At 35.9% G+C, this 576,716-nt stretch overlaps 1 protein-coding gene across 1 annotated transcript; it reads right to left on the bottom strand.

Annotated features, from left to right (window-relative positions):
• Positions 1–13,349: 13,349 nt before the first annotated feature.
• KCND2 (potassium voltage-gated channel subfamily D member 2) lies at positions 13,350–485,708 on the bottom strand. The gene is made up of 6 exons (XM_057732282.1): positions 483,602–485,708; positions 26,436–26,598; positions 19,982–20,077; positions 19,042–19,134; positions 15,952–16,199; positions 13,350–14,344 (listed from the first exon to the last, which is right to left on the bottom strand). Exons 1-6 carry the CDS (start codon positions 484,714–484,716, stop codon positions 14,167–14,169), a joined length of 1,893 nt encoding a protein of 630 aa, XP_057588265.1. The 5' UTR covers positions 484,717–485,708; the 3' UTR covers positions 13,350–14,166.
• Positions 485,709–576,716: the final 91,008 nt, after the last annotated feature.

The raw sequence follows: 576,716 nt of genomic DNA on the forward strand, positions 1-576,716 counted from the left end.
ATCTCGATGTGTTAGTGCGTGTCTGGGAATGTGTCTGAGTGTGTGTCTGAGTGTGTGTATATGTGTGCATGTGCGCCTTTGTGTGCATGTGTGGCGTGTCTGGTGTATACAGGGCCATCTTGATTGATAGGCAGATTAGGCAGAACAGACGGCTCCCTTGAGAAAACTCGGGGACCACAGATATCTTCTCTCTCAATATTAATATTTCTCTAGAGATACATTAAGTTTAAGTGGTTTCTTTTCAATTGCACATATCCTGGGAGTTGCAGCCATCATCTGTGTCGTCATGTGAGTTACGATAATTAGATTGCATTCCTCCCAGCACTTGCTGACAACAGCCAGAGGTAAGACCTAGTTCAGGGGTCTCAGAAAAGGAGACCCAGGCACCCTTGGGTGGTGGATGGGTGGCTTGCTGACTCAGGTGACATGTCTGGAATTATTTCCGTGGATCACCGAGACTCCTTCTCATCTGTAAAATGGGGCAACACTGGGGAATGAAAGGGAGCACAGAGAAGGAATACAGAGAAAAAAACAATGAAAAAGTCAGTTGTTCCCAAATTTTGCTGAGTGCCATCCATGCCTAGTGTGGTTTAGTGCTTCAGAGATTTCTAAGTGCTCTTTAATGTAAGTCATTCCTCCTTTTATTCAGAAATGTGGAAAGGCAAGCTTGTTCCCATGAGACACAGCAATTCCTCAGGGAGCACAAGCAGAGGACAGCAAGGGAGCATTTTCCATCACTGTTCCATGTCTGTCACACATGGGCGCCCAGGGAACCTTTCAGAGAGGTGCCCATTGTTGCCCCCGAGGAAGTTGCCCTCCTCGAATCCGGGCTTCATCCTTCCCCTGCACTCTGACTCCATGCTTCCCTTTCTTCCCACTTTACATTTCTCCTCTCTTTCCTGCAACTTCAACCTCCATTTTTCTATCTACTAGATATTTCTTACCAAGATTGGAACTGGTCATATTATATCCCATTAAGTCGAGTGAATTAAAAGAATATCTATTTTACCCCATATTCCACTTAGAAATCTCTTCGTCTCGAGATGTGCTTTGGAGCCAAGCAGCGCCAGGAGGTTTTCTCCAGTTTAAGTCTCGAATGCAGTCTAGGTTTTGCTCTCACCACGTCACATCACGTACTTTTCTTCAGTTCAGTGATGCCCATTCTGGTGTTAGATGGCCCAGACACTTTCCCCTCTTACCTTACTAGCCATCTCAGCAGCGCTCAGTGAGCTGAGCCTGCTCTACTTCTTGAAATCCTGCTACACTCACCGGGCTTCCTCTTGCCTCTCAGGCTGCTTTTTCTCAGACTACTTTGTAGTTCCTTCCTCTTGGATCATTCCAGGGATCCTTCTCTTATTCTACTCTTCGTTCCATCCCCTTGAATTAAATACCTCCTCTGTGATGCTGATTCCCCAGAGGATTCATAACTCTGCAATAAATCCTCTTTTGTGCCGTGTACTCCTATATCTGACTGCTTACTTAAAGACCAAAGACAGAGACCCCTGGGGTTGTAGTATTCAGGCTTCAGAGTCCAAGTCGGAAAGCTGCAGTCCAATCCAATCTCGCAACTTATTTGTTGTGTCACTCTGTGTAAGATTGCAACAATTCTCTGCTTCTGCTTTTTTAATCTGTAAATTAGGGAAACTAATAGTATGTGCTTTCTAGTGCTTTTCTGATGATACATAAATGAATACATTTAAAATAAATACACTTAAAAACTATGCCCGGCATATAGTAAGCATTTAATAAATATTTCCCGTGTCTCCCTGCTGCTGTTACTTGCCCCCTCTCCTTACGTGATTCATGACATGTTCAAAGCAACACTCCTGATTACCTCAGCAAGTGACACTTTCTTGCACTCAGCGAGTTAAATCAGAAATTGACAGCCTTTTTAGAATTTTCTCATACTGATACCAATCATCACCAAGTCTCCTTGACTTTAACGTATTCCTTAAGTCAGCTGGTTCTCTCTCAGACACCACTCTAAACCAGCCACACCTTGTGGCTCACTTCAGTTACTGAAATGGGTTCCTAATTGGTCCGCCTGCTTCCTTTCCTCCCTTTTTCTCCAACTGATTCCTCAGCACACAGCAAGTAGCCGTGATCTTTAAAAAGCACACATTGGATCCTGTCACTCCTCCGCTCAAAATTCTCCATGATTTCCCATTGGACTGAGGACAAAGTCCAAAATCCTTAAGTGGAAGTGCGTATAAATTCAGACATGTCTTCCACCATGTCTGACTTTCCAACCTGTGTTCACTCCCTGAGTCGCTCACGGTGGCTCCTCCACACAACCTTCCTAACACATTTTTAAATGTTTCAAGAGCTCTTCTACCTTGTGGATTTCAATTTTGCTTCTAGGGATGGCCTGGAATGTTCTCCTCACCTTTTTTGGATGATTTCCACTTCTCTCTTTTGAGCCCCAGTAGATGTCATTTCCTTGAGAGAACTTTTCTGAACCTTGAATCTTAGCAATTTGCGATTATATATTATCTATGTATTTATTTGCATAATGATAATCTTTTCAACTAGACGCAAACAGTGATGATGGAAATCATATTTGTCTTGGCTGTTGTTTTATTTCAAGTGTCTAGCAGAGCAGCACTTAATCACTATTCGTTAAATTAATGAAGTGAATGAATGAACGGTGGCTGATACAAGTCCTTAGTTGTTTCAGTGATGAAAACACAGTAATACAGATATAAGCAAGCCACTAGATGTTCCTAGACGTATTGCCTTTAAGTGATGAAATCCAGGATTGTATGTTATATGCAGATTTGATACTATTTAATTTTACTGTTAACAAAAGGAGAGACTCCGTTAGAGGGGGAATTGCATGGGCTATGTAGCAGACCTGGGTTTAATTCCACCTTGATCATTTACTCATGCTGTGGCCCAGGGCAAGTTAGTTTCCTTGCTTGGAAAATGATTTTCCTAACTCCAGCTCCAAAGCTACTACAGAGACTTGAAAGGAAGTGAATGGTTCATATTGGTTGCTTCATGAATAAGTAACTGTCATTTTCACAGAAAGACCTTTATTTTGGCACTTAACTATGATAGGGAAAGAAATAGGAACCAAGAGTGATAAACCATTGATTTCTTTAAAATATCCAGAAAAATTTGGTCCCCAGATCATATAAAGGCCTGAAATAACAGGTAGTAGAAGGGAAAAATATAAAACCCATGAATTTTACTGAAATCAAATAGATTGGTTCTTTACATTTCCAAGGCAAATGTACGTGTGCTTCCCAGGCCGGGAATGTTCTATGTGTGTCTGGCTCTTCCTTCTGCAGGTCTCACATGCTTTTTCCTAGAGGCCTTTTCTTCAACACCATGTTAAGTATCCCACATGTCCTCCCCACCCCACCATTTCATTGTTGATATGAATGATTTATACTTTTTTCCCTTGAATGTGTGTCACTATGAACTTAGGCGGTTTATATTTCTACCTGTGTTGGTCCAAGTCAACAAGTAGACGATAAATACTGAAAGGTAGCATAACATGCCACCCCAAAATATGACTGAGTGTTTAGGACCTGCCACCCCAAAACATGCTGCTGCGGCGTATTGATATTTTGGCTCCGTAGGCACTTGAAACGCAGCAGGGAGACATGTTCTCAACGCCCCTTATCAGCGTCAACATAGAGCCTCCAAAAGCAACTCAATTGTCATCAATTCCTCACCCTGGGCATTTTATCCACCAGCGGGGACTGATTCTTGTCACAGGAGAGGAGACTACACATCAACACCATACCCAGACACACTTTGTCACAAATGATCATACCTTCCATCTATTCTTCTAAGGACCCATTTATCTTTCCTAAAAATTGTTTACTCACCCCTAAGAGGCCTATATTCCACTCCCCTATCCCTATTAAGATGGCATTTAATCCTGAATTCTAGGCCACCTTGGAGGGAGGCCTGCTCAGCTTCTCTGAGTATCTCCCATGTATACATGAGGTATACATGTTAATAAACTTTATTTTTCTTTGCTTGTTTTTCTCTTGTTAATCTGTGTTTTGTATCAAGGGATTTCAGCCAAAAACTAAGAAGGGTAGAGGAAAAATTATTTTTCCTCCCGTGCAATACCAACAAGAACAGGATCTTGTCATTGTTTTATCCCAGTTCCTAATACATTGTCTGGAATGTACAATGTGCTCACAAAGAAAATGAATGAATAGAATGGCTACCTCTACAGCCTGAGAGTCATTACGCCTCCTGTACAACTGTTTGTCACAGTTGAAGTATAATGCAAGAATCATTCCTTAAAAAAAATGTACTTTCTTGTTAGAATAATCCCTTGAAATTTACATAATTTGAAGCTATAGGCACTATACTATGCATTAAGGGAGCTTAAAACAATTTTCTTGAGTTGCATCTTCACTATTTAACATTCAGGATGTATTTAACATTCCCTTTGAGTGAGGGGACTTTGCTTCCTTCCTCTGGGTATGTCTCCAGTTCTTCACACAGTATCATATACAATAACTAACATGGACCGGAGAATGTGGGCATGTGTATACATCCATGAACCTTTTAAATTATAAAGCCCAGAGAAAGTAGTTTAGCCCCTTGAAAAGTGGGGAGAATAGGGCAGATGCTCATAGATACATTCTGAAAACAAGAATTTGAAGTTCTTAGTGTCATTTTTAACTTCATGATAATACAATAGAAGGATAGTTTGCTTTTCACAACCTCAATATCAGACATAATTATCTTAAACTTTAAAACAAATTTAGCTGAGAAATGAGTTAAAAAAATTTAAAAAGCTACCTGTTACTTTACTTTAAAGTAACCTAAAAAGGGACAGATTCTCAATACATTGGCAAGTTAATATGCAATGAATTTCTCTTTTTCATGTGTACGCTAAAAATCACTGCTAACTTATTTCTTCCCTGTTTTAGCTAACCTTCAGTTTCAGGCATTCTATGCATTGAAGCTTTAGAAAAAAGACAATGTTGTTTGGCAATCCTAAGAATGTTTCCTTTGATAGTTCTTTTCAGGAAGATTCATTTAAAAAGCCTAGACATTACTACATTATAATTTCTACAATCAGCAAAGGAAAGAACACCTGAAGATAGATTACTGGCAAGAAAAATTTCCCTTCCACATTTCATTCAAATACATCAGGTAGTAAAATAAATGGAACTCCACATTCAGCCTGTGTGTGTGTGTGTGTGTGTTCACTCTCTCCTTCCCACATTTTCTCTCCTGAGTTTTTTCTGAGACAGAAAAGATTTCATAAGAAAACTGCTACATAAATTGTATAGTCATCTATGATTAAAAATAGAAATGTATAAAGAAATTTCCTATGAATTTAAATTTTAATAGTAATATTTTATATTACTTTACATGTTTCTATTATGAGAAATGCACTAGATGCTTAAGTTAACTTACTTGTTTGACTTTCCCTTATGTTGTGAAAAACTGTTGAGGCTGTGCTCTAAAATGTATTTTGGTCGTTGAATATATTTTTCTCTGTTATAAGAAGAAATGGAGAAGGGAAGTACAGCTAATAAAAAATGAATGATAGTCACTCTAAAGTTCATTTGTATTTAAATTTTGACTATAGTCAGGGATTATTTTAGAAACATATTTAATCAGAATCAGAGATACTCAGACACCATAAACGGAAGCATTTATAACCTCACTTTTTGACTTATGTCCTTAACATTATTCTCCTAAATTGAGTTTATTATAAACATTTTAGCATTCATTCTAAATTTCGGCTGAGATACTTATTATAACTGGAGGCTATAGGTGATGGGGGAAATGTCTTGAGTTAATTTTGGAGAATCCTACAAAATTGAGAATCTATATCTAATAGTAAGTAATTGCAGCGTAATTGAACTAAATTCTCAGAATCTTTGCCAATGACCTGAATTTGGGCAAGATAGTGAAAGAAACTGATATGAATTCTTCTAGTCTTTCAAACTCTGTACCTTTCAAACCATACACAGTTTCAGGTTTCTCCAGTCACTCATGGCCCCATTTCTTTCTTAGTCTCTCATTAGTGGGCTCGTGCATGAATAAATGCATTTTGTTTTAGACATGGTGGAAATGTCTGATACATATATGTCTACTTTTCAAAATATAGCTTGATTTTTATATTAGAGTTTACCTGCTATGTATTCCTACTTTGGAAAAAACAGGAGAATTTTTATCCTTCTGTGAGACAATTAGCAGAAATTTTACTATTTCATTGAAGTAAATTTTTATAATTTATAATCATGTTCAGTAGGATTTGAAAATGATAGACCATATATAATATTAATATCTCTATACTTTTTTAAAAATAATATTTGCACCTTAATTTTTCATGTAAAAGAAGTTTTGGGCACAACATTAATACTTCCAATGAGTAATGCATTTACCTTTGGAGAAATAGGAAAGGAAAGATTGAAGCGGAAGGTGAAGAGATATTATTAATAGGCCAGTGTTATTTTGGAACATAAAACACGCAAACGATGAAATCCAAAGAAGTTTTATGACAAGCAGTTATATCCCAAGTACCATTTTAGAAGGTACATTAAATTTTCTACAGTTCAATATAAATCAAATGTCGGTGTTTACACCTTTATGGAAGCTTTCTATTTTATTAGGAGAAAATAAAAACTATCAACTAACTACAGAAAAATTTTGGAACTCTTTGTGAGGATGGAAAAATCCAAGAATATTTTAAATTGTATTATATTAACTTGGAATACTGATTTATGCCATCACTTTGCCTATCTGATTTTTTCTGTGCCTTATTTTGCATGTGGCATTAAATTCCAATAGGCATTTCATTATCATCCTCCAGAATTTTTGCCTTCAGGAATTTCAGGAAGATAAGAAAGATAATGAAGGGTGGGAATTGTGGTTTTGACCTTAATTCCAAAATGTTGCTGTTCTGTTATTATAAGCCTCTAGGATGTGGACTATGGGCCAATTAGATGCTGCGCATGTAACTACAGGCCTGATCAACAACCTTGAGAATTTTGGCAGGCCTTGCTCAAGAAGGAGAGCGAGTGAGATGATGTATGCTCAAACACATAATTCTCCCTTTTCCTGGAAAATTAACTCAATGTGTTTGCTGTGCTGATACGGAGCTGTTAGAAAATCTTTGTCAACTAGGACAGCACTATATTTCCCAACTAGGTTCCATTTTTATTTTAATTCACCAATAGTCAATCAGGAATAGTTATTAATAGCACATTTTTCAAGATAAAAAAATTTAGATCAAATAAAATGGAAAGAAAAACTGATGGTCTTTGATAATGTCATTGCAGCCATTAGAGCAGGGATATGATTAGGTGTCCTCCTCCCCTCCATTTAAAAAAATTTCTGTTTAAGAAAAGAAATAGCGTCAATTTCTACAAAATGGAACTCTATGATTTAATTTAAAATTTTATATTATTTGCATTAGGAAAATCCAGTTTTCAGTGTTAAAGTTTTCTCAAGCAGAGTGTGGCCAATACAATTATTGGATTAATACATGTAATTAATAGATTGATACATGTAAAGTGAATAGCACAGTGACTGACATACATTTAGGAGTAAATAAAAATTATCAGTCAATTATTGTTATCTTTTCATGTTTTTTTAATACATCTTTATTGGCGTATAATTGCTTTACAATGTTGTGTTAGTTTCTTCTGTACAACAAAGTGAACCAGCTATATGTATATATATACATCTATCCCCATATCCCCTCTCTCTTGAGCCTCCCTCCCTCCCTCCCCATCCCACCCCTCTAGGTCCTCACAAAGCACCAAGCTGATCTCCCTGTGCTATGCAGCAGCTTCCCACTAGCTAGCTATTTCACATTTGGTAGTGTCTATATGTCAATGCTACTCTCTCACTACATCCAGCCTCCCCTTCCCCCACTGTGTCCTCAAGTACATTCTCTACATCTGTGTCTTTATTCCTGCCCTGTCACTAGGTTCATCAGTACCATTTTTCTAGATTCCATATATATATGTGTTAGCATACAGTATTTTTCTTTTCCTGACTTACTTCACTCTGTATGACAGACTCTAGGTCCATCCACCTCACTACAAATAACTCAATTTTGTTCCTTTTTATGGCTGAGTAATATTCCATTGTATATATATATACATCTTCTTTATCCATTCATTTGTAGATAGATGTTTAGGTTGCTTCCATGTCCTGGCTATTGTAAATAATGCTGCAATGAACATTGTGATACATGTATCTGTTTGAATTATGGTTTTTTTAGGGTATATGCCCAGGAGTGGGATTGCTGGGTCATATGGTAGTTCTATTTTTAGTTTTTTAAAGAATCTCCATACTGTTTTCCATAGTGGCTACATAAATTTACATTCCCACCAACAGTGCAGGAGGGTTCCCTTTTCTCCACACCCTCTCCAGCTTTTACTGGTTCTAGATTTTTAGATATGGCCATTCTGACAAGTGTGAGGTGATACCTCATTGTGGTTCTGATTTGCATTTCTCTAATAATTAGTGATGTTGAGCATGTTTTCATGTGCCTCTTGGCCATCTGTATATCTTCTTTGGAGAAATGTCTATTTAGGTCTTCTGCCCATTTTGGGGGTGGGTTGTTTGGTTTTTTTGATATTGAGCTGCATGAGCTGCTTGTATATTTTGGAGATTAATCCTTTGTCAGTTATTTCATTTGCAAATATTTTCTCCCATCCTGAGGATTGTCTGTCTTGTTTATGGTTTCCTTTGCTGTGCAAAAGCTTTTAAGTTTCATTAGGTCCCCCCCTTTGTTTTTCATGGTTGTTCTAATCATCATTATTGAGTGCTCATTTTGAATCTATAGAAGAAAGAAACTGCATATTGAATGCCTTAGAATTTTTCCTATGTGGTTTGTACATTGATTTCTTACCAGGTCAGCTGGGAATAAAAATAAAGCACATTAAGTCCAGATTAAGTCACATGTAATATTGCAATGTATGTGACGGTTTTACTTTTGAAATTTTTATATCCAGTGCCTCTAATTAGGAAATCTAACAGTTTCATCTACCCAAGGTCAAGGTCCATGCTTTGGCTCTTTCAACTCTTCCATTTCTCAGTACCAGTTCCTTATTCTGCTCTTTTGGGGTTTCATTCTCTGTTATATAGGGAGCTTGGGAAATCTCTGTGCAATTTGTCAATGCTTAAACATTAGAAACTGATAATAGGTTAAGAGAAATACCTTTTGGTGTTGTAATATGTGGCTCTAACAAAGGAATTAATTTGATCAACCAAAAAATGTTGGATTGTCAATTAGACTCAAAATCCAAGGATGCTGCTCTATCACCGTGTAGCCCTCGTCAATGCCCAATCACCGTCCTATGCCCCCGCTCCATCTTCTATATTTCCTCTAAGTCTCTCTCCACATCTTTGGTACTCACCCTTCAATACCCTTCTTCAGCCAGCCCCATTCTTTGGAACTAACATAAACCACTTGGGCCCACATTTTTGGTGAGTGCCACTAATTATAAACTTCCCTTTCTTTCTAGACTTACTGCTCTGTTCTGCCATTCTTGCACACGTCTCAGTGGGATTAGTCAGATGAACTAATTTGTATCGTAGTGATAGGATTCACAGCAGTATTGTGTGGTACTCTGCCTGTAAAACTATTTTAGTAGCTTTCTTCACATCTGCTGAAACCATGGTAGGAAAAGCAGAGTGGATACTTGAAAAAGGCTGTATGTTTACAATGCTCAAATCATAAACATGAAGTTTTGTCTTCTTTTCTGTTTGCTTTGTCTTGTTTTGCTTTCCATGTTTAAGGAATACTCATGTGCTCTTTTTCTGCTCCCCCTCCCCCCCACAGAAAGAGGACCATGGCCTATACAAAGAGGATTTTCATGATGAGATGGGAAGATTTTAGAAAGTACTTCAAGGAACACCATCTGATGTAAACTGTGTTGAAGAGATACCTCCAGGAGATTAAGTTGAAAAATGACTGTCAATATGGCAGAAAGGAGACTACTTGTACAGCAGGATTCTGAATAGCAAAGTGAAGCAGAGAGCACTTCAAGCTGTTTTTCCCTATATAAGTCCTTGAGGAGGATTTGGTCTGGGTTCCTAACCGCTATTTCTTTAGCACCTATCACAATGTCTAGTCCATCCTATGCATTCAGTAACATAGGTAACAGTAGTTAACTAGTGGATTTCCATAGAAAAACCAGAAAAGAAAATAATTAGGGAAAGAGGGAGAATAATCTAGTAAAATAATGATTAATGCTTGAAGAGAAAGGAGGGAAAATATAAAGCAGGTAATGAAGAACATAGGATTAGAAGGCACAATATGGCTCTAATATTATTTCTGCTCTAAGCTTTTTGCAATATATATCTATAGATATATATTGATATATATCCATCTTATAATCATCTTAAGCAAATGTAGTGTCCAAAAGTCAAAATTCCTTATAAGTACAAAATCTGACTTTTTGGAGACTGTTTTACCACCCTAAACACAGCCAGCTCAGGTGGATAATTTAAACTCTTACTTTTTAAAAAAATTACAGTGTGCCTACATGATTGTGTTGACCGTTCTGATGAAGTTTACCCAGTGCAAACCAATAACCATTCTTGTACTTGAGAGTTAATCAAGTAAACACTTTAATAATACCCTAGGGAAGAGGAGTTGCCTTTCCTGCAAAACTCAGAGGAGTCATCTATCAAGAACCCTTTTTATTCTTTTGAGCAATGTTGCTGGCAGACATTGCTATAACTCCCTGGAGGCTACCTCCAGGCCAACTCTAACTAAGTCGAAGGAATAGGGAGGTATGTTGGACCTTTTAAACGCAAGATTGGCATCTCAATAAATCAAGCACTGTAAAAGAAAATAATAAGAAAAAAAAATGGATACTAACCACTAACAGCATCACTAGTTATCATTAGTTAAAAGTACTCTCTGTGCTAAAAGATTTACTCTTTGTGCTTCTAATAATCTCTTAACATTATTTTGTTTTTGGTCCCCTATTAAATAGAAACCATCAGCATGCGTATATTTTTTGAAAAATAATAAAAAATCTGTGTGTATGTGTATAAATGTGAATAAATAAATAAATACACACACACACACACACAGCTACACAAATAAATCACCTGTTTTCATAGATAGAAAAGAGTCTTTGGCTAAGAATCTAACTGAGTTCTGACCAAAGTTATTACCCCAGAGCTTCTCTTCGCTTAACTCAAGCAGCAGCGATTAAAAAGTGTGTAAGGTTCAGGCAGCAGCCTTACTTCTCTCTGGTCCACACTGTGCAAGAGGCAAGAGGCATTTTGGATCAGGCTAATAACTGTGGGTCACATACTGAAGAAAGCATTCTACTTGAAAATATCATATATAAAAAATAACTGATTTTAACCCTACTATCTTTTTTTTAATAACCAGCAAAACCTTGCAATACACTTATATTATCATAGTTAGTAGCTATGGAGGTGTAGTTGCCAAGATAGTTCCAAAAATGACTATTTAAAGCAACAGCACTCTTTTGCTAAATAATTAACTTTTCTATTGACATCTCTAAATTCCCATTTTTGATAGAAAATTATCGTGTACACCATTTAGAGTAGATTTTTGTCGCTCACAATCAATGGGTTCTTTGAATTTGTCCATGTTACAGGGTTCTCCAAAATATGTATGAAGAGTGTAGCACACCCTAGATTTTGGAAAGGAAGGAAGTCTAAAAACAATAGGGCAACAGTCAACCATGCTGTCCTGTTCAAGCATGCACATGTTTTATTTAAGTATTCTCCAAAGGTCTATTTTTTTCCAGCATAATGCAGGTATTATGCTATCCTTTGAAATAAGATATATGAATTTCAAACAAAATTGTCAAAAACAATGACCTTGGTTACTCCATATGGTACACAGAAATAATTACATTTCACTTACAATACAGATGCACTTAACACAGTCATCAATAGTCATTCACCACCAACACATTATATTTTTAAATCACCTAAAACACCAAAAAGTTTTTTTTTCCAAAAGTCTAAAGAAATTAATAGTTTTGGATAAATGAGAAGTTGTAAAGGAGGCAGAATTGTCAACAGAAATAATCTAACTGCATTTTTAAATGTAATATTAAGAACATGAAAATAGAACTTTTCATTGGGAATCAAAAGACCTAAGTATTCCTGATTGTGTTTTCTTTAGCCTACTTTTTAAAAAGTTTTTCAACAAATGCCATCAAAGAAGTTTCACTATATATTTGCTCTAGAAGCATAAAGTGACATGAGGCAGGTGTTAATATAATTGTTAATATTCACGCTTCAGGAAGATTAGTAACTTTTAAAAAGACATACTAGGAATAAAGCCAGTTCTTCCTGAGAGATAGCAGAGTTTATCTGACTTTCACTCAGCAAGTGTTTTTAAATCTACTGTGTGCACAGCATTGTTCTAGAAGCTATTCTAGAAAGGGGAAGCAAGAATTTCTGGCTTTACTTGCAAATGGTTGGATTAATTCCTTTTTATGATAAATTATGATAAGCATTTTAAAATCTCTATAGTAGAGGGATAATTATTAACTCTTTCCATGTACTGAAGCTAAACTTTATTCGCTACAGTGGTGGCTTAGAATGAACAAATCATTGGACATAAAACTGTTTCACACTGTCACGTGCAGACATATCTGCCGATATATTTTAAAGGTGAAAAGATATCAAGACTTTTCACTTAAATGTACATAGAGATCAATTTTGCATCATCAAACTCCTGTTCTCCAGATTTAGAGGAGAAAATTGCTCCTTGTAATATATGGGAACCTTTCTGAGACAAATCGGTGCTGCCTTCCCCAATGGTGTAGGAAGCGTGCTTTCATCAAATATTGCTACATAAAGCACTCCCCCAGTTTACCTCTGTATTTCAATTCACATTAGTTATTCTCAAAATGTATTCAAGATCTAAAGCAAAATAAATAATACATCAAGTGAGATTCTGGGATCACTGATCCTGTGATATTAGTCCCAGCCAATTCTTTTCATGAAACATACAATGATATATCCAGCATCTGGGCTTTTATGTAACAGCAAAAAGGTTAGAGATAATTCTTAGATATCAACTCCTTTTGTTTTCTAATTTTTGACAAGGGGATTGATGGTGATGAAAATCCACTTATAAGATAATTAGTTGGGGAATACAAAAGTAGGAAAGTCATTTGAACTATAAAACGTTAGTCTAGTTGATGATGATAAACCCAATGTAAAGGTGCTATAGAAATACAGGAACAAATAACGCACTATCACAGGAACATAGTGGACCAAAGAATATTACACAGCAACATTTATGGCACAAGGGTTTTGGATTAAAAAGTTATCTAAAACCTGGCCACACCAGAAGTTTCTCTATGGAATGCGGCTCTTACTGTATCTATAAAGATCTGGAAACACAACAACAAAAAAATCCTGATTCCTGATACAACAGGTGTACAATGAATTATTGCAGTTGTAACAGTATCTAGGTGCAAGGTAAAACAATAATTAATACTGAACTATCTGAACACTTTAGATTTACTAGTGAGCATCCCCATGAGAAATACTGCAGTTCTAAAAGGAGTTTATTTGCACAGCCCACCATGAAACATGAACAATCAGCTTGTTGTAAGTGCACAGAAATTCCCTCTTTCTACAATTATAGTTTATCATGCCTATTCTGAAGACAACATAAGGAAACTGAGATCACGGCTCCAAAGAATTCTAGCATGCATTATGATGGTTTCCTTCAGTCAATACAAATGTGTTGTATGAGTTTTTCTTTTTTTCTTTTTTTAGTGTGTAATAATTATCATAGCCAATGTTCATGGTTTTAACAGGAAAAATTTTTATCAAAATGTTTTCCATATTTTTTTGTTTGTTTTGCATTCAACTGGAACATTATGTTCAAAGATTTATTTTATTTATTTTATTAAAAAAGAGTTCTGATCATAAGAAGCATCAATAGGCGGCATTTCGTTGTGCTCATTCACAAAGTCAAAGGGCCACAGACTATTTCTCTGTATAACAGGTCAAACTCCGTCTAGAAATGCCATTTGGTGGTTTGAAGTCCATCCTCAGGTTTGGAAGCTTGGTTTTTTGTTTCACTACCAACCTCCTTGCTTTGTCATTTTCATCTGCAAAATGTTTATTGTTTCTTCTTTCTTCCATGTTGGGATTCTTTCCACAGCCAGGGCTCAAGTTCTCTTGGACCTGATTGCAACTGTCTTACAGAGCAGACACTCTGACAATATTGCCTCCTGAGTACTCCGGAGATTCTGGCCTGTCATCTCCTTCGGGGGTGGTTACTGGAGGTGTTGGGATGCTTATTATTGCTGTAGTCACATAAGGTTGTTCACAGTTTAGTTTAACACACTCTTCCATTTTGGCATTTAAACTGGATCGGCTGATGAGGAAAAAATAGATTTAAGAAAGTAAGTTGTTTACTTAAAATTTTTTTCCCTACAACTGAGGAATACATGTTTTCATGTTTATAAGTAACATTTTAAATGGCTAAGAATGATCACCACAATTTTTAAAAAATGAAACACCAAACCATACAATAAATTAATGTGAACCCTAGTCAGGGCATTAAGATCAAATAAATGTCTAAAAGCCATGCAAAAAAAAGGATCAGGTGAGTTTTGGAAATCCTAGGTTGAGCAAAGTGAAATAGTTTCTTTAAGACAGGACCTCTGAGAGGTTTGAGATACCATCACTTACATACCCTGTGGATATACCTCAATACTTTTGACCACAGAATCATTTTACTATCTTGTCTCCTTGGGATAAATGATGCCCTTAAAGCTCTCAATTTAGCGACAGCCAAATGTTAAGAACTCAAGTTAGTCATTACTAATACTTAAAGATTTTCCCAAGTGGTATTCTTACATGAGTTATTTACTCTGTTTGGGGAGGGGGAAAGGGGGAAGGAGTAAGGAGGGTAGACATAGGAGCTTTAAATTATTGTTTTTTTCATAGAAAACATAATTAAAATGTTTATGACCTAAGAATTTTTTAAAACACTTCTCCACTCTCTATTTTGTTTTACAATAAATGTAAAAACAACATACAGGTAGAATATCTTAGAGATGGAAATCTTTCATTGCTCCAACATTTAATGTTCTGATCCCAGAGACATCCAACTTACGTAAAACAACAGAGCCTGAGTTCAGACTCTCACCCAGGTTTCCACACAGGTTGTTGGATGCCAACAAAGAACAGCACTGAAATTAATGGATTGTTAATCTGAAAAGATAAGCTTTTCAATTTGAAAAACAAAGGAAAAGTATTGATACTTGGGCAGAAAAACTGATCTTTTTAATGATCTATCTAGTTGAAATGTACTACTTATTATTACCCATGTAAGATTTTGGTCAAAACAAGTAGCACATAAAGAGAAGCAAAGGGAAAATACCAATAGAAAAACTTCACTTAAATTGTCCATAAACTCAGCAAAGGTAAACAATTTCAGCATTTTGCTTATCTTTTTTTGGTATTGGATTGTGTTGAGGCCCAAAATACCTCTATGACCAAAACTGTATACGGATTCAAAAAAAATCCTGTGGGCATAGGTTTATTTTTCACTGTGACATTGATATATTTTTGGGTGCTGTTGAATACCTTTCAATCATATCAATGTCAGTCTAACTTGTCTCTTGAGCTTGTGTTGACTATCATTTCAGGCCATTTGTATTTACTTAGGGGACTCCTAAGTATAGAGGTATCTGCTCAAGAAAAAGTTGTGAGGTTGAAGATGTAGAAGTACATTTGTGTGTGCTTGACCTTTTTACCTTCTTTCTATTCCTTCAGTACTGATTCAACTACTACCTTTGACTCAATGAATATTACAGTAGATCAATTTTCCTACTTGTTTCAGATCAAATTTTGTCTCATTCTAAACCCGAGGAGCTAAGATTTAGATGCCACAGAGGTAGCAACATGACAGGGGGTAGAGATGTGCTCTGAGAAGCAGCACAGGTGTGTGGACGCACACAGATTAATCTCAGGTACCTGTTAGATAGTGGGGTTCTCTCCACACATCTAATCTGAATCGTGCTGAGTTCTTGCACACTGCCTCGGTGGCTTCCTGATATGTTGGCGTTTGGAATGCGGAAAGTTTTTTTGTGTCGTCTTGAACAGCAAGTGCTGGTGACACCTTGTTGTGAAGAGAGAGAGGGGCTGTGACTTGAAGGGCGATTAACTGTGGCAACTTCCATGCAGCTTTCTTCAAAGACTTGCTCATCCACAAACTCGTGATTCTGTTCCATAGTGATAAGAAATGTGAAGAGAGCACAGAAACACATTTTAACTTCAAAAAAATTGTTTATTATTTTTACTGAAGTATTGTTGACTTACATCATCACATTTTTACCTTTAAAAAAGTTTTGAATAGTTTTCTTTTTAGAACTCAAATACACTCACATACATTTAGACTATCTAATGTAGGACTTCTTGTTGGCATTTGTGTGAAAATAATATATCTCTCTAGTTAGACCCTGAGATTGATATACACAGGCTGATTTAGTATCCGTTTATAGACTAACTTTATCTTGAAATATCAATTATTAATTTAAACATAAAATCTGGAAGTTATAAACTAAATATTAAAAACCCTCAAAAATGATTATAAATAATACCCATGGGGAATGTGTATATTCACAAGCACTTTATTTTTTAAACAAATTGACAGGCTGAAGTTATGAAAAAGAGACTATTTTAATAGAATGTTCCAAGTTAGATTGTCTGTTATATAACAGCAAATATTTTCACACGGGATTGAAAATATTTTTTAATTAGAAAATGAGATAACTAAGATATTTTCCCTTCCTTTAGATGCTCCTCTAAAATTCCTAGTGTATATAAAAATATGACATTAAATAAGTAAAACATATTTATCAAATTGATTCACTTTATATTTGACCCAGAAGGGGTTAGCACTGAACTTCTGAGGTCTCCATTCTTATCGTTGTGGTACATCACTGGCTGGACCCATGGTCTCTGCCTATGTTTTTCTAACCCAGAAGCCAACAGTGATGGACATCATTTCATATACCACATCTTAGAGAAACACAGTGTAAAATTTGGTTTTAAAATATTTAATAAAGAATTGCTTCCTAAATTGCCTATGCAAGACTTTTACCTCAGAAACATAAGAGAAAACATTTTTGGTCTGAACTATTAAGAATGTCTTTGATTACTTTTTTTTTTCCTTTGTGTCAGTGGGAATAGTCTTAAAAGGGAAGGCTTTGCCCATGCCAAATTTCACTTAACCATCTCTCACCCTCAAATATTAGTAAAACAATTGAAGGAATTTACTGGCTAATAGGAAATAGGTTGTTTTAGTTACTCATTTTGCCATTTCTTTGCTGAGACAAGCATTTTGAAGTAAATGAAATTTAACCTTCTGTTTAAAGTCCAGAGGATAATATGATCAGTTAAGACAGAACTTCATGTTAAACATTAAATTTTATAGAAAAAAGTATAGCTCACAAAGGAGTCACAATCTGTTTTCTTCTCTTACAATGTACATTTCACACTATAATACAAGTTATAAGGAGTGACATTCTAATCTATCTCATCAGTGATTGGAAGGGAAGAAGTCATTCTGTGGCTGGTTACTGCATATTTTTCTAGGTAGCTCAATTTTAACTATATTAATTAGTGTTAAATATTTTTTGATTTAAAAAGCCCTAAAATGTAAAATAATCAAAAAATGAAATTAAAAAGAAGTAAAAATATGGCGATAAATACATTTGATTATTGTTAACATTTAACTTTCAAAGAGTTAACCTAATAGGGTATAGATCTTTATTTAAGACACTAATATAATCAATAACCACTCTGTTTAAAGCCCTCAAATCACTTTCCATTTATTATGAGATAAAGATCAAAATTCTTTATGTGCCTCCAAAACCTAAGGTTATCTGGCTGCTGCCTTCCTCTGCTCCTCTGCTTGTGCCATGGTACCCTCTTTCCTTCTGACCACCCTCAAGTTCTTTTACTTCCTCTTAGGCCAAGTTCCAGTCTTCCTCGGCTGCTTACACCAAACTTTAGCCCTTTCGTTTCTTTGCCTAACTAACTCATAATCGTCCCGTGGGTCTTAAGCTCCCCCAGGAAGCCTTGCCTGATTCTGCACCCTCTGGCTCCACCCTCTTTGCCCCCAAGTCCACGGGGGCCCCATTTTTGCTTCCCCTGCTCACTGTCCTTCTCCAGTAACATCCGTGTTTTGTCCAAAACCTGGAGGCTCAAGGCGGGCAGAGACTACACCTGACTTCACGGTGTATCTTGGGTCTGGCTCACTGTCTGGCACAAAATAAGCAAGTAATACATATGGGTTAAAAGACTATATAAGTAAATGAATAAATGGATGGACAGTATGTCAGAACTGAGAATATAAACGTGTCTCTGGTGAGTTACCAAGCAGACTTGATTCAAATATGGTGAAAGTTTTATTCTGCTCTGTAGTCATAGACTGTGATCCCTTTTGACAAGCTAGCTAGGAAACAGATGCCTTTGTTAAAGAGGAGGTCCAAATGCGAGCTTGCAAGTGGAGAAATGCAGACTGAATCCTCAGCCCCAAGGGGTATGCCAGTGATTAAAAGCATCATTTTTCTTATGAGAACAGAAAGTTTTTATTATCTACCTGTTCATTATACCTGTGAATGAAAGAAATACTTGTATTCAGTTGATCTCTATTTTGTTATTGCTATTCCCTTTATCCAGATGTCAGGAACCTTAAACTTCATTATTTTTTTTTTCTGTTTAATCAGCATTTTAAGAATTAGAAGAAGATATTTTATAGGACTTGCAGTCAGCTATTGGAAGACAACTTTCCATCTGCATTAAACTGATATTTTAGCCTAGAGTTAAGATCACCACTAAGGATAAAAACATTTTAAATAAATCTCTAAAATACTTTCTAGGTTGAAATATCAATACAGTCTTTCAAAGTAATTTCAATTATTGTGGACACTTTTGGTTTTTAGTGTATTTTGCAGTAATGCAGACGGTGGAATCACACTTGGAAGCATTAAATACTCACAAAACCCAGTGGGATTACTGTCTGAGCTGCAGGGGCAGGCAGTCCTGCCTTTTCCTTACCGTGGTTTTTTCCAGGCAGTGAAGCAGGTGGTGGTGTTGGGTTTCAAAGCTGGAGCCGGATTTGCTAACAAAGGCCTGCTCATCCTCAGAGGACTGTTAACAGGGAGAAGACAGAAGGGCTTTCTATTTTATTTGCAAACAATGAGAACCTCGGCCGTATTTCCATAGAGAGATCTGGCCTGTTTCCTGAGATTAAATGGCAGCGTTTTATTTTTTGTAACTAAAAAGGATCAAATGTAGAGTTGCTTTTGAGTTTGAGAATCAGCATTTACATTCTTGACAAATTAGCGGTCTGGCCTTTTAGACTTGCCTCCCTGAACTGAAAATTTCTCATTGACTCATTCATCTCCCAGATACCTTTGAAAGCCTGGGATAGTAATATTTAATCAAGTACTTAGATAATCCTGAAACCACCATCATGCTTACCTACATAAAAGCTATTATGTAAGTAAAGATGATTGGAATCCTAAATATTAAAGGAAAGTTTTGAGGTAAAAGTAAAGTTTCTCAAATTGTATTTTATACCGTGAATTGTGTCCTCTCTCCAGTCAGAAGTAAAACAAGACTCCATGTCAACTCCCCGCCCCCCACCATCACCACCCAAATGAACTTTAAAGAGCATGCGTAATTTTGAAATTAAAAAAACCTAGGTATTTGAGTCACTGAGAATCTTTGACCTTTCCCGTATTTACATGAGATAGTGCGGAAATATTGCCCGACCATGAATTGGAATCATGATTCACTGGCAATATTTCATAGCCCAGCTTCTAGCCTTCAGCCAATAAGATGGTACAGGGTGAGGTTACTAAAAGATGACACTTTTGTTGTTTCATAGCCATTTTCGTAATTACCCACAATGAAATTATATGGGTTAAATAGAATTAAATCAATACTGTAGCAATAAATTGAACATTAAAAGAAGTGAAAAGCTTGACTGTACCTGCAGTTGGTTACTTAGTAAGCCGTTCCGTTTGCTCTGCATATAAGCATTTGCACTTCCGGTTTTGGCTGCCCGGATCCTGGCCAGTCTGGCTTTCTGTAAGAGATAAAAAGCAATGTCTTATTAAGATCTATGACTGATTTTCTTAAAATACTGAGTGCACTCTTATGTAATCCTACTGTCAGCATACATATTTTTAAAAGCATGCCAGCTTCTCACATGTAACTATTGAAAAGTAAACTTTCACCATTTAGGTCCTTTACTTTAGTTAACATTTATCAGTGAGATCAATGAACTACTTTGGAGTTGGGTTATACGTTTAAGAACTGTAATTAAGTCTTTACAGTAAGATCAAGTTATTTCAGTGTTGCTTCTGTCAGTCGTATCAAGAGAAAAATAGCAGTATAACTTGTATTTTCACTTATCCCAATCTCAATCAGACCCAGCAAACCAGCTGCCAATTTCATTTCATTTAAACTAATGTTCTTTTTAAATTGAGTAATTAAGTTCCAGGAGCCTACTGCCTTTCTTTTCTTTCTTTCTTCCTCTCTCCCCCCCACCCCCCATTTATTACCTGCCTCCCTCCTTCTCTCCTTCCTTCTTTCCTCTCTTCCTTCCTCCCTTCATTCCTTCAGTCCTTCCTTAAAACAAAAACTATTCAGTTGTATCTGAATCCTCAAATATCAAATTTTGTTTTTGCAATTATTTTGTGAAATTGGCCAATGTAGACCCTGTGCTGAAAAACATGGGCTCTCTAAAAAAAGATCCCTAAATGTATCCACTTTGTCTACTGGTTGGACTTCCGATACTTCATTCTACTTTAGGACTGCTCTTGTATATCTGCCCCACTCTGTCATGGTATGAGTCTGGTTTTCGCTTCCTGGAAAGCACTATTTTGGTGACCATTCTGTTCATGTGACACATATCTAACAAGTATATGTAAGGAAGTAACTGGAATGGCTTGGGTAAGAACTTACTTGTAATGACAACTTACTTGTAATGATTCCTTCTTTTCCCTTTCTAAACAACTCAGAGGAAGGCTCTCTCAGTCTCTAGCCCTGGAATCTTATTTTTAATAAAACAATTTTAATTATCTAGATTTTTAAAATGAAAGCTGAATATATACATATGACAAAAAATCTGACACTACAAAAGCACATGAAAAACAAGTAAGTCTCTCTAGACTTATCTACTCCTGTCCTTCAGAATCAACCACTGGCAATATTTCTAGAGAATCTCGCCAGAAATATTCTAGGCACATAAAAGCAAATACACATTCATATGTATATACACACAAATTTTCACCCAGTTGGGAGAGTATGCATACTCTTCTGTACTCAGTTGTTTTCATTTAGTACAAGTGGGACTCCTCCCATAGCTACATTTATAAAACCACCTCATTTATTTGGGGTTGTGAAATAGACCACTGTAGGAATGAAACATCATTTAGTTAGCAAGCCAACCACAATTAATTTTTTTTTTTTTAAAGTATTTTGAGGGTCAGGATTACAATTTTTTTTTTAAATTTATTTGTTTATTTATTTTACTGGCTGTGTTGGGTCTTTTTTGCTGTGCTCAGGCTTTCTTTTTAGTTGCGGTGAGTGGGGACTACTCTTCGTTGTGGTGCGCGGGCTTCTCGTTGCCGTGGCTTCTCTTGTTGTGGAGCACGGGCTCTAGGTGCGTGGGTTTCAGTAGTTGCTGAACATGGGCTCAACAGTTGTGGCTCACAGGCTCTAAAGCTCAGGCTCAGTAGTTGTGGCGCACGGGCTTAGTTGCTCCGCGGCATGTGGGACCTCCCTGTAGCAGGGATCGAACCCGTGTCCCCTGCATTGGCAGGCAGATTCTTAACCACTGCGCCACCTAGGAAGTCCCCACAATTAATTTTTAAGGCATTTTTTTTTTTTTTTGCTACTACAAGCAATATTGCCTGCTGGGAATATCATGATGAGCTGACCTGCAAGACAAATTTCTAGAAGCAGAATTATTCCTGGATCAAAGGGGGTGTGTGTGTGTGTGTGTGTGTGTGTGTGTGTGTGTGTGTGTGTTTCATTTGATACGTTTTACCAAACTTCCCTCCACAGTTGTACCAAGGTGCCCTTTTACCCACACCCACAGCATTTGAGAGTAGCACTGAGAGGTTGGAAGCTCTCAAAATAGCATTAAGATATCATCTGGCTTCAACTCCACCCCTTCTCTCTTCCTCTGTGAATTTCTTCTTCCTGTGTGCTGATTCTAGGTTAAATAAAACTCTGTACAAAGATCATATTTATAAATGATGGGAAAAATAGACAAATTTCACTCTTTGTTGGCATGATAATGTTTAGATGACTCAAAATACTGAGACAACACTAGAGAATGAAGTTGGAAGGTAGAAAATGTTTAACTTCAAAAGCTGTGCGGTGCAGCCAGGATTTCAGGACAGACTCAATAAAACAATGGGAAGTGACAAGCACATTTGGAAATAACTTAGAATTGATGTAATAATTCAGAAATAAGTAACATAAATATACATTTGGTTTCCAGAAAGGGGTTATTGTTGAAACTTCAGTCCTAAAGTCTCACTGGTCTCCTTGAACATTCAATGCCTTTTTTGGTTCCCTTCCTCCCTCGACCTTCCCCTCTCCCCGCCTCCCTTTCTCTTTCTTTCTTTCCTTCTTTCCTTCTTTCTGTCTTTCTCTCTTTCTTTCTTTCTTTCTTTCTTTCTTCTTTTTTTGCAACCACTATATGTAATTATATTGCCTATATCTTAGTTACTAGTCTCACATATGTCATTCTCCAAGAATTTAGCCTCAGTGTTAGGAAATATTACTTTCTTTCATAAATGAGACATGTACGTTACCCAAAAACACTGTCCAACAAAGGAAAATGATATATTTTCCATAATGGAAAACCTACATATTATGGCAACCACTACCACAGAAGTAGTTCTAAGTTTAGGGAAAAAGAAACAGTTGTTTCAGAGACAATAGCCATTTTGCTAAATCATGTACTATTCTAGGAAAAGAACCTCCCATCGCAGTTTTATTCATGATTTTTCTTTCATTTTACTACAATACTATATGAGTTAATTGGTTTACTTGGTCTTGTACAGCACTATGCCAAATGTCTGTTGAATGCTAACCTTCAACCAGAATACCAGAAACAGTATATTAATAAATGAAAATAAGAATAAGGCATTAAAATGTAAGACATGGTACCTGTTCTCAAGATACATTAAACTTTGGCTAAGAAGATAATATTCATAAAATGGTAAAAGTCAAAATAAAGTCAAACAGAATTGTCAAATAGGGACTAGAGATAGCAAGTGACATATTTGGGAGGAAGAGAGAAATGACTATGAGTTGGTCTGTCAAGGGAAGGTTTCACTGAGGATGCAGGACTTGGGACAGTAAGATTCAGAAGTCGGAAGAGAGTAAGAAAAGAGACTAAATGTCTCTTCATATTCTGCATTATATTCCGGGGTGTGTGTGTGTGTGTGTGTGTAAGTAGAAGAGGATTTTCCTTAAGATACTGAACATTTGTTATTATAATTGAAAAGAGCAAGTGCAGATATGCAAGACTGTCTCATTTTTTACTTAAATCCTCCACAAAGCGGTTAAAACTTTACTATGAGTACAGCATTATTTGTGTCTCTGTTTTTATCGTGTATAAGTTTTTGCTTGAGTCTGGTGTTGGCAATGGGACTAAACATCAAAAATTCTGGTCTACAAAGCATTTTGTAATATTATTTATTATCCAGCTTGATTGATACTTTTACTGATTAGACATCTTGCTTGACTGAATTTAACTGGTTATTTTTGCATAACTGTGATATTTGTCAAATCACCCAGTTTCAGATACATCTAAAGTCTCTTAGCTTAATGAATATTTACTATTTTTTAAAAAATTTCTTAGGAAGGAAAATAAAAAGTATCCCTTGGTAACATTTAGTTTCATATCCATCTTTCTTTCTTAGATGACTATGTTCTGTTTATTGGTCACAGACTATTTACTGCACATATCACATTAGGTTGTTATATCTGGCTTTATTAAGCCAATTATTCTAGTAGTCACAACATGTAAAATTCATTGCATTATGGCAGAAACTTAGAATACAGGAGATACTTTAAAGATATTAAGAAATTCATAAAACATGCTTTTCAATTTAGTGTACTTTTAAAATATCCTATTTATTTTTGCATTCTAAATTTATTTAGAAAAAAAGGCTTCTCAAAACATTCTAAGATATTCTTTATTGATTTGCTTGTTGTAGATGACAAAGGTTGGAGAAACTTACAGATATTTTGAAGATTGGTTTGAAAGTCAGTTTTGTACTTCCTACAGTTTTCATGCAGGTAGCTCTTTTTCTTTTTTTGGTGTTGAGAAAATGAATGATAGCCAGCTCACATTAAAGAAGAAATTTCTAGAATGAAGATGGGTGGATGCTGTAGAGCTAAGCTTTTTGTAGGATTTCTGTTATTTTAAAAAATAAAGTTGTGTGCCTAGGAGAGAGATTGTTGGGTGTGGGCAGAACCACAGCTATGTTACATGACAAGCCCTAATGGAGGCTAGCTGTGGCCAAAATTCCTCCCTCTCTGCTTGTGAAAGTGTTCCCTGCATGAGACTGCAACGGCCTGGAGGGTGCCTTTTTCTGCCCCTCCTTGTTTATTGGATGATCGGTTTTATTATATTCACTTTAACTGGACTATTTATTACTATTCTCTACAATAATTAGTTAAAGGCTGGATACTTGTTCCCAAATGGGGGAATTCTGTAAAGCAAGAGACTACAAGGCTGAAAGAATGATTCTTTGCTAAAGGAAGCAGATCTCTGACAAGGGAGGCAAACAAGCTTTCCGCACAATATGCTGTGTGACCATACTGATGAGTTACTTTATAAGATTTTATACTTTATACTATATGAAGTATTACTATAAAGTGTACTATTTACTTCACTAAAGAGATCAACATTGTTCAAAAGCAGGTTTAAAATCCTGTTCTAGAATTACCTACAAAGCCAGTTATGAACTGTACCAGAATCTCTCATGATATTTTACAGTTATACCACATCACCCAGATTGTACATCCACTTTAGTCATGGTTATGAATGGTTTTTGGATATTTAAAAAATGAATCTATTCTTAAAGAACTTGATACAGTAACCATGAAGAATTCTGGAAATCTAGCACCACAGCCTTAAGGAAACTATAAAAGAGATTTCCATAATTATTTCTAAGCAACAAGGCCCTCACTCTCAAGGTGATTCTTTTGACAAAGAATGGGGAGGGGACTGTGCTAATGTAGTCAGTTTTTCTGAGAGGCATCTATCATAATGCTTAAACGTATGGACCTGGAAGACACACCCCTTGGCTTGAGAGCGAGTTCTCCAATTTGTTAGGTATGCAACCTTAGAATTTCTCAAATTCTGGGTGGTTCAGAATTCTCATCAATGAAATAGGAATAATGATTGTAACTAACTTCTAGACTTGTTGAGAAGTCTAGAAGTTAGTTACCATTAAATGGTAAAAATGGTAATATAGGAATAAAAAAATAGACAATAACAATAATATATGAATTGTTTTAAAAACATGAAACCAATACCTGGCACATAGTAAGCCATGAGTAAATGTTGAATATTGTTCATGTTATGATATGCTTATATAGATTTATATACATTTACATATAATCTTAATCTTATTGTGATGTAGGTTTCATTTTCTCCCTTTCACAGATGGGTATGCAACCTGTTTATTCTGAGAGGGATTAGTTCATTGATGTGAAGTTCAGAGAAACAGTAAACTGCTGGGCCAAAAATAAAACTCAGCTACTAATGATCAGATTTCTCCTATTTCCTGTGTCAACTATGTTGGATATCTGAGACATTTTGGTGCCCTTTAATAGCCCCCGTCTACTGGAACCCGCTTGATCCCTGATGGACAGAGACTAAATGAATCAGATCAAGAAATCTAATTCTAATAAAATTTGCCAAGAATCTATCTTTGCTTCTACTACTGTCATTGGTGCTGTTCACCAAATATTTCTTTCTTTTATGTCTCTGGTTGCATAGGAAGATTGTCTTTCCTTGCTTGTTTTGAAGTTACACATGGCTTTGTGACTTGCTTTGGTTAATGCAGTAGGGATGGAAATGACTTGGCCCAACTTCCAGGAGGAGGTTTTAGGAGTCAGGGTGTGATTCATCATGTCCTTTTACCCGTGCCTGAATGACTGCAGATGTACATTGTCAAGATGGAGTTTCTATCACCAGACCAATCTATAGCATGATTAAGAAACACTCCTTGTTGTTTTAAGTCACTAAGATATTAAGGTTCTTTTTTTACTGTGGTGTAATTTAGCTTGTGCTGACTGTAGCAACCATCGACCAGATCCAGAACGCCGAATAGCCAGTAGGGGGTTTTAAAGCTCACTATACACAATGGGAGACGCTAAATCATGGTTGCACAGAACTGAATACACACCTTTTGTGCTCTCCGTTTGTCTGCTCGTTGATTTTGGTGGTAGATCCGACTGAAGTTGGATACAATCACTGGGACAGGTAGAGCAATGACCAAGACCCCGCTCAGCGAACAGATGGAACCAAAAATCTTCCCTGCTATGGTTTTTGGTACCATGTCACCATACCTTGGGTTAGAGAAAAAAATATATTGTTTTAAGTCATTGAAAGTTATTTCTATCTGCTACAAATAGTTTTTAGCTTTAAGTCAAATGATTTTTTTTGGACCAATGTATCTCTACTTCATGGCTAAAATATACATGGCTTAAGACTTCAATAATCCAGACATTATGAATATCTGAACATAAAAATTACCTTTCAACTTTGCAGAAACTGACTCTAACATTTACAAATTGCTTTGACTGGAAAATATTTTAAGCCAGATGATGTAATGAGAGCTGTTTAATTTGTCCTTTTTATCACATGGCATTATTCTTTACATTTACTTACAGTCAACATTTCCATGCTGAATTTTATGGTCTAGATAACACTCTTTTCCACTTAATTTTTTTCAATGTTGGACTGGTTATGAAATTTAAATAGGAAAAGTGGTACATCACATTCCTGTCATCAGATACATCTTAAAAAAATGAACTTTCCAAGGTCCCATTAACCTTCACTTGTGAAATCCAATAGCAATTTTCTCCATGATTATCTTACTCAATCTCTTATTTGTATTGGTTTTCTCTCTCCTTAAAATACTTTCTGTTGCTTTCAATGTTAGTAAATTTCCTTAGTGGCCTTCTTCCTCATTGGTTGCTTCTTCTCCATCTTCTTTTCTGGCTTCTTTTACCTTATCGGATTTCTAAATCTTGTAGTAATTTAAGTCTCAGGCTCTTATCTTCTCTATATAAACCCTCTTCCTATGTGATTTTATACAATCTCATAGCTTAGAACCATCTATCTATGTGCTGCCAATACACTAATTTACATTGACACCCCTGATGTCTATCTCAAAGATCAGACTCATCTCTTCAGTGGTTTCTGCTCTGATTATTCCTACCACTAGATGTTTAAGAGCCAATTAAAACTTAAATTAGCCAAAAAGGAACTCTTATTTCCCTAGCTTCTCTAGCCCCTTCAAATCTCTTCCTCTCATAGTAAAACACCAACTTGCTCGTATCAACCCTGAAAGAGCCACCCCATCCTCAGTCCACGCATCTCACTTCTCAGCTAGCCTTGTTGCCTCTGGCCAAACCAGATTATATTCCTCAACCTCCATTTTACAATAATCCAAGCCATTATCATGGCTTACCAGAGCCATGGATATTGCTTCTTACTTGAACTCTCTTTTCTACATTTACCACCTTACAATTCATACCAACGTAGCAGCCAGAGTTATGATTTTAAAATGGAGACTGGGCTGTTGCTGCTTTGCTTAAACCTTCTAATAAACTTGAAACTAAAATAAATCCAAACTCCTCATTTTTGTCTCCAACAGCCTACATCCTTTAGCTTTTGGCTGTATTTCATACCATCTTCCACCAAGCTCCCTGTCCTCCAGCCACACTTGCCATCACATGTGCAGCCCTCAGGTCACCATTATTCAGGTTGAGACTTAAATGTCTCCATTCCAGAAGCTACCTCCTGGCCACCTTCTCCATAGTGGTATTATTATTTTCCCCCAGTCTTTCCCTATGACATCTTCCCATTTGATTACTTTCACTGTACTTATTAACACATGAAACTTTCTAATTTGTTAATGTGTTTATTCTTTGGCTTCCCACATGCCCTGCTGACATGACAAGATAACCTTGATAAAGCTGGAGCTGCTCTATTTTGTATCTCACTAGCACAAAGCCGGTTCTTAATAACTAAAGACTAGTTAAATGAATATATTTTCTCTACCTTATTGATGTAGAGTTCTTCTAAGAGTTCATTCCTGGCAACGAGGAGGTCTTTTTTTATTGAAATATAAGTGACATATAGCATTATATTAGTTCCAGGTGTACAACTTATCAATTTGATGTATGCATTTTTTAATTTAGATATGTGACATGTAACATTCTATTAGTTTTAAGAAGGAGATCTTCTGTTCACAGTATTGCAGAAATTACCCAGATGCACCTCTGGAGTTCCAGTTACTCCCTGCTTGCTTCTGGGCTCTGGCGTGCTCAGCAGACTGAGAGTTTAGTCCTTAGAAACAGGGCTCAGATGAATTCAGATGTTAGAATCCAGACTCAGGGAGTTTGAGAGTACTTGGGGATACACTCTATCTTGAAGGGTGATCTAGGAAGTGGTCATTCTAATTAATACTGTTTTTTGTGGGAACATATGAATATGTCAATATGGAGATGGAAGCTGCCGAAGAACTGGCCCAGGAAAGGCTGCCGAGAGTGACAGCAGGCTGTACTGACTAGCGCTGCATTCGGTGACCCCGTTCCAGGCTCTGGTCCTCTGCTTTGAAGGCCCAGTGACTTATTCTTGTTAGTGTTTGATCAGCAGTTGAGCTAATTCGCTGTAACTAAAATTCCCACACAGTTTTGGCATCAGAATGATAGAATTAATTTATGGTAAAAAAAAAAAAAAAAAAGCAACCCAAGAATTGGAATGCTGCATGTGTATGAAACAGGGTCTCTTTCCATAGTCCATCAGGGAAGCTAAATCATAATCTGAAGATTATGTTAGTGAGGAAATAGTCAAAATTAAAGGAATTTACAAGGTGAGCATAAAAGGCTTGAGGTCTTTCTTCCCATAGGGATAAGCCAGTGGAAGATCAACTTTTTATTCAATGCTGTGTGCACGGGAACCAATTACCATATTTGCCACAGTTCACATTGAGTGTCTGGCCATAGTTTAAAAATATCTTCTTTCCTTTTGCACTGACTACGCACGGACTCTGAAGTGAAGTCTATAACACACACACCTCTCATATGTATATGCATACGTAAAAGCAGCTTTTCCAAAAAGAGATTTGATTTTAATGCTTAACAAAAAGGAAAGTAAATAAAACCCAACTATTAGTTATAGCCAGAGAAGATACGTGTTAAGTCCGTGTAATTAAAGTAAACCTTTTAAAATATAAATAAAATAGCTAAATGAGTCCATCATGTAGTTTTTCCATGTAGTTTTTCCTACCTCTCTCTATGATATTTAAAAAACTTACTATTTATTAACTACTTTTTGTATTTTAGGCTTACTACATCATCCTGTGGACAAGGTCAGCATATTTGTGATTATTAGAAAAAAGTAAGGGCTAAACTGAACCCGAAGCTCACTAAGATTTTAGGAAGAGAGGAGACTGGTAAACAGATGGCAGGCGGTGGTGGTGATAGGGAGCGGGGATAACGGTGCCTTCAGAAAGGCCATACCTAAAAGAAGACAGGAAATAGATTCTCAGGGACTCAGTCAAAGGGATTCTGGGCCAGTTGATAAAACAAGTTTCCCTGGGAAAGCAATTTTTGATGAGGTGCCTGGGATTCAATTAGAAAAATAATCCCTGCAAATCCTTTTTGAATATAAAACAGATTATAATTTGAATAAATAATGCAGAAACTGAATTTGTTAGAGGGGAAAAATGGGTAAAATGAAATATCTTGTTCATGTTGCAACAAAAGGGAAGAAAGTAAGGATATGAACCAGCTTGCTGAAAGGCAGCAAATTCCCATCTAGAAAGCTCCATAAGGGGAGAGAGATAACAGATACGAAAGGGGTGGTTTCATGTTATAAAGTTATGCTAATCTGCATCAAGTACAGTTATATCTACTATTTACCTTTTTTCTTTTAGTTCTTTATTGGAATATAACTGCTTTACACTGCTGTGCCAGTTTTTGCTGTACAACAAAGTGAACCAGCTATATTTATACATATATCCCCATATCCCCTCCCTCCCGCAACTCCTTCCCACCTTCCCTATCCCAGCCCTCTAAGTCATCAATTACCTTTGTCATATTTGCTTTGTAATCCAAATTTCATTCACTATCAAGAAAGTGTAAGTGGACATTTGAGATCACTGGCCAGTACGCAACGATTATGATGGGAAGAGTTAGGGAGAGTAAGGTGCTCATTGGTGAGAACATCTTCGCTCATCTTTCTGCTCTTGGGCGGAAAGACAGATCTTTCCCATACGATAGAAAATTAGGATGGTCCCCAAGGACGAGGGAGATGGTGAGAGGATAAGGGAGCAGGACAGGCAGAAGACAAAGATAGTCCAGATTGCCTTGTAAGGACAGTCCAAGGCTTGGCTGATTCCAAAGGAGCACCTGCTGTCTCCTTCCATACATACCTTGGTACTGAATCTACTACCCTGTATGCTCTTCTCCCTGCTCCCCTCTCCTTTTTAAGATTAAAGTGCTGTTGATATTTGTAATATTTGAAGCACATTTCATTCGTTTGACTCTGTTGGAGAATCATGGAAAATGCACAGTGTGATTTGTATCTGATCTTACACGGTCCATTTGGTCTCTCTTCTCACTTGGGAATGACCTTGAGAATTGAAACAGGTAATTTTTATCTGTAAACTTGTTATTGGGCACAGAATCTGCTAAGGATGGGAAATAGCTTTCTAGCAAAACCAGCTGCTTTCCTTTGTTCAACAAAGGATCTTTTAACTAGTATTCAAACTCCAACTCGTAGTAAGGAGCAAAACAACATTACAGACCTCAGGAATCATACCTCTGAAATTCAGTGGAAGAAAGGCTTAGCATAGAAAGTTTCATAATGAGAAGTGACACTTATCGCAGCTAAATGATCATTTTAAAGCTTATATATTGCCTACAAAACTGCAATCTTTTAATGATTATTCTTATCCTAGGTGACTTGTTTACCTGTTGGTATTTTATTTTTTATTTATCATATAAAAACACACCTCAATTTTCCCGACTCCTTATTCTTAAATTTATGCTAAGCCCAGCAGTATTATATATTCCATTCTTTCTTGTTTTTGTCAGAATTTAATATTATGTCTCAAGTCTTCAAAAATCCATTTTCCAAAAAGAGTTACACTAGAACATTACATCGATGTGGTTTTGTTTCCACAGAGACATTTTTTCTATATTTAAGTAAAATTGATTCAAAGACTATAAGGGGTCTCTAAAGTCAACTAGGATAAATCTTGAATTCTTAAAAGACAGAAGAAAACAGTAGAGAGGATAGCCAATATAAAAGAAAAACTAACAATGAGTTTTACATAATGAAAAATGAGCAGACTTGAAATTTATTAATGGAAGGGAAGATTTCCCCATACTTCTACTTTCCTCTGCTCCTTCTAACTTTCCCTCCTTTCTCCTGTATTCACCACATAGAGCCACACCAGTTTCTTTCTGCTCCTTTTTCACCCTGAGCATCTGCCAAATCTTATGTTTGTTGCCTCCTTTCCTCCTTACATCAGTTAAGAGGTACAATATGGAGGTGTCATTCACATAAAAATGTTAATTCTAAATGTGTACTTACTGCCCAAAATACTTGGTGAAAATTACATATTTTGCCATATGTTAAAGATCATATTGCGTGCAGTACCAATTTCTCAAGAATAGTTTAAATTGTTGGTTCTTGAAGATTTTAATCTCAAACATTATCCAAAAGTTTCATGCAAAGTACTTGAATGCTGGCATGCACTCAGTGCCAAAAAAGTGGTGAATCTGGTTAATTCAGATAATCAAATAGAATAAATATATCATCTATCTACCTATCCATCTATCTACCCTTTATCTGTTCATCTTCCTGCTTTATCAATACCGATATAGATTGGAAAGTGTGCATAATTTTTAAGCATAATACTGTGTAAACCAAATTTTACTAATATCTACTCAAATTTTCCATTTTTGGCATTTCTCCAGAAATCATATGGTGAAAAACATTTAGATCTCAAATGGAGAACAATCTCCTTGAATTTTTTTACACAGTGTGACCACAATACTGCTAGCTTCCTAGTCCTATTCATATAGTTTCTATTTTTTCTTTTCGTTTTATTTGAAGAGTATAAATGTAGGCTCATTGGATAAAGGAGAAATGTTATATAAGGCAAACCTCCCCAGCAAAGGCATGACTTTCCATCTGTGAAACTATTTCCCATGGATACCAAGAAAGAAAACAAAACCCAGGAATTTTACGAATAATTATAAAGGTAGAAAAGACCTTCGTATAACAGGAAGGAAATGCTCTCCCTTTTTCTTTTTCACAATGAAAAAGCCTTAAATTGCTAGGTATCAGGGACAGAGTGAATGGATTCTGTGCAGCTGCACTGAAGTCCAGGACATCCTGTACGTTGTGCAGAGCAGGTGCTAGTTCAGTAAATACTGTACTCAGCTACTACGTTAGTGTAAAAAGATCCCAACAACTTCGTAAGGGACATAAACCAGGATTTGGGGGTAGAAGTATTTGAAAATTAGGTATCTGCTGTGATTATGATACGTTTGAATGCCCCCTCACCCCCCAATAAGCAATTCATAAGTTGAATCCTAAAGCCCCTTGTAATGATGGTAGGAGGTAGGGGGGCTCTGGAAGATGAGTAGGTCATGAGGGTGGAGCTCTTATGAATGAATGGGCATCATGTTTTTGTAAAAAGAGACCCCACAAAGCTCCCTGGCCCCTCTGACATGTGATGACACAGAGAGATGGGCAGCCTGTGAACCAGGAAATGGACCTCACTAGCCGCCACACAGAATCTGCTAGCGCCATAACCTTGGACTTCTCAGCCTCCAGAATTCTGAGAAATACATTTTTGTTGCTTATAAACTACCTCATCTGTGATATTTTGTTATAACAGCCTACATGGATTAAGACATCTAATTAAATAATTAGATAAAAGTAAGTGATATATATAACAACATCCTGGTGAAAGCAGTTAGCTGATTGTGTGTGTGTGTGTATTCTAATTACTGATTTTGTGTTTGAATTTTTCTCCTAGACCTGACTGCTAGTCAAAGAAGTCTGAGAAATAATTTCTTTTGACCTGGAAGCTGAATCACGTCTCAACTAATAAGTCTACCCCTTAGGGTCTCAGTAGCTATGTTATTCATGAATTTTTCTGCCATCAACTTAGTATTCTAAAAGGATCACAGTTTGATGGATAATTTTTATAGCTGCAATGTTTGCAAATAGCAAACAGCTTTTTAAAAAAGTGTTGCTATATAACACCTGCTTCTGGTACAGAACTTGTTTGCCAGAGGGGCTCTGGTATTACTTTGACAATAGACGGATTTCTCTTTGACATGTTAAAATCAATGTTTGTCTAAAAAGCTGCCTTGATTTTGTTTCCACCTCTCTTCCTGTAGGATCAATCACTATATTATCCTAGCTGTATTGAAAATTTGACCATTTTTTTGGATTATCTAACATATATAGTTATTGAAAGTATTCTGTGTCCTCTCCTGTGTTTTTAAATCTAAGCCAAATTTTGAGCTAGTTTTTTAAAGTATATCTTTCTGTTTTACTTTTTCCACTGTTCATAGTATTAATAATCTGAGTATCTACTAAATAACAGGGGCAGCTAGAAGAACGCTTTACGTCCATAATTAGAGGTTCCTAGCCAGGAGCCCATGTATTCCTAAGGAATTTATGAATAAAATTCAGGTGGGTCAGGGAATTCTATGATAGTCTCTGTCTTCATAGGCATTTTCCTAAAAGTTTTCAGAGCTTTTATTAAATTATCAAAAGTTTAATGGTCCAAGCAATGTTTAAAATTTATAGTTTGAATATTTAAGGGCATATTACTTGTCAGTATAAACAGTTTGAACACACTGCACAAAGGAGATGCTGTAAAAATCTCAGCATTATTTTACAACTGCAGAAATACCAAATACCCACTAGGGGGCATAAAAACCTAAATGAAAGTTTGGAAACAAACCAGGATCTTTTCTGGTTTTCACAAGCTGAGGAAGAGAGAGAAGTATTTCCAGTAAGTTGCCTGAATCGATTCCTTATCTTTGCCTACAGACATTCAATATTTAGGATATATTTTGGGCATCTTACTCCTCTGGAAATAGTTGAATAGGACAAAACCTCACCAATTTCACAGATTATCTATTTTTAAGGTGTTGCCATAAAGAAGGAACAGAATTCTAACAGCATTTTCTATTTCTTGGAGGAAGATAAGTAAATTTCTGTAATGTGAAATATTACTAAGGCATTATTTTCAATAAGAAACCCTTTAACCAAGACCTTTAGTGTAAAAATTAGGGGAAATTAAAAGTTTGGGTTTGTGTATAGAAAAGGGGAAAACTGAGAAAAGGACAGATTCTTTTGGCACATTTACTCTCATTTATACACTAAGCTCTCACTTATTCGCTAAGATTTCAGTAGGGCTTACTAACTGTTCCTCCAGCTTGTGCCTTTTCAAACACAAATTCTTTTCTGTCTTCTATTTTTTCTCTTGTTTTTAGCCTATTAAATGATCAAATGAGACTTTAAAGGCTACAAATAAAACATATGATTATGACCCAATATCCTAATAAAACATTTTTTACCCAAATGAATATCATCAGTAAAAGCTTTTATGTCTTCTTTAAAGAACGTTTTGCTAGTTTCAAAGTATTCTCGTCAGAGCCCACATTCCCACACTTACTTTATTCTTCATTTTTTAACAAGTTATGAAAATATATGTACAATTGATTATTGTGAGGCATGCATATAAAAAAACAACCCTGGGGCTGGCTTTCCCAGCTGTGGGACCCCCGGAAATACTTTCCCCTGCTTTTGGATCCTAATCTTTGTTGCCTGGAGCTATCCTTTTACCCTCACATCTCTTAGAGTCTGATTATGTCACTCTCCTGCATGAAAGCCTTCGTTGTCTCTCCATCACCTGCAGAAAAAAGCTCCAGCTTCTTAGCATCAGACACACAGCTCTTCGTGACTTGGCCAGCCCATCCTCCACTGCTCATTCCCACAAACCTCATGTTCCAATTGGAGCAAAAAACTTTCTATTAGTGAAATGCACTACATCCTTCCATTCCTCTATGCCTTTGTATATACTTTTCTTTCTACATTACTCCCCTTTGCATAAATCCTTTGGGTAAACTAATTTACAATGATAAAGTTCAGGCATCAGTTCTTTTTTCTTTTTTTTTTTAAAGGCATCAGTTCTTATTTGAAGAACATCTTGACAGTTTTCTCTCTGTCCAATAAGAGTAAAGCCTCCTTCTTCAGTGCCTCCCATGCTGCTTGCAATTAATAGAGCACAATTCGTTTTTTATAGGTCTTTTTTCTCCCACTAAACTAGGAGGTCCAGGAGGTCAAGGATCAAGTCATCATAAACCCAAGTCTAGCAAAGACCTTGTCCAAGTGCTGAGCAAATATTTGAAACTCGATAAATGTCTGTTGCTTAAATAAATCCTCCAGGGAGAGGTCTGATGGTAAGCAATAAATATGGGAGGGAGTGAAGGAGAGTACACATCTCCTGCTCTTTTTCTCTTAATCAGATTTCCTTTTCTTCTCCAAGCCCAGCACCATCTCCTCTCTTCAATTTGTCTAAATTCCTCTTCGGATACTTAGATGATATGCCCAGAATAACCTAGTTCTGCACTGTCAATTAACCTTACTTTTTATACCCAGAGAAATTATTTTTAACCTACATGATCTTAAATGAATAGAGAAGCCAAGAGACTTGACACTTTTCAGCTCCAACCGGCTTTCCATTGTCACATGCTTAACGAACATGTATCCGGCCAGAATTTCAAAATATCCCTTCAAATTTGACAGATTTTGCAATCCTCAAGTGCCCAACAATTTGAACAAATATGACTCATGCTTCTCTGAATCTCACATATCCTCCTGGGAAATGGCTGAGTCTTTCTGCATCTCTAGTCTTCTCGCGGATGCTGCTAATCTTGGATAGTGAGCATTAGCAATTCTCTGAAAATGTCATTGGTACCCATTTTTCTTAATGAGGTCCTTTCTGGTTATGCCCTGGGAGTATATTAGAGGAGATATGCTTGTGTTTCACCAGACGAAAGCTAGTCCATCAAGCAAGTCAAGTTCCCAATGAATACCTGGTCATTTTGGCTTTGGGCCGATGGACCAGTTTCCATATTTTTGTGTGTCCTGGTGTTGCATCCCAAGGGTTTCATCTTCAACACTGTCAGAGCTGCTCTCACACTGGGAAATTTCTTTAGTAACCTGCTGCTGTTGCTTCCATCTCTTCCTGTCCTTTGAAAGGTAACTCTGTTGGAGGAAGCTCCCTACTGTCCCTGGTTCCAAGTCACTGCTGCTGCACTGCAGGCTGCCACACAAGGAGCCAAATCCCAATGCCATTTTGACAGTTCTGCTTGTAAGTCTGTTTTCTTGTCATCAGCCACTGATCTCATTTGCTAACACCACCAAAATTATTCATTGTTTACAATTCATTCAGACTCCTAAGTGCCTTTACCACGGGAAGAAGGAGGAGTTGGTCCCCAGGATTTTGCCTGCAGGACCAATCTTAGAGGAGCATTCAGTTGGGCAAAGTAAAAGCATGAAGTGGAGATGTTGATCATGAAAGTTTTTATTTTTTCTTTTCACCTGAGTTTACCCAGTCTAAAACCTGTTAGTTGTTATTGGCCTCATGGCACCTTTAAGATGTCTTCAAGTACTTACCTATTTTATTTTGACCTGTACTTTAAAAATTACTTATGGATTATCCAGTAATGACCTAACACATCTCCTGTTTCTAATTCTGCCCAGGAAGGCTTGATAATTTTGCCACCTATTACCTACTTCTTAAATTTTACAAAAAAGAATGCACACAATTCTAATTATACTGGAGATAAGACTTGTTTGCCTTGCAGGGAATTAGGCTCTGCTTTGGCAGTAGCAGTATCTGAAGGAAAAGGTGGTGCTGCAAACACGAGTTGTGTCACTTCTGCAGATCTAGAGGCTGGGAAGTCCAAGGTCAAGACGCTGACGTTTAGTGTCTGGTGAGGACCCACCTCCTAATTCATGGATGGCTGTCCTGTTGTCATGTCCTCACATGGCGGCAGGAGGGAAGGAGCTCTTTGGGGGCACAAATCCCATCCATGAGGGCTCCCCTCTCATGACTTAATCACGTCCCAAAGGCCCCACCTCCAAATACCATCCACATTGAGTGTTAGGATTTAACATATGAATGGGGGGAACATTCTGTCTATAGTATGATCTAGTGGCAATCCCATGAATGGCCTGGCACCCCTCACTCAACTGGCCATCCTGGGCCAGGGCTGGTCTCCTCCTGTCTTGGAGATTTGGAGCTCACTAACACAGAGCAGTTTCTCACGAGTCATACAGCTAGGTCAGATGCCTGCCTTATAACTTCTCTATCTATGCAACACTCTTCCTGGTTACTGACCAGGAAAGTCACTTCTTTCCTGTTAAAAATTCCAAAATTCTATAAGCAAAAATAATGTAATATGATTATGCCCCAAGTAAATAGTCACAGCTGTTTAAATATAAAAGGAAGTGAGATTGGAAAAGCTGTGATTTAACCTCCCAGAGACAGCCAGGCATTTCCACTAAAATTCTGGTCTTCAATTTAACCTAGAAACTTTCTATATCCTTAAACAAACTTTGTTTCTGATGAGAATCCAAGGGACTATATTTACATTAAAGAAGCTTTTGGAGAACAATTCTGTTCTGTTCAACGTGAGACAAAGTTATTTCCTCAAATTGAATGAAGATACTGTATCCATTTTGTGTTTAGATTCTTTCACCGCTTCTTAGGAGATTAAAAGCACTGACTGAGTGATCACTTTTTCTATTAACTATGTAAGTTAAGGCATATCCTGAATAAACATAAATGAAGAGGGTCTTAAATAAATATGTTTCTACCTCTATAGTCCTATCTAGTCAGATTTCTATATGAAAATTCTCCTGTTTGCATTCTGATAGGCTCTAGTTTCAAAAAATTAAAATGAAACAAAAAGGTGCACCAGTTAAAACATAAACCAACTAAAAAGAAACTTCTATAAAACATTATTTTCTTAAAGTTTTGTTTTAAGGAAAAAGAGGAAACAAATTATGTAAAAATAAGTTGAAACTAGAAATTAAAATTTAAAAAAATGACAGTATATATCTCACATTCCAAACATATTAATACTTTCTTACACTTCTTTGTATGTTCCTACTTAATTTTTCTGGAAATGAGATTAGATTAGAGGCACAATACCTTACTTTTAAAATAGTATTGTTTGTATTCAGTGTCTAAGCAGGAAAACAGAAACTACCTCAAATATTTACAGCAGAATAGACTTAATGAAGGGAATTCTTTTTTTTTTTTCTTTTTTTTTTTCTTTTGGGGATAAGGGGTGGGGGGAGGAGAGTGGATTTGCGGAAACAGAACTGGAGGCTAACCCAGGGGGAGGCAGCAGCTGGAAAGCATTCCACCATGAGCCATGAGGTTGCAGAGGCAAAGGAGGAGAAAGCTTGCTGAGCTCAAGGATAGAGTCCTTGATGGAAGCTGGGTCCTTACCAAGCCTTTGAGAAGGAAGTAGAGCCACCTAAGAGGGTTAGCTGCTGCCTTAGAAGATGCAAAGAAGGAAACCTGGCTCCTCCCCCCTCCCCTTCCAATCTCCCACTGGCCTACCTGGCAGAAAAGCAGATCACAAGGCAGCCTGGGAAATGCAGCCCTCTAGGGTCTAGCTAGTAAAAGGAATGGTCCAACTGGAACCCAGGGCTTTTTCCCCCCAAAGCAGGTCTCTGCCCTCCTCACCATAGCTCACTGCTAAGGTCCGTTCTGATTCTAAGATGTTATGACCCAGACACAGAGCTGTTATTTGGTTGACTGACTCTAGTGCTCCCCTAAAAGCAGCAAGTTACATTTTACCAGAATTAGAATCCTGGTAGTGAGACTGAGAGGACCTCTCCGGGTAGAAGTGCCATGTCTTATGCCATCCTATTTTGGGGAACATCACAAGTACATCAGGCTTCCTACCTTAAAGACTAAGGGACAGTTGGACCTTCTTCTAGGGCAGGCTTGAGGCATTTCAGTTTCTGTCAAAGATGTGTGTTTCCATCCATTGTCAGTTGAGAATAAGCTAAAGAACCAAAATATCTGTTTTGACAGAGTGAGGGGAAAAAAAGCCAAACATAAAGCACTCTTATAAAGATGTCCAATTAGATCAGATGATTGTAAAATGTTCTACTTGTATGAAATTGGGCACAGTTTGTAATGAAAGCTGGTCCCTTGGGGCTTCCAAGCTTAGTGGTGAGTAAGTGCTGACAAGAGGCTCTTAATTATAATAAATCATTTCAGAGTTGTATCCTTCAACAGATCATTGAGAATGCCATTAGTAATAAATTAAAGCATATTTTAAGGGCAGGTGAATAGATGTAAAACCAAATTGCCTTCCAAAATGAATAGAGTTCCACAATTAGTTTAGTTGCTTGTGAGCCTGTTTGTTGCAGAAGTATCTGTTTTGGTTGTTGTTATTTTTGTTGTTGTTTTTTATTATAGTAATGAAAGTCTATAGCTACACATGTCAGAGCTTGGCTGTTAGTTATAAATTTAAGTACAGAAAAAATATTCTTATGTTTAAAAGAGAATATAAGATTGTGGGTGAGGGTTTTGGCGATAAAATGATAATAAACGATGTCTGCTTTAAATTAAGAACAAGAAAAAACATAGTGGTTCCATTATAGGTGTCATTAACATGGACAGCTGGAATACTCTTTTAAAATTTGTTTGACAACTTGATGTTTCTACTACTAATGAGATTTTATGATAACTGTTTATTTATAGTTGTAGAATAAAGCCTTTACAACACAGGGCCGTAACCTCTAAAAGCAGTCACTATGTGATCAATGGTGCTTGATTTTTCACTGAGAAAATGAGGCTGAAACTTGAAACAGCAGAAGTAACATTTCTTGAAATATTCCCTGAAACATTTGCTGGTGCTTTTATACATACAAATAAAATTGTCTGCTTGGATAAAAGCACTTAAAGTAGTGAACTTCCACATATAAAAAAGAAAAACATAAGTTAGTGATAAAAGCTGAAAGCAAATATTCCTCTTAAATACATTTTCTTCCTTTCTTTTCTCTCTCCCTTTCTTACTCAAAATTTTATCTAGTTCCTATAATGAGTGAGGTATTTGATACTGATAATAAATCCGATACTTGCTTCTTTTTTCTCCCCCAAAGATCTCACAGTTAAGGAAGGATGTTAGAGCAATCAAATAATTGAACTCTCATTATCTCAGGTTTCTAAATACTTATGTATTTTTCCTCTTACCTCCAAGGTGCCTAAGGTTATTGTTTGCACTGAGCTCTACCTGATCTAACTTCTACTGGAAACATAGTTAATTACCATATTTATACCTCTACTATTCACACTAAAGAGGAATGCCCCAGTGGTTTACTCTCTTCAACCCTAAGTGAATCTCCTTCCTCGTTCTCAACTGTTTCTGAACTATTTTTTAAAAGAGACATAAATAATGTCATTAGGTTGCCTATGTTGTTCCTAACATGATCATTTTGAGCACTCTTTCTATAAAGGGCAAGATGGTGATATTTCAGGCTTTGCAGGACATGTGGCTTCTGTCACAACTACTCAGCTTTGTTGTCGTAGTACAAAAACAGGCCTAGGTAATCCATTAATGAATGAGGGTAACTATAAGCCAATAAAAATTTGTGTCCATAAATAAATAACGACTTTATTTATGGGCCTTGAAATTTGAATTTCATATAATTCTGTGTCAAGAAATAGTCTTCTTCTTTTGATTTTTTCCCTAACCATTTAAATACGTAAATACTCTTCTAAAGTCACAAGTGGTACAAAACCAGGAGATGGGCTGTATTGGCCTTGTGGGTTGGATTTTATCAACCTATGATTTAGAGGGGCCATCCTTTGTGTAATCAACTCACTATGGAAAGGTTAAGTGTTGTTTTCCTGTACATGGGTTTGAAACCATTCAACTAAACGTTTCCTCAATACTGTTTGTTAGACATATTTCTTCAAACATTTTGTAATTTTTGACTTTAAAAAATGTACCTTCTGGAGAAAAAAAAGAGTACAGGAACCTCTGTATCCCAGCTCATCTGCCTCTTTCCCATCACAGCCCCAGCCCCCTCCACCACTACCGGATGCCTGGTGCCAATGAATGTATAGCAGATGAAAGGGGAAATGGGTTGACTGTCTGCTTGCTGTCTACTCTTTATTTATATATTTATTTTTGGCTGCACTGTGTGGTTTGTGGGATCTTAGTTCCCCAACCAGGGATTGAACCCAGGTCCATGGCAATGAAAGCCCAAGTCTTAACCACTGGACTGCCAGGGAATTCTTGCTGTCTACTCTTTACATAATATTGCTACAGGGGGTGGAAGGAGGATGTACTGTGTTCCAAACACTCTGCCAAGTCTGGGAAGTCAGAGATAAAAGCAGCAGTCCTTGTGCTTAGTAACTTCTAGTAGGGAGAGAGACTGCACAGGAAATAACAAGTGACTACCACCGTAAAAGAAGTAATTGTGGAATCCCTTGGGAATTGAGTGTACTTGGGAAATACTTCCACAAGTATTTGGAAAGGAGGCAGATTGGAACTGAATCTAGAAGAATAAAAAGGAATGAGCCAAACAATAAAGAGAAAGGCTATGTCGTTAAGAGGCTTCCAGGCAATTCCTAGCAGCAGGGATGGTTTTCTGAGCAGGTGGAGTAAATCCCTGCCTATGATGATGCTGAGATATCTTCCTGATAACTTCCTGTCTCTCATATTCTTTGAATTACTTAAATTCCACAATGAGCAACTTATGCTGCCTAAGAATTCTTCTCTTTGCTAAAATACAGCTATTCTTGAGAGCGGTAACACATTAAACCTTTGAACTCATTTGTATCTCTTTGGGATTAAGTTTATATATCAAATTATTTCTTGAAGGAGGATTTTAATGGGGAAAGAAAGGTTGAGAGAAGGAAATCGGGCCCAGTAATGAAGCCTGCAGCATTGAAGTCCAAACTTGGACTGTTTGAAAGTTTTACCCAGGGCTGGTTGTGCCTAGAAAAAGCTTTTCTCGTGAACTGACTTTTAAAAGGGCATTTGTTTGTCTAGCAGGAGTGAACGGAGCCAGCCATTCTGCCTTAGAGACCCTGTATTGATCTTTGCAGACAAACCACTAAATAGGACTTGACTGCTACACAATGGAGGATTAATTCTCCCTTCCGCATAAGCCTACAGTGGGCATGTCAATATGCATTTATGAAAACTTGCTCTGTGCAAAGAAGAGAGCGGAGAACCCAATAAACAAATTAATGTAGGGAAGTCAAAAAGGGAATGTGGCCAACATGTTTCATTTTCTTAAATGAAACTTGATTAAATGAAATCAGAAAAAAACAAATTTCAATATAACTTCCTAAATCTCTTCATGGTTTTTAATTTACTGTTTATACACAGTTTGATACTAATTATTTTATCTTTTAGAAGGAATAAGATGTGAAAAAAATTTTTTATCACCTTAGTGAGGCTTTCTTGTTGAAACATCCCAAGAGATTACAGAAGATATGAAATAAGAGGTAATTATGCACTCTTGCTAGCTTAAAAATAGAATTTTGAGTGGACTTTTGCTGAGGCTTACTAAGTGAGTGGGGAAATAGGGAAGTTCTCTTAGCTAATTATTTATCTAAGTGAAGTCAAACAAATTTCACATTTAAAATAAAATGAAGTAATTGTCATTTTTTTAACCAAACTGATTAGGTAAGGTATGTTTAACTCTCTAATTATTAATTAATGACAAATGTCAAACAAGTGTATAGGTGGTTTTCAGGAAAAATAGCAAATAGAGAACACATGGAAAGCTACATGTTGGCTTTAATGTCAAGTCAGAGACTATTTTGGTGCCTGTGAAGAGTTATCACTGCATACCTACTGAAACAAGGTACCATTAACTAAAGAGGATGTGGGGCCAAGGGATTCTGTATTAATGTTAACCTTCATAATTTTTCTCATGATACATGTGATGTGCTGTTTTAACCTTCTCCCAGCTTTTCTACTCAGAAACAAATTGCAATTCCAGGGTCCTAACATAGTAAGTAGGTGACTTTGAGGATGGTTTTAATCAGTTTGTTTTAGCTGTTTTCATGCCTTTGTGTACAGAACATCCACTCTTCACATGGTGTTGTTGTCTTCTATGAGCCGGAGCATCTCACTCTCATGGAGTAATGGATTCAGATAAGAAGAGCAGCCAGCAGTGAAGGGTTATTATTAACTGAAAGCAAAGAGGTAAGTGTAGCAATATTTTCTTTCATTAATTGGGTATGTAAAGTACAAGTAATTTCAGAGGGGCAGAACCAACCTTGAAAATTTTCTTACTTTACCTGGTTACACAACTACTAATTTTCTCTTTCTTTCCCTTTCTTTCTTCTTTCTTTCTTTCCCTTTCTTTCTTTCTTTCTTTCTTTCTTTCTTTCTTTCTTTCTTTCTTTCTTTCTTTCTTTTTCTTTCTTTCTTCTTTCTCTCTCTCTTTCTTCTTCTTTCCTTCCTTCCTTCTCTCTGTCTCTTTCTTTCTTTTCCAAAACTAACCGTAACAACTCTAAAAAAAACCTACATAAAACAAAACGAAACAAAAAAAGCAAAAAGCAAAACAGAACTAACTTTGGGACAACAGACATAAGCTTACTTTGAACACTCTGCCAAACCCTGCCATGTGTAAGCAGAGAGACATGAGTCTTCCATAGTAACCACCTCTCCCAACCAAGATCCTCTTTAATCAGTCAAGTTTGCTCAGTAATGGCAGAGCTCTACCTCTAATGCCCCAGAAGGTGAATGCCAAGGAAAGCCAGAGAAATGAGAGGTCTATTTGGTATATTTGGCCTGCACTGTCTTCAGGCTCTAAGTTCTTGATTCACAATCCCAATTGATTCCTACTATCCCAATAAGTCTTTCGTTATCTCAAGAGCTATTGGATATCTCCAAAAAGTTCTTCTGTGATTTAATTCATAGTTAATTCACTTGAAAATTTTATATATGGCTATCTGCTCTCTAATTAAAAATGGGTGCATGCTATAAATTCAAAACAAGAAGAGAAAGATGTCTTAATTCCCGAAGGTTAGGAATGGCTACCATGATGAGATTTTCCATTTTTATCTTCTATTTCATTATAGAACATACCCTTCCTCCCCAGGGGAAGGTAAATACCATAAATACTAAATGTGAGCAAAGTGGATAATACAGAAAGAACAGACAAAATGTGTCTGAATATTGCTAAATTCTTATGATTTCAAATTAATATACAATTCTGGAAAAAAAGAGTTCAAAGGTGAGAAATAACAACTGGTAAGCTACATCAGTGTGATTAGCTGTTTCCACGCATAGCTATTTGCAGGCACAATGTTGGCTCATCCTGGACTGTAATACAAACAAACCTGTGAATTATAACTGAACACCTTTCATATGTTAATTGCATTGTGTTTATAACAACACATACTTACATAATCAGATAAAAACAGCAATTTATTTTCTTTGTCAGAACTTCCTTATCATCTAAAGGAAGCTTTATCTGATTAACTTTCGATGGTAAATTAAAATTCTTGATGATTGAACTTAGTACCATTCTCAATGCAGGCATGTAGGAAGGAAATAACTGTTTTTAGGAAGAAAACAAAAGCAAGCTTGTTTAGGAAATGTGAATGACTCTATAGGACTCAGAATTACATATCAAATGTTTGATTTTCTTCTATTCATTATCTATTAGCATTAGAGATTAAATAATAATCAATGTGCTCAAGAAAGCACTGTAATGGGTCTACCACTCTCCAGATGTGAGCAAAAACCTTTTTCATTCTCTAGCTTTCCTGGAATAAACTATGGCACAGAGGAAAACACTTGCTATCAAGTCAGTGTTGCTACTGAGCTTTTTCATATTTGCTATGCCTGAATTTGCTTCTGGTATTCCAGAAAAACTAAACCAAACCAAAATAAGAATTGTGTATCACCACAATGCAGATTTTCTAAAGTCCTCATCCTCAAATTTTAGCTGTGCAATTCACATAACTAATAACATTACAGCAAAACCTCTTGATGACAATGAGGTCTGTGAGCCCCAGTTGGCACTTTAGTTTGTTTCAGGAAAAATTAGATGCAATTAAATTTCAGATTAGCAAGAGATGAGAGGATCATTTGAATGAGGGTTTATTGTGGAGACACTTGTCAGGAATTGTCCATCTCTGATGGCACATTTACCAAGATTTGTAACCTGCACAGGTTTTGCTAATAAAAAGGGTCTACCATTACTGATTATCAAACACTAGTTATTAAGCCCCTTATTACTATTTCCCAGTTGATGGCATTTTATCTGAATCAACAAGGTTGTGAGATATTTCATTTTAATTAATTAATTAATTAATTTTATTGGTTGTGTTGGGTCTTCATTGCTGCACATGGGTTTTCTCTAGTTGCGGTGAGTGGGGGCTCCTCTTTGTTGTGGTGCGTGGGCTCCTCATTGCAGTGGCCTCTCTTGTTGCAGAGCAGGGTCTCTAGGCACGTGGGCTTCACTAGTTGTGGCACGAGGGCTCAACAGTTGTGGCTCACGGGCTCTAGAGCGCAGGCTCAATAGTTGTGGCTCATGGGCTTAGTTGCTCTGTGGCATGTGGGATCTTCCTGGAGCAGGGATCGAACCCCTGTCTCCTGCATTGGCAGGCGGATTCTCAACCATTGCGCCACCTGGGAAGTCCTAGATATTTCATTTTACTCTTGACAAGACAGGGAGTCAGAACTCCTGCAGTCAAGTTCAGCCCTGTCTGCTACCAGAGTTGTGGTTGTGAGTGAATAATCTGACCTCTCTGAGACCGTTCGCTCAGCTGCAGTATGTGGGGGTGAACATATTCACTCTTTCTATTTCCCAATTTGTGATGGGGGTTATTACTCTAAACCATCTCATCCAGGTGGACTCTGCCGTTGGAGATGAGTTGGTGCATTTCATAAATCATATTTATACGAAGTTCATAACCCCATCATTGGGCAGGTAGTATTATTACTTTTCTTTTACAGATAAAGGAAAGAAGGCTTAAAGTGGCTAAGTATCTGCAGGGACAATCACAGGAGAAGCGAAGGGCTAGGTGGGCCTGACCTTGCATACTTCAAGGGGCTCACGTGTAGTCTTTTTTCCTTTTTACAAATGATGCCTTGCATGCAAATGCCACGCACACTCATCAGTGGTGGAGCTGGAATCTGCACCCAGCATTCTGAACCTTGCAGGTGGAATAAATGTCTCTCAAGAAGAAAACAGGGGTAGATCCTGAATCCGTTCAGGAAATTTAGGTTCAGCCATCACTTTAGGGACCTGCAGTTTTTGAACTTTCAATTTAAGAGGACTATTTCTTTTAATTTCCTTCTATTTTAAAATCAAATAAAATTTATTTTCTTAGGTGAAAATGTTTTACACTTTTCATTATGGACTTCTGTTTGTTCTCCTTATCTAATATTCTTTTGTTCATTTATATTCTTCCTAGACTGTAAAGCTAAGTTAAGAAAATACATTTCAGAAATCCAAAATTCAAAGGAAAACTGAAAAACTGAAGCTTTAAAAAATTAAACAGGCTCCATGGATACAAGTACAAATTAGATCCACCGTACCAAAGAGAGAGCGCTTTCTATCTCAGTCCTTTTAAGGTTCATGTTCACAAAAAGTAGAGCAAGAAGGCTCGGTTCTGCCTGATCACATCAACTTTTAATCATTTAAATTGGGAGGAAGCACCTGAGACATCAGCTATCAACTCTAGAGAATAAATAGTCTTCTTAATTTTCCTTAAGCTTATTTAGAGTCTTTGTTACACAATCAGCTCTTTTACTGTCCACTTTAGCTCGTGTATTTTCATTTTTTTCATTTCTTGTGTTGCCTGATTATAGCCTGAAATTCAATAAACTTAATTATGCTCCTAACTTTAAATACAGACCTTGGTGAACCTTCATATTAAAATGAACCAAAATAAAAAATGAACTCACACTGAAAAATCTGTCATGAATTGCTTTTACCCAGAAACCAAAGCCTCAAGGAATAGAACCAGAATATTCTGTGAACTAAATCTGAACAGAATTTGTATAAAACATAAAACTAGTTAATCTTTTACTTATTCCTAAAGAAATACAAAGAAGTCATATCAAATCCCCAATTGACAAGAAAGGTTATTTCCTTCTATGATTTAATTTAGGAAACCCTATTGGGTCTCTTTTGCTGGCATGACCCTCTCCACAGCCTATCTGGTTCTAGTTGCTGTCATAAGAAAAACATAATTTCTTTCAATATAGGCCTTTGGTATTGCTTAAATTAAGTTTGGAAAACAACAGTTTTATAGTTAACAGACATTGAACTGTTTTAGGCCTCCTGGTAAAGTAAATGCAAGTTATTCAAACACAATATTAAGTTCATTGATGTACACATATTGACCTTCAGTTGTATTGAATAAATAATAAATGTTATACAGCATGTGGAATATAAACTTAGAGATCTAAATGTACATAGGCACTGTATTGATGAAATCAGTATTTTTGATTCTTCAATCAAATGTTAAAATCAGTATCTTTGATAAGAGGACACGACATTGCTCAGACAACTGATAACTACTTTATCGTTTTTATGCAAGCATTTGTATGCTACATACAATATACAAAATGTATGTAAATGTTATATATAATCTACATTTTATACTTTTGTATCATATATATGAACCAGGAAAAAGTTTAGTACAAAATTTTCTAATTGTAGTGTAGTTTAAGGAAATACACTGTGTATTTATATCCTCAGATAAGTAGCAGCAGAAAAGCAGAAAATATGTGAGGAACAGTGTCGACAGACTAAAAATGTACATAAGAACATAGCTACTGACTAATGTAAATTAAAAAATCAGACCCGGGGGAAAAGTGTACAGTAGCTCCAGCTTGGTAAAAGCATACAGATATCATCATTACTGTATCTCTTGCTTTAGTGAGCACAGTGAGAGTGGGTCAGGTAAGAACGCATGTTCTGCCAGCCCTGAGTGCAAATCCTACTGCTGTCACGTAGCCTGTGTGTGAACTACTTAACCTCGAGGAGACTAAGTTTTCTCATCTGTCAAACAGAGCTGAAAACCTCAGTTTGTTAATTTTCTTGATACACTCTAAGTACCAATCTTAGAATGGCTCCTTAAGCCAAGACAGCCCCAAGTTATGATGGTCAAGTTAGAAAGCTTGCATTTGGTATGGTTACTAGAGCATTTGCCCTCAGAACTGGGGTTCATGTCAGGAGAAACTGAGGAAAAATGCAAAATCAACCCCGGCTCAAATAACTGAGATGATAGTTGACCCTGTTTATGACTGTCTCTCTTTTCAAAGGGGCTGAAGTGTACAATGTCCTCCTGGCTAAAATATTTGCAATCGCATTCTTGTATACTTTAACTTTTATTCAATTTTAATAATGAGACAGAGGAGAAAATATTGCTGCACTAAATTACCTGCTCCCTGCTCAGATCTGAATATTTAATAGCTCAGTCAATGGCAAAGCAATTATAAATGTCTGCAAATAAAAATAATTCCTTATTCCTGGTGTGCAAACATATGTATGTGCCTTCCTTATCAGTTACAATAAAGGTCTGAAAAGAGACCTGGGAACTATTTGTCGTTCTTCCTTGTCCTCACAGTGTATTGAAATCAAGGATCTTTATCTTATTACAATGTGATTCATTACTGTGAATTTGGAGTGTGATTAAAGCACCATCAGGTACAATGCAGCAACACACAGTAGATACAGACAGTGCACAGGGTTGGCTTCATGGATGTGTGACCTTGCATTTGCACAAGGCCACGTGCTCACAAAGGGCCCCCGCTGGGTTGAATGTTCTGCTGCTGCCATCTTAAAATTCTTAATAATTCTATCTTTGATGTTGTGTTTTGTACATGCAATCCTGTGGGACAATGGAGCATGCACAAGAGCAGGGGAGATGCGCACAGCATGGGCGGCAGCTGTTCCTTGCTGCTCTATTTGCATATAACACGACCCATGAGCAAGGGATCCTAGTGGATCCACACTCCGTGGGAGTTCAGAAAGACTCAAAGCAAGTACAAGATGAGTGCTACATCCCCGCCTGAGGAAGGGGTGGGGGTGCTCACAGCCCTGAAAATTCACGCTTTCCTCTTGAACAAGAATGTGGTTTGAACACAGCGAGAAGAAATGGCATTTTAAGAAACACGAACAAGCAAAGAACCTCCACCACATCCCTTTTTACTCGTGTGTTTTTCCTCCATTCGCCGACCACGTATGCTGAAAATGATGACCTAGAAGGAAAGGGGAAAGACAGGGCAACCTGTAGGGACCCAAAACTTTCCCCGTCAGCCTTTCCCCACGCGTCAGCAGGCTGCAGGTTGACAACGTTGGGATAACGGGAGCATAATCATGAAGGTACATAAAAACAACTGAGCCAGTTTTGTGCAGCGTTTCCATTGTTCTTATAAAACCAAAATACACGTGTATTTGAGGTATGAAATACGAATTGTGGAATTTAGGTGTTTCTGTGTACAAGAGGAATATTCATATTTGCATTTAACACTGATATTGCCCAATGTAAAGATGAACTATAATAAAACACTTATGGTAATAACTTAAAGTTGTAAGTTTCCTTTATTTATAATCCCACTAAGTAGCAAATAAAAATTATGACAAGTGAAGGGAGACTGTGGAAGAAGAGACAAAGCTTTACATTTTAACATGTTTCATGGACTTTTTTTCCCTGCTTTTTGAACAGAGGCTCGCATTTTTATTCTGCGCTCAGTTCTGCGAATTACGTAGCCTGGCTGGCACGAACAGAGTAACACAGTGGTTAATTCCAAAGGCTTTGAAGCCACCCAGAGCTTGATTTAAATCATGTTCTGCCACTTAGTCATGGCCTCACTTTTCTAAGCTTCAGTTTTCTCATCACTTATTTAATCAACCTATATTTATTGAGCTTACTGGGTACACTATATGGCACACAAGTGACTCTCTTTACCTCCGTGGAACTTACATGGTAAAGAGGAAGACAGAAATTCAACCAATAAACAAAAAATAAGTGCATAATTACACATTATGATAAGGGCTATAAAGAAAGACAAGGATATTTTGAAAAAGAAAATTGGGGAGGGTGTTGAGACCTAATTTATTTTAGGTAGTGAAATATTTAAGTTGAGACATAGGAGATGAGTAGGAGATAACTGGGAAAAGAGTTGGGTAAGGGAAGAAATGAAAATACTTATAAGGCGTCTATGAAGAAGATTGTCTGATACACATGAAAAACAATAGTACACAATGAACACAAAATAGCTTTATTATTATTAAAAGGCTTATACTAGTCAGTCTAGAAGGTGATTTTTAGCCTTATTCTCACTATCCATTCAATTAGGTAATGTGTGTATAAATATTGCTCTAGAAAGTTCATTATCAACACAGTCACTCATTTAATGATATTTAGCTGACCTTTAAGTATGGAATAGATTCCATTCTGTTAGTTCTCTCTCCTTGGCAAAGCTCCTTCTTATACACGCATATCTACTTCTAATGAATTTACTTGGGAGGGCTGTAGTTCATGGTCTGCATCTATATGTTGTCTGACTCAGTTTTCTTTCATTGCATTGCGATAGCATGCTTCCCTTTCGGCATAAGAGCATTTCAGTTAATGAAAGCTAGTGAAGGTCTTTCCTTCTTGTCTTCAGTTTTCTTTTACTTGTCATTGATTTTAGCAACTGTTATGAAAATGAGAAAAAAAGGTGTCTTTCTTCGCTTTGAGTTGTCACTTTTGTCTCTCCCTTTCCGCCAATCACGGAATTAGCATCTCCTGTATGCCTCTTTTATCTGAAAACAGGCTTTGTGTCATCTTCCCTCATAGAATCCCAGATCTGAGGTCAAGTTAGCTACTTTCCTGTCAAAGTAGAAACATCTGGGAAAGGCTGGCAAATGTGCAACTGTCCCCAGGCAAAACACTGTGATAGGCGAAGGTGGTCTTTGCTGTCACTTTGCCCCCTCATCTCTAGCTCTCTTACAGACTTCTTTCCTTGATCACCCAGAGCCCTCAAGCGGATGGAGCAGTATCCTGCTGCAGCCCGCCTTGTCCCTCAGTAGCAACCTGAGTGCCCGTCAACACCTTGTTCACCCCAACCAGAGGCAGATAACAAAGCATGAACTTCAGGGCTCTGAGAAGGGTCCTACCAATGTGTTCACAGTGTCATGTCTTTATGTGTTTAATTTTCCAGAGTTAAGTTATTGTACCCACTATAGACTAGTGCTGCTGTCTCTTTCTACTCGTACTTTACCGTCTTCATATTTTCCCTTTGGTCAGAAAGTGTTGGAGCATTTTGGGATCTGGCTAAAGGCTTACGTTGAGCACACATGTAGTTTGAGTTTAGTGGGCTACATTTATGTGATTCATAGCCACTTCCATGAAGAGTTACTATTGTCATAGCTGTTCTGGTGTAAGGAGTTAATTCCAGGAACACCCCTACCACCCTCTGTGCCAGTCTCCCTGTACCTGACCCAAAGGTGCAGGGCTAGAATCTGTATCAATATAGAAATGTGTTCTACATCATCTTGCAACAGAAATACATGGGTTTCTTCTAGATTATCCAGAAGCTACTCTGAGGAAAATTCTTCCAATCATCAGGTGTGTAAACTGATAAGCGGAAGATTAAGTTCTCATTAATGCCAAGTTAATAGACAAATTCTCTCCTGTCATGGATGGATAGAATTGATAAAGCAAGGTATGCTGCATCATACACTTTAAATGGGAATTTTAAATAGAATTGTACTGAGTTATATCTCTAGAAAGACAGGATTCTTGCCTTTTTAGGAAACAAGCCTGTAATAGTACTACAAAATATAAATGTATGTTTTATGCATCCTAACTATCAGTGAAATAAAACCAAATTTTGAGCAACTTGACCATGCTATAGTAAAGACTGAATTCTGTTTATATTCTCTCTGTAGAAAATACTACAAATACTATTATTATGCAAAGAAGTGAGCAATAAGTATGCGACCTAAAATTGTAAGGGAAAAGTATTATAGATGTGTATTAAACAACTAATTCATAGAAATATTTTCTGGATTTTGTGACATTCATCTTACTATTCAACTTTCTTAAAATGTATAATTTGCTGTACTTTCATCATTTTAAATAAATATTTTTCTATGAAATTTTGCATTCATTTTACATGTTTGTCTTAAAGGGTCCTCAGAACTATATAAGCTTCAGGTCCCCTAAAAACTTTATTCATCCTCACTTCAATGCTATACATCTTCATAAAACTAATATACACTTCAATGCTATATATCATCATAAAACTAATATTATGGTAACAAGCATTTTATGTTACCCTTAGTACTAATTTTATGGTGGGGTACTAGCCCCTGCTATATACATGTTCTAAAGGGTCTTCTTATAATCTAACTTTATAAAATGTACAGTGAACTGCACGACTCCCCCCCCCCCCCCCCCCCCGCCACCTCTGGTTGTACACTCTGTTCCACAGCCGGAAGTGAAATAGAAGTTAGTCAATCAGGAACCCTTTAATGGAGATAAGAGAGACAGAAGGGGGTTCCAGGGAGCTGTGGGGACTATGGCTAGAATGGGTAAAGAGAGAAGAGAGAAATTGAGCAGAAGGATATACATCATGTGAGCAGAGAGAAAGGGGAGAGAGCAAGACCTTTATTCCTTTTCAATTCCTCATTCCAGCATACTCTGTCCTGAGATCTATGGATCTTTCCGTAACATTATAACACCCTGCTTCACATTTCTCATATATTGGGATTTGAGTGGCTCTCTGTTTCTGGCAGAGAAAAAAGTCCAGAAAAATCATCCTTCTCAATGAGTTTGCTTTTTACTGAGGGACTCTGGAAAATAATAGCTATAATTAATTGAATGCCACCAAATTATTGAATACCGACATCATCTCCAATCTTCACAACATCCCCAGCAGATAGCTATCATCGAAATTTTAAAAGTGAGAAAATGGCCTCAGAGCAGATGAGTAACTTGCTAAAGATCATGCAACTGGAAAGCAAAGCTGGATTGGAACTCAGCTTTGTCTGATTCCAAACTGTGTTCTATCTGTTATAGTATACTACCTACCAGTGTCTAAAGCCAAAGGAATTAATTTCTGCTGATGAAATTATGCATGATTTTGAACACATGACTGTTGGATATCAGAAGCCATAGAGATCATCTAATTCAGTCCCTCATTTTTACATTAAGATCATTGACGTCTTACAAGCGATGCAGCTCAAAGTTCCTGAATAAATGTTGAAGCAGAACCAAGAACTTGGGTCTCCTAGTTTCTTTCCATTAAATTTTACCTATTCTGATAATGTACAAGAATCTCAGACATAGTTCAAAACTGTTTCTCCTTGAATAAAAACTATTTACCTTTGGTACATTCACATCTAATATCTCACAGTTTTACTCCAAAAGAATAGATTAATAGGCAATATTAAAGAAATTTAAATATGAATTCCTTTAAAAAGTGGCTTAAACTTTATTCCACATGTCCATTCATTTTAAAGGATTTACTCTCTATGTCATTTAGATTATTTAAAACTAGAAAGATGACAGTAATACTTGCTATCAAAAGCACCTGATGTGTTTTACATGTATTATTTCTAATCCATGCATAATGTAGGATGATATATATAGGAACAATGAAACTTAGATAAATTAAGTAATTTACATATGGCCACCCAAATGACAAGGGGCAAAATACGATTTAACCCAGATCTTGGTTGACTACAAATAGCAAATATTTTATCAATTTTGTTGAAGTTGATATACATAAGATTCAAAATGTGGGCATTTAGACATGGCTTATGTTGTGCCCTTATTTTGTGCTTCTTTTCTTACTCTCTGTGAAATGATTACGGCTTGCTATTGAAATCAACGATCTGGTCAATAGCTTTTAAATATTCCTTGAACAGAAACCTCGGTACATAAATACTCAAGACTGTGAATTTTCTCATTGAGCAGGAATAGCCTTTGAAGAAAAGATACACTATAAGAAAAGCAACGCACCTGACTGGGACTTTAAGATTTAAGAATCATTTCTGTGTTTCAAACTGAAGTTCAAGGATTTATAAGATTTACTTAAGCCCCTGGGGGAAAAAACATCTTGGGAATTCTACCATCCTGAAAAATGCATCATCCAAAAATAAACCAGAGTTTATTATGAAATTCTGCTATTTTAGAAGTGCCTTTTTGTAAAAATTGCTACTTGGATATGTTTTGGTTGATTACTGATATTGATTTTTGTTCTTCTTGAATAAATAGATAGAGGTTATGAAAGGTAATACTCTTTACCTAGACTTATTCATTCAGGATTCTATTAGATGGAATGTAGACAGGACTGGATAGTATTTGGCCAATAGCCATTATTATGTGAGATGAAATGAATATAAATTTAGCACAGTGCCTGGCATACAGTAAAAGCTCAATAAGTGTTAGCTATTGATATTTTTATTACTGGCTATAGAAAGATGCCAGGGAAACCATCAGCAATGTGGATGACTCTCTAAAATGAACACAGCATTTTGTCAAATGTTTCATGAGACATCCAAGTGTGCTAGGCTAGTGGCGAAATAAAGCTGCTTTGTGTAGCTACAAGAGATTTCTGGGTTTGCTTTGCTCCTGGCTTTTTGCCATCCATGTCAGAGCCCTTGTTGATTACCGTGGAAGCTTGATCTGACCTGCTGTTGTGACATTGCTGACACCACAGTGTGGCCAGTGCCACATGCAACGTATCAGCACTTTTCTGGCTGCAAGTCCCACATACCTCTAACAAATACCCAATTTCTCATTCTGGGGATGCACTTTCTTTTTTCCCTCTTGAACTTAGGGCCCCAATTTAGGTTCTAGTGCTGTGTTATACTGGTCCTTCTGAATGTCACAGTCGATGAACGGGCTCATGTCATTTGCCACTTGCAGTTATCTGAAAGAAAAACATGGCAGCCAAACACCCTGTCAACATAACCACATTGCTCCCAATAATTTTAACTGTAAAGCGTGAAAAAAAAAATCAGTTCAATATCCAGGTAATTATTCTCTACTAGGGTTCACAACCTTTGAAGGCAGTTTGCCAAGGTCCTGAGTATCACCATCTGGAGGGTGACGGCTAAATGCTGACTCCTGTCATGAAGCAGTAAGAACGGAAGAACACTGACCTTGGATAATTCCTGAAGGAAGTTACTGATGAGGGATAGAGGCAGCTATCATTTTGGTGCTATTTAATAAGCAGTTGGTGGCAGTGTTGGTTGTCTCCAGCTCATGGTCCGGGAAAAGTGGCATGTGTGAAAATTTGACTCATGTTCAGACACTTTTTCTCTTTGACAGCAGCCATTCCAAAATTTCTCAATAATGCCAACTTAGCCCCCCAGTCACTGGACCAATTAGGACATCTAGATTCCACATTCTGCTTTTGAGGCCAAGTTTTCCCACTCTTCTCATAGATATATGAGAATTGTGTAAACAGAGATAAGACAAAGAATGATCACAAAGTGAACTAATATAACTTTCCAGGCAACTGACTTAGGAAGATGAGCTCTCCTTTAGAACATGATGAAAGCGATCCTGATTTCCACCCTAAATTCACCTAGTGTGTACTTCACTTCTTGTCTCATTCCCTGCTGGGCGGGAGGGAGATTTGGAAGCTTTTAATTTTCATTGTGAGTGGGATCGCGTGGCAGAAATTGCTACAAAGTCAATATAGTTAGTATATATTTTCCTTAGTAACAGAACCAGAACCGAAATTTTTAAAAATTGAAGTATAGTTGATTTACAATGCTGTGTTAGTTTCTGGTGTACAGCAAGGTGATTCAGTTCTACATATATACATACATACATACATATATACATACATCTATATATATATTCTTTTTCATATTCTTTTCCATTATGTTTTATTACAAGATACTGAATATAGTTCCCTGTGCTATACAGTAGGACCTTGTTGTGTATCTATTTTATATATAGTAGTTTGTATCTGCTAATCCCAAACTCCTCATTTATTTCCCCCCCGCTTCCCCCACCTTTCCCCTTTGGTAACCATAAGTTTGTTTTCTGTATCTCTGAGTCTATTTCTGTTTTGTAAATAAGTTCATTTGTATCATATTTTAGATTCCACATATAAGTGATATCATGTGACACTTCTCTTTGACTTACTTCACTTAGTATGATAATCTCTAGGTCTATCCACTTTGCTGCAAATGGCATTATTCCATTCTTTTTATGGCTGAGTAGTATTCCATTGTACATATAAACTACCTCTTCTTTATCCATTCATCTGTCAATGGACTTCCATTGGCTATAGTAAATAGTGCTGCTATGAACATTGGGGTGCATGTATCTTTTTAAAAATTTATTTTTTTTCTTTATTTGTTGGCTGTGTTGGGTCTTTGTTGCTGCACACAGGCTTTCTCTAGTTGTGGCGAGCAGGGGTTACTCTTCGTTGTGGTGTGTGGGCTCCTCATTGCAGTGGCTTCTCTTGTTGCGGAGCAGGGACTCTAGGCGCGTGGGCTTCAGTAGTTGCAGCACACAGGTGCAATAGTTGTGACTCAAGGGCTCTAAAGCACAGGCTCAATAGTTGTGGCACATGGGCTTAGTTGCTCCACGGCATGTGGGATCTTCCTGCAGCAGGGATCAAACCTGTGTCCCCTGCATTGGCAGCGGATTCTTAACCACTGTGCCATTGGTTGCCTGTATTTTTTTGAATTAGCGTTTTCTCCAAACATATACCCAGGAGTGGGACTGCTGGATCACATGGCAACTCTATTTTTAGTTTTTTAAGGAACCTCCATACTGTTTTCCATAGTTGCTGCACCAATTTACATTCCCACCAACAATGTAGGAGGGTAGAACCCTAATTTTTTTGCTATGCATTACAGCCTTCAATTAGGTATTAATTAAGCTAGGTATTACCACATGACTAAGTGCTTGACAGTAAAATAAATGTAGATGTGCTGGAAAGTACTTTGGGAGAATTTTCCTTAAAAAGAAAAGGGAATATCTATGTTTTTCCCCTTTCTACCTTCTACTGCCTGGAACATAAAGGTAATACATAGAATTTGAGCAGTCCTCTTTGGCCGTGAAGACAAGGTCATATCCTTAGGATGAGGGAGCAATGATCTAGAAGGAGACTGTGTCTCTCTAGACTTTGCGGAGTCTCTGTATCAGTATTCTGCATCCTACCTTTATTATTCCTTCACGTAAGGGTCAAGGGTACTTCTATCTTGTTTAAGTTACATGGTCAAAATGAATCTTGATATAGATCATAGTGGACATTACAGAAGTTTTTTTTAACAATACATTTATTAGCTATTGTCTTCCCCTTTATGACTCTGCAGAACCCTATGTACTTTTGCATTTACTAAATATTTAATGAGCAAATAAATCTAAGCCATCTTAGGATAGTTCTGTGGTACATCTGCAGAACTGAAAACATTGATTTCAAAATTTGTTTGCTTCATTAAGTACCTTGCCAACCTGATTAAAATTGTGTCAACTTTTGAAAAATTAATTTTTGTATATTTTAAGCGCTCAAAAGTTTGCATGTTGACAAGGGTCATAATGTATTAATTATGATTTATGTGATGGTTGCAAGAGCATATCTAAACAGAATATTGACTTCAAACAAACAAAAAACTATGAGATAGCTTATTTATCATGTCATAATTTCATATGCTGGTCATAAATAAAACTGTGGCTTTGTAAATTGAACAGGCTGTCACTCCAGGATCAGGCACCCCACTGCTTCCACAGGTACAGTGCTACTTAGTGGGAAGAAGTTAATATGGATACAGATAACTAATGTGAAGCCTCTACCTTTCTACTGGCTCATAATTTGCAGTAAATACACGTGATCAAAATAAAAAAAAATCACTTCTCACCACCAATGTCCATCTACGTTAGTGTCCTTTCCTTTAGAGATAAACTTCATGAAAGATTAGTGTAAACTCACTCTCTATCCTCACTTTGATGAGACTTTTCTAATGTAATTTTTCTTGACCAGCCTTTAGCATTTGCCACTCTTTTTAACATCATCACTGAAGCTCTCTTAACTCTCAGCTTCTGTGGGAGTTCTTGTCCTGAATCTCCCAATTTAGTAGCCACCCCTTATTCTCATTCGCTGTCTTTTCTCCCACCACGCTTGAAACATTGTTTTTCTTAGGATTCTATCTTGAGTTTCTTTCTCTCTCACTTCACATGCCACCTATTTTCTGATGACTCATAATTGTACATTCTATTTCCTGAAATTTAGAGTTGTATTTCTGTAATCGTTAAAAAAATCTACAAATCTAAGACTCAACTCACCCACCTAAATGTCAAGCTGTTGCCTCCACCCTCTCTTCCAACAGTGTTTTCTCTTTTGCGTGATGATATCCTCATTTTTCCTTGCCTATCCCTCTTTGCTTTGGAAAACTCATTCATCCTTTAAGATTAATTTCAAGTTTCTTTCCTGCCTGGAAATGTTCCTGACCTTAATGGGGGATTTTCCCTCTCCTGTGCTCCTGTTCCTTGCCCCCATAACATCAAGGTCTTACTTCTGTTTAATATTTTCACCTTGTGTTATAATTATTAAATTACTTACAAATCATTCTCACTTCAGTTAGCTCCTTTTGAGCTGGGCTTTGGGTTGTTTATCTCTGTCTTTGGGATCTGCTACAGTGATTCACACAAATGAACTCAAGGAGTCCTTTTGAATAAATGAGCAAATGTTTCCTTAACCTTTGCAAATAGAGCCATAGTTTGGATACATTATTCACTGACTTCATCCATTTTTTATTTGCTAGATTTTAGTCATCTCCTATCTCAACTAGTCTTTTTTTCATAAGTAAATTCCTATTAATTTTAGAGACTTTTTTACATTAAAGAAATACCTAAGTGTATAGGAAAGAACTACAGAAGAATCATAGTAGTATTTTCTTGTTTCCCTATCTTTTGAACCCCAAATATAACTCTTTTCTTGGTGGTAAGGGAGAAATACATGTCAGATTCAAATATCAAATTCCTTTCATAGGGTAATTGTGATTAGAAACCTAGCCTACTCATTGGAAATCATTATGCAAAAGGTAAAAAAAAAAAAAAAAAGAAAGAAAAAGGAAAAGAAACCTAGCTTATTCATTGGGTCTGACATTAGGATTTATTCTAAAGTTTAGACGATTAATCTACAGCCTTGTACCAGCAGATACTCACTAAATACCTGTTGGATGATTTTATGCATGAATAACATCATCCATTATTTCAAGTTGAGATACTACGTGGACTAGCTCATAACTCATGGTAGTCACGAATAGCTGACATTTACTGAGGGTATAATATGTGCCAGGCACTGTTTCTCATGTATATCTGTTTTATGTGGATTAGCTCGTTGAATCCTCATGACAACCTCATAAGGCAGATGATGGGATGATGACAACGGTGATGATTATCATTTAATTGGGAAACTGAGTCACAAAGAGGTTTCAGAAACTGTCTGGAACATCACCACGAGCTGGCAGTAGACCTGAAACTTAAGTCCAGCAGTCTGGCTGCAGCCTGCATGCTCTTAGGTAACCTGCAGTCGCTGCTCTGCAATAAACAAAGGGGCTCTGAATACATTTTTGAAGCAGACTGATATAAACAAATATACTTCCCTAAAATATGAGGGCCATGGGTAATCTAAGTAGTTATTCCTTGACATTTTTTCAAGGTATAAATATAGTAATATTTGACAACCACCATTGGGTGAACTATAAACAAAAGCTCTTTATTATTTTCTAAAATGTCCAGTAATTTTATCTGAGAGCAGTTGATACATGATGTTACAGATATTACTATATTTTACTGTTTAGTGGCAGGCTACTTCATCTTCAACTATATCTCACAGCTTTGTTGACTGTTGTTCTTACCATTTATTCTGTCATTAGCCTCTCAGCTTCTACTTTTCATTCTCTTGCCTCTCAGCTTCTACTTTTCATTCTCCAGGAGGGGTAAATCTATTGCTTCCTTACTCTTTTGCATTTTACATGCTCTCATGTTTTTATGAAACCTCTCTAAAGGATAAACTGTATATCACCACATGCATGACTTACATATTAGCATATATAGGAAAAATTTATACTCTGCAAAAGCTGTTAAAACCTATTTAGCATATCAGACTAGGCACTCTTTATTACGAGGTATCTTGGTGCTCTTTTTAAATATCCTGGAGCTCTTTGTAGCTTCTAAAACAAATAATTATAATAAAAATTCCTCTCACACAAAGATAAATCTAAAGGGGGATTATTTTATTCATCTAGATGGAAAAATTATTAACTTTTTAGAGCTTGGCATTCTAAAAATCAACACTGGAAAGATGCTTAGTTAAGTAATGCAAAAATTATCAGGTGCAGTATAAAAAGTTTTCCTCTGATTACTTTACCTCATGGTAATCTCATCTGAAAGGAGAAAACACATAAACTATATCTGTAATTAGAATGCAAACTCACTCATTTATCAGCAGTTAGGGAAGATTGATCCCCTCAATACCATCTCTCCCTATGTGAAAATGATAACACTTTCCCTGATTCTGCAGTTCAAGGCTCTACAAAATAGAATATCCTCAAGATTTAAAAAAGGGAAAATGTTATTATTTGCAAATGTATATAAATGTATTTTTCAAATATTTAAGTAATTATATTGATATGGATAATCTAAAGGCATTTTACTTACTCATCAAGCAAGACAATTTAAGGTTTAGGTTCAGTTCACACACTTTTGTAACATGACCAACTTTAATATGGAAAAATGAGCGAGGAGGTCCCCATACATTTATATTAAAGTATTACATGTCGGGTGGGGTCTTTGCAGGCCACTCCTAATTAGCAATGAGAATGGTTAAATTAAATTTGGCCTTGGCTCTCTTAACAAAATGGTAATGTATCCTTCAGCTCAGCCAAAATTTTTTTCTGTTGAGGAAAAAAAATATATATATCGTGAAATGATTTCCCTTTACTCATTCAGTACTAACCAAGAATGTCTGCAACCCACATGGAAAACAGAATCACACTGGGTTGTCTGGGAAAAATAAAACCAGGTATTTCTAAAAGTAAATTACAGTTTGAGTTAGATAGCTTTACGCAATAGAAATGGTGCTTGGGATAATGACATTTCTGGCTGCTTGCCTTGTTTGATGCTCCCAGAAGTGGTTTCCATTGAGACTATTAAGTAAAAGGATTGATATGATATGGAACTCCAGTCAGTGGTGCCCCTTGTATGAGGATTAGTTGACTCTTTGATTTACTTTGGCATTTCATTTTACACCTCTTTTTGAAATCAACTCATGGCCTTGTGGTCAATCAAATTCCATCTATACACTACTCAGTGAACTTCTGCTTTGAAATACTTTATATGTATACTGATTAGCCTTATATGATCTTAAACATTACTAAAAATAAATAAAGGGCTTTAAATGCAGAGAGGAGAAAGCAGAGGGCTCTGTGGATAAGCAGAAGAAAATGAAATTTCCATTTGCACTGTTGCTGTCATTGCCATCATCATCATCATCATCATAAATGCATTTATTAGGTTCACACATGCCCTTGCCACTTTCTGCTTTTTCTTCGTTATAATTTCACTTGAAGGCATACACATTTGGGGATTATTAAAAGCATGCTGATTCAGATAGTTTCATCAATAAGTGCTATGGCGGAAACTGGATATTTACATGCAAAAGAATTAAATGAGACCCCTATCTTACACCACTCACAAAAATTAAACACAGTGACTTAAGAACTCCCATGTAAGACCTGAAACCATAAGACACCTAGAAGAACACACAGGGAAAAATCGCCTTGACGTGGGTCTTGATAGTGACTTTTCAGATACGATGCCTAAAGTACAAGCAATAAAATAAAAAATGAAGGACCCTCCATCAAATTAAAATGCTTCTGCACAGCAAAAGAAACAATCAACAAAATGAAATGGTAACCTATGGAATGGGAGAAAATATTTGCAAACCATACCTCTGATAAGGGGTTCATATCCGAACTATATAAGGAACTCATATAACTCAATACCAAACAACAACAGAGATTTTACAGAGATTTGCTTACTTGGAACCGCAAGTCATGTGACTTCTGTGCTTGCCCAGTGCTGAGGTTTAACTTCACAGTCACAAGGCAAGGTCAAACATCTCAGAGTACTCTAGGCATCATGAGGGATGGTAATATCAACAAGAAACAGAATTGCAGTGGTCCTTCTAACTCTTTTCAGTCTTAGTCTTTTTCATAATTGGAGGCTGTAGGACATTATTACAGAAAAACTATCGTTCTACTGGAACAGAGGGCAGCTGAATTTGGGCTTGACATTATCTCTGGCCTGGCTCATAAAACAAGAATAAAACAAGAGATAGTCATCTTCCAACTTGAGTGTATATCTGGCCATTTCCAATAGAAGAAAGGATTTCAAAGTCATACTTGGTTATTTATAGATTGTGTCTGACTTAATTAATCCCAGGCACTAGACTGTACAGTTCTTATGAACACAAAATACTTTGTAAAGACCACCTGTGAGGACCCTACCTAGGTCTAGGTGTCCAACACGAAAAGCTCTTCTCTAAAATATCCAGCTGGAATGGGCCTGCCCCCACCAAAATGTAGATAGGACAGAGAGACCAAGTTTTAAAGTTTGTGAAAATGTAGACAATAATTGCATCAAGCTGGAGGCACTGACACAAATGGGCTTGGGAAACAGGTATTAATATGGGTTGCCAAGAGTTGGTTCTGAGTCTAATTCCTAGAAAATAGACAGAGAAGATCATTCATGTCCATTTTCAAATGTTTTGATGCTTCATCTCCTTTCTGGCCTTTCTCTGTCATATTGCTACCCCTATTGTCCGAGGAGAGTAGAAAGGAAAGAGACAGAGAGATGCATTGGAGATTTAGACAGGACACTGTTGTAGCTGCCACTTGCCAGTTGTGTGACCTTAACCAATCTGAGTCTCAGTTTTTTATTCTGTAAAATAGGAATAATAATACTTACTTCTTGGTAAGGATTAATTTTTGAGGTGGCATATATATAAAATAGCTAACACGGAGCTAGACATGCAATAATCACACATTGGAAGCTATTTTACTTCCCTACTTCTGTCCTTTCTCTCCTCTTCTCCCCTTTTATCTCTCCTTCTCCCTCTCCCTCCTTTCTTTGCCTCCTTCCTCTCATTCTTTTTTCATTATCCACTGAAAAAATATTTTTAAACCACTTCCCATTTGTTGAGTATTACGTGTATCACTGAGGATAAGTTGTTGCCTCGAGGTGGGAAAATGATCCCTGCCCTCATCAGCTTACTGTCTAATAAATGAGACAAACATTAATCAAAGTAGGACATAGTGAGTGTAAAGAATTATGACTATTAAGTATAAAGCAGAAGCAGATGGTGTTATGAGAGTGAATAATAGGGCTGCTAGTATCTTTTCCTTTTCCCCTTTCTGTAAGTATAAACAGAAAAACAGTCTATGCTAGAATAGAACCCAAAAAGCTGACAGAAAAAGTAAATGCTTATATGTTGGTGAATAGATCTTGAAAATGCATGAATGCTGGTATTTCTGTATTTTGAAGCTCTGGACTCAGGAAGTTGAATAAGAAACATATTTCTATTTCTATTTTATGTTTGTATCTTGTGCTTCTTTGGCTCATTTTTCTGGGATAGTAGTTGTTTTAGTAGACTTTCATAGGTTTACTCTTCCTTTGATTAAATGAAGAGAAATTCCTTTGTTCCCTTGGGGGGAAATGTACTTTGGAGTTCAAAACAGTTAGTTGCCCAGAAACTCTACGTTCAATCACATTATAACCACTCAATAAAAAATAAAGCTGCTTCTCTCATAGGAGTTTCATCGTAATGAATAGAGTGGAGGCAGCTTCACAGTATGGAAGGCCCTGTAGGGGCTGAATTCTCTCCCAGGCCCTGTGGCTTGGACAGAATAGAGAACTCAAAGTCCCCATCTACATAAAAACTCCTGCCACAAAGTGACAAAAGTCAGCAGTCCCAAGCAGCAAGGCACTCTCTTATTGGATAATAATTCTCTTCTAGTTAATCCTAGAAGGGATGAGTTCCTTGCAGGAGGTCTTGGACTCTTGGATAAAATTAACTTTTTATTAAAGGACTGTGCCTGGGAAATCTCTTTTCCTCACTCGTCCTGTCTGTCAAGGCTGGGGAATTTGGGTCTTGTCAGTCACATAAACATAATCTAGTGTAGCATTTACTCCCATTATAATAAGTGACTATTTTATGGACAAAACTGGGAGATAAAAAGAAAAGAGAGCGTCCAGAGATCTTTAATAGAAAATATGGAGTTAAGTGATTCACAAAGCATCATAGTCAAGGACCATAGTTTCAGAAGTCACCCCTGGAGTAGATTATTGAGCTGTGGTGATCTTTGTTGCACTAGGAGTTGGCTTTCGTGTAATATACCACACACACACACACACACACACACACACACACTCTCTAACAGAATCAGTATCTCTTCTCCAACTACCCATCATCAAACAAAAGAAAAATCTCTCTTGACTCCACTTTCCTCTCTAGCTGCCTCCTCGTTTCTCTCCTTCCCTTCACAGCAACATTCCTTGAAAAGTACTGCCATCCCAGTGCATCTCCTTTCATTATTAGACTTTCTTCCCCACCACTTCACCAAAATTGCTCCTTTGAATGTCCTCTAAGTTGCTAAATCTGAAGATCAATTCACAGTGTTGGTCTGACTTGGTCCATTCACAGCATTTGACACAGGTGAACACATGCTCCTCCTTGATACTTTCTTCAGTCAGCTTTAGGACCCCGCGTTCTGCTGGTTTTCCTCCTAGCTGACCTCTGCTTCTCAGCCTGTACGTTGCATGGACTCCTCTGCACTGGAGTCACCCAGCTCTCAGCACCAGCAGCACCTCTCTTTTATTCTCATACTCACTCCCTTGGTGATGATGTCATGACCAGCTTCCTAACATCTATACTCAGATGACACCCAGACTAGATCTTGTCCTTATCTTCCAAACTCGTATATCCAACTGCCCATGTGGCATGTCCACTTGAAGTCCAGTAAGCAACTCAACATTAACATGTCCCAGACTCCACTCCTAATACTCCCCTGTGGTTCTGTTGCCCCCTGCCTTTCCCAGTTTAAAGGTAGCATCATTCCTCTAGCTGCTCAGGCCAAAAACCTTGGAGCCATGCTGGACCTCTTTCTCTTACACTCACTGTGCAATCGGCTAGCAAACCACGTCAGCTCAACATCTGAAATATACTTACTGTCCATTCTCTTCTCTCCGTGTTCTCTGCCAACACTCTGGCTCAAGCCACCATCTTCTCTCTCCTGGATTATTGTGACAGCGTCCATATCAGTCTGTGCCTTGTCCCTCATAGTCAAGTTTAGTCCAGTAGCCAGAGATGCTGACAAAGCAGATGTTAGAAATGTCTGATAGCTTTTACTGCTTTGCTTAAAACCCTGCATTGTCTTCTAACCTCACTGTGGATAAAACCAAAGTCATCAGGATGGTCTACGTGGCACATGTTATCCGACACCCAGTTAACTCCCTGCCCTCCCTGTGCTAGTGCTACTCCCTGGCCTCCGTGCCATTCTTCACCAACCCCAGACATACTCCTGCCTCTGTGCTTTTGCACGTGCCTGGAATCTCTTTTCCTAGATATCCAAGGCCTTTAGGTCTTCACATAAATGTCATCAAGACCTCCTGGGAGTTATTCGTGAATTTCTTTCCTTCTTAAGAAATGTTATACGAAAAGGGAATACAACCATCTTTGTGTGTGTGTGTGTGTTTTCATTTAAAAAAGAATAAAGCTAATTTAAAAGTCATTCTCAAGAAGGTGTTTTTCTGCATGCCTCACACTTGCATAATATATTAGCTGTCCATGGACAAGTACCAGGGAACATACTTGTCTACTGAATGTCTGTCACTGAAAATAAATGATATTTTCATTTTTGATAAAAAAATTTTTGTTGAAAAAAGAAATATTTTCCAATGTCAGAATTACATAGAAAAATTTGTACTCTGATTTACAAGGTGCCAAGAAGATCAGGAAGTATCTAGAGGTATTGTTGATTTGAATAGAACTTCTACACATCCCTTGGCTGATGCTAAGAGGGTTTAAAATGTGGACACTAGTATATACCCTTCAAGCTCTTCCACTCCCCTACCACTGGTACAGAGGACCAGGAATCCTGCTGCTTAGCTGAAGAATGCTCTGGGGAATTACTTAATGAAGACAATTCCCAAGATAAAAAAATGCTGTTTAGTCTCCTACCCTCACTTATTTATTTGTCTCCAGGGAGAAAAAAAAAGGGACTGCAAAATGAAGTTGACTTACACAAATTCCATGCTACAAAGAAGCACCTCATTGCAGTCTTCAAGTACATGGTCCAAGTAGTTTTAGAGAGAAGGATAGTGATGATTTACGACAAAGTTTTCATATAAATCATAATTAGTAAATCAGAATATTGATCCAAAAATAAAATAAGGGGCAACCTGCATCATAACTTTTATGACTTGGAATTTACTATATATTTCAAATAAATATTAGGTCGGAATTATACAGATGGTGATTTTAGACTCACACTCTTTTCAAACCAACACACAGCAAATTACAAAATTAGATTATTGAGCTGGAAATATTTTAGTTCAAAGACAAAATTAAGTACCTATTTCGAAGTATGTATCTAAGGTGCAAACATTTAAAAAAAGAACTGAATTTTTTGCAGTATTATTCACTATGATTCAAAATTGGTGACAAACAAAAAGAAAACAATACCAATGTTTCACGGTATTCTGCATGGTGCTTGTTGAATTTCTTATTTTGTGTCTTGTTTTGCATTTTTCTTGTCCAGAAAGGGAAAATACAATGTGACTATCTGAGTGAGGCCCATCAGTGTGTATTTTTCAACTCATGGTCCTATTTCTCATGAAGTAAGAGTAATATAATGACACGGTGTGGATGATAGTCATGATAAGGTTCTCTCTAGCATCTGGAAAAACAGGAAAGCAGAGGGGGTACCATTTGGAAGAAAAGATTGGCTATGAGGAGTCTGCTTTTGGATACATCACTGAGTTATCCCATAGGCAAACCTCCCTCCCTTTTTTTTCATCTTCAGGCACTGACTATTGGCATACAGAGGGTAAGATTTCTCTCCCTCATGCTCTGTCTTATAAAAGATCTTTTTTTGAGAGTGTTAACATCAGGAAATACAGGCAAAAGTATTTTCAGAGTGGTGCAGGTAGTTCTATTTTTAAAATCATAACCAGGCTTGAGTATTACTCTTTAAAATTTTTTTCTTCAAAGATTATGTTATGTAATGAAGATGGTGTCTCAAAATGAAACAGAGACTGAGAATGACAGACATAGTTTTCAGAAGTTCAAAGATGGGGACAATGTATTCTCACTGCTCTATGTAGGATCTCCAGGGCCTGGGAAGATCTCCATCTATTGAACAAGGTTTGGTAAATTACAGCCCATGGGCGAATTCGGTCTACCTCATGTTCTTGTACAGCCTGCAAGCTAAGAACAGTTCTTAAAACTCTCAATGGCTGAAAACAATAAAAAAAAAATTTCATGACACAAGGAAATGGTATGAAATTCAAATTTCAGGGCCTATAAAGTTCTATTGGAGCTCACACATGTTCATTTGTTTGTCTATTCTCTGTGATTGCTTTCATGCTACCACAGCAGAGTTTAGTTTCCAAAGGTCTGCAGAGCTGGAAATATTTACTCTCTCGTGCTTTACAGAAAAAGTTCAGGAATTCTTTACCCAAATTGCAGTAGGGATTCAGCCTCATAGTCTAAACTAAATGCTGAATGCTTTCCATACCTGCACTATTGATTTGTCTACCCTTATTTTATTATTAAAAGTAAAATTAAAGAACTTCAATAACAAAAGAGATACTTTTGAAATAAGTAAGCTGTTCAAAAAAGGCGAAGTATTTTAAAAGGTAAATTTCAATCCCTATTTCACTAACTGTCAGAATTATGTATCTTTTGTCCTTAATCTTATGAGAACATCCTTGATTAGACTATTGCTTGTTATAATTTACCATTTAATCTTATTCGGAATCCAGCTATTCCTATGTGGGGCTCCAGAAGTGCAAAATGCTTGATGTAAAGATCTTCTAGGCTATATCCCTCAGGGACTATTATCTTGACCTTTGCTAGAGGGAAAGTTTTTAACAGCTTTCTGCTGAATGTACAGGAGTGTGTGGGGGGAGAAGGGGCATAGTTAATCTTTTCCATCTCTTCAATATGCTCTCTGAGATCCAGGAATTCTTGCTTCTTCTCCCTATAAAGGGCTCAGAGGAAAGGCAAAAACAGATTCTAATAGGACAACATCTGACTACCAGGGGAGTGGGGAAGAAAGGTTCTCTTTCTATTCGAATGGCATTACATTTTATTTTTTTCTTAGTAGGAGAGATCTTAAAAAAGTAGCTTGTCAGAATGCTCCTTAGAAACTGCTTTTTGAAAGAGCTTTCTTCCTTATGTAGAACAAAACATATTTTATCAGGATTCAAATAAAGCTGTGGAGTAGAAATTTAACTGCTTTTGTGACAGCAGATATGGAATTGACACTGCAATGCTGAATGAGACCAGATTCTGTAGTGACAATAGCTCGTAGAGCAGGACTTGGCTACACTTGAATTTGGATATTTCTGTGTTCAGCTGTGTGATCACACATTTATCTCAGAGCTCCAAATTCTGCCAACTGACACTGTAGCATCTGATATCATCATATCCACTTCCCAGTGCTCCACGCATATTGTCAGATAATTGTCCCCAGACACGTCATTTGATGTGAAGGAAGTGTCTGTGAGAACTTGAATAGATGCCTGCATCAGTGTCTGTATTGGACAATGACAGGTCTCACGACGCTGAAGAACCCTCAGAGCGTCCATGTTCTTAGTGCTGAGTTAACTGCCCAAATTTTAACAACCTGATTGGTAAGGGTGATGTTCCCTACAGTGGAGTGAGAGAGTCTCACCTTTCTCCTAGTCTTGGTTTAGACACACACAGGGACTCTACCTTTCTCGGTGCTCTTCTATGTTGCTGCCTCTGGGCCTTACTATAAACTGTTTCTGAGACTTAAGATCTACCAGAAGATCTATTAAAGTAACTACCCAGAGTCTACCCAGAGTATGTACCTTCCTGTGTGGCTGAAAGTTGGCTTGAATTGCAAAACTTCTAATTTCTTAATGGAATAGGATGAAAACTGCTAACCAATCTGCTATAGATCTCATTAAATAAGAAGGAAATTCACATATCCTATTGTGACATTCTATGAGTATTTCTTGTAATTTTTTTTCTCTTAATCTACAACTCCCTAAAAATCACTTCTACTTACACGTGGTTACATAAACCATGAGGCCTGAGGCACTGAAATGCAGTGTGCTAACTTGAACTTCATGAAACATATTTTAGCAAAGGTGATGAACTTGCTATATTTGAAGGCCCCAGGCGTAAGGTGACTCCACGCTAGCATGCACACAGAGTTCAATACTTTGTACAAAATTAGGCCTTGTCTTGACCAAGGCTTTCTGGTTAATCAGCAATATCCCTTTTGCTTTTAGGTGATGATAAAGTACTCCACTTTCTTATTACAACTATTTTACTAAATAAAGGCTCTGTTTGGAGATGGCCCCTGTTATCCCAATGATCCACGTAAGAAGCCATAGAAACATAAAAAAAGTACAAGTTTATTTTATATGAGCTGCAATGGAGTCATCTATGTTTACTTCACCATTTCGAACCATTACTCCATCTGCATTTAATGTTTCAACTCTCAAGTCTGCTGAATCTCTGGAGTGTTATTTCCACTTCTAATTTCTTCTTCTTCTTTAAAAATCAGAGATTTAACTTTTTGATCATTCAGAGGTCTCACCCCCTATTTTACTAAACCTTCTGTACCAGAATTTGCTTTTGTCATAACTATGCTCATCTGATCTAGTCATTGATTACACTGCTATTCTCAAATTTTCAGTCTCCTTAGTCATCTTTTTTCTCTGAGCATAGAGTGCGCTGATTGTGCTATACATGTTCAAACTGTACACATATTAAATGCCAGTGATAACATAATCCAAATAGTTTAATTATTCCTTTTGCTAAGTATCTTAGCAAACAGAACTTTCCACATTTGAGTGCCCCTTGCACTGACTATAAAAATGCTACCAGTATCTTTCCAATTAGTTCTCTTGATGTTATCCCTTCTCACTGAGGATAAAGCACTTCCGAGTTCTATGGACATCTCTCAACACCATACCCTACAGAGTTTCTTGGACACATATCATTATTAGTGTGTCCTCTTGCTGACTTGTTTAAGAAATGCCAACTAGTATGTCGATTGTAGACTAAAGTTCCTCCTCCATCTCCATTTGCAGCATCATCATCAGAGAAAGCAAATCAACAACTGCAGGACTTTTTCATTTATTCACCAAACATGCGCTGAAGGACAGACACTATGTTTGATGTTTGATATAAAACTTGGCTCAGATTGCTAGGGGGAGGAAGTAATTTCCTCAGACGGTGTCTCTACTTTCAGGATTGACTAAAAGGCAGAATTTAATTATATTTTTTCAGGTGAAAAATTGCACTCATATTCAATTTCTGTGGCATACATTGGTGTTTTCTTTTTCTGAAGCCATACCTCTTTCTTCTTCCTTAAACAAGTCCAATTTTGCTCAGGTATGGGATAACGTTTTTCTCTGAAAAAGTGGCATCCAACCAGTGTTTCCTGAGGTAAACCAATAGGTTGTCTAAGTCAGTCATGGCAAACCCATTTGTCTCTGCCAATAACTTGTTTTGAGATGGACAAGTGAAACAGTTTTAGCCAACAGAATAGATGGGGAGTCTGCTGGAAGTCCCAACACACGGGAAGACTGCCCCTTCTATTCATTTGGAAGTTGTTCTATGAAGACATGGTACTTACAGCTGCTTCAGTTATCTTAAAACCCTAAGTAGGGAAATCACCAACACACCAAATGAAAACAGAGCAGAAAAGTGGAACAAACATTATTAAGCTACTAAATCACACATGGAATGGCCTAACCCCAGAGTTCTTGTTAAGAGAGAGACAATAAATGACTATTCCTTAAAGTACTTTTTTAGCTGGGCATTGTGTTCCTTATAGCGAAAAAGTCTTAACTGATACAGTTACAATCCTGTTCCCCATTCACATAATAGTGTCACTGCTTCATTTCTGAAGCCTTCTCTCAGCTTTAGCTGTATAATGTTGTTACAAAAGAGAGTGCTGTGTCTTTCAATAATCATTAAAATGGCTAACCAGTAGGACCAGTTTTTAATACCATTAGTGGAGAGCTGGGATCATTTTTGGTTGATACCATGGAGTCTTTTGTGCTTTCTCTGTATATTGATGTTTTATAGAAGGAAGAGCACATCATGGGAATATTAACCCATTTTACATGTTATTTCAAATCACTGTCCTAGATTTTCTTTTACTCTGTATTCTATTAATTAGGAAAAGTGACCATTATTGAAAATGCATCTGAAAGATTGCTAATTTTTAATTTTCAAGTGTCCTAATAATATAATTTACTGTGTGCAGCAACAGATGTATTACATTATGGGACACATATTTGTTAATATTATCTTTTATTCCTCCACATATCTCTGAGGGAAATAACTGATGTAATGAAAATCAGCTACACTTGGAGAAAACATACAGAAAGCTTGTGAAGTGATGTTTATGTTCCTTAACTTGGACAAAGGAAAATAAGGGAAGGTTACTATTGCATTGATGAACTGAATTGCTTCAAGTTATGATAACTTATGTCCTAGCAGAGTTTGAGATTATATTTTTGAAAATGAGACAATAAACTGCAAATAAAGCTAATTTATATTTACTACATTATGTAGGATTTTATCATTTAAAAAAACCAGTGTATTTTCCATTGTACAATTATCTACTTAAAGTTTAACTCTGCCCTTTTGGGTGTTTCATTTAATTATCTCTAAGTTAGTATTAGCTGCTTAGTTAGCTTAATTGGTTATTATGAGATAAATAAAACTCTTTCATATGGACATTCAGTAAAGGGTACTTCCACATATGGTATTAAAAATAATCCCCAATCTCTGATATAAAACCAGCATCTACATACTCTACCTGTTTTTTCTTAGCGATACTGCTGACAAATAGATGTCTTGATATTTAACAATAAAAATGTAAATAGTGATAACCAAAAGATAGAGAGAAATTATGTAGCCCCGAACTCATGTATGTGCACAGAATGGTTTGATAAAAGTTGAGTAGAAAAAAGTTTAGTAACTTTCTAGTAAAATCATAATGCTTATGCCTTCATTTTATAGAGGTGGATACAGAAATTATTTGTTACTGATGCATTTTAGATATTTCTAACAGAAATGTCACCAGATGTCGGCACAGGTGAAGAGTTGTGCTTGCAGAGTGAATGTGTTTAGTTAGAACATGATCAGCCTGCTTCTTTCCCTTATCTTCCCCACTCCTCTATCAAAACCTTCCTTACTTATAGAAAAGAATCTGGAAGCATTACAACTGGGATTTTATAATCCAAGTATGTCACCTCTATACCCTCCACACCTCTATCCAAAGATGAGAAAATTGAAACACAGAAATCTAAGCTCCTCAGTTATTTAGTAGCAACAGAGGTCCTAGAACTCCTAATTTCAGTCCAGTGCTCTGAAATGATAGTCCTGGGCAGTGAACTCATTAGGGGCCATGTGTGCCATCCAGATGCCACTTTGAAATGTCTTCTTTGGAGAATTGCTTATTTATATAGCCTGAGATGCATTAGCCATGAATATGTTGCTTAAAATGTGGAATCCTTGAATGTGAACCATGCGGTTTCACCTTAAAGCACTAACCAGCATCATATACCATTACCAATAGTCCAACAGCTATGCTTACATGTGGTACCATGTTGGCATATCGTTCAGGGCCTCAAGACCATAGGGGACTTGCTCTTTCTGATCTGATGTTTCAGAGTTTATTAATGATATCTGGATGAGTTGTCAGGGCCTTAAATCCATTTTATCTAAAATTAAACTTATTATTCCCTATAACCTTATCTCTTCATTTCTTTATTCAGCAAATATTTACTGAATGCTTCTTTGTGTCAGGCAATGCTCTAAGATGAAGGGATTTTCACAGCAGTGGATAAAACAAATTCCCTTCTCCCAAGGAGCTTACATAGTATTGGATTAGACTGAAAATAAATTAATATTTAATACAGTGAAAGGCAGCAATAAGAACTTTGCAAAGTGAGTAGTTAGAGAGATGGCGGGCTAGGGAAAGATATGGACTGGCGGCCAGAGAAGTCCTCTGTAATATGACATTTGGTCAACGATCCCATGTATGTGGCACTTATTAGCATGTGTTATTTTGCCTGGTAATTTGTTTTAGTCATTGGTTGAGTATTTGCTATGTGCCTTCTGTTACAAGGCATGGTGTCATACCTGGATGAAACAGTCACAAGTCGTTGCCCTCATGGGCCTCACACTCTAGGACCAGAGATATAACATGTATACACAGTGATAACTAAAATGAGGCAGACAGTGGTAAATCTGGGAGAGAAATATTGGTAATATGCCGAGGAGTTCAGAAGATGGAAAGAAAATGAAAAAAATGCTCATTTCTACTAATCTTGTCTTCCCAAACACAAATTAAGGAGGCAGGGATGATACATTTTTTTTCTTTGTATTTCAACTTCCTCACAGTGCCTTCCCGGTTCGGGCCTTGTTCACACTATGGAAGTTTGTTGGAGACTATGACTAGTCTCTGAATGTTGGTTCTTCTATCAGTGACTGCTGATAGAAGTCCTTTAAATAGTCCTGTAGGAGACAACTATTCACATGTAAATGAATCACATCTAAATGAAATGCAGCTTTCCTTTTAATTCTCTTATAAACGTCTACCTACCCCAATTTAAGCCATCTCCGACTTCTTCCTCTATCTTAATCTGTCAGTAGCCACATTATGAAGAGATGACTCTGGGCCTTGGCATCAATCTATGTAGGTATTAGGGGTACAAGAGCGATGTATGTTTAAGTGAGCAAATGAATAAATGACAGAACCCCTTCTGGGTACTGAATTTGGCATTATTTAAATCACTTATGAAATGGACTTTTTTCATGATTAAAGAGACCAGGGAAATGAAGAAAACTTTAAGTTTAAAAAGAAAAACTTTTAAAAGGAGCGTACAGTTTGGACTCCATGGTTATTCTTAGTGGAGCAATAGAACTTCAACTGTAGTGCTTGGTTAGGCAGCAATTTCTTTAAACAGGTGAAAAAAAAGGAACTAAATTAATTATGTGCATAAAATATGCTGTCTATGCATTTAAATACACACGGGGTTGTCTTTTTTTGTGATCCCTTTCAAACTCCAAGTATCTTGTTTTAAAAAGAATTCTTTCAGTTCCTCTTTCAGGCAAAAGATTAAACCATTTTAATTTTCTGAGGGAAGAAGCCCCCAAAGCCACATAGAAGTTTTTAATCCTGCCCTAATATAAGCTGAATTCTCCAACATGCCTGCCTCTAAGGTAAACAAAATCCATTAAAAAGTAGTTATTAAGCCCTGTGAACAGAAAACAATATTAGAAGCCTAAAAATGATAGCTTTGGGGCAATGAAACTCATTGGAAGTAAAAGAAGCAGGTACAGAAAAGGGAGAGGGCTCCTTTGGTATAAAAAAAAGATTATGATGAAAAAATGTAACTAATTAGCATTTTCATTGTTTCTTTCAAAAAAAATCTCAAGAAACCTTACGGGAAAAGTAGGGTGATAAAATGAAGCCTCAGGGTAGGCTAACAGATGGAATAATACATACAGGATGGAAATATATACAGGTATGGAAACTTTACTGTTTATGTAAGCTGTGTAACTGCCTAGTCATGCTGTATGTATATATTCTCTACCAGATTTAGTACTTTTCAAGGGTTTAAGATTTAAAAGCAACAAAATTCTTTTAGAAAGTACTGTTACCTTATAAGTGTAACAGTTCTAAAATCAAGTCCCAAAACATTTTATGTTTTGAACTAACACACACACACAAACACACGTGCACACACACACACCTGGACTATTATATTCAAAATATGCCCTTATTCAGAGGGAATATACATATATATATACACACATGAATATGAAAGATTTTAATATATGTGTATATATATGCATATACAGGTATACATATGTATGTATTTTATACCTATGTCTATGTCCATATGTCTATGTCTATATCTGTACATATAGTGATATCAATATTGATATCTATATAGTATAAGAGTTCTAGGGAACTAAAAACTGTAAAACTAAGTCCTACGCAATCAAATGCAACAGGGAATTGGAAATGCACAATACTTATTTAGCTGCTGGTATAAATGTAAGTGATGTTTTTGCTAAGGTCAGATTCCCCTAACCTTCTTAGAGTGAATATTCAAGAATCACAATGAAGTTTAAATGTAACCCATGCTAGCACAGTACATGTGTTCTGTTCAGATAAGGCATATTTTCAATAAGTGGAGTGAAGGATCAGCCTTGGTCTCAATTCATTAAAGCCATCTATTGCACCGACAATTCAACAAAATGGTTCACAAATTAATGATTATGTTTCCAATAAAATATATAGATGGAATGCTGATTAAACTATACAGACTACTGATTAGTTTCATGAACCCTAAAATAATGCTTGCTATACATATTCTTACTGACCTAGAAATAAGCTTGAATCTCCTTTTAAAACATAAGCCTACATCAGTCAGCTTAGGAATTAAAGAACACATTCATATTGCAATCTTTCCTACAGAAGCTAGTCTTCATAATATCTCAGCATTTTTAAAATGAAAATGAAAGTACTAAAATCACATATAACAACTGGAGATGATGTCCCAAAGACTGACAGACCTCATCTAATTTATGCTCTTGATGTCTCTGGAAGTTGGGGTTCCTATAGTCTATCTACTAGATTTCCATATTTCTGAAATTTAAATTAACATTTAGATCAGCACTGGATCTTTCATATATACTTGAGTTCTCACCACCAATTATAGATGGTCACGGAAACTCAACTCAATAGTAGATCCATCTCTGTCCTTAACTCTTTCACAAAACTAGCTGGATAGGGAGTCTCTGGGACTCACAACCGGTCTGTTTCATCATCCTTTCCTGGCTCTTTTCAGTTCTCAGTTTATTGGCTTATTCTTCCTTGGAACTGATTTCTTCCAAGGTGACTGGCTACTCATAGACCCTCTGATATCAGTTATGTAAATATTGCCTATTTCCATTTACTCACAGAGGTCATCCTGGTAGCACTGTCTCTGTTGCCACTTAACATCAAACTGTAAAAAAAAATTTTTTACCAGACCCAGTAGCTGTGATTTCCGCCTTTATTCAGTTCCAAAAACTGTTATACGGTCACCCTCTGCACTTAAATCCTGGCAGCCTGATCACTCTCAGGGCCTCTGAGATAAGAATAGCAGTTTTCAATCCACTCTCATCATGCATTGCTTAATTTTTCCATAGTGATTACCCTCTGGATTAACAGAATGCTTATTTAATCAGGACCCAACTTAATTAGTTAAGACTATGATTTCAGGGTTCTGTCCTTCAACAACAGAGCAAATTTGATTACTACTGTTAAATCCTTTAAAAGAAGGTACCATTTTTAGTTCTTATGTAGCTTTTGGTCACCCAGATTCTTCTTTCCTAACTTCTATCCTGCATTATCAAACAGTTGGATTTGTAAGCATTTTAGTCATTGTATTTTGAAATAGCCAGAGACACAAGGGAAGGAAATGTTGGACGAAAACTAGAAAATAAGCCTGGTTACCATGGCAAATATATGCACAGTATTTCCCAAGAGAAACGTAAATAATTGATAAGGAATTTTGCTTACTTCTTAACTCATCTCTATATCTTGAAATATATTTATCTTCAAATGAATCTGATTATAATATTCGAAGCATTATTAAAGAAAGATGAGTTTGTGGCCAATGTAGAATTCCTATAATCTAAAATGAATGAATCTAGTGTTAAGCCAAGATAGAAAATGCTACAGGTAACTCTACAACCGAGAAAGACTCACAATCCACACGATGTGTTAAATTTAATGATGCAGTGCTGAGTACAGTGAGACTAAGAGATGCCCAAACTGCAATTAAACAAAGTGAAATATATCTAAACTATGCTTTCAGTTAATGATAAAATTCCATTTAATCATAAAAAAGAAAGGGAAGCTTTTAAAGACAAGACTTCACACACACACACACACACACACACACAATCAAAGAAAATCGTTTCAACATTGGCAACAAGAAAAAGCAACTGGCCGAAACAATTCAATACAACAACCATTTATTGAGCATCTCTAAATGCTAGGTTGTTTTGGCTGCTGAGAATAGAAAAATAAGTAAGTGGATACTACTCTCAGATAACTTACAAACTCGTCAAGGGGACGGCAGCTATATAGCTTATTATAACACTGTAATAAATGAGATCATTGAGAAATAAGCAGTGTTATGAGAGCACAGTGACCTTTGAGGTCGTTCTTATTCCTAACGTCTACAGTCCCAGCTACATGCAGATAGGTCTGAAATGGAAATAGGTCTGTGGCATATGGGAAGTCTCGCTATAATTCATTCTTATACATGTTGCAGAGTCTCAGACATATGCTGCACATAAGCATGCATTCACCATAGTCAGGATTCACCAGGTTAAAAACCCTTGGAGTTAGCAAGCTAAAGTAGTCTGAACAGAGTTAAAAATGCGTATTGATTCTAAATAACTAGGTAGATGAAAAAGTTGTGATTTGATGAAAGATTTGTAAGAGAAGAAGAAAAGAAAATCATATTTCCAAAAAGAGCTGCAAGTTGGGAAAGTTTTCTTTTTTTTTAACTTCTAATCAAGACTGGGATAAGTCAACTTAGTAAATAGTCCTAGAAACTCTGTAAAAATCAAGAAATTGCTTTTTATTTTTTTTATTTTTTTTTTTTTTAGGCGCATGGGCTTAGTTGCTCCACGGCATATGGAATCTTCCCAGGGCAGGGCTCGAACCCGTGTCCCCTGCATTGGCAGGCAGATTCCTCACCACTGCGCCACCTAGGAAGTCCAGGAAATTGCTTTTTAAAGTGACGTCTATTGAAGACATATTTCTTTTGAAATTAACTGTATTATAAAGACACATTTTACTATTTTACTTTTTTGACAAAAGAAGAGCCCTCCTCCCACATACATACCCCTGGTAGAATATAAGTAAACTGAAGTAATATTAAATTTGAAGGCCTTGGGCCTTGTGGGCACATGTAGTTGGCCATGAAGCTAGAAGTTTATGGAATTGTAGAACTAGGAAGATACACCAATAAATTACCTTTAGGATGTGGCTGTATTTTTTAATAGGAGAAGGGAAAATTTAATAACTAGAGGGATTAGGTTTTTATCTTAAAATATTTGTCTAAAAAATTCTCAGACACATAGAATATAACCAGGTCTACTAATGGCTTTCCCTCAGGAAATTCTAGCTAAAATTTAACATGCCTAAACCTTCACTCATATATTCATTCCTTAATTTATTATTATATCAATTTATATTGAATGAACTCAGATGAGACCCTAGGATACAAATTCAAGACTTTTCAGAACTTTAAATTGAGTGCCTTAGATTTGCAGGTAGAGTCTATTATGGGACTAATAGAAATAAAATACTTCTGGCTGTCATTAGAGGGACACCTATATTAGGCTGGCTTGTGGCAGGTCATTTAAGTAAGGCGTTTTACACATGTTATCGGTGTTGCCTTTGAAGGAAAAATCAGAGTTAGGCAGGTAAAAAAGGGAAGGCTGTATAAAGGCAGGAGGAGTGAGTAAGAAACATTCAAAAATTCACACAATTCCGAATACCTGGAATATAGATTGGGAAATGCAGATGATGCTGAATGTTGTCCCTAGGTCATGGAGGGCATTTAATCCCATAAAGAGGACTTAGACTTTATTTTATAGGCTATGAGGAACCATTGAAGGATTTATAGCAAAGGAATGACATAAAAAGATTTGCATTTTGGTAAGCTCACTGTGGCTGCACAGCAAAGAATTGATTAGAGCAGGACAAGACAAGACAGGAGACCAGTAAGGAGGCTGATGATGCATGCAAGTGTGAAATAATGATGTGGAGGAGGAGGACTTTGAGATCTGTAGACTTAACACAAATAGGAGTGGTGGCGGAAGAAACTCAGTGTCAGTGACGACTCTCCAATTTCTGGTTGGGCAACTGGTTAGATGTAGAGGCTCACCACCAGTATAGGAATTAATGAAGAGAAGCAGATTTCGTGGGAAATAAAGTGAATTTAATTCTGAGCATGTTAGTTTTGAGGAAGTCATAAAATATCCAGTTTGAGAGGACTGGAATGATAGATATTGTTACGGATCTGGAGCTGAAGAAAGGATCTTGTATTTGTTTAATTACACCAGACTGGTTACTATGGAAAAAGCATGAGGCATGGGAATTTTGGTAAAGGATAAGACCTGAAAGGATTCTCCCAGCTTCTTATGAATGCCGCTGACTTCACAATTCATGGTAGCCACCAGCGAGAAGACTTTGCCTCTGGCAGCTGCTATTTCTATATCCTACAACTAGAAAGGCTCAGAGTTTGGGAAATCATTAAAGTTTTGCTTGTCCTTTTCAAGTTAGAGATAGGAACTCGAGACAGCCTTCTAGTGGATTTTCTCTTTGTACCTCCTTACTTGTGGAAAGGCCTAGTAACTGAGATATGTAGTCAAATAGCTTCTGTTTTCCTATAGCCAGAGCACCAAGTTAGCAAGTGATGAAAACAGTAGTTCACCATATCCATTATTTTCTCTTCTAGTTCTATAAACTTATCTGCATTCCACTGGTGATAATGTTCTAGCAGGTAAGAGAAACTCATAGAGCTACTTCAGAAGCCAAGTAAATGTAAGCTCTATATTCCTGTTTGTATGATAATTTGAGTGACCTTGGGGAAGGACATGGCTGGAACTCAAAAAAGATTTTTTTGTAGCCTACATAGAATTGTCCTCTTGGAAAATCTGTTACTATCACCTCAGTTTTACACATGGGAGATAATGAGGTTAGATGATAATTATTTTTTTCCTCTAGGAAATAAAGCTGAGTAACTCTGTTGATTAAATCCTCTTTAGTTGTTTCTGCTAAGATCCATTTTTAATGTCTTAATATTTTACAGTTATTATGGTTTCCTGAAAAGGAAAGAGTTTTACCCATCTATTGACACACCAAACTAGAAAGAATGGACGGCTAAAGTTTTTTCAGAAGAGCTCTTTAGAAACAGGATCATCTATAAAATACTTTTAAAAGGAACTGATCAAATTCTGCAACTGGTCCTAGATAATAAAGAAAAATGCCCATGTAGTGAAAGATAAAAATGAAATGAATTGGTAGCTCTATCATCATAAATATCAACGAGCTCTGTAACTTTAATGTTGCTGAAATTGGCACTAGGGCATTATTGATTTTCTGTATCATCTAATGGTTTCCTGCAAATATCTTTTACAAAAGTGCATTATACGTCTTCTTAATAATCTTTTCTCGAGTCATATACTATCAAATCCTGCAGAGTACTATTCATTCGGCAGTAAGTAAAAGTCATCGAACATATTTCTATTAAAATTTTATTAGACTTGAACTAATACAATGTAATTTTACTATTCAACCAGCCACCTGATTACTTTATGTTAAGAAACATTTTAAAAATCAGAAACACTTTCTAAAAGGACTATTAGAATTCTTTAGAATTTTATTTTTTGGCATTTTTAGTGCAGAGACAATTATTTTAAAGGCCTATTGAAACAATGACTTTCCTTTCTCAGGAAATCCCTCCTCTTTTTTTCCCCCAGTTCCTTTCACTTAGGCAAAAAAAGATCATGACCTATGTGAAAAGTGTGTTCATTTCTGTTCAAGTCCCAGCTGCTTCACATCTTGACATAGAAGAATTATTGCACCACACTGTGTTAGAGAGAAGATGGAAGATAATTACTGAACTTTAGGTTACTATCGATGTGTGAAATTTTTCAAGGAAGCAAATCCATCCATTTTGATAATATAGGCACGCTAGTTAAATGTGCAACTTTTGTCCCATGAAAAATTTATTCTTAACACATTTTTCCCTAGTAAACCATTATTTAAGAGTGCTTCAGTGATTTTATTTTGGGGGATACGAGACACATACTTAAAAGTGTATATTCCTCCTCTGGGTCACTTGGGTATAGTAAAAAAAAAACCACAGCTTTTTAGTTACTGACATATTTAAGGGCACTACTTAGGGCTGTCAGTGCACAATGTTTCCATTGGCATTACATGTCATCTTTGGTATCCTATGTCATCATCTCACACCTGAGAAGAGGATTTGGGTTTTTTGTCAGGGAAAGAAGCTGAGGTTAAAGTGGAGTAACGTGTCTGGCCCAGCTGTTTCTTTGTTCCCTTTTTTATTTCTTTCTCCTTTTTCTGAAGTTCAATAAAGAGACAAGTTCGGGCACGTTAATGTCTGCTGCATAGAGACAGAAACTGGAAAACCACGAAAAGGTTAGAGATATTTGGCTGAAGGATTCTAATATTTTACATAAAATGGGAATTATGAGGTACTTCTCATGCTCCCCAATTTTTTCTTAAGACCACTCTTAGAAACTGAGTATGGGGCTGGAGGCCCATTAATCTTACCCAGTGTGGTGTTTCTTAGATTCTTTTTACATACATGCATTCATCTGACCCAGGATGTTACTTCTTAGAGAGAGAGAGAGATATCTATAAATAGGCACATATTTCATTTTTTTCCTCATTACTGTAAATTAATTAATTGGAACTGTGACTAAGATAGATAACTTGTACCCATCAATGGCTGCATGGATTCAAGGACCACTTTAAAGCTATACGCAAAAGACTTTATGTGTACGTGCATCTGCCCTTTTCTGGAGAGATCCATAGCTTTTAGTAGAACCTGGATGTCCCTCAAAGTTAGGAATCTTTGTTAATGGACTGTGTTCCTCTAATTAGCCATCATATAGGTTTTCCTTATCAGATTAAAAATGAGAAATCAAAGCCTATGCTCTTTGCTATAGGGGAAAAAGAGGCTAAGCTACAAATTAGCCTGCCACTTTATGCCTAAGTAGTAGAGAGTTGACTGGAATTCAGCTTGTGATATATTTTCTCTTTATGAAGTCTTCTGCAGGACTTCCTTAGTCTTCTTTCCCTATTTCTTTCCATTTCTTCCTCTCCTCCTACTCTTTACCCAGTTTTTCTTTGTCTCTCCCTCTGTGTACCTAAAACGAACAAATTGGAGACCTACTGAGTAAATTTGACCCTAAAATTTCTTCACTGTTAATTTACTAAGGATCGGTGCTTTTTTGCCCCCTTGAGTTACCCAGAGAACTACATAAAGATGGTAAATAAAGAGAGACATGTGTAAGCCTTATCCTTTGATGATGCTTGTTCTTAGATAAAGTGGAGGGACCTAGTGGTTGAGTTAGACTAACTGCTGACTTAACCTAGCAACATCGGTTTGGGTCCAGATGGTAGGCACTGGAGATGCCCCTGCAAGGGGTTACACATACCTCACATTGGACAACAAACAGGAAAATGGGGACAGTCTCACTTGCACATATGCTCATTTACCCTTGAGTACATAAGGAAGTAAAACTCCACTCTGAAGCTCCCAAGGGTGATCTAAGGTATCATTTACATTTTGAGGCCCTGTTTTATCAGAATTGCACTGTTCTAGTAAGTACTAGCTTGTACTTTCCTCAAGTAAATTAACTGCATCTTTTATCTTAATATTTTTAGACATTAGTTGGGTACCTGGCACACAGTAGGTATTCCAGATTGACCAACTACAGCTCTCCATCTTAAAAGTGAATTGGTAGGAATTCACTTTTTATCCTTGCTGATGGTGGTCTTTTTAATTATTTCTGCCTTTTAATGCCACAGATCACAATGTTCTTTAATGTTCCCTTCCCACCCCCACCCCCATGGCATATTTAGATGCATGATTAACAATTTATCAGATTGATTCACCATTAAAAATATTTTGTGATGCAATGCTAGACTGGCATTATGCAGCCACTTGTGAATAACTGTCAAACCTGCTTGATCTTTTAAAATAAAATCCTTTCAAATTTCTCATAGACTTGTACCCCGTGATAGTTTTCTTAATAATTCTGTCCTCTCCTCCAGTATTATTTTCTGGTTGATTTGAAATTTTATTTGTCTAATCAAGAACTTAATATTTAGCATATTTGGTTATTTGCAAAAATATGGACCATATTTGAAATACTATCTGTAATTACTAATAGAGCAATTGCAGCTTTATACTTGATTGGGTATGCATGCTTCTGGATGACTTTCCCATTTGTTATTTGAATAATTGTGCTTGTAAAATAAGATGCAACTACAGAAAGATCTAATCTGGTTTGATCACTGCAGAACTATTTGAAGAAAAAGAGATGGGCTGTGTGAGTCAATTATCATAAAGAGAATGGAGAGTAAATGACTCCAGTCATTTCTTTTAGATTAGTAAAAGCAGCCCAGAAAAACCTCCCAATTCCCCTTCTTCCTCCTTAACTAATTTTATGTTGGCTTTATTGCTAGCAAGTCCACAGGCAAATACAACACCTTTCCTCCACACCCTGAAGGAATAAAAGCTGTTGTTGATATTTGGATGAAAATAAGGGTCTTGAATCTATTTTTGTGCTATATAGACATGCAACGCAGTAAACTGGTTAATGAGGAATTAACTCAATTTAAGATAATGAAAAGTGCATTGACATATCAAGTAAAGTTGCACATATAAAACAAATTGAGCATGGTATTGCCTAGGAGAGAGGTAGATGCGTCACATTCAACCTAAATATCTGATGTTTTTTTTAATGTAGAACTACAAAAAAGACAAACAATTATCCATTCATCAACCAACCAACTTATAAACACAATCAGATTATTTCAGTAATTACTCAATAGATTATTTTATTATGGTGATACACAAACTTATTTCCTTTCACTCCATCATCCTGTTAAATAGCCACCTGTTTTGCTCTATAACCTGAGTGGCAAAAAAGAATTAAGTTTATGAACTGGAGTGCTACTGCCATCCACATAAAATTCAACTTTTCTGGAAACATCAGCTTTTGGGGTCCCTGTGCTTTAAATTCTGGCTAATTAAAACACAACTTCAAGAATCTTGTCAAATAAAAAGCAGTAATGCAGAACAAATGATAATTAAATATGGTATTCAGTATCTCTGAAGATAGATATCCTTATTTTTTTCAGGGTATGAGGCATTTAAAATGCTAAATTGGTAAACATTCTGTTATTATTTGGTTTGAAAATTATTGCAGAGTTTACCTATCTCCAACTTTCTCTCCTACAGAGTTCTCTGGCTTAGAATAATCGCTAATGTGAGAGCCAAGGCATCTGGAAAGTCATAGATGAAATGGAATCAAAGCTTTAGGGCTAGAACCAGGGGTTCATGAGTTCTATTTTCTCACCAGCATAACTGGTCTTGGCACATGGTGATTGTACTTCTACTTGAAAACCTACAGTGACAACTTATAAATGCTGATGCTAAATACGTATTTCTTGTGGCTTATAGCTCCTTCTCTTCTTTCCTCCCTCCCCCCCTCTCTTCCTCCCTTCAGTAAATTATTATAGAAATCCTACCATGAGTACAGCAGTGTATTAAATTCAAAATACAAAGATACAAATTTGGACCAGTCTGGTAAAGACTTAAGACATTCATATGATGACTTCAGACAAAGCTATGATGGCTGGTTTATAAACAATTTTGATCAGGGCAGGAGAATAAATAGACTGGTATGTTTAAAAAGTAAAAGCAGTTGTTTTTAAAGCAAAACCAGTTATGATGATAAGAAGGCTGAAGAACCAACAAACCAACCAACAAAAAACCTAAGACACTAATGCAAAAATTCAAATTGTCTAAAATTATGTATCCAGGATTCAAAATGTGTGTGTGTGTACATGCATGCATGTGTGCAAGTGTACATGTATATGCTTGCATGCAGGTGCCATTATTGGAAAGGTGTTTAGTATCAAAAGGAAGGCCACTACAATAGGTCATCAACGGTCACAGAGGCATTAACTCACTTTTGTTCTCCTATGCATATACTCTAGAACTATAGTTGCATCACTGAGCACAGATGCTGTGAAGTGCTCTGGAAATTTAAACTGTGGTAGATGACAGTGAGGAAACTAATTGCTGACTTTTGAAAGACAGAGAAGAGGCTGTACCTGAAGGCTAAGAGATATTGCAGAGTGTGTTTTCACGACAACCTCTTTCATAGCTTCATGAGCTTGGAATTTTTTCCATGATACAGTATTAAGTGAGAAACACACATCACATTACAGAGAATTAAGCATGTACTTGTAATCATATATATTTATGTAGACACATTTTTACAAGCATAGAGAAAAGTGAGAAAATATAAATATAGGTAGGTTAGTATTGATGTGTGTAATTCAGAAAGATAAGACTGGAGAATAGCGGACATAAATGACTATATTTTTTCTTTACACATTATATTTTTGTTGTTATATCTAGCTGTTTTGCTCTTATACTTTATAAATTTAGCAAATTTAACAAATAAAAATTTTAAAAAAGCTTTGCTGTTCTTAAAGTTTTTATTTATCATAGATTAGCAAAATAAAATTGGAGGACTGTCATGAGGTTGTCATCTTTTTAATTGTTCCATTTCATAAAATAAAATAAAAAACCTAAAGATAAAGCAAGTAGGGAAGGCATAAAATCACTATGAAAAATCAAAAAAATGTTATTTTGCTCTTTTTATTGCTTATTAGTGAAATTTCATCATAAAGTGACCTCATTTGTAACCTCTCCTTTTTGTTGATGTGGTTAATTGATGTGAAGTGAAAGTGGATTCCAGTAGTAAAAAAAAAAGCAATAAGTGATTATTTCTCTAAGATAAGTACTTAGAAAGTGCTCCAAGAAATTAAAGAGGAAGAAATTAAAGTACTTCCAACCTAACATGTTCCAGCACATGTTACAAATGTATCCTTCCAAGTCACATTATATATCAGATAGTGGTCTAGAAGGACCTGCTTTTTCACAGGCTGGGGTCAGGCCTAGATGGTCTGAAGAGCGTCAAAGGACTCCTGATAATCAGTAAAATAGTTTTAGTTGTATACCTGGTGGGTCACCCTTATAAACAAGTTAGGGCATCTGTTAAAACTTCTTTCTAGCCTAAAAGCATTCAGATGAATCAGTCAGTGTGTTTGCAGTCATTTAATAAGTTAAAAGTCTTTGGAGTCCATTGAAGAAAATCAATAGCTATCAGAAATCAGGATCAGGTCCAGATCTTTATTGTACCCTTAGCTTCTGGTTTTATATTTTTTTACAGTTCTTGTGTTTCAGTGGCTAATTTGGTACATAGGTAAATTTTATTTACGTGGTTGAGTTGTTTGGAATAAGAAAGGTTAAGAGAATTTGAAGGATAACTTAATCTTCATTTATAAAGAAGAAAATGGAGAATAGATATTTCTACTGGATATGTAAACTCAGTCTGCCTTCCCTCACATGTTATAAACAGCATACATTTTATTTTACTTATTTTTGGATAAAGTATGGCTATTATAGGAACAAGAAGTAGAAAAAGCCATTGTCCAGAACTGTGTTGTAAGGAAAGAAATACAATCAGGTCATTGAAACTTTGTTTATTTGGGACATATGCTGGGATATAGATATGGCTAGGTTATACAGAATCTTCTGATAATTGAAATAGTAATTGTTATACTAAAACTTTTACCTGACTAAAAGCAACACTATTATAAATGCTTGGAGGTATTTTAGAAGATTATAATGCTTATTCAACTTACTTCTACAAACAACGTGTGGAGTATCTAGCAATTTTTTCTATGGCAAGCGCTGTGTAGTCATGAACATTCTATAGGAACTGCTCAAGCAATGGGTAAAAGCTTATTAAAGTCCAACCACAGAGTAGGTCGTCATTAAGAAATGCTTCAGTGTATTATTTCATTTACTCAGGTATCATCAGTGTAATGACCTAAAGCGCCATTCACCAAAGTCTAGCGTAACACCATCTCCTGGCCCACGTTACTCTCCTTTCTTCTTTTACCTGTGTCCCTCACTCTAAGCTTCAGGAGCCTGTGGCCATGAGCATCATGACGAACAGCACTATAGCATATTTTATGTTCAAAAAAATAATAAACTGCTTCTTCACAGCCAATTTTTAAACATAGAGGTTTCCGTCTCTGCTTCTCGGAGCAATGCAGACCAGCCATTCTGAGGATTAGGAGTGTCAATCCCCTCTGCTCTCCAGTCTCCCAAAGTTATCATATAGGTTCCGGTCTTTCGAGCCTACTTGCCTTCATAGACTGTTACTGAAGTTAAAAAAAGCATCATCTGAATATCATTTGAGAAAGTTTCCCATGAAAAGTAGGATTGAAAGAAAGTGATACTTAATACTCCTTTTCTTAGCTTCTCATGTTCCAGAAAAAGGCCTATTGGATGGTTCATTTTTAAATAGTGGGTGGAAAAAAGCTATATGATAGGAATGCATTTTCTGCAAATACATCATTCAGTCAAATCCGAGAGTATTGTATTCTTGATTGAAACTACAGAGCTGTTACAACATATTTTCGGCTATGCTAATACCACTGATACTTTTGTATGCAAAACAAGCCTCAGTCCATATTATAATGATCTGTGTTTGCATATCTGCATATAATGGTTTTTCTAGGCCATGCTGGCAGCCCTATGCTAATCAATAACAATGGCACAGTTTGAGCTTCTATAGTAAATTAAGGCTAAACAAACAACATAAAAGTTATTTCTATTGAAATCCAACCCACTGGAAAGAAATAGGAGGTCATGATACATAAGGAAAAGAAATGATCCGTTCTTAATTGAAGATTCCTTTTCATATCTACTTTTGTTTTATTTAGAGAAAAGACATTCTTCTTGGTTAAGAAGCTTTCTTCACATGATCAGTCACTGTTTCTCCTTTGAAAATTAAAAAGAATATACGCATTTTAATCAGAAGACTTTATGTACAATGCTCTTTGCTTTTAACTGGAAGAAAGACTTCAGGACCAAGGAGAGTCAAAATCTGCTTTCGTCTTGGACATCAGTTACCAACTTAAAAAACATAGTAGAGTTTGAATAAGGTATGCCTTACCCATATGTTGTAGAAGAGGAAATGTCTATAACAAGAAGTTTTATACCTTGTAACATACTATATCAACCATGACCATTCATAATATCTCACCCACAAGGAACCTACAGAATCTTTAGGGGGTGATAATCTTTCCTTCTGATCTCTGAAGCAACTAGAAAATCCCAAAGTAATTTTTTTTTTGCTATATTTGCCTTGTGGTAATTAGTTTTCTGTTTAACTATAAATGACTCATTGGATGGATGAACAAGGACAGTTGCAAATTTACTTACTATTTTCTCCTCATGGCGTGCAATCAACGCTACATCTTAATCAAAGAAAAGTTTCACAATTGTAATTTAAATGTAGGAGGCAACCATGCATTTGCCAGTCATTTTCCACCCTTGTATATACAGAATTTAAATGTCACATAATTCTACACACAAATCCTGCTTTGCAGGTGGTGCCTTTTATTGCCAAGCTTATTGGACTAAGGTCTCTGATCAGGGAGTCCATGTGGTTTGTGTCATCTTACAGCTGTAGTTATAACTCAGAGCTGAGTTAGTGAAGAGTTTGAAAGAGAGAGCTGTCTCCTGTCAGCTTGATTGTAGGATATGTGGAGGCTCAGATCTCCCCATCCTAGAGGTATAGACAAACCTTCTAAACTTTTGCACAGATGAAGATATGGCAGGGCCAGAGGGAAACTGGGAAATCTCTCAAGTTTGAATAATCTTTTTTTGCTTCCTTTGCTTCATTGGTGGCATATTTGCTTCTTCTCCCTTTCCACCATTTACCTTTAGGTACCTAGCGCTTTCCTACTTTATAAAGCTCTAATCTTAGCAAAAATTACTGCTATTGACTGAATGTTTATGTTGTCCCCTCCAAAAAAAAAATCTTATGTTGAAACAACCTCCAATGTGATGGTTTTTGTAAGTGGGGCTTTGGCGGTGTGTGTGATTAAGTCATGTGGGCAGAACCCTTATATAAGAGATCCCAGAGAGCTCCCTTGCCCCTTCTGCCATGTGAGGACACAAGGAAAAGATGGTTATCTATGACCAGGAAGAAGCTCTCACCAGACACTGCATTCACTAGCACCTTGATCTGGGACTTCTCAGCCTCCAAAACCATAAGAGGTGCATTTCTGTTATTTATAGGCCACCCAGCTTTTTGTATTTTTATTACAGCAGCCCAAACGGACTAAGTCATTACTCATTCTGTTAGTCATATATCGAGAATTATTTCATACAAAGTCAGGAAGTTTCCAATCCCTGTATATATTCACCTCTCTTACTGGTGTTTAAGTTTCAAGGAAGGATTCAGTTTTGTTCATCTTTGTATTTTTTCAGTACTCAACACATTCCTGCTGCTGTAAAGCCATCCCGCAATGCCTATCACGTACTGCAATGGACAACTGTTGAACGAATGTGTGTGTAAGGAGCACACCTTCAGGGAAAGCATTTTAATGACTTGTTACATAGCATTTTAATGTGAGGCAATAAGAAGATTATAATAATGATTAAGAGAGTGAATCCTGGAGGAAAGGAAACACCTTGGCATGCTGGGGCTAGGACTCTGTCAAAACCCTGGCTGTTCAAAGGTAAAGAAGACTGGGATTGACATATACACACTACTATATATATAATAGATAACTAATAAGGACCTACTGTACAGCACAGGGAACTCTACTCAATACTTTGTAATGACTTATATGGGAGAAGAATCTAAAAAAGAGTAGATACATGTACATGTATAACTGATTCACTTTGCTGTACAGCAGAAACTAACACAACATTGTACATCAAGTATACGCCAATGAAAATTAAAAAACAAAACAAAACTGGGACGTTTTCACGTTTTCTTTTAAGGTTTGACTGTCGAAGTATATGATGGTGCTGCTGACGTAGATAATGACTTAATTTTCATATAACATCAGGGAAAACAGCCATGGTTGAAAATAAACTCAAGAAAACTGATCCAATAAAGAGAGAATAACACAAAAAACAACTGATTTGGTTACTTTAACTAATGTTAATTTCAATCACATATGTGATGAACTGCTTGTCATTTATGCCTAACCCCCATGTCACCCAGTAGACATTATGTGTCATAAATATTTGCCAGAATAACTTTGATTAAGACAATGAAATCACTCAACTGATTTCATGTTTTGGGGATCACTCTGCATGGCGGTCGGCATCTAAACCATGAAAGAATACAAACACACGAGCTGTTTTAGATATTGGGGATATAGCAGGAACAAAACAGACTCAATCTCTTGCTTGTTTGGGGCTTACAACTATCACTACTGACAGCTCTTTCTCTTGAAAAAAAATTTCCTCTTTCTAAAATATTATATAAGCTTGATTAGGGGTATTGATCAAATTCTGGTGGAAAATGGATTTGGTATTAGGTTAACCAGTGTCCAGGCCAGTTAGCTTCTCTCGGTTCCATAACAAGCTTAAGAATGAATATTAGCTAGATCCTTCAGAATGTGTTTTACTGGTCAAGAGTAAAACCAGGATACATAAGCGTACATAAATCTATCAAATATTGAAAAGCAAAGCAAAGCACGTGCCTAAAGAATATAAATTAAGAGTAAAATCTTCCTATCTACCAAGAGCCAGCAATAGGCTCAAATGAGGGCCAGTACCATAATATCAGAGAAAATTTGAAATGCTGTATATTAGTGCCTGTTTTTATATCTGTTATCGGCATAATCTGTTTCTAATAACATATGTTCAAATTTTGTTTTTACTGTTTTTGATGGTACCCTATTCAATTTTGCAAGATGGCCTTTGTATGTTGGAGATGAACAATCTTCCCAGAATCAGCAGTAAGAATGCATGGAACTGAAATCCATTTCTATGTATATCTGGTCCAGTGTAAACATCTCCTCTTGCCACATGGCTATAGCTGTTTATTCCTCTGACATGACAAACTTCCAGAAAACAGAATGCTTTCCCACTCTGAGCAAGAACAGTTAAAGAGGTATTTCCCTCCGCCTTTTTGGCAAAAAGTTTTCTTGGGATGTGAGTTTGCTGCATTTGCATGTGTGGCCCAGAGGTCTCGTACAGTCTCAGCTGGATAGGTCCCTTGGAAAGGGAAATAGCTAACATATCACATTTTATGATGAGGCTGCCAGATTGTTGCTCCCCCATATACACCTCCTAGTTGTTCTGCACGAGGGACTCCCTAGGGTGAGTGGGAGAGATAAATGAGGTGCTGAGGGGAATGATAATTTTGAACAAGGTGAAAGGATAAAGGAAAAGTGAAAAACATTCCTGCTTAGCCACAGGATAAGTCATATTAATTAGCCAACGTATGACAAAACTCCGCAGTGGAAATGAAATTTATGAAAAGAGAACCGTAAAATGAATACACCTCATAGATAAATATCACTTGAATGCTACACTTCACAGCTTTCCCACATTGTATCAAATTACTTCATTATTCATTACCTTATTAAAATACATTATAGATACACTCGGATATGAACTCCAAACACTTAATCTCAGCATGCTCTGTGTATTTAAAAATATAAGGAAAGCTCCATTTCTACCATTTCAGATTTAGACATTTGCTTTACAGGGACAAATGATGAAAGGAAATAGTTTTCTACGGTTCATTTGGTTAAATACCTATGAGTCAAGTCTAGCCCACAGGAACGTAAAGAGGCAGTGATATGCATAATCTAAAAAGCATGAACACCCTTTGGTCTCTAGAATATAACCTTAAGTATTTTCCGCATGCTCACCTTCTGAATTTTGTTTGATTTAGGCTAGTAATAAAATTTGTATTTATACCGTGGGACAAAAATTGGTCATGAAATGTCTCCCAAATATTGGTCGAATTTTGGACCAAGAGGAGGAACTGAGAAATAGAATATTGCCTGCCATATCAGTAAACAAAGAATATCACAGTGACCAGTGATTGCAGCCACCTACTACGGTGAGCTGGTGAGCCCTAAGAAACTAAGGATGTGAAAACACGGGACACTGGCCCCAGATAGCTGAGATGCCTATCAAAGGAATGATTTCAGTGGGCCCAGACTCTTACATCTCCCCATACATAGAAAAACACTATATTCCTATACCTAGTTTTCTTTTATTAACAGTAATCTATTATTCCTACTACCTGCCCTTTGTTACAAAACTCCTGTGCATCTTAGCTCCCCCCTCACCTCTTCGGAGCAATTTTCTCAGGGCTACTTGAGATGCTCTTTTCCAGGCTTGAAGTCCTCAGTATGTCCACTGAATAAAACATAACTCTCAACTTAAAAAAAATGTATTTATAAACATATACCCCAACTGATGACCAGGAAAGCCAGATCAGCCATGAAAAAAAGATACATGCTAGTATAGAACACCATTTAGTATTAAATTCATGCAATAGATAATCTGTAAATGGATAAAGAAGAGTTAATGGTATATAAAAAGTGTCCCCCACCTTTGAACCCTCTCACACTGTTGGTGAAAATGTAAATTGATACAGCCACTATGGAGAACAGTATGGTGGTTCCTTATAAAAACTAAAAATAGAACTACCATATGACCCAGCAATCCCACTACTGGGCATGTATCTGGAAAAAACCATAATTCAAAAAGATACATGCACCCCAATGTTCACTGCAGCACTATTTACAATAGCCAGGACATGGAAGCAACCTAAATGTCCATCAACAGATGAATGGATAAAGAAGATGTGGTATATATATACAATGGAATGTTATTCAGCCATAAAAAGGAATGAAATTGTGCAATTTGCAGAGATATGGATAGACCTAGAGTCTGTCATACAGAGTGAAGTAAGTCAGAAAGAGAAAAGCAAATACATAATATTGCTTATATATGGCATCTAGAAAATGATACAGATGACCTTATTTGCAAAGCAGAAATAGAGACACAGACATAGAGAACAGATGTATGGATACCTGGGGCAGGGGGCAGGGAGTGGGAGGTGGGTTGAATTGGGAGATTGGGATTGACATATATACACTACTGTGTATAAAATAGATAACTAATGAGAACCTGCTATATAGCACAGAGAACTCTACTCAATGCTCTGTGGTGACTTAAATGGAAAGGAAATCCAAAAAAGAGGTGACGTGTATATATAGAGAGGGTTCACTTTGCTGTACAGCAGAAACTAACACAACATTGTAAAGCAATGTTAATTAAAAAAAAAGTTTCCCCCCTCCTTTGTTAAAATACTTCTGCAAAATTATGAACTAAATATAATTTTAAACAGCTAAAAATCAAGCAAAGTTTGTGGTTTGAGTGTGTGCAATCAAGGCATAGCCTTTCTTCTTTAATCTTGCTCTATATAATTAGATTGAATAGATTAGCTATATAGACATAGATATAGAGATAGATAATTGCAATTATAATTGTAGGCAAATATTAATGCCTGTGTTTTAGACTTTTTCTAACTACAATATAGATAATTATTCACAACAAAGAGGCAAATTTTTCCTTTCCTTTTTCATTCTTCCAATCTTCCATTAGTTTTTTTTTTTTTAATATTGTGGTAAAAAAATAACATAAGCTTTACCATCTTAATCATTTTTAAGTGCATGGTTCAGTAATGTTGTTTTAACCAATGTCTGTGAGAAAGCTAATAGGTCATGAACAATTAGAATCTAGTATTAAACTGACTTCATGTACTTTTTCTAGAAAAACTTGAGTACCAAAGTTTATTGGAAAGCTCAGTGCTCCTTTAAGAAATGTGTTTTTTCTATTAATGTATTCCCCTTTAAATATTGTACATTAATAATTTTATCAACAGACTAGAGTTATATTTCTTTAAGATGTGCCTATATCAGCATTGTTACTCTTGTGCGATGAAAGGAGTAATCACTACAGTATAATAAATTTTTTTTTTCCAAAGAGTAATTAGGAATGCAACCCTGAATAAGTAATGGTGTGTAAATTACTGCTGGTCCCAAGGATCCAGTAGCTTACACATTCTTCTTTTCAAAAGTTTTTTTCCTTTGATTATTATGCCTCATTTATGCTATTAAATATAGGATTCATTCCTTTTTTATAGCTGATGCTGCTTGTTTTGGAGTAAAGTAATTGAAGTTTATTGACTTCCTGGGGGAAAAAGTAATTTAAAGAATTTAAAAAATATTCTCCCTCTAGAAAAAATTCAAACTTTCTTCTACATAAATATAAAAATGGATTAACATGTATAACTCTTGTGAATTTATGGAAAAACTTCCCACCATGATAATTTTTATAAATATGGTTGGGGAGACATTCTGTGTTTTAGGTATTTCTTTTGTTCACTCATTTGAATAGGTAATACATACACATAATATCATGTTCAAAGAGAACAAAAGTGTATATAATGATAAGTGAGCATTTCAATTTTCTCTCCTTCCCCTGTAGCCATTGGGACTATTTTTTGTGTATCCTTTTAGGGAAAGTTATTAATATGTAAGAATATACAAATGTAATATGTGTTTATCCATATCGATATTCAAAGCTATGTCTATATTTATATCAGTATAGCTATATCTTTCTGCACTAATGATTTTATACTACACACACAATTGTGCATTTTGCCATTTTGCTTGACATATAAGTACATACTGTGCCATATGATTCTTTTAACCATCGCATAGTTACTACATTCTATGTAGCTGTTTGAATGTACATTCAAGCAATGTCTAAAATCTATCTAATAATTCAATAACCCAGTCCACTACTATGCTGAACATTTGTGTGGTTTCAAATTTTTTGCTATTATAATCACTATAGTAAGTATCCTTATATATATGTTACTTCACAAATGGCCAATATATCTTCACAATACATTTGTAGAATTAGTATTGCTGAATCAAATATTCTGTGAATTATAAATTATGATTGATAATTCCAAGTCGCTCTCCATATAAATTGTACCATTGAACATGTCAACCCCCAATGGACATAAGTGTCTATTACTCCTCACATTCATAGAGTATTTTACGTTCAAACTACCATATGTCCAGTCAATACCTGTTTAACTACATAGGAATATGATATTTTGCATTCTGTTATAAAACATTTTACCGAATAACCTGCATTCTTGGAGTCATTCTAGGATTTGAAAAAGAATCAAGTACAACTTGCTATTAAAGCTGGCTGTGAACCATGTGAGATCCATGTGAGAGATTCCAGTTACCCCTGCTTTGTCTGTAATAAAACAATACAACTTAATGGGAAAGGGCATTAAAATAATTGCTAATAATAAACATTTTTGAGCACTAACTATATACGAAGTACTACACAGAGAACTCAGAATTGAAAATGGTCTGAGTACATTTAAGGCACAGTTTAAAGTTGGATAGACAGAATATACACAAGAACATGCCTTTTTTCAAGCCTATTGCTTGTTAACTTTCCCCAAGCAAAACTGATGATTCTCTCTTCTCATAGATAATTCCCATAGTGCTCTATTTATATTGTGCCCCTTCTCACTGTGTGCACTTCTCACTGTGTTTCTCTACTGACCTCTCAGCAACCTTGCTGGACTGTGAGATCTTCAGGTCAGGAACTCAAGGTTGTGTATCCTCAATACTTAGTGTAACACCTGCTACACAGTAAGTGTGTTAACCATTGTTTGTTTTATGAATAAATGGATGCTGAACAACATCTCTTTTTATCCTCACAATATATCAGAGACGTAAATAATATGATTGTTTTAGATGAAGTTATTGGCATCTATAAGAGATAGCTCATTCTAGGTCGCATGGGTAGTTAGTTGTAAAGGCAGAATTCGTGTCTTAAGACATTCGGACACCAAATTCAAGCTTTGGATGAAAGACAAGATACTGACTGCTAGGGAACAAACAAACTAATGACGGCATCTCTCAGATCCAATTGAGATCCAAGTCCTGCACAATCACTGATATTTGGTCTCAAATCTTTCCCTTATTGAGCGTTGACTATTCCACTGTCCCCGGGGATTCTTCTCCATGAAGAATGATTTGTAGAGAAGGTTTCTCCAATCATCTTTGCTCTTGCTGTCGCCAAAAATATATCCTCTGTACACTAAAAGTCTTCCTGCTAAACACTAGGACAAAGAAGATGGGGTAAAAATTATAACAAGATGAGGAGATTACAAAGGTTCTGGAAAACATAAAAATTGTTTTTCTTTTGTGGTATATCTTAGTCTCTTCCTCTCTCCAAACTCAAGCTATACCTAGTTTCGTCTCTAGCAGAAAGAAGTGAAATTAGGGTTGTGATGGACAATGAAGGGGTGAGCCTTCCAAACACCAACCTTAAGAGGTACCTCATAGAGATAGTGCATCTCCATTTACCCCAAATGTGATTCAATTAATACGATTTCCAGAAATATCCTCTTAGTTCTCAAGGTCCATTCTCTTGGGCTATATGAGGAAATCTGGGCTTTTGATTAGTTATCTCTACTACCACAGTCTCTAAATTTTCAGTTAACAATGGGTTTTTCCAATGTTTTTTGGTTTTATTTTTGTAATCACTGAGAAATATAGACAGCTAAAGTCAAGAGGCACGAGGACATCTACAGCAGAAGCACATTGTCTTTCCACCCTTCAAGTTCATTCTTGTTCCTGCTCTGATCCATTTCTTATTAGACTGCATTATGTGTGAGAGAAGGGTTTTTGGATAATTTGGGAGGTAGAGAGGCAATGTATCTTACATTAAAATTAACAGATTTCCAACAGCTTTGATAAACTGGATTAAAACATATTATTCACTAGAAACAAGCAAGAGGCATTAGAAGACTGACAAAATCCGAAATGTGTAATTCATGGGGATCACATGTTTTCCTTTCAGGAAGACTCAAAAAAATATACTAATTGTAAGGCAGAATAAAAAGTGCCTTGAATAATTGATTGTCTTAAAATGATTTATGACCTCAAATTTAAAATTTAGAGAAAGGAGACAGAATACCAATGAGAAGCAGAATGATGTAGATTTATCACTCATTAATTCAGCAAGAACTTTTTGAATACCTGCAATATGCCCAGCAAATTGGTGGAGATGCAGCAGTAAACAAATCATACAAAATTTCCTGCCTTCGTGGGGTTTATCTTCTCCTGGATGGAAGAGGCTCTAAGCTAGGAATTAGGTGAAATGGATTCTAATCATAACTTCAAAACAGACTCACTATATTAATTTAGGCAAATCACTTCACCTATGTCTAACCTCATTTCAAACCGAGATTCTTCCTACTTACTTATAGTGTTGTTATAAAAATGGTGACTGTGAAAGCATTATACAAAGCCAATCAAGCTATACCAATGTAAAAGGGTGATATTTATTTTCTATTATTTATTATAGGTCTGTAGGTCACAGCTCTATGAGACTTCTGAATCAACGGTTAATTCTGAATTCTTACTCACATTGTTAAACCATGTTAACACAAGTAGATCAAAATGTCTAGTTGAGGGATCATCAAAATAACCTAAAAAAAAACTCCAATATGAATTATACTGGCATTCCCCTTTGCACCCATAAGAGTATGACATGGCTAGGTGAACTAGACCAGAATATCACAGTTAGAAGAAATTTTGAATAATTTCTATAGACAAAGGGAGTTTTAAAAATATTTATGACTCCCCCAAATTCTGATGGTTTTCATTACTCTTTTAAAAGTTCACACTCAGTACATGAAAGCTCTGTCAAATGGAATTCTGATGATCCATTTTTCTATATTTGATTTTTACGAATTCATAAATATGAGACTTAATTCAATCTAAGTCCAATGTTGATTAATTTCCTTTATTTCTCAATGAAATATCTTTGCCCTTTGGAGAAAAGATAGCTCTCTCTCTCTCTCTCTGCCACCCCCCATCCTCCCTTACCCTCTCTGTTTCTCTCCAACTATTTACTAAAAGTAAACATTCTTGGAATATCCTATTGTTTATCCAGGGAACATTATTGACTTACTCATCTTAGAAGATTTTTTTTCTTCTCTGTAATGAATTCCAATTTTTGACTATCTCCATATTACAAAAAAATGCCTTAGGATTAAAAAAAAATCTTATCAGTGCTAATGTGTGAGTAATGATGCATTTCTTAGATAATAACATAGTTCTGCATTAAAAAATCACAAGACTATGTATCCTGATTACAACTGAGAAAAGAAGCCTAATTTTGAGTTCTACTCAATTATTTTGCCACTAATTAGTTACATGTCCTTGGGAGAATCCCTTAACAATTGTGGGCTTGCTTTCCTTAACATTTAAATGAGGGGTTAGGATTAGTCTATCTTTAAGATTTTTTCTTCCAGTGTCAATGAGTCTATGAAATTTCTTGTTTTTATAAGAGATGCATTTCAAATTGCTAAGCAAAAGCCTCATTTATTTGATTGTTAGTTTTTACTTACACTAATATCATCTAATAAGAATTAGCTTTTAAGAAATTAAAATACAATTTACAACGACTTTGTAGCATTACTAAGAGATGTAAGTTAAGTTATAAGAAACACAGTAGCCATAGATAGAAAATGCTATTCCAGTTGGAATACACAGGTAAGTTATGTCTTAGGATTGCTATGGTGAACTGTATACACAGCACATATGAAAGTCTAATTTTGGGGGGTTTTTCAGGCCTTCTAATCACCATGGATTTCTGTTATTTTTAAAAGCTTGAGGAAGATATCAAATTTGAAATTTAAAATCAACCCAAAGTCATAAATATGTACTAGAGGCATAGATTTAACACAGTGGCCTAGTTCCTTTCCTCTCACCTTGAGGTGTCCTTTGCATTTTTGCACTGAATTCCTCTCTGCTTGTGTCTGCTCACCTGTCTTGCTGTGCCTATCTGCTCCTTTCCAGATCCCTCTTCTTTCTCCCTCCATCTTGCAGTGACTGTGCCCTTGCTTTTTTTCTTCTTGTCTGTCTCCTCACTCTTCTTCTCTATTCTCATGTCCTTCTAGTAAAATATATTCTTTAATATTTTTCTCTTTCTTCCTTCTACTTGCTACTCTGCATTTAGTTTTATTTCCATTTCCTGGTACCTCCTTCGTGTGTGTGTGTGTGTGTGTGTGTGTGTTTTGATCTGCACTATACAAACTCATTCATCCCAACCTGTGATCATTATTACCTTTACTTATTCATTATTTTAATTGTAAATATTTGTTGAGCCTCTACTATAGACCATCAGGTTTTCTGTCTCTCTCCATTGAGACAAAATGTTAGATAAAAAGACAGGTAATTTAGAAGAGAAAAAAGAGATATTTTAATCTACCCCTTGTTAGAAGTAAGAAATCATTCATCCACTTATTCATTCAATAACTAATAATTAATTAGTTTATAAGCCATTGCTAATATGACTGTACTTAGACACGACTACGTAAGCAAGGCAAGATTCCTGTATGCATCTCTCTACATATACACAAAAGAACCATATTCATATTCATGAGCATACCTAAGTCTATATATAGCATATATTATGTGAATAAAATCTATATATTCTGGTCAATGTTTCCACTAAATTTATTAAAAGTTGTGAGTAGATAACCATGTTAAGTGAACATAAAAGTATAAATACCAGATGGTATACATACATACACACACATATAGACAGAATTGAACATTAAAACTAATGGAAACTTACAACAAATTTAATTTGACAAATATTTGATGAGGTACGAGGGTGAGTCAGAAATTATCTGCACTCCAGTTACATTAAAACTTCTGCAAATTCTACAGTCAGAGTACAGATAATTTTTGACTCACCCTTGTGTATTCATAGTATTGTACTGAACAACATTTAGGCTTGAATGGTAAGCCATTCATGTAAAAGAAAATAATTAGCCTTTTCCTTCCATAGCCAAAAGATTTCCAAAAAATCTTTCAACAAACTCTTGCCTTCCCAACTTGACTAGAAACAAAAAGAGCTTTATTTTCAATATGATAATAAGCTGATTTAATTAGATTGCTTTCCTAAGAAATCATTAATGTGTCTGTAAAGGGAGTGGGAAGGGTGAGAGGGACCTTCGTGTGTAGGACACACAGAAGACAAACAGTTTTACCAGGAGTAAATAAAAATGATGGCATGTGGTCCAGGGGTTGTTGTGGAATAGTAGTATAGGCAGGGATGGTCTATTATGACACAGCTCCTCTTTTCCTAAAAGCCATGAGAGTTGTGATTAAGTATTGAACACTGACGGTACTATCCTCACACCTGTAGCCAGCCACAGACAACTACGTTTGTGGCAGCCAAGGTAGTCAGGAAGCCTTCGGTGGATACAGTGAAGGCAAACTCTGTGCCCTGAAGGTTGATATGATGTTTAACTGAAGGCAAAGTAAGATCACAGGCCTTTGAATTCAGATATATTCAATCAATGAGAAGCATCACTTGTATAAGGGTAGGGCTTAAAACGGAAAAACAAATCATAGGGGAAGTCAAGTTCAAGATCTGGTAGGATAGAGATTATTACCTCACAATGCCACAGATAAAAGAAATACTCTCAACTTAATATTTTCAGTGAACACTTTATCATTTAGGCTGTTTCTTAAAACTCTGTGTATCTGAGAAATGAATCTGAAAGTTTAATAAAAAAAAACAAACAAAAAAAAAACGGTTCTTTGAGTTGTCTTTCCATAACCTCAAGCACAGTTGAGTAAATAAATCAAAGAGGGAAAGTTCAAAAACCAAAGTGAGGCTTATATCTTGGTTAGCAGAAAATGCACTTTTCTTACTGTTGTCTATAGGAATACGGTTTGCACTAATTCAGTCTTGAATCTTTTTGCTGAGATGAAAACAGAATGATTTAATTCTTTTCCCCACTGGTAAGATATCTGTATATTCCCTTGCATCTTGCTTTAAATAGCTTCCTGATTTAGAAAGTGAGCTCAAGTTTCTTCCTTCCTTTTTTCTCCCCATAAAATGGAAGCTGTGCAGCTATTCATAGAGTCCTGGAGTGGGAAAGTTCTATCACTGCATGTTGGTATGGGCAGAAATCAGAAAAACAGGTTGATGAAAGATCTGACTTCGTATGAAACAAATTAAAGATGAGAGTTGAGGGCTTCCTAGGTGGCGCAGTGGTTAAGAATCCACCTGCCAATGCAGGGGACACGGGTTCGAGCCCTGCTCCAGGCATGTGGAAGATCCCACATGCCGTGGAGCAACTAAGCCCTTGTGCCACAACTATTGAGTCCATGTGCTGCAACTACTGAAGCTCACGTGCCTAGAGCCTGTGCTCCACAACAAGACAAGCCACGGCAATGAGGAGCCCGCGCACCACAACGAAAAGTAGCCCCCACTCACCACAACTAAAAGAAAGCCTGCGCACAGCAAAAAAGACCCAACACAGCCAATAAAATAAATAAATAAATAAATAAATAAATAAACAAATTAAAAAAAAAAGATGAGAGTTGACAGAAAAGAAATCACAGTAAGCAAAATTGAGAGTCAAATATCTATTTTTAAATAAATAACAATCAACAAAATCACTAAAAGAGAAATAATTTTTTAAAAAGATGTTTTTGGCCATGATTGCATCTAACAGGGAAACAAGTCTGAGCTATTGGGAAAAGGGAAAAGAGGGAGCGATCATTCTGGAAGGATAGGAACTAGGCAGGAGTCAGGAAACAGAGTTCAAGGATGCCAATGCCATAGGATGGTTGTTGTCAAGTTTTTCCAAGTTTCTTTTGTGTGATTTTCAAGTTTCTTTTCATTGCTCATTTGGAAAAAGAGTCTCTTACTGGGCTCTGTTAAATGTGTCACAAATGGTTGTAGGAAGAAAATCTTGGGTCAGATTGTTATAGGGTAATGTCTGGATCGCAAAATAGTTTCAGTACATCTCAGTTTAATTTCCTAGTGCCACAGAAGGGATTTCATGGTCCAGATCTGCACAGAAGATAACAAAGCTACACCCGGGTGGTGGACACTTACATAATGGTATGTATTTTCTCACCTCACTAAATGTGAGGGCTTCCAATTCTTCCTAAAAGAGAAGAATGGACCTTACTAAGTGTCCCTTGAGTTTATGGCTTTATACAAATGAATGTAAAATATCCAGCCATTGGACAACACAAAGCCCTATATTAAGCACGACATTTATCATGTGGTCAGCTGATAAGCAGACTTTTATAGCGATGGGGCCCAGGACTACATTTCTGTGCAATCTCTTCATTTAGTTGTGAGGACTGGAACTACTCCTGAACTTATATCTGTTTTACTAAGCCAATTTCCTGAGTCATTTAACAACATATAACAAATGCCCTCCTGAATGCAGATATTGCAGTAGGCACAAAGAGAGAAGATTAAAGGCAGATATAGGACATATACAAAGTTTACAGAGAGGTAGAACAACTTTACAGGGAAAAAGCAAACTAGCAACACACAAACTAGAATAACTGTGAAGCCATTCAACAAATATTCACTGTCCATCATGGTCTAAATGCTGTTAACTGTCAAAACAAATGTGGCCAAAGTAGATTCTGATCCTAGCCTATGCACTTAGGACTAAATCTCAGTCAATAAACACAACCACTGTGAGGGTTAACACGAATTATCAGCAAAAGTTATTTCCAGTCTAGGATGTACTAGGACAGGCGGTAAGCATGAGACACACAAATAATTTCTGTACTTCTTACTCTTAAGTAAAACTGCTCTTAATTAACTCCAGAGATAGGACCTGGCTTCTGACAGTAATGAGCATTTACCAGTAAACAGAACCTACAGCCATCATGAAATTATAAAGTGAATTTTTGTGATGCGCACATCCCTATCTTTGTGGGAAAGACAAACATTTTCTGCCTACAAGGAACATTTAATCTAGTTGAGACAAAACTGGATGCTGTCATCTTGACCAGAAATAAAATCTTGGCTAATGATTTCTTTGCTTTGATATATTTTATGCTAACATTATTTAGTATTATAGAAATTAAATATGGCCATTTCCTGGCACTTTGTTCTTTTTTAGGGGTTTGGAAATTGATTTTTAAATCATTTATCCAGGCAGTTTCCTTGGTAAAGCTAACAGGTCTATCATTTACAGCATCTACCTTTCTAGAATCATCAAATTTTCTTTGGTAATAGAGCCTGGCTGGAATGTCTGGGCCTCAGAAATGGAACTATGTTCTAGTATGTGACTAATATCTTTTCCAGTAGAGCTGAAAACAGGAAGGTCCCTGAAATGGATGGTTTTCCCATATATAATAGTTATCTAGTACTCACCATATTATCTTTCACTATATATAATACTCTGAAATTCCTGTCCTAGCCTTTAAATATTACTCTGCACTCTCAAACATGGTAGGTTGTGTCCCTACGGAGATTTCATTCAGTTTCTTAAGAACTGGGGTATAACAAGTTAGTTAACATTTAAACATATCTTACTTTATAAACATACATACTCTCACCAAGTTCATTTTGAGATGGTTTTTAGTGAAATAACAAGAGGAGATAAGCCTAGATTACTTATGTTTTCCCTAATAATATGCCCTGAAAATAGCTAATAAAATAACATAAAAACTAATAATATTAGACTAATATATCATAAAATAATTTTATTTTAAATATTCCTTGAATTTATAACATTAAAAATTAATGTGCCATTTAAACATTCTCTATTTTTAAGAGTAAGCAGTAATTATTTTTCTGTTTCACTCACCACTAAAGTATTTTTAAGTTTTTCCATTAAGTATTCTTGTACATTATTTTGTAGTGTGATGTGTGTATATAATATAGAATAGCAAGTATATTTAACATCAGTTTTTGAAAAAAAGTTATTGTGATCCTTATTTGTCAGACTTCCAAGCATCTTTGACCTTTAAAAGGACTTTGGTTTCTAATGTGTTGAAATGATTTCCCCAAACTCTGAAATAGTGTAAGCCACCTATTTCCCTAAAACCATTTGTAGATATTTATTTATATATTCATATATTTAAAAATTTTATTGGGGTATAATTGACTTACAATGTCTTGTTAGTTTCAGGTGTACAGCAGAGTGAATCTGTTATACAAATACATATATCCACTCTTTTTTAGATTCTTTGCCCATATAGGCCATTATAGAGTATTGAGTAGAGTTCCCTGTGCTATACAGTAGGTCCTCTTCGTAGACATTTAAATAAAACATTCTACAGTTAAAGATATAAATGTCTATCACTTTGATCAAATCATACACACCTGTGGAAACAGAGCTTGCTTTTACAATTGAGTATTATATATTTCTAAGTTAATAGTTTTAAGAAATATATGGAACTTTCAACACAACTTTACAACTAAGAATATTTCTTATTCTATGTAAACATTCAGAAATCACAGCCTATCTTACAAAGCCTACTTTTACTTTTTATTCCTATTATGTTAATATCACTCATAAGATTAAAACTGCATTTCCCATGGCTAATATTCTTAGTTCTTTACTTAGGTACAAAAAATATTTACATGTGAAATACAGAAAGGCTTTAGATGAGGGTGCCTTATTCAGTAGTTCCAGTATACAGTAAATCCCCTACATACAAATGAGTTCCATTCCTAGAGCGAGTTCATTAGTCCAATTTGTTCATAGTCCAACAAAGTTAGCCTAGGTACCCAACTAACACAATCAGCTATATAGTGCTGTACTGTAATAGGTGTACAATACTTTTCATACAAATAATACATAACAAACATAACACATAAAGAAAACATTTTTAATCTTACTGTACAGTACCTTGAAAAGCACAGTAGTCCAGTACTGGCATACAGGGGCTGGCATCGAGTGAGCAGGCAAGAAGAGTTACTACTGACTGGAGGAGGGCGAGGAGTGGGAGATGGTAGAGCTGAAGGATCGTCGGCGATAGGAGACAGAGGGCAAGCTGCGTTTTCACTCATGCCTGACACTGACGGCGCAGATTCTGGTTCCTTGTGGAATTCAATTCTATCTACCCTCTTGAAAAAACAACCTAGTGATGTCTGGGTAGTACCATACCAGCTATACCACTGCTGCTTTTACGCTTGCTTCCAGACATCCTGGGCTTGAAATAAAGATATTGTGCTACTGCACTCTATACAGTACTGTACAGTAGAGTATACAAAAGCACAACCACTCGTAGAGGCATGCACGTGACAATGTATGCCAGACACATCAACTAACTTATGTGATTGGACATCTGAACGCATGTTCGCCTCCTTGAAAGTTTGCAGCTTGGAGGTTTGGATGCAGGGGACTTATTGTATACTGCTCTTAATTTGTCATTCTTTTAATTAGCAAACTTTTTTTTTCACACTTGTGTGCAAAGCTTGAGACAGTTGCGTCTGGAAGGATTTTTATGACAGATATTATGGAATAATGTGTTCTGAAAGCTGGGGCGTGTCATGCTATGGAAGTTCATTTTCATAGAGTTGAAAATTTTATTATAGAAATTCTGATATGTATTATGGAAAAACACACAATTTTGGTATCACAAAACATGCTTAAAGTCTTACTATTTTATTTTCTAGATGTGTAATCTTGGCAAGCCACTTAACCTCTTTGAGCACCAGTTTTTTAATCTACAATGACTGCTTCATAGAGAGATAGTTAGATTTAAATAGATAATGTATGTGAAAATGCTCTGTAAGTTCTGAGGTAGTTTATAAATGTCAATTATTATAATAAAATACAGTTCCTGACTTAAAGAGGTGGAATTTCTAACAGAAAAGAAAAAAGCCTGTCAAAATGCATTGAAAAATTTTTATTTCACCTTAAAGTATTTAACCAAAGTCACATAGTATTTTTATATAATAAAAATGCACATTAAAAGGCATTTAAAAATATAAGCATTTGACACACAAATACTATATATAAATTGTATATGTTATATATTATATGTATACCAAAATTTTTATGCAATAGAAATGGTATTTTTTATCATACGAATGGAAAGATCTGGTTGCAGATTTCTCTTTGAGGGCAAGATCAATACCTTTGATCCTGGCATGTTTTTGTGATACAGATAGGAAAAGGATAAAAAAAAAAAACAAACACCTAGCAATACTCAGCTGTCATACAGATATAGGAAAAATGAAGCCCCTTAGAAAGATGTTCTCAAGAGCAAACATCCAGAAATGCTTTAATTACATTCGGATTCAATAATATTATTGCTATATGAACTTAAACTAGGCATCAAAATCCCAGCACCAATAAGGACAGGGAAGTTCTACGAGCTCTTACCTTGTTAGTGAATGACAATGGCTGATTTTTCAGGCTACATGTTAGTAGATGAACACCTTTTTTTCCCCCTACTATCTCTTATCATTATGCTTCATAAAACAGAACACTGGTTATTCTTTTCAGGAAATTTTTAAGATAAGTATCAAATGAAAAAAAAAGAGAAAAATGCTCAGAAAAGTTTTAATAAGATTTTCACTTTACAAGGAATATCCAATTCAGTGATGTAATAATGACATTAATAATGCCATTTCATTTCATGCCATTACATGGATATTAAGCAATGACACTTTGAAGTTTTATCTATCAGCCCACTGTATCTGGGGGATGCCCACTCACCAGTCCTATTAAAGTCAGTGGGACTCAGGTACCCAGTGGAAAAGAGAGGCAGATACTTGGAGAAAATGTCCATTATCAACGTGATTTACACAAGGGCACCGATGAGTCTGGTCTCTAAAAGCATGCCAGTGGGGGAAAAGCTTGGCTGGAAATCTTGCCTGCTTCTCTCCAGGGAAGCTGGAGGGCACAGGGCCTTTCGAAATAGCCATTCCAGAAAGACTATCTCATTTTATTTTCCCCACGTGTTCTCCTTGGGTTCAACATTAAGGCTTAGCTGGGGGCTGCCAAATGACAGCCCCTGATTGAGCTGATGCCAAATCTATACAGAGTCTAGGTAATTGGATCTGCTAGGTTAACTAAGCAGTTGGCCTAAACGAAGCCCTGAGGACTTCAATCAGATTCCATTTTAATTCTCTGGATAATTAGATATCCTACATTGGTGGAAGAAGAAGCATTTCTCAGCTCTCTCTTTCCCTTGCCTTCACTCTATAATTCTCCTGTGAGAAATGTAGCCCATGTAGCAAAAAATTCAAATCATATCACCAACCTGGTCCTCAGCTAGGTGTCTCCAATGACTGAGCAATTTCTTTCATAGCAAGAAGCCAAATGAAGGATTTACACCATGAATTATTAGTAATAACCAAATTCACAACACAACGAACATAAAACTTTTCCTTGTGAGACAGGTTTTTATGAATTTGCATTAAAACTTTAGCCTTTTCTCTATGGAAATATACATTTATATAAATAAAAATCATTTAAGTACATGGAACTATATACTGTTGATAAATAAGATTTACAATGCCTCATGTTTATGATGTATTTTTATGCAACACAACCATTTAATGAAAGGGTTCAAGGATCCTATTGACATTTACTTTTCTCCTTACCATACATTTATTAAGCCCGAATGTAACATTCACATTAACATCAAACACACGTAAAATATGAAATTGCTGGAGAGGAATGATGACATATTTTAGTACTTTGATGGCAGTGCCAACATTTCATTAGGATATTTATATGTGTCATCTAAAAAGGACAATAAATTTCAGTGAAGGCTCAATATATTACAAGACTTTTCATCAACACACTCCACAGAGTAGGCTAAAACCACAGAGGGAAAGAAGAAATACTGCTGAATAATCAATCTTTGAGACCATTCAATGTTATTAAAAAAGCTACATTTAAAATAACCATAAGTCTGAAAAATGAATGTGACGGAAGTGGTATGACGCATATGCATGGGTATGAGAATTGTACGGAACATTTACCTCTCTTTCTATTTTTTAGAATTAAGATTATTAGGTAAACAAAAATATATTAAAAAATACAACAGGATATTAGTAATGCAAAGCCATGGATACAAACCCCAACCCTGAAGGTAGAAAAATCTCTTTGTGTGAAGCATTTGTTAATTTCCAGGGACCACACTTGCTAACTGGCACAGAATAACCCCCCACATGTCTCAAACACATAACAAAACAGGCAGACAAACTATTCAGTTTTAAGGGTGGGTGAGTTGGATTAGATACATTCTTGTATGTGCTACCGAAGGTTGGAGAGACATTTGCTTTGCTTATGTTTCCCCTATCCTGAGTTTGAACTGATTGTATGTCTAATATTTCAGCATTAGAGACAAATATTGACATGAATCCCTATAAAACCACTAAGCCATGCTGCTGCAAACAATCAACACAAAGAGAAGAAGGGGTGAAGCAGTGTTCCCCTCCCCCCACCCTGGGGTTGGAGTTGCACCGCTCCTTGCGAGAGCTGATAGTGGCATACTTTAAAAAGAGAAGGGACAAAGGCCCATAATTGTGCCTCTTCTTCCTTTGGAAGGAATCATTTTATTCACTGTAAAAGACTAGCGTTACTGATTTTAAAGCTTTGTTCTCTGATATTTAGAAATGTATCATATTGAAAGGGAAAGTTTCCTAAGATCCCACCACAAAAGCAGACCTCCTAATTCTGTGCTGTTCCAGAGTTATTCTTTTCCACTTGTATTTGCTCTGTGAATAAAGTCAGAAAAATTGATAGAATTTTCTCTGTCGTCTACTGCCAAGAAGGAGATCGCTTCCCCAAATCAATGCCATCAAAGCTGCTGTAGTATCTCTTTCTCTAGGCCTTATTTAGTAATACCAAGGTGTGTGTGCATGCTAGCATTTGAAGTTCTTTCAAATAGAAATGAGGCACCAGAGGAAAACTGTTCTATAAAATTCATTCTGGGAAAATGAGCTTAAAAACATTCTCAGCAGAATATCTCTACAGAGGAATCTGGCAAAGTGACAACCTATTTATTTTTGTTTTGCACTTTGATAAATCAATCTCTCTCTGTGCACGCACACACACACACGCACACACACGCACACACAGGAACACCACAAGCCCCCCTCTCAATAGGAGTCATGACTGTAAATAATCTATACATTTCTGGCACTTTTAATGGTCTCTTTCATTTCTATACAAGTCTAAAGCATGTATGAAGCACCTGCTGGGTGCAAGTACTCTTTTGATTTCCAGAGAGAACTTTCCATTTTGAAGTAGAGGGAGGTATGTAAGCCTCCTCAGTGTGAAAGCGCTGTTTACAAATGAGACCTATTATTCTCAAAATCTTAGGGAGGAAATGATTTGTCATCACACTGAGAACTATGCATATATCATCTCTATCCCTTTCCTAAGGGGTAATATCATACTCTGTCCAAAGGACGCTTTTAGGATTTACATGAAATTCAACACTTGAGAGAATAAATTTGAAAGCCTGTAAAGTAAATATTGTATATTAGTTATATAGAGAACCCAAATCTCTCCCCAAATGTCAGGGAAAATTCTCCTTTTTGCAAATTAGTTTTCTACTGCATCCATTATGGAACTGGCATATACCTAGAGGTACACTTAGGAGTTATTTTAAACCTATCATCCTGACTATGTCTGTCCCATAGTCGGCTTGTGGTTCACTGTGTCCTGCAGATCCCAAATCTTAGGAAGCTCAGAGAGAGAGAGACACAGTCACGGAGAGTTCACACTGGGAGATGTTTTACAGCTCTCCATTACTGTGTTTTGGACTGAAATAGTAAAATGAGAAAGATAAAAACAGCCTGAGAGCTTGTAGGCAAGATCCTCTTTACCAGAACACGTAGAAGAAATTCTGAGCGAAGACCCTCATCCTAAAAGTACCTGTCAAAATTTTGCTCTGACCTTAACTTCACTGCAGCCACTTTATTTCTCCTCTGCCACTTAAGCCAATATGATCTCATATCTCAAATTTACTGTTTCCTGTGTCAGTTGTGTTTGTACTTTTGAAGAATGGTCATCTTCCAGTGTCTGCTTCTTTATACTTTATTTTGGCTTTGAGGGAGGCAGGCATTCCACTGGGTCTTCATTTTCAAACTCTCAAAGCCACACAGGAGCTAACCTCTTCCAACTAGGTCCCAGAACTCTGTGATGGCTATCATACTCTCCAGACTATTGATAGGGATAAAGACACTTCAAGCACTTTAATTATCTTAAGAAATGTACAGAACATATTTCCCAACTCTGACTTAGTAAAAAATCACCATAGATGGACTTTTTCACCTGAACAGTGATTATAGCAAGTTAATCTACTTATCCACATACAAAATAGGCATTGAAATGGCTAGATAAATTGTGGCTTTAGGTTAATGCTTATATCAGAAATGGATAGAAACAAAATCCTTTCTGTGTTTACATTGTATTATTGATGCCCAATGAAGGAATCACACTAGAGTTGTTTCTAACTCCTTAAGTGGATGATTGCCTAGAAACAGTTGAGAAATGCAAAGATTTTTAAGGAAAAAATTTGAATAAGAGTAGCACTTTTCAAAGCGAGAGACATAGTTGAGGGTGATTAAGAGGTAAAAACTTTCAGTTACAAAATAAATGAGTCACAGATATAAAATGTACAGCGTGGGGAATATAGTCAATAATTATATAATATCTTTGTATGGTGTCAGATGACAACTAGATTTATCATTGTGAACATTTTGAAATGTATAGAAATATTAAATCACTATGTTGTGTACCAGGAACTGCCATAGTATCATAAGTCAATTATACTTCAAAAACAAACAAATAAACTCACAGAAAAAGAGATCAGACATGTGGTTACTGAAGGCCAGGGTTGGAGGAAGGGGAATTCCATGAAGGCAGTTTGAAAAGTACAAACTTTCAGTTATAAGATAAATAAGTACCAGGGATGTAATATATGGCGTGATAAAGATCTGAACATTGCTGCAGATTATATATGAAAGTTGTTAAGAGAGTAAGACCTAAGAGTTCTCATCACAAGGGAAAGTAATTTATTTCTTTAACACTGTATGCATATGAGATGATGGACGTTCACTAAACCTCCTGTGGTCATCATTTCATGATGTACATAAGTCAAATCATTGTGCTGTACATCTTAAACTTGTACAGTGCTGTATGTCAATTACATCTCAATAAAACTGGAAGAAAAACAGTATCCATTTCAAATCCTTTATCTATTTTGAGTCTGTTTACAAACCCCTGAACTTTGGCAGGACAGGTAGTATTATCACCTATGTATTTTGGACTCAATGAGGTCTTGGATTTATCCAACAAGTAAGAAGCAGAGGAGGAACTTGATTTTCAGACTTAATGCCTGGACTCTTTTTACTATCCTCATCAAATTCTTATTTAATTCGACTCTTCTTTGAAGTCTATGGGAAGAGAAAAGAAGCTAGATGGCAAGTTACAGAGACAATTCAAGAGCTGAGGCTCATCAAAATTTAGCAAACATTTTTTGGCACTTGTTACACATTTTGAAATGTGACTTAACTATGAGGCAAATCTAGTTACTTACTTGGTCTAGACTGCATGTTCTTCAAGGGCAGACACCACTTCTCACTCATCTTTGGTTCAGAGAGTAAAGTGTTGGCATAGAATGGTTCACAAGGAATGCCTGTTGAATGAAATTACACGGCAGACCTTGATTCTAGATGAATTGTCTTTTTTTTTCCTCCAGTTAGTTTACATAATGGAGCCATAAAAATAGAATTTATAAGTGCCAGTTTTCCTGCTTATAGTTCTGCAAGTCCTTAACAGTAGAATATTTGGTTGTCCATTTTCCAGAGGGTGTATAGGTATTGTGTAACAGAATTGAAGTGTTGTGCTATTACTCGGTGGATTAGAGAGGAGTAAGCTGCCAATTTAGATATCTTGCAAAATGCTTGTTCCTGAATACTTTTTAACCTAAATGATGTTCTTAGTAGTTTATGTCACAGATCTTCAGAGAGCTCTTTAATACATTCTTTCATGTCATCAAGACATTTTGCTGCAACTCATCTAGTTGCATTATTATCCAGGCAAAGCTTCAACTATGTGGGAACTCAATCTCTTCATAGTGAGAAAAGTGCAGCTTCATTTGATAAGAAGCAGGATATTGGCAAACACAGCAAAAAATCTAGTTAATCACAACTTTTAACCACTATCTAGTTGACATGTGCCTGCTGTGCTAATTGCTTCATTACTTAATTATGCAAAAAATAATAGCATCCGCAGCAATCATAGCCCATGAAGCATTATTAAAATACAAAGAAACATGCTCTAGACTCTTTAGTTCAAGCATAAATATTTCATAATGAAGAAGAGTGCTTATTATATAATAGTAATGAAGATTTTGCAGCTAGCTTGAGTTCTTCCTTTCACTAAACCTCCATAATGTTATTATGTGTCTTGAGCTCTGCTGTCTGTGGTTATAATCTTGTCTTGACTCCCACCCCACAAAGTAAGATTTTTTTTAGGGCATTGTTATATATCCCTTATCTAACAGATAACTTCTGATCACTGTGTATTTGTCAAACAAAAGAGTAAATAAATAAGCAAGTGAATAAATCAGCGAATAAATAAATCCATCAACCAAGAGAAGAGCCGTGGAATTAGAAGTGAGGCCCAGAAACCACTTTACTCAGACAAAAGATAGTAGCTTCTGGGATAGAAAGACTACAGCTGTATTTTCAAGCTTAACAATAAGTGCCTTTAGTCCAGGAACTGATTTTTAAATAAACATATCCATCCCTGGGCAAGCAAATGAATATTGTCATTTGAAGTCTTTCTGTTCTATTGCTTTAAATAATTTTGAAACTCTTTAAAAATTGTTCTTGGAGAGTTTAAGACTCACCCAAGAAATTCAGTTTCATTATTTTTCTACTTTTTTTCTTTGAACTCAAAAAAAATATTTTGTCCTTTCAATTATAGCTCACCTTTCATAGCTCTTAAATTTGGATGGTTTAAAAATTCAAAGGTATACTTGAAGCTCAAATATTTGTAATTGTTGAAGACATTATGAAGAAAGTTTTTATCATCCTGAGTATAATTTTTTCAAAAAGAGTATCAAGCATCATAAAAAATGGAGGCATCTCTGGAATAGACATAGGTGCTCCAGGGTGTCTGTTCTTAAGGAGGTAACAAGCACTCATTTGATTATAGGATCTCTGTTGTATTTTCAATCTTTCACATTTTAGCAAACAAGCTCACCCCTTCTCTTACATCTATCAATATTTGTGTAGTTCTTGTAATGTTCTCAGCATTTTTCAGGCTCTCAGGAGAAAGAGAATAAGGTCCTATCCCTGTCCTCAAACCTTATAATGAGACACTAATATCCTGACAAGTCAAGGTAGCACCCACAGCCAATACTTAGTCTTTCCAATGGATCTCAAGATGAAATATGTTGATTCCTATCTTAGCCAACTGAATGTTTAGTATTGTTATTTTAGACATTCATTTCTCTGTTATGTTACACAGTAAGTTTTGAATATCGATATATTTATGAAAGACCTGATCTAGACTCTAGGGCTACAGATGTGAACAAGATAGGCAAGTTTATAAAACAAGGAATTTAAATGTCATGACTGCTTTCAGCAGGGAAGTAAAAGGTACTAGATTCTCATTAGCAGGAGGATCTAACCCAGTTTGAGGGATTGGGAAAGTCCTTGCTAAGGAAATGATGTCAACAAATAGATTTTGAGAATCAACAGGAATCATCCGAATAAAGAAGAGGTAAGACTATTTCAGGAAAAGGGAACAGCATGACGTGGCTGAGATGTGAGGAAGAGGCGCTATGAGATAATTCTGCTGCAGTTTCAAAATCGCTGACATCCAGACCTGGAGGTGGGGGAGTAGCCTGGGGTGACGAGGGACTGGCGGGCAACGAGGGTCATTGGGATCTCAATAGGGACCAGACTTTACCCTGTGGCCAGTAAGAAGCCATTACAGGGCTTTTTTAGATAGGGTGGTGACATGGTCACTATTGTAATTTTAAAATTTCACTCTGGCTGTGAAGTGAATAGAAAGGAGGTGAGCAAAAAACATGAGGGGTCTCTTAGGAATAACCACAAGTGTCAGATGAGAAATGATGGTGGCAGTAAACTGCGCCAGATGGCTTAGGGAGTTAACTGGGGTTCATTTAACGTATAGGTGAGGAACAGGGTGTGGCAAATGAATTGAGTGCAATCACAAGTAAAACACCCAGGGTTCTGGACTCAGCATCCCATGTATGTGCTACCAATTCCTGTGCCAGGAAACATGGTGAAGGGAGCAGTTCAGTGTTGGTCTTATTAAGTATGAAATGTGTCAGAGAGATCTGAGTAGAGATGTCAAGGAAGCAGTCTCTGGAATTGACAAGTAATACTATCCAATCAATCCTGGGATCAAATTTGAGTGTTTACTGAATGTTTTCTCACTTAAACCTATAAACAAAATCTTGATGTAAAAAGGTATTATAATAAGTATTACTATTCAATTAATATTAATATTTGTTGTTTGTGGAATTCCCCCATTTTATAAATAAAGCAACTGAGGCTCAAAGAGTTGAAAAGTGTTTCTTACCCAAGGTTGGATTACAAGCCTAGAAAACTTTTAGCATCAAATTTTATAGTCTATTAGATCAATATTACATTGTCTAAAATGAAAAGATTCTACAAATGTCAAGGATCATGGTGATATTAGATACAATTTAGAAAGGTGACCTTATCTTTATAACCATATGTTTTTATGCATTTATGATCATTTGTTTTCCTTATACTCAGACAGCTTTATAATGCTTGCCCAATGCTCGGAGTTGAAATCCTTGTTATCTTACCCAATATAAAACTTGACATTCTCAAGACAACATAAGGTTGACATAAGTTCAGGCTTATTGATTTTCTTGACCATAATGCGAAAGTTGCCATTTTGTCAGAAGAGATTACTAAGCTTTCTCATTTATACACCATATGATGAATTCAGAGTAGCAAAGTGGTTGAGAATATGGGCTACAGAAATGCATTCTCTGAGTTCCAGTCTTAAGCCCATAGTCTTCAAGTAATTTTGATAAAGCACTTAAACATTCTTAACTTCAGTTTCCTCATCTGTAAAAGGAGAAATAACAACACTCGTGAGTTTGGGGGGCAGAATTAAATAAGATAATCACGATAAACCTGTGCTTACTTAACTTTGCCTCCCATTACTACCTCGAGAGGCCAGCATTCTCACAGGAAACAGCATGTCTTTTTTCTTCCAAATGTTTATTGCACTTTCTTGACCACCTATTAAATGCCAGCATTAGAGTTGGTTTCTCTCTCTATAAACACATTGTAGATTCAGGCCGTGCCTCAATATGGTTGATTTTCTCTGCATTGATAAATAGCTTTTCCTAATGGACTAGTCTCTTTGGACCTACCTGCCAACTTTGCTGAGAAACAGAAATTTTATACCCAATAGTATTGTTCTCCTTTCCGCAGCTCTAGTGAAAGAACACCCAGTTATAAGAACAAACTGCCAATTAATATAAAATGAAAAACAGACATCCTTAGCCCTACCCCCCTCAAGTTCTCTTTTCTCTGATAAGGAAAAAAAGACATTTCTCTGAATACTCGAAATGGTAATAAATCAAGGTTTTACTTGTGTGATTTAAGTTGGATAATCAAGCCTGTAAGTGTGCTTTACCAATGGAATTATTTTTCTTGTAGATTGACTAATACCTTAAGAATCACTGCAGGTTTTAAAGTCACTCCTTATACCAAGGTTGGAGACTCATCCTAATTCAGTGAAAGAAAGTGAGTGCTGGTCAGTCATGGGAGAATCTTGGTGTCTCCTTGCAAACAGACTGTAGATAGCCAATCAGATAAATGCCGGCCTGTCTAATGAGGAGTCCTTCTAAGTTCAAAGGCTGCAGAGCAGAATATTAACCCTGGATCCTCACTGTGTGATCTGTGGCATGCTACCTAAATTTCCATGCCCATTTCCTCATCTGTGAGATGGCAAATAACACTTAGCGATGTTGTAATGATTTAGTGGGTTAATTTACATAGCACGTATATTATACAGAGGACAATAAAAAAATCATGATTATTATTTAGTAAAATCAAATGAATAAAACAGACGTGGTGTGGGAAATTTTGATCAAGTATAATTTTTTTTCTCATTTAGTAATGGAAAGGAAAGACTTGTATTCAGAATGTTCCTCTCACTCTTCAAAAAATTCCAGACAGACTGTTTCTTGTTCTGTATGTGATGTACTTCACCTCTCTAAAGAAAGTAGTAACTATAAGTTACAGGTTGTTTTCTCTGGCCTTAAAATTTCATTTATTTTAACTACTTACAATTTCTTAGATGCAAGGTGTATACAAATGCAAGACAGAATTATTTATTTTCTGGAAATATGTCCTTGTTTCCCACTGTTCAGCATGTGTGCATATATATATTGCTGAAATTACATCCTAATGATAGCAAATTGCAGAATTATGAGATATTCTGTACCATTTTTTTTAGAAATAGAAAATTGAGAGACTTTAATAGCATATGCTGCATCATGAATACAATTTACTGGAACTGCTCTTCTCTAATCATATAGAAAACATGTTATGTCCCGGAGAGGTTATAAAAATATATGGGAATCTATTTGTCCTCCAAGAAAACTGAGGTCTTAGTTAGAGTAATGACAAGAACCTGCAATTGAGTTGGGAGCCCTGACATCATGAATTGAGACAGTGTCCTAATGATTTGATTTTGTGAATCCAAAACATACTGAATACATGAATAAAATGAGGATAACACTGACCACATAGGATATCTATCATTTTAATCTTTCTCTGTCATTCCTTTATAAGGACTTCTCAAAAGAAAATTTATACATTTGTATAATGAAAAGTTTATAATCCCCATTTCTAGGTTAAATTGAAAATAAGGAACTTTTGGTACTTGATGCTTTTATTAGCTGATAAAATGAATTATGCATACATAAAGTTACTTTTCCATATTTTCCATTTATAGCTATAAGAGGCAATCTCTCCATAGGGATATGTAGTCCAAACAATAGTCATTCTTTTCCAATATCATCCAGAATTCCAACTCCATAAAGTAGTTAATATGCTGTTTTAGAAAGCACTGCATCAAGTAGACTATGCAATTTTATTTCCCTGCCAGAGGAAAACTCTAATGTTGATTTCCCTGTGTATTTTCCTAAAAAGTGAAAAAGACTCACATAAAAGCTTGCATTTTTAATATGGTTTTTCACATTTACATTATTTTAAGCCTTTGCAAAGTAATGAGTTTCAATAACTTTCGACACTAGTTTTGATTTTAAAAATCACTGGGCCTCAAATGGAAATGTTAAGACTATCTAAATGCTGGGCTACTTTTTAGTACATCCATGGTTTTAGTTCTAGACAAATGTATCAGCATCTCAGAAAAAAAGAGTTGGATAGATAATGATTCGATTGATAGAGATTGTAAGAATATATTATTTAAACTTGCAAAAGTGATATTTTATGATACCCTATATTTGATTCAATGTCATCTGAATAAAAAAAGGATCAAAATATTACCATGAAAAAATTTTCAGACATTTCTCGAGGTAATAGACACTCATTTCCTTTTCTATCAACAGCTTTGGAAGCAGTTGTTAGAAATACATCTAATCTCTTTTAAACTGCAGATCCTTAAGGCTGATGTGATCACTAAACCAAAGATTTTCTAATTTACAGATTTAGCTAACAGATGTAGTTAGCACTATTCTCACAGCATTAGCAAGCACATATAACTGATCTCAATTTCTTCCTTAAAATATTGTTGTAGTCTGCCTCTGGCAAGAATAATTTTCATATTAACACAACAACAAATGAACATGAAAAATTTTAACTTAAATATTTAAAAACTCATGTCATTTATCCTAGGAAACCATATTGTGAAAAGTACATATGACTCAATAGCCTTTAAGAGAGATACTACAATTATTCTTCTAGTAGTTTGGGATTTCCCTAATGATATAAGCGATAAGGAGTAATTTTACTAGCATTATATGGATATTTTTATTTACTGGGCTTTCCTAATAATTCCTTTATGAAAATATTTAAAACAGTTCTTATGAAATAAAAAACATCTGAACTTTTGGTATGATAGTTTCTCTACCATTCATGTCCGAAGAAATGGACTTGGTTGCATCATAGCTGGATATTTCTATAACTAGAGCAATGGAAATTGACACCTAAAATTTTGGATAGTTTGGAAAAAAGAAAACTTTTTGCACATTAAACAAATGCAACAGCAACTTTGGCTCTTCACATCACTGTCTGTTATCACCAAGATTCTGTATCATGTTTCTTTTTTTTAAGACACTACATTTCCTTGATCATTTCCAAAATGTTAATGAATTTGTATTGGCCAAAGAGTAACTGTCTCAGTGTATTGGGGTCAATAATGCGTGGGTCTTCCATGTCATTATGAAAGTGACTCACTAATTGCCTATCTACACATGCTTCAACGCTGAACATGGCAAAACAACTGGTTTACTGTCTTTTGAGACCATCCCCCTCAGTGAGAGAAATACCAAGACCATATGCTCATTGTCTTTATCCTCTTTAAGTGTTAGTACTGGCACTTCTTTCCTTTGGTGGACTCACTCCTGTGTTAATTATTGTATGTATACTGATGACTCCCACGTTTATAACTTCAGCCCCAACTTCTCCTATGAATGCCAGACCCCTACATCCAGCAGCCTAATTAACATTTCCATTTAGATGCTCAATTGACATCTCAAGCTTCATATGTTCAACACCAGACTTAATTTTCCCCCATCTGTTCCAAGCCAGCTCCATTCCAGTTGTTCCAACTAAAAGCTTTAGAAACATCCCTTACTCCTTCTCTCACACACACATACCACAGTCCATCCAACAGCCTCCAAATATATCTAGAATCTTGTCTAGTCCAACCATCTCAGCTACCCACCCAGTGGAAGCCATACAGCTCTCACCTGTACTATTGTAAGAGTCTTCCAACTAACTTGCGGCTTCCATCTTGCACCCTTACACACGGTTCAAAATTCAACAGGCAGAGCAATTCATTTAAAATATGTATGATTACATAATTTCCACCTTATGCAAAGTATTGATAAAATCAAAAGTTGTATGCAAGATTTACAAGGTCTACATCACTTGCTTTGCGTTATCTCCTCCAATGCTAATTCACCCTGTTCTCTTTGCTTCCTCTAGACCAACCTGAGCTTTCTTTCTCGTACGCATATAGGCTGAGCAGCTTCTTGCCTCAGGGCCCTTGAACTTATTTCTTCTGCTTTGAAAATTCTTCTCACAGATATGCGTAATGCCTTTCTTTTAGTTTATTTAAATTATTCCTGAAATGACACCTTATCAGACACTCTTCCATGAACTCCGGTATCACTCACTCTCTTACTCTGCCCATTTTTCTTAACAGCTTCCTCATAGTCATCACATATATATAATCTTCATCCTGTAACTAGAATATAAGTCCCTGAGTTCTGAGACTTTGGTTTTTCACTGTAGTTTCATCAGCACATAACAATGCGTGGCACAAAGAACGAACACAATAAAAATGTATTGAATTAATTCAGAGAAGCTGCATGAAGTGATGGTGTGGAGACTGGTAAATACGGATTTAATTATAGAAGCTTCCTGGGGTGCTATCCATTTATGTAGTGGCCGGAACTGGGCACTTGGGCTTATGGAATATGCTCCTTATATAGCCTCTAGAATTCCTAGGCACATAAGGGGAAAAAAATTTTTCCCCTATAGGGACATGGTTACTTCTGATTTCATTAATGTATTCTTATTTATGACAGATAGATGACAAGGGAAATGGCATTCTTAGTCCCTTCAATTATAGGTATGCAGGTACACTTTACTTCAAAATCTGACTTACTCAACTGGAAAAACAGTCGTTAAAAAATTGACATTACCTTAGAGGAGATTTCCTGTGAGGACAGTCACAGTTGGTTGCAGCACCATAGCTAATGGTGCTTCGGTGTCTGGTAATGTACATATTCCATTGAGCCTGTGGAATGTCTGCACTGATTTGCCCTCTTTGTGTTTGATGCAGTGACTCTAAGAGTACCTGGGCTCCACCTTCAAGCTGACCCCATTGTTCAGAAAATAGCACAGATTTTTGGTTTGCACATGTGTTCAGTTTTATACCTTTAGCTTCCTCACATTGTTTTCAGCTCATGAGAGGAGGTGATCAAAACCCCTGTCAATTATTTGGGGTCTTTACTTCTTTGTACTGCATCTGTGTCTTATAATGTGGTTTTTCTTCTTTCCATATATTTGCACATTTGCTACCATCAGTGCTTCTTAGATTACACATGCCGTTAAATCTACTCAAGGCCAACGATTCCTGGAACCAGTGGGTAAATTTTTTTAATATCAAACTTTCAGGACTAACAAATATTTTCTAAAATTTCTCAAATTACTAATTATTATAGATTAAATAAAGTTTTAACTTTGGATTCCTTAAGACCTCCCAGCAAAGGTGATGGAAACAGCAATTATTAGGTGTCTGCAAATAAATAGATGGTTTCTGCACCTATTTATAATAAAATAATTGATGGTTTTAATATTGTATGTAATCTATGATAAATGTACGTGCACAGTGGGTACACAATTTTATATGCATGAAAATCTTTGATTAAACTATTTGGGACATTGCCATAAATGTCCCACCTTAAACTATAGTTTAGACCAAAGTATAGTATAGTATACTATATACTTTAATTCAATAGAAGAGGTCAGCTCTCTGAGAAGCTTATTAATGTGACTGCTAGAAGGACACCATCAAGTGAATAAAATTAAAGAACAATCCCTTTAGAGCTGAAATAAACTGCAGTGGGTAAAATTTAATAGGAACTTTGCTTTTCACACAGGCATTTGTTTGAAAAGTTGACATAAATCAACATTATGAGTCTACTGTGGCCTTTTAAATCAAATATCTCTATGTTTAAATAAATAATTCTCCTGTATCCATTTTTTAAAATAATCATATTGAAAGTAGGATGTTATTTTATGTTCATTTGCTTTTCTCTTCAACTAGTTGAAAAGACCCAGAAAGGCTGGCCCTGTCTTCTCTGTGTCCTGTGACAAGTACAATGCTGGACACATTGCAGATATTTAATAAGGGTTTGTGGAAACAGTGGATTCAATTTCCAGTTCTGTTTAGGTACTAAGTGCTTACTCGAAGTTACATTGGAATATAATAGCTTTGTGGCCTGTGATGAAAAATCGTACTGTGCACAGATGGGAGTCGATGTTGACCAGCACTAGATAAAATATTTGACAAACTCAAAAAGACAGAGACTTTGCTAGTGCATATTGCAGCACCGGACGGGAACTTGGGATCAGGAGTAAACAAGCATGAGGTGTTCTGTAGGAGAATCTTACAGAGACATATTTCTTTCGCATACTGCACTTTTCAAAGCATATTTACTGCGAGCTTCATTTGAACTTCCAAACAACATTATGGATTGCATAGGGCAAAGAGGAAGAATAAAGACGCAGAGGTACAGAACAGACTTGAGGACATGGAATGTGGAGAAGGAGAAGCTGGAACAAAGTGAAAGAGTAGCATTGACATTTATATACTATCAAATGTAAAATAGATAGTTAGTGGGAAGCAACTGCCTAACACAAGGAGATCAACCCGATGATTGTTGATGACTTAAAGGGGTGGGATAGGGAGGGTGGGAGGGGATATGGGGATATATGTATAAATACAGCTGATTCGCTTTGCTGTACAGTGGAACCTGGCACAACAGTGTAAAGCTACTATACTCCAATAAAGATAAAAAAAAAATAGGAAGAAAACCTTACAAATAGAAAGGCAATGATTTGCCCAAGGTCACACAATGAATCAGCTTTCAAATCTTAAAGACAAGTGCATCTTAATGTGCAGTGGAGGTTACTGTAACATTCATTTTTAAATAAATTCCAGTATTCCAGAAGAGACTGGTGCCATTAGTTATGGACTGATTTAGAGATATGCCCGTTTTTGATGCTATTGTTGGAAGCAAATAGTGTTGATTAACGATGACACTTATACTACAATGACCCATCCATGTACTCTCTGCAAAACTCATTAACCTCAGGATCACCTTGGTAGTACTACCTAGCTATGATTACTCTTTTAACCTACATTTCATTAGAAATATACACACTAATATACAGAATGATAATTGGCATTTACTTTTATGAATCATTGTTACATCTCCAAAGAATTAGATGATACTTGAAAAAAGAGACCCTGCCCCTTCTTGTATGGATTCTCCACTATAATGCTTAATGGCAAAGTGGGCTTTCAATAAATTTCTTATTATATATTTAGCATATAAACTTACTCTTCTTAGAGTTTGGTTTTTCTATGTGGATACAAAAATGGGTCAGGAAAATTTACAAACTATTTATTTATCAAGCAATAAAACAGAAAATGCAAGAAAAGTAAATGATTAAATATTAATGTAGACCATGCATTCTTAATAGTGATATTAAGTTTAAAATAAAAACTGTAGGAAGTATAAACACTGTTACAACAATTGAAAATAGGTTCTCATTTTAGATTAAAAATATCACAAAATTTAAAGTGTACCTTTTTCCTTTCATATGTCCTTACCCACATATTTAAAATTACATTCAATCAAAGAAATTTTATAAAGGTAGCTTAAAACTTCTTATTCAATTTTAAGTTAGGACAAAATATTGAGGATTTATCATAATCAGTGATAACATGTAAAAGTTAAATCAGCAATGAATCCAAAATTTTCAAGTTTCTCATTTGTTCTTGGTTTTATCTAACATACTCATGATTCCCTCAACTTTCTCATAAAAAAGTTATTACTGTGATTTTCTCAGTCAGATTTCACAGTTCGAAAAGCTTAGATATGCTTCCGAATATGCCTTATTCCAATAACCTTTGAATTTCTTCATGATTCCTATTGAGTTTTCCACAGGTAATATAAATTTTTCTCCCTCATATATAGCATGGATTAATGGACCCTGACCTTGGGACTTTTCAATTGGAATTAAATGAATGATTCTACCTCAGATTAGAAAAGGGAGGAGGCAAGAAATAAATTGAAATATCAACACAGTATCTTGAACATGGCAACATAAATATGAAACCTAAAATAAAGTTCTAAAATATATTCTTATTTTACATTTAAGTTAAAATTATGTGATAGTAGATAGTATTTTTGCAAAACTTAGAGAAAAATCCAGAGATATGAGAACTGAGTTGGAGACTGCATGCAATGTCTTTAATGAGATCATTACATTTTTCTGTTAATGGCAGCAGCCCTGCTTTGCTATTTTACTATGTTTTTTAGATTTTTTTCCCTGTCAATTACTTACTCTGCTTCATTGGTTCTAAGTGATGCAATACACTAAATCACTTGATCTTAGACATCACTTCTGAGGGCTACTTTTCAGTTAATTTTATGACCGCTAGATACTATAGTTAGATATTAAGACCATACAATATGGGCCAAGTTTCATTCTATTTCCTCCCCCGGGAAATGAATCACATAATAGGCAAAACTGAAATTAGCTGCTCTTAGATATACATTAGTGAGTCATTTTCTCAGCTGTGAACTTTATAAATTGATCAAAACTTGGGTTGATTCTTTTACAATATAATAAAGCTGCTTTCCCAAACATGACTACTCCTATCATTAAATATATTATTAGACAATGCTATGTTCTCTTTTTACATTTTAATTTTTTATGGAAGATATCTGATTGGCTTCCTCCCCCATAGTTATTAATAATTCTATGTATTCGCTGTTTAACAGCAATATTATTAAATATGAGAGAATAATAACAATATGTGCCAATATGAGTCTCCCAACAGAATGCAATAAATTATTTTTGCTGTTTTTCTTTTTTGGTGGTAAAGTTGCTGAAGATTTCAAAAGTCTGGAGATGCTCAAATTCAGGAAAGCTGCCCCGTAATTAATGTGTTCTATTTAGCAGAAGGATCCGTGAAACAAAGTTATCTTGAGACCGAAATATACTGATACTTCTGTCTAATTTTGTTCAGGCTTAGTTAAAATGCGATTTAACATAGCAAAGGGAATGATATGTAAGGACGTCTTTTACTTGATGTCAGATTTAAATCCTGGAAGCTTAATTGAATTTACAGTTAGAAGCTAAAGTTAAGAGCTTGTTGAACCTCCCATCTTCTATTTTCTCTTGAACCATTTACACACCACCACCAAGAATAACTTTCCCAAAAACATAATGATCACTTCACAGGCGGCTCAAAAACTCTACTTTTGTTCATTGCTTATTAGGCAAACATTTGCATCAACTGACACATTCCAACTTATTTTCAACCTAAATCTTATGCTTTGGGCGCACTGGCTATACTAATCCCTGAACACTCCTTGTATTTTGCCCCCTCTGCAATTTGGCTCACCTTCTATCAGCTTAGAATTGCTTGCCCTCCACTCTAATCATTCATATTTTTGTAATTCTTCAGGACCTGGGTAAATACTCATAAGCTTTCTGCAGTTCCTTCCTCTGAACATCTTAAAAATGATTGTTTCTATAATTAGACAATTTAAACCATGTGTTTCATGGTACCTTTTTAATTCAAGAAATATTATTGAATGTCTTCCATATGCAAGGCAGTGGTGTAAGTGCCGCAGGGCTTCAGTACTCACAGTATGGTCAGAGGAACCAGAAGCATTGTTGAAAATGCGGAATCTCAGAATCCCACCGAGACCTACTGAGCCACGGTCGAGTCTTCATGGTAACAAGATCCCTCAGTGATTAAAGCTGGAGGAGTATCATGGTGCAGGATGCAAACATGAGCAAATCATACCTGCCCTCATACAGATCACTGACTCATCGTGGAGCATTAAATAATCAGAGCAGAGTGAAAGTCAGGAGAAAAGTATAGATAGTTTCCAGGATCAGGAGATGTTGAAGGAAGAGAGAATCACAACCAAATACAATTATAACTATTTATGCCATGAAGTACCACTAATAATAATAAACACTTATTTGCTAATTCCAGTGCACTGGAAGGTGCCTTGTTTCCAGTCCTCACAATGATCATGCTATGTAGTTATTAGTATTCTCATTTCACAAGTGAAAAAAGGGGGGAGCAGTTTAAAAGATTATATACTAGTCAGCTATTGTCCAGGTCAGGATTTAAATCCATGTCTATTTTCTCTGTTCTTTCTTTCTGACATTCCCCTGCCTAAACTTGTCATTTATATCATTACTCATACATTATTTTTCCACTGAATATGTGTTATTTTTCTTACACTTGGTTTCAAAGACTTTTCAAGTCTTCACCTTTATGCTTCTTTGATTATGCTATACGACTGATGGAAGGCACGAAATAAATATTGGTATCTGAAAATTAACAATTCTCCAAAGGAGAATTTTTTCAATTTTGACAATATAGGGCAGATATTGGTTTGGTTTAGTCACAAATGTCTCAATATAAAGGAAGGGGTCTAAAGTGTGTGTGTGTGTGTGTGTGTGTGTGTAAATGGAAGTTATTTGAAGGTCTGAGAAAATAAAATAATAACATTAGCCTGAGTATTCCATGATTCTGCTGTCTCCTGAGTACAGCGGGAAAGTAGGATGTGTTTTATTACTGTATTTATTTGTTTACTTATTAACAGAAAAGATGAGACTGTATATTTAACAATTTTACACTAATTATTTTATTATTAATTAATTAAATTATGTAATAACCCTTGGTAAATAATCTTTGGGTAAAAACTCCCATTCAATCATCCCATAGAAAACCTGTCATATCTATTCTGAAGTAGCATCAGGCTCCCTTTCTTAAAAAAGAATTCTGTAAATGCAAATATATTAGCTTTCATGATCTCTAAACTTTAAAGTTGATGTCTTAACAATTAAACCATTGTTCTAGAGAGGCTTAACATATGTTGAGTTCTCTTAAAACAAACTCAGACACATCAGTTCTAGGTTGTTTAAAATCCAATTTAATGTGGCAATAAGCCATTTACTTAAGTAGATGATTATTTATTTTGGAATAAGTGGCATTTTTCTTTTTCTTATAATCTAGTATATCACATAGAGTATATTGTAAGAGTTTCTTTTATGACCTGGTCAGGTCATAAAGAATTAATTAAATAAATAAGCATTTGAGAAAGAAGGTTAGTTTCATTCTCCAAAATAGACATCCCTTCATTTTTTATATATAGTTGAATGCTGTTCTTCACAGAAGTATCAGAGAGGGCAGAACTCTTTCAGAAAAGATGAACAAAAGGAGGAAATAACTCCATTCATAGCACTCCTAGACTTTCTGCCTTCATTAGTCAATGGCAGTTGTAAATGGAGATACTGAAATTTACCCCTTTAATCTTGTTTTCTTCTTTCATAAACCTATGCAACGTTTTCTCTTTTGTTCTTTTTATTCAGTCTCAGAATGTGTGTTTCTATTACCAACTGCCTACATGTTTTGAATTACTTGTACTTGGTGACAACAAATTTTACCAACTTTATTTTTATTTTTTTTAGGAAAAATACACTAACACTTAATATCACCATTACCTTATGAAAGAAATTATGTTTTGTAATAAAAAGCAGGTCTTAAAATTGAAAAAATACTTTAATGAAAAGCTCACTTCACTGTCCATATTGTTTAATTTTGTTCCCATGATAACTAAAATATTTATCACAGACTTTAGAAGGTATTAACCTGTGTTTGGGAGTCTCTGGGTTAAGCAATACGGGCAGGTGCACTGTCCCCAGAATCACTGCAAAAATTGGCACTCATCCTTCCATGTGTTTAACAGACGCACAAGTGAAAGGTTAGAGGGTGACTTGGCAGAATGAGAGAGAGGCTCAAGGTTGACAAGATACCATAGGGGTATGTTAAAGAGCTCTTTTTAAAAATTTTATCCAAGGTTTGCCCAGGATCTAGACCTTTGCAAAGAAGGTTTTCACTTGCCCAATATCATTCAACTTATTTGGATTAAGACCTTATGACTTAGCATATCAATTTTCCCTCTTCCTATCAGTGGAGATACGTAGCCTAATTCTTAAACCACAAGTTTTTACAAATTCCTGGACAAAAAAAATTGAGATAAATTCACTTAGTTTTCCCAAGAAATTTAAAGTCTTTTGTAATAGAATGTTTTTGGGGAAAATACCTTGTAGGAATCTTTTCCTTCTGTATTAAGATCACAAACGATTTTACATGTTTAGTTTTTCTAGACTTAGTTTTGTTCCTTCATTTATTCAATGTACATGAACAAAATATAGTAACTGAACTCTGACTACTAGGAACTGTGCTGGAGATAAAGCAGTGAGCAAGATAAACATGGTCCCTGCCCTTAACGTTTACTCTGAGCCCCAGATTATAGTCTTTCATGGATAAAACCTTATAGATTGTAAACGAACGAAAATGACCAAATCCCTCTTAAGAGTAAGAGAGGTTTTTTTGCAGTTAGAATTCTGCCAGTTTTTCATAGGAGAGGATGAATGATAGTATTTAAATGAAAAACTCAAGATACCAATTTTTAAATGTTACTTATTATTTTCTTTTCATAATTAATAGAACTATTTCTGTACTTATTCTCAAGAATCTCATCATTTGAGGTAATATAAACTTTTTCCATGTAATTAGACAGAAATGTTCATTTTTAAGACATTAGAAGGATATTCATATTGCCTAAATGTTAGCTTTATGAATAAACCTGCACCTTGAGTATATTTAATTGCAAAACAAATCTTTCTCAGCCTCCTCCTTCCCACACTCTGTCTTGAATAGGGCAGATATGAATCTTGCTTTTGTATTTCTGTTTCATAAATTCATAATTTGATGTTCAGTTTTCAAAAGATTACAACAAGCCAAGAATCGTCATGACAATAAGAAAAATAAAATTAAGGCTTCCTGACTGTTGGGTTAATGCTTTTTAAGGAACCATGTCATGTGACTATATTCTGGTTGTTTAGTTTCCGTTGCCATTGTTACAAATTCTATTTCATGCCTGTAAATTATATTTTCTAAGTTTGCATGCACAAAATAATATTTATTACACCACTGGTTGCTTTTCTGATTTCTTAATTTCATGCACGAACAGGTAGCTGCTTTGTTTCAACTATTCACATAGTAGATATGAAGTCACCCATCTTGAACATTTATGTTTTGGAGCTTAGTGAAGATGTTTACCCTCAAGACACATCTGTATCCTTAGTCTGTAAGCCAGGTGATGTTAGAGTAAAAAGTTTAGTCATGTTTTCATTTCCTAATATGATACTGTTTCATTCTTCAGTCATATGACACATATCTAAGAGAAGAGAAAGTATAAATAAATAATGACTTTCAACTTCTGGGATTTCTTTAGCAAATCTTCCTAAATTCTCTAATGTGAGAACAGAGAATATCAGAAAAAAATAGTTTGTGTTTTTTAGCTGATGGCTCCAGCCCGAAATACAGCAAAATGTTGCTGACTGAAGTTCATTTAGACCAAATTAAACTGTAACTGAAAAGGCCTATCCTAGTTCACTGTAAATCAATCACTAATACGATAATTAGAAATAACACATACGAGGAGGAAGACAATAAAGCTTGCATTTTTTTGTAAATACTTTTATGTCTTTCCTCATGAAACAATTGCAGTCAAAACATACTAAATGTTAATTATGTTAATAATTGATAAACTTCTACACCAAATAATACATGTTTATAATTAGGAACCATAAAGTTAATGTAGCTATAATTCACTTTAGACTCAGTGAGAAACTATCCATTTTTTATGAGATAATTTTTTAGGAAGAAGACAGATTAATGATCATTGAGACAGAGAGTTCTGATGATGTCATCTAAACTACAAACTTTCTAGGCTTTTGTGAACACAATATTATCTATTTAATTCTAACATTTAAATAGAAAATATTTAAAATGCAGAAATGGAATTATGTTTTACAGAAGAGTCACTTGACTCATATTTGACTCATAGTTTGATTCTGGTTCCAAGATGGGAAAGTGTATAAATCGGCTTAAAGCAATTTCATTAAAAAAATCTAGAACATACATTCCTTACAGTTTCATTATAAGGTATCAAGCTATAGCACAATTTCATTATAAGGTATCAAGCTGTGGCATACAATTGGCGATTTGGATGTTATCCAGAAGAATACAGTTGCTAGAAGCATCTTGCTATACCTGTTTCATGTATAACTTGCTCCCAAGTCAGAGCCTAAGCACAGTATGACAGTGAAACTCTGAAATATAAGTTATCCACATGGCACACCTGGAATTTACATCATACATCTTATCTCCTGGAATTTACATCATACATCTTATCTTTCGAACACAATATTTATGTTGCTCGTGGGGTTAACATGCAATGATTAATGTGATCACTAGGGTTAGGTAATTCATTTTTGAATGATTAACCCTATGGCCGGTTTCATGTGCATGTTGTGCTCAGATGTTTGAGAGGAAAGAGACAAGGTGGAACTAAAACCAGAAAGGGCTGAGAATCAAAGACACTGGGTGGAGCTAAGAACAAGAAGCATTTAGAAGATGATTAGGCATTAGGGTCTGAAGGACGCTCAAGTGTGACCTACCCTCAGAAATGCAAGTTACAATATAACCTAACACACACACACACACCCCCTAAAACAAAGTTTCATGAAACTTTTACCGTTGTTTCCCCTACTTAAATAAGATGCAAGAAATATATCCTATTTTATATTTTATCCCATTCTCTTTCATTAAAAGATATTACTGGTCCTTACAAAATAAGCAGATTTCACTTCACTAATGAGTTGTGATGTGGAGCTGAAAAAAAGTGACTAATTTTAATGAATGGTTCTTAATATAAACTACATCGACAGGTTTGAAGAGGTGTTAAAGACACAAAACTATTTGAGGAGATGGTCCATATCCATCAGATTCTGAAATGGATTCATGACATCCCCTCAAGATAAAAGCTAAAATGCATAGAACTATTTATAGTTGGAATAGTACAGAGTACACACGTTTTATACTAACAACTCTGTATGCGTTATGTCATTTAATCCTTACAACAGCCTTCACAGATTGGTACAAATTGTATCCAAAAACTTTATTTGCAGAAATTAGTGCTCAATGGGAGAAAATAATTTTTCCTTAGATTACTTAGTTATTAAGGCAAATAGGATTTTAATACAGGCATTTTGACTCCAGGCCATAATTTTTTCAAGCCTGTGAAATTCAGTAAACTTAACTTCCTCCCCCCTCTTCCTTCCTTCCCACAAAAAGATTTATTCATAACCTGCTCTGTGCCATACATTGAGAACATAAATGTAGCAAAGACTGCCCTGACACCCTACACAGCTCAGTGAAGGATAAATAGAAGTCAAGGGTGAGGGACATTTCAAAATCACAATCAGAGTCAGAAGAGCAGAAACAGACACAAATTGACCTTGAAACTAAGACAACTTCTTCTTTAGACACTAAGTCTTTTTGTAAATTTCATCAGCTAGCAGGAAACAATGCTAGATTTGGCAGGTTCGAAATCTGTAACCTAGGAATCTGCCACACTTGGCACACCTCGAATTCTTGGTAGTAGACTGGTACTCTACACCCTGGAGGGTCCTTGATTGGGACTAAGGTGCATTCCCTTGACTGTTCACATGTTAACTCTAGGGTACTGTTTGCAGAATTGAGATTAAGTGCTGGTTGTTGCAACCTATTGAGAAATCTGCACAGTCACTGGTAGTGTCTTGGCTGTGGGAAAAGGGCTCAGGTGGTATAGAGCTGCAATTCTTTAACATAAAATTACTTTAGCAAAGGTCAAATTCTCCAGGTCTGGGTGTAACTCATGAAATTCACAATGTGCCTGTCAACTTCTCTGACAATAGGTATAATAAAGATTCAGAATTACAGCAAAACAGAGAACCCTTTACAAAGAGTCATTCTAGGCTAAATTGCTTTTTACAATGGCTAACAGAACTCAACTCATTAGCTAAGGGCTTACGTACCTTTTTCCATTTCACATAAATTTAAATAGAAACATCTTTGCAATATGTGATGGCTAATGCTGCTTGTAATAATTAGGAATATGTGGAATGAAGCTGAAGCATCTCACACAGTAATTGATTCTAGTTAGTGTTATCTGTTTAAATGTTTGGTATGATTTTAAAGTATTAATGTTTTAAGAAAATGTCAAATGATTATGTAGAAACCAAGAGTCTATATGGGAAGCTACAACTACTTTCAATTATTCTGTAATTCTTTTGTAATTGTCTTTTCAGCCAGTTATGAGCCACATGGGAAAATATGTCTATTTGATTTATAGGCCCTTTATAACCTTTGTCTAATTTTGATCCTCAATTTACACACTATACTTTGCTTATTGAAACTTTGGTTGTTTCTGAAAATTAATTAATCTTTAGAGAAGAAAACTTATCATCATTTAAAAATATTCTCTCTAAAAGCTCTGAAGGCAATTTCAAAGGAAGTTTCCAGAAATAATGTCAATAAAGCTAGCATCTCTAGAGAAGCTATGTAGCTTCTTAAAGGGGTTGCTTTCAAGGGAAAGAACTTGTTTGGATATGTAAGTTCTGATAATGTTGATAAAGTTTCTTCTGTGACAACATTACACTGTAAAACATTTAAAAATATGCAAAGAAGAGAAAAAACCCTTCATTTCCATTGGGGTATATTCCTAATGCTGCTGTATTGTTCATTTTAGCACAGTTGATATGACTTTAAAAACAGTGTCTAAACCTCCTCAGGGGTCTTCAGGTGAATGTTTCTGTCTTACAAACAGAGGGTCAGAGAGAACTGTTTGGGTGTAGGGTTTGACAAGGCTCTACAAACTCCAAAATTGGGATGATATCTCCCAGTGCCTTGGCCACCACATGAGTGATGATACTTTTCTCATTCTGAGAATGTCTCCAGACATCTCAAGCTTAATATGGCCAAAATATAATCTTCAACCTCTCCTTCCCATTCTTTTTCTTCTCAATAAATACACCCAGTTGCTGAAGCCAGATATCTGGGATTACTCCCTGTTCCTAAACACACAACTCTGAATCAACAGCAATTTATCCACAAATTACAATCTCAAATCTAACAGCTTCTTTTCATGTCTATTTTTATGAGCCTACTTCAGATCATTGCAACCACCTAAGCTCTTTCTCCTTTCGCACCTCCTTTCCACAAACCAGTATTAACACAGCAGCAAAGGGATCCTCTTACCAGGTAAATCTTAAATCTAAGCACGAGGTTCTTCTGCAATTATCCTTTCAACTGCAGTTTATTTCACTTAGAATGAAATCTCAAGTCTTTGCCATGTCCTAGATGGCTCTCAATGATTACTCCCCTCCCCTCCTTGTTTTTCTCTCCAGAATCATTTGAGCTCCAATTGCACTGATCCTCTATAAGTATTTGGAACAAGCAAAGCTTTTTCTCATTCCTCTGAACGTCCTCTTATTGGTTGTGTTGAGATTCCCACTTATCACGTTAGCTCACTTACCAACTTCTTGGAAAGCCTATTCTTTATCATCATATTTAAAGTATATTCTCCTAGGTTACCTTATATTGTGTGTATTTGTTTCTTTTTCCTCAGCATTAATTAAATTTTCTTTTTGTTTATTTCTGGATACTAGAAAGTAAACTCCACAAGGACAACGGTCATATTAGGCTATTTTATCATCATAGAATGAAAACACAGAATCTGCCATATGTAGATACTGAAACATTTGTCGAATGAGTATCACCAATTCGTGTCTATATTACTGCAAAGGGTAAATGCCCTCCTGTTCTGTGCTGTGGCTATCTCCCCACCCTCTTCCCGTCACCAGGTTTATCTTCATAAAACTGACTAGAGTATATTATCATTTTATTTTCTCCAAACTCTTTACGGTTCCCCTAACTTTTAGAATAAAGTCAGAGGTTCTCAGATGAGAATGACACTCAAGACCTCCAAAGTTACCCAGGATTATTTCTGTTCTATCACACTTCTTCCACAATAATGCATCTCTCACGTTCCAGTCATGCTGATCTATTGAACTAACTTGTTATCCAGTATAATAGCAGCCCAGATATTTCTCAGCATTAGCCCTGAAAATATGTTTACTTCAACTCACTGAAAAACTCAACCTATGTGATTGATGTAGAACAAAATTCTAAGATGTAAGAACTCCCTGAACTTTGCAAGGCAATGTAATTCCAGTCATTTTAACATGTCATCCTTGAACATCAAGTAGCTTCAAGGCAAAGGATTCAGTCTTGAGAGAAGGAAATGGCTCCTTTAGAAAAGGAGCCCATGTAGCCTGATGCAATTTCAGATCATGCCATGAAACTATAGTACTAGGAAACCCAAGCCCTGGAGAAGCAATTATTTGCTACATTTTACTCTCTCCTATTTTCTAGTACAATAGCAGGGCAGTTAAAAAGGTGATTTATATAGAACTAAATTCTGGCAACCACAGGCAGGGTTTACAGGAGAAATGCTAAAGGAACAACGATAAACAACATGGAGACGATCTGGGCTATTGGGAAGAAGAAGCAGCACTTTAGCATCCTGTCACTCTCAGTCGGGGTTGTCTCTTATCAGATAAGGACACACCCAAGAAAGCTACAGGTGTCAGCCCCCAGAAAGACAATGCGCATATTGCCTTCAAAGGGAGAGTATTTCTCCTTTAAGACAATAATACATTGGACTTCTTCATTACTCTTCTTCCCCTGGGCTAGGCTAGCAAACAATTTCTACATAAGAATATCTTATAGTTAGACCATTGGCCTTCAGCAATGAAGCCACTCTCAGTGGGGTTTACAAACTATCTGCCAACCCAAATTCTGTTTATAAAATGATCTTGGAGCCAGAATTCAGTGAAGGACTATCAATGGCAGGGACACTTTCTGTCACTGATGGTTTGGCTAAGTCGTCCTTCCATTTGTGGATTTCTGAAGCAAGAGCAAAGAATAATAAACATGTCCATAAAGCATCATGGAGTAGTTGGGAGAACATGAATTAGAGTCAGGGTTATAAATCCTCACATGGTTATTGTAGCTATCTAGTTGTGTGAATTTGATGTTACAAAGATCATTCACGTTTTCAGGACCTCCGTTTCTTCATCTGTCCATGAAGGCTTGTTTAGATGATCTTACATGTCTCTTCTTACTCTGAATTCTATGAGTCTATGCTAAGTGCAGTTCCGATGTTAGTGTATAATGTTCGAAAAGGAAAGGTCAAGGTATAACACAGTAAGCTTAGTACTTACTAAACTTTTCCCCTACATTTTATCCTAGGCAGAAAATGGTAAATAAATCCCTCTGGAAGTTTCTTTGAAGTCTCTTGTTTTATTTTAAAAATTATGCAAAAGTTGTATTTTTTCCATAAGGTATTCTTGTGCATTTTAGTACAAAGTGCTGAATATAATTACTGAACATTAGGAAAAGAATCAATACAAAAAACTTTTTTACCATACTTATCCAATGATGTTGACTATCTCCTGGCACACATCAGGTTAGTAAATGAAGTTTTAATCCAATGTTCATCATATTTTAATTGAGTTTAACTGGGAAACATATAAATATAAGTGGGAAAGAATATGTGTGTATTGGGAGAGGGTGTTGGAAGGTAAAATCTGGAAGATTTTTGGCAAAGGAATTGAATGAAGCAGCAGACTCTACAAATGAAAATAAAACTAGATGTAGATTTTTAGTTCTATAGAATTTATTATAGATGAAAGGGCCCTGAAGTTCAAATCAAACAAACCTCAAAATGAGTCTCCACTGGAACACTTTATGCCAACTGTTTAGGGTGCTGAGCTTTGAGTATAGTCTTTAAAAAAAATTTTCCAACAAAGGTTAAAATGTTTTATTAGAGATTTGTTTATCTAATAAGTATTTTGTATACAAATAATTTTTAGACTCCAACAACAATAGAAGTATACATTTCATAATTTAAATGTATTGGGATATGACACACAGAATTCAACTTTAGTTAGTATATTTGTAGGGAAGTAGGAGCTGCCTCTTAGGAATTTTAACAATCAAGAAAATACGAGAGGACTATAATTTTACTCCTGAAAATGACAAAAGGTCTCATAAGGAAAATGTAGTACCTGCCTCCTCAGCCAGAACTTTTCCCCCTACAACAGGGATGAATTATATTACAGTATAATGCAAGGAGCAATTCAAGGAATTGGGATTTGTTCATTCTGGACAAAAAAAAGAAACGAATGATGAATCATAACTGTCTTTGTGTAAATGGCTGCAAGTTTTCTTTCTTGAGGTTTTCATTTTCCAGTTATCTGCAGGCAGGCAGTAGAGCAACTGAGCTTCTGAGGTACTGTGACGTGCCTTTTTTCTGAATCACTGTGTAATAGCTGGTAGGTGTCCCCCCAAACCCAGACCGTGGCCCCCAAAAAGGAACTGAAAATTAAGGTCAACATCCAGTTTTCTACTATACAAGGTACTGAATTTCCTCTCAATTTCTATGGCTATCTTTGTGCTTTCCCTATCAATAGACTCATATGCAGACTATTCTGTAAAGAGCAGTTTGTTTGAAATTTCATTTATTTTACAACTTGAATTTATAAAACGATTTATGGAACAAGGTCTGGGAATAACATGCAACCCTTTTCCAATTTATCAGTGGAAATTCAATTATTTTAACATCCTTCTTCAAATGCCTAAAGAAGTAACTGAATGAGACACGTGATTATAGTGTTCATGAGTTTATCAAGTTTCTTCTAGATTAAAAAATTAGAAAGGCTAGTAACCAAAACTCATTACATATACCATAAGAAGGGCCTCATTCTTTTAGGAACTAACCTCCATGATTGAAACATGTTTCTTAGGACTTCCACTTAGCCAGTGGGTCTTAAAGCCCTGGGACCTTAATGTGTGCATGCAGTAATTAGTCTGAGTATTCAATGCAACATTCTAAAAGGGGTAAAACTTAATTATTTGAAGAATATTGTGAAAAAGTTTGCAAAACAAGTATGCATGTCACATGAAATGCAGTAAAACAGACATGGCTGTTTTATCTTTCTACATATTCCTTCATAATTTATTTAGTACCTTAGCAGCACACCTTACGTGTTATTTCCTTCACTGCTGAATGACTCAATTACTTTACTTAATGGGAGACATTACTGTACACAAAATGAGTGTCGTGAGGAGACAGGGCTACAGAACTAAAGTGTACCATTAGCTCTTTATTTCATGGACTGTAAGTTTAAGTGTTTGGGCAGAGGGGTTCCGAAAGATGAATTAGTGTGTTTTGTTCTGATAGAGTTCCTTTTTCAAATTCAGCCTGAGTTGTTTATCAACACTTTATATACGAATTCAGGGACAAATTAGCAACGGAGCAAGAGCTCTCTATCTGCTCGTTAGTAGTCAGCAATTCACAAAAGCCACATCTTGGGTAGGGAGAGCTATCGGCTAAATGTTCTATAGGGTGGATTGGGAAAGCCGTAAGAACCAAGTCGCTGCATTTGTTTTGGATCAGGAGCATTTCATTGTTTGGAGAACCCCAATTGGTTGTGCATAGTCTTTTTGGCAAGAGAAAATTCAACAGAGCTGTTATTGCAGAGCCCCGCCTGTGTCGTCTAAACACCACGGGCCAAAGATATCTTCCTAAGAAACATTCTTTTCTCTTCTAACCTCCGCTAGTGGTTTACTCAAGGAAGCACAGGCAAGAGCCCTGTGATGATTCCAAGGTTTTGTCACCTTTGAGGATGTTTTAAATATCATTAAAAGGAAGTCTTAAAAGGTCATCTTATCAGGTGATGCATCCTGGAACAAAGTCCGTTTTTCACTTCATTGTGGAGAACAGATAATTAAACCTTTTTATATTCTCTCTCTCTCAGGCTTTAATCTCTGCATCTTTATTCATCTGTTCCTTTCTAATCTGAACAATTCAATCAGGGTTTTCTGGACACAGACCAGAGTTTTAAGAACAATTCTCTCCACTGCCCTCTCACCCCAACTCTAACCAAATAAATATCCCAAAGCCACTCACATCCTTTCATCAAAAATTCATTTCAGTGCTAACTGACACCCCCTGAAGATATCGGGCACCAAGTCATAAATCTTCCATGGCTGGGCCACAGAAGTCTATGAGCTGCTGCAAATGACCTTGAAAGTTCAGCTACCTCAGTTTTCTTTAAGATTCTGCTTCTTAATATGAAGTTTGGAATTTATAACAACACTCTTTGCAGCTTCACATCTTAGAAAAGCACAAAAGGTACAATGACAAATTATGTATATAATCATGAAACACTCTCTGAAAACTGTCTGGAATTTACTAAGTAACAAAGCACAGAGGAACCTGGATACTCATCATCAGGACAGCCTTGTCTCCCACCAACTTCGATTTAACGGCATGGTTCCCTACTTCCAGAGGGCTGCTGTCTGTCGGCTGCAGGACATGGTACTTAGTAAGCAACTATCCTCCCTTAAAGATAGAAGTAATACTTAGATCATGTGTGATTTGGGGGGATGGTAAGATGGACATTTTCAGAACTGATATGAGAAATGGCTTTTGATAGATGGGAGCTTGGAGTTCTAAGAACAGCAGCTGAGTGGGTGAAGAGAATAAAAGGGCAGGCTGGTTCATAATCCTGAAAATACACGTGTATCTACATTAAAAAGCCATAAAAACAAGGTGAGCAGATGAACAGCATGCTATTATCCTCCCCTTTAGTACGAAGATATGCGTTTTTTAAAAAAGAGAGAATGCAGCTTCCTTAAAAAGGATATAACCGTGGAATGACTATACAAAGCTTGGAAAATAATTAGTTTCCTCATGAATAGCGATTGTATAGTAGTATAGCTCTCTTGGGTTTAGTTCAGGGCATTTAATTGATTTGTTTCCTCCAGAGCCTTGCCTCTCAAGTACGGTCTGCAGACCAGCAGAATCAGCATCTCTGGAAACCTTGTAGGAAATTCAGAATCTCGGGTCCCACTCCACAATGGAATCAGACTGTATTTTATCAGTGTCCTCAGCAATTCACGTGCATATTAGAGTGGAACAATTCTGTATTAGTCTTGCATTTTGGAATGGAGGTGGTTAAACTCAGCTGCCCTCCATGAAACATTTGGTCCTAGCACTGTAAGCTTTTCAGTTATTGAGGAAGGATCTGGCTTCTTAGCCTTAAAATGCTTTAAAGATGGTTCCATAACCCTCAGGGAGACCAAGAAGTACAGCTTATTCAGCTAAGAGGTGCAATCGAGACCTGCCTCATACTTTCATTATCCTTTCTGTGACTTCAAGTTAAGGGTAAGAGAGTCAGACACCTTCTGCTGTTTAGTCACACATGCCATTGAGTACTTGGGTTTTGTATAAAGTAAACATGATAACATTCTTCAGGAATGGCATTACTACAAAATCCTCAATGTCTTCAAGCTTCAAAAGTTCACAAAACTCAAACACAAAGTTGTTGTTCTTGTTTTTTTTTTTGTTTTGCTTTGTTTTGTTGTTGTTGTTGTTTTTGCACAGCAATTATAGAAAAATAGTGGGTAATGTCAAGATATCCATACCATATGTATTAGCGTTCCCCAGTGTTGGTTCAACCACATCAGTGGACCTGTTTCTGGCAAAGTCTCAGTAAATCTGACTGCCAAGAAATATTTAGTAAGTTCCCAAAGCTACTCCAAATTGTGTGATCAGTTGTGTCAGGACTGACAGAGTGCTGTGCAACCCTCTCCTCTTCATCAATGAAAGTGAGAAGTGTTGTCTAACTGTTTCTGTCAATCCAATATGCTCTAAGACATCACAGGGGAAATGGAAGCTTTATTATAGAATCTGTTTCCTCAGCTTAATATGCTATGAACATTATCAAAGTCCTTAAGACAGAGATTCAGTAGCCGTTGTATTATTGCATCCTTAACTGTGTAAGAAATACATTCAGTATATTATGAACTGCTTTGCACAACCAGCATGGTGGTTTGACATGATTAACCTGCTGAAAACCAAGGCCATATCTGAGCCTAAGCCCACAAAGAGTCAGATTTCCTTTGCGTAACAGACAACTAGGCTGTGTACATGTGACTCCTTAGAGGGCACACCATCTAATTGGCCATTTACTTGTTTTTGTTGTTGTTGTTTTGTTTTTATGAAGGCAATTTAATCATGAAAGCCATCCAGGCCTTTGGAAGTCTGGCAGATTGATGTTATCAGCCACTAGCTCAAACTATGAAGGGATTTTTCAACTTGCGCATTTGGAGGAGTTGCTGGCCATATTTGTTGTTAACTGGTAAAGATTACTAGTCTTCCTGATGATGTGGCTGAGTGAACAAAGTACTAGAAACCATATAACTCTGAAGGGCTGGGAGTAAAGAATAGAAAATTGTGGGAAGCCCAATCAGCAGAAATGAAATGACAGAAGAAAAGAAAGAAAATGGACTTTGAAGACTATACTGGAGCTCAGCTTTGGACTTCTGCAAACAAAAGATGAGAGGCAAATGAATCTATTGTGCTGGGATCAGAGGTACGATAAATTAGGCTGGAAAACTGGAAGTACCATAACCAAGGACTCTGTGCATAGAAAATGTGGTAACATGATTAAAAACCTTTCTATATCCTTGTATATGGAAGAAATGCCTGGATAATTTCATCTCTGTGTGGTATCCTGTTGCCTGGGACTTTCAGTTGTGCTTATGCAATGTAATGAAAGATTATTGGTTCTAAGAACCTCTAAAAAGCAAATAAATCTAAAACAAGCAAGTTACACAATAATCAGGAAGCTAGTGCCTCCGTCCCCTCTTTATCCTTCATTCTATGCTATTTTACATTTTATTGACAATTTTGAACCCTTCTATTCTGCTTTACTCTTGATGCTGAACTATATTTGATCACAATGTATCTTTCAATTAAATTTCTCAAATATTATATACGTATGAACAATAAGTTTTCTGGAGTGTAGATCTAATCAGGTAATCTTCAACAGCTCTATGCCTCCTACAGAAAATAATCCACATTCCTTAGACTGGTATTAAATGCACTCCTTAGTCTATGCTTAATATTTCTTTAACCTTACTTGTCACTACCTTCTTTCAGACACTCTAAGCAACAAACAGACCTACTTCCCTTTTCCTGGCTGGGCCTAGTGTTTTCTTAATGTCCATGCCATTGTCTCTACTGCTTCCTTTGTCTGAAATCCTCTTCCTTCATCTTGCCCATTTCACCCCACTCATGCTTTGTCCAAAACAAACAGCACAGCCTCTGTGGAACCTTGCTTACTTAGTCTCTAAGGTGAGAGCAATATTCCTTATTCCTTCACCCTTATTTTGAAGTCCCATTATCAGTATCCCTTTTTAAAAATTTATCATGTTTGACATATCTTAGTTACACACGTCTTATTTATCACATTAAGAACAATCTTGTGTGCACTAAAAAGTCTATCACAGTGCCTGAAGCATAGAATTCATGAACAAATAATGAAAGAATGCATATAATGAATGAACATTTACCTGGGATAAAGGGACAAACAGAGATAAGTAATAACATGGTTTATGAAAGAGTGGATGGAACCAGAAAAGAAAAATTGAGAGTCTGTAGATTTCTTACCCTATAGATATTTTACACTGAATATTCAGGAATATTCAATTTTATTCTTAAGGTTGCATTAATGTCTCAATAAAACTGGAAGAAAAAGTTTTTCTGAAAAAGACTGCATTCATGGAGTGATAGCAGTGGGAATGGCAAGGTAGAACCTCTGGAAACCTCACCTTCATAAAAGCAATGACAACACTGGCAAAAATGATCACAATACAATCTTACATAAGTCTGGAAAGTAACCAAAGGCTTGCAACAATCTGGAGAGTATTTATTCAAAGGAAAAAAATGGCTGAAAAGTGAGCTCTACATGTTTTTATCTCACCTATTCCCATTCTATTCTCCCCAGCTTCAGAGGAATCTTTAAAACTAACAGCCCTGTAATCACAGTGAAAGCTAGCAGCCTGATAGGAATGCAGGGTTAGTTTAACATTTAAAATTTAACCACTGTAATACAGAATATCAATAAATAAGGGAGCAGAACACATGATCATCTCAATAGATGAGGAAAAATATTTGGAAAAATCTAACACTCTTTCATGATAAAAATATCCTTCAAACTAGGAATAGAAGGGAATTTGCTCAACCTAATAAAGGGACTCTATGAAAAACCTATAGCTAACATCATCCTTAATGGTGAAATACTGAATGCTTTCCCATAAGATCAGGAAAAAAATATTTTACTGCAATTTCTAGTAGGGCAATAAGATAAGAAAAAGAAATAAAAGGCATCTAGATTGGAAAGGAAGAAGTAAATCTATCTCTATTTGCAGATGACATGATCCTGTATATAGAAAATGCTAAGGAATACACACACACACACACACACACACACACAGCCAGTAAACGAGTTCCGATGATTGAAGGAAACAGGTTGAATATGTGAAAATCAATTGTATTTCTACACACTTGCAATAAACAATCCAAAAATTAAATTAGAAAAACAATTCTATCTACAATAGCTTCAAAAAGAATAAAATATTTAGGAATAGATCTAACAAAAGAAGCATAAAATGTGTACACTGAAAACTCCAAAACATCATAGAAAGAAATTAAACACCTAAGTGAATGGAAAGACATCCTGTGTTTGCATGGCTAAAATGGCAAAATTCTCCAAATTAATCTATAGATTCAACACAATCTCTATCAGAATCCCAGTTGGCCGCTATGCAGAAATTGACAAGCTGTCCTAAAATTCATATAGAAGTTCAAGAGACTTAAGATAGTCAAAACAATCTTGAAAATGAAGAACAAGTTGTAAGACTCACACTTTCTGATTTTAAAGCTTACTACAAATATACAATAATCAAGACAGTGAGGTACTGACATAAAGATAGATAGACATATATCAATGCAACAGAATTAAGAGCCCAGAAATAAACTCTCACTTTTATTTCCATTTGATCTTCCACAAGAATGCCACGGCAATTCAACAGGGAAATAACAATCTCTTCAATGAGTAGTGAGACAGCTGGATATCCATGTGCAGACAAAGACTGAACCTGGACCCCTATGCACAGTATATACAAAAATTAACTCAATGTGGATCAAATATATAAACAAGAGTTAAAACAGTACAACTCACAGAAGAAAATACAGGTGTAAATTGTCATGATCTTAGAACAGGCAAAGGTTTCTTAGATACAACACCAAAAGCATAGACAACAAAAGAAAAAATAAATTGGATTCATCAAAGTTAAAAATTTTGTGCTTCAAAGGACTCTATCAAGAAAATGAAAAGATAGTCCATGGAATGGGAGAAAATATTTGCAAATCATATATCTGATAGGGAACGTGTATCTATAATATGTAAATAATGCTCACAATGCAATAATGTAAAGACAAAAAACTCAGTTAAAAATGGGCAAAGGATCTGAATAATCATTTCTCCAAAGAAGATATACAAATGGCCAATAAGCACAGGAAAAGATGCTCAACATCATCAACCATAAGGAAAATGGAAATCAATACCACTTCATACCTAGTATGATGGCTCTAAAAAAAGATAAATAATAAGTTCTGAGGAGGATTTGTGGAATTGCAACCTTTATACTTGCTAGTAGAAATGTAAAATATTGCAGTCAGTTTGAAGAACAATTTGGCAGTCCCTCAAAATTTTGACAATGAGTTACTATATGACACATCAATTCCACTCTTAATTATATACCCAGGAGAACAGAAAAGATATGTCCACGCAAAATCTTGTATATGAATGTTAATACCAGAATTAATCATAAAAGCCAAAAAGTGGAAACAAGCCAAATGTCTATCTACTGATGAATGGATTAACGAAATGTGGTATACCCATATAATGGAATATTATTCAGCCATAAAACTGAGTGATGTACTAATACAGCTACAACATGGATAAACCTTGACAACATTACACTAGGTGAAAGATGCTAGATACAAAAGGCCACATATGGTATGACTCCATTTGCACGAGATGTCCAGAACAGGCAAATCCATAGAAACAAAATAGAGTAGCAGTTGCCAGGGCCTTGAGGGACAGGAGAGTGGGAAGTGACAGCTAATGGGTATAGAGTTTCTTTCGGGGATGATAAAGGGGTTCTGGAATTAGATAATTGTTGTGCAACTGTTTCAGCCATTGACAAGTGTCATACGCGGGTTAAAATTGCACTGCTGAAAACCACTGAGGTAGACCTATACGTATTGCTGTGGAGAGATCTCAAGGAAATATTATTAAATGATTATAATAATAAAAATGTAGAATAAAAATTGCATTGATGTCATTTCAAAAATTGCTTGCAATTCAGGAGAAGAGCAAATTTCAAATGGATAGAGTAGGAATAATCTGCAAAATAATTTCCTATATGAATAATAGGAAGTAATGGTATACCTACATCAAAGGTATGCTAGAATGATTAAGAGGTCACATTTATGAATTTTTTTTAATAACTGTTAGATGAAAGATGCACCATAAAAAGATATTTTTTCTTTTTACATTCTGTACTTAACACAGTACTAAAAAGTATTCTGTCTGTTTTCCACAATGATTAAAGCATAATTATGTAAATAAAAATAAATCAAACTTTTGCATATTCCAGACAAGAGAACGCAAAGAGCACCTGTTTCTACCTTAATTGCCAGAGAGAACATTGAACCTTAATTGTAACTTCTGAAAGAGGAGATACCACCTTAGTTTAAAAATACCAAGGTAAAAAGACGAAAGAGGTACAGCATCCTTATCAAGGCTCACTTAATAAGAATAACGTGGGGGCGTCAAGGAAGGGAGGGAATATGGGGATATGTGTATAAAAACAGTTGATTGAACCTGGTGTACCCCCCCAAAAAAATAAAAATAAAAATTAAAAAAAAAAAAAAGAATAACAGTAATCAGAATAATAGTACATAATACAGAATAACAATCATTTACATTTTAGAATTCAATAAATGTGTCAGGCCTTGCGCTGCCCATTTTAGATTGCATTTAATTACATGATCCTATTAGGTATGGCTCAAGGGATCACTCCCATTTTATAGCTATGGAAACTGAGGTTGAATAAGATTCAGGACAAACAAGCAAGAAGTGATAAGACTGGGTCCTGAATTCAGGCCTATTTACTTATAAAGCCCATATATTACAGCAACTTCCCACTAAATTTTAAAAACGTGTCTTAAATCTTAAGAATTGGTGTACGACAAAGAGTGTGACTTATATTGCACAGAGCTGAGTTTTCAACTCCATCTTTGCCACTAGAGATAAAATTCACTATGATGATCATTTTGCAAATACATTTTCACACGACGGGGACCACGGACACTTTCAACATATCCTGGAGAAGGCCAGGATATGATGTCTGGCTCTACTCAAAAAGTCAGTGCAGGAAGTGAAAGCCAGAGATGCTTAACAGGTGTGGGGTCAAGATGGAACCTGTGCCTGTTTCACTGCTGACCACTTGCTCTTCTATGGCATCGTCCCACTTATCACAACCCTACCGAACAGGTAATACACGTCAAGTACAGGACTGGACACTAGCCCCAAACCCAAACTGTATACTCAGAGTGTGGTATAGAACTCAGGACCACACTCACCCTAAGAAGAGCAGACAGCCTGATTCCTCGAAATAGTTTGGTCTGGGGCTTTGACACATGAGCAGTCCACTTGGGATATCTGAGAAGTTGTTCTTAGAAGGAGCACCCACCACAGACTCCTTCTGGGTTGGGGAGCTGTAAAAGGTGCTTCTACAGTTGCTATTATGTTTGAACTTATAGGAACCCATTAAATAGTAATCCAGATTCTATTATGCTTTAATTTTATAAATGAAGAGATGGTGATTCAAAACATTTGAGCAAAATCAGGTAGGTCACATGTTCATGACTGGGAAAACGTAGGTAGCATTCTCTTTGTTAAAACAGGCTCATGTGTAGACTACATAATTTTTTTCCAGGATATGTGTTGCTCTATTAAAATGTTTCTTTGTAGGTTAATAATAATTGAATCCCTCATACAATTTGTGTTGAGTTCATTCTCATCTCTCTCTCAGGAGTACAGGGAACATTTCAATTTCTAAGAGTAATATTTACTCTTGCAAACTGTTTCTGAATCTGAGTCTTTATTTCTATCTGCTCTACTTTATTTCAAGAATTCCTCTAAAATGTTTCCATAGAAACAACTGGAAAAGAAAATGATGAGCTTTGTAACATTCTCAGTGGATGTCTTCCTGAATTTTGGACATTCATTCCTCAAAAGATTCGATGGTTATTTTTTGAGGCAGGATAAATTTCTAGACAGGATTCTCTTCACATATCTACTAATGTTTTAGGTTAGAAACTCATACTCTATAATTTTAATGAAATATTCCAAAGCCTGGAAAATATTCAAGTTCCATTACTGTAGCTTAAGAGGGGTGCCCTCATCTGTGTTACCTGCATCAATTCTTCTCTTTGCTCAGCTGAGGTTGAGTCATGGGGTCCAGGCACATTGGATAGACGATTGCAGGAAGCACATGCAGCTGAACTGGGATGACCAAGAAGAAAACAAACAAGCAAAAATGTACACAAAAGCTCGGCGATGTGCTTATAGAAAAAAAGAGGTAACAGACAGATGAATCCCAACACCAGGAGTTCTGACACATTTAGAGGATCATTAAGGTCCAATACTTTCCCATGATAATACGCTTAACACCCATGAATTCTCTAAAATGAGGAAATCTGATAAATGTAAAGGATGTTGAAATTTTCCCCTATTGCTGTTTACATGACTTTATTATTTATATCTGTACCACAAAAGGCTTGAAGTGGAGGCCATAATTCTGTCAGTAGGAATGGAGCTGTGCAGCTTTTGTTCAGTGCATAGGGAACAGCAATAACTAACACTGTCTGCTGCCGAGTGTCCTAAATTATATGCTCTTATCTTCACTGGACAGTTTTATATTGGAAATTTTTCCTTATCTACCTCTTCAAGGTGATCGAATTGCAAAAATCACCGAATGGATTTCTATATTGGCCTCACACGTGAGCAGGTGGACCTATAAATTAGCTAAGTGAGAAGGGGTTATGTGTTCCAAGGGATACTATAGTTCACTGTTGGTGAGAAGTTTTAATGCTTTTAGTCGTGATCTATTACAGGGGCTTTTTTTTTTTTTTAATTTTTTTTTGGGGGTACACCAAGTTCAATCATCTGTTTTTATACACATATCCCCATATTCCTTCCCTTCCTTGACTCCCCCCCCTCGAGTCCCCCCCACCCTCCCCGCCCCAGTCCTCTAAGGCATCTTCCATCCTCGAGTTGGACTCCTTTTGTTATACAACAACTTCCCATTGACTATCTATTTTACAGTCGGTAGTATATATATATTACAGGGGCTTTTTTAGAGAAGAGGCAGAAAGGATTGATCAGGGTGGTTTTGCAGTACTGAAAGACTGTTGTAACGTACAACTCTTGAATCATATGTTGCCAGCTTAATATGTCCTATAATATTCAACTTAATATATAGTTACATTTCTTTAGCTGTCATTTGCATTTCCTGCAGAGAAGTGGATCCTAAGCAAGCAGGCTAAATCTCCATTTCCTGTCCACAGGTTAGCTCTTGTTAACAGCCAGTTTCTGCAACCACTGTCCTTACAGGTAGTGTCAGCTGAGTCTTGGAAACCACTTTACTAGCACTAAAGGACCTTTGCTTATGCCGTTCTACTGTTCGACTTTCTTTCTTTCTCCCACCCATGGGATTCAGTTCAAATATCATCTCCTCTAAACAGATTTCTCTAGGAAGAGTTGGTCGTTGGATCCTCCATATTTTTTTAGAGTTCTACTGCTGCAGCATCAGGCATGTAAGTGTATGCTATGCGGCACGCATTGTTTTAACACAACAGCCACAAATATGAGTAAATATAACACAGTTCCCACTCTGAAGGTATTTACAATATTGTAACTATTATTTATGCATCTGATTCACTCAGTAGAATAGCACATAAATTCAATCCGAGAAGGTAGACTGTATGTTTCATTTATCTTTGCATTCATAGCATCTAGCACAAGACTTTGCATAGGAAAAAAAATCTACTTAAGTACTTATTGATTGACTATATATTACTAAAAACATGTATCCTATTTATCCGATAAAAGGTGGCCCAGTAAAAATATACAAATATAAAAACTTAAAAATAAATTGGATAGAGATTAGGGAATTATTCATAATGGAATATTTACATTTTTTTCAATAAAAATGATACAATTCATTGATTTATCCAGTTGTTCAATTAATGAACATTCAGTGAAATAATGCATAAACCACATTAAGATATCTCCCATTTCTGCATATTATGCTAAATTTTGAAAATCACATATGAAGTTATTTAGAATTAGGAACAAAGGAAATTTACAATCAATTTCCCCAACTCTCTAATAAGTGATGGCAAATGATATCTTAATTCAAGTAATGATGCTCATCTGGTAATTAGACACATAACTGTTAGTCCCCTCTATTTTAAAAAATCAATTTACAATTTACTTTCACAGTCTGCTGGTTTTCTTTTGAATGAACACTTAGTAGATTATCTGAAATTAAAAGCTAATGAAGTTTAAGATCCATTTGGAAATGTTGGCTTTCTTAAATATCTATATTCTGTCCATAGACAGTTTCAGTAGAACTCATTCCAATGAGATACATTTGAATATTTTACACATCCAATAATACTCTGAGTCAATAGAATTACATTTAATTTTAGTTATTCTAAATTTTTAACTTGAAAGAGTAGAGCTGAATTATTAAAAATTAATATTTGGATGATTTCTTTAGGATTTACTGAGACTAAAAAGGCTTTTCAGTATCTGTCTGCTCAGTGTACACAGAAGGGTGAAGTGTCACTGGATATCTGAAGTCTGATTTAACCCATAAATATGCACTATGTAAACTTCTGGAAAGAGTTTCCATCTTCTGACATGAAGCTTTCATCCTGTGATTATCCAATATGGACTCTTACAAAGTTCTTTAAGTAAAGAAATACAGTATTGATAAACTAAAGAAGAAAAATGACAACCATATGCTAATCTCAACAGATGCAGGGAAAAAAAAAGTTGACACAATATACATTATTCCAAATAAAAATTCTTCGAATGTACGAACAGACAATAGTTTTCGCAACCTAGGAAAAGGGCATCTACTGAAAACCTAGATGCAACACCATACTTAATTGGGAAAAACTATATGTTTTTCCCCTATAATCAAAAACAGGGTAAAATGGTCTGCTGCTATCACTCCAATTCATCATTTTGCAGAAAGCCAGTGAATGAAGCAAGAAAAAAAAAGGCACATAAATCAGAAACAAAGAAATAAACTTTCTATTCACAGAGTTTTGATTATCCATATAGATCATGTCAACAAATCTTCATAAAACCTACTAGAACTAATATGTGAGTTTAGCAAGGTGGCCAGATGTAAAGTCAACATCCAAAAATTAATTTTATTTCTACATATTAGCAACTGGAAACTGAAATAGAGCACCATTTAAAACAGCACCAAAAAACATGAAATACATAAGTGCAAATTTAGCAAAGTGTGTAAGATTTGTATGCTAACTATGGAACATTCATGAAAGAAATCAAAGACCTAAATAAGTGGAGAAATACACTGAGGAAGATTCAATATTGTTAAAACGTCAGTTCTCCCCAGAACTTGTCTAGAGATTCAGTATAATCCTGGAAAACATTTCTGCAGAATATTTTTGTGGAAATGAATGAGTGTATTCCAAAATTTATGTGCATATGCAAAGAATCCAGAATAGCCAAAATAATTTTGAAGAAGAAAAGCAATTTTAAAAGACTCATTGTTTGATTTCAAGACCTAATACGAAGCTACAGTAATCAAGACAGTGTGATATTGGCAAAAGAATAGGCAAATACATCAATGGAACCAAATAGTGAGTTTAGAAATAGACTTGCACATACACAGGCAATTTATTTTCTATGAAGGTGTAAAGGCAATTTAATGGAAAAATGATAATCTTCTGAACAAATGGTGCCAGAACAAGTGAACACCAGATTTAAAAAAAAATCATCTTTGATTCATACTTCACAATATATAAAAAATGAACTCAAATGGATCAGAGACCTAAATGTAAAACATAAAACAACAAAATTTCTAAAGCAAAAACGTAGAAAAAAATCTTCTCAACCTTGGGTAAATGAAAGATTTCATTAATATGACACTAAAAGCATGATCATTAATGGGATTAAAAACTTACATAAATTGGTGTTCATAAAAATTAAAAACTCTTGCTCTTTAAAAGACATTTAAGAAAATGAAAAGGCAAGCAAGAGCTTTGGAGAAAGTATTTGCAGGAAAGTAACACTATAGAAGAATTTTATCCAGAATATACAGAGAACTCTGAATTCTTAATAATCATAAAACACACAACCTAATTGTAAAAAAAAGAGCAAAAGTTCTGAACAACTATTTGACTAAAGTGAAGTAAAATTAAGATGAAGGAAACCTCTCCTTCTCCCCACCCCTGCGAAGGAAACCTGATAATACCAGGTACTGACAAGTGAGTGAATCAACTGGAACACTCATCCATGGTTTGTCAGCATGCAAAATACGGAACCCCTTTGGAAGTTTGTCAGTTTCTTAAGCATACCACTACCAAATGACCCGGCCATCCCATGCAAAAAAAATTACATAAACCATGTTTCTTCCCTGTATGAAATGATAATTTCACAATAAGAATATGGAGCTACCACATAAATGCATTAAACTTATTGAGCACTAAGATAATTACTCAACAGTAAAAGGAACTACCTTTTAGGGTTAGAGTTAATAAATATTCCCATCTATGTTCCTGAGTTTTTACACAAAATTCAATCATATCAAACTTTAAGTCATAAAGGAAAGATCAATTTCCGCTCCCCCCCTCCCCGCCACCACACACACACACACACTATGGAACAACTTAATTTAGATAGTTACAAAGAAAAAATAAATATACATAAATAAAGCCTTTTACTGCAGAACCGGAAGTGCCAATGGTTTGGGGCTGAAGCACTCTCTCTGGAGGAAAATGTACATATTGTTCACAGGAGGCCAAATACTTTTGGGGAGGCAGTTTTTAGTATCTGCAAACACATCTCCCACACCAAGCCCAGATGGTCCTCTTGACTGAAAGAAGAGTTCCCTAGGGACAGAGGCTGATGTTTCCCTACCTAAATCACAGCTTCTGGCAACTTAGTACAGGCTGTCATGAAACTAGACTGACCAGCACGACTCTCATGAAATTTTAAAGTATTTATAGTTCCTAAAATAACCTTTTTCAGCATGAAAATTTAAAATAAAAAAGAATGGTTAACTGTGGGGATACTCGCCCAGGATTTTTAGGATGGAAATTATTTAGCTTGTCTCACTTTCCCAAAAAATGGTTCCCAGGTCCTTGTCAGTTATTGTGTAATGAGACTTGCAGAGCCAGTTAAGGTCCAGGAAGTTCTGCAGCCCCCAAGGATGTAAGACCCAGATGAGGAATACACTTTATTTGGTGATACAGAATTCCATTAAAGGAAGCTAAACAACATGTGTCTCCTTCTGTACATGTGAGATAGCATCTTTAACAGCAGACTTTCCTGTTCAGTCTGTCTTTGGGATCATTTTTATTCCTGAGTCTTACGGCATCTATGAAATTTTTTGTTGAAACTAAACATGTCAAAAGTTAAACCCAGAGAAAGACAAACACTGTATGATATCACTTATATGTGGAATCTAAAAATGCAACAAACTAGTGAATAAAATGAAAAAGAAGCAGACTAACAGATATAGAGAACAAACTAGTGGTTACCAGTGAGGAGAAGGAAGGGAGGAGGGGCAATATAGGGGTAGGGGATTAAGAAAAAGGTTATTATGGGATTATATGAAATCATGTGTGTGAAACTTTTGCAAATTGTAAAGTACAAAGGAATTGAGTCATTTATTTTAAAAAAAGTTTAAAAAAAAGTTAAACCCATTTCTCCTCCCTACAAATCTCTCCTGATCCTTTATTTTCTATTTTTGTTAAGGATATACCATTCCTCTCTTCATCTGGGCTAAAGCCCTTCCTCTTTACTCCTCCCTGTCTCTTATCAATACCTCTCATTGCCTCCTCCACATCCAATTAGGCATCAAGTGCTCTCATTTCTCTTTCTCAAGTGTCTCTTGTCTAATTCCTTTCTAATTCCACTGCTGCCAGTCTAGTTCAGGTCCTCATCATCTTTCACATGGATTATTGCAGTAACCTAACTGATCTCCCTCATTCCAGTCTCTCCTTTATTTTCTCTCTAACCTGGGAAGAAATATCGTAGTTAAGTGCAAGAGTGCCAGAAATAGACTACCTGAATTTGAACTTCAGTCTTGGATAAATTACTTCGTCTCTAAGTCTCAGTTTTTTGAGTTTTCTATGAGGTTGACATATAGTCATTGGTACAGTGCCTGGCATACAGAATTTCTAAACACATGTTAACTACGATTATTTACTTTCCTCTCAGGGCTTAACAAAATGTAGTGTGATCACATGAGCATTGTTTTATCTTTCCATGAAGACCATGGAATTCTTTAGAGTAGACACAGGATCTAATATGGCGTTGACACATAGGATTGGTGGGACTTGGTGGAGATGCAGATCCTTTCTGTGCCTTTTTTTTTTTTAAGCTCTTTATTGCAGTATAATTGCTTTACACTGTTGTGCCAGTTTCTGCTGTACAACAAAGTGAATCAGCTGTATTTATACATATATCCCCATATGCCCTCCCTCCCGTGGCTCCTTCCCACCCTCCCTATCCCATCCCTCTGTGCCTTTCTTTACCTGAAAAACTGCCATGACAATGTCTGCAAGACAGCACTTTGTAATTTTTACTAACATAAAATGGTAGTTTCTCCTTTAATATATAACTTCCTGCTACAAATATGCATATTGATTCTTCATATTTTTAGAACCAGTGTATCTTTGCTTTATTACTTTCCAAGCATATATTGGCTGGTATCATACTTTTCATACATGAATAAAACTTGGCAATAGTTTGGCTAATATTTAATTCATTGAAAAGCCCCAAAGTTAACATAATTATAAAAGAGTTCTTCAGGGAAAATTAGATACACCCTGCCTAATATTGTTGAGAAATACAGTGAATCTAAGTAAATAAAAGAAAGACAAAGTTGCACTTATCAAAGACTATCTGGAAAAATTCACTTAATATCATTATAATGAAGTGGGTGAGAATCTTTACCTTCTGGTCTCATAAAGATTAGCAAAAAGGCAAACGTAAGGTCAACATTAACAAGAGTCATTCATTCATTCACTCAGAGATTTCTCCCTCTGTCCCTTAGTTTCTCTACCACCTCTCTCCCTCCCCGCTTTCATCTTTCCTTCCTTCCTGCCTTCCTTCTTTCCTTCCTTCCTCCCCTTACCCCTCCCTCCCTCCCTCCTTCCTTCCCTCCAGATCACAGTATTTGAGTGCCTTCTATCTGCTGGGTCTTACAGGTACAAAGCTCTATCTTTTGAGGAACTCACAGTGTAGTTTTAAGGGAAACTCACTTGATCATTTTAAAGTTTCATTGTTTTTATTCTATGGTGTCTCAAAGAGGGGATTAAAAAATATCATTGAGATTGTTTTGATGTGACAATCTCTAAGTCCCCATGTATTCTTTGAGATATTAGCATTGACAGAACAATTTCTTTAAGTTGCATTTTTAAAGTACTGATTTCTATTATGGATTTAGTGGGAACTAAAGTGAGATTATTCTATTTGATATGCAGGAGTCTTAGGCTACATCTCTCCTTAGAGGTACACTGTGGAACTCTGATACACCAACCTCCAGTTTGTTTTTGAATGTTTGAGGGCTTCTTTAACTCTCCCTGTATGTTTGGGGCTTTGAAGTAGCTGTTCCAGCATAGGAAGAAAAGGGTAGTGGTGTAAACTGTGATTTCTAAAAGCCAATCTGTGTACTGGGTTGTACTATCTTCCTAGGAATTAATTAGACAACTATTTTTTGCACCCTTATCAAATGCCTTTATTGTGGGGAACTTGTTCCAAATGCAGATGTCATGAGATCTACTTCTAGAGTTTCATGTTAGGTTGGTTGGAGGTGAGATCCCCAAATTTATTTTTAAAAGCATTTATAAGATGATCCTGAAGTTCAATGAGATTTGGAGTCCCTTGAGAGAATACCCTTATGTATTAGAGTTCCAAAACCTCTGCTCTTTGAATTATCTGATTATGAGAAGTGGAAGATCCCCATGAGTCACAGAGAAGAGTGACAACTGGCCATTTGGTGGAGGCTGGTACCGGTGCAAGCAGCTGTCCAGAGGCAGCAGGGGATAGTAGCCAGGGGAGCATTTAAGTAGAGGGACTGCTCTTGTGATATGTGAGAAAACCTCCCTTCTCCCTCCTCGTGGAATAGTTGGGTGGAGGGAAAGAATGCAGGCGAAAGTCTTGATTTCCCTCTAATGAAGTGGGGAAGGGGCCAGAGAACCAATATTTGGTTTTTGTGGTGTAACTTTTGTACTTTGGGTTCAGGTAATGGTCTGGTTACATCTTTTGTTTATTTATGTCTGGATATATGCATATATATATATATATATACACACACACACATACACACACATACATATGTAAGTAAAATACATGTGTATATATACACACATATATATGTATTACAGCATCCTTCCATTTTGTGATTCAATAAATCTATTTGCTATAGAACAGGGCCTATGGTGGGAAAGTCTCTTGCTGCCAAAATTGCTTGGATGAATTTCTCTTACCTGGCTATTGGCGAGGATATTTGTGGCTATCATAGTTAACCACTTGACCTGGTCTTAATAACAGTGGGAAGTGACAGGGAGTTTATATTTGAAAGGCTTCTGTGACATTCTCTCCAACACGTAAAAGGACAATGTGTATAGACCTCATTTGGTAGAGAAATTTACTTAGCTCCTTGCTTGCGCATTTTGAAGTTAATTCTGTTTGGAGAATCAATCAGGAGGCTGTTCTACTCCAAATCAACAATTCTTTAGGAACAATGAGGAGATAAATTAGTATGTGATTGGATCTGCTGTCACATACCGCATCTTATTTGGGTTCCAATGCCTGCTCTGGGAAGGAATATTTGATAGGTAGGAGCTTTTCTTTCATTTCATCTTACGGCTTAGCTAAACTAAGCTAGGTTTGCACAAAATCTTTTTGAAAGAATTTTATATTTGTTCCCATATAGTCTGTTTTTGCTGGTATTTGAGATGGCCGTTTCCTATGAACACTTTAGCAAAAAATGTTTGCTTGCTCAATGCATATTGACAACAGGTATCTCACTAGTCCCTCAGAAAATATTAGTATCAAGAGCATTTATAAAGATCATGTTGCAATCCTGCTAGACATTTCCATCTCCTTTTAAAATTCATAAATGTCTTCATAAAATACATTCATAAGAAATGAATATTATGAAGAAATTTGGAGTGGCACTAGAAGCACTTTAACGACTATGCATCTTAATTTTCTTCAGATCAAAATGAAATTACTTTCATTAGCCCTAGACACACTAATATCTTCTAGTCTTTACAATTTATATAATTGTTTCCAACTATAGTAAAGCTGCAATAAAGAGATTGTGAAGAAAGGCTGTGGCATGCATACTGAAGATGTTAATTTGTGATTTCCAAGAAACTTTGTCCACTTTCTCTAAAATTGTGTACATAATTAAAACTACAATAAAGCCTTCCACTCCATTTGCTTCTTTATGGAGGAAGGCGACCGTGGCTCTGCTGTTTCAGGGCTGTGTTTGGCCGGAGTTGTGTGTATAGCTGGACTGTGTACCTGGCGACTGAACACACCTGACAGCACAACCATGGTAGCAGCTGCCTCGTTAAAGCCCCTCCGCTGCCTCCACTGCCCTTAACTAAAATCGGGTGACTAGCATACTCTGAACAGCAATTTTGAAATTAAAACTCTTTTCCATTAGATTTTAATCAGTGCCTAGAATCTCATTAATTATTGTTTATAAAATCTTGTCAGCCACCAGTTGCTAGTATATGAAACCATTTACCCTTAGTGTATATACTGCAGCTTAATGAAATGGGTTTTCATTTTGCAATGCCTATTAACTCCAAGGACAAAGCAAAGGAATTACATGTTAATAACAATGGCTAAGATTTATCGAACGTCACCACAAAGGAAAAGACAGAAGGTTTTCCAGGCATTATCTCATTTATTCCTCTCAACAAGCTGTGAGAAGACTGAGGGGCAGGCAGGCTCAGATGCTTGCCCAAGATCAGATCACTAATAGATGGTGAAGGCAGACTAAACAGAAGACTGACTAAGTCTATACTGCTTGAGAGCTCTTTAACCACAGGTTCAAAGGATAAAGTTGAGCATGGTTATGATTCTTGATTAAGCAAGAAAGTGGGATAAATCTACTTCAAATTACTGTTTGTGTCAATACTTTGTATTTCTATAGTAGTTTTCACAACACATTCTGCTGTATTATTTTATCTATCCTAACACACTTTCATGAGGTGTATAGATATAGTGGTATTGTCTTTTACTCCTGGAAAGGATAAACTTCTACCTGAAGCTGCAGAGCCTGGACTAGAATCAGTTTTCCAGCTCCATGAGTGGGGCCCTACTCACTGAACCATATTGTCTCCCTCTATATGCCCAGCCATTTTGTTGCTACTTTGATACTCAGTGGGCAATAATTCAGAATAACGTAAGTTACAAAAAGTACACTTTAATATCGCTACATGTTTTGAACCCAAAGTCTCCAAATATCTCATAAGCATTCAACAAATTTGTAAAGAAATGTTTGATTTGTAATCATAACTCTATGCGTAGAAAGCTGAAGTACAGCTTTACTGAAAGGCACTGAATATGGTTGGTGGTATATACTGGGGAAATAGCTACTCATTTTCGACTTTTTCAAAGAAAGTGCATGGGAAAGCCAGATGAAGCAGTATCATGTTAGGAAAATAATCAATCCATAATTAATTTAACATGGAAAACCTGTGTACAAATTGCAGTGGAGATTTCCTAACAGTCCAAGAAAAAAATATTTACTTTTCTTAAAAGATAAGCACAGACAGCTTTTCAGTACCTTTCCTGACACTGAGACATAAAATTTCTCTTATCAAGTCCTCATAACAAGATTATTGTGAAGGTTATTATAAAGGTCATCCTAAACAACGATCTACATAATAAATTTCCATTGAAAATAGATGACAATGACATAACACCAAAGTTTAATTCAGTAAAAAATTCAATGAAAGACCAAACCACTACCGTCCACATATATAATTTTATGGGGGACTGAACTGACCCAAGGGTAAAATTAGAATATTCAGAAAATCTCAGAAAAACATGGATTTTGGAGCCACCTAGCCTTTTGAGAATTAGATGAAAGTTACGATTGGAACATCTCCCTCCAAAAATAACAGACACAAAATTACAGTTGCAATACATTTAATGAAAAAACTTCTATGTAAAACAAAAGATCTAGAGGCATCCTATATTCCCCATGTTCAGAATCCCTCCAATAAGTGAATGGATAGTTTTAATGTCCCATTAATATTTGCCACAATCAGTCTTTTGATAAGGATTAACAGCAAGGATTTGAAGGTTGAAATCTCTGTTAAGAATCTGTATTTTTACAGATTTTTACAGATGCAAGGCAGAAACAATCCACTGTAAAAAGGAAGAAGTTAAGAGCCATTATGAAAATTAAGGAACACAACCAGCAGGTAAACTTCAGATGCCTCTGACTAGAAGTACATAAAAAGACAATAATAATAACAGTAATAATAAAACCATATATTGAGCACTTAGATGTTCCCACTCAAGTTTCTGCTCAACTCTACAAAGTTAGTACCATCATTATCCCCATTCTACACAGGAATAAACTGAGGCACAGGGATATCAAGTAATTTGCCCAAGTTTTGACTCCAGACAAGACACCTAAATTAATAGAGTTCACTTGTAAAGTTTTCAGTTCTCCACTGGGAAAAAAAAATGGTGGTGTTTATTTTCATAGAGAATAAATTATTTTAAAATAAGTTGAACTCATAAAAGGCAAACTTTTTCTATTATATAGGATGTTAAAATAAAAAAGTAACAATCATAAATGTTATTTTACCATCTGCTGCCCTGTCCTAGCATTTGAAGATTTTAGGCTCAGTAAGAGAGAAAGCACTTCAATAGTCACTGTCTGTCCTCTTGCAAATGCTTTCACTTATAGTAAATGGTTGTCAAATGTTCTTGGTCCTATGGCTTAAAAAATCCAGTCTCACCTCCCAAAATAGTCTACTAAATTCTTCAGTAAGTTTATCTATAGTATATTATATATTAAATGTATATTTTGGTAAGAGTGGCAACAAGTTTTAAAGTCAGAATTTCTATTTATTCTTGTGTTATGCATACTCATCATTCACTTCTGATATTTATTTCACACTATGAATTTATCATATCCTGGTCCACAGTCAAACGTACCCTTAAAATCTATTACCCATTATTTATGTTAACTTAAGTTCCCATCTTAGAAGGAAAGAAAATTCTTGAGCTATTGCGTAACTGAATTCAGCTTCATGCAAATAAACATTGCCTAGGCATGTGAGCTAACTCCTAATTTTAGGGTTAAATATTTGTCAGCTTTGGCCTGTGTCCTCCTGGCTTACGCGAAGGCGTTTTTGATGAATGTGTTGTCTTGCTTTATGAAAATACCCATTTTGTTTTGCTTTATGACATTTTAACTTGGGTTTTTCAAACTTAGTGCAAGAGATAATACTCTGAAACTCCACAACACTGCTGTGTGAAGCATTATTGAAAAAAATGCTGCCAGATAGATGGATAATTAAGTCCCAAAGCTAAAGAAATTAGATAAGGATAATTTAAAAACATACATTAGACGATGGTATAAAATTAATTCAGTCCTCTTCCTGTTTCTATTTTGCTATGCCGTCCTCCATGCCCTTTTACAGTTTTCATCTTAATTGGTGAGTGAATGTAGTTTTCTTCACAAGCTTGTGTTTCCAAAGCCCACAGATGTCAAGAGGAGGGGGGCAGTGACTGCAGCTGTGAAACAGAATCAAGTTTCATTCTCCCCGCTAAATAGTGGGGTGAGTAGTGTTGCACTTGGCCTTCTATAGGTAGCTTCCTGTTAGATTCAGTTTTAAGGTGATGGGCCCAAACTAAATGGTCTCCGAGGTTCTGATCCTAGATTCTAGTCTGAGGGACCCATTAAGGAAAAACAAGCTCATTACTATTTCCTCGAGAGGCCTGGGTACAAATCCTGAGATATCCTAGAACTAAATCAGCGCCTGAAGGTCTTTGCTCCTGACGGCAGAACTCAGTTTCCTGCTTACAAGGCTTCATTTGGACAACTTCGCTTTTGACATATTTGATAAAGTTAAGGAATCCTCTGTGTGTGTGTGTGTGTGTGTGTGTATTTATTATACACACATATACCTACATATGAATATATAAATTTTATATATATTTATATATTATATATACATCATTTTTACATGGCTACCTCTTTCTATTATTTCCAGCTATAATAAAAATCAATGATTACTATATATGCCCTTCAAAGGGACACACTATCATTTACATTATTTTCATTCTGGAATTGAAGATTACAAAATGCAAGTTACACTGAGATAGGGACTTCTAAATTACCTTCCATACACCTTTTAGAATATAATGAAATAATAGGAAAAGCACTTAAAATCAGAAATGCCACTAATTCCTCACTTTGGTAAAAACTCTTATTAAAGTTCATGTGAGTTTTTATTACATTAAGAACCATAGAATCACGTCCTACAAATTATAACTGTGTAGACATTCAGCTAAGCAGAGGGGCGCATGTGTTAAAATAAAAAAAGATAGTTTTGTTATTTACTGGGCGAAGAGGGTATCCTTTCTCTGACCGCTATTTTACTATTCAGTAATAAACATGAACACAAACATATTTTTAAAGTACAGGTAAAATACCCTTGGCTTCTAAACACAGGTCTCAGACTTAGGGGATCTTTGAGTCTACTGCAAAATCTATAGGAGCTGTCTGTAGATTAGCACTTGTGAATACTAGTAAATTATTTTCTATACTATGTGAAACACACAAAAATAAAAGTTATAAGAAGAAATGCAACAGCACACAGTAGGAACTGTAATATGCCCTTCACGCATTATTATAAAGGTAGTGTAATATTTCATGAGACTGGGACATTGTGAAGATAGGAGATTTTATAAACCTGAAGGTGGCTGTTCTTCATCATTATATGGAGAGAACAGAGGGACTGATATTACAAAAGAAACGTTGAAGAGAAAGGTTATCTCATCTGTGATTCACTTGATTTTTTTTTCTTTCCCCAAAGATAGATATATCTGTTAGGAGCTCTACTCACCTGGAAAAAAAAAATCCTGTAAGTCATTATGATATGCATTCCCTTGTCACTTATGACCACATGAATAAACCATTCTTACTGATTGTAAAACAGATCAAGAGGAATAGTATATAGCTGCCCTGAGGCTAAAATTTTGAAAAATTATGACACCTTTCAAAAAAAATAGTATTCTTCGTGTCTACTTGGCTAGGTTAGAAATGGAATTTGGGAAAGATTTCTATTTCCCACTCTCCCTTTTGAATTTGTGACTCAACACATGTCTCCACTAGATTTGGTGCATTTTAAAGAAACAATTGTGGCCTGCATTAGAGGTCTTGGAAGCTTTAAGAAAAACATATCACACTCATCACTAGCATTTTAGAAAATGTTTGACTAAAATTGCAAATCAAAATACCAAAATTCTGCTTGCCTTTACAGAAAATGTTTACGGGATTCGGGCATCAAGTGTGCTTGATTGATAGAGCTAAAATAGTGGATGTATTAAAACTATGTATATCCAGAGATCGTCCCCTTCTATCCTTAAGAAGAAAAAAAAAAAAACTAACCAAAAAGCCATGTTTGGATTTCAAGTAGAAATTTGAAGTTAATTTAATAATGTGGTATAATATTGGTATTCCAAAATCAAAGAAGTCATCTATATTTATTTGGGGGGCTTTTTAGGAGTTGTGCTTGATTCTTTGATGAAAACAAAGTGTTATTTCATCATGATAAAGATCCTGAAGAGACCTGAAAAGTAAGGGTAGTCTTAGCCTAAATGAAACCATTCAAGCAGGGCTATGAATGTGCCTTTGGCAGAGATTTATAACATCTACTTAAAATGCTACCCTGGTAGGAAATGAGAAGAAGAAGAAGAAGAAGAAGAAAAAAAAAATCCTCCGAAAGTCAGGAAACCATTGAGAAAGCAGTGAAAATCTTAACAATAAAATACTTCAAATCACTAATAATATATCTTCAGCTCTTTGACAGTTAGTCTACAAAATGCACAATTGTACAGACTTATATAATGGAGAAAAGGGAGAATCAATTGCTTAAAAGTGACAGAACATTCTTTATTTGTACCTGAAAATTTCTGATACAGGTTCAATTTATAATAATTTTGATAACAACACCATATCTTATAAGTTTAATTGTGAATAAAGATTTTGGTGAACATTAAGTGCAACCAAAGATTGCTTTTTTCCTTTGACAAGAGCCAAGACAAAACAATACAATAATGATGAGCATTTCAGTATTTAAATAGAGAAAAGGAGAATGGAAAAGCCTTCAGCAAAAATAAAATAAAAAAATAGGAGCCAGCATCACCGGTTTAACTTTGGAATATGTAGGTGTGATTTTTATAAGAAGGTATAACGTCATTATTTTGTGATTACCTGGCTTTTATGTGTATGTACACATTTGTGTGTGTTTATAATCTCTGTATGTTTTATATTGTATGCTATCTATGATATTTAGAATCTGATCATACAATACTTATATTGGGGAAAAATCTCAGATAGACATTAAGTAGAGTAGCCTGTGGTATTTTTCTTGAGAAAGGATTACACAAACGAGCTCAGAATTTATAAATTGAGCTGGACTGAGCCACATGACTGTTGAAGGATCAATCTTTAAAAGCTGCCAATTCAACTCAGTGAAACCTGGGGGTTTTCTCATTAATGTGGACTCAATGAATAGATAGTGATGGCTCAGAGACTTCAGGGAAGATCATCTAATTTACTAGAGATGAGCATTGAAGGGATTAAGATTCATTACCATTGCTATTAAATACCACTTTTGATAGAGGTCCCTGGTTCCAACAGCTAAGCATTGATCTCTATCACTGACCACGTTTTGTCTTTAGTCCCCTGGCCCAGCTTCTTGATTCCCTGCCCTGCTCCCTGGAGTTCATTCTTTACTTGCTTATATGAATGGCACCTGCCTTCTACTTGTTTCCTACTGTACTTTCTTTCCTTCTTGCCTGGTGTGTGATCTCTTACCTTTTTAAATATATATTGCCACTAACTCTCTTCCAGTCTACCTGAATTTCAGACCCTGGCTTCCTCTACAAAGTCCTGGCACAATATGTTTCTCTGCATTCTTTCCTCTATGTATTCTGTTGGCTCAAGTTGTGCCTATGTAGTGAGCACATTCACAGACCTCTCCTCTCCCATATATTTTAAGAATTTCAAATTGGATCACCTTAAACCTTTGTCAACTATGGTAACATTCCTTACCTTCTCCCTTTCTCTGCCTGTGTTCTTCCCTCCATGTTTCTTTGTGAGTCATCTAAGGGCTAGACATGTCTTCACTGAGGTGAATTATATAACTCTAATATTTCCCAGCACTTCACGTGCACACAACTTAAGCATTAGTAATGTCACTCTTCTACTTGGTCATTCCCAAGAAGAAGAGGCACACTCTGTATGTATTAGAATTCTAAGGTACATACACAGTTTGAAAAAGCCCTGTCCAAACCAAATGCTCTCCTATGCTGCCGTCCTGAAAAGGGTATGCTCGGCCAGGTGAAAAAAAGGCAGCTCTAACTCACCCAAATATATCGAAAAAATCCTGGCTACATGTGGCTCCCTTCTTTTTCTGCCACTGAATTTTTTTTTTTCTTTTCAATGCTGATCATAAGAACTAATGTGGTATTTTTTAACAAGCCCACATTTTCAGCTTTTATTTTGTTTTAGTGACTATTTCATCTTTCACTGAAGTGTGCCTGTGAATGTGCAGGATGTCTTGCACGGAGATGGGGAAGAAAGTGGGTTCATGCCTGGAGAATAACCAGTAAGGATGGTTGAGAGTCCCATTATGTATCTGTGAGAGTTTGGGGGGAACTGGGGTGAGTCTTTCCGGCAGGAGGATGTTCTGCAGGAAGCTAATTCCTAAACAGGGTCCCTTTATATTGCTCCCACTGTACTCGTTACAAATACTAACATGTTCAATTTTTTCAGTGATAGTTTAGAATGACATTGAACATAAAATCCATCTTAGCTGAGTGAAGACATTTCTTCTTACAGTTAAGAGAGTCAGTTTGGAAAATTACAACATGAGTCACCTAAGAAATAAGAGCAGGGAGGTCAGCAAGGAAAGTTTAAAATGTGCTCTAAGAGCCACCTGAACGTGAAACTAAAAAGGATCAGTAAAAGCCATGACCGAACACAATCAATAAGTGCCCAAGGTCTAGGGACAGTTTTGGGAAATGGATCTGCATGGGAGGTTATGCTGTGGATACACAAGGGCAGCACATGTGCTATGAGGTAATTCAGAATGTAATGTATGTCCCCGAAGAGGATAGAAAGCTTATTAATATGAGTAAAGCATGCACTCCATATGTCTCTGTCAATTGTGCATTCCAGATATTTACCTCAGTTTCACGAGAATTTATCAAGGGAATAGAAATTGATGTGATTAACACCCTATGAAATTCCTCTGGCTCTGTTAGCCACTTCCTTTTCTCATTGACACAACACTGTTGACTCTGATGACCTCCCTGATGTCCTGTGGTTGACACCTTCCCAACTGAATTCTTTAGACATTAGTCTGGATGGTTGGTTAAATTCTTGTGTGATTTTTTTTTCCTTCAAAACTTAATGTCTTCCTATACTTCCTTGTCTTAATTTCTTTACTTGAGTTTCTTTCACAGTATGCACGCACGCACACACACACACACTCACACACACATTGGATGAATTTTGTTCCCCCAAAATTCATATGTTGAAGTCCTAATCCCCAGTATCTCAGAATGTGACTATCTGGAGATAGGATCCTTAAAGAGGCAACTAAGTTAAAATGAAATCATTTCAGTGCTCCCTAATCCAACATGACCGTTGTCCTTAAAAGAAGAGGCAATTTGGGCATGTAAGGTACAGAGGGAAGACCATGGGAAAGCACAAAGAAGACGGCCATCTACAAGCCAAGGAGAGAGGCTTCAGAAGACATCAACACTGCTGACACCTTGGTCTTGGACTTCTAGCCTCCAGAATTGTGAGAATATAAACTGGTATTTAAGCCACTCAGTCTGTGGTACTTTATTATGGCAGTACTAGCAAAATAATACAAAATATAACACACATTTACACATATACATATATTTATGTGTGTGTGTGTATAAACATAACTGTGTGTATGTACATATTTGCTCCAATTTGACAGTTCTTAGTTCAGTTTCAAAAATTGAGTAACATTATACCAATAATATAAAACACATTAAAAATCATATTTTAAAAAATAAATTAGGGAAATAAAAATAGTCATCAAGGAGAAGGCACCCCAATGTTCACTGAAGCACTACTTACAACAGCCAAGACATGGAAGCAACCTAAATGTCCATTGACAGATGAATGGATAAAGAAGATGTGGTACATATATGCAATAGAATATTATTCAGCCATAAAAAAGAATGAAATAATGCCATTTGCAGCAACGTGGGTGGACCTAGAGATTACCATACTAAGTAATGTAAGGCAGACAGAGAAGGACAAATATCATATGATATTGCTTATACATGGAATCTAAAAAGAAAAGGCACAAATGAATTATTTACAAAACAGAAAGAGACCCACGGACATAGAAAACAAACTTATGGTTACCAAAGGGGAAAGGGGGAAAGGGATAAATTAGGAGACTGAGATTAACATATACACACTACTATATATAAAATATACAACAAGGTCCTACTGTATAGCACAGAGAACCGTACTCAATATTTTATAATAAGCTGTAAGGGAAAAGAATCTGAAAAAGCAGAGATATATATACATATATATGTATAACTGAATCATTGTGTGGTACACCTGAAACTAACACTACATTGTAAATCAACTATATTTCAATAAATAAAGAAGAAAAAAGAAGAAGAATTAGAGACAATGCAAATGAATGTGTAGTGGTCCTGCGGTGTGGAGCATATTGATTGGAGTAGAGATCTGAAGTATGGGAAGAAAGGGTACAGGATATTTCCCATTCACGCTCCTAACAGTGACTTCTTTTCAATTACCATCATGGTTACGAGTACCTATTCAATATTAACCATGAGTAAAACGCTCTGCTACTTCGATAAGTTATACTGCAAATATAACCTATACAAATAATATGCTTTCTACCCTCCAGCAGCTTACAGTGACACTGGGAAAGAAGATGCACACACAAAACACACAGTCACAAACAGAGAGAGAGAGAGAGAGCAATGAAAACCAGATAGGATGAGAGACGAGAGACTAGAATTAAAACCTAAGAAAACTGTTTGAAGCCATTTTGAAAGTTCTGTGGGTTATATAAGAGCCGAAAGTGAGCCTGGAAACAAAGGTAAGAAAATGAATGGTATAAAAATAAAACTCCTGCTGGGCTAGGATTGGGACCAAGGACGTGACCAAAATTGACCAAGAAGATGAAGAGATGTTTTCAGGGAAATTTATTTATTTATTTATATTTTTATTATGCTTTAAAGATTTGCTGGGACATTGACTTAACCCTTGGAAGTTTAGGAGTGGATAAGATCTCTGAGGATGAAGAAATAAAGAAAAAAATGAGGGCAAGGATAAATACCTTAAGGGAAAAGCACATTTTTTAGAATGGTTGGATAGAGAAATACTAGCAAAAGAGGTGGAGGAGGAGTAGTCAGAGAGCTTAGAAGAGACTCAGGACCTCGCCGATGCCCTGTGACAGAATCTAACCTGTGGGGGAAGCAGGGAGTAGCCAATAATAGAAAAGGCAGTAGAAAGGTGAAGGGAAACAGACTAATTTAATGAGCAGATGATCACTTGCGACCTTAAAACAATATCAGTACAGGAGGAGGACAGAAGCTTCACTGCAGAGTATTAGAATGAAGAGGGTAAATATGACGGCAGAACAAAACCCTTCATTGAAAAGTTCGGATTTGCTAGAAATAATTTTTAAAAATTGAAGAGGAGCTAGTAGGAGAAGGGTCACGTGATTTTTTTCATGATGAGGAAGTGTTTGGCTCTTTGAGGGGCAGTGAGGAGCGTGTGACTAACTTTGCTGCAGTATTGAGGCTGGGAGAGGGCACAGACCAGGTTCTGTAAAATCCAAGAGGAAAGGTAGGGAGCAATTATGCTGCTTTTTCTACATGAAGAGTGATATGTATTATCCGTAAATATTAAGGGGATCGAGGGCTTTCTTTTCTTTTTCTTTTAGGTTTTGATAAATGGTTAATATCTGCCAATTTTGGATTCCAGGCAAATATCTTGCTGCTTGTTCCCCATGCCTACTCTCTATCTGAGCGGAACACTAAAGCTACAAGCCACATCCTTCTTCTATGAGGAATAAAAGTAGGTGGAGGATTGCTTCTCTCCACACAGAAAGGAACTGAATCGTTGCTATTTCTGCTCCTTATTGTTATATTTTATTCCTCTTTTATAATCTAATTATATCCCCATCAGGATGTATATTTCTCTCTTTATCAAGAGATAGGATGATTGAAGTTAGGACTGCAAAAGAACTTTCTGTCCTAGGCTCTTCAGTTCAATCCATACACTTTACATAGTTCCGATTGGGTGCAAAACTCTGTGGTAAGGGCCGCCTATGATATAAACTTTATCAGACTCAGAAGATATTTTCAATAGGGCTTCTAGAAACAAACTGTAAACTTGCTTTTAGAAAGAGGAATTTAAACTGACTAAAAGCTACAATCTGTTCACACTCGCACATAGCAAATTTGTTCAGAACAGTATGAATAAGCTTAGAAAACTCTGCCTTGTGAGTACTCTTCGTTATTTACAGCTTCTAATAAGGCATTACATTAGGAATCATTTATCTTGAGTTCTCAGAAGCTTTAGTTTCAAATTCCAGTTTAGCAGACTTACAATATATAATTTACTGTATATTATCTCAAATAATTTTGGAAACAGGTATCATATATAAATTTATTGCAGTTGACATATAGTATAGAAATTATTAGGCCGGTCTTCTACTGAATTTAGGATTCCTTGCTCAGCTATCCTTACATGAAGGTCATTTGGCCTTTCTTTGAGTGCTTTTAGAGATGGGCAGCTCACTACCTTTTCAGGTTGATCACTGTGTCAGAATAAAAACAAGCCCACACATTAAAGTTATGGAAGTTATTTTCAGATTCTGGCTGCAAATTACAAAGCAGACAGCAAATTACAAAAATATCTATCTTACAAAGACTTTAAAGTAGTTTGTCAAACATAAAAAAATGGCTTCTTATAATGTAAAAGAAAACCATGTCTTTCTTATTAATAGAATACAAGTTCTAAGAAAGGGTGAATTGCGAATGTGTTCAAGAATCAAAAGAAAACATTAGACATTTGGAACAGAGGCAGGTGTTTGTAAACAATGAGAGACTGTCTGAATAATTATCACTTAGAAGATGCAGTGTCCTAATTCTGATTAGTAGGTCCTGCTGGTTCTCAAGTTTCAGGTCTGCTTTCTGTTTGTCTGGGGAGCAGAAGGAGGATGGAGCCAAGCAGGGAGGAGGGGAGAGAATTGAGAAGAGGAGGAGGAACAGTTCACCTGTTTTCTGTACCACCTCGTCTTCTCTTATTCTTTTTCTCTAGGTTCTTCACTGCCCTATTGAGAATGATTATGGTCTACTGAATATGTAAACCCTGATGGAAATATTAGGACCGATTAATATCCGTGAGAAATGGGATGGAGACAGTGGGATTTTCATGTGATACGTTATCTATGGGTATGGATATAATCAAGGCAACACTGGGAGCGTCTAAGACTCAATTCTCAACCACATGCTTCTCAGTATCAAAGATGGAGCCAGGATGTCCAGCCTTGGGCCACTAAGGGCATCCCCAGATTTGCTGGTATGTCCCACGGCTAGGTCCCCTCCACCATTTTCTCAATGCTTAACTTTTCTTCTGCTCTAGCATGCTTAGCACAGAGGGAAATTGCCCAATTTTATAATATACTCTTTCTACAGTTTATTTCTGGTTTATTACGGATAAAATAAATGCTCTTTATTTAACGTGAAGCAAAATTAGAAATATATGGGCTCTGTACATCTTTGGAAAAACATCTCTATTAAAGTGCTCATTTTGGAGTGGATCTCTAGGGATAGTTTTCATTTTATAAGAAGAAATGTAGATTTCATAAACTTTATTTCTTGAATGGCATATCTTATTACTCACCTTGCTGAGGATAGAAAATAATTACAAAGCAATTATTGGCTAAGTGTAGGCTCATGGAGCAACCATAAGTGATAAGATTTAATGTGCTAGATTAGCATTTTTTATGGCAATATAAACGGAATTGAAATTTTAGGTTGATGTTTCATTGCTTCACAAGAGGATTTTTTTGAAGGAATAAAACCTTATTTGAAAGGCTTTTTTCTTAAAAATACTAAGTTTTTTTTTAAGAGTCCAAGAAGGCATAGTTAACTAAGTGTTGCTCAGTATAGGCTGAAATGGAAGGCAAGTAGGACTTCATTCTTATCCTTGCAGCCAGGAGAAAGTCACTTCGTAGAACTGTAGGAATGATGTATGTTCCAGGAAAGACACATTGCACAATTGGCACATTCGTAGTAAGTTACGGACAAAAATTAAAAAGGAAAAATCAAAATGACCTTGAGGCCATTCTATTATTGTTCTTTTCTCTCTTCCCAGATTTAATATCTAGTTTTTCTTAAAATATGAAAGAGATCATTTAAAATCTCCCAATATTAAAATTTTAAAAACCATCACTACATTTTTATATTTTCTTCATAAGGATATTGGTATCAATATACTTAAAAAAAAAACAAAACAGTAAGACATCACACAACTGTGCATATCAGTCTTTCTCAGGCTGTCATCATCTGTGGATTCTTCTCACTTTCTACGACTGGCCTAAGGATGGAGTAGTTTATTTCCTGGGAGAATGAAGAAAACAGGTTTAGAGATAAATTCTCCACTCACTTATACAATTGAACAAAAAAGATACTTCATTTTTGTGACAGTGTGGTGTCTGGGGCTCTTTCACAAGCTGCTAGAGGAAATTTACATTTGCAGACAAATTTTTTTGACATCCAGTTTGTCAATATGAATAAAGAACTCCCCAAATATTCATATTCTTTGAACCTGCGATCCTATAGAATTGAGCCCAATGAAATAATAAGAGGTAATCAAAGGCACAAAGGTTTTCCTCATAACATTATTTATGAACACAAAAAAACTGGAAGGAACCCAAATGTTTAACGGTAGCGTAAGAGCTAATACATTTATAAGATGTAACACTGTGCAGTGATTAAAATATTGTACTTGAAAACTGTATGATATTTGAAAATATTTTTGTCCTAACTTCCTCTGTTTGCCACAATAAGCATGATATGTTCCAACCAGGCATGATATAAAATTGTGAGAGAGTTAGGATGTAAACTTTGTGTACATCATGATGCTATTTGAGTAGTAGAGCAATGTATATGTGCATATACAAAGGAAAAGAAGTTCACTAAGACATGAAAAAATGAAGTGTACGATCTAAGAACTGCTAAGAATTTTACACATGACTGTGTCAAACTCATTTATTTTAGAAAAGGGAAAGCTGAAGTAAGAGATGGGAAAAGACTCTTCCAAGGCATGTGGGTTAGGAGTGCGCTGGTCCATGATGTGACGTCAGAGTCATCAACTTGCTTCTGGTCCAAACACAGCTTGAGACTCAGGGCCGAATCACAGCATATTCTCCTGATTGTAGGTTCCCCAAACTCTGAGCACCATATGGCCAGGTGTACAGATTTCAAATCGTCAGAATCATTTTATAAGGAAACTCTTGATAAGGAGTTATTTATTTATTTAATATATCTCTTCGCAAGAGTGAAGGATGGGATCCATCTTACAGTAAGGATCAGCTCTATTTATAAGTAAGGAAATTTTGGATACTTCAAAGAAAAACAACTCCAGAAAACCACCATACATTGTCCCCCGCCCCACCAAAGATCAAACTTTACTATTTGTTTTGTTCAAGTTGCAAAAGTTGATTTGAACAGAAAGAGTGAGAATGAAAGAGAGAGAATGAAAGAAACAGTCTAGAGCAGTGGTTTGGAACCCTGGCACCACATTAAAATTACCTAGAAGCTGCAAAAATCCAAACACACAGGCTGTAGCCCAGCTGGATAAAAACAATCTCTGAGAGCAGGACTCAGGCTTTGGTATTTGGTATTTTTTAATGCTCCCCAGCGAAGTTTGAGAGCCATCAGTCTAGAAGTTTTTGATAATTTATTTTAGTTCTTTGATACTTTGTCCTTTGCTGCAATAACCTTTTACTCAATGCCTAGGTTCTCTCTCTTTTAAATGTTTGGGTCATGGATCAGATATTGGAACCAAAGGCCTTATTGAGCACATTAAGTGCCATTTTTGCTTTCATTTGTTTCTTCTCAAGTATTATCATTACTCTTTTTAATCACATTTCATTTTTACTTTTACATATGAAATGTGGAACTTGGCTGTTGTCAAGTATTTCTGCTCACTTGCGTAGTCACAAGACACATGGCTGTGATTGAGTTCAAGCTACCTTGATCAACATATGCCTAAAATCAACTCCTTTGGGAGGCAATTAAAAGGAAATCCTTCAGAGTTTAAAACTGGATACATTTAACTGCATTATAAGCAACTGTCCACAGTATTATTTTTGTTCATATTCTAGATTAAATTCTGTGATGGAAAAAAATAATTATTATTCTCTATTCAGTGAAAGAATGAGAAAAAGTCGAGGATTTAAACCTTAATATTTCCTAGAATTTACTTAAGTTAGTTTTATTTTTTCCTCATTCTAAGAGGATCTTTAACTTGGCCTCTCATCACATGCCTAATACTAGCACAGGGACAAAATTGCAGAGATTAAAGCATTAAAGCAACATACAAATATTTTTAATGCCCAAATTTAAGTTATTTAAAATGAGAACAGTATCTAGAAAATTGAAGATAGAATTTCTCACAGGATTCTAAAATTTCTTTTCTTGATTTAATTTCAGAATAACTTCTCAACTCTAATTTATTGAAGTGGACTTCTACAGACCTGCTATCTTGCTCAATGCTTGGTATCTCACTTGACTACATATTAAGGTTTGGGCTTGTGACTGTATCAGAAATGCAGAAGGGTCTTTCTTTTTCTGACAGAAATATTTATTTACCCTTGTAGACTTGCATTTACATTAATCCTAAGTTGATAGCACCCAAAAGCTTTTTTTAATGAATGAAACCTCTCTCCATACGCCACCTGAAGATGTATTTTCCAAACCCTTTCCCTTCATTTGTTATGAAAAATGTCCTTAGGGGCCCTGGACTACTAGGAGAAGCAGTTCACGTTAGGTGAGTAAGGACAGCAATTGTCAAATAAATTTAAGGGGTTAAAAAACGCAATTGGCAGAACAACTGTTTCAGGAAAAGTCCTCACTTCAATTTGGAGTGCCCTGGGAATTTCAGATGAGCTAAGCTTGGAAATTGGTTTCTTCTGGCATTTCTGGTAGACTTTCAACATTTCAGTCAAACCTTGAAAATGATACTTCAGGCTAGATTCCAATGAGCATTTTATAATTGCATCTGAAGATTGACTGATTATGTATAATACAAAACAAAAGAAATGGAAAAAGTGAAGCATTACAACATGAATGACATAGCTATTTTTCTTGTATGTGTAAACTTACTTGTTATGAGAGATTAAAGTAATCAAGTTTTGCTGCTTTATCAGAATTTTTAAAGAAAGAATTTAAATCATCACAATTTGTCATACTGAGTAAGGCAATGTATTGTCTGACGTATACATAAGCATTTGTACAAGTAATAAACCACATATAAACCATATAAAGACTTTCTTAAACATGGCACTTCACTTCTATGACAGTCCAGAAAAAAACTAAAAACAGAGCTACTATATGACCCAGCAATCCCGCTCCTGGGCATGTATCTGGAGAAAACCGTAATTCAAAAAGACACATGTATCCCAATGTTTATTGTATCACTCTTTACAATAGCCAGGACATGGAAGCAACCAAAATGTTCATCAATAGAGGAATGGATAAAGAAGATGTGGTACATATATACGATGGAATATTACTTAGCCATAAAAAAGAATGAAATAATGCTATTTGCAGCAACATGGATCGACATAGAGATCGCCATACTGAGTGAAGTATGACAGAGAAAGACAAATATATGATATCACTTATATGTGGAATCTAAAAAAATGGCACAAAGGAACCTATTTATAAAACAGAAATAGAGTCACAGGCGTAACCACAAATTTATGGTTACCAAGAGGGAAATGGGTGGAAGGATAAATTGGGAAATTGGGATTGACATATACACACTACTATTTATAAAATCAATAACTAATAAGGACCTACTGTATAGCACAGGGAACTACTCAATACTCTGTAATGATCTATATGGGAATAGAATCTAAAAAAGAATAGATCTATGTATATGTATAACTGATTCACTTTGCTGTGTAGCAGAAACTAACACAACAACATTGTAAATTAACTATACTCCAAGAAAAATTGATTTAAAAAAAGATGGTCCTAGACTTGCAAAGTTTTGACTTCTGATTTTCCAACTCTGTGATAGTACAAAAGCAATAAGAATTCAGTAGAAACCAAACTTTGATTTTTGAATTTTGATCTTTTCCCAGGCTAGTGATATGTAGTAAGTTCCTCTCTCACGTGTTCTCATGAGGTCACAAGGGTAAGTAATCTGAGGAGGATTTATATGTAGAAACTATACACCTCTACATTGTCTTTGCAAATAGTGATAATGTAGAATGAAGTGTGTTTGAAATCCATTGTCCAGTCCAATACCACAACCTATGCATCTAGACATTTACTACTCTCATATTAATGTGAAAATATTTTTGAACAGATGGTCTTTGTACATTAAGCAATCAATGAACTGTATTTTAATTTACTTGAAAAAAAAGCAGACATTGTGCTGATAGGACAAATCAAGCAACAGCTCCACACTGTCCTCAGCTTCTGCCTAAACCTATATGGTAAGAATCAGGGAAATCATTCTTTTCATTTACCCAAGTGACACACAGATGACGGTAAAGCAGATAAACATCACCAATAAGGAAGTGGTCACAAAGATAATGCTAGGAAAATCCAGGTTAGGAAGCTAAGCATTTCTGTTCACTCTTGTTCCCCTGTCAGTCACTATTAGGATGGTTTTACCACTCTAATCAGGTTTCTGAGAGTAGGGATTAAGAGTGAAATGATATCAGAGAAAAGAAAGAGGAAAAATATTCTTGGTGAAAAACATAACCAGCAAATCCAATATGACTGTGTTTAGAGTACAAATGTCTGCCTTTGAGGAAGACTAGGCTAGTGGATCATACTGTTGGCAAATCCTGGCTTATTTTTAATGGTATAATTGGTTTATTTAGCCAGATGTTTAGGTGCTGCATATTGTGGAAGATGGTTCATTGAGAAAGAGTTATGTAGCTTCTAATGAGAAGACAGATGTTGAACACGCAAAGGAACCCTAAGGAGTAGTTTCTTGCCATGATACTTTATGTAAAATAAAAACCTAAACCTGAATTGTTTCCTGTTCATTTTTCTAGGATAGAGTGAGAGAGGCATGGCAAGCTAGTCTGTCCTCAATCCAGGAACTCAATCAAAGAACAGCCGGGTTGCCTTAACTTGTTCCTATTTTTCTTTCTCTCCCTCCTTTCTTCCCTCCCTCCCTCCCTTCCACAAACCCATCCTGAATCACCTCTCTGTGTCTTGCAAGAGCTGTGCCCAAGTTGAATCAAGATTCCATATTATTTATCCGATTATAGTTTTAACTCATTTATTAAACCTAATAATGTTGTCTTTCTGAATCCTTTTCTCTCTTTTATTCATATTTCAGCTTTTCTCAGTTCAAAGCTGTAAAACTAGGTAGATTTATTAGTCACGAATAAAGGGTAAATATAGTAAATGCTGAGCTGGTCAAAGATGCTTGGGGACACACAGTCCATATATTAACCGTATCATAAATATCTGCATGTGAGTGGCAATGGAGAGGAACTTATAAGCTCTGCTTTGGTGAAGCTATGTGGTGGGATGAGGAGTGTGTGGTGGAGGAATGGGAGTGGGTTTGGTCACGGGAACTCTGAGGAAGCAGAGAAAGGAGGAATGGGGTAAAAGTCCTTCGAATCAGCAAAGTTACAGCAGTACTTGTATCACAGTGGCACTTTCATTTTTCAAACCTTTTTAACATTGCTAACACAAGACATATTTAAGAAATACCAACTGCTTATACCACTTTGGATATTCGCCAGGAAAGGAAAAGTTACACTTGGTGCTAAGAACAGGACTGGTGTTGTTATACTTGTGAAAGAAATGCTGCTTGGTGATCGGAATTTTAAGAAATCTGAAGATGAAGGTAACAATGTGAGGAAACTATAATGGATATAAAACTATAAGGAATACAGGAATGGTCAAATCCTTAACTGAGAAACATGTTTAGTGAGAAAGGTAATATGTTCTTTATATATAGATATAGAAGAGGATAGTATGAGATTTAGTAATAAATTGTTTTGAGAGAGCACAAGAGAAAATGCAAAGATCACGCAAAGATTACTTGAAACAGAGAAAAATTGAAGAAAAGGGGGAAACTTAAATATCACTAGAATTCAATCGCCAAGTTCCAAACATCTAATTTCCTTATATTATGCAGATATTCTAAAATTATGCTCTAACAAATACAAATTATTTACACAAAGGTTGAGGTAGGAGGAACATCAATTAAAACAAGTATTTACACAAAGAGGGAGACCAGCACTTCTCTAAACACCCTTAATTTATTACCTAACAGAGACAGTGCTGGGAGTGTTTCAGTGATCTTTTTTTCCAACCATCATTAGCATTTGTCAAATAAAAATCAATCCCCCATCTGAAAGGTCCCTTGTCTCCATTACAGCTCAATCAACCTGTCAGTCTTGTGGCCCAGTGCAGGCTGCTCTCCAATTACACATCAACCTCCACTGTCCTCTATCTCAGAATCCCAATTTATAAACAAGAGTTTATAAAATCACCTTAAAGAGATATTATACTCTGTTTTACTGGAAAGATCATTTAAGCTGAAAAACTTTTTTTCTATTCTCCAAACTAGATTTTCTTTAAGTAACACCTGCTAGGTATATAACTGGCAAACATAGGAAAATTTTCCCTTACGGCAGTAGTTTATATTTACTGATGCACAGTCAGTTTGGTTTTTAAAATATTGACTGTGTTTCTTTTTGGTGATGCAGGAGCATTCTGTGTGGGGAGAGGGCTGGAGAGGGGCGGAGAGTTGGCAAAAGGTGGTAAACAAGCAGAAGACTAAAGGCTTCATTACTCCAGTCTGAGTTCTTAATTTTGATTTGTACTAATAACAACATCCCCCAAAGTGAAATAAATGATTTGAGTTATTAAGTTTTATTTATAAATAAGGGGATGCAATCAGGAAATACTTAGATAAATAATTTTCAGAGGCAACAATTAACAATTAGAAATCGTATTGTTAGGAATACAGCACTGGAGGGTATTTTGCTTCTCATCATTAATCCAGGAATTAGATTAATCAAGGAATCAAGTCTGGAATGAGGGCATCCACTTAAAGAGTCTTAAGTAATACTATAGGTAAGGAAGATGCTAGCTGGAGCGTACAATGTGGTCACCTCAGAAATATCTTTATGTGAAAGAGCTGAGCATAGTTGAATAAATTGAGAAATAAAGGTACTTATTAATGCAAACTTTCTTCTGGATCAACTCAGAACTATGTCCCAAAATTAACTTTTTTATTTTTTACTCTATTACTATTCACTTAACCTTTCTATCTGCTGGTGGTGCTAGTGAAAAATAGAGTGACCAGAAGTGAAAGATTCATTCACTCTTTCAGCCAGTTATTGAGTATCTAGGAAGTGCCAGGGGAAACAAAAATTAAAACAAAACAAACAAAAAACAACAAAACAGACATACCCTGCCTTTATGGAGTAGATGAATAATCAATTCCAAAATACCAAACAATTCATAAAAACCCTCATCATCTTTACCATAGCAAACACTTATACAGCACGTACTAAATGAACTCATTTTATCCTCATAACAACTCGAGAAGGGATAGGTCCTCTCACTAGCTCCATTTTATTGGTAAGGGGATTAAAGACGCAGCGAGGTTTGGTAACTTGCTGAAGATAAAAAATCAAACAATGTTGCAGACCAGACAGCCTGGCCCAGAAATCATGTGCTAATCCACCTCTCAACACTAATTCTAGGTGTAAAATCCCGACTGTTAATTGTACTTTAAAGCCATATTTCCGTGACTGAGACATTCGTCACATTTCTTAAGTAACTCATTTGGAAGTCTTGGGGTTTGGTTTTAATAAAACCTTTGCCCTAAAGTAAGACACAAACGTGTTTTGAAAGGAACTGCAGTCTCTTAATTTCTCATTCCTTTATAGTCATTTGAATTATTTCAAATTCAATAAGACTTTTGTTCTTGATTAGTCTTTATCCTAATAATGGGAATGCACATTCTGCTAAGGATAAATAGGAATCTGGTCAATCTCTTTAGAAACTCAGTAGTTCTAGAGTCAAATGATTTTTAATTCATCACAAAATACATATGGAGTTTTAAGCCTGAGATTTTTAGTTTCATACAGAGCAGTCTTCATGTAACCCCACTGAATTTTCTACCGTATTAATCTTCAGGGTTAGAAAAGGGTTGGTTTGCTGCCTGCCTTAAAGTCATTAAACTTAGTTCCTCCACGTATGTTGAAAAGGCTCATGTAAATGTTCCTGGATATTTTTGCAATGCTTTAAATTGGAAACTGATTTGTATCAACCACTTTTCATGTAGGTTTGCCTATTACCAAGAACATACATAGGGAAGTGCTAAATTAATCCTTTATGCATACATTGGTTACATTCAGAAGCACTATATGCACCACTGATGCAACCTATGTGTAACTGGAAAGTTGAAAGAAACGCGTGCTAACCTGGTTTGATCCTACAGATTGTGCTCTTATCCATAAACATCTAATTTTATTCCCTAAGCACTGGCATGATGGCACACATGATGTCGGTGTGCAAGATTTAAAATCTGCAACCAGCTTTTCAGGCAGCAATATAAATCTTAATGAAAATGTTATACTGCATAATTATTGTGTCAGGAAGCAATTATAAGCAATGCTTTATACTGGGAGGAGAAAAGCATTTACTCATTTCAGATATTTGTGTCTCTCTGAAAATACTTGCATATAAAGACAAGTGATTGCAGAAGTTTATGGGATGCCCTCACCTTGGTAGCTGAAATTCTGAAAGTGCCCTACCATATTCCTGTCTGAAATAGGAAATTGTAGCTCCAGCTTTGTAGGTATACCTGAAGGAAAACTTACTTCTGAGTTCAAAATTGTGACAAATTTATTTTCTTCTCAGGTTCATGGCTATTTTTCAGATGACAGATACATGGATTTCAAGACAATGAATATACCTGAGGCAGTCATTTGTATCAAGCAGAGGAAATGACATAAAAATATAAACTGGATACCATTTCTATTGAAATTTTGGATCACTGAGGAATTACATTAAGGATATACAATTATGTATGGCTGTTCACAGATCAGGTAGCAGAGTGTGGTTATATCTATTACAGAGCTTTTATAAAGAAGAACCTTCATATTCTATGCAAAAGCATAGCAATCATTGTGACTGCTGAAGAGATAATAAAAGGGTTGGTTCCAACGGTCTTTGAACACATATAAGCACAACATGAGCAAGAACACAGGGATTATTTTACAGGAGTTTTTGTTCCTTCAGAGACTAGTCTGATAATAGATGCACTGATGAAAAGTAATTTCCTATTTCTAAAAATGCAAAAGAGGCTTATATACAAACAAAATGTTTAGTGTTTTTCAATGCGCTCATTAGTAAAGCATAATCATAAACTTCATAAATAAGCCAATATCTTAGGCCACTGATAGAGGTTTGGGTATGAATGTAAGTGTATTTAAATTTATTTGTATAAAGTTCTCTGTGAAAATCATGTGTGAAAAAGATGAATAACTTAAACATTAAGAAGCAATGTCTTAATAACAAAAAAGGAAAAATATATGGAAATGAGATTTGGAAACCATAATTTTGTGTTCATATATAAAAAGCACAAATTTGTATGTGTTTTATATGTGTGCATGTGTGTGTATGTATATATTCTGTATATATTCTGTTCTGTTGTGTTGATTTGTTAAACTTCCCTGAGCCTCAGTGAGTCATAAAATAGTAATGGAAATTCTTGCTAAAAGAGGTGACAAATATTTTAAAAGATATTAATATCTAGGCTACATTACATCAAGTAATTTAGAACAATGAGGAAAACAATGTCTCTTTTCCCAATTAATTCTTTCCCTTTCACCTAATTCATATGCTATTCTGCTATTTCAGAGTAGACAAATACAAATGCCAAAGTGGTACCCTCAACATACACGTCAGTAAGAGAAAAAAATGACATCTTTTCCTTTTTTTTTTAGTATTAGAAGTTCCCAGGTGCCCTTTCTATCCATGACAATCATTGGCTAGTCCTTGTGGACAGGTGTTATGGTCTGGGACCCCTCAATATTAAGTTCTTTAGGTCTCCTTTGATGAATAGGATAGCTTGTATACTCAGGAATTAGAGAATAATTCTGTAATCCTCGTGTTAGATCATTGGAAAATTGACTAATCATTCTCAACTTGACAGAACTTCTGAAAGTTAAAAATATTTTTCAACAATGCAGACTTTGATTTCCTAAGCAGAGCAGAAGCAGAGTCTTGCAAATTCCTTCTCAGGTATTCTGCAAGGATATACAGACATATTTTTATTATTCAAAGAAGGAACACTGTATGAAGAGAATCCCAAGCCTCTTTTTTTTCCTGACTTAACAGACATGCACTTCATTTTAAAAATCACGGAATCTCAATAACCCTCATTCTTGCCTAGAAAATGATCTATGGCTTCACACCTATGCAGAAAGATTCTTACAAACAGAATTCCCCAAACCGACTGTGTTAGAACTTACTGGATCCTAAATAGGCTTTTCACAGAAAAGCTGTCAACACAACCATATTATGAAATGATAATTTTATTCATTGCATGGATATTCAATATGGCCTTGCCATCATTCCCTTTACCCGGAGATGCAACCAGAGGGGCTGTTACAGTCCTAGAATGTCTGTTTTTACTAAGTCTTATTCCCGCTCTCTTCTGTGATGGGTAGACTATAAGTAAAACATAAAATATATAATGCTTTTGAAAATATCCCATATTTCCTCCTTAAATTCTGATTAGCAACCATTGTCAGATGTAAAAACTTTTTCTTGTAAATTAAAATGAGAATGTAACAGCCTTCAACCTGAAAAGTGTTTTAAAGAGTATTTAGTACAATCTCCTTGCCCCAGATATGGACCTTGAGGTCTACAGCCACGACGTGCCTCGTCCAAGGTCACAGAAGTAGTGACAAGGCAGATCTCCTCGTGTCCAGTTTGGGTCTTTCCACTCTATTTTCTAATACAATGCCGGTAACAGGATAATGGTCACATGAAGATGATTTTATCTTTATCTAGTCTATGGGTATCTATTCATCATACATAGCATCCTACTTAAAATGTAAGAGAATTGTATTATTCATATTATTGGAATTTAAACTGAGCATGAGTAAATGCAAGTTTTGAAAATGAGAACCTCACCCCCACTGCAAGCATCTACAAATGTCACTCTACGTGAACAGGCATGTTCGGTAATACATTAAGTATGATTAAAAATAAGAATGAAGTTGGGCACATTTTGTAGAGAGGATTTTAAAGGATGAACTGATTAAAACCTGTATCAGAATCATTTGAGGTTCTCATTAAAATGCAAATTCCTCAGCCCTGAACTAGAGTACTGAATCAGAATTTCTAGCAGTGGGAACATTAATTATATATTTTATTATAAATCTTAGGTAATAATTAGACACAGAAAAATTGAGAACCAGATGTTTAAGGCCTTATACAACTACATAAGGATTATTAGAGACAATCTTGACATTTCTCATGCTTTATAAAAAATACATTTGTCCCCTTGATTTTTACATGTTTCCCTAGAATGCATGTAAAACCTCCTGCGTTAAAACTTCCAAACCACAAGTAACTCTATGGAGAAAACCCTGAAGAGTTAAATTAATTCTGATGTGTTTGAGCTCAAATCTAATTCTATTACACTCTATTAAGAACTGTATGGCAGAAGTATATGTATTTATATCCTTGTTAAGTAACATCTTTATTAATCAAATAGCTCTAATCTATTGATGCAAACTCTTAGTAACCAGTCATTAATCCATGGGCTACTATTGCGGTTTTCTCCAGGGAATCCTTCGACTGATGGGCTGTCAAAATGTGGATGGGAGAGCCCAGATCTGCAATATGGAGAAGAACATCGTGTGCTGTCTCAAGCTGATCATAAAAGCAGCCGTATCTATGGCATCAATTTCACAAGGAATCATTAACAAGAACAAAAATTACAACAACACACCACATGTTAGCTATTTGCCTTATTATTATTAATGAGTTCTAGCTTAATTATCCAGTCTGATTTTTTCGGTGAGCCTGTGCTTTTATGCGTGGGCAAACAGAGCCTTGCAGAGAGAAAGTTACTTGTCCACATACTTTTCGTATAATATATGTAGAGATGAGGGTTTTTTAAAAATTCATGTATTCACTTTTTTCCTGTTAGTATACATCTAAAAGTAAAGAAGACACACTGTTTATCCTTAAGTAGCTACAAGTAGAAACATAAACAGGCAATTTTAATGTGGTTTTACAAATGTTCCAAGGGGCTAAGTAGGGGCTGCATGGGGAGCATATGAGAGATACTTACCTCAGCTTTGGGACATTGTGGGGGGATTCCTGAAGGGGAACACACTTATGTGGACACATTAAAGAGTCGTAGTTAGCCAGGGAAAGAAGTGGGAAAGGTGCAGTTAGGGTATTCCAGGCTGAGGGAAGTTTCTGCAAAGGCTTGGAGTTAGGAGTATGTCTGGACTATTTGAAAGAGTGCAGGTGGTTAAGTTTGGCCTGAATGTAGAGGTGAAAGAAAACATGAATCAGATCATTAAGGATTTTGCACATGATGCTGAGGAATTTGGACTTCAATATTTTGGTGATGGCAAGACACTGAAGAAATTACATTTACGTTTTAGAATGATCCCTACCCGTGTGGAGAATGGATTGGGAAGAAGCAGAATTGAAGGAAGTGTGGCCAGTTTGAAGGCTTAAAAAATGATAATTCAAGTCTAGGTAGGGACTCTGGAGCAACAGATGATAGACTGCTGTAGCAACAGATGATAGACTGCTGTAGCCTATAGACAGGGAATAGAATTGAAAGGATTTCGTGATTGATGTGGGTGATGGGGAAATAAAGAGTAGAGAAGGGTATCACATGCTGGGCAATTAAGTGAACACTGTTGTAAGCTGAGGTAGGAAATTCAGGAGGAAAGGCTTTTATGGTAAGAGAAAAGCCCTACTTCGGTATTTTTCTTCTAAATTATTCTTAAATTTACTAAGTGCATGTCTTCCTAATAGTGGAAAGGGAAGAGACATGTAATTATATTTCTAAGAATGATCTAGCTGTAACATGTCATAGCATTTTTCAACCAGCTCTTCATTGAGTTCATGGAGCTAGACAGGCAATCCTTTTGTTTCTTTCTTTATCCCAGCACTTGTATCCTCACAGAATTTTCAACTTTTAACAGACAGCATTTTCTCAGAGAGGAAAATTCTTTGATTACTAGGGAAAATAATTATATTGAGCTAAGGTTCTATTTTAGAGAAACACTTGTAATATGAGAACCTCTAACTGTGGTAAACAATAAATGGCTTGATTGGGGTCTAAGGTAAACCAAGAATATACATATTTCATATTGCTTGACATTTGAAATGTGTTCATATTGCAGACAGGTTGGAGTTTTTCCCTGAATATTAGTATAGGTCCAAATACTTCTTCACAAAGATACTTCATCTCACTGACTCTACCACTGGCATATAGTACCTTTCATTATCTTTTTTTATATAAATTTATTTATTTATTTTATATATTTATTGGCTGTATTGGGTCTTTGTTGCTGCACATGGGCTTTCTCTAGTTGCTGCGAGCAGGGGCTACTCTTCATTGTGGTGCGCAGGCTCCTCATTGTAGTGGCTTCTCTTGTTGTGGAGCATGGGCCCTAGGCGTGTAGGCTTCAATAGTTGTGGCACATGGGCTCAATAGTTGTGGCTCACAAGGCTCTAGAGCACAGGCTCAACAGTTGTGTCGCACAGGCTTAGTTGCTCCGTGGCATGTGGGATCTTCCCAGAGCAGGGCTCGAACCCGTGTCTCCTGCACTGTTAGGCGGATTCTTAACCACTGCACCACCTAGGAAGTCCCACCTTTCATTATCTTGTAGTAATTTGACATATTTACTTTTGTTCACCAAATCTTTTCTGATTGTGTCCACATTTGCTCAGTTACAGATCTTTAGAGTCTAGTGCAGTCCCTGTTATGTACATTTGCTAAAATATATCTGTTTTATTTTATGGCATTAATCTTAGAGTTTGCAATTCATTTTTATGACGTCTCAAATGATGCCAAATAATTGTCCTTTAAGAGACTGTTTTATTTTGAATGTAATTAAAAGCCTGTTTTTCATAAGAGAACAACTTATGGTTTTTTATATAAAAATCAAAATGTTATTATCCAGGGAAAAAATTCTTTTTTGCTTCCCTCAACCCCAACTATTTCTCCACCTCACAATAAATTTTTTTCAACAAGAAGTCCATCTCATCATTAACTCCTGACCACTGCAAATTCATGGTTCAACATACCACACAATGGCTTTTTACTCTTTTGCTCAATACCTCCTTATTATCACTTTCAGTGGATATATTTTCATCCTTCAATTCTGTGACTTGCCTTTGAAGCCGACACTGTAGAACATGTTCTAATCTTTGAATTTTTAATACAATATTCTCATGTTTTATTCTTTTTCTTTCTGACTTTTCCATCTCAATCAATTTTGCTGGTTTATTTTCCACTCTATTTCCTTAAATGTGGATGTCTGTACTTCAGAGAACCTCACTTATCACTCAGCATACCCTGTCTGAGTGATATGGCCATACCCATATTATCACCTGCTACCTTTGCACTGAAAACTCCCAGAGAGATAAATGCAGCCCTGATCACTATGTAAAAATGCTTGACTCTATAACAGTTCCCTGAGTCTGTCCAAATAAAAAAATATGACCATCTTTCTCCCTTCTTCATTAACCTATTTGTCCTTGTTCACAACTAACTTACTTTAGAAATACTTCCATCTGCTTAGGTACTCGAGCCATCAAAACCATCCTATAAAAGCTTAGTGATTAAGAATGTGAATTCTACAGCTAACTGCCTGGGTTCATATCCCAGTTCTGTGACTTTGGGAAAGTTCTGTATTTCTGAGTCTTGGTTTCCTCATCTGTAAAATAAAGATGAGAATACTTATACCTTAGATGGTGGTTTGAGGATTAATTTTCATAAATCCTTGGAACAGTGCCTGATACAGTATATGTAAGTTATTATTAACCTTCACCTTTCTTGTGTGCCTTGGATCCTATCAATCTTCCAATTTTATTAACCATGTTTCCTACTCACGTCTCCTTTTTCCATCTTCACGTCTACTGCTGTCCTTAGGAACAAGGACAATAGTGGCTTTTATCTCTTTATTTGTAGGGTCTCGGTCACTGTTAAGAAATATAAATGCATAAATGTTGGAAGATCTGGCTCTAAAACGGGGTCTCCAAAACTCTTTTTTTGGCAATCACTGGAATGTTCGTATATTCCCTTAAGGTAATCATTTTGAAAGATTGATCATTTATACACAAACATATTGGTGTACTTGTTAATCAGCCTTAGTCTTTGTAAAGCTGCTGTGATGTGACAGTTCCAATGGCTGGCTTACAGGCTAATCAACATTTAATGTGATAACTGACCATGTTGCTCCTTACTATTTTTGTAGCATTGGGCAGATCATATACAGCCTCTCTGATTCATTTTCTTCTCCACAAAAATTAGTAAGCTGGACAAGAATTATCCCAATGATCTTTTAACACTTGTGACTTCAGTAGATTTGAGCAATTATTTAACATTTCAAATATAAGACACTGAGAGAAACACATCATGCAGAAAATATCAGGCGGCGCATATTAAACTAACGATCTTGATTTCTTAGGCTGTTGCTTAGTTCAATGAGACAGGCTGGTAGACAGAATTTTCTAAAAGCTTTCTAAATTCAATTCTGCAAGATCTCCCCTGTCTTAGTATTCATTTGCATCTATTTCAAACACCAAAACTTTCTCTCCCAAAAATGCAAAAGATTTTAGCTTAAGTCGGTTACCATATTAAAGTTTTGACCTTGAGCCCAGGAGGTGTTCTATAGAAACTGAATGCCTATCATTGAAGATGATATTGGCTTTTAAAAATGACTGGTCCCAATATTTTATTGTTACTTTTCCCATTGGTTATTTGATTGGAGGTTTTTTAAAAGGCAAATATTTTAAATCAAATTTGATTCATCATTCCACTTCAAGTAGCAAGTCTTTTAAATGTAGCCTTTTAAAACTACTGAATATCTAAAATTTCTTCTGCTGATTAATCTATGGCAAGCTTTTGTGTAACAAAAATGGACTGCAAAAATGATTTCTGGGACCTGGGAAAAAGATTTTCCTATGGAAATCAGGACTGTTTATATCAATGTTGAATTATTTATGAGCCAGCCATATTAATGCTAAATTTTAACTGAGAATGACCCAACAATTTTGGCCCACATGCACTGTTTGCTTAAAATTATTATTTTATGAAAGACAGTCACGTTGTGATTTCAGTAAAGGAATAGGAAAGTCATTCCAGCTCTATCATGGTCCACAGAAAGTTGTTTTGAATGCAAAATTAAATCGTTTATTTTATGTTAGTGTTGTCCTTTATCTGAGACCTTTCTACTCCCAAAGGACTGTGGATCTTTCACAATACCTTCTTAGGTGATCAGAATTACTATGCATTAAGGTGATGGACGTCATTAGAAAATTAATTCGTGAACTCAAATTTAGATGTGGAAGATTACCATAATGAGTTTCAAAGATCACAGTAACTAAAGCCAAATGCTAGTGTACAGCAACTCACTGCATCGCAGACTGGACTCCACTGCGTGCTTTGAAGCACAGTTATCCCGCAGTAATAACTGTCCAACTGTGGGACAGTATGTTTGAAACTAAGAAGAATCTCACTTTCAAATATACGGTCCCACTTTCTCATGAGTATACTTTTTGTTCCTATCAGACTATTTGCCTAAATTTTTTCATTTAGAAAATATGGTCATAACTAGATATAAAACAATAAAGTTGTAGCCCCAAGGCTAAGTCTTTTTTTAAGGGTGGTGGCTGATATTTAACCCTGAGTCCCCGGTCTTCTTCTTTCTACCTGTATGACCTTGGGGAGATTTTCTAATCTGCCTAAGCCTTTCGTTGCTCACCTGTAGAATGGGAAGAGTATTCTTCAGGAGTAGTGCTGACCACTTGAAATTAACAGATCAAAAATGAGATGGTGTGTGCGCGATGTGTGGAATATAGAAAGTACTCTGCTAACTCTAACGATTGTCAGCGGTACTAGCAGTAGTAGTCGTGGTGGTGGTGCTAGCATGGCTATCATCAGAAAATGGAATGCAGAAAGGTGTTTTTTTTTTTACATTTTTTTACATAATTTTCTTTATGATAGCATGATGACCATCACTTCATCAAGGAATAAAGTTAAATACTGAAGGCTAATTGTATTCTCATAAAAGGTGACACAACTTCTAAGGGATGTAGTAACATTTTCAATGTTTTTAATCAGTATTTAGGTCTACATGTTAGTAATGCAAACAAAAAACAAATTTACTCTGTGACTCCTGGCTATGTTACTTATCAATCATTTATCTGTTCAGATAATTTATAAACCAAACGGTCTTGGCATGATGTTTTGGACTACGTCCCTCCTTTGTGTTATTGTGTCTTTGATATAAGGATTTCCTACGTATTTGCTTTTGCTTCTCACCAGGTGAGCTGAGTCTACATAGACAAAGGGGGTAGAGATTTTGAGGGAACAGACGATTACAAAAAAACTAGAAATTTAAAGCCCAGATTATCCTGCAAATAAAAGACAAATTCATCAGCTCATCACTTGAAAAATTCAGGGAACAGTTGACTCAATCTGTTTCACCGTAGGACACAGACCATTATTTTCAATGAGAGAATCACTCAAGTGAAGATATTATAAGAAACAGAGTGGCTAATTAGTTGCTCACATATATCCTACAGATCCTATTTAGTTCTTCCTAGAATTCCAAGTGACGTACAGATAGATAAAATTAACTTAATTCTGAGCTGAAAATAAGATGTTCATGTTCCCCTCCATTCTGGGGCTGAACGGTTAGTATGAGGATGTGCCTGTGTGTAGGAGGAAAAAGTTTTCAGAGCTGTGAATGTCACCAAGCATGCTATAATTTAAGGGTGTGACAGTTGTCCTTCTCTGACTGTCTTATCCTGCTACCTATGATTGCAACGCCTCTCCTTTTGTGATTCATCAGGGCCATTTATATTCTCTCCCTTGCACAATTTTCTAGTTATTTTTATTATTTAATCCTGGAATAAAAGCTTACCTTATAATAATCAGATCATACTTTTTTGGAGGCATACCCTTTTGTCGAGTTCCAAACTATATGAAAACATAATGAAACATGCCATGAAAATCCATATGATAATTTTCCAAAGGCCTCTGAATATTTTGTAGAGCTAAGGAAAATATTAATAGTAAAAGCATCAGGGGGAAACATTAATATAAATTTAAGAGGCCTATCTTGTTAAATTTCTCAGCCAGGTAACAGGAAGTTAGCCAATTAGGACAATTGCAGATATTCAAATCTTATATTTCTTCAGGAGTTTGGTACTTATAATCCACAGCACAAGACTTATTCTTTTCTAATTGCTCATTATTTCTTAGTTGCCTCTACAACCACCACATAAACTAGGATTAGGCTGGGTGTTGACAAGAAATTTAACGCAAAATATTTTTACTGAGAACTTGAGTGTTAATGTTCTGTTAGTTGGAATTCAGGAATAACAGAAAACAACTTTCTGAACCTCTCAAGGAGCTTAGGCTATGGGTAGAGAGACATGCAAATCCATTAAAAATTTGGATGTGCTCTAGGAAGAAAGTTGTAAGCATGTTATTAGTATATTAAGTAGAATAAAAACAAGAAAAATGTAGGCATTGAGATTTAGGAGTATTCCTTGGAGATGACTTTGTATTGGAAGAGGGAAATGAAGGGACATTTCAAGCAAGACCAACAGAATAATTAAAGGCATGGAAGACAATCTGAGCTATTACTTATGCAAATTGTTTTATACCATCATTTTATATATGGTTTTAAAGATATCTATTGGGTTGGCCAAAAAGTTCATTCAGTTTTAAGTAAAAATAAAAGACACATTTTTCATTTTCATCAAGAACTTTATTGAACAACATATTGATGAACCAGATGAGCTTTCTGGCCATCCCAATATATACAATTTTAAAAAACATGACACAAAATATTCTGGAAAGTATTTCACATTGGTAGGAACATGCAACATGTTGCTGTACATAGGAACAATGAAACACTAGCAGCCAGCCTGCAAGGTTTGGAAATAAAACCCTGGGTTGTAAACTTCAAGATTTGGGAACTTTTATAGAAGAAAAGTTCGCTGATTTAACAATATGCACAGTAACGCCGGTAAAATGTTAGTGAACAACAGTGCAGAATCTCCAACTGGGACAGAGATAACAGAGAGACAGATCTCTACCGAAGGAAACTTGGTTTTACGCAATGTTAATACGTCACAAATTCCTTCGAGTGATTTACCTTTCGTGTCTATCACACAGGTAAACCTGTTTTATTAATATTGTAAGTCTAGGTCGTTTGCCAGCACATATTTTTTTCAGGTAATACTGTTTCTCTGTGCATGTGTGCAATAAATCCTCTCTCTCTTTTTTTTTTATAAATTTATTTATTTATTTATTGGCTGCGTTGGGTCTTCGTTGCTGCACACGGGCTTTCTCCAGTTGCTGCGAGAGGGGGCTACTCTTCATTGTGGTGCGCAGGCTTCTCATTTCAGTGGCCTCTCCTGTTGTGGAGTACGGGTCCTAGGCGCATGGGCTTCAATAGTTACGGCACATGGGCTCAATAGTTGTGGCTCATGGGCTCAAGAGCACAGGCTCAATAGCTGTGGCACATGAGCTTAGCCGCTCTGCAGCATGTGGAATCTCCCCAGAGCAGGGCTCGAACCCGTGTCCCCTGCATTGGCAGACAGATTCTCAACCACTGCGCAACCTAGGAAGCCTAATAAATCCTCTCTCTTTTCCAAAGAGAGGATTCTGTGCTTTAGTAGCAAGTCTTCACTCTGCATCTCAATAAAGTAAAATGTCATAGTGAATAAAGCACTGTGGCCGCATATCTGATAAGATCCTAAAAGAACCTGCCAGAAAAAGACTTTGAAATAGTGATAAAACAGAAGCAAATTCCTGGCTACGGATCCAGCTGTTCTAAGGAGAGAGCCTTCAAGGTGGCAACGGTGTCCACATAGTCACCCCTCTGCTCTCCCTAGCACACGTCTCCGTGCTCTTCGAGGCAGCCTCCTCACCAGTTTCTGTTCCTGTCTCCTTTCTAAGGATACGTACAGAGTCATGGGTCACCTTCACCTGGCTGAAATCGGAGGCTCTCTGTGTGTGCGCTCTGACGCAGTGAAGCCAGCATTTGATATAAAGATTATTCACTGTAAAGAGACTCTGTGGCTCACCAGGAAAATCTGTTCTAATTTTAATGTTCATGATGCCCTTCACTTTTCAGGCATGGAGGGACAGGAGGATAACAAATAGTGTTGAAAGATTTTTTTGGGGGGGGTCACTATTTTTTACTTTGTATCGATCTGTTTGAAGTCATCTACTAGATGATGGTATAAAGGAGTTTGTGTAAGTAATCAGCACTCTCTTGTACCTCACATGTCCATTCAAGTTTGCCTTTAATTCAAGAATTGCTCAAGTGCCACTCATTTCCAATGCTGTTCTTTTCAGCTTTAAACTCCCCCTTGTTTAAACAATGAAAAATTACAATTCCTTAATCCTAACAATATAGTATGTTTACTGCATTTTAAGCTATTTTCTTTGTCCATAAGGAAAAACATCTATTTTGTTTACGGGTATACTCATTTAACAACTATGTACTGTGCTAAAAGCAGCAAATTTTCTGGCAGATATGCTCATATTCAGGACTATCGTGAGCAACTCGATTGGAAACTTAATCTGACTTAAATGTTCCCTGAAACAAGTGTCATTATCTTCACATTTGATTTACATTGTATACCTATTTAACTATTCCCTTAAATTACATTTCTTTGGAAGCACACAAAGCCTCCTTTACACTCAGATTTTAATCTCTACAGTTATAAGAAGCTACATCTTGAGCAAACAGTGGATTTTGTAGAAAGCTCACGGTCTTGAATGTGTAAGATGTTAACCTGACAGATTTGATTTTCATGGAGTAGAAGACTTTGCCAATCATTGTTACTTTCTACTAAGGAAACAGAAAGTAGGAGAAAAATAATGAACATGTCCAAGTTTTCTTCTCCAAAATGCAAATGATTGGTCAACATTATTATCACCATCCCCCAAACCATGATCCTCCCTTAGTTTAGTGTGTAAAAACCAGTATAGGAGTAGGGGATGGCATCAGGAGCCACTAGGGGTCAGCAGACACCAGGCATGTGCAGCATCCCTGAGGCTGTGAGGGAATCAGGAGATAAAGGACCTGCAGATCTCTGGGTGGGTGTACAGCAACGTGGTTCCCTGGCACACATTTCCATTTAAATTCAGACTATAGTGAAAGAAAAGCACATACATCCACATGTGGGACCAACCAGGACTTCGTAGATTCTTGGTGTTTCACTCTTACGTCCACGGCTGCCTTTGAGTATGTAAATGGAGGAAGGGGATTAGGAGAAATCAAGAAAGTCAGGCAGCTGCAAAGGAGCGAGGGTGGACCCTGTCATGTAAGAAGCCACAGCGGGCTAGATTTCATTCTGTGTCTAACGCCAAAGATCCGTGAGAACTTCCTTCTTCTTTCTGTAATGCATGGGTTCTCAACGTGTCCGGAAGCATCAGCATCTCCTAGGAATGTTACAAATGTCAATTCTCGGCATCACCCCAGAACAACTAAACCAAAACCTCGAGAGGTAGATGCCAACAATCTGTGTTTTATAAACCCTCCATGTGAGTCCTATGCCGGTTAATGTCTGAGAACCATGGCTCTGGTGGTGGAGAGGAGGTGAAACTGGCCAGGAGTAGTGTAACTGGGCAGGACCCTATGCAGCCCTCCCGGGACAGACCCCGTCGTGGTCTCTGCCTGCCTCTTGTTTGTAGAAAAGCTGTCGTCTCCCAGGCCTCTGCTGAGTCACAAAAACCTGGTTCAAGAATTAATGATTGATGTGAACATGTAGGGACAAAAGTAGCAATTGAGCCAGGAGAACTGGTAACAATTTAAACAGTAAATCAGCCATATTGCAGTCACAGAATCTTTAGTTTCTCTCTGAAGTACACTGATTAACAGTCTCTAATGTCCATTCCTGAGTTGTTTTACAGATGTTAAAACCCCCACCAAATGGAAGGAGTTAACTACATGACCACCGTGAGCGCATGGCCTCAAGACACACTGGAGCCTGAGAATTGATAACATTATCCCCTGTAACACTGCCCTGTTACCTCACCATCAACCAGTCAGACAGCCATACATAAGCTGATCACACACTCTGCGACTCCCCTTCCTCACCTTGCCCTTAAAAACTCTTCCCTAAAACCCATTAGATTTTTTTGAGCATTAGCTGCCCCATATTCCTTGTCTGGTACCTACAGTAAATGTTATACTTTTCTTTACTACAGTAAATAGGCTTTACTGTGCACTGGTGAGTAGACCCAAGTATGGTTCAATAACAGTAAGCAGGAAGGACATATTGTATTCACTTTAAAAGAGCTAACTGAGTTAATTCCCTCAACTAGTATGTGAGTTACTGCCTCTCGGGTCCTAAGCTACTCTTTACTCTTTGGTGTGTACTTGTGGCCAAAACTGATTTTTTGATCCTTTCCAGCTCAGCAGGAAAGTAGGCTAACTCTTTTGGGAGTAATAACAAAACACTAGTAATTCCCACGCAAAGCACATTAAATGTAAAGGCCCGTGAGGGTGTGAGCTGCTTATCAAGGTCAATAAGTCACTGGATGAGATGACCCAGAAGACCTCCAGGTTTTGCCTAAGCAATCTGCATAATAAACTTTTATTAAGGGAGAGAAGGAAAATTTGCAAAGTCCAGGCTGCCCAGCCCCCATTCACACTATTCTCTGAGCCATACAATGTGGGTGTAAAAAGCTGCTAGAATCTCCTTTTCTCCTGTACTTAATTCCAGCCCATCTCTTTAAAAATCTCCCTCAGCCAATAAATACTATGAGAATCATCCTCCTTTGCTGAGTGATCTAATCTCTGTGCTCACAGGATGGTCTAAAATCATCCCCAACAGATGCAGGCCGTTTCTCTATTTAGAGATGGATTGAGATGATAATTTATCAACCTCATCAGCAGCTGTAGCAGCTGAAACAGCATATTGAGTACCCAGTGTACAGAGTATATTGTAGTAGGTGCAGGAGCCACACAGTCAAGAGACCTATGACCTAGTTGTAAAAGCAAAGCCAAGTTTTAAAAAAATTACACACAAAAGGGTAAGGTGTCCAGAGGTGTGGCTAATGGCAGGAACAGGTAGTATGAGTTGTAAAAAATGTGGATTTAAAAAATCTTCTCTCACAATTAGTCCTTTATAACCAATTAAAAAACACCGCCCACTCTTTTAATCCAATAGAAAGTAACTTTTCTGAATTCTTTTGGTGCGGTAAAACTGAAATTTCAGTACACTTGGATCTCACTATAATTCACATATATGGGATTATAAGGAAACATTCCATTTTAGGATTTGCATATACTTATATAAGACTTTTATTTCCCTTGAGGGTAAAGAGTGATTGCAGTCTATTTTCTTAGAGTCTATTTCTCATCGGGTTTCTTGTATCCTGTGTCAAACTGAGCTGTTATGATCCCTGAAGAAGGTCAAAGAGAAATGCACTGTAACCAGCACTAACATTCTGTCCCCTGGTTATCTGATGTCTTCCTGGAAGTGCTATAACTCCAGAGGCTACTTGAGGGCAAGGATTTTGTTTCATTCATCTTCATTTCTTCACTACCTGAGCACAGCAAGTGCTGAGCACATAATAACCATCCAATGAATATTAGATGAATGAATGACTGGATACACAGATTACAGGCTGTGGTGATCAGACATTGCTATCCTTCATAGCATAGACACAGTTTGATAGGAGGAAAAGCAAGAGCGCTTTATAAAATCTAGACCTCTCTTGGTTTAACTAATGAGAAATCATGTGGTTTCTATAATAGTATTCTGTGGCAATTTTTTTAAAGTATGAAAGCTAACTTACAATGAAACAAATGTGATGGTGTGTCTTCCCGTGCACTGAGAAAATCTGATGAGTTCTATCCCATAAAAAACCCTGACTCACAGGTACAAAGTTATAAACAGATAGAAATGCAATTTCAAATTTTCTCCACACACCTTGCATGATTCAATTTTATATCTCCAATGCCTAGTACAGGGCCTGGCAAAACTGATCAATGAATGAGTAACTATATATGAACAAATAAAGGAAATTTAGGAGATAGGTAGCCATATTTTGAGCTTTTCACTAGCAGGGGTTCTTAGGGATCTGCTTTTGATAGCTAGGAATGGTTTATAATTGCATAGAATTTATTTTAGAAGAAAATTTTTATATGCCTAGTGATAGTGGAAATTGTTCTTTCTTAAACTGTTCAAATATTTCCAAGTAACTATTCTGTCGCCTTCCTTTCCTAGAGTCTCTCTCTTGAACATAGCATACAGGGGAACTTTATTAGAGTCCTGCCAGTTTATTAAAAATTCTAAATGAATAGAAAAAAAACTTACAAGCTTTTATTGTACTTGAATATTGACTGGCATTTTTCAATCTTCGGTTCTCTACAATAAGTAATTGCAAATTCTCTTTATTCTTTACTCTTTTTTCCTTGTAGGCTTCCAACACAACACAATTCTTTCTTTAGAGCTGGTCTGCTGCTGATCATAACACCCCAATTTAATCTTTTAAAATGAGGTATTTCCATTTGAGAAGTGTTATTTCAAGGTTGTTTTCCCAACTCCATTCCTGTGTTTATTTGACTGGGAAAGTCCATAGGAAAGTGACTTATTACTTTGCCTCCTTCCTCAGAATTTGCTTTCTCTCAAACTGATAGGAAGATTCCACAAACATAAAGGCTAATTGTTCTTACTCTAGAGACAGAGAGTTATGAAGGCATGTTTTATTCTGCAACTGCTCCCTGGAGACCTTGAAGAGCATGTGTGAATACAAACAGCACAAGCTTACTGTGGTTGACTACAAAGTGCTTGGTTGCAAAACCATTTCCTGTTTCTTAACATAAAATGGAACCAAGAACAGTCAAATACCGTTTGGCAAATCTGCAGACACATCAGCCCACAGTGAGATCTGACCAACTGAATATTATTCATTCTGTTTCTTTAGTTTGGCCACATCTTATGGGTCTCCCTGCTTCAAGCAAAATATGAAATGAAGTGATTGGACAATTCTAACCCTTTTATTCTGATCACTAGGCTAAGAGATAATTATCTCTGGCCAATTTCTGAAATGTCACTGATCTTGTGTTATCTCATTTTGCTCCATTTGGAAAATGGGAATAATAATACTATTCACTGCATACCTACCGAAACCAGCTGGTAATACACTTTGCATTTTAGGGTATTTAAACTTTAAAAAAGAAAAGAAAATTAACTCCAATTTTAATATCATTCCCCCAAAAGGCAAGAGACCAGGCAGGACCGGTGAGAGATGGTTATAGAGGGTGAGAAGATGGGTGTTTTGCAATCCTAAGAATCCCTCTGCAGAGGCAGCTTCTAACTCCAGCTCTGTGTGAGATTTCACTCAGGGGAGATTGCTAAATTATCCATGCCTCCAGCTACTCTTCCAACTCTCCTTTATTATCTTTATGCCCTTTATTATAATCGCGTTCAATATGGCTCTATCTTATTTGCCAACACTATAGAAAAAAACAAAACCTGACAGGACAACAAAGGATGTCACACTTAGGATAGCTGAGGTGAAGAAAAGAGTTCAGTGGAAGAAAGCATCTCCCTAAAAAGCACCCTGAGAAGGTAATATTTTCACTTCCTCATGGAGCACTTGTTCAGGCAACTCCCATTAATGATAATGGGAGCTAATCGGTGAGAGAATAAACACCTTATAACCCATTACATTTAAAACTCAGCATGAACCAAAAAACAGCTATTTTACTCAGTTAGCAGGATGAATGCTTTTGGAGTAAAGGGAAAACCTGCTGTTGAGTTCACAATTCCTCCAGGTATAAAGGAAAGAAATTATTTTAAATGTTCCTTGTATCTGTAACCCACTACAGTGTTCTAGCTATAATTTGTAGCAACATGTCAGTTAAGTAATAACAGATACACTATAGCGGTATTAATCAACAAAGCAAACACCAAGCGTGCAAAGACGCAGCCTCGGTGGCAGGACTGTGCTGGGATGCTTAGAGAAAATGACTCATCTCATCTCTCTGCTTTCTCTTTGCCCTCTTCCCATTTAACTTTTCCTACATGTTCCCCCGTGTCCTCAATAAATGGTGGCTCATCTACAGAACAGAAAGAGATGATTTACTAAATCAGATCATCAGGATAGAGGTCCTCTTAAAAATGGCATGCTTTTTGTTTCTAACATGGCTCAATTATGATATAGTGTGAATGTGCCTTCCCTTTAGAATCTCCATGTCTAAAGCTGATGTGCCGCTTCTGCTTTCACTTCAAAAGGGTCAGCCCTTGTTTCTGTGGCTTTTGGCATCTTAATGGATGTAGGGTCAGTTTTCCCTGAGATACCCAACCTGTTAAAATGCAATTCCTGCAGCTGAGTGCTTCTTTTGAATCCAAAGTCTAGTAAAAAAAGAGACGACATCTGAATGCCACAACCAAACAGAAACGATGATTGAAACAAAATGCTGCCATATTGCCAATAAGCTAGACATCCATTTGTGGTCAGTCCTCCAAGGTGTGTCTCTCACGTTGCTTTCTGTCCAGTTCTGACCACCTCCCCTGCCAGCCTTTCTGGTCCAGCCCTTTACACAGTCTTCATCAGCAACATGTAGCCATGGAACTTGCCACTGGTAACAACCCCCTCTTCCTTTCTCACTAAAATATAGCTTCTATATCAGTTCTCCTTCAGCAGGCTCTAGTAAAATGACTGGCTCTGACAGCATACTTCCCAAGGGAAAGCCACAAGAGCCCCATTCCTTCATTTCTTTTTAATTCATTCATTCAACAAATATTTAATGTGGAATTTAAAGGAAGGTACTGATGTGGAACCTTCCTTTCCCACTAAGAGCTTTATGGAGGCAAGACCTCCCTTGTTTGATCTTCAAGAAATCAGTTTCTTTGGGGAATACGTGCTGGGTAGGAGGAGAAAGGCAGGCTGGAAGGAAAGCCATTTTGGAGGAGACTGGGCTTTCAGATTTTCCTAACTCACCCCACATAGAAACTGACAACATCAATTTAAACTAAGGAAGACTCCTGCTCACCTCCCTAGCAGTAGTACTTTTTAAAATAATTAATTAATTAATTATTTTAAATTGGCTGTGTTGAGTCTTCATTGCTGCGTGTGGGCTTTCTGTAGCTGCAGAGAGTGGGGGCTACTCTTCATTGTGGTGTGTGGGCTTCTTATTGTGGTGGCTTCTCTTGTTGTGGAGCATGGGCTCTAGGCACATGGGTTTCAGTAGTTGAAGCACACAGGCTCGATAGTTGTGGCTCACGGGCTCTAGAGCGCAAGCTTAGTAGTTGCGGCACACAGACTTAGTTGCTCCGTGACATGTGGGATCTTCCCAGACCAGGGCTCATACCTGTGTCCCCTGCATTGGCAGGTGGGTTCTTAACCACTGCGCCATCAGGGAAGCCCAGCAGTACTTTTAATTAGTTTATCTAGTCAAAAATAAGTTTCTACCTCCTCCTCCCACTCCTTCCCCCCCAACCTAACACAGTGATTTGGGACAGTTTCGTTCTGACACGAAATTTCACACCATGGAAAAGTCACAAGTAAAGTGGATGTCCACAAAAGTGAGGCCCTGGTAATTTTGAATAAGTCTCCAGACTCCTCTGGTTCCTGAGCTGGGTGGTGACCCAGGTAGACACATGCTCTGTTGGAAATCCTACCAGCCATTTCTCTCAGCCAATGCTCTGCAGCACCAAGTTGCTGGCTAGAGAGACATCTTTTCTTTATAGAACTAAGGAAGCTGGGAAACATTTTTAAGGTCGTAAAGTTGGAACAGCTGCTTCCATATAGAAATGTGGAAAGGGAGTCCCCAGGAGTTTAGGTCACACTTGTTTGCAACAGAGTCTGAGGCCAGAGCTCTGTCTGAAATAATGCTGCCTCCCTCCATCCTTGAAAAGGCTGTATCTAAAAATCTGTAGGACACATAAAGGTGAACAAAGCTGACTGCCTCACATTCTTAATATATTACTCAAATCTCAATTCGGTATTCACGTTGCATCAATCATGGGATGACATTCTATACCACTGATACAAAGAACATTCAGGAAGCACCTGTTTGTCTTTTTTTGCACTGAAAATTAAACATAGAAGAACAGCATAATTCTTAGTTGCCTAGAGTTATTTTAAGTAAAGTACTTTTTTAAGATGAGTGAATAATTTATCCACATCCTCAGGTTGACTTTGAAATCCATATCACCCCTGGATGTACTGGACCCTTTAATAGCAACAACAGAAAGAAATAGCAGAGGCAACTGAGAGTTCTAATAGCTTCCATGGGACTGCAACGAGCATTTCCCTGAGTCTCTGCTTGTCATTTTGCCAGAGCAATAGAGAAAGGGAAGATTCTTTTGCAGTAAAAACTGAAAAGAAAATGGAGGCTTGGGGACAACATGACCCACAAAAACCCACTTTCCAGAAAGTGAACTCAGAGGCAGAACTTCTTCAGATACCATTAGAGTAGAATGGACAATGATTTCAGTCACTGAGCTCTTATCGAAGTTCATGGTGAAAGTCCAAGGGATTTTGGCCAACTCCAAAGCTGGCTAAAATGGATTCATTCACAATTTGCCTATCTTTGACCTTTCAAGACTCATTTTAATTTAACAGAATGAAGACTTAAATATAAATAACTACTGAGCACTCAGATGGATTTCTTGTAACTTCAGGCATATTATGTATTTTATTTTCAAATATTTGTCTTGACTCTAGTACCAGTGCTTACAGTTCATAATTACTGAAGAACATCGCTTATGAGATGATTGTTATCATTTCTGATTTTGATAACAGATCTAGATTTCATGGGAAGAGCGGCATAGAAGATAAAAATGGGAAAATATATTATTTTGACTGAGAATCCACAACATGAGAGCATAAACAATGTTTAAAGACATAAGATTTACATTTAAGGTTATACTGTAGATAGCATGGAATACATATTATACTAGACACTAATGTAAAGTGGATAATTTCTCTTATTGTGCTAATGTAACTTGTCTGTATTGTGTACTGCATTCCTATCCATGTAGACAATCACCTTTTGAGTACTCAATGAATTATTTATTGCCCAAGAGTTTATCAACCCAACTGTCCAACTCACAATTTGGAATACTGTCAAGGTGAACTTGTGGAAGGAGATGTTTTCCAGGTGTCACAAGGGTTTAAAAGAAAAGCACCTGAACTTACAGTCAGAAGGACCTGATGGCTTCTACTTTTGCATCTATGCCTTAGTAGTCATGTGATTTGGGAAAAATAACAAATATTTTGAGTCTCAGATTTCCAATTTCAAATACAGAAATAGGTAAACTTTCCTTCTCTTAATTCATGGGGTTAATAAGAAGACCATGTGAAATAATGGGTGTGGATCACTTTGAAAAGTGCATATAAAATGTTATCTCTCTCACACATTGCTAAGTAGATCCATCTCCGAAATTCAAGGCAAGAGGGGTATTACTGTTGATGTCCCCATTTTACTCACCTCCTCCTTCCCAACCCATTCACACTGTTGTGTTAACAGGGTCAGAACTGTGCTCAGTAAACAAGTATTGAGACCCACTAATAAATCTGATTTTCAAAATAGAGATCATTACTTTCCTGAACTGTTGGATCCTACTGGGAGGCAGAGACAGAGGCCAGATAATTGCCATTTGATATTTATCTTGTCAAAATGTGGGGAAGAAAATTAAACAACTATATATGTTGTGAATGTTATTGTATATTTTAGTTTTTGTATGTTTTATTTAAATTTCTTGAGCAATCTCTCCTTGTAGATTATGATTTTTCCCCTTCTCTAAGCATATTTTTTGGTATATGGTCAGCTCAGAGAGCCAAGAAGCTAATAACCCTGGATTTTAAAACAATGACTCTTGAGCTCTGATGGCTTGCTAGAAATCGAAGGAAGATTTATTTCAAGTTTGCTTGTTTTTTCTTGGTAAGAGCAGTTGCTGAATGAGAGGTTAGAACATGTTCTTCATTTATTTTCAGAATGATTTTTTTCTGTAACTCTGAGTATTTTTTTAAACTGCTTCAACGGTAATAACTTCTATCTTGTTTTCAAAGTCATGCTTGCTAAACCCTACATTTCGTTTGTTAGTGTATCAATCCTATGCTAGCTGACCTGTTATCTGCAAACTAGAGGTGCAAGGAGATGCTACACAGAGTACACCTGAAATTTAAATCAGATCAATAAGAAAAAATAAAAACAGAAGAAAATATTTGTTTATAAAAATAATTTACACAGGAATTTTTCTGATTCTTTCTCTTTAACTTTGACTTAGTAAATAGTTTATCTTAAAGAGTAAAGCTTTACAAAATCAGGAAAGAAATTTGCTTGTAATTTACATAATGAAAATCTTTCTCCAGATATTTAATCCCCATTTTGTATTTCTTTAACACCTGTAAGACATAATTGAATACTCCAATGTTCAAATAATTCTGCATCAGTCAAGGCTCTCCAATCTTTTCTCTGAGATCTGGCTTAACTTCGTGAGGGCAGACTAGGAAGATGGATATCTGCCTTGTTGTTCAATTCTACTATCTCGTTCTCCATGCCTGACTACTGCAGGGGTAGGCACCTAGAAATGCAGAGATTGATGGGTGGGAAATAGAAGTAATTTCTGCACATGATGACAGCATGAATCAAGTTACTTTTGCAAGACACTTTTCCTTTCAAAGACATGTCTGGGATTAGGATCTAAATATTTAGTTTACACCCATGGCCATGTTTGATTGGATAGGAGGGAGGGAATTTTATAGAAATATGAAAAGATCTCTAAAGTAGTTTTTAGAACCATGAAGGAACTACTAGTATTGAATATTCTCAGAGGCTTTCTATAAGCAGGAGTTATCTCTATTTTTTGATATTCAGACTTGTTCTTATTTCCAAGGTAACTTAGGGAATTCTCAGCAGACTTATACATACGAGCTCTTATCATCTCTTATCACTTGAGTTCCCAAGAAAGTCAGGTAATTTTGAACTCCAACTTTTTCAGTCATTGAGGAATTAAGAAATGAGCAAAAGTCATTGAGAATGAGTTTGAGGGAACACATGTAATTACTATCAAGGACAGAGTGCAGGAGAGCAAAATTTGTCCTGGGAATTTGATCCTGATATTGTTAAATTGATGTTGCAGATGGAGCCATGAGTCATAGATTTTTTTCTTTAAGGATCAATCAATTACAAACTCAAGGTCAAGAGGCCACTGCTAATTTTAGGTTGATGGTCATCCTTTATGAAAATATCTCCAGTATCTTGTGGTTGCATAGGGATTATTAATTTATAAATGGTTACTAATTTAAAAATAGTTCCTTAGATAAAATTTAACTTAGAATAAACAAACAAAATACCTTAATGACGATATTGCTTTTTGTAATTTCATTGTTGGGAAAAATACTGAGGAATACATCTAAATTAAATGAGATCCTTGCTCAAAATTGTGTGTAAGATAAGGTTGTGTTTATTACGTGATGGAATCCAAGCATGAACCATTCCTTAGAATTTCTGCTAATCTTCGCAGCTGTAGTTTTTTTTGCTTTCCTGTTTCCTACTTCTCCTAACCTATTATAATTTGCCTCAACATAGAATAGTATCCCTTTAAGAAATTTATTTTTCACAATATGCTCCTATCTCAATCAAAACTTATTTTTTGGAGGTAGCCAGTCCAGAGAGGAATAAACATTTCCATATGAATGCTAATATTTTTAACCTATGGAAATCCACAGTTCAAATTGGTCATGGAAGTAGACAGCAATCACTAATATTTGATTTCTCAGCAGTCATGTGATCGTCCCTACCTTGTCTACTGACTGTCAGGTTTTCAGATTAGTTGGTTAGAATGGTGGTCTATCCCAACTACACATGCCACCAAAAAGCTCATATGAAGTGACACCTTTTTAGGAGATAATAATTGTCTAAAATGCAGGTTCATATCAGAAACGAATGAGAGTCAGTTGCATTCAATGATGTCTATCATTCAGAAGGCAGACTGGCTGAGAAAAAATTCCCAGGCTTCTTTTCAAATTAGACACTTAAATGGGCTATACAACCTTGGATTAAAAAGAAAGATAAAATAAAGCAGCCAACAGATTTTTGAGAATCAACAGGAGTTTCATATAAAGGATACATCTTATATACCAGACAACTATCTTTGGTTTTTAAAGCTCATACATTTGAACATAATTTCTGCCACAATAAATAGCATTAAGCAGTGGAAAAAAACCATACATTTTAAAAATCTAACCACTTTATTTACATTGTTGTTAAAATACTTAGCAGTATCTTGACTACTTAAGCAGCTGAACAAGTCACTTTACTTATCAGAATCTCATTTTTCTCATCTGAGAAATGGAAATGTGACAAAGAATTCTAGAATATAAGGGTTTACATGTCCTCCTTCTTCCCCTATTTCCTAAAGCAGAAACTTGTTAGCTTTTGTTGAATTGGAAAAGGATATGTAACAAGAGGACAACCGGAGAAGACAAAGAAAGGCTTGCTCTACTAGAAAAGAATGAGGAAATCCTGGAGGACATGAAACTGGACTGAGGAGGAGACAGGAGAGGCAGCCAGAGAGGGGAGTGGCTAGAGCAGAGCAAGGCCAGAGGGATTGAGGTTGGAAGAACAAAGAAAGAGATTGGAAGTTTTGGAGATAACATAGCTTAGATTTTCAAAGAAGAATTTCTATAATGTATGCAATGAAGACCACCTATACTCTGCAAGGAAACTTCAGTGACTACCTATGATATTTTTCAGTACCTTTAAAGACCAGTTTGAGTGCAGCGTGTGTGTGTGTGTGTGTGTGTGTGTGTCCCATGTTTTATCTTTTTCTGGATGCAAATTTATCAAAATTGACTGGTCATGAGCAAGTAGGGTCAAATGGCCAAGTTTACAGGGATGATCCTTGTCTTGCTGGACTGCTATAATAGCTAGAATTATTTATTACATTGCCTGACACATAGCAAGTGAGCAATAAATAGAAGCCATTTGCTGCATCTTAATGCAAAGAGTTGTTACAACAGACATTTCAACACTAAGTCATGCTTCCCAAGCCATGTGCTCAGGCTTTCAAATTGTATCAGATGCTACCAATAGATTACTGGAAAAGGTAAAGATCTCTCTAATGTTATTTAGAACAAAAGTATTGCACTGGCTCCCAGAAGGGTCAGACACTGACAAGACACATTTCATTAAACAATCTGGAAACACGCTAAAGTGAGCTGAAAAGAACACGGAGCGTTGGTTAGGGCATTTTACTTAGAACAATGTTAGCTTTGGGTCTTAATCACTTAATGCTGTTGCTGTGCTAGAAGTCAGAATACTTATTGGGGTCATTTTATTATTTTTCTCATAGTTATGGAGAATCAATACATTAGAAATCCTGTGCTATTTAGAGAGGAATAAAATGAGTCAATTTCTTTTAAAACAGCTTCGCTCTCATAATACAACATGATAATTTAGCCAAGTGAATAGAGTCGTGTTGTGACTGTTTCTCCCAAAGCCAGCTATAAAACTGATTTTAAAACACTTAAAAGGTGTTGACACTTGAAAATGAAGTAAAATTACCCAATATAAGTGCTTACTGTAATGAATTGGAATCTAATCCAATAGATTGATACTATTGTTTGATGGCCAACACTGATACTGTCTTTGATTTATTTATTGCCTTTCAAATTGGAGCTCCGAGTTCTGAGAATCTGAAATTTTGGGTTCTATTTCTAACTCCATCAATTTATCAAGTTGTAGTAAGCAAGTAATGGACTCGTGTTCCTGATATTTAAACTATTTAATAAAAAGGGTCACAGAGACATCTTATTAAACCAATAAATGATTGTAAAATGGTACGTGTTTAAGGTAAACATTTGGAATATTATAATGATCTATTCCTTCATCAATAAAGAAAAATGCTAAACAGAAGACCCAATATGACATTGGTTATAAAATACTTTCAAATGAATTGCCCTGGATGCCTGTGAATTTATTATCAAATATACACACGTACATACAATTTTGATGATTAATGGCATAATATGGCCCATTTCTCTTTGCTCTTGACCAGAAGAATTATCGCACCATGTTTATGCAAACCACTGAGGCCAAGATCCCGCTCCTGTTCTCAGCTCATCTGGTGCTTCCAGGCTTGAGGCCAGAGGCAGCTGGAAAGTGAGCTATGGCCTGTCCTGGTGGCTACCAAATGAAGGGCCTTACGTGCTTAGAACATTCAAACCTCATGCATGAGCTCAGAAAATCCTCCTCCAGACTGGGGATTCTGGAATTTGAACGTGTAAGCTCTCTTGATTTTTCTATATTTCATGAGGTGCTGTGGCAGCTGGATTTTGTGTGAGTAGATGATGTATTCCACATCCTTATCTAAATGGGAAATACTCCCACCTCCTCCATCATCTGAATAAATGCACTCAATCAGGATCTCTCTTTTTTATAAAGCTTTTCCAGTGGTGGTTCTAATGATCAGCCAGGTTTGGGAACAATAGATCTGTTCTATAGCGGAGGTACCCAAGGGAGCTAGGGTGATCCCCTTCCCCCACATTTAAGTTGAGATAAGGACAGAAATTGAGAGTACAGGTTTAGAAATTTAACAGCAATTTGATGATTACTTTTATAACTTTAGAATCTAATAATAGGTAGCATTTTATAGGTCTTTATTTTTCTATTAATCTTTTAACTACATTTGAAAAAAGTATTGGGGAAAAGTGAAATAGAGCATCGGCTGGGGTAAAGAGAGGATAAATGAGCAACATGTTCTAATTCTACCATCTTGAATTATTTTTAATGAAAAGAACAAAATAATTTCAAATGATTTTGAAACTATCAAGTGAGTAAGTTAACTATCTTGCTCTTACGAAATAGGTTTTTGCTATATAGGTAGATATTAACCAATTCAGTCATTGACAAATGAAAGCTGTTATCATGTCTACTTTTAGTGAAGCAGAGTCAATCCCATTCAAGGAAATCAGTCAAGAAAGTCAACATGTTATTACGATGAATTTGATTATTATTTTGATTGACTTCTCTACTACAGTGGTTAAAAGTTGCCTGTGTAGATACAACATCCTCCTAGGAGGCAGCTTTACTGGGTACAACTTCTCTTGTAGTTGGCCTGCTAACAAAGTGTGTAAAATTTGAGCATTATTCCATATATGAATATTTATCTAAGCCTTTGGCATCATCCAAATGTCTGAGGCTCTAATTAAGAAAAATTGTAATGTCACTCCCAAATTTTGACATGTTTTAAAAACACAGTCAAAACTAATATATCAACAAGGTATGACAAAAAGTTGCTATATGTGGGTCTTCTCAAACCAGCTGGAGAATATTTAAGTAGCTATATTAGGGCATGAAGCTTAAAGCCTATATGAAAATACATCATTAGTGTGTAGATCTATCAATGCCTACATACTCATATTAAAATAGCACAATTTATAAAAATAGCCTTAAAGAGATTTTGACAATTTTGTATCATAAGGTAAGCTTAAATAGCATTTTACTTGTTATATGACACCTACTGCTGAAACATTTCACAAGTATATCATTTCACTTGATGCCTTAGCTATTTTGTTTTCTAACTCCCATTCTGTCAGCTTCAGTATGGTGCAGGTTTGCTCTTCTTGCCCGAGACATTTTCTTATTTTCATCTCTGGATGTGCCACACATCTTCGAGTTGTGCTATTAAAACTTCAGGGTTAATGGGGATGCCTAACTGTGCTATTGGCCAGCTCAGGTCAAGGCTTAATAGTTATAGCTTGTTTCTAGGTCCCCATCAGTGGGTTCCATTTTGGGTGATGCCTGAGTGATATCCTCAGGAATTACATGGGGGATGCCAGTTAGTGCCTCTGAGAGCCTCATTTTCCAATCTTCCTTCTGTGGTTCTGCTGCCCTGTGCTCACTGTTCCTTAGCAGAATTTTCTATCAAATGCATCACAGACATTGATACCCTTGTAAGGAATCAGCAAACTGATTATAAACCCCAAAGCTCTCTTCAGAGGTGACTCCAGTTTCATGAGGTTAGAGGCTTTTGGCAACCAAATCCAGATAGTTGCCATAGATGTCCCTGAACTCCCAAGGCAAATGTGCAAATTAACTGCTTATGAGAAAGAATGAAATTAAGGATATGAGTATATGCATTCTGTAATATCTAGCTATCAACTGATAATCTATTTATTTGACTTTTTATAATAATCTCCCCCTTGGTCCTTGCCTATAAGATATGTATGGATTCACCTACCCATAATATATATAATTAGCATATATTACTTATAATTATTACATATTATGTATAATTAATATATTATATATAATTATTGTCTGTTTCACAAAATAACTTCAATGGATGACTAGCTTAACTAGTGGCCACATTGTCTGAGGATCTTTAGCACAAAAATGAATAAGAGACAAAAAATAGTAGACTGTGTTTTCTTTTCAATTATCTTTCAGCTGTGCCACAGACATACACATAGACACGCACACACACACACAAAAGCCAAGTAATTCAGCACCATGGACCACGCTGAAGACCTTTGGAGGATCATGGACTATCTCCAGCTGCATCCTTCATCCTGCCATGGGTGGCACATTCATTTACATCCCAGTATCACCCACAAATGATACAGTACCATTTTAGATTGGTTGCTCCATTCGTCAGAAATATGAATATCAACATATTCTGTCAGAAACTGTGATGACTACAAATTTAAATAACTACTAAAATCCAAAACACTGGGAAAATAATTGTTGTGAATATTAGTTTTTGAGAGGTAGGTTAGAACAGTAGGAGTCTGATGTCTAGTACATGCTTTTCAATGAACTATGTACCCTTAGGTAAATGATTTACCCGTCTCTGCCTCAGTTTCTTCCTTTAAAGAATGATGGTTTTGTAGCAAGTGAACTCTATGTTATCTTCTAGCTCCAAAATGAACTCTACTAGAAATAAATGACACATCCTCATCTAAATGTTGCACAAAACATCTATTAAGTAAAGGTTTTTAAGATAGACTACCAATAACTACTTTTTCAAAGAAACCAGAAACTGTAATGGAACAGCAGAGAGGAAAATACTATTAAGCCGTTTATGACTCAGAGTATACAAATCAGCAGAATAAGCCTGCGTTCTTGAACTACATATGCCAGATGAGACAAGCACACAGCATGTGTATATATTGTTATTTGTGAAAGGGAATAATGATGGAAGTAAGTCATGCTTTAGCTACAGCAGAATGGAGACATCCGAGGATATAGAACAGCTCATAATTCTCCAGAAGATTCCTATAATAGTAAGGTTTTACTAGGATTCATCCACTTTCCCACTTATTTATTGAGGCATGTATTTCAACTGTATTTGCAGCAGTTACAATTCTTTAAAACCAAAGACTATATAAAACACAATCTTGCTGGAGTGATAGAATGACTTTCTAGAAAACATTCTTCTTTAACCAGCACCCTGTTCATTTAAAGAATATTACATACCAAAAATCCAAAATTACTTCTTTTATCATTCTACTTGTGGTATGTTCCTGTAAACATTAAATGTTATTTTACAGCGGACAGTACAGAGACATTTTAAAATTTAAATAACCTTTTTATTTCAGAATAGATTTAGATTTATAGAAAAGTTGCAAAGTAGACAGAGTCCCCATTTACCCCTCCCCCAATTTCGACTATTGCTAACACTTACATTACTATAGTACATTGATACAATTAAGAAACACACACTGGTTAATTGTTATTAACTAAAACCCACACTTTGCTCAGATTTAATTGGATTTTTCCCTGTCTATTCTCTGTTCCAGGATCTCATCTAGGATACCACCTTACATTGAGTCCTTAGGCTCCTCCAGGCAGGGGCTGTTTCTCAGATTTTCCTTGTTTAGATGACCTTGACAGTTTTAAGGAATATTAATTGGTATTTTGTAGAGTGTCTCTTAGTTTGGGTTTGTCTGTTGTTTTTCTTGTGGTTAGACTGAAGTTAGGGTTTTGGCAAGGAGGACCAGCGAAGTAAAATGCCATTCTTCTCACATCCTATAATGGTACATGCTATCAATAGGACTTGTATGATGATGTGAACCTTAGTCACATGGCTGAGGTAGTGCTTCATATTTCTCTGCTGTAAAGCTATTCCCCGATCCTTCCATACTCTACTATTACAAAGCAAGTCTCCAAACGCAGCCTGTACTCAAGGGGAGGGAATTACACTTCATCTCCTTGAGTAGGGTGTATCTTCATAAATTATTTGGACAACTTCTGTATAGGAGATTCATACAAGAGACATTTAATATCCATTTTCTAGACTACCATGGAATGTTGTTAAACCAAAGATTTTTTTTTTTCAATATCTTTGAGCTATGAATGACATAGTGCATCAGGGAGATGGAGAATTTTTCTTGGCCTTACCATTCCATTTTTATGACTGGGATTTTTCAATTCTTTTTTAAATTAGTAACTTCCAAAAGGAGACCATTAATTATTCTGCATCAGTTATTATTTAACTAGAGTTATATTATGCAATTGATAGTCAAGCTATTAACTCCCCATACTTACAGGGCTAAAGGACTGCAAAGAGAGATCTGTGGAAACATTTATGTGTCAAAATGAAAGGCACCCTGGACAGATCTGGACAAGAAGAAGTAAGAATGGGATGTTGTAGATCCAGTTATTCAATTAATATGACCTATCTTAGTTTTTCATAAAACCAACATATTTCACATTTATCTGAGGTTACACAAATACATGTCTTGGTTTAGTAGAAATTATTTCCAAACATTAGTAATGGATTTATGTTAGCTCACACATGTCATCCTTTAGGACAATACCAAAATTTGTTAAGGACCATTGTAGGTAGAGTTTTGACCTTGATGCTGGGTATTTATTTTGTTTATTTAGTAATATCTAATACTTAGGGAACATAATTACTGAAATTTAAAAACCATGCCAGAAATCCTTTGTCAAATGTCAGATGAACAGTAGAGAAAATGCTCTGAGAATCTATGGAAAGAATATCTCCAAAGGTTATGATGGTCTCGAAGGGCTCATGGAGGAACTAAAATGTGAGCTGGACCTTAAAGGCATTACAAGTTTAGCTAAAGGTGAAAACCTGCCACAGTGCCTGAAGATCAAAAGGTAGATCTCTTTGGTTGGAGCAGTTTTCACATAACAGATGAGAAAAATTACTATAGAGTTGGTGAGTGAAGTAGACTTTGGAAGTCCTTGAATTCAAGTGGAAATACTTTCTAAATGGGTGGAGACAAAGCTTTTAAAAATAAGCCACAATTTATTTAAACAATGTATTGATGTTAACATTTTGCTGATACAAAAATAATGAATATTTACTAACAAAAATACAAGATATAGAGAAGTAACAGAGAGTAATATCACTTGTCAACTTTTTATCTAAAAGCTACTGTAAACATGTACTTTACATCTTCCCAGGGGAATGTGTGTGTGTGTGTGTGTGTGTATGTATGTTGTGTTTATACATGCATTTATTCTTAATATATTATTATAATATAATTACGTAATAGCTTATCCTATATCTTCATTTTATATTGCCTGTGAGCATTTTCCTCTCTCATGACTATTCAGAATTATTTTAGTGTTATTTTGCCTTAGATATGACTAATGTAAAAAGCGTGCATATACACACACGTGTATTTAAATGGGCATTTTGTTCCATTTCTTTATTTTCATAACTGATATAGTATATCTTAACTTTTACTCATATTTTTCCTATTATTTTGCTTCTTTTCTGCATCATCCTCCCACTAAATTTCACTAATCTTGCGTATCTTTTGCTTCTGTAGTAATTTGAAAGGAATACATGATCTTTTTATTTCAGCTAGTAGGCACTTTCATTTTTTTTGTTGCTGTCTCACGACTAGCTATGTGACATGGTTTTTTATTGAAAGAACACAGTATTTTAGAACCAGAATATTATAACAATTTTAATGTTATATCATCAATTCTACTAGGATATTAAAAATAACTATTCAGCTTAGGTTTAAGTGATTTAAAGGTTTATTGCCTGTTCTTTATAACTTGCTTAGATTTGAGCCTATTTGTTTGATTTATTACTCTGTAGCCATCTCACGTGTTCATAGGTATTGATATTTGATATTTTTATAGAATGTGGACATAGCTTTTATTTTTTAATTTAAAAGAAATAATGATGCATTGAACTCATAGAGAAAATTTCAGAAATATAATTGATATTGGTACAACCACTGCATAGATTTAGCAAGAATCACTATTTTCCTTGCTTTCCCTCTGGTTTTTAAAAATAAACTTAAAAAAATATGACAATCCCCACATTACATACATCAAGAGTTCTATCTGATATGCCCATCGGACAGTCAAGCAGAACTCTGAGGCGAATTTGAAGCTTGAGGCCTGAGAGTTTGTGCAATATTTAAAGCCATAAGACTGGATAAGATCACCTGGAGAGTAAATACGGATTAAAGAGAGATGAGGCCCAAGGTCAGATAGCTGCAGAACTCCAGCATTTCTTAGAAAGGGAAAGCAGAACCAAGAAATGAGATTAAAAGAGTAGCTAGTCAAATAGGATAAAAACCAGAAAAGTGTTGTGTGGCATGGAAACTGAATATAGAAAGTCTTTTGTAAAGGAGGTAGTAAATTAACTGTGTCAAAAGCAACATCAAATAAAATGAAGCCTGAGAATTGACCACTGAAATAATTAAGCAGGGTTGATGTTACTGGTGACCCAGGAAAGAGAACTTTCAGGAGCAAAGTGGGCTTAAAAGCCCAGCTGTAAAAATATCAAGAGAGAAAGTAATAGAAACAAAACGTTTGAGTTTTTCTGTAAAGGGTGACAGCTGGATAGGGACATTTGATCAAAGGAGTTTTTTCCTTAATGTGGGAATATTTCAGAATGTTTGTATGCTGATGAGATCAATTAATTGGTGCAGGAGAAAAATGAAATTATAAGAGCGAGGACTTTGCGTGCATAAGAAGGGGTGGGATACAGTTCAAATAGCTGGATTACAATAGTGTCAGGAACAGTTCATCCATTGAAACAGGAGTAAACAGAAGTATGTGGGTAAAGTCAAGAAAGGTTGGCAGATTTGCGGTGGAAGAACTAGAGCGTTATCATCTGATTGCTCTTCTTTAAAGGATATGAAAATCAAGGTAATCAACTGAAAGAGTTAGGACGGGGAGGAGACACTTGAGCTTTGAGGAGAGAAGAGAAGATATCAAACAGTCATTTCAGAGTGTGGGGGCATGGATTGACTATAGAAATGCAGGAGGATTTCTGGGCAGTGCTGAGTCATAAATCTGTAGCCATAAATTTAACGTCAGTCAGTAGAACTGCTGGTTTTCTTCAACCGTGTGCACTGTTCAGTGTAGGCTGGCAGTAGGAGGAGAGATGGATTTTTAACTAAAGCTCAGGTTTGACAGGTGAGCTTGATACGGGAAAAAAAAAACAGGCAAAGAACATGAGGGTGTAGGCAAGGGAGTGATAATTATAACGGTGAGTCATGTAATCCAAGCTATGTCTAAGGTCAGTGAGTAAGGTTACATGGGGGTGAGGAAAAGTAAAACATTAATAGTGTCAATGAATTGCAGGTTCCTATGGGACTGAATAATGGCTAAGATTGGGCTCACAGAAGAAATGAGGTGGAGAGGTGATAAGCCGTGGTCAGACAGTGAAATATCTGAAATTGAGATTTTCGAGATGTTGCCTATAATGATTGGGATTGACCAGGTCTAGGGAGACCCTGGAAATGGGTTCATAAGGTGGGATGGAAGAGCAGTTCATTAGAAGACATGACCAAGGATCTGAGTGTTAGATGGAAGACCTGGGATCACCAAGAATGATGAAAGAGTAGAGTAGTTGATTTCAACCAGTGATGGCTCTGGGAGTGAAGACAATGTTACTTAGCACGATGAAGAAGGAAAGTGGATGTTATCAGCAGAAACCACATGCTTTGATTCGTTTGTTGCAGAAGAGACAGGAATGGGTTGTTCATAGAAGCTGAGGTTATCGAGGATGTATGACATGGTAGACTTAGTCCTGATTGCTTTTTAGGGGACCATGGATGGCCTCCCTTTTGAGGCCAGTTTCTGGCATTTTATAATGGTGAATGGGGTAGTGCTTGTCATGCTGGCAGCACAAGAAGTGCGCTCCTCCAGTACTGCCATGAGCGGTGTTCAGTCCAAGGCGTTAGGCGGCTCCTTTAAACTAAGTTCAACAATGGAAAGCCCTGCCCAAGAAAATGACTGCCTTTATTAAAACTGACTATGAAATCATCCTGATGGTAGGGTGTCTTCTCATATTTGGGGGTCAGCAGTGTATTTACTTAGGAAAGGCACTTTTGCTGCTAGCTTGATTTGCTCTCTGGGATTTTACTGACACAGTTGAAATTTAGCCAAGGTAATAGAGCATTTCAAATTCAACTGGAAGGAAAGCAGCTGGAGGGCTGCCATGAAAAGCTTTCTAGAAGAGAAGAACAGGATGAAGGTGAAATAGCCTGGCGTCTTTTACATTCCAATAATTCAGATATTCAGTTTCACTGCTGAATAAGCCACTAGGAGAACATTTTTCTCACTTAAGCCCAAACATAGACACCGTCTAATCTCGAATTTTCATACAATTGGCGCTTGTGGAAACCTAAGAGGGGCAGGTAAGAAAGGAGACAGGAAGCATGGCCCAGACTTAGTTTTGAAATGGGTGCGTGTGTCCCAGGTAAGCATTCATTGCACACATTTGCTGGACGCCACCTTCACTGAAGACCCTTGTTTGTGAAAATTACCAACAGCCAAGGAGGAAAACTATTAAGCAGAGAACTTGTCCAGGGGCTTCCCTGGTGATGCAGAGGTTAAGAATCCGCCTGCCAATGTAGGGAACACGAGTTCGATCCCTGTTCCAGGAAGATCTCACATGCCACAGAGCAACTAAGCCCGTGCATCACAACTACTGAGTCTGTGTGCCACAACTACGGAAGCCCGTGTGCATAGAGCCCGTGCTCCATAACAAGAGAAGCCACCGAAATGAGAAGCCCGTGCACTACTCTGAAGAGTAGCCCCCACTTGCCACAACTAGAGAAAGTCCGCATGTAGCAATGAAGACCCAACACAGCCAATAAACAAAAATAAATAAATAAATTTATATTAAAAAAAAGAATTTGTCCAAATATTGTTTTTTAGGAGACATCAAATCATAATATTTACCTTTCCTGCACTGAATTCTGTATTAGTTGCTAGCAGGAAAAAATCATAGGAGCAATTAGTTACACAGGTTTATAAAGATGTTTGTCAGTTTTAAGGTCCTCCAAATCTTATAGCTTTATTCTCTCACGTGCCACGTAGGTCAGTGTTAAGGAAGAGTGAAGGTGAGAACCGTGGTCAAACTGGAACACGGTCACTATGTATTACTACCAAGAGCTGACAACAGTGGAGTGGAAAAAATTTGTAATAAGGTTGCATAGAAAAAGTGCTATCATTTCAGGGAAATTTGCATCACTTTTCTGTTTCATTTATTTGTTGTGTGTTATCTCAATAAGGTGAGCCAATTTCTGTTCCCTGGTCTGGAAGGTGCTGGCTAGTCTGAGTATATTAAAATGGAGGGAGTCCAAAAAAAAAAAAAGATATTGACTCCTATCACAATTTCACTTGTTTTTTAATGACGTATAATACCTTACATGATTATGAATTAGTGTTTTGTCCAAACTGTATATTTAGATTGATTCAAGGACCCCACACTAGGATAGCTCATTGCTAAGTGACTTTCTAAAATGTCATCCATTTGTTTTTTTATACTGAATCACTTTCAGAACCTCTTCTACATATGTAACAAGTTCTCCTTTCCAAGCTAACCTCTAAATCATTCTCCACAGCTAGGAAAAACCAAAAATTTAATTTTGTATTGCAATTGAGAGTCTAAACTCTATGACTGCTGTCGTTTATAAAGGAGCTTTCCTGATCCAATTTAAAGAACCGTGTTTGTATAAACTACTGTGAAAATCATTCTTCCTTCCCTGAGGGTCTGAGAGTATTGGAACAATGTTTGTCTTTGTAGCAGAAAAGTAATAAAATCACAGAGAAAAGTAAGTATATCTGAATTGTTGTAATATGTTATTGTGTAGCACAATAATAAAAGCCACAGCTACATTTAAAAATGTATTTATTTTATCACTTTCCACAATTAGGTCACAGCAACTCTCTGTGATCAAAACAGATGGATAAATATCCCTGTTCTACAAACCTGTCTACTCCTTAGCATCTATTACTTACCCTATTTCACAGATATGCCATACATTCATCCATGTATTCATTTAATAAATATGTCCTATATTTCCTGTGAGTGTGGCTGTTAATATAAAGATATATTAGTTATTGCTCTTTTCTTTAAGTAACCAAGGGTCCCTCTGGAAGAAAGACACATACAGATAACTATAATAAGACAATGCAGTGTGCAATTAATGCTGCTGTAGAAGTTTAAAGCAAAGAACTATAGGAACATAAAAAAAGAAGTCAACTTGACCAGGGGGAAGACTGAAAAACATTTTAGGGGCAGGTGGCTTCCTGAACTGGGCCCTGAAAGATGCATGGAGATTTAAAAAAAAATTTATAATGTGAATTGATTATAAAGGTAATAACAAGCTACTGGTTTAAGATGGCTGGTTGACTGTTTTTTTCTCAAAATCTCTGAAGTGGTAGAAGAAATATAAGAATACATCTACAAAAGGACTGTTATGGTTTCTCCCTTTGGGGTTAATTTCTTCCTAATTTCTGGTAGGTTGGGTAGGATGTACCTTCAACAGAGAAGACTGTGAAGTGTTTCTGGAGGGTAACACTCAGCTGGGAACACACTGACTACAAAGTCCATCAGAGTTAAGAAACCAGCAACTCAACACTGAAGAAAGGCATGGCTTCCAACATTACTGAGTTACCTTGAAGAAACCTCAATAACCAAAGTCCACAGCCTTGAGGAAGGAGGCGGAGGCAGTTGGCAGAGGAAAAGGGAAAGGACCATGGGCTTTTTTACTGAATTATTAATTAATACGTGCTGGAATAATGAACTAGGCTCACATCAAGGCAACCTCATTACATACAAAAAAAAAAAGTCTGATTATTAAAAAATATCAACCAAAAAAATACATAAATATACTAGGGGATTATAGAGAAATTATGTATAATCTTGGGATCAAAAAACAACCAAATCACTCACCCAAAACAGTGGTTAAATATATTATATACATTCTAGGCAATAAAATGGAGCTGTTATAAGAATGTGGTATATATATTATTAAATGAAAAAGCATCAGAAAGATACTTATAATGTTACCCCTGTTATGGAGGATATCTATGTGGTGGCAGAGACTATATATACATATATATATATGACATATTTCTAGAAGAATACATACTAGACTGTAAACAGCAATCACCTGAGAGGCTAGTAGTAGAACTGAAAATGGATGCAAAGCAAGCAGGAAGCAGTGAAGAAGACACGCACATATTTGCATTTTTGCTCCGTTTAAAATATGCTTGAATCTATTTATTTATATTGTAATGGCAGTTAAAAATACATAGGTGTTTTAGAAAAGTTAAAAAAACCCATAAATGCATAAAGAGGCAACAGAACATCACCACTCTCACAATGATGAAAGAGGAGCTGGATCTGAACATGTAAAAATGGATGAAAACCATATCTGGTCAAGGACACCTTGAGCTTTGAGGGAAAACAAAAATCTCATGAGTTCCACCTTTCTTGCATGTTTTTCCTGCCAATGTGAAATTCACATATCACTTGCTGTGACGCTTTCAGTCCCAGTTCCATACGTAGGGCTGATGCATACCTAGCAACCAGGTTAGAAATGTAGTGTCTCTGAAGTCAGGAGTCTTCAGTTTTTGGCAGTTTTCAGGATGCCCTTGAGCTGAGTCCAACTAACGTGCAAGAAGAAGTTATAAAAATATGACCCTTGAAATGTTTTATTGATTTCCAGGAATGAGGCCCCTAATGACCACTATACTTTGCCTGCAACATGTTTTATAGATGTTTTTATTAAAGTTGATTTAATTTCCCCCAGTTCACGTGTTCTTGCTAATTGAATCATTTCCCTCAGTTCCCAGAAGACCATAAACTAGAGGATTTATTGCATACTGCAGAACAGTATATATCAGGGTAAATATATCGATGTGACTCCGCCAGCACGTTGTGCAGGGCTGATAAAGCGCCATCATAATTACTCAATGAATCGGACGTACTTCATTCTACTAGCACGAGCTCTCCTGGTTACGAAAGTTAAAATGGTCTGTTGTTGTCATTATTGAATTAAAGTCAAATATTTTATGTGCTCGTAGGTATAGGAAAGAGACATCACCTTCTGAAAACTGATTCTGGAGGGTTATTTGGGGGTTCAGATTATTGTCCTTCTGACAATGAATAAAATGTCAATAGAAATTGAAAGACTGAAAAAAACTCAGATCCCTATTTTGAAAAAAAGAAGCATGTCCAGCATGAATGTCATGGCATTTAAAAAACAAGAAGTAGGACAATTACAAGTTTAGATAAACATTTTTCCACAGATAAATAATGGTCAAAACTTGATATTTAAGGGTTTAATTAAATCCCCCCAACCCCCCCACCCACACACACAATAAGTTTCATTTTGAAGTCATTTATTTTATTGGTTTATTGGACATGATATTTTCAAAAACTGAAAAAAATCAACATATGACACTGCTTTTTGTCAAGTTTCTCAAACTAATTACGTCTGTTTTCTCTGGGGATGCATGCGGATACGGAGCACTGTATTTGGAGTGTATCCTTTGTTGGGTACAATCAGAACAAAAGAAGATAATAAGAAACTTCCTTAAAAATTTTATTGTAAGGTAACATTTATATCCTTGCATTTTTACTTTCGAGTATAATCTTCCTTTTGTATATGAAAAGACAACTTCAGGAGAGTTTAATGGAATAATTTTCCCCAAAAGCCACATAAATTTCATAGTTGGGATTCATTTCAAATCTTTTTATTTAAGATCCATTTCTTCTTCTATACTCTACTGTGTTTCTAAAATGTGCAATCAATATTAATTAGTTGAATTCTGAAATGAATCAGAATCAGCAAGTAATGTCGGGTGAATTATACGTAAAAATTCATAAAAGACAAGGGATAGATCACACTCATATGTCAGCATGGTAAGAAGCAGGATCTAGTGAGAATGTGTTTGTTGGGTCAAGTAAAAGGCAAGTGACTTCTGTTCTCCTGTGGGAAAGGCTTTAGAGACCTTGGGAAATCCCAGGATTATTAGGGGAGATTATCATTTGTTAAGGGAGAAGAAAGGGTGGAGAAGAGGAAGCAAACATGCTTGTCTAGACTATGAGTATTACAGTAACACAGTAAACACAATTATGTTATAATTAGGTTATTAACATGGGAAAATTGAAAACATTTCTAAAGGAGAAGTCAGATAGGATCGTGTGCACAGAAATGAATGTAAGTCTGAATTTGGCTTTGCTGAGGTGGTATGGGTTAATGGGGCATTTATTATGGGTTTTCTTTTTTCACCCATTAATTTAGAAAATGATTACTGAATGGATAAATGGCATCACACAAGGCACATAGTGTTTACTTGCATTAGTGAATAAAGATTGTATAATGTTAATGTTGGAAAATTATATGAAGGGTGTAGAGAGATTTATGAGTCAATTCAAATGCTGCAAAAGCATGAATTCTTCAAGTGTGTGTGTGTGTGTGTGTGTGTGTGTGTGTGTGTGTGTGTGTGTGTGTGGCCCCCTGGGGAAAAGACTGGGATTTCCTACTAGATACTTAATTGTGCCCTCAGAATTGTAGGCAGGAATTTTGAATTTCTTTCACTTACACCAGCTTCTATTACGCTGATTTAAGACTTAAACAGTTATAGCATTCCGAATACAAGTTAGTGCACCGAAATAAAATAAAAACATTCCCAGAAAGTAAGGTAAGAACTCAGAAACTAATTAAAGTTCTGGAGACTCAAAGGGGGTGAGTCTCATGCCTTCATACATTTTATGACTCAGGCTCAGAATCTAAAAATCTCAATTTCCATTCTGGAGCTCTAAACTTTAAAACTTATTCCCCAAATCATAGTTTATAGATATAACCTTAAAGTTTTTTTTTCAACTGATAGCTTGAATTTGTATAGAATAGCAAATAAACATTTAGGGAAAGATTTAGGAGGTATCACAGATTCTGGGAATTTATCCTATCTAAAACTAATAGTAATACTAATAGTAACAAACAAAAGATAAATGCCCTTTAGTCTAAAGCATAGTTCAAGATAAATTATATTTATACCTCATTAATTTAGAGTGACTGAAGAAGGAAGTTGGGAATAAATGAAGATTGTTAAGTATTTTTAAAAAATACAAGTTCTAAGTCACACTAGAGTGTGAGGTCCTCAAAGGCAGGTATAGTATATAACAGCTTTGCTATCTTAATGTTGAATATACTCCCAAGAAAGTAAACCTTATTAATTATCTCTGAGGGATAATTAGGATACCAATTGCTTGACAAATTGTTGTCAAGCAATTTGTTGACAATGAAGCATCTCATATTTTGTTTCATAAAATACATATCAGGATATTGACTGTTCCTAGTATTATTACAATAATTAAGAACTATACTAAAATTGTCAAAATAAATGAATAAACTACATCCTGAGATGAAACATCCATGACTTTTATTACATTGGATTGGCCAAAAAGTTCATTCAGTTTTCTCCATATGATGTTACGGAAAAACCTGAACAAACTTTCTGAACAACCCAATATTTGTGCACATACTTATTAGTAAATTGCAAAAATTCAGCAATTGTCTCCCTGACATTAGTGTGAATTAACAAAACCCTACTGGAATAGCGGTTAGGATGGTAATTATGGAAAATGAAGTTACATTTCTAAACAAATGGAGGTTATGTTCCTATTTAGTATAGCCTAAAGACTAAGTGTCAAACTAAAAGCATTTTAGGATATATTTTAAAAGCTAGCATGGAACTGAAGCAAAAACTTTTAAAAGCAATGTAATTGTTGCATCTCTTACTTCACTACCAGGCCCTACTCCTATTTCTCAGCTCCCACTGCCTTATTATTCTTAGTCTGTTTTGTTAGTTCCCTCTGACTTTGGCCTTTTAGGACATTAGCTGACTCTCTAATTTTTGTAATTTCAAACAATATTGATTTTCAAACATTTTCTGATGAAACTTCTATACTTTTCATATTTCACTCCTCTTGATGCAACAACTTTTTTTGGCTTACCAAGAACAGCAGTATTTCTAATCCTCACTGAGATGTTTCAAAATGTTGAATTAACATACTCTGGCTTATGATTATTTTTTTATGTAAAAATCATGTCAGCTTAAAATATATATATATATATATCTTAAATCACTTGTCCATGTAAAGATACACAAACATACATACACAGACTACCACCTAATCAGACAAAATCACTAGTATTTTATATATTTATTTACTCAACAAAATAAGACTAATTTGTTCTGAAATGTCTGGAAATCTGTTTCTCTATTCAAAGCACACAAAAAATGTTGTCTCCCTGGATTTCTGCACAATACTCTTTAATGGCAGAAACCAAGCACAGTTATAACTGAGCAGTGATGTCAAAGAACATAGCTTCCAGGAACTGCAGTTACTACCTAATATCGATAGTGGGAACAGCACAATCATAGTATGGTTTACCACACCTGAAATGTTATGGGCTCAATTTAAAGGACATACGGTGACCTTCTACAAGTATTTCACCGCTTATCTTTTAACAATTCTTTAAACATTATGGGTGAGTCAGGGTGTAAAGGTCATGCATTGGTCACTTTAAAGACAAAATTCAAAGCCAGATTTGATGCCACGTGATTTTATTTTCTAGTTTTATATTCAAACCAGAATGTAGTATTTGGGTCCAGTTTGGATTATAATTAATTGTTTTAAAAATAAACCTTTCTCTAAACACCATAATTAAGGATGTACTTACAAATAAGTCAAAAACTCTTTGGGGGGGTATTAAAAAAAAGGGGGGGAAGATGATCAGAATGTGCACATGGTCCTACAGGGCTGATGCTCTTTCTGAGAGCTGAAACAACAAGGATTATGGAGAGCTACCATTTCAGCTGAGTCTTCTGCAGAGGTTTAGACATGAGAGAAAACATCGCACCTGTGGGGCACTGCAAACAATTTAGCATGATTATCGTTCAGACTGGGTATGAGAGTGTGATGGAGAATCAGTCTAGAAATCGAGGCAATGTCCAAATCATGAAGAACCCGTGTAAGTACAGTGGCCATACATCCCAATTTTCTCAGGACAATAGCAGTTTATACTTATTATCACTAAAGTAATGACTAGCAATTCCTCCTTTCACTCCAAAAAGATGAGACAAATGTTATGTCCACTCTACTTATAAGCTACAGTACAGGTCTGGTGGTTATCCTATATGCAGTAGGAAGCAAAATTCTGTTTGCTCTAAAGAATTAATAAATCATAGCCTTGAACTTTCAAAACTTTATAGGCTAGCAGAAGAGATCAGATATGTACACATACCTGTAAAATGAGATGGGAAGTAGTAGTTCCAGGCTAGCCATTTTCTCCCTCTACATGAATCAGGGAAGACTCTATGTGAGATCTGGCATTTGAGGAGGTCTTGAATGAAAGTTAGGGGTTTGGACCTATATTTTCTTTGTATCTAGCAGTCCAGACAGCTCAAACTTATATATAGGAATAATTAACTAATCTGGTTAACTATTATAAGAATTATATATAACTATTATAAGAATTTAAAAACCAGTATTATATTAGGAAGCACACAATAAATTGGTGTCTTTAGAGATGTAAGTGCTGAAAGTGAAGATTCAAGGAGATTTTAAAGCTACAGTTTACACCACAGAATTCTGATTAGACAGGAAGATTGCTGAAATCCATACATACTCAAATCACTCCTGTGTCAAGTCTTAGAAGAGTGCAGCTGTGCAGGCAGGAGAAATAAATTAGCATCAATGATTAGGTTATGATCCTATCAACCTAGCTGATGAAGAGGGGAGAAACATATGTAGTAAACCTTCTGAACTGTGTATCTGTTGCAAGATTTACAAGTGTTCTTGGCAGTCAGGATTGTTCTCCACCCTTTGAATTGTCCCTGACAATAAATTATTTTTTCATGGTCTGGTCTAATATAGCAATTCATGAAAATATTCCAGGTCTAGCTGATGGTTTGTAGCACCGGGACTCTAAGCCTTGCCAGTTTAGGGTAGGGTCTATTTGGCTTCCCTCAGCTTTGCAATGTGGCTTTGTGTTTTAAATCCATTTATACACACAGCCTGCATTTAAAAGGCATTTCCTGGTACTCTATAGATTCCGATGGATTGGAGTCTCTTTTATCCTCCTCATCTGTATGGTTCCTCTACACAGGCTCTGGGTTTTTTTTTTTTTTTTTTTTTTCTTTTTGTAGCTCTGGTTGCTTCAATTTAGGCACAATGTAGTGAAAAATAGTATGAATTCAGAATAAAAATTAAAAAGACAGGTATGTCTAAGTAATGAAGGCAAGAAGCATTACTGAAAATAGAATACACAGAAACCTTGTATTATTTAGTATTTCCATAAAATGAGCACTTTACAGAGATTTGCTTTATTATTCACGAAACCAGCACTAAATTTACCAGATTTTAGAGACACAGAACATGAGACTTACTGCAATGTGATTTTTCTGACATTATAAGGTAGCTCTATCAAATTGGGGTTTAGAACATAAAGAACCTGACTTTTATTTACCTCCTCTGATCCAGCAGGGATGATTCTTAGTACTGTTATTCTAACTTATGCTGAACAACCACTTTTCCTAGGATTTGCAGTAGTGTTTGAAAGTGAACCACTTACATGGCAATCATAACAAAGCACATTAGAGCAATTCATCTCTGAAAGTAAGAGAGGATCCGAAGAAGTCTTGTTTACCCCTCTGCTTCTTTCCAAAGACCACTTTACATATATTATCCCACTGATCTTTCCATTTCTCTATCCCGGAGTGAGCAACTAAGGTAATTCCCTTAGCTAAAGCCTGATGAGATTAAGCGATTCACTCATGGTCATGCCATAAGTCCTGGGCTGGGAAGTCAGTCTTTGTGCATTCTGTTCTAATTCTGTACCCTGTGTCCAACTGGGTAGATTAACTTGGATTTTTGTATAGTGTTTACACAAGACCTTTTCTGCAAAGTCCAAATGAAAGCGAACATAGAGAACTACAGCAGAAAATAATTTCACTTCCTAACAACAGGCTGGGGACAAGAGGGCAAATGGAGCTATAGAAGAGAGTGGTTAGGTTAGGAAGAGTGACAGGTGGAGGCCCAGAATGAAGCTGAAAAAAATCAAAGTGGAAGCTGAGACTTGAAAGGGTGAATTGTAACTTTGTGTGTGAAATGCAATTTCATATCATTATGGTTTTCCCTTTTCATAGAATAATATAGGTGGATGGCATCCTAAGAGATCATTGGGTGCAATATTTGCCTTCAGGCAACTAATTAGCTGATGATACAGGACAGAGGGGTGTCAAGATGCATCTAAGAAAATAGGCCTTTCTTCCAATTTACCTAGTAGATTATTCTGCTGTTCCACTACCCCATTACAAGTACACTTTAGGTATCCCTGGGTGTGTATGTGTGCATATAGATACAAACTACACACCTTCACATGCACACACACACACAGAGACAGACAGATAGATATTGTATTTATAAATCACTTTTAATGTTCTATCAGCTTTCACATGCTTTTCATATGAATCTTGGAACAGTCCTATGAGGTATCTCAGGCATATACCATCATGCTCAGTTTAGACACTGGGAAATCAATGTCTCAAAACATTAATTGAATATATTAAAAAATTCAATTTTATCTATTCCTTTGCTACATGTGACTCAATATGTAAATACTTTCACTATTTAATCAACTACAATGCATTAAAAATTTTGAAAGTCCAAGGAGGATAAAAATATTCTACAAATTTAAGATTATCTAATCATGCTTAGAAAATAAATCTGATACAGGTAAAAGAGGCATGCTCAATTGATTTAGTAATCATTCCTTCATTCTGTAATTCATAATTATGAATACAAGTAAAATTAAAAGAAAATTTGAAATATAACCCTAGAAATGATTTCTTGAAATTGGCCACCTTATATGGCAATCTAAGGGTACAGTTGTTCAGTTTCATGCTTTCCAGAAATTGATAATTTTATATTTTAGGGTGAGATATTTAAATTTGAATATATTTATTTTCCTTTCGCTGCATTTATAGTATTCATATGTTAGGGTACTAAGATTATAGATTTTGCTTTCATGTGCAAATATAAATTTCCCAGAGCTTAACTGGTAGAAAACTATTGTCATTTAATGACCTTCTTCCCATAACTGTCGTCTTTAGACTACATCTCCCAGTCTGTCTACCTTGCATCCAAGCTTGACCCTGTGACTAGATTCTACCAATGGAATATGTACAGATTATTCAAGAAGTAGGCATGCCTTCTCCCTTCTCTCTTCTCTTCAGCTACCTAAATGCAGAAGAGGATGGCAGAATTAAAAGATGATGGAACCTGGGTTCCTGACTAACTCCATGGAGGAAAGCCACCCACCTTGACCATGTGAGGGACAAATAAACTTCTATAATGTTTATCCATTAAAAATTGAACATCATTTGTAATAGCATCTACAGTTACCTTAACTAGTATATATATTCAAACTCTCTCTCTCTCTCGTCCTTCTATTTAAAAAAAAAACCACTCTGAATTCTGCATTTTCATCTTTCCTTCATTTACTAGGATCTTACCGCCAATAAAAAATTAAATGCACAGTTGGTTCAGCTGATCATGTCTCATATAATAAAACAACTTTAGCTTCATGTCTGTCACATAATCTAGTTACTGTCACACTATCACACTTCTTCAATCAGAAATTATATCTTCACTATTCCTTTTCAGAAGTTTCTTTGAGCACATATGCTGTTGTTGGCTGTTTACTACACTTTCTTTTATTTCACTGATTCATGCTTATTTCCTCTAACCTTCTCAAGGTCAAGAACGCTCTTCATCTCTATCCCATTTAAGAAATGTTTGTTAAATGAGTATTTCTATTTTCATACATACAGATGCAGAGTTTTTTTTCTCACATTATGCAGAAGCCAATGAATATTGGCGTATTAAATTAAAAGGTACATTATAAATGACTGTATGTGGTTTGGAAAAGGCCAGTTGACCACATCCAATGAGAAATTATAAAGTACCAGTGTTCAGTAAATTTTTCACGGTTCAGGGTTAGAGCTAAATGCAGTGAATCCCAAAACTTAATTTTGTCATCACGTTGAAAGAGCCCCACTTCTTAGGGCCATAGTCACATCTATAAAATTTTATATAAAATCAGAATACTAACTTAGTAATTTACATAAGCAAAACTGACAACTGAGCGAGCATATACATGTTTTATTGCCGTCACATTTCTTCCTGTAAACCTAATCACTTCAAAAGCCAACTTGGAATCAAAAGGTTTATTGGAAAAAGAACATGAAGACTTAACAACTTGTTGATTCAAATGTTTAATGGATTAGACTACGCTAGACTGATGCATTAATGCTAACAATAATTTATGCAATAATGCTAACCTTGCCAATGAAACTATAACACTTGAAGTCCAATGGCACCTTCATTTGCCATATTGTATTAGCAATTTGATTTTTACTTAAAGGTGCTTTTGATTTTATATGAGAGCTAATTTATAGTATCGCTTCCATCACTCACTCACCCATTCATTCATACATTCAAAAATGTTTATTGAGCACCTATTACGCGTCACTGTTCTAAGTACCAGGTAACAAAGACAGACCTAATCCTCCTAGTGTTTCCATCATGTTGACAGAGACAGGTAATCAAATAATCACAAAAATGAAAGTATAATTACAAATTGATTTAAATAAACACCACAAAGGAACAAGCATTAGATAAGTGCATACACAACACAAATAGGTCTTGAACTACAATGAAGATTTTGGAGCTGATATCTGAAGGGTAACTGGGTATTGATATCACAGACAGATTGGGAAGTGATGCAGAGGGAAGAGCCCGAGCAAAGGCCTACCACCTTTGGGACACTGTCTGAAGGACAATGCAGCTGAAGAGCCGACAGTGAGAATGTAAGAGCCTTGAAAAACAGCTGGAAAGTCTGGTGGGGGCAGGCTATGCTCAGCCTTGTTAGCCAAGTTAAGAATTTTATCCTTTAACCTCAGAGCTAAGCAGAGCTACTAGAAAGTTTACGCAAGGTGATGTGAACAGATCTCCTACTGAAATCCATCATTCTGACTGCACTGGGATGTGAGAAATGATCAAAGGAAGATGAGGTGATTGGTGCTGTAGCCTGGACCAGGACTGGTAAAGATGAGCTGGAGAAAATGGCTGTCTTATTGATTCCTATGAGCAAAACATCAAGGATCAGTTTTTCTCCCTCATTTTCAAGATTTTTTTTTTGATACTTACTGTAAGCATAATGCAACACCTACTGCTGTCCAAGCTCAGACTCTATCAAGCTATGGAATTACATGAGAAAAAAGACTTCAATCAGACTCATAGGATTTGAGAAATTGTTATGATGTCTATTTTTAATGCATTTAAATAAAATCATACAAATTATATAACCATAAATTGAAAATACAAAAGATCAATTACCATAATTCCATTATTTAAAAAACTATTAATATTTGTAGGTATTCTCTTTTCAAAGATTAATTATAATCTTAATAACATGGGTTTTTGTATAGTTTCACCTAAAATCATAATCTTATGAATTTCTATATACTCATAACTATCTTTTATATAAGTGCATCATTTTTTATTGAGTTTGTATCCCAGAATTTGGATAACCATTTCCCTATCACCTAGTTCACTTTAATATCTGTTACCATAAATGAAACTGCAGTGAATACCCTTATGCACAACTATTTCATATTTAGTAGTATGACATTAAAATAGATTCTTAGATTTGGGATTGCGGAAATGACAATATTTGTTAATATATCCCCTGCTAACTCATCTTATGCATAAATGGCAGACAGAACCATTTAAACAAGGACTTTCCATCCATGTTGTAATTATTTTTAATCTTAAATGGCTATTATTACTTATTTATTACAAAGAACTCGTTAATATATTCATTATGAAAGTGTACTTGCAAAATTAATAAGAACAACTATTACTTCTGAAAAAATATTTTCACCAGGAAAATATTATGATCTTAAATAATTATGATAATTTGTAATTTATATTCAAGGCTTACCTGATAAAATCATTATATGTCTTAACATTAACTTTGATTGCATAAATATTACATTAACTTCAATCACATAAGAATCTTAGAAACTATTTTAAATAAATATGAAGGTAATGAATCAGGCTTGAGTGTAAAAACTCCAAATATATAAGAATAAATTTTATTATTTAAAAAAATTTTATTTTGTCTGATAGCTCTGTTACAGAAATAACATTTTCATAAGAAAGAGAACAGGGAAAAGTATATACTAGTTTTCTGTTACTGCCTTAACAAATTACCATGAAGTTAGTGGCTTAAAACAATATAAATTTATTATCTCAGTTCTCTTAGGTCGGAAGTCCAGGTAGGGTCAGCTGGTTTCTCTGCTCCTAATCTCACAAAACTGAAATCAAGGTGTTAGTTGGCCTAAAACTTTTTTTTTTAGGAACTTTTATTGAGATACAACAAACTACATATATTTAGAGTGTAAAATTTGGTATTTTTTTTCTTATTAGCAATGTATATATGGCAATCTCAATCTCCCAATTCATTTCCCCCCAACCCTCCCTGCTTTCCCCACTTGCTGTCCAAATATTTGTTCTCTACATCTGGGTCTCTATTTCTGCCTTGCAAACCAGTAGATTTGTACCATTTTTCTACAGTCTGCATATATGTGTTAATATATGATATTTGTTTTTCTCTTTCTGACGCACTTCACTCTGTATGACAGTCTCTAGGTCCATCCATGTCTCTACAAATGTCCCAGTTTCATTGCTTTTTACAGCTAAGTAATATTCCATTGTATATATGTACCACATCTTTTTTATCCATTCATCTGTTGATGGACATTTAGGTTGCTTCCATGTCCTGGCTATTGGAGATAGTGCTGCAATGAACACTGGAGTGAATGTGTCTTTTTGAATTATAGTGTTCTCTGGGTATACGCCCAGCAGTGGGATTGCTGGGTCATATGGGAACTCTATTTTTAGATTTCCAAGGAACCTCCATACTGTTCTCCATAGCGGCTGTATCAATTTACATTCCCACCAGCAGTGCAAGAGCAATCCCTTTTCTCCACACCCTCTCCAGCATTTACTGTTTGTATGTTTTCTGATGATGCCCATTCTGACTGGTGTGAGGTGATACCTCATTGTAGTTTTGATTTGCATTTCTGGCCTAGACTCTTACATGGAATTATGAGGTATAATTCTGGAGAAGAATCTATTTCCAAGCTCATCCAGGTTATGGGCAGAATTCAGTTCCTTGTTGTAGGGCCGTGGTCCCTCTTTCCTTGATGGCTGTCAGCCAAAATCTACTCTCAGCTCCTTAAGGCCACCTGTGCTCCTTGTCACATTGGCCCTTCCCTTTTCAGACTAGCAACAGCCTGTCCAGTCCATCTCAAGCTTACAATCTCTCAGACTTCCTCTTCCGCGGCATTCCTTTTTCTTCCAGCCAGAGAAAGTACTCTGCTTCTAAAAGCTCATGTGATTAGGTTGGGCCTCCCTGGGTAATTCATGATAATATCTTTAATTTTAATGACATCTACAAAGTCTCTTTTGCTACCTTAAGTATCATATCTACAAGGTCCAAAAATCAGAGCATGGACATCTTTGGAAGCCATGATCTACCCTATGGAAAAGCACTATCATACAGAAACAAATTGTTTCAGTTCTTCAATTCTTACTTATTTACCTCAGATTCCACATTTCTTACCTACATAAGAAATGTAATAAAATTTAGATTCACTATAACCACATTTTCCACTTCATATCCACATGGTTGTAGAGTGAATGAATGTATACATGTAACTTCATTCCTGACCTTCATTCAAGCAGATGATTTAGTGTATTGATGAATTTTGGGTAAAGTCTACTGAATTGAAATGAAGTTAAGAACTGTGATAATTTTCCAGATGATACAAGGAGAAAAATTGTAAGAATTTATTGGTTTAACATCTCATTCTTTGAATGAAGCCTAAGTTATGGGCTTCATTTTTTCCTTTTGGTTACTTTACCATTTACCTCAATGTCACAACTGAATTTTTTTGAAATGTTTTTAACCATGAAATTTATTGTGACAACACTATGTAGCCAGTCAATTTTATTTTCCTAGGAAAGAATCCTTGCATGGAAAGGGTAGTATGGATTTGTCTTAGAAAAATGTTACAGCAGAATAATTAATTCTAGTCATGAGATAACACACACAAAAGGTCTAGTATAATACCACAACATAAGGAAAATTTCTTGTCCGTTTTTTAATCCCCAGACCTGATGCTCTTCTTTTGAAGAGACAGGGCCGCAGATTTCTATTTAACGAGCTCTTTCTTTAAGCATAGATGATTGTATAGTCTTGAGCCATGCAGACAGAGCCCAGAGAACATGCAACTAATAAAAGGCTGAAAGCAGTATGCCTGAGGAGAAGTGTGTAGGAGGGGAAGGGAACAAAACGCAGGCTTGAATCTTCTAAGAAGACCTATAGTTCACATGAGTGTAAAAATTTTTTAAAAAGAGCTATTTGACCTGCACATTAAGGTCTCAGGTAAGGAGAGTTACATAATATTGAAAACCGATTATGAAATACAAGAGGATTTATATTTAAATGCACTCCTGAAATGAATATTTTATAAGTTGTTCCTATATAAATATATAATGAAGATAGATAAAAAATGGTTAAATTTGACAATAGCAGTATATTCATAATAGCCACCCTTTATTGAAGTTATGTGCTAAATGCTTGGGCTCCTAAATTCTTTGAATCTGCATAACAAATGTAAGAAATTTTGTACATTGAGAGTTTCAAGTAAATTAATTTGCCTAAGGTCACATAGTTAGTAAGTGAAGGAGACTGTATTTTAACCCATATCCTGTGCTTTTTTACTGTTATCGGCACTGCTACTTTTAGAAACCAGATACTAAATGGTGATTTTGCTGATACTTCACAGCTTACTGATATTAATTATAACTTGAACTTCATCTATGGATAGTATTTGTGAACAACAGTTACAGAAACAGTTACAGGAGATGTGATTCTGACTCAACAACTATACTGAGAATAACATTTTCCTTATTTTCTTCAAAAAGGATATTGAGTATATCATTAACAGGGTCTAACTCTCATCAGATTTAACTATGATTTTATCTCCTGCAATACAGATCAATTCACAAAAAAATCATTATCTGTAAAACTGTGTGCAAATCCAATTTCGATAAATGGAATTGCTTTTTTAATATGCAGTGAGGTTACATTAATAAAAGTAATCGTGCAGTCAATAATTTGTAAAATGAATAATCAATTCCTGGCTTACCATTGTTTTGTACATTAGAACCTGACATACTATACATAAAATTATTTCATTGGAACAAACGGTTTCCTTTGGAGCGAATAAAATTTTGACAAGTCACAATATAATGCTGATTTCATACCTCTCAGAATAACCTCAGAACCTCTAGAGTTTTATGCAGAGTTTTATGCAACACTTCTTTAGTTGATGAGGAAAGACCTCATTGTAAAACCTTTCCATCCATTACAAAGCCTTCCTGAAGCTCTGAAGTGCAACATATAACAGCCCACATGTTTGAGTCTACATATGCATATTTTGTGTAAGTGGATATGTATTTGTGGGTCAACAGCAGAGTTCCCATTTTCTGTCAAGTTAAATACAGACACTTTATATTAATAGAGTTCAGCCGATTCACCCTCGTGAACTCAATTTACAGTACTGGGAGAGTTAGGCAGTATATACACAGACTTCTGCCAGCAAATCATTTCTGGATGTGAGTAGCATAAAGAACCTTGACCTCTGTTTCTTCCCCAACTTTTTATGCCCTATCCTACACAGCCTCCTCCTTCAGTTGACTCAGCTTTGGAACACCATCAGGGTCCCTTTTCTTGGATTCTGTTCTGTCTTAGTCAAGACAGGAGAACAGGGTAAGGCTGGACGGAGAAACAATACATCTCTTGAGAAACTGAAGCAATATTTGCATAATTATATAGACTGCTAAAAGATTAATTTTGAAAAGAACACTCTCTTGTCTGCTTTTGTTTGGATACATATTATCATAAGCATACTCAATAAAATCCTAGAAAAATTATTTGAAGTGTCAAGGAAAAGAAAAACTAATTTTCTATGATCTTCTTTAATGAAGAAACATTCAGTACTTACAACTAAAAAGGAAAAGGCTTTGATTTGGGAGAATTCACATATTCACTTATTCAACAATATTAATTGAAATTTGGACGATCAAAATGTGAATCATATCCAGATCCTATTCTCAAGGAGCTTAGAGATAAGATAATAGGAGATGAAAGGAGATAAGATAATACAGAACTCTTCATTAGAAGGAAGAAAATGCTAAGTATTTGAAAGAGATATAATGAGAATGCTAAGGTGCTGATTATTATGTTACTATCTCTCAGGGTCAAATCTGCCCTTGTACTCTATTTTGTGATGCTAAAGTTAGCTTCTCCTTTGCCAGCTGGCTCCCTGTTAGTTTTCTCCAATCAAAAGTGTAGATGGTAGAAGGAAGGAGAAGAGAGATGCCACTTTACTGTTTTGCTTCCGGCTCCTGTCAACATCACCTCAGCATTTGACTCAGAGCGTCACTTTGTTCCATGTTCCATTTCCCTCTCAATCTGTGAAGCCAGCTGCGATGCCTCATTCTTAGAATTCCAAGTCCTCACTCTGTGGGGGGACCTCCTCTGAGTTCCTGAGGCACCAGCAGTGGCAGAACATGTCCCCTCCTGAAGGTGTGGGTCCCAGTCCCATGGGGAGGTCCCCAAAATTTAAGGTTCTCATAATCCCAACCTCTCCGGCTAGGTTCTCCCAGCTCTAAGGGTGACATCTTCTTCCTACAATTACTGTCTCTTCATAAACTCAGGGTTCTACTCTCCTTTTGCCCTCCTATACCTGTTGAAACAAATTCTTAATTAAATTCTCTCTGGTAAAATAACTGGTATGGATTGTTTTCCTGACTGTAACCCAAATGATGAGAGAAAGGAATAAACACTTCCAGGTGCAGGGATGAGGGGAGGCGCCACAAAACACATGTATCTCCACTGTGCCATGAATGAAAACTTTGACGTGAGTTGAGATTGATGGTCAGGAAAATGCAAGAGGAAGTGGCAGAGGCAGGAAAGCAGGTGCCTCTAAGGGGAAGATGAGTAGGTCATTTTGGCTGGGGGGAGGGTAAGCAAACAGGAAGTGTGAAAACAACTCAGAACTACCTGTCTCTTTTGCTGTGCAAAAACCACAAGATACTGGTTGGAGGCCTTTTGATCTTATAAAACAATATAAAAAGAGAGCAACAGTTTTTAAGAAATGGAACAAAATACAAATACATTATAAGTAGAAGTGAACTTCCTGACTTCAATAACTCATGTGGAAGTACACATTCACTATGTAATTTGTTGCCATAAAAGTAAACTGTAAATAAGTTAAAATTGTTTTTTACATGATTGGGCACTGGAATGTCCTATTTAAACACAGTTAACAAATATTTATATTAGATAGGACTATAAATTACAGTTGACTTAAGTAATGCTTGATTTAATTCATAAGAATGAGATGTCAGTCCCCTGGGCACAGTGTGACATGTATTAGCGGGGTGCGTATAACTTGGACATTTGCAATTTATATATTGTCTTTGAGAAAACTGAAACATGACTTCTGCTTCACAACTGATTTCATGTTCATTTGACAGTTTTTTCATATTTTTGACATTTACAAAGCATTCTTTGCCTTCTGGGTTTTTGGTGTGGACAGGTAAGAATATGAGCAGGTCATTGGTCATGAACAAAACCATCAATCAAACCAGGTTTTGACTGTGAAAATCAGATCTAACTTACATTGTTTACATTTGCAATATCTTTTTAAAGAAAGTAAACCCCCATAAGAATGAGTATGCTATAGATAAAAAACATAAATCCTTTTATCAGTTGTTTAGTCCTTCCAGCATATACTCCATTGACCTCGAAGGAAGCAACATGTGAGCATCCAAGGGCAGAGTTTGGCCAGTATTACTAATGAATGCACATTTAAATGCTCATTGGTGAGTTTAAATTGTTAGTAACAATACATTAAATGTTCATCTCGGTGCTTTGCTAGAGTAATGGTATGGTTTAAATCAAACTGTCTTCAAAACAATTCCTGAAGTAGACAGTAGTTTTAATTAGCAGGATCTTTGGATGGGTATTTGCAATCACTTTATTGGTTTCTTAAAACAAAAATGTCCACATTAAATGTGATTTTTATCTTAAGGATGCATTTTTCTATACTTAACATGTGTAAACAGATCAACAAAGAGCTGGCAATTAGGGAAAAAAAATCACACCCAAGTGTTATTGCTAATTAAACTAGAACTAGATTTCTCTATACCTTTATACTCATCTACCTACCTTGTATTCAACCAAAGCAACTGGTTAATTCTATTAACTTAATGAAACTAGAGGGTCACTTCAGTGAAATATATTAGTCCAATAACTTGTTTTTAAAAAGAGTACCTAAGTCTATAAAAATGTTAAATAATTTAACCTCACATGGATACAACCTAAATCTGAATCATAAGTGGCAAAGAGTGTTTAAAAGTTAAATGAATTAAGATAATAAAAATGAACGTGTGTGTGTGTGTGTGTAGAAAAATAGTGATGTGATGTTGCTATTGATTGCCTGTATTGGTTGGCTTCAAAGTCTCCTACAGTTAAAACCTTCCAAAGGTGCATTTCTCAACACATGCTTCCTAATGTATGTGCACAATCATTAGAATTTTGTGAGCTGCTCAAGTTAACAGATTAAGATATAAAAACTGGGTTTCACTAGAAAATTGCTCCATTCACTCACTTTAAAGAAACTCTAAAGACATCTCAAAACTGTAATTCTTAGTTGATTTAGACCGTCTCTCTCCTTCCTGCCTTTGTAAAAAAGGAGAAAGAAAACCCTCACTAATTTGTTACAACTGATCCTAACATGCATGTACCATCTACAAATAACCTAATCAAGATTCAGAACGGATTACCTAAATGAACCCGTCTACATATTGCTCCTTATAATGAGCCCCCACAAGACTAATGACTTATTAGTGCCATGGGCAATGAATGATTAATTGGCTGATTCTAAAGCCAATTGTTAAGAGTATAATTGCTACCTTTTCCTAATTTCTGAAGGTTAGAAGAAGTTAATGTGATGCAAATGTAGCCCAATAGATTCAATACATTTTTCTTCTGTTTATTAACAAGTTAAAAAAATTTTAAAACTAACCATAATAAATACTAAAATGTTTAATATTTATATCTAATTAATCTTTAATATCTAATAGTTATAACAAAATAAGCAACTACATACATCACAAATCTTTCTTACTGTTCTATCAGTCTTTATATTTTCCATCAATATCATTACCAATTTTCAATGTAGATAAAAATTTTGCACTTGCATTGTTTTTGAAATGCATTAATTATTCTTTATCCTTCTGAAGATTGGTGAATTCTCTGCTTTGAAAAGTGAACCGTACTATGGGATTGTTGATCTTCCTAAACGCAATCCACTCTCAATTATTCAGTGTCAATGAAGGGAGGCATTGGTATGAATAAATAATAGTAGTTGGTAATTCACACATCTGGGTTAGGGCGAAGGCAATTTATCTCAGGTTGTCCCAATCATCTGAATGAAAAGGACACCTAACTGAAGAAATTGAGTTGGTGCCAGGTTTGGGAAGTAGTGGGGAGGTGGGGCTGTTATAAACACAAGTGGGCTGACCTGGGATCCCCTTCTGTTAGGGGCACAAATGCTCTCAGTGATGAAAGAGCTGTATATTAGCCTGCCATTTCCATACAACTCTGATTTAATATCTTCTAGGTATTACCTGCTCACTGAAATCTGCGAGATAGGTGTTATTATCCCCACATAACAGTTGAGGACACAATCTCAAAAAGGTCAAAAACCTTGCTAATAAAAATGACACTATCAGAACTTAAAGCCATATGTCTCCATGGTGCAAAAATTGAGACAGTAATAATTTATTGTATTCAAATAATGTAGAAATCATTCTTGGGATGTATAAGTCACCAAGGAAGAAAAGAAAATATTCACAAGTGTATCCCCCTACATACTACATAAGGTATATAACACTTTTTAGATTCATTTATTCACTCAACAGATATCTGTTGAATACCCATGATGGACCAAGTATACCCAATAAACAAAACGAATCTCTACCCTCAAGAAGATGACATACTTAGAGGAAAGGACAAATAAAAATCAAATAAAATATTAAGTGTATAATGATGTTGGATGGTGATAAGTCTCTTGGGGAAAACCAAAGCATGGTAACAAGGATTTGCATGTGTAGGGTGAGGGAGGATATGGTAAAGTCTCCTTGATAAAGGGGATTTTTGAGAAGAGATGTGGAAAAAGTGAGAGTGAGCCATAGAGCTCTCTCAGTGAAAAAAATGCTGCAGAGAGAGGATCTATAATTCCCTGCGTTAGAGTGTTCCTGACATGTTAAGAAACAGCTAGGAGATGAGAGTGGTAGGTAAGGAGTGTGCAAGGCAATCAGTAGTTAGAAAAAGCTTTGAGAAGTGTGTGTGTGTGTGTGTGTGTGTGCGCACACACATGTGGGGGGATAATAAATTATGTGAGGTGAGGTCTTACAGACCAATTTAGGGTTTGGGTGTTTTTTGTTTTTTTGTTTTTTTTCTGAAAATGGGAAGCCTTTGTAAAGTGTGGGTAGAGGAGAGATTCAGGTTTGCAAGGACTTCCTGGCTGCTGTGTGGATAGCTGATATAGGGGGCAGAGGGTAAAGGAGGGAGAAGTGGTTAGGATGGCTAAATCTGTAACTTGTGAATGGGATGCCCAACATCTTAAAATGTTCTAAAAATTAATATATTTAAAGCTACAGTTGTTAACTAATTTTGAATGTGGGAAAGAATTTAGTGCTCATTAAGTAGACAATTTTCAAAATTCATGGAGAGGGTTGTTAAAAGATATGATATCAAATAGTCCCCTCCCCCAACCAATATTTGGGAAATTGGCATCTAGTTAAATTGCATATAATTATCAAATGAATAAACTGAGATAAAGTGCTTTAAGGACTTCTAAGGTTGGGCTTGGATTTATGTCCTTAAATTCCCCAAACAATGCTTCCTTTGATAGCTTATGATGGATTGAAAACCTGGTTCAAATACTAAATAGTTCATGATCTTGGACAAGTGAATTGAAATTTTCTGGCCTCAGTTTCCTCTTTCTCTAAAAAGAATAGTGCCAACCTCAAAGAGTTGGTTAAACATGAACTTTAATACATATACAGTGCTTATACCATTGCCTAGTTGTCTCTGACAGCTAGAATATGCCGTATTTCACATGATAACATTAACCTATTTTGCCTTTGTTTGAGGCCAGGAAAGACTCAGGCCTCTTAGTCTAAACGTTGGTGCTAGTGGTGTGTGTACTAATGAACTTTTTGTCACATAGGAAAGAATAAAAGTTAAACTTCAAACACTGAAGCACAAGAAAAGATAGAGGAGAAAAAGACTGGCTGCCTGTAGGGTTTTATGACTAGATAGTGATAAATGATGTAAAAGATGTAAGAGAGTATTTTCACAACAGCCACCTCACAGCTCCTGCTCTTGGGCAAGTGTTTGGCTAGCAGAAAGGTTATCCTGGATGGTACCAACATATTGAGTCCTAGGTAGGTATTGTATACCTATTGCAAGAAATGTGGGAATTATTTCCTGAATAAGAGGCAAAATCCATTTTAAGTACATGAACGTAAGTTGGCAAATAATTTTACAACTGGAAATTGTTTTCACATTGTATTGACATAACATCAAAAAATTGCAGCCACTTATTAATGTGTTGGGTGCATATTCTATGCACAAATATAATAAACAACATTCATAAAATTAAGATGCCATTTGACCTTCAACAAGCCATATGACCTTCAACAAGCCATATGACCTCTCTAGTGTGTTGCCAAAGAAGTAAAACGTTCGATCTTTGTGAAACTTATAAACTGAAGTGAAAATTCCAGCCCTAAATAAGAGATTCTTTTTGAATGCCTATCTCTAGACAGCATAATCGTTTATATTTAATGATCAAGTCACTTTATCAATTATCATTTAGGAAGAATGGTTAAGTAGCCTTTTTTAAAATTTTTATTGGAGTATAGCTGCTCTACAATGTTGTGTTAGTTTCTGCTGTACAGCAAAGTGAATCAACAACACATACACATATATCCCCTTGGTTTTGGATTTCCTTCTCATTTAGGTCACCACAGAGCATTGAGTAGAGTTCCCTGTGTTATACAATAGGTTCTCATTAGTTATCTATTTTATCCACAGTATCAATACTGTATATATGTTAATCCCAATATTTTAATGTATTTGTTAAATGCACTTTTTATTTTAGAACTGTTTTACATTTATAGAAAAATTGCAAGTATAAAGAGTTCTATTCTTAGCATCTTACATTAGTGTGGCACATTTATTATAATAAATAAAGCTATATTGATAACACATCTTACATTAGTGTGGCACATTTATTATAAGTAAAGCTATATTGATAACACATTAAATTTATTCAAATTTCCTTAGGTTTTACCCAATGTCCCCTTTCTTTTCCAGGATCCCATTTAGGATAACCCATTATATTTAAGTAGTCCTTTTTCCTTGGACTCATCTTGGCTGTGACAGTGACCACAATATTTTTACATTATAAACATAATTACAAGTAAAATAAAAATTTTAATTGATGCATCCTTATGCTGATTTGAAAATTTCTTGGCAGAAACATCTCTTTCATGCTTTGCCAGTTTATGTCACATGCATATTCACAAATTTGTTTTGTTTCTAACATTTTATCAATGTCTAGTATTTTAACAGTATCCAATATTTTATCTAATCTTTAATTAGTGCCAATCTCTAGAAACAGTAGGATGGGGCAAAGCACAGCTTGTTTGCTATTTTCTTTAAAAGGGATTAGACTACTGAAGGCAAAAATAAATCATAGAAGGTAACTTGCAACCTTAACGTGTGTATTTCGAAGAGAATAAAAGTAGAGTCATCTAGTTTGCCTTGGTGATAACATTGGTGGATGCCACAAAGTTGGCAGAAAACATACACAATCTCTGTGGCACAACAAGCTTTCTATCGTTTGGATGAATGATTTTACAGACTGTTGGGAACAATTTTTAAAGTAATTTACAGAATCTAGGGGACAGTTAAAATCGGCATTTTTGGAACTTGAAGCATTTGTGTTTTTTCACATTGATTTTGACTTTGGCTTCCTTTTATTTATCTATTCTATTTTTTTCACAAATCACATTTCTTTAATTACTATAGTAAGAACGTTAAGCAGCATTTGTTCCTTGTAGAATTCAGAGAAGCTACATGGGCACGCTCCATATTTGTCACCCTCCCAATTTCTCTGACATCAAAGTATCTACAGACTAGATGCTCTCTCAGAGTGAGCTAAGCCAGATATTCTATTTCTAGGCCTCAAGGCTGACTAGTTAAAAATGTAAAGCTTCAGATGGTCAGTTTCATCCTATCCACAGTCAAATTTAGAGAAAAATGCACACCCATAACCCAGAGTTGAAAGTATCACAACATTTCTCAAGTGAATAGTTAAAGGTTTAGGCATTGCTTTTCTTCCTCACTTTTTCTTCCTTTGCTTTACAAATTTGTGGTGATCAACACCTTAGGAACTTGTTAGATGTTGCTTTAAAAGGGGGTTGACATGGGGTGAGGAAAGATACTAGGTTCTAGCATCCACTGCGCCACTGCGTGACCTTAGACAAGTCACCCACACATTCTAGGCCTTAGATTCCTCATCTGTGAATTATGGGATTAGAATATATTCTCTCAAAGATCCCTTGAACCTCTACAACTGATTTTTGTGAATCCCTTCAAGCTTCTGTATTTAATTCTGTATTTAAGAGGCTCCTCTACAAATTTGTCCCAGTAAAGAAATGTTATTTTCTTCACAATCCTACAAAAGCTCTCTGCTCCTATTGTATTGGTCTCACCTTCCCCAGCTTCCCCCAGTACACACCAGCCTCCACGTCTTTGTCTTCCATTCTAACCCCCTTCACGCTCTGAATGTCCTCTTTATTTCTGTTGTTTCTCTAGTTAAATTTGATGCATGTCTTCCTGTAACACTGCTTAGAATAAACAAGCTTTCTGAGCTCTGAACCTCCCAGAGGTTGTATGCAGTACTCCTATGTGTCACTTAAAAATGGGCTTGGTTAATAGTATTGAAGCTCTTGGGCACCTCTCTTCCCTTTTTTTCTGACTTAATTTTTTTAATTTATCTTTTATTGAGGTATAATTGACATGTAACATATTCATTTCAGGTGTACTGCATAATGATTCACTATTTGTATACACTGCAAAATGATCACCACAATAAGTCTAATTAACATCTATCTCTTTGGCTTCCTTTTAGACCATTAGTGAAAGACCACTAGTAAAAGATTGCTAGAGCAATCATTTTGGAAGATATAATTTTTTAAACACCACTTTTTTTCTTTCTACCTTATTGTCAATAAGTAGTGTGTGGCAGCCAGAGGGCAGAGTGAACGGGAGAATTACATCTACTGCTACCTTCCTTGAAACCATCTTTCTAGCAACTTTCTTTGAGTATGAAATCTTCAAACTATCAGTTCATTTTGAGTGTTATAAAAAATAATGGAGTTCTTGTTTAGAGTTTCAGACAATGTTAAATACTCATTTCTGATTGGAAATCTCAGATCCCCAGAGAACAAAAATATATTACAATTGATTTTTTAAACCAGATTTCTAATAGAATGTAAAACTGAGGATATCAGCAAAGGATATAATATTCATAATAGAAAAAGTGATCTTTTTAATTATAAGAAACAATTTTGATGTGTTTTGATTTGAAACTATTAAATTTTTTTAAAAAGAGGAAAAAATCAACCAATTCTTTCTCTTGATGATTTTTATTTTTTTAATAAAAGACTAATTAAAACCTTATAAATGTGCCTTGGTTTACAGTATGGCTAATAAGGAAACAAAACTCTGAATTTCATTAAAATAATCAAAGTACCAATACAGACTCTTAATACCTCTTAGCAATTCTAAAGAGAACAAGTTTATTAAATTAAGAGCAATGTAGTTTCAAAATAAAATTTCAGATATTGACATATACCCCCAAGAAGCTTCTGTTTATGAAATGCTATTATGAAAATCAACTTCAACATATTATATAATAATAATGCCATGTTATGTCAAAAATGCTTTTTTTATATGTTAAGTAGAAGTTTGGAATGCAAGTAAAAAAATCTAAAAACAAAAAACAAAAAACAGGGCCTTATGTAGGATAAGAATATATTTCTTTCTCACCCAAAAGTCCACAATTAAGAGTATAGGGCTAAAAGGAGCCTCATGATAAAAGGGATGCAGACACATTCTATCTTGACATTTCATAACACGTAGGCTCCCCTTCTCAAGTCACCTCATATTTCAAGACGCCTGTTGAAGTATTAGTCATCAGATACGCATTCTAACCAACAGAGAGGAGGAAGGGGATTGGACATATGGGAAATTTCTTATGAACTGACATTTAAGACTTCTGCTTACAACCCATTAGCCAGAACTTCATCTCTTGGTCCCACCTAACTGCAGGAAGGCTGCAAGATGTGGTCTTTATTCCATGTGGTCATATACCCAGCTAAAAAATCATGGCAGTATTAGTAAGGAAGAAGGAAAGGACAGATATGGAGGTAACCAGAAGTCTCTGCCACGTATGTGGCTACAGAAAAATCAACAGATGTCCCCATTCAACACAAGTTTAATAAATAAGTAGAAATCTTATTCATAAAAGGATCTGTTATAGATCCAATATCTAAATCTTGCTCTCCTTTCCAAGTTTCTGCTCTGGAAGAACAAAACTAAGAAAAAGTATTTTCTTAAAATGTTTAATGTATTTTATTAAAAGATGAAGAACGAGGCCCATGATCATGTATGGTTTTACTAAATAATGTCAAATAACCAGTTTGAAAAAATGTTTAACTGAACCAATTAAGTCAACTGGTTAATTTATTACTATAAAACAATGTGTATGTAATACATAACATATATATATAAATGCATAGATTCAGCCTCTGATATTTATCAGACATTCCATCCTTAGTTCCTTTTTGTTTGTGGGATTCCTCAGAAAATGAATAAATATAATCATGAGTATTATGATTCCCACAACAGTTAAAGACATGCAAATAATGTAAACAGTAATTAAATAAGAAAACTAAAAAGGACTTAACTGATAATTCTATTACGGAAAATTTATTTACAGATAGTCTAGCTACAACTAAGAAATCTCTCATTCTGCAAATTATTGTCTTTGGGTATTCTTATCTGTTATCCTAAGTCTAGAGTCATTGTTAAATTTCTTTATTAAAACCATTTTACGGTTTTAAATATTTTCCAGATTACTGAATTAATCAGTACATTTCAGTTTCAATGTGTTTCATAGGCTAAAATAGAAATAAATTGTTTGTACTTTTGAATAGCCTTATGAAATATGGTCGCAAAAAACCTTTTCTATTATCTTTTGCTGAGTTTCTGTACTCTATATATCTTTGCTGGATGCTCTTTCAAGTTCTTTTTGGCAAGAGATAGAGTACAAATGCACAAACCCATGAAAGTATCTAATCTGTATGCAATCTATGGCCATACAACAAAGACGAGCTAATTGGTCCATAAGTGGAATCTATGATCTTGGCATCATTTAGTATGCTGCTCTAATCCAATTAACCAGCCACTGCCCTTACCTGTATGCTGCTCAAGGGCAGGAATCATATTTATTTTTGTGTACAAAGCATCTAGCACATTTTTTGGTACATGAATTGAGTACAATACTTATTGAATAAAACTGTAATCCCAGACTCTTCACTTTAAAAAAATATATGCTTTCTTTATGTATTTCTTCTTACTTCCAAATTTTGTGGAGAAAAAAACAATTAAAAAAAACAACTTTGAAAGAGAAGGCAAGATTACCATTTTTCCTTTTCAGGGATTCAAATCAGCAATAAGTTTAAATTATTGGGAGCAAATACACTATAGAAATGACCTTTAAGATTCTTTTATTAAATTCAAAGAATAAAAACATTAAAAGGAAATAATGTATTTATTTCTCTTGATGAGAAAATAGATTTTAAAGCCAAATGTGTTTTTTCTATACAAGGTCAAACAAGGAATTAGACGTTAAAAGAACAAGTAGCACCTAGACACAGAATGGTGGGTAAAATTAGACATGAGTAAGCAAGTTGGTCCTTATGACCCTACTCCATCAGTTATTTTTTCTCATTTATCTATTATATCGACTCTGAGTCCACAATTCTTACCGCTATACTAGTTATTCAAATAGCATGCAAATAGCTCCCTGGGTTTAGGCTGGCTTGGAAGGGAAATTGTCAAAGCTGGAGAATGTGTAAGCTGACATAGGTCCAGGGACAAGAGACTTTAGCGAAACATAGATTTTTGATTGACATGATAAAATTCCACTTTAGAAACAAACAAAAATATTTTTCTATTTTATTACAAACTTGCAGTTTCTCTATCATTTCCCAAGTTTTACTGTAAAAGAATAATGTTTTGGCATAACACTAAAATAAAAACAATTGATTGAGATTTTCAGAGGTGTATTTGCAGCTCAACGCTTCCCTTCAGCAAACCCAAGTTCTATTTCTGTGTCTTGTTTTGTTTCTTTTGCTCTCTGCCCTGGGATTTGCTTTTGAAGATTCCTACGATAGATGTCAAGAGGAAGAAGGAGTGGGAAGACATGTTTCTTTATTTCAAAAGAGTGTCTAGTGTTTTTATCTTCAGCCAGCTCATGCTAGTCTCTGCCTGACATATTTTTATATGTGTCAAAAATAAAATAATAAAAATTAAATAACATTTAATGATATTATTCAATGGTAGCTAGCAGAGCAGTTGTTTTATACTTCATGAGAATAAATTTATGACATTAAATACTGCCTAAGCATTTTTACTACTTTTTAAATTGGGTAAAATGTTATCTTTAACACATTTTAAGCAGAATTTGGGCACTTTATTTTAAAAAGCTAAAGTGCTCTATATTTTATAACAGGACAATATTTCTTAGTGTCTTATCCAATATCCAGATGCTAACAATATTTACCCACCTACTCACCTGCTAAAAAAGAGTATATCAATATTCATGAGTGATCCAAAATTCTACCAGCAGAAGCAGTGATCATCAAAGTCTTATCACAAGTACAAGAAGTACATCTGTGTATTGTAATGATATTTAGAAATTAGGCCTTTGGCTGAACTCAAACCTTCGTAATACTTTGCCGAGCTTTCCATAATTTATAGAACCACCCCCTAATCCTTAATTCAAACATGTATACCAATATTTTTCTAATTTTAATGACAATTGTACCACATGGTCTTTAGTATGGCAGCCTGCCTAGAAACTGTTTCAGTAAATTACACACCAAGATGATCTACTCTTTGGATTGTCTCCAGAACAAAGACTATGATGTATAATTAAAACCAACTAACAATTAACTGCCATCAAATATAACACAAGGGACAAGCGCTGTAAATTTAGTTATTTACAATAAGAAGCAACATAAAAGATTTCTTCAATGAATGATAAAAATAGATCCATATTCTTGAGGTTATGTTTTAAGGTTTATGTAAAATAATAATGAAGCAAGAGAAAGCTAACACGTTCCATATTTCATTGTGTTGAAATAATTTTGTTAGCATAATAAGGAACTGTCTAAGAACTCAAAAATCATTCTATTTATTGCATGTTTTGAACTAAAGAATTATTTTAAGAGATATAGTAATATTACTTTGGCATCATTACTAGTTATGTAAGTGTGAGGGTGTTGAAGGAGCCAAAATTATGTTTTTCTACACTATAATATATTTGTGCATACCAAAAAGAGTTACTTAATTACTGTGCTGTAGCTTTTATATTTAACACCCACATAAGAATCAGATCTTGAAGATCTGAACGAGCAAGTTTCTTTCATTATTTACTCTTATATAATCTATGGGAAAGACACAGGGAAGCAGCTATCTAATTATGACTGTTTTAGAAAGACAGAAGTAAGGAGCAAAAGATTTTTCAAGGCTTTTTATATATGAATGCAGAGGCGGATTTGCTGCAAAGCTAATGAAGCTTCAGGGCCCCTCTCCTGCAAGGGTCCTTTCCAAGGTGCCAAACTTTATTTTACATCCCTTATTTTGTATTTTATTTATATCGCTTACCGTGGTTTCCTCCCCACCCCAAACTGTATAAGGCTGTAGGCTTCATACAAAAAGGACCCACCTGTGTGTAAATATGAACATCTGGATGTCTTTTTAGTTTTCAATAGCTGGGAGCCTCAGGATCGAGAAGGGAGTAAATGTAGAGGAAACTGAAGAATTATGAACCGAACTGTGGACAAGTTTTCAACATCCTCAGAAGCAAATAATGAAGAGGAGCACAGGACAGCATGCAGAAAGGTGAAGAAAAGTGGGGGAGGAAAGGTGGAGGAAAGGAAGAGAGTATGAGGGAGGGATGTAGAAGAAAGAGCAGAAAGCTTAAAAAACTTACTTGGAAAATCATTTGAGTCTTTAGGACTGAAAAGAAGGACACATGAGTCTCACGTGTGTTCTTGGCCACAGCTTTCAACCCTCTCGCTTTAGAAATGAATTTGGAATCTCAAGTTGTAAAATATCAACTCTGCAATATTTGTATGCATTATTATTACTTTTATCTTAGATATGCCATTTAAGTTTTATTCCATAAAATATGAATTGGAGAAAAATCTCATGATATTCATTCAACATGGAAACCTCTTTTTCCTGTTTGAATTTCATCCACTTAAGGATGCTTGCAAAGGAACTGCTAAGTGGCTGTAGTGCAGGAGATTGCACTTGCAAGATGTTAAAATGGATTTCAGCCCTAAGGCAATAGGTAGCAGATAAATAAGAGGATGTACACTGCAAAAAAAATTCATAATAGAGAAAGAAAAATTAAAAAACCAGTTTCACCTTACCTACTTCAAGCACATAACATGGTTAGAAGAGGTAATACGAAATGGGAGGTTTACAGAGCAGATTTCTTGCAGAAAGATGGTGCATGTCAGGAGAGACAGCATTTAATGGGACCACCTGGAAAACCTCTGTTTCCCTGTAGACGGGTGATACAAAGAACCAGAGTCCAACTTCCAGCCAGGAGACCTAACAGCAAAGAAGGTCGCTAACTACATTGGTGCTGAACTAAAAGAGAACAGCCGCTATGTTGGAATTAGCCTGAATTCCTACGGTTTGTTCAAGAAAAGGAACGTAGAGTCCTGTTTCGATAGGACCACCTCAGCCAACCAAAGCCGAAAGTGGATTGGTGAATTCCTAGTTGCTGCTGAAGCAGGAAGCAGAAAGCTAGAATAGAGAAACTTTCACCCAGACTGAGGGAACTTTAGATGACAGGCCCCAGGTTAAGTGGCCCATGAGAGAGTCTAAACATCTGCTAGGCTCAGGGAAGGCCAAGCCATGTTACCAGGCAGTTCTACCTCTCCTCTCTGCTTGCCTCTCTCCATTCTTCTGCAGCTGTGATGAGGTCAGAAAATTTAGTTCACAAGAGGGTGGGAAAAGGAGTGAAAGCTTGGGGGGAAGGGCAGGAGATAAGAAAGGCGACATCTTACATTCTCTAAGCCAACCACTTTCAAGCCTCAGCTTCGGGAGATGAAAAAATTTACATATTTACAGTTAAATCAGTGTTTTGATTATCATATGGAACTGAAAGTTATATGGGACTGAGTTTGCTGTTAAACAAGGTAGCACTTATGGGCTCCTTACATTTCAACCACTGGCTAGAGATCTCCCGCGACTGAGTAAATTTTAAAAGGACAGTAGGTACAAAAATAAAGATGTTTTTTGATTATATCGCATTCATCCAGCTCATTCAAAGCACTGCTTACAAATGTTTTATAATTTTTACAATTTGTTTTTCTGTGAATATCCTTTGTTTAGTTAATTGAATGAAACATTTTTAAAGTGTACGTCCTGAAAAACTTAAACTCTGTCAAGACGTTTTTCTTCTAGTCACCAGAAGTGAATATTTCATGGAAAATTTAATTTTAAAAGTGAAGATTTTTAAAAATCTGAAACACCCAGGGAAATACAGAAAGCCACAGAAGGAAATACATGATCTCATGTATAAGCGTTGGAATTCCGTAAACAAAGCAAGAATTGTCAGCATAGGCTGCATTTCTTATGTTTGCGTGTCTGTGTCTGTCGGCAATTCCCAGCCTGGAAATGTATCAGAGAGCGTGTTGAGTTTAAAAGCTAAATAATTCAAGTAGCTCTTGATTTTAAATAAATTCTTCACCTCTACAAACAATTCCGTTGTTTTTTTCAAAATCATAATCTTTTTTTTACAAAGATGATGCTCTGTGAGGGCAGAGGGCATTTACTTACATGCCACTTGTTTCTACTGCACTGGCAAACGTTCAGTTTTTAGACTGGGCATGGAAGAAATATGATAATTAAGTGCATTGCTCAAGAACCTGAATCACAGCTCATTTCTTTTCTGTATGAAGCTATTCTCTCCTATAATGTACAAAACCTTAAGGGACCTGTCATATAAATATTTCTAAAGATCAGTCAATACCTGCAGCATTGCCATCCATCATTGCCGAACAAGTTCTGTTTTACACAGTAATCACATAAATCGACTTACAAGAGATTATAATTCTTTAAGATACACCTCTTGGTCCTTGGCAAGGTCATTACTGTGCTGTGAGTCTGTTCCCCAAGATGACATATGTCAAAGAACAAAGATTAGTGCAACTAAGAAACAAAAAACACGGACTAACAGATTTTGGAGTAACTAATCTTACTTGAAAAACATACTGAAAACATGGCTTTAGGTTTTAAGATAAAATTTGATGAGTTCTTACAAAGCCTAGTGAATTTAGCATTGCATTCTAGCCAGAGTCAAATGCAAATTTAACCATTATTTGTAGTACAAGAGATTGAAAAGTGAACCAAAAGTCACATTACTTATTCACATGGTCTGGCATAAGAGGAGGAATGTTCTCAGTAATAATACTTCAACCCATATTCATCATAACTCATAGATGCATGCTTTTAAAAAAGTAAAGTTTACAAAATCAGGCAAAATTTTAAGTTATGTAATGATGAAATTCTGTTTTCCTTTGGAAAGTTGCATATAACCTAGAGTTTTGGTTTTATTTTGCTACTGTTGTTGTTTGTTAGATTCTTTGGTTTATTCAGTTTGGGTTTTTTTTAAATTGAATTACCCTATGATATTTAAAGGTTTTTTAACCTCATATAGAAAAAACGGTTTTTGGAAGCATTTCAAAGAAGTACAAGCACCTGGGAACTTCTAACACTGAGAATTATGCTGGTCCTCACAAAATCTGCAAGAATGTTCCCAGAGTGAGGGCTTAGCCTCAAGTAAGATATCCCTGAAAACATACTGTATTTTATTACTTGATAGGAGAAGATAATAAGCACTGATAGTATAGCTACGGAAAAGCAAAGTGTTTAAATACAAGAACACTGACTTACCTTTAAGATGACTGGTGAAGATGATGGGTTAAATAGAGGCTGCACCTAGCAGCGCCCTTCCTTGCTAGCATTTGGTGAACCACAGAATAGTCAGTCATTTCTCATCTCTGGGCTTTGTTAGTTCAAATAAAAGCTTCTTAACTCCCACCAAAACTGCCAGAAATGCTGGTTAGAGACCTTCTCTCATATCTTGGAATAGTACCTAATTTAGTAAAACAATTAAAAGGAAAGGGAGTGAATCAACTCTTTGGAACTAAAAAAGCCCATGTACAAAACATAATGTAATGAAAATGCCAATATAATCCAGTATTTACTTAAGCGTTGCTATATTTTACATCCACAACTACTGTATTTTTTGAGCATTCACTACGTGCTGGGTACCTGTGCTACATGGGGGCATGTGGTGGTACCAGAATTAATCAGATGGGGATTTGGTGCTCAAAAAATGAGTCATCTAATAGAAGAGATAAGGTGAAGTCAGGATTCTATTCCATAAAAGCATATGCTGTATGATAAATCAGACAAGTACATGTAGAAGGCAAAAGAGATAGACACGGCTTTTAGGTGGAGACAGCATAAAATGTTTTCACGATAGCATGTAAACTGGGTCTTAAAAGTAGGATTTGCTCTAACAGGAGGTTGTGTGATGGGGAGGGGGCATGAGCAGAGGGGACTGGAGCAAACGGAAGGATGTTCTAGATAAAGAGAACAATATGATTAAAAGTGCCACACTACTTTTAACAATTTCTGTGACGAAAATTATTACTTAAAAATTATGTTCTTGAAAAATAAGGCTGAAATTTTTAAAATGTACTTTGTAAAGATCCCAAATACAGCATATAAAATCAGAAATGTCTTTTTGCTGCTGATGATAAAAATAAGGAAATATGGTTTCTCTTTTATTTTGGAACTTTAAATATAAAATAACATTAATAGGATAATATGGATCATTTATTATTTGTTTTTAATTTAATTATAACGTACTTATGATAAAATACATGAATATATTTTCAACATTCATTAATTTCCGTAAGTCTGTCTGAAAAGACTGTAAAATTTCCCTTATCAGAGAATCCATTTAAATACATCTCAGTATATAATGAGGATTTCTCCTCTTTGCTTCAGCTGAATATTTAGCAGTATAGAAACTTGACAGGATAGGCAATTAGAATATAATTTATGATACATGGCTCATGTGGATGAAGTGCTTCCTGCCCATAATTCTGAATGCAAGTCTAATCACAGATTTCTTGTGCTAGTCCCAGAGAAAAATTTTCCTGTGAAGCGAATAGTACAATATATCAGTACTTTTACTCATATCTTCAAGTGACCATGCTGGAAAACAGTATCTAGTGCAATCCATTCGGCCTCTTTAAAAGCAATTTAAAAACACAAAAACTTTCCATCCTGATCAGCCTAGACCTCATGGACAAAACTTATTTCCTGTAGGTAGACACCAACATGCTCAGGTTTCCAGGGTGCCTTTTAATATATTGTTCTCGTTGGTTTATTGAATGCTCTTTTAATAGCCCCGGGGAGCTACTGTGCCTTATAAGGTGCCTACCTCAATGAAAGTGGTACCTGATACTTAAAAAATGTTGGTAAATGGATGTCTCTTAGAAGTGATTATTAAATATGAGCCTTCATGGCAAATTTCAAAAATTATGAGGACCTTGTTGCTTCCTCTACTTTGGTTTCATTCATTTCTCTAAAAACCTTCCTTTTAACGGGTACTGTTTTGTGGCAGAGGTTGCTAGGTGCTGTCTGATATCCGTACTGCTCTTCTCCCACCAAAGCCAACCCGCTGAGTTTTACCTGAGTGCATATCTGAAGTAAAACTACTTTCCCAGCTTCTTTTGTGTTAAGTTTGACTATGTAATAAATTCAGGTCAATAAAATGCAGTTGAAAATGTCCTGTGCTTCTAGGCTTCTGGAACCATTCCTTAAAACATGGTCGTGTACAACCTTTGCCACTTTTCCCATTGTCCATGGACAGTGAGTGTGATGGATGGAGCTACACTTGCCATCTTGGAACATAAGGATGGTTACACCTGGGATGGCTGGAAGGTGCCTGGGTCCCTGGGGACTTTGTGGAGCAGGGCCACACTTGCTTCCTGACACAAGAGACATATAAATTTCAATCTTTTAAAACCTATTAATATAATCCTAACGTAAATAAACATGTGAACCTATTCTCAGGGAATACAACTTGGTAACTTGTCTTTTAAACATTCTGAGGATTCACCTCTTTCAGAAAGTTTTCGAAGACTGAGCAGTATCTGACCCTCATGAATAATTTCATTTTCCAACTGTGGCCACACTGACCCTCCAAAGGGACCATAAGGGCAAGATGATCTCTTAAAATATACATCACATGAAAGGAACCATGGGAGCTTGCTGGCAATTTATAATAATGCAATTAAAGAGATCTTGATAGAATTGGATGCTCTTATGTACTTATTATTTTTATCTCTAAATGTTAGCAGTATTCTTTATTTTCACTTCACATTTCAGTCTAGTTAACAAAGAGAATAATTAATCAGTATTTTTACATGCTACACATAACACTTAGCAGAGAAAGGATATTATTATACTCTCAGATATATGACAGTTCTTGTAAATTATCTTTATCTTAAAAAGAACTTGGACAAATTCAAATGCCATCATCATCATCATTAAGCCAGATTAACAGCTTTTCATGAAGTTAGGTAATGAATTTTCTTTGGCTTAACAAGTGACTGTACTAGGTAGTACAGGGTGTGTGTACAAATTACCTGCAATTCCAACTGTTAGGGAGGTTAGCATCTTATAGGGAAGGTAAGACAAAAATAATTAAAACACAAATCAGAATATGAAACCTGCTGCAAAGTACAGAAGAGGTTTGGAGAAAAGAAAGGTCAGAGCCATTGGGCAGGGATTAGGAAAACTTTAAGAAACAGGTGGCAGAAACACACCATGCAGCTGTGAGACAGTGGCCTTCTCATCTGACACCCGCTGTGGCCTCAACTCAGACCAAGAGTGACACTACTACCAAGTAAGTCTGAGATTAGCGATCCAAGTCCTCCAACATCTATCTACCAAGGAAACTTCTCAGGGAGAGTGAATGGGGCTTACAGAACAGCTTTTGCCCAAGGTGATCTCTAAGTCAGAGAAGATCCATTTTCCTCTTCTTATTAAACTACTGCTTCTAACAGACATTGGTCTTGCCTTCTTGATTCCCACAACCTTTGAAAATGACCCCTCTTACTTGTAATTAGTTCTGATGCTACCTGTCTATATTGACCTTTTCTTTATTTGATTTTGCCCATCTCTTGTGTTAATCCCCTTCCTGCATTTCTCTGGCTATGTCACATGCCTGCTGCATAGGGTAGAATATTTTACTTTCTCAAAGCCTAAGAAGCTCTTATCCTTCTTGTTGCCTTAAAGACAGAGTTACTGATTTGAGACTGCTTTTGCCTCAGCTCAGATAGACACCACATCTAAGGAGGGTGGAGCAGGACATGGATAGAGTATTTTGGACTGTTGTCTTCACTTTTCTTTCTAGTAATCCACCCATCAATATTTTTTTCCAGATCTTTATTGGAGTGTAATTGCATCACAATGTTGTGTTAGTTTCTGTTGTACAACAAAGTGAACAGCTATATGTATACATATATCCCCACATCCCCTCCCTCTTGAGTGTCCCTCCCATCATCCCTATCCCACACCTCTAGGTCGTCACAAAGCATCAAGCTGATCTCCCTGTGCTATGCAGCAGCTTTCCACTAGCCATATATTTTACATTTGGTAGTGTATATATGTCAATGCTACTCTCTCATTTCATCCCAGCTTCCCCTTTCCCTCGCGTCCTCAAGTCCATTCTCTTAAGTCTACGTCTTTATTCTTGCCCTGCCACTAGGTTCATCAGTACCGTTTTTTAAGATTTGGTATATATGCATTAGCATAAGGTATTTGTTTTTCTCTTTCTGACTTACTTCACTCTGTATGACAGACTCTAGGTCCATCCACCTCATTACAAATAACTCAATTTTGTTCCTTTTTATGGCTCAGTAATATTTCATTGTATATATGTGCCACATCTTCTCTATCCATTCATCTGTCAATGGACATTTAGGTTGCTTCCATGTCCTGGTTATTGTAAATAGTGCTTCAATGAACATTGTGGTACATATATCTTTTTGAACTATGGTTTTCTCAGGGTATATGCCCAGTAGTGGGATTGCTGGAACTCAGCCAGAGGTGAAGTAGCTTTGTGAGCAACTTTGAGTCTATGAAATTTAGGAAAAAGAGAATCTCAACCAAAAATCTACCCATGACAAATCTAAAATTGTAACTATGTGCATTTTCTTTTCCTTCCTGGGGATAGGGAAAAGTTAATGGCATTAAAATGCATTAGGTTGATCAGCCATTATGCTAATGAACAATCAGCATAGTTCTGGGTCAGTAACATTATAGCCCCAACTTTCCTGATTGAAAGGGACACAGTGACCTGGGAAAACCGGCTTGACAGGCTTGTTTCTTGTCTCACAATGATAAAGTAGGTCTCATAGAATTGCTGGATCATATTGAACTGGTTAAGAACAGTTGTCATTCTGTCCTGCTTTAAAATATCCAAGAGTGGGTTGCTAATATTTTTGTTTTCAAAATGGAATGTTTGATCTCATTAGTTTTCAAAACAACACTGTGCTTAAAAACAACCCACATTTTTCTACTGCTTGTAGAACAGGTTTGAATGTTAGCTTTTATAAAGTGTAAACATGAAAGGTTTCCAGGTTAGTATACCAGGGAGAAAGAAAATAAAACTAACACATTTTAAAGATCTGATTATACTTCCAAAGCATCTACTTATTTCAGCAGCTTTATTATTACTAATGCACATGATTTCAGGGGAGTAGAGAGAAGCCGAATTTAAATAACTACTTGTGGCAACACAGCACCAATTATACACTCCAGGGCTATTTATGTCCTCTGGTGATCAACTAGCAGTGGGAAGTCAAATTGACAACACACTGGTACAATCACAATTATGGGTCAAACTTCAACAAGTCTGTTTAAATGGTTCCATTAGGTCCTACTTGAAATACTGATTTACGTATATTTTGACTATTTTCAAACATGTTATCCACTTTAACATGCAGTGATATAATCATTTCCTATAAGAAAGCATTAGTCTAGAGCACTGAAAAATAAGATAGCATGCCACGCACACAAATTTATACAGAATTTAAGCTACATTAGAATACATCCCCAACCGTATTTTAGAAGATTAAAATATCATTTGGCTTCCACAGCAGGGCTGTTTAGTATGGATTTTATATATTTTTAGAATTGTTTAAATGGGCTTTTCCTTGGAGCATTAATGCATTTTTAAGGTAAACAAAAACTGACCATAAGCCATGGTCCTCCTTTAAGACCTGTGCCTTATCTAAATTCTTTTTACGCTGGTCTGACCTAAATATAGCTTTTCCAGGTATTTTTCTCTCCACTACAACCACAATCCTCTGCAATGTTTTCTAAATATTGCTATTTTAGAGACATGTTTTCATGTGACATAAATATCTTACTTAAATTCTTTGCTTGTAAATATGATGTCATAATATAGAGAGAAAACATACGTACTGCATACTTAACTAAAGGACATAATGATAATGTACACCTGAAACTAATCAATTACCTTAATGCCCAGACATTATTGCTTCTTGATGCTACCTGATTGCTCCTTCTGTGTGCTATCTTCCCCAACAAAAGAAACAGCTATGCTAAGCTTTATCGTATGATTTTACTGCTTTAAGATGTAGCTTTCACTTCACGTTTCATTCAACAGTATATTGTTTTGTTTGCTGATTTTTAAACTTCTAAAAACTATACTGTTCCATACATAATGAAATGACACTTTTTACTTATTTATATTTCTACTATTTTATGATCGATTCATTTTTAATGTAATTATCTGCAGGTCCAGAATTTTTACTGCTTATTTAAGATACCATTGTATAAATATAGCGTGATTTATTTACCAATTGGACATTTGAGATGTTTCTTGTTTAACATTCTTCAGAGTTTACTCCCATGAGCACTCTGGATCACATCTCCTGATAAAAATATGCAAGAGTTTCAAAAGTGATGGTATCAATTTCTACTCCCATGAAAAATATGACTTTGCATAGTTTCATATCTTCATTAACTCTTGGCCTTGTTAAAATTCTAAACTTTCACAAATAATAGTGGCTGTCAAATGCTATTTTGTTATGGTCTTAATTTGTACTCTCTTATTTTTGACAGTATTGAGAATTCTTTTAGGTTTATGGTGTTTGCTCTTCTGCGAAAAGAAAATTCCTGTTTACGTCTTTTGCCAATTTTTCTATTTGCTTTTTTCTTTTGTATTTGCATGAATTCTTTATGAAATCATATATTATTTCTTCAGATTCTGTCTCTGCCCTATTAAACTTTAAATTTCTTGAAAGGAAGGACTGTATCTTCTTTATTGTTATATCCCAATGACCACCATCGTGGTTCAGTTATACACCTCTCTTTTGCAGAGACCATGTTTCTTTTGCTAAAATTTCTTAAGTCACTAAGAAAAATACTAATCATTGTTCTATAGGATGCTTATAGGATGCTGGGATAGGAAGAGTATGGGAAGGAAAGAGAAGCTTCCTTCTAAGCATATATATGTATGTGTGTGTATATATATGTCAGTGTGCATATATATACACATATGTATGTATATATAACGTTTTAGTAGAGAGATGCTATCAAATTTTGGTGTGAAACACACCAGCTTATCTATGATAAAGTGACTTCAAGAAATCCACCTACCTTAAAACTCTCCTTTTAAATCACACATTACGTTATGATTTTGTTACTACAGAGAATATATAATTTTCTGTCTGCATATGTATATTACTTTTTAGTAGGTTCTCATTCTACAAGAATAAGTAGAGATGGGAATTGAAATGTTCCAAGATCTAGAGAAATAAATTGCTTCTTATTTGATTGATGGCCATGAAATAGTGTGGTCAGAAAAATGCTGATGTCTGGAATAGACTTATGCAAGGCATAAAGAAGACACTTCTCCATCTGAAAACATGAAATTGTAACTGCTCTTTTGCATAGCACTATTAATAAAAAGTTTGATTATACATGATTTAAATGGCCAAAGATTTAAATTAAAATTCCTACTGTCATATGAAATTTCTTAGCATTAGATATTTTATTAAAACATAAACTGTAATTGCTAGGTTATAACTATTTACATTAATTACATAATTGCACTAATTGCATAAATAGTGCTAATAGTAGTAGCACCTTCAAACATTTCCTAATGGCTTCAAAAATTTTAAATATATGAAATGAGAATTAAAGCTAAAATTAAAATGAAGAGATGAAAGAATTCTGAGAATTCACTTTTTAAATGAGTTAAAGTGTTTATAGGACTTAAAATAAATCCACAGATATTCTGCTAAGATCCTATATTATTCCTATGCATTTAACACTTAAAGATATGATTGTTTCCTGTGAATCTGCACAGAACTTGCTCTGTTATGTGCTAGGACTCTATTATTATTCCCATATGCCTTAGGTGAGCCTTTTTCTATAGTTCCATGAAACATGAAAAGAAGTTACCTTTAATTATGAATGACAGGCTACCAACATAATATTCTATCTCTTCAAAAGAAAGAAAGCCCTTTCTATAATACTAGAACAACTTTCTTTAAGTTGCTAGAATGTCTGATGGCATATGTCTGTCCTATTTCTATAGGAATGACACATTAGTGCCTTACCCATAGTGGGCACCCAAATGCTACTTGTCCCATAATTAACTGATACATTTACATTTCAGGGAACACAGTTTTGCTCTAAGAAAGTTTTCTTGCTCCTCCGTGGTAACTTCAACCCAGTGAACTCAACACTTGGAATGTGATATGTGTTCATGTTTCTTAAATATGATTCAGAATCTTATTGTGATGAACACGTGAAAGTCTCTGCTTATTTTTGATGATATGGAGGTATTTTGTTAATCCTATATTAGAAGCATGGGTGGCAGGTTTTCTCTCCTACATCCTATCAATGTGAAAGCACAATAGAAGTTCTTCTGTCATTGGGTCTTTAGTATCCACTAAGCATTCACTAAGTCCCTTGTTTTGCTTTGTAGATGTGGCCTAAGTACTCTGTCTGATCATTCTCAGAACCTCAGTATAACTTCAGCAATGAGATGACAGATTTACTTGCTTTAGCAGTTTTATGCCAGATGGTGATGACTAATGCTGAATATGGAGAGAAATATTATTTCCTGAGCTATCCATATTTGCTTTTTTGTAAACAATTCTTTCATCCAATCATTCCAAATCCCTTTGTGGCTAGTTGGCACTTTTGCAATCTCCTAGGGAGCGCTTAAGGTACAGACTAGAGCCACAGACGTATGGCATAGAAATCACTCAACATCTTAGACTTGATGTGATCTGATGCTGCTGCTGAACTTGTGGTCTGCATTTTGAGCATCTTCATTGTTTCTGTGCCATGCATGCCTTTGGAATTTTGATGAAATATATGGGTTCCTGTTCTGAATAGAGTTCCAAAATGCATAAAATAAATACACAGGATTAAAACAAAAACCACTAATACTGAAGTTCAGCTATAAATGTATTTGAAACTAAAGTCATGATATGCTTTTTTTTTTTTTTTTTGGGGGGGTACACCAGGTTCAATCAACTGTTTTTATACACATATCCCCATATTCCCTCCCTTCCTTGATGCCCCCCCCCTCATGATATGCTTTTTTATCAGCAAATCATATAAGATAATATCTTGGACTGCATTCTAATAACTACCTAAATCACAAAGTAGACATGAGTTTAAACTCTATATGAGTGCAGCTACCATAATACAATATGATATGATGATACAGCAGGAGAGTGACACTGAGATCTCTGATTCTCGGGAGTGATGTGCTCCAAGCCCGACTGTCCTCTGCCCAGGGTAGCTGTAGAGACAGAGCATTCCGGTAACCCTCCTAGGGTTTGGCTTCCATATCGCCCTGACAAAGCCTAGGTTTTAAGTGTAGTTTAACAAAGGTGCTTCTTTGTTTTATAGAATGACAGCATGACTTGTCTAGTCAACCATTTTTTTTGCTTATCTGACTGGCCCACCTATAAGGACAGGTGTTAGACTGAATTGCCACCTAAAATGCTTTCAGGTATCTTCTTCTTTTTTCTTTTTTTAAATAAATATATTTCTTTATTTATTGGCTGTGCTGGGTCTTCGCTGCTGCACACAGGCTTTTTCTAGTTACGGCGAGTGGGGGCTACTCTTCGTTGTGGTGCGCGGACTCCTCATTGCTGTGGCTTCTCTTGTTGTGGAGCACGGGCTCTAGGTGTGCAGGCTTCAGTAGATGCAGCACACGGGCTCAATAGTTGTGGCGTATGGGCTTAGTTGCTCTGCGGCATGTGGGATCTTCCTGGAGTAGGGATTGAACCCATGTCCCCTGCATTGGCAGGCAGATTCTTAACCACTGCACCACCTAGGAAGCCCCAGATAGCTTCTATACTTCTGCCAAAATGATCAGAGAGCACACAAAATGGAAACTTAGATAATCTTTATGGATTTCTTTAAAGTCACAAAATCCACAATGTTTACTATTTTAAATCTCAGATATTCTTTCACTTTTTGGATTAACACATTCTGATAAGGGTGTGATTGAGTGAATAATAGCAGCTGAAATGAAAGCACTTTCATTTCTATTGAAACCGCTGTTAATGCAACATGGAAAAATAACTTTACAGAATATGCCTCTGTCAGCAAGCCAGACAACCCATCAGGGATACGGGGAGGAGATCTTCGTAGCGGATGTGGAATTTCTGTGAAAGTTACTTATTTAGAGCATGTAATGATGACTTTTATTTCAGTTGGGGTTTGTAGCTTAACTTGTATAACTGTCTCAATTGCATAATTGCTTACCTTTCAAAAGAAAAACAAGAAATTCACTTATCAAATAATAGAACTATTATTCTATTAAGGTTATTAATCTTTAATTTGCATACTGTATACGTATAATATATAAATAATATTAACGTATACAATTTATACCCATATCTGACTCATTCATATATCAGTTAAAGAGAACTAACTTATAACATAGTTATAACAGTAATAAAATGATCTACAGATATATAGGTCACTTTTCTCATGTATGAATTAATTCCTATTTATGTTAAATGCTTTAGATATGAGGTATGATCTATACAAATGCAAACTATTCTAGATGGAAATATAGGATTATTTTGGCTTGTGTTTAATATACAGAATATTAATATATATGCAGAAAGTCTGAATTTATTTCTAGCAGGGTGGTAATTTTCATCAGGATACTTGTTAACATTTAGCTGTAACTGTTGATTTGTCCTGGTGAAAACTGAACAGATTACTTAGAATAACTTACTGAATATATGCTTATTTTTTTAAAGTCTGGAAAATATACTTTGGCTTTAATTAGCATGTTACATACCTAAAATAAGTCACATGTGATTAAGTTGACTTTCCTATTAATATTACTGTTATTGAAAGGACAATAATGTTTTATAAATTTTTTTTTGCAAATACAGAATAATGGGCTGAAATGACAATTCATAAAAGAGAACACAGAATTAGTAAATAAACATGAAATAAGTTAAATAAAAAGCATGATGGTAACATTTTTTTTCCAAATAAAGAAACCAATTTTATTTTACATCAACAAATACTATTTTAACATTTAAATAACATAATCTTCTACAAACAATATTTTAAAAGTATTAATACATAATTACATAAAATACAAATATTTTAAACCATATACTCTTAGTCCTTCTATGAAAATAGAGCCACTGGTAGTACTATCTTGGCCCCTTTTTAAACTGCACATCTGTTGTGTGGGTGTCTGCATAATGGAAAACTAATTTTAATTCATTTTTTGTGCTTGATATGTAAAATCTTCAGATCTTTTACATATGATTTGAAAAAAGGTCTTAGCTGAGGTGAAGTCTAGGCAGTTGAGGTGAGATGTGATTTCTGTATTTCGTTGCCTTGTCTTTCCAGGAATATCAATTATAGTGATGGTGGTGCTGTTCAAACATAGATGGGGAAGACTTGGGGAGACCATGCGTGACCCATGCAATTGGACCTATTGTTTAGATTCTGTGAAATTTAGTGACATTGGAGATAGTTGAAGACTTTCTATTTCACTCTCTTTCTTTTTCTTATTCTATCTCATCTCTTCCAGTTTCTTCATTTTTCCTGATATTTCATTTTTTAGATAGTTGTTCATTTTCTCCTATTTGGACTTTGGTGCTTAGTTGTACACAGAAGAGTGATTTGGCTCAGTTTCTGATATTGAGAGCTAAATTGCTGCTTGCTCTAATATTAAGGGTATCTTTCTTTTTTCTCCTTTACTTAAAGAATATTCCTTATATCTAGTAAGAGCTGTAGGCCTTTTTGGCAAGAAAGCCAAACCTGTTGAAATATAATTTATAGAATGGATGCCAGGCGCCGGTGGCAGAGAGGCTGCTCACTAGAGTGTTCCTGGACCGTGCTGTTCACATTGGCTTCCAGTAGCTTAACGTATTGATTTTACAATTTATGGCTTTCAAAGCCGTTTGCAGCCCTGATCCTTCATATAGTTCCAATTTGCTTATGTCAGTCAAGAACACTGAAACTGTTCTGTGGTAGCATGTTTCCTTTGTAGTGTTGATATTTTAATAGTTCAATTCATTTACATTGGGATTGAAAGTTAACATTGATTTTGCTTTTTAATGTCTAGCACTCCTCAAGTTCTAGTCCCATATATTTTGGGCTTATTATATATATGTTTAAAAGGACAGCATTGGTAGGTAGTAGCATTTTACAATGTCCCTTTGCATTGTCTCAGTTACGGTAACTGATTCACATAATTTGTGAGTTAGCCAAACCAGAAAAAAAAACAAGAAGTGAGCCAGACACAGAAAGCCTGTCATTTATTACCATTCGGCGTGGAAATTTTCACTCATCCTCTCTGTGTTCATTCTGATGCTCTACCTGCATCTGGAGTCCGTGAATCTATATAATGGTTTTCTGATTCCATTTTGTGGAATGGAAACCTCTGGTCCTTTCCTAGTACCCTTGTTGGCTGGCAGACTCCTCTCCATCTTAACTTCTAATCAATCTGTCTTACCTTACCCTTCCACCTTCAGAAGAATTTGGTACCTGCAATTTCTGAGTGTTTCTTGGAGAGTTCTACAGCACTAATCAGCTTACACCCTCTTGGCTTCCTCCTGCAGGCTTAGGTTCATGTTTTCTGGTCTTCTGAGTCAACTACCATTCCTCTCTTCACTCTTGGGCTTCCAAAATTTCTATGACATTTCTCATTCATCATTTCTTCTCATATTCTCTTTGACTTCCCTAGTTTTTTGCCTTTTTATTTTATATTATTATAACCCTGTTAGGCCTCCCACATAGGAGAGAGCTAAACACATCTTCACTTATATAAACATATTTAAGTGTTAATTTCCAAAATAATTTTCCCCAGAAATACATCTCAAAGGTTATGTTTATAGCATTCAAACATATTAGATACAGTTTTCATTATCATATAGCTTATACTTAAAGTCAGCTTGTCATAAATTATTATATTAATATAAATATACATCTAAAATACGTTAACTCATGGGTGGGTGAATTCTAATCATTCAGATCTGTTCATTCATTCATTTATGCATTTATAGTATTTATTGAACACATTATATATATTAGGGGCTGGTAATATAGAGTGGACAACACAAACAGGGTCCCTTCTCTCATATAGCTTATTTTCTAGAGAAGGGAGACAGAAAACACCAAAACAAAGAAGCCTAGTGTGTGGTCATAACAAATGCTACAAAGAATAATAAAACATTGTGAAGGATCTGCAAGTTGCTATTTTACATAGAATGGAATAGATAGAATCTTTGAAGAGGTGGCAATTGTTATCAATTTTCCTTTTTATACTTCCTGTTTGATTAAAAAAAGTCTCTAGTGTCTTCCGCACATAGAGTACATCTTTTGTCCACAGGGAATCCAGTCAAGGCAGTCTTCTGTGAAACACCTCGGAGTCACCGTTCTGTGTGACCAAATCAAGGACTACTGTTTTCCTTTTCTGTGCTTTATGAAAAGCTATGGTCACATGCCACTTCCCAGATTCCTGTTCAGGCACTGCGTGTCCATGCTGCCATGGAGTCAACTCCTTCTTGGCATTATTTGAAGGGACAATGGAGATTTTCTTACTCTAGGATAATTAGTCCTGGGCATTTTAGGCTTTGAGATTTAGATGAGAGTTTTATAAGTCGAAGAAACAACATCCAGAATACAACTTCAGTAATTTCATCATTTATATAATACTAAACACACCAGTTATTGTAACAAAATGTGAAGCGGTGAAAGTATTACATTAAATGAAAGATTATTTTCTAGTTAAAAAACATAAAAGCATAAACATTAAAAGTTTTTACAATGTTTACTAAAATGCCTCCAAAACATTTTTAATTTTAAGTTTTCTTTATCTATATATGTACATTATATATGTATATGAAAATGTGTGTGTGTGTGTATACACGCATACACATGTAATGGAGGTAAGCCTGGATCTTAGAAATAGGGTACATGTGTGTGATTTATTTTACTATGGAAAAAAAAAACCCAAAGGTTCAAAACTCTCATATTGATAGCTTTTTTTTAAAACAATAAAACCTTGACAAGTTTATAAAATAAAATGAGGGGTCACATAAATGGTAGATTCCATCTCTTAATTGGAGATTCTGCAAGAGCTTTATATTATAGATTTGCTATGTTATATAAAATAAATTAGAAATAAATGAAACCCCTCAGAATGGAAAAAGTATTAAAAGGTATAGTAAGCAGTTTCAACTGGGAATGTTGAAAAGGACCATTTTAATTTTTAGGAAAAAAAGTATTTGTTGGAATGTATTTCAACAGAAATGCATTCCATATTAGAATTTTGTTGCTTTTTGGAGATATCTATTTCTCCTCCTATGTAATAAATCCATATCCGCATAAAAGAAAATAGGTATAAACCCTTTATGGAATTATGTAAAATAACTCCACAATTGGTGACCTTAAGAGGACAAGGGACACCTATCCATCTCCCTGAAATCTTAAGATAACTATAAGACCTTTCCAAATCTAGAAGCAGAAATGAAGGATTAGCGGATAAAAACTCAAAAAGAAATAGATTCATAGTAGTCACATCAGAGTGTCCTTTGTCCACACCTGCCTTGCCCTCAGTTCCTATCTCCAATGAATTATCTTGCTCTTCATAAATTTCTATTTTATCTTTTTTTATATTCACATTAAAACACTTTAACCACTGCTTTCAGCTATCACATATTTAAATTTCTCCATGCTAAAAGAACTTTTCAAAACAAAAGCAGATAATAACAACAAAAGCATCTTTGGATTTTTCCTCCCACTCAGATACCTGATCATACCCATTCTTCCCTCTTGTCAAACTTCTAGAAACTATATTCTATACTTGGTGTGTCTAATTCTACAACTGATACTTACTTATCAGTAACACAATCAGTTACTTTCTTTTTTCTAGTTGGCTGAAATTGCTTTCTTCAAGGTTACGAGTACCTTTCTAATTTTCAACTTCTGAATCCCTGCCCTATTGAGTATATCTGTAACATTTTCTACCACTGTTTCTTTCTTCCACTGTTTTTCTCCTTGGCTATCTTGACGCTGTCTGTTCCTAACTGTCCTCTTCTCACTTCTGGGAATCCTCTCAGTTACCATTGATACATTCTTTATTTCCCTTTCTCTAAATGCAGATATTTTCAAGAATCCTTCACCAGTATTATTATTATTTTTTTTAGCTGTCTACTACTCCTTTCTGAGAACTCAGGTATTTCTACTGAAAAATATCACTTCCAAGCAAATAACTCTCAGATCTATATGTCTAGCTCTGACCTTTTAAAAAGCTGAGGGATCCAGATTCATATTCCAGTTGCCTTGTTCATTTTTTCCTCCTCTTTGTCATTCTGGCATCTCAAATTCAATCTGCACAAATTCTAAATCATCATGTTTCCTTTTCTTGTGTTTCTCTCCTCAGCATTTCCCTTGTTGAAAGCCACACACTTTACAAGATCTGATGCAAATACTATATTCTTCTTAAAGTCTCTGATCGTGTCAGTAAAAAAGGTTAATTGAAGTTTTTTTTTTTTAAGTCAATTCTTAAATAAAATATAAAGCCTTTATTTCAAAAAGCCCTACAGCACAGTGGTTAAGAACTCAAACTTTCAAGTCAGACAGCCCTGGTTTAAATTTCAGCTATACTTTGTAGTAATGTTGTGAACTTTCTCAAATCATTTAACCTTGCTAAGCTTTGGTTTTCTCACATGTTAAATGAAGATGATAACAGAACCTAATTTAGAGGATTATGAGTAATAAGTGACACTGTTAATCATAAGCAATTTATCACTGTTTTCAGAATATAAATACAATAAATGCCAGTAATGATTATTTTTATTATTAAAAATACAATGCAATTATTAGAGTATAAGGTATGCTCCCAAATGGCAGTTTGAGCTAGAGACATCCTGTCTATCTTTAGAGCAGGAGTAAAATAATAAAGAGAAGGGTATGCTTTCTCTCTTTAAAAAGATTTTCTGGAAGTTGCCTGACTTGTTTCTCAAAATATAGCTGCAAGAGAGTCTGTGAAATATCTCCTTTAGTTGAGTGCAGGTCCATTGTGAATAAGGTAAGGAGAAAAAAGAATGGATCTTCAGGTAGGCAACTAAGTTCCACTGCCCCAAAGACTATGGTAGTTTCAAATTTAGCAAGATTAGCCAATTAGACTTGATTATATCAGCTGTATAGCTTAATTAATGCAATCAAGTTACCCAGTGATTACTTCTAAGACGAGCATTTATAGAAAAGTTTATAGGTTAAACTCAAGAAATATGATTAGAGTCTTATTTCAATGCTCCTTAGATTCACATTTAGAACTAATTTGAGTAGTGCATGGACTGCAAGTTTACATGCTATGTGAAATGGGAAATGTATGAGAATGTGAAAAAAAATCACTTTGGCCTTTAAAAGTAAGAAGAAATGATTCTGACTGACAGATTTCTGAGAGCTTTCTGGACATAATTTTTTAGATATCTAAAAACTGCCACAAGAAGTTTATTTTAATGACCAAGAAGAATTTAAGATATATTTTCCCCATATATTTCTAAAGTTAGGAATGTTAAAAGTAGCACAGAGATAAGAGAATTAAATCTGATTTCAAATATGACAAATGCCTACATATTATACATGTATGATTTTTAATAATCAAAAAGATATCTTTTAAAAACTTTGTGAAAAAGTTAAACATAGAAATGTAGAGATAAAAGTAAACCAAATCGTCATAAAAATCATCAGACTCGACAGTTTTCAAGATTTTGCCGCATTCACTTTAACGACACTCTCTTCAATTTTCCTGAAGTATTTTTAAACAAATTACTATATCATGCTATTTTACCAAAATGATGTATTTTAAAAAATAGCATTCAATCATTAATTGACAGTGTCTCTACCATGTGTCTTCTAGCAATTTGGCAACATTATGTCAAAAGTTTTCAAATGATGCCTTTAGCAAAAAGTAAGAACACTTTGCAAATATTTTATAATTTCTATTATGTATTTTCCCTTTATTGCAGTCATCCACAGATCTTAGTGTTAAAACACCTTCCTTCTGAATGATGAAAGAAAATTTAGCATATGCACAGACCTAATTACAGACAATATTAAATGCACTCTTTTAATCACCACATGAAAGTATGGTCAAAAAATAGTCAACAATAAGAGATGGTAATCTTATCAGTTTAAACTTAAAAGTCTTTTTATGAATAAAATTCTTGATAATTGAGCACAGAAATTTATGTTTTGGGCAGGTATCAGCCTTCATCACCATCCCAACACTACCATCATAATGGTTTGTATATTCCTTCTGTATTTGAGTTCTGTATTCTGATTCTTTCTCCTTTTAGAAAATCGAATAGAAAATTCATGCTAAGAATTACCAAAATAAACATTTTAGAAATCCCTTGAAAAACACCAGAATATATTTTAAAATATTATTTTGAAATAACTCTTCCATAAAAAGTAACTACTGTTGAAAATAATGATATATGTTTTGAGGTTTGTTACAGGTTCACTTTAAAGAGTAAAAAGTCCTCTGTAATTAAATACATTTTTTCTAATTCTTTTGTAACTCTATATGCTTACACTTCCTTCTTGTCTTTAAAGTTCACAAACTCACTAAATTTAAAAGTATTTTAAGATCAAGCTAAAGAATATACCACTTTATTTCCATGGGTTGATAAAAATAGATTTGAATGTTTGATAATAAACCTCTTTTTAAAATATTAAGTTAATTTTATTACACAAGTAAGCTGAAATTTTATAAACACCCAGTATAATTTTCATCTTAACCTACTGTTATACAGATATGCACGATCAATATTCTACCAGAATACATATTATGGTGAAATTTGCATGGATAAAAGTGATCTACTAAATCTGTAATTAAAATTGAAATATTACTTTGTTTTGTATGTGAATGAAAACAGAAAGCTGTAACATATATTTAGAATTTTTCTGATAAACAAACACAAATATAGCTGAGCACTAAAAGTATGTATTTTAAGCTTCTTAGGAAAAAATTTATGAGGTTTTGCTTTTCCTTTGTCTCTCGTTGATGAAATTGTATGCATGAAGCCTCACAACACATCTGCAACACTACAACCTTGAATTTTAAGTTGATGTTGCCTGTAGTCAAGTGTGAGTCGTGAATTTCAATACATTTGTTTCAATTGTTCCCTACAGCAAAGATGCAGAAAATACTTATTTCCCTGGTTAGTATCAAATTCAAATAAATTTTATCATTTGAATCAAGAACACTCTAAGGTACTATATCCCTCCTATATAAATGCATAATGAGGGACAAAATTATTAATGGTTTAATACATTATTAAATTCGAGAGGATCACGTTTCCTTTTATTTTACTTGGATATAATTATAAAATCCCCATATGGTTATTTTCCTGGATTGTCTAAGAGATAAAAGATGCTGTCTCTGCAGTCTGATAGAAAACATCACAGCCAGGAGCCAGTACAAGAAATTGTTACAGAGTTGGAAATATGAATTGTTAGTAGGGTTTTTCTGCAACTTAGTTTTTTTCTTATAACTATAATTATACTACTCAAAAATATTTAAGCAAATCTTTATGCAGATCATCAGAGATTTAAAAATTTTTTTAAAGTTCTATATTTTTCATATTACATCAGGAAAAGAAATCTTCTTTCATGATTCATTATCTAAGTTGAGGATAAATATTTCCACTCTTTCCATGGACCTCTGGCATAAAGAAAAATGAAAACGGGAGCATAACTTGGTTCCAGTAACATCCCTATAGTAAAGTGAAAATATTACTTCATTGACAAGTTCTTTTTTTTTCTTACCTGAAAATCAGCAGAACTTAATTGTTGATATCAATAGGGTAGCTAGTATGACTAAGTGATAATTAATAGCTGATGTAAGGTAAATTTCAGTGTATGACATTGTGAAAATTTATGAGTGATAAAAGCACAATTTAAAAGTATCATATATAATATGACAGCACAATATCTTTTATGCTTGTAGTATGCTTTAACTAGTGCAAATGTTTTAGGACATGTTTCTCATTTGGGCTACATTTAGGGGCAATCCTAAAAGCATAGGGATTATAAATGTAATTGACTTTATAAGGGCTATTTCTTGTTTATTTTTGCTACAAGTTGTTGATGAATTAATGTGTAATGCATGATAAGTAAATGATTAAAATAACTATAATAATAATTATATCCTTAGCATGCATATAAAAGGGACAGAATCCACTCTGAGCATTTTGAAGAGAAAAGCTAGTGATGAGAGATAAATGGAGAGATCTGTTACCAGAATATTGAAAAAGAAAGCAATTCTTACTGCTAGCTTCGACTCTGGTTGATGTGTCTCTAATAATTAAAGAAACTCATGCTGATCTCACCTTACAAGTATGGAGTCCAAATGAGGAATATCCAACAATGTTGCTGAAATATTCAGTAGGCCCTGTATTATTCCAATTTACTCAGCTCTAAGTAAATGCATCCCAATTTGTCCAGCATGCTTGCCTGCAGTGCCTTACCCAGACCAAATGCCTTAGTAAATAGTTCCATGCAATTCTTTCTCTTCTCTCTTAAAATTAAATTTTAATGTTCAGAATGCCTCTCTAAGCTACTTAATACATAGATAGATAGTTATCATATAGTAAGACATAGCTTATAGTAAAGTAGTAGCACAGAGTGAGGCACTTCTACACAAATTCAAGCTATAATGTAGCTACTCTCTTCACATCTGTATCTAAACATTCGTACACTGACGTTAGGTCAAAGGGAGAAATATGCTGGTGTTATGGAACAATCTGACTACCTCTCAAAAAAGTCCTGTGGTAATGGTTACCTAATTTACCACTTTAGTCAAGACATGAGGCCAGCCCTGTTGGATGGCAATTTTAAAGATTAAGGGCTGTGCAAATGTTTAGAGTGCATTGTGATGTTCAAACACAACAATAGCTCTTATGGTTTAGATGTTTCTTTCTTTTCCTTTCATTGATCAAAATTTTCCTCTTTCTATTTTATTAGGTTGTGTTGTCCTCTAACATGTCAGCACAAATCTCCTTGAAAAGAGAAAGAGTATAAAGGATATTTTGAAAGGAGGAATAGGTATGCAATTAGTAAGTTTCCATATAGAAGCACTATTTCCCACCTACCACCCCCACCCTTCCTGCACAGACACACACGTGCACAGCATATACCAGAAAAACAATTCAATATGAGAATGGGTAGGTCAAGTCTAAAGTATTATTTGTCTTAAAGGGTTCATAGTGAATAGAATGGGATGGGCTGGTTAGCTTCATATTTTCTAGTTTGCCTATTTGATTAAATAAAAAGTGTTCACTTAATTGACATAAATTTGAAAGTATCTTTCTAGGTTAAGTACTGTTATAGACACTGGAATTATAGTAGTGTAGAAAACAGACAAGAATTTCTGCTTTCAGGAGCTTACACTCTAGTCACAGCTCAACACTTCTTGTTCTGTGCCAGGCACTCATGAAAATGGTTTATGTGTTTTAAATCTCATGGCAACCTCATCAGATAGGAACTATTAACACAGATGAGAAAACTGAGGCTCTAGGATTAATTTCTCCCCAAGTTGTAGGTACTCAACCACTTACGTAGTTGAGGCTTCGTAGAAATAAAGATTAACACTCATAAGGCAACTGTTTTCTGAAAACTCATACATTCTTTTCTAATGGAATTAAGGAGCACTTCTTAGGTTGGTTATAATGATGAATGTTCACCTTTGAAGCATGTTGCATTTTGCATCCTCCCATAACCATTTTCTGGCAACTGCCAGTAAATAATCTGAGGCACCAGGATTTGATTTGGTGGGACCTCTATAACATCTTGTCTCTTCTGTCTTTAATTATTACCAAATTTAAGAAAATTGGTCAGATCTGTGTTAACAGAAGCATTCAGCAATGCTGTACCACCACAGTATTACACAGCTTACGTAAGGGCACAGTAAATATTCTATCGCTTACTATAGTGCTACAGGAACCTGAGGAAGCTTGGCAGAGAAGGGCAAAATGACACTCCCTCCATGCATTCTATTCCTCATCCACCAGGCTGTTATTTGACATTGGAACCAATCATTTAAACTCTGGGAACCTCAGCTTCTACCTCCAAAACAGAGCTGCCAATGACCTTCTTTCACACCAACAGGGCTGGTGTGAGGATCTCATAGGGAAAATGTACATTAAAAGGCTTTGACATTTTTCAAAACTGTTCAAATTTTCAGTTACAAATAATTTTAAAGAAAGGGATATGGCGTTTAGCCTTCTCTATAGCAAGCAGTATGTGAGATCATTATCAAGATCCTACTTGAGGGAGGAGGAAATGAAATGACATCTCAGTCCCTCAACAAATGTTAGTTTACTTTATCTTTTCCCCTGATATACACTGGAATATAATCCTATGTATTTATGTACAACTTTAGGAACCAAACTGAAGAAAATAGAGAGAAATGTAATTACCTCTTGCTTCTTAAGGGCATAATGTTTAGAAGCTCTTAATCCCTTCTTTGGATTAAGAATTTTCTGAGTAAAAATATCTGGAAGGAATTAGCATTTCTTATAGCAATAGTTCTCACAGAGTGAAATGTACAATGCTCATTTTAGGTATCTAAAACCAGGTCCTTTATGGTGAGCAGATGACAGAGGTCCTGCTTGGCAAGGACTAGAATGAGAATATGTAGAGAAACAAATGACCTTGACATCCCTGCCCTCCTTCCCTGAAGGTCATGAAGTGTTGAGGTGGGGAGATGGTAGTTAGGGGATGTCAGATAACTGAGTGAAACAACAAGGGCAGAGAACGCTCTTACTTCTATTCCTCGTTAAGGACTCTGAAAAGAAGCCACCACTCTGATGACCCCACGTGCACCTCTGATGCCTTCACGTGAGCTTGGCAGAGCAGAATGGTCAGCCACGGGGAGACCACCATTTCCATATGGCAGGCACAGCATCCACTCAGAGGCTAGGGAATTTGTGGGTGGAGGACTCCACAGTGGCTTTGTGGAAAGGATTGGGCATCACCCAAGCTGGAATTGACAACAAGACACAGCAAGACCATGGAATGCCATAGTGAAGGGACCACTGAGACAAGTGGTACATGGGAAAGGGGCATCATTAAGCCACATCACAGGTTACATGACTGCAGACAAGTCAAGAATGACCACAGGAAGGGCATCAACTAGTCGAATAAAGAACACTCCCTTGAGGTCCCAAGGACCTGAGGACTCCTCCCAGGGATACTGAATCTCCTTCTCATGATACGGTAATAAACACTCTTCCTTCTCCCAATATACCCAGTTACTAGGGAAGGAAAGCAGAGTTAGGGGATAATAGCTAAAAGCATTTCTATCCATAAAAGCTGAATATTCCTCTATGCTGTTAAAATTATTGAATTAAAAAATACTTATGGTTGGATTAAAAGTTTTTTTTTCCTTATTAACCACTGCATAGGTTAAGCATAAAGAAAGCTAGGTTAATTATAGGCATAAAAAGAAATTACATTACCTCTAAGCATGAGTTGGTGTTGAGTGACATTTGCCATCCTGATACAAAAATAACTGAGGGCGGAGGAAGAACTATTATGTGTGGTGACCAGAGGAGGCCCTTTCAAGATGGCAGCGGAGCAGCACACTGAATGGTTAGAAAGACTGAGCTGAATCATCATGGTGGAGAGTCTTGCAGTCAGACAAAGTGCAGAGCCCCCGAGTCATGAAACCTGAACAGGATGCCTTGCAAAAATGATGCTTTGTGTTGCCATCACCGGACACATTATTCCCTGTGACCGCGGCCATGCAAGGTTCAGTCCCCTAAATTAAGCATAACCCATTGTTGCTTCGGATCACATTCCATCAACCACGCGCTCAGTCGCAAGCTCCACACCCAGCTCTCACAGGGACCCCAGAGCCCAGCTTCCTCCATCCCTGAGTGCTGCCTCTGAGCCTCAGCACTGCCTCTATGCAAACCTGGGGCTGCCTGCTGGCCCCTTGCAGGCTCCAGGGCTGGTTGTGGCTGGAAAGCGCCACATTCCGGGTCAGGCTCCAGCTTTCCTCGCCATCAGGGCACTCCTAATCGTCACTGTCTACATTTTCACGTATGGATTCCTTTTTGGTTTTGCCTCTTGGTTTTATAAACTGTTAACAATCCTTTGTCAACTCTTACTGACTCCTTGTGTATCGCAGCCTCATGCTGATTCCCAGGTTCGCAGCTGTGGCTTTTCCTGAGTGTCTTTGCTAGTGTCACCATTTGTCTTCACTAACTTACGATTATAGCCAGTTTTGGATTTTAAATTGTTCATAGCCTTTTGTACCCTTGTGCCTCATAAGTTTTATGAGTCTAGTTCACAGAGTCTAGTTATGGTTGTTCTAAAGCTTGAACTCTTCACAAGACTCCAAGCTTCCTCCATAAACTTAAAAAAAAAAACAACCTACCAACCAACAAATGCACAAATGGAAAACCAACTATGCATGTGTGTGTGTCTATATCTGTGTCTGTGTGAGTCTACGTGTATATATACTTCAAGCCTCACAACAATCTTACGAGAAAATTTATTATTATTGCTATTTTACAAGAACTTGAGGTTTGATCAAGTAATCCATGATGATTACAAGCTGATGTCAAGGACTCTTACCCGAGGTACTGTCTCTCCTGCCATTTTTCCTGGCCTGCTTTTCACTCATTCCTGAGGTCACACTATCCTGGCACATTCCCCACGCACTTGCCACTTGGTAGCAATACAACCTCAGGTGAATTACATCACTTTCCTGAATTTTGTTTTCCTTATTTCTAAAATGGAGATAATAATTACTGCAATACAGTGAGGGTTAACCGAGCTAATACTCGACACATGATAGATGTTTATTCTTCTAGTCTAATTGTGGTTTTGTTGTTAGCCATATGCTCTTTGAAGATTTTACCGTTCATGATCCTCCACCCCGCTGAAGGTAAGATTCCTTTCCCTACATTTTGCTTCACTGAATATTACCATGTTATTACAACTCACTCCAACGCTTTACTCACTTTAAAAAGTACTGCAAAGAATATTTGACATATACTCTGATATTTTGTAATTGAGAGTAGAATTCAGTAACCCATCCAATTGGGTTAATTTTCAAAAGAATAATGCTACCTTGTCATCATTAGTCTCCTTGTGACATAGTCCCTGAGGACGGTGATTTTGAGGGTATAGTGAATTAGTCTCAGAGAGATTCAATAGCTTGACCATGAGTGAAGTGGACAGATAGTGACAGTAAAGAGCTCAAATTTCTGGACACTCATTATTAGAATGCTTCCCAAGTCAAAAAAGGTATACCTTGCAGTATCACATGTGATTCCATATCTGCAGTGTCAATATTTCATGCACGTATTTTCTATTGAGGGATAATTTGGAGATACTTTTAAAATAATTTTTCTTCCAGTTAAACATTTGGAGGAATGTATAATTCCAGTCGAGACAACCCTAAGTTGCTACTATTTGTACACCTGCCACAATGATTTTTCTTTATTTTGAGGATTTATAATATGAAAAAAATAATGATATCTTCAATTTGAGGACAGGTAGGCAAAAAAGATGAAAACTTTCCAGTAGATTCTCAAGAAGTACTGCTAATAAATGAAGAAATGTAGTCTTTCCTATCACATTAAAACATAATAGCTTACTCAAAAATTTATTTATATGATATATATATATACAATGTGTATATATGTATAGTGAAGTACAGTTTGCCTATAATTCAGTGTGACAGTTAATTACATGGAATTTTGATCAGCATTTTAACCAATTCCAGTGTCTTCCATGTCTATTAATTGTTGGTTCACTTGTAATTTCTAATGATTTTAATATTACACACACACATTTTTCTTTTTTTTTCTTTAAGTTAACAGAACACATATGGGAAGTTATTAAGCTCTGTGACCAACTCACACATTTGCTTAACTGTGAGGCATTACCAACAATACGATTTCAATCTATAAATGAAGACTGAATGCATCTTAACTATGTTCTGTATTACATATATATATATAGTGTCATGTAATTGTACATGTATGATATTATAGCAAATGTACTGAGTTACCATGACATCCATCTCTCTCTATCCTCCCTTGTCTACCATAATAGTTCTATTCTATGCCTTTTCTAGACAAGTCATTAATTCTTACAGAATCATAAACTCCTAAACTCACTAAGCTTCGGAAGGGAAGTTAGAGGTCACCTAGCTCCTTCTCATTTCTATTTACCGTTTACTCTGAGAGCAAAAACAAACAACCAACAGCAACATCAAAAACAATCACATTCTCTATTTAAAAAGTGTATGGAAATCAGATGAGAAATGTGGAAGGAACAGCCTATGAAGGAAAGAATAGCCCTTGCACGGTTAAGTTTGAAAATATTATTGTTACATTATTATGTTGATAGATCTAGGACATAAACCCTCTTAATCTGTATTGAAAAAGTTGACACTGGCTCACCTAGAGAAGAGAAAAATTGGCAGGGCACAGGCTATGCACTTATGTTAAAGTGCTTATTAGCTGAGTGGAACGGGAAGTGGGAGCATTCACAGATAAATGTCCCAGACTTCTGGATATTTCTTGTTTGCAAAATTTAACTCATTTAACAATGTAAATAATTTTTATCTCTTTCTTTGGAGTAGATATAGCTGGTAGTGGCAGTGGTGAAATGGTGCTATGCAAGGTTTGAGCTTTATTATTTTGTGATAGCATGAGTGTTTCTTAGGAAGAGAGGTACTATGTATACCAATTATTGTACACAAGTATGGAAGGAATATCAATCTTGTTACCATTAAAAGGAAAACAATTTCAGACATCATGTCACTCTAGGAATCTATGCTCAATACTCAGCAAGAAAACAAAGTGAAATTTCACTACACCCCCTACCATTAGAGATAAATGACTAGTCATAATTTCAGCTCTCAGAGTAATGTTCAATCAATATTCTTAATCTGTAAAACAAACCAGAATGCCAAATATGATAGTTTTACACTAGTAATAGGACCTAAAACTTCAATGTTCTTACTTTTTCTTTCTTTATGAACCAGAAGGTAGATTTTCAGCCTCTGACTTGAGTAATACTGGAGCTGGTATCATGCAGTTATTTTAGCAGTTTTCAATTTAGCAGACTCAGATCAGATTTATAATTGTTTCCATCCGAAAAACACTCACAATTGGTCTAACAGAGAGGATGGCAGACATTTGTGCTGATCTATATTTCACCCCAGTTCATGGCCACCATCCAGGGCTGCTAATTTGGTTTTTGACTCTGTCATATTCCAATGAACCTTTCTGGGGAACTATCCCATGCATCTGGCAGTTAAAAACAGACAGAAACGGAAATGGGACTTGAGTTCCCAATCTTCTTCCACCGAAATAGAGCACAGACTAATGATGATTTCCCTAACAATATTAGTGTTGTTAGACTCTCCCATATCCTTTTGTTGAAGTTTTCTGGCACTGGCGAGCTAAGAATGAACACGCAGGACATATTTAATGCTAAAAAGCTATGCATCCACTAAAGACGTTTAAAATTCCAAAATGAAATTAAATGTAGCACTTCACTGTGAACAGAATTTAAATATGCCACTCATGGATGAAAACATGAATTCCATTTTACTTTCAAATACACATCTTTATAAGATTATATTCAGCTAATAACTAAACCTATTTCATTACAGAGGTATGACAAAGATGAAGTGCCGGGCTTCACAAATGAGAGGATCCAATTCATCTATGTTTTGTGAATTACTCATGCTTGACATTTGAGGAATTTATACCAATAAAACGCATAATGGATCAAAAGTTAGTGAGTTTTCAATTTAATTTTCAAATATAGGGACTTAAGGTAGGAAGGGGAACTTTGGGGATAAGAGGAACTTTGTGTGCTGTGTGTATGTGTGTGTGTCTATACACACTATATACATAAAGATCTTTCCAGGATCTGCCATTATCATCCAGGGGCCATGTTTCCTAACTAGCTTCTAATATGGAAACAAGTAGGATTTCATGGTCAGTCAGGGATCAATGAAGAATAAGCCTGAAGCTGGGCCTATATCCTGTGCAATCTCATTATGACAGGTTTCTAGGAAATCAATATGTCTGCTCTTTATTGCACATTTCTCAGATAGTGCACATTGAAATTCAGCCCTAAAGTTCTTCAACTGTCATCCCGCAGAAAACAGAAACAGTGGAACCAATTCAATGTTAAAAAACACATAAATATGTAAATAAAATTGTAGCATATAGATAGGTTTGTTGTTGCTATGGCCTTTTAAATATCCATAAAAGAATACAATTTTCTAAAAATATCCTATAAAAAATTAAGTTTCTAAGTAGAAGTTACGTGACTTTTTTCCAAAAAGGAATGTTACAAGTATAAATTAGGGAATTTTTGCATAAATAATCAGTGGAAAGAGCCATTATTACAGTACTGTCTGGGGGATGCTACAGATGTGTATCACGGATAAGGTAATGACATTAAGAAGGACACTCCTTAAACAGTGTGCAAAGCCATCCTCATTTCCCTATCTGCTTCAGAGAAAATCATATTATAGCAGGGAAACTCCATTCGTTATTTACTTTAAAGCTGCAAATAAATTACTAATTGTCTTTCTCTTATTCATCTAGCTGTGAAATGAGAATGTAAGAGAGAATTAAGTAACATACTTAGTTAACATTTGCGAGGTATTTAAATGCGAAAACAAAGAGAAAAGTCCTCATAGACGGATGCTGTTTTCTGTACTTAGACGGAATTGAAATTTTTCACACCCCAGTTACTAAACCAGCTGCATGCATTCTCCCAGAGACCAATTAGTTTACAACACACTTTTTCTTTAACAGAGGCCCGAAGCTTCCAGATCTTACCTTGATGAATACAAGTTTGTATATACATGCATAATTGTCATTTATCAACACTAATGTTAACAGCGAGCTTCGTAAGTGGCCATTAAAAATTCTTAGTAAGGCCTGATTTTTCATTACAAAAATGCTACAGAAGTACCTTTATGGATTTATGTTCCAGATGGTAGTACCATCTGGGAGCTAACTTTCATTGTCTAATGTTTTTTTGCTACATTTACATGTATTAGGCATCATCATCCACTTCTGGTTACAATCGTTTTCTTTCCTGAGTCAGTGCTTAGTAGAATGTGTTCTGTGTAGCTTATTACGAAACTGATCTCAGGTGACAAAACGAAGTAACAGACTGGAAATTTCAGATTGCTAATAATAGAAGGCGCGGCAATAACTCGACCTCCACTGACCATTTCAGACGTGAGATCAGTAGCATTGGTGCTCTAACACATTTGCATGAAATGTGTATCCTAAGCAGGTTGGGTCTGCCACTTGGTTTCCTTGTGAATGTAGACATGCCAGATGGTTCTGATGAAACTTTATTTTCTTGAGAGGCTGCATTTAAAGAACACCTGATGGCCTCCAAATGCACCAGAAATTAAACTGCTATATTTTCTAAGTAAATTGATAAAAATGAGAGTGAAATGGAGTGAACATTAACTACCGCCGTGCATTACCCTTTCCTTAGGGACACAGGAACTATTCTAGGTCCATCTTGAGAACCAAGCAACAGATGGATAGGCCAATCTCTTTTATTCCACATATCAGACCAAGGTTTGATTTATTTTCAGTCAAAATGTCTTCTAGATGTAATTCCTCCTCCTCCAACCCATGTATCTAATCCTCATAATTCTCATCATATTGTCATAGTCTTCTTTCCACCAAACAGTAGTAGGCCCCCCAAATATGTCCACATCCTAATCCTTGGTACCTCTTAGTAGGTTACCTTACATGGCAAAAGAGAATTTGGAAATGTGATAAAGTTAAAGATCTTGAGATGGGAAGATTTTCCTGGAATATCCATATGGGCCCAATGTAATCCCAAAGATCCTTCTAAGATAGAAGCAAAAAAGTCAAAGTCATAAGAAACAGATGGGATGATGGAAGCAGAAGTTGAAATGATGCACTTCAAACACAGACATAGGATCATGAAGCAAGGGATGTAGACAGACTCTAGAAGCGGGAAAAGACAAGGGAACAGATTCTGCCCTGGAGCCTTCAGCACCAATAGGCACCTTGATTTTAACCCCATAATGCTCATTTCAGGCTTTTGGCCTTGAAAATTGTAAGAAAGTAAATTTGCGTTGTTTTAAACACTAAATTTGAAGTTATTTGTTAGAGCAGCAATAAGAAAGTAATGCACATTATCTTTTGCGTCTGTGGATGCAAAAACTGTTTTCACAGAATCTTGAGTTATTTTACAACAGAAATAATCTGTAGAGAGGGACAGTTTGTTACTGAGGAAGAGTAAGGGAGCATTGCTAGAGCAATGATCTTGAGAAGGTGAGAATGGCTGGAATCCAGGACACAAGTGGGAGGGCTGTCTTCAGCTAGAAACAGAGACAATTGGCTTTATTTTAAAAATATCTAATGGCAAGAATATTACCAGGCTATGGTGTCACTGGCTGGCAGCCTCTCAGTTTTCCTCCAAACCCTGTGAACAGTATTACTCTCCACATTTTCTTAGGTTTATTTTCCTCCATCTTTGAATGTTCTTATTCCCAATGATCCCATCAACATCCCCTTCTCTTTCCCCATTGGATCTTTCAATATTCAGTCTTACCCTCTTCTAATTGCATTTATGCTTACTGATTGCTTATTTTAAATGAACGCCTTCTAGAGCAATGCTCTCAACTGGGGATGAATTTGCCTCCAGAAGGCATTTGGCAATGCTTGGAGATATTCTGGTTGTCACAACTTGCAGGGGATATGATGCTGGCATCCAGTGGGTAGAGCTCAGGGATGACTAAATATCTTATAATGCACAGAACGGCCCCCCACAGTAAAGTTATGCATCCCCAAATGTCTATTGGCTGTTGAGAAGCCCTGTTCAAGAACATGCATCATTCTTTAACTCATTTTCCTCTAAGCCAAGCTTCTTGAAAGAGTAGCCTCCACTCGTATTTTCTACTCAATTTACTTCCCAATAATCCATTACTACAGCACATGGATTTTGTCTCCTGTACCCTTATGCTCACCGCCTTTGGGATGACTCTTTCAAACCCCTGACTTTAAATACTACAAATACACAAGCTCACATCTTTATGTTTATCCAGTTCTACCTCCAAACCTCAGACAAATAGGTCTAAACAACTGTGAGGCATCTCCCTTTCTTCATTTCAAACACCTCCAACTGAACATATACAAACTGATCTCATCAATTTAACATCGAAACATACTCTTCCTCTTGCACACACCACTTTTTTCCCCTCTTTGATATTTCATTTCCCTCTTCGTGGTCCACCCATCATCCCCACCCACTCACCTGGCAAATATGCCTATTTTTAAAAATTCAGTTCCAGTTTCTTCATGGAAATCTTTCTGGATACCTCCAGCTGCCAAGGGCTGAGTAAGATGCCCTTCCTCTGTGCTCATTCTTTATGTCTCATTGTATCCTTCTCTTGAAACATCAATTACACCGTTTGCCATATGGTATTTGCACTTAGCTGCGTGGGAATTAAAGTCTGAGAAATTGCATAATATTTCCCCATAAGAATCCAAGATGGGTAATACTTGAGAGTTTTGATACAACCACACTGGACTTTGCCAGCTGCCTTCACAATATGACCTAAACTTTAATGTCTCATTGTCTCTGTCCTTTCCCCCCCAACTGCTGGGGTTCAACCTTAGAACTCTAATGTAAAAACACTTTAACTTAGTGCACAGAATTCTAGACTGGCCCCCATGACCTTTGCTCCCTGATGTTACTCCATTGATTATGTTACCTTACATGGCAAAAAGGATTTTGCCCTACTAATTAAGATTACTAATCAGTTAATTTTAAAATAAGAGGTTGTCTAGGTAGGTTTAATCTAATTATATGAGCCTTTAAAAAGTAATGAGTTTTTTCTGGCTGGTAGCAAAAGGGAAAAGTCAGAGACATAAGAAGCATGAGGGCTTCAAATGCCATTGCTGGATTTGAAGATGAAGGGGACCCCATGAAGAAGAAGGCAGGTGGTCTCCAGGAGCAGACGGTGACTCCCAGCCCCACAGCCAGCAAGGAAACCAGGAGCTCAGAACTATAACCACCAAGAATGGGGTTCAGTCAACAACCTAAGTGGGCTTGGAAGTAGATTCTTCCCCAGAACCTCTAGGTAAGAGCTGAACTTAGCTGACATCTTGATTTCAGCCTTGTGAGACCCAGAGCAGAAAATCCAGGCAAAGCCACTGGAAAATCAAACCTAGAGAACTGTCAGATAATAAATGGTTATTGTTTCAAGCTGCTAATTTTGCGGTGATTTGCTAGGCAGCAATAAAAAAAAGAAGAAAAAAACCTAATACCCTAAGCAAGCCCCAGCTCTCCCTTTATCTCAGTGAATAAATCACTCCTTATTCTGTACTACATTTCAAACAGCTATTATGATTCCTACACGTAACTGCTCCTGCAACCACTAGCTTTTAAGTCTCTTCTCCTAAAGGTAGGCACTGTATATCATTCACATAATATCTAAGAAATAAATAAACAAATGAGATAAAAATTTCATTTGACAAATAGTCATACTATTGGTTTGACTCTGTGGAAATAAATGTTTTATAATCTTAACTAGGCAAATCAAACTATCCAACTAGCTTGCAAGAATAGACTCAACCAGAGCCAAGACTCCTGACAACCCAATTTGATACAGCAGTGTAGGCTAATTGACAGCTAGGGGAAAATCAGGCAGTGCTATGATTCGCTTTGGGGTGGCTTGGTACATGTTCTTCTTGAAAAACTAGGCTCAACTGCAAGAGAAAGAAATGAGAAACCTTTGCACTGTCCAATGCATTCAGTCAGGACATTCTACTACAATATCCATGCCTCGATCCTTACCCTTCAAAAATAGACTGGCATTATTTTCCATATGCAAAAATTTCACGTGTGGTAAAATGTTCAACCCATGACCAGCACTCCTTTTCTTGGAGTAATATTATAATCAGCAATATCACCTTCAATTTTGATAAACCAAGATATAAATGGTAAAGAGCTTGCAATCAAAGATGCCTCCTTTGTTTCTTTCTGTAAATCAAGTACTGTGGCTCCTGGTAAATTCAACGGATAATTTACAACCCAGGAGTAAAGAGAGAAGACTGACAGCTGAATGATTTTGTTTAAACTACACAGATTAGCCACTTTAAAGAACGTGTCTCTCATTTTACACTAGGTCACATCAAAATGGGAAAGAACTAGACAGAGTGACCCAAAAGCATAGAGGAATTCTGCTTGTCACACTTTGTTACCTGTAATACTTTGCAATACAAAGTAATTTGAAGAATAAAAAAAACATTTAATGCTTATTTACACACCTATGGGTCTGACTTCAGAGATTACAAATGTGAAAAATAAAACCCTAAAATAACTTTAAAAGAGAATACTTTAAAAATATTGTAAGTTGCATTTACTTTGAGAGATTTAACTAATATATCTTCCAGATTATATCATTACAATTGAAAAGACATAATTCTTTTGTCTTGAAGGATATAATATATTGCCAAAGTTTAAAATTAAGTCAGGATTTAATTATCTCAGCCTGTATGGGAAAAATTCCATTAAAAAAGTAGATACCAGAACAAACTAGTAAGTTATATGGTACTTTCACTGATCTCCACAAGACTTCACAGGAGAACAAATAAGCTTATGTTGTGCTAAACTCTGAGATTTCGTGATTTGTAACTAGCAGCAGCATGACCTACCTTAGTTTGACATACAGAAGGTAAAAAAATAAATATGAGTGAATATATAAATAGAAAACAGGATTAAACCAGAGCAACAACTAGTGTACTCATTTATTTTTATCTTCAATATTTGTATACTCCACTGAAAATATGAAAATCAATTATAGTGGTATGGTTTTGTATTGTGGTTCCTATTTGAAAAGTTCATTTTTCTTCCTTTGTCATGCCTTCCTACTAGTTATATTCTTGTTTTATTTCTTTTCATGGAAAAGAGCTGTACATTGTAATGTAAAATAGGGATTATTATTACTTAATACAGAATAAAGTAACAAGATAGATGACTATTCAAGCTAACAAGAGAAAGAACTCAGGGCAGAAAGTGTATATCTTCTATTTCCTATAACAATAAATTTTCAAAAGCATTTTAGGGGTTTCTATAATCATAAGTATCATTCTATCACAGCAGCACTATTGGAAATGGTAAAATTTTCCCTGGCCAGAGACCCATTACAGTTAGGGTTTTCACTATCTATGCTCTTTAAAATGCTCAGTTACCTGCAAATTTATTCTCAACAAGGCAAAGCTGAATGAATCTCAGAATCTAGACTTTATACCAGTCGAGTGGTGAGTATTCATATTGCACTTTCCTCATATAAAAGGTGGATACTCAATTTGTATTAATTTTATCAGGTTTAATAACCTTGTTTACAGGATTTCATTTCAGATAACAAATCTTAGGTTATCTGCTGAAGGCGTTAACTTTGTAGACCATTGCATACTAAAAAAAATTCCACTTTTTTTTCCTGGGATTTTTTTGTACAATACATTTTGAAGTGTGCTAAGGAAACACCATTAATGAAATTATTTGTAGAGAAATTAATGAATACGAAAAATTTGTCAGCACCTCCTTACACATCTCATGCCACTGTAAGAACTTAATCTTATTACTTTATTTCTGACATTTTTAATATCCTAAGTGCCTTAATTTCCACTTAGAATTAATGAAAATAATTGTCTTCTTGGTTATTTTTAAAGAGGAATGCATGTAAGGATCCAATTTTCTTGAGTACATTTAAAATTTTTGTGACTTTACTAAGCATACTCACTGATTTGTTAGATCTGCAATGGAAAACTACAAGTACAGGAGTGGGAAGCTTATGATTTTAGAAAGGTGACAAAAGCAAAATTAAATGAGGGCAGAAATCTGTTTTTTTTTTTTTCAAAGAAAAAACAAAAATAACATTCTATATTGCAAAAATAACACAATTTCCATTAATCTACATACATATTTATAGTGTTCTTTGAAAAAGCATCCTGCACCTCTTAGAAAACTCTGACAGTTAGTAGAAGTCTCTGTCAATTATATAACTTCAGATAGCAGCTCAAATATTTAGCAACCTCCCCAAATACCTAAAACCATACATATGGTGAAAAGATTAACATGAATGAAAAGGAAACTAAGAGACAGAGCCAAGTAGGTTTTAACAGGGCAGTGATGAAAGAATCTGTGCGTCTTAAAAACGAACCAGGAGTGGCAGGTCGGAGAGGTGGAGGAGGCACAGTAGCAGAATATCTGAAATACCCAGCTGCTTGGAGATAACAGCAGTGATGGAAGAAATGTTATTATTATTGTAATCTGAGAAAAAAAAACATAATTATAATTTACTCTAGGAGCCCTAGTGAAAAACCACCTGCTTTTGTGAATATTTTCTACAAAGAAGGCAGAAGTGAGTGACCTCAGTGGCAGCTGACAAACCACCAAGGCTAATTAGCTGCTATCCTGTCAATGGTACAAATCATTGTAGGAGCTGCAGGAGTTCTTTAAACAGGGGTGCCTGGGGCAGAAGGTGCTAATGACACCATAACCATAAGCAGGGAGGCTTGAGGTAGCACATTTTCTCCTGTGAATTTTGGCATCCAGGCACAAGGAAGATGCTGGGTGACAGCAGAACAAAGTCAGACCTTAGGTTTAACAATAAAGCATGAAGCAGAGCTTTTTTTCCAAGCAATGTATCAAAGCAGTAAAACAAACATGTCTCAACTATCTGGGAAGGTGTTAATTTTTTCCAATAGTCTATAAGAAAAAGAATTACATGTCTTGGTTGAATTTGTAAATAAGAATGTCAAGCTTCTTAAATCTTTTTGTATTCTTTATGCTTCTTTTTGTTTAGATTGAAAGAAAATGGTCAGGGGCAAGGTGAACCCCCAAATTAGGGTGATTGCCTCTAGTTTCTGGTTGCCTGTAGAATACAATCAGCATCCGTATATAAGTGTCCCTGACACTTCCAAAGGCTGTTTTTAGCTTTTTTGGTAACTTACCTCCCTTCATGTGTTCAAAATGGATAATTGCTTCTGTGGTTTAAATTCTAGATTCTAATTACAAATGTTAAAATGAAAAAAACAAAAGGTCTTGGTGATGAAACAAATTCTCGTAAGTTTTTTAGTAACTTAAGGATACCTTTGGGGGCTGAGAATAAAACTGGAATGATGAAAGAAGAGACTGGATGCATAAAGAGATATTTTGCAATCAGGATGCAAGAAAGTGGAAAAATAACCATTTCTGGAGTCAGTGAGTTTGCATGTAAGCTCCATCACTAGATAGCTCATTGTGGGCACAACGCCTATTTTTGTCCACCTTCAATTTTCTAAACTGTAGTATGGGGATAATAATTTGGAGCTCTAATATTGTTGTCAGAATTAAATTACATTACAGCTTTGAAAGCTCCTAAAGGGTGCCTGGTCTGTAGTCCTCATTTAATAAAATTCTCTAAGGAGAGCTCAACTGAGTCTACACAGACATAATGTTATGCTTAGTTATGGAGGAAGTTGGTGGCCTAGGACACACTTAGGAAAAGAATCTCCCTCACCCAAGTCTGAACAAGGGAAACATTCTCTTCTGCCAGGATTAAATTCTAGGATGAGAGTCATTGTCAGAGAGAAGCAAAAGGAAGGAGGCATTGAGAAAAAGAAACTAGTAGAAGATGCAGTATTAGTATATTAATTGCGCTATTTCCTTGTTCTTTTATCTCTGATATTTGGAGGACAAGAAAAGAGGGTATTTATTTGGGACACAAGGAGGATTCTGGGACTTTGAGTTCACAGGGGTGAAGATGGAAATATGATGTTCAAATAAAAGATTCTAAAATTAAATTAATAGGAAAATAAACTCTAAGGCACAAGGAGAAAAAGTGATGGCAGAAAGGGAAATCTGTATGTGTTTTTATCCTTCAGTTGAGGTCTTTATTCAATCACATATCTGACAAATATTTTGAGTGTTTACTGTATGCCAAGAACTTACTGGGTTTTAGGAACTGTAGATGGAGTACTATCCAGACAGATGGAAATCCTTGCTCTCATGGAGCTTACATTCTCGGGGAGGAGGAATACAAGCAGCACACAAGATAAATAAACAAATGATATAAAACACTACACAACAATAACTGCTATGGAAAAATGTAAAGCAAGGAAGTAGGATGGGGAGTGCCATGTTGGGGATGGGAATAGTTATTTAAATTTTAAATAGGGTGTTCAGAGAATGGCTCACTAACAAGGTATAAGTGAGTAAAGACTAAAGGAAGTGAAGGAAAATGCTATGCAGATAATTTAGGGAAGAGCAAACTAGAAAGAAGGAACAAACAAGAACAAAGTGAGATGAAACACCCTAGGTAGGAACATATCTTCTATGCCGGGAGAGCAGTCAGGAGGCAAGTGTGGTCAGAACACAGGAATGAGGGAGGAAGTGGCCAGAGCAGCAGTGGAGGAGATGACAGGACAGGTCTTGTAGGGCTTTGTAGGCCACTCTAACTACTGGTGATTTTCTTCTGGGAAAGATTGGGGGCCACTGGAAAGTTCTGAGGTGTATGCTCTAATTTCCATTTAAATTGGTTCACATTGGCTGTTTTGCTTTGCAAAGATAGTAGAAGTTAGGAAATAATTATAATCGTAATAATACGTTTCTGGGTACACACTGGAAGGAAGAATCAACAGGATTTGCTGGTGGATCAGATATAAGATATGAGAGAAAGAGCAGAGTCAAGGATGAAAATCCAAGGATTTTTCTATGTAGAAAGAATACTTCTTTCATTTTCTTGATTTAAAGTTAATAACTGGACAATTTGCAAATAATTGTATATATTTGTATAGTATAGTATATATTTTCATCTTGTCAGTCTGGGCTTCTCATTTTATAAGCCCATAGCTCCTATCACATAAGATTCAAATTTTCCATTTGCCCATCACCCTAATTAGACTCTCTTTCTCTTGGAAACAAGGAAAATGAATTTTTCATTTTCTCAGGGCTGGTACAGGACCTGACACACACTGTCTGGTTATGGTGAACATAAAATAATAAATATTTTTATTCATTTTGGCCTTCTAGCATATGAATCCATTTCTAAGTTGTGGGAAGTCTCTCGTCTAATGAGTCTTGATCGATAATCAAAGACCGTCTGACTTGCAGAAGGTAACTGTTAAATATGAGGGTGAGTCAAAAATTATTCCTGAGCTGGCTGTAGAATTTATTGTAATTAAATTTTAGAAAAGACAAATACATCCTTTTTCAACATAATCTCCTTGCTTTTCAATACACTTTGTCCATCTGTCAACAAGCTTTCGTATTCCCTCATTGAAAAATGTTTTAGGCTGAGCTGTGAGCCACAAATGCACTGCTGTCTTCACTTCATCACAAGTGAATCTTCATTCTCACAGGGCTCCTTTTAGGGAAAAAACAGGTGAAAGTCTGATGGAGAAAGATCAGGACCATAAGGAGGATGCTTTAACGCCTCAAAATCAAGTTTTTGCAGAGCGTCGACAGTGTGGGCAGTGTCATTCAAGATCACAACACCCTTGGACAGCAGTCCTCTGCATTTAATCCGAAGTTTAGGCTTCAGCTCTTCAATAAGCATCTCACTGTAATGAGCACTGTTGATTGTTGAATCTTTTTCCAGATAATATTCCAATACTGGCCCTTGAGAATCCCAGAAAACTATAAGCATCAATTTTCCAGCTGATGGTTGATTTTTGAACTTTTTCTTCATCAGCGATTGAGGATGTTTCCATTCCATATTCTGCCGTTTACTCTCAGGTTTGTAGTAATGAATCCATGTCTTGTCACCAGTAATGATTCTCTTGAAGAAACCTTCACCTTCCTTAGAGTATCAGTCCAAATTTTGTTTGCAGATATCCAAACACTTCTGTTTATGCTCTTCCTTGAGTTGTTTCAGTACCCATTTCACACAAACTTTGTGAAATCTAAGTCTGTTGTGGATTACTTTGTTCTGAGGTGTTAAAGCATCCTCCCTATAGTCCTGATCTTGCTCCATCAGACTTTCACCTATTTGGTCCCCTGAAAGCAGCCCTATGAAGATGAAATTTCACTTGTGATGAAGAAGTGAAGACAGTGGTGCCTTTGTGGCTCGCAGCTCAGCCTAAAACATTTTTTAATGAGGGAATATGAAAGCTTGCTGACAGATGGATAAAGTGTATTAAAAAGCAAGGAGCTTATGTCAAAAAATGATGTATTTGTTTTTTCTAAAATTTAATTACAATAAATTCTACAGCCAGAATGCAGATAATTTTTGACTCACCCTCGTATTTGCTTTCCAGGCCTCCTTTGTGTCCTGGGCCCAGACTTGTGATCTGGAGTCCTCCTTGCAGAGACAGCCACAGAGAACACAGCCTAAAGTTAGCACACATGATGCAGGGGATCATTAGCACGTCCTTTTCTTAGCTGCTCTTTCCATATCAGATTAGTTCTGAGGGCTGGGACACAGTGAGAGAGTAGCATTGACATATTTACTCTACCAATTGTAAAATAGATAGCTCATGGGAAGCTGCTGCATAGCACAGGAGATCAGCTTGGTTTTGGGTGTAATTCTTGCTTGCTTAGTCCTATACTTGGTTCTCTAAACTTCTCAACTGCGCTATGAATTACCCAATATCCTTTCATAACTTCTTTCTAGTTATACAGCCAAACTTGCCTTTGTTATTTGGAATGAAGAATTCTCACCAATGTAGTGCTCAATAACCATTTAATGAAACAATAAATGTCACATCCCACTTTTAAAAACGTGTATGCATTACCTGGAGATGGAATAGAAGATAGTAGCTTGCAATCTCCACTTCTGTCTTCCTATTTGTCACTTGCAAAAATATGGAGGAGCATATTGAAGGGAAAGAATGCAGCTCAGGTTGGACTTGACAGGAAGTAAGTGAGAAGTAATGAAAATAGTTTCTGATTTTTGGGTCACTGACAATTTGAGAACCTGATAAATAGTATGGATTCTTTCCATATAAAATTGCACATAAGCAAAAGTACAGGCTTTTTTCATGAAATTTTAATGAGATCAAATCCTTTGGCATCTTCTCTGATAAAATTTTATATAGTTTTAAATAACATTCTAAAAGGTGAAATAAATACTAGACTAAATCTATTCTTACAATAGATTTACACATTATTAACATGACAATAATTTCAAATTTATAGCTAATACGATAATCAGTTTCATACTAATGAAATTGCACTTACTTACTGTGATATTCCCAGAGAGAAGTAAACTAGGAAGACAGAAATAAATAGTTGAATTTCTCTGGGTACTATATTGATACAAAGATATTAATATTGTGAAAACCAAAGAAGGGTAAATGAATTAAAGCTTGAAGTATTAAATCAATGCTAAAAAATTAATACCAACTAAAGAATAGATTTTGAGATTTGTACAGATTAATAAACATCATCCAAACCAATGCCATTATTTTACAGTAATGGGTTTCAGAAAAGTTAGGTAAATTGCCTAATGTCACCCATCTAGTCATTACTTACAGAGGAATATCCTTTCATTAGACCAGGCATTTTAAGACAAAAAGCATTATATTACTGTTTGTTCAAATGAAATTTTATACCCAAACGTATGCATGTGAATTAGATAATAGCAGAGTTGAAGAGGAAGACACTGAGGGACCTGCCAATCTTCTCCACAAGGAGCATAGTCTGAAGGCTCTGCATTCTATCAACTCTGTCTTCCGGCATTAATGTGCAATAATAGATAAAAATAAGTGCCCTAGAGTCAGGCAGAGAAAGGCAAATATCATAGGTATCACTCATATGTAGAATCTAAAATATGATATAAATGGACTTATTTACAAAGCAGAATCACAGACATAGAAAACAAATGTATGGTTACCAAAGGGGAAGGGGGGGTGGATAAATGAGGAGTTTGGGATTAGCAGATACAAACTACTATGTATAAAATAGACAACAAGGTCTTACTGTATAGTAGAGAGAACTAGGTTCAATATCTTGTAATAACCTATCATGAAAAAGAATATGAAAAATACATAGATATATGTATAACTGAATCACTTTGCTGTACACTGAAACCTAACACAACATTGTAAATCAACTATAAGTAAAAATAATAATTGCCTATATGTGTGCAGCCCCCATGCTAAGTGCATTCAAAAATCTTATCTCGCTCATCTTTCCATCAAACCCATGCAATGAGTACAAATCAAGGAGTAGAGCTATTAAGTAACCCGCACAGGAAAATAGAGTGACAGAACTTGAACCCAGAGCTATTAAGACACCAAAGCCTGTTCTCACTATGCTGCAAAGCCCTTCAATTTAAAATGTTATGCATTTTAATAGACTTTAATGGTATGTTCTACATTCACATGTTTCTTGCCTCTCAAAGTCTGTAAAATGTGCTCTTAAATAGGAAGCAAATGATAATATTAAAAAGCATTTTATCAGGAAAAAATCTTTTATTGATTTCTTTTGTAGTTTAGATGATCACAGGAATAGATATTATATAGATAGTTCATAACACAGGAAGAGTACTGAAAATAGTTCTCTTGATTCATCAGTACACGTGGGCCTGGACTATGACTTGCTATTTTCAAAATTCTTCTAAGCCACTGTATTTCTAGAATTCTAACTGACAACTAAGCACAGGAAATCAAGAGTTTAGACCCTTTGGGGGTTATGACAGCACCACGATGGCAAAGAGATTTCATCTCTCTGAGTCAATGCAGATTGATTGGTAATGATTATGTTGTGATTGATCAGCAAAGTCTGAAATGTTCTTGGAAGGAGACATGACATCACCAGAGCCTTGTGTTTAGCTGCTTTGTATAAACCTTCTTATGTCATTCATTTGGGCTTTACCAGTCTACAGACACTGTAGTCATTATTATTTAGTATTAGGAGTTTGTCAGTCTGTAGTTGGAAGGTGTTGGGAATAGCTGACATAAAATATATAACACATAGTATAGCACTTGGCCTATAAGAATATATCCAATCAATGATACCTATTATTATTATTTTTATTATTTCATTTTTTTGTAAGAAACATCTAAATAAGCTACAAAACTTTTATTGGTGTCGTACCTCTGCACAGAACTATATAACAAAAGTGCCTGTCATTCAAATTCCCTATTCTGTCCACAGGGTTCTTCTAAATATATTTTTTTCTTGAGAGCTGACGCTCCCTAGGATTTAGTGATTTATTGGACATTAAGGTAAGCAAAGCAGTCAACCTGTTTCCTCCTATAGATTCCAACCAACTGCAAGCAGACAGAGAGCCACATGACAAGCTGATACGGCACTGGCTTTGCTATTGTTAAACGCAACCACAGAAAACTCAGGCTTCCTACCTCAAACCAAACGGACCATTGTAGTGAAAAAGTTCTGCCTGAGCTACAGGCAGATAAGAAGCAAAGGGGACAGGAAATGCTTTGCTTGAGAAAACGGCAAGAGAGAGAAGGAAAGAGGGAATGTAAAGAAAGAGAAGTGAGAATGGGAGTGAGAATTGCAGAGGATTGCTTTCTACTTTTAGTTAAAGGAAATTCCATCCATTCTTAGGGCATGGCCCAATGGGTGTTAGGTTCCTCAGTTTCACCAACAGGTAAATGCCTCTATCTCCTCTTCAGGGAAGGCTAAGTAGGGAGAGGTATCAGAAACATTCACTCTAATATCTTCTCTCCTGGACAGTGGATGAGAAATCTCAATCTCCTTATGAAAATACGAGATGAAGGAAATGTGCTCTAACCCAAACATGACCCCCAGTCTATGACTTTAGATGCTTCTACACTCACCCTGTTACCGAGTCCAAGCTCCTTCTGATCGCCACACGACAGGCCCATGCATCGGAGACGAGGTGGGGAGGCAAGGAATACGGCTTTATTCAGAAAGCCAGCAAACTGGGAAGATGGCAGACTAATGTCTCCTCAAAAAACCATCTTACTGGGGTCTGGATGCTGGGTTGTTTTATAGAACCAGAGAGGGAGGGGCTGTGGGAAAGTAAAGTTAAAGGGCCATCAGCCTTACAAAAGATCTCCGGGAATAACCAGCCTCAGTGAGGGGATGTGTTAATTTCAGCCATTCACACAGGTGGGCAGGGCAGATTGTCCGCTGGTGGGCTGAACAGAGGCACTTTAGTTCAACATTCAGGCAGCGGGGCAGTGTTCTGGAGGCAGGCCATCACGTATGATTACAATAACAAAAGCAACAAAAAGCAAAGGTTAACGTCAAAGAAACAGATCTAACATGGAGTCCGATTTAGCTCCACGCGGTAACAACCCTGAGCCAACCTGTATTTCCTCTGTCTCTTCTCCTAGTACCTCAAAACCAGATCGTGCATTCGAATCAGCAAACTTTTATTGAAGCCCTATTATGTACTTAGGTGGAGAATGGTAATTTCTTCACTTAAATCAAACACGTGTTTAAGTAATTCATGCAATGGAATCTTCAGGGGATACTATTATGGTATCTCACTGTAGGAATTCTTACTGATTTGGATTTGTTTTTTTCAAAATTTCATATTATACAGAGTGACTGCAGTGATATATCTAAACCTCTGAGTTTTGCTTAATGATCTTATTCACAAAGTGCTGAAACCGGCATTCTGTCTTTACAGATTCATATTTGAAATGAGCTCAGCAAGCTGTGGTGTTCTGTAGTGTGACATCACAGTTGTCAGGGACTGCAGGTAAATTACTGAGTGAATGGCAGGCTTATCTAAGAACTTTTTTTTGCTTCCTTCAGTTGAAAACTCTCTAAGGGATGATTTTTCTTATCTTAATGGTTTAAACATTATGCATTTGCTTCTATTAATGCTAATAAATCTGTCTTCACATCCTAGCGTATCACAATGAAATTAAACTCTTAGCTTTAAATGAAGATGTATTTTTCAAATATCACAAATGTTTAGTTGCTAATGAACCAATGTTTTATAAAAACAAGCAAAAAACTAAAGCAAACTGGGAATATATTACCTTCTCTTACAGAGTATCTAAAATCTTAATGGTGATTAATTCTTACCTTCAATCTGATCAGAGAAAGGCAGAGGGGCAATGTGGACAGGAATGGTGTCTGAAGACCAAATTTTTAAATTTAAAGGAAAGATTTATAGTTCTTCAGGTATGATTGTTTGTTTAGGTGAGAGGGGCCTGGTGAAGTTCATATGACAGATTCAACATATTAATACAAGTTTAAATTCAATTTAAATATAAAGAAGGGAAGGAAACTGAAATACACTTTTGTTTTTCTAACAGTGACTATTATATGCTATGAAAAGGGCAAATAATTCAAATGAATCCAAATTTTGAAAATTAAGGTTTTCTTTGTCAAATTTGCCAATGCAAGTTAGAACATTTTTAAAACTAGTAATTCATGAATCAAAGTGGTGATCTAATCTAATAATTAGTAAAAAGTAAACTGGAAAAAATAAAATTATTGTATTTATTTCATATCTGGCCAAGAGTAAAAAATAGGTATATATAGGGGAAAAAGCCGTCTTACAAATACAATCATACCCACATGAAAACCTGAAATAATGCAAGATGCTCATAAATATTCAGATGGGAATACTAATCTTGCTGATTAGAAGTAAAATGTCATATTTTATGACACGATCTAAGAGTGGAAGAAATCATAGAGATTTATAGTTTCATCTTTTAGGAGATTCTGAACTTCAGGTAACAATATCCAACAAAAAGTAGCTTAAGCAAAAAAAAAAAATATTATTCTTACAGTACAAGGCATTGATAAGAAAGGAGGCACAGGGTTGATACACAAGCCTAAATATGTATAACCACTGAGTGATTCTGTAATTCTCTTGACCTTCTTTTCAGTTGCAAGATGGCTTACAGAAGCTCTACGCATTGCATCCTCACACATCAATATCTAAAATTAGGGAAAAAACTGGGCCTCTTTTAACACATCTTTCTATTTTCTTGACAGTGTAGAAAATTAAAGACCCAGAAGGCATTTCTTCTAACCCTGTTGGCCAGAACTAGGTTATGTAATCCATCTGTGCCTTCAGGGAGACCAGGAAAGTGACAATCACACAGAAGGGCTCTCAGAAAGGCAGTGGGTGGCAGAGGCTTTGTGTAGGCAACCAATGGGGTCCTGCCAGCAGTATGGCATGGTAGTTACAATGCCGGCTGTGGGGCCAAATTTCCTAGCTTTGAATCTCAGCTCAACCATTTCCAACCTGTGTGATCCTGAGTGATTACTTAGCCTCTTGGAGTTTCAATTTCCTCATCTATATAAATGGGGATAAAAAGAGTGGCTACCTCAATTAAGGAGAACTATTACTTATAAAATATATGCTCACAATTTATATAGTGAAATACTGCATTATTTGATTAACGGCTCTATAACTTTGAATCTCTTTGAGTCTTTACAGAATTAGAACTAGGTACACCAAATTTTGAGAGATGCAGAATACATTAGAATGGCTTGTAAAATTATATTAATTCTATTTTAATGGTCTCTATAACTGATTAATAGCTGTATTAGACTCACAGTAAACTCCAAAGTATTTGCTTTGCCATCTCCATCTCCCACAACAGTAGAAACGGAGTACAGGGCCAACTCAGAGTATAAGGAAAATATAAACTCATTTAGTGTCTCTGAGTTAGAAGCTAGAATCCTGCCCTAACTATCCAACTTCATATGATAGTATATGTGTGTGTGTTTATACACATGTAATATACAAATGTAATATTGCAACTCTTCCTTCCTTTAACATTGGAACAATTACACCCCAACAAAACTGAAATGTTATCAAAAAGTATCAAATTCCTCTCTGTCCTAAAGTTGCATATGATCTAGCTGAAAAGTCAAATTCAACATGAAACCAAATAAACGTAGTGCTAAATTCTATTGCATTGAATCTGGTTGTGAGGAAGTTGAGGAGACAGAGATTTGGGCAGACTAGAAGCAGTATATAGGAATCAGGAGCTGACAGAGTTCAAACTGTTCCTTGGATGGGAAAGACAAAAGATCAAAGGCCCCAGGGCCTGATTAAGGATGACTGGGTGTATTGGCTACATGGAGAAGTGTAGAAATAAAGGGGAATATTTCTTTTGAAAACAATTGGATTAAATTAATATTGACTAGTTATCTATTTTATATACAGCAGTGTGTATATGTCAATCCAGTATTCCAATCTATCCGTCCCGCTCCCCTTACCCCTGGTAACCATAAGTACGTTTTCTGCATCTGTAACTCTATTTCTGTTTTGTAGAGAAGTTCATTTCTACCCTTTTTTTAGATTCCACATATAAGTGATATCATATGATATTTGTCTTTTCTCTGATTTACTTCACTCAGTATGACAATCTCTAAATCCATCCATGTTGTTGCAAACAGCATTATTTCATTCTTCTCTATGACTAATATTCCATTGTATATATGCACCACATCTTCTTTATCCATTTCTCTGTTGGTTATATATAAAATAGATAACTAATAAGGGCCTACTGCATAGCACAGAGAACTCTCAATACTCTGTAATGGCCTACATGAGAAAAGAATCTAAAAAAGAGTGGATATATGTATATGTATAACTGATTCACTTTGCTGTGCACCTGAAACTAACACAACATTGTAAATCAACTGTAACGCAATAACAAGTTTTTAAAAAATTAATATTTACTGAGTGCCCACCATGTGCCAAACCAGAGTTAAATGATAAAAATGAAGGATTCAGTAAGAAACGGTCCCTATACTCAAGCAATTAGATTGAATGACTGTGTTGGATTAAGAGAGGGAGATGTAGATAAAAAATTGTATATGGATTAGTTAATAAGTCCGATTCTTGGTTATTCACTGATATTTAGGACTTGAGTCCTTTAAAATAATTAAATAACATATGTGTTACAGTGACATCCTTTTCCCTAATATACAATAAAAGAGAATAATCACAGCAAATACATTTTGAAAGAGCATAATAATAAAACAAATGTGAGAATCTGTTTATCTTTTTTAATTAATTATATTTATTGGGTGCATTGGGTCTTTGTTGCTGCACACGGGCTTTCTCTAGGTGCCTTCGGGGGGTGCTACTCTTCATTGTGGTACCCAGGCTCCTCATTTTGGTGGCTTCTCTTGTTGCGGATCATGGGCTGTAGTTGTGCGGGCCTCAGTAGTTGTGCACACGGGCTCAATAGTTGTGGCTCACAGGCTCTAGAGCGCAGGCTCAAAAGTTGCGGTGCACGGGCTTAGTTGCTCTGCGGCATGTGGGATCTTCCTGGAGCAGGGATCAAACCCATGTCCCCTGCACTGGCACACGGATTCTTAACCACTGCGCCACCTAGGAAGTCCTAGAATTGGTTTATCTTATGCTTCTTCCAATACAATATCTATCATATTTACGATAAGATAAAATATTGATAATGAACATCTACTGGACATTGCCATAAGCTAAGTACTCTTAAAAGTGCTTTAAAGTTATTAATTCATTTTAACCTCACAGTCTTATGACGTAGGAATTCTAACATTTTCAATTAATCAGTAAGGAAACTGAGGCCCAGGAATGTTATATAACTCATCTAAGATGACAGAGCTGATAACCAGTAGAATAGTGAATAGTCTGGTTCCAGAGACTGTCTTTTTAACCATTATTCTGTATTTGACTTATGAAATTTAAAATGAGCACAGAATCCAAGTACTGAAACTTTTCCACTATATAGTTCATCCCCAAATTTTAAAGTAAGACAAATAATATATTATTGTTTTGCAATAATGAATTTTCTTATTTGTTCACAAAAAAAGATTTGTTTTTAAAATTTCAAATTCCTAAGATGTTCTCCAAGCATGACTGTAATTTGTGTCCAAATTCTGATTTTCAAAGGTGAGTATATATTAAAGAATATTGCAGTTTTTCCTTTTGATTTGGTGTTATCAAGGATAACAGAATCAATTTTGCTATAAATACAATGTGTAAAGAAAGATGTTCAACATCAATGCTCTCTAGTCATTCAGCCTGACATTTCTTTGTGAAGTGGGCTGAAAATTAAATTGCCTCAAATTAGAGGAGAAAATCACACACCACAAAAAGTAACATGTCCAATGACAGTGGAGGTCATGTTTCCACTGAAGTATGTGTGAATTTCACCATATGAGTTTCATTGACGGTAATGGGAATTGTGCAATCGTCCTTCTTAATGTGCTCTGAATGGTTACCCATTAACTTCCTCAAAATATCAAATTTTTCCTGGCATTTTATGTTGATTTTACGGTATCACATTGCTATTATGTGTATGTTTGAAAGGCTGAAGTTAACTTCATTAAGTTTCTTTAGTTTTAATTTTTTAAGCTGTTCTCACCCAACCAACCCCACCCCAGACCAACAATGTGATATTCTGGATCCTGACTTTTTTGAACTGTTCTGGGTTTTAAAATAAGCACTGAAAATTCGAATGCATTAGTCATTTTTTTCAGGGTCCAGATTTTTACAGCAAACATTTTTTGAGACCTACTGAAGACCCAGTGTACTCTGCTGGGGTCCTTAGTAAATACGAAAAATCAGGTGCCTTGACTTTAAAGAGCCACTGTCTGGTACAGGAGGTAAGATATGAAAATGGTAAGCCTGGGCGATAACTAAGTCAATATATTGCCTTTATGAAGATTAGTAAAAGGTGCTTCATACTTAAGATAGGAACTGCTGAATGTGAAAGATCTAATACAATTAGGGAGCTTAGATTTAAGCTCTAACTTGCCCTCTGGTGGGAAGAAGATGGAAGAGGTAGGGAGGGGGTGGCCTCTGGGAAGTGGAAGTAAGTTTCAGTACCACTCCCTGTGAGCCAGGAAGGACAAAGTTAGGTGGAAATAATGCATATAAAGCAAGTAGCAAGACTGCCTGGCATGTGTTGGCATTCAGTGACTATGAATTGCCTTGGGCACTCAAAAGGAAGGAGAAATCTCTTTGAACTACGGATTGAGGTAATTGGATTAAGTCATCATGAGTTAGGGTATGAAGACATGAGGGACATTTCAAGCCAAGGAAACAGCATGAATAAGGAATGAAGGCAGGAAGGCAAATGAAGTTCAAGAATAAATCTCATCTTGAAAGGGAGTAAAGCACTCTCATTGAAGGTTCAGAAATGGGTGGGGCATTTTCATTTGTCACTATGACTGAGAGGTGCTGTTGGTATGACTGCACTAAAGCCAAGAAAGCTAAAGGTTCTTTAATTAGTGCCACACAACAAAACGCCCTGCAGGAACGCCGAAAGCAATCCAGTTGAGAAAAACTCAAGGATATGGTCTATGAGAGGAAGCAGTAAGAAACGAAGTTGGAAAGTGGGCTCCAATATCACACTGGACATCAGATGCCACGCAAATAAGTGTGCCTTAATTTGCAGACAATGGGGTGTCTTTGAAAGCTCTGTAATTGAGGAATGATATAATGAGTCTTTGAAAGGGTTGCGAATAAGGAGCGTTATGATTCAACAGGAAGAACTTGGCCCTCATCAGCAAGGTGAGAGAGTTGGGGAAAAACTGGCAAGGGGGAGGTGAGTCAGGTGGAGTTTACAGGCAGTGAGAAGGGACAGGAGAGGAATGACGGCAGTGCCAGTTCCTCCACAGAAAGAGGCTGTGGCGCCAATCTCTTACTCATATTCTTTTCCTCTGTAGGAGAACTCTTCCCTGCCGCCCCCCCCCCCACCCCATCATTTGGAAATCGTTAACTAGTGAGACATTCAAGTTTTTTTGAGGGCTTAGGACCTGAGAAGGGGAGGAAAATCATATCTAATCTTTCAAAGTCAGAATTTCTTCTACCTTACTCTTTAGTCTGTCACAGCAACACTGCCTTGAGGGAGACAGTGGGAAAGCAAGCGTCAGAAACGCAATTTCAGCAGCAGACCTCACCCTGATTAGCTGTTAAAAGCAAGCACAGGAGCTGCTGCTCTGGGGCTACACACGTAAGGTTGTCTGTCAAATCCGACACAGCTCCAGTGCTTCATGAGTAAGAGCTACTAGCCCAGAAATACTTGGAAGTGACAGAGTGACGTGCGCGCGCGCACACAAACACACACACAAGCATGCACACTCTTGCACACTCTTTTTCTCCTAGAACAAAATAAAGGTGGCCAATTAATTAATAATCCTGGAAACATTTATGGACCTTAAATTTCTTCTTTTACTTTATCTTTAAAAATTCAAATAGCTTAAGACTGTTTCTTCCTGGGTCTGCTGTAAAGCAAAAGCTGGAAATGATGGACACACATGGCCAACCACACTGGCCAGCTCTGTACAAAGGACACTGATGGCTGTGTACAGTATGCTGTTGGAACCAGTCACAAGACCATTCTGTGTTCTAGAAAATATTCTGTGACTTCTTAGATGAGTGTCTATAAAAATTACTTGATGTGTGTTATATTAACACACCCAGCAATTAATTGCTTTCCAATTACGTAAATCATGATGTTCAATAGGTTAATTACATATTGCTTCAGAAAGGATTTGCTATTTTCTTTTTTTCACTCTGCTGACTTTTAGGTTCCCACTTTGTTTTTTGCTTAGCATTTGGTATTTTGTAAAACTCTATAGTCTCTACTTATTATTTTCCTTCTCAATCAAAGAAAGGTTTAATTATTTAATGCAATAAAAGAAGGAGTTGAGTTTGCAACTCTTGGTCCTACATCAAGATTAGCAAACTCAAATCCACAGATTTAAGACAATAGGTTGCAGAGGGGGTGGCAGTAGTCTAGGAAAACCATACTGAACTAAAGGTATTCACATTCAATGTTGTTAACCATCACCATGCTGGGGGCACACAACGTGTGTGCTGACCGCATTAGACCCATGGACCACAAGCCTGAGATCACAGACCATAATGCTTCCTTCCTTCAATTCTTTGGTTGTTAATGGGGGCTCCACATAGTACAGTCCATGGAAGATTCTCTTTGTTGGTAATAGGCAGTGTCCCCTGATGCTGGAACTTCTGAACTTCCTCTGTTGAATCTGGAAAAGAGCTGTGGTGTGCAGTCTCTGTTTCAATTGGAAGAAAGTATATACCAGTGTCTGTGGTACTTTTTAACTGAGAACTGGTACTTATCCTTGATTCTGAATGAGTTTCCCTGAATGTCAGTCAACCAAAGGGAAAAGATAAGAAGTAGAAACTAGGAAGAACTTACTTGGATATCATCTGTCTGCACCTGCTGGTAGTTTACACAAACCTACAGCAATAGTCAAGGTACCAGAAAGAAATTTACAGCCATGGAGAGAGTGTGTTAACCATAAATATTGAGCATATACATTATTTTATAATAAGCTTATTCCTTAATTAATTCCCCTAATTAATTTTAGTTCCATAACTAACCATTTGTTAAACTCATTCAGCAATTAGTTGTTGTCTAACGAGGTGTAGGAAAATCGCCTACAGGTTAATTACATGTTGTGTAAAAGATAATTTTCTGTCCCGTTTTCTCTGGGTTGCCTGTTAGCCATCTATTTTTACAAGTCATTTATTATTTTATAGACTATTGTAGAGCTCACGTTCACTCTTTCCATATAGGAAAAGTAAATAACGCCCATCCTGCCATTTGCCCCCAGAATTAAAAGTAAATCCCTACTTTGATAAATGACACTCAAAGTCAAAGAGCTATTTCCTGAAGAACAAAATGAATAGGATTCTGCCCACTTGTTGTGCAACAAATAAAATAAAAATATATTAAGGTCCTACTGCATTCCACATACTCACATACCTCTGACATCAATCATAATATTAAATTTTGCACTAATTTCATTGTCCTAACAGCTTTTAGGCATATGTTATTAAAATAGGTGAACAATGTGTGTGACAGAGAAGTTACATAACTTGGACAATTTCACAAAATTACACAGGGAAGACTCAGGATGCAAATGCAGCTCCCTCTGGTACTTGGAACCTTGTCTCATTGCAAAATATCTGTAAAATGATTCTTTCCCTCACTAACTAGTTTTGCCTTTCCAAAGCCAGGCAATCGGTTTGATGTACTTTGCTGTCCATGAAATTGCTAGTTGTAGTGTCACGTGAGGTGTTCTTGTATTCTTTTATTTCCATGCAGCCATCAGTGTAGGGACTGGAACCTGAATCAACAGCACAGAGGTTCTGACTACTTCTCACTCAACTGAAGGATTACTGCAGACACAGAAAAAGGATACCCTCAAAATTTGAGCATTTTTTGGTTACCTGCTTATTGAAAAACTGTCCTTGATATTAAAGATATTTCTTGTTTGCAGGGATAGAATAATTAGAGATATCTTCAGAGAAGAGCAATCTCAGAAAGATGTAACCCAGGAATATATTAAAGCTCACCAGGATCATAGAAACTATTGCTGAGATTCAGAAACTATTTCTGCACTCATTTCAGGAGGAGGCGTATATGAGCGCAAGTCAGAGGTCAGGTAGGGAGCTGGTTACACAGGGAGCTCTGGAAGTGCCTCTCTGGGACGAATGTGAATGAAAACAAATGAGAGAGAGAAGTTCTAAGTACACATTCTGGGTTAACCACTCTCCTTTCAAAACAGTTAGTATTTTGTTACCTGCCTTCACTCCCTCAATTTCTGTACAGCAAAGTGAATTCAGAAACCTACAAGTAACTAAATAAAACTGTGCTTTCTATCTGGATGGATAAAATGAAATCAATTCTTGCATTTTTGGAAAGTGTTCATCATCTCTCACCTGAAATCACTAGCCATCTGTTTTACTTTTATAAACAGCCTCATCTAAAAGTCAAAGATTAAATTATATTTTATTACTGTTACTCTTCCTTCCCTAGGACGTGAGTACAAAATACAATTTGTTTTCAACAGTTCTTGAAGGAGGACTGACCAAGATCACAGAGCTGGCTTAAGAATTTCTTTTTCTGTACTGGGTCCCGATGAATCTAATCCTATACTGAAAGTAAACATGATTCCAGGAATCCCAGAATTCAATTACCATTCAGTATGGTTTATTTGATGACCTATCAAATGGAATTCCTTACTATCCAATACTCAGCACATCTTCAGGACACTGAAAAATAATATTTCCTAACAATGAAGGCATCACCATAAAACCCTCTGTGCCTTCTGAACCTTCAAAGATTGTATTATATTTAAAATAGTTTGAATTACAAATGTTATTTGTGCCATTCTAACTTCTGGTTTGAGTAGAGATTCTAAAAGGTACATAAAAGCACCCCGACAGGCACACACACATCCTTTCTGGTAAGGTAGCATGCAAGAGAGGACCTAGAAGAGGCTATGTAGGAATTAAGTATATGCGAACCTCATTATCAGCTTTGTATTTCCTCTAAAAATCTGTATATAGGAAATATCTAGGGAACCAACGAGGAAGATAAATTTTTAATTTCAGGAGACAGGTTGTGGGAGGTGCATGTATAAACCAAGATTATAAATCCTGAAGAGGAGGCCTTGTCAGTACTTTTATACCCAGGTCTACCATGCGGGCTAACACAGAACAGGGATTCAGTTAATGTTTAGTATTTATTTGGTAATGACGTATAAATGATTGAACTGATGCTGAAGAATGGAAACTGAAGTATTTCTCAGAATTTTATATTAATGCATCTACTTTTATAGAGCCAAGACGCATCTAAGTTTGGGACTCAATTATTCCTCCCGAAACTATTACTTTGATTACATATTTCAAAACAAAACACTAGCTGAAGATCCTATGACTCAAAACCAATTTAAATCCTATTATAATTGGTAGGCTCTAGATCCTGAGAAAAATCTATTTCAATTATTTCCTTAAACATGGCACCTACAACATATATTTGAAGCACAGTATACCCTAATTTCCCCTAAAAGGCAATCTACAGTTCAGGCTCTTTCAAAACATAATGTCTGCTTTCTTAATTAAGTGGACGTTTGATTCTCTCAGCCCAATATTTCATATACGGAGCAAAGCAGCATCAGGCATGGCTCTTCCGCTATTGACCTTCTTGAACTGAGACCCAGCCACCCTGAACAAGATTTCAGTTTCTAGAACAAGGTTCTGACATGAATAAGAAGGTTAATAAATATCTGTGAATTGAGTAGTGCATGAGTGTTATGGGAAAAAAAAAAACTGCTTAAAACAATATGATGTGGTTTATAATTTCAGTAACTGTATATAAATAAATTGAAAATGAACAAAAGCAAGCTATGAGTCAGGCTGAATGTACACAATAAATTTTGATTTTTTAATGCCACAAGAATCAAGGCAGACAGAGAGATGTCCTGGGAGACCACTTCTCAGTCTCACATTGTATTTTTTAATGTAGGACTTTATGATTTTAAGTTATTCTAGATTTAATTGGACTGCAGTAATTCTTGTAATGCATGTTATATGGTTTTATTACTATTTTGATCATGAAGTGGCCATGATAAAAACAAACTGGTCTTAGTGCCTATCAAACTCTTTCCTGAAGGTCTAAATATCTATCTACATCCACCTATACCCCTTCGTCCCTCTCTCCCTCCCTCTCTCCCTCCCTCCCTTCCTTCCTCTTTCTCTCTCTGTATCTTTCTTTCTTTTTCTTCCTTTCTTCCTTCCCTTCCTCCCTCCCTGCCTCCTTCCTTCCTTCTTCCTTCCTTCATCCATCTATCTATCTATCTATCTATCTATCATCTATCTTGTGTAAATATCATACATTGGGTTATTATCTTTATCTTTGACAACACTATTCAAATTGACCTATATGAAATGATTTCATTTAAAGCTGAATAAAGTGAACACACTGTTATCAAGTCAATACACCAAGAATCTTACCAATGAGTACAACTATTCCAAGAGAGCATCAGGAAATTGTTCCATCACTATGGCCATCTCCTGATAACATCTAGATTGCACTTTTCTCACTTACTGCTATTACCTATGCTGTGAGATTGTGAGTACTAAATTAAGCACTTGATTCCATGCTGCCATGCATTCCAAATTGTTCCTGGAGAAAATGAGGCTGCCTACAGACACTTTTGAACTTGCCAAGCATGGGAGCTTCGCATCTGGTTTCCAAAGCATATACCTTACCTTCTATGAGCAATAAAAGCCCGATCTTCCAGACTTTCATTATGTAGCAGAATCCAGAATTTCTACTCTTCAAGTTCTCATTCAACAAGTCAGAGAAGTGATTTTTAGGGAATACTATCTACGAGGCATGCATTCCCAGAGGCACTCCACACTTTATTCTTGGATAAAGTTGGATCATATTTGTTTAGCCATTGAGAATTTGACAGCACAGAGCTGTCATCTAATGTGATGGCTTCAGTTTGTTTCCAATGGTTACTACAAGGAAAAGAAAAAACAGTTTCAAATCTAGAAACATATTTGCGGTATTATTCAGTATCTGATATGGAAATTGGTAAAGTAAATATATCACTATATTGTTCTGTGGCATATATGTAAATACATAATATAGGTTTAATTAAGTTTATCTGATTATTTGAAAATTATCTCTAGGAGGTTAGAATATTATTATATTACCAATGTGACTTCTGTTCTTGGTATTTGTTTTTTTTTCTTATGCCCATTCCCCTAACTCAGATAGTTAGAATATTCCATTCTCATTATATCAATTAGTGACCAACATATTAGAAGTAAAAGGAAATAACATTTAGCTACTAGATTCTGAGTTTCAAAACCCCAGGCAGGGACTTCCTAGGTGGTGCAGTGGTTGGGAATCCGCCTGCCAATGCAGGGGACACAGGTGTGATCCCTGCTCCAGGAAGATTCCACATGCCACGGAGCAACTAAGCCCGTGTGCCACAACTATTGAGCCTGTGCCCTCGAGCCCGTGAACCACAACTATTGAGCCTGTGTGCTGCAACTACTGAAGCCCGCGTGCCCAGAGCCTGTGCTCCACAACAAGAGAAGCTACTGAAATGAGGAGCCCGCACACCACAATGAAGAGTAGCCCCCACTCACCAACTACAGAAAGTCCGCGTGCAGCAATGAAGACCCAATGCAACCAGTAAATAAATAAATTTAAAAATGTTAAACCAATCTTTCATTCTTGGAATAAACCACACTTGGTCAAGATGTATTATCCTTATATATTAAAAAAACAAAAACAAAAAAAACCAAGCATTCAGAAGAATGAAGAATGTGTAGATAAAAGTTATTCTTATGTCAGCTCCCTCTCCAGGGCAAAATTCCATAGGTTAGGAAGAAAAAGAAAGTGAGAGGCAAAAAACGAAGAGTCTAGATGTTTGTGACATCACTGAGAAAGATGTTTGCTTTACTGATGCCCACAGAATAAACCCAGTGTTGGGAGAGTAATGACAAAAACTTCAGATGAAACGGGGCTCTCTAAAAGCAAGATCTGACTAGGCATGTGGGCTAAGAGCAGCTCACGGAGTTGTCCTTAGCCTACAGCAACACAGAAGAAGCAAAACTTCTCCAGTGAAAAATGCACAGAGAGCCAGCAGGCTTAATGTGTCCTTGGAATGAGGACGAGGAGGTTACAGTGGCAACCTGCAAGGACCAGTGAGCACAGATCAGACTGAAAGAAGGATGTCTCAGTGGGTGCCAGCAGGGAGAGCTGAGGACACTGAGGGCCAGATGGCCCCCCACCTGGCGATTTGTAGACACAGTCCTGGAGGAGAGTCAGTGAAAGCTGATTGAGATTGAGTTTCTGCCACTTGATGGAACTGGGGCCCAGAATACAAATTATGTTCAGCTAGAGAAAAATACAGAAAGCTATGTTTCTTGCATACTTGAACACCTGAGCTTATACACTGAGATTTCTCTAGGATACAAATCTATGAATGACACATAGGACAACTCATTAATCAAATATTGCATTCTAATTATTGTATCTACATAATCTACCTAATTATTTTATTTACCTCCTACTCTCTATTTCCTAACTTAACTACACATCATCATTATTTTATTTATAGATTACCCTTCATTCCTGAATTTTAGTACATATTAATATCTACCATGAGACTATTTGTCTACTCTACCCTGGCTTTCCTTTCTACTGTTTTTTTTTCTTTTCTTATACTCCCCTTAAGCTTGTTAACAGTGGTGATGGTCAACTTTTACTGGAGACAATGTAATCTTTTTATATATAACAATAGTTTATCCATCTCAGAAGTATAATAAAGTTTGATGGTCTTGTTGTTTGTGTGTCTCTTTACTTTAGCTTCAAGCACTATAATTCTCCAGTCTGTAGTCATATTGTAATTTACTACGGTCAACATTTCAGCCTTCATATCCTACTCTTGGACCAATTTCCTAACATTTACATCTGATTAGATCAGGTATCACACGGCTGCAGATCTAAATTCTGGATCTTAATTTCCTTAATATACTGCATAGTGCTTTAATGGGGCAGCAAACTCTACCATGGGAACTGAGGGAACACTTCCATTGCCTAAATACTCAAGCAGACATACTCCATTGAGAAAAGGAAAAATGGGAAAGGGCAGAGATGAAGGGCTCTACTGAGGCCAGCTATAACATGCGTACGAGGGTTATATATTCCAGAAGGAATTGTAGTTCAGCTTAGTGATTTAGATCCCCTTTGAATTCTGTTGTTGTTATTTATGTTATTAACATCCAACCTAAGTTTTGATTAGTTCTAAGGTGTATAAATGCACAATTCATTTTCCTATGGTTCTTCCTTTGTTTCAACCATCATTACCTTGTGCTTTATACTATTTCCTGTAAAAATGAAATGATTTCCTTACTGTGTATCCAGTTACTTTTCAAGTTGAAGAAACACAGGCTTAATAAAACATAACGTAAACTAGAAGGAACGGGAGGGTAGCAAGTCTAAAATTTATTTTTTATATTCTATATATGAATTTTAATATTTGTGAGATAAATTATTCATGTTGTCTCCATACAGATTAGATGTGAATAGTTTTCTACTATGCAAATATATCACATTTCCTATTTTTTTTTTTAAAGTCTGCCAGTCCTGTGAGTCTTAAATAGAAGACAATGTGTCCTCTGACATCTACTAATGGACAATGATCGCAGACTAGTGCAGGTGGGAAATGCTATTTCGGGGTAATAGCTCACACCTGGAAAGGTCTATTTTTTCTCTAAGATCTTTTTACACAGCAGTGAAAATAAACTAATTAGGTCAAAGCATCACATTGGGACCCATGAGCTTTGACAGTCTCTCTACTTTGTGTCCCCACAAGAGGCCACTGTCCAAAGGCAAACAAGCAATAAACTCCAACCAGAATAGGAGCTCTTGGTTTAACCATTTCTCCTTCTAGTGTAGTTTCTCCTTCGATTCATTGCATATGAATTTCTGCACAGTTCACAGAGGAGAAAATTGGTATAGAGGGATAAATAAGATGCAAGAAAGGAAAGAGAAACAAGGAAGAAGTGGTGTTTTCTAGAACCACAGCCTCTGCTCAGACCCAAGTACTACAAGCGCCTGCTTGAGAGACAGTGCTCACGACCAGGGGTCAGGAACATGATTCTTCAGCTGACCCAGGCTTCTCTGGAAACTCTACACTGGCAGCACTGAGACAGAAATTTCAGGCATGGGCACATCTGCTTTTATTCCTTTGATAATTTACCCACTGCGCAAAAGGGAAAAAAATGACAAAAAGTAAAACTAAGAAGAACATGCCATCCTTTCCCTGGTAGATCCCTCCTGTTAGATCAAACTCTCCCAGGAAGCTTGGCTTCACCACTACCCTTAGGATACAGGTGGGGCATCTGAGGGAGTCAGGCCTCCAATAGCATTGGACCAATTTTTATTTGTCTTACTAGCGCTTCTTCTAAATGCAATGAAGCAAGTTTAGCTTTGACTCATTGGAATCCCTTAACAAAATATCTTCTAGCTATTACTTCCCTTACCTATCTTTTGGGCACTTTAATTTCCCATTTGTTTAGCTAATGGTTGTTGATCATCTATAATGCACATGAACTACAAAAATGTATGGAGGTGCAAAGATTTAAAACATTCTAGGCCCTCAGCAGTAAGCAAATAGTATGACACATACTGAACCTGTATTTAATCCAAGCTTAAAAATACCTTTCTTTTAAAAATATTATGTAAAAAACCATTATTTTAAAATTAGAAAAATAATCATAATCTTATCACTTACCCTAACACTTCACGCTTCTTTTCAAATTTTGTCTACTTGCATAAACCATCCTCTACAGTATTTTAATCCGGTTGTTATACCATACATATTAGTGCATGTTTGCTCATGTTCTCAATGCTGAACTAATTTTGAAGATTATATAATGTCATATTTCTTCTATTGTTGAGTATTAGGTTAAATGGTTTTTTGCTAATTATCATCTCATTCAATACTCATTTACTGAGCATTTGCTACATGCCAGGCAATAGTGCTGATTATAAGAGATACAATGTGGCTTCTACACTCCAGAGGTGACAGTCTAGGTGGGAGATAGACTTATTTGTAAACAAAGGATTAATGTAGTAAGATATGTGCTCAGAGATCTGCTAATAGATTGAACCATATTACAGTAAGTTTCCTGAGGGCCAAAAATGACCAAATAATACCTGTTTGACATAGTTCCACTGAATACAATGTGTATGGAACCCCTGATGATAGGAGACAGGCAGGGCTTCAGAGGAGAGGTAATATTTGAACAGAATTCTGAAGAAAGATTTGAATTTTACACAGCACACAAAGGGAGAGCAGCGCTGCTCCATCTCTTCTCTATTTTTAATTCAACCAAAGGTCATGACAGTCTCTCATTGTTAACAATGGCTTATCACTGCAGCCACGCTCAACAAGGGGTCACCACCCCTGGCTGGGGGATGTGAACATCTCTGAGAAGTAGGAGAGGGGCATGTACAGTTTCCAGATGGTACTGGTTATTATTCCCTTCTCACCCTCCCCAAGTCCCCCTCCTGCAGCCTCTGAAAAGTCACAGCTGGAGATGCAAGACCCACTCACCCTGTGTGACTGAAGCCTGGAGGGGCAGTTGGAGAGTAGTAGGAGATGGAGGTGGAAACAGGCAAGATCCAGATTGTGAAAGGCCATGGAAATTGGATTAAGGGATTTGGCCTTGCAATTGATGGGGAACCATGAAGGGTTTTGAAGTAGCTCCGTGAAATGAGTAAATTGGGACTTAGAATAACACGTCTGGGAATGATGCAGTGGACAGACTAACAAGGAAAGGACTGCAGATGAGACGAATAATTCCCCAGTGGAGAGACAATGATGCTTAAGCTCAGGCCACTGCAGAGGGGTTTTTCTTTTTAAAAATTATTGCTATAAAATTAATTATCAGGAATGGTGTTACTTGGTAAAACGTTATGACTATTTTCATTTCTCTTAAAAGCTATTTTCAAGTTGCTTCCTAAAAATGGTGACTGTATACACATACATATATATGTGTATGCTATATACACACACATATTTAGAAAGTATAAATAGTATTCCATTTTAAACACGTCTCTACAAAACTGAGCATTATCCCTGCCAGGCTAGACAAGTAAATGTACACTGATATGATGCTTTCTTAAAGTTATTAAGAAAAATGTAGTGTCTATATCAAGAAGTGCAGTAGTTCCACTGTACATACATAATTGTAAACACACCTAAAGAAACACAGTATGGAATTCTGGGCTATCTTTATAGAGGCATTAATATACCAAGATATGAACTGAGGTGGGCTATCAGGATGGATGGAGTAATAAAAATCTTGTCATGTGAGAACTGCTTCAAAGAATTGGAGATATTTACACTGGGGAATAAAATACTAAAGGAATAACTAATGATTGTCTTTAAATATTTGAAGCTCTGTCATAGTGAAAATATGAATGTTTTGATTGATTCAGAAGATGTCTTCTAGGATTCATCTAGAATGGATGAGCATACATTTAGCAGAGTTAAATGTAGATTCATCCTGAGGCCGTGCGCTTTAGGAATTAGAACTGATCAACAGGGATTTAAGTTGTTGAATAAAGTAATTACCCTCCTACCACTGCATACTAATCTAAGCTTTCAGCAACAGCTACGGATGGAAGACTGTGTGTATGTATGTGAGAGACAGAGAGAGACAGAGAGACAGAGAGAGACAGAGAGACACATGGAGAAAGAGAGAGAGGTGGTTACATTGAGAGAAACTTAGGGTTATGGGCACTGAGCAATGATGATGAGCCCGAGTTACCCAGAAGCTTTCCTTCCCTCAAAGATTCTGGACAATTCACTTTTCTTATCCGAGACAGATCTGGAAGATGATCCATTCCCTGAACGCTGAAAAGGCAGAAGCCTCCGGGTCTTGCACCCATTCCTCACCCACTGACTCAGCATTCAACAAGCTCACCATAACCGCCCCCTTGATTCCACAGGGAGTACTTCTCTTAATTCAGTTAGTCCTTAGCTTACTGAATTGTCTGCAGTCATTGACACTCACCTCTCCCTCCTTTAAACTAGTTTTCCTGGCCCTTCAAAAAGAAAAGGTGTTTTTCCCCCCTTTCCACAGAACTACAAGCCCAGAGAAAGCATGGGCTATGTTTGTTTTGCTTATTTCTGTGTACCTAGACCTCAGCATAGCACTTAACAAAAAGTAGGTCTTCTTTGTCCTTCTTCTTTGCCAGGTCATTCTTCTCTATCTGACCTTTAAATACAGGTATTTCTCCAGCATTTTTTAAGATCAGTTACTAATTTCTTCTTATTTGTTCTTTGATTTTGATGAATCATCTTCAGGATAACCACAAGTTCTAAACTCTCATAGCTAACATCGATGCTGATATTCTAAAGCAGTAGATGTTAAACTTTTTGGTCTAAGGAACCCTTTGGGCACTTGGAAAGTAATGAGGACCCTAAAGAGTTTTTGTTTATGTTATTGTATTTATTGATATTAACCATGTTAAATATTAAGATAAAAATTTATTGATTCATTAAAAATAACAGCAAAAATTCCACATATTTTACAGCATATTTTAAAAGCATGTTTTTATGATAAATACCTTGGAAAGTAAAAATTTAGTGGAAGAGTGGCATTGTTGTACATTTTGCAAATGTGTGGCTTAATAAAGGCAGCTGGATGCATGCATTCAATCTTTGATGATACTCTGTTTTGGTTGAAATATGTGAAGAAAATCTGGCTTCACAAGTATATATTTGAGAAAGGGAGTAGGAGCTCAATAGCCTTATCAGGTAATTATGGATATTCTTCAATACTACCCCAAAACCTGGGAAGTGGTAGATGTTTAAAAGTTGATTTCAATGTGGAATCTGAAAGCAGATTGTTACAGACTGAGATATGTCCCCCAAAATGTATGTTTGAAGCCCTAACCCCCACTGTGACTGTTTTTGGAGACAGGGCTTTCAAAGAAGCAACTAAGATTAAATGGGGTTATAAGTGTGAGGCTCTAATAAAAAATGACTGGTATCCTTATAAGAAGGGGAGGGACATGAGGGATGCAAAAGTCCGTGTGAGGACACAGCAAGAGGACGGCCATCTGCCAACCAAGGAAAGAGGCCTCAGGAGAAATCAAATCTGCTGGCACCTCGATCTTGAACATACAGCCCTCAGAACAGTGAGAAAACAAATTTCCATTGTTTCAGCCATCCTGCCTGTGCTATTTTTTATGGCAGCCCTAGCAAACTGTGAAATTTTAGGATTCTGTAACATTAAAATCCATTGTTCCAGTTTTCACTTTGAATGGACCTGTTATCTATGCATAATTTTGTAAAATCATACACAGGTCATTTGGAAAATATTAATTCACTGAGATACACAGATTTTCCAAATGTTGACATATTTAATTATACCAAATAAAAAAGTCATATTTAAAAAAATTCCAATCCCATCAAGAATGTCTTTATTAGATGTTAAGCTTACAGTGACAGACACTGGTTTTCCAACTTTCTGATTTTTAGCAGAAAACATGTATTTTATTACTGACAACAAATACTGTCAATAGTTTTTCTTTAAGTGAAGGGCTCATTTTATTCAATTTTGATATGTCAGCCAGACAGCCAAATCTGAACAATCAGAGTCTGTTTTTCAGTTGTTCTTTCAGGTAAAAATGGTGCTCCAGGAAAAAATTGGCTAGTTCAGCTCACAACTGAGACCATCACACAAGTTTTTTTTCTCCTCCCCTCTTTCCACTCAACACAATCTATATGAAGTGCCAGTTCTTTTTGCACACCTCTTATTTGGTCGCAATATTATTAAAAAATGAGTACCCAGGGGTTGACATTTGTTAAAATTAGTAATTTATTGGCTTTTAAAGGTTTCTTTTGCAAGTGAGGAATATAATGGCTGCAAGCGACTACTGCAAAACTATGAAGAATTTCGCCCACCACTGCTTTTGCACCATTAGTAAAAGACCAACACAGTGAGAAAAAAGAAGGTACCATGTTAACAATGTTATGAAATTAGATTTGATCCTGTGAATTCCCAGAAACGTCCTGGGGAACCCTAGAGGTCAGTGAATCTCACCTTGAGTTAGTCTCTTCCCTGGAAATCTAACATTCAAAAGATTCAACAGTGAGCTAATTATCTTCCCTCTATGACTGAGCCTCTCCCTTATTCCCCTCTCATTGGTAGGTACCACCATGTAAATGTTTCCTTAAGACTGCAATCTAGAATCATTTCAATTCTCTGTCCTTAGGTTTTGTTGTGGAGGATCAGAGGATTAGAAGTTAACAAACTTAGAGGCAAAACAGGGGACTTCTAAGAAATGTTACAGGAGTTTATGTGTTCTTTTCATATTCCAGAGTTAAAGGCAAGAAACCAAGTAAGTTACAATTTAGTTTTGATTTTTACCTTTGATTGAAAATCCATCACCAGTGCTCTTACTTAGTTCAGAAAACACCTCTCAATCAAATTATTTCAATATTATTTCAGTATTATACACTGCACCAATCTTGCCTCCCTCCAATTTATTTCTCCTCCTAGAGCCAGATTTCATTGATTCACTTACAATTCTTTAGTAGTTCTCCATTTCCCTCAATAGAAAGTACCAAATGATTTCCCATAGTTCAATACTTTTTTTTTAAACACTTTTTTTATTGGAGCATAGTTGCTTTACAATATTGTGTTAGTTTATTCTGTACAGCAAAGTGAATCAGCTATATGTATACATATATCCCCTCTTTTTTTGGATTTCCTTCCCATTTAGGTCACCACAGAGCATTGAGTAGAGTTCCCTGTGCTATACAGTCGGTTCTCATTAGTTACCTATTTTATACATAGTATCAATAGTGTATATATGTCAATCCCAATCTCCCAATTCATCCCACCACCACCCCTTTCCCCCTTGGCATCCATACGCATCCATACGTTTGTTCTCTACATCTATGTCTCTATTTCTGCTTTGTAAATAAGATGATCTATACCAACTTTTTCAGATTCCACATATGTGTGTTCATATACGATATTTGTTTTTCTCTTTCTGACTTACTTCACTCTGTATGACAGTCTCTAGGTCCATCCATATCTCTACAAATGACCCAATTTGGTTCCTTTTTATGGCTGAATTTAATACTTTCTAATCTGACCCTGCTTAACTGTTTCATCTTCTGTCATTTACCACATCCAAGTCAAACACATCTTCAGTTTCTTAAATACGATATTCTTTCTCCCCAGATTCCTAGTCATCACATATGTTATCCTCTTTGAGTGGAACATTTTTTCTTTTCTCCTGAAATTCACTTCCTACTTCTGCCCCTTTAATGCTATGGTTTCTACACTTCATCACTGTTCAATTCTGCTTCCCTAGCATCTGTACCTCTTTTATCACAGCATTTCTTACAGTGTATCGAAATTGATTGCTCCACTGCATGTAGCCCCTGTTAGATACTAAGCAATATGAGAGCAAGTACTGTTAGCAGTTGTCACACAATCAACTAAGGCAGTTTCCTGTTGACTTGGTTTTACAGAATTTTAATTGTAGAGCAGATGTTTAAAGAATGGGTTGATATCCATAATATAAAACAGCAAATTGAATATGATAAATGTGTTTTGTTTTAATGCCTGATGTTCAAGTGTTTATAATACTCAAATTGAAAAATACAGCTCTGAGAATTTAATAGGGATTGCTTCATATTTATACTATTTCCAAACCCAACACTTTCAAATAAGATGTAAACCAACTGCATTACCTAGACCTTGCAGATTTACCTTATAATACAGCTCATTGTTATACAAAATAGAAAGGCGGCAATTTTATGATCATACAGAAGGATACTATTGCTACAAAAATGTATAACCTTGACAGATTTTCAGACATGTCAAAGACTAAAAGGAGGGAGAAATAAGATATAGGCGCCTTTTTCAATGATTAGATAACTGTGTTATCTCTATTGAGAAAAGAGTCACAGCAGCAATGGAGTAAAAAAAATACTCTAGTAGCAAACAAAACAATCTCATTTTTAATTAAAATATATCAGTATTATCTTTTCACTAGAGTTAAAGAATTCCTCGATACAAAGGTTCTTATAAAAATGGATAAACATTTTCTCACATATTTTCATATTCTTAGATTTTTTATGTTTTATACGTAAAAAATATACATTTGTTGCCAGCTTTTACTAATCCATTCACAACTCACTGTACTCAATATCAGAGCCTTGGCATTGCTAGAGCGGTGGGTGAAATGTTGACATGCCCAGCTCAGTCCTTCCCATTTGTGGATGTTAATAGTCTAAAGAGTCTTCTCATGTGGAGACCAAATGTGGTCCGTCCAAGGTTCAGGCTAAAATTTGTCAAGATTGTCTGGTCCGCTGAATGACGTTTGAGTGTGAGGTGCAGCCCACAGGGGCAGAGTGACAAGACTCTGCTTTCAACAGGGCATTCCTGAGCAGTGACATGGAATGTGGGGAAAGGGGTGGGAGAAAGAACTATGTGTTTTGCCCTAGGAATTCGGGGTCCTTATGTGATTTAAATTTGTGTGAAACATTGGCAGATGCTGGTTTATGATCAAAACAGTAAAATGACACTGACTTAGGGAAAGTAAACATGAAACAAACTGTGACAAAGGCACGGGGAGATACTGCGGGATTTGCTCTGAGACCACTCTCTCCATCAACGCAAACTTGAGAGACCATGACTAGCTTAAAATGGCAGTCTGGGGTTTTTCTGTACTCATTACGTGCACTTGACAATGAAGACATTTCCCGTGGAGATTTTTCCACTTACCAGAAGTAATATTATAAATGCAAGGGAGACCTGCAAATAAAGAGTACGTTGCTCCTTACAATAGTCTCCAAAGAGAGTAGTGTATTCTAAGGCTGCAGGAATATAGCTTGGTCATTTTACTTTTAAGAGTCAAGCCCCAGATTAAATTGATCATCAGCATCTTGAAAATACAAAAATGTAAATCACTTTCCAATGTTCTAGAAGTCTCTTAGAACGTGGAGAAATCCTAAAAAGCTTCTTCCATTTGATTTCTACTAAATGAATATCCTTGTCGTTATGACATAAAAGAGTGTTATGAAAATAAAAGTTGGATAGGATTTTATATTCTGGGAAGGTTAACATATAGAAAATATGTTTCGGCTTAAGGAAATATTATATGTATAAGAAATACAGTTTAACTTTTATTTTATTTCTTCCCTTTGTTTAGTGAAGCACTACAATTGCATACAAACCTAATTATGTGCTCCTTTCATTTTAGACCTGGGAGATATTTTCTTACTCATTTTTGAAAATACGATCAATTACTGATACACCTAAGATTATAATGTATATATAAACAGAGAAGTTAGTACTATTTTCAGGTCATTCCCTTACTTCCAAAATTGGCAATTTATAAAAAATAAAAATGAGACAGGAATGGGAAAAGACTGTAAGGGAGAGAGAGAGGGACATAAAAGAAAACCTGCCAAAATTTAGGACAGAATTTTAAAAAAATACAAAAGAATGCTGCAGCAGACGAAGTGATTGAGAAGGGTGATTTGCCTGCTCCCCACAAGCCAGGGGGAACCATGTCTGAGCACAGCAATAGGGCCAGGATTAATGTGCTTCCAGTACATCTCTGAAAAGAATGATGTGACTTCAGCGAATGGTGCAGTCTAGAATCAGAGGATGGGACTTTGTGGCATGCTCACAGCAAGATGCTGCTATGCTAAATAACAAAGAGAGACTCTGAGTACAGCTGAGTTACAGAGAAAATCCTGTGACAGAGAATGGAAAATGTCTACAGTATAAAGGTAGCTAGAATATATAGCAGTGGTAGGTGTGAATTAAATAGGTGATGCTGGCACCGGGGTCACCATGAAGGCAGAGTTCATGTGTTTATTTCAGCTATTTCATCACTGTATGTCATATTCCTTAGCATATTAACTCCCCCACAAAATAGGTGCTGATTGAATAAATGTTGAGAAACATTGTCTCATGCAAGCATTACATATCTGTAGCCTTGGCAATGCTGTGTGTGTGTGTGTGTGTGTGTGTGTGTGTGTGTTATATCCCGTGTATTCATTCAAATGGGCAAGATGCATTTCTAGCAACCTAGATGAAGGGGGTGAGCCAAGATATTACTGTTTATTACTGCATTTTTCACTCTATTATTTGCATCTGTTATATAAATATAAACATAGCAGAGAAGAGCATATGGAAGAGGAAAAACAATATACAAATATGCAATAGAAAGAAAACTAATTATATACACCTTTGAAAGAGAATAGGGAGAGAGAGAAATGATTCTAAAGTTTTACTAAAAGAATTGAATCAATTTCTTCCCCCTTTTAGTAAACTCTGCCTTGAAATGTTTTTTTTTTTCAGGACAAATCTATGATAGCAGCAGATATTAACTGTGGAAATAAACTAGCAAAATGCATATTACACTAAAGCACAAATATAGTTAGCTCTGTCTTAAAGCTGTGGAAAAAAAAAAATGTCCTTTAGTAATTTGCCTTTAGATTAAGGGGTAGATTAAACCTGATGTCACAAATATTGTCAAGTAAGCTGGTGATTTTTTTGTAACTTCATTTACTTTTATACCCCCTATTATTTTCTTTAGTAGCTATGTTCAGATTTCTTACACGGGGCTGGCTTCTGGTCTCTGCTTATGAAGTGGAAGATGAGGTCAAATCAATCTGTAGGAATGCATTGTTTATTAAACAAGGGATCAATTTCTGGAGACACTGCAAAAAACTCCAGATCAACCACATCTTACTTCCCATGGCATCTGTTGTTGGCCTCCATAGCTAGGCTCATGACCATTAATAGAAGTGATTGTGACCAAAATATCCCACCACTTTAATTCCTTGTGATTGATTTGCATGGCAATGCTGATATCACCATCTTAATTAGTTGCTCTAAATTGTGTCTGACAAACCACTAGATAACATAGTCACTCTTTTCATACAGGTCTTATGTTGAGCCAGACTCTCTACACACTTTATCTCATGTAGGTATCATTCAGTTCTGTCAGGTAGTTAATATCACCTGCAATTTGGAGGTGACAACCTTAGAGAGATTTTAACGTGCACAGGGTCACAAACCCAGTGGCGGCTGTGTTGGGACTTGAATTCCCAAGGTTCTGATCCCAAAGCTTTGTAGCTACTAAGCTCCACTGACTTGAGAGTTAAGTTTCTGTTGAAATAATATTACCCGTGTCATCAATATTAACATATGCTGTAAGTTTGTCAGTGGCACAGCTATCTCCCGAACCTAAAGGAAATACAGGGTAATTAACATTTCCTCAGAAGCCTATAGGATAACCTACCATTTTAATATTTTTATCAAATAAGAACTAAGAAAAGTGCCTTACTGTTAAACCTAGTGTGAAACAAACAAATGTATCTTAAAAGCTTGTGGGAATTAATACATCCCAAATTATTATATCTTATTTTGTTGAAGTTGAGTTAAAATGCTCTGATAGAAAATCAAGAGTAAAATCACTAAAAGAAGCACTTTGGTTTTGATAGAAAGCCAAATTGTATGATGCCAGCAGCATGCACCAGAACAGGAAGGGTTAGTAAACAAGGCAGTAAAATGTAACATTTTGTTATAAGAGCCAGTGATGCAGCATGAGCGTAATGGGTTCTTCCAGAGACAGAAATATTTCCTGTCTGTCAGGGAGGGTAAAGGAAGACAAGATAGTCCAGTTTCAACTGTGTCCCATTGTAAATGGGGTAGATTCTTGTGCTCAGACCATATGGAGACTCTATGAGCAGCTTTATGGGAGAAAAACAAACAAACAAACCCAAGCATCAATTTAGGTGTGATCAGTAAGACTGATATTTAAGAGGGCAAGATGCTCTTACTTTGGGGGTTAAGCTGAAGGTTTAGTCGGACACTTTGCTTCTGATATTTCCAAATAACTGTCTCCCTCAAATTCTAGCATTAAAACTAATGTAAAAGGAAAAACCTTTTAAATAGTATTGAGCTGATGAATAAATCACATTTGCCAGCAATCCTCCCAACTGTATGGCCCCAGGTGAGAAAGAAGTGCACGTGCTACTTTTAGAGGAGGCAACAAGACTAATAGGGAGAATTTTGTAAAGCAGGAAGGTAAGTAAATGAATGTCCTCTGGTCTAGGGGAGGTAGCTGGGGGCAGGGAAGGAGTCAAGTCAGAGGTTTGAAACCAAGGTCTCCACTGAAGGTCAAAACAATAAGGTGGTGAAAACTGACCAGATGAGTTTGGGAAAGTCCCATGGCAGGGAATTTGCATCTTTCCAGGTGTAACCCACGATGACTGCAAGCTTCGGAGAGGAGTCCTGTATTCAGCAGGACACTGAAGCTACATACATGGCAGCAGCTCGGAAGTGTCTATGGGAAGTATCGATGCAGGATGAGTGCTGGGACAGACTGGCTTCCAGGTGCTCTCTTACAAACGCGGAGCGCCCTGAGCACGTACAAGATGGCAGTGAGGTTAATTGACTCTGATACTCTATCTTGACTCCTGGACTAGAAAAAAATTTCCCAAATCTCACAGGGTTGCAATGCATACGGGGGCAAGAGCTGAGCTGAGGGTCAGAGGGCTACCATGAAGCTATGTTCACAGTGAGTGGCGTAACCAAGTAGCTAAGGTTACAGACTAGGGAACCCAAAGAAGGGGATCGGATAGAGGAAGGGTCTGATCCTCAAGTTTTACAGCATCTGTGAAAGAAGTAGAGTCCAGAGAACCAGGTAGGAAGCATCAGAATGTAATGGTCATCTCCCCTGGATAGTTTCAGCAATAGGGGCTACTAACAGGAACACAAGAGAACCAAAGAGGGATTGAAATGCCTCAGCGGTCAGCAAGGCCAGAGACCCACAGAAAAGGGTGCCCTATACCACATGACCCACCATGCCCATGAGGGTAGGACCAGAACAAACCCAGAAGTGAGCCCAAGGAAAATGGATCCTTTTCCAATCTCATAAGGATAACTGCACTGATGAAGCAGGGAGAAAAGGGAAAAACAGCACTGAGTGGGATTTGGGATTTGAATTGATTGCATATTTTCTTGAGACTGCTTCAAAATGTTTCGAAGAACAACAAAAGGTTTTAAATAAGGAAAGCTTGAGAACCTTATATTTATTTTCTACCAGCCAGAATGGTAAGGCTCATGAAGATATTTAGATCACTTACAGAACATAAAGAGGGTACAGATTTTGGTATATCTGCATTAGAGTATGCAAAATTTCAACCATGGTACATATGTCAGGCCCAGATGAGAGGATCCACCCCTTCACTCTTTTTCCACATTTAGCATTTTAAGAACTTAGTAATTTTCCTAAAGACTGTGCAAGGAGGATGTACTAGAGAGCCTTCTGCCATGCTGCCACCCTGCTGCATCTTTACACAGAATCTCCCAGAAGCCATGTTTCTGACATGTGATCCCCCCACCACACACAACTCCTCAAAAAGTGACCACAAGTCCATTGCTCCCACCTCTTCTCTTGTGGAAAGCAGTTGTGTTGGGCTGGTTGGTACCAAGATTGTGGATGGAGGGGTTCTACCTTGCTATCTAGGCTGTAAGTAGACTAACCTAGCAATTCAACGCATGGTACCTCAATACAGAGGGAGCAACTTGAAATGATGACTGGTATTCACACAGCCCTAACTAAAAACGGGAACGCTCTATAAATTGAGATCGAGTCCATGAGATTGAATGGTTCATGCCAGATTCTCATCAAAGTGTGCTTCCAGATGGTGAGCTCTAAACCTGCCTGAAAGTTAACAATCACCCATGCAGCTTTGTAAAAAGATTCCTAGTGTCGTCACGGTTGGACCCAACAATATGGTAAAATGTTTAAAACACTTTCACATTGCTTTTCTTACACATCAGTGCTGTCATGAACACGTCCCGTTCTCCAATATTCAAAATAGAAACCTGAGTTTCAGCACGGATGTCATGGGTGCAGGTCACTTGATAGGAAAGGCTGAAGGGTCCTGGCCACAGATGAGGGTTTTGTCCTGTGCTCTTATCTCAAAGTAAATTGTCTGAGGTTTCCGAGCCAAAGTTTCATCATCTCTAGAACAGAGGTAATTATCTACATTTACAATGACTATGACAATATGATAACAGTGCTTAATTCACACCTAAAGGACACTGACGTTATTGTTGTTGATGCTTGTGCATCACTCCTCAGCGATCCACACCTGTCACTAACTAGAGTGGCACATACTCGAATCGCACGTGCTACAATTAGGAAATCTAACAGTGTCAAGTATAATCACATAACTTAAAATGTATTTTGGTCAGATCTCATTCTTGTTATGTATTTTTATTGATATATTTTATTTTTCATAGGATAGAATACTTGTCACAATATTAACAACCATAATTATAATTATTATGGTAAAAAGTATAAGATATTCTTATTGTTATAACAATATCACTCGGCATTCCAATGTTTCTCTTATAAATCTCTCACATAGCTCATGATTTTATGTATGCCAAATTATACAATAAATGCTTGATTTCTATGTTAATAGTTTTCAGAGGCATATATTTGCCAGCAATCATTTTGGAGCTGTTGTTCTCTTCCTTTGGTTTTTATAGTTTGGTTTTTTTTAATTTGAATTTTTTTTTTCCTTCTTACCTATACAGTACTCAGATAATGAAAATGTATCCCAGAGACAAGATGACAAGATTATGGATTTTCAAGACCTGTTTTCATTAATTGTACAAATAATTCTTGAGCCCCATCAATCAACCAGGCAATCTTATACTGAGTCTCTTCTATTGACCCACTGACTGCAAGAGGTAGCGGGTTCCTGTTTATAAATTCTTTGTTTCTCCCTGTTTTCTGTAATTTAAAATCTCTGAATATTTGTAAAAAATAAAATGGGTATAATGTCTACTTATAAAAATATCTTTCTTGCAGGGCAATATTAATCATTATTAATTATGAGAAATTATTCTATGCTAGGCACTAACTAAAGACTTTGCATGGATTAATTGTATACAGTACTCATAACAACACTAATGTAGATCTCGTTCATCATAAATTTTTGAAAAGAAACTGACACTTAAAGAGATTAGAAAATTTCTTAAAGCCAGACTGCAAGAACCTGGCAAAGCCAGAACTCAAGTTCAGAGAACTATACTTTTACCCTTCTGCAAAACTGATGACCTTCAGTTCTTGATTCTCTGCCCAGGGATCAGTTAGTAGGGGTCAGGGAGGGAAAAAAGTGTCTCTCTACAGTTTTTTTTAAGGCAGTGAGGGTCACTGGGAGTGAAGTTCATTTAGGCCAACCATGTTTATTTTTTCTAATCCAGTTCTAAAAACCTGATGATTAGTGGAATTAATTCTTAGATCCTGACTATAGGTTGTGACCATCAGCTTTGATGGTGTTTTTGGTTTTAACTTTTTCTATGTCCTTACATATTTGTGTACACACACACACATATATATGCATGTGTGTACATATATGTGTGTGTGTAAAAATGTGTGTGTATACACACACACACCCACACACATAGCTGAGCCATCCCTCGTATAGAGGAAAACCCAGGTACTGTGGTTCCTCTGTAACCAAGGTTCAGCCCTGATATTCAAACAACAGCAGATGTATAGTACTGCTATGTTTACTATTTAAAAATATCCACATATAAATGGACCCATGCAGCTGAAACCCATGTTGTTCAAAGGTCAACTGTATGCACATAACATCCCACCACTGCCATTTCCTGCCTTGTCAATTGAGGTGCTCCAAAAGCCAGGAACCCATTTTGGATCATCTCCAAGAGAGGCTTCATACCGGATCCTACTGCTTAGTCAACTGCATTAAAAGGAGATTCCATTGCATATACAAATGCCTGTAACACGTTGCCAGGACAAATGGGATTCATCTGCATGCTAAATATACTTAAATTTAACCGAAATCACTTATAAATAAAGGGTTTTCTTTTCTTTGACCAACAATTTTAATTTTGCTTCCTCAAAATTCAGAAGCTATGAGAAATTCATTAGCAGCCCCTTCAGCAATGCATAGCAGATGGGAATTTGAAGCTTTCAGAGATGCAGGAGGAAAAAGTTGCCCCTCCCTTGTAGTAGACCTTTTATTTCAGGATAGACAGTAATCCAGGTTTAAAAATGACTTGTGGGTGATATATATAGGAAGTTCAATATGTTCGGATTTGACAACAGGAACAGTACTTTTTAAGAGGAAAATATAATGCAGGGAGTCACTCATATTCAATTATATATTTTTAAAAAGGCAGAGGGATTCAGTGGTACAGTAATAAATTATTTCACCAACAGAGGATTTGGAGAAAGGTTATCTGACAATATTCAGCAGAGAGCAAGTGTCAATTTAGCTAAGCAAGTAATTTAACTCATGATTTTTTTCAGTGAATGACCTGCCTGCCTGAGTAAATTAATGCCTTATTTTAGCAATGGTTAGGATATTAAAGCAATGGACCTGTTTGGTGGAAAAATGAAGTGAAAAACAGTCCAACTCCTTGTGTGGGGTATGAGTGGGAGGCTAGATGGCGTTCTCAGCACTGAGTTTCAGTCACTCAAAGTTGCTTCTTTAACCTGAAGGCTGCTGCTCAATTAACTGAGAGAGGTGAGTTGGGGTCAAGCATCTAGCCAGGGATTCTCAAGCCTGGATGAATATTAGCATCACATGATAAACTAATCAAAGATTGCCCACGTCAGGGCCCCATTTGAGACCAATTTCATTAGAATCTCTGTGTGTCAGGCATCTGGGGAATGGGTATTTCTAAAAGCCACCCCCTTCCTGAATGGGGTAATTCTAATAAGCTGCTTGGGTTGAGATCAGTTGGTGTCTTGGATTTGTATTAAGTCCAGTTCAAGGTAGACCCTAGACGCTGAAAGTAGTCTGTTCCTGAGGTGTATCTTTTTATCACAAGATAAATTCTCCTTAACTTTTCTTGCTTATCAGGTTGAAAAAATAATCAAAGGTGCTTATATATCTTCAGCAAACACTACATTTTGTGAAATCATGGTAATTAATGTATGAGCTCCTTTCTTCACTGTCACAACGAGAAAATAACCTTCTGAAAGGCATCCTTGTTTATATCCAGATAAATGCTTGCTGAGATCTTGGCATTAAGATGATAAAGTTAAGCTTCCACACTCTCTTAATAGGATTTAGAAAGAAAATGAGAGATTAATATCACAACTGAGGTAGAGAGTAGAATTGACCTTTTGTAATAAATGAGGGACAATCTAAAAAAACAGTTGTCCTATCTTAAAACAAGTAAAACACTTCACAATCCAAATGAAATCTTTTCTTGGATCAGCTTTTACCAAATGGCTATTTAGTGGTTTCTTTTAAGTGAATATTTTATAACATTTCTGAAATTTATAAAAGGCCATTAAAAGAAGTCTTAGCATGTCCAGTGTTAAATCTACACAGCAGGGCCTGGATACCTTATTCAAAGAAATTAAGTTTATATCCACCATAAGCCAGATCTTTTTCTTTCTTTGAACTTTGGATTCTGTGTTGTGCTGTTCCCACTGACACTGTAAATTAAAGGATAAAATGGTGACTTTCCACTCTGCTTCCCATAATGATGTATTCTTAGCTGAGCTTAGGTGAGAAATTTGAATGTTTCAGAAAACTAGATTGCTTTTTTTCCTGCCTCAGGGACTAAACTGGCACAACAAAGGATCGTATATCATTCCAAAAAATTTATACTTGCTTACAGTATTAGATTTTGTTTTAGCCTTTTATTTCTTCTCAACAGATTTTTCACAGCCACAATACTGGAGGCTGTTTCTGAAAACTGCTAATTTTTAAAAATAGACCAGTCAACCAAATTAGCAGGATGACTGAGGGAGAACTTTATTAGGAAGTGAACACCCGTAAGGTCTCAATAAATCTTTTCAGTCATCTAAAAAAATGAAAAGCTTAGAGGGATGAGGGGGATGGGACATGATTAGCTCAGATTTATTCTAACAACCAAGAAAAGCAAGTGTCTGATTTTGTATAAGTCCCTTTGAAATTTCATTCCCACAGACTAAACTTTTTCTTGCCTGGGGGGACACAATCATGTCCTATTAGGAGGGTATTTACTTTCAAATACTTATCAGGTTTGCCCAACCTTTCCCTCTTCAGAAAGCTTCCTTAATATCTGCATTATATATATAGCTCATTATATTATTTTTTTAAATGTTTTCCCTGATAGTCTAAATCCCTTCATTGCCAGGTTTATGTTTTTCCTTTGTGCCTGGCATAAGGTAGATACTTTGAAAACATTCATTCAATTGAAATAAGGGCTGTATTACTCTTTGAAAGTATTGTTTCGCTTTTTTTTTTTTTGATGTGGGTGACTTCTCTGATTATGAGATTTTTCAAGAGTGTAGACGGGGTCTGGTGTTAAAGTAGATACTCAGAGTAAACGTTTGCTGAATTGAACTGATTGTTTCTTATGAAATTGATTGTTATTTCAATACATACTTAGAGTTGTTAAACCTGATTTTATGGGAAACAGTTATAAGATATCGTGAAAGCTCATTGCAGGAGACTAATATTATCTAGAGTGTCAAAGGAGATTTCTATGAAGAAGTGATATTTGAGCCAAGACCATAAAAACAAGTAGGGAAGGGTGGTGGTGGGTGTCAGGGGAGAAAGGTGGGAGGGGGTACCTTTGAAATAGCGGCAAGAGTATGTGCAAAGGCCCTGGGGTGGATGGGGGTTGACACATTAAATAAACTGATAAAAGCCAATGTTGCTGGAGCACAAAGTGGGGTAGAATAGTTTTACACCAAGAAAGATTAATAATTCAAATTATTTCTAGCTGTTATAGAAAAAACAGAGAGACCTAAGAAAAGATATGGGTAGGCCAGACAGGACACTCTTGAAGCAGTCCAGGCAAGAGAAGATGTACTTGGGTGTGATAATGATGGTGATGTTGAGAAATGGAGTGACTCAAACATATTTGGAGTCTAAATCAACAAGGCTTGCTAATGGATGGAGTAATAAGTGAAAGAAAGAAAGATGTTCAGAATGACTCTCAAGTTTCTGGTTTTGTAAACAAGAAGGTGGCTGTCCGTTCCATTAAGGGATAGCACACAGGAGGAAGGCAGGGGTGCAATACTGTATAACTTGGAACACTTTGAATTTGATGTGCTTTTCTGAACATCTAACTGGTAATATCTAGAAGACAGCTGACATACTCCTCTGGAAGTCAGGAGAGGAATGGACTGGAAATATAATCAGAGTCATTGGCATGAATGACTGGTTTTAAGCTGAGGCCATTCACTGGATTTACTAGCCTAGGATGAAATATAGAATGAAAAGGGAAGGGCAGGCCTTAGACTGAGCCTACAGTATCCCAGGATTTAACAGAAAAGTAGAGGAAAATGGGCAAGCAAAGGTCATTGAGAAGGAGGGAAAAAGAGAGGTAGGAGGAAAACAAAACAAAACAATACATTGGCATAGAAAAAAAAATATGTTGCAAGAAGGAAGGTATGACCAGCTAAGCCGAAGACCCAAAAACTTTTACTGGATTTAAAAACATGCTGGGATAAAGAATAGATGGTGTAAATGCAAGTGGAATATTACAGTAAGGCTTGGAGAAAGTTGCTATCAGGAGGGTTTGGTTTGGTTTGGTTTGGTGTCTTGTTTAGGCTAGGTTATACACAGGGAATGAGTGGAGTAATAGGGATGCTGGAGTTTTGTAGAGAATAGAGCCGGCTTGAAATAATCTTTTCAGAAGGTGGCAGTGGCAGAATGTATTAGGATTACATGGCAATGATAATCCAGCCGAGGCCAATCAACATACACTAATTACAGTGGTACTAATTTGATGTGCATTGTTACTGTACCTGGCTGAGCCCAGCTGCACAGATACAGGCCAGATGAAACAAACAGTTGCCCTCATCAGGGATTGACAATTTTCATGATGAGAAAGCCAAAGTCAGGGGGGCCACAAAATTTGGGATATTACCATGAACACAGTGACATGACAATCCGTGCAATTCAAACTGGTTAAGAAGAAAAATAAAACTAGCAGGAAAGACGGGGAGCAGCTAATGAAGAAAGAAAGGCCTCTGAGAGTGGCCTAAGAAGGTGCCAGATGTCCTGATGGGGTGGAAGAATGATCATATGGGGGTACTTCAACAATCAAGCTGATGAATGAAGAGAAGACAATTACAGTAGCATCAAGGAAACTGAGGTGACCATGAAGCAGAAAATCATCATATGGGGGGTACTTCAATATTAAGGTGTATTCCCAAAGTAAGATGCTTAAGTTAGTGCAGGTGATGTGATTCTCAGTGATAAATATACAGCACAGCTGTGAGACTGATGGCCTGAATCTTAGCAGAAAGGTTTAAGGGAGATGAGGAGGTCAAAATGAGTCACTAGACTCTGGCAACGAGGGTATCATGAGGGTAACTCACACCAACACGCACCAACCATCATTGCAGGAATTGGGTTGCAGAAGAAAACTGAAGTAAGCACACTCAATAAATACTAATTAAATGATCCATAATGGCAAAATAATCAAACGCAGGTAATGGTAACCAGAAAATTGGTAATTATTTTGTGACTGGGGAGAACTTTCTGGAATAATCCTAAATGGCTTTTGATCTAGGTGAAGGTAGAATAATCTGTTTCAACTATTTTAAAATACAGTGTCTTAAGTTTCTGTCTTTGGAACCATATTTTCTATATAAATTATTAGAGTCTTTGTTACTGTTATTTTTAAAGCATGGCACAATTAGACTATTCTCAATCCAAAAAAAAAGTAAATCAAGAATGATAAAGGATAAAGAAGTTTTCCAAATAGAGGATTTCATTCTGTATTGTCTATGCTTTTTTCCTAGCAGGAGAGAATTATAACCTCATCATCAGATTTAGTACAAGAGGAAAAAATTGAACTTCAGTCTAATAGATTAACTTACTGTACATGTTCTGAAAAAAAGGAAATTGCCTTAGGAAATATCTGAAACGTAATAAATCAGTTTAAGGAATAAAACAGTACTATATATTGTGATGCCAAAAAAAATCATCCTAGAAGCATTGATTTATCTAAGTCTTCCACAGAGAAAAACCCCTAGCTAGCCAATGTTAATCACCTAACATGAAGCATTTATTTAAAATATTCAGATAGGAAATGTCAACTAACTGGCAGCAACATGAATTTCTCTTTTCCTATCAACTAGAAGAGTTTTTCTTGGTGTTTTATTATAAACTGCAGTATAATGCTTCTTCAGAATTTCAAGGATAACTTACATGAAAAGGATCAAATTGCTACTAAAATATAATTTCCATATGTTGTACTTAATAGTTTGAGATTATTCTTTCTCTAGCTATATGAGTGCATATGTATATGTGTGTGCATATACATATTTAGGAAAACTGAGCAATTACAGCTATTATATATAAAAGAAATGTCAAAAATTAACCACACATTTTTCTCTAATAAAATGCAAATGTAGAGACATCTGAACAAATAAACCCAGAAGAAGTTATGGTTTATTTAGTACCTGAAAAAAATAATTTATCTAAATGAAATATTAATGTTTGATGCTATAGATAACAGTCATCGATAATTCTTGAAATTTTTATTTTACTCAAATAGTACTTAACCATTTCACTGGATTTTTCAGCAGATTTTCATTAACCAGTCACTATCAACATTCTCAACATTGATGCGAATGTTGGATCTTCCTTTAAATATCCTACTTCTTCAATAAACATTCTTCTTAATTACAGTATTCGGTGCTAGCAGTCACAATTCCTACTCTAAACATATCATATCAAACTTCTACTGCAGGAAATCTTCAAGCTTTTTCGTTGATTAGGATTTCAACAGAACTAACCGAAAGCAGGGAATTTATATTTAACATGTGAATGCAGAACACATGACCTGGTGTAAAGGCGTACTGCCAGAGTTTCTGCAGAGGTTGTAGATTTTGAAGGGCTGCTGTTTTAATGTAGCCTGAAGAATCTTAAAATGAAAGCATTAGGACTTTGGGTGACATTCCAGGATGATATTCTACCGGAAAGCAAAACTGACGCAGTTTCCTGAAGAAATTAATAGCTCAGAAAGCATCCTGAATATATACTATAGCTTCAGTGAATGCATTGTCTTAGAAAAAGCTAGCAATACAAAGATCCTTGGTGACCAAACAGAGTGGGGAGCTCAGGACAGAGTGACATCAACCACAAAGTTATCTTCAGGTTTAGAGGAGAAAAACAGAAACTACAGAAAAGGAAACTATATAGGAGACCACAAGGAGTGGTGCAGTGCATGTACTATATATAAACTTTTCAAAAGGAGTGAGAAAAGATGAAGAACCAAGGTGAAACCAAACAGAAAAGTAAAGTCTTGGTAACAGATTAGCTGCAAACCTAGTCAAGTATAGTGAGATTCTTAAGCTCTCTCTTCAACACATATGATAAGGAAATGGCACCTCAAGACTTTGAAAACAGAAGAGCAGAACTGAGCAGAACTTATGATAACCCAATCATAAGACAATCGTGATTGATTTCCTAGAGAGAGATGATATTAAAACTATGCTTGTAACAATTCAGTAATTCTGAATTTATTTTTATTTATTTGTTTGATTTAAACATGTAACTTCTCAGTGACTCAATTATCAAGTTTATCCATTATGGGATTAAATTATTATAAATCAATCCCTTTTTGCTTATCTCCTGATTGAGCAATCCCAAAGAAGCCTTCTTTGTAAGATTCTTTTGGACCAGGAAGAACGTAAATAAAAAATAAAATGTAGTATGATATTGTTAGAAGTAAAATACATTAATCCAGTTTTACCTACTGACCATCTGGCTGCTAGATGGTAGTCAGGCAGGGATAATTATGTCTATGGATAGCTCTGGAAAGATGCAATTAGTTACTTGAGCTGCAAAAGCCCTAACTAGATAAACTAAGAGGAAAATAGTACAATCAAAAGAGAGAGGATTCACAAGGCCCAAGTACTGCTACATCATTTGCTACTTACTGTTTCCATAATACTGGGAAAGACACTATATTTCTAATCCTCAATTTCTTCTTCTGTAAATAATAAGTAATATAACCTGTACATTATATGATGCTTGAACATGCACTATGAAAATACAGAAGTAAAAAACCAGTATTACATGTTATTTTGTTGCTAGTACATTTTCAAATACTTCCTCAGTGTCTAGGTGCTCTCCTCTTACTATAGGGTCTTTTCTTTCTATATAAATCTCCCCCTCTTTTTTTATTCACACATACATATACTCACTCCCAAAGAGTGGACTGGACTGGGGTAACTTGATAGATAACTGTAGTTAGAACAGAAATATTTCTTCTTTTTAATATCTTTTTAATTAATTGAGATCACCAATAACTGCATCTGAGGCGAAATTTTTTAAAGTAGTGATTGTAAGAAAATAAGTTAAGCTAGCCAACATACAACCAGGTATAAAGTAAGAGTAAAAAGATCTTTGCTTTCCCCCATAGTACAATCTCAACAATCTTCAAGGATAATGGACAAGTAAAAATTTAAATTAAAAAAATACCTTTTATGGTAGCATCTAAAAACGTGAAATGCATAGGAATAAACTTACAAAAATATGCTCAGGATATTTACATGAAAACTACAGAACACTGCTGAGAGAAAGTAAAAAAGACATGTGTTGGGATATACCATAGTCATGGAATAGATGACACAATACTATTAAGATGCTAACATTTACTGAATTAATCTATATAATGCAATATCAATCAAAATTTCAGAAGGTTTTTTTGCAGGAAGTGACAAAATTAATCTGAATTTACACAGAATTACAAAGGGCCTATCATAGCCAAAATAATTCTAATGAACATAATTGGAGGAACTGCACTATTTCATTTAAAGACTCAGTATAATGCTATAGTGTAATGCTATAGGAATAAGTGTAATATTGGCATAAAGACAGGCATATTCATTAATGGAATAGAATATGGAGTCCAAAAACTGACTCTTACACATGTGGTCAGATGATTTTCAACAATGAGCAAAGGTAATTCAGTGAGAAAGGGTAGTATTCTCAACAAACAGCACTGTAACAACTAGATATCCATATTTAAATAAATAAATAGAGCGCAATCTGTATCTGATTCTGCTCCTCAGTGAATAGGAACACCAAACTCCGTGTGTGTGTGTGTGTGTGTGTGTGTGTGTGTGTAGGTAGAGAGGGTACTGGTCACAACTAACTCATGAAGTAAGAGGGAGTCCCATTTTGAGTTGGACACTAATAGAATATAAAACAATTTCTAAAACTGTGTTTGGATAATGCTAATTAATCTCTTTTGTTGTATATTCTTCACTTTTCTCAGATGATGTCCTTGGTGATCTTTCTGTCTTCACTATATGGTCTATATAAGTGTTCTCATCATCTCCCATATCTTCACATGTTGTATCATGGCATGTGGTGACATGCAAACCTTTCTTTCTAGATCAGATCTCTCTCCTTGGGTTCCAGATATGTAAGTTTGAATATCTCTTTGATAGATTCCTCTGGATGTACTGCTGGGACCTCAAACCCAACACCCACCACAGATTCATCTTACTGTTTGTCTTCCTGCATTATTCCTATCTTCCATCCCATTCTGCTCTTCTTTTGTTCCCTGAATTGATTACTGATATTGCTTTTCACTCAGTCTCCAGAGTTACAAGCGCAACACATTGTTAACTCCTTCCTGACCTTCATATCCCTTCAACCACCAGGAGTTAAGGATTATATTCCTTAGCTATTTTTGAACTAGACCTTTTTTGTCCATTTCTGCTGCCACTGCCTTGGTTCAGGCCCCCATTTCTTAAATGAGTGATTATAGAAGCCTCTTGGCTTGTCACCAGGATGACCTTCCAAAACTATAAATCTGAGTATGACAATCTTTCTATAACCTTTCCTTGATTCCTCATCACCTACATAACCAAGAACCTGCACAATCAAGTGAAAAGTCTTCAGTACGACTCTCCAGCCTCACCTTTCACCTCTTACCTCTTCATACAGTACTGTTCAATAATACCAAATCAAATATCAAATTTTAAATTTCTAGCATATATAAAGGTTCATCCTTTTATAGTTTCACAATGCACATTAATATATTAAGGGCTCTATGAAGATTTGTTATATGGGAACTTGCTTGTTATTATTTTTTTTACTTGAGAAGTTCCCAAATACACTGAACTTCTAAATTTCACTCCTATCTTTACTTCCTCCCCAGGGGTAACAATCATATCTCATAGGACATGTTGAAGTTTTGATGATTATGATCTGGAAAAATACTCATTTAAAGGATAAAATCAAAATCACTTAGCCAGACATTCAAAAGACATTATTCCCTGACTCTAAGCTAATTTTCTAGCCTTTCCACTCCACACAGAAACTCTTCATATATCCATACTCATTCTTATCTAAAAAAATCATTTTACTTTCTCATCGCTCTGTCTGAGCTCTGGGCATTTCTTCAGCCTAGAATGCCTCTCTGGTCCTGACCCATCCTTCATGATTCAGCTCAATTCCTACTTTTGGTTTAATGTGTGGCTCACCTCCTCAATGAAGTGACCTTTTCCTACGAACTCCTTTAGCAATCATTGCCTAAGCCATTACTTTTGCAATTAATCATGCACTACTTTGTCACATAATTTTGCTGTGGACTAGAAAGTTGTTTAAATTTCTAGCATGCATCTGTTTTGCTTTTCAAAAAATGTCTTTAAACTCTGACCTATACCTGGATTCTCTTCTTGTTCACCCAGGGCAAGTACATAGAGCAGGCACACGGTAAGTGGCTGATCTTTTGTTGCTGCTTCTAAATCAGCAGAAGGGATTTACTAAAATCATAAGCTTTTATATTAATGCAGTGAGAGAGAATTTCAAATGATAGGGAATTTACATATTTTATGTTGTGCAAACTAGGCTGACTTTGAGATTCCTAGAAGAAATAATGCATATCTTAAAGATAGCGCTTTGAATTTTATTTGAAATAATTATTCTTTGACAGGGAAAAATAACTGTATTCAAGAAGGAAAGGCAAATTTCATCCATTACCATTAACTACTGATGCATCAGAGTTACTTCATCAAATACTTTATACCTCTCCTGTTCCAATGGAGAACAAATAAATTACATTAAAATATTTTTTCTGCGATCAGAATTGAATTCCAAAGTAGCACCTTTTTGCCTCCTCCACAAGACAAATACCAGAAAGCACCTGAAAAATGAAAGCTACAAACAAATGAATTTTCCTTATTTTTATCACTAACCAATACCTACTATACCATGACAGAAACCAATAAACACTCAATGCAATTTACAGTCACACTAGCATATGGTATTTCCCCAGGAGCTTTCCTGATGTCTAAACCACTACCTTGAAAAGTACTGAACACTCCTACCTTCATTCTACATTTAATATCTGTCATGATTCTGCCTTTAGAAAGACAAATTAGTCATATAATGACAGGTAGTTCAGTAACTACCTGACAAATCAGAATTTTAAAAAATCTGTTGTTCTCTTAAATTTTGATTTGGAGGTGACATTTATTGTTATGAATTTGGCAGGTATAACCTTATAATGGTGTGCATGTAACTGATATATTTTAGTGCTTATTTACTCATTTTACTTAAAATATTTATGTAAATATACATGGATATGTTTTTTTTTTATCTCACATTAAAAATTATTCTGTAGTTTTGGCAAGTCATCAGGATAAGATGCCATCTTTGAGTAAGATGTATTTTCCATTACTCTTCCTTGCTTTTAAACCTTAGCTGAATCCATATCAATCCTCACCACTCAGTACACCTGGACCTGCCCTACTATCAGTCACCCCTGAAGAATGTTGGGACCCCCCCCCGGGATTTGCCACATGAGGTATCAGCAGTGACAGACTTTGTAAAGTCAGCTTGAAGTAGCACATGGTAAATGTTAACTTAAAAACTGAAAATAACAAATGATGTACTGGACTTACTTTAACACAATCTTTATTACATACTTTGGCCTTTAAAATACTAAAGCTATACTAGATATTTTTATTTCTGGTTCTTTTGAAAAAAAATGTAGATCCTCTGCTTTCTCAAGATAATTTGTGAAATTTAGATGGAGGCATTTAAATCACAAATCCTGCAGCTTCTCTCCATCATCTTGTTAACTGCAAATAAACAACATTCAAATTTTGTTTAAATTCATTCCCAAAAGGGTTTTTATACAGTCAAGTATGAATTGAGGGGTGAATGAATCCACTTGCGTATTACAATATTATCTCATCTTTACGTATATAGAAAGTCTCTGATTTTATCTGCTGTGCTTATCACTATGCCTGGCATTTGTTATTTGATCCACCAATGGAAAGAGGGGGGTGCAAGAGAAAACATCACAAAGAGCCCTGAAAAAAATCAAGTGTAATAAGAAAAGAAACCTGTAACTCTTTTCCTATATCACACATTTCAAAAATGAATTTAAGAGAGATTAAGAGAAACATGAGTTACTCCTGGCAGAGCTGGGTCTGGAACCCTAGCCTGAAGCACAGGCTCTTGCCCCTATGGGATGCTGCCTCCCTAGGATATAAGGACTGACAGGAAACAAGCACTTCTTCCCACTCAGAGTATTAGCATACTTTTTTCTTTTTCAGAAAGTCTATGGATTTTTCTCATTTTCCTTGCTTTACACCATTTCCTCATCTTTAAAACATGTTTAGAAAATTCAACAAGCTATAAACAGTATTTTTTTATTGAGATGTGACATTAAGAGATGTCACAAATAGAGAGATATTCAGTGTTTGCTGTATTCTACCAGCAATGCTGTAAGGGTTAGAAAAATGACATGTACTAGTAAGACCCACGGCACTAATGAGAGGGTCTGGTGCCGTATAGTATCTTAAAATCCTCCCCAGGGTTCATTACTATGCCATGTTGATCATGTCATTTTTAGTACATTCAGGAGTGACTCATTCCTGGCTGACAAGTAAGTGCAGATACCATTATGTTACCTCTATAGCTCTGTCAGTGAACTTGTCAGAAAATAAAGCAGAGCCTCCTTACTAGGAAAACATAAACGTCCAAACTTCCCAGTTTTTTGTCTTAATACATTGAAATTTCCTGTATGCTCTCTGACAAAGCATTAATTTTTAAGCATGGTCTGAGCAAACATGCTTCACAGAAAAATATCATCATTGTAGCTTCACACAAAGGTTGCATTATCCTTTTTTATCTTGGAAATAGATTTCTATTTTTACATTAGTTTCATCAATGTGCAAAAACCCTCAGAAATTCTTTTCAAATATCTCAATATTTGTATTTATTTCTTTATATGCAGAAGAAAAATTAAATTTCTATTTCCCTAAACAAAAAACAGTCATTTTTTGTATCTGGGCAAAACTGCCTCTGAAATGTCTCTTTGATAAATAAATTGTGATATATGAATAATTAAGTAATTGTGAAAAATGAACATCATTCCTAGAATAATTATGTATCAGCACACATGTAAAAATGTTTTTCCCGAAGATGACATGTTCATATTTTAATTGCTTTCATACAATTAAAATTTTGCATGTGGAATTGCTTTCAGTCATAAACCTTACATTTAAGATAATGGAGAATTGTATTCCATGTTAGTGACCAGGTAATTTGGGTAAATTTCTGAACCAATCTGTGGCTGTCATCTCTGGGCCATCTTCTTACCTGTCAATAAGAAGTGTCATTCACACACCTATGGTCACAAATATATAGTTCAGTTTGGGTTAATTTCTGAAAAGGAGAGCTTATAAACTCTTGGGAGCTTTGGCTCATCTTGTCACATGGACAGTGCATGAGAGAAAGCCAGTTGGCCAAAAAAAGAGAATCATGGAAATGTGGAGGAGACAGAGAGAGAAGAAGGATGTGTTCTTTCCCTGAGGTCCTGACCACTTCCCAATTTTTGCATGCAATCCTGAGGTCATTCTGATCACTCTGATTTTTCTGAGAATTTATATTTAATCAGTTACCTATTTTTGTCTTGTTTTCTTTGCATTGCTTTTCTACTTAAGCTCTCTCAATTTGCTTTCTGTTACCTGTAAATAGTCCTATTTGGTACCCAGGCCTCAACTGTTGGTGGTGGTGGTGGTGTATGTGTGAAAATGAGATAAGGATAGTTTTTTTTTTTTTTTTTTTTAATAAACTGGACTGCCAAAAATAAGGCTTTGGTAGAACGGAACTAACTACAGATTACAGGGTGAAAAAGTTGCAGGTATCTATCAGGCTGGGTCCCTCAGGGAAGATGCCTCTAGAAGTCAATGGATAAAATCTAGCAGGGTAGAATATTTAATCAGAGAGATTTTACAGACAGATGGTTCATGGGAAAAGAGGAGGGAGGAAGGATATTGTGCAATCTCATAGCTGAGAATATGACTGCTCGTGATGACGGAGATCTAGGGAGAATGCAGTACTTAAATTTGGAGCCGTCCCTTTTGTGGCTATAAATACAGGCACCTTGAAAGGTGCTGTTAGGACAGAGCTCAGATACTAAAAATGGGTTATAAAATGGAGTCTGGCTGCAGAAAAAAGGCTAAGTGCTCAAGTACTGCAATCCCACAGTTATCCACCAGATGATTTTGCCCCATTGGGGATATTTGGCAACATCTTGAGACCTTATTGGCTGTTACAACCAGAGTAGGGGTTTGTTAGTGACATCTAGTGGGCAGAGGCCATGGATACTTCTAACCATCCTGCACCTCCCAGGACAGCCCCCCACAGTACAGAGTTATCTGACCCAATGTCAGTAGTGCCGAGGCTGACAAACCCTGTTTAAGCAATAAATAAACTCAAAGTGGAATCTTTAGATACTTCAGAGTGAATCCCCAAACTCCAGGTTCAGAGTCCTCCTGGTTCTCATCTGTGGAGTTAAATCAGTTTCAGACATTGAATAAGGGTTGTGCGGAGAGGAGCTTATCCTTGTTTGAGTCAGGGTCCATTTCCCAACTGACACATTTAGTCACTGCAGTTATTTTCATATATTATTTTTCTCAGCCTATGGCTAGCCTGCATATGTAGGACCCAACCTAACTGTACCTCAGTCACCTCAGAGGCTTGTCAGTACTGTGGTTCTCAAAGGCTTAAAGCAATTCCATCCTGACACACTCAGCCGAAACACAGAATTGGCACCGTGCATGCTGTGGCATTCAATGGCCTATATTTCATTGTACGGCATAGTAGAAATACTAAGCTTGGAGCACCGTACTATAACGATAATATTACAGGAAGAGAAAACATTTATAAGACTTCTAATTTGATGTCTAGTTACTTGAAAAGTCAATATAAACTCAAATAAGATGATTCTATAATTTTACTTTAAAAAAAAAATACAGGAAAAGGTTGATGTGTCAGTGCAGAGGTATTTCATCTACCCTGCCTCTGCATTAGGCCTCAGAATGTATAGCTATTTGTGTTGTACAAAGATTCTGCATGATGCAAAATTTCAGAGAAGCACCCTTACACATAATCACCAAAATATAGTAATTCAGCAACTTTGTTTTACTGACTTCTCCATGGAATATCACAAGAATGTTTGACTATCTTTGACTCCAATACTCACTGTTTTAGATTCCTCTGGCCACTGTAACAAATCACTAAACCCTAGCAGCTTAAAACAACACAAATTTACCATCTTACACTTTTGAAGGTCAGAAATCTGAAATGGGTCTCAGTGGGCTGCATTCCTTTCTGGGGCTCTAGGAAAGAAACCATTTTCTTTCACTTTCCAGGTTCTAGAGGCTTCCCCTATTCCTTGGGCCATGACCCCCCTTCTAGCACCAAAACCAGCCATAATTTGAGCCTTTCTCAAGATGTCATCTCTCTGGTTCCAAATCTTCTGCCTCTCTCTTCCCACTGTAAGGACCCGTGGTCTAATGGGATGATACAGATAATCTACTTATCTTAAGGTCAGCCCTTTGCCATGTAACAGAACATTTTCATAGATTCTGAGGATTGGAATGTAGGCATCTTTGCGGGGGACCATTACTATTGCTACCATGTTCACTAAAAAAGCATTTTACAAATAAGTAGATACAGCTTACTAAGCTGTATTAGTCACAGAATCAAGCTGCGGCATTTGAAATGGAATAATTACATCAGACAAACAAAGATAGTAAGCAAAACCTTGAAGCTTTAAAAGAAATTCATGAATCTTGTAGAAAATTCATTTTGTAATACAGTCCAACTCCTGGAATGTTCACAAAACAAGTGTAATTTAGGAATGAAGGAGTCTCAGGATAACATGACATTATCAGTTATTAACTGTATTATTGCCATAATATTAAGCATAGGCTTTCTAATTTTATTAACCTTTTGATATGTCATTAAAATCCTGCCCACACTTCAGCCCCTAAAAATGTGATTCTCTATAAAAAACTAGAGAAGTTAAAAATACTCCTCCTTCCTACACTGGAAACAAAATCAAAGCAAGTGCTATAGAGGACAGAGGACAGGATGATACTGGTATGTTGTAGGTTATCCTTCACATTGGTGATGAGGAACTTTGAGCTGACATTTCAAAGAGACTGACAAACTCAGGATCATTGATATCAATAATAAAGTTGATAGCTTTCTACAGAATGAAATTACCCCTTGGAAGAAGTACGCTTTAACCTTTGATGCACTTATTAATTTAGTAGTAATTTAGTAGAAAGGGCGCAGGAAATCACCTAACTGCCTTACACATTTTTAGGAGAAAAAATAAAAACGACATAAAGGTAGATCAATAATGTATTTTTCCAGGAAACCAAGAGATTACCATCATATCCATTCTAGAGTGACAATTTGGCTTTGAAATGATCACAAACCCTCGTGCACATAATGATGCCTCTAAATAGAAAAAAAAACAAACAACAACTCGATTTACTCTTTTTAAGACTTCAAGGAAATAAACAGTGCACTTAAAAATGCTTACATCCTATAATAATAAAATGATAGTGTGGAATAAAAGGAACACTTTAGCACTTAATAGGGTTTCCCTTTATCCACAACACCTAAGTTATTCCAGAAAACAAATACAAAAAACCAAGGAAATGCATCTTCTGTGAGGTACAAAAAGTTCATGAATTTAAATAACCATTTAAAGCTGTAGAATAAGAGAGGCTATATGTTATAAATAATTGTCAGCTGAGTTGTATGAAAAATAAGGAGTATGAGGTGTGTTAATTGAAAACAAATGTCATATATCTTACCTATCCTTTCATCTATCTATCTACCTGTTCATCTGTTTATTGTGTCTACCTGTTTATTCTGTTTATTCTATCATCTAACTATCTAATCTATATCTATCTATCTATCTATCTATCTATCTATCTATCTATCTATCTATCTATTCTATCTCCCTCTGTATCTCTCCATCTATCTATTTACCTATCTATCTATTGATTGATCGATCGATCTATCCCTCAAATGCATTTTGAGGTCCTGGAAGGCTGACAACATGTCTGCATTTCTTACCTCCCATACAATGCCCAGCAGTAACTTGATCTCAGCAGGCAAGATTGTTTTAGATTAGATTGTTTTTTACTTACTGCATTCTGCAGTACTGGATATCAACAATATCAGATATAATAAAGTGATTAAATGGTAAAGAGCCCTAATATAAATTTTTAATTGCAAATCCATTGTTATCTAAGTTTATTCTATATTTCAAGTAATGCTTCCCAATTTTATTTATTACACTGATCTAATTAAACACCATTGGCCCAGAGTAGCGAGTACTGGTTCCATAACTCAACTGTAATATCATGGGAAGGTTTTACAAAGCACTTCACTAAGATTATAACCTCATTCACTGCAAGCTCAATTGTCTAATAATTTAAAATATGTAGATCGTATACGTAAACAATACAAAAAGATATTATGTATAAAATATTAAAAATCACAGGCACATTTTAAGTCCCTGGGAACATAAAAAAATGCTGGAATTTATTTATCACAGTTTCCCGTGCTAAGCAACAAAATGAAGCATCTTTGGATGGTAATGAAAAATTTCACTCTCAGGTACAGTAGTATGTGACTAATAACCTTAAAATAGCAACCAACTTGCAATAATTGAAGAGAGGAACTACTGAGGCATTAATTCACATAATTTGAGATTGCCTTTTCCAATATCTCTCACATCTTAAGATAAAGTCCACTATACTGTGTTCCAGTTGAGGGAAAAAAATTATTAAAAGAAACAACTTTCAGTACATAGAAAAGAAGCATTTATGGTCTCCAAAACTGGACTACGCTAGGTTGGTAAGATCACTGCACTGTGCTTGCTGTTCCTTGCTTTCCATGTTCTAGTCCTCATCCATTTTGTGGGAAAGGGATGCACACGGGAAGCTTCCTTAATTTAGTTCCTTTCATCTGAAGATTTCAAAAGCTTTGCTGATGGCTATTATTTACAGTCACTGAATAAATGGGAGCACTGAGCCAATGGGAGGCTATAACCATTCAATAAATGAATTACAAAGCAGTGGAATCTTGTTAAAACAAGTCAGAATGTAAAATGTCTTAGGCATCCTGCTCAATTGTGAACTCATCTTCCATTTTTCTAAGCAACTTTCTCCATTTTTTAACTTTATTCTTACATTTTAAGATTAATAATGATCTTGCTCACTTGTTCACACAGAGTCATTGGCCTCTGATTGTTTTTAGAAAGCTAAGCCAGCTAATGTGCTACCTATGTGGGTATGCATGAAAAAGTGGGTGGGTGGAAGGAGTATGACATTATGACATGCAACTTGAATGTGCTTTAGGATATAAATTGTGCAGAGGAAATAAAAGGAGAGAAAAATAAATCTTTAGACTGATAATTGATGGAAAAGGAATAGAGGAAATTACTATGATGGTTAAAGGGTTAGAATACCTAAAAAAGCAAGTCTACGACAAAGTAATTTTGGACAGAAGGCTACTAAGAGACAGATGAGGAGAGGAGTTGTGTGCAAGAGGCAGAAATGTGTGGCTAAAGTTGAGGGCAGAGAGATATGACTCCTAATAAATACAATAAAAAGTTTTACTAATGAAATATCCATGAAGGCTTTTAAAGGTCATGGCTCCCACACCATGCCAATCATCTGGACGCTCACAAATCAATTCCTATTGTGTGCTCCCTGGAGATACTGAGTTATCGATCTGGCTTAGAGTCCAAGAATTTGACCAATATTTTTCAAAGATTCTGGTGAATCTAAAAGTATAAACGCTTTAGATGATCTAACCTTCCACTATGGCCAATACCTAAGAAGCATATCTAATTCTGGGAGCAGCAGATACTTCACTAGCTCCCATCAGCTAACCCTGAGAAACTTAAAATAGGAACTGAGGAAGGAAGGTTCTGTCCAGGTATCAGAAGTCACACAGTTTTCTGGTGTCAATATGCTTGCATGATCTGTATTTTGAAATGCTCTTGTGTTATCTGGCCTAGATGTTACTCTCTGCTTATTTCTTGTCTTGACCCATTTGATAGTGACCCCAAGCGGACCAATTAGAAGACTAGACTTTATCTGGATCCTTAGGCTGTCCTGAAGTCTGCCCACACTGTCAAGTTTGTCTTTTGCTTTATCTTCCACTCATTCAAATCTCACAAATCTAACATTCACAGAATCAGGGAAAGTTTGAGCAAAGGCTTTCAGCAGTGTGCCTCACCATCCCTTCAGGACTTTTCTTACACTGTTCAGTCCTCACTCTCTCTGACCCTCTTAATTCAAAATCAGTGAAAAACGGCCCAATGATTTTGTGGAAGTTTACCTGAATCAAGAAGAGTTCTTAATCACATGAATGATAAGTCTTATCGATGTTTTTAAAGAGTGATCTTTGCTCCTGAATCAGAAACATTGGTGGCCTTGTTAAAATGCATGTTTTCAGGCTGTGTAACCTATGGAATTAAAATCCACGTGTGCAAGAGTTATCAATTTACAGTTTAAAACTAAAATTGGAATGAAATTGAGACATTTGTAGAGACATGGAGGGACCTAGAGACTGTCATATAGAGTGAAGTGAGTCAGAAAGAGAAAAACAAATATCGTATATTAACACATATATGTGGAATATAGAAAAATGGTACAAATCAACCAGTTTGCAAGGCAGACATAGAGACACAGATGTAGAGAACAAACATATGGACACCAACTGGGGAAAGCGGGGAGGGTTGCGGCGGAATGAATTGGGAGATTGGGATTGCCATATATACATTACTAATAAGAAAAAAATACCAAATTGTACACTCTAAATATATGCAGTTTATTGTATGTTAACTGTATCTCAATAAAAGTTCTTTAAAAAAAAAAAACTAAAATTGCAGGTAATTTTTCCACACATTAAAGTTTGAAAATCATTGGAAAGCACAGAGGTCATTTAATTAATTAAATAATTATTTATTTCATTAATTGATTCCATAAACAACAATTTATTACCTTCCACATGCCAGGTAACAGATAGGCTCTGGGAGTGTAAAGATGGTTTGAAAAGAAAGTAATGCCTTCCATGGGGAAGACAGACAAGTCAATAGATGATGGAAATAGAGCGTGATAGATGCTGTGATCAATAAGCACAGGGCCCTGTAAGCGTGTGGAAGGTTTAGGTGTTTAGGTTGATGTTTGACAGCTGCGTCACGTGTCTGCTTTATTGTGGTACCAGTTGTTTTCTGTCTGCTTTATACACTTAAAACATCATAAAATGTTCCTTTAAAAATTTTCAAATGAGCCCACAGTGTTTTTCCTTATTGTACAGCCCTTCTGTATTGGATATTTTAAAATAGCATCATTGTTGATATAAAAAAACTGTGTTCAGATGTAACTTTAAAAAAATCAAAACAGAAGAGCCACAATAAGACAACCAAAATGCTGTGACCTCTAGTTTTGCTGCTACTCAGTGAGATGCTATATAATATTTTGAGATAATATGATTGAGTTGTTAGTGTTTCATAGACACAGACTTCCTGAAATTTTAATTAACATAATTAGTTTGGGATAATTACTTACTGGAAAAATATACACAAAAATTATTACGTGAAGAATGACAGTATAAAAACCAAATTTTTGAGCTATCTATACATTATTTGTTACCAGGTTTTTCCAGATGTTTGAGTTACATGAGGTTTTAGAAAATATGGGGTATTTTAATACAATACTTCCAACATTATATAAAGATTTAAGGTTTTATATCATATCACATAAGTAACAGGACATCTAATATTTATTTTTTAAAGAGTAAAAGAAAATCTCGGGTTTACCCAAGTGCAAGAAGCCCATGATCAAACTCTCTTTTTCTCTAATGCAATGTAAGCACCATGAATACACAACAGACTCTGCTCACGGAATCCACTGTGTTATCAGGCAGACAGTATGGTGTGACAAGTGCCCTGATAGTTGCCACTGAACCAAATACACTGTGAAAATATTAAATATTGTGTTATATATAAACTATTTAAATTTTGTGCCTCAACTGTGTAGAATGTATGACAGCCAACACTAAAGGGAATATAAGATGAATAAAGCCCCACTATCTAGTGAACTGGATGAGACAAAGACATACACATTATAATCTCAGTAAAAGTAAGGTAGATATCAAGTGGAAGTACAAGCAAAGAGCTCAGAAAAGGGTGAGACTGACTTTAGATGGATTGATAAATGAAGGATTCATGGAGGGGAGAGAACTGAGATGAGCCTTAGCATTGCTATTTAATAAATGTAATGATGATAACAACAGTGTTCATTATTGCTATTACTTGTTGAATGCCTTCTATTGACCAGCCATTCAACTAAGTGCTGGGCTAGTAAGTTCTTATCAATAGCCCCGTATTTGAGATAGATGTTACTCTCCCCATTCCACAAATGAAGAAACTGCAGCTACTAGAGTTTAGGCAATTTTGCGAAGGTCACACAGCATTATTGAAGAGCCTGGATGCCAAGTCAGGTATCTCTGACTTAAACTCATGTAGTTTATGCCATACTGTCCTGCAACCCTGTCCTAACCACTGGGCCTAAATACAAAGAAAATCTGTGAAAATAAAAGGGTATTCAGATGGGTCAATGGTCTTCAGCTATTTGGTGTTATAATCTACTAAAAGGAATTGATACGTAGCATGGAGTCTCTTCCTAGAAAAGTACCTATTAAACACATTGACTTATAATTTTTAAAAGTTTTCCCCTTGAATCTGAGATGAGGATCTGATAACTACTATAGATCCTCATCTCTCCATATTGTTGCCCATAAATTCACTGGCCCTCTCATGTCTCTGGGATCCCTTTACCTCAGGATTAGGATCCCAGGAGAGAATGGTACCCTAGAACACAGGTAGGAAAATGGTAAAAGAGCATATTCTGTAATAAGGTTTCTTCGCAATCTCAGATTTTAACTTCTTCCCTTCTCTTCAACCAACACATCCAGTGGGTACGATAACCTAGCGTTACTCCACTGCAGCCACCACTAAGTCATGGCCTCTATCACGTGGCCTATTCTAACAGTTTCCTCATTATTTTCTCACCATCAGTTTCTCCTCTACTCTGGTCTAGTCTCTACATTTTCTTACAGTATTTTTCTTTATGAACAGTTTGTCATGCTCTCATTTAAAAACCTCTTTTACTAGCACGAATAACAAAAGTTGAGAAATGGGACTACATCAAATTCAAAATCTACATGGCAAAAAAAAAAAATCAGTCAACAAAATTAAATGGCAGCCTACAGAATGGGACATAATTTTGCAAACCATATTTTGAATAAGGGGTTAATATCCAAAATATATAAAGAATTAACATATATTAATAACAAAAAAAACCCCCAAACAATCTGATATTAAAATGGACAGATGAACTAATTAGATATTTTTTCAGAGAGGACATCAAAATGACCAACAAGTACATGAAAAAAATGCTCAACATCACTAATTACCATGGAAATGCAAATTGAAACTACAGTAAGATATCACCTCACAATTGTTAGCATGGCTATTATCAAAAAGACAAAAGACAACAGATGCTGGAAAGGGTGTAGTGTACTTATATAAGGGAATCCTTATACACTGTTGGTAGGAACGTAAATTAATCCAACCACTAGGAAAAACAATATGGAAGTTCCTTAAAAAATTAAAAATCGAAAGAAAATGAAAACAGGATTTCAACAAGATTTGCACTCCCATATTTACTGCAGTGTTATTCACAACAGCCAAGATATGGAAACAACACAAATGCCCACCAATGGATAAATGGCTAAAAAAGATGTGGTACATATATACACAACTGAATATTATTCAGCCATGAGAAAGGAAGATACCCTGCCATTTATGACAAGGATGGACCTTGAGCACTTTGTGCTAAATAAGTCAGAGAGAGAAAAATACTGTACAATTTCATTTATGGGCAGGATCTAAGAAACTCAAATCTGTACGAAAGAGAGTAAATTGGTGGTTACCAGCGGATGTGGCTGGGGTGGAGGGGGATGAGATTGATGGTGTTTAAGTGTACAAACTTGTAACTAGCAGTAAATAATAAGCCATAGAGATCTAATGCATAGTATAATAAATATAGTCAATAATACTGTACTATAATAATGTAATGGGATAAACATTGCCTCAGTGGCAATCATACTACAATATACAAATATATCAAAGTAAAAAAAAAAACTATTTTTCTTGCTTTTTACACTAATTATGGAACTTCTTAGCAAGGTATGGGCCACTCAGTATTCATAATGTGGGCCCAAATCATACTTCTCTTTCATTTAAAAACCAACCAACCAAACAAATACCTATTTGAACTACATATATTTGTTTGTGTTTACTTCTCTTATTTTTTCCTTTACTTCTCGATAAACTCCCACTCATACTATTAGAGCTAGCTCAAATAGCTTCTCTGTGAAGCCTCCACCAACTTCCCCACCCACACACTCACTCATTCACAGAACACTTTGTTCAGGTATCTCTTGCAGCCATGTTTTATAGAAATAGATCTGTTTTATGTAAGTATATTCTGCAGAGGTTCAAGGCTAAGATCACAGCCCATTGATCTTTGTATCCCAGTCATCCAGCACAGTGCCTGGAATATAGTATGTTTTCAGTAAATAATTTTTTACCAAAGTGAATGAATGATGAATCAATGAATAATCATTGAAGTTTCATGTTATTTCCAGGACAGTTCTCAATGTACATTTTTTTCTAGTTTGCTTTTACAAAATTTATTAGTGTTACTTTCAATTATGACTTCCACTAGGACAATGTCATTATTTTGCTGTTGAAAGAAATTGTACACACACACACACACACACACATATATAGATATCAAAACTGTTCAAGCTCTTGGAAGCAGTGATTCAGTTTTTAAAAAGTTCTTCACCATAAAAAATTATATTTAATTATTTAAATCTAATCTTGTTTAATACTATTTTTAAATAGATAAAACCTTGAGATATCTGAAATTTCTAACCAACACGATAATATAGAAGAATATTTAATCATATGGAGAAATGTTAATTACATATTGTTACGTGAATGAGTTACAAAACAGTATAATACTAGGATAAAAGACACGAGTAAAATATACATTGTGGAGTCTAGGAAGACATTTAAAAGAAACAACACCGGAAAAACAAATTTAAAAAGAAAAAGAAAAGGAAAGAAATTTTTTAAAGTTAAAATATATCAAATAATTAAAATGGTGTTAGACATCATTCACGTTTGATAATAAAATCAATTTGCTATCCTCAAAGTAGATGTTATGTTGCAAGGATCTACAGAAGTGTAAGATCTACTACAAAATTTCTACTAAATAAAATGCTCTTAGAAATCAGGTCACGCTTCACATTATCCCTGATCTCAAATGAATAATTTAGTGAAAGGAAAAAAACTGAAGGGTAAAAGAATGATTTTATTCCTTCTGATGCATCCGATTTTAAGGTCAAAATATACCTAGTGCTTTACAAATGGAGGCATTCTGGGCAAATAACTAGGAATCATCACAAAGAGTATTAAGCACTGCGAAGGTGAGAAAGTGGCCCCCATGCTCACCAAAATATGTTTCTTCATATAATGCAAGACAAATCATATCTTTTAACACAGATTTAAAATTCATTATTATTTTCCCAAGCATTAGCTGTAGAATCATGTGCTTGTGTGTATGTGTATAAAACTTTAATGAAAATATGCTCCATGTGCAATAAAATAATTACAGATGTATGATAAATGCTAATTTTTACAAGAGCTCCCAGGTAACTTTAAATTATTAACAAAAATATAATTACAACATTTTATTCCTTCCTTCATTCTTTTCATTTATTCATTCAATAACCTATGGGTAAGAGTCTAATAGGTGTCAATACTGTGCTAAATCCATAATGACCAAGATGTTTTACTACCCTCATGAATCCCAAATTCTAGCTAAGCTGTGCCTAAGAAAATAATCGTATGTATTTACAAGGTTTTAGGGAAATTTATAGAGGTAGGAGGGGAAAGGGTTAGAGAATTGAGACTAATTGGGCTAAGTTTGAATTAGGCTGAGTTAATGGAGAAGAAAACCGCTGTCTCAAAAGAAGTGGCAAGAGCAGAGGCACTGGAGGTGCAAAGGAGGTTTTGGGTGGGAAGAGTGAAGGGTCCTTTGTGTCTGGTTTTGTGTTGACTCTAAGAACTACAGGAGATAACTTGGGAAAATAAAAATGGGCAAAAGTGAACAAAACACACACTCATGAACTTTCATTTCACCCTGTATAATAAAGAGTGACAGAATGTTTCCATTTGTTAGTTTACCACAGAATGTTTTTATTTATTGCTTGCTTATGCAGTAGGTAGGTAGGTAGGAAGGCAGGTAGGCTGGTGGGCTGGTTGGTTGGTGATTTTAGAAGGGAAGTAAAACAAGCAGAAATTTAAGAAGGATGACCACCAGCAATAAGGATGAACTGACCAAAACTACCATGATTATCACTATGAACATCAATTAAATACTTAGTTAATAATGTTTATTTTTCTTTGTCTGCTTGGAATATATTGAGGACTTTGGGTGTCATATTAATTGGCATGATCATCAGAACATGCTATTAACATACTCTCTACATGTGCCTTTTTCTGCCAATAAAATTTCCCTTTGTAAACAAAAGTTTTCAAACTCAGTTTATAATAATACGGCTGTTTCTAATATTGAAATTGGTTATTATTTTATCCAACTTCATTTTCTCCAACTTCAAAGCAGTTTTTAAATGATTGAATCTACATGTCTTTTTCCTGTTTCTCTTTTTCTATAAAACACCTTAGTTTGTTCATATGGAGTTAAATAACAACAAACAAGAAAGAAGCAATAGCTACAGAGCACTTTATACTTATTTGAAACCCTTACAAATGCAAATTACCAGGACATTATGATTATTTAAGTAAATCTATCTAACAGAGATGCTAAAACTACAACCTGAATATGTTCATTCTGTTGCTTTTCATTAGACTTTTGGCCTCAGTCACCAAGTAAATAGATTAACCAAAGTTATGATTTAGTTGTTAATTAGCACATTTTAAAGAAAATGAGGCACAGTGCCTGGTGGCTCAGTAGTTAAGAATCCGCCTGCCAATGCAGGGGACATGGGTTGGTACCCCAGACCAGGAAGATCCCACATACCACGGAGCAACTAAGCCCGTGTGCCACAACTACTGAGACTGTGCTCTAGAGCCTGAGAGCCACAACTATGGAGCCCATGTAACACAACTACTGAAGCCCACACGCCTAGAGCCCATGCTCCACAAGAGAAGCCACCACAATGAGAAATTGCACACTGCAACGAAGAGTAGCCACTGCTCTCTGCAACTAGAGAAAGCCTGCATGCAGCAATGAAGACCCAACACAGCCAATTAATTAATTAATTAATTAAGAAAATGAGGAGCACTGTTAAACTTAGCAAATGTAGAAACTACTTATAGTACCACAATTGAGAGCTTTAAAGTCCATGACTTGGCAGGACCATGATACAACAGAAAGAAACACATTCTTTCGAATTTCTAACTTTTTATTGTATATTGTAGTTGTAGTCAAAAGACCTTATATATAACAGTGGAATAAGGAAAAGAAGTACCAACTACTGACTGGATAAGTGGAGAATCCGTTCAAAATATGTAGTCATTCATACCAGGGACTTTAGTAATATTTTTGGATATGTTTTGAATCTTAATAAAATGATATTTTCTACTTTGGTGACTGAGTTTAATGAGAAGACTCCAAATTTACCTTGTATTTTGCTAATGTTAGCTGTTAAAATAGGCGCTTTTATATTGGCTGCTACAAAATCTCTCTCAACCAAATGAAGAGTTAAGGTAATACTTCATTATTTATTCTATGGAGAATGAAATGTGTACATAGATACAGGGCCTTCATTCCTAGGAACATGTAGATAATCTAAGAAAGGAAATCAGATAAGCAACGCAGGAACAACTCGGAAAGATTAATTTAAGGAAAATGGAAAATAACTAAATGTGGATAGCTTGGTTTTCCAAAGCCTAGAGGGACATGTTAAATACTGATAAAATAGAACAGTAAAGTCATTCAGCAAGACAGGTCATTTTGTAAAATAACAACAGTAAAAAAAGCCCATTAATGTCTGGTCTGTTTTATAATATGGTCATGGTAGTCTGTGGTGTGTCGGAGATGAATTTGAAAGGTTCTTGCCCTTGCCATTGAATCTCCCTATGACTAATGGCTCACATTTGTTAAACACACAGAAATTATTTAGAGTGTTACATTAAGACACACATACACACACGCACACACACAAAAGCTAAATTAAACTCAGGAATACTGAACTTAGTCACACTGTTTCCTCATGTTAATAAGAATTCACAAATAATAATCAATCCAGCTAGGTAAAAATACAAACTCAGTGAAAAACATAATTTCAAGTTGGGTGACTAATATTCTATTGAATATATAATAATATAAATAATATAATATTTATATTTATTATTACTGTTAAAATATAACTATCACAGTCATCCCAAAGAGTAAATCATTTGGAGTTGTTTCAGGCTAAGTCAGCAGAATGTCGTGGACATTTAACATAAAAAACACTTCTTGATCAAGAGGATGTAAATCAGGAAACTATTAGCTGAGGCACACCACTTGATTCTGTGAAGCAGTACACAGAACCTCACATAATGTCCTCAACAATAAGGAGGAAAACTAATTGATCTTATAATTAATTTGACCAACACAGAATGTACCTTTAGGTCAAAGAGTGAATATTGGGTTTCACATTGACCAACTCAGCTATCTACATGGATCAAATTAAACAAGTAATTGCTGGCATGTGGCCAGGTCAGACTATGGACTTATACATATTAATCTGACTATATCTGGAAATTCAGCTATTAAATTCGGGTAATCTATTCACCTCAATGTATGGCTGAACTTCTGGGATTTGCTCTGTTGGAAGTCGTAAGTGAACATAAAAAGTAGCCCCAAGTAAAATGGGCAATTTACTTACACAGAAAGTACAAAATTTTGTGTAACTGCGGTTAGGGAGAAAAACAATGCAATTTCTATGTCATTGGAAAAATTACTTATTCAATACTCCAAGCCAATGTTAATGTTCCTACCTTTAAAATTAAATAAGAAATCAAAAATTGGAGCCATTTTACTAGTTAACATTTACTTATATTGAGTTATATTCAGTTTGAAATTAAATATTAGAATAGTTACTGAAAACTGTCTCAAATACATTTACTATATACAGTGTAAAATTGTAACTAAAGAATGTGGAATAATCCCTTAAGAGTTCAACATACATTGAAGATTCAAAAAAAAAAAAAAAAACAAAGCCAAATTCTTGCAGAAATAATGTCACCTCCATTGATATGTGAAACTAGAAATTTTTAGGAATAAACTTCCGCAAGCTAAGCATCAAGTACACAAAGGTGTGAGGAGTTATAAGTAAGAGAGTTTCAATAATAGGGAATCTAAACTTAGCATCATTAATGTCAATGGCATAGAACAGCATGTTTCTGACAATCAAGTAGCCAAAGAAGAATACATCTGCTACCAATAATGCTAAAAGAAACTACTTTTCTTCTCATTCAGCCAAAGGTAGGTAAAAGCAACATTACGCTTAAGACATATATGAACATATCGTTTGATTGAAATGATCTAAGTGGTAATTTGACAGCAGGAAGAGCTAACAGATAATCACTGGAAGTCCCCTCCATTCCTGGTTATTTTTCCTCCTATAAATTCATTATAGCATATACTTGGAATGATTACTTATGCCCTAAAACAGAACATATTATCTGCCTATATCAATTTATCACATTTCTCTCCCTTATGAAGTCATATTTTTTTTAAAGCTCTTTATTGGAATATAATTGCTTTACACTCTTGTACCAGCTTTTGAGGTATACCAAAGTGACTCAGCTGTATTTATACATATATCCCCATATCCCCTCCCTCCTGGGACTCCCTCCCCCTCTTCCTGTCCTGGCCCTCTAAGGCATCTCCCATCATCAAGTTGATCTCCTTCTGTTATTCAGCAACTTCCCACTAGCTATCTATTTTACAGTTGGTAATGTAAATACGTCTATGCTACTCTCTTACTCCGTCCCAGCTTCCCCTTCAGCCGCGACCCCCAACCCCGTGGTCCTTGAGTACATTCTTTGCATCTGCATCCTTATTCTTGCCCTGGCACTGAGTTCATCAGTACCATTTTTTTCTTTTTAGATTCAGTATATATGAGTTAGCATACAGTATTTGTTTTTCTCTTTCTGGCTTACTTCACTCTGTATGACAGACTCTAGGTCTATCCACCTCATTACACATAGCTCCATCTCATTCCTTTTTATGGCTGAGTAATATTTCATTCTATATATATGTGCCACATCTTCTTTATCCATTCATCTGTTGATGGGCATTTAGGTTGCTTCCATGTCCTGGCTATTGTAAATAGTGCTGCAATGAACATTATGGTACATGTTGCTTTTTGGATTATGGTTTGCTCTGGGTATATGCTCAGTAGTGGGATAACTGGATCATATGGTAGTTCTCTTCTTAGTTTTTTAAAGAACCTTCAAACTGTTTTCCATAGTGGCTGTACCAACTTACATTTCCACCAACAGTGCAGGAGAGTTCCCTTTTCTCTGCACCCTCTCCAGCATTTGTGGTTTCCAGATTTTGTGATGATGGCCATTCTGACCAGTGTGAGGTGATCCCTCATTGTGGCTTTGATTGCATTTCTCTAATGATGAGTGATGTTGAGCATCTTTTCATGTGTTTGTTGGCCATCTGTGTGTTTTCTTTGGAGAAATGTCTATTTAGGTCTTCTGCCCATTTGTGGATTGGGTTATTTGCTTTTTTGGTATTAAGCTACATGAGCTGCTTGTATATTTTGGAGGTTAATCCTTTGTCTGTTGCTTCGTGGGCAAGTATTTTCTCCCATTCTGAGGGTCGTCTTCTTGTCTTGTTTATGGTTTCTTTCACCGTGCAAAAGCTCTTCAGTTTCATTAGGTCCCATCTGTTTATTCTTGATTTTATTTCCATGATTCTAGGAGGAGGGTCAAAAAGGATCTTGCTTTGATGTATGTCATAGTGTTCTGACTATGTTTTCCTCTAGGAGTTTTACAGTGTCTGGCCTTACATTTAGGTCTTTAATCCATTTGGAGTTTATTTTTGTGTATGGTGTTAGGAAGGGTTCTCATTTCATTCTTTTACATGTTGCTGTCCAATTTTCCCAGCACCACTTCTTGAAGATGCTGTCTTTTTTCCATTGTATATTCGTGCCTCCTTTGTCAAAGATAAGCTGCCCATATGTGCTTGGGTTTACCTCTGGGTTCTCTATTCTGTTCCATTGATCTTCCTTTCTGTTTTTGTGCCAGTACCATACTGTCTTGATCACTGTGGCCTTGTAGTATAGTTTGAAGTCAGGAAACCTAATTCGACCAACTCCATCTTTCCTTCTCAAGATTGCTTTGGCTATTCAGGGTCTTTTGCATTTCCATACAAATCGTAAGATTTCTTGTTCTATTTCTGTGAAAAATGCCATTGGTAATTTGATAGGGATTGCATTGGATCTGTAAATTGCTTTGGGTATGATAGTCATTTTCACAGTGTTGATTCTTCCAGTCCAAGAACATGGTATGGCTCTCCATCTGTTTGTATCGTCTTTGATTACTTTCATCAGTGTCTTATAGTTTTCTGCATACAGGTCGTTTGCCTCCTTAGGCAGGTTTATTCCTAGGTATTTGATTCTTTTGGTTGCAGTGGTGAATGGGAGAGTTTCCTTAATTTCTCCTTCTGCTTTTTTGTTGTTAGTGTATAGGAAAGCAAGAGATTTCTGAGCATTAATTTTGTATCTTGCTACTTTACTAAACTCATCAATTAGTGCTAACAGTTTTCTGGTAGAGTCTTTAGGGTTTTCTATATATAATATCATGTCATCTGCAAAGAGTGACAATTTTACTTCTTCTTTTCCAATTTGGATTCCTTTTATTTCTTTTTCTTCTCTGATTGCTGTGGCTAAAACTGCCAAAACTATGTTCAATACTAATGGTGAGAGTGGGCACTCTTGTCTTGTTCCTGTTTTTAGAATTCTTTCAGTTTTTCACCATTTAGAACAATGTTGGCTTTTGGTTTCTCATATATGGCTTTTATTATGTTGAGGTAATTTCCTTCTATGCTCATTTTCTGGAGAGATTTTATCATAAATGGATGTTGAATTTTGTCAAAAGCTTTTTCTGCATCTATTGAGATTATCATACGGTTTTACCCTTCAATTTGTTGATATGATGTATCACATTGATTTATTTGCATATATTGAAGAATCCTTGCATCCGAGGGATAAACCCCACTTGATCATGGTGTATGATCTTTTTAATGTGCTGTTGGATTCTGTTAGCTAGTATTTTGTTGAGGATTTTTGCATCTATATTCATCAGTGATATTGGCCTGTAATTTTCTTTTTTTGTCACATGTTTGCCTGGTTTTGGTATCAGGGTGATGGTGGCCTCATAGAATGAGTTTGGGAGTGTTCCTCCTTCTGCTATATTTTGGAAGAATTTGAGAAGGATGGGTGTTAGCTCTTCTCGAAATGTTTGATAGAATTTGCCTGTGAAGCCATGCGGCCCTGGGCTTTTGTTTGTTGGGAGATTTTTAATCACAGTCTCAATTTCCATACTTGTGATTGGTCTGTTCATAGTTTCTATTTTTTCCTGATTCAGTCTTGGAAGATTGTACTTTTCTAAGAATTTATCCCTTTCTTCCAGGTTATCCAATTTATTGGCATATAGTTGCTTGTAGTAGTCTCTCATGATCTTTCGTATATCTGTGGTGTCCGTTGTTACTTCTTTTTCATTTCTAATTCTGTTGATTTGTGTCTTCTCCCTTTTTTTCCTGATGAGTCTGGCTAATGGTTTATCAATTTTGTTAATCTTCTCAAAGAACCAGCCTTTAGTTTCATTCTTCTTTGCTATTATTTCCTTCATTTCTTTTTCATTTATTTCTGATCTGATCTTTATGATTTCTTTCCTTCTGCTCACTTTGGGGTTTTTTTGTTCTTCTTTCTCTAATTGTTTTAGGTATAACATTAGGTTGTTTATTCGATATTTTTCTTGTTTCTTGAGGTAGGACTGTATTGGTATAAACTTCCCTCTTAGAACTACTTTTGCTGCGTCCCATAGGTTTTGGGTTGTTGTGTTTTCACTGTCATTTGTTTATAGATATTTTTTGATTTCCTCTTTGATTTCTTTAGTGATTTCTTGGTTGTTTAATAGCATATTGTCTAGCCTCCATGTGTTTGTATTTGTTGCAGTTTTTTTCCTGTAATTGATATCTAGTCTCATGGTGTTGTAGTCAGAGAAGATGCTTGATATGATTTCAATTTTCTTGAATTTACTGAGGCTTGATTTGTGACCCAAGATGTGATCTATCCTGGAAAATGTTCCGTGTGCACTTGAGAAGAAAGTGTATTCTGCAGTTTTTGGATGGAATGTCTTATAAATATCAATTAAGTTGAGATGGTCTAATGTTTCATTTAAAGCTCATGTGTCCTTATTTATTTTTTGTTTGGATTATCTGTCCATTGATGTAAGTGGGGTGTTAAAGTCTCCTACTACTATTGTGTTACTGTCAATGTCCCCTTTTATGGCTGTTAGCATTTGCCTTATTGAGCCGCGCTTATGTTGGGTGCACAGATATTTACAACTGTTATATGTTCTTCTCGCATGGATCCCTTGATCATTATGTAGTGTCCTTCCTTGTCTCTTGTAATAGTCTTTACTTTAAAGTCTAATGTGTCTGATATGAGTATTGCTACTGCAACTTTCTTTTGACTTCCATTTGCATGGAATATCTTTTTCCATCCCTTTCCTTTCAGTCTATGTGTGTCCCTTGGTCTGAAGTGGGTTTCTTGTAGGCAGCATAGAGAAGGGTCTTGTTTTTGTATCCATTCACCAGTCTGTGTCTTTTGGTTCGAGCATTTAATCCATATATTATATTTAAGGTTATTATTGACATGTATATTCCTAGTACCATTTTCTTAATTGTTTTGTTTTTGTTTTTGTAGGTCTTTTCGATCTCTCGTGTTTCCTACTTAGAAAAGTTCCTTAAGCAATTGTTGTAAGGCTGGTTTTGTGGTGCTGAATTCTCTTAAGGTTTGCTTGTCTGTAAAGCTTTTGATTTCTCCATCGAATCTGAATGAGATCCTTGCTGGGTAGAGTATTCTTGGCTGTAGGTTTTTCTTTTTCAGGGCTTTCAGTATATCCTGCCATTCCCTTCTGGCCTGCAGAGTTTCTTCAGAAAGATCCGCTGTTATCCTTATGGGTTTTCCCTTATATGTTATTTGTTGCTTTTCTCTTGCTGCTTTTAATATTTTTTCTTTGTGTTTAATTGTCATTAGTTTGATTAGTATGTGCTTTGGTGTATTTCTCCTTGGGTTTTTTCTGTATGGGTCTTTCTGCGCTTCTTGGACTTGATAATTTCCTTTCCCATATTGGGGAAGTTTTCCACTATAACCTCTTCAAATATTTTCTCAGACTCTTTCTTTTTTTCCTTCTTCTTGGGGGATGCCTCTGATTTGAATATTGGTGCACTTCATGTTGTTACCAGGTCTCTGAGACTGTCTTCCATTCTTTTTATTCTTTTTTCTCTTTCCTGCTCTGTGGCAGTTATTTCCCCCATTCTATCTTCCAACTCATTTATTCGTTCTTCTGCCTCAGTTATTCTGCTGTTTATACCATCTAGAGTATCTTTAATTTCAGTTATTTTGTTGTCCATTACTGTTTGTTTGCTCTTTAGTTCTTCTGAGTCCTTATTAACTGTTTCTTGTATTGTCTCTATTTTGTTGTCGAGAGTTTGGATCATCTTTACTATCATCACTCTGAATTCTTTTTCAGGCACTTTTCCTATTTCCTCTTCATTTATTTGGTTTTGTGGGTTTTTTTCCTGCTCCTTTGCCTGCATGGTGTTTCTTTGTTTTCTCATTTTGTTTAATTTATAGGATTTGCTGTCTCCTTTCCCTATGCTGCCTAGTAGTAATTCCTCTTGTTTCTGCTCTCTGCCTCCTGTGGTGGGATTTATTCAGTGTCTTGAGTAGGCTTCCTGGTGGGGGCTCTGGTGTCTGCTTTCCAGCGTGTGGCTCTGTGTCTTTTCTCTCTGATGAGCAGGGCCGTGTCAGGTGGTGTGTTTTAGGGTATCTGTGAGGTTAACATGGCTTTAGGTACTCTGTGTGCTGATGGGTGGGTTTGTGTTCCTTTCTTGTTTGTAGTTTGGTGTGAAGTGTCCAGCACTGGCAGTTGCAGACAGTCAGACGAAGCTAGGTCTTAGACTCTGAAACAGGGCTCCCTGAGAGTTCTCTGCAGTTAATCCTCCCTGTGTCTGAGGACTCCCTAGTAGTCTAGCATCCTGCATTCAGTGCTCCCTCCCCAGAGCCTCCTGCTTGACTTCTGATGGAGTAGTCCAGACTTCACAGGTTGCTTGTCCTGGCAATAAAGGGGTTTAAAGAAGACTGTCCAAGCCCCAGACTAATGGCAGAGTGTTGAGTCAAACAAATACTAAATTAAGGAAACACATACATTTATAAGACACACAAATACTGAATCCAATAGAACATAAGGCACTAGAAAGACTTGACAGAGGAACCCCAGTATGCCATCAGACAATCAAAGAGAAAACCAACAGAAATTCAAAACCAAAAAAAAAAAAAAATTACCACACAAACTCAAATCCAGGGAGATTTTGAAAGCTAGGATGAAATATAATAAAGAGCATGAGTACCACCAGACAGACTGAAGATTATCAGAATGAAATCAGGCAATTATATTTAGAACTAAGATAAAGACAAAACCTAATAATAAAAACCAAAGCAGTGTGTTACGTGGAGAATAAAGCAAGGAAACAGAGCAGACCGATGATATTGATTATAAGTGTATTAAGATAAAATAAACTAAAAAAGGATAGAAGACAGGGCAACAGAAGAGCCTAGTGTGACTGGAAATATGAAAAGAAAAAGAAAAGAGAGAAAAAAATAGAAATGTATAAAAGATAGAGAAGGAAAGAAGGTAGGAGAGAGAAAGTTAGCACTACAAAAAACTTAGCTAGAAATAGAAATATGTAAAAAGTCTAAAAATAAAAATAGAAGAAAAAAATAGAATAAGAGAATAAAAAAATATGTTATAAAACATGTAGATCCCTTAGGAATAAGATTGTAATTAATTAAAAAAAAAAGCCACAAACACACAAACACATATCCAGGGAGATTTTGAAAGCTAGGATCAAATATAATAAAGAGCGAGAGTACAATCAGACAGACTGAAGATTCCCAAAACAAAATCAGACAATTATAATCAGAACTAAGATAAAGACCAAACCTAATAATAAAAACCAAACCAGTGTGTCATCTGGAGAATAAAGCAAGGAAACAGAACTGAGCGATAATATTGATTATAAGTATATTAAGATAGAAGAAACTAAAAAAGGATAGAAGAAAGGGCAACAGAAGAGCATAGTGTGACTGGAAATATGAAAAGAAAAAGAAAAAAATAGAAATGTATAAAAGATAGGGATGAAAAGAAGGTAGGAGAGATACAGTCAGCACGATAAAAAACAGCTAGAAACAGAAATATATAAAAAGGCTAAAAATAAAAATAGAATAAAAATAATGTTATAAAACATGTAGATCCCTTAGGACTAAGATCATAATTAATTAAAAAAAAAAAAAGCTAGAACTGACCCCAGAATGGACCAGATCAGTAGAATCAATAATAATATTTCTGTTCCCTTGGGGTCTCAGCTATTAGTGTCCTTCTACCCGCCTTCGGCCTTTTGTATTACTCTGCAACCAGCAGAGCTTCCTTTATTGTTCGTCTGTAAGCGCCGGTGTGTGGGGAGAAAGAGGATACAGTAGTGGCTCCCTTCCCTGAGAATGAGTGATCAGTGGCACCCTGCCTGGGTCAGGGGATCCTGGGCAGCGGTGGTGGTGCCTGTTGCAGAGGGACACTGGCAGCTCAGGCCGAGAAAGTGACTACTACCGTGGCTCCTCCCCCCTGCTATGACTCCGCTGGGGTGCCCTACCTGGGTCATGGTGGCTCAGTCAGCCATGGTGGTACCTGTTGCAGAGGGACACCTGTGGCTTAGGTGTAAACAGAGTGTCTCCAGAGCTGGGCCACTCTGTGGGTTTTAGGCTCTCGGCTGCAGGCACTCTAGGCTAGCCCCATCTGGGGGACTTTGTAATCCCTGACTGCGTTAGCCAGGCCCAGAGGGGTCCTTCCTTTGTTCCTCACAGGCGCCGAGAGAGAGGCTACACCCGCGGCTCCTCCCCGCTGCTTGTGAGTCAGGAGTATCGAGCCGCCACCATGGCCGCCCAGCTTTCCGCGATAGGCTTTCTTCACTGTGGATTTCTCCCCTCCTGTCTTCTCCATCCGTCTCCCCACTGCCAACAATCTTTCTCACCCTGAACCAGTTCTCTGGTTCCCATGTTCCAGCTCCAGACGTTGGTTCAGCTGTGAAACGAAGTCTCAGTCCGGACATTCTGAGCCGTGATGCGGACCCTCTGTGTCTTTCTCACTCTTTCCCGTCTGCCACAGATCAGCTGCTTCACCCTCTTTGAACAGTCCCAAATGCCTCCCTTCTGACCCAGGGAAATTCCCCGTTAGAGAAGGGGATTCCCTGTCAGATAAGGGATGTTTCCCTGAATTCAGCAGTCTCCCCTCTGTTTCAGATCCCCCTGCCCCAGGGTGTGGTACCCGTCTCTTTCCTTTCTTCTCTTCCTCTTTCTCCTTTTTTTTTTTCCCTCTGTCCTACCCAGTTATGTCAGGATCTCTGCAGTCCTTTCTGGTCTCTGAGGTCGTCTGCTGGTGTTCAGCTTGTTCTCTGTGGGAATTATTGCATCTTTTGATGTATTCCTGATGCATCTGTGGAGAGGGATGCATTCCACATCCTTCTACTTCGTCATCATCTTTCTTCGCCCAGTCATGTTTTTTAAAGCAGTGTGTAACGTTGCTCTCCTTCCAAAAGTTTCACCATTTGAAGTTTATGGTGATTAGAAAATTTTATATCTTTGGATTACTAAACACAATAGAATTGCAAGAAATTTCTAAGAATAAATTTCATGCATTAAAAAAAATAGAACGGAATGCACCTTATTCACCATGTTGCTCGATGGCTTTATCTGAAGACATTTCAATGAGGTGCATGAAATCGGCCTGAAATTTCTAAATCTTAAATCTTCACAAATTTGCATAATCAAATATCATAGGACAAATGGCGTTTAAATAAATTATATGTTAGCAAGGTTATATTGACATATAATAGAGAGGAAAGAAAGTAAATCAAACATTGCAAACATCATGTAAAACTTGAACAGTACACATGTGCATTTCACCTGCTTAAAGAGATGTGAGAAGTTAATGTATTTCTAGATGACAGTACAAAACTTCTCTTTGTGAAGGTATCTAAAATTGAGTTAAAGGTAAAGAATTTTGAATGATTTTTCAGTGCTTATTAGGTAAAAGTAATATTCATGGTCTCTCTCTGAGCCTGGCACTATGCTAAGCAATTAACATATTGGTATCTGATTTATTTCTCCCAAGTCTGATAGTTATGTATTCTTATCACTACTTTATATATATATATGTATCTTAAGGCTCAAAGAAATTAAATATTTTTCAAGGTCACATAGTAAGTTCCATTATTTAATACTGTATCTTTAACATAAAAATACTTTAACATAACTTTTGAGGGGAACTAGCTTAGAGATTAAATTGAATCCCATCCATTCCACTTTGCAAGAACTGTGTGACCTTAGCTCAATTATCTAAGCTCTCAAAGACTCAGTTTTTCTTACCTGTAAAACAGGAATAATAACTGTATCTTTCTCATGAGGCTACCATGAGGATTAAATTAGATAAAATATATAAGCACCAACCATATAACATAAACCATAACACTAGCAGATGGAAAGTCCCCCTTAAGTGATAGAAATCATCATCACTGTGATCAGGATCATCACAAAATGTATCCCTATGAATAAGGAATTTTTTGAAACTCTGTGTCACACATTTTTATATTTTCATTAGTGGGTAGTGCAACATTTATGTTTATGAAATCAAATCAAAGAAAATACAGAAAGTATTTTGTTTGGAGGGAAGGGATAAGTTGGGAGATTGAGTCTGACATATACACACAACTATATGTGAGATAGACAACTAATAAGGACCTGCTATATAGCACAGCGAACTCTACTCAGTACTCCGTAATGGCCTATATGGGAAACAAATCTAACAAAGAGTGGAGATATGTATATGTATAACTGATTCACTGTGCTGTACACCTGAAACTGACAGAAGATTGTAAATCAACTATACTCCAATAAAAAAAAAAAGTATTTAGTTTGAGAAATTGCTAATGTGCTCATTTTCCCCTCATTATTTAATGTAATCTTAAAGATTGTAATAGGAAATAATCATTTCCACCCATTTATTCAATAAGGACCATGAACATGAATTTATAATGAGATAAAAAGTCCAAACCAGCTCTCTCTCCTTAACAGCTGACCAAAGGAATTTCTCATGACTCCACTTCTTGAACTGAAACTTGAGAAATACCAAGGGCTCCATATAAAGGTTTCAACAACCCAGGAGAGGTTTGTCTCTATACCACACAATGATATAAATATAAATCTATGTTAAACATTCCTTACACTTATAATTGCCATAAACCTAAAATAACTAAAATGCTATAATTTAAATACAACAGAACTGTAGAACCAATACAAAGCAGGTTAATTCTAAATTAAATTAACAAGTTAGTTAATGTAAAGGGTGATTTTTAAATTGAATAACTTTTAGCACACAGCAAGTTAAGTAGCTGCTATTTTTCAGAACTTTTGAATTCACTAAACCCATCCTATAGAACATTCTATGTGAAGATCATTCTCCCCTCACTCTCCCTACTGGACAATGTAAATTTGTTTTTCTACTGTGTGGATTAAAGTCATTTGGCCTCTCTTTAATGAAAATGCATTATTTATGTTTTATCTACTTCTATTCTTTTCTCAGTAGCCCTAGACAATTAAATAGAACAACACAGAAGCAAAATGTTTGTACATAAAGGTTCTAAAGGGAGGAGTAAAATCCAGTAGTAGAATATATCTATTCAACAAGAAAGAGGCCTACATTAATTTATTTTGGATAATCAGCAAAGAGAATTATTGTAGAGAAGACTCACATCTCTGAGAACAGGCCCAAGGAAGCCATATAAACAGTGTTGCTCTAATCCATCTGGATTGATTTCTATGGCAGAACATTCACTGGGGTGGTTTTTGCTCTCAGTCAGCTGCCATGGATTTAAAGTTTTCCAATTGTCCTTTTATTTCCAAACTTCCTGGCTTGGGACTTTAATTCTGGTTCCCTTTGCCCACCTCCCTAAAACTACAAACAGCTTTTACCCCCCCCCCCCCACCCCATCACATCCCTCTCTTACCCCAATCTAAGTCAGAGACCCAGGACTCTGCCTTGCTGAGAAAAGTGGATTTAAGCACACATTCAATCATTCATTCATTCCTTCAGCATATACTAATGGGGCATCTACTTTGCACACTAATACCCCATGTTGGCACTGGGGAGAGGGCAATGGATTATGTTGATGATGTTAGGCCAAAATATTTCTTGCTAAACTCTCATTTGCATCAGCAGGTATACTTCACTGGTCATAGAGAACGCTGCACAGCTGAATTTAAAAGTTGGCTTTTATTCAATTATATAAAAATACTTCTCCTGGAGGCAGGCGTTAATTTCTACATCAGCATAAAGGTGTTTTTTTTCTACTTTACCAATAATTTGAAATAGATACCAGATGCTTTAAACTTCCATTTTTCCCAGAAATAATTAGTAAACACTTAAACAATAAGCCATTCAATTAAAAATATATCAAAACTTTACAAATATAAATACATTTACAATAATCTAGTTCTATGGAAAACAGACAATTGCCAGTTAACACAAACATATCAGAATTTTAGCCTAAGAATATCTCATATACATTCTTCGATTATATAAATGTACGTTGATGACTTGCTCATCTGTAATGATGACCCAATTACATCGCAAAATTGCCATTAGTGATAGTAATAATAATATTTGTAAAAAATAATAATCTATTATCACCAGCATCCTATTAAGAAAGGACAGGCACTATCAGAGGAGGTTTATTTTTGCACCATAAAATTAAAACAAATAGAAGTTTCACTGCTAACTGAAAAAATAAATCCTCAACTGTTACAGGATAAAAGTTAAAAGAGAATATTCACTTAGTCCAACCTTCTGGTGATCAAGGTTTCCCTATCTTTGTCATTCAAAAAAGGACATTCTGAAGAATTAGTTTCCTAATCAATTTATAAAATACAATTTGGATTTCATGCTGCTTTCTTAATAGCTTGCATAATGAGAAGACCCAGGGGAGAGGGGTATAGCTATAAGGACTACCATGTGCTTAGAAATTTAGTGCAAAAGTCCCCATTTGGCTTATGCAATGACATACAGGCAAAAATAAACCACTCAAATGTAAAAGTGATTAAAAAAATAAAAACTCTTCATTCAACTGTCCATTAGAAAAGAAAATAATTATAATTTTTGTCATTTTTGGGAATTTTCCCCAGTCATCATCTTTACTTCCTTTAAGAGGCAAAATAAAGTTACATAAACTTCAATTAATACCGAAATTCTTTGACCACAACTTGGAAAATCTCACAAATAACATGGAATTTTAAGTAAATATCATGTGTATTTATTCAACCTGTCATTCAATTATTCATATATCATATTTATTGAGAGTCTGCTATGTGGCAGATACTGTTTTACCAGCTGAGAATCTAGCAATAATCAAAGAGAATAAAAGTCCCTACTTTCAAGGAGCTTACATTCTCGTGGGGAAGGGAGATGACAAACAGGACAACAAATGAAGTATATAGTACATTAGACAGTGACAAGTATCCAGAAGAAAAATAAAGCAAGCGGTGATGGGCATGGTGATTTAGTTTAATTAGAATGGGCTCGCTGGAAAAATTATATTGAATAAAGAACTGAAGTCAGTAAGGACAGAAACATCCTTTAATGATTGTCATACTTTAATTGATTGTAGATACTTAGAAAATGTTAAGTAGAATATATTCCTCAATATTTTCCCTTCAGTTTCCTTCAAGGAAATTTCTGAAAAGCAGCCTTAATACGAGTAACGTTAAGACAATTTTAAGAATGCTAAGACGTGCTTCTTCACGAGGAGGTAAGAATAACCAGATGTTTCCCTCAACAGAGAAATTTCCGGGAAATGTCAGCATTTGTCAGTAGAATATAAATGTAAATGGTTTGTATTTTTTAGGTTTAAAAAAACTAAGAAAGGAAGACAGGGTCCCATGAAGGTTTCTGAATTCCTAAATGTAAAAGAAAGGGATGTCTTAATTCTCACTCTTTTCCCTTTTTAAGAAGTATTGCTAACTGATTACCAAGGAATATTTGGAACTGTATTTACTCTTTCTATTTGGGCCCTTTGCATGGAACTGTTCGGGGCCACGTCTTGTGGTTTCCTGAAATGCGTGCAGACATCCTAGGTAACCCTGTGCTCTGAAGAGCTCTGAAGAGCCACTGAGGAGGGAGAGGCAAGAAGATAACAAACACCAGAGGAGAAAGGTGTTGGCAACAGAAACTAATCACTGGTGATACATCAATTACACAGGATCATATAAAACAGATCTCACAAATGGATGAGGAACAAACATAAAAATAAATGTTTAATTCTTGAGAAATATTTCTATATCCTAAACTACTCTAGTGTCATCTTCCAAGTTGAAATCTGAGTGCAATGACTCGACGTAAACAATGTACAAATGCTTCTGACTTTGTCTGTCCTACCGTCAAACCTACATTTTAATGGCTGTGTCATTCTGACAGACTCCTGAGGCTAGACAAAAAAAAAAAGGAAAGGCTTGCACTGAATTCTTAGGATCAATACAAAGCAGTGTCAAACCAAAAATAATGTGTGCTCTGTCTTGGAATACAAAGAAGGTTAGATGGAATTGGTAGCATCAGGTGGTCACTGCACTCATTTCCAGGTGAGACCGAAAATAACTATGTGCTAGAATGAAAATAGCTCAATGCAGAACGACTGGAAACCAGTGCAAAAGCCAACTGAGCTATAATTGTAAAGAAAAGGAGAAACATATGAAAATACTGGTATAGGACTGATGAAACAGTGTATATCAAGAACACTTTTCTTTCCTCAAAACCTTTAATGTTGTCTTTGGGTAGGCATGGCTCATGGTTCAGCTATTTCTAGAACAGTAATGAGTCTACACATGAAAACATCATATCCCTCGGAACTGTGCATTTTTTTTTCTATCTGAGTTATTGGCTTTGATAGCTGTTTTTTACTGACTAAGAGTTTGGAAGAATTGGGTAGTCTTTCTTCTATGCCAAATTAGAAGTTAAATTTGCCCCTTTTCAATATTCATCTATTTGCTAATTCTCCTTACGTTGGGGGTAGGTAAATATGATTGGTGACAACGTGGATGTTTTGAAAGTTGGAAAATTCAAAACATATTTATTAAGCACCTACCTTTTTTGGCCAGGTATGGATCTGGGCATGGGATTTTTAGAGATACATAGGGAATTAATGCATTCAAAAACTCATTCTTACAAAACGGCAGGATCCATGCTTTAAGTGAAGTTATGTACAAATATTTTTGTTTACACAAAGGAAAGAATAAACAGTCTGGGAAGTTATGAAAGACTGATAGTTTTCACTAAATACTCATTTTTTCTTTATAAGAATAGAATTTTGGCTAGACATAAGCTCCCCTTGCTCAAGACTATACTACCAGCCTTCTCTGCAGCTAGGTATGGCCATGTGATTAAGTGCTGACCACTTGAATGTGAATGGCAGTGCTATGAACCAGTTCTGAATTTTGCTTGCAAAACAGCTGGGAATGTTATTTTTAAGCAAAGATTCACTTAGCCTGTTACCTATATCATGCCTAACATCTTCCAGGCAGGAAAATCAAACTGCTAAAAAGATTTTGTATGCCTGTGTAAAAGATATTTAGATCAAGTTATCTACTGAATAGTTTCAAGCGGTTTACAGTATTCTGCATACCTGAACCAGCCCACCAACCACATGAGTGCACCATCTTGGACATGTCTCCTTCAGCCCCCTGCGGAGATGCAGCATAGCGTAAACCAGTTGTAACTGTTGAATTCTGCCCAAATATCAGATCCATGAACAAAAAAGAATGACTGTTGTTGTTTTGAGCTACAAAGTTTTGGGGATGGTTTGTTGTGCAGCAATAGATAACTAACACACATCAAATTTCAAAAAAATAGTCCCACAAAAATTCATCGTAAAACTATAGAGCATATTATTCAGGCATGGGAATATCAGCTGCACACTGAAATTATGTGTCATGGATGGAGGGCAGGGGAGCAATTTGTGCTGAGGGACCCAGTAGTAACTAATACTGTACCACTATTTAAATATTTACTTTGTTGACAGTCTTTTGCTTCCTGTTTATACATACTCATAAAAGTTATCAATAGATATATAACTGAGAAGACAGAATGCCATACAGATGGTTCCCAACTTATGATGGTTTAGCTTACAAGTTTTCAACTTTATGATGCTGTGAAAGCAATTAGGTAGACACCATACTTCAAATTTTTTCTTTTCCCAGGCTAGCAATATGTGGTATGATACTCTCGTGATTCTGGGCAGCAGCAGTGAGCCGCAGCTCCCAGGCAGCCAGGCAATCATGAGGATAAACAACTGATACACTTACAACCATTCTGATTTTCACTTTCAGTACAGTATTCAATAAATTACATGAGATATTCAACACTTTATCATGAAACAGGCTACGTGTTAGATGATGCTGTCCAATTGTCGTCTAATGTAAGTGATCGAGCACTTTTAAGGCAGGCTAGGCTAAGCTACAATGTTCAGGAGGTTAGGTGTATTCAATGCATTTTCAACTTATATTTTCAACTTACAATGTGTTTATTGGGAAGTAACCCCAACATAAATTGAAGAAGATCTGTATATACAAACTTTGTTACCTTTTGCCTCATGTAACTTAATCAAAGTGGTAATGTAGATAGATCTTGTTTTACTAATATGGCTTTATTTACATATAAGCCGGCATATGACTATGATGATTTGGAGTACAAGATGAAAGGTGAAATGTACTCTGTCTTCTTAATAATTAAATGTTATTTAATATTGCCAGAGAATGTCTCTTTAATTAAGCTTTGCATTGTTATTTTTTCTTCTGAGTTGAAATATACAGGGATAATATGGTACATACATCTGTGTGTATGTGTGTGTGTACAAATGTATTTACATATATACTTTCTATATAGACACATCAAATGTAGGGTTAAATGTTGCTTGTCTATTTTTATATATTTAAAAATGTTTTGCTAAAGTGAAGTCTTGTCATTTATTTTGCCATCATATGTTAACAGGTGGGTGATTTTTGACTAAACTTTAGAGCATATTATGGGAATTCCCTGGTGGTCTAGCTGTTAGGGCTCTGCGCTTCCACTACCGTGAGCCCCGGTTCAATCACTGGTCAGGGAACTAAGATCCCACATGCTGCGCGGTGTGGCCAAAAATAAGCAAATGAATAAATAGAGCATATTAGTGCTCAACTTGATGAGTGCACTATGTGGCTTCTCATATATTTAATAGTCTCCAAGAATTTAATTACCATTTGCTAACCAAAAAAGAAGAAAAACTTAATTTTAATATTTTTCACATGTTTATTAAGTAAACTTTTCAAAAAATAAATAACCAAACTGTGCTGAAAAGATGATGAGACGATAAAGAATAAATGCAAGTATGAAAGCAAACCTGCAGCCTGGATTCTGTTGGCTGATACAGAATGGACAAAACAGAAAAAAAATCTGGCTGGCAAAAACAAGGGAGAAAAGAGAAGAAAGAGAAGCAGAAGCTTAAATAATGCATTAAGAACCCAAGGGAAAATGATTTTATTGAAAAAAAAAGTGGTAGGATTTCATTCAAAACTAATTCCAAAACATTTCTGCAACATCCAAACCTTTTAAACTCAAAATATTTTCTTCAAGGAAAACAAAGTCACGCGTATGCCTTAGAATTATGTAGGTCACAGGTCAGAGCTGTAAACTTAAATGTGACTAGTGGTGGAAGGTTAATGTCATTTAAGACGATGCCCATGGTGTGACTGGCAAACACATCTATTGAGTGACTTGACTGCTAATTTTCAAACTCTGAATATGAGGAAAGAAGAAAGATTATGGGTAACATACACTGTTTATTAAAACCAAAAATATTCTTGAAGAATAGAGAAAGATGATCTAAAATGTAATTAAAGAGTAATCCTTGGAAATCTTCCATAGGATTTTTTTAGTAAATGCCCCCAAAGTCTTCACAATACTACAATATAATTCAATTTGACTATTACTTAGCTGTTACTTTTTATTTGCATGAAAGTTAGGATGAGTGGTAACTAGACTTGTCACGGTGATCATTTTGAAATGTATACAAATATCAAATCATTCTGTTGTATATGAAGAACTAACATAGTGTTGTAGATCAAGTATACTTCAAAAACAAACAAATACACAGTCTCATAGAAAAAGACATCAGATTTGTGGTTACCAGAGGCGAGTGTAGGGGGGAGGGGGAGACTAGATGAAGGTAGCTGAAAGGTACAAACTTCCAGGTATAAGAAAAATAAGTACTAGGGATGAATGTACAACATGATAAATACAAGAAACGCTGCTATAAGTCACATGAAAATTCAGAGAGTAAATCCTAAAAGTTATCGCAAGGAAATATGTTTTTATTTCTTTAATTTTATATCTATATGAACTGATGAATGTTCATCAAACTTACTGTGGTAAGATGTTTGTTAGTTAAACCATATACACCTTAAACTTATACAGTGCTGTATGTCAATTATATCTCAAAAAAAGTGGGAGAAGAAAAGAGAAAAATATACTCAAGGTAAGAAACAAGTTTATCTTTGCATGTTAATGTTAATCATTAACTCAGAGTAACAAAAGGTAAGAAGTTAACAGGAATAACAGAGCAGATATTTCTGTTCCAAAGTGAAATTTTAGGACTTAAAAAAAAAAATCACCAAGTCATTATGTTTGCATTTGAATTCTATTAATGGCAAACATTATTATTTCATTGGGGACAAAAAATGTATTATAAATATTCTAAAATGAATGGAATGCTTTTCTATGCTTAAAGACTTCCAGTAGCTTAACAAATTTACCATGTTCTTGTCCCCAGCATGGAAATTTATGCTATATACAATTTTCATTTGTGCTCTTAAATGACCTAATCAACATCTGACCAATTAGGATTGGTCTCTTATTCATTATTCTTTACACAATGAGAAGATTATCTTGGCAGAGTAAAAGAAGATTGGATAGTTTTAGATTCTAAAACATGTCCCTATTTTCTTGAATTAAAATAGAAAGAAAAAAATGCTTTCTCAGAGTTGGAATATGCTTCATAATCAGCTACCTATTCTTTGAACTCCTTAAGGAAAAATAAAAATGTATTCAGCCTGACAAAGTTGATTGGATTCTAGACAAACTATGAAGTAAAGTAAATAAATCACATAAAAAAACTGACTAAATTCTTATCTTCATAAACGCAAAAATTATGCATTTGATTTTTGAGTTTTATCATTGTTCAGATAGTTTTCTGTTAAACCTAATAAAATAGTACTAGTTCCCTCCTTTCTTTTTCTCAAAATTTAATGACAGTTGTATTTAAATATAAATTGTTTTTAACCTACCTAAAAATACTTTCTACCAGAAATAAAGTTTAAATCTAATCAAACCTTACAATTACACATCACAGAAACCATTTACTCATAATTTTGACATACTTTGTTTCTTCATAATTTTTACCTATATTTTTGGCTAATATTTGGGAGTATCTTATCTCTGAGGGTAACTGAATCTTCCTCACTTATATCTGAAATTATAAACAACATTTCTATGTATTATTCATCCCCACTAATTTACTACTTATTTTTCCATCTAGCACTAAAAAAGGCTTTCTTTCTTCCCTCTCATTATATCAAATTAAAAAGATAATAAAGAACTGGCAGAATGTAGCCACAAATAAATCTGCCATGTCTTATTTTCATTGTGTATCATATTATTAACAATGAAACTTGAAATCACTCCCCTTGAGCAAAAACCAATTACAGTATACAATTACCTTCATGAAATAAGAATTGTATTATGTGTAATTTTTTTTTTTTTTTTTTTTTTTTGGCACACGGGCTTAGTTGCTCCGCGGCATGTGGGATCTTCCTGGAGCAGGGATCGAACTCATGTCCTCTGCATTGGCAGGCAGATTCCCAACCACTGCGCCACCTAGGAAGCCCATGTGTAATATTTTGATACCTAATTATTTAGCAATATATTCTGAAAATTTTTCATATCTTTGAATTTTCTATAACACCTTTAAATCTTTGGTGTTTTTGACAACTTTTTAAGAAAGCATTTTGTGAATTTAAAATAATCTATCTAATTAACCCACTATTGTTGGTAAATTGTCAGGGATCTTGAGGTAATTACATCTAAAAATTTTTTTAATAATATATAAGTATGCATACTTAAATTCTGAAAAACCAGTTATATATTGTAGCACAGAATGCTGTCTCAGTTTGGATTTGGGGAATGGACTTATAGCTCTTTTTCTCTGTCAGCGTTTTCTATATATTGTGGTCATGATTTGTCCCCAAAGCAGTCAATGCCTATATAAAATTGAGCATTTTCCTTACAAAAATATTTGATGTGATATCATTAGTAAGTCTGTAGCTCTGAAATTTGCTCATAGCAAAACCACAAAAGGAGTAAAATTTATTAAATATTTAACATCTAAGGATGGGTTAGGTTTGAAAACATATTAATTGATTCTTTCAATTCCTGTGTTATTGTCTTTAGCTTTTTTTTTGGGGGGGGTCATTTCCCAAAGTCATACCACTTTGGAATTTGTGCTGCACCAGAAGCCACCACAGGCCTTGAGTTTCACACACCAGTTCATCATCCACGCACTCCCCCTACCTAGAGATCCTACTTACTTCAGAAAAAATATAGTACTTTATAAATGGGAAGAGAAAAGACATAGATGAATGGACAAAGACAACGCTATCCTACAATACACAGATTAATCACACAATTGCAGTCCTTATATAGGTCCTGCTTCTAGTACTATTAACCATGATGTTGTTAAAGTAATTCTGGTAAGGTTTTATAATTTTCCCATATAAAATATTTATGACCATTGATGTCTTTGCTTTGTGCAGTAAGTATTTCTAAAAGCTATCTACAATTTGAACTGGCATTATGCTGCTTGCCATACTTTTCTCACAAATTCATATTTTCACATAGTAGATAAATGCATTTATTGCAGTTATCATATGTCATATTTCCTTCAGAAAAAAAAGATATATATCAGGATAGCGTAGGTTATGCTATGGGAACAAACCCCAAAGCTCAGTATTTTTTCATAACATCAAAATTAGTGTCAATGAAAAATTTATATTTCATTGATACAAAGTTGGTGTCTGCAGTACTCCAGGGCTATTGTACATGTGATACACCTAGTGATCCAGGCCAACTTGACTTTGTGCATCCCCCATCTGGACAAGAGGCTTGGGTAGTGGTGTTTCCCTGCCCCTGCCCAGACATCACACATATTTCCCCCAATTACATTTTATTGGGCAGAACATTATCTAGTCTGACTAACTCAAGATATTTGGAAAGTCCACTTTCATGTGTACTCAACAAGGAGGAATAAGAAACAAATCTTTTAGAAAGATTTCTAGGACACAGACAGAAATGGATTGTGTGTGCGGGGATTTTAAGGATGACTTCAAGAAAGGCCAATTTGAAACTCCTTTGGAAGTCACCCAAAGACTTTTGAGTATATTTTATTTCATTGAAACAAACAATACTTAACATATCATTTTTCAAAGCAGTATGGTCAATTGGCAAGGAAGCTAGGGTCATGAAATTTAAGCTGAAATTGATCAATTGTGACCTTGAAGTCTAACACCTTACCTAATTTTTCTGTGCCACCATTCCATCAACCAAATAAGAGTAATAATAATAATTCAGTAATCATTTCTATTTCCCTGACATATGTTATTACATATGGATGAAGGACTTCTTCCATGGCTTCATGCCAATAACCAAAATAACGTCAGTGGTATTTTGAAACTCAACTGCATTACCGAGATTGGAAATTCCATGGTTCATAGAAAATACACTGTCTTGCTTTCCGGGACTGTGCCATAGGTCAGAATCATCTTTCTTATTCCATTCTTAAGAAAGAGTTATCCTTGAAAAGCACATTAAACATTTACTGTATCAAAAATTTGCATGGGTAGAGATCTGCCTGCTTTTAAATAACTATTAAAGCTTCCTAGCCACTTATAATATTTCCGCTTTATTGTATTTTCAGTAACAAATGAGTTCTCCTCTTAAACATGAATATAATTTTCCCATATAGATTACAGAAGACATGAGCCATTTGCTACTGAGAAAAGTAACATTACAACTAAGATTTTACCATGCTTTTAATCCCTAGAATAGTTCTAGTATATGATCTTCTATATTCTTTTGAGTCAAACAAAAAAGCAAATTATTCAAGGAAACTTTCTATATTTCTTGCCACTTTTTTGAGATGTTGACATTTTTGAGATGCTACTTAACAATGAGGTCTTAAAGTTATGTTGAAAGCAGAAATTATCCCAAAAGATTTATATGGCTAGGTCATGCAGTAAAAAAAAAAAAAAATCACATTTTTGTGAACCTGCTTTGCATATAATTTTGTTCTAATAACAACACCTATTGTTTCAAACATCTTTTAGAGTTAATGCAAGACTTTTATACAATTATTATATTGCGTCATATTGTATTCAGTTTAGTTATGGTAGTTATTTAAAATCCTCTGTTTGTGTCACTAGAGAAAAGAGTCACTAAAGAAATTCCTAATTTAGATATATAATTTATTGAGATACATCAATTAGGTGGTTTATTTCTAATTCCGACAAAATATTCCATGGGAAAAAAACTTCCATTTCAGTTGGTATGAGTTTAATGAAAGGAGATCTACAAACTTTGTGATTGCTGGTCTAAAGTTTATGTTCCAAATGTCTTTGTCAACATTTGTACTTATTGAAAGAAAGCAATATAATACATGGGTTTTTGATGTATTTATGCACTTTTAACAAGTCATCTTTTTATTCCTCAAAATGTTAATCATGGCATGTGGTAATCATAAGGTAATTTTTAAAAAATTCATATATATTTAATTTTAAAGTCTTATTTTAAAATTAAAATTACATACACACACACACATATATGTGTTTGTATATATAATTTTAACCACAGATACGTGGTATATATAAACCATATATATATATATATATATATATTTAAGCTCTTTATTAGAATGTGATTGCTTTACACTGTTGTGCCAGCTTTTGCTGTACAACAAAGTGAATCAGCTGTATTTACACATATATCCCCATACCCCCTCCCTCCCACGACTCCCTCCCAGCCCTCTAAGTCAGCACCCATCATCGAGTTTATCTCCCTATGTTATGCAGCAGCTTCCTACTAGCTATCTATTTTACATTTGGTAGTATATATATGTCAAAGCTACTCTATCAGTTTGTCCCAGCTTCCCCTTCACCCACCCCCCCACCGTGTCCTCAAGTCTGTTCTCTACATCTTTATTCTAGCCCTGTCACTGGGTTCATCAGTACCATTTTTTTAGATTCCATATACATGACTTAGCATATGGTATTTGTTTTTCTCTTGCTGGCTTACTTTGCTCTGTATGACAGACTCTAGGTACATCCACCTCACTACAAATAACTCAATTTCATTCCTTTTTATGGTTGAGTAATATTCCACTGTATATATGTGTCTCATCTTCTTTATCCATTCATCTGTTGATGGGCATTTAGGTTGTTTGCATGTCCTGGCTATTGTAAATAGTGCTGCATTGAACACTGTGGTGCATGTTTCTTTTTGGATTATGGTTTTCTCAAGGTATAGGCCCAGGAGTGGGATTGCTGGGTCATATGGTAATTCTATTTTTAGTTTTTTAAGGAACCTCCATATTGTTTTCCATAGTGGCTATACCAATTTACATTCCCACCAACAGTGCAGGAGAGTTTCCTTTTCTCCACACCCTCTCCAGCATTTATTGTTTGTAGATTTTTTGATGATGGCCATTCTGACCGGTGTGAGGTGATACCTCATTGTGGCTTTGATTTGCATTTCTCTAATGGTCAATGATGTTGAGTATCTTTTCATGTGTTTGTTAGCCATCTGCATTTTCTTTTTTTTTTTTAAGTAAAGGGGAGGGAAATGTTAAGCTAACACTTTTTATTTGCCTTAAATGTTAGGCTTAGGTGTTTTCTATGTTCATTCATTTACTAAGTAATTATCTAGTCCTTCTTATGCATCATTCTCTTTCCTCTAAAAGTATACAGTCTAGTTGGGAAAGGGTAGGCAAAAAAACCAATGAACCAATAATTTAAACAGCTCTACAGGGGTGGGGGGGTCACATTTCATATGTAGGGTGAGCATATGAAGAGGGACAGCTAAGCTGTCTGACTGCATTACAGAAGGCATTACTGAGGACATCACAGCTTTCAAGATGAAACGTAAAGGATATACAGAGGTCTTCTAGGTGGACAGACTGGGTAAGAGCATTCCCAGCTAAGAGCATTCCAGGCATGGCAGCATGTGCAAAGCCATGGAAATATAATAGACATTGTAAGTTCTTAGAATGTGTGCCATTTAAAAAAATAGTACAAAATAAATATACTGGCTCCCATTCTTACAAATAAAGATAAGACAGAGAGTTTAAGACTCTTAGTGGCAAGTCTGAATATACACTTATGTTTGACGCCTTAATATACTGCCTTGACCCTATATATTCTCTTCTTTATTAAGGTCAGGGAGTAGGGAATGACAGGTATAAGAACTGTTATCTTTAAAAATTATGTCATGTCTAGGAAAACTACTAACATAGTACTCACTGATTTTGGAAATTAAATAGGATATGTTTTAGAAAACTAGTCAAAGGGTGAAAAAATCAAACTTTAATAATCCTAACTTAAACTCCTCTTGGCTTTGGAACCTTGAGTCCACCATGCTTCTAGTCGTTTACCTTCTCCGAATTCTTTTCAGACTTCAATTTCAGTACTTTTTTCAATATCACATCTAATGTTAACCAAAAAATCTAATTCTAATTTGAAAACATCTTCACGTCAACTTAAGTCAAAACATTAAGAAACACTGTGACTAGAAGACATAACACAAAAAAGCCCATCTCCTATGTGAGAGAAAAAAACCCAAGCTATAGATTTTGCCAATACTACCAGAAGAGCTAAACAAAAACAAAGAATTTAGTGAGTCGTCTAAATGCTTTAAAAGAGACAATAAACATATAGAAATTTTTTTTAAAAATTCAGTATGGATGAATTTTTTATATATTGTTTTTATCATCCAGTTAAGCTAAAACTGATAGAGCCTAAAGTTTTTCATGATTCTTGAAAGAATTAGCTAATGAATTGAAATAAATGGTGTCTATAGGCTAAAACTGAATATTTCAAAGAGAGTGAGTTCAGGTCCAGGGATTCTAATAGAATGCATATATACACATACATATAATTTCTTATATTTATATTCATGTTATAAAATATTTCATAAATATATTTATTTTTATATAAAAAGAAAAGACAAAGTCTTTAAAAAATAACAATAGGAAGATGTCAATTACCGTTAAGTGAACATAAACGAGGTTTTTCAATAACTTTCTTAATAAGGCCAAGAAAATCTGAAATTATTTCCTCAAAAGTTGCTGAGAGGTATTTGCAAGGACTGTCTATTTGTAACTGGGTTCTTGGCTCACTGTGTAAGTGTGATGCCCCCCCGTAACAGCCTTCTTTTGATAACTGAAGTTCATCTAAAATTCAACAGAATTTCAAGAACAGGGAGCGGAATACAGATAAAAAGTCACTGGGAATTTTGTTTGGTACTTTTAAAAAGTTTCTTGTTTGAGAGACACAAAAGTCATAACAAACATGAATGTACTTCTACTTACAGTAGAAACATACCAAGGGTGTTGTGGTGTGTGTGCTTGGCTGAGATTGGCTGATTAGGGCGAAAAAAAAAATTTTGTTTTAAGCCAAATACTCAGGTGTCACTAAGAAATATTTGCTATGACAATTAATTTTCCTTATAGGATTATTTTTCCTCCTTAAAGCCCTACATAACTTATTTTGATTAGCTAAACATGACTTCTTACTTTTTGTAGGTCATGCCAGCCTTAGTTGGGGGCAGAAGGAGCTTATTTTATAATGTTGAGAAATAATTTCATGATCATTACAACAACCACACAAACAGACTTAATTCATTCATAAACTTGAGTTTCGTCAGGAAAAGTCTACGTTAACTGGCTTTTCAAATGCCAGAGAATGGTTCATTAGCTTTAACTGTAATATTATGATGACAATTCATGTAATAGAATGGAGAACCATATCTTTCTATCTACATAAAAATAATGCAGTCTCTGATGAATTTAGGATTTCTGACAGTTCAGATATCAAGCCTTGATATAAATTCATGTAGCATATTGAAAAGGCATATTTCCATTGTTATGGTACATTTAAACTGACAAGGAATAGAACTGAACTATGATTCTTCCTCCCTCTAAAAAGACTTCCTATGGTATGTGATAAGCGCTATGCCACACAGCATTTACATACAGGAGAGTGAAGGAATCTGAATTTCGAACTATATTCTGATTAGAAGTGGCATGGACAGAAGTCCTCAGTTAATAATTCTTAATAAGCTGTTATTTTTAATAGTGTTTTGTGAAGAAAAAGATAACCGTTTGACTTATTCCTTCAAAAATGCATGTTCCACTGGAAACAAACAATATCTACACAAATTATAAATACTACAGTCTAAGAGACTTTCAAGATTTTAATTCAGAGTTTGTGGAATACTCATTAAACAAGATAAAAAAATGAAAAACAAAACAAACTGTATATAATGTTACGTTCCCAGCTGTATGCTAACTGTTGGACATATGGTAAGTGACCTCTTTTTTTTCTTTCCCAGCTCAGGTTCCAATGTGAGAAATGATTATAAGTTAGGGATACAAGTTCCTTTTCCAAAAAGGTCCAAGGCTCTGTAAACACTGAAAAGAGCTACTATTTGGGCTCAAATAGATGAGGATTGGTGAAGCTGATCAAAGCAAATACAGTCAAGGGGAAGATTGGTTCCTGGACCCCCTGTTGTATTCCAGGACCCCCATGGATATCAAAATCCACCAATCCTCCAGTCCCTTGTATAAAATGGCACTGCACAGTTGGCCCTCCTTATCTGTGGGTTTCGCATCTGGGGATATGGAGGGCAGACTCAACTATCAGACATATCTTAAAGGACTATTAAAATGTAATAGGGCAGGTGAAGGGGGACATGTTCACCCAGGGAAAAGAAATACAATGTTTAAAGGATACGGAAATACCAAAGGGCAAAGTGCTTTTCGGAGAAGCGCTTTAGTAATTTAGAGCATGCCCTACAGGGTTTGCAGGTGAAAGAAAAAGTGGGGCCATATGAGAAAGGGCTGAGGTTGTCCATTACACACTCTAAATTTTATCTGAAAAGCAATATGTGATCTTTAAAGAATGTCTCAATTAAGATCAAAGTATACATTAAGAAGCTTAACTTCTTGGCAATTTGGAAGATGAAACTGACACAGGGCAAGGCAGAGAGAAAACTGCATGGAGGAACTTGCAGTAAGTCAACTAAAGAACATCTTAAAATAGTAATAGAAAGTATAATTAACTATGCTAAGTTTTAGTCTAAAGCTACCTTCTTTTTCACCCCCTACACTAAACTGTATTGTATAAGGAAGTAAACTAGCTAAGCAGAGTTATAAAATGCTCATTTATAATGCACTATCTTTGGGCACAAATACTTACCTTTTAATTCCCTTTAAAATTTTGTTTGAACATTTGTTACTTGAATATCTAATAAGGAGTAACCACTGTAGTAAGAATAAACAAATATAAAGGTCAAACAATTATATGATAGTCATAAATATAATTGCCAGAAATTACACTTAATCAAAAATATAACTAACACAATCCCAGGTTAAAAGAGAAAAGCTTCTCCATAGGATAGATGAAATAAGGTAAAAACCTACTCAAAAAGGCAATTTTTAAAGCCATTTTAAAAATACTTTCAATCTGCACTTTCAACAAAATTAGGCTAATTATGAAACCAACTTTTTCAACCACAAACAAGCTAGTAGTAGGATCAACTATTTCAACTGTTTATATTTCTGGGCTAGTTTTATTAACTAGCCAGAAAATATAGAACTATAGAATATAAAATTACTGTCTATATTTGATTTTCATGAGATTTCAATCTTCCTGAAATATTCATAATAGAGATAGAGAAACTTCAGAGCTGTTTACTTTGAATAACACTGCCTTAATTCTTCAATAGTGAACAGGAAAACTTGTCAGCAAATTTCCCATGGTATTTTTCTGAGCTCAAACTTGATACTGAAGGGGAGCAGAATTTGCCACCCCAAAACATGTCTCTTTGGCATAGGGATTATCTTGAGCTGGTTATTTTTTTAAGAAACAGAAAACACAGGATCCAAGTAGAAGTTACCCTTTTGCAAAAGACATTTACATTTATAAGGGAAATCTCCATGTATAAGGGTGTCTTCCTTTCTGTACCAGAAGAGGAAGATGACTAAATCTCTAGAAACTCTTATCAATGGAGAAGGCATGGACTTAAATCTACATAACCACCATACCTTTGTTTACTTTGCTATTGCCTGAAAACCTCCCATAACTACCTCTCTGCCCCACATGTTTTGCCTTAAGTTGGAGAAGGTATTTAAGGTGTTGGCTTAGATCATTTCGGGGGTGTTACTCAGTTTTTCTGGATGTCTCCCATGTATATAGGAGGTATATGTTATTACATTCCTGTTGGTTTTTCTCCTGTTAATCTGTCTTTTATCACCAGGGTGGAGGGGTGTGGGGTGGGGTGGGGTGTCTTAGTCAAGAACCTAAAAGAGTAGAGAGAAAATTAGTTTTTCTTCCCTACAATATCCAGACAAATAAGAAATGATTAAAGAAAAAGCCAGTCAAACAAGGTTTGTTAATGTATAGACTTTTTAATTTTGTCTACTACCAAATCTATTCACAGATCTAAATGTTCCAATTATGAAGGTATTAGATATTTAAATCTTTAAGTGTTTATACTCATGACCGCTTCTTCCCTGTGTTGAGGTGGCTCTTGGCCAAACCCGAAAACTATGGAAGGCCTCTTCTTGCAGCAGCACACACAGGCCTGCAGAACAGTAAGTTCACTATCGCTTTCAAAAATGAAGGAGTAAGTGGAAGCTCAGTCAATTGCAAGGAGGAGGTGAAGAGCTTTTTAGATGTGCGAACAAATCACTTCTTATAAAAGTTTCCTGCTTTCTAATTCGAGATGGTAAACGTACACTGATTACTCTGGATTAAAATGTGCCAATTAATACCAGTCAGAAATGAGAGCTGCGCCTCGGTGTAAGTTCTGCTCTCCACCTAGCAAAAGGATCAGGTTATTGTATTTTTCTACCTTCTTTATAGGAGAGAAAGGAAGTAAATCAATGTTATCTTAAAAAAATCTAGTACTAGATCAGAGGAAGGCAAAAATAAGATGAAAAACTGCCAGGGTAGAAATAATTTCTTTAAAAATCAAGTAAATTACATACTGAATTTAATAATTAATTAGACATGGAAGGAAAAAAGTACTGGAGCATTGGCAACTAATATGAAAATTTCAATGGGACTCAGGCATAAGTTGCAGAAAGGTATCATTTTTGGGGGAGAATATTCTAGTGAAGCTACAGGATCCCTGAGGGGAAATGAATCTAAAGGCACCTAACTAGAGTAAAACTTTATAAAGGGAATTCAATTGACAGACTTCCAACTTGCGTCCAAAAAGTCCAAGTTCATAAAAGCCTTATAGTTGAAAGGCTGGTGGCAGCTATTCCATTTTGCAGACTGAGCAGAGAGCTTTGATCTTGGAGTATTTGACAGCGCCAAACTTAGCAGTCCTGTTCCTTTATAGAAAAAGACACCTATCACGAAAGAAGTTTACCAGTAAAACAAAAAAAGATAAATTTCTACTCATAGTTTTGAATATTTGGGCAAAAATTCTAGAATTATATTTTTAAAAAAGGAAAAGAAATGACAGTTGTTATAAAATGGGTCTACAGTTCAATAAGACAGTTTTTTCTTCGTAAAAAATTGAAAATCATTCCAGATTTTGTGATTTTCTTTTTCCTAGATCTACAAACTAAGAGGATGTTTTCATCTTAAAAAAATAAAACAAAGCAAAACAATTTAATTCATATATATATTGAAGTAAACTATTTTTTTAAGAACTTTTATTGAGATACAGTTAACAGACAATAAAGTGCATATATTTAGAGTGTACAATTTGGTATCCCAATCTCCCAATTCATTCCCCTCCAACTCTCCCCGATTTCCCCACTTGGCATCCATATGCTTGTTCTCTACATCTGTGTCTCTATTTCTGCCTTGCAAACCAGTTGATTTGTACCATTTTTCTATATTCTGCATATATGTGTTAATATACGATATTTGTTTTTCTCTTTCTGACTCACTTCACTCTGTATGACAGTCACAAAAATAAAATAAATTCAGATTTTTAAATATTAACCCTTATTCATTGCACAGTGGAATAAAAATAGTGATATTAAATTTTGAAAGTAACTGTTCATAAGAGATTTCCACATTTTTCCCTTTCCAGATCAATTTGATTTATAGCTACTCTAGATGTATAAGAAATGAGGGGGTGGGGAGCATGAGGTTTAAAGAGAAATTGATTTAATATTTGGACACTGGGGAATTTTAGCAAAACACGTACTTCAAGAAATAAACAGGGTAAATTACTCTCATAAAAGTATCATAAAATTATCCTAAATCTCAAGAAAATTTCTACCACACAGCTTGTAACTCATATCTAAAACAATACCAGAGACTCTGAGGAGAGGACAAAGCAAAACTAACAAAAACACATGTTCTCTGACATATAAAGGACCTTTTTATGACATTCAAGAGTGGCTACTTCCCCTTGAGCAGCCTGTTCCTAAGGAAGGCCTTCTAGCACACAGTCCAACTCTATGGAGGAAAATCAACCCTGTAGGTCCATACATAATTTCATGGAATGGCCACCTGCATGTCCTCTTTGGAAAAAATGTCTATTCAGTTCTTCTGCCCATTCTTTAATTGGGTTGTTTTTTTGATGTTAAGTTGATGCTAAACATCGCTAATCATCAGGGAAATGCAAATCAAAACCACAATGAGATATCACTTCGCACCTGTCAGAATGGCCATCATCAAAAAGAACACAAGTGACAAATGTTGATGAGGATGTAGAGAAGAGGGAAGCCTCCTATACTGTTGGTGAGAATGCAAGTTAGTGCAGCCACTGCGAAAACAGTATAAAAACAGAACTACCATATGATCCAGCAATTCTACTCCTTGGTATATATCAAAAAACAAACCAAAAAACCCCAAAACACTAATTATAAAAGATACACATGCACCCCAATGTTCATAGCAGCACTATTTATAATTGCCAAGACATGGAAGCAACCCAGGTGTTCATCAACGAATGAATAAAGAACACACACAATGGAATACTAATCAGCCATAAAAAAGAATGATAATTTGCCATTTGCAGCAACATGAATGGACTTGGAGGACATTACGCTAAGTGAAATAAGTCAGAAAGAGAAAGACAAATGCTGTATGATACATCACTTATATGTGGAATCTAAAAAATACAACAAAGTAGTGAATAAAACAAAAAAGCAGCAGACTCACAGATACAGAGAACAAACTAGTGGTCAGGAGTGGATAGAGGGAAGGTGGGAGGGGCAATACAGGGGTACAGGAAAAAAGGGTTACTATGGGATTATATGATATCATGTGTGTGAAACTTTCTAAAGTTGTAAGGTACTACAGAATTTAAAGAATCTGCATTCAAGAAAAAAATTTAAAAAAGAAGATTTCATGAAGTGAAGCACAAGGAGCAAAAATTAAACTATTAGAAACACTGGCATACCACTTTCTTTCAGGATAACCTTGATCAAATAAAGTCACCTGGCTTTGAGTTAGCCATTTCATGCATTCATTCATCCATTCACTTCTTCAGTCCATGAACTCTAACTATTCTCTGTTTGCTAAGTACTAGGCCAGATAGTACACGTGGCTTTTTCTCTTTAAAGAGAAAGCTGATAATACGTGGGCTTTGTTCTCAAGGAGCTCACATTGCATGGGAGAAATGTGCAAACTGATACATTATGATGCTACATACGTCTTCTAATAAAAGCAAAAAGATATGATAGTGAAATAATAGTTTACTTAGCTCCTACTAATTCTCTTCCTTCACGGGATATGTACGGCTGGCTGAAGTTCAGATTACCACCCAGCATTTTAGGGTATGGTGTTTTTATTTTCCTTCAGAAGAAATGGGTTTCATGGAATCTTACAATAAATCCATTTGCTGAGAAAAATCCAGAACGCTCCTCCCCTCTGTTCCCCCACTGAGCCCCAATTAGGAAACCTGCCGCAGTTCTTCACAAGGGTTCTCTGTCTAGGCGCTGATATAAATCATCTAAGAGATCTCCCAACCTAAGGAATCCATTAGCTGTGCTGTGCGTTGCTTTATTTATAGGTTGGTCCAGTCTTGGGAAATGCCAGCAGATTAGCACCTGCCAAGTGTGTAAGCAGGATTAAAATGAAGCCAGTGCCACTCTGGTAGATTACAGGGACCTGTCCCCATGTGATGTATGCAAAGCACTGCTCTATTGAGCTTACGAGTGGTCATGTGATTTGCTTTGGCCAATGAAAGGTGGGCAGAGGCCATGTGCGTCTCTTCCTGATAGATTTAAGAGGCAGCCTATGGCCCGGCACATTCTCTTTGCCATCATTTATGATACAGACATGTCCCAGATAAGGGCTTCTCCTTCCACCGGAGTCCCAGAATGAAGACAGTAAGAAGTGAAGCTGCTGCAGGCTCATGAGAGACTTGTAACACCAGGGAGAAATAAACCTTCCTTGAGAAACTGTGTTTGTCCTCACGACATAAACATAAGATATTACAATCTAAAGTATTATAATCGCTCCCCTTCAGTGCTGTCAATACTTTCCAGCTTTGTAATCTTTTCCTTGTAAAGAAGCAAAGTAAGATTCATTCCAAAATAAGAGGTATTCATTACCTTTTCATATTTGGGGCTTTTCCTATAAATAATCTCTGCTTCAACATATAAAAAGCTCAGGTTATGAGCAGGGCAATCTGTAATGCTGGATTTAAATCTAACTCTGTCCCTTCTTGGCTGTGTGATCTTGGGCAAGGAACTTAATTTTGTGTGCCTCACATTCATCTTCTGTAAAACGGGAATAATAAGTTTACCCCCAAGAGGAGGTTGTGAGGATTGATGGAGTTTGCCCATGTAAAACAGAGGCAGTATAAGATACAGCAATGCTTTGGATACTAATATTTACCATGGTTATGGCTATTACTATTATTATTTGCTATGAATATTATTTACCAAGATATCTATGGTTTCTACAGGTAATACATGTAATTATGTATCTTTCTGAACTCAATTCTAATCCAGCAGAAATTCCTATTGACTCAATTTTCAGAAAGTATCCAGAATCCAAATAAATCAGACGATATCACTCTGTGCTCAAAACTTTGCAGTAGCTTCCCATTTTTCTCAGAGGAAACACTGGGTCCTCACATAGTCACTTATGCCCTCTGAGATCTGCACAGGGCCACACCCTCTGGCTCCTCTCTAATCACATCGCCTGCTATGTCTTTGCTCACTCTACTTCAGGCAAACTGTCTTCTGCTGGTCCTTAACCACATCAGGAAATGCTTTGGATCTTGAGTCTTTGCTCTAGCTTCTCCCTCTGCCTGGAATGTTCTTCCTCAAGGTATCCCCACTGCTAAGTTTCTCACTTCCTTCAAGTCTCTGTCCAAATGCCATCTTCCTAATAGCGCAAACAGGTCATCTTTTTTAAAACTGTAACTCTCCTCCCCACCCCCACATGCAATTGGTACTCATGACTCCCCTTACTTGTCTACATTTTCTTTTTTAGTTTTATCACCTTCTAATATACCATGTAATTTGTTTATGGTATACACAATATTCATATATTTTAGCTTCCATAAAAATGTAAACTTCATGAGGGTAGGGTCCTTTGTTTTGTTCACTGATTCCAAGCAATTCAAGTAGCACCTGGCCCAGGATAGGTGGAAATAAATATTGTTAGCTGAGCGAACCAACAACATAGTGAGTATAACATGAAAACTTTCTTTTTATAGACAAAACCTTTACTTAGCAGTTAACTATGCCATCATGGAAAGTTAACTTCTAAGAAACTGTGCCTATTAAAAGAGATAAAGTGCTAACAGGTAAATAAAGCCCAAATGATGAGGTATAGAGACAGAATGAGGGATTTCATATTCATGCAGATTCTACATTTTAGACTGAGGAAGGTCAGTTATTTCAGGCTAATAAGAAAATCATGCTCTCAGAAGCCCTGAGACTGTAGCACTGTTTAGATCTCTACTTTAATATTTAATTTCATACATTTCCTGAAGGAAACTGATTAATAATTGCAACCAGTGAAGCATATACTTTAAAAGATTGACCCTTGCAAGCTGTTGGGTTTTGAAGATTAAAATAGTGCCTTTTTTCTTATAAAACAAGCCACTGGTGTGACATCTTTCTAACTTCACAGAGCTGAAAATAAATTGAAGTAAAATACGAGATAACTAATTAGCCACATGCTTTGCAGGTTGTTTGTGGGGTTGCTTTGTTGGTTTTTTTCTGTTTTTTTGAGACAAGAAAGCAGGTTGGTGCACATTTGGACAGCTTGAGTTGATTCTAATGAAATATTAATTTGACGTTATTATACTTTTCAAAATTCCTATTTTAACAATTTACCTCAACCCCCCAAATGCTGTCAATTCTCAAACTCTAGCTCACATACATTGATCAAAGAAGGGGCAAAAATAATAAAACCAACACCAAATACCACCTCTACTACAGCGTCCATCAACAGACTCAGGTGTGTCCAGTAAGTAACTCCAGTTTAGTCTGGGAAATGAGCCCTTGCGGTTATCCACAGAAAATATAATCTTTAAGGACAATGAACAACTGAAATCTGATAAAGTAAAAATATCTGAGGAGAAACTTAATGGTTCAGTTTCTCCACAATGCCTTCTTCTAGTTCTGTCCTTCATCTTCCAGGAAAGCACTCTCCGTCTTCATTATAGTCTTCTTCCCTTTTCAATTTTCAATGGAAACGAATATTTACATCCAAGAGATCTCACAGTCAAATTTCCTGTAAATACCTTCATATTACTAACCAAACTAAAAATGATAAAGGAGAATTAGTAAAAATGATTGCTCTTGAAAATTTAAATGGAATGCATAGAGAGCTTATACCCTTTGGGATAAATCTGTACATTTTATTAGAAACAAAATGCTGTCAAATATTCTTAAGTTACAATCAGATTTCCTCTAGCAGACAAGATTAACTTTTAGAATAACAAAGATAATTGGTCATTTCCATGTTTACTAAGAAGCACTTTAAGTAGGTTTTAAAAATTTACATCAAGGATGCATGAATGGGTTTCTTTCAGCGTAGTAGCTTGGCTTCCACACAAAAAATACTTAAACTATCAAGAAACACCTTGAAACCCAAAGAAGTTACACTAAAAATAAAAACTCTCTACCCTATTCTCAGCTAAAAATTAGCAGTTTCACCACCAACAAGAAAAAATTATCTTTGAATCTGCAAGAAAAATCTGAAGAGTAATATAATAAAATTATTAAAGGTTAAGAAATCTTTGATCTTCACATTCTGGAAATTTCTTTCATTAGAGCCAGTGAGAGGTTAAAGCTAAACCTGTAATGCTTTGGATCAAATGAACCTTGACATAGTACTATAATCTGAGACCAGTCACAGTGGAAGATGAGCAGTGTGTTCAGACATTTAGATGTGACACTCCTGGTTATGGCTTGCCCGGCTGAATTAGTATCAAATAAAACAACTATCCCAGGCCTTTTTACACTCTGGCAACAAAGATCCCAAAGGAACTTAAACCTTTAAAGCAGACATTTGTCAGGATTGATGCAGCCCTTCCCTGGTCACCTTGATAGGACAATGAAAGAGAAAGATTTAGCTGTGAACAGCTGTGTCCTCATCGCTAAAGTGTGCCTTTTGAAAATGATTATGAAATTAATTAGTCACTATTCTCTGAAACTAACTGACCCTACAAAGCTAAGTCTCTGGGCTTTCTTCTGAAAAGCAAACCCACAGATATTTAGTAATCAGAATGACACTTTTAAAATTTTTCAAGGACCTCTCCCCACCCTCCACTTTTTTTTTTTTTTTAATGCTTTAAACTATAGAATAGAAGTTCTCATTGGAAGGAAAGTCTGTTTAGATCACCTATGGGGCTTTTTAAAGCTATTCATGTCCTGAAATTCCCCATAGAGGCACTTCCTTTTCAATGCTGACTTTAGAACAATTATTAAAACTTCAGGATTCTAGTGATGAGATACTGCAGTGATGCTAAAATCATAAGGGAAAAGAAACACCATTTCCAAAATTATCTCCCAGCTCTACCCCATAGAAGAAGCTATTCAGACCCCCTTTATCTTTTTTCAAAGAAAACAGAAGAGTAGCCATTATATTCTGTCAGAACAGAGCAGGAAAACCCCAGTTGCCTTGATCCCTTTGGTTCACCTCATGAATTTGCCTCTCTCAAAACCACAGGAAACAAGCTTTCCAGAATGGCAACAGGCACACCAGGGTCTGAATCCTAAATTCTGCTATTTATGTTTTGACCTTAAATATATCCCTTACTTCCATGAATGTCAGGTAGCAAAGGTATAATAACCACCTTGTCAATTTACTAAGCCTGTATGAGATAATATACTATAAATTATACATTATAATATGCAATATTATAAACACATGCATTCAAAAGCTGTTAACCTATACTCCCCTCAGAAATTTAAATAATGCCTTGAGGTTATATACCACATTTTGAATTCTTAAAGTGCTTTCCCACGTACTGTCTCACATTCACTTCTTAGAATAAAGAAAGAAGGGAGGGAAGGAGGGAGAGATTTGTGAGGCTAACAACTATTATCCCACTTAAATTAACAGATGAGGAAACCGACCAAAAAGTTGGTAAACTACCCAAGGTCACACAGTAATGACAACGATTTAGAGTCTTGGAAATATTTTGGCTCAATCTGTGCTTTTAACAAATGAACGGATAAAAGTTCAGAGAACTTCAAGTGAGAAAGTGAGAACCAAACTGGTGTGCTGTTTTCTAGGACAGCTGTCTTCTAACTACGCCCACTGTTTCCTCATGTGTCGGGTTCCAGCCAAAGAGCAGAGCAGCATATAGTGGATCCACTGTGCCCAGAGCTTGGGAGAAAAAGGTCTGTACAATATTCTAGAGCAGTCAGGAGATTCTCCCCGAATTCCAACCCCTGTCTACTTTCACTTTCCATGTCCACACCCGGGGCTGTATTACCAGCCCTCAGGATTGAAAAAGTGACCATATGAATAACTGTCCCCCCCCAACCCCCACTCCCACTGACACACATATAATTATGTTGCATAATTCAACACAACAAAACAGTACTAAGCCCTAAAATTAGGCCAAGAAGACCAACACAGAACTCTACCCAGCATGACCCTTTTAACACTTATTTAGAAATTTTAAAATCAAAGTGAATTTAATTTTTTTAAAATAATCTCTGCTTTACCGGTACCCTAATCACACACTTATTTGGCCAACTGGACAACCCAGCACTGCCCACACATTTGTCTTCAGGGCCTGAACACTGACTACACAGTGGGGACTGGGGCTGAGCCCTTTCTCTTATGCCTTTTCTTTCTTTAGTCCCACTATTTGTTCCATTCACACTTTCTACCTCTGATTCCATTAAGACTCCCCACCTTTGCAATCCCAGGGCCATATTCAGATTGATGGACTTGCTGCCTCATTGAAAGAGGATTTCAAAAGATAAAATCATGAAGGCATGAAGTTAGCTATGGTGCATTGAAATACTGTGTCCGACTGTGGTTATAACATTGTAAATCTTCAGTAGCAAAGTGTAAGTTCAGGACACCAAGTGACTTTTGGTTTCAGAAGTTTGGATTCAGAAAATTCCACGTGAAAGGAATATAAAAGTCAGCTAGACAGAGATACAGTTACTAGATCATCATCCCTCGGCTTTCCTCCCTCAAAAATTATCGTGAACTCTAAATGAAAATCTCCTTGACTCCTACCCTGCTGTTCCTTGTACACATTGCCCTGCTTGTGTTTAATCATCACAACTCAAGGTTTTCCCATCTGCAAAAATTCAGTTTACTTTTTATGGAACTATGTGATTCACTGTGATGCTGTTTGCTAATTGGAATCATCTCTAATTAACAGTTGTCTAAAATCACTTACAAGTAAGGGCACAGTTGGCAACCCCTACAAGCCTTCTTAGGTATCACTTTCTTTCTGCATTTGAACATTTTAAATGAATTCTGGAATAATAATTTTAAACTTCTATTAAGCATTCTTATTTTACTCCTATTTAAATTAGTACAAAGTGCTGCATTTTATTTTTTCAACTATATTTACAGGATTTTTTTTTAACTTGGGCTTTTTTAATTGGAGTAAAATATACATAACATAAAATTTACAATTTTAACCATGTTTACGTGTACAATTCAGTGGTATTAAGGACATTCACAGTGTTGTACAACCACCACCACCACCATCAGAACTTTGTTCATCTTCTCAGCTGACAGGGTTTGGTATTAACCCTGGCTCCAGAGACTCCCACCATCTTGCTGTGTCTCAGCTTCCCTCCTCTGCACAGTGGTCTTGCCATCAGATGCACTCGGGCAAGCTGTCTGCTGCTCTTTCTTGTTAATTTCTGGCTTAATTTTCTACGTCAGCCAAAGAGCTTCTGTGAGACTACCCTTCTCTGGGCTAGGCTCTGTGCTAAGCTACTTATACGGCACCTCAGGTATTTCTCCCACAGGTCCTGTAAGGCAGTTATTATCATCCACCCTTTCCAGATGAGGCAGCAGCATCAGAGATGTAGCACACCCAAGGTCATAGTAACTTCAGAGCAAGGATTCGATTCTGGACTCTCTGCTTTTTTCTCTTTCATCTAGATGAGAATGTCATATAGTATCAAGTACAGCCAGCCCTGACTCTTATGTCAGTGTCTGCTCTAGAAGGTTTCTAGGATCTGCATGGGCTTCGGTACGTATTCTATGAACCATCTTCCATTAGGTTCTCAACTGGAGCCTTTAGCCAAAAAGGGATTTGCCTGAAAACGGCTTACATACCCTAAATAAACTACTAACAGAATTTACCAAACTGCTAAAGTAAGCTTTTCAACTAATGACACACGTACTATAAAAGCATGAGTTTAGCTTTGACCATGGGTCCCTCCCCAGGGAGAGAGATGGCAAATCTTGTTCTTGATCATGATCAGTTATGCTTTTCTGTGCCCTGTTGGTGTCTTGCTGTAGCTTGCCTCTGCATTTACTATGGACAAGATAGTTTATTCCTAGGGTGTAGTTGTCCTGGCCACAAATACAGCTGAGCATATTTACCATTTCTCCAGCAGGCATTCTTTCTAGTATTTTAATCTTTTGCAATGTGTCTCTCTGGCACATTTCTTGTTGCTTTTCATTACTCTTTCTGTGGACTGCGCTAGCTCCTGCTGTGTTGCCCTGTACTCAGATTTGGGGGGATTGTCTTTGCTCACAGCTCAGGGTTCTGGCTTTGGTAGGTATGGCTTAACTCTCAGAAGGAAGTCTGCTGAAGAAGCAGCAAGGTGCCCAATGATGTTCACATGCTCTCCATGCAATAAGATAACTGAGCGCCTAGCACATGGCAGTTTCTAATCTAAGATTTAGCATCCCCATTTTAAAGATGAGGAAACAGAGGCTCAGAGAGTTTAAATTATCTGAGTTCACACCTCTAGTTCTGGTATAGACACCTACCTCATAGACACCTCACCCATGCTGTTGATCCCTCTGCACCAGACTGTCTCCCTGCAAAGGGTTGACCCTGGGGCGGGAGGAGGGGGAGGGGGTGCTCTGCTTGATAACAGAGCTTTATTAACACACCTGTAAAATGGGAGATGAATCCACTGACCCCACACTCTATGAGCTGCCCCAGGCACAGACTAGTCAGAAATACAGGGGTGGGGAAGGCCAGTTTAAAAGTCTGCCCTAGGGCTTCCCTGGCAGCACAGTGGTAAGAATCCACCTGCCAATTCAGGGGACACCGGTTCAAGCCCTGGTCCGGGAAGACCCCACATGCCACGGAGCAACTAAGCCCATGTGCCACAGCTAGCGCTCTAGGGCCCGCGAGCCACAACTATTGAGCCCACGTGCCATAACTAATGAAGCCTGTGCACCTCGATCCTGTGCCCTGCAATGAGAGAAGCCACCACAATAAGCAGCCCATGTACTGCCATGAAGAGTAGCCCCTGCTCTCCGCAACTACAGAAAGCCTGTGGGCAGCAACGAAGACCCAATGCAGTCAATAAATAAAACATAATAAAATAAATTTTAAAAAAAGATGTCAAGCATCTTTAAAAAATTTAAAAAAATAAAGTCTGCTATAGAACTTCTTTTAAAGGAATATCATTTTAATACATTGAACCACAGCTTGAATCAGAAACAGACACAAAAAGGAATTGCTAAGTGAAATGAATATTAATGAAAAAAATTACTAGGCCTCCATTATGTAATCACACATTGCAAACTAAAAATATTTTTTTAAACATACAAGCCCTATTTACTGGAGTTAGAAATAGAATAAAAAGCTCTAATTTGTACTGAATAGCAATCACTTTATACCACAAGCCACATTTGAATTTCCTGATACTTCAGGGGCTAAATCAATGTGATATTATTTAATGTTAATGCCAAAACCCAAAAACACCCCCCAAACATAAACAAACAGATCAACAGACACTAACTGAGCACCTACTATGTGCAGTGCATTGTATTGGGAGAAAGATCATAATACTTCTCTTGAAAGCATATGTGACTATATCCAAAGGAGTGCGACAATGTTCTCTAGAAGCAAATAAGCACTGGAGAAGGCTTTACTAGGTAGGTGAGAACTGAGTGGGGCCTTCAAGGATGACAGAACTCAGCAGAAAGGTGAAGGCAGGGAGTCCTAGGAAGAATGTTTCATGAGGGTCTTTCAGTCCATCTCAGTAGAAAGTGTCTGAGAACCAGTCTGCGTGGAAATTAAACCAATGAAATGCTGCTCAGGCCACAACACGTGCCTTAAACCTACCAATATTTCCACCCCCTCTGCCTCTGGCCCTCACTCAGTTTACCATCTAAAAGATGTGAGGAGCCAGGATGCGATTCTGGACGCTCTGATACTTCCTCTTTCCTGTAGGCACAATGTCATATAGAATGAAGCACAGTGGCCCTGCCTGGACACACAGGTGTCCACTCTGGGAGGTTTCTAGAATCTGCACGGATGCGCATGTGTGTTTATATGGACTGTGTTCCATTAGGTTGGAGATGGTGTCCAGAGCCCTATAAAAGGTGCCGTGGGGCTGCAGAGTGGAAGCAGGTGAGGTCACCCTCAGAGACACACCCTCTTCGTACAAAGTTATCCACCAGGAAAGCCAACCAAAACAGACTGAGGGATGAAGCCCAGGTGATATTTCTTTTAACAATAGGTCAACTGTTGAATTCTCTCAGGTCTGCTGCCTGATTTCTTTTCAGCCCTGGATATAGGGGCAAAGGCAGCTTTTTGCAGTTTACCATGTCCGGAGCTCGGTAATTCAGTCCTTTCTGGCCCTGCCTTCCCCGGGTTCTTGACTCGTCACTCACCTTGCAGCCAGGTATGCCCTGCCTACAGCCTGCAAAGTCTCCTGGGCTGGGCTGTCCCAGAGGCGCTTTGGAAGGAGATATTAACTAGCACAGTAGTGATCACCAGGACTGTCTTATTTACAAGCTGTTTTTAACACACACATGATTCTTCACCTAAACACCTGTTTTCCATACTTACAGACATCTACATTAATACTGTATACAGAGCTTCTATTTAGAACATGTGCATCTAGTTTGAAAAAAATCATTTATCTTGCAGGTACATTTTCCATTTCCTTCTTTTTCTGTAGCCTTAACCATGCGTGTCAAAAAGTATTAAGTCATTACACAATTGACATGACAGTATTTTTCTCATCTCTGTATTCATCCCCCACAGGCCCAGCACCTCTGCCCTTCACCTTCCTCATGTGAAGGCAGGATTGTTAAGGGCAACTGACTAAAGCCGTGGCTGCAATAAAGGCAAACACATATCTGCCTCTAGTGAGCTCTCTGAGCAGAGATTGAAAAGAGGAACAGGATCTCTAGCTGATGCACTGACCTTTGGCCTATGTTGTATCAGGCCTTTCAGTCTTCTTCGTCCCTCCGGCCCTGACCCAGTATGAAACCTGCTGGATTGCTACAGTCTGACATGATGCCTGGTCTTGACTTGTCTACCGAGCCTTGAACTCTTGCTGCCCACGTCTAAAAGTGATTCCTTGGTTCAGGACACATCCCCAAAGCCGGCTTTGTCAAAGAGTACTCTTGACTTAGCACCTATTTTCCTCCCTCCCTCCCTTCCTTCCTATCTCACAGCTAAATACAAAAAGATAAGTAACAGCTGTGAATTTTACCTTAGCTTTGTCATAACATCACCATCTTGTTATATCTTTAAATGCCTCATTTTATACAATTGTGTATTTGTTGACAACATCAATGGTGTATTCCAATAAGTTCTTTGTGTAGTTTGTAACTTTTCTACTTTGTTTCTTACAGTCTCTGTTCTCCTCCTGTCATCATCTCAGTTTATCCCAGCCTTCAGGTGTGTCTCCTAGTGGATGGTTTTACTTTGAAAGTTGACCTCCAGAGAAACTGGAATATCAAAAATGCCTCCATTTACTAAACCAAGCTTCTTCTGGAGAACATTCAGTACATGGTTGGGGATGGCACACTGGGCAACGGTGAAGTCCCCCTAAGAGAATTTAGCAAAACAAAATACAAAGCTGGTATCAGGGCTGAATTTATAAACGAGACACACGGTGGATAAGATCAGCAACTAAGTAAGAAAGACAAATTCCAGTGGTAGAAATGTAACACCTAAGATTGATACATGCAACACATATTTCCTGAGTATCTCCTCTGTGCCAGAAACAGTTCTAGATGCTTGGGATGCAGTTAGCCAAGTGGATATCTGGGAAAAAGTGTTCCAGGCAAAGGAACAGTGAGTACAAAGGCCCCTCAGGTGCTCCAGGAATAAGAAAAGCAGTAAGAAGGCCAATGAGGCTGAGGCAGAGGGAGCAAGTGGAACAGCTGGAGGAGACATATCAGAAGGGCAGAGAAGCCAGGGAAGACTGCCAGGATGGGAGAAGACCACGCAGGACCACGTTGACTATTATAAAGACTTTGGATTTTATTCTGTTTCAAACGGGATGCTAGTGAACATCTCTGAGTAGAGAAGTAACATGATCAAACTCAGGTTCTGACAACTCTGGCCACTGAAATGCGGCAAGGGTTGAGCAGAGATTCTGGTTAAGTGAATGGTGTGATGATGGAGGTAAGTGATGACAATGGCTCTGACCAGTGTGGTAGCAAAGTGAATTGGTTGCTTTCAGGATAAATTCAGAACATAAAGTCATAGATGACATGTGGGGTGTGAGAAAGAGCTTGGAATCAAGGATGACTCCAAGATGTTTCAGCTGGAAATTGGAAGGACATGGTTTCCATTACCTGAGATAGCTAAGATGTAGCTAGAGGAGATATTGTGCAGAAGATCAGAAGTTTAAGTCTGGGCAGATGTAGTTTGAGAGATTTACTAGACACTCAAGGATTTATACCAGAGTCACCCTAAAAAACAACTCTCTTCTCCCTTTCACTCCTCCCCCTCCCTATCTCCCAATTAATAATTTATTGGGAAAATATTCTGCTGGGACCTTTCCTGCTTCTGGTCACCATTGGTCCAACCTATGGTAGTGTTCAATAGAAAAGCAGAAAATATATGTGTAATTTCCAAAGATAAAATATATTTCACTGTTGAACTGATTCTGATAGGAAGCCATAATATATAGCCTATGTCAGAGAAATTAAAGACTTTTAGGAAACTTACACACAATCTACAGCAACCTCTTATTTCATACTTGAAGAAGCTGAAGCCCAGGGAGGATAAATGACTTTCAAAAGGTCATCTAGTTATTGCAGAGCTACAGCTAGAACCCAGAGATCCGGTAAGCTATGAGAGCATATGACCTCTCAGTTGATTTCCTGCTCTTGCCATTATTCATATGCTGCAGTATTCACAGTCTATTTACATATTTTTATTTGGAAATATAATTAAATACCAGACCATTAGCAAAGGGTCACCACTTTCCTGGCCTTGAAAACAAAACTTTTTCTTTACCTTCCTTTCCTAATTAAATGCCTTTTGGGACCTTCAGTTAACCTCAAGATGAATAGGGCTATGGATTGTAAAACGTCAAGCAGATAAATGATTTTCACCAATAAGAGAGTCTGGGATTGAAACCAGAAAAAATGTAACTTTTAACTTTTAAAGACATTTAAATGAGTAGAGTTGGGCTATATAAAAACCATGACATTCCAGTAGTTCCAAAAAATTATTTATGCAGAGAGTGCTGGACTATCATAATTCAGAAAAAAATTTTCTTAAGATTTTACAGCAGTGCTTTCTTCTACTACAGGTTTAGTTATAGTTTCATCTGGAAGAATTTGGGATCAAATGAAAATAAATGATAGATTAAATACCCCAGGTAGGTAATACTGTGTAGCCTTAATTATAACCTCGTATATGTATAACCTTATATAAAATGGAAGGTTATTGGTTTGGTTTTCATTTTTCAGCTGTACTTTCTATATCTTTTTCAGGAAATCCTCACACATCCATAATGTTTACTGGATCCACAAAGAAGGTACTAGATTTTTCGGGAACTGTACATCTTTCTATTTAATCCTGACGGTATAGAAACAGACTAGGCTTCTTTAAGGTAATTAAATAGTCAGCCACACAAAAGTCTTTAAAACAGAATTAGAACTTACTTTGAAACTTCCTTTCAACCAGCTTCTCTCATTACATTAATGAGCCAAATAGGGATTAACGCGATTATAGCAAATCAGTACGTGCAATTGTCGAAGCTGTGTTTTCAAGCACTTCTGATATTGCCTTTCTGCTTTTCAGCCTTCGATCACGGCTCTATCCTTTTCACACACATACTTAACATGCAACTCGCTCACCGTGTGGTGGTGTTTCTCATTCTTCTCATCTGTCCTGAACGCCTCAAATCCCAAGTCTCCAGCCCCGAATCAATGGCTTTTACAAATTGTCCTTTTAAGCACAGGAAGGTGATTTATTGAAAATTTAATGTAGGCAGATAATCTACTGAGAAATTAACTTATGTTTTATTTCTGAGCTATATTCATTAGGGGAAAAAAGAAGGGAAACGGTCTCATCTTCAAGAATGCAATAAGAAATTATTTCTAGGGACTGAGCTCTGCTTATACCAAAGAAGTGAGAAAGAGATTTTTTATTTTGTTTTCCAGAGCAAGACAGGCACATTTTTAAGATGGGCTAAAAGCAACTCATTAAGCAGCCCTGGGTTTCAAGGTTGAATTCAGGCATTCATTGTATACTTGGGTTACATAGTAACTTTCAACCTGTATTGTGCCAGTCAAAACGGAGGGACAGGGCTTCCTAGGTGGCGCAGTGGTTAAGAATCCGCCTGCCAATGCAGAGGTCACGGGTTCGATCCCAGCTCCAGGAAGATCTCACATGCTGCGGAGCAACTAAGCCCGTGTGCCAAAACAAACAAACAAAAAAAACGGAGGGACAACCTTGGCGACTGTGTAAACACCACCAAACCTGTATGTTGTCATACAGCCAAACATGGATTCTCCTGCCACAGTGACTGTCCAATACTGAAAGTCCTACTGATACATGTTCTGTAGGAAAAGAGTGGGTATTTGAGCTGAACTTAATTTTATTTAAACAAAGATATATGATACTGCCTGCACAAATGTTTTAAGAGACTCTTACCTGTTCCTTCAGACAGTAGGCTCATAAATAACACAAAGTGGAAAAAGAAAAAGAAAAAAAATGAATACATCATTTTGTCTTCGATGAAGTAAAATGGATAAAAAGCCATTTCCATTTTTTTAAAATTGTGAATTTATTTGTGCCCCGTGTATTGTTTTCTTGTATCTAAAATTTGTTTTGTTTAAATTGAAATATATGCAATAATAGCATCAATATTTAGACGTAAGCAACAAATCATATTTCCTTTAACGAAGAAAGGACATGGAAAAAAGGGTTAATGAGACAGGGAAAAGAAATTAAGCTTCACTCTGTCCCAAATCATCTAAATCAGATGTTTAATTAAAAATTTATTTAGAGCCACTCAGTCTACTTTCAAAGTGAATGTCACATAAAGCCAAATAATATTAGCAGAAAGGCATCATTTTTATGCAGAGCTTGGGTATATTCTGTTAAAATTTTGTAACTTTTAAATCTGACAGTTTTCCAAAGCTTCTAGATCAGAGATTAAAGTGTGATACAATATGACAAGAGTATAGCACGCAGTAAAATAAAGGGTAGGTGGACATGACTTTGATAAATTTCATTTCTATTAGAAGGTCCTTAGAAATCATTGGTCAGAAAAATTATAAGACCAAAAGATAACCTTATACAGCTCCTTGAGATCAAGACAGGTACCTCTTTGCTCTCTCCCTGCAAAGCCTATCAGAGATTTGATACATAATAAAGGTCAGTACAATATATTGTACTGAATTGACATGGGGAAAATGAGCTGGTGGGAGGAATCATTACCATCTTCCTCAGTAGCCTAACCAGGATTCTGCATGGAGAATTATACTGCCCCCAAAGGAAAAAGCCATATTTACATAATTTCCTCACTTAGATTCCCTGGTTAAAAGCTTTTATGATGCAGAACTTGTTCCTAAATGAAGCACTTTTCAGTATCAAAGGAGATGTTCTTAAAGTCTACCTTCCTTATTTATACTGGCAATTATTTTTATGGAAAAGATAAGGGAACAATGAGAATTAAAATTTACCTTGCCATTTATACAAAATAGATGTAGCTTGTTACATTTTTTAAATTGTACGGGTACTCAACATTGTGACGATACATAAGATCTTAAAATATCATGAGGTCTCATAATGTCTGAAATAGCCACAGACATCAAACATTTCGTGGCCTACATTGATGGCGGTACAAGCCATGGTATGTTCAAAAGGTCACCAGAGAGGCAAATACAAAGCAATTTCCCTTCCTCCCACATATTGTCTAAATAACCTTACTCATAATGTGCAGAATGTGTATTGTTACAAAGAGATAAAATGTCCCTTTATTGGCAGAAAATTCAAGAAATTAAGCACAGGGGATAAAATCTTTCCCAAAGCTGCCATATGCAAGGTAGGCTTCAGACAGAGCTCAATCTGTTCCATTATAGGAAGCACTGACTATCATAACCTGATTTATTCCAGTTGTAAAATACCACTACTACTAACCCCTCACCAAGCACAATGGGAAAGTTGAAACACCAAGGAACAATGAATGAATGTCACCTGTGGCTAGTCAGGGTCTCTTTTTCTATAAGTATCTGACCTATGCCACAGAATAGCTCCTGCTGTCGTAGTCAAAAAAGTTTATGACAATGTATCTACTGTACACACAATGCAATGTAGAGGCAGCAAATGAGATCCCTGCTTCTAATTGTGAGACAAAATTTACCTGCATGGAATACCCAAAGTTATATGCAAGACAGCATATTATGAAATACTTCCCTAAATATAGTTAAGGAATTCACTGATTACAAACCTCAAGCAAGGCTTACCCATATGGAAGCTGAATTTAAAGACAGCCTTTACAAAACAATTAAAATAATGAAGAGGGGTTGGGTGGAATGCTTCAGGTAAGATAAATTGATGAGCAAATACATAGACTTAGACACAATGCCAAATTTGAGAGGATTTTTCAAAGCCATCACCATCTGTACTAGCATATCTTCCAAAGCCTGTTGTACACACCAGTTATACACACCTTGCTAATTCTTATAAAACTACCTTTGCTCTTACAGTCAATTTCTTTTTTATTTTTTTATTGGGGTACAGTTGTTTTACAATGTTGTGTCAGTTTCTACTGTACAGCGAAGTGAATCAGCCATATGTATACACATATCCCCTTTTTCCTGGATTTCTTTTCCATTTAGGTCACCACAGAGCACTATGCAGAGTTCCCTGTGCTTATACAGCAAGTTCTCATCAGTTATCTGTTTTATACATATTAGTATATATATGTCAATCCCAAACTCCCCATTCAGCCCACCCTCCCCTTTCCCCCCTTGGTGTCCATATGTTTGTTCTCTATGTCTGTGTCTCTATTTCTGCCCTGTAAACAGGTTCATCTGTATCATTTTTCTATATTCCACATATATGCATTAATATACAATATTTGCTTTTCTCTTTCTGACTTACATCACTCTGTATGATAGTCTCTAGGTCCATCCACATCTCTACAAATGACCCAATTTCAGTCCTTTTTATGGCTGAGTAATATTCCATTGTATAAATGTACCACATCTTCTTTACCCATTCTTCTGTCGATGGGCATTTAGGTTGCTGCCATGACCTGGCTATTGTAAACAGTGCTGCAATGAACATTGGGGTGCATGTATCTTTTTGAATTATGGTTTTCTCTGGGTATGTGTCCAGTAGTGGGATTGCTGGGTCACATGGTAGTTCTATTTTCTGTTTTTTAAGGAACCTCCACGCTGTTCTCTGTAGTGGCTGTATCAATTTACATTTCTACCAACAGTGCAAGAGGGTTCCCTTTTCTCCACACCCTCTCCAGCAGGTATTGTTTACAGTCAATTTCCATGGTAAGAAGTATTGTTTCTCCCATGTCAAATTTTCTTCAGATTATAATTATCCATTAAGTTCTAGTTTGCATCTCCTTTTCTTCAGCATATGTGTCATAATCACCTCCATCCATACTATATACGTAACTCTTAATTTTCTAAACATCGATGGTATTTAAAAAAACAAAAAAACTCATTGGTGACAATTATCACATTTGCTGCCTGTTAGACACTGAATTATGTCCTCCCAAAATCCCTATGTTGAAGCCCAACTTCTCTGTCCCCAACAATGTGACCGTATGTAGACACTGAGCCTTTAAAAAGGTAACTACAGATAAATGAGGTCAAAGGGTAGGGCCCTAATCCTAGAACTGGTGTCCTTATGAGAGTAAGAGACACCAGGAGTACACACAGAGGGGAGAGCCCATGTGAGAACACAGCTAGAAGGTAGCTGTCTGCCAGCTGAGGAGAGAGGCCTCAGGAGAAACAAAACCTGCACACATCTTGATCTTAGACAACAGCCTACAGAACTGTGTGAGAGAGATTTCTTTTGTTTAAGACACCCAGTTTGTGATACTTTGTTACGGCAGCCCTGGAAAACTAATACACTACCTGTATTTATTGAATACTTTTCGTATCTCCCCTATTTGACTTCGATGCTCTGCAGGGCAGGAAATAAAATTATCCAATTTTAAAAAAATCTCTTATACTACTCAGGATATTTGATTTGTTGCAATAATGTTAGATGATTAAATGTTTGTATACATGAATGAGTGAATTTCAGATTCTTATAGAGGAAAGTAGTCTTTAAGGAAGATTTAAACTACTGCTAGGATAGGAGAGTTAAAATCACTTAAAGAATCCCACTATAAAACAAGATGAGCACATTGTAATGGAAATGTTCTGACTTGGGAGTCATAAAACCCTGATTTTGAATCTTGGCTCCTCCAATTAATAACTGTGTAGGTTGGTCTTCAGTTTAATCATTTAAAAATTGGATAATAATAACACAACTTTCACAGTATTATTAGACTTAAAAGAAATTGTTAAGCACTGATGCTAATTTCTGGTGACACTTGCTTAATAAATGTTGGCTATTTTGACAATTTTACATAGTACAATTAGAAAAAGAATAAATTAGGGAAAGAATAGACCTGACAAAAGGTGGTAAATGTATTATGAGAGGTCTGATGGATGCTGGTGAAGTAGAGAGGACAAAAAAATAAAGAGCTTACCAGGGGCAAAGCAGTAGCGAAAAGCACAATGCGGTCTGTTACCCTAACATTTTATAGATAACTAACCACAGGGGCACGTAGTTCTTTCCAGCAATGCTAACTAGCCTGGAAATAACATAAAAGAGAATGACTGGATTCACATGGAGCTTGAGATCAGTCTGGAGAGCATGGCCAAAATAAAAGAATATACAGAGAGGATGAGAGTACTGTGAAATATTAGATTCTTTGTCTATGCTGGATAAGAAAATATGGCAATCCAAAAAGCAGCTGATAGCAAGGGAGGATGTGGAAATGAAAATTGTAATTTTTTTTCTGCTTCCATTTCAGTTATTTCTTGACTTTACCAATACGATGGCTTTCAAAATTCCACACTTGGTTATACCCAAACAACGAGGCAAACTGGGGTCCTCTATCTTGAACAATTATGTTTTCCATTAAGTCACGGCAAACTATGTTTTCCATTAAGTCACGGCAACAGAATTTCAATGTTATGATCATCTCATTTCTTACTTATTGTCATGACTCACTACTGTAGGACCGGTGGTCATTCAAAACATTCATCTATCATTTAGAATTCCCATTACAATGTCTAAAGAAAGAGCCTACTACAAGATTTTATGTTTATAAAGAGCCTACTACTTGCTATTATCCTTAAAGTAGCTGCTCTCAGCAGTGTAATTATAGTCTGTATGATGTTAATGGCATAACTTCGGGAGCACATGTTATTTCATGAATTTGTAAAAAAATGTTATAATTATATAATCACCAGGGATGGCATTCTGTCTGCTCAGGGAGCATACAGCATCTCAGTAGTTTTCCATTAGAGCATCACTGATATGGAGTTGGCATAGAGAATTAGGCGCCTTCCCTCAGTTCAAGGTTACCACATAGGAATCACAGAATTCATACTCCCATTGAGACTGGTTTGTCCTTTTTCATAACTTTTCTTTATCTAAATGAGTTATTTGATACCCTAGGAGCTCTTACCTCTAAAATATAACATTTTAGAAGCTCCTTGCTATAAGAATTTAGGAAAAACAAAAACACAATATTCTCCAAGTAGCTAAGTACAAATTAATTATGCAAATTTGCTCAAGTGCTAGAGATATTTTCCTTTATTATAAGAAATTTTCATGAAGGATTTAGAAATACTATCAAGTAGAAGTTCCTCAGAAATTATAAATTATGGTAAAAATTGATAAAGATGTGGTTTCTGCTGCATGAATTTCCTACTAGAAGATACATGTGTGCTAGTGAGCTTCAATAAACAAGCAAGCAAGGCAGAGAGGGTCACTTCTTGGTTATTTGGATGGATAAACTTTAGGAAGACTGATTGAATTTACCAGGATATTGACTTGATGATTTCTTCATTCCTTCCAAAAAATATGTCTTAATATTATTCATTTGAACATATGTTGGATACTTACAAAAACTAAAGAATATTATAGTTCACAGAAGGTATATTTAATATAGAAAATGAGTTCTCTCGAAAATATTTCTAATTAAAGTTACTAAAGCAATATAAAAAGTCCCTTAAAGCATATCTGCCTATATCAAAGAAGCATCTCCTTAGTACGTGACTCTTCATGTGTATGTGTGTGTGTGTGTATATTTATGCAATGGACATCATATGCAAAGGACCACAGATTATCTAAAATAAATGTCAGGGAATGGCGAGTGGCTGAGCTTTATCTTTTCTGTTGGAACTAAGGGTGAAGCCACTTCCAAATCAACCAATACACTTTAACTTTTTTTTTTCTGAATCTTTATTGGAGTATAATAGCTTTACAGTATTGTGTTAGTTTCTGCTGTACAACAAAGTGAATCAGCTATATGTATGCATCTATCCCCATATCCCCTCCCTTTTGAGCCTTCCTCCCAACCTCCCTATCCCACCTCTTTAGGTCTTCACAAAGCATCAAGCTGATTTTCCTGTGCTCTGTAGTAGCGTCCCACTAGCCATCTACTTTACATTTGGTAGTGTGTATGTGTCAATGCTACTCTCTCACTACATCCCAGCTTCCCCTTCCCCTGGTATCCTCAAGTCCATTCTCTGTCTTAACTTTTTAATTTAAATATTTTATTACTTTAAAAAAGCAATAATAAACTCACTTGTTCACATAAATAACATCTTTATCATTGAAAATAACTATACTTTCTAAATGAATTGAAAGAGTGGATTTTTGTTTTGCATTTTTGCAAATCTCTTTAATGACCAGTTTAATAGAAGAGAGCTGGATTCTCCTATCTGCTTTTGTATTCAACCTGTTAAGATATGTTCTTTTGGTTGAAATATATGAAGACAATTCTGCCTCACAAAGATATATATTTGGGAAAGGGTGGTGCATTTTAATAGCATTCCTGAATAATTGTGGATACTCTTCTTTGATACTATACCAAATTTTGACAAGTGGCAGTTTCTAAAAGTAGTTGCAAAGAGGAATCTGAAAGTCCATCAGTGAACTTCCCATATTCTCTTACATTAAAATCCATTCCTCTGTTTTGCGCTCTGAATGGGTCTTTTGCCCATGCATAACTCGGAAACATCCTGCACTGGAAATGTGTAAAATATAGTTCCCTGAGTTATACTCACTTTTCACATGTTGCCACATTTCATTTTATACCAAATATATTAAAAACCACATTTTCGACATCGCCACCAACCTTATCATAAAAGTCTCTAAGTATTAGGAAGCTGGAAAACTCATAATAGTGGTTAAGACAGGCTCACCTCACTCATTTTTGACAAAAAGTCTACCAAATACCCAGATCTCAATAATCATGGGAGGCATGTCAATTGTCCTTTCAAAAAAAAAATGGTATTGCACTGAAAAAGGTGGCTACTTCAGTTTGCCACTTGAGCAAGGGCGCAAGTTTCTTTTTGAGACAACCAGAGTATTTTGTTTAAAGCAGAAGTGCTCTGTGAATATTTACCATTTCATCACACAAAACATTTAAATATTAAAAATCTTAAAGGTTGACATTTAATAAGATTAATAACTTTTACTGCTTCCACTTTCTTAAGTGAAACTGGTTCTTTATTTTTAAACAGTGAAAATGTGGTGATGAAGAATATGAAAATGTAGGGCTTCCCTGGGGGCACCGTGGTTAAGAATCCGCCTGCCAATGCAGGGGACACAGGTTCCATCCCTGGTCCAAGAAGATGCCACATGCCGAGGAGCAACTAAGCCCGTGCGCCACACCTACTGAGCCTGCACTCTAGAGCCTGCAAGCCACAACTACTGAGCCCATGCGCTGCAACTACTGAAGCCCAAGCACTTAGAGCCTGTGCTCCGCAACAGGGGAAGCCACAGCACTGAGAAGCCCGCGCACTACAACGAAGAGTAGCCCCTGCTCACCACAACTAGAGAAAGCCTGCACACACAGCAACGAAGACCCAACACAGCCAAAAAGAAATGAATAAATAAAATAATAAATAAATCTTTTTAAAAAAAGGAATATGAAAATTTGGAGTCCCTGCCTTCATTTGTGCTAAGGCACCTCTATTTAGTATTGCTTTTGCAGCATCAGTGCAAATATCAATACGGTGAAAAAGGCAAATAAAGTCTTTGAGTGTTATTTAGAAGGTATGACCCTGTGGATTCCCTAAGAGTACCTGAGAGACCCCTAGGGGGCTCTGGCACTCAATTTGAGAACCCTGCAATAGCTCAAAACCCCTTCTTGAGCTCTAGACCCATATGTTTAAGGGTCAACTAGATGTCTTATAGGCGCTGCTATTTCAAGAATCTTAATTGACTACTGGTCATATTTCTTCCTTTTCCCTCAAGCTGTTCCTCTTTCATTTCCTATTTCTGACACTATCATTACACAAGTCACTCAAGCTAAAAACTTAGGAGTCACTCTTGACTTTTTTTCTCCTTAATGCTTTATATCTAATTAGTTAGCAAGTTCAATCTCTTACATTTATTCATTTCTGTCCAACACTATTAAGATTGAGTTAGTTCAAGCCTTCAGCATCTCAGAAAACTGCCCTATAACTAGTTTTCTTCCCCTAAACTCCTTCTCTTCCTATTCATCCTCTACTCTCCTACTAAAGTTAGCCTTTGAAAAAGCAAATTTTGGTGATCCAATATTGAGAAACGGAGGCTCTGTGTCACACATACTGGGCTCAATTTCTTCCTCTGCCACTTCTCAGCTGAGTGACCTTGGCAAATTACTCAGGCTCGCTGTTATACTCTTGCCTTTGTAAAAGACAAAATTAATAAAAGTATTTATCACATATGGTTGCAAAGGTAGAATAAGATAATTTATACAGAATGTTACCTAGATGAATTCATAGACAGTGTTTGTTATCACACAGCCTGATATCTAGCAAGTTATTAATAAACGTTAAGGATTATTATTTTGTCAATTCCCTCCTTAAAATTCTCCCAATTTTATTGTAAACATTATCCGACATGTCTTTCTCACTCTTAGATTACCATTCCTTGAAGTCAGAAACTTTAACGTATCTTCATTTATCCCAGGGCATTGCACAGCGTTTGAAACATAGTTGATGCTTAATAATTACCAGTTAACGACTGCAAAGTGTTCTCTGAATTATCTATAAATGTAGACTTTGAATTTGAATTTTTTTGTCATATGTCTCAATTCTTGAAGATTCTACCTAATTACCAGATGAAAATATACTGTAATATATAAATGCATATAAGCTAAATTATATACTAGGATTGACCTGCTGACATATTGTCCCCAATTGGCAAACCCTAAGCCATTTTTAAAACTCATTCATTCTAAAAACTTGTAAAAGCAAGTCTTAACATGTCCATTAGGCTTGAGGAAGGGTAGGGTGTGTCTATAAAACTCATCAAATTATATGCAATTTTTAGTGACTATCATGTAAGCATGTTGGAGGGAAGAATGTCTACTGCTTTCTTCATGTTCTCAAATAAGGTCTCTGGTTCTTTAATAACCACTGATATAGAAAATGACAGAGAATATGGTACCAGGGGTTGGCTGGGTCCATGACAGACAAGTGGAGATATATTTTTCAGCATAAAACTTTTTGGAATATGTCAGATCATATAATGAAGAAAACTTCCTACCAAGTGTATATTTATCTGAACTTTGAAAATAAAAGTCATGAAATACACAACGCTGAACCCAAATAGCTGACCTCTAAACAAGAGCCAATAAATAAAACCATTAAATCACAGCGTCAATTTTGCTACATGCTTCTTCACAGTATACCTTGTGTTTGTTGCCAACACTGCAGGGGGCTTAGAGAGAGTCTGTGATAATCACAGTTTTTGATTTATTTTGTTTGTGTGTGTGCGTGTGTGTGTGTGTGTGTGTGTGTGTGCATTCTCCCGATGTTTCTAGGTAATCCAATTTACACCCATAAGTAAATTTTTTAAAGTATAATATGATACATAATACATATATAACATGATACACGTACTATGAATATACATTAAAAACAATATATAACACAAAATGTAAACTGTAATATGCAATATAAAATAAAGTTTATATTACATGTAATGTATAGTACATAAAAATGTTTTCTAAAAAATTATGGCTTTTCCATCATAACAGAATAATTTGCATATTTGATGTAGATAATTCACAAGATTTTTATATAAAATACAATTTGATTGAAGCCATTAGTCTCTATCAATAATTAAAATCCGTTTATTTTTTAATAACTACCTTTAAATATCTTTATGACAGCATTTACTAGGGATATCCCGGTTTAAGGTAGATTTTTCTCTGGATTCATTTTTTGTGCTGTTACAAGTTTATAAGTGATTTAACAGTTAAATACATATAGTGGACCAGGGTGTACATTGTTTAAATCAGTATTTGTCAAAATATAAGTATGACTGGAACCAAAATTTAGGACTTGACAATTAATTTTACTTGCAGTATATGTTAAAAGGTGTTCAGCTACATGCTATCATGTGAATAGAAATTTGCCCCAAAGTTGAAATTTTCTAAGGAGTTGAGGTAGAAATAACAGACACGTTATAAGCATAAACATCCTGAAATCAAACACACTGATTAAAGATTCACAGTGTTGCCTCTAAATTATCTAATAAAATAGTCATCATGCTGAAATAATCATTATCAACTTTTCTACCTTTGTTATCTGCTCTTGTCTGTTTCATTAAAACTAGAAAATTAATTGCAAAATCTTTCCATTAGTGCACTGTTGAAGCTGTAAATTTTAAAACAAATCAGAGAATATGAAAGATAAGATCCTCTTAGTAACATTAACCTGTCCAACATTGATTATATATAATTTTAGTATTGCTGGTTAGTGTTCTAAATGTACACTTTATTATAAGGCATAAGAAATGTAAGGAAATTAATGCTGTTATTAAAACTCTAACTTTTCACTCTCTTGAGTTATGAAGGCTGAAATCTGCAATCTTAACATTATATTATCATGAGATTCTGCAATTTAATGAAATAAACTGGTTGAGAAAATGAACTATGCTCACTCAATAAAAATGATGTCTGTTTTCTTGAATGGAACACTTAGAGCACCTCATTTAATGGTAACAGATGAAAACTTGAATAATTTAGTAGTTCTTATAAACACTGATAAAGTTACCTCATAAAATGATATTATTATATATACCTGAAACTCTGTAAAATCTTATTCATGTAATGTTATATCAAGTTATCAAAATTCTTCTCCATTAAATAATGGAGACAAATTCATATACAATATAGTGTATCTACCTGTAAAATATATAATTAATTCAATTACTGTCTATTGCATTTGTAAAGGAACTAAAAACGCACTTGATGGGAGGAATAATAATGACCATTAAGATCCCATTGTTCTTACGATATCTGTAATGAACTGCACACTAAAAGGAATAAAAGAAAAATAATAACATAAATGATAAATAAAATTTAAAATTAAATCCCCCAAGAGGCCCAGAGTCTTTGTAGGGTTTATTCAGTGATACATAAAGTATATAGAAATATACACCAGAGAAGAATCAAGATGGCGGAGTAGCAGGAGGTACGCTCACTCCCTCTTGCAAGAGCACCAGAATTACAACTAACTGCTGAAAACCTTCGACAGAAAGACACTGGAACTCACCAAAAAAAACCACCCCACATCCAGAGACAAAGCAGAAGCCGCAATGAGATGGTAGGAGCGGCGCATCGTGTTAAAATCAAATCCCATAAATGCTGGGTGGGTGACTCACAAGCTGGAGAACACTTATACTGCAGAAGTCCTGAGGGTTCTGAGCCCCACGTCAGGCTTGCTAACCTGGTGGTCCAGCAACGGGAGGAGGAATCCCCAGAGAATCAGACTTTGAAAGCCAGCGGGATTTGATTGCAGGGCCTCCACAGGACTTGGGGAAACGGAGACTCCACACTTGGAGCACACACAAAAAGTGTGCTCACCAGGACCCAGGAGGAAGGAGCAGTGACCCCATAGGAGACTGAACCAGACCTACCTGCTGGTGTTGGAGGGTTGCCTGCAGAGGTGGGGGGCAGCTTTGGCTCACTGAGGAGACAGGGGCACTGGCAGCAGGGGTTCTGAGAAGTGCTCATTGGCGTGAGCCCTTCCAGAGTCCACCATTAGCTTCACCAAAGAGCCTGTTAGCTCCAGCACTGGGTCACCTCAGGCCAAAGGACCACCACGGTGGGAACACAGCCCCACCCATTGGCAGACAAGCAGATTAATGTGTCACTGAGCTCCACCCACCAAATCAGATTAAAGTTTTACTGAGCTCCACCCACCCAGCCCAACCCACCATCAGTCCCTCCCATCAGGAAGTACCCATGAGCCTCCTAGATAGCTTCCTCCACAAGAGGGCAGACAGCAGAATCAAGCAGTATCAGCAGTATTTCGTCTTGTGGAACTGAAAATCACAGCCACAGAAAGACACAGAAAATGAAAAGGCAAAAGACTTTGCACCAGATGAAGGGACAAGATAAAACACCAGAAAAACAACTAAATGAAGAGGAGAAAGGCACTCTTCAGGAAAAAGAATTCAGAATAATGATGGTGAAGATGATCCAGGACTTTGAAAAAAGACTGGAGGCAGAGATCAAAAAGTTGCAAGAAAAGTTTACCAAAGACCTAGAAGAATTAAAGAACAAACAAACAGAGATATGCAACACAATAACTGAAATGAAAAATACACTAGAAGGAACCAATAGCAGATTAACTGAGGCAGAAGGATGAATAAGTGACCTGGAAGACAGAATGGTGATCATCACGGATGCAGAAAAGAATAAAGAAAAAAGAATGAAAAGAACTGAAGACAGCCTAAGATACCTCTGCGACAATGTTAAACGCACCAACATTCGCATCATCGGGGTCCCAGAAGGAGAAGAGAGAGAGAAAGGACCCGAGAAAATACTGGAAGAGATTATAATTGAAAACTTCCCTAACATGGGAAAGGAAATAGCTACCCAAGTCCAGGAAGTGCAGAGAGTTCCCAGGCAGGATAAACCCAAGGAGAAACACGTCAAGACATATAGTAGTCAAATTGATGAAAATTAAAGACAGAGAAAAGTTATTAAAAGCAAGAAGGGAAAAACGACAAATAACATACAAGGGAACTCCCATAAGAGTAACAGCTGATTTCTCAGTAGAAACTCTACAAGCCAGAAGGGAGTGGCATGATATATTTCAAGTGATGAAAGGGAAGAAACTACAACCAAGAATACTCTACCCAGCGAGGATCTCATTCAGATTCGATGGATAAATCAAAAGCTTTACAGACAAGCAACAGCTAAGAGAATTCAGCACCACCAAACCAGCCTTACAACAAATGCTAATGGAACTTCTCTAAGAGGGAAACATAAGAGAAGAAAAGGACCCACAGAAACGAAAACAAAACAATTAAGAAAATGGCAATAGGAACATACATATCGATAATCACCTTGAATGTAAATGGACTAAATGCACCAACCAAAAGACACAGACTGGCTGAATGGATACAAAAACAAGACCCATATATATGCTGTCTACAAGAGACCCACTTCAGACCTAGGGACACATACAGACTGCAAGTGACAGGATGGAAAAAGATATTCCATGCAAATGGAAATCAAAAGAAAGCTGGAGTAGTGATACTTATATCAGATAAAATAGACTTTAAAATAAAAAATGTTACAAGAGACAAGAAAGGACACTACATAAAGATTGAGGGATCCATCCAAGAAGAAGAGATAACAATTATAAATATATATGCACCCAATATAGGAGCACCTCAATACATAAGGCAAATGCTAACGACTATGAAAGAGGAAATCAACAGTGACACAATCATAGTGGAGGACTTTAACACCTCACTTACACCAATGGACAGATTATCCACACAGAAAATTAATAAGGAAACACAAGCTTTAAATGACACAATAGATCAGCCGGATTTAATAGATATCTATAGGACATTACATCCAAAAACAGCAGATTACACATTCTTCTCAAATGCACATGGAACATTCTCCAGGATAGATCACATTTTGGGTCATAAATTGAGCCTTGGTAAATTCAAGAAAATTGAAATTGTATCAAGCGTCTTTTCTGACCACAATGCTATGAGATTAGAAATCAATTACAGGAAAAAAAAATTGTAAAAAACACAGAGACATGAAGGCTAAACAATATGGTACTAAATAACCAAGAGATCACTGAAGAAAACAAAGAGGAAATCAAAAAATACCTAGAGACAAATGACAATGAAAACACAACGATCCAAAACCTATGGGATGCAGTAAAGGCAGTTCTAAGAGGGAAGTTTATAGCAATACAATCCTACCTCAAGAAACAAGAAACATCCCAAATAAACAATCCAACCTTACACCTCAAGAAACTAGAGAAAGAAGAGCAAACAATACCCAAAGTGATTAGACAGTGAGAAATCATAAAGATCAGAGCAGAAATAAATGAAATAGAGAGAAAGAAAACAATAGCAAAAACAATAAAACTAAAAGCTGCTTCTTTGAGTAGATCAATAAAATTGATAAACCTCTAGCAAGACTCATCAAGAAAAAGAGGGAGAGGACTCAAATCAATAAAATTAGAAACGAAACAGGAGAAGTTACAACGGACACCGCAGAAATAAAAAGCACCATAAGAGACTATTACAAGCAACTATATGCCAATAAAATGGACAACCTGGATGAAATGGACAGATTCTTAGAAAAGTATAACCTTCCAAGACTGAATCAGGAAGACATAGAAAATATGAACAGACCAATCACAAGTAATGACATTGAAACTGTGACTAAAAATCTCCCAACAAGCAAAAGTCCAGGACCAGGTGGATTCACAGGGGAATTTTATCAAACATTTAGAGGCGAGCTAACACCCATCCTTCTCAAACACTTCCAAAAATTGCAGAGGAAAGAACACTCCCAAACTCATTTTATGAAGCCACCATCACCCTGATACCAAAACCAGACAAAGATACTACAAAAAAAGAAAACTACAGACCAATATCACTGATGAATTTAGATGCAAAAATCCTCAACAAAATACTAGCCAACAGAATCCAACAACACATTAAAAGGATCATACACCATGATCAAGTGGCGTTTATCCCTGGAACGCAAGGATTCTTCAATATACACAAATCAATCAATGTGATACACCACATTAACAAAGTGAAGGATAAAAACCACATGATCATCCCAATAGATGCAAAAAAAGCTTTTGACAAAATTCAACACCCATTTATGATCAAAACTCTCCAGAAGGTGGGCATAGAGGGAACCTACCTCAACATAATAAAGACCATATATGACAAACCCACAGCAAACATCATTCTCAGTGGTGAAAAACTGCAAGCATTCCCTCTAAGATCAGGAACAAGACAAGGATGTCCACTCTCACCACTACTATTCAACACAGTTTTGGAAGTCCTTGCCACAGCAATCAGAGAAGAAAAAGAAATAAAAGGAATCCAAATTGGAAAAGAAGAAGTAAAACTGCCAGTGTTTGCAGATGACATGATACTATACATAGAAAATCCTAAAGATGCCACCAGAAAACTACTCGAGCTAATCAATGAATTTAGTAAAGTTGCAGGATACAAAATTAACACACAGAAATCTCTTGCATTTCTATACACTATCAATGAAAGATCAGAAAGAGAAATTAAGGAAACAATCCCATTCACCATTGCAACAAAAAGAATAAAATACCTAGGAATAAATCTAACCAAGGAGGTAAAAGACCTGTACTCAGAAAACTATAAGACACTAATGAAAGAGATCAAAGAAGACACAAACAGATGGAGGGACATACCATGTTCTTGGATTGGAAGAATCAACATTGTGAAAATGAGTATATTACCAAAAGCAATTTACAGATTCAATGCAATCCCAATCAAATTACCAACTGCATTTTTCACAGAACTAGAACAAGAACTTTTACAATTTGTATGGAAACACAGAAGACCCCGAATAGCCAAAGCAATCTTGAGAAGGAAAGACGGAGTTGGTGAAATCAGGCTTCCTGACATCAGGCTATACTACAAGGCTACAGTGATCAAGACAGTATAGTACTGGCACACAAACAGAAATATAGATCAGTGGAACAGGATAGAAAGCCCAGAGATAAACTACAGTTAACTAATCTATGACAAAGGAGGCAAGGATATATAATGGAGAAAAGGCAGCCTCTTCAATAAGTGGTGCTGGGAAAACTGAACAGCTACATGTAAAAGAATGAAATCAGAAAACTCCCTAACACCAGACACAAAAATAAACTCAAAATGGATTAAAGACCTAAATGTAAGGCCAGACAGTATAAAACTCCTAGAGGAAAACATAGGAAGAACACTCTTCAAAGTAAATCACAGCAAGATCTTTTTTGATCCACCCCCTAGAATAATGGAAATAAAATCAAAAATAAATAAGTGGGACTAATGAAACTTCAAAGCTTCTGCACAGCAAAGGAAACTATAAGTAAGACGAAAAGACAACTCTCAGAATGGGAAAAAATATTTGCAAATGAATCAACAGACAAAGGATTCATCTCCAAAATATATAAACAGTTCATCCAGCTCAATATCAAAACGATAAACAACCCAAACAAAAAATGGGCAGAAGACCTAAATAGGCATTTCTCCAAGGAAGACATACGGATGGCCAAGAGGCACATGAAAAGCTGCTCAACATCACTAATTATTAGAGAAATGCAAATCAAAATTACAATGAGGTATCACCTCACACCAGTTAGAATGGGCATCATCAGAAAATCTACAAACAGTAAATGCTGGAGAGGGTGTGGAGAAAAAGGAACGCTCTTGCATTGCTGGTGGGAATGTAAATTGATACAGCCACTATGGAAAGCAGTATGGAGGTTCCCTGAAAAACTAAAAATAGAGTTCCCATATGACCCAGCAATCCCACTACTGGGCATATACCCATATAACACCATAATTCAAAAAGACACATGCACTCCAATGTTCATTGCAGCACTATTTACAATAGCCAGGACATGGAAGCAACCTAAATGCCCATCAACAGATGAATGGATAAAGAAGATGTGGTACATACATACAATGGAATATTACTCAGCTGTAAAAAGCAATGAAACTGGGACATTTTTAGAGACATGGATGGACCTAGAGACTGTCATATAGAGTGAAGTGAGTCAGAAAGAAAAAAACAAATATAGTATATTAAAACATATATGTGGAGTATAGAAAAATGGTACAAACCAACCGGTTTGCAAGGCAGAAATAGAGACACAGATGTAGAGAACAAACATATGGACATCAAGTGGGGAAAGCAGGGAGGGTTGGGGGGGGAACAAATTGGGAGACTGGGATGCCAAATTGTACACTCTAAATATATGCAGTTTATTATAAAAAATAAAAAAATAAAAAGTTAAAAAAAAAGAAATATACAACAGTATCTGGGCTATAATAGCTGTTCAAAAACATTTGTTGAAGAAACTAAATTGCATGGTATCTTCAATAATATAAAAGTTCAAAAGCTCCTCTTTAAAGACAGTGAGGTTCCTTGAGAAAGGCTGATTAGCAGCATGGCAAATTTGAATAACCAGAATACACTCCAGAGAAAAAATTGAAAAAAAAAAAAAAAAGACCAAAAAATCAATTATTTCCACAATGAAAATCCATCCAAGGATACTATCTGAGACTAGTGGCTGCACTTCAGGCTATTTTACTTATATTTAGCTCATGGGCTAAACATTAAGGATAGATGTATTAAATTCAGAAAGACACTATTAAAATATTCACATTCCCTAGGAAAGCATCATTTGTGTGGGGTCGGGGAGTAGCTCATACGTGATGGTGATGGTGGTGTTGATGATGGTGATGGTGATATTGATGGTGGTAGTGATGTTAATGGTGTAATATTTCTCACACCACTTGAGATTTTCCTCTAATTCATCCATGAGAGGCATCAGGAAAGCATGGTGAGTCTTCCTTAGGTGGATGCAGAAGAACAAAATTAACTTTCTTAAGAGGATTGAGAAAGAGGTTATGACAAGTAGTATAAGCCTCCCATAAATGGGAGACATGGTGAGATGTTAACAGAGTGGAATGACACCCATTCTAGAGTGGGTCAATTAAAATTATTATTTGGAAGCTGTAGCACAAATATATATGTCAACATGTTTATTCACATATTCAACAAATATTTATTATTTGGTATAACAGGCCCTCTAGGCAAGCTATGCAAGTCCTGTTCTACTGCCAGTGATATGCTGATGAGCAAGGCAAAGCACCTACCTTCTAAGGACACTGTAATAAACTACAGGAATTAAGAAGCAACAGCTACGAAGGCCAAGTTTCTGGCTTAGGCATCTGGATGTGTGGCAATGGCCATTTTCCGAGGTGGAGAATATAGAAAGAGGAACACGTGTATGTTTGTTGCTGTTTTGTTTTGTTGCCATTAAGTCAAGTTCTGTTTCTCTATAATTTTTATTATTGATAATAGTTGTTTGTTGTTTTGTATTACCCCAATGAAATAAAAGATGTCCATGCTAATTGTGAAAAAAAGAAGCAACAGTTAAATAAATCACATAAACTTAGAAATATACAATCTTATATTTCTAGAAAGCAGAGATATGATTAATTCCTAAACATATCTTTAATAATGGCTAAAGCACATCTATTAAGGTGCAGCAAGATAGGACCCTTTCACTTTGGTCTTTCATATTCTGTTAGAAAGAATGCTGGATCTAGAAGACTGCATTTACTCACAATGAGGTTGTAAGGTATATTTTGATCAGGTTTAATGGATAGAGCAGGCTGGCTGCTCTGATCTCTGTCCATATCAGAGGAACTATTTCTCAGCTACACTGCATGTACAAAAATGGTTAGTGCTAAATTCCTGACTCAGATATGAAAATCTGAACTTTATCTAGCAAGATATAGATTATCTTTGTCAAGGCACATGAGCCCACTTTGTTTGGTTCTAAAGTGATAGCCTTTTCAGTCTTTTAATATCCTTTGAACAACAAAATAATCATGAGAGGCTTTAGTAACATGATCTGCAATGGCTTCTTAAAGTTCAATTTAGAAAGACCTCCAAGAGACACCAGCATCCCCAGAAGCCATGCCTCTGCTAGCCCTCTTGGGGAGGTGTCTTAGTCTGCTCAGGCTACTACAACAAAATACTACAGACTGGGTGGCTGATTACAACAAAAATTTATTTCTCACAGTTTGCTCGTTGTCTGGTGAGAACCTGCTTTCTGGTTCACAGATGGCCCCTTCTAGATGTATCCTCACATGGTGGGAGGGGCAAACTAGTTCTTTGGGGTATCTTTTTATAAAGGCCCTGCCATCATGACCTAATCACGTCCCAAATGCCCCACCTCCTAATACCAATCCCCTTGAGAGTTAGGATTTCAATGAAGGAATTTTGAGGGGACACAAACATTCAGTACTGTGGCCAGACTCGCCTATAACAGTCACTTCATTCTGTAGAAGGGTGGTTTGTGGGACACCTAAGAGAAATCTTCACCATATTTGAAATCAAAGAGGCAGCATTATACTGTTCAATAATCCCCTGTTTATCTTCATCTAGAAAATGTATCTTTCAGTGTCAAACATGAGAGCTTCCTTCTTGAGGTTACTCAGCTCCTTAATGCAGTTGCCACTGAGTCTGCAAATCCACATAAGTTAAGGGCCCAGATGCAGAAGTTAAAACGCTGGGTAAGAATGAGGCCTCTTTGTTTTCACAACTGTATATACACAGCCCAAATCCTGTTAGGACTACTTCAGTATTTTAAGGGCTAGAGATCCTGATTATGAGATTAATAACTACTTACTGGAAGACCAAAAACCAGGCTTAGAAAACCATCAAAGCAATGAATCATATAGATGCTAGTTAACATTTTTGAGTCTAAACCCTCTTAGAAACAACTTATTCAAAACAACGTAAAGATTTGGACTTCACTATTTGGGTAAGTGTCTCTCGTACTATAGTTTCAATCAAAAATAGTTATGGGACACTGAAAGCCACAAACATATTTGATCCAGTTTTATTGCCTCATATTTCCCCACTGAACTAAGTCTTTGAGGGAAAGAACTCTGTGGGAAATAAACTCACATACCCTCCTCTTCTCCAGAGCAGAGCACAAAATAGTACTTAGTATGTACTACAGAAATGACAGCTCTCATTAGTAATACTGCTCCTATCAGTCAGCAAAATATCTAAAAGAGGTTTCGCTCACGTTTTCATTAAGACAGTGTGCTAGATTACATAACAGAGACCAAGGGATCAGTAAGGCAGGAGCAGTATTAAGAAATTTAGAGAGAGAGAGACAGAAACAGAGAAGGAGAGAGATTGAGAGAGAGAGTGGGATGAGAAAAAGAGAGATAAAAGCAGAAAATGCTGAAGAAACTACTTACTTTCATAATAAATATACATTTTTCTCATATTTGTAAAAGTTTAAATTTTACAATTGAAATTATCTTTTTATTTTTATTAAATATGGCATGGGGTAACATAATATGTTCTGGGTTTATGGACTTAAAAGCCATAATCTCATCCTTGTCAAGATAAGCATTAACAACTAATACTTTAAAACATAATTAATTAGTGACTCACACTCTCATTTTCCTTTCAGGACAAAGACCCTTCTTCCCTATTCTATGAATATCTCAACTGCTGGATTTCCTTTGAGTTTTTTCAAAGAACATTTTGAATGACACAAGCAACAGAGTGAAAAGGCAACCTAAAGAATGGGGCAAAATGTTTGCAAATCATATATCTAAAATCTGTTAACATCAGGAATATATAGGGAACTAAAACCCACCACCACCACCACCAAAAACCCAAATAACTCAATTAAATTAGCAAAGAACTTTAATAGACATTTTTTTCATAGAAGATTACAAATGGCCAAGAAGCATATGAAAACATACTCAACATCACTAATTACTGGCAAAATGCAAATCAAAGCCACAATGAGATATCACTTATATCCATCAGGATGGCTACTATCAAAAAAAAACATAAAATAATCAATGTTAGGGAGAATGTGGAGATATTGGAAAACTTCTGCACTGTTAGTGGAAATGTAAAATAGTGCAGCTGCTATGGAAAACAGTATAGCAATTCTTCAAAAAATTAAAAATAGAATTACCATACATTCAGCAATTCCACTTCTGGGTATATATCCAAATGAACTGAAAGTAGGGTCTCTAAGAGATATCTGTACACATGTGTTCATAGCAGTAATATTCATAACAGTTAAAAGGTAGAAATGGATGTATGTCCATGGATGTATGAATGATTAAAGAAAATGCAGTATATATATACAACAGAATATTATTCAGCCTTTAAAAGGAAGGGGATTCTGACCACATGGCTGAACTTTGAGGACATTATGCTAAGTGAAATAAGCCAATTAAAAAATATTGTATGATTCCACTTACATGAGAGACCTAGAGTAGTCAAATTCATAGAAAGAAGAATGGTGGTTGCCAGGGAATGGAGGAGAGAAAAACTGGGAGTTGTTGTTTAATGGATATAGTCTTGTTTTGCAAGATGAAAGGTTCTGGAGATAGGCTGCACAGTAATTTAAATATATTTAACAATATTGAATTACATACTTAAAAACAGTTAAGATGAAAAATTTAATGTAATATGCATTTCACCACAATTAAAAATACTCCAGATTTTAGTAAAAATAAATTTTGAAATGTGCCAATCACAACTTATATGGTGGAAAAACCTACTGCCAGGTAAAAAATATATGACCAATTATATTCAAATAGGGTCGAAGGGATCAATCAAATGCTCATTCCTTAAATTTTAGTACTTTTTATCCAACCAGTTCTCCTAAATTTTAAGCATCTGAACTACACTGTTTTAATTCTCCAAAGATTCTCTCAGAAATATCTGCACAAAATTATGCACTTTTTAAGATAAGAGAAAGTTCTGCTCATTTCTCCTTTAATCTTTGATCTATTCATACTTTAAGAGCAATTCAACATTTCTTACCTTGTGGGGGGTCTTCTCTCTATGACTGTGCTGACCACTCTTTCCTGTAGGCTGCCACTACAGCTTACAAGTAACTCATTTATTGACTTTACTGCCCTATTTCCTTTTTACTAGCCATGAGCTCCTTAAGGGTAAGGATACTTCCTGTTCACCTACGTGTCCCAAGAACTCAGCAGGGAGCCAGGCAAGAAACAAAAGTTTAGTATTAATTTATGGGATGATAGTGGAGCTAACTCTTGTAAAACTGTCTTATTAAATAATTGCAAAAGTAGTTCCTCTTAGAGATCAGAACTATGGGGGAATAAAAGCCCACTTGCTTGGACTTCCCTGGTGGCTCAGTGGTTAAGAATCCACCTGCCAATGCAGGACACACGGGTTCAATCTCTGGTCGGGGAAGATCCCACATGCTGCGGAACAAGTAAGCCTGTGTACCACAGCTACTGAGCCCGCACGCTGAAACTACTGAAGCCCACACACCTAGAGCCCGTGCTCTGCAACAAGAGAAGCCACCACAATGAGAAGGCCGCTCACCACAATGAAGAGTAGCCCCCGCTCACCACAACTAGAGAAAACCCGTGCACAGCAACAAAGACCCAAAGCAGCCAAAAATAAATAAATAATAAATAAATCTTTAAAAAAAGCCCACTTGCTCCTTCTTTTTATTAATAATATATTATTTTACCAAAAAATAAAATATAATTTTGTTCTTCTTCTTTGATTTGAATGCCAAGAAACTAAATGCCAAAAGTTTGTCCTAAATAAAAGTTTACCCCTAGCGTTAGTAACCTATATGAGTAATCTGGTATTATTGTACCAATATCCCATCCTGTCTTATCCTTCCATCCATACTATTGTAACATTATCTTGTTATAAACTATCTCAAGTCTGTTTTAGAAGGAAGTGAGATATGATTAAAATATGTAAAATATGCACTATGAGGCTAAATACGAAGGTGCTGCTTCAAAGCTGTTCTCTTTAGTTTCTTTTCTTTGTTCCATGAATAATGTCTCCCACATTTCTGTAGGATCCTAAACAGCTGCGCTCTCATTACTGCAATATCTGTTCTTCTACGCTTTATCTTGTCTAGTTCAGTTCTGAGTAGGCGGTATAGTCTGTTCTCCATAATTTGTTTTCTAATGTATATCCACTTGTGTGTCATATTAGTTATTCTATTTTTCCTTAAACTGCAGCTAAATTAAGCTATTTTTCAAAGTAATAGGACAATCTAGCCAAGACCCTTTCTATGTAAGATATGCATATTTTAGTTGGTATAATTAAGACAATAGAAAATATGATTTCCTTCATAACAGTCTTAAACTGAGGAATTCAGGAGCACTATATCTACATTTAGATTTAGGATAAGCTGTGATGCTTTAGAAAAGTCATTTGACTCCTTAGGACTAGATTACCTCAAAAGTTCTCTCCAAGTCTAAAATTATGGATCTATCAGTCATGTCTAGAAGGATAGTTGAGGTGCTAAACCCTTGCCTGGAAATAAGCATAAATACTCAACAGTTTATACACTGCTTTCTATAAAAGGAAGCTACCCTGAATATCCTGTTGAAATCATTCTTATTCAGATTAACATAAAATAAAAAATAAAAAATTCAAACTGCAGAACTCCAGCTTATACTTGCGTTTGCTATGAACTTCTTCATTAAATATATTGTCATTATATTACTTTCAATATAACATAACTGCAAATATGGCTTCTCAATAATCACACAATTTCTCATCTTGGTATCCAATACAAACATTAGTCTGGTCCAACTTACCTATCCAATTGATATATGAGGATTTCTTATGTCTTAGCCAATTTCCTCCTGAGACTAATTTCATCACTAAAATATACTGCAAGTTTATTCCTACTCTCACTGTTATTTGCTCCTTGAAAAACATATCAGACCCTTGCCTGACAAACCAAATCTCCTGAGTTTTGCAAGGCCTACCTGGATCATTCATATCTTGTGTGAAGCATTACCTGGCTATCTAGTACTCAGCTTAAAATGATCTGTCCATTTTCTACCTTTTGGTAATACCACAGAGATCATACTAACTTCTAATTTAACATCTAGTAATATATCAATTCTGGAACAGACCAGCTAGTTCATCCATAAGCACATATCCTCCTTCTTGCCACATGTTTAGACTGCACTGTCCAACCTCTTCACACCTGAGTGAACTGTGTAACTAGCTCTGGCAAATGCCATGTGGGCAAATACAATGTTCAACTACTTTGAAGCCTGACCTACAAAACTTTTAAAATCCTTCATGTACTTTTCTCCTTTATACTTTTCTACTGGCTACACACCGAGGATTCAACAAGGACTATAAGTTTCTAGGTGATGGCAAAGGTCCTAAGTACCTCCATGGATGAAGGGATGGAATGAAGCTCCTCCCTCTGCCCCAATATACAACCTTATATGGTATCCTTGTTTTTCCTGGGTCATTTTTTTACTTCCCTCATTGATCATAAATGACTGAGAATATATCTCAATGCTTTTTAAAATCCTGTATAAGCACTGTTCACAGTGGCCAAGATGTAGAAAACACCATCAACAGATAAATAGATAAGAAAATGTGGTTATATGAATACAGTGAAATAGCTTTTTGGCTTTAAAAATGAGGAAAATCTGCATATGCAACAACATGGATGAACCTTGAGGACATTATGCTAAGTGGAATAAGCCAGTCACAGAAAGACAAATACTGCATGATTCCACTTATATAAAACATCTAAAATTGTCAAATTTATTAGAATCAAAGAGTGGAATGGTGGTTGCCAGGGACTGGGGGGAGGGAGAATGGGGGGTTACTAGACAATGGGTACAAAGTTTCAGTTAAGCAGGTGAATAAGCTCTAGAGACCTGTTGTACAACACTGTACTTATAGTCAACAGTAGTGTATTGTACACTTAAAAATTTGATAAGAGGGCAGATTTCATATTGTGTGTTCTTACAACAATAATCTAGATTAAAAAAGAAGAAATTAAAAGAAGGTAAAAAAATAAAATTCTATATATAAGCGATTACAATTATTTAATAATGTGCATATTTTTAATAGAAAATGAATATTGTCTTTAAAGTCATACTATCATCATTCAATAACATGCATTCCATTATTCATAAACTATTCTAAATGTTTAATTATTTTGATGTATTTACATACTAGTCAATGATCATGCTAATTATATATCCACATAACTTTAAAAGTAAAACAAAAAATTAACACCTGCTTTAGTATTCACTATAAAAGAGAAAAATGGCCAGATTTTCTTCTGATTGTTGTTCTCTATAGGTGTTATAAGAAGTAATATAAAGCTAGAAATTGAAAAAAGAAAATCTCTAAGAATCCATGAACACATTCTCAAGTCACTGAAATAACACTCAGTTGGTATATGAATGAGTTCATGAATCATTTATCAGTGGTGATAGAAATAGAAATTATTTCCCTCAGAAGTCTATCTTTGTTACAGTGCCTTGTAAATATGTTCAATATTTGAATCTCTAATTTGAGGGAGGGAACTAGCATTAATTGAAGGCTTATTCTGTGCCAGACCCCTTACATAAATCATTGTACTTACCCCTCACAACTCCTTGAGGTAGGGATTTTTATCCCCATGGCAGAGATGAAAGACCTTAATGAAGAACACAGCTGACAAATGGCAGAGCCATGACTGGAACCCACACCTGCCTTGTTCTTTCATACTTTTTCTAACACAGAATTCTCTCTAGCATCTCTCATCCATGTACTTTTTCATGACACTTTGTGTATGAAGTACTTTACTTCTCTATTCTAAATATCAACATAAAAGTTCAAACAGTTACAATTATTTAGTGAGTTTCGACAGCACGCTAGACAGAATAAAGGTTTAAATCTCACATAAGAGATTGCCTTTTATGAAAGGTCACATTGAAAGACGGCCAATTCCATTATGATGATCCTCTCTATACCATTTTTCTCCTCTCCTCCCTGTAAATTCTGGCTTTTAATCTCCTGTCATCAGATTATGTTGCTTATTCTCTTCATCGCTGTAGTCACTTAATGACCTTGCAATTAACTCCTCCAAGTTTCCCAACTATTTTAGCTCCTGCCTAATGGTCATTCTTTCCAACATGACTCTTGACTTAATTACTGACAACTTCAATATATACATATATGACCCTCTCTGAAATTTAGCCTCTCAACTGCTTAATTTTCTTTCCTCTAAATATCTTGTCCTCCCTGTTATCTCAGCCATTTAACTCCCTGGCCCTTTCTAGACCTATTCATTACAAGTAATGCCCATACTTTCACATCTCTGTTTCATGCAGCTGGCTCTCTGACCATCATCTCCTCTTTTTCCAGCTCATTTGCTCTAGTATCTCAACTCTAACATTCATTTGCCCACTGGGACCTTCAATCAATTGAACGACACACATCTCAATGTCCCCCAACTCCCTTCACTATGCAAAATTACAATCCTGCTTGGATTTAACTCTCTGCCTCTTCAACACCTACGCTTGTACAGCTAAATATGCATGTAGAAACACAGCAACTCTGAACGATCTGACTTTAAATTCAATTTGAAAAAGTGTTGGAGAACTCCGAAGGCTGCCCACGATCATACTATATTTCACTAGCACATGTACTTTCCACTCTCTTAGAGGACGATTTCATATCCTCTCCTTTCTTCTTAAATTTCCAACACCTCCATCCTAATACTCCCAGTTGATAGCTTTGCTTTGTCTCCACTGAGAAAACTGAAGCAATTAGAAAGAATCTCTAGAAACTCTCACAGTTACATATATCCACCCACAATTCAACCCATATACTCTGCTCTCTCAAGTTTCTGCAGATAAATGATATTTACTCCTCTCTAAAACCTTCCCTTATGTGCTAAATACAATTTCCATCACCTATTCAAGAACTGCACAACGGAACTGATTCTCTTTTCTCTGCATTACTAATTTTTTCTTATGTAGTAGAGAAAACCACCAGCAAAAATGTTATTTTTCTCCCATTTTAAAAGAATTCTCTTTTAAACCCCATTTCACCTACCAGCTATAACTGATTATCTTCTCCCTTTTGCAGCAAAATATCTTGAGATATTTGACTATATTTAGTAATACCAATTCTATTTCTCCTAATCCTCCTTAATCCTCTCCAGTCAGATTTTCCCCTGATCATTACACAAACTACTCATGTCAAGATCACCAATTACCTCCAAATTGCTAAATCCAATGGCCATTTTTCAATTCTTTTTGTACTTATCAACATCAAGTATATTGTCCTTGACATATTTTCTTCACTTTGCTTTCATGATACCACACTCTTGATTCTCTTCAAACAATGTTATTTTTACATCTCAGCCTTTTTTGTTGGTTTCTCCTCCTCTTTCAGACCTGGTAATGTCAGAGTTCCCTATATATCTGTCCTTTATTCTCTCCTCTCCTCTATCTGCGTACACTACACTGTGGCCTCAATCAGCATATACATTTTAATCACAATATGTCCAAGTCACCCAAACTTACAGTTCTTACCCAAACATGTTTCTGAACTTCAAACTCATATATACAACTGCCTACCTATCAGATGCACTGAGTTGTCAAATAGGTAGCTCCAAACTGACATGTCCAAAACTGAACTTCTCATTCCCTTGCCCTGCAAACCTATTCCACTCAGTCTTTTTTTTTTATTTCTCATTTAAATGGATGACCCATCCTTTCAGTTGCTCAGACAAAAATCTCACCTTCATTCCAGATTTTTCCCTTCTCATATCTATATCCAATTTTTTGGAGATCCTGTTGTAATATCTTAGACTTGCACTAGTATAACTCTTTCTTGGGATGTTATCCTCTGGATATCTGCTTGACTGTGCCCCAGAACAACTTCAAGTCTTTGCTCAGATAACATCTTCTTAATGACATCAACTTTCACCATTTAGGTGAAAAATGCAAGCTGACCCCCTTCTCCTTAACTCTGCTTTATGTTTTCCATAGCATTCACAACTTTCTCGTATCTAAATATTTTGTGTGTGTCTGTGTGCGTATGTGTTCCTCCAATGTAATTCTAGTGCCTAGAATAGTACAGACACATGGTATGTGCTCAATAAATATATAAAATACTAAATGGATCAAATAATGAAGTATAGGCTTGGTCAAACCTACATCTATACACACATACAGTTCTAAAGAGAACCGGAAATTTACTGTTCATAATTGAAATATGATAATAATATATACCTAAATGATAATTAATAATTCCGTATATAGAATAATAGACTCTCAAAATTGTGAAGAACCTTAAAAGTCATATAAGCCATTCATGTATACGATGCTTATGTTTCTTCTACATGTTTTTGCGTAGTAATTTTCTAGTCTATTCCTGAATACTGCAGCAATGGAGGACCTTCCACATAGTCTGCAATGAGAAAATTGGAAGTCAAGGTTAGTTTATGTTGCCTAATATTTTATAGCAATTAAAGAAAGCAGGAATGATAGAATCTGAAACCAGGTCTCTTGCCTACTAGATTAGTGCCCTCATCACACTCAGCTCTGTATAGAAAACCTTTAGTGCATTTAAATATGTTTACTGACTAAACCAAATGACTTCTTTAAAACCGACAGTTAAAAAATATTTATAACTGAAGTCAATTTAAAAACATTATCAAGAGTCTGTATATATAGACATCCTCAAAAAAAAAACTTGAAAAACATTCACTCATTTTAAAATTGAAATTATTTCATATCTTTTCTTATTATCAAGCAATAAGGTTGATAAAATAGTATCATCAAGTGATACTAAGCCTAGGGAAAGAGAATTCACAAAATATCTGAAGTTACCAGAATTCCACTGGTAACTTCAAACGCCACTAGACTATGCTCTAAGAAATCCACCTTCACATGAGAAAGATGAAGATAAAAATGGAAGCAAGAACAGAGATAATGTAGATAAAACAAAGCCCTTTAAAGCTTCCTCCCAAAATAACTCAAGCAAAGACTAACTATATCACTTAGAAAAGTCACTGTACGTTCTACTACTAGGTGAGTAGAAAGAGGTACTAAAAAAGAAACAAAACCCACACAGTATATCTGAATTGTGAAAGGTTTTCATATTTTAATTATGTTTTGGACTTCTGCTCACTGTAGCATGCTATAATACAAATGAATAAAAAAGTAATAAACTTTTAAGAGGCAAGGAAATAGTCATAATTAGGATGCCTAGAGACAACACAGCCATCATAAATAACAAACTCGAAGTGCTCAGTGGTGTCATTAAACTGTTCAAATTTCTAAAGATCTTCCTATCAGAGTTCTTCTGTTATATTTAAAGATGTTATATTTAACGGATAAAAGGACAATTTTTATTACTGTGAGATTCTGAAATATAAAACAGCTTGACATTTTTGATGCACCATGTCACAGCATATCAGGTTCAAACAGACTTTATTCTATGCAGCTTAATAAAAACTTTTAAAACTTCAAAAGAACACAGTGTCTTAGAATCATTGCTCAGAAGGAGCAAGTTCTTGTGACCAAGTTAGAAAACAGAAAAACTTTTTTTCAAAACAAAAAACACACCGCATTAAAATGTTTGTAAACTGTTCTCTTGAGTATTTTTCCTCCAAAGACCCTCTATACCTATTTGCCCTCTTGTTTTGTCATTATATACATATTTTATATACATCTGTGTAAAGTGTATATATATATATGTATATACATTTGCTTATATATACATTATACACACATATATATTAGTTTCTTGAGTCCAGAAAGTTAAAGTTATGGAAATGCAACTTTAGAATTGTAAGGAAATTTACTGGGAATCTATTCCAACCTCCTGATTTTACTGATGGAAGAACAGAAGTGAACAAAATTAAAAAAAAAACACATCAACAGAACCCTGGTCTCCTGACTCTCATTGCAGTATTCTTTCTAGTACTCTACACTGCTTTATTAGATATACACTAAGCTGACAGAGCCACATTAAATAGAATCTTTGACAGACTCATGTTTTATGTCATATACATATTAGGTTTGAGATCTTTGCTTGAATAGATTAAAAAATAACTTCAACTTCAATTGCAAAAATTACTACCGGCATGGAAATTCATTCACAATATACTTCATGTTCTAAATTACCTACCTGCAAAGGTTAAATAAATAAAAGAATCGCAGCTGATTTGCCAGGTAAAGAGAAATAATATTATATGCTTGCTCTTATTTCAAATCTAAATAAGATACTCTTTTAAAGATATGGGTCACACCCTGCAGTATGGTAAGTATGCACATTTGTGAGGACATCTATTATTTGTCTTTTCTTTTCCTCATTATATAAGTTCCACAAAGAAAACAACAATAACAAAAAAGCAGACCAAACCAGTGCTAACAAAATTACTTGCGATGCACAGTCAATCGTGCCTGTTCATGTGGGAACAGAGTTTGGGTTTGTAAACAAATCCTTTCTGAAAAGAAAATAATTTCTTAGATTAGTGTTTGTTTTATTTTTTCTATTTTAGTGTTTATGAGAGTTGTCTAGTAATCCTTTTAAAAATATAGATCTAGGCTCTCTTGTCAATCCAATCCCAACTTCTACTTACTTGGAGATTTTAACAAGCATCCTACCTGATACTAATGTGCTGGATGTATCTGTACATTTACGGGAAACATTTTTCTCATCCCGTCTGCCCTCTACCTTTAGTACACTGATTGTTTCACCAAAGTACTTAGTTAAAGAACTGGAATAACTTTAACTGCCTTTACATAAAGAAAATTATGTTGGCTTGATCAAAACTCAGAATCTGAATGATTTGTGTTATTATTTATCCATTTTCAGCATGACTATTATTGCCACTAAGTGTATCCCTCTGCTACTAAACTGAAGGAAATAGATATATACATTCATGGAACCTGATTTCAAAGAACGTCTTCCTCGGGAAGAAGTTACATATGCAAGCGCAAGACAGAATGTGTCAAGGGACCTGGAAATAACTCAAGATAACATATAAACTGCAAAACAAAAACAAAAACAGGAGGTGGAACTTTCACCTTGGATGTCAACATGGACAATGTAGGAGAAGTTTCAAGGTTAGGAGACTGAACTGGGAAAGCAGGGTGATTATTCACAGAATCATAGACTCCCAGATTTGCAAATAGCTAAAGCCATTAACCAATATAGTGACTCACCCCATCCTTAAAGAAATTACATAATACTCTTGACAAGGCCTTGATGGCTTCTGATTAAATACTTCCTGTGACGAATGAGATAGGAAATTTTTTTTAAATGTAACTATGTTTATCCCATCTTAAACAACAGAGTCAGCAAAAAATAATTAGAATATATGCCATTGAGGTTTTACATTATGATAAGTTTTTACTTCTTAGCAATATTGGTTGTAATATTGCTTCTTTGTGCTTCCCTAAGTTTGATTAAGTATTTGAGCCAAACAGGAAAAACCCATGATTAAAATGAATGTAGCAATTAAATTGTGCTTCTAATACAGAAACTTTGGGGAAGTTTTACTATAAATGGCAATCCCCATACTATTGCTGTCAGGGAAGGGAAGGAAGAAGTAAATTAAAGAAAAATAAAAGACACAGACACACCTTGACTTGCTATCAGGGTCATTTATGTCTCCTATCTGTATTACTTCTTGAAACCCAATCCTACTCTCCCAACCCTCATGTCCTCAGTGGGAGGAGAGGTGTGACTTGATGGGGACTTAGCACAGTCAGGCTGCTCTCTTCAAGGAGTCATCTCCAGACCTAGCACTTGTCACATCCATCTTGGAGAGTAGATTCTTAAACTGTGGCAGTATCCTACTCTGAGGAAAATAATTGGGAAAAAAAGGGAAGAGCTAGTTTTACTTTATTTACTGCAGCAAGGATTAAAATCTTATGCTAAAAAACTTACATACTAGGAAGACTCATGATATTTCAGCATGGTGGGTCCTGGGAGTGACACAGACTGTTTCTACTGCTGACCCCAGGACCTGTTAGAATTTGAAGATGAAGTGAGATGCATACTCCTTTTTCCCTATCAGAGGGTAAGTTCTCAAAGTGGAACTTTTGCACACCTTTTACACATGAGCCAAGTTGCGTAGACTCTTAGGACAAACACTAAAACATGGAAAGTCAGGTTTTGCTGAGTGTCACTGATTGGTTTGTTTGTAGGCTCTCAGAAGGTTAACTTTTACTCCTGACATTGATTGAAATGTATGTTCTTCTAGTCAGAAACAATTATCATCTCTCTGGTAAGGACACATAAGTTACTGCAGAAACATAGCCCAAACAAATGAAAATGATTATAAGAAGAAAGCAACTAATTCTATAGATATGTGATTACAATGATTAGAAAATCCAACATTTTTCCAAGAGACGAAATGAGTGACCCTGGAACCACCACTGACTGCCATTAGTTCTAGCCTTTGTAAATAGGTAGAATAATTGTCATCAGTCTTCAAAATGGCATCCATTCAACTATTTTGAAATTTCTATTTTGTTGCTTAAATATTCTACTCTTTAGGCTAATCTACCATGGATATTTTACCTGTTTTGATGCTCCCATGATATGGATTCAAGACTTTTTCTTCTTCTAAACCTAGGTTTTCCTAAAAGTAGCTTAAAATGTCAAACAGATATGTTATCTCAAGAACCTAGTTTCTTTCTACCCTTTTACTGTCGGGTGGAATTTTATCTGCTGAGAAAATTCTGATTATGATTAATTTACATGAAATAAAATTGATTATATTTGCATGATATTTAAAAATAAAAATTTTTAAACTTACTAACAAGTTATAAAGATCTAAGGTACCAAAAGATATTTTGAAAAGTATTTTGGAAGATGGTCCTCAAAGACTGTCTATAGATGCATGAAATGGAGTAGAATTTTGGCAACAAGAATTTATTTTTATTAATGCTAACAGGTATTCTACTGAACCCAGTACCAAAGTGTTATTATGGATGGAACTGGCTAGTTAAAATATCTGTACTGATCAAAATGAAAGAATAATTATAATATAATTGGTTACATTTTAGAGAGTCAAAATTTATGCAATGAGTGGACTGCATTCTGGAAAAAATATATATTGAAATTCTTTCCACAACTTCTTTTAAATTTTATTTTTCTTACCCTGCCAACTGTGTCATTATGGCAAAGGTCCTAAAGTGCTTCATTAGAAACTGTTTGTTGGTTTGAGTAAAGTTTGGGTTGCTTTTCAACAAACAGAGTTTAATTTCTAAGAATCTGTCCATATTTTATCATCTTTTTCTTCTGGTGATTGACGGCAACCACCTGCAGGGTGGCTGATCTGAGTGGAAAAAGAAACTCAGCCTTCATAAGACCCAGCCAAGTAGTGAAAATACATTTGAACATAATTACATCAACTAATCTATAGTTATAATAATCTCTGATTACTATAAGCTCTTTATAATTTGAAAACAAACGTTTCATTAATTCTTGTAATAAACCTATGAAGAACTCAAGAAATGAATTATCAACCTCTTTTACAGATAACCCTGCTGAACCTCAATTTTCTTAACACCTCTGAATAACAAGGTAAGTAAGTGACTGAAACAGACTCAGGTATCTGTTCTTCAATTATCAGACAATACTGTAAGGAATGCTTGTTATGAAGATAAAGTCTAGAAGATACTAAAAACACCAAAGGCTGTTCACAACAAATCTGGATGCATGTACTGATTTATGTAATCTATAATAGCATGTGAAATGAAATGATTTTGAATCTGCTAAATAAGTTGTCTTTATTATGTTGGCCAAATTCCTAATTGCTTAATTTCAAAAGACTTGTCTAGTTCTCTTTTCACTTATTTTAAAATGATTTTATGTGAGCCTTTATATAAAATTGTCAAATTTAGGCTAGATAACCTAAAGTAGGTCAGTGATTAATACCATTTTTTTTTTTTTTTGTATAACGAAAGAGGGAGGAAGAGGGAAGAGAGACATTTTAGGCAACCAAGTGACACTGAGCTTTTATAATTTGTTTCTCTTTTGTACAACTCTCCATGTGGTTGTCTAGAGCAGGTTTCTGTCCCAAGTTTTATGAAAGACTCCTTTAAAAGAAGCTCCAAACTGGGATGCCAGGGTATTAAACATTCAGTGAAGCATGTAAGAAAAAGTACGGGATATAAAGGCTTCAACAGCCATTCATTTTTACTGGAAACACTACTTGATTAAATGAAAAGCTAACTGCATTTGGGTTTCTTACATTTAATAAAGAACCTTCCAAGAAATGTCAGCCGCATTTACCTACATTTCCTTACTCGATATAATTAGTCTCCTCAAACTTGTTCTGTAAATGTGTCATTGATTTTTAAGCATGAATAAAATATATATGGCAAATTGCCTTATGTCTCATGTTAGTGCTGAAAAAAAATCAGTTCTGATATGCAACAGTTGGAATTGATAACTGGCTTAAAGTTAGGAACATTTTAAAATGATTCCACAAGTGGATATTTGCCTTTCTCTGATATTTTAAAGTGTAATTATTTAATTATTGTTTTAATTAGGTGGAAGATAAAGAGCTGTTTCCGATATTAACTCGCTTACTACTATACAACATTTTACTAATACCACTGCAATATAGTGGGGTAAAGACCCTGAAAGCAGAATAGAAGAAGGGACACAGATGAAATTTGACAAGCAGAAACAAAAAGCAAAAGAGGAGAGGCCTATCGCTAGAGAGAAAGGGATAAAATCAAGGTATTCTAAAATCTTAGAATATGGTACTTAAATGTGCAGCCAAAGCATCAGGCTGATTTCTGAGTGCTTTGGATTCTCTCACTTACTTCAGAATAACAACAAGATAATTTATTATGGTGGCATTTTTCTTTTAATATGACAAGTTCTTATATGTTTTTCCAAAAGATAAATTATAAGCACAGTTACTACTTTATAATCATTGTTAATTTATTCAATTACTGATGGTGTTATAAAAGCTAAAACAAAGCAAAAACACTTTTCCGTTATTTCTGCTAATAGGGTAAAAACGAGCAAAATCTACCTTTCTAATCTCTCCCTCTACTACAGACATTTGTCTCCTTCTCTCCCTATTTTTTTCTTTTTTCATAATGAAAAAGCACTCCTGAGATCCTAGGCCAAGGACAAAACAATTTTGAAAGTTATCAAGATAAAAGTATCCAACTATTAAAAATAGAATTTTTTTTTAAAAAAGGATAAGGTAAAAAAGGAAAAGCAAAGGTTCTTTACCATGATCCTTTTTTCACTACAAATTTGAATCATACAAAATGACTGAATTATAATCATATTTACTTGAATATTACTATCTCTAATACTAAAATGAGGAAGTTCAATAAGACATATTATTAAAATTTAAATCTAGAAAAATGTTATTTCCTTAAATGTTTCATGCTATATGGCTGTTAACTCTAGTAGTGTGAAACGCTAAAGCACAGAAAAATAATATTGTTTGGAAATCTTAAAAAAGTGATTAAGAAAGAAAACTGATTAATTACAAAATCACACAATGCAATTTTCATTAAAAGATTATTTTTAATTTAATATTTTTGTTCTTTTTTAATCCTCAAATCAGTTTGGAACCTGTTTCATTCCTCATTTCAATTTCAGTTAGGTCTGTATGTGAATTTTACGTAGTTAACAACGTTGATGCTTTAAAATCCATTTTTAAAATCCTTTCTGAGGTGTTCAAAGCATCATGCTTTATTTAGAAACAGTAGCATAAAAATAATGAAATAGCTAAATATCTACATATATTAATTTCTCTGCACCTGCATGATTGTTTTATCGTTTTTCACATTCTAAAATGGAACTCATCCATCATTTTTGATATGAGTGTACGACCAGTTTCTTATGCCTTTTTCTTATTTCAGCAGCTTTTGTGTTTGAGTTTGATGAAAAAGTCTATATTGAGAACAGTAATGTCAGCAAATGTCTACTAATTTTTCTAATATGCTAGGTACTCTTTTGCATATTTAAAACAGATGGACGCATTTTGTCCTTTCAACAACCATCTAGAGTAGGTACTTTGTGATTCTCATTTTAAAGAAGAAGAAACTAACACATAAAAGTTTAAACAACTTGCCTAAGGTTTACCTAGCTAGGGAATGGGGAACTAGAGTTTCAACCCAGGCCATATAGTTCTAGAGACTGGATCAATATACTCCCTCTATAGATCTTGTTCTATTTATAGTAAAACAAAAGAAACTAACAAATTGAAAACACTTCATGGTGAATATTAGCACAGCATTCTATTTAATCATTTGGATGTAAAATAAACTGTAATATATGCAAATTTAAAGTCATGAATAATTAAACAACATGAGTCCTGGACAAATTTGCAGCACAATCAAGCATTTTCTACATTTTTCAAAATTGTGAAATTCACTGGACTCAAGAAAAAAAAAAAGTCTTAATTGTGTGGATAATAGCAGAGAGAACTTCCTTCATTCCCTATATAGAATCAGTTATTTGGCACACAGAGTGGCCAGTTTAAGAATAATTTGAAAGATTTTTATCATTGCAAATCATGGAGCTCAGAATAGTTCATTCATTGTCAAAAAGGATTTGAGCAAGCAGGAGGTTAGTTCAGAAAAGACAACATGACAATTAAAAAATATATGTCCTCACTTTAGTGGCCAGAAACCCATCATTTTCTGCTGGGAAAAGCAAGAATTCTTTCCTTTAAAAATGCATTAAATTTTGAAATTTTCATGAAAACAGCATCAGAATGAACTCTTGGGGGATATAACTTAATTTTGAAATGGCAAGGAAAATTCATATTAAGGTTCTGAATCAGAAAGTGTGCGTGGGTATAAATACATACTAAGCTAGTTATATTTTCCATTACCTTGTAGTTTCATCTAACCACATGATATTATTTTATTTCCATGACAGTAGATTGCAGTAGCTGCCCATTAGCTAGATTAAGGGAATTCATAACTGAATTAAGACAGGGCAAATAAGTAACCAATTGAACAATTTATAGTGAGATATTTTTGTGGTATTTCTCAGATGACTTTACTGAGATAAAAACATGATGTGTTAAAAAGTACTGAAAGCTGAGTTTCAAAAACATTAAATGCATACTTACTGAAATATCATGTTAGCTCACGTAATTTGTATATAAAGAATATATAACTAAAACAAATTTAAATATATATGTAGACTCAATACTTGAGGGAAAATTAAGACTGTAGGATGCCTGTGCATCTTATACATAAGCTCAGAAAATTATCCTATTTTGAAGTTTAGAACCAAAATCTGAAAACAATAGACAAGCAACCTACAGATTAAAATTTTACCACATTTCTTGATAATATTGTCCTGCCTTTCTTTAATGTTGAGACACATTTTATGTACTAATTCACTCACTAATTCATTCATTGATTCATTCATTCATTATTTAAGATAAAATGTCTCCTCTAGATGCTATTATTGAACAGATCACAGCACAGTCCTTAAACATGCTTACTTAGGAAACAGATAATCCTAGATTCCCAACCTTGCTATTTACTAGTTGCAGAGCAAATACCTGTTGGCAATTTACTTTCTCTAAGCACCAGCTTTCTCATGTATAAAGTGAGAATAATAATAGTATCTACTCAATAGGGTGGTTCTAAAAACTAAAGGGGATAATGTATAGAGCCTAGCACAAAGTTAATATTCAAAAAATATTTCAAATATTGAGTAAAAAATTAATAATGACTTTGACTACTGAACATGTAAGAAATCTTTTTATAACACCTCATAAGAACTGTGTAGTGTTCTATGGAAATAAACAATGAAAACTCTATCACGAAATACAAATAAAATACACGAGCTGTAGCAGGCAGAAAAATTACAAGAAGTAACTGAGCAAAATTAAGATGGATGTCTTCATGGGTGATTATGTGTTATAGATCTCAGTAGGTGCTCAGTGAGATCTGGGACAATATGGAATCTGAAGACTTATGAACCTAGTTGCTGTGGCATGCTCTCAAACTCACCCAAGGAAGAGAGGACTCAGTGGGAATTCAATCATGTTATACAATAGATATTTTCACAAATGTTATTTATAACTTAATTAAAAAATAAATGCCAAAAATTCTTAATGATCTGGGACAGTTTGCTTTTTAAAAGGTTATATTGTCAGTTACAAGATAATTAAAAATCCTACATTATAACAAATATAAATAATTAGGAAATAGCAACATATGCCTAGCTCTGTTTTTTTTTTTTCATGAAATCTATAAACTTTATTCAGAATAATAAAGACTTGAAGAAGTGAAGAGTTATACCACATTCTTGGATATAGGAAGATTCAATTTAAAAAAAAAGAAACCTAAAAGGTTTTGTTTAAAATTTTCCAAAAGGGGACATCTTCTACAGCAAAAGTGATCATCTCTGTAATGTAATTTTCAAAATCTGATTTTACATATTTTCCATCCCTTTATGTTGAAACAGAGTTGATAAATGCAATGTGGATGGAGAATGTCGCCTGCCATATCAGTAAACTTAGGATCAAGCCATGTACCACTGCAGCCACCTCCACCTGTATACCCTGAGGGAATTCAGGATGGAGAAAAACCGGATACAGCCCTAGATAGTTAAGGTGCATATCAAAGTAATGATTTCAATGAGCCCAGACCCTTGCATCTTCCCATACATAGAAAAGTGCTGAATTCATTAACTTAAGATATCTGATTTTTCTTTAATTAACAGTAATCTTTTGATGTTCTGACTATCTGGGATTTTTTTGTTGTTAAACTCCTATATATCCTGGCTCCTCCCTTACCTCTTCGGCATAGTCCCTCAGAGCTGAGAGGCTGTCTCCTTGGCTTAGCAAGCCCACCAAATGAAACAGAATTCTCAACTTTCAGGTTGTGCATTTTTTTTCAGTCAATATCAAGGAAGGCTATAAAGGTGTCGAACAGCGTATTCTGTGCCTCATATTAAAATTATTTCCTATAATCTTATTAATTCATAAATTTATTTAGGTTCTATAATTTGGGATTGATTCTAGCAAACAAAGTTTTGTCTATAGTCTTGAAAGAGTAAATCCTCCTATTTACACTTTTGGGAGCGTAATTCTTGATACAAGAAGAGAGGGAGATGGAATTCTAAACATTAACTAGTCTATATAAGAAACATTTTAGATAAATGTAGAGATAAAAACATTTACAGACACATTCTGAATTTAGCGATCATTACCATTTCATCCTACGGTGCGTGAAAACTCATGTTGGGACGTCTGTATCTTAAAGGTTTGATGTAGCTCCTGTGTAATACCACCTGCAATCTCTAAAGACCTTTTATGCTAATAGGTCTCCACTGGTAACAACATTCAAATTCACACCCTTAGTTCTAATGTAAACTGCCAGAAAAGTCGTAGTTTCCATTCTCTTTTTCTTTTCTCCTTTTAAGTCTAAACTTAAGTAACTTAGCAAGCCTTGTAGATTGCATATTTTATGACAACATAGAATAGAAATTTATTATCAACAAATTAACCTTTCAAATCTGAAAAAAAATCATTTTTTTCTTCACAGTGTTTTACACAATTGTCACTAAATATTTATTGATGTAAGTATTTGATTTTTTCATCCTACCTCACTCCCTCAGCTAAACATGAAGGCAGCTGGCTAGGCCTATTTTGGTGACCAGCATACACCTATCACGCAGTTCAGCACCAGGCATTCATTCATTCACCTATGTCCATTGAATGTCTACTGCTGAATAGGCACAGTTAGGGGTGCCGAGTATAATGCAGTAATCAAAGCAGATCATGTCACTGCTTTCATGCAGGTTACTTTCTTGTAGGCAAGATGGAAGATAAATAGGCTCTGAACACATATTTGTAGAACACATGAAAGAACAAAATGAATTAACATTTATTTTGATTTATTGTTTTATATTCCTATTCTTGGGGAATCTATTTAAAATTATCTGTAAAACATTCTAGAAGAGTTCTTCCAATTCTCCATTCTGAAGACAAAATAAATTTTTCCTACAATAGTAGGCTACCAATTATTCTTGATTTTACTTCCATATCTATAAATATGCATGGCTGTTTATACACATTTATGCATGTTGTTGTGACTGAACAAGTCACTTAAAGAAACAGACTAATGAGAATATTCTATGTAATCACTTTCCCTTTGAACCTTTTGGTTTAAGTCAGAAATTTCCACTCTTTTTTTTTGGACCAGATGTCCACAATCAAAGTATAAAACAAGTGTCATTTTTCTATTCCACTGTCATAAAGTAATGAAACATTTATTAATGAACTGTACTAAAAAGGCTACATTCAATTTATCAGAGTGCTCCTCTCTGGCAGCTCAAAAGAAAAGTAGGCAGCATCTGTCCAGGGATGTATTCTGTATCAGTCTTTCCCAATCAAGGAAGTGCGTATTCAACATATGAATAAACAGCCATATATTTACTCAATATAAATATTTAAATGTGTATAAGAATAATATTTTAATAATAGATTAACTTAAGAAAATAGAACGTGCCCAGAGAGGTTTACATTTATAAGTTGTTATGCAGGCCTAACCCCATGTCATTTATCAAACTCGCGTCTTTAAAGAAATCAATTTGTGCAATTAAGAAAAACTTTGAAAACCAGGGTTCCTAATTTCACTGGTAATTGAACTATTATTCTCCTGCTTCCCCTTTGATGTCAGCTTTCTTTTCCTGCTGTGAGTACTGGGCTCCTTTATGACCAAAGGTCGACCCCACGTGGCAGCACATGTCAACACCACTGCATCAGTCTTAATCACCAATCATCTCACACCCAGTGGACACTGTTATTCTCAAATGGCTGATTCTATTTTTAAATATTAACAGTTTTTCTTCCAGGTCATTATCTGAATCCACTAATTAAAGCCATTGTGTTGATCAATGACTTTGTTTCGGAACTGTTTTGTTTTTTTTTTAATTATTATAAATCAGAAAATTGGGACTTCCCTAGCTGTCCAGTGGTTAAGACTCTGTGCTTACAATGCAGGGGACACAGGTTCGATCCATGGTCAGAGAACTTTAGTTTAAAACTTTAAGTTTAATGGCACAAGATAAAAAGCCAAGTAGTCATTGATCCATCACCTGAAAATCATTTATTGGAACAAATTATGTGTTATCAAAAGACAGCCATTACATATCTTGCCAATAATACTACTACTTACTGAGTTTTACCCAAATCTAGACAATATTAACAACTAACTAGCTAACGAAGAGAGAAGTGCCATCTTTCCTTCTTACAGTGACCTAACACCCTGGGAAAAGGATACAGAAGTTTTCTAAATGTTAGATCATGTCAGTGGCAAAATTAAAAACAAATATTTTCTTCCTTAAATGGATAAGTTATCTGAAGTACACATAACGCTTTATTTAAGCTATGCAAGACTAGAATAACAATCTCAAGACAAATAAGTTACATTATAATAACTAGAAATAACTGTTTGCTTTATGAACTGTTTCCTTTAAAATAAATACTCTAAACATATGACATACATGTCTTTGCTGTGTGGCAGAAAGAGCCACGGACAAGAGAAGGGAGTTGGATTTGCTCCTAATCCTGTCACTGACTGGTAATGCTACCCCACGTAAGGTATTTAGTACTCCTGGGTCTTAGTTTTCCCACTTGCAAAGTACAGAATCTTTATAACAATTCAGCATTGAATTTTCCTATACTTCTAAAACTTATGAGCCTATAAAGGTAGATTAAATTTGACATAAAAAGTGTTACGAACTAGACTGATTTATATATCCCATTGATTTCAGTTACGCTTTTTTAAAAGAATTTTTTCACTGCAATATTAATTCATTTCAACTAAAATCAAGTTTTCTTTACTTAGTAACAAAAGTTAATTAATGGTAAAATAGAGATTTTAGATTGCTTCTCACTCAGGTTTACAATAAAAGTTGGAGTTGGTTCCTAGCAAAGTAAAAATTCTTTGCCAAGTTATTATGTTGAAAAGTTTAAGAATACCCAAATAAATAAAATAGGAACAATTAAACTAAGCCATCAACCTTAATCATGAACTGCGTTCTCCCATTTCTAGTTCCTTTTCCAATAAATGATTACTTTGTAGATATTCAAGATGTTTTACAACAGCTTCTCTTTAGGACCTTTTAGAAATGCCATATAATAGATTAGGTCCCAAAATCTTTATAGTGTGGATTAAACTAATCCATCAACCTTATTTTTTCCTGTTTTATTGTCCCAATTGCCTTTTTCTCTCTCTTAATCTCTTACCCCATATTTGTATCTTCTTCAGCTCAAAAGATACTCTTAAAATGCTTCTTGTACTCATTTGTTCAAACTCAATTTGTCATTTATAGTTCTGAAAATACAAAAGCTCACAAAAAGCATATTTGGTAAGCCCAAAATGAAAACATAACACCCTACCACTGTGTTGCTTGACAAATACTTGCTTTTTCTTTTGTTTCATTTTAATCTTAGTCAGTTAATTTTCAGATCAATAGCTAGTGTGCACTTTATTAATTCCAGTATGTTTTCAATTTTTAAAACATAGATTTCAGTGACTGCATCTACACTAACTCCTTTTACAGAAACTTCTCCCTGTTACTAGTAATTATCTTTTGACAGTACTGAAAATAATGAAAAAACAAAACATGGTTGTTAGAATCAAGGATAGAATTTTCGAGCTGAAAAATGACTCTATCCCATTCCTCTTCAGCAGATGTCCTGGTCTCAATACTCAACAATCATTTTTCATCAACACAAATAGGCACTAAACTGTCTAAATTCGATACACTTTCTATAAAAGTTCTGCGTCTTTACCATACACCTTTTATCCCTCCCTACAAAACACATATACTCAACATGCATTCTTCAGAAATCACACGCAAGCACATATACACACACACAACACAGGCATAAAATAAAACAGTTAAAAATTCCATCTAGCAGTAAATCACTATGCATTAACATATTCAGCACCTCTCCTCTTCAGTTATTCCCTCTAAGATGAAAAGAGGCACCTTTTAACATTTCATGAGTATCCATGTCATTCTCCTGATTTAAATCCTTGGCATTTCTCAATGTCTAACAAACAGATAAAAATCCAAAAGAACCTTAAAGTTTCTTAGGAAGGTACAACAAACCCTTCACAATCTGACCCAGGCTACCTTTCTCACCCCGCATGATTTTCTTCTATGCATGCAGTCCTCTGGCCAAACAGAACCATCTACTGCCTCCAATATATTTAGCATTTAATGCCTAGTAATCTTTGAACTTATTCTTTCTACTTGTAATATCCTTAATCAATTTCTCTGGGTATTTTGGGGGCAATTTCCTACTCATCTTTTCTCATTACTGTAAATGTCACCTCTTCTGAGCTTCTGTAATGCACTTTGGGCATATCTTATGTATCTTATCATCTCCAGAATGCTATACCGAATAAATGCTTATTGTGTGAATGATTAATTGTGATAGGGATTGGTGAGCACAGAAAGATATCCAAAATTTGGTCTCCTCTTTCCAAGACATATTACTGAATTATGGAAGACAGTGTGTTGGACATAATTAGAACATTAGACAGTATATGGGAAGAAAGGGACTAGAAAGGAAAATCAAAGAATGGAAGAGAAAAGTGCTGATGTACATATTCTCTGTGAGGCACAATGCATTTCACATTAGTAGTCTCCATCTATACTTGAGATCTCTTTAAATTGAAAGTGTAAACACATTCTTATAGTTTTAATAATAGAATAAAATCAACAAATAATAATCAAATACAAAATGTGGACAATACAATTTTCAATAAACAAAGCTTATTACTATCACAAAAAATACAGGTCTTAGACAAATGATGTTTAAACTCATTACTTTTTAACAAACAGATGGTCCAAAGATATACACAGAAAAACCATAGACAGAAACACAACTATTTATTTAAATGTTTGTCCTAATAATCACACACATGCAAATTAAACAATAAACTACTATTTCCAATGTAGTAAGTCACACAGTAACTGTAATTGTTAGTTTACCTGTTGGTATTTCCTGCTAAATTAAAACTGTAAAAGGCTGGACGGTGGTCTTCAATGATAGAGCATTATGCCTAATCAGCAAAATCTTCAGCTATCTCTTGAATGAAGTAACTAATGAATGCATGAATACGTGAATGGAAATGATAGCACTTAACACTGGAAGGTATTGTGGACCAGACACTCTCAAACACTACACTTTGGACATAGATTCTAAGTACAGCCACATAGGCTTACTGAACAATCCTTCAACCATTCATTCACTATTTTGTTGTAGGTACCAGACATCTCCACAAACCCTTTAGTTATAATATATTCAAAGCTGAACTTCTCTACTTCAATAAACCTGCTGTTTTCGCATTCTTTGTCTTGTTCTACCCCATCAGGTTAGAAGCAGAGCAGTCACCTTCGTCCCTCCAACTCCCATTTTCAGGTTGTCACTATATCCCTTTGCTTCTACTTTCTAACCATGTCTCTCTCCTTTACTACAATCTTCACCCTCGTTTTCTTCCTTTTCAGCCATTACAATAAACTCTTAATTGGCTTTTCTGCTTTCAATTTCAACCCACTTCAATCAATTTTCCAAAGTGCAGCCACATTGTACTTCGAAATTCCTTAGTGAGCCCATGTCTTTGAAGTCCTTTTGTAGAGTGGAGAGGCATTTCCCTTATTTGCAGCCTGCATGACTTCACCCTGACTGCATTATAAGCTTCACATACACACAATGAACCACACAGACATACCAAATTCTCATACTTTTGGGTTTTGCATCTGCTAGTCCTTGGATGTTCTTTCCAATCTTGAACACCTGGCGGGATCATAATCACTCTACCTGGCCAGACTAAAGTGACATTTCCTTTGTGAATCTTTCCTTAAGTCCCCTCTACAAGTATGATTACTCTTTCTTTTTTAATACCCCCATATCTCTATATGATCCATTTTACACTTCTCTATGTTATAGGTTTATCAGCTACTCATCTTCCAAGGACTTCTAGTGCCTGGCACATACAGTTCTAAAACTATTCAATGTTTGTTATTATGCAGGTAGTAACAACTGACAAAGGAGCTCTAGGTAGGACAGAATCACTCAGGCAAGCTGATTGACGTCACAAACTTTAATTTCAGTATAATTATTGCTAAAATTTAAAAACTGATTTTCTTACCTTTGTATATTTGTGGCCTAAAGTAATATATGTACTTTAATATTTAATGCTGTGATATTGTGACTTAAGAAAAATATATACTTGTTCATCCAGATGAACAAGACATATTTCTCATATATATTTGGTCTTCCTCTATGGTTCCTTGCTCACAACTCCCCAAATCCTTGGAATCTCCTGAGTAATCAAGGTGTCTTTTGTTTGTTATGTTAATGAGGTGACTTCTGGAAAGTGCCCAAGGATGGGAGCTAGTTGCCAGTGGAGCCAGTCATGTAATTAGAGGGTTGGAACTTTTGAGTCCCACCCTCTGAATTCCTGGGAGGGGAGAGTGGCTGGAGATTGAGTTCAATCACTAAGGGCCAGTGATTTAATCAATCATATATTTGTAATGAAGTCTCCATAAAACCCCCAAAAGGACTAGGTTTGGAGAGCTTCTGGGTTGGTGAGCACTCGGAGATGTAGGGAGAGTGGTGCACCTTAGGAGGGCATGGAAGCTCGGTGCCCCTTCCCCATTCCTTGGCCTATGCATCTCTTCCCTTTGGCTGTTCCTGAATGATATTCTTTTATAATAAACTGGTAATCTAGTAAGAAAATGTTTCAAGTTCTCTAAGTTCTTTGAGCCACTTCAGCAAATTAATCAAACCTAAAGAGGGGGTCTTGGGAACCTCTGATTTACAGCCAGTTGGTCATAAATACAGATGATGCCAAGTGGCATCAAAAGAAGTAGGGGTATGGGCTAATCTTGTACCATTTCTCCCACAACCTGTGGAATCTGATTGTAGGTCACCCAGCTGGTGTCTGGAGTATTGCTTGATGTACATGGGGGGGGAACCCCCCTCTCCGCACATTGGAATTGATGTCAGAACCTTTTAAATGCTGACCAACTAAACTATGAATGTTAGGAAAACACTTCATTGCTTAAAAGATAACATGATGCTAATTAGAATATATAGCAAGAAACATGAAGTATAATATTGATTATATGACTTCTACATTAAATGGAGGGCAAAAATGTTTATATAGTAAGACTTCATGGAATAAAGAATATAATTATATTAAATCTTATCTCTAGTTTCTTGAAGTATTTAAAGTATTGATTTAGCAATACAGTTATCTAAAGGATATTTTAAAATAATTCCAAAGTGATTTTGACATGATTTTGTTCTTTCACTGGCTTAAAGAGAGGAAAAGGTATAAAATCATGGCACATTTAGCTGAATTAACTATAGTGTTATTTATTGTGACCTACCTTTACAAGCAGAGAAAGAATTTGCTTCTATATTCCATTTGCCTTCAATTTCATAACCAATATTTTGAAAAGCTTTTCTACCTTATGAAGAAATTTAAATGCCCAGAACCTGTGCCTGATGTTAATCAGAAAGTCTATTCCAACATATGAAGTTTATGAATAGAATAGTGAATGTAAGGTCTGTGTCCTATTTTTGGCTTAGATTTTTGTTTAAGAAAAGTATAATTTGGTATAGTGTATTACTATTCTACAGTTTATCCTTTAAAAATAAAAACAGCTCTACAAGCTAGTCCCTCGTTGTTCCATGGTGATTTTGGAGAAATGCCAGAGATTATATTTAGAGCCCTATAAGAAATAAGAAAAAGACCAAACAGCAAACTTAGGGTTCATTCAGGAAGAAAGGTATTGGAATCATCTCTATTAACTAGGTTAATGGGAAGGAACCATGGTTCAGAAAATATAAAACTAAATGCTCTGATGCTTCCATATAGTAATGTTATATACAGGGAACAAGAAGGGTAAAAAATAGTTGGTGAAAGGAAAACTATAACAGGGATGATAACAATAGCATCAAATTGTCTCTAAAGCATAGGTAAATAATTTAAAATACAAATAATCTTTACACAATTTGAAGTCTACCATATGTTGACATAAGGTTATTTTGTTTAATTTCCAGATTGTTATGAGATACAGTAATCATGATCTGTTTATAAACATTTAAAGCATTTTCTAGAAGAGCAATACAGATTTTTGAAAGCTGTCTTTTGAATCTGGCATGCTAGTATTGACTATGAATTTTATTTGTTTAGACTGATAAAAGTATTTCTTTGTTCTTCATGATGTGAGGCCTGGAAGAGAGCCTGGAAGATCTAAAAATGTTACATACACCACTGAAGGAAGAACTTTCTCATCAGCTTTTATTTGATTCCCAACCTCTGGATTTAGACCACGAGGGAGTTATTTCAAGGTATTTTCAAGCCAAATGAGCAGCAAGCATTGCCAATGGAGAAAAGAGACATGCTGCACAAACATGTAAGAGTTGTGTTAATGTTACAATTAACTTTAAAGTATTATGTGTTAATTCAGCACCTTTTGATCATTATGAATTAATCAACAGAGAATTCATCCTTCCTATGGAATCAGTGGTAGTGACTGCATCTGAAAAACGTAAGGACTATGATCTAGATACAATAAAATCGAATTCTGTATTTAATCATTCCTTGACTTTCCTTCCTATGGCATCGCTCTGTCATTTTTACAGATACACTTTACTATCTTTAGTCAACCCAACACCTACTCTGAGTTCTTAGGTTCTCTTGTTTTCATTGTGTTTTCTCTTGTGCGTTCTAATTCTAGTACTGACACTAATTTTAGATGTGAGAGCTTAAGTCACTCACCTTTTCTAGCTCTCAACAATAAAGTAAGAAAATTGGACCAAGATTTTCTCTAAAGTTCTTCCCAAATCTAACATTCCCTAACTCTCTTACATTTTTCATAACAGCCCTCACACCTTAGCATACACAGTGGTGAATACAATAGCAGGTGCTGAATGGATGCTTGTTTAATTACTACTTTATCCATCTAGGCTGACTGCTTAGAAAGAGTCTGTTTCTTAAAGTTTTTCACAAAACTAATGTTTGGAACATCTCAGAACTCTCTCCAAATGACTGACTTGAAATGACTGGCTTTACACTCTTCCCATAAAACTGTAGGTTTGTACAGCTTTATAGACAATAACAAGAACACTTAATTACACATGCACGGTAGCAATAATCTCCAAAGGCAATTTAATTTCTAAGCCATGTACTGTAATCTCAGCCAAATCACAGATTTGCACAAATCAAATTGGGATGAAGCTGAAGGATGAAAACCAATCTGTCTCACTTTGAAGGACTCTAAACCTGTCTTTAAATCTTTGGTAACTTGTAACTTGCAAGTCATATTAGAACCAAATATTGTAAATGAGTTTTTTTAATTAGTGAGATGTTATCGAAAGATCTGTGATTCAGGCTGTGCACAGCTGAATGCAGAAAGCATAACGTATTCCTTTTTTTTGGAGAAGGATGTAATTACAAGTAAGAACACAAACTTGCTATATGTTAGGTAGGTACAACACATATACATTGTGGTTGAAATATCTTAAAGATTAAAGAAATATTAAAATAAAAATATTCTAATTTACAATTAATGCACTTTTTAGAGGATATGATGTTTTGATGCCTTTATTTTTCTCAGAACATTTACCATTCATCATAAAATAGATTGATATAAAAGTACTCCTAACAGTTTCTTTCAGAAGTTTGAGATACATAACATTTCTGCTCAATAAAGCAGTGAACATATAAATGATTTACAAAAATGATCTGCAGGTAGTATGTCACAATTTGATTTTTTTAATCTTGAACATAAAGCACAATAATTTAGTACAATAAAAAGCTATACCATTTCTTTGCCAAATATAAAGCTTTACACATAGGTTGTTTACTTTTTTTTTCCTGCTAGGAACAATTAACATAATATTTACTCTCTTAACAAAATTTTAAGTGTGCAATACAGCATTGCTAACTATAAATACAATATTGTAAAGCAGATCTCTAGAACTTATCATATATAACGGAAATTTTACTGTTTTAAAGTTTGGTTAGTCCTTCATATTAGCCAGAGTAAGTAGCCAATACGTCAACATGATTTGAAAATATCCCTAAAATGTAAACATAAAATTCACATTAATGACTTTGGCTCTAGCTCAAGTAAACCAACTAGAAGAAAAAGAAAATCTTTATACCAAACTTCACATGTAGAAACAGGAACTTCATACAAGTACGATGCTGAAAGCTTCAAAAGTCTAGGAGAAATAAGTTATTTCAAAAATGAGTTTTGATTTAAATGTAGGCTTGAGGTAGTTACGAAGAACATTAGGGGAAATTGGAAAGACCTTGTTAAAATAATTGAGGTTACAGAAGCAGTGATAAGAATGTAAATCTGAAAATTGCCTTTGCATCACATAGCTAGCTAAATAAACCTAGAAATGGAATCATTTTTCTTTCTCTCAAAGCAAAAACTGGAATTTTAATAGGTACAAGGAAAAGTAGTATGGAAACCAGAAGTATCTAGATTTCCATATCTTGTGAGACACATTAAGGCAGATGAAAAAGAATATGGTTTTAGCTTTTAAATGTTTAAAACTGGAGATACTTTTAGTTTTGTTTTATAATGTACTACGACTTTATCAACCGTGGATAGATTTAAATTTTTGGAATAAACAATGTTTCCAGCTTTTCCCCCTCAGAATGACATAAACCAATTATTGATGTATTTATGCATTTATTTCTTTATACATTTTTTTGGTTTGTTTCAAGGTATGCCTACTCCTTTCAGATGTCTGGAATTTTGATGCATCTATAAAAAGTCTGCTTTGGCAATGTTACCAGTGATTTCATTATCTTCAATTTTCATCAGTTTGCAATGGATAGATTTCTTAGTCTAATGCTGAACAATTGATAGGACACCTAGGTTCGCCAACTGTAATAACTGTGACAGCAATGGGAAAAGAGGGCACAAAAATATCAGCAAGGCTGTGTGATAGCTGCTAGGTTTCCTTGGGTTTAAGGAAGTGAATATAAGCATCAAGTATTGTCATAGGAGCTTAGGTGAAAAGTGCATAAGAAAAATAGACACAGAATAGCTGACTCGAAAAATTGGATGTGCTTGTGCCATCACAAGTACACATGCATCATGCATGACAAACTGAAAGACTAAGAGTCTTAGTGGGTTCAAGTAGGAGACAGAATTCTGGACAGTTCTAGAAAACTCTATGTTGCTATTACTTCTTCCAAATTATCCTAGGGGATGATTTTAGCAGATTCTGTGCTCTGTACTCAGTCTGCCGCACTTCCTATGATGAACTTGCCCAGAATTGGGTGAGGGCACACATTCTCTTCTGATTAATAGTTTGCCATGAAGTCTTATTGCTGCTGAAATCTGTTCACATCCTAATGCACTTTCTTACTCTTTGATTATCAAGTAGTCTGTTGACTTCTCTAGTTGGCTTTTTTCATCTCACCTACTGTTAACTTGGCAGTCCTAAATCTTACTAATTTTCCAGGTCTTGTTGAATGATCTCATTTCCAACACGTTGAGGAAAGCTTCAGAAATCCATGCCAAATATAACAAAATCCCAACACTTTCTCATCTGTCAGCCCTCTAGAACTCTACAGTAACAGGTAGAGCCGAGCAAACACTATTGCTGAAGTTCCCCTAAAGGAAAAAAAAATTACTACTTAAACATTTTAAGCATGACACTAATTCAAATAATTCATTTGTTCCAAATATGAGAGATCAAAGTTCACCTATGCTATGGTCACTTCTCAGTAATGAATACCTAGTCTTCAACCTAGCTAGTTCCATCCAAATAGTGAAGTAAAAATGTCTTGAGCTCTGACACACTTTTTGCTATCCCTTCTCATAACATCAAAAGTCAAAAATAGACCACAATTGTTGCCATTATAAAGAAGTACAATGATGTAACATCTAGAGAAAGTAACTTATCTATGTTTTATTTTTAAAACTGTATTTGTCCTGATAACTTCTCTTACCCCTGGTGGTTTGATTTGTACTTTTAGGGAAAGAAGCCTTATCTAAGAATATATATCATCATTACTTATCGCCGTATTCATTCTTCTTAGATTTGAAAGCCCAGATAACAATAAACAATTCTAAGTATCTTTTTTCCCCAATTATTGGGGAGAGAGCATCATGAAACTCATTGGTCCTAGGGAATCCAATAAGAGTTACTTTGTAGCTCTTCACCAATATTTGCTGTTTCTCGGTCAGCTACAAATTAGAATAAGCTATCATTGGTCATAAATGTCACTTGACACTGGTGAAAAACTCAAAGATAGATGTATGAATGCTCAGAGTCTGGAAAATTTGTAAAAATTAGTTTTGACTGATGAATCCATTTGTTTTCTATTTGAGTACTACATCATATAATTCAGTACTGTGAATTTACTGCTGTACCTCTCAAACTGTGGAGTGTCATAACCCACATGTTACTTCTGATAATAAAACTTAACTATTATTTTGGAAGAAAATTGAGGTTCTATTCATTCATTCTCTTCATCACTACTGAAACATAATTTTTAAGCAATCATTGATGAAATCATTTAGTCTTAGAAATTTTAAACCCCAAAGACTTTAGTTTAATTTTGTTTATTCACCTAAAAAACCTAGTAAGATAAGAACTATCTAATTTTTAAGGTGAATATAATATAATTTTAAATTTTACCTAACAATTTACCAAATGGTAATTTATGTGAATATGTAAGGGAAAAAGGGAATTATAAATATTATGCTTAATATAGTCAGTGCTATTTAAAGTATCATCAAAATTGTATCTTATAACTGCATCTTCATGTCTAGAAATACTCCTTCAGGAGTTAAACACAATGTGTGTAAACACTTATATAACAAATATGCAAAAGCCATTGGTTTGATGTAAACCAAACAGATAAGAGATGCCAACGACCCACAGTTTACTGCATGTATTTTCCTTTGATTTAAAGATTTGTGCACTTTAAAATGCATACCATCATTGGATTTAGTAATCTTCTTACTCCCAAGCTGAAGGTAGTCACTAATCCTAAAAACACTAAGTATTAAAAAAGGACGAAGGACTTCCCTGGTGGCACAGTGGTTAAGAATCTGCCTGCCAATGCATGGGACATGGGTTCAATCCCTGGTCTGGAAAGATCCCACATGTCTCAGAGCCACAACTACTGAAGCCTGTGAGCCCTAGAACCCGTGCTCTGCAACGAGAAGCCACCACAGTGAGAAGCTCGTGTGCCGCAACTAAGAGTAGCCCCTGCTTGCCACAACTAGAGAAAGCCTGCACGTAGCAATGAAGACCCAATGCAGCCAAAAATAAAATAAATAAGTAAATTAATTAATTTTTTTAGAAAGGACAAAAAACAGTTCAAGGAAAAACCACAAGGCATTCCATGTCTCACTGCTTGACCTCCCCTACATTTGCAACAGTGGTTGAGAACCATGAAATTTACAACATGGCAATCTAGGGGACATTATCAGAGTCGGAGTGACTCCCACATACTGAGGCTTCAGGAACTATTCCAGAATAAAATGTGGCAGAAGAGTGACACCAGAATGTGTCAAATATTTCATAGTCAATAAATGTGCTATTTCTTACGTCTAGCTAAGTAAGAGATATTGAGTTTCTTTGCAGGATTAGACAGTTTTAGGTACCATTCTGCTTCTGAGTCTTCCACTTTGCTTTGGAAAATTCAAGTACCACAGGTTTCCACTGTTTCTAGCTTTGCTGTGGCAACCTAAAATAACCTGCAAAGGCTTAAATTCCTAGAGACCCTGAGAAGCATCCCATACTACATATAACCAGGATCTTTCAGATTAAAGTATAATAATTATTAACTCGAACATTATTTCCTATGAATGCATCAATTCCCACAGAAAAATGCTGGGTCTGCTCAAACTCTGCTTTTGTGAGTGGGAGTCAAGCATGTATGTGTAGTGGGGGAGGGGAGAGGAGGAAGCAACAGAAGCTCTAATGAATGGTGAGCAAGGTTCAATTCTTTCAAGCTTGCATGGGTCTGAAATAAATCTTATTAATGCTTTTTCCCCCTTTACAAAGCAATTCACATTGGACAATTAATAAATTGATAATTTACTTCAATATATCTTTCAATCGTACTTTTCATATTTTCTGCAATTCGTATGTGTGTGCACGCGCGCATGGGTACGTGTGTGTTTCCCTTAAAGTGGTGATTATCAGTGATGATAATGTAGGTAATTCAGCAAAGAAAGAGGTCGATGACATAAACTTCCAAGGTAGCTAATGGGCAGAGGCAATTTTAACACACTCGACTTTTTATAATAACATTTCATTATTTTTTTCATATTTAGTGTAGATTTCTCTGCTTGTGTTCTATGTAGAGATTATTATGAATTTCAAGCCATATATCATATATCTTGGTGATTGGCTATAATTATGTATGGGTTTGCACTGTAATGTACATAGGCAACAAATCTGTAATTATTCTGGTATTCTTTATGTTGTTTATAGATCCACTGGTTATTCGAGCTCTGACACATATTAGTGGAATGCACGACCAGTCAAGCCTCTAAGTCTGGGTCCCTGTGCATAAAATGGGATTTATAATTTTTTCTTTATGGTTCTGTGAGATAATCAGAATAAAATATACGAAATGCCAAAGAATTACTAAGTACTAATTTGATTATGCATTTATTCCTTTATACTGTCTATAAATTATTCACCTTACTAATTAGCCTTTTAAGCCAAGACTTAGAGAAAAAGAAGAGGTCCATATGGTCTTTGCTCTTCTTTGTTTCACCTTAAACAATCAAATAATATCAAAAAAAATGCATTTGGAAAATAATAAATATATCTCTCACATTGTTATAACCTTTCACAAACATAATTTCAAAAAATAGGAAATATGTTCACTTAATCTAAATAGTGCTCTTTCCATCTGCACTTGTTCATTTTTCTACCCTAGTATAGGGCTATTTTTGAAGTGAGTCAAAGATCAGACTGTTTTTTTCGAGTTTATACAAAAGAAATGAGAGTATCCTTATGGAAGCTTAAAATAGAGGTTTAAATTCCCAGGATTACTTATTATTCAGCTTCATGGACAAGCATGTGTAAACTGTTGCCTTATGTCCTACACTATACTATCACAGGATTCTAAAAATATTGCATGTTTCCAAAGAAGGACACTGTTCTTTAAATTTACAAAAAAATTCTCTGTAGACATCTTGAGCAGAGTTTTCTAAAGAACAACAAAGCTTAGACACTCCACCAGCAGGGACAGACCTAGAAGCAATTTAGAAGCCAACAGGCAATCAACAAAGACCCAGCTGCTACAACTTCAAGAAGTATTCCTATCTTTGCCTTCTATGTCTTATAATTACTACAGAAAGGAAAAATAGAAGGGACAGAAAATGCGGTTGGAGTTCAATTACCTATATTTACGCTTTCCATATTTAATATTATTACAATGTAATTTTTAAAATTTTAGTAATATTTCTTTTCACAAGAAAACATTTAACAACAGATGATTTCTGTCCCCGAAAGTCCTTACCTTTATAATGAAACAAACTATCCACTATCTAATTTTCATACATACATGTATACACATATACAATAAAAATACCATATCTTTTAGAATAACAAGATGAAAAACTATCTTTATCAATTCATTTAAGATAAATTTCCTAGTCAGCAGTAACAGAGGCTAAATTTCTATTCCACAAGCATCTCTACATAAGTTCGCTTCAATCCAACCTTCTCCTGAACCAGATAGAATATTTCCCGTGAAGTTTTCATGCGATCACAAAGAAAAATGGAAATGCGTGAGTAAGCAGACAATTCGTGGCTTCCTGGGTGCAGAGTTGGCTAATAAAATCCCAAATGATCAACAAACTACCCTAAGGAAATTCACTGTTTCAAATTTCTGCAATGGAAACACCCTTAGAATGTCTTTAACTGCCCTGTGCCATGATAGATCCTTCTAGATCAGGGGTAATGCCATCCGAACTGGAAGCCCAAGATCTGTGAAAATGCTGGGAAGGATCCCATCAGAACAATAACAAAAAAAATCCCAAAAACCAAAAGAGCTCCTTTTGGATCTTTTTGAAATAGTTCCTGGAGACTCAGCCACCTATCTATTTACCATTCACATATCTATTTACTCAACTTTATTCTGTGATTATTATCCTTAATACTATCAATATCCATTCGAGTTTATTTTCTGTAATTCCAATGATGATAATGCTTCTTCTTGCTCATCCATTCAAGACTAACCTAGAACTATCATTTAATGATTTAGGCAGGGAACAAAACCTAGGAAATTAGCGAAGCCTTTACGTAACTCTTGGAGGTTGCAGGTAAAGATGTTCATTGCCATGCTCATGAATGTCAATTTTAAAATATCCACACCTGAACCAAAAACCCCTCCTAAATATCTTCTACATAATCATGTTCTACCTGCATAAACTTAGCATTTGCTTTACAATTCTGCATCAGCTTACTCATCTAAAAAATGTAGGTAAAAGAAGTCCCTGTCACTTAAGAGTTCTAAGGATAAAAGGAGATAATCCTTTCAGGACAGTTACTGTAATATTGCAGGTGCTCAATTAATATCAGTCATTGCTGTTACTAAAAGGAGGCCGTTTCGAAACTTTGGGCTCATTCCCAAGTCTTCTTCAAACTAAAAGGTCCCATTCTATGCCAATTATTCTATAATTAATTAAAATCCCTACTATCATTGTAATAGGAAATTCTGACATATTTAAGATATTTATATTGTTCTCTCTGATTTTCTTCCTTATAACAAAGGCCACTTGAATAATTATCTACAAAACCCTTAAAAGATCTTTAAAATACGCATTCTTATCTCAGCTTCTTGAAACTTCCACTAAGAATTATGGATATGTTAGCAAAAATTCCCAAAGAGCACAGTTCTGCTAACGAGAGGATGTGACACACCCCTGTGCTCTATTTATCAGGAACCTAAATAAAGAAGAAAAGGAAAAAACCTATACATGCCATGAAAGTAAGAATACAATGAGTCTAAGGTACCCACCAACAAAACAAAATATAAACTGCAATATATACTTTAATTTTCTATAATATACATGAGCTTTTCTTTAATCATATTATTTAACACAATTATATTTACTAGTAGTAATTCTATAAGGGGAAATAAAGGCACAGAAACAGACTCAATCCTCTGCTTGTATCATTCTGCATGTTTTAAGCCAGATAGCAATGTGAGCTTTTTGCAAATCATAGTTGACAAGTGTCAATTATCTATGTATGAGAACATTTTTCTTTTAAAGAAAATAAAATGGAGGATAAATCAAGTTAAATTGTTCTTCATTGTCCTTAGAAACTGTAAATAATACATGATGTGCTACTAACTGAAAGATAATTATAAGCTCTATGAATTTATCTGTTATTATAAAAGATATGCAATTTTTTAAGTTTTAGGTTAATACAAGTGACTTAGCTTCTGATAAATCATTTATTCTTTACTTACATATTTTAAAGCTCTCTTAATCCTAAAATTAACATTGTGTGCTGTTAAGGTTATTCTCCTTCTCACTCTCTCTCTCTCCTTTTCCCTGAAATGTATCATGTGTGTTGCAAACATGGGAAAAGAACCAAAAAACAAAATACAAAAACAGTTCCTCTGTGGAAAGTCAGGAAAGGAGTCATAGAAGAAGTAACAATTAAAATAATACCTGAAGAAATATTTATAGAAATTTTATATATAATTATACATTATATATAATTATATATATTAATATATATTATTTATAGAAATAATATTTGTAGAAAATCCTTCAAGTACACAAGAGTTTAAAGAGCAAAAAGCAGAAGGGATAGAATGTGTGAAGGCAAAAATGTATGAGAGAATTTTGTTTGTGGTAAAGAATTCCCCATGTTTGGTGTGTAGATGATGAAGAGCCTTTCTTGAAAGCTGAAATAAAAAGTTTGGATTTTTGTATACAGAGAGTTGTTACTGAACAGTTTTAAGTTAGAGAGTGACAAGATCAGAATGTGGATAGAGGGGCTAGGTTAATCTGAAGGTAGGCGATCCATCAGTAACAGCACCTCATATGGCTGAAGGAGGCATTACATGAACAGTTAGACCTCCATCCCAGTGTTTCATTTGCTGCATCCAAGCAACTACTCTTCCCTGACCCAGGCAAAAGGTAACATAATTATTCTTTATGGAAATTCAACCAGAAAACTTTTATAGAAAGAGAAGCTCAGTGCAATATAAAATAGAGGTGAGGCATCATATTAATAAGAGTATTTAAAGAAGGTCAACATACTATTTTATTTCTAATTGGATAGATCCCTAGAGAAAAAAGAAAGTAACATGCATAAGAATAAGAGAGTTTCTCTAGTGAATAGTTACATATAATATTAAATACTTGTGTGTTTGTCTATTAGACAGCTCATTATGTCTCTAGCTCTGTTCTAAGTACTTCACAACAGTTCCCAAGAAAGACCTTTAACTCATTCCCCACTCATGTCTCTCAAAATACCAAGTCTTTCCACTTCTTGAGCTGCATGGTTTCCTGGAGCACACCCCATTGCCTTGTTTTCACCGGTGTTCCCTGTAGAAAACACTTAGGTCTTAGCATATCGGATCTACTGAGTAACTTACCACTGTCCACACATTTCCTATTCCTTACAAACTTATGATAAACATTTATTTGTTGTCACTTCCTCTCCTAGTCTTTGCCCTCAGTTTAATGAGGTCTCAGAAAGGAGTAGAGATAAATAGGTTCAAGTTAATTTAACTAGAAACTTTCATTTGTTGTATTCAGGTAGGGAAACTAAGTCTCAGAGAAGTTAAATAATTTGGCATTTACACAGCTGATAATTGGTCAAAGACAAAATTAATTATAGATGTATCTGCCTCCAAGGCCATTTTTCTCCTGCCCTGCACTTCTTTAGACAAAACACATATGACTTCTTGATAAAGAAACCGAAATGATCATACCCAAGACATGTTTCAGTAATCAGTAGCAACTGAAAACAATGTTCGAATCAACAAAGTACACAGACCAATAGAATCTGAGATAATTTTGATAATAAAAAATACAATGCCTATGCCCCTTGAAATCTTAATTCTCCAATTTTTATCCCTACTTGAGTTTTTGTTCACATACTGTTAAAAAATAATTGTAAAATCCTACTAAGCCCTCAAAAGACAAACCAAAAGAGCTCTCGTGCTGATAGCAGTAAGAATGGTAATGTATCATCTCGGCATGGTACTGCTTGGAACTATTTCAGTAAACAGGATAAAGCTATGTTAGGCCAGAAGAGCTGGTGCCCTCCTATCACCTTTATAGGAGTCATACAGTGATTATGAGAAGCACAGACATAAAACCACCTTTATAATCATAAAAGGTTTTACATCATTTGAAGTTGGACTATGGATAAGGCTGAGATAACTTTTTTTTTCTCCCTCTTTAGTAAAGCCCTTCAGCAAGTGGTATTCCAGGAAAAAGTACAAGAAGAAGTTCTGGGTTTAAGATAGTTGCATTTCAGCAGCTGTAATGTTAAATTGGGAATTGCCGACATAAACAACTCAAATATATCTGTTTACTTTACATGTACTCATGGAAAAAAAGAAAGGCTTGCATCATAAAATTCCAAAACCCACAAGTTTTAGCTCTTCTGTCACATCTCAGTGCATTTAATATCCTTCTGCCATATTATTTACGACTTCACAAAGAAAGTAGTTATTTCCTATTATCTGTTCAATAAATAAGCAGAGAAATGCAGTCTGCAGAGATACAATTTGTTAATGAAATAGCCCAGAGAATCTTCACGGTGGCTGGTCTCAGAAGCTTGCGCAGCATCTATTAAAGCTTGCTTCCGTTCTACAGAGTGACTCCAATTTTTACACATTGATATGCTGCACTCAGATGTCTGAGGCATGCCTCCAGAGTAGATTACGCAACATGAGGAATGCATGCTGTGATACAACAGATATCTGACCACACAGGCATGTTAAAACACTTCTCTCTTCTTGTTCAACCTTCTACTACTGGGAAGACTGTCTCACTTCAGAAATGAGGTAGATGTCAAATTTCCAGTTCCTGAAACTATTTCCAAAAAGAAGAGAAAGAAATCATGTTTGTCGTAGTTTTTATCCAAATACCATCACACTATGAATGTACTATGTTCAAGAGATAAGACTACATTAGTACAAGGTATAGGAAATCTGTAAGAGAGGCAAAGAGTATGTAGGGACATCACTATCCACATATTTGTATTCTTTTGCCACCTTGTAAAAGAATAATCACAAAAATTCTCACATGCTATTTCTAAAAAATTCACCTTTTGCTGACAATTCCCAATACTGAAAGAAATAAGTACAAGGAAAAGATTAGTTATCATAATATATGCTCCCCTTAATTGCTATGAAAGTTTTATCTTTCCTGTAAAAGTGAAGCTCCCCAAAAGGATATATGCCTCTTTATCTGATGACATGAGATTTTGAAAAAAAAAATGTAGTGGAGGAAAGAAACATATCACATAAGACATGAAAGCTTACTCCTAATCTTAAACACAGCATGCATTTTAAAAGTGAACCTATGAACAAACCTTGACTTTAATTAAAACCTTAGAGTGACCTAATGATGCTTCGGTCTGAATATTGTTCACTACTCAAAGTGCAGTTGAATTTCCTCTAAGAATAAATATCATATTTTTTGCCAGGATTGGGGTAGGGTATTAGCTCAGATTTACAATTTGTATGAAAGACTACAGTGCAAAACTCTAGGGGATATTCAGCACATATATGTTTCAATAATTTTGATGCTGAATATTATTTATGAACTAATAATATTCCCTTGGATTTTTCTTAAATATTCAATTGTATTAACATGTAGTTAGGTAATGTTCAAACCCCTATACTTGTTTTTAGTCAGTTATATAAGAAATGCGTATTTACCACCTTTATTTTAATAGTAGTAAACATACATTTAGGCAGTTGTAAAAAATACGTATTTCTTACCATTGGATATAATAATAGCCATTAACATAAAGGTTGTTTTGACTCAGGCTTTCATCAGGGTGGTAATTAGTATTTCTGTATAGCTTCTACCATAGATATGTTAGTAACATTTTACCTAACATGTCAAAAATCAGCTAGATAGCCTAACAATTTAATATAGAATAGCTTATATATTACAATATATTATATTATGTTCTTCAGAGTCCCCAATTTAAATTTAAATAATTGACAGTTAACCATGATAAAATTCCCTTATCTCATTTTAAAAGTATCTTTGAAATTGTTGTTTTACAAAATTCTCTGCTGTGTACTCTATCTCAGTTACCTAGAAATATCAAAATCCATAAGGTCTTAGAACAACCTAAGAGGTATTCCAAGCCCAAGAATCACCTGAAACTAGTCCAATGTGCATTTATCTGGGAGGAAGATTTGTGCATTTTTATTATAACAGTTTGGTCTTCCCCATTTACTGGAATTATAACCAATTTGACATAAAAAACTAAGTTCACAAAATAGGATTATTTTAAAATATATATGTGGATATATATATACACACACACTATATATATATATCTCCCTGATTTTAATAGTTACTAATCATATATGATTTGTGACTTACTATTTCTATCGATCTGTGATGTTTTCACTTTCTAGTCACTTTCATTAAGCTGAAGATTACTCTATGATAATACAGTGTCCTGGAAGGTAAAGTGTTAAGCTACCAATCTAAAAAGTATTTTTCTGCTTTATCCTACTCCTAGATGTATTTCTTCTCTTCCTTCCCCTGTCTCTAGCTATCCCTGATGATTTTTCATGCCTCATCATATTTTTTAAGTTACCAGAAATATAAAATATTTGAGTGGAAAAAGAGAGGAAAAATGCAGAAGGTGTAGAAGCCCATATCTGAAAAAGTTCTATACACACAACTCCCTCCCCACCCCCCACAGAAACCTGTTGTTTTATAGAGGTTTTTGAGCAATCTGGCAATTATAAGTTGATAAAGAACACAGCCTCATAAAGTTAGGGATACTTTTTGCAAAAACATTTGTTTTCCACAATGGTAGTAAGAAATATAAGTAATGGACTTATATTAAATATTATTTATGTACAGTGTGACAAGTAATATTTCAACTTGATTTATTTTACTATCTTCTAAAGTTTGCTATTTAATTGTTACTTTTTTATATTTAAAACTAAATTCATCAGATACTATTTAATATTTTCTATAAGCAGGGCACCATAAAGAGCTTAAAACAATGACTAAACAACTGTTCAAAAATAGTAACTTTATTTTTAATAAATTTTATTTATTTATTTACTGACTTCCTTGGGTCCTCATTGCTGTGCGCAGGCTTCCTCTAGTTGCCGCTAGTGGGGGCTACTCTTTGTTGTGGTGCTTGGTCTTCTCATTGCAGTGGCTTCTCTTGTTGCGGAGCATGGGCTCTAGGCACGCAGGCTTCAGCAGTTGTGGCACTCAGGCTCAGTAGTTACGGCACACGGGCTTAGTGTCCCCTGTGTTGGCAGGGGGATTCTTAACCACTGCGCCACCAGGGAAGTCCCACAAAAATAGTAATTTTTAACAAAAAACATGTTTGGGTTTAAGAAGATAGTTGACTATTAACAAATACAGTGAAGTATGGTCATAAAATATCTGTAAATTTTGTAAGGGAGCGTCTAAGTGCTATTTCATGGAGGAGGCATTGGAGATGGTCCATAAAGCAATACAAGATTTCTGACGCTAAGGGAGGAGCCACAAAATTCTTGGTGAAGGAACAAGTCTGGGTCCACTATACACTAGTCACTTTACATAAGTCATTTCAATAAATCCTCAAACTTCTCTACCGTAAACGCATTTCTGTCCACATACTAAGATTAGTATCATTCTTATACATGTTAAGAACCTTGCCAAACATTGAAAGCCAGATAAATTTGAACAGTCTCACAAACTGATCTGCCACCAGCAGTCGGGCCCTTAAAAAGCATTCCAACTCAGAATTTAAGACCCTGATCATGAAATCAAAATTAAGTTAGCAATGGACTTCCCAGGTAGCAGAGAGGGTAAGAATCCGCCTACCAGTGCAGGGGACACGGGTTTGATCCCTGCCCCAGGAAGATACCACATGCCATGGAGCAACTAAGCCCATGCACCACAACTATTGAGCCCATGTGCTGCAACTACTGAAGTCCACATGCCTAGAGCCCGTGCTCTTCAACAAGAGAGGCCACTGCAGTGAGAGGCCTGTGCACCACAAGGAAGAGTAGCCCCCACTCGCCGCTACTAGAGAAAGCCCGTGTACAGCAACAAAGATCCAACACAGCCAATAAAATAAATAAATAAATAAATAAATTTATTAAAAAAAAGTAAGTTAGCAGGAAGAAAGTTTATTACTAAGAGCTTATACTTATCTTAATTCTACAGGATGCCTCCAGGAAAACCTGGGCTAAACTTGGTAGAGACAAGTTTGGCTTCATTTAGGGGAACAGAAGTTAAAGATAGAAATCAAGGGAGGAAATATTTGGAGAGTTGAGCATAGAGTGATGAACCCATAGATTCTGCAAAGCCACTGAGGATTCTGAGCAGGAAAATGCAAGTGGAATGGTTTGGAGAACAATGAGCTCATGGTTGAGGATAAAGGGGACTGAGGTTGGAAGCAGAGAATCAGGTAAGGCTTTCTCATTGCTTCATTAAGACAAGAAAAAAATCCCTTATTATCTCTAGGTTGAAGATGTCACCTACTTAACTCCCTTTATTACAGGTTGTCTACCTTTTTACTTATCTAGCCATCTCCTCATGATGCCTTCGGGGTAAGATAAAATGTCATAGCAACATAGTAAGAGCCACAAGAAAAAAAAAAGGATAGAAAGAATATAAATTTATGTCTGGCTTAACTTGGACACATTTTCAACTGAACAGTTTGAACCTCCAGCCTCCTAATTTTCATGCTCTTGAAAAAGACACTTGTAAAATTATTTTCTTGCTACTTTTCAAAGCTCTGGTTCAGAAAATTACTACCCTTTTGATGTGAAGCCTGATGTAACTAATTATAGCTAGGAAGACACAATTCCTCCTTTAATAATAAAGAAATAGCAATCTTTCACCTAGAATATAGCACAGTGTCTGGATCTGAAGCATGAAAGATTAAATCGGTAAGCTTTGAAATTCTATTATATTCAGGGAGACAATGTCTCTAAGGACAATAATATTGACAATAGAAGGAGGTTTCTTCAAGAGCATTTCAACCTATTAGCAGACTGTGGCACAGTGAAAAGAATGTCAGGCTGAAGGCGAGGAGACAAGCATTCCGTTTAATTATCAGCTGAGTATTTAGGTCAAATTAGTCAACTTCTCTAGTTTCACAATAATTCACTGCCTACCTTCGACCACCTATTCACAGTATAGGGAGGCTAGGAGGAACAGAAAGGGAAGAATGGAGAAAGAGGGAGATGGATGGAGAGAGAGAGGAAGAGATGGCGATAAAGGAAGGAAGACTGAAAGGGAGATGTGGAAGGAAGAAGAGGGTGACAGAGGCCTTTTTTATATATTAGTGGGTCTTCACTTTAAGGAGCATCAGAATAAGCTGGAGGGCTTTTTAAAACACAGATTGATGGGTCCCGCCCCCAGAGATTTTAAATCAGACTGTCTGGGGTGGGGCATGTGAGTGTGCATTGCTAAAAAGTTCCCAGGTGACACCAGTGCTGCTGATCTGGGGACCACAATTTGAGAACACTGTTATATGCCTCCATCTGTGTGGTATCTTAACCAAGAAAAAAACAGGTGTCATTCAGTTTGCTCCTTACATTATTAAGAAAATTTGTCTCAATAACCATCTTTCTAAAAGTCATTATTCTTTCTATGTGCTGTGTTATTTTAAGACATTGAACTTCTTCTACCTATCCCTATGATAGAGTCATTATTTCTTATATTTGTGCTATGATCAGAGGTGCAAAAAAAAAAAAAAAAAACAAGAAAGCAGTGCACATTTATGCTGATGGGGTAGTGACAGATAAAATGGACTTTCTCATTCATTGCTGGTGCAAGTATAATTTGGCCCAGTTGTTTCAGAATATCTTCTGGTGCTATACAAAGAAAGCCTTATTAACTCAACAGCTAAAGGTACCATTGGAACCACAATTAATAACAGTAATTGAGCACTTACTCTGTGCGAGGCATTTGACTAAGTGCTTTATTTTACATGTGTTACAATATTTAATCCTCCCAACAGCCTTAAGAGAACAAAAAAGGGTCCCAAGGTGCTTTTTCTTGGACAGATCAATTTTTTAGTTAGTGACTTGTGCAGGCATTATTTTAAGAGACATTGACACACAGAAGAAAGATGTATATATAAATATATACATATATATATACATTCAGAATGAGAGTAGAAAGGTACATTCTCTATTTCGCCCATCTCAGGATGCTTAGGAAGACAACCTGAACTTTTCTCCTGTTCCAGATGAATATCCATGAAAATAGTTCTAAATCTTGGTATGTCCAAAAAAGCTTGAAGTCATAAAAGGCATTTCCCCTGATTCTGCCAAAATCCAAACTTTGTCCTTGGCAGAATATCGAGAAGCAATAAGCAAATATACTCAGTATCCTTGGGGAACTGGTTCCAGGATCCCAGTGGATACCAAAATCTGAAGATCCTCAAGTCCCGTATATAAAATAGTGTAGTACAATCAGATGTGGAATCTATGGACATGAAAGCCTGACTGTAATGCCTTTTTTCAGTTTTCAAGGACAAGTATTTAACAGTCTGATCTTTAACCTCTAAAACCTCTTATTCCAAAAAAGTAAATAGTAGCTCTGTTTGGAAGTTTCAATTCTCCACTTCTATGCGAAAAGATTCCCAATTTTGTTGTTTCATAATCCACAGAGGAAGACTAGCTGTATTTTTCACAATTATAGGTGAGTTTGTTCATAGATCTCTGGGAATAAACCTCATTACCTACTCTTTCTCAAAAACCACAATATCTTCTTTTATGAAGTAATTGCCTCATCTCTCCCTGCTATAATCTATGGAAATTTTATTGCCAAAAGACAGCTCTCAAGTCATTTTGACTTGTAATATCCATCTCCCATCTTTTCTTTATAACATGTGTTTGCCAAACAATGTAAAATATATTAGCAACAGAACTTTGAATTGTACAATATATAGCACAGGTAACAAAGCATATTATAAAGGATGGGAATGGTTCTAATATCTTGTTTTTATTTCTACTCTATCTCTGCCTCTAAACAGCTGAGCGACCTTGTAAAGATCACTTTGCCTTTATGCATCTCATTTTTCTTCTATGTAAAATGAGAGCATTAGACAAGGTAACCTCTAAAATCTACTCAACCTCTCCAAATATATGATTTATTGTGAAAAACTGTCCATGGTCCTGGAATGGTTTCCGGTGAAAAGACATTCCATATTTCTTAGTTCAGAAATATGCTGTTAAATACAGTTTGTGCATGAGTTCTAACAAGAAGACATTATATTCTCTGGTAGAATAAAATTAATAAGCTGTTTTTATATCACTCTTTTAGATCCAAACATTTCAAACCATACATAAAACATTTTAAGACCCTTTTTAATAGCATGCTTAGTGTATTAATTAATATTATTTAAAGTGCATAGAATATGCAATAATTCATTTTATTACAGTAATAATATAGCTAGATAAGTTGTGAGAGAACTAGATTGAATATTTAGGGAGTCTTCACTAGTGATACTGGTTATTGCAGATAAATTAACTAGGTAAATAGTTCTCTATATTATATATCATATATATATATAAATATGTAAGACAGAATCTTATAGCAACATGTCAAAATTCTAGCTTGTGTGGAGTTTGTTCTAACTTTTAACAAGTAAATTAAAGCTGTATTTAGAGATGAACCAAGTAATGCAAGAATATTGAAATTATACATATGATTCTAGCAAACATGCATTTTAGTAAGAAATAGTCATCTAGTTACCTGTTTCAGTTTGCCCTATTCGCTTATTCAAGTAAGCATTGGTGGGGGGGGGTTGGAGTGGGGGGGGGATTATACAGAATGTTAAGGCAGCACAATTTCTGTCATTTTTGTTGACTAATTAATTAAAATACTTTCAGTTTACAGTCTCTATCTGAATCTTAGCTTATACAAATGCTACCTTTATGTGCATAACTCAAGCAAAAATTTCTAAGTTGAAAAACGCATATTCTATTGCCCGCAAAGATAACACTGCAATAATACAATTTCAGAGGTTGCTGTATTTTATTTCTCTGATGAAACTGAGCTGCCATAGAACTGGAGCCAACATGGTGGCAATCTTTGTAGTTCTTGTTTATAAAGAAAGTGATTCCAGGATTTAATAAATTGGCAGATATCATCCTAACATTTCATTAGGCTCAGAAACAACAACGGCAGCAGGAAAAAAAAGCCCTTTAAAGCTTGTTTAAGCTTTTGGATGGTAATGCACCCCCACAAATAAGGAGATCTTTGGTAAACGTGGTAGGAGAAATTCAGCCTTCACTTGATGACTGATTCTGCTTCACTGCTTTACTGAGCAGATAATGATGCAGTGGTTGTAGCACTTATATGTTTACTGTTCAGAAGCAGATATTTCTAGATCTTGCCTAGAAGTGAAAGAGTGGCATCGACCACATAAAATGGGAATGATTATAATAACAATACTTGGCTCAGAAGTTTGCTGTAAGGATTCAATGAGTTAACTAATATAAAACAAAATAGCATTTGCTCCATAGTTAATATTACAGAAGCTTTATTGTTTGTTACGTGTTGTTGTGTGATTATTATATGCAATTCTTCATGTCCAATGGAGGTATTTCTCCAGGATCTTAGTTGGCTATCCAAGGGGACATTATAACTTTTGTGGGCTCCTTCCTCTCTTAAAAAGCTTAAAAATGATATTTTACAACTGTGTTGATATAAATATGAATACATTAATATTAAATATTATATTTTTTGACCTAAAAGTTCATTTTTCCCTGTCATTTTAAAGGTAAGTAAACCATTGTCCTGGGCCCTCAAAAAGTAACGTGGGCCATAGAAACTGCGTCTACTGTCTTTATGTGAGGTTGACCTGTGGATGTCAGAAGTTTAGTGAACTTGAAGTATAAGGGGGAGGATAGATTTTAGTTAAGTTCCGGGATGATAATGAAGACTGTCACGTAATTATAATTAATGTTTTGTTAAATTTGTGATAATATCTCACAATGCATCAGTCACTATACACATAATTTAATCAAAAAGAAAATACAATTTTAGCATATGTTCACCACTCCGTGCTTTTTTTTTCTAATATCCATGGCCATTATATATTTTAAAGATAAACAATATGCTTCAGATAATTTCAAAATGAAAACAACCTCTATCAGTATTCTTAAATAGCAATGCAAACACTCTTAGTTTATTCTCTACGTCTTTCTGCCAAGCCAGCATCAGAATGCAAATCCAGTACTCAAGGATATTACATGAATTTATGATTTCTTGTTGTGGAAACATCATTTAGTCCTTTTCTTTGTTGGTTGTGAGGAGTTCATCATGAATTTTAAGTTTTATCACCTGCCTCTTATTTTCAGGACGAAATACAATGGAATTATAAAATTATAAATGTCCTACTAACATGAATTAGTCCATTCTAAGTTAATTAAATCTAGTGAAGTGAATCTTTCCCAAATTGTTCTAAAAGAAGTTTGTTGCTTGTCGAGAATATTGTTATTAGGGCCTGGGCTCACTGTTTCCCTCAATGGGACCGACCCCTTTTACTGTGGATCTTTCTTAATGTCACCTGTGCTACAACAGAGAACCAGTTATGGATTTTCATTTTCAGAGCTTTGTATATGTCATAAATAGTTTTAGTTATCTGCCAAAATAATAATCTATTTCTACTATAAGGGAGGAAGGTCATTCTATTGACTGTCAATAATTCAACCTTAATGTTCAAAAGGAAATCTTATTATTGGAACCTAAATGTTTCATCTTTTCAGTCAAAAACACCTGGATTAGCTACCTCACAGGGAGGCATGGTCATATCAGGCCTGTAAACCAAGAAATCTCTCGAAAGACATCTACTGTAAAGATTTTACCTGCTTTTTTTCCCTTTTATTCTTCTTACTTTCTGGAATGCAAATGTTATATCTAGAGCTCAATTAACCACCTTGACCATGAGGTAGAAGCCATGTGCTGAACTTGGTAGAGAACTTGATAAAAGAAGCCTATGCCTCCTATGAAGAAACAGCCAAAGCAGCTCTGGAATACTGACTTCATTGATTTGAGAAATAAATAAATGTCCCTCTTGTTTAAGCCATTTTAATTTCAGGGTTTCTGTTACTCATAGCCAAATCTAAGTCTAAACTACATAACTGTGGTGTTTAAAAATTAGTGAATATTAATAAACAACAAGGTAGTGAAAACCTCAGATATCCAGGAGAATTTTCACATGCAAGTTTCTCTCTCTCACACACACGCACACACAGAAGGATGAAACTGTAAAAGCTATGATCGTTTCACCCCTTATCAAGCTTTTCACTCACTGATTGTGACTCATTTATTTACTTATGTTTAAGAATGGCATTTGCCTGACTATTTCTTTTACTGACAGTACAAAGTATTACTAAGAAAATAAGATGAAACAGAATCAAACAGTAATAAGAAGTAACGCTAAATGATATATGTTGCATTAACCAGCAAACCTGTCCTCAACCCTTATACTTGGATCAAGAGCCAGTAGCCATATCGGACATAGCTTAAGAGCTACACTTTCTAATAGCAGTGCTCAATTATTATTACCGTGAGAGAGCAGAATGAAAATGGATCTTAATCCTCTGTGTGGTTTCTTCAAGATTAGGCTTTGAGAGAAACATTTCCTACTTTGCTCTGACATATATTGTTTTGAATTCATTAAAGCAGAAATTAAAAGAAACGCTTAAATCAACTTCCTTCTCTCTGAAAACTTCTTTGTGCTGGTTCTCAGCACTTATTTTTAGAGTTTATTAGCAGGAGCACCAGAAATGTATGGCTGGATGAGGAAGAACTCTCAGTCATCCATCATCCAAATCATACTGAATATTCAATTTAAAATCATGAACTCATCAATCACTAAATAGCTAGACTGAAGAGTATCAGTGGCCAGAAAATGTTAGTCAGTGGACTGGTATAGTTCATATTTCTTGTTGTTCTCAATGTGACAACTTGTTTTTGTTTTCAACAACATCGTAGCACAGTGGCATGGTTGGGGTGTTCTAGTTAAATGAGTTTCCCTTTCTGGTGATTATTCTAATTTTACAATAAAATTACCTAGGGAGAGGATAGTCCTTGTAGAGGCCTGTGACACCTGTGTATAGAGACCCTTTTATGATGTGCTTGTCTGCCTAAATTAACATATCAATTATACATCTTTAGAAATACAAAAGTTTACTAGCCACACAGTTAAAATATAGTAACTAGAATTGCTCTACACAACAAGGTAGCTATTGGCCACACGTGGCTTTTTATATTTTAAATAATTAATACTAAATAATATTAAAAATGCAATTTCTCAGTAACCCTAGCCACATTTCATGTGCTCAACAGCCACATGTGGCTCACAGCTACTCTTCTAAACAAAAAAGATACGGAACATTTCCAACAACACAGAAAGTTCTATTGGATAATACTGAACTAGATTTTTGTGTATCAACACACTGTGAAAGAGTATTAATTTAAAAATGTTTACTCAACAGAGCAAACTTAGAAAATAAAAAAAAAAAATTGTCCAAAATATTTCAGTTAAAGGCCAGAAGGCTTGAAATTCCATGGGCAATGATAGCTATTCATACAACAGCCATGGATAGAAATGTTTAAAAAATAGTTTCTGAAAAATAAGATTGATGCAAAGAAGTTATTTAAAAATAACCTGATTTAAAAGAGGCATCATGGAAATATAAATGTTAAGTAAGAGCTTTCAACTAATAAAAAACAATGGAATCAGTCACCTTACCATGTCAAAATCATAATTCTTAAAAAACCAATAACTTAAAAAGTTCTTAGAAAATAATTGCTAACTGGATGGAAAGTTTAGGCTTTGGGAATTCTAATTGTTCTTTCTTGGCTGCTTGTAATGATGTCTCTTTTCCAGGTCTGGCTCTGGTTTCCTCTAACCTAGCCAACAGATCCAAAGACTACTAAAGACTACTTCAAATGTTTGATTCTTCATTTCGCAAAGTATTGGAAAACGGATTCCCTCAGTAACTATGTAGAGTACACTATAACATTTAAAGTATTCTTCCAAATTTATATGATGAGCACCACCCAGATAATTAGGACGGCTATAAAGACTCCATTCTTAGACTACTTCGCTATAGATTAAAAGAAGGTTTTTCAAAAAATAATTAATATTCCCATATGATCACACTATAGGCACATATTGAGCTCTGCTTTTGTAAAAGTGAAGGATAATATGGAGCTAATTATTAGGACAAAGTGTCTCTCAAGAGAATGATCTGAAATCAGAAAGTCACTTTTAAGAGATTAAATTGAAATAGAGATTTCCTTTCTCCATGGTCCTAGGAATTAAACGTAATGAGATCCAGCTCTTTGAAACTTTTTGAAAATTTTGTGGAACAAAAGTCACAATTAGAAGTATGACCTCAAACACTTCAGGTGGAAAAAAATGGTTTGTTTTAAACACACTTTTCCAGAATTGGAAGAAATGTCAACTTCAAATGCAACATTTACACTTCTTAATACTGTACATGAATGAAACCCTGACCTGCCAAAATGATACTGAATGACTATAGATAAATTCTCCAGCACTAGAACAGTTATGCCAACTTTTTCAATCTGTGAAAAACAGAATTAAATCTTTAGTACTGTACATTAAAAAGAAGTCCAATTGTTTAGGTTATACTTGAGTATTTAGTTTCTTATTTATGTACTTATTTATTTACTTATTTTTAAGCTCTTTATTGGAATATATTTGCTTTACACTCTTTACCTCAAAAATTTCCATGAACCGTCGCTGTAGGGGGTCCAGCCCAACTGCTGTGACTCCTTCCTTGGGGAACAGTTTATAGACACTCTATAGCATTGAGAGTGTCCCAACCCAAAAGTCAAGAGTGTATAAAGGTGCTTGCTAGCAGGGATTTTGGATTCAGGACGCCTGCACTTGAATCCTAACTTACCTACATTTGGACTCTTGAGTTTGTACTACCTCAACTGCAAAATACTGATAAAAATTGCAAGTTTCTATAAAGTTATGGCAAGACAAAAACTAGGGGATCCATGTAAAACCATTAGCACAATTACTAATACACAATAAATACTGAACACATAATATCTAATATTTGTATTATTGCTAAAATATCCTACTTTGACCTTTACTTTTGTTATTCCCTCCATCTGGAATGATCCTCCCATTCTCTACCCTCATTTCTTTTAATAGCCCATACTCATCCTTAAATACCTCACTCAAGACTCACTTATCAGCAAGCCTCCTATGAGACTCCCAGCTAGATTAGGTGTTGCTCTCCAAGGCCCTTATAATTCCCTGGAGTAACTTTATTACTATACCCTTCACATTGTAATATGCGTGTGTGTGTGTGTGTGTGTGTGTGTGTGTATTGTGAGAGAGAGAGACTACACTATGGCATATGCCTTCAAGGCAGAAACTATGCCTCGTTCATTTTCGTATCCTTAATACTTACTAAGAGCATGCCCAGAGTAGACATTCAAATATTTGCTGAATAAATGAAAGAATAGAATCTTGATATTTTCTAACAGCTACTGAAATAGAACATTTTAATATTCTTGTAGCCAAAGCTGAACTAAACTGGAGGTTTTATTGAGTTTGCTTCCTTGGCATCAATATGAATTCTTAGTGCTACATATTGAAAATCATTATCTCCAAGCTGAGATAATTTCCCTTTATAAATAGCATACTGCATATTTTAATCAAAAACAACATAAAAATCAGCAAAAGAATGTATTCAATGCCCAGAGTGTTAGATAAAATTAAGTTAGATACAGATCCTGACCTCTAAAAGTTTTTAATACAGGAGAGAGAGTACAAGATAAATAAACATAGATGCCTTTCAAATATATTTCGTATGTATGTGTGTGTACATATCTATGTACATAAAAGAAATGAAGAGAAGTTAAACATACAATAACAGGCCATACTGTTTACCTAGCAAGCATATTTTCCTTGCAAATCTTCACCACATTAATGATTTTTATAGGAATGGCTTTTAATTAAGTCCTAATTAATTTTTAGTAAACTATGAAACCATTCTAAGATGCTCGTTATAACCTAAATGTATGTTGTCTCTAAATTATGTTACATGAAAATGTCTTTACAAATATATACTTTGTAATCATACCTTTTTTATTTTATAAGGTACTAACAATCTAGTGATTTTATAAATGAGAGATAATGTAATAAATTACTTCCAGGAAGAAAAAAAGAGATTAAGATTGTTGAAAATATTGTTTGTCCATTCATCAAGTGTAAGCTGACATCATTTTCTGACTTAATATATGTTCATTACTGCTGACATGACATACTAATAAGCAAGTCAGATGAGAGTCTACAACTAACTTCTTATGGCCAATATAAAGTCTATTGCTAAAGCAGTGACAAAATCAATCCTCTCTGCTGAACTGAATGTATATTTTATCCAGTCATGTATTATTTCAAAGATGCTTGGATGATAACTTCAAACAGAAGATGTTAGAAAACATCCTAAAAAAAAAAAAGAATAAAGAAAGAAAACATCCTAGAGGTTTTTCTTCCTTCTGCAATAAGATAAAATAAACAAGCCTCCACAACCTGCCCACCTTTTCACTAAACTATTTTAGAAAGGCTGTGTTAAGGATTGTGTTTCATCTTGGGTGACTTCAATTAGGAACACTGCAAATCACAAAGAACACATGCCTGGAACACTCTATTATAATAGTCTTTGTAAATATACTTCAAGAGCAGGAAATTTAGTCTTGTCATTGCTGGTCCTGACACACTTTGAACCAAACCTTTCTATAGCATTTCTACCTCTTTGAAAACAGTTTACATTCCTACCACTAGTTATTTAACAAGTGTAAATAATTTCTAGACCCACGTGTTTAGTGTACATGTTTTGGAAACAGAACTAATATCAATTCTTTCTAAGTCACACCTTGTTTACCTGTGAAATACAAGGAAGGCCTGTGTTGTAGAACCCCATGTAATAAGAAATAATGTATATAAAGCAGAGCTGGATATAGTGCCTGACCCAGGGTAATTACTCATTAAATGAGAGCTTCTGTCATGATGATGATGATGATCTCCCTTTTTTATCCCTTGGAATTAATCTGATCAAATAAGGAGAAACAGGAAAGCTGCATGTGTCTGACCCTTTCCCTCTCTCCATCCCAGTTGTCTTAATAGGCTCATTATTGATGATCCTCCCAGGGAGTGAAAGGAAAAATCATCAGAAACCTGAATGAACCTCAGCCTATGGTCAAACAGAACCAGAATAGCCTGTGGGTGCTGGAACAATTCGATTAGGATTTTTAATATACTCTCTCCTTCTCTTCTCCCTTCCCTACAGGATTTTAAATGTCTGTGCTGGATAGATGCTTTCAGGTTCAATGATGTGGATAAACACTTCCATTGATGAGAAGGACTCCTTTATAGCTTTTCCAGAAGAACACTGTCTATTGTGTGTTCTGTTTCATTTTTATAATACAATTAAACAGACACATGGAGAAGTTTGAGCTGTGTAGCTAGGTAACACTCAAACAATGTATTTTTATTAGCTCACGGAATAAAATTTAGCAAGGATTTTAAAAATCCAGTAGAATTTACGCTCAAGAAGTAAATACTATAAGGAAAAAAGAAGAAAGAAAGGTTTTATAGCATTTCAAGTGAAAATAAAAGACCTGTTATTTTACCACAAGAATGATGTAAGTCTTTACATTTAGGCCCTATTCAGAGATACAAAGTATTTGTGTCACTGTAGGTCATGATTTCAATGTACCTTCTTCCAGTCAGATCAACTTTAGAGGATCTGAGATAAACACAATGAGGGGAGTACAGAAATCACATCACATGACAAAGTTTGAATGACTTGAGAAAGTTCACCCCAGCAGAGAAAAACCTAAGGAGCGACATGATATCTCTCTTCAAGTACAGTCCTGGAAAAGATGTGAAAAAGAAAACATATTCTGTTCAATCTCTAAGACCTAATCGAGATAAATGGTGATAGAGTAAAGGTGATCCACGACACTCAATTTTTTAAAACTTGGTAAAAACGTGAGTTGTGCTGTAAAGAATTGGGCTGCCTTAAACTTCGAATTACACTGAATATTCAAAAAAGTTCATAGAAGGCCATATAAACATAGAGAATATATTAGAAAGAGGGGCTTTCAATTGTTAGAAGTTTGAGCCAGGTGACCTACAAGGAAGTTTTTAGTTTCAAGATTCCATGATTCTAAGAATACAAAGAACTAATGTTTGAAAAATCTCACTTAAATGTCTATATCTATGAACATGTCACTGAATTCATGTAAGTTTCATGGACTATGATGGCTTAAACAACCAACATGAAATCAAAAGGGATTTGGATACCACAGCAAATAAGTAAAAGTTAATTAGAACAAAGGGAGCAAAAGCACTAAGAAAATCAAGAAGTAATATTTAAATTAATCACTTTCTTATCATAGAAATGGGCCTTTCAAAATATAGAAGATTTAGAGTAAAGACATTTAATATATTACAGTGTACTTATCTCTGAAGCATCTATTTATATCAGAGAGCAAATATTATAATATTTTCATGGTAATACTAAATTATCAATTTATGTATCGCATCCTTTAAAACTACAACAGATATAGGCAATCTTAACCGATTTGGAAAAAAGCAAATACCAACTATATTTTACCAACAAAAAAATTAAGAGAAAACCAACAGCTATAAAAAATCAACTCAAAAGTTGGCTTATGTGCATCCTAGCCATTCTTTCCTATTTAATAGGACAGCCCTCAAAGGAAGAAAGGAGGTTGTGACAGGAGAATAACCCTGTTTAAATATCCCTGCAGTTTAATATGCCCCACAGTCTTTGACTGGACTACAAGAATCAATGGTTGACTTTTGTTCTATCCAGCCAAGGCAAACAGTCGCTCATTTCAGAGCATTAAAAATTCTTCACACATTTTATACCATGCAAACACAAATATATCTTTAAATTGCACCCAGGCTCTGTAGAGTCAGCCAGTGAGAAGAGCCAGGATTTACAATCCCAGTTGTGCATAGAAATTATTCTCTGATACTTATATCTTTCCTTCATAGTGCCAAGTATATTGTCTGGCACATAGGAATAGTCAACAAATTGAGTTAAATGAAATCTGGATTCTATGTTTATTTGCTAGGTTTTGTACATGACTGCGTATTTGTTTTTCTGGGCATATATTTGTTTCTGTTAAATAATAATGTTCCAGCATGTTCAACTGTATGCAACACCTGAAGTACATCAATTTCACAGATTATTAATAAATACCCATGCTAAGGTGATGGTGAGAGAGAGTTACAGAGAACAGTATTACAGAGAGGTAAAGTCACATGTCATGTACCACAGATTCTTTGGGGTGCTCAAGTGTTAAGACCACAAAACAAGATTCAAATGTCATCTAATTCAATCTCTATTCCATCCTCCTGCTAGAATTGTGTCTGCAATTTCACAAATATGAATTGAATTTTTATGTATTCAGAAAGACACTTTTAATTTATTTTCATTTATTCCAAGGATATTTATTGATTATGAGGGTGAAAACATATGAGGAAAGTAAAAATACAAATATGAGAACAAATATAACTTATAAGTGAAGGGATTATTATGTTACAATAATTACTTTTAAATTCATTCATAGCAGAATGTATTAAGATTTAAAACGTGACAAGTGATTCCAGATTTTTGTTCAGTCAACATTCAACAGATATCTGAGTGCCAAAGGAATCTATGCACTGTGCCCAGAATACACTCTGCTTTTTTCTGCCACTGAGACTGCTTATGCCAGGTAAGGAAATGCTCCTCTATCCCCCACCATGGCTGACATCATTAATTGGCCATGGCATGCATTGCTGGTGACCCTGGGCATGCCTGAAAATTCTTCTCATCAGTCACACAGGAAACATCTAAATTCTAATGAAGTTAGCATGCAGGAAAAAAAATATATATATATACACTTCCATAGCTCTTAGTATATGGGATAGTGAGTAATGTGCTGGCTAGACAATACTCTATGTCTAATGGTTTTGCATTAGATTTGGAAATATTCTCTAAATGGTCATTTCTTATGCTGATTGGCTGTAGAAGCCAAGGCCATCATATTTCCCAGTGGCATAAATCTGGAAATTGTTGTCTGAAGCTCAGAAGAATGGCCCAGGATAGATATGTATAGCTAGGAGCTGACAGGATAGAGACAGGAGAAATAATACAGAAATGTACGTGATTTCTTTAGAAGGTTAAGGAAAGTGAATAAGGATTCGGAAAACGGTTTTACAGAGCATCAATCAACATATTAAAAGTGTCAAAACTCTAGACATTTATTTCATGTGTAATTTTTTAATGTATGTTGAGCTGAAGACTTTGCATCTGTGGGAACTTTATTTTTGTGTGCAGATATTTGTGTCAGAGAATGTGTAGCTGAGAGAGAAGTAGATAGAAAGTATTGTGAGTGATATAAGTACCTAAAGTGGGTTGGACACTTAACTCTACAGTAAAAAGGAAAAAAAAAATCTTTATTCAGCATCCATGATTTGCAAAGCAATGTTGTAGGTATTGTTATAAAACCTGCAAGGGAGATTTCAACTAAAGTATGAGGTTCTCTGAGGAGAGAACTTTTGTCAGCAGACATACTGAGGCATCTTACACACAACAAGGCTACAGGTAGAGCATTACAGATCTGTGGATTTTTTTCTTAATTGGTTCCTAGGGATACCACAAACAAACAGAAACACAATGTGAGCTTAGAAATAAATTATTAAAAATAAGTTGCATGTGTAGCTCTTCAATAAAACAGATTCTTCTAAATCAACTAAAACAAAGGTAAACAAAAATTATAGACCCAATAAGATGTATTCTGGATTAAAAATTTTAAATCCAATTTGTTTTGTTTTTAATATTTTAGATTTCAATAGCAGGTCAGAACTTTGAAGCACAGTGTGTGTGGTATTTGGCTGATGTTTCTGTCTGGCTCAAATCTTTGGTAGAAGCTGAAGATTCTTTTCCTGGGATACCTGATGAGGAAGATGAATTTTTGTTGAATATTCTCTGATGTTCTCCTACAAGAACTTCATGTCCAAATTCAGACTTGTTTCTCAAACATGTTCTATCGTTTTTGGTTCCAGCTTCCTATTTTAACAAAAAGGATTTGCTAGATTTATTTTTAATAATAGTTCTAGCTGTTTGAACTAAAACATGTTTTTAAAGGAGAGGCTTTATTTTGATTTCCTCTCTCCCATTTTATTGAATAATTATTTAGCTTATTTTCATTTATCATTCCTGCCAATGGGAATGAAAATGTGGCAAAGCAAGGAGGACAGCCCATGCGTGGTATGAAAAAATATCACTGCTATGTCTGCGGAGGTGGTGCCTGCCACAAAGTATGGGCTCAATTAATCGAGACTCTTGCTTCCCCATTATAAGAGTTAGATTATCTCCTTACACATACACACATTCATTCACATTCTCCCTCCCTCGCGTTCCCTCCTTCCCTTTCTCTCTCCTCATATATATTTCGTTCAGGAAAAGTGGCATTACAGAGGGTTGAAAAGACTATCTTTCCTATTTGTCTGACTTGGAATAAACCTGCATCATCTAACTAATCTCACTTCAAACCAAGATTTCGAAATGTCATGGCAGGTCTCTTGATCTTGACACTAAGAGACATTTAAGTTTCCAGGAGATTACATTTATCAGGACTTTTATGATTGAATCATAACTTTTGACCAAAAGTTTCCTCCTTTTACCAAAGTTAACAACCAGAAATCCTGTAGCCACAGCTAATCACACAGCCTCCTCCAAGTCAGGAAGTGAATTTCGATTCCTAGCCATAGGAATCTTCAATCTACCTTTCACAAGACCATTCTCTTTGCAGCTATACCTCATGGGAAAAGGTTTATTAATACTTCCCTATATTTACCAGGAAGGAAGATGAAGTCATTTTGGACAGGCTAGCAGCCATGAAAAGCCAATTAAAAAGCTCAACATCAAATCAGCCATTCTGTAGATTTTTACATAAAACTTCCCTTATGCTCAATTATAATCTAAGAATGCACTAGTAATTTGTTTTCTATCTTTAGGTCCTCCACAGTTGAAATCCCTAACATGTGATTAAAAATTATCCTCTTTGGAAAGTAAATCCTTTTGAATCAATTTTCTGCTTATATAGAAGAAAATAAAAAGGGGGAAAGGGAGAAAAAAAATATACTCTAAGAAAATTCTGGTCTCACGAGATTTAGATTGACTTTATGCTGGGTGCTGTCTTGGCTTCTCATAAGCTTTTCCCTTCTTTAGAGACCTCAACCTAAGACTCCATGTTTCTTATGTTCCTTATGTATGCTCAATTGTTCACTCAAGGCTGTGCCCCCACTGAGGAAAGCTCAGCCCACCCATGCCTGACAATTCAGGAAATCAGTAACTTTAAAAGCTCACAATCCCAAACTCCCGAAAGGAAGCAGCTGTATCTTCTTACTCTAGTTGCGCTGCAGAACACTAGTACTCATGGTCATTATCCACAACACCTTGTTCCTTGGCAGAAGACAGCATAGGGCTTTTGCAAAAAAGAATCCGTTTATCACCTAGACTGAAGATTATTGAATTTCTATCTATCTTCCTACATACATATTCATTAGGTAATATTAAAAACTAGCACTTTTGCTACTTTGTCTAGGTTATTGTTTTTTGTTTTGGTTTTGTCTTTTTTTTTCATCTCCAACTCTAGTTTTTATTGTCCTCTCACAGGTCTCTCTTAATGCAAATTCCATAGCCCAAATCCCAGCCAGAAGGAATCACAAACAACAAAGGACAAAAAATGAAAATAATAATTCACATGAGACTATATAATGAACTTTGCATACTTACAAATATATGCCAACTATTTGTTAGTAAGGTAATGGAATAAAGCTCTTCAAGCCAATGAAAAGTTAGTTTTCTTTTAAGAAAGAAAGATGGAAAACATATATAATGCATAAGAGGTGTCAAGTACTTGCTACAGGAGGCCAGCACAATAAACAAACAAATACCAACGTGTCATTTTTCAGTGTTCCTTTATTTAAAGAAAAATTATGAAACTATATAAAAATTAAACCCACTTGCATATTAGAAATACACTTCAATTCACCCATGCATCCAAAAGTCACTGTTTTACACAACATATTTTTATCTCCTTTCAAAATATTACCAGCTCAAGGTCAATAATATTCCCAGATGAGGATATTAGAGATATCCTCAACATACATTCTTCCAGATCACTGGTTCTCACAATTTTATGAGAGAAGTGAAAATGCAGTTGTCATGGTTCCCACCTCCAGACATTAAATTGTTTCAGGTGACTGCTAAGGAGCTACATTTTTGTAAGTGTCCCAGGTGGTCCTAATTCTGATGGCCTTCCATCCACACTAAGAAACATCACCCAGAATTTTCTAAACTCTACAAATGAATCCTGTAATTATCTAGAAGTTATATATTTTATCACATAATTAATATTTCCTCTGAAAATACTTTTATATTCTTATGATATTATATACTTTGCATTATAAAAACGTGTATACTATATAGTCAAATCAAAAAAAATTCTAAATATTTCATTAAACTACTGTTGCAGATACTGTTCATTATGTTGTTAAATAACCTGCTTATAAAGATCCACATGATAAATTCCTCTTAGTCTCTTCTAAAACAACTCGTCATCAAGTGAGAGACTTTCCTTTCTTGGCTAAACAGAACTGTGAAACATACTACACTTTCCTTTCTTTCTTTGGCTGCCAGGAAATCCAGAGCTGAATTTATGGTTAGTAAAGCTTTATTTAACAGAGTTTTTTGTTCTCCATCATTTCCGCTTCATCTTTAACACTTGGCAGTTGTTTATTTAATATTTTTGGTTCATTTGACAGTGAACTGTTTCAAATCCTCTTTAAAAATTGGCAGACTAAAAAATAATAAAGGTATGATTGATTAAGTATATACTTTCAATACAAGTTTACCAGAGACATAGGATTTTTATAATTTGGTAACTCAAATGTATTAACTGTTGAATCTTCAACAACAAAAAATTATATATATGGTGAATTGAAATTCCAGCTTCTATACAGAAAATGCCTCTTGACTTATTGTGTGTCCTCAATCAATAACTCCTCATCTTACTTCCCTGGTGGGGGGGAAGTAAGTGGTTAAGAATCTGCTTGCCAATGCAGGGGACACAGGTTCGTGCCCTAGTCCTGGAAGATGTCACATGCCAAAGAGCAACTAAGCCTGTGGGCCACAACTACTGAGCCTGCTTTCTAGAGCCCGTGAGCCACAACTATTGAGCCCACATGCCACAACTACTGAAGCCCATGCACCTAGAGCCCAAGCTCTGCAACAAGAGAAGCCACTGCATGAAGCCTGAGCAGCACAATGAAGAGTAGCCCCCGCTCGCCACAACTAGAGAAAGCTCGTGCGCAGCAACAAAGACCCAATGCAGCCAATAAATAAATAAACAAACAAACAAACAAATAAATAACTCCTCATCTTCAACAGTCATTTCCTGCCTAATGGTTTACTGGGTAACCAACTAGAGACTTTTCCTTTTTTTCCATTAGGAGTTTTTCTTTCTTTCTTTGCTTTTCTTCTTCCCTTTTCTTCCTTCTTCCCTTTCTTCCTCTCTCTCTCTCTCTCTGCCTCTCTCTCTTTCTTTAAAGCAACACATACATACTCAATATATACAAACTCTGATGAATTTGAGGGATAAGTACACACCCATGAAACCATGACTACTATCAAGGCCACAGCATATCCATACCCTCCCAAAATTTCCTCCTGCTACTTTACTGCTACTTCTTATGTAAGAAAAATATGCATTGTTACATTTAATATCATGTTAAATAATAATAATAATATAATAGCAATTCCTCATATAGCACTTATGTAGAAGGTAATGTTTTAAGAACTTTACATATCTACATTGAGTTTTTATAAAAGTCCTATCAGGTAGGTGTTACCAACCTATTTTTATAGATGAGGAATCTCAGGTAGAGTTTAAGTAACTTGATCAACATCATTGAGCTGGCATTTAAATTCAGGCTGGCTCTAATTTATCACCCTATATATTAAAGATCATTGTTGAGTGAATTATCAAAGGGTTATTATAAGAGAAGGGATTTAATTTTAAATAACATCTGGTAATGTTTTTGTATAGAAACATATGAAAATAAAAGGCCCCAAATGTCACCAGAGAGCCCTCTTCTAAAAGAAATTCTACAGGCTAATAGAAAAATGTTTTTAATACAAAGAGGTACACAATGAAATATAAAATAGTTCTTCCTATATCCGACATGTCCAGACTTCTTAAAAGTTTTATCATCAATAGTTCATTTTGTGTCCTCCCAGGAAAATAAAAGAATGTGTATAGCAACATATGCATATGTGTATATTACATACACATCCATACATTTTGTATCCACATATATGTTTGCTTCTTAAATGTATATAAGTATTTTCATTCACACACATTTTAGTGATATTTAAAACATTAGGTATAGATCCAGAAACTGGGCACTGAACAATGTGGGAAATAACAAGGAGATGGAATAAAAGGAATGGATGGTCCATAAAGTGCTTTCTTAATTTCTTCAAAGTGTGGCTTAAAATATTTCAGAACATGGTGACAAAATTTGCTACTTGACTAAAAGAACCACCTCTTTTTAATTATCTTTGAAATAAAATAATCTTATTTTTCATTTAGCTGATTATGAAGGTATTTGGACTTTTACACAATTCTTTGAGAAATCAATAGGCACTTTACTTTAGGACCATGCCAATCCTGAATAAAGTACCCTGTTTCCACAAAGTGAAGGTCATAGTCATTTTCTAAATTACATTATTTTTATTAGCATATTTACAGTGACGTCTTCTGACATTTTGTATCAAATTCATATAATTTTAAAGTCTAAAACACAAATTCTATATTTTTTTAAAAAAAGATAAGTTCAACAACTATACACTGTAAATGCATTATGCTTTGCAAAACAATTGTCTTTTATTGAAAACATGAAAAAATTTGCAAGGTTATCTGTGAAGGATGGGAATAATGTTCACTTTAATTTCCATAATTAAGAATTTCCTGAAATGGAAGTGATTTCCTCTCGACATTTATTCTTATATCCTATTTCATAGTGATGTATCCCCTTCTGAGTGCCTGAGATGCCTTCAATTTAGCATATTTTTTCTAACTAATGCAATGTTCTGATAAATTAGACAATACGAATGGAGAGGATCTGAACAGTTTCTTGATGGTACATGTTTGCAAAGAGTTACATGCACGTTTAATAAAATACTATGAAACATCAGAAAAATCAGTTTAACATCAACTTCAATCCTCATTTTTAATGTCACAAGGATAAATAAACCAAAGCCTAGTGAGATATTTTCAGGTTTGATGTTTTTCACATTATTGACTTGGATATGGTTGGCCTTGAGTTCAAACACATAGTTGAAATTAATAAACTATTTTGCATTGTGAAAATATGAATGTAATGTTTATCAAAGTAAACCTTTTTAGGCTGAAAAAAGAAGAATCCAACCACAGGTCATGGAGTTGAATAAAATGCAAGTTATGATTGCTACAATTGTATTCATTTCTCATCTCAAAAAGATCAGGTTAAAAGCAATACCAATGAAAAAAAGAGTCTCAGTGTTTTCATTTTAGCCTACATCTAACCATATGCACTTCCTCTCCTCACTGGGTTCCACTGCCTAATAGAAATCATTTTCTGGGAAATTTTATTTATGTACTTTTTGTTTATTCATAGCTGGTGGAAGTGTCAATCAATGCAGCAACTTTGGAGAATTTGCCTTTATCCCTATAAGTTGTACATTCATATCTGCAACCTACTAATTTCACTCTACAGGAGAAACATTTGCACATGTCAACAATATGCTTATCAGCACTCTTCCGAAAAACCTAGAACCAAACTAAATTTCATCAACAAAGTGGCTGAATAAATTGTGTTATATTCACATAATGGAGTAAAATATTATACAGCAGCCAAAAAATGAATTACAATGCATGGCAACTACATGGATGAACCTTGGTAATAAAATATTACATGAAAGAGCCAAAAAGATTGCACGCAGCATGATATCCTTTTATAAAGTTAACAAAATCTCCCAATTAAAAATATAGCTTTCAGAATGATAAGTACAGAATACAGGATCATGGCTATCTATAGCACAGAAAGACAGTGAGACAAAATGGAGAGAGGAGGTGCTTATGATTAAATGCAGGTAAATATCAATGACATAGCTGGGGCTTGGTGGTAGGTTCACCTGTGCATATTACACTAATAAGAGTTATTGAATAAATAAAATGATAAGGAGGACCATGAATGGATGAATGATAGAAGTGTATCATGAAAAATAGTAATAATTATTTAAATTCTGTGCACCTGGAGTAAAATAAAAGCAATGTATCTTGGCTCAGTTCTTTAAGCTGTTTGTATCAAAGGCTTAGCTGTTTTAAATACATTCTACTGAAATGTAAGGTCCTTCTCTATAATTTATCAATTTAGCTTCATCTTGAAAATTTCCTTTAAAGTGTTACAAGTATCTGTTTACTACCTAATTTTCTAGAATATTAACTTTCAAAAATTTGAGGGAATTTTAAAGGAGTTGTTTTTCCCTTAATAATTCCAGGAGGAAAAAAACAGAATTTTTTATGTTTTTCAGAATAGAAGCGTACTATTTAAATAAGCCTGAGAACATCACCTCAGAATATGTTTCATGATATAATGTTCAATTCAAACATATTTTAAAATATTATTTAATTTGAACCTTAATATGTATTTTCATTTAATGAATAAAACATGGTATTTTTGGAGCAAAACATAAATGTATCTGGTATTCCAAATTTTGAATTTCTGCTCTTCAGACCAAAACAAGTCAAATTATTTGACACTTATTTCATAGCCTGCTTTTAAAATTAAAGCTACGCTGATGTTAAAAACAGCAAAATCATCTCTTTAGATAACGGTCTAAATTCAGAGTTGACACTTCAATAATGAATTCTCTTTAGTTTCAACAAGATTTAACAATTAGCAGGTTACCAAGGGAAGCATGATAAAATGAGACTTATTACATGAATTTGTTTATCTGTGGTACCAGGTCATAGTCCCTTTATTCATATATGTATATGTATATATTTCATATACATTATTACATGTATAATTTATAATCTAATGGGAAGCTATGAAATATGCATATAACATATATACATATACATATATATAATAGGAAGTCATTACTGCAATTTTATTTATTTTATAAGGAAACTCCACAATCATCTACAGGCCTTTTTAGGCCTGCATATATACTACTTTGTAATATTTTAATGATAAGAATAGATATAGAGTAGAGAAAGAAATATGGGGGAAAAAAGACTTCCAGTGTACTGTGCTCCAAAGAGCATTAGACCTCAAATGTTCCCCCAGAAATCTAGCTTATGTTCTTCCACTAGCTAGTTCTGATTTTATTTTTCCTAGTTTCTTCAAGTATAAATTAGAAATTTTCTACAAGATGATTTCTAAAAAGCCCTGCACATCAAAATTCCATGATTTAATTTTTTATTTTTTTAAGCTCTTTATTGGAATATAATTGCTTTACACTGTTGTCCCAGTTTTTGTGGTACATCAAAGAGAATCAGCTGTATTTATACATATATCCCCTTCCTCCCGCGACTCTCTCCCACCCTCCCTAAAAAATTCCAGGATTTTAATAACTTTATACTAAAGCAGAAAATCAGACATTAGAGAGAGTGCATAAGCACTACATGCATTACTGTTTTCATCTAATTTAAGAAGAATACAAATACATGTGCTTATTTTTCATTCTCAAAACACCACATTTGGTAAGAACTGGAAACACTTTCATGAGTCCCAAAGTATCATCCAAAATAATATGCATAAGGATTTTTCTCCAAATTGCATTAATATTGATACAGGGTTAGATAGCTTAATTTCTGTAGCACAATGAATGGAACCCAGTTCCCCATTCAAAATATACAAACGTAGTAATTATGAGTGGGAATGTCATTATCAACTTCATCACTCGCAAAGCATGGGAAATACCAGGACTTTTTCCTTTGTGACGCCCTCATGAGTCCTAGTTTGTTCCATCAGGAATCAAGCCTCTTGTACAGAACTCCTGGGTAGGATGCAGAACTACCTGGAGGGCAGACGTTTTAATGAAAACAGCATGTCCAAGTGAGATGTCACACTGAATTCCCTTAGATATAGGAAGTATTTTCACAAATTGCTCATCTGGGAAATAGGTAGGTAGGTAGGTATGTAGGTAGATAGACAGAGGTATATATAGTAGATACGTATATAGGTATCTACATCTATATCTATAGATAGATAAGTAGATAGGTAGAGGTATATATAATAGATACGTATATAGGTATCTACACCTATATCTATAGATAGATAAATAGATAGATGATAGATAGATAGATAGATAGATAGATAGATAGATAGATAGATAGATATAGGTATAGATACCTATGTACTTATCTACTATATATACCTCTATCTATCTATCTACTTTTATGCTGTTAATCCAATTCTTGTTCTTCCAAACCCAAGTTCTCTCCAATTACCCATTCATGATTATGTTTTACTCTCTAGCACAGTAATTCTTAATAAAGCAATGCCTCTGTTAGTTTTCACTATGCACTTGCTACAAGCATGGTCCCTATTTAATTTGGGTTTAAAAATACATATGCTCTGGCAATTTTCATAGATTTCAAGACACGTAAACCACTTTTACTTTCAAACTTACAAAAATAACAAAACACCTAAAGAAGATATATATGTACCTACTGCAAAGTGAAAAAAAACACCAAAGGAAGGAAAATTCTTTAAATAGAATTCATAGCGTATGTGATATTCTTAAACACTAACATTGGAATTGACAACTGTAAGTCTGCAAATCTATATGCAAGATAAAGAATTATCCTCATTTGTTTCGCAGATTGCTCCATTTCTATTGAGAATCAGTTTAGTCTTTTCAGCTAAAATGTGGAATTCAATTTTCTCATTTGAACTAGATTTATTTTTGTCAGCTAGGAATAATTTAATCATGCACTCATAAAATACTCCATTTTTCTGGAAAATCTCATGAATAACTGGATATAAATTTTAAGTTAAGGTAAGTATAATGAATCTAGCAAAGAAGGAGAATTTATACATGGTAAAGAAATTAATGTTAAAATGAGTGTTTTAAAATTTTAAATGTTTCAGGGCTTGTGCTCATTTTAATACAGAAATTTTATCCCATCCCTACCATGCTCACAACTTTCTAATGTCTCCCTATTATATCTCAAATGAAACCAAAGGTCTTTACTATGGTCCAAAATATCCTAGGTCATCTCATCCCAACTAGTACCTTTCAGATAGTATTTGCTACTAAGACCCTCCCTCACTTTGCTTCAATTACAGTGTCCGTAAGGGGAACACACCAAGCTGCCTCCCACATTGCAGGTCTTGATACTTCTTTTCTCTCTTCTTCTAAACTCTTCGTCTAGATATTCCCAGGACTCCCTTCATCTTTTCAGAAAGCCATCAGCTCAAATATTCCTTTTGGAAAGGCTTTGTTTATCCCCTATCCAAAATTGCACACTTCCTACCCTGTCTTATTTTGTTTGTAGCACCCTCCACTGCCTAGAATTATATATTTGTGTTCACTTTCTGCCTTTCCTACTAGAACATACAGTTCTCAAGGTCTGGAAGTTGGCAGTTATGCTTTACTGCTGTGGTCAATGACAGGTAGTAAGTGATCAACAAAAATCTGTTAAATGGAACTGAACCCTATGAGTCACATTTTGATTTCCTGAGAGCATAACTTACTGGTAAGGCTTTGGGTTTCCGAAAGCACTATTACTGGTATTCTTAAAAGTGAAGAAAGTGAGGAAGATGGAAGAATCAGGCCCACATAGGAGCAAAAAAGACAAGAACTTTTACTTGTAGAACAAAACCTTCCCACTCTATTTGACATGATTTCAACTGTCATCCTACTCTTTTATGTTATTTTTTTCTCGTTATTAACTTCTGATAACTCACTCCCTATTCTCCCCACACTTTCTATGATTCTCATCTTCTTTACATAACAGACTTGTCAAAATTTCCAATACAAGATGGATTGCACCATGACAGGATATGTATCCACATGTGTATTTACATTTTGTAAACCTGCCTTCTAATCACTAGAATGAGAACTTCCTCCTAAAAAGAGAAAAAATTTATCTCATGTGTCACTTACAGACAATAGTTCCCTATTTTAAAACAATTCCATTTTATGCATAAATGAGTGGACCTGAATAAAAGGAAAAAGTGCCAATTTGTGTTTACTGGGTAAGAAAGAGAACATGTTTCTAGTGACTAAGTGTCATCTAGGTATCTTTTTGACCCACGTGCCCCTCAGGCTACTCATATTTAGATAGGGGACTGAGCTTGAAAGAGAAGGCAGTATATTTCTGCACAGATTCACTTACATTATAACACATCTCCATATGCTTCCCAGAGACACCTGCAATTTACCCAGCCCTCACCAGAAAGCATACTGATTAAGGAAACAGCCATTGACAGACATTAATTCTAACCTTTGCAGAGAAGAATGTTACAGCCCTCCCGAGTTAAAAGAGAAAAATAAGAAGGATGGATTATAGTACATTCAAAGACAAAGTGGTCAAATAACATTTCAAGTTTTTCATCTTAACATTGAACAAAGCATAAGATTAAATTAGTCAATTCTTGCTAATGTTGAGATGGCACTGGTCCATGGCTAAGGTGCTCTCCATGGTGTGCACGTATCATCACACAACATGACCAGCAACACCGTATCCAGGTAATAAGTCTCCAAAAGGTATAGACTCAAACCTCAAAAGCCTTTCCATGTAGTTAGGCAAGCAAGAAGTAAAACCATAAATTACATTAAAAAACAGCACTTACTAATGTCAAGTGTACTTCAACTACAGATGATGTAAGCTTGGGAGGTTGAGAAGGCTTCATGGCGAAGGTCAGGGTAAAGGCTGGCTCTCAAAGCAGAAAACTAAAGGGCAAAAAATTCCAATGGAATCTACTGATGCAAGGAGAAATGCAGATGTACACAGAGACGGCGTCTCACCCTGGGTTTCTTTTCACTACCAGATCACATCCCACACCGTCAAATCTAGCTGCTGAAGTTAGTGGGAGAACAATGCCTATTTCTATATATATACTCATGCTCAGAAAACAATATAAGACATATGGAGAGTAGGGGAAAAAACAGAGTGAAATTATTCTTACAGCTCTGAAGGAAGAATAATACCTTCTTTTCAGGGAAAGTTCTTTTCACCATTCTCCTTCTTTCAATGAAAGAGAAGTTAAATTATACAGTTTTTAACAATCCACAGGCCAGCTCTTTTTTTAGATAATTCAGGCAAAAATAATTGATTTACTTTCTTCTCCATCAGACCAGGTAAAATTACACCATTAAGTATTTTCCCCCAAATGGCCTAATAACTCACCAGATAAGAACACATCGTTGTGTTCTATCCACTGGGCACCTCATGAAAACTCCAGTACTGTACGAATAAGCGCAGAGCTAGCAGTGATACTGAGGAAGGTGGAAAGAGGGAGTCACAGACAGTAGAACTAGGAGAGAAATGCATTAAAATAATGGGATAAAGAACAAATTTATTCCGTTCTTATCCCTGAGCATCAGCAGTAACCCCCAGATAATTATTACTGCACATTCCTAAAGTTCTTCTGAAAAAAAAAAAGAGTAAAAAAATGAAATTTTAAAAAGTACTGTGGATATTTAATTGTGTAATTATCATCAGGCCCCCCAAAAAATCTTGTATGTGTAATATGATGGATTTTAAGTAGATAACAACTAAGTTTTCTTCCACCAGCAATTCAGAAATCAGGGAAAAAGAAATGTGAACTTCATTAACTCATTTTTAAAGATGAGTATAATTGGGAGGAAAGTTTATAGGAATACAAAATACATGATAACAGAATTAAATGAAGTAAGTACACAAATAAAATACGTATAAGACCAAATCAATCTGTACTCTAAAGGCAAATCCTAAAAAGAAAAAAAAAATATCATAACAGATCTACTGAAAATGAGAAAATGGTCCCTTTTCTAGAGGGCTGTGCCAAGAGAACACATATCTCTTCCTGACATACCTCTGTCTGGCAACCAAGCAAATGCTTGTAGAAAGAAAGTAGAAAGCTGGGTGAATATACACTTCTAAAAAATACATACATCATGTCAACTATTATCTCTAATTCAAATGGTGACTAAAACAAAATGAAGACACTTAAGAATAATACATATCACTTTTCCTACATTTCTTTAAACGTTCATTTTCAAGTCTCATCAATTAACATGCTCTATAAAGAACTTTGTGAAAATACGTTGTAGTAAGCCAAATAAAAATGGATGTTACTCACAGTATGGCTCTTCATGAAAAAGATAAATTTTGGTACCCCCTCCCACCTTGTAAAGATGTATTTGATTAACATGTTAGCAACATTCATGCATGGATGTCGGCACAGGGCAAAATATAATTCTACTCATTTTCAGTATTGCTGAGTAAACCAAAAGTCTCTATGTAAGTGATTCTGCAAGATACACTCCCAACATTCCCTAAAGCTACGTGGTCAGAAGAGTGACGACAGCAGGAAGACATTTAAAAGTTTATTTTTCTTTTTAATAATACATACTTTATAACATAATTATATAAAATATATAACAGTTAATATATGTAATGTTGTATATGATATGTAACATATTTGTATGTTATGTGAAATAGAACATATATTGCATAATTCCCCCTCCAATTATGCCATTCTAAAAAAAGAAATTTCCCCTGATATGTTATTAGGAAAGTTACAACGAAAAGCTATTTTGCTTTTTTGTCTCTTAAAATAGCAATTTACCAACTATATTAAAATTTAAATATTATAGATTTAGTTTTGAGAGTCTTATAAATAGACAACTACACTAAGTTTTCTAGGAGCATATTTTGTAATTCTACCATATTTGTTTCTGATGAATGTCTTCCTAGATTTGTCCAGAAATCAGAATAGCATTTATGTAGGTAAAATCATAAAGTTTCATTCTAAACATGAAACTTTACAGAAAAGCCATGTAGTAGCTTTTTTCCCATTTGGAAAACTTTGATGAAAACAATTTCATTTTAAATTTAAAGAAGTGGTACGGACCAGAGAAATGACGCTTCACAAGTTCTTAAGCTTTATGTCATAAGTAATACAATCTCTGTTTTTTAAAAAAGTGTCTAAATGGTTAGTAATCATAACCAAGAATGCAGGTATTGCTTAAAATAACAGCCCCCCACATATTTAATGTGCCACCTGATACCTCTTCTAATTCACAAGTCATAAGCCCAAGGTACAACGGTAAACTGAAGCTGGACCTTGTTAAAAACATGTTTGCAAAATCATTCTTGATTACTAGTGAACATTTGGAACAAACTTAAATTTGACAACTTTTAAGTACTACCACCTGAATGAAAAATAGCAGCGGAATGTTACTGTCCAGAGGTCATTAAGACAAAAGAGGAGGTCCAGGTTTTTACTCTCCCAAGCCGTTTAGGGTAGTAGCTAGAGTTTATGTTACAGAAAGGAGGGAGGCAGGGGAGTAAAAGGGTCATCAGGGCCCATGCAGGTCAACAAATATACTCAGAAAGAAGGGATGAAATGGAGGAAGATATGTACAAGGCCACTCAATGTAAACATTGTTTTAAAAACCCTTTCTGACATTCTTTCACTGATTTTTAAAATAGTGCTTTTGATGTTTCCTGCTTTAATTAATAGGAAATGGGTAGGCTTAAAATTATATTTTAAAGCATTCATTTTATTGGCAAATTAAATAATTACTTATATAACGAGCATGGTTAAGGTGTAGAATAATGATATATTTGCTATTTCAGGGAGCACAAAAATGATTAGAAGAATACACAATAGTAAGATAGACCCATTCATTTCTTCAGACCAAAAAACCAACTGAATATTGTCTAAAATGATCTGAGAGGTAGCAGATAATTCTGCCAGTCCTGAATTACAAAATTCTTGGCTCTTTCTTCTCATGCAGATAATGTCTGTATGAGCTAGAACTTTCGAAAACCACTGTCTAGGATTCCATTTTCACTTCTATTATCATTAATTGATGAACATTAGCTCCATTAAAAATAATAGCCACGTAAAAAGAGCTCATAGACTGTAATGGGAAATTCCTGGTCATCTATCAGACACAGATTGATTTTAGCTTCAACTACTGCATATTTTCCAAAAAGTTTGTATCTTACACTTCATCATATAAGACTATAGCGTAAAAAATAAATTCAAGCAATGACTTTTGTTGAATATTTTCTATTATTAAAGTTACTGAGTCACAATGCAACCAAAGTTAAGACACCAAAAAGGCAGGATTTTTTTTTTTAAATCTATTTCTCCAGAAAAGTATAATACATTATAAATATATTTTGATGAGAAACAGAGGACATTTTCTAAGGAGACTTTACTATACTATAAAGCATATGCTTTGTTAAATGTTCATATATATTCTCCAGTAAATGGGTTGTATCTTGATTGCATCAACATTTCTACATCTTAAGAGTCTGACTGCTATATTTCATCAGGATCACTAATTAGCTTAATTTCCTGAAAATTAAAATTTTCAACTACAGTGGAACTTAAGTCTTGAAAGTAACTCCCAATTTGCTTCCAAGTTCTGAGAAAGAGTGTGTACTTAATTTTTCTTACATACTAACATACAGAGCATGTGAAACTAAAACCATTTCATAGATTTTACTCAGGTATTATGATTTAGTTTCTTAAATCATTTCAAAAAGTAGATGCTTCTAAGTATTTTATTTATATAATAAAAATTGCCATTAATGGTTAACATTTCCTCATCTTTTCCTGAAAACAAAAATAAATTTCAAAAGAAAATAAACATTTGAAAGTCATTTCAGAAAACAAGTTTTAGGATAATACTAACTTCTCATGTCCAGCATAGAACTTTATAGCCAGATGAAATTAGCATCTCATCAATAATGCCTATATTCAATCAGAGAGAGGATATATAGTATTAAAACAACTTACTGATACTTCATGAAAAACACTGCTCAGGCACCTAATTTTTTTAAAATATATTTCCTTTTAATACTTCTTCTTTTATTTCCTCTTAACATAGAGTCCTCTTTTTATTCATATATACTTCTAATTTGATGTCCTGATAGTGATTTACACTATTCAATTGTCCTTAATAAATATTTCAAATGACATAAAGACAGTGAGACACAAACCTCTTGGTTAGAACTAAGCACCTACACTGCTAAGGTATTCTCCATCTTCTTCAAAATGTATCACAAAATTACCAACAGGATAAAAGGGAAATACAAGCAGTAGGATATAGAATTTTCACTGATTCATTTTTGAAAAATCCACCAGTAGGTCTTCAAAAATATGTGAGACTAAATCAAAATCATGTCATTTTATTTTACTTTACCATAATTTCTTAACTTAGCCCCAAATTCTTCAAATACAAAATATTCCATTAGTTAGCCATATGACAACATGAGAAATTCTGTTCAATACAATATGTCTGATAAAATCAAGTTGACTTTAACCACACTGTCATTTAAAGAAGGCAATTAAATTAGAAACACAAAATTTAAAAAGCAGCCTTGGGAATAACTTTTTTCTTACAGCCATTACCAAATCCTTATTGAACAGATTAACTATGCAAGAAAAGCAGCATAAAGAAAGAAAGGGCACTAACATCACTACTTGGCTTATCTAAGAATGCATAAAAGTAAAAGGCTCTTACCATTTTATTTCACTATATTCTCTAATATATAAATGCTGCTACTTTTCTGCAGTTTAATTAACATTATTAATAATGTCATATCTTTCTTCAATCATCTAAAAAATCCTAATTCTAGCTTAAATTCTATTTTAAAAAGCAATATTAATTCAGAATATGTCCCTTTGGTTGCTAAACACCATTACCACCAGATAAAATAATGAAGAAAAGAATTCTAAAAGGAAATTAGGTCCCCAAATTCTCTAATACAACCAGCCCTTGGTGACCATCAATCTCATTAGATACTGCTCTGCCCTCTATGTGTACTTAATGGACATGAGCCCATTGCCTGATGGGATCTGTAGTTTCTTTAACAATGTGTGGATGAGTCATTTGCTTCTTTATTTGAAACTATGAACCAAGAATCTTAAATGTTGCAAATACCATTCCACTGCATTTTGAAGAGTTGATCAGTTTCAGCCCTAATATTCTAAAACACTGCACAACTTATCAGCCATAAAGAAAATGCATACATGAATCTGTGCATACACATTACAAATCCTTTGATAATATCTATCATCTATGTTTTAAAATGCTGTAAAATGGGAATTATGGTTCTCAGAAGGAAGTGCATGCCAAAAGTATTCATATGAAAATAATATATGGAAACTTTTCATTTCAATACTCTGAAGCACTTTCTAGGCATTTCAATACATAACTGTATATTTTCATACCTTTACTTGGACACAAATTTTGTGTTTTCCATTGTCATATTTTTATGTATTCATACATATAAGATTGATGATCTTTCTCTATACTCAGGAATTCTAAAATTTCTTTGTGTATTTATCCCTTTCAGGCATCAATACTCACCACTGGCCAGCAACTCCCTTAATACTTCAATCACTGTATCATACTCATTTCATAGATCAAAAAGAGTTCTTCAAAACCATTTAGATAATACTTTCCTTAACCCATTTAAGAAAGAGAAAGATTCTTTCCTCTGAATAAGCATACAACCTTAATGGGTGCACAACCGCCTCATACACATTCAACCCCCATCCCATTTCCTCTGATGGCACCTACCCTAGGGTTGTCATGGTGACGATGGTGTACCAGAAGGCAGCAGGAATGCTGGTGAACTTGCTTGCCGAAGACCCCTTCTCTGCATAGAACATAACCGTAGCGAAGATGATGATAGCCATGGTGAGTGAGAAGAGCAAGAAGCCCAATTCTGAAGCACAGCTCTTCAGTGTGTACCCCAGGATGCGCAGGCCTTGAGAGTGGCGGGAAAACTTAAAGATCCGGAAGACCCGGAAGACGCGGAGTGTGACAAAGGCTCCACTGACATCCTCATTGTCTGTCATCACCAGCCCAATGTAATAAGGCAGGATGGCCACCACGTCGATGATACTCATGACGCTCCGCACAAAACGGTAACGACTCGGAGCTGCCGCCAGGCGAAGCAAGTACTCAACTGTGAAGATCATGACGCAGGCTGTATCCAAGCAAAAGAAGGCCACGGCGTACCGCTCCCCGCAGGGCAGTTCTTTAATGTGACCTGGGCTGGACCCACATGGCACTGTTTCCACCACATTGGCGATGACTGAGACGGCAATAAAGAACCCGGTAACATAGTAGAACACCAGGGCCATTGTGCTGGTGTGGGGGTTCTCGAATGCCCGCCAGACCCTCTGCCGAGCCGTCATAGTGGGCAGCGTGCTTTCTCCGGTGTTGTCGGTATCAGCATCGTCCTGAAGACGCTCCGCGTTCTCTCGTCGGCGATCCTTGTACTCCTCATAACAGCAGTCCCCAATAATTTCTGGGATGAGGCCAAAGAAGGCCAGTTCTTCATCGTAAGCGGAGATGCACTCATGGCGAGGATAGTGGAGCTTCCCAGTGCGGTAGAAATTCAGGATGTGGCGGAAGATGTCTGGGTCACGGTCAAAAAAATACTGCTGAGTCTCTGGATGGTAGAAAAAGTCCCTCTCCGAACTGCCCAGCAGAGTGTCTGGGTAACGTTCCAGGGTGTCCTGCCATGTCTGGAAACGGGTGCCACTCACATTCAGCACAATTAGAGCATCTTGAGTCCTTTTCCTCTCCTGCCTCGGGGGAGCCGGCATGGGCCCCGAGGCCACAGGCATCCACCCAATAGCGGCTGCCCTGGCAAAGGGCAGCCACGCTGCTACCCCCGCCGCCATGGTTCCTTCAAGTGGAGGCCAGAAGGGCAATCAAGTGTCTACAATGGGTCACTCAAAGTAGCCACAATCACCCACTTCCTCCTGTCAGGCAAATACTACTGAGAAACGTGGTCCAGAGGTATCAGCCTTATTCCAATGTAGGGCTCCTGGTGAAGTCACAGTTCACAGAAGGGCAAGTTTCCCTCAAAGACAAGTATTTGGAGTAACAGAGGAAAAAAATATATAATGTCCTAACAATCACACCCAACCAAACCTAAACAAACCTCTTCCACCAGTTGGACCAGGCCAGCCCTGGCACAAATTAAGTACACAGGTGACTTTAGATGCCGCAATTTCTTCAAACAGGTGTCTTTGATTTCTTCCCTGACAGTCTGGATAACGTGGGGTCAGTATGTGTTGTGTAGGATAGAGGAGACGAAGGACACTCACTCAGTGGTATTCTTTTGAAGAATTAGGGAACCCTTCCACCTTCCTTTTCAGCTTTCAAACCTTCCCTTTCCAAGTGGCCCTTCCCGCCAAAGGAGTCTCAAAAAGGCGACCTGTTGTTGTAGCTTCCGAGATGCGGTCACAGCCGCTGCCCCACGTCTCTTTGGGAATCCGGTCGCCGCTTCTACTCCTCGGGCCGTATTTGCAGAGACTGAGGTGCTGTGCGGTGGGCACGGCTGGGGGGCGTTAATATAGATCCTCCTCCCCCACGTCTAGGAGCACGCCGTGTGTCTGCCAAAAGCGTTCGCCCAATCTCCCCTTCACTCTCTGTTCAAGTTCAGCCCAGGTACAGTGTGACAGTTACAGAGCCCGGGAGCTGGCAGCCGCCGCCGCCGCCGCGGCATCTGCTTCCGCGCAGAACGCGCCTCGCCCGAGGTACATACCTGGCAAAGTGCGCGCCGGGGCTGAGTTGCATAGAGACTTTCTCCTCGCCGTGCACCCGGAAAGGGAAAAGCCGAGAGAGCCGCTCCCGAGCAGCCGAATCCGACGGGCCGAAGGAGCATAAATAAAGCTCAAGCGAGCTCTTCTTCCCCTTCCCCCATGCCTCCGTGCCTCCCTCCTCCTTTTCACCTTCCAAAAGCCAGGCGCAGGCGAGCCGAGCAGCAGCAACAAGTTCAAAAGGTGCGGGGGAGGCGAGAACGGAGGGGACTCGCTCCTGCCAACTTACTGCGCCGCGGCGGTCGCCGGGGCGCGAGCGGCGCGGTGCAGGGCTGCGGGGCGGCGGGGCTGCGGGGCGGCCGGGCGGGCGGCGGCGGCGGCGCGGTGGGGCCGGGGCCGGCGCGGGCAAACGCCGGAGCGCGGAGGCAAGAGGCGCTCGGCAGCGCGGGGGCGCGGGAGGGCTGCTCGCTGCTTCCCCGCCAGTGGGTGGTCCTGCATCTCCCCGGGCTCCCCGCGCCGCTCTGCTTGTGCGATCAATAAATGAGGAGAAAATAAATCAATAACCGCGCGCACGCCTCGCCACGCAGGTTATGAAAGGCGTCTCCTGCCTTTTCCTAGGCTTGACCTTTCTTCGCCCCCGCCCCCCCGTGCTCCTCTCGCTCCACCCCAGCCACCCACCAGCCCCGGCGCAAAATGTCACCGAGGGAGAGCATCCAGGTGGATCTGCCGGGGAGGAGAGCGAGCCTCGTTGAACAAAGGGAAGCTTCACGCGCTCGGCTGCGGTGGTTTGGAGGAGGAGAGGACCGATGCCTTGCTTCGTCCTCCCTGGGTCCCGGTTCAAGGCGAGCGTGGGGGGGGGGGGGGGAAGGAAAAAAGAGAGAGTGAAGCTGGGTAGGAGGGTGAGCAGAGAGGAACGCGCAGGAATTGGCTGTCTTCGGAGGGCTATTGGGTAGCAAGACCTGCAGAGCCCCGCGGCGGAATTTTTAAGTGGTTTTTCCTCTTTCTTTTTATTTGTTCAAACCAGGAGTTAACATGTCATCTGTCCAACTTGCTGAAAAGTCAGACAGTCTCCTCGGTCTAGGGCTTGCCACAACTCCTTTTCCCGTCCTTTGCAAATGACAGGAAGAATTTAGAACCCTTTTCTAAGTGTCAGCGTCAAGGGGCGTGCGTCTCCGTGAATGCGCGTCCCCTTCATTCTCTCTGCGCATCCATGCGGACATCTAAAACGGCTAAAGTAGTTAAAGGTGTCCCTGTCAGGGGTAAGTGAGGTGAGAGACTAAAAAATTGTCGCGACCAACGGTTTTGATTTTCGTGTACCCTGCCCCCCAGTCAATAGGAATCTTCCTTAAAACCAAACATATAACATTTATAACCACTAGATGGCGTGAATGGCGAGAAGTTAAATCTACACCTTAGGTTTGGATGCTTTGGAAAGGTGAAGGATCAAAATGAACTGACCCAGCAGAGCATCAGATCACGTAAATATCCTTAAATCCACCCCCACCCACTTTTTAGTATTTATAGGAGATATACTACTCAGGTCTCTGCCTGCATTTTGATGGAAATGAGATGTCACGTGGAGAGTTTCTGTTTAAATGCCTTTCAAAATTAAATCTGGATTACTGAGTAATAACAACAACAACAATAATAAAAGTGTTTGGAAACTGTGAAGCTTCATCTATGTTGATTAAGCAGAGAAACCCAATTTCTACCTGAAAATTGCCTTTTCAAGATTTGGTTTGACTGTTCTTGGTTTGTGAAGTGGACTGTGATGTATAGTCTTAAATTGAATCAACTTTGAAGCCCTAGAGATTTTAGGCATGATGTGTCAACCTTAAAATTTTGAAATAGAATACCTCAAAGAAAAGATGTGAACTGAAAAACAGAGTATATGGAAAATCACCAGAGAAGGAGAAAAACAAACCTTATAATGCACAGGATTTTCTGTAGAGATGGAAAGGTATTTTTGGTTTGTTTACTTGTTTACTGGTGTAGAGGCTTAGAGAATCCCAAGTTAGTAGTTAATGAAGTCGTAGCTAAAGCACAGTGTAAGTTTGGGAACACAGAACTGAAGACACCGGCTGTTTATCTGTTTGCCTTAGCTGAGCTGAAAGATGCTTGTTAAGGAAATTATATAGTCTGCATACCTGAAAACAACAGCAATCACCTGACCTGTTAACTGGAAAATAAAAAGAAGGGGACTACTTAGCAATTAGTATAAGAAAGTTAACACCTTCCTAACTGGTACATGACAGGTGCATCCAGAGAATGGAAAGCCATGAGTAATCAATTGATGCCAAACTGGCATGCCATCCTGTAGAGGTGTGACAAGTGACCTAAATAGAATCTTTAAAATTTCCCCATAGGAAGCTGGATGCTTACAAATCTAAATGTATGTATTTAACCCTACAAAGCCCCCTAAATAAGCAATAATATAGAGGCTGCAATTTTTAAGAAGATTTTATGTTCTACTCCCCCCCTCCAGTCTCCTCAAACTTCTTGAGATAATGGAAAGATGTGGGCTTAGAAATTAAACACCAATGTTACTCATTGGCCTTGTTTCATTTGGCAAACTACTTATCTTCTCTGTTTAGAAATTATAGATAATAAAACTTAACTCTTGAGGCCTCTCATGAGGATTAAGCAGAATGATACTTCTAAATACCCATGTAGAATTTGGTACACATGGAGGGTAACTCAGTTCCTTTTTATTTTAATGTATAATGGAAATGCAATTCATTTTATTCAGTTATTTTTGAAATTCCCACAGATATTTTTTATATATTTACCCTTGCCTCTGAGTTCAAAAATTTCCGTCATGATATGCCAGTAACTGATATTTTAATATTCACTCATGTGTTGAAATGCTATATGAAGTGTGCATACAAAATCGAGCAGAACACTGGATGTTCTTCCCTTGTCCAGAAATTCCTAGTTTTCCTTCTTGTGTTATCATTTTACATACTCTGCTTGACTGATAGAAAATAAACTCAGCAAAATCAAAATTGAATTCATCACTTCTCTTCTCCAGTCAGCTACTCCTGTTGTCTCTCCTTGGAATGAATAAAGCCCAAGAAAGAAACCTAGCAGGCGTCACAGTCCATGTCCTGTTTTGCAGTACTTCCCTGCAGCTTCATCCAGTGACCCTTGTGTATTCCACCCTCGTTAACCATTCTATCCTTATACTGAACCTAGAGTGATTTTTTAAAGCTATTTTCAGATAACTATAGATTCATATGCAATTGTAAGAAATAATAGGAATCCCTTATACCTATTACCCAGTTTCCCCCAAAAGTGACCTGTTGCATATTATAGTACAATTTCACAACTAGGAAATTGACATTGATAGAATTCACGGACCTTATTAAGATTTCACCAGTTTTACATACACTGATTTTTATGTGTTTATACTTAGCTCTGTCTAATGTTATCATACGTGTAGATTTATGTGACCACCATCACAGTAAACATATAGAAGGTTTGCATTACAAGGATCCCCTTTCATAGCCATAACCATATCCCTACACTCCCCCTTCCCTATCTCTTGTCAACTACTAATCTGTTCTCTATAATGTATCAATTCAGGTATGTTATATGAAGGAAATCATGTAATATGTAACCTTTTGAGACTGTCTTTTTTCACTCAGTCCAGTTATGTTGAGGCCAAGCTGTTTCATGTTTCAATAGCTCAATCCTTTTTATTGATGACTAGTACCACACTTTGATTAAACATTCACTCACTGGAGGACATTTGAGTCAATTCCAGTTTGGGGCTATTGTGAATAAAGCTGCTATGATCATTCATATACAAGTTATTGTGTGAATATAAGTTTTCATTTCTTTGGGCTATATAACCAAGAGTGAAATTGTTGGGTTGTATGATAAGTATATGTTTAGTTTTGTGAGAAGCTGCCATAATGTTTTCCAGTGTTGCTATGTCATTTCATATACCACAAGTAAGGGGTTTTTTTTAGCATCCTCACCAATATTTGGCATCATCGCTAATTTTTGTTTTAGCCGTTCTGACAGTGTGTAATGACATCTCATTGTGGTTTTAATTTGCATTTTTCTAATGGCTAATTTTGTTGAACATATTTTTATGTGTGTATGTGCCATCTGTATATTCTTCAACAAAATGTATGTTCTGTTTTTTGCCCATTTTTTAATTGGATTGCTCATTTTTGTTTTGGGTTTTTTTTTTTCACTGTTGACTTAAGAGAGCTCTTTATATATTCTAACAATTGTTCTCTGTCAGATATATTATCTGCAAATTATATTTTCTCCTAGTCCATAGCTTGTCTTTTCATCCTCCTCACAAGAAGTTTTGCAAAGCAAAAGATTTTTTAACTCTGTTGAAGTCCAATCTATCAAATTTTTCTTTTTTTAAAGCAAAAAACTTATTACGGGAAATTGTGAAGATACATAAAAACAGAGAATAGTGTAATGAATTTTTCCCTTTATTTTTTTCTTTTATGCATCATGCTGTTTGTGTCAAGTCTAATCATTCTGCCTAGGTTCCAAAGATGCTCTCTATTTTTTCTAAATGTTTTATAGTTTTACACTTTAAATTTCAGTCCATCTACTTTTTTTTTAAAGAACTTTTATTGAGATACAGTTAACAGACAATAAACAGCATATATTTAGAGTGTACAATTTGGTATCCCCATCTCCCAATTCATCCCCCCCCCAACCCTCCCTGCTTTCCGCATTTGGTATCCATGTGTTTGTTCTCTACATCTGTGTCTGTATTTCTGCCTTGCATTTCCTCTTTCATAGTTGTTAGCATTTGCCTTATGTATTGAGGTGCTCCTATATTAGGTGCATATATATTTACAATTGTTATCTCCTCTTCTTGGATGGATCCCTTGATCTTTATGTAATGTCCTTTCTTGTCTCTTGTAACATTTTTTATGTTAAAGTCTATTTTATCTGATATGAGTAATGCTACTCCAGCTTTCTTTTGATTTCCATTTGCATGGAATATCTTTTTCCATCCCCTCACTTTCTGTCTGTATGTGTCCCTAGGTCTGAAGTGAGTCTCTTGTAGACCGCATATATGCAGGTCTTGTTTTTGTATCCATTCAGCCAGTCTGTGTCTTTTGGTGGGTGCGTTTAGTCCATTTACATTCAACGTAATTATTGATATGTATGTTCCTATTACCATTTTCTTAATTGTTTTGTTTTTGTTTTTGTAGCTCCTTTTCTTCTCTTATGTTTCCCGCTTAGAGAAGTTCCTTTAGCGTTTGTTGTAGGGCTGGTTTGGTGGTGCTGAATTCTCTTAGCTGTTGCTTGTCTGTAAAGCTTTTGATTTATCCATCGAATCTGAATGAGATCCTCGCTGGGTAGAGTATTCTTGGTTGTAGGTTCTTCCCTTTCATCACTTGAAATATATCATGCCACTCCCTTCCGGCTTGCAGAGTTTCTGCTGAGAAATCAGCTGTTACTCTTATGGGAGTTCCCTTGTATGTTATTTGTCATTTTTCCCTTCTTGCTTTTAATAACATTTCTCTGTCTTTAATTTTTGTCAATTTGACTAATATATGTCTTGGCGTGTTTCTCCTTGGGTTTATCCTGCCTGGGACTCTGTGCTTCCTGGACTTGGGTAGCTATTTCCCTTCCCATGTTAGGGAAGTTTTCAACTATAATCTCCTCCAATATTTTCTTGGGTCCTTTCTCTCTCTCTTCTCCTTCTGGAACCCCTATAATGTGAATGTTGGTGTGTTTAACATTGTCGCAGAGGTATCTTAGGCTGTCTTCAGTTCTTTTCATTCTTTTTTCCTTATTCTTTTCCGCATCAGTGATGATCACCATTCTGTCTTCCAGGTCACTTATTAGCCCTTCTGCCTCAGTTAATCTGTTGTTGGTTCCTTCTAGTGTATTTTTCATTTCAGTCATTGTGTTGCATATCTCTGTTTGTTTGCTCTTTAATTCTTCTAGGTCTTTGGTAAACTCTTTGATCTTTGCATCCAGTCTTTTTTCAAAGTCCTGGATCATCTTCACCATCATTATTCTGAATTCTTTTTCTGGAAGGGTGCCTATCTCCTCTTCATTTAGTTGTTTTTCTGGGGCTTTATCCTGTCCCTTCATCTGGTACAAAGTCCTCTGCTTTTTCATTTTCTCTATCTTTCTGTGGCTGTAGTTTTCAGTTCCACAAGACAAAATACTGCTGATACTGCTTGGTACTGCTGTCTGCCCTCTTGTGGAGGAAGGTATCTAGGAGGCTCGTGGGTGCTTCCTGATGGGAGGGACTGATGGTGGGTAGGGCTGGGTGGGCGGAGCTCAGTAAGACTTTAATCCGATTTGGTGGGCAGAGCTCAGTAAAACTTTAATCTGCTTGTCTCCTAATGGGTGGGGCTGTGTTCACACCTTGTTGGTTGTTTGACCTGAAGCTACTTAGCACTGGAGCTTACAGGCTCTTTGGTGGGGTTAATGGTGGACTCTGGAAGGGTTCACGCCAATGAGCACTTCCCAGAACCCCTGCTGCCAGTGCCCCTGTCTCCTCAGTGAGCCACAGCTGCCCCTCACCTCTGCAGGCAACCCTCCAACACCAGCAGGTAGGTCTGGTTCAGTCTCCTATGGGGTCACTGCTCCTTCCCCCTGGGTCCTGATGAGCACACTTTTTTGTATGCCCTCCAAGAGTGGAGTCTCTGTTTCCCCCAGTCCTGTGGAGGTCCTGCAATCAAATCCCGCTGGCTTTCAAAGTCTGATTCTCTGGGGATTCCTCCTCCCGTTGCTGGATTCCCAGGTTGGGAAGCCTAACATGGGGCTCAGAACCCTTTAGTGCGTAGACTTCTGCAGTATAACTGTTCTCCAGTTTATGAGTCACCCACCCCGCATTTATGGGATTTGATTTTAACATGATTGTGCCCCTCCTACCATCTCATTGTGGCTTCTGCTTTATCTCTGGATGTGGGGTTTCTTTTCTGGTGAGTTCCAGTGTCTTTCTGTTGATGATTGTTCAGCATTTAGTTGTAATTCTGGTGCTTTTGCAAGAGGGAGTGAGCGCACATCCTCCTACTCTGCCATCTTAATCCTATCTCCTAAGTCCATCTGCTTTTGAGTTAATTTTTTGTATTAGATATAAAGTTTAGGGCAAGATTTTTTTTCTTTTTTTTTTTTTTTGCCTATGGATAGCTGGTTGCTTCAACACCATTTCTTGAAAAGCAGCCTATCCTTCCTGTATCAATTTGCTTTCGCAACTTGGTCAAAAATCAGTTGGGTATCTTTTTTGTGGTCCATTTTTAGGTTCTCTATTTTGTTCCATTGATACATGTTATGCCCTCACTAACACTGCTTTCTCCTGATTACTATAGCTGTATTGTAACTCAATGTCAAGTAAGGTTATTCCTTCAACTTAATCATACTTTTGCAAAATCGATTTAGCTATTCTAGGTCCTTGTCTTTCTATATAAATTTTAGAATTAACTTGTCTAAGTTCACAAAACACCTTTCTGGGATTTTCATAGGCATTGCATTACAACTATAAGTCTATTTAATAGAAAGGACATGTTTACTGCGTTGAGTCTTTCAGTCCATGAGCACAGCATGTCTCTCTGTTTATTTAGATCTCTCTTTTTTTTTTTATTTCTTTCATCAGCATTTTCAGATCCTGTACATGTTTTATTACATTTACAACTAAGTATTTCACTTTCTTTGGAGCAATTGTAAATAGTATCATATATTTTTAAAATTTTGGTCTCTATGTGTTCATTGTTAGTATATAGAAGTGCAATTGGTTATTATTTATTGATCTTGTAGCTGTAATTTTGTTGCACTTCCTTATTAGTCCTTGGGTTTTCTATGTGGACAATCATGTTACCTGAAGATAAGGTCAATATTATTTCTTCCTTTGCAGTCTGTATGTCTTTTATTTAGTGTTTTTTTTTTTTTTTTTTTAACGCACTTGTAATCATGTCACTATCCCTTTCAATGTTCTTCCATCTTTTTCAGAAATCAGTACTTAGCAGAGAATATAGAACCCTTCAGGGTCTCAACTTATTCTACCTGTTAAGCCTTATCTCATGCTATCTTAATATTAGCTTAGTCATAGTCTTGCTCAGCTATTTTTAGTTTTCACAGTTGGATGTATTTTATCTTGATTCTGGGTCTTGACTCATGAATCTCTTTCCCATGTCTCAAGTACTCAGCTCGAGAGTCACATCCTCCAGGAACCATTTACTAACCTCTTCAAAATGATGTTCACCTCAAGTGCTCCATCAGAGGCTATAATATCTTAAATGAGATTTGTGTCTTTCCTTCTTGTTCTTAGCGACTAGACTGTAACCTTTTTAAGGGAAAGCAGTGGTCTTTTATCTCTGTATCCTCTGTATCTGCCATTGTACTTGGCACACAGTAGAAATACAGTGAATGTCTGTTGAGTAAATGAATGAGTAGTTAAATAGTTAATATGTACTTTTTTCCATTTTAGATTATTATGATAACTCTCTAAAAGATTCATAGAGAATCAAGCTGATCTTATACCAAGATGTACAATGGAAAACAAATTACTTTAACAATGAGACAAATGATGCACATGTGTATAGCTGTTTAAAAAAGTGCTTTCTCAATGTACCTACTATAGTTGATTCTTAAAAAGGCCTGTGAGGTGGATGTTATTCTTATGTTTATTTTAGCCAAAAGGAAACAAAGCTTAAGGAGGGTATATGGTTTTCCAAGATTATATTGTAAATCTGAGTCACAAAAGCTTTCTCATTCCCAGATCTTCTGACATTACATCACATATCCCTCTAGGTCTATAAACACATCAATATCTGCAATAGTTAATTCTCTTTGCCAATCTGTTGTTTTTTTGTACTGATGAGGAATTTGCACAGACAGGTATTCAATACACACTATCTTACTCATCCCCCATGGCACATCTCTGGGAGGTCTCTGGCCAGGGCAGGGAATTAGTCTGTGACCTTGGAGAAGGGGAGCACTGCATCTGTTAATCCCATATTCTAACCACTTATACTAACTTTCCACAGTTGTAAGCAAATTTTAATATCTAGATTTTATATGTATGTGTATATATATTTAGTATATCTAAGTACATTCTTAGAACCTCTTCTCAGACAGTTCTCTCTAAGGGTTTGTATTAGGTTATTTTATTTTTATGTTTTTATTGAGCTATAATTGACATATAACATTGTATTAGTTTTAGGTGTACAACTTGATATATGATATATGTATATATTGTGAAATTATCTCCACAATAAAATTTTAAGTTTATTTACCAACCATCACCATACATTGTTATAATTTTTTTCTTGTGATGAGAACATTTAAGATCTACTCTCAAATATACAATATTTGTATTTTTGCAGCTTGCAAATATACGGTACAGTATTGTTAACTGTAGTCACCATGCTGTACATTACATCCCCAGGACGTATTTATCTTATAAATAGAAGTTTGTACCTTTTGACCACCTTCACCCATTTCCTAATAACTGTGTATTAGGGTATTTTAACATCGTATACTCTTATTAGAAAAAGAAAAAAGAAAAAAAAAGTCCTGAATTAAGAAATAAATTCTATCAACAGGAAAAATAAGCAAAACCTTTAGCCAGTAATTGAAATTTTGTTAGTTACATCTTAAGGTCTGGCCACTTCAAATTTTATATATCATATTTTTTCTGAAAACAATACATTTGTTTTAGTGTTAAATATTAAGAAAAAAATCAACATTTTTACCCTCAAATATTTGATCATAAATTACAAATATTTCACAAAAACTATGATTCTGTAGAAAAATATGTAGTTTATTTTTATTAACTTTCTAGGTTCCCTATTATTTTGTGTTTAGCAAACGTAGTTTTGCAATGGTAATTTTGGCTTGGATTCTTTATACATTGGAAGATGTATAGAAGCTGCCTCTCTCTCTCTTTCTCTCTCTCTCTCTCTCTTTGGCCTTTGTTCCTCAGAGAAATAAAATCTGACATACTAGAAAGATACAGGGGACATGAGAAAGTCCCAGCATAGGTAAGGCTAGTTAAATGCCTAAAACATACTTGAGATTTCAAATACCTCACAGTGTCCCTAGAATATGGTCATCAAGGAAAGGGCAATGACCCTGTGTCTTTTTTTAGACTACTATTAAAAAGATAAGTTGGCAACCTGAGCTTAACTTCTTTTTCCCTTTATTAGTACCATCAAAGTCCTTTACAAAATCCTCTTCAAAGGATTGTCCCCTTTTTAGGTTTTAGACTTTGAACATCTCCTATTAAAAAATAACCCATTTTCAGAAGCTTTATTCCTCATATATAGAAAATCTCAAATATATTTTATATAATAAAATGGACTAGACTTTCAAAGTCCCTGCAGTGCTGTCCTGAGACCCTGTCACATTCAATGTGATTGGAACTCCGAAAGGCTAACAAATTTTGTAAATAGATGTACAAAATCTAACCCTCCTGTTACAGCTTCAATTCTGCGTCATGGGATGGCGGTCATTATGAAGGAACACAGTGGTTGTTTTAATATAAAGAATATGCTTTTGTTGTTAAAATATTCATGATCTCATGAATGGTGAGGCACATGTTGTTCCTATGATCGAAGAAGCAGGGAACAAATTAGAGGGGAAAAGATCATTTTTTAACACATTATTATTACTGAACACTTAAGATGTGCAAGACACCAAGATGAACATTAGCATGACCCAAGCTGTTCAAGGTCAACCTGCCCTCAGGGAGCTTGATATCTGGGATGAAAAAAAGAGCAAGGAAATCTCTTTCAATTCAAAGATAACCTTGCTTGTGAGTTTCACTTCAGAATATTTTCCCCAAGTGTTTTATTCTGAGAAACTGTTTATTTGTTAAAGATGGGAAAAGAGGGAAGATAAGAAGGAACATATAAATTTGCTTCTTGGACTCATTATCATATTTATAACTTTGGATTAATTGCTATGGAATAATTCCAGTGCCATAAACTGAGAATTGTGACTACAAATGAGAAGAAAGCAGCGAGAGTCCTGAAGAAACAAAAGCCTTATTTTTCTGAATCTAGAGAAAAGAAAATTCTTGCATATGTTACCCACATTGGCAAAGAAGATAAATTGCTCTTCAATAGTTTATGGTTGTCGAAAATCTGAAAGAAATCTTATAAGGTTGTCATCACTTGAGAAGCCACATTCTGTGAGAAAATTGGCAATTAATTTGTTTACTTTCTTTAAAACTACTTGATATGCTCTAGCAAGCCACTTTGCTACACAAAGTATATTTGCTTCATTATTTCTATACACAATTATGTAGTTGGCTTTAATAAATCATTCAAAACAGTAGAGTGAAAAGAAAAGCAGAACAATACAGTACTTAAAAATATTTGGTTAATACAAGATCCCTGTATTATCCTACTTTTAGAAGTTGATATTATGTAAATCTTGTTTGTTTACGACTTAGCCTGCATTGGATTTTAATTTAAACAAAGAAAACTATTTAATAGAGGGTTATTAAACAGGTTTTTACATTGCAGCTGTTCCAGTCCCTCAGGTAAATACTTATTGAGAGAGCTGATTAAAGTTTGTTCTACTTATTTATGTTTAAATTCTTTTTCTTTTCCCTTTGTGTGAAGTCTTTGTTGGGGCAGAATTCCTATTGACTTTAAAAAGAGTTCTGTGCCTATAGATTTGGTGAGGGCAGCAAGCTTGGAATGCTTATTAAGTAATTGCCTTTGATGTTTTGATCTACAGGTGTCTAATTTTCAATACCATTTTTTAGAAATATGAATTGTACTCCAAATAGAACATTTTGGAAAGCTCAGCTTTTCTACCCTAGAGAAAGATTTCATAGTAAAAAGGGGGGCATAAAGATATTTAAAAGACATTTTACAATATATAAATGCATTTAAAATATAAAATATGAAAAAAAGTTTGGATAATGTAGGACATGAGGTAAAGGTAGTGTAGGGGAAGCAGGTATTGCTTGCATGGAAAAGAACATGCAAAGTTAGAGGACAAAAGAATCCAAAAAGATTTTCCAACACTTTTTGACTGCGTCTAGTTCTATAACTAATTTAAAGAGAAAATAACAAATATGTTTATCATTATAGCTGCATGCAGGAGAAAGCTAAAAGAGAAGAGACTAAAAGAAAAAAAACAAAAACAACCCAGCTACTCCAAATAAAGTGTACAATAAAAAGTAAATCAAAGTTGGATGTAAAACAAATTATGAGGAAAAAAATGTAGCACGTATGATTATTTGAATGCTGAGCGTCGAAAGCTAAGAAAAAGATATGTGCCACCAATTGTCAGCCCAGTGACTGGGAGAATGAGAAACAGGGAACCAGAAGGAAAATTTGTTTAGGGAACGAGGGAGCTACCTTCCACACTGGCATATTAAGACAGAGGTTGCAGTAAGCTTTCTGGGCACAAGATAGCATGGCTTTAATGGAAGACTTGAATTTACAGTTCCAGTTATTCTACAAATTTATATTTTGATATTAAACATTTGGACACGAGTATCCTGTTCCAGATCTCTAGTTTCACTTCTAGTTCTCTTAAAAATTAAAGATGTAGTGACACTCCTGAATGAGGGAAAAATAAAAAACTTTAAGAACCTATTAGCGATCAAGAGCCATAATACATTTCACTGGTGCTCTTATTCTATTTCCTTAATAACTTCTCTCTCCCTAATAGAAGAATACATTTTCATCAAAATAGCCAGTGGACTATTTGGTTAAAGAACACTAAAAAATATTTAACACTCTCTTGTACTTATAAAGTAGGACCACAGAGAATAGCAACATCTATGTAGCCTATTAAGTTATAAATAATTTAAAAATATACATGTAACTCTCTTTCTGTCTCTGTTTCTCTGTCCCTGTCTCTCTCTGTCTTAAAAAATGTGAGTTCATTCCGATCCTCCCAACCCAACCTTCTTGTTATCTTCCTTTCCATGGTTGAAGAGACTTTCTCTGATGATGGGAGTCCTCTCTCTCATTATCCTAGGGATGTTTACTTGTTTTGTTGGTCCTCCTTTATGGAGCCCATCACTCATTTCTGCCACTCTTCCCCATTTAGCTTTTCATACTATCTACTAGACACTGCTGCCACTGCCCCCTCCCCTTGCACATGGTCCCCCCCAACCCCCTGCCCCAAAGGCCAAATCCTCCCTTTGGGATCCCTCTGCTTGGCTGCCTTCCTCACCCCTCCAGGCGGGGACACTGCATGTTGGGTTACCGCCCCATAGGGACACCTTCCTCATCGTACTTGGGCTCCAGTATCCTGTGGAATCCCTCCTTTCCTCATGCAGCTCTAAAGCCCTGCTTGGGGACACCAGAGCTCCACCAGCCTCCCTTCCACCTGACACATGGACATATATTTGCTCAGCCTTACTTATTGATATTAAAAATGAATTGTTGAGGATATAAAAGGGATAGGAGAGGGGATGAACTACACAGACTTTAAACCTTAAAGTAAAGGGACTTGATGATCTATTATTTACATTTTCAACAAGCTTTTTCTAAGTGCTTATTATTTTCTAAGTTTCATGTAAAAAGGTATCAGAATAATGTGGGAGAGAAGGCTAGATGTATGGCTAATGGTACTCCAAAGCAGGAAATACTAAGAGATATCCAGGCCTGGGAGCACTGGGCTTCAGCATCTACCTCTCCAGGAATCAGAGTTAAATCTGTAGGGCGTCACTTCATGTGCAGACAAGAGTTGCCACAGCAGGCCAGAGACGGTGATCTTTAGAAAGGCCTGCTTGAAAGATTGGCCCTTGATGGGCACCTGGAAACTTGGTTCCCAGTCAGTAGTTAACAGATGACAGCTCACTCTTTCTAGATTATGCAAACCATATGGTTTATGCTGAACCCTTTTTTTTTCCCTTCTGGGAGTCTGGAACGTTAGTACATGCTAGGCAGAGAGTGCCTGCATGACCGGCCCCAAGCTAGGTCTCTCATGGGCTTCTCTGGGTAGAAACATCACACAAATGTTGCTGCATTTTGTTATTGAAAGAAGAGTACACTCTGTGTAACACCTCCTGGGATGGAGAGACATAGGAAATTGGACTCCTCCAGACACTGTGCCTTTTTCTCATATGATCCAACCATGTAGTCTGACTCCATTGCCATAATAAATCTTAGTGGTGACTACACCTGTCTGCTGACTCCTGTGAGTCTTTCCAGCCAATCTCTGATAGCGGGGCATGGTCTTGGGGACACACCCCTGAACTGAGTTTTAAGTTCTCTAAGCCAAATTTGGTCAGGTGAAGATGGCATTGAGAGCATTTCTGGACAGAAGATACAGCAAGGAAAAAAAAAAAAAAGCATGGAAATAGGAATCAAATGGGAATCTACAACTCATTCATTGTTTCCTAAGCAGTAAGTTTAAGGAAAGCAGTGTCAGAAAATATAAGCAGAAGGCAGGTCTCAGAAGCTCTTCTATTTAGTATCAATTCTTAATACTTTAGGAAGTATTCAAGATGAGGAATAAATAAAATTCAAGGATTCAATGGATATTTGGGAAAGTGAAAGAATAACGTAGGTTTTTATCCTTATTATTCACACTTCTGAGTAAAATTATTCATGTTATTATTAGTAAATTATTAGTCTGGAAAATACTAACCAATTAGCTATTTGGTATTCTACATTTTCAAAAAGAAAATCATATTGAAATTCTGTTCAACTTAACAGTTCCTTGCAATAGACTGTGGTACACTTTTATCCTATTCATAAATTCAGATAAATATCAGAAGAGGCAATAAATTTGGCATTCTTTGCTCAGTGATATTAGCATTTTGTTTTATATGTTTTGGGGTGTTTGTCAGCTTAAGAACCACCCTATATCTTTCAAAATATAATGCATCCAGAAAATGAAATTTATCACTTATGTGTTGTATGAAGTATGAAATACTATGTCAACAGCTTAAAATATAGTGTCTATGAGATATAGTGTCTGTATGGATAAGGCTCTTAAATATTTGCCTTTGAAGAACAGGGCTGTTCATCTTCATTCTTTGCTAGACCACATTTGGGGAAAATATAAAGAACAGTGGGTTAGAACTAAATCCATTTGTGATAGGCTTTTGATGTTATTATTATTTTTTAATTCCAAAAACTTCCCAAAGGAGATCATTTTAAAGTGAAACACTATGAACTCTGCAATTTAACATTAACCATAGAGTACTTCTAGTATTAAAAACACAAATCTTGTCATTTGACAAATTTTAAGGTATTTACTATATCTAGATAACATTTGAAAAAAATAAAAAACAGAAATATTTTAATAAGATTTTATATTATTTTGTAAATATTTCTTTTCATCCAACATAGGATTTCCATAAATAGGATGATATTTCTGATATTTTAATAAATTTTAGTTTTAAAATATTTAAATTACAGAATTTCCTCTGAATTTACTGAGCCCAATGATTAAAATGACAAGAATCAATGAATAGTTTTATTTTTTAGAACATATTTGACTATCTTTGTGGGAGGTTTTTAAGATTCATCATAGATAAATTTATACTACAGAAATATAAAATGGCTAATAATATCATACTCAGTGACTTTTTACTCAATAACTTTTTCACACTGATTTTTATGTGTCTCTGCCTATTTAGTTAATGTTCCTTCTTGTCAATCACATTTAGAATGAATTCTGCATCACAATGCAGAGTAAAGAATAAAACATTTTTCATAGTTAGAGAATTTTTCCCTAAAGCCTGGTGTTGCTTAGAGAAGATGTGCTTTGCATGAAGTCAATAAAGTGAAAAACACGTGGCTGAATCTGAATCTTTGGCTGGATAATGTCTTTAGGGACATTTTCATCTAAGAGAAAACCTTAAGACACACCTACCTTGCAACCTATATTACAGATCAAGAATTCAGAAGAATAGTTGCTTTGGGGAAGATAATAGTACATTTTGAATCAAAATTACAGGTGTTACCTTGATATTTGAAAGAACGCATGAAATACGTTTTTGAGATGTTAAATTCCTGTATCTCAGGTAATAGTAAAATATTAAATGAACAAATACAGACAACTAAATCAAAACATTTGTATGCTAAATCAGCAGTACTGTTGAGGGTCAACATATGTATATTTGAAACAAAACAAGAATTGAATGTGAAAAAAAAGGGTATGTACTACATTTTGAGATTCTTATAGCTCTAAAGGTGCAAAAATGGGTTTTTTTTTGCTAACTTAAGTATACTAATATTTTCATAAATTTGGTGAACAGTCTGACAAATTTCACTTTGCAGACATTTTTGATTGCATATGTTTTTCAAAAGCCTTTATTATCTTTGATTTACATGGATCTCACCATGAATTTTTTATTATTTTATGTACTGAATACTCTGAACTAAGTCCTGTTTTAAGCACTGAGAATACAGAAGCCAGCCGAACAGAACAACACTCCTGTTCTGGAGGTCACAATCACATTACGAGGAAATGCTCTATAATGCAAGATGTACCTCTTACAAATGCTTTATTTACTTTTGTTCATGTGACTATTGCTTTTTGACAATCCTGCATGGCCTCAAATAACAACAATCATTTTATTTTGCTCATAAATCTGTAACGTGGTTAGGGCTTGGCAAGGAAGGCTTGTCTCTAAGCCATGTGACATACATTCATGTAGCTGACAGTTGGTGCTAGTTGTTGGGTGGGGGCTCAGACATGGACACTTCCCCATGTAGCCAGGTCTTCCTTACAGCATGATGGCTGGATTCCCAGGGCAGGCATCCAGAACAAGACCCAGACAGGAGCTTTATTGCTTTCATGTTTAAATTTGGCTGTCATATAGTGCTACTATACTTTATTATTGCCTCCACAGGCTCTTCCAGGGTCAAGGGACGAGGACATAGACTCCAACCTTTGTTGGAAGAGGGGCAAGATTCTAGAAGATCATGTGGGGCTAGAAATATTGTTGCAGCCATTTTTGAAAAGTACAATTTATCATAACTGTAATGTATGGGAAATATTATCATACTTTTGAGGTATAAAGTATTGTAGTGTTTATGAAATTATGGATAACCTCATATTAAAGACTTGAATTTTTTAAAAGATCAAAGTCTCAGGGATTCCCTGGCAGTCCAGTGGTTAGGACTCCATGCTTCCACTGCAGTGGGCATGGGTTCCATCCCTGGTGGGGGAACTAAGATCCCATGAGCTGCACAGAGCAGCCAAAAAGAAAAAGAAAAAAAAAATCAAGGTCTCATATCAAAATAGCTGGAGTTACAGTTAGAATAACTTGTCAGGACTCATAACTCAAAGTCTTATCAATAAACTATCATCCAATTAAGTGTTAACTTCATTCTAGTGTTCTATTTTAGTCATTGAAATGATGTTATTTAAAGGTAGTAAAACTCTATGTGACCAATAGTTTGCTATTAATAGTAATGATAACTTGAATAAATCAACCTAAAAGTTAGGTGTTATGATAAAGCTCTTCATCATCAAAATTATAATAAAATAATGTGAAAGATTGTAAGTGAATATATTTGAGAACAAGAATTAACTCTCACATTTATAGATGGAATTCAAAAGTATGCTTATCTTTTGTACGTAAACATGAATAAAGATGAATATACCCATAGAATCATAGACTAGGGAGTCTGTGTTATAACAGATATCATATCGCAGTTTCTTATCACCTGAAGATAACATTATGAAATTAGGGTTGAGTTTGAGTCAATCATTTTTCTTTTCAACATACATTTATCCAGTACTGATGATCAAAGAAATCTGTGTCACAGGTGGTCAAACACAGCACCATCCTCATCCTCAAGGATTCTATAAGACAGTAAAGGTAGCAAAGAAATAAAACTAGAACAGAAGGTATAAGTAATACAACACAGAGCAAAGAAGGAGAAATAAATTCTGACCTAGGTGCGAAAATGAAGAGAAGCATAATGATGTATTAGAGTGTGAGTGATCCTAACCAGATGAGTCATTTTCAGATAGTGAGGTGGAAAGCTTGGATGAGAAAAAAATGGCATTCCTTCCTGAGTTAACAATGTTGCCCTTGGCTGTATGAGAAAATTTAATTGAATAGGGCAAAATAAGAATTTGAATTGAAATACTTGTAGTGTCTCTGCATTGAGCCAATGAAAAGTTTACTAGCTACTTTTGTGAGTAAAGTGCCTATACCAAGGTATAAAATTACTCTCAAATCTTTGCATGTGTTCCTTTTCATTCCTATTCTTTGTATACACTTTTCTCTTCCATGTGGCCCAAGGCCATAGCCTCCTAACTGGCCAATGGAATCCGTGCCCCTTGCAATGGAAACATGGAGTCTTAAACCACTGAACTGCCAGGGAGGTCCCAACAAGTTTTCTTTCCACCCAAAGTCTACAGTGCACAGTGATATATTGGAAATTAAAAATTAAAAACGAAACATTTCCTTCACTCTTCTGCTGAACTTTGAAGAGCTCATCATTATCTGGAGCATAAGGTGACCATGGTCCTGCAAAGGTTCCATTTCATTTCTTGCAATCTGCACAGGTCCCTCCCCTCCCCATAATCCCAAACAACTACCTACACAGACATGTGCTGTCAGAGTACTTGCCCTTTCTTTGTATTTCTTTGCTGTTGTTTCTGTTTCCTGTGATGTAAATGCCATTCCTCCCCTTCTCTATCTGGCAACTTCTTCCTTAAGTATGTCCTACTCTTTAAAAGTTTTCTTCAAAACCATAAGCTGCATGCTTCCTCCTCTTTACTCCCATGGAACCTTATACCTGCATGATAGTATTTCCCCTGTTTTAAATTCTGCAAGGATGGAATAGGATTCAGTTTATCTTTGCATCTCACTTGATAGACCCATAGTAGGTGCTGAATTCTGCCCCTAAATAATGTGTTTTTTACCGCTCCATTCCTCATTACTCCTCGAGAAAAGAAAAACAGGAGAAGCATTTATGAAGTGACTAAACATAATTTAAAACAAGCTAAGTTACGAAAAGGTAATACAATTCCATCTTAAAAGATCTTTGACTTTATCCATCATTTTAAAGACATGTTTGTCGGCATAGATATTAATGAAACATTTCAGAATTGATTGAGGAAGCTAAATGGCACTATAGTTTACCAGTATAAATTTAAAACATTGCTTGTCTATGGATTTCTGCTATATAATTATCTATATTACTTGGAATTGGAATTAGAGATGGTAAATGGTGATGCTTTACTTTTCCAAATTCATTAGACAGTTATGTACTTCTCTTCCCTCACCATTCTGGTGGCATTATTCTAATGTATGCATAGAATAGTAGTATTGGATTGACACTTCAAGAAATATATTTTATGAAAGGAAAGAGAATTTGACTTCAAGTAACAAGCTGCAAAGTATCTAGACTCTACATGGATCTATTCTCTCATCAATTTCAGTTTATAAAACATGCTCATTATTGAATTTTTATGTCTAGGCAAAGTCTTATAATCTTTAGAGGGATTACATTAAGCTGTTGAGCCTGTTCATATATACAGTCAATAGGGATATCTCCAGCTACATGCGATTTTATACTTATTTGCATAAAATAAAAATTCTGCAGACAATTTACAGCACCCAAAATGGCAATGTTGGAGTTTGAATAATTGAACAAATGGATATTATACTAAGTCATAAATGTAAATTTTTAAAACATGTGGCAAGAAAATCATGATTAATGCTTAATTTACCAAAGGTTTTTGTTTTGTTTAATTTTTATTGGAGTATAGTTGATTTACAATGTTGTGTTAGTTTCAGGTGTATAGCAAAGTGAATCAGTTATACATATACATACTCTTTTTTTAGATTCTTTTCCCATATGGGCCTTTACAGAGTATTGAGTAGAGTTCCCTGTGCTGTGCAGTAGGTTCTTATTAGTTATCTATTTTATATATAGTAGCGTGTATATGTCAATCCCAATCTCCCAGTTTAGCCCTTCCCCCATCCCTTAATTCACCAAAGGTTTTTAATTGGATATATAAACAAATACAGCAGATTGTAAGCTACCCAGTCTAACAAGTTCACTTTAATATGTGTATCATTTAGCTGGGCATCACAATAAATTGTCTAGATAACATGTTAAAGCTTGGAGTCAGCCAGCATCGCATATCATGTGGTTCTCACTTTTATGGGATATAAAACTGGATACATTCTACTTTGATTCCCACATCATTTTCTGATGAAGTATCGGTAAAACTTACCTGAGATTTGACTTTTACAGTAGAGTACAAACACTTCTAATAAGGGCAAACATGATCACTTAAAAAAAATACTATGATATCTTTGACTTGATGGAAATAAATGTAAATCTTAATATTTTATACAGGAAATTGATTAATAATTATGTGACTTGTCTAGTCTAGACTGTATTGCCATAGTTACTGCCTCATGATCAATTCCATGCTTGTGGACACAGCAAAGGAGGTAATTTCTGGGAACAGAAAAAAGGAGGGGCAAACATTTGAAAATTTTAAATTTAAATGTATATTTTTGATATAATTTCTTTATAAACCTCTCTAAATCTCCTTGAAACATATTTCAGATTGTATAGAACATAATCATAGGTTATTTCTAGAGTTCTAAGCATTTCAATTTTTTAAAATATTCCATCAGATAATTTTCATTTGAAATACAGTAGAGTGCATGAATAGCTTAAACAGAGTATATCTTCTAAATACAAACTTTAATGTCAGCAAATTTATTTCCAGAGGAAATATAACAGCAGAAATGCTGCTACATGTGAGGACAGGATTTTTTTTCCTCCACAAGTTTGAGGCTTCCGTTACGAGGCATCTTGGAATTTTAGTAAAGAGAAGGATTGCTTGAGAATGGGGCTAAGATGACTAGCTCAGCTTTAGGACTTGCCTAGGATATAGAAGGATGTGATAAATTCAAAGATGCTTAGTTGACTTCATTTAAGATCATACACAAAAAACACACCCTGAAACCTTTTTGAAATACAATTAATTTAGTTTGATTTACATACAATAAAATTTCCCCATATAAGTGTGTATTTTAATGAGTAACCACAATCAAACCATGCAATACTTGTAGCACCCAAAAGTATTTCCCATGTACACTCCCGGTCAATCCAAGCCCAGAAAACCACTGATCTGCTATTTTATTATAAATTAAATTTCTCTTTTCAAAATTTCATATAAAAGCAATCATAGGGCATGTCCTCAATGTCTGGAATAAATGTCCTAGGAAGATTTGTTCAGAAGTATTTTGGGGACATATATCTTCATTTCTCTTGCATAAATACCTAGGTTAGGAATTGCTAGGTTTTATATGTTTAGTTATTTAATAAACTTCCAAAAACATTTTACAAAGTGGTTGTAGAATTTATATTCCCTTCATTCTAGTTGCTCCACAACCTCACCAACAGTTGGCATGGTAAATCTTTTCAACTTTAGCCATTTTAATGAGTATGGTATCTAATTGTGGATTTAATTTTCATTTCTCTAATAACAAATGATGTAGAATATTTTCATGTACTTTTTGTCCACTTAGATAACTTTTTTTTTTTTTTTTTTTACAAGGCATCTGTTTAAATCTCTTGCCTATCCTGATTGGGATAGTTACTCAATTTTTTTGTTGTTAACATTTTAAAAATTATTCATCATTCAAATTCAAAGTTTGATACATGTATTGTATATACCTTCTCATACTCTGTGGCTTGCCTTTTCAGTTTCTTTATTAACTCTTTGAAGAGTTTGTTTGCCATTTTGTTGAAGTTCAATATATCAGTCATTTTTCATGTTAATGTTTTTTCGGTCCTAAGAAATTTTTGCCTATCCCCAAACCTTGTAGTTTTTCTCCTACGTTTTATTCTAAAGTTTTATTTTATTTTAGTTTTAGCTTTTATATTTAGGTCCATGACTCATTTTGAGTCAATTTGTATGTATTACAAGAGATGAGGCTCAAAGTTTATTATTTTCTATATGAATGTGTAGTTTGTTTGAGGACCCTTTATTGAAGACACCTTTTTCCCCACTGAAGCATTGTGGTAACTTTGGAAAATTAACTGGCCATATATGTGAGTCTATCTCTGGACTCTCTGTTCTGCTCCACTCATCTATAGCTGTATCCTTACATCAGTACTATATTTCTTTGACTCTAGTAGTAGATTTAGAATAGGTAGTTTATAAGTCTCAAAAGCAGGTAGTCATAGTCCTCCCACTGTGTTCATAATTTTAAAATTGTTTTGTCTACACCTGATGTCTTGTGCATCTACAAAAAATTTAGAATCATCTTATTAATTTCCACATAAAAATCCTGTAGAAGTTTTATTGAAATTGCAATTAATTTATAGATCAGTTGAGAATAGTTGTCAATTTATGATGAGTGAATATAGTATAGCTCTCCACTGCTTTAGCTTTCCTTCAATTTCTTGCAGCAGTGTTTTGTAACTTGCAGAGTATTTTGTGAATTCATGCCTAATTACTTTATATCTTTGTATGCTGTTGTAAAATGTTTTTTAAATGTTTTCATTTTCAATTGTTCCTTGCTAGTATATAGAAACACAATCTAATTTGTGTTGACCTTGTGTCATGCAAGCTTGCTAAACTAAGCAGTCTGGTAGCTTTCTGTAGCTTGATTTTTTGCTTATTTGATTGAGGACTGATTTAGGTTTTCAATGTTGTTGTGGTCTGCATATAAAGATGACTTGAATTCTTTTCCAGTTTGTCAAACTTTTATTTATTTTTCTTACCTTACTTCAGTGGTTTGAGTCTCTAACACAATGTTCAATTGAAGTGGTGAAAATGGATATTCTTGCCTTGTTGCTCATCTTAGAGAAAAAGCATTCAGTCTTTTACCCTTATGTATAATGTTAGCTGTGTATTTTTCCTAGATTACCATTACCAGGTTGAAGAAAATCCTTTTTATTCTTAATAGGCTGAGTATTTTTTTTTATCATGAATGGATTTTCAATTTTTGCAATTATTTTTCAATATCTTTTGAAATAATATGATTTTTTTCCTTTGTACTGATATTATAGTAAAATACACTATTTAACTTTTCAATACTAAACCAACATGCCATACCAAAATACACTTGTTCATGGTTTATGTCCCTGGCTACATAATGCTGGATTAGATTTGCTAATGTTTTAATAAAGATTTATGTACCAATGAGCATAAAAGATACTGATCTTTAGTTTTCTTATATTGACTATGTCTGGTTTTGGTATCAGGGTAATGTTGGCCTCATAAAATGAGGTTTCTCTTCCTCTGTTTTCTGTAAGAATTGAATAAGATTTTTATTACTTCTTCCTTAAATGTTGATAAAATTCACCAGGGAAGCCATCTCAGTATGGCTCAGTATTTCTCTATAAGAAGGCATTTAATTAAAAATTCACATTTTAAAAGATATAATGCTGCTACTTCTATTTCACATTGAGTTGAACTTTTGTAGTGTATGTCTTTCAAGGAAATTATATTGTCAAAGTTAATCAAATGTTTGCTGGGCATAAGTGTGTTTGTATTTATTTCATTCAATGTCAGTAGGCTCTGTAGTGATCTTTCATTCATAATATTGAAATGTGTCTTACTTCTTTTTGTCTTGATGATTTTAGCTACGGGCTTATAAACTGTGAATTTTTCAAGAAAATTAGTTTTCATTGTCTTTTTCTATTGTTCATTTGCATTTTTTGATTTCTGCTTTTACTATCTCCTTCCTTATGGTTATGTTGGGTTTAATTTGCTTTTTAAAAAAATCTTATTAAGGTAGATGGCATCTATGAAATGTCTCTCACAGGACCTGATACTTAATGTTAATTAAATTTTCTACCTCTTTTGTCTATCTCTTTGTTATACAGCTCTAGTGACCATAGACTATATTATTTCGTGTCTTGCTTTTCATGCTCCCAAATATTTGTTGGCCATATACTACATGGTGGTATAGTATACTGTGATAAGGCAATAGATAAACAAATAAATATAAATATGAGAAGTAGTGATAAATGCTACAAAGGTGATAAAGCAAGAAGGAATGGGGAGAGAGTGACAGAGACAGAGACAGAGAAAGAAGCAGAGGAGGAAAGAGAGATATTTTGCTAGGAATGTCAGAGAAGGCCCCTCTAATATGTGCCAGTTAATCAGAGAACTTTAAGAAATGAGAGAAAAGTAAGAGAATGGATCATGTGGACATTTGGGAAAAAATTCCAGGCCAATATAGGATAAAATGCTAAGGGTAGGAGATGAGGTTGATTAACAATTTTTAGCAACGGAAATGAAGCCAGCGTGCTTGGAATAGAGTGAAATTGGAGGAAATGGTACAGCTTGAGGACAGAATGGTAGAACAGGTTCAGATCAGCAGAGTGTTGTAACCATTTCAAAATCTTAGGTTTTTACCCAAATATGTTGGGGAACCACGGAACAGTGGAAGAGTTACATGATGAACTTAATATGCTAAATGCTAGGTTCAATTTTATATCTTTTTCCCCCTTTAAATTATCACTGATAACACAAGGCCCTGACAACATTAAAGCACTAGACTGATAGGTGTGGTTTTACATTATGGAGTAGAGAATACCTAAATCAGCTCCCTCCCTCTATCTCCCTCTGTCCCATCCCTGTCTCTCTCTCTGTCTCTTGTTCTCTCTCTTGGTCTCGGTCTGTCTCTCGCTCTCAGTTATAAACTCATCTTTCTGGGAGCCTCAGCTGTACATATTTGCAGATTTTGATTTTCTGGTTTAATGCTCTGCTGTATGTGTTTTGAAGTTCTTAATTTTATGTTTGAATTAGTGCCCTTTAAGTGAAATCTGATGCAACACTGGCGCATATGCACCAGTGAATAGAGGAGGTGTGCAGAAGAAAGAAAAAGTTTCATAGTTTAGTAACTTTTTATGTGTTTGAACAAAGGTCCCATATTTGCATTTTGTACTAGGGCCCACAAATTATGTAGCTGGCTCTGTTCACAATCTCATTTCCCAGCTTTTCCTCACTTACAGGGATGAAGGATCAGATGTAGGCACTTTATTAGATGCTATAAGGGACACAAAGAAATCAGTGCCCTAGTCAAGGCGTTTTGTTTTGTTTTGTTTCGTTTTTGTGGCAGAGGAATAGGATTCCACACTCCTTCATCAGACACCTAAGTAAAATGAACACGTGTGCTACAGAGCAAGCAAAGACAAGATCTTACTTCATGGTTTTCTGCACCTGCAAAGGAACAGCTGTTTACCTGTCCTGTGTCTTACCAATTCTTTTTGCAGGGCATGGACTGGGTGTCATTGGGAATGTAAATATCTTAAGTAGTAATAATTTATCATCTATTGAACAATTACCCTGTGCAAAGTCCTCTCCTAAACGCTTTGAGAGCATTAACCCGTTGTGGCCTCTTTATGAGGTAGGTAGTATTGGAATCCCCATAAATAGTTGAGGGAACAAATAAACAGATTAAGAAAACTTTTCAAGATCATACAGCTAGTAAGTGGCAAAACTGGATCATAAAACCAGGCAGTCTGGCACCAGAGCCTACACTCTAAATCTTATTCTCCACTAAACCTTAAGAGAGAGAGAAATACAATTCTATGGGAGTTCAGAAGAGAGACAAGTTGGCTTCTGTGCTGACCTTAGAAACAAAGGTCAAACCTTGCCAGACACAATTATGAAGGAACAGAGGCAAGGGAAATTGTCCATTTGTCATTTTACTGACATATGTAACTTAGGAGCTGAAAAGAAATGTACTCGTTATCTAGTGCAAGTCACTCTTTAAATTAAGAACATGGGACACAGAAATGATAATTGATTCTAAAAAGGTCACACAGCTAATTAGAGAGAAGTCTGGGAATAGAACCTAGGTTTCTTGATTTCTGGTTCAGAGCTCTTTTTACAAAGCCTCCTACCTTGCATACATACTGCACAGATTGTTCCATGATAGGCCATTTGCATGAGTCTCAGTCATTTTCAACATGGATATTCATCATTCGGAAGGCGGGAACTACAGTATATAAAGCATCGTTCCAAGAGCAAAGATAAATTATACCTATCAAAAAACCAAGGGCATTACCCTGTAGTATATAGTTTTTAAATTAACAGGTATGCTGCATCCATTTAAATTAATGAAATGTAATAAATTTTCAAAAACATTTTAATCAGTACATAGTATGAGCAGGGATCTATTCCAGGTGATAGAAATACAAAAATAAATTGTGAAAAGATAATTAATACACACAGTTGCTTATACATGTCATTCTGTCTCATTGATGTTTTTGCTTGGAGTGTCCTCCCCCCGTAGTAATCTATGCTCATTTCAAGTGCTTCCTCCTCTGAGAAGCCTTCCTTAACAGCAGGACCAGGTTGGATGGAGTTTTAAATTATACTCTTTCTATTTCCATCTGCCTTGTCCCTACCTCTATTTTAGCACTTATCACATCCTGTTGTATAAAAGTTTTTCATCCTGCTCAGCTTGGAACATTGGGAAGTCACATTCTCATTTCATTATTTAAATTTGTATCCTTATCCAGTCACAACCAGACCCCAGCACAATAACTGACACATAGTAGGTGCTGAATAAACTAATCAATGTTGAATAAATATTAATATGCTTTTACCTTAATAGATGTTGGGGAAAGTGTTTTCCCAAGTCCATATGAATTAAATCGATGATGTAATAATAATAAAACACTGACTATTCACTTGGTTCTTGTTTCTTCTCCTTTCACTTTCAGATATCAATAAATTGTGATACTTACGTAGATTAAATTAATAGAAGTAGGTTTTACCTTAATTTGAAGTTGAAACATTTCCAACATTCATTTTGGGTTATTGTGTGTATAAAATCTATCATTTGGACAATCTAATACAAATTTATTAAATGGCCTTGTGTTTACTGGGCAGGGATTTCAGTGACGTGAAGGTGAACTAGAATAGAGATACTAAGAAAGCAGAGAAAGTGGAAATGTTGAGATTGTTTAAAGAAAGATATGGTAGGCTTGATTGGCATGTTAGATGAAGCAAAATGATGAAGGAGACAGGAAAAGTTCTACTATCTAACCTCAGTAATCAGAATAATGATAGTTTCTTAAAGGAAAATTAAGGAATAGGGAAAAGATATATATCTTGGGAGGGAAGAAGAGTTAATATATAGACATGCTTACTCTGAAACAGTGTATTCAATAGCTTATTTTGCGTATGGCAACTCCACGTAAGCCTTGTAAATATAAAGTTGAATGACCAATGAGAGGACAGGGGCAGAAATGTGATGACATCATCCGTACTTCAGTGAAAATCAAACACAAAGGCGTGGCAAGTTTTCAAAGAAATAACTATACTGAGGCCAAAAAACTGAGGCCCTGGAAAGCATAGGTCAGGGTAGAAGTACATTGCTGAGGAGGAAAAGATGAAGATATTAGCAAAGAGAACTGAGTGCAGTTTATCTTTACTAAGCTTCAGGTCAGGAATTCTGAATGATTTGGTTATGTTATCAGGAAATATGAGTTGCTCCCTATTAGGAATGAAGTGAGAAAAAGAAGCAGGATGAGCTTGAGAGCATTTTAAACCCCTTTTTTTTAAAAAAAAGGTCTTTGCTACATTAGGTACAGAATAGAACATTGAAGGTAGTTGCTGAGTGGACTGCAATATTGTTTTAGCATTTTTGCTATGAAATTATTTAGTTCTTAAGAAAAGAGCAAGAAAAAATATTGGACATTCAGTTAAAGTTGGCAGACTTTGTTTTCTCCAGAATACCCACTAAAACAATAAAAGGATGTATATTTGCTAAGGCACAGATTCACAAAGTCAGGAGAAAAGGAAAAGAAACTTGAGCAACACAGTTTTCAAAGCTGAAATGCAAAGACAAGTAGTAAATTATTCAGCATATTGTCAAAAGTGAGAAATAATCCAGCAATGGGGAGTACCAAAAAAATTATTAAATTTATCACATAATCCCCCAAACTCTCAGGAATTGTCATGACCAGGTATCTCTTAATGTGGAAGGAATTTGTAAGAAGGAGGAGTCTTTTAAGACTGTTTCATAAGCATTAAGATCCATAGATCTCTGCTCTACTCATCACAGCTGGGGTAACTTCCCAGACCCAGAGAAGAGCAGGTACAACAGCAGGACATTTGAAAGGAGCACACGAGGATAAGTGAGGGTTGCTGTACTGTACTGAAAGCAAGAGAGCTAAGGAAATACATGCACAACAAATTGCAGTCCTCATCTCCTCATTTCTCCCACTTGTCTCCTAGAATCCCGACAGTCAGTCTCTGTCCTTTGGACTGCGAGAAAATAAATTTCTAAGTTACCAGGTCTGTAACATTTTGTTACAGCAGCCCTAGCAAACGAATGAATACTTGAAATTGAACAATCAAAAAGTCACATTATGAGAATGTTATGTAGAGCAAAGAAGAGAAATAAATTCTAAAAGAGAAGGATAATTGAAGTGTGTGGAGGTGGAAACTTATTTTTCATAGCAAACTTTATATAACTGACATTAACATGAACAATTTTGATAGCAATTAAAACTGAACCTTACAATATATAGACCTTTCTTCACTGGTTAAACAAATATAACATAAAGCAAATTATTTTCTGACTTTATTCTTGGAAATCTAGGAGGCTTTGAATTGGTGAGCCCCTAGAAAACTAAATTCCATTCTGAATATCATATCACATTGTAATGGATGAAGAAATAATAAAAAAGCTAGTCTGAACTCTCTAAACATACATATAGATTAACTAAAGCTATACCCAAATTTAAGCCATCATCATTACTGTTATTATCATTATATTTCTATGTTCAAATTGAAGGAGAAAAAGTTCACTGATCGTGTGGAATGTTTTCTTTTTGTCCCTCTAGATACACATTTCATGCTCTCCCCCTGCTCTTTGCCCTGACAAGCTGAACTCTATAGATTGTATGTATGAGCTTTCTTGGCTTCTGTATCAGATTGGATTTTGAAAATGGGCAAGCAAAGCAGGAAGTCAGAGAGAAGAAGCAGTGTGAGATCAGGGGATTTGATGTTCCTTTGCCCCTGCTGGGATGCCTTGGGTTGGCTGTGCCTCTCGACGGAAAATTACTGTTCTTCCCAAGGCTTTTGATGCTATAAGATGTCTTCCTCCCAGATTCTAGTAACTAGTCTTTGTCCTCCCTTTGACCTCCAAGCTCACTACTAACTCCAGGTTTCTGCACTATCCTTGGCTCCCCAACTCCACTCTTTGTAAATAACCCCTCTATAAACAGTCCTTGAAGTATATCCTATTTAGGGTGTGCTAAAGGGATTTCTGTTGGTCATCTAATCATTTAAAATATGATTAAATATGTTAGACATTAAACAACCACTTCCCTGCCTTCTGGTTGTGTAGCTTATTTTCATATGGGTAGTAATTTTAAAGCTATTTTGAAGTTTAATATGGCTATTTAGGTAACAAACAGTATTTACTAGTACATGAAGGTTTGTTAGCTATACCAAAGAGCAAAGAAACTCCAATGATTTACTGCACGTAACTGGTGAGATAAAACAGGGAATGATTGGGCTCTTTAATACAGCTACTATGAAGTACTGTTGCATGAAAAGAGGAGGCATATAATTATCATGCATCATGTCCAATGTATTATTCATTTATTTATGCCAATTGTTTAAAATTGGGGGGAATGGCTTTGTCTTCAATGTAGCTATATCATTTGGGTAGAACACAGACAGAAATGTGTAAACTAAGGTGGTTTCTAAGAAATAAATTGCCTGATTTAAGTCCTTATCTCCTTCTTATATGTATCAGAGTGGAGCTTTAGTTTTTGTTAGTTGAGGAAGAGTGTGACCAAAATTCATTTCCACTTCATCAGTAAACTAATATAGAAGAATTAGGAGGAGTGAGATTGAAGGAGGCAACATCAGGCCTTAGAAGCAATTTCTGTTTACATTTGACCTAGTGTACTAACTTGTGTGTTCCTTCTAAATCCTAATGGACCCTGCCTTTTCTTCAAGCAAATGTTGTTCCCTGGAGAATAACTTTGCTAGCATTCATTTAGGCAAAATGTTATTTACTTCAATTCACTTAGAGATTATTGAAATATACTCAACAAAGAAACACCACTTCTAAAAACGTCTTTAAAATGTTTCAAATCAGGTACACAAGAGATTTTAGGTAGGGCTTGACGTCATTTAACTTGTTTTTTTTGTGTGTGTTTTCTTGTTTACTTTTCCTTATTTTTGTCTTAATATAGCTCAATTTCAGATTATAAAATTGTACAAGTATTTGAAAAATATGAAAATCTGAAAAATAAGCATAAGAAGGAAATAATATTGTATGGTCAGGCCATTTAAGATGGCTATTCTCTTGCTCTCTGTACATCCCCTGCCCAACAAGTGCCTGCTTCACCTAAACCCTAAGCACGGAACTGATCTTCCTATGGACTTGCCCCAGGCCCCAGCTAGTGATTGTTCTTATCAAAGGGGCAGTGGTTTCCCTGGTAACTAATGAGCCCATTTGACATAACTGGTAACTTCTCCCCCCCCCCCCCCCCCCCCCGCCCCCAGCAAAGACTGCCACTTTGTTTTGCCCATCATCTGCCACATATGATGGGGTGTCACTCCAGGACCTTGCCTCAGATGTGTAAGCTTCCCCATTCATTAAACCATTGATGTCTGTTGCTGACTCTGGCCTCTTTCTTCAGTCTTGGAGCTGGGCAAGCACAGGCCTTGTAGGCCTGAAGGGTGCATCCCAACAAGTATATACACCAAATTTTATCATATTATGGTTAATACCCAATGTTTATACATGAGACCATGATATAAATTTTATGTTTGTCTGATTTTTTACATAATGTTATATAGTGATAATTATGCCATTATATATTTTAAAAAGATAAAAAGTATTTGTTTTTAATAATGGTAGAAATGAAACTTATTTGTGAATTATAGGCACATATAGTGATTACTAATCAGGACTTGATTACATCTTTCAACATAAAGACATAATTTGGAAGGACAGGTAATGAATTGCGGATGGGGCAGTGATGGTGCTAGTGAGTTATATCTAAGGAGATTACGACCAATCCAATAGTATATGGTCAACAGCTCATTGGATTAGGCATTAAACATCTTGTATTCTAAGCTAGGTGCTACCAGTAACTAACTATAATCTGGATAAATCAATCAATAGAAAAATAAGATTTTAAACGGTTGCATGCTCATCCATTGTGTATATATACCATATTTTATTTAACTAATTCCCTATTGATAGATATTTAGACTGATTCCAGTTTGTCAATATTGAAACAAATAAGAACATGACGTATATAAATGAGGCCCTAACATGCAGTCTTGGTTACCTATTCCTGAGAGACAATTTACTGCTGCTGATACCAAGTAAGGTCTTGCTGCATGAAGCCTGTAGAAGCCAATACTATGACACCCTCTTTTGAGAAAAGAAAGAGCTTTATTGCAAGATTGACAGGCAAGGAGACAGGAGGCAGGGCTCAACTCTGTCTCCTCCATGCAGGGTTGGGGTGAAATTTAAGGGGTTAGAGGAATTTCAAACTTAGCAGAAGCTGATTGGCTCATCTCTAATCAGTCCATATATGGTAATCAAACTACTCAGGTTGCTGGAAGCTAGATTTTCCTTAGTGAAGGACTTCTTCCTTTGTAAAGAGCTCAGGTGGCAACATTTCTATTCTTTAAGTTTCATATTCTTTGAGATTCTTGGTTCTGCTGTCATCCAGGTAGTAAGGTTCTCATCTCGCATATGCACAACGCTGTCTCTGTAAAACAACTCCAGGTTTGATTAATCAACCTGTTTTAAGGAAGCAAAACCAGTTTAAGCTGGTAAATGTTTTATGTGCTGTTTCACTGCTGTTCTTCTGCCTCTGTTCAGTCTTTTCATTTTGATGCAAATATGGAAAGGCAATGATGCAGAGTGCACAGATAAACAGTAAGTAAAGGAGTTCAAGGCTGAACTTCTCACTCTTCTTTCTAGGTGTTTCAACATTGGGAATTGTATTTAATCTTTCTTCAAATAACAGTGTAAGCATTTCATGAAATTATGTATAGTTGTTTTGTTTGTTTTTTACTCCTCCCATGCTTGACTGCTAGATGTATATCTTCTACCCCTTAAAAACACAGCAGGTTTTCAAGCTGCTGGGAGGTGTGATATCTGATAAGCCCAGGGGATTCAACCGTCATGTGTGTACTACTGCACAACTTTGCTATAAAGTGGTTCCTTAGCCCAGGTCCAAGGCAATATCATGCTGCGCCTGTCAGTGAATTAAATGTTTTTTATGTTTTTAAATAGTGGTGCAGAAAAGGCAAACCTATACCCTAGATAAGTATTCTTCCTGTTCAAAATTAACCATTGGCTTTTTCAAAATGGAAGGAGTTGAATTTAATCAACATGCCACTGAAACCGTAGGTGAAATCCATTTCACCTGCCTTCACTAATCAAGGTCCTTTTCAGACTTTCATGCCCTCCAAACAGCAGGTAGCTTAAACAATAAGATGTTTGTCCGAGTTCTTTTTTTAGGAACTTGGAATCAGCTGCATTTAGTTACAGCTGAATTGGTTAAGATAGGATAAGACCACCGACCCTTCAACAGGGCATGCACTAGTGTCCATGCTCTGTAACCTTTTCGAAGGGCGGAGCCTGTACCTTAGTTACGCCTGCGCAGAAAGACAATCACTGCACCTTTTTCCAATCACCTTTCCCCATGTGTCCCGTGTTCCCCATGCCTGAGACGGCCCTGCTTTTGTTATCCCGTGCATACCCCCAGTCTCCGTGCCTGCAGGGAGGTGGATCTTAGATTTGTTCTCCCATCTCCTCACTTGGCTGCCTCCTGAGTAAACCCTCACTTTCCTGCAAAACTTGATGTCTTGGCATTTTGGCTTGCTGTGCTCGAGCAAGAGGAACCTGGTTTGGTCACACCAAGTGGCGCATTTGTCTCCTTCAGGTAGGATGCCATATTAGGACATAATGTTGGTGTTTGTGGCTGGCAAGTTGAATGTTTAGCAACAGCAGTGGCTAAATCAGCTTTATTCAGTGGGAACTTATGCAGTTGGTCCCATGCATATCTTTCATCCTTACTACCATGGGTCTTTTGTGAACATATCGTGCCTGCTATGGGGCAATGACAAAGGCTGGCTGATAAACTCAGAATTACTGGTCAGGTAATTCTGTCACCTTGGTTGTTTAGTGCCCCTTCTGTCGTGGATACTTTCTGGTGGGGGGTTAATAAGAAATACAAAGAAACTCACCCTTTGTGCCCACTTTAGTGGTGCCATCAACATGCCTCTTCTCTGCAGCTCCTTATCCCTGATCTTCAGGTTTTTCTCTTTCCAGGCCTGGACCAATCAGCCAAGTCTGTTGTCACTGCATGTGTCTTAAGTATTTTTACCTTGGGCCCCAGCACAAAGTGATAACTAAGCATAGTGCCTGAAGCTTTGCTCCATAAGAGAATTCCCCTTACTGTCTTCCCTGCTGTCTTCAGTGGGGCAGAAGTACATCAGCAGATCATTTTAGCCTGCCTCCACTTACTGAGCCAACCTACCTCTGAACAAAGCTTGCTGTTTTCCCTCTTCTATCATCTGGTGACAGAGACTGCACTCTACCCCCATGTGCCATAAGTGAAAGGTAGAGACATGAATGGAACAATGGTAAATGCCATGGAGATCTGGGCCACGTGCTTTTGACGTGCTGTTGCAGGGTTCTTCTTTCTAAGTACGTGGCATCCCCTTTTGTCAGTGGATCTGGGTCTGGAAATAGGCGCAGGTCCATAAACTTGGCACAGGATTATGACTTTGAGACAGTAGGCTTCAATTTCCTGAAAAATCTCCCCCTGGTCTCTCCCCCAGTCCTCTCCCCCTCTCTCCCCCATGCAACTGTTAAATTTTGCCAATAGTTGATGTCTTATTTTTGAGATAAGATATATATATATATATACACACATACACACACTGGCAGGTATAATATTTGTGTAAATTGAACAATGATCTCATTGTCCAACTTTCTTGATCTTAGAGATGCTGGATCCTATTAACTGTATCCATACCTCTTTACAATTAGGCTTTCCTGGCCTTTACTCCAACCTTGTCTCTCATTAAGATAATGGTAACTCTACTTGCTTCTATGGGTTAAAACTTCCACCTGGCCTCTGTTATGAGGGGAGAGGGGTTGTGCAATCTTCATTACTATCAGTGAGCTTAATTCTATGCCGATACTACCATCGTCCCTGTTACAGGGGACGGCACCCATTGAGGTTTACAGTAATGCTTGTGTTCCTCTCACTAGTGCATTCTGTAGTATTCTGGTACATGGGGTGCCCTTCAGGTCCTTGTGCAGGACATAGGTAGCTAGTGGATTTTCTAGCCGTACACAGCATATCCACTCCAACATGCCTGCTTCTGAGCCTTTGATGCGTTCAGCATCTACCACAGGTATTTCTATTTAACTTAGTGCGGGCCATTACTTTCTCCATACTTCAACATTGTTTCCTGAGATCCCTGCCAAAGCATTATATCCTGTATCTTAGGAGGATGTCCAGAACTTCCCCAGGCATGTTGTGACTTGGGTTTGGTGATTGGTGGTTGGCCATGAGGGGAAGTGCAGAAGAGTAAACGTGTTGTGTTGAAATCCAGAGGCTTCTGCTATGGCTTTACTAGCTCTACCCTCTTATAGTAAGGAGTGGGCCACTTTGGCAGGTCCAGAGAGAGTTCAGTGGACTCTGGGGTCTCAAGGATATTGAGTGCAGAGAAACATATATCCTCAAGCTAGGTCTTAATACTCCGTCTTTCCCAACCATGCCTGGCATAGGAAACGTGGGTTACATAGATGCGGCTAAGAGTTAGCCTTCCCTGAACTTTGCTACTTATATTGAATTACACTGAATTGCTAGTCTAATTCATTAGATTTCTCTTTCCTCTCTTCTGTGGAACTCTACTACTCTTCATAATTAAGTCATGGGTTTCTTCCTTAGCTTTACTGTCCTCTGGCTATGAGATGAGAGTCTTTTCATGCTGCTAAGGAGGACTTCTGCCTTGCACACTTACTTTTATTCAGTGATTAGTTACCTGCTTTTTAATGTCTTCCTCCAGTACATAAATGGCACTTAGAATTATCAAGATAGGATTGTTCTTATAACTTGTAGTTCAAGGAACTTAAAACAAATATTATACCTGCCAGGGTATATAGCTTATCTCAAAAATAAACATTAACTATTGGCAAAATTTAACAGTTACAACAGCCTGCAACCAATGTGGTCTTATTTTGCACCTGGTTGTCTCGTGGTCCAGTTCCAAAATTCTGTTTTAGAGCCTGCTTCCTTGGACCACTGCTGGTACCAACAGTTTTATGACGGTTTGCCTGGGAAACAGATTATGAGGCAGAAGTTTTTATGCTGAAAATTTATAAGGAACTACCCTCAGGGTCAACATCTGTGGAAGAGTAAAGGAAACAAGGTTAAACAGGGAAGAACGGAACTGTGATGTAGACCCAAAGGTCTCAGTCTATCCTTTGGGAGCTCTAGGGGTGGAACAATACTTTAAATCGCTCCAACTTGAAGCAAGGGCACCAGCTGTTAATATCCCAATATCAACCCAGCATTGGCTGCACTCTGACCTTCAGGAAGGAGATGTCACCTCAGACAAGTATATTCTTTTCAGCTGAGAACAATTACCTGCGACAGAATCAACTAAGAGCCATCAGTAGCCCACACTCCCAGCAGCTGGGGGAAGGTGTGCCCTAGGTTAGAAGGGGAATCTAGGTGGCACACACCGCACTCCAGAAAATATATTTTAAGTGAAATTGACATAAGATCTGGCTTAAATACTTTGTCAAATAGTCCTAGTATATAAAATATCACCAACATGTGAATACACCATTATATATAAATTTATATATGTACAGATATAGCCATCATAAATTACATGGGTATTTTGTTTACATATTTCCAGGCTGTCTGAAAAATATAACTACCAGAAATTGTACTATTAAGTCATTAATGTTTTATAAAAATCTGATTATGGTTCTTTTTTAACGTAATAAAAGCTGACATTGAAAACGGAAAAAAGGAAAAGAAGAAACTTAAAGACACATTATTTGTAGTTTTCGGTACAAGGAAAATGCAGAAATAATTCATGGTAGCCAAAGGGTTTGAAGAGAATAGAATTTTACAAATACTTGAGAGAAAAGGGAACACAAGATGTAAGGAAGGAACATTAATAAATAAAGACTGGTAAGTTAATGATGATTCTGAAGGTTCTGAGCTATTGAACTCATTTTTAAAAATTCATACTGGAAAGAAATAAAGGAATGGAAAGCTTTCGATTATTTATCAATAATCAGGCAGATCTTGGAAAATTACTTATTAAATGATAAGAAAATATGGTGAATATCTCCTTTAAAGAAATGAGTTAAGTAAAAATATTAATAACTGGTCTTAAGTTTCTCTCTCTCCCTCCCTCTCTCTCTCTGTCTCTCTCTCATTCCCCCTGTTTTAAATAATTTGTAAAGTTATAGCATCTACCTCTCATCTCCTCATTATCTGGCTCTGGATTTTGATCCTAAGGCTATTTCAACAGTGGGTTGAAATCCTCTGAGTTGGAGGATGCACTGTTCTCCCCCAGACAAGTGATTCCTTCTGGCTGGTAGGCGGCCGACTAGCTGACTCTCCACTACAGAAATGGCAGAGATCCTCTCTCTGACCTGTGTATCCAGCCCTGGCACTGCCTTTAGGCAGCAGTTACAGGCAAATCGAACACTCACCTCTCTAGAGCTATGACTGGTGTGTATGCTATGCATGTAAACAAAGTAACCTTCATCTAGTAATTTTCTTTCTAATAACCATATCTGAAAGAGCTCTACATGTCATAAAGTCAACACCATCTCTGTAAGAGTTCAGTCTATTTTCTACTCTGAATTTGAAATTAAATAAAACAAAACCTTGCCTGAGGAAAAGATGATGTAGTCATACTGTCTTCAACTAATACTCTCAGGTTCACAGAGTAAGTTTTCTTTCAGCTTTCCCTCACATCTCTGGTAAGATGACCACTGCCTGCTGTAACATATATTACTATTACCAATGTTGAATCTCAATGAGATGTTTTACTATAAGATCTATTTTTAACCTATTTTTCATTATAAAATACAGCAGAAAAAAATGTTAATTCATGACCATTCATATTACTCACTCTTACCTGCCCCAGAAGTACTCAATAAGGTTTTCCTTTGCCACAGTAGTTCCTGGGCCATTTTTACACAATAAAGAGTAACAAGTAATGTCATGAAGCCAGAAAGGCCAATAGGATTTGCACCGCAAAGAATAGTGTGTCTGGTAAATGTTAGCTACAAGACAGGTGAATGTGTTAAGGCCATGTTTGTGTCCCCCCTGCCCCTCAATTCAGATGTTGAAACCCTAACCCTGGTGCCTCAGAATGTGACCATATTGGGAGACAAGGCCTTGAAGAAGGTAATTAAGTTAAAAGGAGATAATTAGGGTGGTCCCTAATCTAATATGACTGGTGTCCTTATGAGAAGAGGATACAGGCATCTCCTCAGAGGGGAGACTATATGAAGAAACGTAGAAGACAGCCATCTATAAGCCAAGAAGAGAGGCTGCAGAAGAAACCAACCCTCACGACATGTTGGTATCAGACTTCCAGCCTCCAGAATTGTGAGAAGATACATTTTTTCAAGCCATCCAGCTTGTGGTACTTTTTTATGGTAGCCCTTGCAAATAAATACAGAAGGAAAAATTCAAAATGGCCAAATAAAGATTGTGTTCTGGGAGGTAGCTTGGGGTATTCTAGAAGGAAGAATGACTGAAACCTTAGGGGAAGCTGCTTGTGATGTCAAGTTTAGGACAGAGTTTAAGAATGAAGATTGTGAGGCAGTTTGACACTTATTATGTATGTAACCTCTACTGGCCTTTTTTTTTTTTTTTTTTTTTTGAGAGAGAGGCTGCAGCAAAAATTTTAAATTATTTTATTTTAAAATTATTTTAAATTATTTTTGTATATTGAATAAATGTTCTCTGAACTGCTAGAGATAAGAAAAGCCACGAAGTGTTTGATTTTATATGTTTATATTAATTATTAGCTATTGAGTACCTACTATATAGCAAAAATTTCAAATATATTACTTCTAGTCATGACAAAGGAAAGTTCCTAGGCAAAAGATGAGAAATAACTTATTCAAGTTAACCCAGAAATTCCAGAGCTAGAGTTTAACCTAGATTACTCTGATTGTAACAATCGAGTTCTTTCTAGACTATACTGTGCCATTTAAGTGTGTGTGGGAAGCAGCTGGTGATTGTGGTAGACTGTTGTTGCCTTGCCAAGATCCCCTTTACTGATCTGAGATCACCCATCTCCCAGGTTCCGTGAGTGTTGGCTACTAACAGTTGAAGTGAAAGTCTTCTTCCTAGAATCCCCCTTAGAGTGTGGGAGACAGTTTGCTTCAGGGTATGATGGCTCTGGGGACGTTCCGTTTCACTGCTGAGAACCCCTCGCAGGATTAGGCTGAGGCTGGGTTTCATCTGCATGCACATCTTGTAGGCTTCTTCCCCTCTCCTGTCTTTCTCACTCCCTTCTGTGTTTCATCTGAGAGTAATAAGTAAGCCACTGGCTCAAGAATCCCCAACCAGGAACTAAGCTTCTAGGACATCTAAGACAAGGTTGTAGTAACTAGCTAAACTAGAATATGAATCAAGCTTATAGGTAAACATAAAGATACAAAAAAAACCTAGCAGCTTTTTGACGTGTAGTTAAATATACATCACATCACAGAGAAATGATAGCTGAAAACACATAATCTGGAAAAATGCTTATTGCAATCTACAATATTATGAAGAAAGTTAAAAGCATTTTTTTTTTAGCATAGACTGCAGTTTTTGATAAAGTGCATTGGTTGGTACATAAATTTTACATTTCTTTGTGTCAGGACTATTTGATTGCAAGTATAGGATCTCAATTCAAATTTTCTTAGTCCAAAAGAAAATCCATTGTCATTTGTGTCTGTGGAATTCAAGGGTCAAGTTTACTTTAGACATATGTGGACCTAGAGTTTTCGGTTACTTGCTTTCTATATCCTTTGGCTTTATTTGCTTTATTCTATACACATATAAAGATGCCACTGTGAAGGTAAATTTTCTAATCCCTGAGAAAGATTTGAATTGGACTTGCCTAGGTCATTTGCTAGTGTTGAAGTAATCACTGTATCCCATAGCATGTGGTACTCTCATTGAACAACCTGGGTAGTGCAGTGGAAAGAGGCAGGTATTTGACAGCACAACTGTGGCCACACAGAGAAAGAAATTCCTAGTGAAGTCATAAAAAAGGGCATGTGAATGTATTACATATAAGGCAGACAAAAAAAACGTTTATAATAGTCTGCTAGTGGTGCTATCTGTAGAACATAAAAGATAGTGAAATTCAGTATGTTAGGAAAATGCTGGAGTAATCAAATTGGAAAGCATTTGTTAATGTAGGACTACCCAGTTCCTTTAAATGCTAATGAAAACTTTGAATTTCAAACATGGCTATGTTATAGATTATTTCCCTAAATTTATGTGAACTTGGAACTTATTTTTAATGAATTTTATGGAATTCAGACCCACTTGGGTCCAGAAATAGATGCCTCTACTTATTAGCTATATAACTGAAAAATCAGTTAAATTCTCTGGGCCTCAGTTTCTTTAGTTGTAAAACTGGAATAACTAAGTGTACTTAATGTGTATTGTGAGGATTAGAGAAAATGCATTACAAATACTTGAATGTATAAAAGTAGTTTGTGTTGGGCAAGCTAGTATCAACTTGGAGACCATTGAATGCCTCCCAAAAGTGTTAAATTAACAAAAAAATACTTGTCTCATTTTAACAAGCTGAGAGGTGAATGTGGTGTTTATGAGGATTAATTTATGAGTTGGGTATACGTTGAGTTGGATTTGGGGTGACAATAAAGAGTCAGAGAAATAAAGGACTGTTGAGAGGTTATTGTAATCAGTTGTGAATTGATAGGTACCTAAACCAAGGGAACATAAGGCAGTAATGTACAACTATTAAGAACAAGCCATAAAAATGATTAGGAGACTTTCAGAATGGCCCAATTCAGCAGTTTACCATGAGAATTTTATTTTTCAAATAGTCTGTTTAATTGAATAATGATGGGTGCTAAAAGATGTGCAAGGTGTCCTCTTTTTCCCAGGTTAATAAAATAATACTCTATAAAATACAATAAAATTTCAGAAGTTTAATCATCAGTAACGTCTTCCTTTATATACAATTACTTATTTTGTACAGTCCATATTTCTGCTAATAGAATGTGGTGTAAAATAGGGATTTTACTTCATATGGTGATCATTTAAGATCAGTCTTATTTTAGAATATGAACTCAGATGAAAATGTATATTTAGTCATGATCATATTTGAGACAATACTGTAAAATTAAGTCATCTGTTTTCAAATATTTTAAAGCAATAACCATAAAAAAACTGAAGAGTCCTCAAATATAGAAATGCATTTCTAGGACTAGTGGTAGAAATTAAAAGAGAAATCAAATTTAATATCTGAAAAACCTTGTCATTTAATTGTGATTTTATTTAATAGGCTTTACAGAGATACAATTTTACCTGTATTTGGATCATTAGTATTTGTTATAAAAATACACTAGAAACAAATTAAGAAAATTCTTAAACTTGTTGATGGATATTTGACTTACTGTACAATGTAATAGTAATTTTTTTAAGCTCATTAATAAGGGAGGATAAAAAAACACCCTAAATTATAGAACACAACTGTTTCCATAAATAGTTTTTATAAAATACTGTTCTCTTAGGTAAGATATTGTTGATTGCAAAAGAGAGGAAAAACAAAAGCTTGAACTACCTTAAACAATAAAAATGAATGTCAAGGAATAAAAGAAAATATTGAAAAAATGTTTCAGAATGGGATGAAATCTGGGAAATTTTATAGCTTGTGTAGCTACACTGTTAATGTGACTCGACTTTAGCTTGATGTACCTACCTGTAGTGGTGATGGCTTTTTTTTGGTTTTGGTTTGGCTTTTGTTTTGTTTGTTGTGGAAGGTGATGAAATTGGCCCAACTCAGGTTAGATGTCAACCTTAATTCAGTCAGTTGTGGCCGGGATTCAGAGTCCTGTCAGAGAAGGATCCATCGCCTTTCTCACAGAAAAACTGGTGTGCAGATGCCCAGTAGATGCCTAGGACACCTGCTAAATCTAGTAAGTTAAATCAACTGCAACTTGATCTTCAAACAAGATTAGCAGAGAAAAAACATACATGAATTTGTTAGCTTTAAAAATATCCTAATCTTACAATCCCTGTGTTTCTCTAGGTTAACTTTTAAGCTGCCGTCTTGGTGTAGGCAGCAGTGCATCCGGCTTGCAGTCTGAAGGTCTTGAGTCCCAGGTAAGCTTGATATGTGAACTTTTTACCTAGGAGTCACTTCGAGCAGTCCTTCTTTGGAAAAAGAAACATGACATAGTACAATGTTTCATACCAAAAACTTGTTTGCGTTGTTTCCTTATTGGAATTATGATTTTCTTTAAATTTTCAAATGTAATCTTAACATCAAATCCCAATTTAAGCAATATAAAAGGGGTTGCTTTGTTTGAAGTAAGAGAAGATGCTGTTGGCATTCCCACTTGCTTGAATTCTCTGCTTTCCCCTGTGGTGATCCTCAAAGTTCCTTTCCAGAGACCCACATCACTGTAGAATACAATCTGAAAAATCACTAGTGTAGTAAAAAGAGAGCATGCATGGAATTTGGAATTAAAGGATCAGTTTTATAAAATGCTGACTCTAGTACATACTAAGTTAGGGACAGGCTAAATCACTTAAATCCTCCAAATCTTCATCTCTTCAGCTGAAAATTGTAGATCATACCTATGCCATCTAACTGACAAGTTTCACTTATCAAATAAGTCACCCAGAGGAAACTCTACAATGCTATACACTGTTAATTGATATTGTAATTGTCATCTATTTCCCCACCTTCTGAGAAAAACATCCAAACTGCTAGTTCCTTTAAGGGCATCTCTGATCCCCATTGACCACATGCTCATCAATTTCAACAGTTCCTTCTCCTTTACGATAATTATGTTGACCTCCAAGGATGTATTAGTCAGTGACAGTCTCTATTCTAACAAAACATCAGCTTTCAATTATTTTGACATCATATAGCTTACTCTAAACGTTTATCTTCTTCTGTGGTCCTAGAAGAGGGAGAAGAATAAGCATGAGCAGAGAGAAAGGCTCCTAAATCACTGATTTGACCCCATCTCAGGAGCTTGTGCAATCCAAATGTGAATAGCAAACTCAGTCTCCCTCTAAGCCTCCTCTGGGGATTGTTCATGGAGATACAGAAGGGTACCCAGGGGAGATGGAGACAAAAGCACCTTCTTGATAATATTCACTTGAGAATGATTATAAACCATGAAATGAGTGACAGACAAAAACTGCTTCAGTTGAGGCATACATTTTCACTCTATTTTGGATGCTGGTACTCTGACAATGTATTTTAAGCTCAGCATTTGCTTTTTAAAAAAAATATTCTCATTCAGTTGTGCGAAAGCCACTCTTCTCAAGACTGAAGCTTTTCTGTAGTAATGTTGTCTGTTTAGATTTGAAACCACTAGGGCCCTGGGACATGCAATTGGAATACTCTGTTTTTAAAGATATATTGTGTCTGTTAATACGAAGGTCATGATGTAGATTTTTGTACTTAGAATCAGCATGAGAATGTGGGACTGTTCTTGCAGATCTTGGCTCCATCAGCAAATAAATTAAAATAAACTGGAGGCCTGAAATAGAAATAATCCTCCTTCCAAGTGTTTCATTTAGAGAATGACATCCTGTTTTCTTCAGAATATCATGGGTAATTCTGCATATGAATGAATTTTGGAACAGAAAAGGCCCAGCAAATGAAATACGCAAAATAACTTAGAATTTCAGGATTCAGTAATAAAAATAAGTGATGATGCTTTTCCGTTCAAAGTGTGAAGGGAAAAAGGAAAACTGAAACTTAGTTACATAAAGTTTTAAAATTGTATAAAAATTTGTGATAGCATGGCAAGCTATCCCTATAAGAGAATACAGTATATCTTTAGTACAGTTTACCATTTATCTTATAAGGAAAAATTTGACACAGTTTGGCTATTAGCTATGGAAGTCAAACCAACTTTCTGATTAAAGTCAGAAGTGGAAAGGTACATTTCAGAAATGACTGTGCCCCAGCATCATTCACCTGGAAGTACTTTGACTAGTCTCTAAACTGAGCCTGGAGAGGCTTTAACTGAAGACCAAAGCAACTACTGTCAAAGTTGTAGAAGTTCTTAGTTGTCAATAAAACCCCATTGCTATTAAAAAAGAAAAGTAAGTGACATAATATATTAAATTAAAAAATAAACTTCAGTTTATAATCTTTACATGTACATCTTCCATTATGATGCTGCTAAAACTGACCCAGCAGTTGCAGTAGTCCTGACCCATGTCTATCCCTAGTGCCCTTATGTTGGATTTTACTACTGTTCTCCATTTGAAAGAAATTGGGACCTTAGCTGACTTCCTGTCTTCAATATGGAAAAGATCAGTAGGGTTCTTTTATATATTTTTATTGCCTAGATTAAAAGTATTTTTTCAGACTTAACATCCTTTCAGGAAGTAGTGAAAGCTTACACTAGAAATGTCATGGCAGTTTTTGTATCAAGATGATGATAAAAAATAATTATTTGGAACAAGTTGAATCTGTAAGATCTGTGAGTTTATGTGAAATTTGTGTCAAATATTGGCCAGATGCTTATTAGACTTTTTGTTTTTCTTGAGTACAAACTATTTTCTAGTTCTTTTGATTATAAGTGGAGTCATAAGGCTGGTTGCTGCCAATGAAATGTGAGCAGAAGTGATGTGTCACTTCTGGTGTAGGGCAGTTAAGAACTGCTCCACAATCTCTTTCCTTGTTCTGTTGACTGGATGTGAATTTGAAGCCATATTAGAAATGGCCAAGCATCAGCTGTACTGGCTCTCTGAAATTCTGAACCCATTAGAACCTTTTCTTCCTACACTTGGGGGAACATTTTGTATTTTGGCACAAGTGAACAGCCACCAATTAACATTTATACTGTCAATCCTACAAGATTTGAGGGTTGTTTATTATATAGCTAACATTACTTACCCTGAATAATAATACTCAAATAGAAAGAGGTAATAGTAATTGTGATAACAGAAGACAATAGTGATACAAAAAACATAGGATGTAGACAGGAACCAGTAAAGACTAGGAAATCAGTATAACACTAGGTATTTCACAGAAGCAATCACAGCTGTTTCAGGTAAGTAGTGGTAATATCAATTAGACAGAAGAGATTATACTGGGGTTGAACAGTTAATTGCATTGGTTGTCACAGTAAGCATATACAAACAAGTTTAAATATTATGATCACAGTGTTTCCTTGGTCATATGTCTCAAAAAAGGAAAACTTATAAGACACAGTCCTCATCTCCTAGGAGATGAATTTTCTAAATGATGCTATTAATTATCATAAAATACTAAGGAGACATGCATAAAACTTTAATAATGCTAGCAGAACCGGTCAACATGTTAGGGCAATGGATTTTGTAATACAGGTAAAACAAAATTAGGAATGGATAACATCAATACATTTTGAGATTCAAACTAGGTTACAAAAAGCAAAACTAATATGGTTGAACAAAAGCTAATTAACAAATTAATAAATTTAACAAATACTTGTTAATGAACACTCACTGATCTTCAGACTTTGTTCTCCATGTTTGGGATGTGGGTGCCTAAATTCTACCTTTTAATAAGTCTAACTGTTAAAATGAATGTCAGCCTCATGGCAAGTGTCTCAGGTTTGAATCTCCAAAGGAAAATAATTCTAATTCTGTATTTTGACCAAAAATCAGTGGATAGATAACTTAGATCCTTGGCTAGTTTGATTTGGTATTCTTTTATCTTAATTTCTAGTAAGAATATTGCAAGCATTTTATAAAGTATACAATTTATATTACTAGAACTATAAAAGATACTAAAATAAAGCTGTAAACAAAATTATGAAAAAATATGAAGACATACTTACATGACAGTTATATGTAAATTATATAATTTAAATCTTTTTGTATTGTTTTCACAATATGTGTTTTTGGGTTTTGTTTTGGGGTGTTTTTTTTGTTTGTTTTTGTTTTTGCTATTTATGATGTTTAAGATGTTGAAAAACACCCAGAATAAAAAATTTGTATTCAGCCTAAATTGTCTGGGGCTTTTAAATCAATAAAACCTGTAGGTAATGGTTAAATACTTAAGAATTTAGTTTTCAGTGTTTCATTCATTTGGTCTGAACTCCAGGAGGATCTGTCAATATGATTGGATCTGCCTTCTTGTAACTGTCTTCTGAAAAGTACTAAGATAAATGTAGAATGTTGATTGGCTCTTGCTATATCAAGCCAATTGTACTCAGGTATCAGAAGTGTTCATTGTTAAATCTCTGATTGGTGGGTTTCAGCTGTACTGAATTGGCACATTCTCCAAGAAGTGTTATTTGGAATAGTATAAAAGTTAGGTGAGAGATGAGAGAGGCTCCATTCCTAAATTGAAGTGGTCCTCATGCACTTCAATTTCATCTCTTGGTATGGAATATTCCTCCTGAGGCAGAGGGCCTAGCATCTGCACCTAAGATGTTCCAAGAACTCCTGACGCAATTGCTGTTTGGCTTAATGCTATACTATTGATACTTTGTTTGGGTACTTTGAATTTAAGTGAACTGGGTACATTTTGTGTCCTATGAATCTTCTTTCTGATTCCCAACCAAGGACAAATTGAAATTGAGTCAGTAGTTGTGTAACCCAAGGATTATATTTAATGTAGTAAACAGAAATTTTTTTTAAATATGTGTTTTCTTATGGAAAGAAAATCCATGTATAATTGTGTGCTATTTTCCCAATTAAAAATAATCCCAAGGGCTCTGTTCTTGACGAAGAGTGCAGTGAGATACAAAGATAACCTATTCCCACTAACCCTTGCTCATGACTGGCTGTGGAAGTGTGATCTATGATGTTTGCACAGAACCATTAAACTCCCTCTCCCCTCCCCTTTCTTTCTCTCCTCCTCTTTTTCCCTCTCTCTTCTCCCTCAATCTGTCTTTTTGTGTCTCTGTCTGGGCCACCAGAAATAGTGGAATTGGGTGGACTTCTTATAAGCAAGTTGTAATAGATATTGACCTGTAATTTTTATAGGTTTATAGCATTTATTACTGGCACATGCTAATTGATTACATTTCACTCTACAAAGAAATGATCGTTCTATAGGGTGGGAAAGTCTACCCCAATGGTAATTTACACATAGTTCTCTAAATTTCATAATTTAAATTCCTCCTGCTTTGACAATGGGATTTGAGTTAACTTGAAGTCCTGTAACTGCAAAACGAAAAGTGTTTCAAAAAGGAGAGAGGTGATCTCCCTTTGTTATACAGCAACTTTGTTATACAGCAACTTCCCACTAGCTATCTATTTTACAGTTGGTAGTGTATATATGTCTATGCTACTCTCTCACTTTGTCCCAGCTTCCCCTTCATGCCCCACCCCCATCCCACCCCACCCCACCCCACCCCACCCCACCCCACATGAGTGGTTGGTTTTCCTGGATTCCCTTTGTTTGCCTTGAAGGGAACCTATTAAGTTTGTAAAGGGGAAAAGCATTAGTCATCCTCCCCCTTAAAAATCTTATATATTTGTCAAATATACATGAAAGAAGATAAAAGGGAGAAGAAAATTAGAATAGTAGTTTGAATTCAGCCATGTCCTTATAAATTTTATAGGATGTTTGTCTCCAACCCCTGTATTTACTATCAAAAATGAATTATTTGATGCATTTTTGTCCCCACAGTGTAGACATGCAACAGATTTTTGTATATTGATTTTTTATCCTGCAACTTTACTGAATTTATTAGTTCTAACAGGTTTTTGGTGAAGTCTTTACAGTTTTCTACATATAAGATCATATCACCTGAAAACGGGCAATCTTAATTTTTCCTTTCCAATTTGGATGTCTTTTTTTTCTGTCCTAATTCATCAGGCTAGAACTTCCAATACTATATTGAATAGATGTGACAGAGTGGCATCCTTGTCTTGTTCCTGATCTTAGAGAAAAAGCTTTTAGCTTTTCACCATTGAGAATGCTGATAACTGTGGTTTTGTCATATATGGCCTTTATTATGTTGAAATGTATTGCTTTTATACCTAATTGAGGATTTTTCTTGAAAGGATGTGGTGTTTAGTCCATTTTTCTGCATTTATTGAGATGATTATATAATTTTTATCCTTCATTTTGTTAATATGTATCACATTCATTTGCAAATTTTTTACATAAATTATTCAATAAATTTTTATTATGTTTTATTGAGGTATAGTTGATTTACCATATTATTAGTTTCAGGTTTACAACATAGTGATTCAAAAGTTTTACAAAGAATACTCCATTTAAAGTGATTATAAACTATTGGCTATATTCCATGTGATGAATAATATGTTCTTGTAGCTTATAAGTGGTAGTTTGTACCTCTTAATACTCTACGCCTATCTTGCCCCTCCCCGTTCCCTCTCACCACTGGTAACCACTAGTTTGTTTTCTATATCTGTGAGTTTACTTCTGTTTTGTTATATTCATTCATCTGATTTATTTTTAGATTATCCATATGTGATAACATACAGTATTTGTCTTTGATTTATTTCGCTAAGCATAATACCCTCTAGGTTTATCCACGTTGTTGCAAATGGCAAAATTACATTTGTTTTTTATGGCTGAGTAGTATTCCACTATATATATATATGTATGTGTGTATAAAATGGTATCTTATTATGGTTTTGTTTCTTTTGTTTTATTTAGTGGTTGATTGGTTGCATTGGGTCTTTGTTGCTATGTGCAGGCTTTCTCTAGTTGCAGAGAGCGGGGACTAATCTTCATTGCAGTGCTTGGGCTTCTCACTGCAGTGGCTTCTCTTATTGCAGAGCACAGATGCTAGGTGTGTGGGCTTCAGTAGTTGTGGCACATGGGCTCTAGAGCGCAAGCTCAGTAATTGTGGTGCATGGGTTTAGTTGCTCCGCGGCATGTGGGATCTTCCCAGATCAGGGCTTGAACCTGTTTCGCCCTCATTGGCAGGTGGGTTCTTAACCACTAAGCCACCAGGGAAGCCTCTCTTACTGTGGTTTTGATTTGCATTTCTCTGATTAACAATGTTGAGCATCTTCTCATGTGCCTGTTGGTCATCTGTATGTCTTCTTTGGAAAAATGTCTATTCAGGTCTTCCGCTCATTTTTTAATTGTGTTGTTTGTATTTTTGATGTTAAGTTTTATGAGATGTTTATAGTTGTTGGCTATTTACTTTTTTAAAATTATAGAACTTTTATTGAGATGTAATTGACATACAATAAACTGCATGTACTTAAAGTGTATGATTGGATTTTTTTTTCTTATTAGTAATATATGTATATGGCAAGCCCAATCTCCCAATTCATCCCACCCAAACACCGCCCCCCCCACCCCCGCCAGCTTTCCCCACTTGGTGTGCATATGTTTGTTCTCTACATCTGTGTCTCTATTTCTGCCTTGCAAACCTGTTGATCTGTATCATTTTCCTATGTTCTGCATATATGCATTAATATATGATAATTGTTTTTCTCTTTCTGATTGACTTCACTCTGTATGACAGTTACTAGGTCTGGCAATTAACCGGTCATATCATTTGCAAATTTTTCTCCCATTTAGTAGGTTGTCTTTTTGTTTTGTTGATGGTTTCCTTTGTGATGCAAAAGCTTCTAAGTTTAATTAGGTCCATTTGTTTATTTTTGTTCTTATTTCCTTTGCCTTAGGAGTAAGATGCAAAAAAATATTGCTATGATTATGACAAAGAGTGTTCTATGTTTTATTCTAAGGGTCTTATGGTTTCCAGGTTTACATTTAGGCTTTTAATCTATTTTGAGTTTATTTTTGTATATGGTGTGAGAAAATGTTCTAATTTCATTTTTTTAATGGAGCTGTTCAGTTTTCCCAGCACAGTGTATTGAAAAGACTGTCTTTCCCTATGGTTTATTCTTGCCTCCTTTGTCTTAGATTAATTGAACATGTGTGTAGATTTATTTCTGGGCTTTCTATCCTATTCCATTCATCTGCATGCCTGTTTTTGTGCCAGTACCATACTGTTTTGATTATTGGGGCTTTCTAGTATAGTGTAAACTCTAGGGGCATGATACTTTCAGCTCTGGTTTTCTTTCTCAAGATTGTTTTTGCTATTCAGAATCTTTTGTGGTTCCATTCAAATTTTAAAATTACTTGTTCTAGTTCTGTGAAAGATGCTATTGATATTTTGATAAGGATTTCATTTTGATTCTGTAGATTGCCTTGGGCAGTGTGATCATTTTAGTAATATTCTTCCAGTCCATGAACATGGTGTGTCTTTCCATGTTTGTGTCATCTTCAATTTCTTTCATCAGTGTCTTCTAGTTTTCTGAGTACAGGTCTTTTACCTCCTTAGTTTTATTCTTAGGTATTTTATTCTTTCTGATGAGATTATAAATGGAGTTGTTTCCTAATTTCACTTTCTGATAGTTTGTTGTTAATGTATAGAAATGCAACAGATTTCTGTATATTAATTTTGTTTACTGCCACTTTACCAACTTCATTGATAAGTTCTAGCAGTAGTTTTTTGGTAGTGTTTTTAGGATTTTCTATGTATAGTATCATGTCATCTGCAAACAGTTTTAATTTTTCCTTTCCAATTTGAATTGCTTTTATTTCTTATCTGATAGCTGGGAATTCCAATACTATGTTGAATAAATGTGATGAGAGTGGACATCCTTGCCTTGTTCCTGATCTTAGAGGAAATGCTTTTAGCCTTTCAGCCTTAAGTATGATGGTAGTTGTGGGTTTATCATATACAGCCTTTTTTATGTTATGTTTCCTCTATACAGGCTTTTTGGAGCATTTTTATTATAAATGGATGTTGAATTTTTGTCCACAGTCTTTTCTGCACACACTGAGGTGATCATATTATTTTTATTCATTTTGTTAATGTGGTGTATCACATTGATTTGCAGATATTGAATCATCCTTGCATCACTGGGATAAATCCCACTTGATCATGGTGTATGATCCTTTTAACGTATTGTAGATTTAGTTCGCTAATATTTTGTTGAGGATTTTTGCACCTATGTTCATAAGTGATATTAGCCTGTGATTTTCTTTTTTGTGATACCTTTGTCTGGTCTTGGTATCAGGCTGATGTTGGCCTCATAGAGTGAATTTGGAAGCATTTCTTCCTCTACAAGTTTTTGGAATAGTTTGAAAAGAGTAGGCTGTTACCCTTCTCTAAATGTTTGGTAGAATTTACCTATGGAGCCATCTTGTCCTGGACTTTTGTTTGTTGGGAGTTTTTAAATTATGGATTCAATTTCATTCTTAGCAATTGGTCTGCTCTTATTTTCTATCTCTTCCTGGTTCAGTTTTGGGAGATTGTACATTTCTATGAATTTTTCCATTTCTTCAAGATTATCCATTTTATTGGCATATGGTTGTTCAGAGTAATTTCTTATGATCCTTTATATTTTTGTGGTGTCAGCTTTAAATTCTCCTTTTTCATTTCTGATTTTATTGATTCGGGCCCCCTTTTTTCTGTGATGAGTCTGGTTCAAAGTTTATCAATTTTTTAAAAATATCTTCAGACAACCAGCTCTTAGTTTCATTCACCTTTTCTAGCTTTTTTAGTCCCTATTTTATTTATTTTTGCTCTGATCTTTGTGATTTTTTTCCTTCTACTACTTTTGGGTTTTGCTTATTCTTTTTCTAGTTCCTTTAGGTGTAAGGTTAGGTTGTTTATCTGAGAATTTTCTTGTTTCCTGACATAAGCTTGTATTGTTTAAGTTTCCCTCTTAGAACTGTTTTTGCTGTATTCCATAGATTTTGGATTGTTGTGTTTTCATTTTATTTGCTTCCAGGTATTTTTAAAAACATCTTCTTTGACTTGTTCAGTGATCCATTGATCAGTAGTATATTTTTTAGCCTATATGTGCTTGTGTTTTTTTGCAGTTTTTGTCCTTGTACTTGATTTCTACTCTCATAGCATTGTGATCAGAAAAGATGCTTACTGTGATTTCAGTTTTCTTGAATTTACCAATGCTTGCTTTGTAGCCTAGCATGTAATAATCCTAGAGATTGTTCCACATGCACTTGAAAAGAATGTGTATTCTGCCACTTTTGGATGGGATATATGTTCTACATATATACTTTGTTTCATCTAATATGTCATTTAAGGCCAGTGTTTCCTTATTGATTTTCTATCTGAATGATCTGTCCATTGATGTAAGTAGGGTTTTAAAGTCCCTTACTATTATTGTGTTACTGTTGATATCTCCCTTTATGTCCATTATGTTTGCTTTGTGTATTTAGATACTCTTATTTTGGGTGCATTTACATTTACAATTGTTTATCTTCTTGGATTGATCCCTTGATCATTATGTAATGTCCTTCTTTGTGTCTTGTTACAATCTGTTTTAAAGTCTATTTTGTCTGATATACATATTGCTTCCCTGGCTTTACTTTGAGTTTCATTTGCATGAAATACTTTTTTCCATCCCTTCAATTTCAGTCTTGGTTTTTCTTTAGATCTGAAGTGTCTCTTGTAGGCAGCATGTATATATAGATTTGCTTTTGTATCTATTCAGCCACTCTTTTGATTGGGGCATTTAGTCTATTTACATTTAAAGTAATTATTTACAAAATGGTTGCCATTTTAATTACTTTGAAGTTGCTTTTGTGCTTCTTTTTGTTCTTCTTTAGTTCTCCTCTCTTGTTATTTAATGACTATCTTTAGTGTGATGCTTGGATTCCTTTTTCTTTTGTATGTGTATCTTTTATAGATTTTTGGTTTGTAGTTAGCATGAGGTTTATATATAGCAATGTGTGTATGTGTGTGTGTATGATTATTTTAAGTTGCTGATCTCTTAATTTCAAATCATTTTTAAAACCCTGAATTTCTACTCCCTCCCCATTTACTCTCTTCAACATTATATATTACATCTTTTTTTTTATTGGAATATAATTGCTTTACTCTCTTGTACCAGTTTTTGAGGTACACCAAGGTCAATCATCTGTATTGATACACATATCCCCACATTCCCTCCCTCCTTTGACTCCCCCCTGCCTCCCTGTCCCAGTCCTCTAAGAAGACATCATCCATCATCGAGTTGAACTCTCTTTGTTATACAGCAACTTCCCACTGGCTATCTGTTTTACAGTTGGTAGTATATATATGTCTATGCTACTCTCTCAATTTGTCTCAGCTTCCCTTTCACCCCCTGTCCTCCCAAACCTCGAGATTTCCAGTCCATTCTCTGCATCTGTGTCCTTATTCTTGTCTTGTATTTGTAGGTGTTTCCTTTTCTTGTGTTTCCTACTTAGAGAAGTTCCTTTAGCACTTGTTGTAAGGCTGGTTTGGTAGTGCTGAATTCTCTTAACTTTTGCTTGTCTGGAAAGCTTTGGATTTCTCCATGGAATCTGAGTGAGATTCTTGCTGGGTAGCATATTCTTGGCTGTAAGTTTCTCTCTTTCAGGACTTTCAGTATATCCTGCCATTCCCTTCTGGACTGCAGAGTTTCTGTACAAAGGTCAGCTGTTATCCTAATGGATTTTCCCTTATATGTTATTTGTTGTTTTCTCTTGCTGCTTTTAATATTTTTTCTTTGTGTTTAATTGTCGTTAGTTTGATTAATATGTGCCTTGGTGTTTTTCTCCTTGGGTTTATTCTGTATGGGACTCTCTGTGCTTCTTGGACTTGGTTAATTATTTCCTTTCCCATGTTGGGGAAGTTTTCCACTATAACCTCTTCAAATATTTTCTCAGACCTTTTCTTGTTTTCTTCTTCTTCTGGGATGCCTATGATTCAAATGTTGGTACACTTAATGTTATCACTGAGGTTTCTGAGACTGTCTTCTATTCTTTTTATTCTTTTTTCTTTTTCCTGCTCTGTGGTGTTTATTTCCCCCATTCTGTCTTCCAACTCACTTATTCATTCTTCTGCCTCAGTCATTCTGCTGGTTATAGCATCTAGAGTATTTTTAATTTCAGTTATTTTGTTATCCATTGCTGTTTGTTCTTTAGTTCTTCTGAGTTCTTATGAACTGTTTCTTGTACTTAATTTTGTTATTGAGATTTTGTATCATTTTTATTATCATTACTCTGAATTCTTTTTTGGGCATTTTTCCTATTTCCTCTTCATTTATTTGGTCTTGTGGATTTTTTCCCTGCTCCTTTGCCTGCATGGTGTTTCATTGTTTCCTCATGGTAGTCCAGACTTCTGGGGTTGCTTGTCCCAGTGATAGAGGGGTTTATAGAAGACTGTCCAAGCCCCAGACTAATGGCCGAGTATTGGCTTAAACAAATACTAAGTCTAGGAAACACATACATGTATAAGACACACAATTACTGAATCCATTAGGACATAAGGCTCTAGAAAGACCTGACAGAAGAACCCCAGTATGCTGTCAGATATTCAAAGAGAAAACCAACAGAAATTGAAAACCAAAACAGAACAAAACAGAAACAAAAGCAAAAACAAACAAACAAATAACACCTTACACATACAAACACTAATCCAGGGAGATATTGAAAGCTAGGATCAAGTATAAAAAAGAGCTAGAGTACCACCAGACAGAATGAAGATTCTCAGAATGAAATTAGACAATTGTACTAAGAACTAAGATAAAGACAAAAACCTAATATTAAATACCAAGACGGTGTGTCATCTAGAGAATAGAGCAAGGAGTCTGAGCAGATTGATAGTGTTGCTTATAAGTATGTTTAGATAAAATAAACTAAAAATGGATGGAAGATGGGAACAGAAGAGCATAGTGTGACTGGAGATATGCAAATAAAAAGAAGGGAATAGAAATGTTTAAAAGATAGAGATGAAAGGAAGGTAGGAGAGATATATAGTCTGTACTACCAAAAACTTAGCTAGAAATAGAAGTATATAAAAAGGCAAAAAATAAAAATAAAAATAGAATTGAAAATAGAATAAAAAAAGTTATAAAACTTGTAGATCCCTTAGGACTAAGATCATAATTAATAAAGAAAAAAAACAAAAACAAAAACCAGAACTGATCCCAGAATGGACCAGTTCAACAGAATTGATACTAACATTTCTGTTTCCTTAGAGTCTCAGTTGTAAGTGTCTTTCTACTCGCCTTGGGTTTTTTGTATCATTCTGTGAACAGCAGAGCTTCCTTTATTGTTTGTCTGTAAGTGATGGTATGTGGGGAGGGAGAGGGTACAATAGTGACTCCTTCCTCTGGGAGTGAGTGAGCAGTGGCACACTGTCATTTCAGTTGGAGGTGCCTGTTGCAGAGGGACGCCAGTGGCTCAGGTGTAAACAGAAAGTCTCAGAGTTGGGCCTCTCTCCGGGGCTTTTTTTTTTTTTTTTCTCAGCAGCCTCCCTGCTGCAGGATTTCCAAGCCTGCTCTTGGCTGCCTGCCGGGGCTTTATGCTAGCCTGGCCTGAGGGCCTGAGGGTACTTGTTATCCCTGAGTGCCTTAGGTGGCCCACAGGGGTCCCTCCACTGCCTGTTGCAGGCTCTGAAAGAGAGAGAGAGGCTATGCCTGCAGCTCCTCCCTCCCGCCCATGAGCCTGCAGCATCCAGCTGCCATCATGGCTGGGCAGCTCTCAGGGGCAGGCACTCCTTGCCACAGACCTCTTCCCTCCTGTCCTCTCAGTCCGTCACCTTACTGGCAACAATTTTTCTCACCCTGAACCAGCTCTCCAGTTCCCACACTCCCACTCCCAGACCTTCTGTTCAGCTGTGAATCGATGTCTCAGTCCGGGAATGCTGAGCTGTGGTGTGGACCCTCCATGTGTTTCTCACTCCCTCCCATCTGCCACAGCTCAGCCTCTTCACCCTCTTTGAGCTGTCGTAGATGCCTCCCTACCAGTTATGTCAGGATCCTTGCAGTCCTTTCTGGTGTCTGACGTCGTCTGCTGGTGTTCAGTTGGTTCTCTGTGGGAATTATTGCGTCTTTTGGTGCATTCCCAATTTATCTGTGGAGAGGGATGCATTCCATGTCCCTCTATTTCACCGCCATCTTTTCTCCTCCTTATATTTTTACATCTTTTGTTTTGTGTATCCCTTATCTACTTATTGAGGCTATAGATGATTTTCCTACTTTTGTCTTTTAACCTCTCAACTAGGTTTGTATGTAGTTAATTTACTACCATTACTGTATATTTGCCTTTACTGATGAGTTTTTTTCTTTCCTAATTTTCATGTTCCTAGTTGTGGCTTTTTCTTTTTCACTTAAAGAAGTCCTTAACATTTCTTATAAAGCTGAATTGGTGGTGCTGAATCTTTTAGCTTTGTCTTGTCAGTAAAACTTTTGATTTCTCCATTAAATCTGAATGAAAGCCTTGCTGGCTAGAGTATTTTTGGTTGTAGGTTTTCCCTTTCATTGCTTTAAATATATCATGCCACTATCTTCTTCTGTATTGCAGAGTTTCTGTAAAAAGTCAGCTGATTGCCTTACGGGAGTTCCTTTATATGTAACTTATTGCTTTTCCCTTGCTGCTTTTAATATTCTTTCTTTATCTTTAATTTTTGCCATTTCAGTTAAAGTTTGTGTTTCTTGGGGTGGTCCTCTTTGGCTTGATCCTATTTGGGGCTCATTCCTTTCTCAGGTTAGGGAAGTTTTCAGATATATATTCAAATATGTTTTCTGCCCCTTTCTCTTTCTTTTCCTTCTAGGTCTGCTGTAATGTGGATGTTAGTATATTTTGTATATTTAAGAGACCCAGAGGTCTCTTAAACTGTCCTCATATCTTTTCATTCTTTCTTTCTTTATTTTTTTTCCCTTGTTGCTTTTAATAACTTTTCTCTATCTTTAATTTTTGTCAATTTGACTACTATATGTCTTGGTGTGTTTCTCCTTGGGTTTATCCTGCCTGGGACTCTCTGGGCTTCCTGGACTTGGGTAGCTGTTTCCTTTCCCATGTTAGGGAAGTTTTCAGCTATAATCTCTTCCAGTATTTTCTCAGGTCCTTTCTCTCTCTCTTTTCCTTCTGGGACCCCTACAATGTGAATGTTGGTGCATTTAACATTGTCCCAGAGGTCTCTTAGGCTGTCTTCTGTTCTTTTTATTCTTTTTTCTTTATTCTTTTCCACATCAGTGATTATCACCATTCTGTCTTCCAGGTCATTTATTCGCCCTTCTGCCTCAGTTAATCTGCTATTGTTTCCTTCTAGTGTATTTTTCATTTCAGTTATTGTGTTGCATATCTCTGTTTGTTTGTTCTTTAATTCTTCTAGGTCTTTGGTGAACTTTTCTTGCAACTTTTCGATCTTTGCATCCAGTCTTTTTTCAAAGTCCTGGATCATCTTCACTATCATTATTCTGAATTCTTTCTCTGGAAGGGTGCCTATCTCCTCTTCATTTAGTTGTTTTTCTGGGGTTTTATCTTGTCCCTTCATCTGGTACAAAGTCTTTTGCTTTTTCATTTTCTGTATCTTTCTGTGGCTGTGGTTTTCAGTTCCACAAGACGAAATACTGCTGATACTGCTTGATACTGCTGTCTGCCCTCTTGTGGAGGAAGCTATCTAGGAGGCTCATCTGTGCTTCCTGATGGGAGGGACTCTTCATTCTTTATTATTTTTTCTGTTCAGCTTCTTTGATTTCCACTACTCTGTCTTCCAGCTCACTGATCCATTCCTCTGTATCATTTACTCTACAGTTGATTCCTTTTAGTGTATTTTTCATTTTAGTTATTGCATTCTTCATCACTGTTTGGTTGTTCTTTATATTTTCTAAGTCTTGTTGAAAACGTCTAACTTCTGGTTCTTTGCACCCATTCTTCTCCCAAGTTCTTTGATCACCTATATGATTCTCATTTTGAACTCTTTATTGGATAGATTGTTGATCTCCACTTAATTTTTCTTCTAGGGTTTCATCCTGTTCCTTCATTGAAACATGTTCTTCTGTTGCCTCATTTTTCCTAATTTGCTGCTTTTATTTTTATGTATCTTTTAGATTCATTACATCTCCCAACCTTGGACAAATGGCCTTTTATAGGAGAAGGCCTATGTGTCCCAGCATAACACTCCCTTCTGGTCACCTATATGCTCTAGTGGTGCCCTCTGTGTGGTGTGGGTAGGTCTGTCTGTTGTTGTAGTCTGACTACTATGAGTTGTCTGGTAGGCATGCCTGGCCCCTGTCCAGTTGGTTGCCAGGCCCTGCCTTGTAAGGAGGCTGATGGCCAGTGTTTGGTAGGGCTGAGTCACAAGGCATATGACTGTGGAAACCTGAAGGTTGTTAGGGCTAGAGCTGGCTCATTGGCAGGGAAAGCTGGGTTCTTGGGTAGGTGGTTGGGGGGTGCAGTGTTCCCAGATCTAGTGTTGGCCTGTTCTCGTGTGGGTCTGGTTTCTGAAATGGCTGGCTTTGAATTCCGTGGTGTCCCTGGAATTCAAGCTCATGTTTGCCCAATGGTTAGTGGGGCTGGATCCCAGAATGGCTGGCTGGAGAGTCAAAGGTATTTCAGGGCAGAAGTTGGCATGCTGGTGGGCAGAGCCAAGTCCTAGGGTCTCTGGCTGCAGGGCTCTGGGGGTCCCAAAGCTGGTGTCAGTATGTTGTTGGGTGGGGCTGGATCCAGGGTCCACTCGCTGAGGAACCCAAGGTGTCCCAGAGCTGGAGTTGGCCTGCTGGTAGGTGGGGCTGGAACCCGGGAGCCCCAGTTCCAGGGCCTGTCCTGCTCCTGTGTTGGCTGGGTCTTGAGAAGGCAGGCTGAGGGATTGCTGTGGTCCTGGGGCTTGTGTGTGCCCAATGGCAGCTGTGGTCAGTTTCTAGGAGAGCTCAGGCTTGATGCACTTACCCACCAGAGTGTAAAGCTGAGTCCTGTGGTTCTGGAGCTGTTACCTGTCCACTGGTGGGTAGCACTGAGTCCCAGGGTCTCTGGCTGCAGGGCCTTGTGGGTACTGGGTCTAGTGCCTGCATGCTGGTGTGAGGGCTGGGTCTTGGGCCCTGTGGTGGATAGGGATTGCGTAGGGGTAGATTTGGGCTCAGGGTGTCCTAAGGCAGCCTTCCTGCTGTCAGTAGGGCTGTGTCCCCGCCCAATAGTTGCTTGGCCTGAGGCATCCCAGTAACAACCCTACAGGCTGGTTGGTGAGGGCAGGGCTGTGTCCTGAGGTTAATAAGCTAGAGTGATGATTCCAGATTGGCGGGTTCCAGTGCCAGTGTCCATATGGTAGAATGAGCTCCCCAAAATGGCAGCTACTAGTGTCTTTGACCCCAGGGTGACTTCCAATTGCCTCCTGACTCTCTGAGAGACTCTCCAATATCAGGTACATGTGATCCAGGAACCTTTCAGATTACTTCTTCTATCCTGGATGCTAAAGTGTATAAGATTTTGTATACACCCTTTAAAAATGAAATCTATACTTCTCAGAGCCCTCTGGGTCTCCCCTAAATAAGCCCTGCTGGCCTTCAAAGCCAGACACTCTCAGGGCTTGTCTTGCTGGTACAGGACATCTGGGTTGGGGAGCCTGATGTGGGCTCAGTCTCTTCACTCCTTGGGAAGAACCTCTGCAATTGTAGTTACTCTCCTATTTGTAAGTCACCCACCAGGGGTATGGGTCTTGACTATACTGTGATTCTGCCCCTCCTACCAGTGTCCTTGTGGTTCCATCTTTATATCTTTACTTTTTAGATGATCTTTTCTGGTAGACTGTATTTCTCATCAATTATTGCTCTGTAAATACTTGTAATTTTGGTGTGCCCATGAGATGAAGTGAGCGCAGGATCTTTTTACTCTGCCATCTTGCATTAGGTTAATTCATTTGCAAATGTTGAACCATCTTTGCATTCCAGGAATAAATCTCACTTGATCATGGTGTATGATCCTTTTAATGTGCTGTAGAATTCAGTTTAGTAATATTTTGTTGAGGATTTTTGCATCTAAGTTCATTAGGGATATTGGCCTGTAAATTTCTTTTGTTGTAGTGTCTTGTCTGGGTTTAGTATTAGGGTAATGCTGGCCTAGTAAAATGAGATTGGATGTGTTTCCTACCTTTCAATTTTTGGAAGAGTTTGAAAAGGATTGACATTAGCTATTATTTAAATATTTGATAGAATTTACCAGTGAGGCCATCTGGTCCTTCACATCTCTTTGTTGGGAGGTGTTTGATTACTAATCAATCTCCTTACTCTTTTCAGATTTTCTATTTCTTCATAATCCAGTTTGCGTAGGTTGTGTATTTCTAGGGATTTATTATGATTCTTCCTGAGAAATATCTGTAATTATTTGGATTTTTTTTTGGTTTGATCTATCTTCTCTGGCATCCTTGCATTTATCTTATTTTTCATTTTCCATTCCATGCCGGAGAACTCCACAAATTTGTTCTTCATGACAGCTGCTGATGCAAGTAAAATTTATTTACTGTTGCCTATGTGGACTTCAGATGTAGTGTGTATAAAATAGGACACTGTGTGTGGATGTGTGAGTGTATGTATGTGAATGTTTTCAAATAAATATCTGTCTTATACTCTACACAACATATAACTCTCTATTCCAATATTAGCCCAGACCAAAGATTATCACCCAATTTTATGTTAATATAGTACTTTAATCTTGATGTCAGCAGTAGTCAATAAGGAAGAGGAATCATACCTTCTTTTTGATAACTAGTTGACCATAATAGGGTTTTGCTTCTATTGTATTTTTCCTCTAAAGTATCTATGAAGATTCATCAAAGTCAAAACACTTAAAATTAAAGATTAAGTTCCTAACTATTGCCAATTTTCAACAAAAATGCCATCTTATAAAATTGACATGAGAATTGAAATCTGGAGCTAATGTAGACTCATGTCAATTCCAAAAAAATCTTGATTGCTAGCCATACATCATATAAAACTAGAATCTGCCTAGCCTTCTGTTGTCCTAATGTTATATAGTAGGAGTACACACAAATCCTGGACAATTTATTCTCTCTTGTACTTGTTAAATACACTATGCAAGGATACCAGAGCCTAAATAACAAGTCAAATTACTTATAGAGAGGTGCCTAGAAAAGAAAGTCACTGTGCTGTTCCCTCCATCAGAAGTACCCCAAATGTGGTGACGGTGCACAAAGGAGCAGGATGGAAGTACAATATAAAGGTGATGGATGGATAGGCTCTTTCCTGAGGCTGTTAACAATTAAAATGATAAAACCATGAGGGCAGCATTGAGGACATTATTTTATGTAATGGCAAGAGGGCAAGCATCCAACACATTTAAAATATATATCTTAATACAATTGCTTGGTCAAATAAGGCAAAGTGATAATTCAGCCCTAAACTACACAATTTGAAATTGGGATTTCATTTACCAGGAATTATCTTCTCTTTACTCTTATTCTTGAAACAACATCAAAATACTGAGCATAAAGGTAAATCAATCACCTGATGTGTGAGTCATCTTGCTTAACTGATAGATATTCCTGACAATTTCATCAAGGGCTATGAATCTTGGATCAATAAGTTGTAATGAAATCTTACACTGTTTATAGCAATATTGTCATACTAACAAAGCCATATATATATAGATATATATATGGCTTTTATATAATATATAAAATTTTAGTGTAATGGTTATACCTAAACACTTTTAACCCTTGATCAATCTAAAATGAGATTTGCACAACATCTTTGAGGAGAAAATAAAGCATAGTATTTAGAACAAATATCAAAAAACCTAAAATATCTATATTTTAGAGAAATAAACAGTTGCTCCTCTTGGTAACCCTTCAAACAACTCTTTTATATAGATTCTGGGGGTAATGTTCCTGAATATTTAAGACTCAAAAAAATTTAGGTCATAATTAAAGTTGATTTTTATACATGTATTTTATTGCTTATGTTTACAAAATTAAAATTAGATGCTTTGAGAGGAACCATTTAGGAAAATAATTTTAGGTCTTTAAACCCAGAGGTATTTTCTTCAATGGAAACTTTTGCTTCGCAAATTCCTTTTGCTAAATATATTGTATTAGTTATATACATTATTGTACTGTATTTCAATTGTTTGATTCAATTGTACTGATTGTTATATTTGCATTAGTACAAAAATATACTTTATACAGTATATTCTATTAATTATACATTAAGCACAAAATTAACATGCAATTAATGTCCCAGCCAACATCTGTTTTATGAAATGCAGTTTATTCTTGCTAAGTTACACATACGATATTTAACATTAGTAAAGTGTCTTTTGACTTTGGGTCTACTTGCTGACGTTTTCTGGTTTTTAGTAAATGGCCTATAAATATTTGAAGAAGACTTGAAGTACAATTATTTGCTCCTTTCCCTCTTTTTTTTTTTTTGTAATTTATTTTTATTTATTATTTTTTGGGGGTACACCAAGTTCAATCATCTGTTTTTATACACATATCCCCATATTCCCTCCCTTCCTTGACTCCCCCCCTCGAGTCCCCCCCACCCTCCCCGCCCCAGTCCTCTAAGGCATCTTCCATCCTTGAGTTGGACTCCCTTTGTTATATAACAACTTCCCACTATCTATTTTACAGTTAGTAGTATATATATATATGTCTGTGCTACTCTCTTGCTTCGGCTCAGCTTCCCCTTCACCCCCCGCCCCCTCCCAAACCTCGAGTTCTCCAGTCCATTCTCTGCATCTGCGTCCTTGTTCTTGTCACTGAGTTCATCAGTACCATTTTTAGATTCTGTATATGTGAGTTAGCATACAATATTTGTCTTTCTCTTTCTGACTTACTTCACTCTGTATGACAGACTGTAGGTCTATCCACCTCATTACATATAGCTCCATCTCATCCCTTTTTATAGCTGAGTAATATTCCATTGTATATATATGCCACATCTTCTGTATCCATTCATTTGTTGATGGGCATTTAGGTTGCTTCCATGTCCTAGCTATTGTAAATAGTGCTGCAATAAACATTATGGTACAAGTTTCTTTTGGGATTATGGTTTTCTTTGGGTATATGCCCAGGAGTGGGATTACTGGATCATATGGTAGTTCTATTTGTAGTTTTTTAAGGAACCTCCAAATTGTTTTCCATAGTGGCTGTACCAACTTACATTTCCACCAACAGTGCAGGAGAGTTCCCTTTTCTCCACACCCTCTCCAACATTTGTGGTTTCCAGATTTTGTGATGATGGCCATTCTGATTGGTATGAGGTGATACCTCATTGTGGCTTTGACTTGCATTTCTCTGATTAGTGATGTTGAGCATCTTTTCATGTGTTTGTTGGCCATCTGTATGTCTTCTTTGGAGGAATGTCTATTTAGATCTTCTGCCCATTTGTGGATTGGGTTATTTGCTCTTCTGGTATGAAGCTGCATGAGCTGCTTGTATATTTTGGAGGTTAATCCTTTGTCCATTGTTTCATAGGCAATTATTTTTTCCCATTCTGAGGGTTGCCTTTTACTCTTGTTTATGGTTTCTTTTGCTGTGCAAAAGCTTTTAAGTTTCATGAGGTCCCATTTGTTTATTCTTGATTTTATTTCCATGATTCTAGGAGGTGGGTCAAAAAGGATCTTGCTTTGATGGATGTCATAGAGTGTTCTGCCTATGTTTTCCTCTAGGAGTTTTATAGTGTCTGGCCTTACATGTAGGTCTTTAATCCATTTGGAGTTTATTTTTGTGTATGGTGTTAGGAAGTGTTCTCATTTCATTCTTTGACATGTTGCTGTCCAATTTTCCCAGCACCACTTATTGAAGAGGCTGTCTTTTTTCCATTGTATACTCGTGCCTCCTTTGTCAAAGATAAGGTGCCCATATGTGTTTGGGCTTACTTCTGAGTTCTCTATTCTATTCCATTGATCTTCCTTTCTATTTTTGGGCCAGTACCATACTGTCTTGATCACTATGGCTTTGTAGTATAGTTTGAAGTCAGGAAGGCTGATTCCTCCTACTCCATTTTTCCTTCTCAAGATTGCTTTGGCTATTCGGGGTCTTTTGCGTTTCCATACAAATCATAAGATTTCTTGCTCTAGTTCTGTGAAAAATGCCATTGGTAATTTGATCGGGATTGCATTGAATCTGTAAATTGCTTTGGGTAGTACAGACATTTTCACGATGTTGATTCTTCCAATCCAGGAACATGGTATATCCCTCCATCAGTTTGTGTCCTCTTTGATTTCATTCGTCAGTGTCTTATAGTTTTCTGCATACAGGTTGTTTGCCTCCTTAGGCAGGTTTATTCCTAGGTATTTTATTCTTTTGGTTGCAATGGTGAATGGGAGAGTTTCCTTCATTTCTCTTTCTGCTCTTCCATTGTTAGTGTATAGGAATGCAAGTGATTTCTGTGCATTAATTTTGTATCCTGCTACTTTACTAAACTCATCAATTAGTGCTAGCAGTTTTCTGGTAGAGTCTTTAGGGTTTTCTATATATAATATCATGTCGTCTGCAGAGTGACAATTTTCCTTCTTCTTTTCCAATTTGGATTCCTTTTATTTCTTTTTCTTCTCTGATTGCTGTGGTTAAAACTTCCAAAACTATGTTGAATAATAATGGTGAGAGTGGACACCCTTGTCTTGTTCCTGTTCTTAGAGGGAATTCTTCCAGTTTTTCCCCATTGAGAATGATGTTGGCTTTTGGTTTTTCATATATGGCTTTTATTATGTTGAGGTAACTTCCTTCTATGCCCATTCTCTGGAGAGCTTTTATCATAAATGGATGTTGAACTTTGTCAAAAGCTTTTCCTGCATCTATGGAGATGATCATATGGTTTTTATCCCTCAATTTGTTGATATGATGTATCACATTGATTGATTTGTGTATATTGAAGAATCCTTGCATCCCAGGGATAAACCCCACTTGATCATGGTGTATGATTTTTTTAATGTGCTGTTGGAGTCTGTTAGCTAGTATTTTGTTGAGGATTTTTGCATCTATATTCATCAGTGATATTGGTCTGTAGTTTTCTTTTTTTGTGACATCTTTGCCTGGTTTTGGTATCAGGGTGATGGTAGCCTCATAGAATGAGTTTGGGAGTGTTCCACCTTCTGCAATATTTTGGAAGAGTTTGAGAAGGATAGGTGTTAGCTCTTCTCTGAATGTTTGATAGAATTTGCCCGTGAACCCATCTGGTCCTGGGCTTTTGTGTGTTGGGAGATTTTTAATCACTGCCTCAATTTCTGTACTTGTGATTGATCTGTTCATGGTTTCTATTTCTTCCTGGTTCAGTCTTGGAAGATTGTATTTTTCTAAGAATGTATCCATTTCTTCCAGGTTATCCAATTGATTGGCATATAGTTGCTTGTAGTAGTCTCTCATGATGTTTTGTATTTCTGAGGTGTCCGTTGTTACTTCTCCTTTTTCATTTCTAATTCTGTTGATTTACATCTTCTGCCTTTTTTTCCTGATGAGTCTGGCTAATGGTTTATCAATTTTGTTAATTTTCTCAAAGAACCAGCGTTTAGATTTACTTATTTTTGCTATGGTTTCCTTCCTTTCTTTTTCATTTATTTCTGCTCTGATCTTTATGATTTCTTTCCTTCTGCTCAGTTTGCGGTTTTTTTGTTCTTCTTTCTCTAGTTGTTTTAGGTGTAATGTTAGGTTGTTTATTCGATAATTTTCTTGTTTCTTAAGATAGGATTGTATTGCTATAAACTTACTTCTTAGAACTGCTTTTGCTGCGTCCCATAGGTTTTGGGTTGTTGTGTTTTTGTTGTCATTTGTTTCTAGATATTTTTGATTTCCTCTTTGATTTCTTTAGTGATTTCTTGGTTAGGAGTGAATTGTTTAGCCTCCATGTGTTTGTATTTTTTGCAGTTTTTTTTCCTGTAATTGATATCTAGTCTCATGGCGTTGTGGTCTGAGAAGATGCTTGATATGATTTCAATTTTCTTGAATTTGCTGAGGTTTGATTTGTGACCCAAGATGTGATCTATCCTGGAAAATGTTCCATGTGCACTTGAGAAGAAAGTGTAATCTGTCGTTTTTGGGTGGAATGTCCTATAAATATCAATGAAGTCGAGATGGTCTAATGTGTCATTTAAAGCTTGTTTGTCTTTATTTATTTTCTGTTTGCATGATCTGTCCATTGATGTAAGTGGGGTGTCAGGTCTCCCACTATTATTGTGTTACTGCCGATGTCCCCTTATATAGTTGTTAGCTTTTGCCTTATGTATTGAGGTGCTCCTATGTTGGGGGCATAGATATTTACCATTGTGATATGTTCTTCTTGAATGGATCCCTTGATCATTATATAGTGTTCTTCCTTGTCTCTTTTAATAGTCTTTACTTTCAAGTCTAATTTGTCTGATATGAGTATTGCTACTCCAGCTTTCTTTGGACTTCCATTTGCATGGAATATCTTCTTCCATCCCTTTCCTTTCAGTCTATATGTATCCCTTGGTCTGAAATGGGTTTCTTGTAGGCAGCATATAGAATGGGTCTTGTTTTTGTATCCATTCATCCAGTCTGTGTCTTTTGGTTGGAGCATTGAATCCATTGACATTTAAAGTGATTATTGACATGTGTGTTCCAATTACCATTTTCTTAATTGTTTTGGGTTTGTATTTGTAGGTGTTTTCCTTTTCTTGTGTTTCCTCCTTAGAGAAGTTCCTTTAGCACTTGTTTTAAGGCTGGTTTGGTGGTGCTGAATTCTCTGAACTTTTGATTGTCTGTAAAGCTTTTTATTTCTCCCTCAAATCCGAATGAGATTCTTGCTGGGTAGAGTATTCTTGGCTGTAGGTTTCTCTCTTTCAGGACTTTCAGTATATCCTGCCATTCCCTTCTGGCCTGCAGCGTTTCTGTAGAAAGGTCAGCTGTTATCCTTATGGGTTTTCCCTTATATGTTGTTTGTTCCTTTTCTCTTGCTGCTTTTAATATTTTTTCTTTGTGTTTAATTGTCATTAGTTTGATTAATATGTGCCTTGGTGTATTTCTCCTTGGGTTTATTCTGTATGGGACTCTCTGTGCTTCTTGGACTTGGTGAATTATTTCCTTTCCCATGTTGGGGAAGTTTTCCACTAGAAGCTCTTCAAATATTTTCTCAGACCCTTTCTTGTTTTCTTCTGCTTCTGGGATGCCTATAATTTGAAAGTTGGTACGTTTAATGTTATCACTGAGGTCTCTGAGACTGTCTTCTATTCTTTTTATTCTTTTTTCTTTTTCCTCCTCTGTGGCAGTTATTTCCCCCATTCTATCTTCCAACTCACTTATTCATTCTTCTGCCTCAGTCACTCTGCTGGTTATAACATCTAGAGTATTTTTAAGTTCAGTTATTTTGTTATCCATTGCTGTTTGTTTTCTGAGTTCTTATGAACGGTTTCTTGTACTTTCTCTAATTTGTTATCGAGATTTTGTATCATTTTTACTATCATTACTCTGAATTCTTTTTCAGGCATTTTTCCTATTTCCTCCTCATTTATTTGGTCTTGTGGGTTTTTTTCCTGCTCCTTTGCCTGCATGGTGTTTCTTTGTTTCCTCATGGTTGTCCAAACTTTTGGGGTTGCTTGTCCTGGCGATAGAGGTGTTTATAGAAGACTGTCCAAGCCTCAGACTAATGTCCAAGTATTGGATTAAACAAATATTAAGTCTAGGAAACACATACATGTATAAGACACAGAATTACTGTATCCATTAGGACATAAGGCTCTAGAAAGACCTGACAGAACCCCAGTATGCTATCAGATATTCAAAGAGAAACCCAACAGAAACTGACAACTGAAACAGAACAAATCAGAGACAAAAGCAAAAGCAAACAAACAAATAACACCTTAAACATACAAGCATTAATCCAGGGAGATTTTGTAAGCTAGGATCAAATATAGAAAAGAGCCAGAGTACCACCAGAGAGAATGGAGATTCTCAGAATGTAATTAGACAACTGTACTAAGAAGTAAGATAAAGACAAAAGCCTAATATTAAATACCAAGGCGGTGCGTCATCTGGAGAATAGAGCAAGGAGTCTGAGCAGATCGATAGTGTTGCTTATAAGTACGTTAAGATAAAATAAACTAAAAATGGCTGGAAGAAAGGGGAACAGAAGAGTGTAGTGTGGTTGGAAATATGCAAATAAAAAGAAAATAATAGAAATGTATAAAAGATAGGGATGAAAGGAAAGTATGAGAGATATATTGTCCGTACTACCAAAAACTTAGCTAGATATAGAAGTATATAAAAAGGCAAAAAAAAAAAAAGAATAAAAAATATCATTAAAAAATTATGTTATAAATCTTGTAGATGCCTTAGGGCTAAGATCGTATTTAATAAAAAAAAAAAAGAGAGAGAGAAAAAGAAAAAAAAAAATACAGAACTGATCCCAGAATGGACCAGTTCAATAGGAATTGATACTAATATTTCTGTTTCCTTAGAGACTCAGCTTTAAGTGTCCTTCTCCTCGCCTTGGGTTTTTTTGCATTATTCTGTGACCAGCAGAAGTTCCTTTATTGTTGTTCTTTAACCATTGATTTGTGGGGAGAGAGAGGGTACAATAGTGGCTCTTTCCCCTGGGAGTGAGTGAGCAGTGGTGCACTGTTGTTTCAGTCAGGCTTGGAGGTGCCTGTTGCAGAGGGACGCCAGTGGCTCAGGTGTAAACAGAAAGTCTTAGAGTTGGGCCTCTCTAGGGTTTTTTGTTGTTGTTTTTGTTGTTGTTTTTCCTGCTGACTCCCTGCTGCTGGAGTTCCAGGGGGTTTTAATCTAGCCCCGCCCGAGTGCCTGAGGGTGCTTGTTATCCCTGAGTGCCTTAGGTGGCCTGCAGGGCATCTCTCCACTGCCTGTTGCAGAGGCGCCGAAAGAGAGAGAGAGGCTATGCCTGCAGCTCCTCCCCCCCCGCCCATGAGCCTGCAGCCTCCAGCCGCCATCATGGCCAGGCAGCTCTCAGGGGCAGGCACTCCTCGCCGCGGACCTCTTCCCTCCTGTCCTCTCGGTCCATCACCTTACTGGCAACAATGTTTCTTACCCTGAACCGGCTCTGTGGTTCCCACGCTCCTGCTCCCGGACCCTCTGTTCAGCTGTGGATCGACGTCTCGGTCCGGGAACGCTGAGCTGCGGTGCGGACCCTCCGTATGTTTCTCACTCCCTCCCTTCTGCCACAGTTCCGCCGCTTCACCCTCCTTGAGCCATCGTAGATGCCTCCCTACTGGTTATGTCAGGATCCTTGCAGTCCTTTCTGGTGTCCGAGGCCGTCTGCTGGTGTTCAGCTGGTTCTCTGTGGGAATTATTGCGTCCTTCGGTGCATTCCCAATGCATCTGTGCAGAGGGATGCATTCCACGTCCCTCTACTTCGCTGCCATCGCTCCTTTCCCTCTTAAGGTAAGGACTTCAGATGCTTAGATGTGGGGTAAAGAAATTTCAGTTCAGCCTGTCTTGATCCTATTTCTCTGGTTAGTGAGGAAGGCTTTCTCAAAAGTACCCTTACAGTGGTTGTTATACTGAGGGGGTATGTACTTCCTTTTGGCCTTCTTAATTTAACAATCCCACCTAGCCAGTTATATTGACTCACACTCAAGGAAAAAAAAAATTGACAAAATAAATGTAAAGTTAAGTTTTAACTTTTAACAAAATTGAAAGCAACTTTTTCATTATAAAGGTATTAAGTGGGTAATATTAAAATATTCAATTACACTGATCTCATGACTAACAATCCTGAATTATGAGTGAAATAATTTTTAAATATCCTCACGATATTGCTATATTCATGTAACAGTATTTAAGATTGAATAAGGGTGAACAAAGAAGGTTTGGAGAAGATGCTAACAGTCTCCATTACCATGTTTGCAAGGGCCATTGAAAGGCATGAAGACTAAAGGAATTAAGGTGATAGCATATCTCAACTTGGATATATTTTGCATCAATTTTATGTAAAATATTTACTCTGTGCATCTTGGGGTGAAAATCCCAATCGTCATTATCACCAAACTTACTTTTCAATTTCTTTACTTTATAATACATATATTAGAGAACTAAAAATGCTCATATCTACAAAGAGGAGAATAGTATATCCAGTGTATGCAAGAGGTCCATGAAGGTTGTATTTTGTACTGAGAATTCTAGGTATTATCTTTTTCTTCAATGTCATTAGAAGAAAACTTTTTTTTTCAAGAAGAAATTTATTGTAGAAATCTAATTTTGGCCATTAAGTATTTCATGATATTTTCTGTAGTTTTCCAATTGTACTTTAAATTATTTAAATTTATAGACTGAAGAGTTTTTTTTCTGTCACCACTAATACAATATTTTAAACTTATATAAAATACATCAGAATAATAAAAAATATAATCTATGAAATTTAGATTATAAAGTGACATAAGTAATATAGAAAGCATGCATTATTTTGAATCACATACTGTAAAGAGGTGGGATGGATGTGTCGTCTTCTTTTCCCTAAAGTATCTGAAGACTAGAGTGATTGGTCCAATAGTAAATCTAGCAGGAATGGTTTTATAGATTGTGAAATTGGGGTCCAACAGTGTCAAGACAGAAGGTCATAGAGCAAATCAATGGATCAGAAAGGACAGGAACTTGGAAATTTCTTTTACCCTCACTATCACTCAATGAAAATGTGTTGAAAAAGGAGGCTAAAATCTGACCTATTATCTTGTGTGTTAAGATTGTGCAGATGGTCAATATATGATTTTGGATATGTGCTTTTATGTATTTTTTTAATTTGGCAGTTTCTTTTGATTATATATTTATATTTAATTCTCTTTGACAATTATCCATTTTCTTCAATTGTTTAAAATAGTCTTAGGCTCATAGATAACTTTGAGTTGGATTCATGAAAAAAGGTAATAAATAATAAGCAGAGGCAATTACCATGAAGCAGGAAAACAGGACAATATGCAGAGTTTGATGTCATATTTGTTGCAATTTAGCTGGAATTACTGGCATTTTATGTTTTAATGATAAACAGTTTTATGCTAGGGAATGACATTTCTGTATGTAAGTTATAATGCAGAATCCTTTAGCTACCAAAGGGATTTTTTTTTTTGTAAGCATCTCTATATCTGTGTGTTTGGTTTATAAATTTTATTCCCTATACACTTATAAAATATTAAAGTTTGAAACTGCAAAAATAAGGAAGTCATTGAAACCTCTGGTCTTCTTGCAAATACATTTCTACTTCTGAATGGTTTATTTCACCTTTTTACCTTGAAGTTTCTAGACACCCTCAAAAAAAGATCAGCTTACTATTTACTTGCTCTTTAGTGAAGTCCACTCTGATACAACAAGCAAACATCCACACTAAGAATCAGAGTGGAATAGAAATACTGAATCCTAGAAGTCAGTGGAATAATGACTTCAAATCCCTGAAGGTATTTCATTTTCAACCTTGGAGAGGAAGTTGAAGGGGAGTAAAATTGACAATAAAATATTCTAAGCAAATTCAACTTAACATAGCATTTTAGAAATATGCTAACAATCTGAAGGGGAAAAAATGGTTTGCATTGAAAAATGGAACCCAAAGTACTGAGAGTAGGGGAAAAAACAGATGGACTCCACTTAATACCAACTGTTGTCTATAAGATATTAAGGAAAGGATGTTCTCTTTCTCTGCAAAGATTTTAGAGAGATACATAATATAAGAAATGACTGTTGAGGCATAAAAAATATAGCCTAAAGCCCTAGCTCACTCAATATATTTTAACATAGGTAAGCAGGCTGATTTGGGGAGAGAAGTAAGCAGATCTGTGGCCCTACCCTGAGTGAGATGTCAGATGCAAAATCAGATAAGGTCAAAATCTGATACAGAAAGAATGATTTGTATAGATAAATTCCAGCCTGTGCATTTGGGAACTTCTGGGTACTGTAAACATCTTTTCTCTCACTGGCATGGAGGCTGGTGAGCTTAATGTTTTTCAGTGTTAGCAGATTCATGCTGCTTTGTCTTCTACCTTATCTGTATCACTGCAGGGACAGGGTTTAATGCTGGAAGGCACTAGAGTCCATGCCTTTGGGTGTGCTTATCAGTTGAATCAAGACTGTAGCACTCAACAGCCCAATGTTGCCTATAGCCTCTGAGAAGAGACCATACAGTGAGGCTGCAGAGAGAGATGTATAGTTGGCCAAGTTCACTCAAGTAACAGGATGCATTGTAATATTTTAAAATATGTGAGGAATCCAAAAACAGTATGTATGTCTCTTGTAATTCCCTTTTTTATAAGAGACAGGAGAATATGCTAAGAAAGAATCATAAAAGAGATGGCATTCATGAAACAAGAGATTCCCAAAGGTGAATCGTGGAAGCAATTCCCAATATTGACAGCTGTCCAGGCGAAATTAGAGTAGACAGATAGCTACGGAAGGGTGGTGTTCAAGGGGAAAAAAGGAACCTGATGTTCCTGGGCATTTGGAACAATTATTGTGTTTTTACAAGTCTGTTAGAGCATATTAAAAATCAGCTACAGAGACATACATAAACAAAATGAATAATAACTCTGGACAAAATCTTACAAGAATGGAAACTTAATCCTAGTATATTACATAGCCAACAGTAATGCAATTTTGATAGGATGGACAGGGTAAGGGTTTGGAATACAGGGTAGAGCAGAATATCCCAAAAAGCTAAGTGACTCATAACAGAATATCAATATTCTATAACTATAAATAGGGAAATAATTATATAAGCATATTTAGAAATATGGAGATTATGGCAGAAGAAATACTCAAGAGTACTGTAGCTTGCTGATATGGGAAGTGAGACTAAGGGATAGAGAAATGTAGAGAAGCAGATTATTATTTTTGACTTTTTTTTTTTTAACACTAGTGAATTTTAAAAAATATGTGCTTACTTGATTTTTTAAAAATAATTTGAAGTAAATATCAATCTGTACATTTTAAGAATGCATTTATTTCATATTGCTTTTTTAACATCCTACTTAATTCTAGTAACACAGTTATTAGTCCATAAAATTTTGGCAGAACATACATTCTTATTCAGAGTTTTCAGATAAGAGTTTGAGGCTCAAAGACATTGCCTCAGGTTACATTTTCATAAGTGGTACAAGGTATATAACCTGAGTCATTTCCCGGGTTAGTGTTCTATTTAAATACATTGCTCTTAATTAAGATTTTGGTTATGAGTTTAATACGTTTTCTATACAAGGATATATTTTACTGGAAATGTGTATATATAGTGCTTTACTTCCATTATGGAAGTACTTGTATAATATGTCAAAACAGATGAAAAAAATTTACCCACATAGTAATTCTTATTTAAATGGTCAGAAACACTGAGACTCTTGAGAGGATCTAATCAAGTTCAATAAATTCATAAGCAGCGTTTTTATTAATTTTCAACTGCAGACAACTTAATCTTTTCTTTTTAACAACAAGTTGTAGAAAAAGTGTGTTTTACAGCAAGTTAGAAAACAAAGGAAATGAGCTGTCCCTGTAGAGATCGGCACTGTGTACAAGGATAGATCTCTCTTGTCCTGTGTTGTTAACATCAAGGATGCTCTGAACACCTGCAAAATGTGATGTCAGCCATGCTCAGCAACTCCTAGGACTCAGCTTCTAGGATTCAGAGAAGCTATGGAAACAAGAGGGCCAAACAAAAGACAATTTAGACTCTTGGGTCCTATGTCCAGTTATATCACAGTCTTTTTGTTCAGGCTTGATTAAAAGCACTAAGTTGTGGGGTGCAGAGCTTATGGCTACTGCATAAGTTCAACATGTGAATGGAAGACAGGATTATTCTTTTTTCACAGAAGAGTAGAACCAAGAAAATAAAAAGCATAAGAAGTAGATTTAGCTGATCTCTTCTCCCTATTTTAAAGGCTGTGAGTTTTATTTCCTCTTGCCTGGTGAGAAAAGAGTTTTACTGACCACAGAAAAACCATGTTGTGAAAGACAATGTTTAATTAAACAGATGACTTAAATATAAATTTAAAAGTCAAAAAAATATAGCATATACATAGATCTAAAAGTGTGGTTGTGGAATTAATTACCAAACTAAGGGCAATGGAGACCTCTTCTATCTTGGTCCTGTCTAGAGCTCCTTTTCCTTTATTCTTGAAATTGGCTTCTCTTTTAAGGAGCCAGTTGAAATCAGTTTGCATTTTTCCAGTTAGATACTTGGATAAGGATAATTTCATAATTACAAAGAGTTTTTTTTTTTTTTTGCAATTGTTTACAGTTTAGGTATTAATGTGCAGAAACTTTATCAACTTGTATTGAATAGCTTTAGTTTTCCAGTTTTTATTACTGAGATTTTTGGAGGTGCTGGAGACATGACTCCTGTGTGCAGATATTTCTGGTAATAATTTCTCTTTTACCAAGATGGGGCAATCTGAGAGTTATTTTTCTCAAAACATATATTCTATTCTTACTTTGTCTGCCACTTTGGCAAGTGTTCTTTCAAGTGCCAGTAGCTGTGAGTAAAAATGATGGAGTTTAGTTCTTGAGCCATTTCATCATCTTTATGTTTTTTTTATTATTATTTTTTTTTATAATTTTATTTATTTATTATTTTTGGGGGGGGTACACCAAGTTCAATCATCTGTTTTTATACACATATCCCCGTATTCCCTCCCTTCCTTGACTCCCCCTATGTTTTTTTGTATATGCAAGAGGAAAAGTCAGTGACATAGGTCCCATATTTGCTTTGAATGTTTTGCCAAAATTTTTATTAAGACTTTCAACTAGTCAACTTTTCCATACATCTACTCTGGGAGTTTCAATGATGAATTCTGCTAACCTTTCATTAAATCATTTCTCCAACAAATATTTGATCACTGAGAATATGTTGGGTTGAATGCTTGGGTTTGGCTATACAGGGGGCACATGGTAGTCAAATGAGGCAAGAGACAATAAACAAATTAAAAAAGCTAGAAAATTGTGATGGGTGATTAATGATTTTAATTATTATTTTGAGGAAATACTAAAGCTTCCTCTAAGTTATTAATTAAAGAACATTTATTTCTAGTAGCACTGTGATAAGCAAGTCATACCCTTTTTGTTAATTGGCCTTTGTATTAGTTTCCTAGGGCTGCCTACAAAATATCACAAACTTCGTAGCTTAAGATAACAAATTTACTCTTTATGATCAAGGCATCAGCCAGGCCATGCTTCCTTTGAAAGTTCAAGGGAAGAATCCGTCCTTGCTTCTTCCTAGCTTCTGGGCATTGTTGGGAATCTTTGGCGTGCCTTGGATTGTAGCTGCGTCACTCCAATTTCTGTCTCTGTTTTCACATGGGCTTCTTCCCTCTGTGCTGTGTGTCTGTGTCTTCACAAGACCTTCTTATAAGGATATCAGAATTTGTATTTAGGGCCAACTTTGGTCCATAATGATCTCATCTTAAGTAATTATATCTGCAAAGGCGCTATTTCCAAATAAGATCACATTCTGAGATCCTGGGTGGATGCGGATTTTTATGGGACACTGTTCAGTCCAGTAAAACATTTTTTATAGCTTGGAGTACTAAATTCAATGCTTTATTTTAGTAGATATTGTAACTTGTTAGTAGAACTTTGGCAACAGATAGGCCTGGGTTAAAATTCCTTCCTTCTCTTTGACCTTGGGCCAGTTAGTGATCTATCGTACTTTGTAAAATCTGGATAAAAACTATCTCAGGTGATATCAGATACATTGATTCATTTAAAACCAAGCAATGGCAAGTAGATGCCATCTTATTCCTCTCTGTATCTTTATTTCCAAAGGAAGAGCGACTATAACAAACCTATCCAGAGACAAGGAAGTGATTCTTGTGTCAAGTTGGGGAAGATAATGCAACATTATACTTATTTGGACTCGGTGCATGTATTAAGAAAACACGAATAACACATTTTCTATGAGGAAAATAATCTTTAAGGAAACCTGCCTTCAGAGTGGGAAAACAAATGCCATGCAAAAAAGTCTTGTTTTCCTAAGCATTGGCCTAAGACTCGAAGTTGTAAAGACTCTGTTAAAACTCCCCACTGCTGAGACTTCGACCTCATCATCCAGAGGTGAATCAAGCATCAATAATGCAGTTAATATTCATTTTTTATTTATCTGGAATGAAGACATGGTGTGATCTAGAAAGGGATTTTTAAAGAAACTGCAAGTGATTGCTAATGGATGACTCACCATTGCTTGTAGGTCTCCTTGGAGTAACATTCTACTGGACTAAACCTTACAGTGCTTCTGACTTGGGTCAGTTTTTACCCACATCCATTCTCTTGCCTTGAGAAATATATATATATATATATATATACACACACACACATACACACACACATATGTGAGAGAGATATATATGTGAGATATATATATATATATATGTTTTTAATAGCACATGCTCCTGTCAATCTAGTCAGCTTTCATCATTCTTGTAGAAAATCCAAGAGTTGTGGCTTAAATATTCATAATCTTAATGTTTTTTATTCAAAAGGGAGAACCTCATTTTTAGATTCTGCTATTTGTGTTTTTTAGACTTGACTTGTGATTTTGGTATCTGTAAGCAGATTAAATACAACCCTTCTCAAAAAGTCACGCCTCAGTAATGTTGTAAGTACAACAACAATTCCATCTGGTGCTTTCAGTAATAAAACCCTTGAAAACCATCAAAATATAATTGCCTTTGTATGTTATGCCAAAACTAGTTTGGTTACGGCGAGGTTTCAAAATATGTATAATGAATGTCAAACATCTCTTCTATAAATATTAGAAATGCATTCTATTCAGGAGTGCATAAATGTGAACTGATGACGATGAGAAGAGGTGCATACATTTAAAAAATCATATATCTCATGTTGTTATAAATCATGTTTTTGTGGCCCATGTGCTATTTTATTACTTTTTCTACCAATATATGAAAGATGAATAATTTTGAAAAACAGCAGCAGGTCATCTGTATCTTCGTGTGAGTTTGTTGTTGGACTACCACTATTTTTATTGAGAATATTGAATAAAAAAGGTAAAGTTTATGTACTTATTATGAAAACACTTTAACGTAATGTATAAAACTAATGAAAATAAGGTATCTTTATCCTCATTCTGATTATACTACTTGAATATAATGTGTTTGGATCGCAATTGCTTCACTGAATCCTTCATTTTCCTTTGGCAGCCAGGAACTGAAAAGGCACATGGACAGAACGATTAATGGCAAGAATTATTTTATCTTGGCTCTAGTACAATTACTATATTTTTCTAAAATTTAAATTCTTTTAATTATCAAAGCAGCACATGTACAAAATATCCTTTTAATTTTTAAAAAACTATAGATAAGTGTAAAGATTCTCCTTAGAGCTTACATTAATCCCAGATGGCGATCAAAGTTACCTCTTTAGCTATTGTTCCAGAACTTACTTCTTGGGCATTTGTACTATACTTCTTTAGTTTAAATTCTGAAATATGAAATCAAATATTTTAAATGCCAATGAATGCTTCCAAATTGCCTTCAGTGTAACTGCAACAATTTATACAGCAACATTCATCCATTCGCTTATTCATATATATATATAAATTAAAAAATATATGCACTCCAGTGTTCATTGCAGCATTATTTACAATAGCCAGGACACAGAAGCAACCTAAATGTCCATCAACAGATGAATGGATAAAAAAGATGTGGTACATATATACAATGGAATATTACTCAGCTGTAAAAAGCAATGAAACTGGGACATTTGTAGAGACATGGATGGACCTAGAGACGGTCATACAGAGTGAAGTGAGTCAGAAAGAGAAAAACAAATACCGTATATTAACACATATATGCGGACTATAGAAGAATGGTACAAATCAACCCTTTTGCAAGGCAGAAATAGAGACACAGATGTAGAGAACAAACATATGGACCCCAAGTGGGGAAAGCAGGGAGGGTTGCAGGGGAATGAATTGGGAGATTGGGATACCAAATTGTACGCTCTAAATATATGCCGTTTATTGTATGTTAACTGTATCTCAATAAAAGTTCTTAAATATATATATATATATATTTTTTTTTTCTTGAGCGCTATACAACTTATAACACAATTTTGTTTTCCCACATCATTATATACCCTTTTTTGTGCCCTGTTCTTTGCCGCAAGAGGATCACCTATATATCCATATGAATGCACTTCCCACTCTTTGGTTTCCAATTGAGTTCAACCTCAGAGATGTGATAAAAGAGCAGAAGGCGGGAGGAAAGCAAAGTTGAGGCTCCCTCCCTGGTTTCTTTGGGCTGAGTGTATTCCTTAAAAGGAGGGCGCACATAATCTCTTCTCCCAGATTCTAGTAATCACTATTCCCTTGGTCCTTTGGGTATCAGTGTTGTATGAGTATTAGTGCTGTTAGACCAAGGGAACTAAAATATCTCTTACAGTCCCTCCAACCTGATCACATCTGTTAAGTTTGCCCTTCATTAAACATTCCTTGAATTATCCCAAATTGAGTGTGCCACCATTGGGCCCTGCTGGGGAACTGATCCTGTAGCATTTTAATTGCTAAACTCTTGTTTTAACTGCTGGAAATACAGCAGGAGGGAAAATCTAACACAATAGAGTGATTGCTCCGACAAAGAAAAGTCCAGGCCCAGATGGCTTCACTGGTGAATTCTAGCAAATATTTAAAGAGGAAAAACAGAAAATATGAATAGACTTTTAACAAGTAAAGTAAAGAGATTGTTTTATAAAAGGTGGTTGAAAACAGCAATCATTTGTTTAGCTTGTAATTCTGTGAGTAAACAATTTGTGCTGGGCTCTGATGGGTGCTTTTTTTGATCTTGGCTGAGTTCACACATGCATTTGTAGTCAGCTGCTGAGTGGGTGAAGCTGGGCTGGTCTAGGGGGACCTACAGTGAGAAAGATCATCTTTTCTTTCTTTTTTTAAAATTATTTATTTTTGGCTGTGTTGGGTCTTAGTTGCTGCGCAAAGGCTTTCTCTACTTGTGGTGAGCCAGGGCTACTCTTCATTGTAGTGTGCAGGCTTCTCATTGTAGCGGCTTCTCTTGTTGCGGAGCATGCGCTATAGGCATGTAGTTGCGGTGCATGGGCTCAGTAGTTGTGGCCCGTGGGCTATAAAATGCAGGCTCAGTAGTTGTGGTGCACAGGCTTAGTTGTTCCGAGGCATGTGGGATCTTCCCAGACCAGGGATCAAACCTGTGTCCCCTGTATTGGCAGGCAGATTCTTAACCACTGCACCACCAAGGAACTCTCTAAGATCATCTCTTCTTATGGTCTCTTAATCCCCATCAGGTGTGCTTGGGCTTGTTTGCATGGAAAGTAGGCAAAAGTTATTGGGCTGGCCAAAATGTTCCTTTGTTTTTTTCCATAAGATGGCTTTAGTATCACTTAGTTGTCTAACTTCATTCGAAACAGTTTTGTTAGATTGTATGTGACAGTTGTCATATCAGCATGCATTTAAAAAAAGATTTATCAAAATCGGTGAATTTTTGTGTAGCCATTTTAATATTGAAGGTGGAAGAAATAAAGCAACATTTTTGGCATACTATGCTTTATTACAAGAATGGTAACACAACTGAAACACACAAAAAAAGATTTGTGCAGTGTATGGGGAAGGTGCTGTGACTGATCGAACGTGTCAAAAGTGGTTTGAGAAGTTTTGTACTGGAGATTTGTTGCTGGACGATGCTCCATGGTTGGGTAGACCAGTTGATGTTGATAGTGATCAAATTGAGACATTAACTGAGAACAATCAATGTAATACCGCATGGGAGATAGCCAACATACTCAAAATATCCAAGTCAAGAGCTGAAAATGATTTGCACCAGCTTGGTTATGTACATCACTTTGATATTTGGGTTCCATATAAGTTAAGCAAAAAAAAAAAAAAAGAAAACAAAAAAAAAACCCCAACCTTTTCTGACCATATTTCCACATGCGATTCTCTACTTAAATGTAATGAAAATGTTCCATTTTTTTTAAACTTCCATTTTTAAAACAAATTGTGATGGGTGATGGAAAGTGGATACTGTACAATAATGTGGAATGGAAGAGATCATGGGGCAAATGAAATGAACCACCACCAACCACATCAAAGGCCGGTCTTCATACAAAAAATGTGATGTTGTGTATATGGTGGGATTGGAAGGGAGTCCTCTATTATGAGCTCCTTCCAGAAAACCAAATGATTAATTCCAACAAGTATTGCTCCCAATTAGACCAACTGAAACCAGCACTCAATGAAAAGCATCCAGAATTAGTGAATGGAAAACACATAATCTTCCATCTGGATAACATAGGACTGCATGTTTCTTTGATGACCAGGCAAAAACCGTTACAATTTGGCTGGGAAGTTCTGATTCATCTGCTGTATTCACCAGACATTGCAACTTTGAATTTCCACTTATTTTGGTCTTTACAAAATTCTCTTAATCGAAAAATTTTCAATTCCCTGGAAGACTGTAAAAGACACCTAAAACAATTCTTTGCTCAAAAAGATAAGTTTTGGGAAGATGGTATTATGAAGTTGCCTGAAAAATGGCAGAAGGCAGTGGAACAAAAGGGTGAATACGTTGTTCAATAAAGTTCTTGGTGCAAATGAAAAATGTGTCTTGTATTTTTACTTAAAAACTGAAGGCACTTTTTGGCCAACCCAATATAAGTGAGAAGAACCATACAAAGTTCCCTGGCGCATGAGCTTGGCAAGGGCACATCACGATTACACCACATTTTACTGGCACATGGAAGTCAAAGTGCCAGCCCCCCTCAATAGGAAGAGTTCTAAAGTCATATTGCAAAGGGTAAGATAAGATTGAAGGCTATTTGTGAAATCTACATTTATCCAAATTCAATTTGTACTTAATTAGAAGTCAATACAGAAATTTTACCTGTTAAAATGGCCCCAAACTTATTTATAGGGTTGTTTATATTATGCATGCAAGTTGGTTGTCAGATATATGAGTTAGGAGTTTTTTCTTTTAATCTGTGGCTTGTTCATTTCTTAATGGTTTATTTTGATAAGCAGAATTTTTAATTTTGATGAAGTCATATTTACTAGTTATTTCTTACATGGTCAGTGCTTTTTGTGCTCTAAGAATTCTTTGCATACCTCAGGCTTGCAGATAATCTTTGTTTTCTTCTAAAATGTTATTTTATCTTTTACATTTGGGTCTATGATACTGCTCAAATTAATTCTTTTTATGGTATGAGGTTTCATTTATTTCCTATACACTTACCTATTTCAACACCATCTTGAAAAGACCTTCCTTTCCCTATCAAAGTGCTTTGAGTCGAAAAGCAATTGACTGTTTATGTTGGGTCTATTTGTAGTATTTCTGTTCTTGGCATTGATCTGTCTACATCTACACTATTTCCACACTATCTTGATTTTATAGGAAGTACTGAGATCAGATAGTGCAAATCCTCCAAATTTGTTCTTCTTTACCAAGTTTATTTTGGCTATTCCATGTCCTGTGAATTTTCATATAAATTTTAGAAACTGCTTAACAGTTTATACCAAAAAGACTGCTGTGAGAGTGACATTACCAAGATGATGGTATAGGAGTTTCTAAAACTCATCCCCTCCCAGAAACAGACATTCGAACATAGGGAAGAAGCTCCTTGACATCGGTCTTGGCAATAATTTTTTGGATGTGACATTAAAAGCACAAGCAACAAAAGCAAGAATAAATAAGTGGGACTATATCAAATAAAAAGCTTCTATGTAGCAAAAAAAAAATCAAAATAAAATAGGCAACCTACAGAATGAGAAAAAATATTTGCAAATCATGTATCTGATAAGGGCAATTAACCAAAATATGTAAAACAACAACAAAACTCAATAGCAAAAACTAAAAAATCTGATTAAAAATTGGCAGTGGAACTGAATAGACATTTTTCCACAGAAGATATTCAGATGACCTACAGGCATATGAAATGAAGTTCAACATCACTAATCATCAGGGAAATGCTAATCAAAAGCACAATGACATATCACCTCACACCTTCTAGATGGCTGTTATTAACAAATCAAGATAACAAATGCTGACAAGGATGTGGAGAAAAATGGAACCCTTATACTCTATTGGTGGGAATGTAAATTGATGTAGCTACTATAGAAAACAATTTGGAGATTTCTCAAAAAATTACAAATAGAACTACCATATGATCCAGTAACGCCACATCTGGGTATATATGTGAAAAAAATGAAATCACTGTCTTGAAGAGGTATCTATACATCCATGTTCAGTGCAGTATTGTTCACAATAGCCAAAGCATGGAAACAGCCTAAGTGACTATTGATGGATGCAAGTATAAAGAAAAGGTGGTGTATATATATAATACACACACACACACATAGAGGTATGTTATTCAGCCATAAAAAAAGAAGGAAATCCTGTCATTTGTGACAAACATGTGTGGACCCTAAAGGCATTATAATAAGTGAAATAAGTCAGACAGAGAAAGACAAATATTATATGATCTCTTTATATGTGGAATCTGAAAAAGCCCAACTTAAAGAATCAAGAGTAGAATTGTGGTTGCCAAGGGCTGGGGGATGACTTCCAGTTATAAGATGAATAATGTCTGTCTAATGTACAGCATGATGACTATAGTTAACAATAATATATACTTGAAAGTTTCTCACTGCAAAAAGTAGTAATTATGTAAAGTGATGGATATCTTGAGATTTGAGTTTATACTTTTTGAGAGCTTAAATTTATATTGTTCCTTTGAGGAATGCTGGACTCTGACTCTAGAAGCCTGGAGGTTGTTTGGAAGCAAGTAATGAAATAAATGTGCTTTCCTTGGCCAATAAAGTGCCTTAGAGATATCATCACAATGTCTTCAGGGAAGGTATCAAGACCCTCATAAAATAGGAGTTTTTTTCTGTTTCCAAGGGAGACTCTGATTCCTGTTACATTTCTTACAGGCTCTTTCACATGTGAGTCTGCTCAAAGCTGTGAATTCTGCTGATAGTATAATTTGGTAAAAATGTAGATTAAATGCAATGGCTACAGTTAATTCTTACATAGACTTAGAGAAATCCCTCATCTCCTGGTTAGATTTTGAGCCAAGGATTTTGGAATTCAAATTTATGATTCATTTTCTTTAAAAAATGTAGTGTGTTTAGAAACAACCAGCAAACCAACACCTTCTTGGCTTACTTATTACATATTTTTCTATGTTAGTGGTTTTACTAGTCCGTCAAAGCCTTGCCTTCAATAAGTCCTTCATTCCAGATGACCAATAGTTATTTTTTTTATGATTTTAAAAAATATTTTATTTAACATTTTCATATATGTCTAAGTTAATGTATAAACACAGCCTGAATAAGTACTTTACATTAAATTTATTTTCCTTAAATAGATAATTTGCATAATACAAATAAATTAAAAAAAATTTCAGGTATACCAAATTGTATTATGCATAATCCTTGGTTTATGACACACCCTTGCCACTGATCCAATCAGAACCTGTTTTCAGTCTGTTAGCCCAGATGACCAATAGCTATTACCTATGAAACCAAGATATAATGGAGATCTGACTCACATTGGTAAAAACCAATGAAAGCTTTATTATTATTATATTATGTTTTACTATAAGACAGGTGGGAATATCTTTGTTTTGAGCACAAGAGGAAATAAAATGAATTTTTAATAGGTTTCTTCTCAATGCTTTGCTGAGAGTAGATTATAGGAACAAAGATAAAAGGAGAAAGGCCAATGAGTCATTGGAATGATAGAGTTGACAGATAATAGTGGCTTATATGAGCTACAATGGAGATTGATGTCGTTTAAAGATAGAGCAAACAGGATTTGATGAGTAACTGCAGATGAGATATGAGAGCAAGGTGCCAATGGAAAAGACAGTGTTGCCAGTTACTAATATGGGGAAGACTAGATGAGCAGGAGCATGAGAAGAGGGGAATAGGGTGGGATGTGGTATCAGGAGTTCCACTGTTGACATGTTAAGTTTGAGATGTCTATTAGATATTCAAATTTAGATGTCAAGGAAGTGGTAATATTTGAGTCTAGAATTCAGGGACAGATTTAGGCTGGATATGAAATTTCAAAAATTGACAGTATATAGATGTTATCAATTCGTTTTGTGTATTGAGGAAATTACATATGATCCCCAAAGAAGTCAGTATAGACAGAGAAATTGTTTAAGGACTTAATCTAGGAACACTATAACTTTTACAGCTGCTAGTATGAGAAAGATTAGTTGAACTGTTAAAAAGCTATAGGCCATGAGGTCAAAGAAAAATCAGGACATACTCTATGATATCCTATATAAAGAAAGTCTTGCCAGAAGGGTGTAATCCAAGTGTCAAATGCTACACACAGGGCAGATAAGATGTGGGCTGAGAAATGGCCATGGGGTGTGACAACATGGAGTTCCTTGGTGATGTTAAAAAAAGCAGTTTCTCTGTGGTAGTAGGAGTGAAGGACTGATTGTATCAGGTTTGGAAGAGAAAACACATTTTCAGAGTTTTGCTCTAATGGGTTTGGGAAATGTTGAAATCATTTCTTATTAAACTTCTATTTTCTAATATTTATGCATTATTATTTCTTTATAATAATTCTATTCTATATTTCTATTTTGTAATATTTTTTTTATCATTAACTTCCTGCTATGAGAAATGAAGTTATTATCACTATAACTTTCACTCCAGTTTCTCCCTCCCTACAACATTTGTTTTTTTTAGAATACATTTGGACCTGGTCAGAGTTTGTAGCACTTAACATTTCTGGTCTGTGTCTTCAGTTCTCCATGCTTCAGGATCTTAGTTCTATATTTATATGATTTTGAGTAAACACCACCAGTTGTTCTAAATGGCCTCTCCATTCCTGAATTGGATGTTCTGTCTCTTGGTTAGCTAAATTTCAATAAGTAGCTTTCCCAAAAGGCTCACGAATGCTGTCTTTTAGTTCCCTCATATTTGAGAATATATTCCTTTTGTTTCTATACTTGAGTGAAAATTAGGGTGAGTATAATTCTCTTGGTAAAAATATTTCCTAGTTGCTTTCAAATTTTTGCTGTACTGTTTCTGGTTTTGTGAATAAGTCTGAGTCCAGCCTGATTTTCCCTTTGTGGGTGACTTTATTTTTTCTACCTAGATGAAATATACTTTTAAAACATTTGACCTTTTTAACATCCAGTATATAACTCAGTGTTGATTTTTATCTTTTAATTCATTTTGGTATAATTGGCATGTTTAATCTACTTATGCAATTTTTCATTTCAGGGAAATTTTGCTGTGTCATTTCTCTGAATTCATTTTTAAGATTTCCATTGATGCATTCTCCATTTTAGGACATTTCTGTTGGATCATCAGTCTCTTTACCTATTATCTCATTCTTATCACACTGTCTTTGTCCTTTTCCTCAGTGTTTAAAATGAGAATATAGATTTCAGCAATAACTATTCTTCCTCACTGTTTCTAATTTTATTTTATTAGATAAGCTATTGTATCATTTGAGTTTGTAACATGTTTCCTTTGCTCTCTTTGTAACATGTCTGAGAGAGTTTGTATTATAGGAGATTGTTTTTCCTTTAACTATACTTGGTTTCTTAATGTTTTCTTCATATAGTTTTCCATCTTTGCTAAAAGGAAAAGTATCAAAAAAAAATCAGGTAAGTCACTTGTTTTAGAAACTCAGTATGTAGAATGACATTAGAACCTAAGCCTCCTTTTCTTTTCCTAGTCTAAGGTATTATGCTACCATTTTATGTTCTTTTCAGAGCTTGGTGGGTCTTGCTATTCTGTGTCAGGAGTCAAAGCAATTACAAGCCATGAACAATAAAATAAGCATCATCTGAACTGGAATATTTCTGTATATATTCTGACAAATTGATGATTAATATGCCTAGTCTCCTTCCAGTGCCATTACATTGCTAGGCTAACTTGAAAGGTACGTGGATGGAAAATGTATGTGAGGAGGAGGAATGAAGGCAGGACAACAGACTAAACATGAAGCTAGAGAAGCTTACATTTTAGGTCCTCTAGCTTGGCTGGACCTCTGCAGGAAAAATGTTTCTTCTATCAACAGGAGTTTTAGCAATGTTTTCCTGATCAGCTCTTTCTGTCAGTTTTTCAAGTCAAAGATATGTGATCCTTAATCACTACCTCTTTCCAGTCTGGTTTCCAGTTCTTCAGACTGTCCCTCCTGTCAAATGGCATTGTAGTGGGTGCTGAGACTTTTGGGATCTAAGAGAGTTGAGTTGGAGATATGTTTACTTTGGCCATAGATGAAATTTGCACTTTTTTTTCCAGGAAACAAGGATACTACTTATCTGGACCAAATTCATTACCTTTTAAAGTTCTGCCCTAACATGCTCACACCTTGGTGTGGACTCAAGGCTTTAGTTCCAGGGCTTAGCTTTCTTTTTGACATTTAACTCAAAGTAAAACATTTCTCTGCATTGACTAAACAAATCTGAGTTTTGCTTATATTTTTGTTTGTTGTGTTCTTTCTGGTGATTTTCATTTTTATTTTCCTATGAGTCCAGAAATACTTTAAAAGTATGTGGCAATTCAAGGCTATTTATATTTTAGTAGGAGAGTCTTTCAACATACATAATTGTCGGGAATCAGAAGTCTCTTTGCATTTGTCACTCCTTACCATTAGTCTTCACTTCCCCTATTGATTACATCAATTTGTTTCCAGATTTATTAATTTGTCCCAATATATGTACTAATACATAAAATTTAGCTTTCCTAATTTCATTGCTCATATTTGCTTCCTGAAACCTAATTATCTCTCTCTAATTAAAGAGGTGTATACTATAAAATTTCTTCCATTCAGAATTTATAGGTGTCATACTGAGAATTTTCATGTTCAAATATATATATATTTACTCAAACCTGATACTTGATTAGGAATAGAATCTGGTATTTCTCATTTAAAAATTTTGTTCATTGTTTCTAAGATTTTATTTTGATGAGAAATCTGTCAGTTTGATTTCTTTTTTTTTAATTTTTATTTTACATTGGAGTATAGTTGATTTACAATGTTGTGTTTCAGGTGTAGAGCAAAGTGATTTAGTAATACATACAATATATATTCTTTTTGAAATTATTTTCCCATATAGCTTGTTAGAGAATATTGAGTAGATTTCCCTGCTATATAGTAGGTCCTTGTTGTATATCTGTTTTTTTGTTTGTTTTTTAAGAACTTTCATTGAGATACAGTTATACTGCATATATTTAGAGTGTACAATTTGGTATCCCACTGTCCCAATTCATTTCCCCGCAACCTTCCCCGCTTTCCCCACTTGGTGTCCATATGTTTGTTCTCTACATCTGTGTCTCTATTTCTGCCTTGCAAACTGGTTGATTTGTACCATTTTTCTATAGTCCACATATGTGTGTTAATATATGATATTTGTTTTTCTCTTTCTGACTCACTTCACTCTGTTTGACAGTCTCTAGGTCTACCCATGTCTCTACAAATGTCCCAGTTTCATTGCTTTTTACAGCTGAGTAATATTCCATTGTGTATATGTACCGTGTCTTTTTTATCCATTCATCTGTTGATGGATATTTAGGTTGCTTCCATGTCCTGGCTATTGTAAATAGTGCTGCAATGAACATTGGGGTGCGTGTGTTTTTTTGAATGATGGTGTTCTCTGGGTATATGCCCAGTAGTGGGATTGCTGGGTCATATGGTAACTCTATTTTTAGTTTTGCAAGGAACCTCCATACTGTTCTCCATAGTGGCTGTATCAATTTACATTCCCACCAACAGTGCAAGAGCATTCCCTTTTCTCCACACTCTCTCCAACATTTACTGTTTGTAAATTTTCTGGTGATGCCCATTCTAACTGGTGTGAGGTGATACCTCGTTGTAGTTTTGATGTGCATTTCTCTAATACTTAGTGATGCTGAGCAGCTTTTCATGTGCCACTTGGCCATCCGTGTGTCTTCTTTGGAGAAATGCCTATTTAGGTCTTCTGCCCATTTTTTGATTGGGTTGTTTGTTTTTTTGATATTGAGCTGGGTGAACAGTTTATACATTTTGGATATTAATCCTTTGTCTGTTGATTCATTTGCAAATATTTTCTCCCATTCTGAGGGTTGTCTTTTCATCTTGCTTATAGTTTCCTTTGCTGTGCAGAAGCTTTGAAGTTTCATTAGGTCCCACTTATTTATTTTTGTTTTTATTTCCATTACTCTAGGAGGTGGATCAAAAAAGATCTTGCTGTGATTTACATCGAAGAGTGTTCTTCCTATGTTTTCCCTTAGGAGTTTTATAGTGTCTGGCCTTACATTTAGGTCTTTAATCCATTTTGAGTTTATTTTTGTGTCTGGTGTTGGGGAGTGTTCTGATTTCATTCTTTTACATGTAGCTGTCCAGTTTTCCCAGCAACCCATATTGAAGAGGCTGCCTTTTCTCCATTGTATATCCTTGGCTCCTTTGTCATGGATTAATTGACCATAGTTTATCTCTGGGCTTTCTATCCTGTTCCATTGATCTATATTTCTGTTTTGTGCCAGTACCATACTGTCTTGATCACTGTAGCCTTGCAGTATAGTCTGAAGTCAGGAAGCCTAATTCCACCAACTCCATCTTTCTTTCTCAAGATTGCTTTGGCTATTTGGGGTCTTTTGCATTTCCATGCAAAGTGTAAAAGTTCTTGTTCTAGTTCTGTGAAAAATGCCATTGGTACTTTGGGATTGTACTGAATCTGTAAATTGCTTTGGGTAGGATAGTCATTTTCACAATGTTGATTCTTCCAATCAAAGAACATGGTATATCTCTCCATTTGTTTGTGTCTTCTTTGATTTCTTTCATTAGTGTCTTATACTTTTCTGAGTACAGGTCTTTTACCTCCTTGGTTAGGTTTATTCCTAGGTATTTTATTCTTTTTGTTGCAATGGTGAATGGGATTGTTTCCTTAATTTCTCTTTCTGATCTTTCATTGATAGTGTATAGAAATGCAGATTTCCTTGTGTTAATTTTGTATCCTGCAACTTTCCCAAATTCATTGATTAGCTCAAGTAGTTTTCTGGTAGCATCTTTAGGATTTTCTATGTATAGTATCATGTCATCTGCAAACAGTGACAGTTTTACTTCTTCTTTTCCAATTTGGATTCCTTTTATTTCTTTTTCTTCTCTGATTGCTGTGGCAAGGACTTCCAAACCTATGTTGAATAGTAGTGGCGAGAGTGGACATCCTTGTCTTGTCCCTGATCTTAGAGGGAATGATTTCAGTTTTTCAACATTGAGAATGATATTTGCTGTGGGTTTGTCATATATGACCTTTATTATGTTGAGGCTGGTTCCCTCTATGCCAACCTTCTGGAGTGTTGTTATCATAAATGGATATATAATTTTGTCAATGATATTGGTCTGTAGTTTTCTTTTTTTGTAGTATCTTTGTCTGGTTTTGGTATCAGGGTGATGGTGGCTTCATAAAATGAGTTTGGGAGTATTCCTTCCTCTGCAATTTTTTGGAAGACTCTGAGAAGGATGGGTGTTAGCTCTTCTCTAAATCTTTGATAAAATTCACCTGTGAATCTATCTGATCCTGGACTTTTGTTTGTTGGGAGGTTTTTAATCACCGTTTCAATTTCATTCCTTGTGATTGGTCTGTTCATATGTTCTATTTCTTACTGATTCAATCTTGAAAGGCTATACCTTTCTAAGAATCTGTCCATTTCATCCAGGTTGTCCATTTTATTGGCATATAGTTGCTTGTAGTAGTCTATTATGGTGCTTTTTATTTCTGTGGTGTCCATTGTAACTTCTCCTGTTTCATTTCTAATTTTATTGATTGAGTCCTTTCCCTCTTTTTCTTGATGTGTCTTGCTAGAGATTTATCAGTTTTATCTTCTCAAAGAACCAGCTTTACGTTTTATTGATTTTTGCTATTGTTTTCTTTGTTTCTATATCATTTATTTATGCTCTGATCTTTAAGATTTCTCTCCTTCTGCTAACTTTGGGTTTTGTTTGCTCTTCTTTCTCTACTTTCTTTAGGTGTAGGGTTAGATTCTTTATTTGGGATGTTTTTTGTTTCTTGAGGTAGGATTCTATTGCTATAAACTTCCTTCTTAGAACTGCCTTTGCTGCATCCCATAGGTTTTGGATCATTGTGTTTTCATTGTCATTTGTCTCTAGGTATTTTTTGATTTCCTCTTTGATTTCTTCAGTGATCTCTTGGTTATTTACTAGCATATTGTTTAGGCTCCATGTGTGTTTTTTTTTTTTTTTTACACTTTTATTTCCTGTAATTGATTTCTAATGTCATAGCGTTGTGGTCAGAAAAGATGCTTGATATGATTTCAATTTTCTTAAATTTACCAAGGCTCGATTTATGACTCAAAATGTGATCTATCCTGGAGAATGTTCCATGTGCACTTGAGAAGAATGTGTAATCTGCTGTTTTTGGATGTAATTTCCTATAGATATCTATTAAATCAAGCTGGTTTATTGTGTCATTTAAAGCTTGTGTTTCCTTATTAATTTTCTGTGTGGATGATCTGTCCATTGGTGTAAGTTGGGTGTTAAAGACCCCACTATTATTGTGTTACTGTCGATTTCCTCTTTCATAGTTGTTAGCATTTGCCTTATGTTTTGAGGTGCTCCTATACTGGGTGCATATATATTTATAATTGTTATCTTCTCTTCTTGGATTGAGCCCTCGATCTTTATGTAATGTCCTTTCTTGTCTCTTGTAACATATTTTATTTTAAAGTCCATTTTATCTGATATGAGTATCGCTACTACAGCTTTCTTTTGATTTCCATTTGCATGGAATATCTTTTTCCATCCCCTCACTTGCAGTCTGTATGTGTCCCTAGGTCTGAAGTGGGTCTCTTGTAGACAGCATATACATGGGTCTTGTTATTGTATCCATTCAGCCAGTCTGTGTCTTTTGGTGGGTGCATTTAGTCCATTTGCATTCAAGGTAACTATCGATATGTATGTTCCTATTGCCATTTTCTTAATTGTTTTGTTTGTGTAGGTCCTTTTCTTCTCTTATGTTTCCTGCTTAGAGAAGTTCCTTTAGCATTTGTTGTAGGGCTGGTTTGGTGGTGCTGAATTCTCTTAGCTGTTGCTTGTCTGTAAAGCTTTTGATTTCTCCATCGAATCTGAATGAGATCCTTGCTGGGTAGAATATTCGTGGTTGTAGGTTCTTGCCTTTAATCACTTGAAGTATATCATGTCTCTCCCTCCTGGCTTGCAGAGTTTCTGCTGAGAAATCATCTGTTAACCGTATGGGAGTTCCCTTGTATGTTATTTGTCGTTTTTTCTTTGTTACTTTGAATAACTTTTCTCTGTAACTTTTGTTAGTTTGACTACTATGTGTCTTGCTGTGTTTCTCCTTGGGTTTATCCTGCCTGGGGCTCTCTGCGCTTCCTGGACTTGCGTAGTTATTTCCTTTCCCATGCTAAGGAAGTTTTCAGCTATAATCTCTTCCAATATTTTCTCGGGTCCTTTCTCTCTCTCTTTTCCTTCTGGGACCCCTATAATGCAAATGTTGGTGCATTTAACATTGTTCTAGAGGTCTCTTAGGCTGTCTTTAGTTCTTTTCATTCTTTTTTTTCTTTATTCTTTTCTGCATCAGTGATTATCACCATTCTGTCTTCCAGGTCACTTATTCGCCCTTCTGCCTCAGTTAATCTGCTATTGGTTCCTTCTAGTGTATTTTTCATTTCAGTTATTGTGTTGCATATCTCTGTTATTTAATTCTTCTAGATCTTTGGTAAACTTTTCTTGCAACTTTTCAATCTTTACATCCAATCTTTTTTCAAAGTCCTGCATCATCTTCAACATCATTACTCTGAATTCTTTTTCTGGAAGGGTGCCTATCTCCTCTTCATTTAGTTGTTTTTTGGGGGTTTTGTGTTGTCCCTTCATCTGGTAGAAAGTCTTCTGCCTTTTCATTTTCTCTTTCTGTGACTGTGGTTTTCAGCTCCACAAGATGAAATATTGCTGATACTGCTTGATACTGCTGTCTGTCCTCTTGTGGAGGAAGCTATCTAGGAGGCTCGTGGGTGCTTCCTGATGGGAGGGACTGATGGTGGGTTGGGTTGGGTGGGCGGAGCTCAGTAAAACTTTAAACTGCTTGTCTGCTAATGGGTGGGGCTGTGTTCACACCTTGTTGGTTGTTTGGCCTGAGGTGACCCATCACTGGAGCTTACAGGCTCTTTGGTGGGGCTAATGGCGATCTCTGGGAGGACTCATGCAAATGAGCACTTCCCAGAACTCTGCCATCTTGATTCGTGTCCCTCTAGAATGTCTATCTGTTTTAAATAGAGTATTGTGTATGTTAATCCCAAACTCCTAATTTATCCCTCACTCACACCTTTACCCTTTGGTAACCATAAGTATGTTATCTAGCTCTGTGAGTCTGTTTC

Source organism: Hippopotamus amphibius, chromosome 4, assembly GCF_030028045.1.
Source record: "Hippopotamus amphibius kiboko isolate mHipAmp2 chromosome 4, mHipAmp2.hap2, whole genome shotgun sequence".
NCBI lineage: Eukaryota > Metazoa > Chordata > Mammalia > Artiodactyla > Hippopotamidae > Hippopotamus > Hippopotamus amphibius.

What these genes read in the sequence shown, in the direction of transcription:
- KCND2 (XM_057732282.1), bottom strand. Translation starts at nt 484,716, where the DNA reads ATGGCGGCGGGGGTAGCAGCGTGGCTGCCCTTTGCCAGGGCAGCCGCT. An exon ending in GTCACCATGACAACCCTAGG is followed by an intron (nt 26,599 to 483,601) that starts GTAGGTGCCATC and finishes CTCTAACCCAAG; the next exon opens with GTATGGTGACATGGTACCAA. An exon ending in ACTGCCTGGAAAAAACCACG is followed by an intron (nt 16,200 to 19,041) that starts GTAAGGAAAAGG and finishes ACTATGGAACAG; the next exon opens with AATCACGAGTTTGTGGATGA.